We start from the raw sequence: 576,716 nt of genomic DNA on the forward strand, positions 1-576,716 counted from the left end.
CCATACTTAGCAAAATGATTATTTTAAAACTTAGAAAAATTATTTATTATTTAAAAACAAATTCAAATCTCACATTTATTTGATATCAACTGACTCCCTTGCCATGGATTTACGACAAAGCTAATGAAGCTTAAGTTTCAAAGATTCCTCATTTATAAAAATGCCTTCCAAAGGCTCTCTGATTTTTATGCATAATTTTGTATTCTTTGTTCTTAAAAAGAGCTCCCCAAATCTGAAAACTCTGGGCTTCGCAAAATCTGGATCTGCTTCTGTTGCTGTCAGATATGTAAATCCTCTTTTCCAACATTCCCAGTAAGGAGTAGTTTAGCCTGTGCTTGAATATCTCCAATTAAGAGGAGCTCACCACCCCACAGGGACTTTCATCACAGATAGTTGTAATTCTTCAGAAGTTCTTTTTATACTGTGCCGAAATCTACCGCCTGACAACACACACTTATTGATTGTAGTTCAGCCCTCTGAAACCACATAAAGTAAACCTAATCCCTCTCCGTCTAATGCGTCTGAAAGTATCTGAAGGCTGTTACAGGACCTTTTCCCAAATCATCCTCAGTGCTTACAACTGTTCCTCAGTTCTTCCATCCTGGCCCACCTTCTTGTCCAGTTGTTGATGTCCTTTCTTAAAGAGCATTCCATGTTTGGCTTGACTGACAGAGAGCAAAGCAACCCGCTTGCTCTATTTATTTGTTGAGGACGTTGCATTTATCTCTGTGGGAAATGATCATTGCTATTATATTTGGCTCACTGTTGCAGCTTACCCAATTGTGTTGTGCTCATATTTTGCTTCCTGCCCCAGATGTCAGTGTCCGGAGAGATGCTTCCTATTCTTCATGTGGTGATGTCATTCACATCACATGATCTGTCAGGGGGTGGATTTGGCAGGACTTAGCAAGAAGGCTTCCTGGCACATTGCAGACAAGTGCTACAGAAAGATAGCACACCTACAGCTGTCCTTGCATATAATACCACCATGTCTATACCCCTTGGCAGGTGTTACCTGCTCCATGATCACACTCTTAATCTAAGTTTTCTCAAGCCACTTATCATGCTTGGGAAAAAATCTTTATAGGAAGAGCTCATTGAACAGCATAATTATGATGTTTTTCTTTTTCATCACGTTTGCTATTTATATTCTTTTCTACATGAATTCCTCTCAACCCTTTTGCTTTGTTCTTCCCCCCCCCCCCCCCAGTATTCCCTTTGTCCTGTCTAGAAGCTCATCATCTTCTCTGGTGATGTAGGGATAGAGAAGCACCCCAAGCCCATGCATCTTCCATGCTCAGGGAGCACATCCCCTTTGGAGGGAAGCCAGACAGTGTGTTCCCTGCAGGTTTCAGCTTTGCTACTCTCTTTGCCCCACCTCTCCCCAGACTCATCTTCCACATCATCTTATATCTACCAAAGAGTCCCTCACATCTCCCTTATGCCCTTTCCTTTTGTTGGGCAAACTCCTCATTCAATCTTTTAGGTAGAGAAGTTAGTAAACTTTGGAGTTCAGATTCTTTTGGAGGTAAGTTGGAGGCTTTCTTCCCCATTAAATTTTAATTAAATTGCTTTCTGTAAGTTTCACAGCAAATTGCTGTAAGAAATTAAATACAGATTCTGAGACCCAAAAGGGCCACTGATGACCCCAGAAGCTATTATTTGCTCATGAAAAGCACCTTTCACTCCTTAGGTTGTTCACTACATGTTAGAACTAGGAGCCTAGCAAAATGAAGACTTAATTTTCATGAAAGATAATAAAAGCACTGTGAACCAGAGAGGAAACAAATCCAAATTAATTATTAAATACCTACCATGTAGATTACCTCATGTAACCTTCCTAAAATCCTATATGGTAGGAATTATTATGGAGATTTTACATAAAGATGAGGAAACTCAGAGCGGTTAAGTATCTTGCCTGGGAGCTAAGATGGGAACACTTGTTTGCCAGGTTCCAAAGCACACAGTGCTCATCATACTTGACCTCACTCACTCTAGAATGGCTATCAGCCAAGCTGCATGAACTCCATTATTGATCTTCTTCATCAATTTGCATTATTATAGCTCCACAAGAATCTGGGTAAGCAGGAAGAGTGGTGGCTTGACCAACAAGAAAGCAACCCTGAACAATTTAAAACATGTGCTGGATTCCACATCCCTCCCCTCTTCTTTATACCATATCTTTATTTTTTTATTGAAGTATAGTTGATGTATAATATTACATAAATTACAGGTGTACAACATAGAGATTCACAATTTTAAAGTTTATATACCATTTATAGTTATTATAAAATATTTGCTATGTTCCCCTTGTACAGTATATTCTTTTTTTTTTTTTAATCTTTATTGGAGTATAATTGCTTTACAATGGTGTGTTAGTTTCTGCTTTATAACAAAGTGAATCAGTTATACATATACATATGTCCCCATATCTCTTCCCTCTTGCATCTCCCTCCCTCCCACCCTCCCTATCCCACCCCTCTAGGTGGTCACAAAGCACCAAGCTTATCTCCCTGTGCTATGCGCCTGCTTCCCACTAGCTATCTATTTTACGTTTAGTAGTGTATATGTGTCCATGCCACTCTCTCACTTTGTCCCAGTTTACCCTTCCCCCTCCCCATATCCTCAAGTCCATTCTCTAGTAGGTCTGCATCTTTATTCCCATCTGGCCCCTAGGTTCTTCATGACTTTTTTTTGTTTTTGTTTTTTAATTCCATATATATGTGTTAGCATATGGTATTTGTTTTTCTCTTTCTGACTTACTTCACTCTGTATGACAGTCTCTAGGTCCATCCACCTCACTACAAACAACTCAGTTTCGTTCCTTTTTATGGCTGAGTAATATTCCATTGTATATATGTGACAATGTATTCTTATAGCTTGTTTTATGCCTAATAGTTTGCACCTTTTATCCCCCTACCCCTATCTCGCCCCTCCCCCTTCCCTCTCCCCACTGGTATAGTTTATTTTGTATATCTGTGAGCCTGTTTCTTTTTGTTACTTTCACTAGTTTGTTTTATCTTTTAGATTCAACACGTAAGTGATATCATACAGTATTTGTCTTTCTCTGTCTGACTTATTTCACTTACCATAATGCCTTCCAAGTCCATCCATATTGCTGCAGGATGGCAAAATTTCACTATGTTTTATGGCTGAGCAGTATTCCACTTCTTCTTTATCCATACATCTGTTGATGGACACTTAGGTTGCTTCTATATCTTGGCAATTGTAAATAATGCTGCTGTGAACATCTTTTTGAATTAATGTTTTTTTTTTTTGGTTTTTTTTTTCAGATATATACCCAGGAGTAGAATTGCTGGGTTATATGGTAGCTCTGTTTTTGGTTTTTTTGAGAAGCCTCCATACTGTTTTCCACAATGGCTGCACCAATTTACATTCACACCAACAGTGTACGAAGGTTTCCTTTTCTCCACATCCTTGCCAACAGTTGTTATTTGTGTTCTTTTTGATGACAGCCATTCTAACAGATGTGAGGTGATATCTCATTGTGGTTTTTTTTTTTTTTTAATAAGTTTATTTATTTTTGGCTGCATCGGGTCTTCGTTGCTGCTGCGCGGGCTTTGTCTAGCTGCGGCGAGCGGGGGCTACTCTTTGTTGCGGTGCCCGGGCTTCTCATTGTGGTGGCTTCTCTTGCTGCAGAGCGTGGGCCCTAGGTGCGCGGGCTTCAGTAGTTGTGGCATGCAGGCTCAGTAGTTGTGGCTCGCGGGCTCTAGGGCGCAGGCTAAGTAGTTGTGGCACACGGGCTTAGTTGCTCTGCAGCATGTGGGGTCTTCCCGGACCAGGGCTCGAACCCGTGTCCCCTGCATTGGCAGGCGGATTCTTAACCACTGTGCCACCAGGGAAGCCCTCATTGTGGTTTTAATATGCATTTCCCTGATGATTAACCATGTTGAGCATTTTTTCATGTACCTGTTGGCCATCTACATTTCCTCTTTGGAAAAATGTCTATTCAGGTCTTCTGCCCATTTTTTAATTGGTTTGTTTTTTTGATATTGAGTTGTGTGTGCTGTTTATATATGTTAGATATTAAACCTTTATCAGTCATATAATTTGCAAATATTTTCTCCCATTCAGTAGGTTGTCTTTTCATGTTGTTGGTGGTTTCCTTTGCTGTGCAAAAGCTTTTAAGTTTATTTAGGTCTTATTTGTTTATTTTTGCTTTTATTTCCTTTACTTTAGGAGATGGATTAAAAAAATAGTGCTGCGATTTATGTCAAAGAGTGTTCTGCCTTTGTTTTCTTCTAGGAGTTTTACAGTGTCTGGTCTTACATTTACATCTTTAATCCATTTTGAGTTTATATTCGTACATGGTGTTAGAGAATGTTCTACTTTCATTCTTTTACATTAGCTGTCCTGTTTTCCCAGCACCACTTATTGAAGAGACTGTCTTTTCTCCCGTGCATATTCTTGCCTACTTTGTCATAGATTAATTGACCATATGTGCATAGGTTTATTTCTGGGCTCTCTATCCTGTTCCATTGATCTATGTGTCTGTTCTTGTGCCAGCACCATACTGTTTTGATGACTGTAGCTTTGTAGTATGGTCTGAAGTCAGGGAGTGTGATTCCTCCAGCTCTGTTCCTCCTTCTCAAGATTATTTTGGCTATTGATGTCTTTTGTGTTTCCATACAAATTTTAAAATTATTTGTTCTAGTTCTGTGAAAAATGCCCTTGGTATTTTGATAGGGATTGCACTGAATCTATAGAGTGCCTTGGGTAGTATGGCCGTTTTAACAATATTAAGTCTTCCAATCCAAGAACTTGGTTTATACCATATCTTTAAACTTTGAATTCACTCTTAGATAAAATGGCCATTTGTTCTCCTGAGCCCTGTTTGGCTAATGTACTTAGACTCAGGATTTGGTGTTATCACAAAACAGAGTAGCCTCAGTATATAATTGCTCTGATATTAGAAAGAAGGACTGAAACTAAAACCTAAAAACTAAAATCTTCGGCATTGAGAGAAATTCTTAGATATCTGGTTTTGAGTTGATTCATTTAGTTATCTTAAGAGTGTTAGTATGAGTGTTTTAAATGTCCAAGGGAGGCTTTTGGACAGTTTGGAACAATAAATTTATAGATTTTTGGAATTTTAATTAACATTGAATTAATTAAACTCACAATTTTTTTTTCTCATGGCTTCATATCCAGTTTTCAAACCTTCTTGGTCAATTTTTAACTCTAGAAGTATTTGAATAAAATAAGAAAATTACTTTTACCTGATATTTGATTCATGCTCTATTAATCTCAAAATAAACATGAAAATTTTCTAAAAATCTCATATAGGAAATTAATTTAAATTCTTTAAATATTTCAAACCATATTCTTAAATTTAATATAATTAATTTTTCCAAACATTTAAAATGCCTGAAATGACAAATTACAGACCTAATATGCAAGTGACATTTACAAAATAGCTATTAGTTTTTGGAGTTAGGAAGAGCTTTGCTTTCTCTGAGAAACTGGCATTTTTCAACTTTCTGATAATGAGAAGTATAGAGCCAATCGTGTTTCTTTATTTGCTCTTGCGCTAGAAAGCTTGGAGTCAGAATTAAAACTCAGATGAAACATAATCTGTTGACACTGTTGGTCATATTTGTTTTCCCCTTTTCATTTTTAAATTTAAATTTCACTATTTTATTACATATGATTCAGGTCCTTGTGAAAATTGTTATCAATTAAATAAGGAAATAGATCTGAATAATATTATTACTACCTGCCCTCAAGATATTTGAGAGAATCTACAACCATCATTAAAAATCAATGCCTGCAGCTGCTAGGGAGAATGACTCTTTATAATATGTGGGGTGCTCCCTCAGGTATACATGCCTCTACCCTCACTGCTGGTGAATTTGATAGTCTATGTTTTATTTCAGACCGTTCCAAATATCTTCCAAATTTGATAAGAAAAAAATTATTCCAGCAATTGTGCTGTGACAGGGTAATTTTATTTGTATAGATCATGTACTGAAACTCTAAAATTCATTGACTCAATAAATATGTACTGAATGCTTACCATGGTCCAAGCACTCTGCCAGGCATTTAGGATTATGGGTGTAGAGGGACAGGGGAGGGGTGGAGTATGGAGGAGTAGGGTGTGGATGGGGAGACAATAATCTAGTCCTATTCTAGTGGAGAAAACAATTCTACCTCGACAGTACAAAAGGTACCTTATTCCTGTATATAATGATATTTTAATGAACTCTGAAAAGCATTCATTTAGGTTGATATTATCTTTATGAAATAGGGTTCAGGGTATATTATACAGAATACATGGAAAAATACCAAAGAGAATAGATTGGAAAAAATATTTTAGCCATACAAATGACAAACAAAGGCTTAATATTATCATATACATTGAGCTCCTTGATTGATAAGAGAAAGGCAAATAATACTACAGGAAATTAGAGGCAAGGGTAGGAGTGAGCAATTTGCTGCAGTAAAAATCACATGCCACTAAGCAAATGCAAAGAGGCTCAAGCTAGCAGTCAGATAAATACACTCTTCACCCATCAGATCTGCAATAATTTACAAGGTCAGGAATAATCAGTGCTGGTGAAATTATAGGGAAATGAGGACTCATACTTACCAGGGAAATATGTGAAATAAAATTACTTTTTTGTACAGTAATCTTACTGTATGTATTAAAATTTTAAATATGCGTGCACTTAGTGTCAGTAATCCCACTGTTGGAAATCCTTCCACTAAAATAAAAATGCTAACATAAAAGAATATATTTGCAAGTAGCAGTACAAGTAAGTTTATTGCAAATTATTTATGGTAGGGTGAAAACAATACAAACTTGAGTGACTATTAATAGGGATAATTTTATGAATAAAATATATCCATACCATAGAGTAGTAAATTCTACAAAAATAGTGATTTTGATTTATATTTTTTGACCTGGAGATATGGCCATTATATGTTACGGTTAAAAAAAGCAACTTTGCATAAATACATCTGTATGTTCAAGTATGTGTGCGTGTGTGTACCAAATTTTACATTAACAAATTATAAAACACATTATAAATTTGTGTAAGCCAGATAAAAGTGAGAAAGTATTTGCCAATCAGTTATTAGTAGTAAATTTAATGTTTGGAATAGAGGTAGGTTAAAACAGAATTTTTAGTTATTTATATACCTCTGGTTTGGCTTGTTGCAACTAATGTATCTTAGCAATAATATTAATAATAATGATAAAAATCATAGGTGGCATTTGATGAGAGTTTACCACATGCCAGACACTATCCTAAGAACTTTTTTCTTTTAAAATTCTTATTGCACTATAATTGCGTTACAGTGGTGTGTTAGTTTCTGCTGTATAACAAAGTGAATAAGCTATACATATACATATATCCCCATATCTCCTCCCTCTTGCATCTCCCTCCCACCCTCCCTATCCCACCCCTCTAGCTGATCACAAAGCCCTGAGCTGATCTCCCTGTGCTATGTGGCTGCTTCCCACTAGCTATCTATTTTACATTTGGTAGTGTATATATGTCCATGCCAATCTCTCACTTTGTCCCAGCATACCCTTCCCCCTCCCTGTGTCCTCAAGTCCATTCTCTACGTCTGCATCTTTATTCCTGTCCTCACCCTAGGTTCTTCAGAACCTTTTTGTTTTTTTTTATATTCCATATATATGTGTTAGCATACAGTATCTGTTTTTCTCTTTCTGACTTACTTCACTCTGTATGAGACTCTAGGTCCATCCACCTCACTACAAATAACTCAATTTCGTTTCTTTTTATGGCTGAGTAATATTCCATTGTATCTATGTGCCACATCTTCTTTATCCATTCATCTGTCGATGGACACTTAGGTTGCTTCCATGTCCTGGCTACTGTAAATAGAGCTGCAGTGAACATTGTGGTACATGACACTTTTTGAATTATGGTTTTCTTAGGGTATATGCCCAGTAGTGGGATTGCTGGGTCCTATGGTACTTCTATTTTTAGTTTTTTGAGGAACCTCCATACTGTTCTCCATAGTGGCTGTATCAATTTACATTCCCACCAACAGTGCAAGAGAGTTCCCTTTTCTCCACACCCTCTCCAGCATTTATTGTTTGTAGATTTTTTGATGATGGCCATTCTGACCGGTGTGAGATGATACCTCATTGTAGTTTTGATTTGCATTTCTCTAATGATTAATGATGTTGAGCATCCTTTCATGTGTTTGTTGGTGATCTGTATATCTTCTTTGAAGAAATGTCTATTTAGGTCTTCTGCCCGTTTTTGGATGGGGTTGTTTGTTTTTTTGATATTGAGCTGCATGAGCTGCTTGTAAATTTTAGAGATGAATCCTTAGTCAGTTGCTTCATTTGTAAATATCTTCTCCCATTCTGAGGGTTGTCTTTTCGTCTTGTTTATGGTTTCCTTAGCTATGCAAAAGCTTTTAAGTTTCAATAGGTCCCATGTGTTTATTTTTGTTTTTATTTTCATTTCTCTAGGAGGTGGGTCAAAAAGGATCTTGCTGTGATTTATGTCATAGAGTGTTCTGCCTATGTTTTCCTCTAAGAGTTTTATAGTGTCTGGACTTACATTTAGGTCTTTAATCCATTTTGAGTTTATTTTTGTGTATGGTGTTAGGGAGTGTTCTAATTTCATTCTTTTACATGTAGCTGTCCAGTTTTCCCAGCACCACTTATTGAAGAGGCTGTGTTTTCTCCATTATATAATCTTGCCTCCTTTATCAAAATAAGGTGATCATATGTGCATGGGTTTATCTCTGGGCTTTCTATCCTGTTCCATTGATCTATATTTCTGTTTTTGTGCCAGTACCATACTGTCTTGATTACTGTAGCTTTGTAGTATAGTCTGAAGTCAGGGAGAGTGTTTCCTCCAGCTCCGTTTTTCTTTCTAAAGACTGCTTTGGCTATTTGGGGTCTTTTGTGTTTCTATACAAATTGGGAAATCTTTTGTTCTAGTTCTGTGAAAAATGCCATTGGTAGTTTGATAGGGATTGCATTGAATCTGTAGATTGCTTTGGGTAGTAGAGTCATTTTCACAATGTTGATTCTTCCAATCCAAGAACATGGTATATCTCTCCATCTATTTGTATCATCTCTAATTTCTTTTACCAGTGTCTTATAATTTTCTGCATACAGGCCTTTTGTCTCCTTATGTAGGTTAATTCCTAGGTATTTTATTCTTTTTGTTGCGATGGTAAATGGGAGTGTTTCCTTAATTTCTCTTTCAGATTTTTCATCATTAGTGTGTAGGAATGCTAGAGATTTCTGTGCATTAATTTTGTATCCTGCTACTTTACCAAATTCATTGATTAGCTCTAGTAGTTTTCAGATAGCATCTTTAGGATTCTCTATTTATAGTATCCTGTCATCTGCAAACAGTGACAGCTTTACTTCTTCCTTTCTGATTTAGATTCCTTTTATTTCTTTTCTTCTCTGATTGCTGTGGCTAAAACTTCCAAAACTATGTTGAATAATAGTGGTGAGAGTGGAAAACCTTGTCTTGTTCCTGATTTTAGAGGAAATGGTTTCAGTGTTTCACCATTGAAAATGATGTTGGCTGTGGGTTTGTCATATATGGCCTTTATTATGTTGAGGAAAGTTCCCTCTATGCCTACTTTCTGGAGGGTTTTTATCATAAATGGGTGTTAAATTTTGTTGAAAGCTTTTTCTGCATCTATTGAGATGATCATATGGTTTTTCTCCTTCAATTTGTTAATATGGTTTATCACATTGATTGATTTGCGAATATTGAAGAATCCTTGCATTCCTGGGATTAACCCCACTTGATCATGGTGTATGATCCTTTTAATGTGCTGTTGGATTCTGTTTGCTAGTATTTTGTTAAGGATTTTTGCATTTATGTTCATCAGTGATATTGGCCTGTAGTTTTCTTTCTTTGTGACAACTTTGTCTGGTTTTTGTATCAGGGTGATGGTGGCCTCACAGAAAGAGTTTGGGAGTGTTCCTTCCTCTGTAATTTTTTGGAAGAGTTTGAGAAGGATGGGTGTTAGCTCTTCTCTAAATGTTTGATAGAATTCACCTGTGAAGCCATCTGGTCCTGGGCTTCTGTTTGTTGGAAGATTTTAAATCACAGTCTCAATTTCAGTGCTTGTGATTGGTCTGTTTATATCTTCTATTTATTCCTGGTTCAGTCTCAGAAGGTTGTGCTCTTCTAAGAATTTGTCCATTTCTTCCAGGTTGTCCATTTTATTGGCATAAAGTTCCTTGTAGTAATCTTTCATGATCCGTTGTATTTCTGCAGTGTCAGTTGTTACTTCTCCTTTTTCATTTCTAATTCTATTGATTTGAGTCTTCTCCCTCTTTTTCTTGATGAGTCTGGCTAATGGTTTATCAATTTTGTTTATCTTCTCAAAGAACCAGTTTTAGTTTTATTGATCTTTGCTATCATTTCCTTCATTTCTTTTTCAGTTATTTTTGATCTGATCTTTATGGTTTCTTTCCTTCTGCAAACTTTGGGGTTTTTTGTTTTTCTTTCTCTAATTGCTTTAGGTATAAAGTTAGGTTGTTTATTTGAGATGTTTCTTGTTTCTTGAGGTAGGATTGTATTGCTATAAACTTCCCTCTTGGAACTGCTTTTGCTGCATCCCATAGGTTTTGGGTTGTCGTATTTTCATTGTCATTTGTTTCTAGGTATTTTTTGATTTCCTCTTTGATTTCTTCAGTGATCTCTTGGTTATTAAGTGGTGTATTGTTTAGCTTCCATGTGTTTGTATTTTTTACAGATTTTTTCCTGTAATTGATATCTAGTCTCATAGTGTTGTGGTTGGAAAAGATACTTGATATGATTTCAAATTTCTTAAATTTACCAAGGCTTGAAATGTGACGCAAGTTATGATCTATCCTGGAGAATGTTCCATGAGCACCTGAGAAGAAAGTGTATTCTGTTGTTTTTGGGTGGAATGTCCTATAAATATCAATTAAATCCATCTTGTGTAATGGACCACTTAAAGCTTGTGTTTCCTTATTTATTTTCATTTTGGATGATCTGTCCATTGGTGAAAGTGGGGTCTTCAAGTCCCCTACTATGATTGTGTTACTGTCGATTTCCCCTTTTATGGCTCTTAGCATTTGCCTTATGTATTGAGGTGCTCCTATGTTGGGTGCATAAATATTTAAAATTGTTATATCTTCTTCTTGGGTTGATCCCTTGATCATTATGTAGTGTCCTTCTTTGTCTCTTGTAATAGTCTTTATTTTAAAGTCTGTTTTTTCTGATATGAGAATTGCTACTCCAGCTTTCTTTTCATTTCCATTTGCATGGAATATCTTTTTCCATCCCCTCACTTTCAGTCTGTATGTGTCACTAGGTCTGAAGTGGGTCTCTTGTAGACAGCATATATTACAGGTCTTGTTTTTGTACCCTTTCAGCCAGTCTGTGTCTTTTGGTGGGAGCATTTAATCCATTAACATTTAAGGTAATTATCGATATGTATGTTCCTATTACCATTTTCTTAATTGTTTTGGGTTTGTTATTGTAGGTCTTTTCCTTCTCTTGTGTTTCCTGCCTAGAGAAGTTCCTTTAGCATTTGTTGTAAAGCTGGTTTGGTGGTGCTGAATTCTCTTAGCTTTTTCTTGTCTGTAAAGGTTTTAATTTCTCCATCAAATCTGAATGAGATCCTTGCTGCGTAGAGTAATCCTGGATGTAGGTTTTTCCCTTTCCTCACTTTAAGTATGTCCTGCCACTCCCTTGTGGCTTGCAGTACTTCTGCTGAAATATCAGCTTTTAACCTTATGGGGATTCCCTTGTATGTTATTTCTTGTTTTTCCCTTGCTGCTTTTAATATTTTTTCTTTGTATTTTTGATAGTTTGATTAATATGTGTCTTGGCGTGTTTCTCCTTGGATTTATCCTGTATGGGACTCTCTATACTTCCTGGACTTGATTGACTATTTCCTTTCCCATATCAGGGAAGTTTTCAACTATATTCTCTTCAAATATTTTCTGTACCTTTCTTTTTCTCTTCTTCTTCTGGGACCCCTATAATTCGAATGTTGGTGTGTTTAATGTTGTCCCAGAGGTTTCTGAGACTGTCCTCAATTCTTTTCATTCTTTTTTCTTTATTCTGCTCTGCAGTAGTTATTTCCACTATTTTATCTTCCAGGTCACTTATCCGTTCTTCTGCCTCAGTTATTCTGCTATTGATCCCTTCTAGAGAATTTTTAATTTCATTTATTGTGTTGTTCATCACTGTTTGTTTGCTCTTTAGTTCTTCTAGGTCCTTGTTCAACGTTTCTTGTATTTTCTCCATTTTATTTCCAAGATTTTGGATTATCTTTACCATCATTACTCTGAATTCTTTTTCAGGTAGACTGCCTATTTCCTCTTCATTTGTTTGGTCTGGTGGGTTTTTACCTTGCTCCTTCATCTGTTGTGTGCTTCTCTGTCGTCTTATTTTGCTTAACTTACTGTGTTTGGGGTCTCCTTTTCGCAGGCTGCAGGTTCATAGTTCCTGTTGTTTTTGGTGTCTGTCCCCAGTGTCTAAGTTTGGTTCAGTGGTTTGTGTAGGCTTCCTGGTGGAGGGGACTAGTGCCTGTGTTCTGGTGGATGAGGCTGGATCTTGTCTTTCTGGTGGGCAGGACCACGTGCTGTGGTGTGTTTTTGGGTGTCTACAATCTTATTATGATTTTACGCAGCCTCTCTGCTAATAGGTGGGGTTGTGTTCCTGTCTTGCTATTTGGTTGTCATAGGGTGTCCAGCAGTGTAGCTTGCTGGTTGTTGAGTGGAGCTGGGTCTTAGTGTTAAGATGGAGATATCTGAGAGAGCTTTTGCCATTTAATATTAGGTGGAGCTGGGAGGTCTCTGGTGGACCAGTGTCCTGAACTCGGCTCTCCCACCTCAGAGGCACAGGTCTGACACCCAGCCAGAGCACCAAGACCCTGTTAGCCACACGGGTCAGAAGAAAAGGGAGGAAAAAGAAAGAAAGAAAGAAAGAAAGAGAGAGAGAGAGAGGGATGGACGGAGGGAGGGAGGGAGGAAGGAAGGAAGGAAGGAAGGAAAGAAAGAAAGAAAATAAAAAGAAATAAAATTATTAAATAAAAATTTAAAAAATTATTAAACATTTTAAAAATTAAAAAGTAATAAAAAAAAAAGAAAAAAGCAAGAAAGAGGAGAGCAACTAGACCAAAAAACAAATCCACCAATGATAAGAAGCGCTAAAAACTATACTAAAAAAAAAAAAAACAAAACACAGACAGAACCCTAGGACAAATGGTAAAAGCAAAGCTATACAGACAAAATCACACAAAGAAGCATACACATACGCAGTCACAAAAAGAGAAAAAGGAAAAAAAAAATATATATATATCTATATATAAAAAAAAGAGAGATCAACCAAATCAATAAACAAATCTCCCAATGATAATAAACTCTAATTACCAAACTAAGATAAACATAAAACCAGAAACCAGGCAGTCGCATACAGCAAACCCCAAGTCTACAGTTGCTTCCCAAGTCCACCGCCTCAATTTTGGGATGATTCATTGTCTATTCAGGTATTCTATAGATGCAGGCTACATCAAGTTGATGGTGGAGATTTAATCTGCTGTTCCTGAGGCTGCTGGGAGAGATTTCCCTTTCTCTTCTTTGTTCGCACAGCTCCTGGGGTTCAGCTTTGGATTTGGCCCCGCCTCTGCATTTAGGTCACCTGAGGGCGTCTGTTCCTGCCCAGACAGGACGGGGTTAAAGGAGCAGCTGATTCGGGGGTTCTGGCTCACTCAGGCCTGAGGCAGGGAAGGGTATGGAATGCGGGGTGAGCCTGTGGTGGCAGAGGCCGGCATGACATTGCACCAGTGTGAGGCGCGCCATGTGTTTTCCCGGGGAAGTTGTCCCTGGATCACAGGACCCTGGCAGTGGCGGGCTGCACAGGCTCCCAGGAGGGGAGTTGTGGAGAGTGACCTGTGCTTGCCCACAGGCTTCTTGGTGGCTGCAGCAGCAGCCTTAGAGTTTCATTCCTGTCTCTGGTGTCCGCGCTGATGGCCGCAGCTCATGCCCGTCTCTGGAGCTCGTTTAGGTGGTGCTCTGAATCCCCTCTCCTCACGCACCCTGAAACAATGGTCTCTTGCCTCTTAGGCAGGTCCAGACCATTTCCCAGACTCCCTCTTGGTAACTGTGGCACACTAGCCCCCTTCAGGCTGTGTTCACACAGCCAACCCCAGTCCTCTCCTTGGGATCTAACCTCCGAAGCCCGAACCTCAGCTCCCAGCCCCCACCTGCCCCGGCAGATGAGCAGACAAGTCTCTCAGGCTGGTGAGTGCTGGTCGGCAGTGATCCTCTGTGCGGGCATCTCTCTGCTTTGCCCTCTGCACCCCATGTTGCTGTGCTCTCCTCTGTGGCTCTGAAGCTTCCTCCCCCACCACCCCCCTGTCTCCACCAGTGAAGGGGCTTCCTAGTGTGTGGAAACTTTTCCTCCTTCACAGCTCCCTCCCCGAGGTGCAGGTCCCGTTCCTATTCTTTTGTCTCTGTTTTTTCTTTTTTCTTTTGCCCCATGTACGTGGGGAGTTTTTTGCCTTTTGGGAAGTCTGAGGTCTTCTGCCAGCGTTCAGTAGGTGTTCTGTAGGAGTTGTTCCACATGTAGATGTACTTCTGATGTATTTGTGGGGAGGAAGGTGATCTCCACGTCTTACCCCTCTGCAATCTTGAAGGTCTCCCCGCTATCCTAAGAACTTTTAATCTCATTTGATTCTTGACAAGGAATGAGATGGTAATATTATCATCTTTGCCATTTTATAGATGAAGGAATGAGATTCAGAGGGGATAAAGTCACTTGTACAAGGCTGCACTTGTATTAGCAGATGAAAATTTAAATCCAAGTGTTGGATTCCAGTGCCTATACTCTTTAAACAAAAATCCAATGTGAGATTCCTTTACTAACAAAAAACATAATAAATTGAGCATATGGAATCGGCATGCTTTGGAAAGTTACAACTGCAAACACACCAGGCATTTGTGCTCTATATTTAAAGATATTTAATCACTAATTTTACCATAGTCTTAAGAAAATTAATTTATCTATGTCTCAACTTCTACACTGACAAAATATCTTTTGTTCTGTGGCAACAATGAGCCTCATAATATTCCTTTACTTACATAAATTGATTTAAATGTTGAATAGGTGTTTATACTATGTCCCATTAACTGCCAATAGCTATTAATTATGTTCTATGAATTAACAATAAATGTTACTGGGTTAAAATCATAAACTTTATTCATTTAAAAATTGTGAATTATCAATAAATCTTCTGAAGTACATGAACAATCCATGAAAGACCTACGTGAATATGAGGAACAGTAATGCTATCAACTCTTGCTGGAGAAATATAAGCAATCTGACAGTCTATCTTTACTACTTGACAGTGTTGGTTACAAACATTATTTGTAACTCTTAAAAGGCCTACACATGTACAGTCACCTGTTTTACCTATTTCAATATATAATGCCTTATATCTGGGTCCCAATTATATTACAATTAAATTTCTAAAACTTTCTCTGGTTTTTGAAAACAGTTATTGTTGGTATTTAAGGAATTTATTTTTTTTAGTATAATTTAGTAAACTACCAGGGTTTTATTATGATAGGGATTATGCATGGTCTCCTAGACATACAAATGAAGCTACTGTCCTAAATGAAATATGTTCACTGAGCTTGTATCTAATTCCTGGTTGGCTATACTCTCAGTTAATACACTTTGGAGCAGAGGTGGATGTTAAACTTTGATCTTTCTCTGTTTTGTGGCTTCTCCAGAACTTCTGTTTTCTGCTTCCTAAAGCCAAAATGAAGCCGTTTCACAATTATTTCAACAAGTAGCTTGCTGATGGAGACACTCAAAATTGGTCCCTTTTTCCATTCAAGTCACCTGTTATGTCTGGGCCTAGTTTCTTCTCCTGTACTATTAAGTATTCTCTGGAACTGCTTCTATTACATTCATTCATAAACATATTTAGTAAAGTCTTACTAAGTGTATCCTTAGCATTGTGGGGGATTAAAAGCCCTGGCCTTTTGCCCTCAAAGGGCTAAGGGCTTGCACTGGTGCAGGGGAGTGGGGGGCCGGGGGGGCATTGTGGTTTCAGTATGATTACCTGAGCTTTCAAGACTTGTTGACTGAATGAATGAATGGTCAATTGAAAAATGCCAGGTCCAGGAAAGTGGGGACCAGGAGATAGCTTATATCTGGAAGAAAACTGTGAAAAATTCCAGCAGCATTCTTCCAAATGTAGATTGGGAGTTAATTTAGGTATGCAGAGCAATGCACAGGAAATCTACCTAGATTCTAGACTTGTTCTACAGTGTAATTAGAAATAAGAACTTTCTGGTACACAAAGGTGGGAGGGAGAAAAAAAAATCCCAAATTTTGGGTTGCTCCTACAGTTTTTTTCTTTTTTAAAGGGAGGAGAGAGGGAAGAGTAGGAAGACGATTTTTTCTTGAAGCTTTGTTTCAGTTAACATAATTCGTTGATATTCATCTAATACATATTGATATGTCTCTAAAAGCTGTTACCGCTGAACAAATAACTAGTGTCCAAGTCCCCTCCCTACACCCAACATTGTTTCCTCACCCTCTGGAGCTCTCCTCAGCATCTACCAGGGCAATGCTGGCGGCCTCTAGGATACTGTTAAAGCATCGAGGCAGAGTTTGATCTGTCAGTGCTCAATGTTGTTGTTAAATAGTTTGAATAAAAATGCTCATTTCCTGTGTGTGTGTTTGTGTGTGTGTGTGTGTGTGTGTGTGTGTGTGTATGTATCAGGTAATGATATAAACTATATTTATTCCTGTGGGTTATGATTAAAAGAGTTTGAAAGCCACTGTTCTATGGCCAATATGCATGTAGGAAGGAATCCTCTGGGAAGAAACCACCCTCGAAGACTTGAGGCTGAGAATTTTGTTGAATTTATATTTACACTTACCTCTACGGCAAATGATACTGGCTTTCTACTTCCATGGTGATATCAACTTCTTAAATTAATTATGTTAGAAATAAGGTAAATTGGTTTAAAGAAAAACATTAAGTAAATCATAGTATAGATGGTATATAGCTTAACTTAGGAAGGTGGGGTAAGAATGACTGTAATTTTGGAACTATCTTATCTAGCTAAACCTTCTGTTAAATACATAAAATGATGGTGCCTGAGAAGTGATTAATTTAGGTCACCTGCCCCAGGTTTCATCAACCAGGATAGACTGACTCTTAACACAGGGACTTAAAGTCTATATCACACCCAGACAACTTTGTCACAAACTATTTCACTATGGGCCCATTCATCCTTCCTAAAAATTATTTTTTCTCCCCTAAGAAGGCTACATTACCTCTCCCCTTTCCCTAAGATGATATTTAAGTCCGAATTCTAAGACACCTTAAGGAGTTATTCATTTTACAGTGGATATCTCACATGTATACTTGAGGCATACATGTTAATAACATGGTTTTTTCTCTTGTTAATCTTTGATTTACTGGGGGGAGGGGCATCTCAGCTAAAAACTCAAAAGGGTAGAGGAAAAATGATTTTTCCTCCCCTACACTATGTTTCACGAATTACCAGTATTACCACTTATCTATAGGGTGCAGAATATTTAGGACACTTTTTAGATCCACACTGAATGGATACACGTTCTTTTTTTAACCCATGTTCAGAGCCAGTGACATTGCCCCTCTGAGGCAGGTTTTGTAAGATAAGAAAAACTACAAGGAATGCCCCAATTCATAAGACTGCAAAATGTCTTCCTTCATTCATCATAGTGAACTGGGGGGGGGGGGGAGGAAAGGACTGGAGGATAGACAGTATATCTGTAAATGCAAGAAGCTCTTTTGAGCTTTCTATATTGTATATGATGGGGAAAAAGCAGGTTATTACGGATCTTAGGCTCATTTTTTAAGGGGTAGACAATACTATTTAATTCTTTATTCGAATTGCTTTGTCTTGCTGCACTGCTGGCTTTGTCATCAGCCAATATTGCAGTTACTTTAACAAGCAAAGGAAATGCCAGTCAAATGCAGCACCTGGGACCTCCTCACCCTTGCAGCATGTAAGGCCTCCGGCATGAGAGAAAAACGCTCAAGGCTGTGTGTGGAGCCCATGTAAAAAGGGAGCGGATGGCTGTGAGCCTCGGTGTGTAAGGGCGCCTAGTCCCCAAGGCCAGTGTTTCCATTAGCAATTCACTTCCACCTTTGGTACGTTTAATCAGGCGATTATTACATTGCATGGCATCATCCTGACTTCAGGACTTTGGAGGAAAGCTGGGTCAGGAGATTGTTCAAGTGCTTTGTGCAGCCAGATGTGAATTCCACCTGCCCAGAAGCTTATGCTGAACCGTGATCAGGGCTGGCCCAAATGGAGCTGCGCTTTTCTTCCACTCGAGAATCTTATGAGACTCATAGAGTGAGAAGTCCGACAAGCACGCGGGCTATTCGGCAAAACCCAACGCAACCTTACAGGGCGGGTCATTGCTCTGCTCCAGCAGCCAGCCAGAGACAAAAAATAAAATGGAAGATCTTTCTCTGAGGGAAAGCAGGCCTCGGATCTGAAACACGGGGCCTGAGGGAGGGAGGTGAGCAAAGAAAGGAAAGGCGAAGGCGCCGCTCCAAGAAGCCGGGTTCATTCAAACCCGGAGGACAGCAAACCCCGCCTCCCCACGCCGCCACCCGCTCAATCGCCGAGCGCTCCGGGTGTGAGCTCGCCCCGCGGGGAGCGGCTTGGAGCAGAGGAGGCGGTGGTAGAGGTGGTTTGGGCAGCTCTGCGCGGCGGATAGGCCCAGGCAAACAACACCCATTCCCCCTCCCCCTCGCTCAGTTCAACTCCCACTCGGCCCCGGCCACGCCCTGCCGCCACCGCCCCCTCGGGCAGCTTTCCGTTCGGCTGCCAGGCCTCGGTCGGGGGCGGGAGGGAAGGCGGTGCCTTGGAGGGGCCGCTGCGGCCACAGCAAACTACAAGGGCCGACAGCCTTTGCGGCAGCGCCCCGCCCTCTTTCTCCCACCACTCAGCGCGCGTCACCTAGGCGCTCAACCAATGGGGACCGAACCAGGGAAAAAGGGCGCCCGGGTCCGGATGCGCCTCAGGAAAGCCATGCTCCCTGCGCGGGGGCAGCGGGCAGTTCACCGGGTTCGCCGAGTCGCCGGTGGCTCGGACGCTGCCTCGTCCGCTCCTCTCGCTTCCCTTGAACGAGAGCCCTGCTTTTTTTTTTCGTGGCAATTCCAAGGGATGCTGGAGCCGGCTTTTGAGGGGAGGGCGCTGGGAAATGAGTAGGGGGCGGGATATCCTGAGACAACAAGTTAGGCTGTATGGAGGGCCTACCGGCAGCGCGCCTGAACTAGAACGCCGAGAGAAAGAGCGCCGGAGTAGCCACGGGAGGAAAAGAAAAGCTGCTGAAAGAATAACCCTGAGAAAGGGGGTGGAGAGAAGGCGGCCCCAGCGCCCCGGCCCCCGGCAGGTCGGCGGCCAATCCGCTGGGGGAAGGGGTGGAGAGTCGGCGGCTCCGGCAGAGAGAGGCCGAGGGGGGTGGGGAGTCGGCCGGGCTCGCGCCGCCCTGGCCCCGCCCCCGGCCCGCGCCGCCGCCCGCGCGGCGCGCCGCCGCTGTCAATCAAGGGCGAGTCAGCAGGGCTCGGGCGGAGAGAGGAGCTGCTACGCCACAGCCCAGCGGCGGCCATTCGCGGAAAAAGAGGCAGAGCCTGTGCCAGCTACAGCCTCCTCCGAGCCACCGCGGGCGGGCGGGACCGGCCTCTCCTCCCGCCTCGCCCCCACCCCCACCCACCTCTATCCCTGTGTCTCCGTCTGAGGGTTTGTCCTGTTAATGCGGGATGAGCGGTACGTATTCTCCACCCCCCTCGGTCTCCTTCACCGCCTCCCTCCCTCCCTCCCTCCCCAGACCCTGCTCGGTTCTCCCCCCTCCCCCGGGGCCGCTGAGATGCTTTAAGGGGAGGAGGAGAGGGAGGGAGGGAATCAGGGGGAGGGAAGGAGGGTTGTGTTTTGTCTTAATGTCTGAGAGAGAACAACCTTCTGGGTGTTGCTCTGGAGCCGATGGGTCGGGTTTCAAACCACGTTTTGTGATATCCCCCTCCTCCCTTCCCTCCTTCTCCCCCACCCCTTGCCGGTGTGCGTGGATCGCGGGTTTATGGAGATTAATGTTCGGGGGAAGGGGGAGGAGAGGAGAGGGGGAAGGCGAATAATAATAATCCTAATAACCTGTTGTCGTGTATGGGGGTGTTTGTTGCAGATCAGAAGAAGGAGGAGGAGGAGGAGGCGGCGGCGGCGGCGGCAGCGGCGGCGATGGCTACAGAAGGAGGGAAAACCTCTGAGCCAGAGAATAACAATAAAAAACCCAAAACCTCAGGCTCCCAGGTAAAAGCAAACATATAAAAAAAAAAAAATTCATCACGAAACATAAGGGGAAAGGGGAGTTATGCCCTTTAAATGCCCAGAAGTGAAGAACAGAATAAAAATGTTTTATCCACTCAAAGCATCTTTCTGAGAGTGAGGAAGTTAAATTGTAAATTCATAAAGATTTCACATGTTTGGGATATCGCTGTTTAAAATTCCACCAGGAACGAACTCAGACTGTAAGAAAAAGGTGTGTATTCTCCCAAGGGCATTTTGAGTTTAGGAAAATAACACTTCAAGAAAGTTTGTTAGAAATGTCCTTTTATTTAAACTTTATAGTGTGGGATCTGCTTCCTTATTCCTATATCGTATTGGTTTTGTTAATATTTATTTTGATTTTTGCCACTTCCTGAGTAAGTTCTGAAATGTAGAGCTGTCAAAATAAATAAATAAATAAATAAATAAACCCCTCCCAGCTACTGGCCTTCACTAAATCCGCCCACTTTTTTTTTCCCCCCTTTCCTTTACCATCCCATTTTGGGTAGGACTCTCAGCCCTCTCCTCTGGCTTTACTGGCAGCTACTTGCAGCAAAATAGGGACTCCTGGTGAAAATCAAGCAACTGGACAACAACAAATCATTATAGACCCAAGCCAAGGATTGGTGCAACTTCAAAATCAACCACAACAGCTAGAACTGGTAACAACACAACTTGCTGGAAACGCTTGGCAACTTGTTGCCTCCACTCCTCCCGCTTCAAAAGAAAATAACGTTTCTCAACCAGCTTCTAGTTCATCTAGTTCTTCCAGCAGTAATAACGGGAGTGCATCTCCCACAAAAACTAAATCAGGTAATTCTTCCTCCCCTGGTCAGTTTCAAGTCATACAAGTACAAAATCCAAGTGGTAGTGTACAGTACCAAGTGATTCCACAACTTCAAACAGTGGAAGGCCAGCAAATTCAAATCAATCCAACTAGTAGTTCATCTCTACAGGATTTGCAGGGTCAAATTCAGCTCATTTCCGCAGGTAATAATCAAGCTATACTCACAGCTGCTAACAGGACAGCTTCTGGGAATATTCTTGCTCAAAACCTGGCAAATCAGACAGTTCCAGTCCAAATTAGACCTGGTGTCTCAATACCACTGCAATTACAGACCCTTCCTGGTACTCAGGCTCAAGTTGTAACAACCCTACCAATTAACATTGGAGGAGTGACTTTAGCTTTGCCAGTGATAAACAGTGTGGCCGCTGGAGGAGGGACTGGGCAGGTCGGCCAGTCTGCTCCTACTACTGATGGCGGGACTTCCAATGGGAGTCAGTTAGTTCCCACACCCACCACCACTGCTGCTGCCAGTACTATGCCAGAATCGCCCTCCTCCTCCACTGCCTGCACAACCACTGCATCAACATCTCTGAGCAGCAGTGACACGTTAGTGAGCTCAGCAGATACGGGCCAGTATGCAAGCACATCAGCCAGTAGTTCTGAACGCACCATCGAAGATTCTCAAACACCTGCTGCTACTGAGTCTGAAGCCCAGAGCTCCAGTCAGCTTCAGTCTAATGGAATACAGAATACACAGGATCAATCAAATTCTCTTCAGCAGGTGCAAATTGTAGGCCAGCCTATCTTGCAACAGATCCAGATTCAACAGCCTCAGCAACAGATAATTCAGGCTATTCCACCACAGTCATTTCAACTCCAGTCCGGGCAGACGATTCAGACCATCCAGCAGCAGCCTTTGCAGAATGTTCAACTTCAAGCAGTAAATCCGACTCAGGTGCTTATCAGGGCTCCAACTTTAACACCTTCAGGGCAAATCAGCTGGCAAACTGTGCAGGTTCAGAATATTCAGAGTCTTTCAAATTTGCAAGTTCAGAATGCTGGGTTATCCCAACAATTAACCATCACCCCAGTGTCTTCAAGCGGTGGCACAACTCTTGCTCAGATTGCTCCCGTGGCTGTTGCTGGCGCCCCAATAACTTTGAATACTGCCCAGCTTGCATCAGTGCCTAATCTTCAGACAGTGAGTGTTGCCAACCTGGGTGCTGCGGGCGTTCAAGTGCAAGGAGTTCCAGTTACAATCACCAGTGTTGCAGGTAAGTCAACTGCAGTCTTTTCTCTCTGGATGTTAACGGTTGGTTATTGTTTTTCCTTGCTAACTCAGATTTGATGTAAACCTCTGAGGTAAACAGATAATCATAAGGAAACTAAAATACCCGAGAGTATTACACTCAGTACCGTGACTCTGTAATCATCACTGTGACCCATTCACATTTATACTATTCAGCATTAGGTTTTATGTGTTAAATTCGTTGGAGAGTTTTATAAGATTATTCTTCTGCGGAGCAAAACGTTCTGATTAGAATCATAATTTTTTGTAATTCAGAGACCAAATTTGTGTACACTTGAACTTTTCTGAAAGAACCCTAGTCAAAATGATGTTTATATTTTCTTTAAGGGAAAGTAGGTTTAAAGCTGAAATAATACAGTTATGAGTCTGTTACAGTTTTAATGCTACTGTATGTTACTCCTCATGCTTCCGCATCTTGTTGCCCGTGCTTTTGCGTTTTATTACACGGTGTTGTTTTAAACTAGATATTGATGCAGTTGAGAGAGATAATTTTGAGTTGCAAATTGTTTCATTAACTTTTATGTCTACTTTTCTGCTAAAACCAGGATTTGAGTGAATAGTCCTTCACTTATAAAATTATATTTAAGTAAAATCTGTGATGGTTATGTTATTTATAGGTGTTTTTAGTGTGAAGTTGGTGGAAGGCAATTAAAAACAGACAGTAAACTGTCAATAGTTTGAATTTGTTGTAGTAAGGTCGTTTTAAAATCAGTTATAAAGCAGTTATTTGTTAATGCATGTAAATAGATACTTCTGAAGTATTTGGAAAACCAGTCTTATTAAGTATTTTAATCATTTTGGACCAGTCTTTTTTCATCTAATGCCTTTTGTTTTCTAGTAATTAAATACTTTTCATTTGATTATGAAAACCTAGTTGTGGTTTTGGTTGTCTTTGATACTTTAAGACCTCTTTAGTTAAATTATTTCTGTTTTGATAATCTGAAATGAATAAGCATATCACTTTTGAATGACCTTTCTTGAAACAACTTTCAGATAAATTATGCTAGGGTTCTTGTTTTACAGTTACTACCTAAAGTAGATGTATATATTTAAAATTTGGAAGTTGTCAAATAGAGCTCTCTGATTAAGAAGAACAGAGGTAACTTGTTTTATTTAGATACCCGTTGATTCTAAACCAGAGGTATCCAACAGAATTTTCTGTGATGATGGAAATGATCTATATTTGTTCTATCCCGTATGTTAGCCACTAGCCACGTGTGGTTATTGAGCACTTAAATTGTGACTAATGCAACAGAGGAACTGAATTTTTAATTTTACTTGATTTTCTTTCATTTTAATTTAAATAGCCACACATGGATAGTGGCTCTTGTATTGACAGCACAGTAGCATAGTCAAAGAGCGTTTTGAGTGTGGTACGTTTTCCCCTAAGACTATTACAGCACAATTGTATGTGTGTTTCTGTGGAGTACAGTCTTTACCTTGCTTTGTTTCTACTCTTTTTCTAAACACTGACAATAAATTAAGTATTTCAGAAAAATGTCTGTTTTGGGTGGGTTGAATGACAATTTGTATTGTCAAAGCAAAATTTATTTCATTTATATTTCATCTTGCCTTTTAAGCATTAGTTAGTGAATTATGAAGAGAATTGAATAATTTATAATTTAGGTTAGAAATAGTTTTTCTGTTCTTTAATTGACATCAATTATGACCCAGAGTTTTTCCTTTGCCTGTTGTGAGGGTAAGCCGGTGTAACTGAGAGTATGATCTTCTGACCGCCTCAGATTCACTTGAATGATACATTATGGTAAATGCAGGATCTATTTGCTGGAACTGTAGTTTTTGGGGGGTGTGGTCAAGGAATCTGCCTTTCAAACAAACTGTCCAGGTGATTGTAAATCTCATTTAAGTTTGAGAACCAAGGATCAAGTCGTCCGCAATGAACTATACGGCAAAATTCGGAAGTGATGGATTTTGAGCCTAGTTCGTAAGTGCCTCAGAGGGTGGGTTTCTCTGGCAAGTACCATTTATAGTTTTTATTGCACAAATATATATTGACTAGCTATGTGTTGAGCACTCCCAATAGGTGTGTTTAGTCCTGCATTTTCAGGGATAATTTTTTTATTTAAAGAGTTTATGTGGTTTGGGGGGGCCCTTATGTGTATGAGGAAATTCGAACTTTATGTAGTTGGTTTTTTCTCCTGAAACCAAAGATTTTAAATTTTGTTGATGTTCTAATACATATGCTCTATCGTTTAAGAAGATAGCCATGTTACAAAGACCAGAAATGTACCCCGATTTCAACAACTCTGTGCAGTTAATCTGGGTCTGGTTGTTTGCAGATCTTACTTTACTTCCTGGCATAATAGGTGTTTGACAAATGTTTGCTGGATTAAGGTATAAATGGTGATGGAGAAGATAGCAATTTGGAATTGGGAGCAGCACCCTGGAGTGGTTTTAATGAAGCTAAGGAATTAACTCTGTTTTCATTAATTTCTTTTGGTTTTGAGCTTTTAAGACATTGAGAGTGGTACACCAGGTACTTTACCATCTCTGAAAGGGAGAGAGCGAGCAACAAGTGCCTATATCCCTTTTATAAATGAGCCCTGGAAGTTGAGATTTTTTACTTTGTGTCCCCATTCACTTTTTAGTACTTATTGATTATTTCCTGGTTCCCCTCTAGGAGAATGGTATTGTTTGAGTTATGGGAAAATTTTTGCTCTAAATATTCATAACAACTATTACCAGGGCTTGAAAAAATTATCAGCTTTGACAGAATGTAATGGCTAGCTCAAGAACAAGGGGCTAAGAGTTCTCCACCATCCATCCTCATATTATTTCAGGAAGTATAGGAAAGGTTCTGGATGATATGGACAGAAAAAGGAAAAAAAAATCATACAAGGTAAATCAAATGAAACCAGTTTTTGAAGCTGGGACGCTTCATACTTGATTTTATGAAATAAGAATGTTAATGACATCCTCCGGGGAACCTCTTTCCTTGAGAATGTATTCAGCATAATGTGTTTCTGTGGTTTGGTCTCAGCTCGAAATCCTGTGTTCCAGGCTGAGCATCTAGCATTTAGTTAGTTAGAATTGTAGTAGGAACTGAATACGTGTACTCCTGCTACATATTGTTTGTTTCCTTTTTGGGATTCGGAGTTTGAAGAAAAAGCAGAAATCCTATTTTAAGTTAAGAGCAAAGGTAATAACTAATCATGCTGCTGGCTTAAGAACATCCTTTGTTTTAACTAAGTGAGGAGAGGGGATGATGTTTTCCTCAAAAAGAACGTTACCTGTTTTCACGATGTATTCTGGTAGCCAAAGTGCCGTAGTTAAAATGAACTTTAGGAGTTATTTCTCTTTAGTTAAAGGATTTCGAATATGTAGGGACCATTGGTTTCTAAATTTTAACTTGCATTGGCCAGCAGTTTGGTTTATTTTTGGCCCTAATCACATATGGTAATAGATCATGTTCTTGCTTGATGGATGGATATTTCTTTGTCAGTTTTAGTGGAAATTAACATTCCTGTGCAAATTCTTACATAAAGGTAGTTCAGACTTGAGAAGATGTTGCTGGTTCTTCAAGAACTTTCTCTCTTACCTTCCTTTCCTTCTTTGGGGATTAACAGAACCAGGAATGGGAGAGCCAGTTCTTCATTATTGGTGAAAATGGAGACCAAAGGAAGTAGTTGACATTTATATTTAATTTAAAAACCTAATTTAATCCAGTACAATCAACCTCTTGCACCAAACTTTTTTCCAGAGCTACTAAAAGTAGAAAATTGACTAGAAGTTTAATACAAATATGGTTTTCCTTTGCCATATGTTGTATTAATTTGGATTTCTCTAGTAGGCATCTTAAAATAACATGTACATGTATGTTATACACATATATACGCATATGTGTATGTACATATATAAACATATACACGTCTATTTGTGTGTATACATATGCATATGTCTCCTGTGTTTGGTTATTTCTTTTTTCAGAGAAGTCACGTTTACTCCTGTAATTTTCTTCCTGTAAAATCTTCTACTGCTCTTTGTTATAGATTGGAATTCATCATAAGGAACTTATATCTTGTGCCCTGTACAAGATTTGGGTTCTGAACTACCAAGTTGGTTTTACCCATTAGAAAATGTACAGCATGATCTTTAAGATTTGTTGATGATGACATAACAATATTGTTGCGTAGTTTTAAGTTTTTTCTTGGAAGATAAAGTACTCATTGTAGAGCCACATTAATTTTTTAAAAGGACATCTTTGGGAGGGATTTCAGGATAAGAGAGTGAAGGAAAACAGAGTGTTAATCATCTGCTTTTCAAATCTAAATCAAGGAATATATAACAAGTAATACTTAAGAAATATTGGAGCAGGCATAAAAGCAAGTTGAAGAGGAAGAAAGGAAGCTTGATCAAGAAGGAAGATAGGGAAAATTTGCTCTACATAGATCTTGCACAAATAACACAGATTTACAAAATGAGAGAATTTTAGTTTGAAAGGATCTTTGAGATTATTGCTCACCAGTTGTAGCCTTTTGTTATTGCTGCTAAAGTCTATAAAGGAATTTTGTGTTTTTACTGTTATAAGTGAAAGGAGAAATATGGGTCAGAGGTTCTGCAGTGCTACATTAGGTACTTGGGGATGACATAGTATGGATTGACAGTAAAAGGGGGAACCTGGCCTGATACCAGACCATATGCCTATGTATATGTGGGCTGTCCTGTACCCTTCTGATCTAGGTATGAGATAAGATTGTATGTTCTTATGCTTGTCATTTTGTTACCTAGTGAATGAGCAAACTGTGGCAAAGGAAACCTATTACTTATATAAGTGTGTGTGGTGAGATAAAGACTTACTGAAATTGTAGTTAACTAAGGTAACTTAGTTAAGTTACATGAGCATCCTTCCCCCTCCCTCATCCCTTAGTGGTAGTTTAGAACTAAAGAAACTGAAGCCCAGAAAGGTTGAACGACTTGTACTTTGTGGCAAAGTGAGGACTAGAATCCTGGCTTCTGCTCCAGTTGTCTTTCTCCTGTATTTCTGCCTTTGTTATCCAAATCTTTTGCTAGGTAATGAATAACTGTAGCTGAGGTTTAGGGATCAGAGAGGGAGAGTATCCAGCTTGAGTTGTCTTCTCCCAGATAGACTGTGTCTGTTATTCCTGGATATTCAGCGTTAATATATTGAATATAATATTGGTGGAAAACACAATTCTGTCTGCCTCCTTGTTATTGAATTTAATGGTGAAATCTCAGTGGTATAATTTTGTCCTTTTTGAAAGAGCAAATTCAGAACTTGAAGAGATTAGTAAATTCTGTATGTAGGTAAGCAAGTTCTAGGGCTGTTGAGATACTGCATCTTTTCCCAAACAGTAGTTAGAAATGGATTTTTTCAAATGAGATTCGAGGAAGAAAACAAACATTTATTGTTTTCCTAGAATGTGTTATGTGCTGGGCCAGGTATTTATACTATCTCAGTATATCCTACAGTATCCTTGGGATTACTGTGCCTGTTTTACACATAGCCTCACTGAGCTTTGCTTATATGTGGAATCTAAAAAAAGGGTACAAACGAACTTATCTACAAAACAGAAATAGAGTTGCAGATGTAGAAAACAAACTTATGGTTACCAGGGGGTAAAGGGAAGCGGGGCAGAATAAATTGGGAGATTAGGATTGACATATACACACTACTATGTATAAAATAGATAACTAATAAGGACCTACTCTATAGCACAGGGAACTCTACTCAATATTCTGTAATGGCCTATATGGGTAAAGAATCTAAAAAAGAGTGGATATATGTATATGTATAACTGATTCACCTTGTTGTACACCTGAAACTAACACAACATTGTAAATCAGCTATACTCTAATAAAATTTTTTTTTAAAAAAAGAAAAAATTTGCTCTCCAGTAAGTGGTAGAGCCATGGTGTAAAGTCATCTCTGATTCCAAGGTGTTCACAAGACATAAGGTAGAAGGATAAGTCTACAGATACAGGCTATTTTTCACCCTTTTGTATCTGATGTATACTTGAATCCCTTAAAGGGTAAGCAGTTTTGAAAATTGAAATGCTGACTATGCAGTTAAGGTTTCTACTAGCCCTGACAATGTGGCACTGACAGACAATTATGATAGAAAGTAGTGAAAGGAACTAGTGTGGCTTCATGGAGACCCCCATGTTAAACTCAGATTTCAAAATAGTGGATGTGGAAGATAGGAGGAGGGGCATAGGATTAAGGATGAAAACAAAAGGCAACATGATGTTTTAAGAATAATGTCAGTTAAACAGAAGCTCATAATAAAGTCAGGCTTTTAAAATTCTTTCAAACAACTTACAAGGCTTTAAATCAAAGAAAGAGATGCTCATTGTTTGAGCAAAATGGTGTAATATCAAGAAAAGGCAGAACTCCTCCACTCTGCTTCTGTTACCCAGCGAGGAAAATGCAGTTCCAGCTGAAATGACTAGAGCTGTAACTCACTCTGAGATATTTATTCAAGGTAAGTGAGGAGGTAGGGGACGTTTAGTTGCTCTTTGGAAGTCAGGATGATCTAGACGAATGCTATCCTAAAGTCAGAAGGAACTTTCAGGTTTCATTTCAGGCCATATCAGTAACTTAAAAATTATGCAGCATGGAAGAATTGAGTATGAATAAGCACCTCACTTTTTGAAAACATGCCACACTACAGACAAATGAGCTTGATAACCGTCCTTAGCAAAGTCCTTGAATGAATTATGGAGTAGTTGGCCTCTGAGCATTTAAAAGAATTCAGGGATCATTGGGAACCAGTATGGGTTCACTAAGGAATGAGGTTCTTAAATTCTTTCTTTAGAGTTTCCAGATGAGTATACAAAGTAACGTCAGTACAATGTATCTTGATTTCAGCCTTGATAGTCATGATTTCTTTAAAGGCTCATACCTGGTTGCTCTATTATATGAAAAATGTTGATTGTCTACCTCAGTAGAGGTCTCTGGTATTATGGCATAGGGTTCTATCCTTGATACAGTCCTGTTGAACATTTTTTTCAAATTTTATACTGAAGGATGACCTATTTACTGAATTCAAAGATGAGACAAAGCCGGGAGATGTTGCTAATAATTATGATAGGGCATAGAATTGAGATGCCCAGTGATCTTAATAGACCAGAATGCTGGGCCAGAATTAGCAACATAAATATAACAGGTAAGATCCTCTATTTAAAGTTGAGGGGTGGGGGGCAGGATTGTTCACCTACAAGATGGAAAACATGGTTTGGCAGCAGGACATGTGAAGATGATTTGGGATTTATTGGCTTAATATGAAGTAAGAGTAGAGTAAAGCTCCTGTACTTTATGCTTGTCAGACCATTTCTGCAATACTGTGTACAATACTGGGTGTGGCACATTTTAAATGGGACAGTGACAAACTGGCGAGCATATCAAGAAGGCTTCCCAGGATGAAACGTGGGGAAAACATTTCACACTAGCAATAATCAGAGAGAGGGGGGTTGTTATTAAAAGAAAATAAGAGAAAGTGTGACAGCTTCTTTGGATATGTGAAGAGCTATTTTTTGTTGTTTTTGTTTTTTAATAAAGTTCTGTTATGTTTTGGCCCTGGGAAACCAATACAGTAAGTATATGTACACACACATGAGCTAATGCTGTGCGGTAATGGAATGGTTTGTTTCATGAAGTAGTGATCTTCCTGTTGTTAGATGCTGGGTGTCCATCTATCAGAGACACTAAAATATAGAATTTCCTGTGTTGTATAGAAGGTTTGATTAGATAATCTGTGAGTCTTCTAATTCTAAAATTTAGGATTCTATGAATATTTGAGTATGTAGTTCTATTCTGGGTACTTCCATCCAGCATGTGGTGAGAGTTCCTTGTAAGTCTTGTTAAACTTACATGATTGACTAAGTAGGGGTTTGGTGGGGGTGGAGGGGAGATTTGAGGGTCACATTTACCGTTTTTCTTATTACAAAGGCAGTATAATTGAAATAAATTCTATTAAGAAATAAATGCAATACTTTAATTCATAAATTAATAGATTTCTGTTCTTCGTTATTTGTTAGACTTACTGATTGTGCTCTTAGATGCTATTTTTCTATGTCATTTGCACTTCTGTTAGGTGACTACCAAAGCATTAGTATTATAAAAATACACTAAAGTGCCCAACATTGAATTTGTAGTTAGGATATTTTATCTCAGTAGCTCTTTAACCATAGTCATATTTCTGATAATGACACTTTAGTATGAACAATGTGATTACTTTTTCTTCAGTAGGCTTAAAGAGCAGTTGGAAAATCCAGTATCCTGATGGAGTTCAAACTCTGGGAAGCGCTCAGAGCTTCAAATTTGTTGATTTATCCTGTGGAGTAAACAAATCAAGTAGGTCTTTCTTTTTGACTCAGAATATCTAGCACATAGGCTCTTTTAAAAAAAATTTGAGGCCCAAGACCCTTTTGAATAGAAAAAGTAATAATTCCGATATGAAGTTCTTTTTGCCTTAGGTATGGTAATAAAGTTAGGAGTAGGGACTATCTGGGCTTGATCAGCGGTGTAGTTCAAGTAGTAGGTTTATTATTACTGCAGATGTATGTACTCTGAGAGGCTTCCTAGATCACAGGTATTTTGTGTTCTTTTAGGTGATCATCAGTCAGGTGCAACCAGGAGAGGAGACACAGGAGAGGCCCAGGAAAAAAAGTTTATTATACACACAGGTCCTAGAGAGACAGTGTGCACTGAGAGGGGAGGTGCACACATGGGAGGTGATGCCAAGGGATCTGGCTCAACCTAGCAGGTGGGGAGCAGAGAGAGCAAGAATCCATGGGCAGGTGCCTTTATTGAGGGATCAGTGTGTGAGGGGATTTCATTGGTGTGTTTAAATGCTGCTTGGTCACAGTCAGGGGAAGGTAGGAAGGGAACCTCGTGGCAGAAGCAACCCTTATCACACTGGTGCACCTGGTTGCCTGGGCCGGGTGCTTACAGCCTGCTTATGGGGATGTTGAGGCAGCAGGGGAAAATAACGTTTTAAAATATATAATACAACAGGATTAGGAATTAGAACTCTTATATTTTTGTTAGAGTACTGCTCTCCATTAGCTATTCCATCCTGGGCAAACATATTATAATTGGAGCTTCAATCCTTTTTTCATTTGTAAAATAGTGCTATTAATTCCTTCCCTTTTTACCTCATAGAGCTGCAAAGATCAGATGAGATGATATGTATAAAAAGGCTTTGGATATTGTAAAGAAAACTATATATGGAAGTTGGTAACCTGGTAAAAATCTCTACATGGCGACTCTCGCCCACTAGAAGAATGTGAAGTAGTAAAGTGGGAGAATGAGTAGTTTTCGATATGGGTATTAGCTTGAGTTAAAGATCAGAAGTAGAAGAGAGATCTGTATAAAAGGAATATCAGAAAGCTTTGGTGAAGTGCAGCTAAGGATATGGGGAGGGGTGTATGTACAGGTGGAAAAGAAGCAGTGTGTTTCAGTATAGCAAGACATAAATGTCTGCTGCGTACTGTCTGTGTAAGCTCTGAAAGTACTCACCTGTCTAAAAAGGATACTTACGTTGGGGAGATAAGACTTACATACATGAATCAATTATATGGCTTGCTGCAGTTGCATATGAGAGTTTATACTTAAGTGCTGGGTTTTGAGCTATGGGAAATGACTAGGAGAGCTCAAAGACAAGTGAGATCAGTGGTTTGCAGTAAACAGGGAGGGCTTTCTGAGGTGAAGATTGGTTTGGGAAGTGGGTATTTGAAACTTTGAGGGTAGAGAGGTGAAGAGAGAGGATGTCTTGAGCCAAGCAGTTGAACCTGGAATGAAAAGGGTAGAGCCTTCGTGTGGAAGCTTATAGTTAACACACAGAGTTGTGTTCTCTCATCTGTGTGCTCCGTAGAGGCATAGTGGTCTTACAGAGTAGCTCAGGGCATGCCCAGTGGACAGCCTGCCACCCCTGCTTCAGCCAGAGAAGTTGTGTGTTTATTGGACTGTGTGCTTACATTTTGTTTGAAGAAGAGATTCTGCCAAAATAATAATAAGTTTGAAAGACATGAATCTAGTGGATGGAAGAGATTGAATGGAAAGTTTTGCAAATGATATTGTTAGAGCGTTTCTCTATAGATAAAAGTGTGGAGAAGTTAGAAATCAGGAGCCCAGTGGAAAGGATGTTGTTGGAATAATTTAGCCACTAATTCATAGTGGTCTTGAGAAAGGCTATGGCAGTGAAGTTGCTTAATACAAACGACAGGTTGTTGAACCTCTCTTTAGTACACAGAATGGTGACATGAAATAAGTATTAAGGAATTAGGTAAAAACATCAGGTTTGCTGGTTCCTTTCCTCTGTATCAAGTATGGTAATAGGCATTGAGAAACTGAAGATGAAGTGAGACAAATTTAAATTTGCCTCTCTCACAGAATATATTACCTGTTGCGGAGACATAACCATATCTCTTTGCTTCTAAAACATACTTTTTTTTTTTTTTTAACATTTTAACATCTTGGAAATTGAAATCCACCTTATAAGCAAAGGCATGTCATAGTTTAATTAGCAGAATATTTTTTCTTTCTTATGGTCACTTGCATCTTAGACTTAATGGAATACAATGACTATATAATCAATTAAAGTACAACGTGGCATTTGATTTATAAAGGCTGTGAATGAGGTGTTATAGAAGCCCAAAGGAAGGAAAAACTCGTTCTGCTTGTAGAGTTCTGTGGATATTTTCATGGAGAGGGTGATAACTGAGCTGGGCCTTAAAAGGATGACTAAAAAGTTTGCAAGGTTGGGATGAGGAGGGCTATTTCATGTTATGTTGGATTTTACATGTCAGAAATTCAGTTAAGGAGTCTTCTATAAACAATGCAAAATTCAGGCTTAGATCAAGGAATATTAGTATACATTAAACTTGAATTGTAAACCTCCTATAGGCAGGAGCTGTGTCTTATGTGTATGTTTTTTTCTATTTCACACATCAGTGAACATTGCTCAATATAAATAATCCTGATGCTGAACTAGCGGAAGGCCCACAGGTGGAGAATGTTGATTGCATAGGAGAATGGGATGGGTAGATCCTTGGGATAGATTCAAGACAAATACTTGAAAAGAAATGAGAGTTGATGATTATAAAAGGAAAAGTGAGTAGTAAAATTAAATAACAGGAACTTACACATCTGATTGCTTCATACGTTTTGAGAGACAGTTGCTGTGAGAATCTTAGCAGTGGGGGAAGTTTTGAGGAGAAATCAAAGGTGTTTAAAGTCTCCAGGTTGTTTCTGTCCCTCAGAAGTTATCATGTAGGTGCCTCATAACGTGGCCAGTCATAGAGGGTTTAGTGCAGTTCTGTAATAATGAGTCAAGTCACCACAGCTTTTTGTTCACAGAAGCGGAGCTGCTTTTTGCACAGAAGTATAGGAACCAGATAGTGATCTGTGCTGTGGTAAGTGGGTACCTGTGCCTGGTGTGGGGTTGTGGGAGAGGGTGGAAAGTCCTTGCTGTAGTTGAGGGTGTCTAGGCCAGGGACTTGAGGGAGAAGAGGGAAGAGGAAGACACTAGATGCATATGATGACGAGTACTAACTGGATTTATGTAGAGTAAATAATTACACTTAAAGTGGTTTGTAAATCCTACGCAATTTCCCATATATTTAAATCTACATACGAAACAATTTGAGATACTGACATTTGACAGATATTTGTCATAAATAGGACAGACTATGATAATATGCTTGTTGAAGGAGTAATTTGATTGTTTCATAAATAATCAGATTGATTATTTTTTAGTTTTATAAAGTTAAAGCACACAGTATTTTTATTTCTAGGATTTCTCTCACCTTTTGTCCTCATTGGTAGGATGTCAGTACTTAAATTGATTTTTTTTTTTAATTAATTAATTTATTTATTTTTGGCTGTGTTGGGTCGTTTCTGTGCGAGGGCTTTCTCTAGTTGTGGCAAGCGGGGGCCACTCTTCATTGCGGTGCGCAGGCCTCTCACCGTCGCGGCCTCTTTTGTTGTGGAGCACGGGCTCCAGACGCGCAGGCTCAGCAATCGTGGCTCACGGGCCCAGTTGCTCCGCGGCATGTGGGATCTTCCCAGACCGGGGCTCGAACCCGTGTGCCCTGTATTGGCAGGCAGATTCTCAACCACTGCGCCACCAGGGAAGCCCCTTAAATTGATTTTAATGATAGGGCAGGTAATAGTTTTAGTAACCTCTTGATAGACTTTCATCCATTTCATGGACTCCCTGCTAGCAGACTGCATCCATAAATTCAGTCAGCAAATAGGTACCCAGCATCTGTATTTTGAGGCTTGATATGTTCCTTATGAGGCTGAATAACATGGGGCTGAACTCCCACTTCCATAATGTTCTAATAGGGAAAGAAGTCGTTCTGTTTTCTTTCATGAATGAAACAAGAAGCAAGTGTGCTTTAACCCTTAATGTTTGTTTTATATTTAAGCTCACATTTACTGCATGTTTATAGTATGCCAGATACTGTAAGCACCACTTGGTATATTAACTCATTTACTCTTTAGAACACCCTATAAAGTTAAGTACTGTCAGGTGCAAAAACTGAGGCCTAGAGTGGTAAATAATTTGCTCAAGGCCACCTAATCCAAACACATCCTGTCTCTAGAACCCTGGCACCATTAGCACTTACGGTCTTTCACCGTATACTCCCTATGTACTGCAGTGTGTTTCCTGTGACCAGTTGTGGAAACAATTCATTGTGTCTTATGTGTCATACATTGTGCTTAAGCATTATATATATGTTAACTCAGTTAATTTTGGCAGTCCTATGAAGAAGGTAGTGATGCTGACCTCAGTTTGTCGAACAGGAAACCAAGGCTGTCAGAGGTTAAGTATCTTGGCCAAGGGCATACAGCCAGTAAGTTAGGCAGCTAGTAAGTGAAAATATTTTATAAGTCTGGTCTAGGTGAACAGGACTATCTTTACAGCTAAGCAATATGATTTTAAGTTACCTTACTGTAATTGTTGTAGTATGTTCAATAAGTTCTTTAGGTGAGCACTCGACTCTTTATCGCCCTTTGGGGCACAGGGCATATGTGCCACAGAGAGAATTAGAATAAAAAAAGGTTTTATTACTTTGTGGTATCCTGTGTTGATAGGGAATTTGAGGCTAATAAGAATGTTTCCTTTACTAAATATATGTGTACCATAAACCAATTTTGAATGAATTTTGAAAAACAGATTCTAAGAATGTAAGGCACAGAGGAGTCTTATATTTCGTTTTCATTAATATTTGTAAACTGTTAATATTAGTTTTTAATATGTTAATTTGTATTAAGCAATATTATTAAATATAATCATCATATATTGATAATTAATGTCTGTGTTATATTAATTTATACACACTGATATTTAATTATATTAATATAAAATGAATAAAATTATCAAGTATACCAAAAAATATATACTTCCTGAGGCCTGTATTTTCATGATTTGCTTCTTGATCAGGATGTGACATGTCAGTATAGATATAAGCTTTCTACTATCTTAAGGAAATATCACCAAGACATGACTTAAAGAAAATCCAAAGATCATAAAAATTATATGTATAGAATTTGTGTTCTTCAGATAATCCTGCATGTCATTTTTATGTAGCATTAACTCATTTGACAGGGATGGTGCTATAACTTTATTCATTTGACAGGGATGGTGCTATAACTTTATTATTGTTGTTTACTGGATAAATAAGAAACAAGATACATCAATATTTGAGTATCTGCCACTATATACCATACAATGTATACCATACATTGTAGAGTAGATATTTCTTCTCTACTCATGGGTCCTATACTTTGTTCTATGTGAGTTTTGTTTTATATCAGTCTTAGGTTATTGCTATTTTTAGTAGATGAGAAAAATCAAGGCCCAGAAAAGTTAATTTGCCCAGTGTTAAGAATTAACACATGGGAATGTTGGGGAAGGAACCCAGGTTCCACCTAGACTCAAAATTATTTTTGCTGTTTTATCATAAGTCCTTGGGGCCAAGGAAGTTGCTTCCATGAAAAGTTTTTAAAGGTTTCTTTTTTCCCCCCTCAATTCTAAAGTAACAAAATACCAAAGAGAGTTAAAGACCAATTTACATTTTCTAAGAGATTGATACACCAGAGTAAATTTATAGTATATGAGGACGGAGTAAATTTAGTCTGTATTTTCAAAAGATGTGATTGAGTTCATTTTGTCTCTCTGTAAGTTTGTGTATGTGTACACATTTACATATATACATTTACTCATTATAAACATATTGAGTAAAAACTTAAGGGGATTATATTCTACATCTGTGGATCTATTCATCACCATCCTTGTTCTCCTAACCCTACCCTATAATTAAGAATACCAACCTATTTTGGGGTAATCCTAAAAAGTTAGCACACCTCCTCACACTATACCCTCACCCCAAGTCACAGAGAAAACTTGATTGTTGAAATCAAAGTATTCAGACAGCTCTCAGTGCTTTTTAAAGGATTCTTTGGCAGCTATCTGAGCTGGCAATGATAACTATGTATAATTTGCAAACTGGAAGGCAAACATGTTTCATTGCATGAGCAGTTTGTGTTGAGCAGAGGTAACTGACATATTTAAGAAAAGAGCTCTGTGCTGGTAACATGTTATCTCTTCCATTAAATAGTTGTGTTACCTTTGGGAATGGAGGTCTTGGTTTTTTTCCTTTTGTTACAATGAAATATTTGTGTTTGTGTGTATTTTGTAAAATGAAATATTTGAGGTAATTTTGTTTAGTGTTAAAAATTCTATAATTTTAAGCACAAATGTGTAGAAACCAAATTGCGCTTACATTTTATTTCAAGCCTATTTGAGCCAAGAGGAAAACTCAGGAAAAATATCATTTAACAATATTTTTAGTGTTTAAATCGATTCGGTTACTTTTTGGAGTAAAACTGTGAAAGAGATATGTCAGTATTTCAAAAATGTCAGGTTTTGTTTTTGTTTTGGCAAATCTTTGAAGCCAAATTTGGTATTGAATCTAATGCTGTTGCCCTTTAAAGAAGGTCATTCATCTAGATTTGAGTCGTTACTAAGGATTTGCAGAATTTTTTTAGAAAATGATTTGCCGCCATCCTTTTAAACTAGACGTGTGCCCAGCCATCAGCAACAGCAAAGATAAGAACCAGGGCCCTAAACACTTGGGCATTCAGATCGCCATCTGGGACCTCATCTGACTACTCAGAATGCCCTTGCCGGTGGATATAGGTGTTGAAGGTCCCTGGTCAGAGACCAGCTGCCCTTTAAGCCAGGGAGTATGCTTGCCTAGGCCTGAGCTTCTCTAGCCAACAAGAAGCATCGATAGCCCTGTGAGAACAAATACTGCCGCAGTAGCCAGAGAACTCTCTTATGCAGTATTACCTTCTAACCTTTCCAAAAGCTAGTTCCTGATCTTCAGAGCAGAGATTTTACTGTTGTCTTTGCTGCCTTCCTGCTTTCCAACTTTACAGTAACCATCTCAATCCACCTAACCATTTTATTACCTTAGCACCTCATGACTTAGATTTCTAGTCAGCCTGCCCCATGGATGGTAGTGTAAAATCTACAAATTTAGAAGTAGAAGAGTTAGGTGGATCTCTGTATCTCAGTTTCAAAGGAGAAACTGTCTTACTTCTTATTCTAGAAGGTGAAGAATATGACAGCTGATTTGTAGTCCAAAGAGGTCTCATATAAGAGCAGTTATATTTTCATCTGTTTAAACTTCAGAATTTTCTGCTTGGGGTATTAAAGCAGGGAGAACTCCATTTTCAGCCTCACAACTACTGGCAAAGGGGAGTTTAATATAGATTCCAGCTGCTACCTTGGGAAGAAAGTACTTCTTTAAATGCTGGATTGTGCTGATGTCAAGATGAGTTTGTAGAGGGACTTCTATGAGGGATTTTTAAAAAATTAAGTAATGATAAAACAGGATTTTTTTAAACAAATGAGTTTCAAAAGCAATTTTTAATGTAATACTTGCTTGGATTTCATTTGGTAAAGTTAATTTTAATTTATAGAAACACTTTTAAAAGTATATATTTAATTCTCCATGATTACTGAGAAAAGAGTTGTTTTGGGAATCATGTCTTAAAAAGGTTATGTGAGGTCTAGCACTCAACTGTTATACAGAAGTTTAAAAAACACATAAAGAAAATTGTGCCTTCAAATATCCCTTAAAAGCATCCCTAGTAAAGGATTTATTTATTTATTTATTTATGTTATTAAGAATCCTACATGCTTTTCAATGTGTTAGCCCAGTTGTTATAGTAAAGGCAATCGAGCACTCAGTTCTCATTGGTTAGGAATAGCTATTTGTTTCTGCATAATAATACTGTAGGCTTAACTAAAAATGAAGGAGACATTGTGGTGCTGGTGAAATAGAGATGGAGAGGAATCAAGACCTGCCCTCAGTTCCCTGGTCTGCCAGGTACTATCTATGATGTGGGGATGGCCTTTAGTGTTCTTGAGCCTTAGTTGTAATCACCTGTAAAATGAGGATAACAAAATGCCTACTAAACTGGGTTTTTCTGAGGATTAAATGGAGTAGCATGTGAAAATGTTTTGTAAATAGCAAAGCACTAAATGGATGTAAACTATTATTATTATAAATTTACCCTTACTCTTTTCTTCTAAATTAATATGTGTTTGTGTTTAGTATTTTGCAGTCTCATTTTCTATCGCGTGTTCATTTTGTTGCAACATACGGTGCCATTCTGGTAATGTATTAAGCGTTCAATAAATATCCAGTAGAAAGAAGTGAGACTTCTCTGTTACTTAGCTTAATTGGGTGCGTTAACTATGGGTTTTATTTTCTGTTTTCTGATGCTTTGACATCTGGGGCCTCACTGACCCTGGAGGGACTGCCCTTTCCAGGGTTAACAAGTTCCTAGAGATAGTAAACAACTCCACCTTGAGTGTACTTTTCAAATACAAACCACTCCAGAGCCCACCCCCAACCACATCCTTTATGGCCCTCATACTTCAGGCCACTATCTACCTGCTCTAATCACAGGGCCAGGTACCAGACAACAAAGGACAGCCCTCATTGCTCCAGAGCCCTTTGAAATTATTCACACTGGCCAATCCTAAGCCTGTTTCCCCTGCCTCTGTTCCTCCTGCCTCGTGCCTTTTCCTTTTTGTGGAAACCACAATAAAGGCTCCTGTCCACAATTCCTCTCCGGCCTTCTGCCTCCTGATCCACCCTGGTGCCTCCAGGTGTGGCCCGCTGGGGCATGGTAACTCTTACCCTCCTCTTGGTAACTGAATAACAAACTATCTTTTCATTGGCAATCTTCTCATCTTACTATACCTCAGATTTTCTGTTAATACATTGTATTTTAAAATAGTGGACTGCTGATTGATTTTCTAATTTTTATGGCAAAGAGTCTTATTACAAAGAAATAGTACTTAATAAAGTTTTCTTCAGAATTAACTAAAATAGAGATTCAGAATGGTATTGAGATATGTATGTTTGTGTGCAGGTGAATATATACGTATGTTCATGTATATAAAAAATTTTTTTAACCATATTGGAAGATGACAGAAATTCTCATCTGTAAGCTACCTTTACACACTATCTTTGGTTCAGCTCTTTTTGTTTACAAGTGAAAAAACTAAAGTTTGTTTATAAGTGAAAAACCCCAAAGTGGATATGTAGTTTACCCAAATCACATCTTTAGTTATTGGCAAAGTCAGGATAACCCAGGTCCAACTCCCTGAGGCTTAAATAGACATGCAAGTGTCATAAGCATCTTTATTAGAAAGAAAATTGTAGGCAAATTTTTCTTGCTTCTTCTCTTTCTCAAAGGAGTAAGACCTTAAAGTTAATTTTGTTTTCTCCTGTCCCAAGTGGCAGTATTTTGGTTGCTAAATAATTGTTCCCATTTTTCATTTAGCAAAACTAAAATTTGATACAGTTATTAAACTTTATTTCATAAACTTTTTAATTCTAGAATCCAGATATTTTATGTGCACAGTTCACCCATTTTTGTATCTCAGCTCTTCATTTTTTTCTCTTATTTTTGTTTTTGATGTTAGATCTTCAAACTTAGAAACTTGTAGCAGCCTTTACGCTAGACACTTTGTTGTAAACATTTTTCAGTATTTGTACTTTTATGGTAAATTTGACTGGGCCAAATAATCATTTTGTGAACTGGGATAATATGGGGAGAAGTTGTTGAGAGATCAGTGAATTATAGTGGACAAAAAAATGACTTAGGAGTTTTCGTGGGTTTTCTCAGTGAGTTTTTTGGTTTGTTTTTTATTTTTTTGGTAGACATAATCTTAAGAGGTACATGATAGAAGATGTGGGGTGAAATAGCTTTCTGCTGTGTTCTGTATTGCTGGGTCTTTATATAAATATTGGATCAAGTTTGGCTTTTCCATATTTGAAGAAATAGCAAGGGGAGGTGGCTTTTCTTAAATTTAATTTTTATTTTATATTATAGTTGATACACAATGTTGTGCTAGTTTAAGGTATACAGCAAAGTGATTAGGATACATATATCCATTCTTTTTCAGATTTTTTTCCCATATAAGTTGTTACAGAATATTGAATAGAGTTCCCAGTACTACACAGTAGGTTCTTGTTGATTATCTATTTTATATATAGTGGTACATATATGTTAATCCCATACTCCTAATTTATCCCTCCCCCAGCCTTTCCCCTTTGGTAATCATAAGTTTGTTTTTGAAGTCTGTGAGTCTCTTTCTGTTTTGTAAATAAGTTCATTTGTATCACTGTTTTAGATTCCACATGTTAAGTTATATCTTACGATATTTGTTTTTCTTAGTCTGACTTACTTCACTTAGGATGATAATCTCTAGGTCCATCCACTTTGCCGCAAATGGCAAAATTTCATTCTTTTTTATGGCTGAGTAATATTCCATTGTATATATGTACCACATCTTCTTTATCCATTCCTCTGTTGATGGACATTTTGGTTGCTTCCATGTTTTGGCTATTGTAAATAGTGCTGCAGCGAACATTTGGGTGCATGTAGTTGTTCAAATTGTGGTTTTCTCCACGTATATGCCCAGGAGTAGGATTGCTGGATCATATTGTAATTCTCATTCTCCTTTTACCTTTTTTTTTTTTTTTTTTTTTTTTCCTTTTACCTTTTTAAGGAACCTCCATACTCTTCTCCATAATGGTTGTACCAATTTACATTCCCACCAACAGTGTAGGAAGGTTCCCTTTTCTCTGCAAACTCTCCCACATTTATTGTTTGTAGACCTTTTGATGATGGGCATTCTGGCCGGTGTGAGGTGATATACCTCATTGTAGTCTTAATTTGCATTTGTCTAATAATTAGCATGTTGAGCATCTTTTCATGTGCTTTTTGGCCATCTGTATGTCTTCTTTGGAAAAATGTCTATTTAGATCTTCTGCCCATTTTTAGATTGGGTTGTTTGTTTTTGTTTTGTTTTTTCTTTTGCTTGTTTTTGGTATTGAGTGGCATGAGCTGTTTGTTTATTTTGGAGATTAATCCCCTGTTGTTTGCTTCTTTGCAAATATTTTCTCCCATTCTGTGAGTTGTCTTTTCATTTTGTTTATGGTTTCCTTTGCTGTGCAAAAGCTTTTAAGTTTAATTAGGTTCCATTTGTTTATTTTTGTTTTTATTTTCATTAGGAGGTGGATCCAAAAAGATACTACTGCAATTTATGTCAGAGAGTGTTCCGCCTTTGTTTTCCTGTAAGAGTTTTATAGTATCCAGTCTTACATTTAGGTCTGTAATCCATTTTGAGTTTATTTTTGTGTATGGTGTTAGAGAATGTTCTAATTTCGTTCTTTTATGTGTAGCCGTCCAGTTTTCCCAGCACCACTTACTGAAGAGACCGTCTTTTCTCCATTGTATATTCTTGCCTCCTTTGTCGTAGATTAATTGACCATAGGTGCATGGGTTTATTTCTGGGCTTTCTATCCTGTGCCATTGATCTATATTTCTGTTTTTGTGCCAATACCATACTGTCTTGACTACTGTAGCTTTGTAGTATAGTCTGAAGTCAGGAAGTGTGATTCCTCCAGCTCTGTTTTTCTTTCTCAGAATTGCTTTTGCTATTTGGGGTCTTTTGTGTTCCCATACAGATTCTGAATTTTTTTGTTCTAGTTCTGTGAAAAATGCCATTGGTAATTTGTTAAGGATTGCATTGAATCTGTAGATTGCCTGGGGTAGTGTAGTCATTTTGACAATATTGATTCTCCCAATCCAAGAACGTGGTATATCTTTATCTGTTTGTGTCATCTTCGATTTCTTTCATCAGTGTCTTATATTTTTCAGAGTACAGGTCTTTTGCCTCTTTAGGTAGGTTTACTCCTAGGATTTTATTTTTGATGCAGTGATAGATGGGATTGTTTCCTTAATTTCTCTTTCTGATCTTTCATTGTTATTGTATAGAAATGCAAGAGATTTCTGTGTATTAATTTTGTATCCTGCAACCTTACCAGATTCATCGATGAGCTCTAGTAGTTTTCTGGTAGCATCTTTAGGATTAGAAAGGACAGTTGGCTTTAAATTGGTCCTCCACACAGATGCTAGTGATAGTTCTCCATTTCCTCAGAAAACTGAATAAAATGTGATATAATTACATTGGAAGGAGAAATTTAGGTTAAACTAAAGAAATACATTCTTAATAATGTAAGTAATTAAATAGGGCATAACTTATTGAGGGAGGATTTAAATCTCTGCCCTTGAAAATCTTTTATATATTAACTGCCTTTCGGATTGTTCTAGAATTGCATGTCAGCTGCTCACCAGGGATCCTCTAATTTTCTAAATAAGAGAAATTAAGTGTTTTGATCATAAATAAATAAGAGAAATTAAGTTTTTTGATCATAGAATAAATCTGGCCACTTCCTGCCAGATTTCCCATCTGCCAGCTCTTATACCTGGTCTGCTAGAGGCCCAGAGACACTCTTATTACAAAAGCATTCAGCTTTTGTAGTTGAAAATGAACAGCTATAAATGGGAGGTGAGTAATGGTCCGCTCTGCTTCTTCTAATAGTAGCCTTATTATCTTGGCTTCCTCCAGTCTGCAGAGACAGTGCTTTGCATATAGTTGGCGCTTAATAAATATATTACTCAGGAGATGCAGCTCTATTGAAAAAAAATTTGTATTTAAAATACTTGATTCCATTTTCCATGGTATGTGGTCATTTTTCAAAACTTGTCAGTTATTTTAAAGACTGATATTCATTTTAACAGTAGTAATAATAAGCATACAGAAACTTTGGATTTCACCTTTTAGAATGCTTTGCCTTTTTTGTTAATTGAATAAGATATGATCATCTTATTAATCCCATGGTAGCATGAAAATCTCAATATTTTATATTACTATAAAGTCTTCTGATTTTATTTAATGACATATTAGTTCTATACTGAGTCTGTGTATTATAACTGCTAATAAAAGTTACATTAAACAATTAAGTTTGTTTTCTGTTTTAGCATTGTAGTTCCTTTTTGTACTGAAATGTTAGATACTCATTGGACAGCCATAGTTCAGATACTGTAAATCTGGCCAAATTTTACACTTTGTTGTTTAGGATTTTAAAATCATTCGTAATTCTTTGTTTACTAATTAAAACTAAAATTTTTATGTGATACAAGTCTACTGGTGGCCTTTGAACTTAAGTTAGTAAGTTGTTAGGGTTTCTAAGCAATATAACTAAATGTAGTTTTATTTTGTTTTCAGGCTATTCTGTAAGTTTATAGAGGATTTACTAGGTTGAGAAATAAGAACACTTGCATGTTCCTTTCCTTTTCAAAATCATCAAGGGTGAGCAGGCAAGAGTCTTCCTTGATAATGAATAGATCATCATCTGCCCAAGCTGATAAAGCACATTGAATTTTCCCAAGGGACAGCAAAATAGAAATAGAAAATAATAACTAAACTCCCTAATGTGACAAAGGGGATAGGGATATGAATTTGATATACTGTTTTTTTTAATTAGTTCTTTTACTTTATATGATTTATTTCCCAGCTATTGCTGTGTATCATGGTTAAATGTACATATGTAGAAATAATCTTGAGATACCTTAGCTGTGAGTAATTAATGAAATAAAATATTAATACAGCTGTATTGTAAGTTCATTCATGGTCTTTTGGTGCTTTATTGTGATGAAGAAATTAAAAGGACAAAATAGTTAAACTTAGGAGTTCTTAGAACTATTTAAGAGGAAATGTAGAGATCATTTGTTAAGAATTAAGCTTTGATTATAATTTTACAGTGGAGTTCATTCATTTCCTTGTTTGCACACATCTTTAAATTATTTAAGTTAGTCTCTTCCATCAAATGCACAAACAGTTCTGTCTTCTAAGGTTTATTTCTGAAAATAAGATTTTAAATTAATCTGTGAATTTATGTAAGTGAACAGAACCTTTTCTTTGTCTATGTTCTAACCGCCCCCCCCCCCGAAATATGCCAAATGTTATTTCTGTTCAAGAAAGTCAATATAATTTTAAAAATTCCGCCCCCCCATCCCGAAAGATGTGCTCATACTCATCTTAATTGGAACTGAAAAGAGGTGACTAGAACTGAATTCCCCACAACTGAAGATGGGTCTGGATTGCATGGTAGAGGATGTAGGATGGTTCTTATATGGTTAGAATGATTCCCTCTATGGTTTTAGAGAAAATCTGTGGCTGGTTCATGTACACTTGGAAGCAGAAAGCTAGTCTTTCCTGGTTGCTCAGTTTGCTGTTTAGAGATGAATCTTAAAATAGCCATCTATGGGGTTAGACTGATCCGTGACAGCCTAACAGTGTTGGCTCAGCCTCCCTTGGCCCTGAACTGCGCAACTATTTTAAGCTGTGAGCCTAAGAACTGACAGGGCATACTGTACCCTGGTAGCACTGAGTGCCACTTCTGTGTTTCCAGGGCTGGACAGATCAGGTGTAAACTTCTATGCAATTAAGACTATCATTCTAATGTTTTAGGAATCCTCATACCAACCTACATAAGCTAGCTTGCCTTGACGTATCAGATTTCATTAAAATAAATACCATTGTGGGGGGAAAGAAAGATAATTAAAACAGAAACCCTATATTTTACCTGTTTATTTTGAGCACTGCTTGTTTGGGTGAACTGCCTATAAAACAGAAAAATCCCGTCATTTGATGATCATTGTTAAAAGATTTTGCTGTTTTCGGAAGCCAGTACGCTATTTCCTGATTCCGTGATTGCCTTTGCCCATTCTCTGCTGTCATGTCAGACTACTTTTTTCCCCTATTATTTCCTATCATTGAGTTGTTAGTGTCCCTGGTTGCTGATTTTCTCTTTTCTTATTACTTGTAACCTCTCAACTACATATCTTTTTTGTGATTAGTCCTTAAGTCCCTGCTAAGTGTAGGCACAGAGCTAAATTCTTAGAACATAAAGATGGTATAAGACATAGTCCTGGGCTTCAAAAAAGGTTCTCTTCTATGAGGAGACAGAATATTCATTAAAATTGAAGACAGTACATAGAAACAATATAGTAAAAGCAAACTGAATGATAAAAGGTAGTTATATTGAAATTAAAAGCAGGAAGATGCCACTGAGAGCCAGGATAGAAATGAAAGGCTTTATGACGCCTAGGAGGCTTGAACTGATTCTTGAAGGAAGGGGAAGCCCCCCAAAAAGCATGAAGTAAGAAGGAACGCATTATTGGCCAAAGAAACAACAGGTACAAAAGAGAGGAAGCTGCAATGTGCTTTACATATTTAAGAAAGAATTGGTAGATCCTTTTAGTTAGAACCAGTTCCCTGTGGATACAGTACTGTGTAATCAAAGTGGAGACTTTGAGGGAAATGGTAGAAGATGCAGTTGGCAAGATTGGTAGAAGTTTGGTTATAGACTGAGAGTGTCAGACCAAAGACAAGGCACAAGTCACTGAAGGAGTGTGTGAATGTGTTAATTTTTAGAGGGATAGAGGAGAGGAAGTTTCATTTATGAAGTGGTATTTTAGTTTTATTATCTAGCAGACATAGAAGAAACAGGAAAGCCAATTTTGGGACCATAGAGTTAGCTCAGATATCCGTGATGGGAAATCAGAACTTGGGTGTAAAGTGTGACTCAAGAGACTTTAAGAAAACAATTGACAGGTTTTGATGCATGACTGTAGAGAGGAAAGAATAAGGTAAAGGTAATCCTTAAGAGTTTGAGCCCAGGTGGCCATGAGAATGATTGCACTGTTAAAAGAAACGACAGTGAGAAAAGCAAAGTGATGAACCTGAATTTTGATATTTTTAAGTTTGAGTTAATAGTAAAACATTTCTTTGGAGATGTCCAGTTTGTATTTGGAGATTGTATCTGAGAAGAGGGATCAGAGTTGACGTTCCGGATTTGGAAGTCTTCTACATAGAGCTGGTAGTTGAAATTATGGCAGTATGTGAGATTGATGAGGGAGACAGTTTTGAGTTTGAAGTACAGTAGAGTGACAACTAGCCTTAGGGTTACACTCAGTCTTCTGGGGACAAAGGAAGTGTTGAGTCTAGAGAAGTGAGAGCAGTCAGGGAGATAGGAGGAGGACAGGGTTGTATGTCAACAACTAAGAGGAATCTCAGAGTGTTAAACGTTGAAAAGATGACTTGGAGAGTGAGTGTTGAGAAAAGTTCGTTGTTGAAACTTGATGAGATCCGAGAACTGTGCTGTTCAGTATGAAAGCCACAAGCCACATGTGACTATTTGAGGTAAAAACTAATTAAAATTAAAAACTTATTTTCTCAGTTGGACTGCATTTCGATAGCTAACAGCCACATGTGGCTAGCGGCTGCCATATTGGAGAGCGCTGATACAGAATTTCTTCATTATTGCAGAAAGTTCTATAGGACAGTACTACGTTGTAAAGCTTAGGGAATGTTACAGCAAAACTGTGAAAGCATTTAAATGGATGAATGAGTGGTGAAAATATGACCTAGCAAGTGTAGGATACACTTCGGATAAGGTTGATGAAAACAGGAAGAGGACACTATATTGGGGGCTAGTAGAGAAAGGCTTTTTAGGACTGATTATGTTCATTCATTTGGTAAAAATTTATTGCGGTCCTGTTAGTTGCTAAATACTATGCTAGGTATAGAGACCACAATGCTAAAGAAGGCATTAAAGAGTATATAAATATGTAACTGGAGCAGGGATATGGGTGGTTGGTTAGAAATCAGATTAGTTTTGATGTAGTGTGATAATGCTTTAAATAGAAGGAACTGTCTTCTGTGGGGACATGAAAGTGCATAGTTGGCCCTGCCCTCCATATTTGCGTGTTCCACATCTGTGGATTCAGCCAACTGCAGAACATAGACAAAGGACAGGTAAACACTTCGGTGGTTGGTTGAATCCATGGATGCGGAACCTGTGGATATGGAGGGCTGACTATGGAAGTTGAGCAGGTTTTGGTAAACACAGAGGGTCCTGGAACCAGTCCCCTGAGGATACAGTACTGTGTAATCAAATGAGGGAATTTGTGAGGAAGGATTCTTAAGGTGATACAGGATGGCTCAAATAGGATGGCAAGAAATTAGCCAGGCTGGCAGAGAAAGGATATTCCAGGCAAAAGGTCAGAGTCATGTCATGATGTGATCAGGGAACCACAGATAGTTTCATGCGTTCAGACCAAGAGTTTATATGCTCTAGTTGTGGTGGCAAGGGCCAGGTCATGGAGATTCTCCCCTTGTCATGATAAGAATTGAAAAGGTATCCTGAAAGCTATGAGGAGCCCTCGGGGGACCTTAAGAAGTGGAATATCATGGTCAAATTTACATTTTAGGTTGCATAATATGGACTTGGATGGGAGGGGGCTAATCTGATTTCAAGGAGATTGGTTCAATAGGAATGTAGAACTAGTGGAGAGGGAAGGACTGGAGAGAGAGAAGAAATATGTTTTCTGAGGCAGTATTACAAGACGAAATCAATTTGTTTTCTGAGGGGAATTACCACTGGATATGGCAGAAGTTCAGAGAGGCAAGGGATTATTAGCAAAGGATGGCAGATGAAGCCAGAAGAGGTTGCTGAATTGAGAGTGTGTTTCCAGTCAGATAACTAGAGAGCAAGGTGAGGATGAAGTTCAAAGTTCTGGGATTAGCAGTGATTTTAGCCAGAGTTTGTGGTTCTGTGCCTGAACCTTGGAATTAGACAGACCTTGGTTCAAGTCTTGGTTTTACCACTTAATCTCAGTTAAGTGTTTTTCTAGGTATTAGTGTCCTCATCTGTAAAATGGCAATAATCGTGTTACTTTAGTGGAATAATATATGTACAGTGCTTTTGCGCAGTGCTTAGAGCACAGAAAAGTTTTCACTAAGTGCTAGCAACCATTTTTTGTTATTATAATTATTTTTCTTTTATTGAGTTCTTCCTTTCTATTGTCAGTGTTCTTTTTCAGGGCCTCATCATCTGGAAGGTAAAACAGCTTCGTAACTGGCTTCTCTGCCTCTAGCTTTTCTGTCACATACTTGATATTCCAGAGTTTACCTAAAACCCAAATTTGGTTGTGCACTCCTTTTCCCTTTGTCAGAGCCTTCATAGGTTTCCAATTGCAGACTTTTCAAGTTATTAATATTTAAAAAAAATTTTTTTTTAAATTTTTTTGGCTGTGTTGAGTCTTTGTTGCTGCGCGTGGGCTTTCTCTAGTTGCGGTGAGTGGGTACTACTCTTCGATGCGGTGCGTGGGCTTCTCACTGCGGTGGCCTCCCCTGTTGCACAGCACAGGCTCTAGGCTCCCGGGCTTCAGGAGTTGTGGCTCGCGGGCTCTGGAGCGCGAGCTCAGCAGTTGTGGCGCATGGCCTTAGTTGCTCCGCGGCATGTGGGATCTTCCCGGACCAGGGATTGAACCCGTGTCCTCTGCATTGGCAGGCGGATTCTTAACCACTGCGCCACCAGGGAAGCCCTAAAGAAATATTTTGGGTTACGAAGTTAAGATATTTTTACTGGTAGGGTTATATAGTAAAGAAACTTTGGAGATTACTAGTGTTTGTTTTCTTACAATCAGCATTCTCACTGCTTGCTTCTTAGTTCTGCTTAGATGTCCCTTCTAAGTGTATTCATTTTGTAAGACTAGGATAGTTCTTCCTTTCACTTTCTTGAATTCAGGTATCAGATCATTAGTGAAGTTTAGGGTTCATTTTTAAAACGTTGCCCAAATCTGCTCTTCATGGTCGACATCTGCTTTTCATGAATAATGGCAACCACTTTAGGACTTAAAATGAGAGTGAAAAAGCTTAATTACCACCTGCCATGCCTCATCAATAGCAGATCCTAAGTGATTGGAGTTGCCTTTCCTTCCTAGTTCAAGGAGGTTCAAAAGAGCGACACGTTCAAGCATCACAATTGGTTGGCAGGTTTTACTTATGTATACCTCTGAGATACCTGCTCTTGAAATACAGCCTAGTGTCTCTTAGGTGTTGTTGAATTTCTGACCCATTTTAAGAGATGTACAGGTTGTAAACCAAGCTTGACCTGATTGTGTGTGGAGTTTTTTTGTTTTTTTCAATAAATGGTAATGAAAAGCAAAATCTTAAATTTATGTGTAGGGCTGGTTTAGGCAGCTTTCCTATCTAATCAGTGTAAAGGTCATGTTAGAACACTGATAAAGTCATGTCCATAATGTAATATGGAGGATATAATGATGGGTCTTCTACAGGTCTTATTCGAAAATTATGAATAGAACTTCCACACTCCATTCCATTGATTGTTTGGCAATGTTGTATCTAAAATGTGACCTTGAATCCATTAATTTTCTGTTTAAGACCATTTATAACTCTCTATTGCCTCCAAAGCCCAAATAATATCCCTGGTTCCCAGGGAGATACCATAGCCACCTCGAAAAGAGTGCAGGGCTCTGGATTCAGGCTGAACAAGGTTCACATCCTGGCTTTGTAACTTGATAGCAGCTGTATAACCTTGGGAAATTTACATAACGTCTCAGAGCCTTCAGAGAGGGCATTAGGTGACAAAGTATAAAGTAGTTGATTATGTGTTCTGGCCATTTAATAAATTCAGTAAATGTAGGTGATTATTATATGACAGCTATTCTCTGGTTGGGGAAGGGAGGGATGGCCATGATTTTTTAACAAGGATCCACCCCTCACACCCCCACCCCAGAAAGTCACTTGTTTAAGAAATTGAGTAAGGCCCTTCCTGATCTATCCCTCCAGCACTACCTTTAGCCCCTTGTTTCCTTGAACTGTAACTTCCAGCAATATGCTGTCTCAGAGTTATGCCCGTAAATATACCCATTCCCATTGCCTTCCTGTTTACCTTTATTCTTTCTACCTGGCAGTGGTTTTATCTCCTCCATGAAACCTTCATTGTTTCTCCTTTCCAGTAAATCATCTTCCTCTGTACTACTTAGGCATCTTATGTATGTTTTTGTTGTAGCACACATTACAATTATTTGTTTAAACTTGTCTTCCCCACACGTTCGAGTTTCAAGTCAGACTTTATCTTTATTTCTCCAGCAGTGTTAAGCATGTAGCAGGTACTGAGGAAATGTTTGTCAAATGAATAAATCTCACTTGTACAATGCAAAGGTTCTTATGCAAAGATCTGAGACTTAATGGAAACCTGAGCAGCTGTTATTAAGTATTTGTACTTAACCAGTTATGCAATTTCAGATGTATTGGCGTTAACATTGAGTGTTTATTGTACTCCAGACATTGTGCTAAGTGTATTACATGCGTTATCTCAGTTAATTCCTGCCACTCAAAGGAAGAAACTACAGAGATTTAGAACTCAAAGACAGATCTGCCTGACTTCAAAGCTCTGTTTAATCTATAGTTATTGCTAAACTGTCTGTTGTACCTACTCAGGGACTCAGTATAGGTTTACAACTTGTACATGACCCATGGTAGGTCATGGAAATCATTTGCTAATATATAGTTCACCTTCATTTAAGAAGTGCAGAGAAGACTCAGTTATTTCTTAATGTTCTCAGGTTATAGTTCATCTGTAGAAAAACAGAATTGACAGCTCTTCAATAGGTAAAGTAGTATTCTGGAATAAGCATAATTTCAAACTCAAGGTATTATTCTTTTTACTACCACTGTACTATGGAATCTATCCAAGTCATATATCTGTCAAAGTCTGTTCCCAAATGTATGTTACTCTCTTTGTAAAGGCTTTAATTCAGAGTCATGTAGTTGCTTTTTCTTTTTTTTTTTTAATGGAGATGCATATAGTTTATCGTTTTTCTAGGCATATAAATGTACCATATTTTAATTTTTCATATATTTGATTTTGGTTCTGATTGTTTATAATGAATAAATGACGGCCATGAACATTAGTTGAGTTATGGAAGCTCAGTTTAAGTAGGGTTTCTTAACCTCAGCACAATTGACATTTTAGACCAAATAATTCTTTGTTTTGAGGGCCTGTCCTGTACACCGTAAGATGTTTAAGAGCATCCCTGGCCTCTATCCACTAAATACCAGTAATACCTTCCAAGTTGTGAAAACCAAAAATGTCTCTAGACATTGCCAGATATCCCCTGGAAGACAAAAATACCTCCAGGTGAGAATCACTAGTTTAAAGAGACTTAGAGCCAACAAGAGTAGAATTTTCAGTTAACTTTTTTTTTTTTTTGGACAGCTTTATTGAGGTGTGATTCATATACCATACGATACAACCATCTAAAGTTTACATTCAGTGGCTTTTAGTGTATTCACAGAATTGTGCATCCATCACCATGATATAGTTTTAGGACATTTTCATAACCTCATAAAGAAACCCCAGACACATTAGCAGTCACTTCCCATTTCTTCTCCCTACCCCCCTTGCCCCCCAGCCTAGACATACCTGGTTATCCTTTTATGTTTAGGAATACACAGCCTTCTTGTCTGTTTTAAGTTAGATTATAAGGCAACCAAATCCTATTTCAGAGTATAGTTATTGAAAACTATTTGCATCAAAGTAAGGAAACATATATTCTTTCCTTCAGAGGCCTTTGTTTAGACAGACTCCCAGTTAAATCTGTAGAGGAAATAAATAAACCAAAATAGGCTGATTTAAGAATCATTTTAATGTTATTCACAACAGTAAGAAGTCCCTCTAGCCCTCCACAGCAAGTTTTATATTATGGAAGTCAACAGTTTTTGTTTTTCCTGTTCAAATCTAGTAGATAACCTTATATCCTAGACTATGTGTAAGAAACACAATTACGAAACATGTACTTAAAATAGTATTTTGAACCTGTGCTTCACTATTATCAAGTAGATCATTTTCAGTGAACTGGTAGTTGGGTTAATTTCTTTACAGATAGATAGTTGGGGTTTCTTTTATTTTTCAAATGTATAGGCCTATTTTACGTACACAGTAATGTTACCTGTCATTCAAATCTTGCAAGTCATGTTTTTTTCCATAAGAATAAATAAGGACCAGTTGGATTATATTCTCTTATTTATAAAATGAAAATATTAACTGTCCTACTTCCCTCAAAGGGTTGGTGTGAAATGCTAAGAGGATCAAATCAGTACAGTCAAAGGAAATGGACAATAAGGTTGTATCTTCATCTTTTATTATTTCTGCTTCTCCCCTTGTGTTCCCATTGTATTTAAATGTTGTGAAGGCATCAAAGTTTTTAAAATGTCATTTATAGCTGACTTTGCAGGGCTTGACCAAGCCATAGTTCCTTTGGTTTTAATATATGCGGTTAAAGCTTATACATCATAGAAAATATTTTAAACAAGACAAAGTGTCCTTAATAAATAGAGCTACACAAAAGAAAACACCTAAGCCATAGTAGATAAATGGCAAAGGATTTGAACACACAATTCAGAAAAGGTACTCAGATGGCCAACACATATTTGAAGAACATGTTCAATTCTATTAGGAATCAGGTAAATGCAGATAAAAGCAATAATAAAGTTCCATATTGGGTCTGTTAATTACCAGCAGGTTTTTTCCTTTTAAAATTAGTCTTTAATATGCTAGTAATACATGGACACATTTTCCTTGTTTAAAAAAAAGTGCAGGCTAACACTCCTGCTGACTACACTCCAATCTCAGACCCCGTTTTAGAAGTAAGCACTGTTAATCAGTTTGTTACATATCCTTTCAGACTTTTTTCAATTTATGTGTTAGGTGTGAAGATCATTGTAGGAAATATATAATGTCTGTAGCATATATCATAATGTAAACGTCAGTAACTTTGTTTCATTCAGCCATATATTTTAGAGGTTTATTTAGGTTAGTGCATAAAGATTTCTTTCATTCTTTTTAACTATTACAGAATATTTTTTTTCCCCAATATACACTTTTAAATTTTTTATTTATTTATTTATTTTTGGCTGCATTGGGTCTTCATTGCTGCACACAGGCTTTCTCTAGTTGCGGTGAGCGGGGGCTACTCTTTGTTGCGGTGCATGGGCTTCTCATTGCGGTGGCTTCTCTTGTTGTGGAGCACAGGCTCTAGGCACTTGGGCTTCAGTAGTTGCAGCACGCGGGCTCAGTAGTTGTGGCATGTGGGCTCTAGAGTGCAGGCTCAGTAGTTGTGGCGCACGGGCTTAGTTGCTCCACAGCGTGTGGGATCTTCCCGGACCAGGGCTCGAACCCGTGTCCCCTGCACTGGCAGGCGGATTCTTAACCACTGAGCCACCAGGGAAGCCCCAGGATATTCTTATTGTATAATAGTTCTGCAATTATGATTCTTCTGGAAACAATGTTAAGAATGAACTTATAGAGGACAGTGGTGGTGGGGAGACCAGTTAGGAAGCTATTGTAGTAATCAAGCAAGGGAAAATGGTAGCTCGGAGTACCGTTTTTGGGGGATAACCTGATTCCTAGACAGATTCCCTGTGAAAAATCTGTGTGGAAATGTTCCCTGGCAGATGACAAGAAGAGTCTGACACTCATGAGAGGTGTTTGAGCATAAGGTACAGATTTGGGAGATACAGCTTACACAAAGTAGTAAAAGTTATGAAAGTGTGTGAACAAACCAAGGAGCAAGTTAGAATGAGAAGTTGGAACTATGTGGGGGTGGCTAGAGAAGTGGGAGGAACACCAGTGGTGAGTAGTACCGAGAAGCCCAAGAAGGAGAGCATTTCAAGAAGAGGGCGGGATTAGCAGCTTCAGGTGCTCCAGAGGTGAAATAAGGTCAAAGGGAAGAGTATGTTTGGGTTTACCATCAGAGAAATCGTTCGTTCTGTCATCATTTTAGCAGAATGATGGGTTGGACACCTAATTTCAGTAATTTAAAGAGAGAATGGGAGGGACTTCCCTGGTGACGCGGTGGTTAAGAATCCACCTACCAAAGCACGGGACACGGGTTCGATGCCTGATATGGGAAAGATCCCACATGCCACGGAGCAGCTAAGCCCGTGCGCCACAACTACTGAGCCAGCACTCTGAGAAGCCCGAGCACCGCAACGAAGAGTAGCCCCTGCTCTCCACAACTAGAGAAAGCCCACGCGCAGCACGAAGACCCGACGCAGCCGATAGATAGATAGATAGAAAGAAAGAATGGGAAATGAGGAGTAAAAGCAACCAGTATAGGTAAATCTTTTAAGAATGTGACGTCAGTTTAGGTTTAAATGCTGATAGGGAAAGCTAACAGAGAGGAAGAGTTTCTGAGAATGTAGGGAGTTAGCTCCGACAGTCAGGTTTTAAGGACAGAGTGGTCAATGGTGTCACATGCAGCAGTGCAGTCTTATTTATGTGCACTGAGAAAATGCACATTGGATTTGGCCTTTAGGAGGAAATCTGTGAGCCAGGAGCTAAGTCCCTGTGGTGGAGTCCTTTGAATGCCAGACTTTGGTCAATGGGGAATGAATGAAAGTTACTGAGCACAGAAGTGATATGATCAAAACAGCATTAAAATGTGTTTTTCTTTTAAACTTTCCTTTATTAAGCTTATGTTATTGAGTGGCTCTGTTGTTTGGGCTCTGTTCCACATCTGGAGATACAGCAGTGAACATAACAGGCAGGATCTCTGTTACCATGGCACTGAACATTCAGAAGTGAGGCGAAGACAGAAAAAAATGAAAGGACAAGATAATTTAAGGCAAGTAAGACAAAACTTGGCGATGATACAGAAATGGACTAAGGGGAACTATGATGATGTGGTCAGGAATGGCATTTCTAAAGAGGAGGATTTGAACTGAGATCAGACTATTACTAACGAGTCAGCTGTGCAAAGATCTGGGTGCAAAGGCATCCTCGCCCAGACTAGAGAGTGTGTGCAAAGGCCCTAAGCAGGGAATGAGCCTGATTTGTTTGAGGACCAGAGAAAAAGGCAAGTTTGTTAGGAGTGGAGTGAGCAAGGGAGAGACTAATACAAGATGAGGTCTGAGAGGTGGGTGGAGTTAAACTTGAGCAGGGCCTTGGAGGCCTTAGTAAGGAGTTTGGTGGCTTGTTCTTGATCGGTCACAGTAGAAATGAAAGAAAAGTAGTATTGAGCTGTTGTTGAACTGTCTGGGACATCTAGGTTAAGAAGTCAAGAGAGTTGTCAGGCTTAAATTTTTTTTTTTTTTTTTTTTTAAGTAAAGATGCTTCTACTTTAAGCATCTTCTTAAGAAGTGTTTTTTTTTTTAATTAATTAATTAATTTATTTATTTTTGGCTGCGTTGGGTCTTCGTTTCTGTGCGAGGGCTTTCTCTAGTTGCGGCGAGAGGGGGCCACTCTTCATCGCGGTGCGCGGGCCTCTCACTATCGCGGCCTCTCTTGTTGCGGAGCACAGGCTCCAGACGCACAGGCTCAGTAGTTGTGGCTCACGGGCCTAGTTGCTCCGCGGCATGTGGGATCTTCCCAGACCAGGGCTCGAACCCGTGTCCCCTGCATTGGCAGGCAGATTCTCAACCACTGCGCCACCAGGGAAGCCCAGGCTTAAATATTTAAATTCAGATATGGTTTGCTTAGTATTATTCCTTGAAATAACTCCCCAGGTTGTTTAGGCATTGAACAAATAAACGTTCGTAGGGAGGCTTGGAGAGTCTGTTGAAATGGTATGATCAGCCAGTGATCATGGATCTCTAGCAGTTCTTTGACATAATGAAGGGCATCTTAAATAAATATCATTGCAACCGGAAAGGAATGACCAACTGTTGTATAAACAGTAGCTGGAAAAATTACGGCCAGAAATATCTCATGACTTCAGGGGACATAAAGAATACTTGCCAACCTGAAATACCTACATCTCCATAGGGACCAAGCTATAAAGACTTTGTATAGTGTTTAGTGCTGGTTTGGATAGAACTCCCATTTACAAAAACGCTTTTTTCCCCCCAGTAAATAGGGAGTATGTGTATCACTGTGCTTCTAGATGCATAAGTAGTTTGAATAGTTTGCTTAGCCAAGGTCATCCTTAAGGAATCTGGTTTTACCGAGTATGTAAAACTTATGTGTGCCCGAAAGCTGCATTGAGACATAATAATTATACTTTACATATTGCTTTACAGTTTACAAAGCCTTTACCCATTAGGAAATCAATTTGATCTTCATAAACAACTCTTTAAAGTAGATAAGGGCCAGGAATTTTAGGGAGGTCAGTATTATTAGAGGTGAGGAAAGTGAGGATCTCCAAATGTACAGTCACTGAATGGGACGTGAACTCACAACTTCTCACTTTACTTTTCATTTCTTTACCTGTCACACCTTGTTAATGCAAAGGTGAATGAAAATTTAAACTTTACTAGAAGAACTAAAATATGTGTCTTTACTAAAGCAGTGACGGAACACATTTTTTTTTTTTTTAATTAATTTTTGGCTGCGTTGGGTCTTCGTTGCTGCACGCAGGCTCTTCTCTAGTTGCGGCGAGCATGGGCCCACTCTACCTTGCTGTGCGCGGGCTTTTCATTGCGGTGGCTTCTCTTGTTGCAGAGCACAGGTTCCAGGCACACAGGCTCAGTAGTTGTGGCTCATGGGCTCTAGGGGGCAGGCTCAGTAGTTGTGGCACACGGGCTTAGTTGCTCCGGGGCATGTGGGATCTTCCCAGACCCGGACTCGAACCCGTGTCCCCTGCATTGGCAGGCAGATCCTTAACCACTGCACCACCAGGGAAGCCCCACATATATTTTATTTGTATTAAAGTTATTGGTGCTACCAAAGGTTTCAGATTGCTGTGACTACACAGAGGAGGGTGAGATTGATTTTGGCTGGCAGAGTCAAAGGTTTAATTTTGTTTTGAAAATGTGTGCTATTTTCTCACTTGCTAATTTTTATTGTCTTTCCTTGGTTGCTCCGCATGTTTAAAGTACGACATATGCAGCTTTAAAATAAACCCTTTCATTTTATATGCAGTACTCACATGTTTGTTTCTGCAACCATATTTTATTCTTGTATTGCCACTCAACTTAGTGGACACTAGTAATAATAATAGCTAACATGTAATGAACAATTCTTTGCTAGGCGCTGTGTGGTGGTAAGGGGTTTGTAAAAATTAACGTATTTAATTCTTACATCAACTCTGAGGTGGGAGCATTCCTTCATAAATTGGTGTTTTTTTTCCTGCCCCTTCACATACTTGCTATTCCCACACCTGAGAAAGTAGAACTATGTTGAGAGAAAGTATAATTATAAGGCATACTCATGTACACTCAGGATCAACTTAAGCCATGTAAATTTTGTCATATTATATATTGCTTATCATATTTTTCTCTAAGCCAACATAGCCAAGTTGGTATGTGTACTGACCTGAGAGGTGAAAACTAAGCTATGTAACATGAGTGAATGAAGTAATATCCTAAATGTCTGTTCTGTGATTTTAGTGACAGTATGTAATAATCATACATGGTTTTGCATTTTAAAAAAACTGCTTAACTCAATGTGTAAAATAAAAAAAAAGACTCATCAGTAAAGAGATGTTTGCTTAATTTAAAGTGTTTAGCAATGAGAAATGTCCATTATACTTAATCCTTTGTTTAGTTACTTTTTATTCCTGTATTTTCATGGAGTGAATGAGATATGTTGCTTACTGTGGAAATGGTCATAATAATGCTTTGTATTTATATAACATCTTTCATCTGAGGATCTCAAAAAATGTCTCATGAATCGTCACAGCACTTCAGTGAGGTAGTAAGGTAGCAAGGATTATTAATCTTCATTTTACAGATGGAGAAATTAAGCCACAAGAGGATTAAAATTTATGTATAGTCCCACCAACCAGATATAGAGGCAGCCTGAGCTGCTAAGGTTAGAACATTATATTTTAGGAGGATTGGCATAGTATAAAACTTAAATTAACCCCTTTGCTTTTGTACTTTACACAGATAATCTGTTAGAACAAATATGGTAGCTTTAAAGTGTCCATATGGAAATTTTTTAAATCCTTTTTAGGAATAGAAAACATTGTAATACTCTTTTCCCCTCTCATTTTTAGGTCAGCAGCAAGGACAAGATGGAGTGAAAGTCCAACAAGCTACAATAGCTCCTGTAACCGTAGCAGTTGGAGGAATTGCTAATGCAACTATAGGTGCTGTTAGTCCTGACCAACTCACACAAGTGCATTTGCAGCAAGGCCAGCAGGCTTCTGATCAAGAGGTGCAGCCTGGCAAGAGGCTTCGAAGAGTTGCCTGTTCCTGTCCTAATTGTAGGGAAGGAGAAGGAAGGTAAATGCTCTATTGCCACCCAACTCAGTGGAGACTAGTATAATAGCTAACATGTAATGAACAATTACATGTAATCAAGGCAGGTAGGGTATTAGTTAAAATCAAGCCATTGGCTGAGTAGTTCGATCATTAGAACATCACTAGCTTTATAGCCCAAGAGTTGAGATACAATATTGTTATGAAGGGGATTAGATTGAGCTCTTCTGGGAATGGGATTTCAGTGGTCCTCTACCATGTACCTTTTACTTTCTTTTATGGTTTTCTTTCCTCATTTATTTATGTAAAATTTTAAAACAACTTTATTGATATAAAACTTACATACCATGTAATTCACTCATTTAAACTGTACATTTCAGTGGTTTTTAATATATTCACAGAGTTGTGCATCCATCACCACAGTCAATTTTAGAACTTTTTTGTTCCCCTGAAAACAAATCCTGTATTGTTTAGCTATCACTGCCTCTTCCCTCCCAGCTCTAGGCAACCACTAAACTAATTTCTGTGTATAGATTTGCCTATTCTAGACATTCATATAAATGGAATCATAAAATATGTGGGTTTTGTGACTGGTTTCATTCACTTAGCATGTTTTCAAAGTTGATCCATATTATAGCATGTGTCAGTTCTTCATTCTTTTTTTTTTTTTTTTAAAGATTTGATGAAAGCTCATAATAATGCAGTTGACAAGAAAATTAGTTATTTCTGAGATATACATTTTAAAGTAATAACTAGGATTATTACTTATAACATTATACCAGAACATATAAGATTTTTAGAAATTTCATGCAATGTCTGAAACATTTATATTAACATATTTCCATACATATTTCCATACAAATACAAATATAAGATTTTTAGAAATTTCATGTAATGTCTGAAACATTTATATTAACATATTTCCATACATATTTCCATACAAATACAAATATAAGATTTTTAGAAATTTCATGTAATGTCTGAAACATTTATATTAACATATTTCCATACATATTTCCATACAAATACAAATATAAGATTTTTAGAAATTTCATGTAATGTCTGAAACATTTATATTAACATATTTCCATACAAATAACCCAATGAAAGTTTAGTATTAGTTGTTTTGTTTGTTTTTTTATACTGCAGGTTCTTATTAGGCATCAATTTTATACACATCAGTGTATACATGTCAATCCCAATCGCCCAATTCAGCACACCACCATCCCCACCTCACCGCAGTTTTCCCCCCTTGGTGTCCATATGTCCATTCTCTACATCTGTGTCACAACTTCTGCCCTGCAAACCGGCTCATCTGGACCATTTTTCTAGGTTCCACATACATGCATTAATATACGATATTTGTTTTTCTCTTTCTGACTTACTTCACTCTGTATGACAGTCTCTAGATCCATCCACGTCTCAACAAATGACTCAATTTCGTTCCTTTTTATGGCTGAGTAATATTCCATTGTATATATGTACCACATCTTCTTTATCCATTCGTCTGTTGATGGGCATTTAGGTTGCTTCCATGACCTGGCTATTGTAAATAGTGCTGCAGTGAATATTCGGGTGCATGTGTCTTTTTGAATTACGGTTTTCTCTGGGTATATGCCCAGTAGTGGGATTGCTGGGTCATATGGTAATTCTATTTTTAGTTTTTTAAGGAACCTCCATATTGTTCTCCGTAGTGGCTGTATCAATTTACATTCCCACCAACAGTGCAAGAGGGTTCCCTTTTCTCCACACCCTCTCCAGCATTTGTTGTTTGTAGATTTTCTGATGATGCCCATTCTAACAGGAGTGAGGTGATACCTCATTGTAGTTTTGATTTGCATTTCTCTAATAATTAGTGATGTTGAGCATCTTTTCATGTGCTTCGTGGCCGTCTGTATGTCTTCTTTGGAGAAATGTCTATTTAGGTCTTCTGCCCATTTTTGGATTGGGGTGTTTGTTTCTTTGATATTGAGCTGAACGAGCTGTTTATATATTTTGGAGATTAATCCTTTGTCCGTTGATTCGTTTGCAAATATTTTCTCCCATTCTGAGGGTTGTCTTTTTGTCTTGTTTATGGTTTCCTTTGCTGTGCAAAAGCTTTGAAGTTTCATTAGGTCCCACTTGTTTATTTTTGTTTTTATTTCCATTACTCTAGGAGGTGGATCAAAAAAGATCTTGCTGTGATTTATGTCAAAGAGTGTTCTTCCTATGTTTTCCTCTAAGAGTTTTATAGTGTCCAGTCTTATATTTAGGTCTCTAATCCATTTTGAGTTTATTTTTGTGTATGGTGTTAGGGAGTATTCTAATTTCATTCTTTTACATGTAGCTGTCCAGTTTTCCCAGCACCACTTATAGAAGAGACTGTCTTTTCTCCATTGTATATCTTTGCCTCCTTTGTCATAGATTAGTTGACCATAGGTGCGTGGGTTAATCTCTGGGCTTTCTATCTTGTTCCATTGATCTATGTTTCTGTTTTTGTGCCAGTACCATATTGTCTTGATTACTGTAGCTTTGTAGTAGAGTCTGAAGTCAGGGAGTCTGATTCCTCCAGCTCCATTTTTTTGCCTCAAGACTGCTTTGGCTATTCGGGGTCTTTTGTGTCTCCATACAAATTTTAAGATGATTTGTTCTAGCTCCGTAAAAAATGCCATTGGTAATTTGATAGGGATTGCATTGAATCTGTAGATTGCTTTGGGTAGTATACTCATTTTCACAATGTTGATTCTTCCAATCCAAGAACATGGTATATCTCTCCATCTGTTGGTATCATCTTTAATTTCTTTCATCAGTGTCTTATAGTTTTCTGCATACAGGTCTTTTGTCTCCCTAGGTAGGTTTATTCCTAGGTATTTTATTCTTTTTGTTGCAATGGTAAATGGGAGTGTTTCCATAATTTCTCTTTCAGATTTTTCATCATTAGTGTATAGGAATGCAAGAGATTTCTGTGCATTAATTTTGTATCCTGCAACTTTACCATATTCATTAATTAGCTCTAGCAGTTTTCTGGTGGCAGTTTTAGGATTCTCTATGTATAGTATCATGTCATCCGCAAACAGTGACAGTTTTACTTCTTCCTTTCCAATTTGTATTCCTTTTATTTCTTTTTCTTCTCTGATTGCCGTGGCTAGGACTTCCAGAACTATGTTGAATAATAGTGGTGAGAGTGGACATCCTTGTCTCGTTCCTGATCTTAGAGGAAATGCTTTCAGTTTTTCACCATTGAGAATGATGTTTGCTGTGGGTTTGTCATATATGGCCTTTATTATGTTGAGGTAGGTTCCCTCTATGCCCACTTTCTGGAGAGTTTTTATCATAAATGGGTGTTGAATTTTGTCAAAAGCTTTTTCTGCATCTATTGAGATGATCATATGGTTTTTATTCTTCAATTTGTTAATATGGTGTATCACATTGATTGATTTGCGTATATTGAAGAATCCTTGCATCCCTGGGATAAATCCCACTTGATCGTGGTGTATGATCCTTTTAATGTGTTGTTGGATTCTGTTTGCTAGTATTTTGTTGAGGATTTTTGCATCTATATTCATCAGTGATATTGGTCTGTAATTTTCTTTTTTTGTAGTGTCTTTGTCCGGTTTTGGTATCAGGGTGATGGTGGCCTCATAGAATGAGTTTGGGAGTGTTCCTTCCTCTGCAATTTTTTGGAAGAGTTTGAGAAGGATGGGTGTTAGCTCTTCTCTAAATGTTTGATAGAATTCACCTGTGAAGCCATCTGGTCCTGGACTTTTGTTTGTTGGAAGATTTTTAATCATAGTTTCAATTTCATTACTTGTGATTGGTCTGTTCATATTTTCTATTTCTTCCTGGTTCAGTCTTGGAGGTTATACCTTTCTAAGAATTTGTCCATTTCTTCCAGGTTGTCCATTTTATTGGCATAAAGTTGCTTGTAGTAGTCTCCTAGGATGCTTTGTATTTCTGCGGTGTCTGTTGTAACTTCTCCTTTTTCATTTCTAATTTTATTGATTTGAGTCCTCTCCCTCTTTTTCTTGATGAGTCTGGCTAATGGCTTATCAATTTTGTTTATCTTCTCAAAGAACCAACTTTTAGTTTTATTGATCTTTGCTATTGTTTTCTTTGTTTCTATTTCATTTATTTCCGCTCTGATCTTTATGATTTCTTTCCTTCTGCTAACTTTGGGTTTTGTTTGTTCTTCTTTCTCTAGTTTCTTTAGGTGTAAGATTAGATTGTTTACTTGAGATTTTTCTTGTTTCTTTAGGTAGGCTTGTATAGCTATAAACTTCCCTCTTAGAACCGCTTTTGCTGCATCCCATAGGTTTTGGGTCATCGTGTTTTCATTGTCATTTGTCTCTAGGTATTTTTTTATTTCCTGTTTGATTTCTTCAGTGATATCTTGGTTATTTAGTAACGTATTGTTTAGCCTCCATGTGTTTGTCTTTTTTACGTTTTTTTCCCTGTAATTCATTTCTAATCTCATAGCGTTGTGGTCAGAAAAGATGCCTGATATGATTTCAATTTTCTTAAATTTACTGAGGCTTGATTTGTGACCCAAGATGTGATCTATCCTGGAGAATGTTCCGTGCGCACTTGAGAAGAACGTGTAATCTGCTGTTTTTGGATGGAATGTCTATATATATCAATTAAATCTATCTGGTCTATTGTGTCATTTAAAGCTTCTGTTTCCTTATTTATTTTCATTTTGGATGATCTGTCCATTGGTGTAAGTGAAGTGTTAAAGTCCCCCACTATTATTGTGTTACTGTCGATTTCCTCTTTTATAGCTGTTAGCAGTTGCCTTATGTATTGAGGTGCTCCTATGTTGGGTGCATATATATTTTTAATTGTTATATCTTCTTCATGGATTGATCCCTGGATCATTATGTAGTGTCCTTCCTTGTCTCTTGTAACATTCTTTATTTTAAAGTCTATTTTATCTGATATGAGTATAGCTACTCCAGCTTTCTTTTGATTTCCATTTGCATGGAATATCTTTTTCCATCCCCTCACTTTCAGTCTGTATGTGTCCCTAGGTCTAAAGTGGGTCTCTTGTAGACAGCATATATATGGGTCTTGTTTTTGTATCCATTCAGCCAGTCTATGTCTTTTGGTTGGGGCATTTAATCCATTCACGTTTAAGGTAATTATCGATATGTATGTTCCTATGACCATTTTCTTAATTGTTTTGGGTTTGTTTTTGTAGGTCCTTTTCTTCTCTTGTGTTTCCCACTTAGAGAAGTTCCTTTAGCATTTGTTGTAGAGCTGGTTTGGTGGTGCTGAATTCTCTTAGCTTTTGCTTGTCTGTAAAGCTTTTGATTTCTCCATCAAATCTAAATGAGATCCTTGCCGGGTAGAGTAATCTTGGTTGTAGGTTCTTCCCTTTCATCACTTTAAATATATCATGCCACTCCCTTCTGGCTTGCAGAGTTTCTGCTGAGAAATCAGCTGTTAACCTTATGGGAGTTCCCTTGTATGTTATTTGTCGTTTTTCCCTTGCTGCTTTCAATAATTTTTCTTTGTCTTTAATTTTTGCCACTTTGATTACTATGTGTCTCGGCGTGTTTCTCCTTGGGTTTATTCTGTATGGGACTCTCTGCGCTTCCTGGACTTGGGTGGCTATTTCCTTTCCCATGTTAGGGAAGTTTTCGACTATAATCTCTTCAAATATTTTCTCTGGTCCTTTCTCTCTCTCTTCTCCTTCTGGGACCCCTATAATGCGAATGTTGTTGCGTTTAATGTTGTCCCAGAGGTCTCTTAGGCTGTCTTCATTTCTTTTCATTCTTTTTTCTTTAGTCTGTTCCGCAGCAGTGAATTCCACCATTCTGTCTTCCAGGTCACTTATCCGTTCTTCTGCCTCAGTTATTCTGCTATTGATTCCTTCTAGTGTAGTTTTCATTTCAGTTATTGTATTGGTCATCTCTGTTTGTTTGTTCTTTAATTCTTCTAGGTCTTTGTTAATCATTTCTTGCATCTTCTCAATCTTTGCCTCCATTCTTATTCCGAGGTCCTGGATCATCTTCACTATCATTATTCTGAATTCTTTTTCTGGAAGGTTGCCTATCTCCACTTCATTTAGTTGTTTTTCTGGGGTTTTTTTCTTGTTCCTTTATCTGGTACATAGCCCTCTGCCTTTTCATCTTCTCTATCTTTCTGTAACTCTGGTTTTTGGTCCACAGGCTGCAGGATTGTAGTTTTTCTTGCTTCTGTTGTCTGCCCTCTGGTGGTTGAGGCTATCTAAGAGGCTTGATGGGAGGCTCTGGTGGTGGGTAGAGCTGACTGTTGCTGTCTCTTCATTCTTTTTAATGAACAAAATAATATTCCATTGTATGGATATACAATATTTTACTTATCCATACATCAGTTGTTGGACATTTGGAATTTTTTCCACCTGTTGGCTATTATGCTGCTACAAATATTGTTATACAAGTTTTTGTTTTTGATTTGCATTTCCCTGATGAGTAATGATATAAAGTATGTTTTCGTGTGCTTACTGTTGGCCATTTGTGTATCTTTTTTTTTTTTTGATTAATTAATTAATTAATTAATTTTTGGCTGCGTTGGGTCTTCATTGCTGCTCACGGGCTTTCTCTAGTTGCGGCGCGTGGGCTTTCTCTAGTTGTGGCGAGCGGGGGCTACTCTTTGTTGTGGTGCACGGGCTTCTCATTGTGGTGGCTTCTCTTGTTGTGGAGCACAGGGTCTAGGCACGTGGGCTTCAGTAGTTGTGGCATGCGGGCTCAGTAGTTGTGGCTCGTGGGCTCTAGAGCGCAGGCTCAGTAGTTGTGGCATGCGGGCTCAGTAGTTGTGGCTCACGGGCTTAGTTGCTCTGCAGTATGTGGATCTTCCCAGACCAAGGATTGAACCCGTGTCCCCTGCACTGGCAGGTGGATTCTTAACAACTGTGCCACCAGGGAAGTCCCTGTGGGTCTTCTTTAGAGAATTGTCTATTAAGATCTTATGCCTATTTTAATTAGATTATTTGTCTTTTTATTTTTGAATTATAATAGTTCTTCATATATTCTAGATACAGGTCCCTTATCAGATTTATGATTTGAAATATTTCTTCCCGGTCTCTGAGTTGTCTTTTCACTTTCTTGATAGCATCCTTTGAAGCACAAAAGTTTTTAATTGTGAAGTCCAGTCTTTTCTTTGGGTGCTTCTGCTTTTGGTTTCATATCTAAGAATCCATTGCCCAATCTGAGGTCACAAAGATTCCCACTTTTCTTATAAGAGTTTTATAGTTTTTGTTCTTATATTTAGGTCTTTGATCAATTTGGGGGTTAATTTTTGTAACTGGTGTGAGGTAAGGGTTCATCCAACACCATGTGTTGAAAGACCGTCCCTTCCCCATTCTTTGGATGGTTTTGGCACCCTTGTCAAAAATCAGTTGATCATAGACACATAGGTTTATTTCTAGAGTCTTCAATTCTGTTTCATTGATCTGTCTGTCTGTCTCTATGCCAATACCACACTGTCCTGTTGACTTTGGCTTTGTGGTAACTTTTGACATTGGGGAGTATGAGTCTTCCAACTCACCCAACATGAAACGGTTTTGTTTTTGTTTTTGTTTTAATAAATTTATTTATTTATTTATTTATGGCTGTGTTGGGTCTTCGTTTCTGTGCGAGGGCTTTCTCTAGTTCAGGCGAGCGGGGGTCACTCTTCATCGCGGTGCGCAGGCCTCTCACTGTCGCGGCCTCTCCCGCTGCGGAGCACAGGCTCCAGACGCGCAGGCTCAGCAGTCGTGGCTCACGGGCTTAGTTGCTCCGCGGCATGTGGGATCCTCCCAGACCAGGGCCCGAACCTGTGTCCCCTGCATTGGCAGGCAAAGTCTTAACCACTGCACCACCAGGGAAGCCCCCTATTTTTTTTTTTTTTTTTTGAAAGGGTTTTTGATTGTGTCACGTGCTTTTCTTCATCTGTTGAGATGATCATGTAGTTTTGTTTTTTATTCTGTCAATATGGTATATTACATTAATTGATTGTTAAATGTTAAAGTACTTTTGCATTCATGGGATAAATACAACTTGGTCATGCTATGTAATTCTTTTTATATGTTGATGGATTTGTTTTTTTACTATTGTGTTGAGGATTTTTGCATCCATGTTCATGAGAGATACTGGTCTGTAGTTTTCTTACAATGCCTTTGGGTGGGCAAGGGTGTTACTGGCCTTGTAGAATGAGTTGGGAAGTCTTCTCTCCAGTTTCATTTTTTGAAAGTTTGTGAAGAACTGGTATTAATTTTTAAAATGTTTTGTGAACCTGTGAAGCTCACTGGGCTTTTCCTGTGTGTATTTTTTCGACTACTAATTCACCATCATTACTTGTTTTGAGTTCTGTCTTGTTCTGGAGTCAGCTTTGATACTTTGTATCTTTCTAAGAATTTGTTCATCTTATAGTTTTTTAAGTAATTGGTATACAATTGTTCTTGGTATTCGTTTATAATCCTTTTTATTTCTGTAAGGTTGGTAGTGATATCCCTTTTTTCATTTCTGATTCTAGTAATTTGAGTCTTCTTTTTTTTTTTTGTTAGTCTCCCTAATGGCCTGTTGGTTTTGTTGACCTTTAATCAGCCTTTGGTTCCATTGATTTTTCTCTATTGTTTTTGTATTCTCTAATTCATTAGTTTCTGCTCTGTTCTTTATTATTTTCTTTCTTCTGCTTGCTTTATTTTAGATTTAATTTGCTCTGTTTTACTGTCTTAAGATGGAAGTTTAGGTTATTTAAGATCTTTTTTCCTTGCAGTTTTATTGAGATATAATTGACGTACAGCACTGTATAAGTTTAAGGTGTACAGCATAATAATATGACTTAATACATCATGAAATGATTATCATAATAAGTTTAGTGAACATCTGTCAGCTACAAAATTAAAGAAATAGAAAAACTATTTTTCCTTGTGATGAGGACTCTTAGGATTTAACTCTCAACAATTTTCATATATAACATACAGCAGTGTTACTTATATTTATCATGTTGTAGATTACATTCCTTACTTACTTACCTTAGAACTGGAAGTTTGTATCTTCTGACTGCCTTCATCCATTTCCCCTCCTCTGGTAACCACAAATCTGATCTCTTTTTCTGTGAGTTGTTTGTTTGTTTTTGAGGTGTGACTGACTTACAACACTGTTAGTTCCTGTTACACAATATAGTGAATCACTATTTCTATACATTTCACAATGATCACAGTAAGTCTAGTTACGATATTATCACTGTACAAAATTATTACATAGTTATTGACCATATTCCCCACACTGTACATTTCATCCCCTTGACTCCTTTATTTTTTAACTGGCAGTTTGTACCTCTCAATCTCCCTCACCTTTTTTTTTTTCCTCCCTCCACACCCCTCTCCTCTGACAACCACCTGTTTGTTCTCTGTATCTATAACTGTTTCTGTTTTGTTATGTTTGTTCATTTATTTTGTTGTTTAGATTCCACATATAAGTAAAATCATTCAGTATTTGTCTTTCTCTGTCTGACTTGCTTCACTTAGCGTAATATCCTCTAGGTCCATCCATGTTGTCACAAATGGCAAGATTTCATTCTTTTCTTGTGGCTGAGTAATTTTCTATTTGTGTGTGTGTGCGTGTATATATACACGTGTGCGCACACACACACACACACCCCCCACATCTTCTTTATCCATTCAGCTATTGATGGGCATTTAGGTGGCTTCCATATCTTGACTATTGTGAATGATGATGAAGTGAACATAAGGGTGCATGTATCTTTTCTAATTAGTGTTTTCACTTTCTTTGGATAAATACCCAGGAGTGGAATTCCTGGGTCTTATATTCGTTCTATTTTTAATTTTCTGAGGAGTATCTATACTGTTTGGCGTAGCGGCTGTACCAATTTACATTCCCAACAACAGTGCATGAGGGCTCCCTTTTCTCCGTATCCTTGACAACGTTTGTTATTTGTTCTCTTTTGTATACTAGCCATTCTGACAGGTTTGAGGTAAGATCTTTTTAAATATAGATATTTACAGCTGTAAGTTTCCCTCTAAGCATTACTTTATGTGTATCCCCTAAGTTTTGGTATGATGTGTTTTCATTTTCCTTCATCTCAAAATCTTTTACGATTTCCCTTTTGATTTCTTCTTTGACCCATTGGTTATTTAGGAGTATATTGTTTAATTGCTAGGTATTTGTGAATTTCCTGGTTTCCTCCTATAAATGATTTCTAGTTTTCTTCCACTGTGGTCAGAAAACTTTGTTATTTCTGTCCTTTTAAATTTATTGAGATTTGTTTCACAGCCTAGTATATGATCTGTCCTGGAGAACATTCCATGCACTCTTGAGGAGAATGCTGTTGTTGGCTGGAGTGTCCTGTGGATGTCTGTTAGGTCTTGTTCATTTACAGTGTTATTCAAGTCTTCTGCTTCCTTGTTGATCTTCTACCTAGTTGTTTTGTGGAAACATCATTGAAGATAGAGTATTGAAATCTCCAACTATTATCATTGAATTGTCTATTTCTCTTTTCATTTCTGTCAGTTTTTACTTCTGTTTTGGCACTCTCTTTTTACTCTTGTTTAAATGCATGTATGTTTCCGGATGGATTGACCCATTTATCCTTATCAAATTTCTCTCTTTATTTCTAATAACATCTTTTGTTATAACATTTATTTTGTCTGGTCTTAGTATAGCCACTCCAGCTTTCTTGTGGTTGTTTGCATGATACCATTTTCCATCTTTTTACTTTTCAATATCTTTGTATTTTTGTATCTTCAAATGTAAAGTGTGTCAGCTATAGACAGTACATAGTAGGATCTTGTTTTAAATCTAATCTGACAAAACCTACGTTTTTATTAGTTTATATAATCCATTTACATTGGATGTTATTATCAATATAATGAACTTATGTCTGCCATTTTACCTTTTGTTTTCTATGTCTCATGTCTTTTTTTGCTCCCCTATCCCTCCCTTACTGCTTTCTTTTGAATTAAGTTACTATCATTTTAATTTGTAATATAGCATTTTAATTTCATTAATGATGTTTTCACTGTACTTATTTCTCTGGTGCTTGCTCTAGGCCTTACAATATATATCTTAATTTATCATAATTAGTTTAAGATTTACGGTAACTTAATTCCAGTGAGTTACAGAAATGTTACTCCTATATAGGTCTGTTCCCTTGTGCTTCTTTTTATGGTATTACTGTTATACATAAGTGTTACAAACCCCACAATACTTCGTTATAATTATTATTTTTATAAATTTATGTCTTTTAAATTTGCTATGTTAACTTTATCATTTCTGGTTCTCTTTATTTATTCCCATGAATTTGAGTTCCCATTTGGGGTCATTTCCTTATGGCTTTGCTCCCAGCCACCTCCTTTGTGCTGTTATTGGCAGATATGTTGCATTATGTTGCATTTCTCTAATGTTACAGGCTTGACAATACATTTTATACATATTGTTTTATAAAATTGCTTTTTTTTTTTTTATTAAACCACATTTAATTATTTTTGGCTGCTTTGGGTCTTTGCTGCTGCACATGGGCTTTCTCTAGTTGCGGCAAGCGGGGGCTACTCTTTGTTGTGGTGCATGGGCTTCTCATTGCAGTGGCTTCTCTTGTTGCGGAGCACGGGCTCTAGGCGTGTGGGCTTAAGTAGTTGTGGCGCGCAGGCTCAGTAGTTGTGATGCGCAGGCTTAGTTGCTCTGTGGCATGTGGGATCTTCCCAGACCAGGGATTGAACCCATGTCCCCCGCATTGGCAGGTGGATTCTTAACCACTGTGCCACCAGGGAAGCCCAAAATTGCTTTCTAAATCAGGTGAGAAGAAATATGCACTTACACTGTCCTTTATAATTACATAATTACCTTTGCTAGTGCGCTTTTGTTTCTTTATATATATTTGAATTACTTGCTGGTTTCACTTGCTTTCAGCTTAAAGAACTTCCTTTAGTATTTGTTACAAAGCAAGTCTACTAGCAACACATTCTCTTAGTTTTTATCTGGGAATATCTTTATTTCACCTTCATTTTTGAAAGATAGCTCTGCTGGGTATAGGATTTTTGTTTGAGGTTGTTTTGGGTTTTTTTTTTTGTTTTTTTGTTTGTTTTTGTTTTTGTTTTGTTTTTGAGTACTTGAATATGTTTCTACTGAGAAGTCAGCCTTTAATCCTACTGGGCTTTCCCTGTAAGTGATGAGTCATGTTTCTTGCTGTTTTCAAGATATCATCCTTGTCTTCGGGTTTCAGGATTTTTAGTGTAAAGTGTCTATTTGTAGATCTCTACATTTATCATATTTGGAGTTTGTTGAGCTTCCTGAAAGTGTAGGTTAATGTTTTTCATAAGTTTTCAGCTGTTATTTCTTTGAATATTTTTTCTGCTTCATCCCCCACTCTCCTTTTCCCTCTCGTCTCCTCTCCTCCTGGTATTCTCATTCACATGTTGGTGTTCCACATTTCTCTGACATTCTGTTTATTCTTCTTCTGTTTCTTGTTTGCTTTTTGGGTTGCATAATCTCTATTGAACTGTCTTCAATTTCACTATTTCTTCTTTCTCTTGAGTCCCTCTTGTGAATTTTTCATTTCAGTTGTACCTTTTATCTCAAGAGGTTCCAGTTGGTTCTTTAAACAATCATTTCTAGCTCTTTATTGATATTCTCTGTTTGATGTGACATTGTCATTATACCTTGCTTTGCTTCTTTAATCATGATGTCCTTTAGTTCTTTGAATGTATTCATAATGGCTGCTTTGAAGTCTTGTTAAATTTGTTTGCTCTCACAGGCAATTTCTCTTGCCTGCTTTTTCTCTAGTGTATAGGTCGTTTTTTCCTTCTTTGTTTCTGGTTTTTGCATGTCTCATAATTTTTTGTTGGAAACTGGAGAAATAATATATTATAGCAACTCCTAGTACTGCCTTCTGTCCTTCTCCCACCCCTGGCTTGTTACTGTTGTTTGCTTGTTTGTTTAGTGATGAGCTGGATTATTTTAATGAAAATCCCTGCCCCCACTCCCCCCCCCCCCCGCCCCCCCAGTATGAAGCTGTTGCTCCTTAGTGGCCCTGGGATGACAGTGGTTTTGGTAAGGATTTTTTTGGCTCTTTCCCTGACCACACCCAGCTGTTAAGCTTCACTAATTGCCAGCTGATTGCTCTGTCGTTTTCAATAATACCCTGAAGCATATATTGCTCCACAGACCGATCCAGTCAGAGTTTAAAAAGGCAGAACTTAGGTCTGTGCTTGAGATTTATTCTGATTCTGTAAGACTCTTACCGGCTACCTCTTTCCTCAGTTCTCTCTAGCAACCTAGCAGTCTATAGTTTAGCTTATGTCTCCAATGAATCTATGAGTCTCCTCCCAGTTGTCTTTTACAACAATCTCCACTGTCTTTAAGATCATCCTTAGGCTCAAACCTCTCCACACTTTGTTGCAAATGAAGTCAATTTCTTGGGAAGAGAATTGGAGCCTTCTGTTCTATGGTATGCTCTCCCTCTGGCCAAAATCTCTGTGTCATGGCTCTTGAACTGGGGGGTTGGGACAGTGGCACATTTCTCCCTAAGCATTCCGTGCTCTAGGAGCTGAGCACTTGGGGGCAGGAGGTCAGCAGTATCCTCAAGTTTTATTGGCTGGTCACTCCAGGATTGGAACCTCTGATTTATGAACTACAAATGAGCTGGGTCAAGGGTCATCTGGACCCCAGTGTTTTCATCATGCCTAATCCAAGGCTGAGCCTGTGTCTCAGGGGTTGGGATTGGGTGGAAGAATGTTGCTCCCCGTCTGTCAGCCACACTCACCTGAAACTTAGCCTCAGTAACAGGTAGCTGCAGGTAGATTGAGAAATACTGATGTCCTGCCTCTCTTGGGGAGATAACCCAGCAACTGGAAGGGTGGGAGAAGAGGGAACCCTGTTGTTGATTGCACAAGTCTATAGTGTTTCTGTGTCAGGGGAGGTGGAAGGAGGAGGGAGAGACAGAGTGAGTATTGGTTCAAATACAGCAGACTCTCACTCTTCTTACCAAGTTCTGTTTGATTTTCATGAATAAATGTTTCTTTATTTGCTGTATACTCATAGGGCCATTTCCAGAGATTGTAAATGGTATTTGCTTTTTTTTGTTATCATTTGCACTGGTTTCACTGGGGAGTAGGTCCAGGGAGCTCTTCGTGCTGCTTTTGCTGGAAGTGAAACTCTGAACCTTACACTTTTGAGTGAGGATTACCATTCTTTGGTATTTTAGAGGAGAGTGTTCAAGGGTCTTGAAAAGTTTAAAGAGATTTTTTTCCCAGGGGAGGAACCTACTAGGAAATGAACATGTGAATTTCATGGCAGAACATACCTTCTCTAAAATTAATGTGTTTTCATACCACTTTTGAGTTTACTACACACTGCTGTTTTTTTTTTTAATTGAAATTTTTCTGATTTTTAACTACAGTTGTGGCATCATGATTTAAAAAACCCATTTAGAAAAGCATCATTTAATTACCTTGATTCCCTTTTACTTTTCCTGAATTATAAGCTTGGTGTTTGGGAGTGTAATTAATGTTTGGTTTTGGTTTTGGTTTTTGTAGAGGCAGTAATGAACCAGGAAAAAAGAAACAACATATCTGTCATATTGAAGGATGCGGAAAAGTTTATGGCAAAACATCTCACCTACGAGCACATCTTCGCTGGCATACTGGAGAAAGACCTTTTATATGCAACTGGATGTTTTGTGGCAAAAGATTTACAAGGAGTGATGAGCTTCAGAGACATAGAAGAACCCATACAGGTTAGTTGATTTATTTTAGGACTTGTACTTGTTACTTCTTTTCTCAGTGCTTAGATGAAAATTATAGTGATAGTTCGCTATCAAATTGGGAAATATGGAAATTAAAGAGAGAAAATTCATTTTAGTGATTATATGAAAGATGTTTAAGGTCAAAATTCTTTACCTCATTTCTGAGATATATTTTATTCTACTTTTCGTAAGCTTTATCAGCATAATTACATGACTTGGAATTTATTCCATTTGCTTATCTTGCATTCTTAGCATGTTGAACTCACATATTACTTTTTGTCAGTATTTAAGTTGATGAGAAGAGAGTTGAATTATCTTATTGGTGACCTTGATTAGTTTTTTTTTTTTTTTAATTTTTATTTATTTATTTATTTTTTATTTATTTATGGCTGTGTTGGGTCTTCGTTTCTGTGCGAGGGCTTTCTCTAGTTGTGGCAAGTGGGGACCACCCCTCATCGCGGTGCGCAGGCCTCTCACTATCGCGGCCTCTTCCGTTGCGGAGCACAGGCTCCAGACGCGCAGGCTCAGTAATTGTGGCTCACGGGCCCAGTTGCTCCGCGGCATGTGGAATCTTCCCAGACCAGGGCTTGAACCTGTGTCCCCTGCACCGGCAGGCAGACTCCCAACCACTGCGCCACCAGGGAAGCCCCTTGATTAGTTTTTGTTTTTTTACAATCCAAAAAATTGGCTGAAGTATCAAGAAAAGTATAACAGATACCTACCTTAACTCTCACTCAGAATTGACAGCTGTTAACATGCTATGTTATCTGTTATTTTTTAACAAAACAAATCATATAAAGTTGACATCATCTTTGTCCTCCTACCTCTCAAAGACAACAGCTACCATGAATTTCAAGTGTAAGTTTTTAGTGTAGTTTTAATACTGTTACATATTTTGTTCATGGATATATATGTGAATATTGTTTTGTGTTTTCTATGAAATTTTATGTAACTGATATATTACAGTATCATAATTTCACTTACTATGTTTTGAGATCTATCCAGGTTCATATGTATGTACATATATGTGTATGAATACATGTCTATTTCTCTTAACTGCTATGTAGTGTTCTATCACATGACTACTACACTGTATTGATCCATTTCCCACACTCTTTAGATGAGTTCAAGTTTTTTTGCTGTCACAAACTTTACTACTTTGAACATACAGTGAACATGTACAGGAAGTAGAATTATTGGATCTTAGAGAATGTGTGTGTTTGATTTTGCTAGATAACCACTAAAGAGTCTCTAAAGTGGCTGTTACCATATCTACTTCACTAGTGTTGATTGAGAGTTTCCACTTGGCTGTATGTTCACTCAGTAGCATCAGGCTTTGAAAGTTCTTGTCAATCTAAAATGGTTTCTATTTAATTTTTTAAATTAGCATTTTTCCTGGTTATAGTGAGATAAGCATCTTTTCCTGTGTTTATTGGTCATTTATATTTTGTTTTCTTTTCATCTTTTTTGATTATTTCTTTTGATCTTTTTTGTTGTTGTTGTTTTCCTTTTTCTTACTGATTTATATATTGCAATTTTTCCCAGTATTGCTATCTTTTATCTTGGTGCTATCTTTTGTCATATGGAAGTTTTACATTTTTATTTAGTCAAATATAAGGATATGTAAATATATTCCTTTGCATTTTGCTTTTTTTTTAAATAAAATTTTCTCTTATCCCAAGGTCATAAAGTTTTTAAAAACATTTTCTTCTAATTGACTTTAAGGTTTTCTTTTTGTAAGTTTATTAGTCTAGAATTTTTTTTTTTTTGGATGATGATGGACTAAAAAGGGGATAAAATTCTATTTTTCTTTCATGTGGAAAGCCATTTCTTGAATAGTCCAATTCTTTCTTCATTGATATTTAATGAACTTCTCTCATATGTTGATGTCCCTTTTAAGAATGGCTGATTTCTGAGTCCTTTGTTTTGTCTATTTGTCACTTCCTACAGTAATACTATGCTGTTTTAATTACCAGAAGCTTATATTAAGTCTTGATATCTGATAGGGCAATTTTCCTTTTTTTGGTATATAACACTGACCTTCTCTATTTAGAACATGTCTGGTATATATATTTGGGACTCAGTGTTTAATTATTGAATAAAGTAATAATTTGGGTAGATTTTTTGAATTAGACATTAAACTTTAACTTGTATCAGGGTACATGTAGGACAAAAGGGGAACTAGAACTGACATTTATTGATCAACTACTGAATATCAGGTGTTTCAAATATATCATCTCATTTAATTCTAACAGAAGCACTATAAACTAGAAATTGGCTCCATTTTACAGATTAGAAAATAGCCTCAGAGAAGAAATGATGGTTGCTAAATCTATTTAAAGTGATAAATAAAAATTACTTAGTTTGATATGCACACAACTTAGTAACACAGAAGAGTCTTAGTGTAATGGCTCAATCACTGAGTTAGTATTATATTAAAAATAAGAATTTTAATTTAAAAAAAGTTTTAAAAACTTTCTGTATGGTATTATATTGGGGTTTCTAATGCCACCTCACCTTTCATATTGGCAAATATGTTGTGATTAAAAATTAAGCCCATAATAATATTGATGTCTGTTTTAGAAAAATACTGTGCTGTTTATGTCAGTATGAGTGGATGCAGTATTTCTACCCTGGTTTAACAGTGGGGCAGATTAGGGAAGCCAAGAAAATTTGGAACCTCTCACATTGTGATTTCATCATTTTGTTTGAGAAACTATGAGTTTCTAAACTTCCTTTCTGTTGCACATCCATACTCATACAGATAACACAAGGCAGATTTACTGAAGGATTTATATAAACTACTTCAAAAGAGTAATGATTTGGAAGCATAATTTCTTTCTTCTTTTTAAATGGTCCACACCATTATTGTCTTCTAATAACCTGAATAATTCAGAATTTAATATACTTTCAGCTTACTTTCAGTGTTTCAAACATCTTGAATACATCATACACAAAATTGTTTATTTAAACATGTTATTTTGAAAAGTGTTTGGCTTAACATCAGATACTATTTTACTTTTAAAGAAGTAGTACAGGTAACTTTCATTCTAAGTTGTTCATTAAAGTTGTTGAAAAGAAAATGAAACAAGTCTTTTGAAATAAATAAGTATTGATTAAGCATTTAATATGTTAAGTTGAAAGCTTTGGCCATTCATGGCAGGAACTGTGTTTTCTTTAATGCCCAACCACTGCACTAAGTAGAAATTCAGTCATCATCTTACTATGAATGGACAAATGAGTTATTTTTATTCACTGCTGAAAACAGTGCAGATTTTTTTTTGTTGCTTTCTGTAAAATAAATTAAAAATTTTTTTCAAAAGATACATGAATATGGTATTTAAAAATCAAATCATGAAAAAAAAAATCAAATCATGTAGAAGAGCTTGGATTGTTAAGCAGACTCTTTGGCCCACTGCATCTGCTCCCTGGAGAAAATCATGTTTAATCTTTTAACTATTTTTACATTTTTATTCATCCTGTGATGGCTGTGCATACCTATATAATATGCTTATACTGATGGCCAGTAGGCACATGAAAAGCTGCTCAATGTTGCTAATCATCAGGGAAATGCAAATCAAAACCACCTGTGAGAATGGCGATCATCAAAAAGAATACAAATAAAAAATGTTGGTGAGGACGCGGAGAAAAGGGAACCCTTGTACACTCTTGGTGGGACTGTAAATTGGTGCAGCTGCTCTGGAAGACAATATGGAGGTTTCTCAAAAAACTAGAGGTAGAACTACCATATGACCAAGCAATTCTGCTCCTGGGTATATGTTCGAAAAAAAAACAAAAACACTAATTTGAAAAGATACATGCAACCTAATGTTAATAGCAGCATGATTTACAGTTGCCTAGATATGGAAGCAACCTAAGTGTCTATCAATACATGAAGTGAAATAAGTCAGGTAGAGAAAGACAAATGCTGTATGATATCACTTATATGTGGAATCTAAAATATGCAACAAACTAGTGACTATAATTTTTTAAAAACAGACTCACAGATACAGAGAACAAACTAGTGGTTACCAGTAGGGAAAGGGAAGGGGGTAGGTACAATTTAGGGGTAGGGGATTAAGAGGTACAAACTATTAGGTATAAAATAAGCTACAGGGATATATTGTACAACATGAGGAATATAGCCAATATTTTATAGCTATAAATGAAATATAACTTTTAAAGTTGTGAATCAATATATTGTGCACCTATAACTTATACAATATTACACATCAACATACTTCAATTTAAAAAAATGAACACTCAGTTGTAAACTGACAGAAATCAACACTCCCCCCAAAATAATTTACCTGACTTTACACCATCAATGACATTGAATTTTTTCTTTAACTGTGTGCAGGCCAAATGTTGTCTCATGACTCACCACTCTGTGATACCGTATTACCATGTCTGTCCTTCAGTTTCCATCCCTCTCACCTTTTAACTTCTCTCACCTAAACTTTTACTATCTCTTCTCTTTCTCTTGATGTTAAAATGCTTACATTTTCTTTAATAACCACTGCCTCCTTTTTTTCATAGCTTAGTTCTTAAAGTTGAAAATAAGTAAATAAATAATAATTACATTAAGTAATGGACTGTGATTACTTGTCCTTTCCTGTGTAGTTTTTGTTTTTGTTTTCCTGAAGTTTCAAATTGCCTTCTTCCCCTTTGCATTGGTTAACTTTATTACCTCCTCTTGTTATTTTAACTTTTCAAGAAAAGTATCAACTCCATCAGGTTTCTCCTTATTCCTGGAGTACTCCAGCTTTCCGATTAAACACTGATTGATTCCTGTCTAGGGCTGCTGCACAGCTGTAATCCTGAGACTTTTCTTCCCTGCTCTATTGGTTTGGATCCAGTGTTCTCAAGATCTCACATCTTCAGCTTTCTCAGTTTATTCCCTTGGTTTCTGGAAAACATTCTGAAATGCTTCCGACAAAAAGGCATACAGAAGTAAATTTGTTTGAAAATACCTTTATTTTGCTTTTCCACTTAATTGATAGTTTGGCTAATACAGAATTCTAGGTTGAAAATTATATTCATTTGAAACATTAATGGCACTGCTGTGTTGTCTTCTTGCATCTGTTTTACTAATAAGTTCATTGTTCCTCTTCTCATATTTTTTTGTAGGTGACCTAATTTTACCCCTTCAGCTTTAGGGAACTTATTTATTTTATTTATTTATAACTCTTTTATTTTGAAGTAATTTTATACCTTACAGAGGAGTTGCAAAGATAATATAGAGAGTTCTCAAATACCCTTCACCCAGCTTCCTCTATAACTAATGTCTTCCATAACACAATGTTAAGAAATTAACATTGGTACAATACTATCAGTTAAACTACAGGCTTCCCTACAAATATACTTCTTCTATTCCAGGATTCAGTCCAGAGTACCACATTGCATTTCTTTGTCATGACTCTTTAGTCTCCTGCAGTCTGTGAAATTTCCTCTTTTTGTTTCCTGGTCTTGTCATACCTTGACACTTAAAGGTTAAGTATCTTGTAGAATATCCCTCAATTTGGGTTTGTCTGATATTATCTCATGATTACATTGAGGTTATGAATTGTTGCTGGGACGAATATCACAGACATTATTATCCTTCTAATCGCATCATATCAGGGAGTACATGATGTCAGTATGTCTTATTATTGGTGATGTTAACCTTGATGAATTAGTTAAGATAATGTTTGCCAGGTATCTCCACTGTGAAGTTTTTCTTTTTTCCTTTCCATATTTTGTTTATTAGAAGCAACTGACTAAGTCCATTCAATATTCAAGAGGAAGTGAATTAAGCTCCACCTCCTAGAGGGAGGAGTATCAAAGAATTTGTGGACTTAACACAACCACAGTAATTAGTAAATATTTTAGAGATTTTTTGAGTCTGCACAAATGTCCTCTTTCTCTTTAAAGAAAACACTATTTTCACTTTTAGCATTCCTCATTGTATCTTTTTTTTTTCCTGAGTATCCATAATTATAATGGGTATTTTAATATAGTTTCTGAGGAAATAAAAACCACAATATTTGTTAGCATACGAAAGCTTAGGAAAGAGTTGATAAAATATCTCTCTGAAACAACTACAGAATCATTTCTTTCACCAAAAAATGAACAAACTTTTAATCATGTACAGTCAAACGTAACTGAAAACAGAGATTATATTCAGCTACAAGTAACAGAAAGCACCCATACTTTTCCTGATATGAGGAAGGGGCTTATTCTCACATAGAAGGAGAGGGTCAAGGCAGCCACTGCACAGTGCAGCAAACTCCCATGTCCTTGTTTATCGCTGCACCATTGTGAATGTCATGGTGAATCAGGAAAACATACTAACAATGTTAACAGCAAAAGGTGTTTCCTACACAAATTAGACATGATGAAGCTATAAATCTACAGAAGGGTAATCTGACAAAACTCCCAACCATGAAATTCTGAATTATTTTCCAAGTGGACACAGGAGACCTCACAGAAAAATTCAAACTCTGACAGATTTTGATGTAGAATTGTAAAGACATCAGAGGAAAACTACACTTCTGATAATAGGAATCAAACAGTTGATGGTGGTTTTGAGGATACTCTTGAATACAAAGGCACAGAATCTGGAAAATAGGATGAAAGGTGGTGTCCTCGAACCTTCTATGTATCTGTCTCTCTCCCAGCATGGTGGCTCCAAAATCTGAAGTATGCCTTCTCATCTGCCTTTAAATTGCACACAGGTGACGCTATTGGTGAATTCTAACATGGAACCACAAAGGGGATAGATTGTGGAAAATGTAGGTCCTAATATTACTCATAGGCAGGATATCTCCAACTCTAGATTTTTTGTCCTGTCACAAGCCTCTCTTCTTCAAAGTCTATTCACCAAATACCAGTCAGAAGGAATGAAGAAGCAAATGGAAAAACATAATTTATGTGAATGTACACCCTTTGACAACCTGGCCATACAGAAAAAATTATTCCAAGTATTTAATAGTAGGGAAAATGGAAAAAGTCTCCTGTACTCACCACTCCTCCAAAAAGATCTTTCTGTAATAAATGTACAGTATATATAATAGATTAAGGATATCTGAGAACTGCCACCCAAGGCCAGTAGGAAAATCCCAACAAATACCAAGCCTAATTGCATATTAGAACTACACTTTATGGGGATATATGTATATATGTACAGCCGGTTCACCTTGTCACAAAGCAGAAACCAACACACCACTGCAAAGCAACCACACTCCAACAAAGATGTCAAAAAAAAAAAAAAAGAAGTACACTTCAACCACGCATAGGTCCAACAGACTTAAAATTGGAAAGAGAAAATATCATCTGATTAAAGGAAAAATTGCTCCCTTTTAACCTTATGAACTATTATTAAAAGATGACTTCCAGAATTACCTCACCTAAATATTCATTTTTGAAGGTAACTAGTACAAATCCAATGTCAAGAAAGGTACTTTCATAAAGATCCTTAGTAAACACACATATTTATAAACTTTTATAACAAGTCTTTTATATTGAAGATTTTCTAAAACATTATTCTTGGATTACTTTCCAACAAGTTACCTCATGTTACTGACATTTATATTTGTTTCTCATGAGAGTTTTCACATACAAGTATGTGGGCCCACTGAAGTCTTTCCTAGGCTCTTTAAAAACTAGATTTATTATCTAGTGAACCCTTTCATGCTTTTGCAAAGTAGAGAGATCAGAGAAGGTTTTCCCACATTCTTCATATTTACATGGTTTCTCTGTAGTGTGCATGTGTCTCTGAATGCCTAAGACAGAAATGTAGGCTTTCCCACATTCCTACATTCATAAGGCTGCTCTCCAGCATGAGTTCTTTCATGCACTTGAACATAAGTGGAAGCAAAAGTTTTTCCACTTATTTTACAGCCATAGGGTTTTTCTAGTATGAGTTCTTTCATGTTTTTGAAGAGAACTGGAAAAACGAAATGCTTTAGAACATATTTTACACACACACGGTTTCTCACCAGTGTGAGTCCTTTCACGTGTTTGAAGAAAACTGGGAATAATAAATGCTTTCCCGCATTCTACACATTTATATGGTTTCTCTCCAGTGTGAATTCTTTTCATGCACTTGAGCATAAGTGGAACTGAAGGTTTTCCCACATATTTTACATTCATAGGGTTTTTCTCCAGTATGGGTTTTTTCATGTTTTCGAAGATATCTGGGAATACTAAATGCTTTAGAACATGTTTTACACACATATGGTTTCTCTCTAGTGAGTCTTTTCATGTATGTGAAGAGAACTGGGATTATTGAATGCTTTCCCACGTTCTTCACATTTATATGGTTTCTCTCCAGTGTGCAGTCTCTTGTGTCTTCAAATGCCTGAGGGATAAACGAAGGCTTTCCCACATTCCTGACATTGATAGGGTTTCTGTCCAGTGTGAGCTCTTTCATGCACTTCAACGTAAGTGGAAGCGAAGGATTTCCCACATACTTTACATTCATAGGGTTTTTCTCCAGTATGCGTTCTTTGATGTTCTTGAAGCTATCTGGGAATACTAAATGCTTTACAATATGTTTTATACACATACGGTTTCTCTCCACTGTGACTCCTTTTATGTATTTGAAGAGAACTGGGGTTAATGAATGCTTCCTCACATTCCTTACATTCATAGGGTTTTTCTCCAGTGTGATCTCTTTCATGTTTTTGGAAACCTTTTTGAGAACATAAACCTTTACCCCATTGCTTATATTCATAGGGCTGCTCTCCAGAGTGAACTCTTTCATGTGTTTGGAAACCTTGATGATTACTGAAACTTTTTCCACATTGCTGGAATTCATACAGTTTTTATCCTGTGTGAGTTCTTTTGTGCCTCTGTAAGGAACTGTAATATTTGTAAACTTTCCCACTTTCCTTACATTTATATGTATTATACAGCCCCGATCATATTTTTTTTAAATCTTGAGGATTGTGTTCAATGTGAAATTTCATGTGTCTATTAAGAGATGAATGATGCATGAAGACTTTTCCACATACACTGCATTCACATGGTTTTAATCCAGGAGTTTTCTTGTTCTGATCGAGAGGTGGAGTAAGGTTGAAGTTTCCTCCACGTGGACTACTGTCTTTATGCTCAGAGAATCTCACTGTCATATGATTTCTTGGTTTTCCCCCATGGTTTTTGTACTGCTCTTCAATGTCATCATCATTCCATTTTGTTCCTGCTGAGGCCAGGTTTCTGAAGGTTTCCTGCATTACATCTCTGTAGAGTTTCTTCTGTGTAGGATTCAGTAGAGCCCACTCCTCCAGGATGAAGTTCACAGCCACATCCTCAAAGGTCACTGAGTCCATATCCAGCTCTTCTGGGTGTCCTCAAGTCCCTCCTACACCTCCCGCGACCAGTGCAGAAACGACTGGGACCATTAAGGGCGGGGGACGCTTGATATCGTCCGTGGGATGTCGGAGTCCGTGGGATGTCGGAGTCCGTGGCGACTTTCTTGCTGGTGTGGTGCATCGCCCCGCCCACCTGTATCTTGCCTGCAGATGCAATGTGATGTTCTGTGTGATGTTACTGTGATGTACTAAAGGTCATTTTCTGTTTCCCTCACTGTTTGTACAATTTTTAGTTGTGACTCTTATATAAGGAAGATCGATCTATACCTTCTTCCCCAATTATTTGTTTATTCAGACATTTATTTTTACCACTATGGTATGGATTCATGAGTATTTATTTATAGAGTTATGATCCAATCCCGTTACATGCAAATCTCAGAGATATTCCGGGTTTGGTTCCAGACCACCTCGATGAAGTGTGAATATCTCAGTAAAGCCAGTCACACGAATTTTTTGGTTTCCCAGTGCATGTAAAAGTTAGGTTTACACTATACTGTAGTCTGTTAAGTGTACAGTAGCATTACATCTAAAAAAATAATATACATACCTTAATTAAAAAATACTTTATTACCAAAAAAATGTTAATCATCATCTGAGCCTTCAGTGAGTTGTAACATCAAAGATCAGTGATCACAGATCAGCGTAACAAATATAAAATAATGGAAAAGTTTGAAATATTGTGAGAATTACCAAAATGTGACACAAAGACATGAAGTGAGCAGACGCTGTTGGAAAAACGGTGCTGATAGACTTGCTGGATGCAGTTTTGCCACAAACCTTCAATTTGTAAAAAACAATATTTGCAGAGCACAGTAAAGCAAAGTATGATAAAACCAGGTATTCCTGTATTCCGTATCTTGCTCACTTTGTTCTATTTTTGGCCATTGAAAGTTGTTTCAGATTGCCTCCTCTGTCCTTTTGACATGCCCTCATCCTGTGTTTTATAACTGTAAGAGCTTTCTTTTAATCTTTGGTATTCTGTTAGTTTCATAATTATGTATGTAAGCATAGGTTTTCATTTATGGTGCAGTTCTAGTTGGACTCTTCAACTCTGGGTCCTCCCTCGCCACCCCACACCCAATCTCTCGTTCTCCCCCCCCCCCTTTTTTTAATTGTTTTTTAAAAATTATTTATTTATTTATTTTTGGCTGCATTGGGTCTTTGTTGCTGCACATGGGCTTTCTCTAGTTGCGGCGAGTGGGGGCTACTCTTCATTGTGGTGCATGGGCTTCTCATTGTGGTGGCTTTTCTTGTTGCGGAGCACAGGCTGTAGGCACACAGGCTTCAGTAGTTGTGGCATGCGGGCTCAGTAGTTGTGGCTTGCAGGCTGTAGAGCTCAGGCTCAGTAGTTGTGGCACACGGGCTTAGTTGCTCCATGGCATGTGGGATCTTCCCGGACCAGGGCTCGCCATTGGCAGGCAGATTCTTAACTAGTGCGCCGCCAGGGAAGTCGCTCATTTTCCCCTTTTTAGTTTTTGTTCCTTTGGGATTCTTACTAGATGTATGTTGGACTCCCTATGTTGATTTTTTTTTTTTTACAGCTTTTTTCTTTTTTGTCTTTTTACCTTTTTCTTATATTTTCAATGAGATTCCTTAACTTTAGCTTCAAATATTTCTATTGAATTGTTTTTTAATTTCCAAGAGTGCTTTTTATTGTTTCTTTTTTTATTGCATCTTCTTCTTCTTGTATAAATGCAGGAGCTTACTGGAAGTCTCTTATTTCCTCCAGGGTCTTTTTTTTTTTTTGTCTGTATCTATTTTCTGAGGTTGTAGGTTTACCTGCACTGTCCAGTGATCCCTGGCTTTTGTTCAAGTAGATGATGATGATGATGATAATGATGAAGATGATGATTGATGAATACGTTTAAGTGTAAGATTGTGAAATCATTATGAGCTGGTGGCTTTCTTTTTAGGAAATTGGATAGGAGCGCTGTGTGTTATATTGGAAGATACCTAATTATCAATATATAGTAATACAGTGTGGGATCACATTTCTTTAGATACAAATTCTCAAATATTTTGCCCGAATTTTTTGATAGTAGGGCTAATATTCCATGTATAGGCTTCAATTTACTGTTTTTTGTTCCATGTCTCCCTCCCATTATTTTGAGTTCCGGACTTCTACAGAGTTCTGCAAAAGAGAGATTGGCTCTCTTCTAGAATATATCCTCTTCCTTGATAATCTCTATCCTAATTTGAAGAAATTTGTTACAATCAAATTTGTATAACAATGCATAACACAAGTGAGTTTCACAGGATTTTTTTTCCCTCTTTGTTCTCCCAGCGTTGGCTCTGTGGGCACTGAATAGCAGGTGTAGGCAGCAAACACTCTAGGAGAAACCATGTATATCTGTCAAGAGAACTGAGAAAAGGGGCCCTGTACTCCAAGGGCAGCCCTGCTTGTAAGTTGCACTGTAGTAGTGGCAGCATAAGCAACTAAAAACTTGAGAAAATACCCATGTCTCTGGTTAGAGGGACCAGGAAATACTGAGCCCTTGTTTTCCAGCAAATGTGAGGGGAATCACTTATTTTTCTCTCTTGTCATTTCACTCTGAAGGCAATGCCAGTCATAATGTATGTGCAGGACAATAAAAGAAGCCTCAAGAATTCTGGCTTTCTGGCCAGAGAAACCAGGAAAAGGGACACTGGGGGTTGGAGAGTATGAGGGAAAGTTTGGAGAGGTCTGTAAAAGGTGATCCTCAATTTTGTGAATGGAACAAAGTAAGTTCTGGACTCACCCCTAAACTGCACATGCACAGAACAGCCCCAAAGAACCATAGCAGGGGCCTCAGAGACTGAACTGTCTTACAAACCATCACCTAATTCCTAGCATGTGCTGGGCAGACCCAAAGAGCATAATAAGGTCTTTGAAAATAAATTAATATTGGAACTACTGACCAAAGAAGGCAAGATAGAACTTTTCATGTGAACTGAAATGTGTATCTGCTTCAAAGCAGATATTATAACCATCATCCATGGAGTAAAGGTAAGCATGCTTACAATAAAAGGAAAGGCAGAAGTTCTCAGCAGCAAAATGTGGCAGAGTTGGACAGCCACATGCAAAAAAGAAACTTTGACCTGCATACCTCATATGTTTTATAAAACTAACTCAAAATCACTCAGACCTAAATCTAAACCTGAAACTGTAAAACCTTTTAAATGTAGGATAAAATCTTTGTGGCCTGAGGCTAGACCAACGTTTTTAATACAACATCAGAAGTACAATCCATAAAAGAAAAATTGATAAACTGGATTTCATAAAAACTAAAAACTTTTGCTCTGTGAAAAAATTCTGAAAACACCAGACACACACTGGAAGGAAATATTTGAAAATCATACATCTGACAACGTACTTTTATCTAGAATATATAAAGAATTCTCAAACCTCAACAGTATGTGAACAACAGTACACTTTTTAAAAATTGGCCAAGGATCTGGACACTTCACTAAACAGATTATACATGTGGCAAATAAGCACATGAAAAGATGTTCAGGGCTTCCCTGGTGGCGCAGTGGTTGAGAATCCGCCTGCCAATGCAGGGGACACGGGTTCAAGCCCTGGTCTAGGAAGATCCCACATGCCGTGGAGCAACTAGGCCTGTGAGCCACAACTACTGAGCCTGCGCGTCTGGAGCCTGTGCTCCGCAACAAGAGAGGCCGCGATAGAGGCCCGTGCACCGTGATGAAGAGTGGCCCCCGGTTGCCGCAACTGGAGAAAGCCCTCGCACAGAAACGAAGACCCAACACAGCCAAAAATAAATAAATAAATTAAAAAGATGTTCAACATCATCTTTTATTTGGGGGAATGCAAGTTAATACCACAACAGTATACCTGTATACACCTATTAGAATGGCTAAAATAAAAAACAAGAACACCAAAGCCCTGGCAATTAGAAGTACCGGGGAGATTGCAGAGCAACTGGAACTTCCTTGCTGGTGGGAATACAAAATGACACAGCACCTTTGGAACACATTTGGGAATTTTCTTATAAAAGTTAAACATACACTTAACCATATGACCTTGCATCCACTCCCAAGTATTCACCCCAGCTTTGAATATATATGGCAGATTTATTTATAATCACCCAAACTGGAAACACCCCAAGTGTCCTTCAACTGGTGAATGGATGAAATATTGTGGTATATCCATACATTGGAGTTCTCCTCCCCAGCGTAGAGGAATGAATTATTAATACACACAACCACATGGATGAAGTTCAGATGCATTATGCTAAGTGAAAGCATCCAGCATCAAAAGGCTACCTATTGAATGATTCCATTTGTATGATGTAATAGAAAAATCAAAACTATACAAAAGGTGAACAGATCAGTGTTTTCTAGTGTGTGATGGAGGAGGGAGTTTGACTGAAGAGACATCATGAAGGAATTTTTGGAAGTGACAGCAGTTCTTCTACATTTGAATTTTGGGGATAGCTACATGACTTAATGCATTTATCAGAACTCATAGAACTATGTAGCAGAAAGAATGAATTTTACTGTGTGTAAATTAAAGCATTTTCAGAAGTGTGAGACAACTCTTATCTTTACGAAATTGCAGTCTAAAAAGGGAGAGAGATTTTCTAGTTTATTTTTATTTTAACAATCCAAAGAATTTCTTGCTCAGCCTCATGCATATGCCTCAATGTCATGCAACATGTCTCTTTATCAAGAATGATAGGAGTTAGAGCCAGAAGGACTCCTGAAAATGATTTTCTGCAATTCCATCATTTTATAAATAAGGACTAAACTTAAGAGGTTGATTGACTTCTTTATCAAGGCCTCAAACTTAGTTCCTTGAGCCAAGTTGAGTTATTTAGTAATGGGGAAGAATGAGCCATGGAAGCAGTAGAGTAAACAAATTCAGACAGGCAATAACAGTAGTAGTTAACATATCTGATCCCCTTCAGTGTTCTGGGTTTCTAAATGCTTTTTTAAAATCCATTTTCTCATTTTATCCTTAGAGCAATAACATGAAATAGGTATTTCTGTTATTCCCAGCTAAAAATGAAGAAACCAAGAATTGGAGAGAGAAGTTGCCTAAAATTATATGACTGGGAGGTGGAGCAGAGTCACCTGGACTAGAATCTAATTCATACAAGAAAGAAAGTATGATATGTCAGAACCTACAAGCAGTTCAGTGTTTGGGAACCATGATATTTGTGGCAATAGATAAAACAGAAAAGGTAGGCAGAGGTCAGTGGATGTTATGTACTATTTGATTTTGTTTTTTTCTGCAGCCATAGGAAATGAGGAACCATTGAAAGTTTTCAACAGATAATCAGATGGTCACCTTTTCCTTTCAGACCATTTAGTATTTGTATGGAGGATAAATTTATAGGGAATAATTTTGAGACCAATCATCAAAGATAGTAAGGACTTTTGGTAAGATACCAACTAAAACAGAAGTTGTAGGGTATATTTGGGACCAGTTTAAGAGATGTTTGTGTAATAAAATTGACAGGACTTGGTGATTAATTAGATGTGAGAAAAGAGATGAAAGGTACCAATGATGACTACTACCAGTTGAAATGGAGAATACAGGAAAGGGATAGGTATAATGTAGAATTGTGTATCTCCCTTCAATTCTGTCGATTTTGCTTATGGTTTGGGGCTCTGTTGTTAGGTACATATATGTTTCTAATTGTTATATCTTCTTGGTGGAGTGACACTTTTATTGTTATAAAGTATCCTTCCTTGTCTCTAGTAGTAATTTTTATCTTATTGTTCTAGTATTAATGTAGCCATTCCGACTCTCTATTTGCACAATATATCAGTTTTCTGTCCTTTTACTTTTAGCCTATTCCTGTCTTTGAATGTAAAGTGAGCCTCTGCTAGAAAGCCTATAGTTGTATCATGTTTTTTTCTTAATCCATTCTGTCAATTTCTGCCTTTTGATTGGAGCGTAAATTTAATACATTCATGTTTAATGCAATTACTGCTAAGGACTTCTGCCATTTTGATATTTGTTTTCTATTTGTCTTCATGTCTTTTATCTTTTTTGTTCCTGTGTTTCTCCATTATTGACATTTTGTGTTAAACAAATATTGCTCATGTGTTATTTTAATTACCTTGTAATTTCTTTTAATATATGTATGTGTATGTATATATGTGTGCATATATATATTTATATATAACATATATATACATATGTATGTATGTATGTTTTTTTAAGTTATTTTCTTAGTGGTTGCCTGCTTTGGGGATTGCAGTTCACATCTTGTAACAGTCTAGTTTGGATTAATACCAACTTTATTTCAATAGCATGCAAAAGCTTTTCTCCTACATAGCTCTGCCTCTACTTCTGCTGTTTTTTTTTTACTAATTACATCTTTGTATATTGTACCCATCAACACAGATTTGTAATTACTGTTTTATGCAGTTTTGTTTTAAACTAGATAGGGGAAAAATGAGTAAAAAATACTGTCTTTTATATTTATCTATGTAGTTACTTTACCTGGTATTCTTTATTTCTTCATGTGTATTCCAGTTATCATTTAGTGTCTTTTCATTTCAGCCTGAAGGACTCCCTTTAGTATTTCTTATAGGTGCAGATCTGCTAGTGACAGATTCCTTCAGTTTTTATTAATCTGGGAACATCTTAATTTCTCCTTATTTTTGAAAGATAGTTTTTCTGTATATAGAATTCTTGATTGACAGGTTTTTTCCTTTTATCTCTTTGAATATATCATCCCATTGCTTTCACACCTCCATGATCTCTGATGAAAAAAATCAGCTTTTTTCTTAATGATGATCCCTTGTAGATGATGAGTCACTTCCCTCTTGATGCCTTCTAGAGTCTGTCTTTGTTTTTCACTTTAAACAGTTTGATTATTGTGTCTCCGTGTGAATTTCTTTTCATTTAACTTACTTGAAGTTAACTGAGCTTCTTCAATGTGTATATTAATGTTTTTCATCAAATTTAGGGAGTTTTCAGCCATCATTTCTTCAAATATTCTTTCTTTTAAAAACCTAGGACCAATAAATCTCTCCCTCTTTGCTGAGAGGCTTTGTGTGCATGTTGGGGCCCCCATCAACACTCAGTCAGACAGTTGACAATGCTACCATAGCCTTCACTTTCTGCTTTTGCAGAGCCTCAAAGGATAGGCATAAGTGAGAGTTTGGTTCTTCTCAGCCCTCTCCTGAGTAGACTCACAGCCCTAAGCATGTATGTGGCCTTTTAGATTCCAAGGAGTATGTCAACTTTTTCTTTTAAGCTTTTTGTTTAGTCTGTTTATTGTTTGGCCCAAGTATTATTCATTGTTTTGGACATCCATGAAGTTAAAACACTTTCCTATAATTGTTTTAGACAAACACATGCCCTTCTCTACCCCTGGAAGAAGACTTTTTGCATTGGGGTACTTCCAAGGAAAGTTAAATACAAAAGTATTTTAAGTGGGGTCCTCCAAAGAAACAATGATGATTCTTTGGGAAAGAAGTTTTGAAAGGGCTCCAGCTCTGTTCTGTTCCCTCTGGTGACTACCAGGCTGCTGGGGAGTAGAAAATGGAACTAGGCAAGTTAAAACACCACAAAACTTGCTCTTCTTACCAAGATTCAGCCATTTTCTTTATTAAACACTCCCTGAGTTACTGGAAGCCTTGATTAATTTCCAGAGTCTGAAAGGGTTGATTTGATTGTTTTCTCCCAGTTTCTGATTCCTTTCACAGAGGAGTGGATTCTTGGAGATCACCATGTTTACTGACATTACCTCTTTCATAGTTTGGGGGACTTTTCCCCTTTATTTCTGAGAATTATAAGGACTGGAAGGTTAATGAGTTCTGTTTGTGACATGTTGAGTGATGATGCTTTCTATGGCACATCTTGGAGATGTTAAATTCATAGTTTAGGAATCTGGATCTTGATGTACCCATCCATTTATAGATGATAGTTAAAACCATTAGAGTAGATAAGATTGCCTTTTGAAAAAGTGTTTATAATGAAATGACCAAAGGGCTTCTATATTTGAGTAGATAATTGCTGAAGGAAGAAATGAAAAATTACTCATGATGCACATTTGATATCTACAAATTTATGGTCTCAAATCTCAGCCAGTCTCTCAGAACAGCCTATCAATCTTATTCTTTTTTTCAGCTTCCTCATTACCTTAGCAATTACCTAAACCTCCTTAAGTCTTCTTCTTAATTCCCTTGTCACTCCCAGTTAACTTCCCCTTACTCTGTCTTGTCCTTCAAGAAAATTTAAGCCACATAACTTCTCTCAAATTATCATTCCTCCCCCTTTTAATTTGCTTTTATCCACAGGTAATGATAGAGGAGAATTGAGTGTACTTATGAAAATATTCATTTAGATATTCTAGGCTGAGTAGGTAAGGGAGAGTGTCCAGGAGGTACTGTTAGGTCCCTCCTGATAGACATTGGAGGGATCCAGGGACTACAAGTTTCTCAGTTTGAATAATGAGGTTTTTTAGAACAAATCAAAATATGATTTCTGTAGAGTGAGTTATATATAAAAGTCTGGTAAGAAATTGTATATGTGCTACAAATGGACGTTTAGTTGAAGTTATTCATTGAGCAAAGGGTGTGTCTTTTACTTAGCTGTAACAAATGCCAGACATTTAAAAATGTCCCTGTAGTGGGTTGAATTGTGTCTCCCAGAAAGATATGTTTAAGTCCTAATCCCCAGTATCTGAATGTGACCTTCTTGGGAAATAGTTATTTGCAGATGAGATGAATTAAGATGAAGTCATACTATGCCTAGTGCCTAGGATTAGGACCTAGCGAACCCTAAATCCAATGACTGGCATCCATGTAAGAAAGGGAGAAGACACAGAGACACAGGGGAAAAGGCCATGTGAAGACAGAGGCAAAGATTGGAGAGCTGCACCTACAAGCCGATGAATGCCAAGGATTGCCAGAAGTCACCAGCAGCTAGGACGAGGCAAGGAAGGATTCTTCTCTAGAGCCTTTGATGGGAGCATTGCACTACTGACACCTTGATTTTGGGCATCTAGCTCCATAACTGTGAGAGAGTGAATATCTGTTGTTTTTAAGCCACCCAGTTTGTGATTTTTTGTTTTTGTTTTTTTATAGTAGCCCTTGGAAGCTAATATAGTCCCTCAGTTCACTCCTGAAATTATTTTAATTGATAAATATGCAGGTATGTTATCAAATGACAAACTTAGAAATAACATCAATAATCCATAAAGTGTGTTTTATATATTAGCTTTAGTTTGAGGATAACACTTTGAAAATGAGATTATAGGCAGAACTATGGCAGCTAGATAATTGGCTCTTGATGGGTACCTCAAATACATAAAGCTTAAAAGATCTGATTTAGTTCCATTTTTCCTTTCAAGTCTATGATTCCATTTGAAAATCTCAGCAAATTTTTTTTCTGAGAGAAATTACTGTTATTATCATGTTAGGAAATAATCTACATAATTTCTAAATATGAATCTTCTACTTAAATCCTTTTAAAATACTACCATATTTTAATAGTTGTGTAATACAGCTTGGCATTTTATTAATAATATAGGTGAAATGAGCAATTTTTTTTCTATATTCAGTATATTAAACCAAAATCATTTTGCTTACATCCTTGAGATTTTCTTAGAGAAATAAAATTTGGAATTTCTTCTTGTTATGCTTTTGTAGTTGTGATGCAGATATTTCACGGATCTTGATCCGTGTAACAGATCAGCTGTAATTTTTTTAATTAGGCTTTACCTTTTTCAAGACTATATCTTATATAACTATCAGTTCTCTATTGCTCCCACAGCAAACTACCACAAATTTAAGAGCTTAAAACAACACACTTTTTTTTTGTTTGTTTGTTTCATTATTCTAGTAAATTGTTTTGGCCCTCTTGTGCTTTAAATCTATATCTTTTTGGCTAGGCACTATGTGAGTTGTATTTGTGCTTTCCACAGGACAGACACCACAGAAACTTTTTTTTTTTAAATTAATTTATTTATTTGGCTGTGTTGGGTCTTCGTTTCTGTGCGAGGGCTTTCTCTAGTTGCGGCGAGCGGGGGCCACTCTTCATCGCTGTGCGCGGGCCTCTCACTGTCACGGCCTCTCTTGTTGCGGAGCACAGGCTCCAGACACGCAGGCTCAGTAGTTGTGGCTCACGGGCCCAGTTGCTCCGCGGCATGTGGGATCTTCCCAGACCAGGGCTCGAACCCGTGTCCCCTGCATTGGCAGGCAGATTCTCAACCACTGCGCCACCAGGGAAGCCCCAACACACATTTTTATATCACTGTTTAAGTCTGAAGTCCTAGTAGGCTCAGCCGGGGTCCTCTGCTTAGCCTCTCACAAAGGTGAGATCAAGGTGTTGGCTGGGCTGTGTTCCCTCCCGGAGGCCCTGGGGGAGCATCTGCTTCCAGACTTACGCTGTCAGCCAGATTTAGCGGTTGCTGTTGTAGTGCGTAGGTCCCTGTGTTCTTGCTGCCTGTCAGCAGGGTGGCAGTGGGGCTGGCGTTTGCTCCTGGAGGTGACCCACGTTCCTTCTCACACTTTCCACGTGGCACCCCTCCAGCAACAGCAGGTCAAGTTCCTCTCACACTTCTGATTTCTCTGATTTCTCTTGCTGCATCTCTCTGACTCCAGCTGAAGAAAGCGGTCTCCTTTTAAGAACTTATGTGATTAGATTGGGCCCACGCAGATAATTCAGAACACTCTCCCTTTGTTAACCTTTATAAACTTAGTTACATCCCTTTTGCCATGTAATAAAACGTATTCACAAGTTCCAGGGATTAGGGCACAGACATCTTTGTGGGGGATTGGGGCATTTTGCCCACCGTAAGTAACTAATATCAACAGTTTTGATAATTAGTTGCATTAATTATAAAAAGTATTAACCCTACTAAAAATAATTATAAAAATAATTAAAATAATTATAAATATAAATACAAAAAAGATATTATAGTATATTTAGTTAGTACAAGAACCCTGTACCTCCCTGTATCCATATATTATAAAGTATAATGAGAATGTTTGCTAAGAGGTAAGAAATTCAGAAATTATCTTACACCACAGAAAACACACTTCTTTGTGGAAAAGGTTAATAAACTGAAATGTCATTCCCCTAACGATAGTTGAATTGTACAACATTATTTACTTATTTTGAGATTCTAGCCAACTTTCATTGCTTGAAATTAATTGGATACCCACACCTCTTAGGAGTAGGCTAGAAAGTCCACACACAAACCATGTCCCCATCATTTCTCATTTATCTTACAGTTTGCTGCTGAGTAGCAGGGGACTTGAATTTCTTTCTCATTTGGTACCAGTAGCTCCATGTGGTTACAAATGACTCTCTTAAGATAACGGAAGCTTCTTCAAGTCAGAGACTCTGACTTGTTCAGATTTGTATCACCAGTGCCTGGCACATTACAGATGTTCCACAAATATTTGTTGAAAAATGACTGAGCTCATGAATATCACAGCTAACAAATGTTTATTAAACAGCCAGTGTGTACAAGTTGATCACCCATTGATTCAGTGTTTACTGAATGATCTCGTGCCTTCAAGCCATCACTACCTGATTTCTTTCTGATTATTCTTGGCCACTGTTGCTGTAAAAGAACAGAGGTCTCTACTACAGGTGATTTAGTACAAAAAGCCTGAACTAGAAGCCAGGTGCCTTGAATTCTGCTCTGATATTAATAAATTGTATGATTCCCAAGCAAATTAATTAATTTCTGAGCCCCAGCTTACTCATCTATAAAATGAAAATGTAAAATAAGATCCTTAAAATTTCTTCCAGCTTTTAAATTTGTACACTTAGAATTTTTCTTTTGAAGTAAAATGGGAAACTTGAAAGATAAAAGAGTTCAAGATTGATCCTAAACATAAACCCTCATAATTGTTTTTAGCCCTTGTCTGGCTGTTAGCATTCATAAGATGCAAGTCGTTTTACCTTAAACCTTAACTGCCTTTATTTTTAATGTCTTTAAGAATTTTGTCTCAACCATTTATTTATCCTTTCATTTAATTTTTCAAGACTGAAAGAGAAAGAAAAGTTCAATGAGACACCTCAAATGCAATTTTTTTTGGATAAAACAAACATATAAAGAATAGGGGATAATATCTGACATGGGCAAACTTGAACCTATAGATTTTCTATTAGTCAAAAGCAGGGCCAGGTAAAATAAGTCAGCTGAATTGAATTTTCTTATTATCCAAGTTCTACTATCAGACTGGGAAAACATTGCTTCTTTCCCTTAAGTAACAATTTTAAGGGAAGGACTAAAGCTAATAGTTTATCCATTATGAACGTGACGATATACCAATTAACCAAATTTTTATGTGCCCCACCCATTATACACAAAAATGAAAGGACTTTTTTCTTAAATACAGAAGTAGTTAATTCCAGTAGAACTATCTTATAACTTAAAGAGAGAATGTATGAGGATCAGTCCGTGTACCAGAACCTAATAGTCTTAATTCTGCGAGACCTAAAAACTCTGTTAAATTTGAAATGTAGTGTTTGCCCGACTCTCATTTTTGCCTTGTGAAGAAACTCAGTACACTACAAAATTATTAACTGATTTTATTTGAAGTAGTTCTAAGGTATTTCCTGCTTCTAGGCATTATATTCAAAACCTAGACAATCGTTTTTAAGGAAGGGCGGACATGAGCCTTGAACATTATGTATTGTTATACCTGGAAGAGATTTTTGAGATCATCTGTTAGAAACCCTCTTATTTTGTAGATAAGGAAACTGAGGAAACAGCTTTTATTTTCAGTTCTTAGCAGAATCATGACTTTAAAGTCATGTACTGCACTGTGTGTTTGATGGCATTTTAAAATAAAAACATGAAGTATTTTGCAACTACTCAAAAGTATAGTATGACCAGAAGATAAATTATTTTAAATTATAATTTCATTTAGATAAAGTGAATTACTATTCATTTACTGTTTTTCTGTTTAGGTGAAAAGAGATTTGAATGTCCGGAATGTTCTAAAAGATTTATGCGGAGTGATCATCTCTCCAAACACGTCAAAACACACCAGAATAAGAAAGGTGGTGGGACAGCTCTTGCCATTGTTACCTCCGGAGAACTGGACTCATCTGTAACAGAGGTGCTTGGCTCCCCAAGAATTGTCACAGTTGCAGCCATTTCTCAAGATTCAAACCCAGCAACTCCCAATGTTTCAACCAACATGGAAGAATTCTGAAAAGTTATTTATAACAGAGACCTCTAGTGCTGCACTTAAGTTTACACACATTTGAAAATCTGGAAATGGGCTGGTCAGGTGAATTACAAAGTAGGAAATCATGTTTTCATTCTTGGCTTCTTTAAGTATTCCAAGATTTTGGGTCAGCACATGAAGTGTTGAATTTTTAAAAATATAAAAAGCAAACTGATGTACTGGAAACAGATAGAAAAGTATTTCCTCCATATTATATGTTGTAGTTATTTGGAGATCTATCACATAATTTTTAAACTGAATCTTCCCCTTTCTTAACATCATGTGTTAACGTGTTTAAAAAGACAGACCTCAGTAGTTTGCAGGCTGGACCTTAATTGGACTTGTTTTCTTTGAAAGTACTTTGTTATAAATTCAGTCAGTAATAATTTATGTGGATTTATTTTTTTTTGCAATAGCACAGAAAACAAATAGTTAACTGATGATAGAGATAATACTTTATTTCCTTAGCTTGATTTTTGGAAAATCAACTGAAAATAGTTTTGGCCGTCTTTTCTAAATATTAGAAATTCTTCAACAGCTGAATTAGGTAAGTTCCAAAAAAGTAATCTGAGAGGCTATCTCAGATCTTTATTACCACTACATTGTAGTAGTGCGTATGCAGACAATCAGTGAAGTCCAAGTACTTTCTCCATTTGGAGACACAAGGGGAACTTAGAGCTAAACCTTAGGTTAAATTTTAGATTGAAACCTTAGGAAAATACTAGGGGGAAAACAAAACTCATAATAGCTTCAGAAAAATAAAATGAGGCAGTTTAACAGGTAAGGTTTTGAAGTTAGGATTGATTATATTCCTAACCCTAGGTTGAACCACAAAGTTCATTTTAAATGTTTATATTGGAAATATTTGCATAGAGTTTAAATCGTTCTGTAGTTTCATATTCTGTAAATATGAGTTATGTTGACAATGTGCAAAATTCTTTATGCTTTGACTTGGTAGCCAAAGAAAGAATTATCACACTTTTTTTAAGGCCAGCAGAAAATTATCTTTTAACTGCATTACAATTTCTGTTTTCCTCTTTACTAAAAATTAGCGAATCCCATTTTATTTCTAGCACTGTGTTAGAGGCTGATTAAGAATTTATAACACAGTAATGTCTTTATGTTATGCCAATAACTGAATTTTCCCTAAGAAGACAGCCTAACAAATATATAACAGATGTGATACTATGAAACAAAAATTATTTTTTAAAAATCAGAATAATTTCAGTCAATTAGTGACTAAAGAAAAAATATTTCATTGTTTATACAAGGGTCTTAATAGGAAAGATGGCCAAAAGTTTCATATAAAAAAAATTGGGAGTATACCAGTAGCTTAAATATTAGTAAGATATTTCATATTTTAAAAATATATTTACAAAGAATTATAATGGAATTGGCATTGACCATTTGAAAACTAAAGTTTTTAACTGCTCGGTTTATTAACACCATTAGTTTGGGGATTGTTTGAATATAGGTGTATGTTTTCTTGTGCATTCCCTATTATTTCAGGAAAAGTACTACTCATGCGAATTCTCTTCCGAAATTGTGATGTTTCTTGTATTTTTGATGAAGGAGAAATACTGTAATGATCACTGTTTACACTATGTACACTTTAGGCCAGCCCTTTGTAGCGTTATATAAAACTGAAGGTCTTTTGTGCTTTCAGTTTGTATAAAAAAGCTTTGAGATTAAAGGAAAAAAAAATTTTTACACTGTGGTTATAAATTTCAAGTTTCTTAAAGCTTTTGTAGACTTGTAACAAAGTCTTTAAATTTTAGTTGGATTTTGTAAATTGTTTTGTATATTTTATTTAACGTACTCTTAACAACTGATGTATCTGGCTTTAAAACATCAGAATCAGTTTGTTGCTTTGTTTGGTACAGAGGAGCATTTGGTAGTATTAATTTTAATTTTATTATATAGGAGCTGAAACATCAAATATATATTTTATCTATCATTATGCTACACAATCAGTGCTATAAATTTTTTTATGCAAAGAAACTTTCGTAATGTTTGAATCATGTTTCCTCAGAGTGACACTTTTTGTTGTTGTTAATACCGAGTATGAGCTCTCTGCACCATTATTCCATGAACCAATTTTAATGCATACCTATGTATGCTCCTCAGAAATCGAAGTTATTTTTTAATCAACAATGAGGCCTATTATAAATTTAACAAACTGAATCTGGATAGCTTTATAGCATATAAAATATATTAATTTGTGTTAGCAGGTGCACATTTCACCACTGAAATTAGAAATCTTTTGACAGTCTGTTCTGCATACCATTCTGAATCCACTCTTCTGTCTTATAAGAATCGTAAATTTCAGTGTCCTTTATTTGACTCAGTGGGATATAGCTGTTATAAGTAATAGGGCACAGATGTGCAGTAGAGTCTTGTTTAATGACATTTCACTGTTCATTCCCTTTGCCACTGTTATAAAACTTTTCTTTATTGTAATTATCAGTGCAAAGCTATGTATTTATCATGGTAGAACTCCAGTGTTAGAATAGTTTTTTCTTACAGTATACTTTCTTTGGTTAGGTTTGTGTATGTGTTGCTGATTACATTAGAACTTGATGTTAAGTCATTATTTATCACACTCTCATGAGAGCAGTAATAAAAGTGTGTAATCTAGGAGAAAAAGTTAATTTGTCAAACTTAGATAAGCATGATGTTTAGGTCCTATTTTTCAATTTTATAACTGTTTTATTGCAACAATATTTGTATTTAAGTCTTCATTTTAATGCCTTGTGGTGTTTTTTTATGCATGTCACTAAGTTGTCATCCCACATAAATTGATGTGCAGCATAGGGTATTAAATCTACATAATGATTTTAAAACAGAAATAGTTGATGGTAAAATGTAAATGTTTTGCAAAAATTCCTTATAAAAAGTTTTGTAGTAACATTTCACTTGTAAATTTTTTTTTGTAAAAAAAAAAAAGAAAAAAAAAAAAAGAGTCCAGAAAAAAACCTGTTTCCCATATCCTAGAATTTAGACAATTATTCTGCCAGCAAAGCCTCTGGGGCTGTAATTGACATTTTTACAGTGCTGATTTGTATAAAATTTGTTTTTTGTGGATTTGGAAATAAAATCATGTACAAGTTGTTGCCTGCAATAACAATTGCAAGTAACCTATTAAAAATTCCCTTGAGTTTAACATGTTTCTTCATTTAATTATGTATGCTATAAAACAGCAATAAATTGTTTGAACTATCAACCTTTTTATAATGATGAACACTGGAAAGTAAATGCTTCTCACTAGAAAACATATTGGCAACTCTTCATAATTCCTGGTATTAAAATCTGGTCACCATTTCTCTGAATGTACCGCCAAAGAACACCAATTCAAATTTCATGTTAATTTGTAGCCATTGCTCTAGACATGTATGGAAATTAAAATTTGATTTAGGGACATTTTTTACTTAAATATTTTTAAGCGATAAATGTTAGGAAATTGTAGGAAGACCTAAAAATGAAAACATAATTAAGATGTTGTTTAAGCTTACAGAAACACTAAGAAGCAATGTATGCCATGTATATAGATGCCACAGTCTATAAGCAGAAGCTATTGTCTTTTCCTCTTGGGAGAGCCCTGCAAATCTCATGCAGCACCTTAACGGACATAATGAATACATTACTATAACAACTAGTTATCGGACTTCCAAACCCAGGCCAGATTAGATACAGCCAAGTGAGGGGCAGGGGATGTTAGGCAGCAGGGAAGTACATTGATCTACGCAGGGAAGTACATTGATTTACTAACAGAAGACGCCAAAAATTCTTTTTAAATCTGTAGCGATCAAGGCTTACATAGTGTTTGGGTAGATCGCGTTGTATAGTAAAACCCTAAGGTAAAGACATGGCTAGTGTAATAATATGTGTTCGTAACAATTCCTGAATCAAGAAACAGTTAAATTAATTCTCTGCCAAACGAGATTAGTAAGGAATAAATTTTTCAAAAGGTTTGTATCAAACTAAAAATGTATACTTCAGTTATCTGAAAAATTCACATTTGGAAGCATCAGGATGATATTGTATAAAAGGGATAATGCAAGTAGTAAACTTTTTCTATTTTTTTTAATTTTTTATGTGGTAGTACCAGTTTGATTCTTGGACTTCTAGGAACTTCAAACTCAGAACCAGGAACCAGGAGCCAACAGTGAGTCAAAGAAAATAACAAAAAAGTAATGCTTTTTACTTTATCATAGATTTTTTTTTTTAACTGGATTATATTTGCTTTACACTGTTGTGTCAGTTTCTGCTGTACAGCAAAGTGAATCAGCTGTACATATATGTATATCCCCTCTTTTTTTGGATTTCCTTCCCATTTAGGTCACCACAGAGCACCAAGTAGAGTTCCCTGTGCTATACAGTAGGTTTTCATTAATTACCTGTTTTATACGTAATAGTGTATATATGTCAATCCCAATCTCCCAATTCATCCCATCTCCTGCCCTTTGCCCTTGGTATCCATATGTTTGTTCTCTACATCTGTGTCTCTGTTCCTGCTTTGCAAATAAGATGATCTTTACCGTTTTTCCGGATTCCACATATATGTGTTAATATACGAGATTTATTTTTCTCTTTCTGACTTCACTCTGTATGACAGTCTAGGTCCATCAACGTCTCTGCAAATGACACAATTTCGTTTCTTTTATGGCTGAGTAATATTCCATTGTATGTGTACCACATCTTCTTTATCCATTCCTCTTTTGATGGACATTTAGATTGCTTCCATGTCCTGGTTGTTGTAAATAGTGCTGCAGTGAACATTGGGAGTGCATGTATCTTTTTGAATTAATGGTTTTCTCTAGGTATATGACAAGTAGTGGGATTGCTGGGTCATATGATAGTTCTATTTTTAGTTTTTTAAGGAACCTCCATACTGTTCTGCATAGTGGCTGTATAAATTTACATTCCCACAAACAGTGTAAGAGGGTTCCCTTTTCCCCACACCCTCTCCAGCATTTATTGTTTGTAGATTTTTTGAAGATTACCGTTCTGACTAGTGTGAGGTGATACCTCATTATAGTTTTGATTTGAATTATTAGAAATAGTGATGTTGAGCATCTTTTCACGTGTTTGTTGGCCAACTGTATGTCTTCTTTAGAGAAATGTCTAGCTCTTCTGCCCGTTTTTTGATTGGGTTGTTTGTTTTTTTGATAATGAGCTACATGAGCTGTTTGTATATTTTGGAGATTAATCCTTTGTCAGTTGCTTCATTTGCAAATATTTTCTCCCATTCTGAGGGTTGTCTTTTCATCTTGTTTACGGTTTCCTTTGCTGTGCAAAAGCTTTTAAGTTTCATTAGGTTCCACTGGTTTATTTTTGTTTTTATTTTCATTACTCTAGGAGGTGGGTCAAAAAAGATCTTGCTGCAGTTTATGTCAGAATATCATAGATTGTTGACATAAAACCACTGGTGTAATAAGTTAGGAAAGTTGAAGCAGTGCTCAGCCAACGCTGTAAATATAATAAGGTATAGTTCACAATGCTGTTCATGATAAAGCCAAGATATCAAGAAAAAATGATGGCATAGCTTGTTTATTTTTATTTAAAATTTCAGATGCTTAAAGAGTGCAGACTTCAGGTATGTACAAGAAATAAATACTTTATTCTTCAATACATCTGAATTACATATTACTGTATTTACTGCCCAAGCAATAATGTCTGATTCACACACAACCAACTTGTAATTGTGTAGCAGGATTTTTAAGGCATGTATTCCATTCTTCTAAGGGTTGCTAATTAGTGTACGTCTTAGGCTGTGTTCTTCTTTGTAGCAGGTGGCAATGAAATAATTTATTTTTGGATACCTGAGAGTGATTTCAAGTGCAAATAGTAAGAAAGAAACAAAGAGTAAGGGAGGAAGGAAAATGGTACAAACCTTCGTTTTTGTCTAAGGTAATAGTTTGGCAACTGCTAGGGCAATTTCTCCTGGAGGAAAATGTTCCAATTAATAGGGTTTCTAGATTTCAGAATTTTAATAATCAAGTTTCCATGTATAAAAAGCAATCAGTATGCTATTTATAGTACTTTAGCTCAGAAAAGCAAGTTATGTATGCATGTACATATATATAACAGCTCTTTACAATAAGGATTTGATTTAGCGAATGAGTTAGCAAATTACATATTTTGTATTAGACTGTACTGACATAAAATCTATTCTCTTTAAATAGAAAAGGTACTTTCCTGATAAATCATGCATCACTATGCTGCCCACAGTTAAGTACAGTTACTCAAGCCTTAAGTACATTGTACATTCTCTTATGAAGTCAACCAGGAAAATTGGGTGATAGTCAAGGGGAATTTTCACATCCACTTATGATATTTGAAATGTTCCATAAAAACAATATTTTTACCACAGTAAAATTTTTTTCAAGGAAACAGTAGCTGTGTTTCCAGTTAACAGTAATCCCTTTGCATAATTGTGGCACTGTTTAAAATTTTTGTTCAGTGGAAACATATCCACAGGGTTTTGTGTTTCCTATATGTATTTTAATAAAATTAAGTACATGTATATAGATAAAATATATGCTATGTGTAACATTTTAGCTATATATCACTATAACATTAGGATTGGATTAGGAAGTTCAAACTTCAGCATAAAACTGTTTTGTTTTTAAAGCTGCTGAAAGAAAGACTGCAAGAAATACAGATAGGCCTAAAAATACACACATACCCTAAAATTCTGTATAAAAGATTTGTACCAATAGTTTCCATAAAACTACATTTTTATCTAGCCCTTCTACTTCTGGACATTAATTTGCTTCAGGACTTAATGATAGCGATGACTAATAGGCTTGTATTTTGAGTCTCCATTCATTGGACAAATACTGAGGGTCTGTTTGGTACCAGCCACTAATCCATGTGTCAGACCAAGAATAAGACAAAAAGCCCTATCCCCTGCCCTCACAGAGTTCACGCAGATTTGAAAGTGGTAAGGGCAATGGGGACAAGTAGGCTAAACATGAAGAGTGCTGGGGCTGCGATTGTAATTAGGGGGGTCAGGAAGCCTCCCTGAACTGATGTCTGAGTAAAACTGGAAGTGAGGAAGCAACCCTTGCCGATCAGTATCTGAGAGGAAGCTGGGGGAAGAGGAATCAGCGAAAGGGATGAGCCCTAAGCTTGACTGGACCACAGCTGAAGCGCAATAGTCTAGAGGGGCCAAAAACGAGGAGAGCAGGAGAGAGGTAAGAGGTGGCGGTGCATCCTTGCCATGGAGATAAAGGCCTGCTCATAACGAAGAGGGTTGAGCACCCTGGTAAAAGCAAAGCCGTGTGACACAGAGATCACCAACTGGGAGGCTGAGGAGTGTGGGCTTGATTCCTGGTTCTGCCACTTACTACACAACGTTGGGCAAATTATCTGACTACCACTTCTGCATCCTCTTTTTCTCATTTCCAAAATGGGAATAATACCTCCTAGGTGTCTTAAGAGGATCAAATAAGGTAACTCTCAAGCCTCTGACACAATCGTATTTAATAGGTAGAAGTTATTGTTATCATAACTTAACCTAAAAGGGGGCAGGGAGGATGGAATAGTTCCCAGTTGGACCAATCTTGAAATGCTTTGGGTACCAGTATGTTGAAAAGTTAATGCTCAATATCCCATTTTAAAGAAGAAATTTTAGTGAGAATTTCTTGATTCAACTGTACATTTTTTCTCAAACTACCTATGAGCTAGTTTCTATCTCAGATTTATATGATGGTCATCTTTTCCCAATGCTAAGCAAAAATTAAAGTTTCAAATCTTAGTTATTTTCTAATTTTAAAATGTTAATTTCAACTACTTGCCTACCTAAGTGATAGCAGAGAACCAAACGAGTGAACAAGAAGCAAACCAAATAGTGAAAAACAGAAACATCCGCCCATCTGCTGTTCAAAAACTTTTTTTTTGTTGTTAACGTGTGGAAAATTTTCTATATCTAAAATCATCCCCTATGTTTAGAGGTACACTTAAATAAACAAAATGAACCTGAGCTTAGAGGGCAAAAGTACTCCTATGTTTTCAGTTCCCTGTTAAATTGCAACCATGAAAAAAAATGTGCATTTTGGGGTCCAAACCTTTTCTTATCCTAGACAACTTCCTCTCAGACTTGGTTCAGAAAAGAATAGGATGCTCTGCATTTATGAGCTCTAAGCTATCTTCACTTAGCTTTTCAGATTCTTTGTGGAATAAGATAAGATATAAACAAATAAATTGCCCAAACTGGCTTTGTGCCCTGCCAGGCTCAGAGGCACCTCCGCTAGCTGCTGCCCCCCACTTCCAGCACCTCTTCCATTTCACTACCTTAACTGGGCTTCAGATCCTGTTCTTAACTCTGACTTGCCTCTTTCATTCCCAAGCTAACCTGCAGAGATGCTTTTTCCAATCAGCCAGTACATTTAGCACATATTGTGTGCCACCAGATTCAGGCATAAGGGATGCTGTTCCTCTTTTCTGTATTAATCCTGCCTCCTTCCATCTCTCCCTTGGCTAGATTTCTAGAGCACCTCGATATCCCTTTCCCCGACTCCTGGGATGGGCTGGCCAGCACTTGCAGAGATGGGAGTGCAGTAAGCCCGCATCCACAGGGAGGAGCCAAGGCTCAGATCATGGTGGGCCAGGTTAAGATGAACAAGTCTCGAGTCAGAGAGCCAAGAAGTCAGACCCTGGGAGCTAAGATCAGACAAAAGCAAATCACAGGAAAGAGGAGGAAATTAAACTTGAGCAGTTGTCTCCCACACTCGTCTTTGAAGCGTTGGCTCAAATTGTGTTATTTATTATCTTGCTATGAAATGTGGTTTAATAAATATTTTACTGATAGCAGTATTATTTTTGAGATGTGGAAGCCGTAATAAGGTTATATTTTCTGCTGGTAAAATTGTTCCTAGCTTGTATAATTTTATGTTGGAATTAAATACATCAGTAACTCATGGTTCTAAAGGGCATCATGGCTTTGAAATGTTTGGTCACCCTAACATGTTTGGAAAACCACTGTTGAGGAAAATAGTATAAAGGCAAAGAGCAAGCTAACTAAAAAAAGATTCCAACTCAATTCAGCAATGTTGTAAATGGTTACGACTTTAACTGTGTTATGTCTTTGAAGCTTTTATGTTAGCTTATTCTTTGTCAAATATATATATGTATGTGAAATATGTGTGTGTGTGTGTGCATGTTTGGTGAAGCATCATATATATTTCTAATTGCAGTTTGTAAGTCAGAATTAAGTTTATAAGTTACTGTGGTTTTGTATTATAGTCGCTTCCTCTCATTTTCTATAATTATATGGACAGAAAGGTAATATTGTTAGAAAATTACGCCCTATTCTGATGATGATGTATAACCTTTAATTCTCATTTTTATGGAGTAAATCATGACTAGAACAGGGTTATGGGTCCTATGAAAAGAACCTCAGTTCTTCATTTATTTTCTTGTTTGTTTTGTTTTTCAAAATCCAGGGGATGTCAATTTGTATTAAAAGTCTGTGTAAGCAGTGATCATTTTATAACATATAGAAATATTGAATCAGTATCTTGGACACACGGAACTAACATAGTGTTGTAGGTCAATTATGCTTCAAAAAAATACATCAAACAAACTAATAAAAGAAGGAAAAAAAAACCAGTCTAGTAAGTATGTCCACCAATTCCATAAGTAACTGGGAGTACTTTTATTCTTATGTCCAATTCTAAATACAGACTTTGACATAAAATAGGAAAAGAAAAAAGGGTGAACCTTCCTAAAGAATTTTACTGATCATTTTGTAGATCTAAGATTTATTGTTCTGTATTTTTAGGAAAAGTGTTACCTTGTTTACAAAATGTTTTTAAAATATTAATTTTATTTTAAATAGTATCCTTATTCAAATCCATGATCTTAACAAATTCTTTAAAGAATTAATGCAATGAGAAAAGAGGTAATAATCACCAGAGAATATATTCACATAAAATATTTGTCTTCAGTTTATACATTTTGTTCTAACAGAAATATTGATCAGATTTATGATTTAAGTATTTATGCCTCTTACTAAATATGTCTTTTAACTCTGGCATTGTTCAGAATACTCTCAAAGTAATTATGATCTCTAAAAAAATAACTCTTTTATTATTTTTTTTGTAGGTGAGCTATAACTTGGCCTAAAATACATCAAGCTTGTGAATCCAGAGGACATTGCTTTGTCCTCAAGAATCTACAGCACCCAATCAAAATTTAGACATATTTAGCTATCAGACTAAGAGTTACCCTATTCCAAGTTCAGTTCATTCCCTGTAAACAGAAGAATATAACAATAATTATTGTTCCTGATTATTATAGATACAGAGATAACAGTCAAATTTTAATAACAGACACAGCACAGCACCCATCAATCAGAAGGGATTGATTGGAGGGAGGTCCCAGAGCCCCTCCCTGTTTCTCCATCCTATACTCCACACCCCCATCCATCCCTCCACCCCCACCCCCCTGGCATTACTCTTTCAGTTGCTAGATCTTGGGGAGGTCATGGGGTGGTAGTAGGGGGATTGGGAACCAGAGTGGCTGTTTATATTCCAGTATGGAATTATCTCAGCATTTTAATAACCAGTGTGGCTATACTGGTGTCCTAGCTGAATGTGAACAGTGGACACGTAGGTGTATACTCCAAAGTGTGCCATGAAGAGTATTAATGATGTAGCGTTTCTTAAAAGAATGCTCCACTGTTACCTCCAGGAATGTCTTCTGTGCTGATAATGTTCCATTTTGCAAGTCTTGTTGCAGATGTATGGGCAGTAATAACGACCACAGACATGCCTCTTGGCAGACCACAAAAGTAAGACAGACCCCAAGTGCAGAGATGTTAAAATGTGAAAAAAGGTGCATCACAGAATCAATGAACTACACTTCAAGATATGTTTATTTCCTTTCTGCTTCCATCGATCCCCTGTCTTCCTCAACACCTTGAGCTTGCCAACTGTAGTTTTGTTGACCATTTCAGGATCAAACTACTGAGATTCACAGGAGATTACTTTATTTGCATTGTCTGTTTACATGGGGAGTTACGGGTTTGGATGGCCACAGGAAAAGAACTGTTAGTGTGCACTGAAAGGATGTTTTATTAATTCTAACCTTTCCCAGCCCAAGTAACCTTGCTGTGTGTCACAGAGAATGCCCTCTCTGTAAGGAGCTGGACTTGCTGGGAAAGCTTTGGGGACTTCTTGGTGCTGGTAGAATTTGGGCATTCAATTAGGGTATTCTAATACTTGGAGATTTGGGGATATTACAAATTATATGTGATATTCTATATCCTGGAACAATTCATATTAGGAATATAAATATATATATATTAGGAATTCATATTAGGAATATAAATATATATTAAGGGAGAAAAGCAAGAATGCAAACAGTGCTTACTGGTTTAGGAAGAAAGCTTAGTAGCTTTACAATGGGTACATCAGCAATGTAAATAGAAAAGAGAAAGGCAGATTTACCTGATATAAACACACTGCTCTCCTCAAATCTCTCCACTAAGTAGCACCTATGAAAGGGCTTTGTAAACTGTTGAGCACTAGACAAATGTGTGTGCTGCCTCCACGGGGGGGAGGGATCACGAATCCTCATTTAATTCCCACCTGTGCCCAACTCTGAGCACTTTCTCTCAGCTTTCTCCTCATTTCTGATTTCAAAGAAAGGTTTAACAAGCAGGAATAGAAATAATAATGTGTTTGATAAGATGTAGGAGATATTCAGAAATAATTGTGTTTATACTCCCTTCAACTTAACTCATATTCTTTTGTAGAATTTATTTAATCTCTAAATCCTCTTCCTTCTCTGGAACTAGTGCTCCAGAAATAAAACTTCTTTTTTGTTCTCTTAATTAAATTAATTCATCTCTTTTTACACATTTATTTTTCTCTTCTCCCTTCAGAGGCTCTAACCCTTTCCTTGACTAAAATTTTTTGGGTTACAGAAGTCCTTCCCTTGTTGGCATTTTATTTTGAAGTGCTTATTTCAATTCAACAAATATTCGAACAGTAGTATTGCTGGAGGGTCTGTGTTAGATGTTGCAGGGGGTAAAATAAATAAATGGCACAGTCCCTGATAGCACCTGCCTTCAAAGGGCTTTGTTGCTAATAAGGGAAAATAAGAAAGCTGCACAAATAACTATAATGCAAGGTAGAGTACATCATACAGGTACAGGAAGAGATTACACTAAGGACTGGGGAGGATTTCCTCTCCAGAGAGTCCTGTGGTCCTTGTTGTTTGCTTGCTTCTGTCAGTCATTTCCAGTACACCTCAGAATTTTCTCTCTAAATGTTACGGAATTATTCTTTCCTGCATATCTGTTGGTTTTCTACTACATTTCCCCCTCTATCTCCTAAATTCATGCTTAGACTCTGCAAAGATGCTTTAGGTTGTTTTTTGTTGTTATTGTTTGTTTTGTTTTTTAAATCAAAACCAGCAGTGGTAAGAAACTGTAGCTTAACTATTGTTTTATATCTGCTTTGAATGGCCTTGACCTTATGAGTTGACATTCCTGCCTTTGATTTCCATGTCTCTTTACTTGGTATACAACCCTTCTCTGCCCCCACTCTTGACCATGGCACATATCTGATGGCCTCAACAGCGGCTCCCCATTATATTTGTCCTTTACCCACTTGTTTCTGTCTTGATATCTCTGGAAATCCAGACAGTAAAATTCCTCAAATCACATAGTTTTCTCAATTTTACTCTGTTTTCCTTTTTCTCCTTCCAAAATCTCAAGTTGACCTTAGTCCAGGCTTCTCCAAGAATAAAATTCTTTTAATGTTTAGCCACACTTAGGGGGAAAAAAGTAATAAAGTCTTCATAATTCTTGGGAAATTGTGTTAGTGTAAAGAGATACTTCCCATGATGTTATACGTATATGGGGAATCTGAGAAAAAAACACATCCATACCTTTCTTGGTTGACTACCAAGTGGACAGTTTTTACCCTTTTTCTTTACTAGCAGAACCCAGATTTTGCTCAGGCTCCTCCTACTGGGCATATACTTAAAAGGAAGCTGGAGTTGGATCTTGATCTCATTTCCCTTGACAAACCCAAGTTTAGATATGGACATGAGATGGAATACTGGCCAATCAGATGAAAGGGAACATCTTCTGGAGGGCTTCAGAAAGTTTTCTTTATGCAAAAATGAAGATGCTGTTTTCTTGCTTCTGGACTTTGTCACCTGCAAGGAATGCTAGAAAACATGATTGCCACTTAGCATCCATGATAGGAGAATAACTGACGGGTTGGAGACCACAGAAAAGGGAGACGAACAACAATCTCATCCCACAGTCCTTGTGTTAACCAACCCATGGCTCTTCTACAACCGGACTTATTGGGTGAGATTATAAATGTTCTTATTGTATGCCACTATTACTTGGGTTTTCTGTTAATTGCAGTTAACTGCAGATTTTTGTTCATTACAAATATAAATTACTTCTGAAATACACAATTTTTTTAAAAAACCCAAAACGAAAGTCAAGATTATATTGTCCTATAGGACATTAAGGAGTATTGTGTCTAACCTAGCAACCTTATTATTTCAGTAGTCTTTCTCCACTGCCTGTGAATCTCTTTCTCTGATTCTCCTGGAACCAACTTCACCATTTTGTTGATATCCTCATTAATGAGTTGAAGACATCTTTGACGTGTCTTCATTCTATATTTTGAGTTACTATGTAACTTTTTGAAAATTGTACTTAAATAGTAACACTATGATTTAAATTTTTCTGCTGAATTTTAAAGTGGTTTTTCACTTCAATTTAATTCAACTCTTATTTACAGAATTCCTGTGTCTCTGGGGTAGGGGATGCAAAGGTAGAATATAGGCATGAGAGGAGAGACTAAGAAGCATTGTAAGGTGTTTACAGTGATTTCCAGGCTTGCTTAGTAGCCACTGGGTGCCCCAAGAATTGCTCTGGACCATAGAAAACAGCCTTCCAGGAGCTTGTGTTCATTATAAAGGCTTTCCAGGAGCCTGTGTTCATTCAAGCGTCTGATGATATAACTAGAAAATCTTACAGGTGGTTATCAGACACAACTGACATCCTAAAAAGAAAAACTGTTGAGGCACCAAATCTTGCTGGATACAACCTATTTATCAATAATCAGTTATTATAATGGATTATTGAGGGCAACACCCTTTCATAGTTCCTATGGGAAACAAGGGGTTTGAAGTTTTTACTTTGAAATGAACAAATGGAAAGGACTAAAAAAACTTTAGTTTGAGGACTGCCCCTCAAAATTCTGGCTAACTCAGTCTCAACAAATGTCATTAATAGACCATACTGAACTCCATTTCAGCATCACGGAGACTGTTACTAATCTGGAACTTTTCTCCCTTGAGCTTTTACTCTTGGATTGAATAATAATTCTATGTATTTTCAGAGCACTTTGCTATTTACAAAGACGTCATGCATTCTTTCATTGGGTGTATTAACATTCCAGTAAGTGGCAGGTGAGGTTCAGAATCAGGATTTTGAATAGCTAGATCTTGGATTGCCACAACTAGGAAAGCTGAATTGCAGTGTTGGTTCTTTTCTGGAAACATTCTAACAGCTATGGGCAAGGTAAATTAAAAGCCCTCGGCGCGAGTCCTGTATCCCGGTTCCACCATCTCCTTGTTGCTTAGTCACTTTGTGACTTAGTTTCTTTGCTCATTAAATAAGCTGACCAGTCGAAGCCCTGCCTTTCTAGGTATTAAATAAAATAATCAAGGGGATGGAGTTAGCACGGAGCTCAGCACAACCCAGCGCTGCTCAAAACACAGCAGTTAATCGATACTGGGTTGCGAGTCTCCCTTCCCGGAAGCCCCAAGATGTCCAGTGTGCCAGGGCGCCAGAGGGCAGCGCAGGAGGCCACCGAGTGGCTCACGCCTGTCGAGGGCACGCTCCTCCCCTCCACTCTCACTCCGCCCCCAGAGGGCCGGGGCGGGGACGCCGTTCCCCTGGAAACGAGACGCGGAGGCTCAAGGCCCGCCAGAGCCCTGGGGCGTTGCGCTCGCAGTGCGCGCAGACGCCGGCTGCCAAGTGGGAGCAGGTGTGGGAGTAGCGGCCGCGCTCCCGGTGATCGCTGGAGGAGGTGGGCGCCTCTCGGAGCGCGAGTGTGGAGGTGGCCTCGCCTACCCGGGGCTGGGCAGGGGCGCGCGCGTGGAGCCGGCCAGCCCCGCGTCCCCTCAGACGTGCTGGATGGCAGCCCGGGTGGCAGCCCGGGAGGCGGGAGGCTTCCGGGAAGTCCCGACCCTTCGCCTAACCCCGGGCGCCGGCCCGGAGGCGGCGGGCCTGGTGGAGTATGAAGAGGAGGACGAAGACGAGGAGGTGGCGGCGGCCAGGAGAGCGCGGAGTTTCGCCCAGGACGCACGGGTGCGCTTCGTCGGCGGCCGTCTGGAGCAGATGCTGGGGCTCCCGGAGGAGAAATGGAACCAGCATTTGGAGAGCGAGGACAAGCGGCAGGTCCTGGGGGAGTTTCTGGAGAGCCCCAGCCCCGCCTGCCTTGTGTTCAGCGTCGACGCCGTGGAGCGGCTCGCGGCGTCGCAACAGGTAAGGGGCGAGGGGCGAGGGAACCAGGTCACGCCTCCCGCCCAGCCTGGCGGACACCTGAGCGGGACAGGCCAGTTGTGCTTCCTTGGGTTCTCTCGGGGCACATATTCGGGCGCTTTAAAAAACTTCAATCAAGTGCCTGCCGAGAGTCCGCAGAGTGCCCCACGTGCGCCCACTCTGCTGTTAAGCGGCTGTTGGTTAGTTTTCTAGAAGGTCAGCCTTTGCGCCTGCTCCATCCAGATAAAGCAGGAAAAGCAGCGCGTCCTTCAGCTGCCTGGGCGTGAGGCGCGAGGTAGGTTCTCTTTGCCAGATACTTTTCTTTAAATCGCTCTTGTGTCACTCCGGAGCCAAATGTGGTGTTTGGCGAAGCCCAGATAACTTGTCATGGCTCAGTCTGCCTGTCAACCACACTTCATCCTAACGAATAATACTTAGGACTCCTTTTAAGAAAGAATTGCCTGGCAATCTGCGCTCAGGACAGTTCTCTCTCCCTACCCCCTCCCTTTTTTTTTTTTTTTCCTTTTACCTTTTTAAATCTAGACCTCTGGTACACTTGAAGGTTAACGTATCACCTACGATCACAGCATTTGTACTTAAAGAGTTTGCAAAGACTTTGGAGCAAGATTTAGAATCTTGAGATGCCTCACTGTCAATGTTGTAAAGTGATGCCATCATCACTAGATGTGGTCGTAATAATGGCGGGGAAACAGGATCCCAGAGAAGAAAGAGAGTAACTGCAGTTAGCCTTAGGGTTTTGTGAGTTCTGAATTGTTTTTGTTTTGCTACTCTCCTAATTTTAAAAGTTTGTCAGTGGAGTGGACAAGAACAGTTTAGTACTACTTAAGTTAAACAGTCATGATATCTGAAGAAATGACTTGATAGTTATGGAAATGTTAGAATATCTTGATTAAACACTGCTTTGAGTATAGAAATACAATTTAACCTCTTGGTCTTTATCTCGGTTTGGCTTACTTCTGAACAGGAAAATGTTATACAAAAGAATAACCTTTGCTAAGATGGAAACATTCTAATTTCTTCATGTATTTGTTTAATATGAGACTTTATGGTATATGATGATCCTAATTGACATGCTTTTGAAAGGTGACTTTCCACACCAATAATACTGTGAAATTAACATTATAAAAGAACAAAGAAAATTGTATAAACTTTGCAGAAGAGCAGTGGAGCAATCTTATTTATAAAGGTAGGTAAGATGCCAGGTTTTATTTCTCATGCTAGCAATCTACTTACAAGTTAGATACAGCAAATCCTGCCTGTTAACATGGAAGCTACATTGTGGACTTGAAATAATTATGTTACTCCTGTTTCAGATTCCAAGAGATGCAAAACATAAACTTGTTTATATTGCCAAGAAGAGTACTGAAAACGTTGGAGTAAATGATTTCTCTCAAACAGTTTTATTTGGAGAGTTACCCGCCTCATCTCTTGGACATGTAACTGCTTTCCTAGACGAGGTACTGGTCTATCCTTAATATTTTAAACTTTCATTTATCTTTATGACACTTGGAATTATTCAGGACAACTGTGGCTATTAAAAAGAGAATTTAGAAGCCAGTCATCTCATTAGCCAGGTGGACGGAAAATGGTAGTATTTAGACTGTTCCTGAAATGAGCTGATATTGATGCTAACATTCAACAGGTGGTAATTTGCAGGATCCTCCTTTTCCTCTCTCTTTCTAAACAATGGAAGGAAATTAAAAAGCAGCTTGAATTGAATAGGCTCCTGTACTTAGCTATAGGTATTAAACTTCATGTTCAGAGTAGAGACAAATTTACACTTTGGAAAAGGGGTATTCTCAGTTTTTCAGATTCCTGTTAGTTTCTAAGTGCACTCATGTTAGATAATGGGAAAGGGTAATGGAAATAATGTATTAGGAATGACTGCCTTAAAATTCCTCTCTCTCTCCCCTTAAGTCAGAGAAATGCTCTCTAAACCCATGTTACTGGCACTCTAATGTGCATTAGAACCACCCAGGGATTTTGTTAAAGGCAAACTGATAGATTAGGTTTGGAGTGGGGCTGAAATTCTACATTTCTAACCTGGTGCTGATGCTGTTTGTTCATGAACCAGCTTTGAGGAGCAACATACCAAATGACTAGGTGTGGAAGAACCAGAGCAGTGGTTCTCAAACTTTGCTGAACATTTGGACCACCTGGGGAACTAACATGCCTCGGCCCAGGTCACACCTCTTACCAATTAAATCAGAATGTCTGGGGGGGGGCGTGGTGGGAGCCAGGCTGCAGTAGTTGTTAAAGATCTCCAGGTGACTCTAATGCACCCCAAACTCTGGGAAACACTGGGTTAGCATCAGTAAACCAGATTTCAGTAGCCAAAGCAGCCTTGCCAAGGCCAATATTTAACATATGAATAATTGCCAACATTCTTTTTATTAATGATTTGTCAATCTCCAGCTTTCACACCTCTCCTCCTTCCTGAGTCTCTTCTGCTGTCTTCTTGAAAGGAGGTGTTTTCTTGCGGTCTCTGGGCTAACTAAAGCTTCTGTCCCCCAACTTCAGTTCTACCTTGGTTTCCCTCCTCTTCTGTTGATTTCATGGCGATAACTAGGAAGAGAGTTTTCTATCTTCAGCACTTGAGACAGTTTTCGGTATGTAGCAGGTGTTCAAGAGATTTTTATTGAGCTGAATCTGATGAAAGGATTTCACATGGTATGTGAGTGACCTTTCGTCATGTGAATCCAGGCTGCCATCAACTGGCCTTGGACGGGCAAGGCAGTACTCTTCATTGGAATTCTTACTCTGTCGTCTGTGTACGGCGACAGAAGATACAAAACTCTTTCAGGTTCCTCTGAATTGACCTCAATACCAGGCTCTGCACAGCCCTCTGAAAAGTTTAAGTGAAAGAGAGTAAGCTGTCCCTGAGTACATCTATAGAAGGCACAGAACATTCAGAACCTTACGGGTTTAACAGGTTTGGAAGATTCTCATTTATTTAATTATGCTTGAGGATATGAGCATTGGGAGGAAAACAGTGAGGACATCACACTCAAGATGTCATTTGGGTTTCTTTATGGACAAGGCTTAAATTCAGAATGAAGGGGCCCTAAGGCAAGACTATAGATTTTTAGATAAAAAAATTTTCAAGGTTTGTCTTTGCTTAGTATCCACTGTGGCTCATATAATTGGCTAATTAACTGTGGCTTACGATGTTTGAAGGACTCCCAAACTTTTCTCTCCAGGCAAGATCTCTCTCCCAAATTCCAAAGAGCTCCATATGCCTTCCTGACATTCCACTTGGTGTGCAATAGACATTTCATACTTAACATTCCAAGTTGAGCTGATGTTCCCCACCCTGTGCTGTTTGGAATTATTCCCAGAATAATGGATGTGAACTCCATCCTTCCACATGCTCAAACCAGAAAAACCTCGTAGTCAGCCCCGACTCTTGGCTTTGTCTCACACTTTATATCCATTCTGTCAGGAAATCTTGCAAGTTCTGCCTTCAAACATACCCAGAATCAGTTCCCCTCTCCCCTCCATTGCTACCACCCTGGTCCAGCTCACCATTATCTCTCACCTGTGTTAATACATCAGCCTCTTAGTTGGTTTCTCTGCTTCTGTGTGACTCTCATCTAGAACCTATTCCCAACACAGCAGCTAGAGTGATCCTTGTTGAAACACGAGAAAGAATATGTCCCTTTCTGCTCAGACCCTGCACTGGTTCTCCTTTTACTCAAAGGGCCCAAGAGCTTCTAGCAGCCTAGACTTGGCGTTGTTGCTCGCTGTGGATCAACAGTACCAGCATCAGCTGGAAACTTGTTAAAACTGTGGAATCTCAGGCCCCACCCCAGAGCCGCTAAATCAGGACCAAGAAGCACAGGTGATTCTTAGGATTGTTAAAGGATGAAAGCATGGGTTCGAATTCTCTGTGATCTGACCTCCCCATGACCTCTCAGCTCATCTCAATTGCTAACTCATGGCTTCCTTGCACTTCCTTAATTGTCTCAGGCACACTGGTGCCCCAGGGCCTTTGCTCTTGCTATTTCTTCATCTTCCCCAGAATCCACTCAGCCAACCCCTTCATGTCTTGCAAGTCTTTTTGCTCAGATATCTCTTCTCCGTGAAGCCACCCTCCAGGTGAGCAGGGATCTTTGAAGGGCAGTGACTTAGGGTCAGGCAAGTGAGACACCCACTTCAAGAACAAAACTTCCAGAGAGGTGGGGAGAAACAAAAACAACCCAGTAATCAAGAGGAGTAATAATTTAAGGCAGTATTATTATTACTATTTTGGCTGTGCCACGCAGCTTACGGAATCTTAGTTCCCCAACCAGGGATTGAACCCGGGCCCTCTGCAGTGAGAGCACAGAGTCCTAGCCACTGGACCCACCAGGGAATTCCCAAACGCAGTATTTTAAAAAATAAAAATTGATGCAAAAAAAAATCAACACTTGAAGTAAAAGTAGGATCACTAACAGTGCCAGGCCAAGTCATATTGGAGGCTGAGGCAAAAGGTCAGTAATACTCATCCTGTCTTTATTGAAAAATGTTGATATTTTATTCATCATTTTTGGATTAGCTTTTACTTTAAAAATATTTTAAAATATTATTCATCTCAATTATTGAGGTTCGTTGGGTTTGTTTTTTTTTTTGGTGCCCTCTTATGCTCCAAAGTGAGTGCCTTACTTACCTTATTACCTTATAGTAGTCCCAGCTCTTAATCTTTGTTTTGCTCACTGATGAGTCCCAAACACACAAGACTCTGCCTGACACATAGTAGGATCTAAGTAAGTACTTGTTAAACGAATGAAGGTTAAATAAGTGCTAAAGATAGCCTGTTCTTATAAGAGACAAAACACTGAAGCTGCAAGATACTCCTTTAGAGAAAAAGCATTTGGTGTACGATCTCTGCTATCTCCATTTGAATTTTTTGGACATTTATATGAAAAGGACACTTTGTGGGAAATTGTATGCTAAATAAGCCCTTAGTTGTCATTTGTTCATTTAATCAAAACTTAATGAGTATCTGCTTGGTGCCAGTGACTGAACACACCTGGCAATTAGTTAGGACGTTTCTGCCATCGGAAAGCATGCAGTGTGAGCTAACAGTGATAAGATGCGGTGGATGTAGTGGTTTTAGCAGGATGCTGTGGCGCCTACACGGTTGGCAGCGAAGGTCGGGAGTCTCAAATAGGATGATTATAGGTCTTGGTTTGCTTGGGGGCGGTTCCAGTTTCCTCCTGTTACAGATCAGTTAACATCTGCTAATTTTTATTGCTTGTTTTTACTCTCTAAAGCATCCTCAGTTGTATGGTAAATTACTTGGTCCCCATAGTGTCAAAGGACAGGAGCAATAGCTAGATGCAGGAGAGGGAGGAAGGGAGAAGCAGTGCAAAGGCACAGAGGTGAGGAAATGCAGATTGCATTTTTTTAAAAAATGGACTGCATTAATACGTTTAGATTGGGGGAGAAGAGCTGGAGGGTGGTGAGAAATAAAGCTGGAGAGGCTGATTAGAAAATTAACACCTATGTAACTTTTTCTTCTGGATGGTTGCCACCAAAGCCAGTTGTCAAACTCATATCCATGTGTTTACTGGAAGATGGTAGCAGTAAGGCATGTTCTGTGAAGGTTTTCATCAGGACAGGCTTCAGTGGAAAGTTTTGAAATCAAGTGGTCATTTATGACTTGCATTCCAAGCTAAACAACTTCTGTCTTTCTGGGTACTTTGTATATGAAGAAGAAAAACATTTAATGCAAGGATTGGTGAACTGGTGACTCAATCAAGGAGCGAGGAGGGACTGTGTTACTGAGGTAGAGATTGGAATGAAAAGTATTGAGGTAGTTTTCCAGTGCTGTGGTTCTTAACTGGGGTAGAATAAAGAAGGGATGGTCCAAGTGTTTGAAAGGAATATGGGGGAGGTCATTTGACTATTTTTTCTCGTTTAATGACCTAACATACTCTCACTTGTATTCAGTGTTGTATAGTCTTTGAAGTTTGACTCAGATATACACTGATTAACAGTAATTAATGTTGATATGCTGGGGCCTCCCAAACTTCTCTCTCCAGCCTTGATCTCTCTCCTGAACTCCAAGCTTAGACTTCCACTGCCCTTACGGACATGGCACTTGCTGTGTAATAGACGTCTCAAATCCAGCGTCTCCGAAACTTTACTCCTGATCTGCTGCTCAACATTATTATGTGTCCCTAAACATTAACTATATTATATAATTAGCAAAAGTATTAAAAATGTCATGTAGTTATTTCTTTAAGTATTACGTTGACCCAAATCTTGAAAGAAACAATAATTGTAAATGCTTATCAAGCCAGAATGAAAGTTATGATTTGGTTTTTGTAGTCAGTGTCTGGGGCCCATTCCTAGACATTTCAGTTTAAGAAGTCTGGCAGAGGACCAGGCTCCTGTACTTTGAAAGTGTTTGTCAGGTAATAGTCTCTACTGATTTAAGAACCACTGTAAAAAGAAACACCCCAGATTTAAAAAGAGATAAAAGAAAGGTGAGTAAAGAGAACTCTAGCAAAGGCACCATGGCTCTTTTATCTGTAGTTGTATATCTCCTAGTAAACATGTCCAAATTATTTTGGTTCAGAGAAAGTTCACGGATTTTTCTTTTAAGTCATAAAACCTAGACCAAAAAATTTACAGCTGAAGACAAAACCCCAGGTTAATTGCATTACTTTGTATATAGCATGTTGATAACAAGATTCATTGTCATTAAAGAGTACATCCCAGGGGCTTCCCTGGTGGCGCGGTGGTTGAGGGTCTGCCTGCCGGTGCGGGGGACACGGGTTCGAGCCCTGGTCTGGGAGGATCCCACATGCCGCGGAGCGGCTGGGCCCGTGAGCCACAACTACTGAGCCTGCGCGTCTGGAGCCTGTGCCCCGCAACGGGAGGGGCCGCGATGGTGAGAGGCCCGCGCACCGCGATGAAGAGTGGCCCCCGCTTGCCACAACTGGAGAGGGCCCTCGCAGAGAAATGGAGACCCAACACAGCCAAAAATGGATAAATAAACAAAGTAAACAATGCCTTAAAAAAAAAATTAAAAAAAAAAAAAAAAAAAAAAGAGTACATCCCAGGTCAATTTGTTCTAAATGATGTTCATGGGGATACCCTTGTTGCTTGCCTAATTGCTCTACAAAGCATGGGGCTCAGAATTTCCTAACAATTTTGTCTACAGCTTGTGACACAAATATTTAATTTTAAAAGAAGTTGGCCTCGTCACAGAACAGTAAATAGAGTGAAGGTTTGAAACAGTATCCAGCAAATTAGAAATGTTGAAGAACCAGAATTATCCTCAACCCTGACTTTTAGAAAAAGCTGTTGCTATTGGGAATTTAATCTAGAAAGCAGTTTTTCAGTGGGTCAGTGCATGTTCAGCCCAGTAAGACTAAACTCTTCAGTCTGGTTTCCAAAGCTCTTTATGAACCTTACCAGCATTTCTCATAGCCCTGCCTCTTAGAGGTGCTGGCTCTAGTTTCAGGCAGACCAGACTGGAACTTTCTCAGAACCCTACGCCTGCAGCCCTCAGTGATTTTGCATCAGCGTTCAGTTTTCTGCCTGCCCTGCTCGTTCATCTTAAAAATTTAAACCAAGTAGCAACTTTCCTGGCAAGTCTTCCCTAATAACCCTCCTGGCTAGAGACGGGTGTTTCTCCTGTGTTTCCACATGACACAAAAACGTGCCTTTCGTGGCAGTTCTGATATCAAGGTACCTAACCCACGGAGCTCATAGAAGACACGCTAGTTCTTTTTTTTTTTTTTAATTTATTTTTATTCAAGTATAGTTGATTTACAACGTTTTGTTAATTTCTACTGTACAGCAAAGTGATTCAGTTATATATATATATATTTTTTTCATATTCTTTTCTGTTATGGTTTATTACAGAATGTTGAATATAGTTCCCTGTGCTATACAGTAGGACCTTGTTGTTTATCCATCCTATATATAATAGTTTGCATCTGCTAACCCCAAACTCCCAGTCCGTTCCTCCCCTACACTCCTCCCCCTTTGCAACCACAAGTCTGTTCTCTATGTCTGTGAGTCTGTTTCTGTTTCATAGATAAGTTCATTTGTGTTACATTTTGGATTCCACATATAAGTGATACCATATGGTATGTTTTTCTCTTTCTGACTTACTTCACTTAGTATGATAATCTCTATGTCCATCCATGTTGCTGCAAATGGCATTATTTCATTCTTTTTTTATAGCTGAGTAGTATTCCATTATATATATATACCACATCTTTTCTTTTTTTTAACATCTTTATTGGAGTATAATTGCTTTACAATGGTGTGTTAGTTTCTGCTTTATAACAAAGTGAATCCGTTATACATATACATATGTCCCCATATCTCTTCCCTCTTGCATCTCCCTCCCTCCCACCCTCCCTATCCCACCCCTCTAGGTGGTCACAAAGCACCGAGCTGATGTCCCTGTGCTATGCGGCTGCTTCCCACTAGCTAGCTATTTTACGTTTGGTAGTGTATATATGTCCATGCCACTCTCTCATTTTGTCCCAGCTTACCCTTCCCCCTCCCCATCTCCTCAAGTCTATTCTCTAGTAGGTCTGCATCTTTATTCCCATCTTGCCCCCAGGTTCTTCATGACCATTTTTTTTTTAGATTCCATATGTATGTGTTAGCATACAGTATTTGTTTTTCTCTTTATGACTTACCTCAGTCTGTGTGATGGTCTCTAGATCCATCCACGTCTCTACAAATGACCCAATTTCGTTCCTTTTTATGGCTGAGTAATATTCCATTGTATATATGTACCACATCTTCTTTATCCATTCGTCTGTCAGTGGGCGCTTAGGTTGCTTCCATGACCTGGATATTGTAAATAGTGCTGCAGTGAACATTGGGGTGCATGTGTCTTTTTGAATTATGGTTTTCTCTGGGTATATGCCCAGTAGTGGGATTGCTGGGTCATATGGTAGTTCTATTTTTAGTTTCTTAAGGAAACTCCATACTGTTCTCCATAGTGGCTGTATCAATTTACATTCCCACCAACAGTGCAAGAGAGTTCCCTTCTCTCCACACCCTCTCCAGTATGTATTGTTTGTAGATTTTTTTGATCATGGCCATTCTGACTGGTGTGAGATGATATCTCATTGCAGTTTTGATTTGCATTTCTCTAATGATTAATTATGTTGAGCATCCTTTCATGTGTTTGTTGGCAATCTGTATATCTTCTTTGGAGAAATGTCTATTTAGGTCTTCTGCCCATTTTTGGATTGGGGTGTTTGTTTTTTTGATATTGAGCTGCATGAGCTGCTTGTAAATTTTGGAGATGAATCCTTTGTCAGTTGCTTCATTTGCAACTGTTTTCTCCCATTCTGAGGGTTGTCTTCTCATCTTGTTTATGATTTCCTTTGCTGTGCAAAAGCTTTTAAGTTTCATTAGGTCCCATTTGTTTATTTTTGTTTTTATTTCCATTTCTCTAGGAGGTGGGTCAAAAAGGATCTTGCTGTGATTTATGTCATAGAGTGTTCTGCCTATGTTTTCCTCTTCGAGTTTGATGGTATCTGCCCTTACATTTAGGTCTTTAATCCATTTTGAGTTTATTTTTGTGTATGGTGTTAGGGAGTGTTCTAATTTCATGCTTTTACATGTAGCTGTCCAGTTTTCCCAACACCACTTATTGAAGAGGCTGTCTTTTCTCCATTGTATATTCTTGCCTCCTTTATCAAAGATAAGGTGACCATATGTGCATGGGTTTATCTCTGGGCTTTCTGTCCTGTTCCACTGATCTATATTTCTGTTTTTGTGCCAGTACCATACTGTCTCGATTACTGTAGCTTTGTAGTATAGTCTGAAGTCAGGGAGAATGTTTCCTCCAGTTCCGTTTTTCTTTCTAAAGACTGCTTTGGCTATTTGGGGTCTTTTGTGTTTCCATACAAATTGTGAAATCTTTTGTTCTAGTTCTGTGAAAAATGCCATTGGTAGTTTGATAGGGATTGCATTGAATCTGTAGATTGCTTTGGGTAGTAGAGTCATTTTCACAATGTTGATTCTTCCAATCCAAGAACATGGTATATCTCTTCATCTGTTTGTATCATCTTTAATTTCTTTCAGCAGTGTCTTATAGTTTTCTGCATACAGGTCTTTTGTCTCCTTAGGTAGGTTAATTCCTAGGTATTTTATTCTTTTTGTTGCAATGGTAAATGGGAGTGTTTCCTTAATTTCTCTTTCAGATTTTTCATCATTAGTGTATAGGAATGCAAGAGATTTCTGTGCATTAATTTTGTAACCTGCTACTTTACCAAATTCATTGATTAGCTCTAGTAGTTTTCAGGTAGCATCTTTAAGATTAGGATTCTCTATGTATAGTATCATGTCATCTGCAAACAGTGACAGCTTTACTTCTTCTTTTCCGATTTAGATTCCTTTTATTTCTTTTTCTTCTCTGATTGCTGTGGCTAAAACTTCCAAAACTATGTTGAATAATAGTGGTGAGAGTGGAAAACCTTGTCTTGTTCCTGATCTTAGTGGAAATGGTTTCAGTTTTTCACCATTGAGGATGATGTTGGCTGTGGGTTTTTCATATATGGCCTTTATTATATTGAGGAAAGTTCCCTCTATACCTACTTTCTGGAGCGTTTTTATCATAAATGGGTGTTGAATTTTGTCAAAAGCTTTCTCTGCATCTGTTGAGATGATCATACGGTTTTTCTCCTTCAATTTCTTAATATGGTTTATGACATTGATTGATTTGCATATATTGAAGAATCCTTGCATTCCTGGGATAAACCCCACTTGATCATGGTGTATGATCCTTTTAATGTGCTGTTGGATTCTGTTTGCTAGTATTTTGTTGAGGATTTTTGCATCTATGTTCATCAGTGTTATTGGCCTGTAGTTTTCTTTTTTTGTGACATCTTTGTCTGGTTTTTGTATCAGGGTGATGGTAGCCTCGCAGAATGAGTTTGGGAGTGCTCCTCCCTCTGCTATATTTTGGAAGAGTTTGTGAAGGATAGCTGTTAGCTCTTGTCTAAACGTTTGATAGAATTTGCCTGTGAAGCCATCTGGTCCTGGGCTTTTGTTTGTTTGAAGATTTTTAATCACAATTTCAATTTCAGTGCTTGTGATTGGTCTGTTCATATTTTGTATTTCTTCCTGGTTCAGTCTCGGCAGGTTGTGCATTTCTAAGAATTTGTCCATTTCTTCCAGGTTGTCCACTTTATTGGCATAGAGTTGCTTGTAATCTCTCATGATCCTTTGTATTTCTGCAGTGTCAGTGGTTACTTCTCCTTTTTCATTTCTAATTCTATTGATTTCAGTCTTCTCCCTCTTTTTCTTGATGAGTCTGGCTAATGGTCTTATCAATTTTGTTTATCTTCTCAAAGAACCAGCTTTTAGTTTTATTGATCTTTGCTATTGTTTCCTTCATTTCTTTTTCATTTATTTCTGACCTGATCTTTATGATTTCTTTCCTTCTGCTAACTTTGGGGTTTTTTTGTTCTTCTTTCTCCAATTGCTTTAGGTATAAGGTTAGGTTGTTTATTTGAGATGTTTCTTGTTTCATAAGGTAGGATTGTATTGCTATAAACTTCCCTCTTAGAACTGCTTTTGCTGCATCCCATAGGTGTTGCGTCGTCGTGTTTTCATTGTCATTTGTTTCTGGGTGTTTTTTGTTTTCCTCTTTGGTTTCCTCAGTGATCTCTTGGTTATTAAGTAGTGTGTTGTTTAGCCTCCATGTGTCTGTATTTTTTACAGATTTTTTCCTGTAATTGATATCTAGTCTCATAGTGTTGTGGTCAGAAAAGATACTTGATACGATTTCAATTTTCTTAAATTTATCAAGGTTTGATCTGTGACCCAAGATATGATCTATCCTGGAGAATGTTCCATGAGCACTTGAGAAGAATGTGTACTCTGTTGTCTTTGGATAGAATGTCTTGTAAATATCAATTAAGTCCATCTTGTTTAATGGATCATTTAAAGCTTGTGTTTCCTTATTGATTTTCATTCTGGATGATCTGTCCATTGGTGAAAGTGGGGTTTTAAAGTCCCCTACTACGATTGTGTTCCTGTCAATTTCCCCTTTTATAGCTGTTAGTATTTGCCTTATGTATTGAGGTGCTCCTGTGTTGGGTGCATAAATATTTACAGTTGTTATATCTTCTTCTTGGATTGATCCCTTGATCATTATGTAGTCTCCTTCTTTGTCTCTTGTAATAGTCTTTGTTTGAAAGTCTATTTTGTTGTTATAAAGCAGAATTAACACACCATTGTAAAGCAATTATACTCTAATAAAGATGTTAAAAAAATAAAAAATAAAAAAATAAAGTCTATTTTGTCTGATATGAGAATTGCTACTCCAGCTTTCTTTTGATTTCCATTTGCATGGAATATTTTTTCCATCCCCTCACTTTCAGTCTGTATGTGTCACTAGGTCTGAAGTGGGTCTCTTGTAGACAGCATATATACAGGTCTTGTTTTTGTATCCATTCAGCCAATCTATGTCTTTTGGTTGGAGCATTTAATCCATTTACATTTAAGGTAATTTTCGATATGTATGTTCCTATTCCCATTTTCTTAATTGTTTTGGGTTTGTTATTGTAGGTCTTTTCCTTCTCTTGTGTTTCCTGCCTAGAGAAGTTCCTTTACCAATTGTTGTAGAGCTGGTTTGCTGGTGCTGAATTCTCTTAGCTTTTGCTTGTCTGTAAAGGTTTTAATTTCTCCATCAAATATGAATGATATCCTTGCTGGATAGAGTAATCCTGGATGTAGGTTTTTCCCTTTCCTCACTTTAAATATGTCCTGCCACTCCCTTGTGGCTTGCAGTACTTCTGCTGAAATAGCAGCTGTTAACCTTATGGGGATTCCCTTGTGTGTTATTTGTTGTTTTTCCCTTGCTGCTTTTAATATTTTTTCATTGTATTTAATTTTTGATAGTTTGATTAATATATGTCTTGGCGTGTTTCTCCTTGGATTTATCCTGTATGGGACTCTCTGTACTTACTGGACTTGACTGACTATTTCCTTTCCCATATTAGGGAAGTTTTCAACTATATTCTCTTCAGATACTTTCTGTACCTTTCTTTTTCTCTTCTTCTTCTGGAACCCCTACAATTCGAATGTTGGTGCATTTAATGTTGTCCCAGAGGTCTCTGAGACTGTCCTCAGTTCTTTTCATTCTTTTTTCTTTATTCTGCTCTGCAGTAGTTATTTCCACTATTTTATCTTCTAGGTCACTTATCCGTTTTTCTGCCTCAGTTATTCTGCTATTGATCCCTTCTAGAGAATTTTTAATTTCATTTATTGTGTTGTTCATCACTGTTTTTTGCTCTTTAGTTCTTCTAGGTCCTTGTTAAACGTTTCTTGTATTTTCTCCATTCTATTTCCAAGATTTTGGATCATCTTTACTATCATTATTCTGAATTCTTTTTCAGGTAGACTGCCTATTTCCTCTTCATTTGTTAGGTCTGGTGGGTTTTTGCCTTGCTCCTTCGTCTGCTGTGTGTTTCTCTGTCTTCTCATTTTGCTTAACTTAGTGTGTTTGGGGTCTCCTTTTCGCAGGCTGCAGGTTTGTAGTTCCTGTTGTTTTTGGTGTCTGCCCCCAGTGGGTAAGGTTGGTTCAGTGGGTTGTGTAGGCTTCCTGGTGGAGGGGACTAGTGCCTGTGTTCTGGTGGATGAGGCTGGATCTTGTCTTTCTGGTGGGCAGGTCCACGTCTGGTGGTGTGTTTTGGGGTGTCTGTGGCCTTATTATGATTTTAGGCAGCCTCTCTGCTAATGGATGGGGTTGTGTTCCTGTGTTGCTAGTTGTTTGGCATAGGCTGTCCAGCACTCTAGCTTGCTGGTCATTGAGTGGAGCTGGGTCTTGGCGTTGAGATGGAGATCTCTGGGAGATTTTCCTGTTTGATATTACGTGGAGCTGGGAGGTCTCTTGTGGACCAGTGTCCTGAACTTGGCTCTCCCACCTCCGAGGCACAGTCGTGATGCCTTGATGCCTGGCTGGAGCACCAAGAGACTGTCATCCACATGGCTCAGAATAAAAGGGAAAAAAAAAAAAAAAAGAAAAAAGAAGATAAAATAAAATACAATAAAATAAAGTAAAATAAAATAGTTATTAAAATTAAAAATAATTATTAAAAAAAATTTTTAAGTAATAAAAAAAAAAAAAGGACAGACAGAACCCTAGGAGAAATGGTAAAAGCAAAGCTATACAGACAAAATGACACACAGAAGCATACGCATACACACTCACAGAAAGAGAAAAAGGTAAAAAAATATGTATATTGTTGCTCCCAAAGTCCACCTCCTCAATTTGGGATGATTCGTTGTCTATTCAGGTATTCCAGAGATGCAGGTACATCAAGTTGACTGCGGAGATTTAATCCACTGCTCCTGAGGCTGCTGGGAGAGATTTCCCTTTCTCTTCTTTGTTCACACAGCTCCCGGGGTTCAGCTTTGTATTTGGACCCGCCTCTGCGTGTAGGTCGCCTGAGGGCGTCTGTTCTTCGCTCAAACAGAAGGGGGTTAAAGGAGCCACTGCTTCGGGGGCTCTGGCTCACTCAGGCTGGGGGGCGGGAGGGGTACGGAATGTGCGGCGAGCCTGCGGCGGCAGAGGCCTGCATGACGTTGCAGCAGCCTGAGGCGCACCGTACGTTCTCCCGGGTAAGTTGTCCCTGGATCACGGGACGCTGGCAGTGGCGGGCTGCACAGGCTCCCGGGAGGGGCGGTGTGGAGAGTGACCTGTGCTCGCACACAGGCTTCTTGGTGGCGGCAGCAGCAGCCTTAGCGTCTCATGCCCGTCTCTGGGGTCCGCACTGATAGCCGCGGCTCGCACCCGTCTCTGGAGCTTGTTTAGGCGGCGCTCTGAATCCCCTCTCCTCACGCACCAGGAAACAAAGAGGCAAGAAAAAGTCTCTTGCCTCTTCGGCAGCTCCAGACCTTTTCCCGACTCCCTCCCGGCTAGCTGTGGTGCACTAGCCCCTTCAGGCTGTGTTCACGCTGCCAACCCCAGTTCCCTCCCTGGGATCCGACCTCTGAAGGCCGAGCCTGAGCTCCCAGCCCCCGCCCGCCCCGGCGGGTGAGCAGACAAGCCTCTGTGGCTGGTGAGTGCTGGTTGGCACCATCCTCTGTGCGGGAGTCTCTCCGCTTTGCCCTCCGCACCCCTGCTGTTGCGCTCTCCTCCGTGGCTCCGAAGCTTCCCCCCTCCTCCACCCGCAGTCTCCCCCCGCGAAGGGGCTTCCTAGTGTGTGGAAACCTTTCCTCCTTCACAGCTCCCTCCCACTGGTGCAGGTCAGTCCCTATTCTTTTGTCTCTGTTTTTTCTTTTTTCTTTTGCCCTACCCAGGTACGTGGGGAGTTTCTTGCCTTTTGGGAGGTCTGAGGTCTTCTGCCAGCGTTCAGTAGGTGTTCTGTAGGTGTTGTTCCACATGTTGATGTATTTCTGATGTATTTGTGGGGAGGAAGGTGATTTCCGCGTCTTAGTCTTCGGCCATCTTGAAGCTCCTCCCCTACCATTCATCTGTTGATGGACATTTAGGTTGTTTCCATGAAAGACACACTGTTCCTTACTAATCTCCTAGCTCACCAAGTAGTGGGTACAAAGCAGGAAATTGTAATAATAATACAGTTTGGAAAGATTTGTTTTATCCCCATTGGAAAATAAAATAAAATTTCAGTTTGTTTTTAGTTAACTAGAAGGTTGTGTTCTCAAAATCAGCTTTAAACAGGTGGAATAACTATTTTCTAAGCATTTTAGCTAATGGAAATTTTATAGGTAATGCTGACAGTCTGGACAGATTGTGTCAGAAAAATGTTTAATTAGTACATATTGAAAATGAGTGAGGAAGCAAGAAGAGACCAACTTCATTAACTCAACAAACTCTTACTAATTACTTAAGATATGCTGGGCTTTGGGAACAAAATAATTTTGGAGTGTTTTCACACATATAATTTCATTGATATTTCCAACTTAATGGTGGAAGGAGTTCAAAAAAGGTTCATATGATTGAATAAACATCTTTCTGACTATCACAGTTTAATCCACTGGGATGTCACCCAGGGCTGGAGAAGATTAATTTACTCTTGCCTCCATGTGATTCAAGAAGATTTTTTACATCAATATACCTGCCAATGTGCGCAGTTTGCATTAAGAAAGCAGTTTACTTACTTGACATGATTTTGCTTATTTCATGCAGAGTTTAAGTTATTGGGAGCCTCCATAAATGTTTGATAAATGGGTAAATGAATGAACAAGCAGTATAGTATTTCCACTTTGAAAGAATTTGTCTAATTGATTAAATCTAAATGGGTCACTGACTTTGTTATCTCTTTGTATATTTGATATCACAGGAGGATATTTATGAAATTGAAATTGGGTGGTTTTGTTGCCGCTCTTGTGTGACAAGAAAATCTTTGAAGGAGCACATTGTCTTTAAATTAATTTCACTGCTTTTTAAAATGTTTCTCTTTCTCTAGATTTTAGTGCCAATTATTTCTAATAAGAACAACCATAAATCCTGGTCCTGTTGTATTTCACAAGACATGGAACGTCACATAGAAGTCATGAAAAATAAAATGCATATTTTTAAGGGCAAAATGTTAAGAAGAACTCTTCTACCAATTCCCACTATTGCAGGAAATGTTGACCTGGATCAGAAATATTCAGAGACCAAGTACGTAATGATATGGTTTACACAGGGTATCAACATGGAGAGCCAACACACCCATTTAATATCATACCCCCAGCAAACTGTTAGCAAAATATCAGAATTATTATAACTACAGCATATTTTTAAAAATAATGTACAGAAACACCATATATATTATTTCCTTTCAAAGTATTCTTTCTAAAAGCAGACTGTACAAAAAGCAAGCAGTACCAGTTGCCATAATGTCAACAATAGTCTTCTAGTAAAATGTTTTTGAGGACATTATGATTCTTTAACAATTTTTTAAACGTTAGAGACATGCCCATGACAGAATAACAATGTCACAACTCAAATTGAGGCTATAAAAATAATAGATCTGATTCTGAAGTATTTATATTTAGAAAACTAGCTTATGGATTCATAAAATACCTATTAAAATTCAAGTCCTATCCTTATTTGGATGAAATGATTCATTTTTGTATTTTTAATCATTTCAGTGTTTGTAGACAAGAGCCAAATGAAAGGACAGTACTCCATGCAATTGAATCAGTGGTTATTAAATGGTCGCATCAAATCCAAGAAACTGTAGAAAAAGATTTAGTGCAGCCTTTGCTGAATAGTCTTCACTCAAATCCTCAAACTGAACTGGATTTCTGGATGATGAGGAGAGAGAACCTAGCATGCATTTATGATCAAGTAAGTTGAGAGCCCTAGAAATTGCTTGCCAGTTGAATTAGCAAAGTCAGTTGTAGAATTTGGACTCCAAAGCCATGATTTCCAGTAACGTTAAAGGTTTAATACACTATCTTTGAACGACTTAATTGTCCGTTTTCTTATTCCAAAGTTCTGTATGGTATGCATTCTTAAAATTAATGGGGATTAAAAGTAATTTTGCCTTTTTCAGACTATTTTGACAGTAATTGGAAACACTTTGTGGCAAAGAAAGAGTAGTTCCCAAGGGAAATGTTGAAGATTGTAAGATTTAATTAATCTAGTTGATGTAATTAATTTGGGAAAGGAGTAGATTTTGCTTAGTGGAGAGATGCAACTTTGGAAGAACTAACTGGTTCCTCTGCTGGTGTTTGCCATTAGAAGTTATTCAGCTTAATGTTCTAAAAACGAAGACATTCATTCACATATTCACCTATCTCTTAGAGATTTTCTGAAACAGATTTTATATGGAAAAGTTAATATTTTACATGTATAATAAAATGTATATTAACAGGCTTTTTGAAAATTCAAATTAAGAGCTATAAATGTAAAATAACATACAGGCTTAAGGAAAAAAATTATTTTAAAAATTATTTTTAACTTGAAACCAGGTATGTCTTTGCGTATTAAATACTGTGTGTATTGTGCATGAATGGAATATAATTTAAATACTTTATTGCAGAGTGCATTTATTTAGTCATTAATCTAGCTTATATATATATTTTTCAATTTAGCTTCAGGCTCCCATTGTCCTCAAAATGGTTAAGATCCTGAAAAATAAGCAAAGCAGCTATTTTCCAACTTTGAAGGATATCTTCATGGCTGTGAAAAATGGTAAGACTCGTATTCCTCGGCCTGGCATCAGTGGTCCCTCCTGATCTGACTCCTGCCTATCTGCTCAGCCTCCTCTACCCTTCTACCCTTAGCGTGCTCATGAAATGACTGCACTTGACTCTTCTAATGATAAGTCCGTCTTAATTATCTGCAGTTTATTCTCCGGCTATATTAAACTATTTTTCGGGTATATATTAAGCACCTACCAAAGAGGCTCTAGATTGAACTTTCAATGAGAGTGTATGTGTGTGGAGGGGAAAGGCCTTTGGTATTTAGCAGCGGGTCGTTGAATGCCCAGCATGGAGGTTTTCTAATCAACAGTTGGGCTGCAGTTAGTCCAGTGACTCCCCAGTAGAATCTCTGAATTTGCTTAACATTCACTATTTATTTAACTCATAAGAACACGAAGTCATCATTGAAGTTTTGGTGAAGATTAAGTACACAGAGAGGAGGGTTTGTTTGTTGAATTTTGAACAGGTAATACATGTACATTGTTAAAAACCAGAAATTATAAACAGGTATTTTTAATTTAAAAAGGAAATTGTATAAGTGAAAAGTCTCCTTCTCAGTACCCAGTTTCAACCTCGCCCAGGCGTAACACCCCTCTGTAATTTTTTTATTTCTGTTTCTTTAGACATGTGTAAGCAAATACAGATATGATCCGTGATACTAAAGTTTTAAACGATAAAATTGTAAGATAACGTGGCCCAATAGCTTGTTTTTGTTTCTAACATGAGAAAATTATTTTTAAATTTTTTCCTATGTAACATGTGGAAGGTTAGGAAATACTTAAAATCTACTTTGAAAATGTTTTGCTATCTCTTCAGGCTTTTCTCCATGAACTCTGTTTGAAAAGAGGCCTTAAGACAAGAGGGCATTAGGTCTGGATTTCTATCCCAGATCCACTCAGTACATCTTAAATTTGCTGCGTCCCTGGTTTCTGTTGGCCAGCTTGGCATACTGACACCTTCCTTGTATAATTGTTGCAAGAATTAGAGCACCATTTCTCAACCTTGTCACCGCTGACGTTTTGGGCGGGATAATTCTTTGTTGTGGGGAACCACCCTGTGCATTGCGGGGTATTTAGCAGCATGCTTGGCCTCTATCCACTCCCCCCATGCCCGTTGTGACAACAAAAAATGTCTCGAGACAGTGCCAAGTGACCCTTGGGGGGAAACCTCCCCTGGCTGAGAACCAATGAATTGAAGACCTAATATACAGTGCACAGAGTACTAGGCACATAGTAAGTGTACCCTCAATACACAGAAGCTGCTTGCATTTTTTTCTGGTAGTAAGATTCACATTTTCTGTGGATAAAACTTCTCCAGGAATGAATCCCAGGGGTCCTCAGAGCCTTTTGAGCATATGAACTGGAGATTCAGGAGAAAACACTCTCAGTAGAACAAGTGGCCCAAAGCCATTCTCAGTTAGAGGTAGAAGGCTCTCCCAAAGACCTAGTCGAGGCTTTGTAAAATCACTAGAAGTGTTTATCACATTTTAAGGGCACTTTACCTTTACATGGAATTATTGGATTTTGAAATTAATGCTGTTGAAAACACACTAATTTCAAAACATGAGTGTGTCTGAGGAAAAAATAGTTCCTGGACCCTCTCTTTCTTCCCAGGTCTTTATTGTTAGGTGGAGAGATTAATTGGTTACATGTCAAATAGAGCAACGTGGGTGGGTGCATACCTGACTCTGGCAGCCAAAAAAAAAAAAGTCTGGCAGTTTGTTTTGTTTTTGATTTCTGACAGGAGTCTTTTGGGATAACACCAGAAAATAAGGAATTTACTTTCCTTCATTCCCTACCTTCATAAATAAAGCCCATTTTCAGTTAATCAAAGGTATTTGTAGCCTCAGGAGTACAATGAAGTCTGATGGAGATCCATTTAGGGTACATTAAAAGGACCAGTTTTAATCAAGAGAAAATTTGGATTAGATTAAACAGTAATTAATCATAACTATTTCAGTGTTGTCTTCATATATAGCTTTTTAAAAAAGTATTCCTTATTCCTACCATGCATAACAATTTTTTAAATTGAGGTAAAATTCACATAACATTAAAAAAAAGTTCTTAAAGTGTACAGATTGGTGGCATTTAGTGAATTCACAATATCCCGTAACTATTGCCTCTGTCTAGTTCACAATATTTTCATCACCCATGCTCGACAATTTCAGTAGTTACACTATGGATAATAATATAATGGAAAATTTTTCATGGTATGAGTTACTCTTATAGGACACTAGAATGAGATAATAAATGATTCAGTTGTGCTGGTACCAAGTGCGTGGGAGGAGTTAACTTTCTGGTGATGGTGCTGGTGAGTCTTCAGTCGGAATATACTTGTGAGTAACTACGCCTGGGCTCTCTTTGAAGGGTTGTTACAGCCAGACAGTGTCGAAAGCCTTCCTAACCTGTCCTGTGTCAATGGTATGGTAAGTGATATAAAAAGAAAGAGGCAGCATTTAAGTACAGCCATGTTGTTTTGCATCGTTCTCTTGACCTTGTGAAGTGACTTCAGATAAAAGAGGCTGCCTCACATTAACGGTGGTTTCCTTTCAGCTCTTCTCGAAGCCCAAGACGTGGAACTTTACCTGAGACCCCTGAGGAGACACCTTCAATGTGTCCAGGAGACGGAATTCCCACAGACTCGTGTATTAATTGCCCCGTTATTTCATACCATCTGTCTGATCTGGAGTCATTCCACGTTTTATAATACCCCTGTTCGGGTTATAGTTCTATTGCAAGAGTTTTGTAATCTCTTCGTTGACCGGGTATGTAGCCTGAAAAAAATAGGAACAATAAGAATTATTGCCGTGTGGTAGGTTTTATGAGATCAAGGAGGAATGAATAAATCCAGTCTACAGAACACCTTTTTCCCTTTTCTTTTTTCATAAGACTTTTATGGTAACAAAGGCCAGATGACTTTCTATCCTAAAAGGCAAAGGAGCTCTGGAAATAAGTCAGATACAGTCAAGGGACAGGTTGTTACTGGATTCTGTTTGTTTAATATCCTACCTTTCTTCAAAAGAGATTTAAGGCAGCTTCTAATAAAAGGCACGCACACGTAGTACTTTCTTTGTAGCTTTCCCTTTGGTTTCCACAGGAACACTGGCTGAGGGAAGACTTTTGGAAAGGGAAGTAAGTTAAGAGAATCTGGCAGAAAAAAAATGATCCTCCAAAAATAGTAGTAGAATTATATTGAAAGAATTCTGATTCATGGTTGATCTTTAAAAATCTTGTTTATAATTGTTTCTCTACTCTTCACTTAACTTGCAAAATGTTAAAAAAAAAAAAATTGGACTGCTTCCTCATCCTGTGGGAACTTTAATTACTCTTGTGTCCGTAATATCAGAGAATATTTCATAATTTGAGAGCTAAAAGATACTTGCAGGGCATATCATCGAGTGATTGTTTATTGAGGGCGTGTGTGTCTTAGTCTGCTTGAGTTGACGTAACAAAATACCACAGGCTGTGTGGCTTTATTTTCAGGAATTGCTTTCTCACATTTTTGGAGCCTGGGAGACCAGATCCAGGTGCCGTCATGGTCGTGTTCTGACTAGAGCGTTCTTCCTGGCTTGCAGATAGCTGCCTTTTCTCTGTACCCTCACACTGAGGGAAAGATCTCCCTCTTCCTCTTTTTAAAAAACCACAGTCCTGTCAGATCAGGGTCCCGCCCTCATGACCTCATTAACCTTAATTACCTCCTAAAGTTTCTATCTCCAGGTAGTCACAGTGGTGGTTAGGGCTTCAACACAGGCACTTTTTTGGAGGGGGTGTCACACTTTAGTCCATAGCAGGGTCTATATCAGGGTGTGTGTCTGAACATCTAAGGAGTTTTTGTAAAACAGATGCCAGAGTATCAGAATCTGTGCATATGGCTTAGACTTTGAGTTGCTAAGTAAGAGCGCTTCCTATGAGAATTGGATCATTTCCAGCTGCAACTGGCAAACTGAAGCAGAAAAAGAGAAGTGTCTAAGTTCATGTGAACTGGGAAGTCTAACAGTACAAAGACTTGAGGATTAGCTTGCTCCAGGGGACTCAGAGGATAATTTCAAAGCTCTGTTTGGTTCATTTGTGTTTGACTTGATTCTCAGGCTCTCATCACGTGTTAACCAAGGTGGCTTTTGGTAGCACCAGATGGATATCCTTCTAGTAGAGGAACTTCCCTGGAAAGAGGCTGACTTTGTTTTTCATTCTGGACCAATGGGTTTTATTTTCACTCCTGGAACAATCATGTGGCCAGGGAGATAGGATATATTGGACAGGCCTGCATCAGTAGCTCAGAGAAGGGTGGGCAACTGTGATTGACCTAAATCCCTGATCTAGTCTAATGCTTCTCAATGGTTTTCACCTCATGACTCACATAGAAATTTAAAAATTTTCATTGCACAGTGGGGTAAAATTGGAGGGGACTGGGAACCCTGAAAATCTGCTCATAGACAGGGCAAGCTGCTTGGAGCTTCTGCTGCCCCAGGCCCCAGAACCTTGCTTTTCTAAACGTTAAAGAGAACAGTGTTGTAGCAGAAACTGGTTGGGGAACTGTGTTCCATTCTAATCCTGATACTTTTTCAGTTGAATTAATGGAAACTTGAAAGATATCATTTGCTCACTTTGCTTGAGCATTTAGGGGGATATCCAAATTAAAGAACAGGTTTCCTGACGTGTAGTTTACCGTTTCTGGAATACGTATGAGATTGAGGTGTGCATGTGTGTCTTCCTCTCTGCTTCCAAAGAGGTGGAATGGTGTATGGAAAGGGCTTTGGGCTCAGACCAACCAGGATTCAAATCTAATTGAACCAGGGGACTTCCCTGGTGGTCCAGTGGTTAAGACTCCACGCTTTCACTGCTGAGGGCCCGGGTTCAATTCTTGGTCGGGGAACTAAGATTCCACAAGCCGTGAGGCACAGTTGAGAAAAAAAAAGATCAAGTTGAACCATTTTAGAGTAGTTAAATCACTTTTCCGATCCTCACTTTCCATGCTTGTAAGTGCCCTGTTCATGGGCTTTTGTAAAGATCAAAAGAGAGAACCTCAATGAAATGCTCAGTGTGGCATTTAACAGAGACTCAGTAAAAGTTAGTTCCAAACTCTTGCCTTACAAAATAGTTGCAGCTGTTGATAGGAGGTAACAAGTCTGTTCCTTGCTATATTTTAGCATCTCTTCTGGCTTCATTCTGTTTCTCTGTTGTGCAGACTCAGTTTTGCTCTTTTGTTAATGAGTGCACTGGGTCCTAATGACTTGGATCTCCATGTGAAAGGCTTTGATCCCTACTGCAGGATTAACCACTGTGACCACCGCTTTTCCCAAACCCCTTTTGAGGGATCCTCATCTCATTTTGAGAATGATCCAAACTTTTACTGCAAAGCCCTGATAGTGTAGAAACCTCAAAGGTTGTCGTTCACTATTGTAGTTGGCTTGCAAGGAGCCCTGGTTACCTGTAAGCCTATAAACCTATTATCCCCGGCTCCTAGGCTGTGTCAATGGCCAGAGTTTGCCAGGCTCCCAAGGAAATAATGTCGTTTCTCTTGTTCCTTAGTTACTATTCCTGGCTTATGTCCAAAGGTTCCGTCGACCTGATTTCCTAGATTCTCCAAGTGGACTTTGTAGTAAATCTGCCCCAACATGTTAGGAATCAAAAATGGGCAATGAGTCAACTTTCATCCCCGGGTTCTCTGAAGAGCTAAACTCTGCACCACCTACCACCACCCCCAGTCGTTTGCTGTCTAACTTACTTTTAATACTTATTTAACAAGCACTGTATAGTGCCTCTTATTTGCCAGAATTCTTCTAAGCCCTTTATAAGAATCTACGAATTTAATTCTCTAGCAACACTATGATATAGGTGCTATTAGTAGATACTTTCTGTATTTAAAAAAAAAAAAAACAACCCTGAAGTTCAGAGAAGATAAATAGCTTTCTCAAGGTCACCCAGCTGACAGAGTTCTTACTCATTTTGTTCCATATTTTAATGTAAGTTTTTATTTCTAATTACTATTAATATGTGGTGTATGAATAATTGTAAAATACTCTTATTGCATAAAATTTATAACAATGGAAATAGTCCTGCAGTTCTATCACCCTAAAATTCAGCATTTAAAAATTTTCCTTCTTCCAATACTTACACGTATTTATGCATTTTATCATATAATTCTTTTTTTTTTTTTTACTAGTTTCTTGAAAAATTATTGCTGTTGTTGGATATTTAGGTTGCTTCCAGCCTCCTGTATTATAAACAACATGCAGAAAACAACTTTATACAGAAATCCTCTTCCTTAACTTGGATAATTGGCTTAATATAAATTCCTGATGTTGATCAAGGGGTACAATCGTTTCATGACTATTGAATGCTATTTGATATTTACAAATTCTTTTTTAAAAGATTATATTAATTGCATTGCTATTATCAATGTGTAAAAAGTTTTAGTATAATTCACCAGCTTTGAGCCTTACCAGCTTTAAAAAATTTGCAGTGATTCATTGGGTATACACTTGTACCATGTTGTTTCTTAATTTTGTACGTTGCATGATTTGTGTGGTTACACATTTTACGTGCCTTTTGTAATTTTCTTATATAGTTTTCATGTACTTTGTTTCTGTGAATCTGTAGACTTCAACGTGTTTATGAAACATTTGAACCCTTGCTGTGTTATACGTCAGGAGTCATAAGCTGGCATTCTGTCAACTGCCTTTGGCTAATGGATCAATGCACTGTTTTTATTTTGCATAGTATTTTGAAATTTAAAAAAAAAAATTGTTGCTGATGCTTAAATTGAGTAGGTCTCATTGAATTTCCAACATCCCAGCCTCTACTAAAAAGTCAGATCTCACTGCATTGGCTCTTGCATCCCCATTGACACAGTCAGCTGCTAGAGCTTCATGTACCCCTTTAGATGGGTCACGTGCTGTCCAGGTGACCATGGTCTCCACCGTTCACTGTTCCTGATCTGCTTCACTCGTTGTCATCATCTGCCTGATCTTTCTAGGCATTCCAGGCACGGTCAGAAATCCTTTGTTACTTTAAAAGCAAATGTGTTTCTCTTTACTCGTTTTCTGACAGTAACCATTTACATAGTTATTTAGTCCAGACATATAAAAGGCATTATGTGACCACCTTGGATGATGGCACACTTGAGCTTTGGTAATGGTGTCTTTTTTTAGTGCCTTGCTTCTCTTCCCTGGTTACCTGACTCTACTCCCTGTTCATTGTGAGTCATTACCACTTGAGGCCTTCCACTCTGTCTGTTCTGTGGCTTGGTGTCCCTGTTGTGGATATTCTCATTCACAAGATCCTAGGTGACGAGGAGTTTAAGTCTGTGAGGTTGAGCCTGAAGAAGAGATGGTAGGATTGAGCAAAAGTAAGAGTCCATAACAGCACATAAATAAGACAAAAGAAGCTGGGAGACAGGCATCAAGCTAACATGCTATCAAAGTATCACAACGTTGTAAATCAACAATGCTCCAATATAAAATAAAAATTAACTTCAAAAACTAACACACTATCATTGATAAATTGCTTACTTGATTAATTGGCTTATCAATAAAATAAACTGGTTAGCAGTATTTTAGTTTATAAGGCCTCTGAAGTGGGACCAATTCATCGTAAATCCAGTGGTTTTATTGTTGGTTTGTCCTGATACTACTGAGTATGAGAGAATAGAGAGAGGTGGTGTGGTTGGGTGTGCTCCAGGGAGCTACTGTGGGAATCAGAAAAGAATTCAGAGGTTAGGAGCTAAAAAGAATCTTGAGGTTCGCTTAATTCATCTCTCCTTTTTTGTAGATAAGGCAACTGAGATCCTCTGAGAAAATTCAGCTAATGTCACAAAAGCAGTTAGTGGCCTGTAACTGGACCACAGCCAGGCCTCCTGCCCCTGCTGATGCTTTTTCCCTTTGCATAACCTGCTGCCCAGTGAAAGGGTATATAGAATGGTTTTCTGATTTAGGATGTTGAGTACTATAACCTTGTCTTTAGAAGGTCTTATTCAACAGTGGGCTCTGTGAACAGAAAGCTAATTGCTGTGATTGTCTCATCTATGTGAGGGTCAGACAAGAAGCACAGGAATGAATATAAGGATGGCTTGCCTGAAGGGAGGTTACTTCAGATGTAGGTAGTTAGGTCACAGGGGGCTGCTGAAACAGACGGCAGTGGAGTCACCACTGTAGATTTTTTTAGCTTCCTAAAAGGACACGTTTACGATAAAGAATACATCTAGATGAAGACCTGTGGAATCCCTAAGCCATACCACGTGTAAACTGTTACAAAACTCACGTTGCTGAGAGATTACTGGTAGGTCTCGTCCCTGTTCTGTGTGAAATGTTAGCAGCCTTCAGGGAGAGGTTAATTTTCCATCCAGCCCGAGTGAGAAATAAGAGCATAGGTTGGGAATCTACAGCTAGAATTGAAGGAACTAGTTAGTAGGCTTTTTAGACACCAAATGAATGACACTCTTGCTACTTTACACATTTAGGGCACAGAGTCTATACTGCATGTAAAACCATAGCCATTATTGGGAGATGGAGGACAATATGTCTACATTTAGAAAAACGTTTCTTCTATCTGCTATGTTGAACCCAATGGCTTTCAATACTTTCTCCATTGAGATCTGTGGCAACTTTCTAAGCAACTGCAGAATTAAAGGTGTGCAGTTTAAACCTATAATTTATATGAGGTGAAGATGCATCAGGGTTAGAATTTATAGGTTCCTGAGGCTCCTAAACAGGGAAATTGTGAAAGTTCATAACAAATATGCAAAGGGAAGATCTGAATGATGGTGCTACGAGAGTTGCTACATGAATCTGCTGGTTTTTCTATAATCGTTCTCGCCTTTGCATTTCCACTATTGAGAACTAGTTCACATGGCATATCTTGGCTATATTTTATGTCCTATGATGAGTTTAAGCCCCCAGAAGAGAAGTCTGCTAACCTAAAAGAATTGCCAATGGTATAATCACCTATGTTAGCTCTTTCTCACCTTTTCAAGTGACCTTGTGCTGCCAGGTAACGTGACCATATTTTTAAAATACATGGTCTGGTAGATTTCCCTTCCTGGCTTATACATTTCTTTATATGTAAAAACAATTGTGCAGAATATTTGCTACCAGGAATAGCCATGCAAATTCTGGTTACACAGTTGTTGTATCTTTGAAGCTTAGCAAAAATGTAGTCATTGGCAGAATGTTTAATTCCAGAAATTGCAGCATCTCCTGTAGATGTCTCTAATGTATGCAAGTATGTCATTGAAACCTAAGTGCCTGAATTTCTAGAATTTGTGTTTCCTGTTTTACAGCATTGCTGGCCCAGTTCTAGACATTGTAATTTGAAAATGATTCACTGAAAAAATAAAACAGTTCATTGAAACAGTCATTTTCAGTAAAACTATTAAACATTTTCTTATTATTGTTTCCTTTCATTGAATCCTAGGCACTAGCTTACCTTTTGCCTGAAGACCTTTTGAGAGGAGAAATTGACGACTCTCTGGAAAAGGTGCAGGTGGCCATTAACATCTTAAAGACTTTCAAAAATTGTTTTTTTAACTATAGAAAAGGATTGGCAAGCTATTTTACGGGAAATAAGGAGCTGAAACCATGGGATTTCCAGTCTCATCTGGTGTTTCTTAGATTTGACAAATTTCTCGACCGTTTCATGAAAATAGAGGTATTCATTTATTGACTTGTAATTTATTCATATTGTAGATTGTTTCAGAAAATCCTATAGCTTTTTATATGATTCAGGGAACAGTTTGTTCTATTTGGGTGGGAGGTGGGAAGTCTGCTTTCTTGGTGATCTTCATGAGAAGTTTACGAGGCCTGTGCTATCAAGATACAGTAAAAGTTTTAGTTTGTTTAGTTTCAAAGCTTTGTTTAGTTTTAAAGCTTTGGCTTCTTTTTTTAAAAAACTCATTTTTGATTATTTTATTACACTGAGTATAAGTGAATCTCTATGTACCAGTGACCCTGTCCTACAGCTTACTATGTTCCTAGAAAATGGTTGTAAATCAGGAAGCTATAAAATAACCCCTTTTTTCCTTTACATGTTTGATGGTTTTATTGGGATTCCATACCTGAAAACCCATTTGATAATCTAAAATATCATGGTAACTTTTAGTATATAAATATATATGTTATACTATTCAAATATTACAACTATTCATAAAAATAGATGAAAAGAACATGAAAACATGTGCTTTGTATAAATGTTTTAACTGCCAAAAAACCAAACATGAATTACATACATGTAAACACTTACACACAACAACTTGTGTGGAGCCAACTGGCTAAGATTTTTGTTTTTGTTTTTTTTCATTTTGAACTGCCTTATTTTCTTTGTAAAACTCTTTCTAGCAAGCTTGGGCTTTTTTGTTGATAGATTTGTTGAATTTCATTCAAAATTAGAGCTCTATGTTTTGAAAATTCTCATCACTTAAGCAGCCTGAATGCCTCTTAAAGTTTGAATGCCAAATGCCTGACTCTGGGTAACTTGCATCACCCTTTCATAACAGTCTCTTAAGCTCCTTTTCAATAAGAGAGCCCATCACTGCAGTGTGGGTGGCTGAAAATGAGTTTTGGATCTCTCCCAGACGTCTGACTTATGATTAGAAGGATATGAAATTAGAGAATCAAATGTTTAACTATGGTAAGCTAGGTGTTGCCTGTACTGCTTGATAATTTTCAGTCCATGTGAAAATGGGAGTATGACTTTAAAAGTAGGCAGTTACTTAGTTCAGTTAAATCATTAATATTCATTTTCTGTCATGTAAGTGTCCATTGACTCACTGATTTTGAATGTTGGAAAATGTTCTTTTTCTGAAACTTTAAAATGTTCTTTTCCTACTCAAGAGGGTGGAAAAATCTTTACGATGTTTTTTCAAAGGATATATTTGTCACCATATTGGAATTTGAAAAGCTGGAAAGACTTGAATTTGGCGGTACCAAGGGAGCAATTTTAAATGGACAAATCCACGAGATGAGAGAAGAATTTATGGAACTCTGTAAGATTTTTCAACAGAGCACATATGACCCATCTGATTACAATAACATGGTAATACTGTATCTTTGTGTTTTCAATTTCATAGAATCGTATTTTAAAGCTGAGAAGGGGACAGTAGGTCACAGTGATAATAGGTCCCATTCAGTCTAACCTCTCCCGGATGAAAGAGGGGAAATGACTTGCCAGAGGTCTCTCATTTACTTAGTGGTAGATCAGGGACCAGAAGTTAGGTCCCTAACTTTTGCATTTTCAGTTTAGAATATTTTAAACTGTTTCTAATATAACAGCGGACCTCAGTCTGGATTTGTCTCTTGTTGATGTATAGTGAAAAGGAACTTTCCATATTAACTCATTTAGATCTTATTATCTGGTGTCTGTGTAACCTGTGTGTTTTATTTTAGCCTTTTCTTGAATCATTAGGTAAATGTTTCATCTACTTGAATATTTAGTTTCACTTCATTCGTTACATATATTATTAACATGTATGTTGTCTGAAAAAGAGGGAAGCCTTCAGGTTTAAGCTGCTTCTGTTTTCCGTCACTGCCAGCGGGTTAGGAGCCAGGGAGTTCCTGTGAGTATTCCCTGCAGCTCTAGGATAAAAATAGCTTCATTTTAGTGGCTTGCCATGACAGTGAATCCCAGGTACCAAAAAAAAAAAAAAAAGATTACCTCTCATCGTCATTGTTTTTTGTGGAATGTGAATTTATTCACTATTATGTGTATATTTGGCCAAATAATTGACTCTCTGAAGTGTACAAGTACAGTATGTTAGCTTTGTAAGGACATGGTTAGCAAACTTAATCCCTCTGAACTGCTGACAGTTTTTGGGAAGTGGAGTTAATGGTAAGAAAGATATGGCCATTGTGTGTCCTGCTGATTTGTGGAAAAGAGAAACCTAGATCTGTGGTGATGATCTAGGGGATGCGTGAGCTCATCCCCAGAGCCTGGTAAGGTGTCTGGCACCCAGCAGGCATTCAGTGAATATGGACAGGATGGGACTCTTGGGGGGGCTTGATTTAGCTCTTCTGAGCAACTAAGCAGAGGAGCGTGAAACCCAGCGTGCACAGGACCGTCGGGTGCATTCGAGTTGCAGGAGAGCCTTGATTTGCTCATGATTACAACTCCTGGCAGGTTTTCAGTGTGCCAGGGTTGGAGGACATGGCTAGGTTTAGCTGATGTGGCTTCCCTGGTAGTGCTAAAGGTCCTGAATTTATCCCTGTCTCTGCCCAAACCCTGCACAGTCACAAACATAGAATAGAAAATTCACTTGCTCTTGACACACACACACACACACACACACACACACACACACACATATATATATATATATATATATCTGCTTGGTATTTGTATTTAGTAGAAAATGGGCAAGGCTTACCTGTGATCTCCAGATCTAGGTTAGAGACATCGATAACCTGCCCTCGAAGTTCCCCTTCATCCTTTTATCTGATTACTGTATCCTGCTTTAGACTATAATTTAAAAGCTCCTTGACTTTGGTTATTCCTTGAAATCAAAATGTGAATTAACTAAGAGTTCACTTAATTGGTGTGCTTATGTCAAAGATGACCTTTGCTTTTTTTGAATGTGTCTTGGTTATCAGTGTTGCCTCAGAATATTGCAATGATTATATATTTTTGCTTAATAAACTGTTCATTTGGGGGCTTTTTAGCTGAGTTTCATTGTGTTCTGGTTTTTATGATGAAATCAGCTGGTAATTTTTAGGAGATACTATGTTAGCAAACTACCTGCAAACTCATGTATTCATACAGGTGCTTCCCCATGACAGTATCCCCATGACACTTGCCCACCCCTATGCCTTTCCTCTCCCACTGCGCACACCCCTCTGCATTCCCCGATCCCCATTGAATAGAGCTGATGTAACTGTCCAGTGTATCATAGTCAGCCTTCCTGCCCTCTGGTGTAGAAATGGTTTATGTATGTTCTGGTAAATTAAAGAAACAGTGACTGGTAATTTGCTTTTGGAAATGCTATTATTTATGTCTCTCTCTTCATTAATCTCAAGCCTATCAGTCAGGCTTTGAGCCTTTATTGGTGTGACAGAAGTTCTGCCACTATGGTCTGTTTACAGAAGATGGGGATTTCTCAGGTGTGTCCATAAAAATGTTCTTGGGTTTCTGAATTATTAATACTGAATATAAAGGTCACTTTAGGTATTTGCTTTGACTTCTTCCTATGGGACTCTTTGAGATCCAGACAATTAGGGGGAGATACTTGCTTTCTAATTTATTTAATTGAAACATGTAACATTGTGCACATTTAAGGTGTACAGCATGTTAATTTGATACATTTATATATTTTAATAGCCAATGTAGTGATTATTAGCACCCCTATCGTGTTGCATAATTATCCTTTCTTTTTTAGTGGTGGAAATCATTAAGTTGTAGTCTCTTAGCAAGTTTGTTGTTAGTGAATATAGACAACAATTTGTATCATACTGAACTTGATAAGAGACTTGCTTTCTTAATTGTATTTAACTGATGGGCAGGTGACTTGAGGCTCAGCAGCTTGGTTTTTACCGACATTCTGAGGTGTTGCTTGATTAAATAAAATTTCCTAGATAACTAAGCAAGGATGGTGGATATTCTTTTTTTTTTTTTTTTAAGAGGAAAGTCATCTTTTTTTTTTTTTTTTTAATTTATTTATGGCTGTGTTGGGTCTTCATTTCTGTGCGAGGGCTTTCTCTAGTTGCGGCAAGTGGGGACCACTCTTCATCGCGGTGCGCGGGCCTCTCTCTATCGCGGCCTCTCTTGTTGCGGAGCACAGGCTCCAGATGTGCAGGCTCAGTAATTGTGGCTCACGGGCCTAGTTGCTCCGCGGCATGTGGGATCTTCCCAGACCAGGGCTCGAACCCGTGTCCCCTGCATTGGCAGGCAGATTCTCAACCACTGCGCCACCAGGGAAGCCCAAGGATGGTGGATATTCTTGAGAGTAACCTCTTGGCTCCACTAGTGTCTGTTAATGAGTCCATTAATAATTACTGAACAAGTGTTGGGTGCCAGGCATCACGCCAAACCTTTACACACATTCCCGCTTAATTCTAGCTATAACCCTGAGAGTGACCGCCCAGGTAGATGAGGGATATGTAAATTACCTGAGATTACACAGTTCCAGGGAGTGGAACAGAGATTCCAACCCAGAACTCTCAACCTAGCACTTTTTTTTTTGCTGTGCCATGTCAATTCTTTAGTGTTTATCTCCCTCATTGCATCTTCCTAGAAATGAAGGGAATAAGTTCATCTGGGGCAACTGGAGGAACTCACCTGAGGACCTGTGCCCTGAGGTGGCGTGATCCGAGATGCTGTGGCTATTTTCCTTTTACCTGCTAGTTTTTAGTAGGAACGTTGATCCAGGTACCTAGCCTGCCATTACTCCAGGATCTAAAATTCACTTTAAAAGTAGTTATTAATCTATACTAGCTCGTGTTCTAGTTCCTACAATTAGTTTTCTGTTCTGTTCTAGTCTCCTGAAGTATTTATTAATTCTATTACAGTATGTAGCATTTAAAAATTTTAACTACATAAATTTCTTATTAGTCATCTACAGGATTTTCAAGTCTTGCCTGCTTACTTTTCAAGGTAAAATTTATTATTTAAAAACATTACTTACTTGTTCTTTTGGAAAGGTAACATATGCAAAAATGCAAAAATTTAGTCCCCTTCTTCTCACTCCCTGCTTTTCTCCCTATTTCATTTTCCTTCCCCAAGGACATCTACAATATGAGTTTCTTATATAATGTTCCAGTGATACATGGTGCATGTACTAGTGTATACATGGGTGTATGTATTTTGAATTCTGTTTTTGCACACATAGCCTCCTCTACAGATCATGTATACCTTTTGTCACTTAATATATTTTAGCAGTCATTCTGTATTACTGCAATAGCATTACCTATTTTTAAAAAAACAATTGTATATTATTCCATGAATTTATGTATTATTTATTTTTAAAAGTTATTTCAAGTAGTAGATATCATTGTTTAAAATTTTACTTAGGAGCTTCTTTTGGGAAGATGGGGTAGATGTACTTTTCCATCTTCCTCTAAGTACAACTACGGTACCGGTCACTATGTGTAAAAGACACATAAGAAGACTCTGAAAGGTGAAAAGAAGAAGGCAGATGGACTCAAAAGACAACATAGTGATGAGTTAGCTGAATTTCCTTCTTGCCTGAAATAATGCAGACCTAGAGGTGAAGACAGTGGCAACCTGGAAAACACCAATGGACCCGGACATTAAAAACCTCAATTAAAGCCTGATCCCTCTCAAGAAAGGGACAGCCTGGCAAGACAGAAAACTTGTAGACTGTAATCTCTCTAGTCCAGAAAAATATCACAGAAGAAACTGTTCCCTTCCCCCATCCATGCCAGCAAAGACTGTATGGGGAGACTAGACTTACAGCCAACCTGTAAAGTGCTACCCAACCCAGTGCACACCTCCACTGGGGTGGTACCAGTGATGGCCAAGTAGGGAGTCATGATTTTGATCCTAACTAACCGGTTATGAGCTCACTCTCTGTGATGTCAGTGGAGAACACAGGAGAATCCTCAATTTCTTTCCTCACCCAGCAGCGTCCTTTACCCCACTTAGGTAGTGTCACAGGAAGCCTCATAGAAAGTCAATGCTTTCACCATGGCCAAATGGTAACCAGGTCACCAGTACTGTGACATCTGTGGAGACCACATGGGAAACTGGAACAGCCAGCCATAACAGGAGCTCCCCACCCTTAGGTATTAATGGCTGCTGAGTGGAGAAACTGGACTTCTGTGTCCACTTGACAGTAAAGGGGCCAGAGCAGTATTGGAGAATGCTAGCAAAAATGGAAGGTTTAAATAAAATCCAGTCTCATAACATGAAACATAGTATGAAAACATCCAGGTTCAATAAAAATGTACTCATTATACCAAGAAGCAGGAAGATCTCAACTGAACAAAAAGAGACACCTAATAGATGTCACCATTGAGATGACATGTTAGAATTATCTGACAGGCTTTACAGAGCCATGCCAAAAATGCTTCAACAAGCAATTATCAGCATAATGAAACAAATAAAAAATAACCTCAGTGAAGAAATAGAAATTCTCAGCAAAGAAATAGAAGATATAAAAAACAAATTGGAATTTTAGAGCTGAAAAAAATTAAAATACACTGCATAGTGATTGAGTTCAGTGTCAGGATGGAGTGACTGAGGAAAGAATCAGTAAACTGCAAGATGGAACAATAGAAAGCACTCAGTCTGAACAACAGACAAGGTAGACTGAAAGAAAATGAACAGAGCCTTAGGGACTTGTGAGACTGTAACAGATCTAGCACTAGTGTCCTCCAAGTTCCAGAAAGAGAGGAGAAAGACCATGAAGCTGAAAGTCTCAGAGAAGTAGCTGGAAACCTCCTAAATTTGGCATGAGACATAAACCTACAGATTCAAGAGGAAATCAGTGGCAGAAAGATAAACCCAGGGATAAACCCAGAGAAATCCATGCCAAGACACATCATAATTAAACTCCTGAAAACTGAAGATAAAGAAAAAAAATCTCAGAAGTAGTGAGAGAGAAAGAACAACTTACCAAAGCGGAAAAAATGGTTTGAATGACAATGGTTTTCTTATCAGAAATCACGAAGGCCAGAAGGAAATGGCAAAATATTTTTAAGTGCTGAAAGAAAAGAATTGTTAACTCAGAATTCTCTACCCAGTGAAAAATACCCTTCAAGAATAAAGGGGAAATCAAGAAATTCTTAGACAAAAAAAAAACCCCAGAAAACTAATAATTTGTCACCAATAGACTGATCCTTAAAGAATGGCTAAAGGAAGTTCTTAATACAGAAAGGAGGTGATAAAGAAGGGAACCTTGGAACAGCAGGAAGAATGTGGTATGCAGAAATAAGTATAAATACAATAGAATTTCCTTCTCCTCTTGAGTTTTCTAAATCATGTTTCATGGTGGACGCAAAAATTATAACATTCTCTGTGGTTCTAAATGTATGTACAGAAAGTATTTAAGACCATTATATTATAAATGGAAGAGAGTAAAGGGATCAAAATGGAAGGTTTTTTTTCTTTATAAAAAATTGTGGTAAAACGTATTTTACATTAAATTTAGCATTTAAACCGTTTGTGAGTACAATTCAGTGGCGTTAAGTATATTCACAATGTTGTGCAACCGTCACTACTATCCACTTCCAGAACATTTCATCATCCCAAACAAAAACTTTACAACCATTAAATGATAACTCTTCATTGCCCCCTCCCTTTGGTACCTGGTAATGTCTGTTCTACTTTCTCTCTCTATGAATTTATTTATTTTAGATACCTCATATGAGTGGACTCAAAATAATTCTTTTGTGTGTCGCTTATTTCACTTAGCATAAGCCTTTAAGGTTCATCCATATTGTAGCATGTGTCACAATTTCCTTTAATTCCTTTTTAAGGCTAAATCATCCTTTTTAATTTCATTCCTTTTTAAGGCTAAATCTATTTTATATATATATATATATATATATATATATAGTATTTTGTTTATTCATTTATTGATGGATGCTTGGTTGTGCTCACCTTTTTGGCTCTTGTGAATAATGGTGCTATGAACGTTGTTGAACGAGTATCTGTGTCGTCCCTGCTTTCAATTCTTATGGATACATACCTAGGATTAAAATTGCTGGATCATATGGTAATTCTATTTTGAACTGTTTGAGGAATTTCCAAACTGTTTTCCATAGTGGTTGAACTATTTTGTCTTCCCACCAGTAATGCAGGATTCCGATGTTACCACATCCACATCAACACTTATTATTTTTCATTATTTTGGATAATAGCCATATTACTGGCCATGAAGTAATATTTCATTGTGGTTTGATTTGCATTCCATAATGATTAGTGATGTTGGTGATCTTTTCATGTGTTTATTGGCCATCTTTATGCCTTTGGAGAAATGTCTGTTCAAGTCTTTTGTTCATTTTTGAATTGGATTCCTTTGTTGTTAGGTTGTAGGAGTTCTTATATTCCCTGATCAGATGTATGATTTGAAAATACTTTCCTCCATTCCGTGGGTTGTTTTTCACACCCATGGTAGTGTCCTTTGATGCACGAAAGTTTTTAATTTTGATGAAGTCAAATTTATCCTTTCTTTTGTTGCCTATGCTTTCAGTGTCATATCCAAGAAATGACTGCTAAATCCAATGTCATGAAGATTGTCTCCAGTTTTTTCTCCTAAGAGTTTTATACTTTTAGCTCTTACATTTAGGTCTTTGGTAAATATTGAGTTAATTTTTGTATATCTTGTAAGGTAAGGATCCAACTTTGTTGCTCATAACTAACGTATAGAAGTGCAACTGATTTTTGCATGTTGATTTTGCATCCTGCAACTTTGCTGAATTACCTCTAATAGTGGTTTTGTTTTGCTTTTTGTTTTGTTTTTGGTGCAGAATCTTTAGAATTTTCTAAGTATAAAATCATGTCATGTATTAACAGAGATAATTTTACTTATTCCTTTTCAGTTTGGATGCCTTTTATTTCTTTTTCTCACCTAATTGCTCTAGCTAGTGTTTCCCTAGCTAGTGTTGAATAGAAGTGGTGGAAGTGGAACATCCTTGCCTTGTTCCTGATCATAGGGGGAAATCTTTTAGTCTTTCATCATGGAGTATGATGTTAGCTGTGGGTTCTTCATAGATGGCCTTTATCATGTTAAGGAAGTTTCCTTCCATTTCTAGTTTTTTGAGTGTTTTTATCATTAAAGGGTGTTGATTTTTTTTTTTTTTTTATTTACATCAATTGAGATGATCATATGGTCTTTTTCCTTCATTTTGTTAATGTGGTCTACTACCATTGATATTTATTTGCCATCCTTGCATTCTGGGAATAAATCCACTTGGTCATGGTGTGTGATCCTTTTAGTATGCTGCTGGATTCTGCTTGCTAGTTTTTGTTGAGAGTGTTTGTATCATTATTTATAAGGAATACCAGTCTGTAGTTTTCTTGTAGTGTCTTTATTTGGCTTTGGTGTTAGGGCAATATTTACCTCATAGGATGAGTTAGGAAGTGTTATATATTCAATTTTTTGGGGAAGAGTTTGAGAAGGATTGGTATTAATTCTTCTTTAAATGTTTGGTGGTATTCATCAGTAAGCTGTCTGGTCCTAGGCTTTTTTGTTATTGTTGAAATGTTTTTGATTACTGATTAAATCTCCTTACTAGTTATAAGCTTATTCAGTTTTTCTTTCCTTCACGATTCAGTCTTGGTAGGTTGTGTGTTTCTGTTTGTTCATTTCATCTGTGTTATAGAGTTTGGTGTACACTTGTTCATAGCATATTTTTATAATCCTTTTTATTTCTGAATTACCCAGCATTCATTTTAGTAATTTGAGTTTCTCTCTTTTTTCATTAGTCAATCTAGCTAAATGTCAATTTCATTTTTTTTTCAAAGAGCAAACTTTTGGTTTTGTTGATTTTCTCTATTTTTCTGTTGTTTACTTCCTTATCTCTATTCCAATCTTGATTTTTTTTTTCTTCCTTCTGCTAGCTTTGGGATTAGTTTGCTCTTTTTCAACTCCTATAAGGTATAAAATTAGGTTATTCATTTGAGATCCTTCTTTTTTAATGTATGTGTTTACAGTGATAAATTTTCTCTCTTAACACTGCTTCTGATGCATTCCCTAAGTTTGAGTATGTTGGATTTTTTTCCCCATTTGTCTCAATGTATTCTTAATTTCCTAGGTGATTTCTTCCTTGACTCATTGGTTGTGGGAGGTAAGATTTTATACTTTACTTGAACTGATGATAGATGGCAACATTAGACAGTGATAACTGATGTATATATAATGTAATTAAGTAATATCTAGAGCAATATAAAGAGACAAACTTAAAACACTACAGGTACATCAAATATAATGTTAAAAAATTTCAAATAGAGTTGCAAAAAAAAGAAGAAAAAACAGAACAAATGGACAGCAAATAAAATGGCAGACTTAAACCCTAACATGGTAATAATTACATTAAATGTGAATGGTATAAGTGCACCAATACAAAGACAGAGATTAGCAGAGTGGATTAAAAAACGTGACTAAATTATATGTTTTCTTTCAGAAACTCATTTCAAATATAGTCATATATGCAGATTAAAAGTAAACAGAAAAAGACATATCATACAAACATTAATCAAAGGATAGCAGTAATAGCTATATAAATATCAGGTAAAGTATACTTCGTAGCAGGAAAAAAAAAAAGAAATACCAGGAAGGGACATTATGTAATGATAAAATAAAAGGGTAAATCTACCAAGAAGACATAGCAATCCTAGATGTGTATGCATCAAACAACAGAGCAGCAAAAACTGGTAGAACTGAGAAGGAAAATAGACAAATCCACAATTCTAGTTGGAGACTTCAATGCTTCCTTCTCAGCAGTTGAAAGAACAACTAGATAAAATATCAGCAATGATATAAAAGAACTCAATACCATCAACCAAGAGGATCTAATTGACATTTATAAGACACTCCATGCCACAACAGTAGAATTCACATTATTTTCAAGTGCTTGTGAAACATGTACCATGATATGCCATATCCTGGCCCATAAGACAAACCTCAACAAATTTAAAAGATATGACATCCTGCATAGTATGTTCCTTGATGACAATGGAGTCAAACTAGAAAGCAATAGCAGAAACCTAACAGGAAAATCTCTAAACACTTAAAGATCACATTTCTAAATATTCCATGAATCAAAGAAGTAGTCTCAAGAGAAATAAAATATAGAGAACTGAATGAAAATGAAAATACAGTATATCAAAATTTGTGGGAACAGCTAAAGCAGTTCTGAGGGATATTTATAGCACTAAATGCATACATTAAAAAAGAAGAAAATCTCAAATCAAGAATCTGTTTCCACCCTAAGAACCTAGAAAAAAAGGAGAACAAATAGATACAAATCAATCAGAAAGAAGGAAACAATCAGAAGAAGGAAAGAGCAGAAATCAATGAAATTGAAAACAAATAATAGAGAAAAGTCAGTGAAAGTAAGAGTTAGTTCTTTGAAAAGACAAAGCTCTAGCAAGACTACAAAGAAAAAAAGACAAATTACCAATATCAGGAGTAAAAAATAGCTACAATTACATTCTTGACAGATATCAAAAAAATAATGGGGAATACCAAAAAAGAAAAGAATAACATCTACACACATAAGTTTGATAACTTAGATGAAGTGAACCAATTCCTCAAAAAATTAGAACTACCACAACTCACTCAATATGAAATAAATATTTTAAATTGAGATATAATTGACATGTAACATTGTATTAGTTTTAGTGTGCAACAGGTCCCTGGTCCACGGCTTCTTAGGAGCCGAGGCGCACAGCAGGAGGTGAGTGTCAGACGAGCGAGTGAAGCTTTGTCTGCCACTCCCCATCTCTCAGATTAACACCTGAACCATCCCCCACCCCGGCCTGGTCTGTGGAAAGATGGTCTTCCATGAAACTGGTCCCTGGTGCCAAAAAGGTTAGGGGCCACTGGTGTACAACATAATAATATGATACATGTATATGTTGTGAAATGATTGTCACAGTAAGTTTACTTAACATCTGTTGTCACACATAAATTTTTTCTTGTGAGAGTGAGGTAATTTGAATAACACTATAACTATTAAAGAAATTGGATTTGTGATTAAAAACTCCCCCAAAGAAAATGTTCATGCTGAGGTTGTTCCTAGGAGAATTTTACCAAATATTTAAGAATTAGAGGCACACCTCAATTTTTTAATTTAATTTTATTTTTTTAACAAATCGAAGGTCCATGGCAACCCTGTGTTGAGCATCATTTTTCCAATAGCATTTGCTCACTTTGTGTTTCTCACATTTTGGTAGTTCTCACAGTATTTCAAACTTTTTTGTTATTACTGTATTTGTTATGGTCATCTGTGATAGATCTGTGATCTATGGTGTTATTACTGTGACTCACTGAAGGCTCAGAAGATTGTTAATATTTTTTAGGAATAAAGTATTTTTCAATTAAGGTATATACTTTTTTTAGACATAATGCTGTTGCACACTTAATAGGCTACAGTATAGTGTAAACATAACTCTTATGTACATTGGGAAACCAAAAAATTCATGTGAGTTGCTTTATTGTGGTAACCACTTCATTTCAGTGGTCTGGTACCAAACCTTCAATGTCACCAAGTTATACCTGTGACACCAGTTCTACACAATCTCTTCCAGAAATACAAGAGAAGGGGACACTTCCCAATTTGTTTTATAAAGCTGGTAGGTTTTACTCTGCTGCCCAAACCAGCTAAGACAGTGCAAAGAAGTGAAAAGTGCAAGCTCTTATCCCTCATAAATATAGGTACAAAATCCTTAAATTATTAGCAAATAGAATTCCACAGTATACAAAAAGAATTCTACACCATGTCCATAGGGGGTTTGTTCTAGGGATGCAAGGCTGGTTCAATATTTGAAAATCAGTGTAATCCCAATATTAACAGGTGAAAGAAGAAAAATATCATAATTGTGTTAATCAATGCATTAAAATTTTTTAAAATTTTTATTGGAGTATAGTTGATTTACAATGTTGTGTTTCAGGTGTACAGCAAAATGAATCAGTTATACATATTTATATCCATTCTTTTTCAGATTCTTTTCCCATATAGGTTATTACGGAATATTGAGTAGAGTTCCCTGTGCTATACAGTGGGTTCCTATTAATTATCTATTTTACACATAGTAGCATGTATATGTCAATCCCAATCTCCTAATTTATCACTTCCCTCCACGTTTCACCTTTGGTAACCACAAGTTTGATTTCAAAATCTGTGAGTCTGTTTCTGATCTGTAAATAAGTTCATTTGTATCTTTTTTTTTTTTGGCCACACTGCACTATATGCAAGATCTTAGTTCCCTGACCAGGGATCAAACCTGTGCCCTCTGCAGTGGAAGCACAGAGTCCTAACCGCTGGACTGCCAGGGAATTCCCCATTTGCATCATTTTTTAATTAGATTCCATATATAAATGATACCATATGATATTTATCTTTCTCTGTCTGACTTAGTGTGATGATATCCACGTCCATCCATGTTGCTGCAAATGGCATTATTTCATTCTTTTTTATGGCTGAGTAATATTCCATTGTACATATGTACCACATCTTCTTTATCCATTCCTCTGTCAATGGACATTTAGGTTGCTTCCATGTCTTGGCCATTGTAAATAGTGCTGCAATGAACATTGGGATGCATGTGTCTTTTTGAAATGTGGTTTTCTCTGGATATATTCCCAGGAGTTGGGATTGCTGGATCATATGGTAGCTCAATTTTTAGTTTTGTAAGGAACCTCCCTACTGTTCTCCATAATGGTTGTACTAATTTACATTCCCACCAACAGTGTAGGAGTGTTTTCCCTTTTCTCCACACCCTCTCCAGCATTTATTGTTTGTAGATTTTTTGATGATGGCCATTCTGACCTGTGTGAGGTGATACCTCATTGCAGTTTTGATTTGCATTTCTCTAATAATTAGTGACATTGAGCATCTTTTCGTGTGCTTTTTTGGCCATCTGTATGTCTTCTTTGGAGAAATGTCTGTTTAGATCTTCTGCTCATTTTTTAATTGGGTTGTTTGGGTTTTTTTGATACTGAGGTGTATGAGCTGTTTTTATATTTTGGAGATTAATCCCTTGTCGGTAGCTTGCAAATGTTTTCTCCTTCTCTGTGGGTTGTCTTTTCATTTTGTTTATGGTTTCCTTTGCTGTGCAAAAGCTTTTAAGTTTAATTAGGTCCCATTGGTTTATTTTTGTTTTTATTTTCATTACTCTAGGAGGTAGATCCAGAAAGATACTTCTGTGATTTATGTCAGAGAGTGTTCTGCCTGTGTTTTACTCTAAGAATTTTACGTTTCCAGCCTTACATTTAGGTCTTTAATCCATTTTGAGTTTATTTTTGTATATGGTGTTAGGGAGTGTTCTAATTTCATTCTTTTACATGTAGCTGTCCAGTTTTTCTAGCACCACTTATTGAAGAGACTGTCTTTTCTCCATTGTATATTCTTGCCTCCTTTGTGATAGTTTAGTAATTTAAAAACTTTGATGTATTAAATTTTTGACTAAATTCAACATCCATACATGATAAAAACTCTTAGAAATAGGAATAGAGGGGACCTTCCTCAAATTGATAAAGAGTATCTACCAAAAGCCTAAAGGACATTTTACATAATGGAAAGGACCTTCCTAAATCCCAAACGCATAGCATATATTCGGCTGCCTACTCAACATCTCCACTTAGATACTTAATAGGTGTCACCAACATGCAAAACTGAACCCCTGCTTTACCTCTCCCCATACCTATTCTTCCTTGTCTTCTCCAACTCATTAAATAGTCCATATAATGTACTACTTAGTACAAAACCTTGGAGTCATCCATGATCTTGCTCTTTTCTTATGATAAACATCAGGTTCTATCAGATAAACCCTGAAAATATACCCAGATCTCATCTTTGACCCGGGTTATTGCATTTGCTCCTAAACCTCTCCTTCAGCCCCTGTCTTGGCTCCATCAGGGTCTGTTCTTCACACAGCAACTTGATTGCCCTTTAGGAGCTAAATCAGACCATGGCATTTCTCTAGCTAAAACTTCAAAATTTCCCACGTCACTAATAAGGGCAATTTTGGAGTTTTTACAATAAAGAAAAAATGGTTTTTAGTAATACCAACATATTGTTTATTCTTCAGTAAGTATTGAGAAACAGCTCTGTGCTGGGAACCTCTTTAAATATTGGCACTGTCACTGTGAAAAGAAACCTGGCTACTATACTCATAGTTTAAAATCCAGGGGGAGAATCCAAGTTGGCAATTTTACAGTGTGCTTAGTGCTAGGGTATGAAAAGTACAGAGTACTATGGGAGCATTTGTGAAGGGCCCCTTTCCAGAGGAGGTGAAAGGGAAACTGAGACAATACTTGCAAGATAAATGGAACTGAAAAAAAAAAATAGAAATGAAGCAGGTGAGGAGTAGGTGAAAAGAAAATGATGAGCAGAAAATTGTATTACACACGGAGAATGAGTATGATAAGGCAGGTGTGGCTAGATCCTAGCGTATGAAAGGGAGAGAGGTACTGGAATAGTTGGGAGCAGTAAGTAGGGTCCAGATCACAAAGGGCTTGTAGATGAGGTTAAGACTTTTAGACTTTACCCTAAGAAATGAAGGATTCTGAATTGAGATAATGGTGGATTATGAGTACGAGAGTGATGTAAGATTTCTATTTTAGAAAGCTTATTTAGATTGCAGTTAGGAGAATGATGGGAGAGATGAGATTAAAGGCAAAGAGAGTAGTTAGAAAATGGTTAACAGAAATCCAGCTAAATGGTAATGGTGATCTGGAGGGTGATGCTTGGACTAATGAAGAATAGGTTGTTAGGAGAAAAGATTGACAGCAGTTGACCAAGAGAGGAAGAAGTCAAAGAGATTGCCAAAGTTTCTATTAGGGTTTACAGAATGAGGAGTGGCTTTATAGCGAGGATGATGAGTTCTGATTTGTATAAAATAAATTTGTATTATCTACGGGACTTTCTAGGGGAGAAGTTCTATCAGCAGTTCTGAATTCAGGTTGAGTGACAAAAAAGAGGTTAGGAGAGATATCAATTATGGAAATGAACGTTTGTTCCCTCCCTGAGATATTATTTGCTGATTGTTCAAATAATCTTTGAGGATCTTAAGTTGTATGTTCTTTGTTGCCATACTGAGAAGAAGAGTAAGTTAGGCTTGTTTACAACTTGTTGGGCATTTGTGTTTACTTTTAAAAGTCAGTGATCCTTGAATGAAGAGACTGTTTGGCCCTAATTCATAAGTGGAGACTTCCTCTTGATGCTAAATATGACATTGTTGTATATGACACATAGTGCTCTAGAACTTTGCCGTTACACTGTTTTATAGTGTGTGTTCAATTCAGCATAAGGTGCATTCCTTCATGCAAACATCCAGGATCATGCTTGGAGTGTGGACTTTGGAGCCAGGTTACCTGGCTTTAAATTCTGGCCCTGCCATTAACTAGGGGTAAGATTGTGGGCATTAAACTTCTTTGAGTTTACTTTGTTGCCTACAAAATGGAAAAATATTACCTACATCATGTGGTTAGAATTGAGTTAATAATGTAAAGCATTTAGAATAGAATTGAATAAATGTTAGCTGTCATTATTATTATTAATAAGAGGAGGCTCAGTTTATGGTGGTAACAAAGGACTTCTTTAGGTTAAGTGTGTGGCGTGCACTCCTGGGGCGGTTTGACTGGGAAGCCCAGAGTGTTTCTGAATTTCTGAGACTTCACTGAAGACTGAATTGTAATGCTGTGCAGATGATGGTTATTCTTTCACTGTTTCATTCTTTGTAATTCTGGGAGTGGGTGTTTATGTATTAGGAGAAAACTGGGGGTTGTTAACTGCATATTAATAAGAAACTGGGAGAATAGGAAGAGTATTATGTTTTGTCCATATCACTAATGATGCTTTCTTACAGACAGACCTGTGGATTTTAGTTCTCACTTGAAGAAATAGTGTTTCCTGGCAGAGTTTCTGCTCCATGAAAAACAAAATTAAAAACTTCCCTGTTTAAACTTATAGATGTACTAAAGTTATAATAAGATGGGTTATTTTTTTTTTCCTTTTTCTTTTCTGAAAAGCTTTGCTTTTTCATTTATAATCAAAATAGTATGGAGAAGGATAGAGTGATAGGCCAAAGTACTAATGTTGGGGTCTGAGCCAGTGAAAAGGATTGTGGAAATGTGAGCTGACAGTACTAAATGTTCAGTGCTCCTGTAAGGCTGCCACTTGAACAATTAGTCAGATACAGCTCTTTGTCTTTCCTGGAATCCTACTATGAAAAATAAACTCATTCAGAGAGAGAGAGAGGTGTCACACTTTTGTGGTTGATATTTTCACTGTTGGATTCTTTCCTGTAAACTAATATTTTATTTTGAATTTTATAGGAATTTGAAAGTGATTATGTTGTGTTTAAGTCCAAAACTTTGGATTTTGACAGAAGGCTCGGGACAATTCTTTGTGAAGCTTTCTTTAACTGCAATGGTCTGGAAGCTGCATTTAAGGTTAGTTCTGAAGAAGTTATCAGGAAAAAATGTTTTACTAGTGAATAAGACTATTGGATGAAAAGAGGGAATACATTCCTTTCTCGTCCAGGTAAACTATTAACTAGTCACATTCTCTTCATATGAAGCTCACTGAATTATAAACTTTGAATACTGCACTAATGAATAATGAAGTTTACTTTGGACAAAGTCAGTATTAGGACACTTGACTATTGATCTTTGCTTGAATTCATTGTTTCAGCTTTCATTACCTTTAGAGCAAGTTTGGTATGGCCTGTGAACTATCAATTCAAAATTAAGCTACAGTGAAAAGTGAAAACTCTCTGTTAACTCAAGAATTTCTTTTCTTTGCCATTGTTTACATAGGTTGGGTTCATCTGCCCACTTTATTAATCTGACTGAAATAAATAGCAATTTATACACTGTTTTTCATCAGGCATAAGACACCGTTGGTTATCAGACACACCATTGTTTATCAACAAAAGAATATGCTTCCAAAAAGTTATGATGCTGTTGATTATATAACATAGTCTAGTTTCAGAGGTGTTAAAACATGAAAGAATGTTTGTCATAGAATTGATGAAATACAGTATAGATGTATGAATAGTTGCAGAAAAGAAAAGCATCCTGAGAGTCCTCCCAAGTGGAAAGCTTGTAACATGGGTAATCGGGGCACCTTGTGAAACTTGCTTGTCAAAGAAGAGAATTGCAAGTCAAGCGTAAACTTAGATGACATCCCCAAAGAGGAATGAGGCCTCAGTGTCAGCAGAAACACAGCTAGAGAATCACAGACACAATTCATTGAAGATGGCAGTGCAAAACAATATAACAGGCACAGACTTTGTCGGAGATACTTGTTTGATTTTGATCTTAAAATTCAAATAAATGGGTCAGATGGCGGTTCAGTGGCTAGTGTCTTCTACCCGCATCAAGCGTTTTAAAAGAGAAGTCACGAGGCTCAAATAGTTCTCTCTTAAGAGCCCTTGGATGAAACTGAGATGCTGCCAGCTGAAATATATAACCTGTTGTCATAAAATAACACCACCTGTCATCCCATCTCTCAGAAATTACTATTGTATTTAATACTGCCATTCCTTTTCTTTGACTAGATATGCATACATATTTCTCTTTGCAAAAAATGACATATTCTGGTCCTTGCAATCTTTTTGTAACCCTTTCAGGAAGCAGCGAATCATAAAAATTTTTCTTTTATAACAGAATTCAACAATATTATTTTTAGTGGCTACGTTGTAGTCTATCATATTCTCTGTAACTGGACCTCCTTTCATGCTTTTAGAAATAACTGCAAGAAAGAATGTAGAATGAAATCTCAGTTACAGAGGTTACAGAGGCTCCTACCTTTTCTAATTCAAACCTCTCTCTTTCCCCTTTTCACAACCATTCATATGGATTCTATTTTAGTACATGGCCAGTTATTTTTTCTAAACAATTTTATCTCTTTTTTGTCATGTATTTTGTTTCTTTAACTTTCCACATATTTGTACCTTGTCTGCTGCAAAATATAACATGAGATGGTGCCCTTATAAGCTTTCCAGGGGTGGGACATCATTTTAGAGTTTTTGTTATATCTAGATCACCTGCAATGCCTTGTATAAAGCAGGCACTTAATAACTGTGACATTAGGAGGGCTGACTGGTTGTCAGAGTCCTGAAATGACACACAGATGAAGAGAAACTGCAGCAAGAGTCGTGGCAGAAGAAAAAAATTACAGGGTTGTGTATTTAGGGGAGAAAATGATTTCTACCATAGGTACAGGATGATGAACTCTGACCAGTTACTGCTGTGTCCCAGGGAATAAATACTTGCAGACTGTTCTCTGAAGACCACGATTCAGTACCTGCTCTTGGCAAAGACACGAGCAGGAAGGGCCCTGGAACCAAACAGTATAAAGCTGTGGCTCAGACCCTACAGGGTTGGCACTCAATAAAACTTAAAACAAAATGCTGATGGATGGCTTTCCAAAATTTACAGTTTCTCTACATGAAGGGAGACTGGAGTCTGTAAGACAAGTGTCTAGAAAAGTCTTTAGATGAAATAATAGAAAACTAGAAAATTGTGAAGTATATATGGTTCAAGTGGAAACAAAAATATCTTTGCAAAAGACAAACCTAGGAAAAATATAAATATTACATAATGAAACTGAGAAGTAGAAGAAAATCAAGGTAAACCTTACAGATCTCCAGTGGGATATTTAGGAAGGAAGCATGTATTGGGAATCAATCTTGAATCTTTTGAGGTTGATATGAAGGACAATGTCTGTACTCTCCATAAAAAAACTCTTAGTTCCAATGTGACAAGGAAACCGGAAGTTCAAATGACGTTTATTCTCATCCTGGAGGGTAATTTTTATATATCTGTGATGTTGAAAAATTAAGGTAATGTATACTGCTTAAAAGGTTAAGACTCTGTTTACTACTACTTTCTGGCTTTACAACCTCCCCAAAGAATATTTTCTCTCTGTCTTTCCTATTTTACACTTGGACTTAAGTTCTAGTAAGCGTATCAGGTGGTCAAAATGAGACGTGGCTGGGAAGCTTCTGGTATTGTTTCAGTTGCGGTTGATATGATAAGGGCTTAAAAGAGAATGTTGTGAAATAAATGTGTTTGCCTACTATAGTTGGAGTACACTTCTCTGTGAAATCTATTAGGCAATGTTTACTTCAGAATGTTAACATCAAGTCCAAAGTTAACAAAACAGTGGTTGTAAGAAGAAAGTTAATACTTTGCATTTTGCTAGGTAGCAGCTAACTAAGTAGATTTTAAATATTTAGTAGTTTCTACAGTAATTTTTTTTTGAAGTATAGTTGATTTGTTTCAGGTGGTCAGCAAAGTGATTCAGTTATATATATGTGTGTGTATATATATACACACACACACATATATACATATACATATTCTTTTTCAGAGTCTTTTCTCTTATAGATTATTACAAGATATTGAGTATAGTTCCCTGTGCTGTACAGTAGGTCATTGTTGGTAATCTATTTTATATATACTAATGTGTATATGTTAATTCCAAACTCCTAATTTATCCCTCCCCAATCCCTCTGCCCCTTGGTAACCATAAGTTTGTTTTCTATGTCTGTGAGTCTCTTTTTGTTTTGTTAATAAGTTCATTGGTATCATTTTTTAGATTCCACATGTAAGTGATATCATATGATTCTTGTCTTTGTCTGGCTTACTTAGTATGATGATCACTAGGTCCATCCATGTTGCTGCAAATGGCATTATTTCATTTTCTTATGGCTGAGTAATATTCCATCGTATATATATACCATATCTTCTTTATCCATTCATCTGTCGATGGACATTTAGGTTGCTTCCATGTCTTGGCTATTGTAAATAGTGCTACTATGAACATTGGGGTGCATGTGTCTTTTTGAGTTAAAGTTTTCTCTGGATATATATGCCAGGAATGGGATTGTTGGATCACATGGTAACTCTATTTTTAGTTTTTTAAGGAACCTCCATACTGCTCTCCATAGTGGCTGCACCAATTTACATTCCCACCAACAGTTGTACAGTAGGTATAATTGATATTACCAGAAGAAAAGCCAGTGTGTGTTTGTCTAAACTGGCCTCTTAAGATATGGTTAGATTTACATTTCAGTTTGTATAATTTTTTCCTTGTGTTGATTTTTTTTAGTAAGTATAGTTTTTGGAAATGTTTACAAATTGTTTACAATGATGCTGTTTTTTAATAAAAACAAATTTGGGGGAACACCCATTAGTTTTCTAAGAGGAAGAACAAAGCTCTTTCTTTTGCCATGTCACATCACTAACAAGGCACAAACCTTAATATATGGTTTTCTGTCACCTTGATGATATTGAGTTATTTTGAGAAGCTATCTCCTTTTATTTCAGAGAAAATATCTATATAACAGACCAAATAGCTAACATTTTCTGAAGCCCTCATAGAGTAAGTAAATAACAAAATAGCAGTTTTAAATGGCACCTTGGCTGATGAGTTCCCACACAAGGCAGCAGAGGCTCTGGTGCCAGACTGCCCAGTGTCCCTGTCAAATGCCAACTCTGCACTAGCTGTGAAAATCTGGGCAAGTTACCCCCTTCCCGTAACTCAGTTTCCCTATCTGGAGCATGTGATAACAACAGCATTTTTAACACCCTTAAAATACAATGCCTGGCACCTAGTCAGCATTCTATAAACATTGCTTGTACAAAAATATGTATGTTTATTACATTATTTTGCTTGCAAAGAAAAGCTGTCTCACACTGATGCACAGAAGAATCCCCGTGGGGCAGAAGACAAGACAGGAGGCAAATAGAAATCCAAGGTTAGGCTCACCAGACAGCTCAGCTTTGTTGAAACAGGTGGTCAAGGTTAGTTTGAGATGACCGAGCGGATGGAGTTCTGGACCTACATACTTCTCCTTACTGGTCATGTGATTCTGTTTTAGTTCACGTGTCTGCTTTTTCTGTCCCCTTACTCACTAGCTTCCTCTGCTCGCTAGTACGGTTGACCCTTGAACAATGCAGGGGTTAGGGGCGTTGACCCCCTATGTAGTTGAAAATTAGCGTTTAACTTTTGGCTCCCCCAGAACTTAACTAACAGTAGCCTACTGTTGACCGGAAGCCTTACCAACAATGAGCGTTCGATTAATACATATTTTGTATATGTGTTATATAATGTATTCTGACAATAAGGTAAGCTAGAGAAAAGAAAATGTTATTAAGAAAATCATAAGGAAGAGAAAACATCTTTACAAGACTGTACTCTATCGATACCGTGAGTTTATGTCATCTGTTTACAAGGTGAATCATCAGTACCTACATCAGTATTGCCTTGCACAATACAAAACACTGTAGATCTTATATGTATTACTAACACTAGACATAAAGAAATGAAAAGATAATGTGAAAAAGAAATTCATATTTATTTACAGGTGTAATGATTCATGCATTGATAAAAAGAAGCAGCAGTATGATTGCTTTATGGTAGTCTAGTGTAATCAATAGGATTGTTTCATGGAAGCCTAGCCTATACACTAATGAATGAATCATAAAATTTTTATGGCATAGAGTATTACAGTCATACTCCTAATATAATATTGGAAACATTATTAAAAAAAAAAAAACACCTGTGATGATAGGCTGATATTCAGTTTCTCCAATTATGAGAGAAAGGCATACTGTATGGTAGTGTAATTTTTTGAAAGCAAAGTTATAAAACAGTAAGAAAACTAACACATTATTAATTTGATATTAAATAACACCTTATATCTATGTAGGAATAGACTAGTATCTACATATATTTCATGCACTCATGACATACCTTTTCTTAAATTTTTTGATATTTCTTGGCAGTGTGGTTTGTCTTGTCTGAGAACAATTTTCAAATTGTCGCAATTCTCCAAAAATTTACCAGTGTATTTATTGAAAAAGTTTTGTGTAAAAGTGGACCCACGCATTTCAAGCTCATTTTGTCAAGGTTCAGCTGTAGGTTCTTTTCACTCATAAGTTTTACCGGCATAGGTTCAGCCTGCCATGCCCTCATTCTTTTTCTGAGAAAGACTAATTATCTCAAGGCATTGGTTTCAACCAGGACTTTGACACTGAAGGAACTGTCAGCCTGTGGAGTGCTTGTCCTTGGAACAGGTCGCCACTGCTGCCCCAGCTGCTGTGTTGGGGGTAGCTGGGTCCTGTGGTACAAAACACGGGTGGCCATGGGCAGGACGGTCACTGTGACTGATGCTTCCGGTGTAACTATTTTTTTTAAATTTATAAAATAAAAGTATAGTTGAAGTATAGTTGATTTATTGGGTTGGCCAAAAAGTTCGTTTGGATTTTTCCATAAGATGTTACTTGACAAACAAAAATTCTAAGTCTAGAGAACATACAGCAGATTACACTTAACAAATATGAAGATGATTTCTTTTTTTTTTTTTTTTTAACAGTTGGGAATTTTATAGCTTTCCTCTTTCTCCTCAAATTGTATGTTTTTTAAAAAAAATTTATTGAAGTGCAGTTGATTTACAGTGTTGTGTTAATTTCTGCTGTACAGCAAAGTGATTCAGTTATACATTCTTTTTCATATTCTTTCCCATTATGGTTTATCACAGGATAACAGTATAATTATTAATGTGTGACCTAGAGGTCCTTGATATGGCTTTCCTTATTCTAAAGAGTATATGTGTAGGAGGGAAGAGCAAATAAGAAGTATGCAATCTTGCTTCTGTTCTTAAATCTGCAAAGCATCTTCTACAACATTTCCTGGTGTCCAACGGGGTAGGGGTGTCAGCTGTGATCAGGGATTTCTAACAGACAGTGGCTCGCTTCTGACTCCTCATTTTCTGCTGAGGAAGGGAAACTGCTTTACATTTAGAATTTGCTTTATTGGATGCATAGAAATTTTAGTGAGATGCTAAAATGTTTTCAATCTGAAGACATTGCAGGATACTTGCAGGGATCTAGATTTTTGCTTTGTATCTAGTCAGGTAGGAGGTTTAATGGAGGAAATAGTGAATCGAGTATTTGTATTAAAAACCCACGGTGGTTAACCTTTCTTTCACTTTGATTTTTATAGCTTTTGACTGTATTTGGGAATTTCCTTGAGAAACCAGTTGTCATGGAAATTTTCAGCCCACGTTACAGCACACTCGTGCACATGTTCAGTGCAGAGTTGGATATGTGTAAGCAATTGTATAATGAACACGTGCGACAGGTGAGTGGGGGGATAAAGCCTGACACACCCACAGTATCATATTGTGCGTCAGGGTGTCAAGTAGAGCTACACTGAATGATACCTGAAGAGGAGATACAGGCCCTAAAATTTTTATGCTTTTATGTAATTGATTTCCTTATGGATATGAAGAACCTGCTTTAAGACAGTAACTCTTCTACTAATTAGGTTACTTTGCACATATGTTCTTTATATTTGTACTGTAAATGTTCCAAAATGAACAGTTGCTTACAAGGTTGGAGTGTACCCTGATTAAATGTTCCCTTTCATCTTCTTCACCACAATATCAATTTGCAGATTGAACAAGGAAATGTAGTCCTTCACAAGAATATGCCATTTACCTCAGGAAATATCAAATGGGCTAAAGAGGTCGTGGACCGACTTCAAATGTTTTGGTCAAACCTTGCATCTCTCCGTTATCTGTAAGTAGTTAGGCTTCTTTCGTGGTAACATTATCCCTGTGACACAAGCAATTTTTATATAGGGTAGTGAGCTGTTCATTTTAGCACTTAAAGAGTCACTGCCTTACTTAACTCTTGTCATTGCTTGGGCTCATTGAGAGGGATTTATCTTCATGGTTCGGGAGTATGTTTAATAGGACTTAGAACTTAATATATTTCCATGTTTTTAGGTCTTTTTTCACTTTTCCATTTCACCCACAATATGTTGATAGCTTTTTGTTATTGTTTTTCCTTTCTCCAATAGCTAGCAGTCCTGTTATTTTGCAGACTTTTGTATCTTTCTCTTTTCTTTGTAGCAATTGATAACTTGTTGCTGTTTGCATTTAGTAAAATGTTTGGAGTTCCATTTATTTCATAACTATATCTTTTAAGGCACAGACTATGCAGAAGCATTATTTGACCTTTATTGATTTTCTTCCTGATTTTTATAGTGTACTTTCTTATTTCTATCATATATTATTGTAAAGTAGCTAAGCTGAGATCTATCTAATGTATAGAAAAGTAAAAAATAAAAAGCATCTTCCTACAGATTCTTGGAAAGTCCTGATGATGCCTTGGTTTATCAGAAGTATATTGAGATGACAGCTTTGCTAGACCAGTTTGAAAATCGTATCTATAATGAATGGAAAAGTAATGTGGATGAAATCTGTGAATTCAATTTGAATCAACCCTTGGTTAAATTCAGTGCCGTAAGTGGTCTTCTCAGTGTCAACTTTGACCCAAAGGTAGGGGTTTGATATTTTTAAAATGTTTCATAGATGCCCTTTTTATTATAAGAATATTCCTCATGCCTCCATTCATTTGTATTTTATTTTGGGAAAATGTCAGTGCTACGACGACTACAACTAAAAACAACTTCTAATAGGTCTTTGTTTTAGGGATTTGCTTACCAAATTCTATATTAATTATTCTTTCTTATTTTGTCTTGTAATTATTTATTTGCCACTCCCACTTTACTGGATAATGAGTTACTTGAGAGTAGGGTCCGTTGGATTTCATCTTTGTGTTTTGTGTGTCTAACATAGTGTCTGGCACTTGGTAACATTTAATAAATATTAACTCAATTGAATAGAATCATTCGTCTTTGATCAGATGTTTTCTGGCTTAGGTTTTCTTGCCCTGTCTCATGGCAGTCCAACTGTATGCCTAGGAGGTGAAAGTTAGCCTCACTGAGTTTAATAGTCACAGTGTGTACTCAAATTCTGTTCTCTTTCCCTGAAATATTACAAAGAATTGCATCACTTAATTTTTCTTATTAACCTCAGCACAGGTACATAAATATGTGACCTGGAGAACTGAGGGTTTGCTTTACCTTCTGATTTCATAAAACCAATTTATAGAAACTGAATTCCTGAGATGTTTTAGGGATAATCCCTACAATTCTACCTGAAGGGATTATAAACATACCAAATATATTGTACTAGTGAACCTATGGAGTGACAGCCTAAGGAAGTCAACTGGTTTACCTTCTAAAGCATGTTATGTGGTCTTTTCCTCATAAACTGTGATTTAGGGCTACAGTCAGTTTTGCTACAACACGACATATGCATTCCTAAGATTCACTGCACTATGAAAGACTGCACAATAAAAAGTACATTGCTGATGGGGAAAATGAGGGTTAGGGTACAGTACTCAAAAACTTTGTCAGTGATATGTTTAAAAAAATAAATAGACGGAAAGACAAATACTGTATGATATCACTTATATGTGGAATCTAAAAAATACAACAAACTAGTGAATATAACAGAAGAAGCAGACTCACAGATATAGAAAACAGACTAGTGGTTACTCCTGGGGGGAGGGAAGGGGTGGGGCAACATAGGGGTAGGGGATTAAGGGGAACAAACTATTAGGTATAAAATAAGTTACAAGGATATATTATTGTACAACACAGGGAATATAGCAAATGTCTATTATAATAACTATAAATGGAGTATAACCTTTAAAAATTGTGAATCACTATATTGTACACATATAACTTACATAATGTACAGCAACTATACTCCAATTAAAAAATAACAATAAATACAGAAAAACAAAAAAAGGAACCTAGGAAGAACAGTAGCATAGTTTTATACATTTTAAATGGTCAAGTAATATATAAATGGTCCAATGAATATAGTACTTTCCCTTGACAAAGACCTGAAGTTTGCTCGGGGAAGTGCGTTATGACTTGTGCCTTACTGTGAGGTGGTGGAAGGAGGGTCATTTGAAACCAGACAAAAAGTTGTGCCACCAGAAGTTGGATGGGCTGGCTCATCACACACCTGTGAGTGGAGGTACCTAGTGGATATTTGTGGTGTGTGCATATGAGCATTTTGCATATTCCTAAGCCTTTTTGTTCAGCTGGGTGCAGTTTTTAGCATTTACCTAGCCGTTTATTGCTGATGAAACTGCAGATAAGCAAAGACAAAACTTGCGGCATGTTCACAATCCTCTCTCATGTATAATCATGTTGTGTTTTCAAAACAAGCATTATGATAGAGCTAACGGTGTTTGGAAAAGACCGAGGTCGGCTTATGGCCTCCCATTTCAGATCTTGGCGTGTATATGTTGCTCTTTTTTTCGCTTGAATTCTTTCTCTGACAGTGGGCCATAGCCAGTGATTTCTACCTTTATTATTTATACTTCTGCATCATATGGAATGTATGATTGTTGCTTTTAAAAAGCAAAAGAAACAAAAGCGCCTTTGCCTTGACAGTTTGAAAATACTGTAATCATTGGATGAAATTTTAAGCGTTTGATTTTAAAAATAGAATGATATTCTTAAATCATGTAAATAATCCTTGCTTTTCTTTTATTAGCTAGTGGCCGTATTAAGAGAAGTTAAATACCTTTTGATGTTGAAGAAATCAGACATACCGGATTCAGCCTTAGCCATCTTCAAAAAAAGAAACACTCTTTTAAAGGTCTGTGTTTTCAGATATTAGGGCGGATTTTGAATAGAAGTAGTTCGAATTTTAATTATTAACATGTAGACCTAAGATACTTCCATGCCTCCAAGAGAAAGTAGCTTTAACACATGTGGCACTTTTTGTCTTGGGGTTTTCTTTTGCTCAGTACATTGGAAACCTTGAACTTCTTGTGCAAGGATATAATAAGCTGAAACAGACTCTTCTGGAAGTTGAATACCCCCTGGTTGAGGATGAGCTGAGGGCTGTGGATGAGGAGCTGCAGGCAGCCGCCACATCGCTGACATGGCAGGATGACTGCTGGGGGGACATCGAGAGGATGAAGACGGCCACCTCAGAGTTGGAGCGCAGAGCGGAGCATGCGCAGAACAACGTCAAAGTGATTCAGCAGACGATGCGGGCCTGGGTGGAGTGCACGCTCCTTCCCAGGAGAGAACACAGGCGGGAGACCGCCTTGACTTGGGAGGACAAGGGTGATTTGTTTGCGAAAAAATACAAGCTAATCCAGGAAGGTGGCTGCAAGATACACAACTTGGTTGAGGTACTTGCTTTTATGCCTTCGAAATTTATAGCAGATCCTTTCATTTAGTTTAGAAAAGAGCAAAAATAGGTAACCTAATAATGGAGGGTTCTTTTTTGGGGGCCGAAAGAACTTGAGGTATGGTTTTGTAAAGCATTGAAATTGGAGGAATTTGTGTTACTTGTCTGTAATTTCTGTGGCCCTCGCTGTGCTCATTTCTGAGGGAAGAGATAGGAATGTGAGATCTTTTGACGAAACAGAAAGGCTAGAGATGGGGCCTTATCTTGGTCATAGTTATCTCCTGTTTTGGATGCTTTCAGTAGCTACCACTGTTGGCTGAATGCCATCCGTCTTGTTTACCTCATCTCATGTAACCCTCTCAGCCATCTCCTGAGGGTGGCAACAGTAGTTACTCTCCTTATAACAAGTACTTGAGTTTTTACAACAGTGATAGGCTCTATTCCAGGGTTATCAGTGTAAGAGAAGACAAGAAGTAAAACAACAAGAACAAAGAACAGAAGGCAGAGAAACAAAAGCATAAAACAAAAAAGTCTCTTGCCTCTTGGATCTTACATCCTAGTTAGGGAAGATAGAGAAAATAACAAATATATAGTAGTATCTTCAATTGGTCACATGAGCAATGGTGAAAAATAAAGCAGAGATGGTGGGATAGAGAATCAGTGGCAGGTGGGGTGGGCATTGTGTATGACGTAGTTAGAAAGGCCTCTTTACTAAGGTAGCATTTCTGCAGAGAACTGACAGGGAAGGAGCTATGTGGGAAATGGAAGAAGGATGTTCTAGGTATCAAAGTACACAAGCTTTACGGTAGGAGTATGGGTCGCTTGTCTGGCAGTTAGAGAGCCAACATGCCTGAAGCAGAATTTCCAGGGGGAATAATAGTAGGCGATGAAGTTTGAAAGGGCTTAAGGGCACATCACAGTGGATCAACGGGCCATTTTGAGAACTTTGGGTTTTACTCTGAGGGAAAATAGCAGCTGGAGACTATTTGCTCAAGAGCTTTCCCTGTTGAGTGTAAACTACAGGGGGGCCAGGAGATGGCAGACAAGGAGACCGTTAGGAGATGAGTCTGTAATTCAGGTGAAGATGGCTTGGGTCCAGACGGTAGTGATAAAAAGCAGTCGTATGCTGGATATATTTTGAAGGCAGAGCCAAGAGTATTTGCTGTGATCAGTCAGAGGAGAGAGAAGGTAAGGACGACGTTGACGTTTTTGGTCTGGGCTGCTGGAAGAGCAGAGTTTCCCTTCACTGATATGGGGAGGGCTATGGCAGAGCAGATTTTGCAGGGAAAAGACAGTATTTGTTTTTGGGCACGTTAGTTAGAGATGCCTGCCCAAGGGCAGATTTTTGCATAGGCTGGCATTGCAGTTGTGTGAAGAAAGGGTTTGAAGAGTAACAAACTTGCTCACCGAAAAGTAAGATGTGGTACATTTGATATGCTGTATTGAGTATGTATCACAACAAGAAAAGAAAGAAAAGAATTCATATGGATTTCAAAGTTTCTGTTGACTTCTAAGTCTGTCTGAAACATGTAAGAAAGTTTTAATTTTCCCTACTGGTAACAATTTGCTAGGACAAAGACTTTGCCTTCTTTGATGACTGCCTGTGTTAGCATCCTTGGGCTGCTATAACAAAGTACCACAAATGGATGTCTTAAAGCAATGAAATGTATTCTCTCTCAGTCTGGAGGCTAGAAGTCTGAAGTCAAGGTGTGGGCAGGGCCATGCTCCCTCTGAAGGCTCTCCCTAAGGCCTGGGTAGCCTTGAGGGAATCTCAGGGATATTCTGACATGTAAAGAAGGTATATATCTGGAAAGTTGTTTTTTCAGCAATGTCTTAACTTAGTCATGACCTCGACTGTTCCTAGTTTGCCGAGATGGCTGTGAATTATTCTGTGACTTTCAGGACATCCTTACAAGTGTTTATGTGTTGGAATCTGCCTCATGGAGGACAGATGATGGATTACAATTAGTTTCTTCTGATACATTTTCTTGATAATAGGAAAGTGGGCTCCCTAAACACTAACCTGGGGGTTTTAGACAAGTAAGATATATGAATGTTGATTACAATGCCTTGAAAATATTGCCAGGACATGACTAGAAATAGTTACAAACAAGGTTTTGCAGTGGTATTCTCGGAGAATAAAGTTGGAATTTTTCTACTAATAAATGGACTCTTTTTCCCTTAAATCAAACACTAAGAAGCTTGGAAGTCACTTAGACCTGTGGAGTGCTTCCAACTTGAGGGAACTCAACTTCAAAATAGAGATGAAATGATTATTTGTTTCTGTAAGTTATCTTTTAAGTGACCTTTTCCCCCTCTTACCAGCCCATGAAATTGAGCTTGCTTCTCAGACTTCCAGCAAGGAATGTGGTTTAGGGGAAAGACATAGAAACACAGCAGAAGGTGTGTGAGTTCTGCCCTTTCATGCTGCATCTTTCGTGGCTGTAGGATCTCTGTGGCTCGTCTGCAGTCAGTGTCTCAGATGAAGAGAGAAGGGCAGAACCATGGAAGATTGGGTCTGGAAGGGACCCGAGCGATCGTTTAGTGACCCAAAGGTCTCCTTTCTTTTCCTTTTCCTCCCTTTACCCTAAATTGTTGAACATACAACGCTTTCTTAAAAGTGGCACTGTAGTGATATAAACTGGATCTCTTGGTATGAGAAAGTATGAACAGTGAGGCCGTCACAGGTATATTACTGTGATATGTTGGAAAGAGCCCTACTCTGGGGAGTCAAGAGGACTGGCTTCTAGTTCTAGCTCAGCTGCTTACTTCCTATGAATGTGACGCTGGATGTGTTTTAGGTCTTTGTTTTATACCTTAAAGATGAAGAGCCTGAACAAGATAGTCTTTGAGGATTTTTTTCACCCTTCCAACCCCTAAACTAGCTCCTACAACAGACCCAGGACTGCTGTGTACAGCTGCCCGGGATGTGTACTGCCCAGCTCCGGGGGTGTGGGTCACATACACCACACAGATGTGAATGCTTCCCCGTGGTTGGCGAGCAAGACAGCATCCCTGAAAAGAGCAGTTCTTAGATTTGTTTGAGGACAAAAAACCCTCAAAGAACTTGTTCATCTCTGCCCTGCTTTATCAGGATCCAGACTCACCTCTGTAGTTCTGATTCTTGCCTGTCACACACACCTTTGAATCCTGGATCATATATCCACAGTAGTGAATAATCACAGAAAGCAGAGAGCATAATCTACCTTATAATCAGCTCCCATTTTAGTGTCGTCTTTTCTGTGTGCTATAGTAGTTTCTGCCTTGGGCATCTGCCCTCTGGCCTGTATAGACTGTGTAACCTTTGCCACTCAGAAGGTACTTCTGGAATCAACCTTGCTGCTTACCTGACCTTTTCAAATCTCTGTCCCTAGGCCTGCCATGCTGTGCCCAACCTCTAGCAGTCCTTAACCTGTCCATGTCTGGCCCTGTCATGCCCACAGGCCCATCCATTACTTCACCCACATGCTAGGGAGATGCTGAGGTCAAAGAATTCATATTGTTGAAGCACAAAGGGGGCCTGGACTTCACCAGGCCAGTGTTTCCCAAGCCAAGTTACTGTTATTCCACAAGCTGCTCATAGGTGGTTGGCACAAAATATCTTAGTGTTTGGAGACAATTGGTTAAACCAGGTTAAATGGACTTTAACATAATAGGTACACTGTGAGTCCCCAAGAATGGCCTAAAACACATAGCTCTTTGCTGACTTGGTGATCTTTAGATATCCCAGAGCAGCGTTCTCGGGAGGACCAGTTTGGGAAACCTCATTTACAGGTGAGGCCAGGGCAGGCAAGGTCCAAGGCCACAGAGAGTCAGGGACAGGGCCAGAACCAGAGCCCAGACCCCATACATCTAGGATGCATTGGGAACTAGTGTATTTCTTGTGTGCATAATATTTGAAGATAGCAATCTTCTTAATGATTTCTCCTTTAAAGAATGACTTTTGAATATATCTTATAAATGAACTAAATGTTACAAAATCCTGCTTAGATCACTGCCGTCTAGCTTAAGATTCTGCAACCAAGCATTTGAATGCTTCTATGTTGTGCCCCCAAATGTAGCCCCTTTAACAAGCCATTTAAATGGACAGCTTTTGTTTTTATACTCACTATTGTCTATACTGATCTATTAATACTTGTCTGTTCGTAGGAAAATAAGAGGCTGTTCAGAGCTACTCCTTCTCTGGATGCCTGGAAGATTTATGTAGAATTCATTGATGACATCGTGGTGGAAGGCTTTTTTCAAGCGATAATGCATGACTTAGACTTCTTCCTGATGAACACAGAGAAACAACTGAAATCTGCACCGTTTTTTCAAGCACAAATGATCTTAATGCCCCCGGAGATTCTGTTTAAACCTTCTTTAGAAGGAGAGGCTGGGGATGGCTTCTATGATCTGGTGGAAGAAATGCTGTGCAGTAGTTTCAGAATGTCTGCCCAGATGAAGCGAGTAGCAGCACATCTGGAAATAGCAAATTACCAGGTATGTTCTTTGTAAATGGGTATTACATTTATTGTGAATTATATACATATTAATAGATTAAGAGATTATAAATACGTTTATTGGTAGTATTACTGAATACTGAATGCAGAGAACAGAATACAAAGAAATCAACACTGAAAAGGAAACATTACTCTAAAAAATTCAATATATTTACATATATGTTAACCAATTTCGCACATCTCTTTAGAGTTACAAATAAATACCAAGCTAATTCCAAAGCTTTTAATCTGAATATACTTTGATTTTGAGTTCTAGTGTTCTCCATTCTAATGTCCACTGTTTTTTGCTGTATTTACACCAAGTATGATTAATTTTGTTTGTATTTAACCTAAAAGCAAGATGCTGTGAGCGGATCCTGAGGCAGCCAGGAAAATCAGGAATTTTAGAACAGCTCTTTAAAACAGGATAAAGCCACATGAAAGAAAATGCCTCATTCCTAGATATATAAATGCAAAAGAGAAAATACTAAGAAACAATAATTCTGATGAAAAGACAAAGAAGGATATAGTGGGTTGCAACTTCCCAGGATTCAAAAACAATGTGCTTACTCAACTACCCAGTCATTTGAATGCTGAACGCCCATACATATACATGTATATTAATTACAATTACGGTTAATGATAAAATTAGCTTTTATATTAATGATTCAAAATAAATTGGGGTAATGGGGAGCACAAGGAAAGGAGAAGTTGGGAAAAGCAGCACAGTTTTTGATTTTACCAACTATTCTTTTGAAGAATGGCCTTGGATAATGGTAGGTTGCACATAATTGATAGAGCAGGGTTGGCTTTAATAAATGCTTGGTTCTCCCCTCATTTAGAATGATATGGACAACATGCTGGGCCTGGTGGAGGTCAGGCAGGAGATCATGAAGAGAGTGGCAGACGTCATCAACAAAGTCTTGGACTTCAGAAACACCCTGGACACATACGCTTACCTCTGGGTGGATGACCGGACCGAGTTTATGAAGCACTTCCTCCTGTATGGCCATACTGTGTCATCTGAGGAGACAGGGCCTCATGCAAATGAAGACATTCCCGGACAACCACCAACACTCGAGCAATTCAAAGAACAGGCAAGGCAAACCCTCTGCATTTATGTAGTTACTAGCTTTTGATTGAGTTGTTATACAGTGACTATTTGTTTTTCTAATTATAGATTGACATTTATGAGGCTTTGTATGTTCAGATGAGCAAGTTTGATGACTTCAGAGTGTTTGATGGTTGGTTCAAGGTGGACATGAAGCCTTTCAAAGTGAGCTTGCTAAACATTATCAGGAAATGGAGCTGGATGTTTCAGGAGCATCTTTTGAGATTTGTCATTGACAGGTAGTCTTTGGTGCTTTGGTATTTGGAATTACAACTTTTAACACCTGACTGCTTCTTAAAATTGGATATTAATTTTAAGAGCATTGAAACTGCCAGTTCTATAAGAGAGATAACAAGTAATGTTTAATTAGGTAAAGAGTGAAAATTAGATTCAGTCAGAAGTCATACTTCTGAATGTTTTAATGAGCTTAATTTGTGTTTGTGTGTGTGTATACATGTTTTTATAGTCTGAATGAGCTACAAGAATTTATAAAGGAGACAGGTGTTGGACTTCAGAGAGAATTAAGTGAAGACGATCATGATGGTTTAGTTGACATTATGGGGCATCTTCTGGCTGTAAGAAGCCGACAGAGAGCTACTGATGAACTCTTTGAACCACTAAAAGAAACCATCACACTCTTGGAAACGTATGGCCAGAAGATGCCTGAGCAGGTCTATGCTCAGCTAGAGGTCAGTGAGGTGGTAAAATAACCATGATTACCGTAAACTGAGCATCTCCTGTTCTTCACATGCACTCTCTTATGACACCCTCATAACACCCTATACTGTAGATATTAATGTTTTCATTTTACAGCTTAGGAATCTGAAGCTTAAAGGGACTTCGTAATTTTCTCAAGGTCACACAAGTAGTAAAGCCAGCCCACATGAATCTAGGGGTGTTTCATGCCCACATCCTCCCTCTGCCTGGCTGCAGTCCACTGCCTTCGTGTTAGAAGGTATTCAGGTAATAGAGAGCCTCTAAGTTACTTTTTTGGGTTCCACTTGTATCATCACTTTCACACGTGAAATAAATTCCAGCTCTCTTTCATTTAAATTGCCTGTCAGTTGAGAAGTGTCCTAGTCTTTGGAAACATATCATGGACATGTTAAGAAAGAATACGTAAAGCCCAGTTTGGCTGGAGAAATCACTTTCCTCAACAGGATTTCTGTGTCATCCTCCTCTTTCCGTGTTCTGGAATGACTTGGTGGCTGCTGTGTGCCAAACGATGTACAAAGTCTTTGTAGTTATAACTGAAATCACGAATACCAATCTCACAATTGAGGCTCTATTCCCATGCCCGTATTGAGGTTCTACAGATAGTTTATATGTTTATGTCATCCACCAGCTTCCAGGGTGGGCTTAGGTTTAACCTTGCAGTGTGATCGGTGGACACATTAACTAAAGAGATTTTATTGAATTCTATCTAGTTCAGTGATTAGAGCGTGGAACTCAAACTTAAATTTGTTTTCTGCTAGTCCGTCTCATCTGCTTGCCTCAGAGCATGCTTCCTCTTCGGTAAAATATCCCTCAAGATCCCTCACTTTTTAAATTTGTCTATACTGTCTCCAGTTCCCCATTTTTTGAAAAATTGAGGTGAAATTCACAGTTCACATAACATAAAAGTAACCATTTCAAAGTGTGTGGCATTTAGTACATTCAAGAGGTTGTGTAATCACTGCCTCTCTCTAGTTTCAGAACATTTTCCTCACCCCCAAAGAAACTCCATAGCCATTAGTTGTCATGCCCCACTCCTCCCCTACTACCTGCCACCAGTCTGGGGCTACTGCTGGTCCTTTCCTGTCTTTACGGGTTTACTTACTGTAGATACTTCATATAAGTGGAATTATACAATATGTGACCTTTTGTATCTGGCTTCTCTCACCTGGCATGATGATTTTGAGGTTCATGTACGTTGTAGCATATATCACTACTTCATTCCTTTTTATGGCTGAATAATGTTCTATTGTGCTTGCGTGTGTGTGTGTATGTATGTATGTGTGTATATACACACATACACATATACAGTTTGTTTAGCCTTTCACCCATTGAGGAATATTGGGGCCCTTTTCATCTTCTGGCTATTGTGAATAATGCTGCTGTGGACATTGGTGCACGAGTATTTGTTTTGAGTACCTGTTTTCAGATCTTTTTGGAAAACACCTAGGAGTGGAATTGCTGGGTCATTTGGTAATTCCAAGTTTAACTTTTTGAGGAACCACCAAAATGTTTTTCACAGCAGCTGCTCCATTTTATATTCCTCATTTTGTTTTGTGAGGATGAAGTGCAACAGTGTATTTACAGGTGCTCTCTTGACTACAAAGAATTACTATATATGAATTATTAGATTCTGTTTAAGTATAAAACTGTCTTTAGGACTGAAAATCCAGTTAGACATGGAGTGAGAGATGATGTGGATAGATAGATACATAACAAGAGTGAGAGGTGAAATAGTTAACAGTAGAACACACTATAAATGTCTGTTTTTAGGAAGATTGGGATATTCTTTGAGTCAGACCTTGAACCTTGAAATTTTATGTCATACAGAGAAACCAGTCATAACACAAGTAATTGATGGGGGATTTTGGCCATGGCCTCCAGAATTTGTATTATAAAAGTTTGGCTCACACTTCACTAAAGCTAGATTCCAGTCATTTCTGTTGTCAATTTTTAGGTCTTTAACAAATTTTCCTGATACATATGACACCTTATATACATTGTTCAACAGTAAGCTAATTAGGAGAGTGTAAGTAACGATGCAGACATGTTTGATCAGGTCACTTAGTTCTGACTGTTGTCTTAGCTGTTTATGAAAATGGAGGTGTATGTATTCAATTTCAGTGCTGTGGTCAGGTGGAAGATTTAAAAATCTTTTATGTGTTTCTTAGTTTACATGCTTTCTAATGGACTCTTTATGTTTCCAAGATGAATAAAAGCAAATGTGCTATTCTGCCTTTTTTCTATAAAAATAAAAGTTTGGCTCACTAAGGTTTTTGCAGTATTGAGAATATTAGGCTTTTCAGTATTTCAGAAGTGAGCCACACTCTTAGCTCTGTGTGTGTCTCGATGTCAGTAATTCAGGCTGGTCAGGAGGAAAAATAAGATTTACAGGCAGTTCAAGTTGCTCGTGGAGGGTAACAATGTCCCAGTTTTGTTTTAATTTAAGCAATTTGTGAGAGTTGCTGTTTCTCCTTCATAATCATTAGCAGTCATAACATTTCCCAAAACTTGCCTGTGCTTGGTTTGATGCTAAAAAAGCCCCTAGGCGTGGCTGTGTCCTCACACCCTATCTATAGTGTGCTCTGAAGCTGGATTACACTTCTAATCCATAGATTTTATCAAGTCCCTTCCCTGTTAAGAAACCTTCATTGACTGCCTCTAGCCTCAGAATCCTGTCCAGTTTCTGTAGAGCACACACTCTCACCCCATCCTGCATTGGAAATCTTACCTCACGGGATGTTGAGGGGTCTCACCCTCATCTCTGCCTGTGGAAATCCAGTCATTGTTTTGCGCCTCTGATGCAGTGTGAGTTCCTTGAGTGGATCAGTATCAGTTCAACTTTGGAGGTCATCTGATCTTTTGGTTTTCAATGAAAGTTTATTTTTATCCAGTGGAAGCTTCTTTGGAATCCCCAAATATAAAGCAGGTAACAGCAGGTCTAGTGTCGTTGAAGAAGGTTAAGGTTAAGGAGCCTGAACCCACTGATGTGACCTCTTCAAGTCTTCTCTCCCGTGGCCCCGAAGGGACTCCCTGTGACATTTAGGTTCCATGGGGTCAATTGGAAATGCAAAGTGACACTCTGGACAGATGAGGATGCAGAGTTTTGATGAGAAGAAGGATGGAAGAGCAAGATAAAAACAAGGAACTTTAGAGCTCAAGTCTTTTAGTTCCTGGCCTGGTTGGGTATTGCTGTCATGACACCATGTTGCCTCCCAAGCATTTTAATTCCATAACATATAGACCTCCTGATCGAAGTTAACACATTCTGTCATGTAGAATAGTTATTTTGTGTGCCTCTCATTCACTCTGACAGATGATACAACAGTTTCAATCTGAAGAATGTGTTTTATCTTTGTAGCCCTCCTCCACCACTCAGATACGATTTATACTTAGCACAGTGCACTCTTCATAATTGGCAGTTACCAAATCATTCATCAGATATTTATCAGGGTTACAAAATAGTCTTTAGAACCGATTTTTGTGCTTCAGCGACACAAGTAGAGTCCCATCACCATGGGTGGTTTTGTGTGACAAAACAATTTCAGTGTCCTGGGAGATGACACAGAGAAACAATGCTTTCTTAGTCTGGACACAAGGAATGCTTTTCAACAGCAGTTAAGCACAAGGGCTCTTCAAAGAAAGTAAGTTGCTGTTGTCCTAGTTGCATTGTAGTCAGGGACAGCAGAGTTGAGTTGCTACCTGAACAATTCATGGCTGCTTTTGTCCTCCATCAAGTAGGAATTAACCTTCCCTTCCCTTTGCCTCATCTTACTTCAAAAATCCTAGTCATTTAAAATTACCCAAATGTTCAAACTCTCCATCCAGACCAAGTAAAAACACAGCTTTGGGAACCAGAGGAAAACGAAGGATAAGATTGATTCACATTTTCATCTCTGCCCACCAGATTTAGAGCGTCTTTTTTCGCTTGCTAAATTGCTAAACATGGCTCCACTTCTAGTTGTTAGATCAGCAAAGTCATTTTCAGAGCACTTTAATGTTATTAAAGTGCTCTGAAAATGTAAATAGTAAAACAGTTTGGAAATTTCTGTTTATTTTGAAAAGGTTTTCATTTATGCTGAGGTAAATCTTATACCAGAGGACAGCTCTGGTTTACGCTTGGAAGATGTGACTCCAAAGGTGCCAGTGGGATTCAGCCTGGCTCTAGGCCTTTTAGAGCTTTTGGGGGATAAACCCTTTCTCTTAGACAAGAATGAAAGGATGTCATGAGTTAGCGGAAAGAGATTCGAAAAATTTAATCCTGTGGAGTAGATTTGTTTTAGGTATTGAAGTAACTTCCCATTTGTTCCTTTGTTTTTGTAGGAATTACCTGAAAGATGGAAAACTACCAAAAAGATCGCAGCAACTGTCAGACATGAAGTCTCACCTCTCCAAAATGCAGAAGTCACTCTTATAAGGAAAAAATGTATTTTGTTTGATGTAAGCTAGCTAACAAGCTTTGTGGTTTTCTGTTTTTTGGGGTTTTTTTTTTAAAGAAAGGTTTTATAAGGCTAATTGAAGCTATTTGAGATTCACTTTCAGTTTTTTTTCTTCCCTGATCAGGAGAAGCAGGCGGAGTTCAGAGAGCGATTCAGACTCTATGCTCCTCTTCGTTTTAATGCAGAAAATCCATATAGAGTACTTGATAAGGTAATGCTGATCTCAATTATCTTGTGTGTTATAATAGCTATTTCAAAAAATAAATTTGGACACTGAGGTACTGCTATATTTTGCCTTAGTTTTGCAATTAGTTATGCGTTGAGAATTAACTATTTAAAACCCAGTTACAATTTTCCCCAAGTAAAATATATTGTGATTTAAATCATGTCTCTCCAGAAATTATATTGTGATTTAAATCATGTCATCATCAAAGTACTCATACTAGTGAAACTAACAAATACTATTATTTTTCATTTTATTTTATTCTACTTTTTTTTTAATTGGAGTAAAATTGGTTTACAATGTTGTGTTGGTTTCTGCTGAACAATGAAGTGAATCAGCTATATGTATACCTGTATCCCCTCCCTCTTGGACCTCCCTCCCATCCTCCCCCCATCCCTCCCCCCATCCCTCCCCCCATCCCTCCCATCTAGGTCATCACAGAGCACTGAGCTGAGCTCCCTGTGCTATACAGCAGGTTCCCATTAGCTATCTATTTTACACATGGTAGTGTATTTATGTCAAACCTAATCTCCCAATTCATCCCACCCTCCCCTTCCCCGCCGTGTCCACATGTCCATTCTCTACATCTACGTCTCTATTCCTACCCTACAAATAGGTTCATCTGTACCATTTTTCTAGATTCCACATATATGCGTTGATATACGATATTTGTTTTTCTCTTGACATATAAACACTTTATACATCAAGAACTTTATTAAACATATTATTTACATTATTTCTTTCAGTTCTTGCAATATCTCTCTGATACAGCTTCTATTCTCCTTTTTTTAGATAAAGAAACAATCATGTATAATTGAGTAACTTGTTGGAGATAACAGTTAGTGACAGAATCAGTATTAAAATTCTAGCTGTCTACTTTTTTTTTTTTAATGAGGAATATTAACCATTATACTATTTCCCATGTGATACTTTGTTAGTAACTCTTAATCCTAGTAAGGAAAGCCCGTAACTTTTTCTTTTTTTTTCTCTGATTTATGTTTACTGCCTCATCCTATACTTGCTCCTTAGGCCTGATTCCGTGTCCTCTCCCCTACCCCCGACTACACATTGTATCTGCCCCCATGCCCACTCCCCAAGTATGTGTTATATGGTTTTCTGGAGGTGGCTAGTGTTTCAGGGAGTTTCAAATGAATGCCCATAATTTAATCTTAATTCTGGATACAAATATTATTGAGTCATTTAATCCTAGGTTATAATGAACTACTTTATTATAATTGACTACAAGAATGACTATAATAGGCAAATAATCTGAAAATGGTGACTAATTCATGAGGATTGAAAAAATGTTTTAAACGTTTATTAGAAAAATAATATCTTTTGTTTCTGTAAGAATTCTTAACCTAGCAGCCAAAATGAGAAAGTGACTTTGAAGTTTGCATTGGGGGCTGGGAATTCTTCTGAGTTCATCTAGGCTGCCATCCCGATTTGACTTCATGCTGGAGATAGCCTTTCCTCCTTAGACTGCTGTAAAACTTGGAACTGACAGTTTTTACTTCTCTTTCCAAATTTTGGATTGAATTTAGTTTTAACTGCTTTCAGCCATTCAGAAAACACCATTCAATAGCATGAGGTCTTCTCTTTCACTTGGCTAAAGAAAAGTGGTTAATATATTCACTGAAAAGGGAGTTGGTTAGAGTATGCGAATAGAGTTGTTTTTTTTTAAAAGATTATATCTAAACTGCAGGTGGTCTGAACAGATTGTGGATATGGAGACATTTTTACTTGACTAACTAATGTGCTGTGTGTAAACATTTACTGCAGTTATCATTTATTGACTCCTACCATTTGCATGCTATAGTGTAACACCATATAGTTACATATTTAAAAGGCAGATATTTATCATACCTACAAAATGTGTTGAGGATGTTTTGAATATAGTAGGACTCGGTTACCTTTATCTTGAAGTCATTTTCTTGTGTGTTTGTTCAGCAAGCATATCTAGTGTTTAACTAGATTCAGCCAAAGTCTTGTATATGTTTGTTCTGGGCTGGTATGGTAGGTCCTAGTACTCAAGGCACCTCACTCCAAAAGATGGAAACCATTGACCCTCCAGGAACAGGGGAGTGGTGTAGTAAATCTCTCCTTTTATAACTGATACCTTGGTAAATTTATATTGTGTGCTATTGTTTCTTCATAGCCAAAGATACAGTGAACAGTTGAATTAAAATAACTGGATCTGTATTTCTAGGAATAATTGAATTAGTATAACTAATAGGAAAAATAATTAAAAATAAATAAAAGGGCTGTTGGCTCTGGGGAGTATGGTTGACTAGACATTTTGAAAATCCATCTTGTAAAACAGATGCTGAAACATGTTCACAAATATGTGACTTTAAATCTATTGCTGAACTCCCAAGAAAGCAAGAGGCAGGGAAATAGAGTAGCTGAAACCAGGATGGAAAGCAGTGGGAAACATAAAAGGCTGTGCTGCTGTAGGGGCAAATCAAAGTAGCAGAACTCTAGAACTTTGTGATTAACCCTTTCAAGGCAAACTAGGAGATGCTTTTAAGAGGTTACACGCTTAGTGAAAGGGTGGGCTGGGAAAAATCTGCAGCCTGCACAGGGAGCCTATGAGATGACCCATCAGACCTTGCTCTGAATAGGGCGAAAAAAATAGAAAAGGATCCTCTGGGAATTGGTAAACATAGGCCTGTTCTCCCAAGGGTTATGGTGTAATTTTATACTACCCCTATGGTTAAGGAATTTCCAGGCTAGGAAACTGATATGGTTACAAGTAGCTCTTCTTAGCACATAGTAGAAGCAAATCCAAATCTTCTCTGGGTAGAAGAGAATAAGGTGCTCTTATTCTAATCTCCTCAGGGGTCCAACAGATTAAATTCAGTTAAATTTGAGTTTACAATAAAACAAACACACCATCATGCATAAGGGCCAACAGAAAGAGTAAACCACAGATACAGACCCATATGAAATGTCAGATATTAGAAGACATTTATTGGGACTTCCCTGGTGGTCCAGTGGTTAGGATGCCATGCTTCCACTGCACAGGGCATGGGTTCGATCCCTGGTCAGGGAACTAAGATCCTGCATGTGGCACAGCCAAAAAAAGAAGAAGAAGAAGAAGACATGTATTCAGGAAATAAAAGATAACATTGAAAAAAATGAGCAAGTTCTCAGTTTTGAGACTATCAAAAATGATCAACTGAGTTTGAAAAAGGGCCAGAAACTTATGGAAATGAAAAATAAAAGATACAACTCAGCAGGGGTTAAAGAACTAACTGAAAAGAGGATTAGTGAAATGCAAATGACATTGGAAGAACTCACTTAGAAGGCAGCACATAGGTGAAAGGAGATGCAAAATACAAAAGAGATTAAGAGACAGAGTAAGAAGTTCAAATGATGTCTAACTCTTTTACTCAGACTTCCTGGAAGAGAGAATACACAGAATATTAGACAAGCAATAGAGATGTAGTAGCTGAGATTTTTCTAGAACTGCTCAAAGCATGAATCAATAGATTGAGGAAATTCACTGACCGCCAACCAGGATAAATACAAAGTCAACATCTAGACACATCACAATGAACTACAGAATACCAAAGGCAAAGAGAAGACCTTTAAAGCAACCAGACAGAAAAGACAGATTACCTGTTAGAAATGATGACTGGGCTAAGAGCATATTTATCATCAGCAACAATGGAAGCCAAAAGGTAGTGGATGATTTTTTCCCAATTCTCCTGTGTAAAATTATATTTCAATAACAAGAGCATATTTCAGATAAACAAAGATAGTGCATTAACCACCAACAAATCATCACTGAAATAAGTTCCAGTGTGTATATTTCAAGAAAAGAGAGGACAAACAAAGCCAAATTTGATTCTCAATATAATTAGAAAAGACTAGTTATATTGACAAATCTCTGTTGGAGAATCCACAATCTTAGGAATAAATAGGGAATGATAGTACAGAAAGAGCAGAAATTCAAAAGATCGTAGAATACAATCAATAAGAAATTTAAAATTTAAGCAAAATGGATACATTTCTGGAAAAATATAATTTACTAAAAGTATCTCAAGAAGTAACACAGGGACTTCCCTGGTGGCACAGTGGTTAAGAATCTGCCTTCCAATGCAGGGGACACGGGTTCGAGCCCTGGCCCAGGAAGATCTCACATGCCACAGAGCGACTAACCCCGTGCGCCACAAGTACGGAGCCTGTGCTCTAGAGCCTGCAAGCCACAGCTACTGAGCCTGCACGCCTAGAGCTGGTGCTCCACAACAAGAGAAGCCACCACAATGAGCAGCCCGCGCACCTCAACGAAAAGTAGCCCCCGCTCGCTGCAACTAGAGAAAGCCTGCGCACAGCAACGAAGACCCAGTGCAGCCAAAAATTGATTAATTAATTAAAAAAAAAAAGAACACAGCTGAATAGTCCTATAACTATGAAAGATTAACCAGTAGGAAAATAAAAAGATAAACCATTAATTTAAAACAGAGAGAACAGCAGGCCCTGATAGCATTACAGGTTAATTCCAAGAAGCTTTCAAGAAACAGATCTCATTCATATGATTCCAGAGACCGGAAGAAGAATGAACACTCAAAAATTACTCTGTGAAGCATGTCTTATTTTTGTGAAAGGACAGTATGAGAAAGGAAAAATGATAAGCCATTCTTTTTCTTTTTTTCTTTTTATAAATTTATTTATTTACTTTTGGTTGCATTGGGTCTTCAAAGCTGCACGCAGCCTTTGTCTCTAGTTGCTGCCTTCTTTGTTGTGCGCTGGCTTCTCATTGCAGTGGCTTATCTTGTTGCGGAGCATGGGCTCCAGGCATGCGGGCTCAGTAGTTGTGGCTCGCGGGCTCTAGAGCGCAGGCTCAGTAGTTGTGGTGCACGGGCTTAGTCGCTCCGTGGCATGTGGGATCTTCCTGCACCAGCGATCGAACCCATGTTCCCTGCATTGGCAGGTGGATTCTCAACCACTGCACCACCAGGGAAGTCCTGATAAGCCACTCTTTTTGGTACACATAGATGCAAACTAACTAAACAAAATGTAATCAAATAATCCAATTTATAAATAGGTTGGGTTCATTCCAGGGAAATGTTTAACATTAGAAAATGAATATAATTTATCATATTTACAGATTAAGAGAAAAGTCATATAATCATCTTAAGAAATGCCAAAAGATCTTTAGGTATCATTCAACATTCATTCATGATAGAAACTCTTGGAAGACATTTTTAACCCATTAAAGGATAACGAAACTCTGTATAAACCATTTATACCAGGGGGCATAAAAATCCTAGTAACATTAGTGCTAATGGTGAAATACAGGAAAATCCTACATAACCATCAGCAGTAGAATAAATTAATTGTAGTTTATTCATACTAGGTAGTACTACAAAGTAGTAGAAATGAATGAACTTCATACATACTCTTCATGAATATGTAGATGTACCTCAAAAATAAATATTGAAATGTCTTAATATATAGTATAAAACTATTCATATAAATTTTAAGACATAAATTTTAACGGTTTAGCATTTAGCAGTACAAACATGTAGTGAAAATATTATAAAATCAGTAGTAGTAAATAAAAATTTAGTGATTATATTTGTAGTGGGAAGGAGAGGGATAAAATTAAGAAGGTCATTAAAAGTTATTAGTAAAATAGTATTTCCTAAGCTGGATGGTGTGTATGCACACAGCCACGCCCTTTTATGTGTATGGAATTTTTCTAATAACATTAGTAAAACTAAGAGAATTGCAGTTAATGTTTATAAAAGTATTACATGTGAAATGAAACATATAACCTGTATCATGAAAGAATGTTAGAGTCCTAATATCCTAATTTACATAGTAGGAAATTAAGAGAGTTGAAAGTGGATAAATGATTAACCGTGGGTATTTAAAGTTAAAAAGAAACTCAAAAAAACTAAATAGAAATTTGGGGTATTGAGAGGACGTTGGGAGAAAATGTAAAGTGGAAAAACAAAGTTAAATCCTTTGTTTGCAAAGCCAGTTAGGTTTGTAATGTCTAAACTTGATAAATCAAGAAGGAGCAACTTGTGCACAGAGCTGAGAGTTTGAGAAACAGCCCCCAGAAGAACTGGAGAGAGTGCCTGTGTTTCCAGCTTTTCCTGCATTGCAAGCTCTTCCGTACTCCTTGCACTTGACCATATTAATACACTACTATGTTAATAAAAACTAAAAATAAGAGTTGGTTTATCAAGAAAGAAAAAGATGAGTCAGCTTATATTTGGTGTAAAACATAAACTGTTGTACATCGATGGGATGGTTAGGGGAGGGAGCCTTGGTAAATATAATCATATGGTGAAATTTCTCATACTGTGCTATGTTCTGTGTATTGATAATCTCTAGGGTAGTTGTTAAAGCTGAAAGTTCTTTTTTTTAAAGAAGTGATTTATTCTTTTTTTTTTTTTAAACATCTTTATTGGAGTATAATTGCTTTACAGTGGTGTGTTAGTTTCTGCTTTATAACAAAGTGAATCAGTTATACATATACATATGTTCCCATATCTCTTCCCTCTTGCATCTCCCTCCCTCCCACCCTCCCTATCCCACCCCTCTAGGTGGTCACAAAGCACCGAGCTGATCTCCCTGTGCTGTGCGGCTGCTTTCCACTAGCTATCTATTTTACATTTGGTAGTGTATATATGTCCATGACACTCTCTCACCCTGTCACATCTCACCCCTCCCCCTCCCCATATCCTCAAGTCCATTCTCTAGTAGGTCTGTGTCTTTATTCCCGTCTTGCCACTAGGTTCTTCATGACCTTTTTTTTTTTTTCCTTAGATTCCATATATATGTGTTAGCATACTGTATTTGTTTTTCTCTTTCCGACTTACTTCACTCTGTATGACAGACTCTAACTCCATCCACCTCATTACAAATACCTCCATTTCATTTCTTTTTATGGCTGAGTAATATTCCATTGTATATATGTGCCACATCTTCTTTATCCATTCATCCGATGATGGACACTTAGGTTGCTTCCATGTCCTGGCTATTGTAAATAGAGCTGCAATGAACATTTTGGTACATGACTCTTTTTGAATTATGGTTTTCTCAGGGTATATGCCCAGTAGTGGGATTGCTGGGTCATATGGTAGTTCTATTTTTAGTTTCTTAAGGAAACTCCATACTGTTCTCCATAGTGGCTGTATCAATTTACATTCCCACCAACAGTGCAAGAGAGTTCCCTTCTCTCCACACCCTCTCCAGTATTTATTGTTTGTAGATTTTTTTGATCATGGCCATTCTGACTGGTGTGAGATGATATCTCATTGCAGTTTTGATTTGCATTTCTCTAATGATTAATTATGTTGAGCATCCTTTCATGTGTTTGTTGGCAATCTGTATATCTTCTTTGGAGAAATGTCTATTTAGGTCTTCTGCCCATTTTTGGATTGGGTTGTTTGTTTTTTTGTTATTGAGCTGCATGAACTGCTTGTAAATCTTGGAGATGAATCCTTTGTCAGTTGCTTCATTTGCAAATATTTTCTCCCATTCTGAGGGTTGTCTTTTTGTCTTGTTTATGGTTTCCTTTGCTGTGCAAAAGCTTTTAAGTTTCATTAGGTCCCATTTGTTTATTTGTGTTTTTATTTCCATTTCTCTAGGGGCTGGGTCAAAAAGGACCTTGCTGTGATTTATGTCATAGAGTGTTCTGCCTATGTTTTCCTCTAAGAGTTTTATAGTGTCTGGCCTTACACTTAGGTCTTTAATCCACTTTGACTTTATTTTTGTGTATGGTGTCAGGGAGTGTTCTAATTTCATACTTTTACATGTACCTGTCCAATTTTCCCAGCACCACTTATTGAAGAGACTGTCTTTTCTCCATTGTATATGCTTGCCTCCTTTATCAAAATAAGGTGACCATATGTGCGTGGGTTTATCTCTGGGCTTTCTATCCTGTTCCATTGATCTATATTTCTGTTTTTGTGCCAGTACCAAACTGTCTTGATTACTGTAGCTTTGTAATATAGTGTGAAGTCAGGGAGCCTGATTCCTCCAGCTCCATTTTTCGTTCTCAAGATTGCTTTGGCTATTCAGGGTCTTTTGTGTCTCCATACAAATTGTGAAATATTTTCTTCTAGTTCTGTGAAAAATGCCAGTGGTAGTTTGATAGGGATTGCATTGAATCTGTAGATTGCTTTGGGTAGTAGAGTCATTTTCACAATGTTGATTCTTCCAATCCAAGAACATAGTATATCTCTCCATGTATTTGTATCCTCTTTAATTTCTTTCATCAGTGTCCTATAATTTTCTGCATACAGGTCTTTTGTCTCCTTAAGTAGGTTTATTCCTAGATATTTTATTCTTTTTGTTGTAATGGTAAACGGGAGTGTTTTCTTAATTTCACTTTCAGATTTTTCATCATTAGTATATAGGAATGCAAGAGATTTCTGTGCATTAATTTTGTATCCTACTACTTTACAAAATTCATTGATTAGCTCTAGTAGTTTTCTGGTAGCATCTTTAGGATTCTCTATGTATAGTATCATGTCATCTGCAAACAGTGACAGCTTTACTTCTTGTTTTCCAATTTGGATTCCTTTTATTTCTTTTTCTTCTCTGATTGCTGTGGCTAACACTTCCAAAACTATGTTGAATAATAGTGGTGAGAGTGGGCAACCTTGTCTTGTTCCTGATCTTAGTGGAAATGGTCCCAGTTTTTCACCATTGAGGACGATGTTGGCTGTGGGTTTGTCATATATGGCCTTTATTATGTTGAGGAAAGTTCCCTCTATGCCTACTTTCTGCAGAGCTTTTATCATAAATGGGTATTGAATTTTGTTGAAAGCTTTCTCTGCATCTATTGAGATGATCATATGGTTTTTCTCCTTCAATTTGTTAATATGATGTATCACGTTGATTGATTTGCGTACATTGAAGAATCCTTGCATTCCTGGAATAAACCCCACTTGATCATGGTGTATAATCCTTTTAATGTGCTGTTGCATTCTGTTTGCTAGTATTTTGTTGAGGATTTTTGCATCTATGTTCATCAGTGATATTGGCCTGTAGTTTTCTTTCTTTGTGACATCTTTGTCTGGTTTTGGTATCAGGGTGATGGTGGCCTCGTAGAATGAGTTTGGGAGTGTTCCTCCCTCTGCAATATTTTGGAAGAATTTGAGAAGGATAGGTGTTAGCTCTTCTCTAAATGTTTGATAGAATTCGCCTGTGAAGCCATCTGGTCCTGGACTTTTGTTTGTTGGAAGATTTTTAATCACAGTTTCAATTTCAGTACTTGTGATTGGTCTGTTCATATTTTCTATTTCTTCCTGGTTCAGTCTCGGCAGGTTGTGCATTTCTAAGAATCTGTCCATTTCTTCCAGGTTGTCCATTTTATTGGCATAGAGTTGCTTGTAGTAATCTCTCATGATCTTTTGTATTTCTGCAGTGTCAGTGGTTACTTCTCCTTTTTCATTTCTAATTCTATTGATTTGAGTCTTCTCCCTCTTTTTCGTGATGAGTCTGGCTAATGGTTTATCAATTTTGTTTATCTTCGTGAAGATCCAGCTTTTAGTTTCATTGATTTTTGCTATTGTTTCCTTCATTTCTTTTTCATTTATTTCTGATCTGATCTTTATGATTTCTTTCCTTCTGCTAGCTTTGGGGTTTTTTTGTTCTTCTTTCTCTAATTGCTTTAGGTGCAAGTTTAGGTTGTTTATTCGAGGTGTTTCCTGTTTCTTGATGTAGGCTTGTATTGCTATAAACTTCCCTCTTAGAACTGCTTTTGCTGCATCCCATAGGTTTTGGGTCGTCGTGTCTCCACTGTCATTTGTTTCTAGGTATTTTTTGATTTCCCCTTTGATTTCTTCAGTGATCACTTCGTTATTAAGTAGTGTATTGTGTAGCCTCCATGTGTTTGTATTTTTTACAGATCTTTTCCTGTAATTGATATCTAGTCTCATAGCATTGTGGTCGGAAAAGATACTTGATACGATTTCAATTTTCTTAAATTTACCAGGGCTTGATTTGTGACCCATGATATGATCTATCCTGGAGAATGTTCCATGAGCACTTGAGAAAAATGTGTATTCTATTGTTTTTGGGTGGAATGTCCTATAAATATCAATTAAGTCCATCTTGTTTAATGTATCATTTAAAGCTTGTGTTTCCTTATTTATTTTCATTTTGGATGATCTGTCCATTGGTGAAAGTGGGGTGGGTGTTCAAGTCCCCTACTATGATTGTGTTACTGTCGATTTCCCCTTTTATGGCTGTTAACATTTGCCTTATGTATTGAGGTGCTCCTATGTTGGGTGCATAAATATTTACAATTGTTATACCTTCCTCTTGGATCAATCCCTTGATCATTATATAGTGTCCTTCTTTGTCTCTTGTAATAGTTTTTATTTTAAAGTCTATTTTGTCTGATATGAGAATTGTTACTCCAGCTTTCTTTTGATTTCCATTTGCATGGAATATCTTTTTCCATCCCCTCGCTTTCAGTCTGTATGTGTCTCTAGGTCTGAAGTGGGTCTCTTGTAGACAGCATATATATGGGTCTTGTTTTTGTATCCATTCAGCCAGTCTGTGTCCTTTGGTGGGAGCATTTAATCCATTTACATTTAAGGTAATTATCGATATGTATGTTCCTATTCCCATTTTCTTAAATATTTTGGGTTTGTTATTGTAGGTGTTTTCCTTCTCTTGTGTTTCTTGCCTAGAGAAGTTCCTTTAGCATTTGTTGTAAAGCTGGTTTGGTGGTGCTGAACTCTCTCAGCTTTTGCTTGTCTGTAAAGGTTTTAATTTCTCCATCAAATCTGAATGAGATCCTTGCTGGGTAGAGTAACCTTGGTTGTAGGTTTTTCTCCTTTATCACTTTAAGTATATCCTGCCACTCCCTTTTGGCTTGCAGAGTTTCTGCTGAAAGATCAGCTGTTAACCTTATGGGGATTCCCTTGTGTGTTATTTGTTGTTTTTCCCTTGCTGCTTTTAATATTTTTTCTTTATATTTAATTTTTGATAGTTTGATTAATATGTGTCTTGGCATGTTTCTCCTTGGATTTATCCTGTATGGGACTCTCTGTGCTTCCAGGACTTGATTAACTATTTCCTTTCCCATATTAGGGAAGTTTTCAACTATAATCTCTTCAAATATTTTCTCAGTCCCTTTCTTTTTCTCTTCTTCTCTTGGGACCCCTATAATTCGAATGTTAGTGCGTTTAATGTTGTCTCAGAGGTCTCTGAGACTGTCCTCAGTTCTTTTCATTCTTTTTTCTTTATTCTGCTCTGCAGTAGTTATTTCCACTATTTTATCTTCCAGGTCATTTATCCATTCTTCTGCCTCAGTTATTCTGCTATTGATCCCATCTAGAGTATTTTTAATTTCATTTATTGTGTTTTTCATCGTTGCTTGTTTCCTCTTTAGTTCTTCTACGTCCTTGTTAAGTGTTTCTTGCATTTTGCCTATTCTATTTCCAAGATTTTGGATCATCTTTACTATCATTATTCTGAATTCTTTTTCAGGTAGACTGCCTATTTCCTCTTCATTTGTTAGGTCTGGTGTGTTTTGACCCTGCTCCTTCACCTGCTGTGTGTTTTTTTGTCTTCTTATTTTGCTTATCTTACTGTGTTTGGGGTCTCCTTTTCACAGGCTACAGGTTCGTAGTTCCCGTTGTTTTTGGTAACTGTCCCCAGTGGCTAAGGTTGGTTCAGTGGGTTGTGTAGGCTTCCTGGTGGAGGAGACTACTGCCTGTGTTCTGGTGAATGAGGTTGGATCTTGTCTTTCTGGTGGGCACATCCACGTCTGGTGGTGTGTTTTTGGGTGTGTGTGGCCTTATGATTTTAAGCAGCCTCTCTGCTAATGGATGGGGCTGTGTTCCTGTCTTGCTAGTTGTTTGGCATAGGGTGTCCAGCACTGTAGCTTGCTGGTCGTTGAATGAAGCTGGGTCTTGATGTTGAGATGGAGATCTCTGAGAGATTTTCGCTGTTTGGTATTACGTTGAGCTGGGAGGTCTTTTGTGGACCAGTGTTCTGAAGTTGGCTCTCCCATCTCAGAGGCACAGCCCTGATGCCTGGCTGGAGCACCAGGAGCCTTTCATCCACATGGCTCAGAATAAAAGGGAGAAAAAAATAGAAAGAAAGAAAGAAAGAGGATAAAATAAAATAAAATAAAACTATTATAATAAAAAATAAGAAAAAAAATAAGAATAAATTTATTAAGAAAAAAATTTTTTTAATTTTTAAAAATAGAATTTATTAATTTTTTGTAATAAAAAATAAGAAAAAAATTAAGAAAAAATTTATTAAGAAATTTTTTTTAATTTTTAAAAATAAAAAATATGAAAAAACTTATTAAAAAATTTTTTTTGATTTCTAAAAATAGAAAATAAGGGAAAAATTATTAAGAAAACATTTATTAGGAAAAAAAATTTTTTTAAGTAAAAAAAGAAAAGAAAAAAAACGGACGGACCAAACCCTAGGACTAATGGTGAAAGCAAAGCTATACAGACAAAATCTCCCCCTGAAGCATACACATATATGCTCACAAAAAAAGGAAAAGGGGAAAAATTAATATATCCTGCTCCCAAAGTCCACCTCCTGAATTTGGGATGATTCGTTGTCTATTCAGGTATTCAACAGATGCAGGCACATCAAGTTGTTTGTGGAGCTTTAATCCGCTGCTTCTGAGGCTGCTGGGAGAGATTTCCCTTTCTCTTCTTTGTTCGCACAGCTCCCAGGGTTCAACTTTGGATTTGGACCCGCCTCTGCGTGTAGGTCGCCTGAGGGCGTCCGTTCCCCGCCCAGACAGAACGGGGTTAATGGAGCAGCTGCTTGGGGGGCTCTGGCTCACTCAGGATGGTGGGAAGGAGGGGTACGGAGTGCCGGACGAGCCTGCGGCGGCAGCGGCCGGCATGACGTTGCACCAGCCTGAGGCGCCGTGCGTTCTCCCAGGGAAGTTGTCCCCGGATCACGGGAGCCTGGCCGTGGTGGGCTGCAGTGGCTCCTGGGAGGGGCGGTGTGGAGAGTGACCTGTGGTCGCACACAGGCTTTTTGGTGGTGGCAGCAGCAGCCTTAGCGTCTCCTGCCCGTCCCTGGGGTCCGCGCTGATAGCCGCGGCTCGTGCCCGCCTCTGGGGTCTGCGCTGATAGCCGCGGCTCGCGCCCGTCTTTGGAGCTCGTTTGGGCGGCGCTCTGAATCCCCTCTCCTTGCGCGCCGCAAAACAAGGAGGCAAGAAAAAGTCTCTTGCCTTTTCGGCAGCTGCAGACTTTTTCCTGGACTCCCTCCCGGCTAGTACCGAAGCCGGAGCCTCAGCTCCCAGCCCCGCCCACCCCGGCGGGTGAGCAGACAAGCCTCTCGGGCTGGTGAGTGCTGCTTGGCACCGATCCTCCGTGTGGGAATCTCTCCGCTTTGCCCTCCGCACCCCTGTTGCTGCGCTCTCCTCCGCGGCTCCGAAGCTTCCCTCCTCTGCCACCCGCAGTCTCCGCCCGCGAAGGGGCTTCCTAGTGTGTGGAAACCTTTCCTGCTTCACAGCTCCCTCCCACTAGTGCAGGTCCTGTCCCTATTCTTTTGTATCTGTTATTTATTTTTTCTTTTGCCCTACCCAAGTACGTGGGGATTTTCTTGCCTTTTGGGAGGTCTGACGTCTTCTGCCAGCGTTCAGTGGGTGTTCTGTAGGAGCAGTTCCACGTGTAGATGTATTTCTACTGTATCTGTGGGAAGGAAGGTGATCTCCGCGTCTTCCTCTAACGCCATCTTTAATCCAGCCTCTGATTTATTCTTAAGTGGAAGTTTCTAGCACCTTGTCTTTTGCTCCCCAGCAAAGTCGTCCCCAGCTGTATGATGAACATCAAGAGGAAAATTTGTATTCATAGAAATTTGATACCAGAGCAGATTTTGCTGAAATAATGTATAGGGAGGGTATTGATAACATTACTGTATTTACTGATCGTCTACTCTAACTTTTTTGAGTAGTTGTGAGTTTGCTCATCTAAAGCCCCTATTTTACCAATAATTATACTTCAGATTTCTTTCTATTTTTTTTTTTAAAAATCAAAGTTGTAAATGTTGACATAACCAGAGCTACACAATGCTGTGGCTCTTCTTCTCTGGCAGTTCATTGGTTATTAAGTGTGTTTGTGTGCATGTGTATGTGTTTTCTCCTTAGGCAAATCAAGAGCTTGAGGCATTAGAAGAAGAAATGTTGCAGATGCAAGAATCTACTCATCTTTTTGAAGTGGCTCTTCCAGAGTACAAACAAATGAAGCAGTGTCGCAGAGAGATAACATTGCTCAAGGGGCTCTGGGATGTCATTATTTATGTTAAGGTAAGACACTGCTTTTTGAAAGCATGCTTTTTTTCTTTTAGTATTTCTTTTGTATAAGTATGCGATTTTTAGTGTCTCTATCATTCTATTTGGGTTTTATAGTGTCTTAAAATATGTGGGTATTAGACTTTTTCCCCAGAATTAGAGTTCAGATATCTCTGAATTATCAGTGCTTTTTGTTTGCTGTTCTGAATGAAACTTGGTATTATGAGTTGACTGCTTCAAATCCTTCTTGAGAGTTATGTAGGATATAAACAAAAATTACTATGTACCACACACATCTGGTCACTTGTGCATACAAACTGATGTGTACACCATGGTTATACTTCCGTACGTGTGCATATATAAACAGGCCTAACTAAAAATAAAGTTACTTTGTCTGTGTTCATTAAGTTGCAAACTTAAGTGTGAAAATAAGTTCTAGGAACTAGGCGTATTGCAATATGTGTTATACATTATTTTCTTTGAAGTTAGTTGAAAGCCAGTAAAGAAATATATTAACAAGGCATAGAATATGGTCAAGAAGCTCATGAGAGTTTTGTCTATAACGGATGAAGGTTTTCTTATGAAAGCTTATCTTATATGTAGAATTATAAAAATATGGTATTTAATGGTAACATTATTTATCAATTCATTCAGAGTATTCAGGATTAAATGATAATGATGGTATGTGTATGGAATTTGTCATTGCTAGAAATTAACATATCAGAATGTTTTAGCCTTAGGTTTGACATGTTCTGACAACTTTTTTGTTTTTGTGGTGGGGCAGTTTTGACAGGTGCAGTTAATACTTAAATAATTGACTTTCCCCTGGATGGTGGAGTCACTGTGTATCATCAGTTTAGATATTTTGCTGCAGAGACTTGCTTTCACCAAATGTTGTTGACACTTTTATCTGCTTGTGCGTTTTCAGAGAAGCATTGATAATTGGACTAAAACCCAGTGGAGACAGATTAATGTGGAACAGATGGATGTGGAACTCAGAAGGTTTGCCAAGGCAAGTTCCATAACTGTCTGCGACGACGATTTATCTTCCTCAGCACCACCTTCTTCCATCTTCCCTAACCTAGTGTCTGCTGTGCTGGACCGCATGTCCTTATTTACTTCAAACAGGATGATTTGAGACAGGATTTTTTTTTTTTTCACTCTCAGCCAGTTGCACTTGTAATCAAGCCTACCTTTCTGTGAATGAGTGGATAAAAGCATATTAGGGCTAATGAATTGATGAGCAGTGGCTATCATCAGGCGCTGCCTATGGCTGTCTAGAATGGAGGTGGGGAGGTGAAGAGCAGGGCTGAGGGGTTAGGCTTACGAAAGCTGTCGAATTCTTTCCCTAGCAGCTGTAAGCGTACTGTATCTTCAGAGGTACCTTTCGGTTGTGGACTTTGGGGCAACTAGTTGGGGTACCTTGTGGATGTGTATGGAATACTGTGATCTTTGTTCTTATTACTGCCCACTCCAATATCGCAAGGGGGCTCAATGTAACAGAACTGAGCTTTTTTTTTTTTTTTGTAAACTTTGGGATTTTATTTATTTATTTATTTTTTTATGGCTGTGTTGGGTCTTCGTTGCTGTGCGAGGGCTTTCTCTAGTTGCAGCAAGTGGGGGCCACTCTTCATCGCGGTGCACGGGCCTCTCACTATCGTGGCCTCTCTTGTTGTGGAGCACAGGCTCCAGACGCGCAGGCTCAGTAATTGTGGCTCACGGGCCTAGTTGCTCCGTGGCATGTGGGATCTTCCCAGACCAGGGCTCGAACCTGTGTCCCCTGAACTGGCAGGCAGATTCTCAATGACTGCGCCACCAGGGAAGCCCCAGAACTGAGCTTTTTTGAACTTTGTGCTTTGATAGCTAGTCCCCACGGCCCTGTGCCCTCTGAAGAGAGTAAAGCCTCTTTGGATAAAGCCAAATGCATGTTTGGATAAAGCCAAACACGTAGCCATGAAAGGCAGTTCAGAAGTAGCCGGGCCTTTTGCTTTCTTCTTGCCCCGGAACATCCTTACCCCGACTCAGTCCTGTGCTCCACTCCAACCAACTCTTCCCATTTTTTTCTGCCCTTTTTATCCTGCTCCCAAGAACCCTAACTAGAACAGCCCATTATTCTTTTGCATGCCCTGGGGTCACTGTGCCTCTTTTCTGTGCTCACTCCCTGCCCGTCTCCTTGCCTAGTGGACTGTCTCACTTCAGAGTGACAGTTTGACCTCCACTCTCAGTTGAAGATATTTTGCCTTTTTTTTTTTTTTTTTTTTTTAAAGAAGTAGCACTGTCCTTTTGTGCTGTGCTGGGATTGTTGTTTTATTAGGGGTTTTCTCATTCACAATTGTTGATGTTGTTCTGTGAGCCAAGAAGACAGCCAAGTCAAGGGCCCTATTTGACACGTCTTAAAATCATGACTATTTAGTTCCAAGGAACAAATGCTCAAAGGTAACCAGCATTTCAGGGCTACCATTTAAACAAGCCAGGTCTTCCGAGGAAAGTGTTAGTAATCCAGGTAACAATCTCAGTTTCCTGCTTATTTATGTTTCTAGAGGAAGCACTCTTCATTGCACATGTCCTGTAAACTCTATTAATTCTCTACACTTAATGACCCTTGGGTTTCCTCATGGGACATCAAGCTAGAACCTGTGAATAAGAAACCAGTGTATCCAAGTGGCTTGTACACAGTGGACTTGTAATATATGAGTGAGTGGATCCTTTTCTGTTTCTCTAGTTTTAGTCTTTAACCTGGGGACTTAAATGTTTTTACTTTCTTCCTATCCAGGGAAATGTAAATTTATTCTTTCAAAGGAGGAAAATGATAAAACATATTATTATTTCGGGGGACCTAGTTTTTTGTCACTTTTCTTTAGGAAATCTGGTCTCTCGATAAGGAAGTCCACGTGTGGGACGCTTACTCAGGCCTGGAAGGCACAGTGAAGGACACGATGACCTCCCTGAGGGCCGTTGCGGAGTTACAGAGCCCTGCCCTCAGAGACAGGCATTGGCACCAGCTGATGAAGGCCACTGGGGTCAGTTTCCTGAGTCTCACTAATTGAATATTTTTGTGACTGAAGTGTTATTCCTTGGTTTACATCATTCAACTGGGATGAAGTGGGATTTGGGAAAAGGTTTCTGGTCAGATGCAAGAGGTCAAGCTCTTTGAGATGTGACCAAGGACTAGACCTGCAGATATTCTAGTTTTAGCCCCTGCTATGGACTAAATGTGTTCCCCCCTCCAACGCCCCCAATTCATATGTTGAAGCCTGAGTTCCTAATGTGATGGTGTTTGGAGATGGGACCTTTGGGAGATAGTTTGGTCATGAGGGTAGAATTCTCATGTATGGGGTCAGTGCCCTTGTAAGGGGATGAAGACCCCAGAGCTTTCTACTCTCTACTATATGAAAATAAAACAAGAAGACAGACATCTGTTAACCAAGAACAGAGCCTTCACCGACAACCCAACCAGGCTGGCACCCCGATCTTGGACTTCCAGCCTCTAGAACTGTGAGAAATAAATGTTTGTTGTTTAAGCCTCCCAGTCTATGGTGTTCTGTTAGAGCAGACAGAAGTGACTAAGATATCCCCCGCCCCTACCAACCTTTTATCTCTTACTGGCTATATGACCTGAAATAAGACACTTAACCATTTTGTTTTGAGTTTTTTATTAATAAAGTGAGAGAGATGCTATCTACTCTCATAATCAGAGGGATCTTGTAAGGATCAAGTAAGATAATGTGAAGGCATTTTATAGAGCATGACATGGCTGCAAAGAATCTTATATTTTGTGGAGAGGATCAGAGAGTATTAGAAGTGAATTTAGGGGGAGAGAGAATTCAGAAATAGTGATTTTTTTGCCCCCACAATTCACTTAATAATGGCATCCTTTTTTGATGGTCTTTTGATGGTTTTTTTTTTTAATTATTTTTTAAGAGATGCATTTTTTTTAAGATTTTTTTTTTTTTTGATGTAGACCATTTTTAAAGTCTTTATTGAATTTGTTACAGTATTGCTTCTGTTTTATGTTTTGATTTTTTGGCCGCGAGGCATGTGGGATCTTAGTTCCCCGACCAGGCATAGAACCCACACCCCTGCATTGGAAGGTGAAGTCTTAACCATTGGACCACCAGAGAAGTCCCAGATGGTTTTTTATTTTATTGCAAAATACAGAATTATTTCTCATGTGTCTGTACCATTTGAGGTTATATTTTCTTGCCTTTCTACATCTATTTAGGAGCAAATATACCAAACTTACACTTTATTTTTCGGGGAAGGTGACCTTCATGAATTTAAAATGCATAAAATGCAGCCTGATGTGCGTGTTTTCTGCTAGGCACACATCGTGAAGAAGGGCTCTCATGATTTGAAGACAGAGTTTGCAGGGTGGGGAAACTGAGGAGAGGGGCAGGCTGGTGAAGTGGGGATGGCCTAAGCTTTATTGGTCCAACTCTAACACCTAGTATCTCTTGGATCTTGGGCCAGTTACTTGCTCTCTGTACCTCAGTTGCCCCTTCTATGAAATACAAGTAATGCTATAATGCTGCCATGCAGACTTGATGAGATGAGATTATATATAGACCCTAGCACATAGCAAATCTTCAATAAATGGTCCCTGAAGTTTTTATTATAATACTTTACATAGAGTCTTTTAGGCATTGCATATTTGGGCTTTATAGTTGATTAATTTATTCTTTCAGAAAATCTTTATTTAGTCTCCCAACATGGAAGGTATACTGTGTGTCCCACTCCCCGCCCCCTTCTCACATTTGCCCCACTGAGCTTTCTTCTCGCCATGGTGTCTTGTCTGTGTCATGCCCTTCTGCAAGCTAGAAAAAGGTACTTCTCTGGCAATTTAGAAAAAGGCATCTTCCTCCAGGCTGATCTGGGGCATCAGAGCAGTGACTAGATCCAACCTCCAGTTGTCACCTGGGCAGGGGGTCCATATTCACTGCACAAACTATGCAGCTAATCAGGGGAGCCTCGTTATGCATCCCTGCTCATTCCTTCTCTAAGACAGACCTGACTCCCATCAGCTCTGGAGTGAGGTCAAAAGTGATGCAGAGATAGGGTGACCAACTCATCTGCTTTGCTCAGGACTTCCCAGGTTTTAGCCCAGGAAATACCCCAGTCCTGGGCAAACAGGGATGTTTAGTCATCCTCTGCAGAGCCGTGCATGGTGATAAGCAACGTTACAGATTGAGGAGAGCCAGAGAGGACTGCACCTTCCGAGAAACAGGGACTGGATATGCTTAGCAGGAGCAGGAAAGGAAATGGCTTCCTTGCAACTGTGTGGTGGGATCAGCTGTTCATTTGTGAGGGATATGGGTGAGTTTGGGCTCTTAGGAAGAGCTGAGAGCTTCTTAACAAATATTATGGGGGTGGGGAAAGTGGGGAGTCAATAAGATGATGAGGAAATGTGAGTGACTTTTTCACATGGTAAATATGAATAATGATAGTATGAGTAAGAATAATTATTTTTTGCCAAGGAACTAAGATTAAGTCAATGATGTAACTAGGTTAAAGCACGGAAGCAACTGGGAATTATGTTCAGTGAATAGAGTACCTAAGGAAGAGAAAACAAATGAGCTACTACCTGATTCCTGGGATTTCAACCAAATTATAATAAATGAACAATGTGATTCTCTTTAAAAATGGGTTTTGTGGGCAAAGGAGGTAAGAAATGAGCTGACAAGGGAGGGTTATGAAACAAAAGAAAGTACTGTAGTACGAACGTGGCCTAAACCTCAGCCCTCTCTTCGATGGGTGATGGCTCAGTAACTGTGAGTTAAAAAGCAATGTCTTTGGTTGTCTGCACATTTCAGAACTTGAAATGTACTCAGCAGCTGACTTGAGTATATTTAGCTATGATTCATTCCTCTGGCCATTAGGTAGAAGGAACCATTAATATATGTGGAATATAAATTCTGCCTTTTTTTTGGTTCCTAATCAGGTCAAGTTTTCTATAAACGAAGCCACAACTTTGGCAGATTTGTTAGCCTTGCGGTTACACCAAGTGGAAGAGGATGTCCGAAGCATCGTGGACAAAGCAGTGAAAGAGCTGGGGACTGAGAAGGTGTTGTCCTCGGGCTGTTTCTTTTTACCCTGAGCTAATTCTGTGTGCTGGCACGTAAGCAGACTCAGGGAGAAGTCCTCCTGCCATAGTTGTGTGGAGACCTGTTTCCCTGGGCAGGAAACAGCTTCCTTCTAGGCCACAGTAAATGTATAAAACGAGAGAGTTGACCCAGTTGATGATGACGATTATAGCAGGAAACACTTATATATCGTTTAATTGGTAGCAAGCACTGCTCTCAGTGCTTTATATTAATTCATTTAATCCTCTGAGGATTATCCCTATTGTACAGATGAGGAAACTGAGGCATAGAGAAGTAATTAACTTACCCAGGTTCAACAAGGGACCTGGGATTCACATTCTGGCACTCAGAGCACTACCCAGAAAGTAAATAATATCTATCAGACCTTTAAGATAACCTTTTAAGTCCCTTCCTGCTCTGCATTGTGTTTCAGTGAAGGATATAAAACTCAGATCCAGTTAAAAAAAAAAATTTGATATTGGTGTGACGCTTGTTCCTTTTCTGTGGTTGAATTCATTCTCTAAACCTCATCACCGTGAATTATTTGGAGGAAAAAAATTGAGGCCAGTGATATTTGATGTCCCTCTGTTGTTTTTTTTTTTAAATTGTAAAAACAATTTTTAAAATTCCAGATGATAGCCTAAGTATCGGTCCTAAATTAAACTTTTGTGCACATAACTAAATGCTGTTTACGTCTAGGTTGTTACTGAAATCAGCCAGACCTGGGCAACCATGGAGTTCTCTTATGAAGTTCACTCTCGGACAGGCATTCTGTTACTGAAGTTTGATGAACAATTGTTTGAAACTCTAGAGCACAACCAAGTAAGATGGATATTTTTATTACAGACTTTTTCCTTTTAAATTACGATTTTAGATTTTTCCCAAGTTCCAATACTCAATATTTCTTTCTTCATTCACTGGGCATCTACTTGTACCAGGCTCCAGGCATTTGGGCTCAAAAAGTATGAAGACTTGTTCTCAAGGAACTTGCACTTGAGTAGGGAGACAGAGACAAGGTTCCAAAGGATCTTGTAAGGTGGTGGTACTTGTGCTGAACCTTGAAGGATGGGCTGGTATTCAACAAAAAATGGCGATCAGAAAAGGGTGTTATAGGCAAAGGGGACAATGTTAGTGCCATCTTGGAATGCCAGAAAGTACCTGCCATTCAGAGGTAATTTAAAGAGTTTGGTTTCCTTAGAATATAGACTTTCTTGATAGGAGTAATAAAAAATAAGGCTGGAGGGACAGTCCAGAGCACAGCCTATGTGGTCTTGAATTCTAAGGTTATGAGTTAACATCTCTTTGGACATGAGAGATAAGAAAGATGAAAGAGACAAACTATTGAGAGGAAATAATAACAGTAGTGTTATTATTATTAGACATGGGGCACTTAGGAAAGAACCTGGTCTGAAGAGATGATGTTCTATTATTTTTGGTGTATTTAAAGTGAGGGGCATTGATGTAAAGGTGGAAAGTCTGACCCAGAGCTCAGTGCAGAGGTTCAGTCTAGAAGTACAGTTTGGGAGGTCATTTTTGGTGTCTTGAGAATTGATGAGCTAGCTAATGAGAGGTAAAGAAGATAATCCAGCTGAGAATAGAGCTTTGGGAAAGGCTGCATGTGGTGAACAAGAGGAGGAGACATAGAGGAGGCAGAGAGAGAGAGAGTGGGCAGAGAAATCATAGAAAAAGAAGACTGTAGTATCATCAGCAATCACAGGATAAGTTTCTCCTCCAAAGAAGAGTCACCTGTCATGGAAACAACCTAAGCGTCCATTGACAAATGAATGGATAAAGAAAATGTGGTGTATATACAATGGAATATCATCATTCTGCCATAAAAAGAAGGAAATCCTGCCATTTGTGATGACATGGGTGGATTTTGAGAGTATTATGCCAAGTGAGGTAGTTCATTCAGAGGAAGCAAATACTGAATGTTCTTGCTTATATGGGGAATCTAAAAAAGCTGACCTCATACAAACAGAGTAGAATGGCGGTTACCAGTTTCTGGGCTTTGGGGAAGTGTGGAGGTATTGGTCAAAGGGTCCGGACCTCTGGGTATAAGATAAATAAGTTCTGGGCATCTAATGTACAGCATGGTGACTGCAGTTAACAATAGTATATTATATGCTTGAAAGTTGTTAAGAGAGTAGATCTTAAATGTTATCAACACACACACGCACACACACACACACACACACACGCACACACACACGGCAATTACATGGGTTGTGGAGGTATAAACTTATTGTGGTAACCATTTCACAATATATACATGTATCAAATCATCACATCGTACACTTTACACTTACACAATGCTATATGTCAATAATATTTCAATAAAGCTGGGGGGGGGAAAGAATAGTCAAAGGTATTAAACACTTAGAGATGAAGGAGGATGAAAAGGAGCTGTTCTCAGTGACGTCCTGAAATTTCAGTGTCAGAGAATGATGGGAAGTGCTCACTGAACTGCACAACATTAAAGCAAGGCTTGGTGTTAGGAAGGCTGCAAAGTTTGGTAGTAAACTCAAAGGGGAGGAAAACAGGAGCTTGAGGTCTTAGCAAACTGGAAGGAAGTTTGTTTCGTACTTTCAATATTGAAAAAAAAGACCCATAACCTTAGAATGATTAATAGGCAGAGACCCCAAGAAGAGTGAGAGAGGATGAAAGAATAAAGTTTAATTCCTAAAGCTGCACCCTGGTGCACAGTAGTTTTTCCTGCCTTCAAAGAGATACGTGGCCTTCTTCTAGAAGACACATTACATGTAGTTGCTTATATTTGTCTTTTTCCTTTTGGAAGAAACATGTTATTATGTAATATTTAATGCCATTAATTCACTCACTTAGCAAATACTTACTGAATGCCTGTAGCATGTATCGTGTGCTAGGTCCTAGGAATCCAGCAATAAACAGAAGAGGTGTGCTCCCTCATGGTGCTTACAGACTACCAATTTAGATGGTATTTGAAATTCTTTGCCTTTCTTTTAGGTTCAGTTACAGACTCTGCTTCAAAGCAAGTATGTGGAATATTTCATTGAGCAAGTCATAAGCTGGCAAAACAAATTAAACACAGCAGATTCGGTCATCTTTGCTTGGATGGAAGTACAGCGCACTTGGTCTCACCTAGAAAGCATCTTTGTTTATTCAGAAGATATTCAAATTCAGCTTGTGAAAGATGCTCAAAGATTCGGTGGAGTAGATGCCGAATTTAAGGTTCGTGGAAGAAAGGCTGTTTTCTATCCTAACAACTTTGTCCAAACAATATAAAAATCTTGTAAAGAAACATGATTTGGGGTACTGTATTTGTGAAAAATATATGTGTGTATTTGAATTTCAGGAGACAAGGTCAGGAAACTTGTCTGTGAAGGGTCAGATAGTCCATAGTTTAGGCTTTGTGGTTGTATATGGTCTGTGTCACAACTCAGCAGGGCTGCCATTGTCCTGTGTAAGAAAACAGACACTACATAGACAGATGAGTGCGGCTGTGTACCAGTAAAACTTTATAGACACCAGAAATTGAATTCCATATTATTTTCATGTGTCACAAAGTATTATGCTTCTTTAGATTTTTTTCAACTAGTTAAAAATGTAAAGACCATTCTTAGCTTCGGGCCGTAAAAAACCAGGCAACAGGCCACATGTTTCCCAGAGGCCTACGCCAGCAGTAAGGCCTGGGAGACAGATTCATCTTCATGAAGTAAGAGACTGAGGAGGGGAAACCAGTAACAAAGTTATACTATCAGTTACTGGTTTGTTTCATAAGAGCCACAGAGAACACATGGAGATGTACATATAATAATAATAAATGATTTGAGAGACTTTAAGCAGAGAATAATGGCTTTACTTTTTATATAGAAATGGGGATGAATTATTTTCGTCTTACTAGCTAAAGCAGAACACCAGAGGAATTCTATTTTATTTAACTTTTAAGGAGGAAAGAATGGGTAGATTGTTTCATATTCATCTCATTTTCCAATATGAATGTATTCTTTAAGATTCTGGTTCTCTTTGTCTCTATTTTTTTGTGCATTTGGTTTAGAAGAGAGAAATTCTGCCTGGACCCAGAGTGGTGGTAATGCCTATCGAATTTATATTGATAAAAGCTATGTGATTACACTTTGTTTTTGATGTTCATCTAGAAGTTTAAAAGCAGAACAGACATGGTGTTAGAAATCTCATTTATCTTGCTTTCTTGTAGTTTGATTGTTCTTCACTTTTTAATTCACTAAATGGATGAAAAATTTAGAAAAGTAATTTCTAATATCAATGGCTCCATGTTTTACTTTCACTCAGGAGTTAATGTTCAGGACAGCTAAAATAAAAAATGTTTTAGAAGCAACATGCAGACCTAACCTCTATGAAGAACTTAAAGATTTACAGTACAGGTAAGAATAAAACTACAAAGTGATCAATTTGTTATACTTCTGAGATTTCTTTTGAATATCTAATAGTATTTAACACCAATTTATTGTAGGTACAACCTCTACTAAATTACTTTATGATTTTGCTTATAGTTGTCTAGTTGCCTTATACATATTAGGTGGTACATATATTTTGTGAGTTAATGGAAATAGGTCGAACTATATTTCTGTTTTCCAAAAAGGAATATCATTATAGTAAAATTAGAATATCCTATTATCAAGAGAATCAGCATGATTGTTTAATCAATTCTTTTATCAAAGTATCCTGCAAATATTTATTAAGCATCTACTGTATGCTAGGAACTGGGATTGCACTCATTTTAAGTCCTTTATTTTGTATATAGTTTAATTATACTAGAAATTATCCTTAGACAGCATGTTAGTATTTTTCAAATCCTTGTGCTAAAGGGCATTTGTAATTTTCATATAAAATTATACAACAGCTAGTGGTCATAAAGGTATTCTGGCTTTTGATTAAAAATGGGCAGATCAGCCACTAAAAGAAGAGCTTTGTGCGGAATTGTGATCACTTTTTATTGCAAGGCAGAGAAGTCCTCTAGATAAAAATATATATCACATACAATTATTTCATAATCTGGAAGTTTTTTAGAGATAAAGTTGGCCATAATTTTAAAAGTGTGGATTTCTGCAGAAGTTAATTATTTCTTAGTCAGTGATCTTTGAGGGTTTTGGGGGCTCTGCCGCTGGGTCATCTCTGCTCTGCTAAGAAAAATAATGTGGAAATGATTCTGGATCTTATGACTCTTCTGAAAACCAGAGAGAGTTGAAGCTCCTTGTGTTTTGTAGACATTCAGTGGGAAAAGGAAGGCCTTAAACCAATTACGTGTTAAGGAAAGCATTTTGTGCTCAGGGCGAGTGATGCCAAATCTGGTCTTCTCTCCTGCTGATGAGAAATGTCATTAAAAGAAGGGTAAAAATGAACTTATCTACAAAGCAGAAACAGAAGTAGTTACAGATGTAGAAAACAAACTTATGGTTACCAGGGGGTAAGGGGGGGTGGGAAAAACTGGGAGATTGGGATTGATATATACATACTACTATATATAAAATAGATAACTAATAAGGATATACTGTATAGCACAGGGAGCTCTACTCAGTACTCTGTAATGGCCTATATGGGAAAAGAATCTAAAAAAGAGTGGATATATGTATATGTATAACTGATTCTGTTTTCACTGTACACCTGAAACCAACACAACATTGTAAATCAACTATACTCCAATAAAAATTTTTTTTAAATGTCCACGCTTCCCTCCAAAAAAAAGGCAAGTGACAAGTAACATCAACTTAAGTCTGATCTATATTTAGTCTCAACTAATGATGGGTGTGTGTGTGTTTCTCCTCCCACTTGGCATGACTTGTACGCGAGTCACGAACAAGACGATGATGTCAAAGAGAAGGAGGTAGGCTCCGTGTTAAACGGTGAGCTTCTTGTGGTGAATGGACAGATGAGAGGCTCTGGGTTTTGGTGACGTTTTAATAAATGAATGGGCAGGATATGCTTACAATGATTTTTCATTCCTGCAGGCTTTCTCTTTGTGAAAAAGCTCTTGCTGAGTACCTGGAAACCAAGCGTGTGGCTTTTCCGCGCTTCTATTTCATCTCTTCCGCAGACTTACTTGACATTCTCTCAAAGGGAGCTCAACCTATGGAGGTAAACATTTGTTTTTGAGAGTCTCATATTATCCTATGTTAGCTAAGGAATGTCACAGTTTCTTTATCATTGTCAAATGCCACCTACCATGTCACATGTGCCCGGAGCCAGAAAATATGCAATAAGAATTCTTAATGCAGCAACAGAGGGATGTTAGAAGCGGTGCTCAAGGAACTAGGAAGGGTAACTGCCTGATTCTCAATACAAGGAAGGGACAGCAAATGTACAAGGCTTATGGCCCTGCAAGAAGTTAATGGAAGAAATACTGGCTCCAAACCCCCAGAATTCTGGGACAAGGGCTGGAGCTCCATTGCCTGGTTTGCAGCTTTCCTGGGGGAGACTGGGTCACTGGGAACGAGATCATGGCTGGTACCTTCTTACAACAACCTTGACTCCAGAGTAACCTTCATAATTGAAGCTGGACTAGACTTCAGTGCTGTCAGAGGTGTATTGGTATATTTTCATCCTCTACCTAACCCTCTAATTTTCTCCTATCCATTCAAAAATAACGTAGCACCCATGACAATATGTAAAGCAAATAAAAGCAGCTATTATCTTTTGTAATCTGAGAGCACAGATCAGAGACCAAACGTCATGCAAATCACGAAGCTCTCCTTCCTCTAAACATTTAGTGGATGTTGCCTTTCATTATATCTGTTCGGTTGTTCACATCCATTTAGATCTTAGAATTGTTACAACTGACATAGGCAGTTACTCCTAGACTTGACGATATATCACAGATTATTTGGAAGCCAAAGGTTGTGCTTTATCATTGTGGATTTGTCTCCATGTTCCTGCTCTAGATATTTTTCTGCCCTTTTCTTTGGAATATGTGTCACCTAACACTACGGTTTCCTGAATTCTACTGTTCTCTGGACACAGTATTTATCTTGATTATTTCTCTCTCATTCATCATTTCTCTTTGGACCTAAATTCAGATGGATGGCTGTTCTTGCTGTCGGCAATACAAGTACAATCTTGCTATTAAGAGCAAAGTTGTTAGTCAGCTTTGGCAACATTTTCAGCATTACCACTCAGGTATCATTTTGTATATTTATGCTAACTCCCAGATGGCTTTGTAAATAAAATCCATCTAATTAGATTGACTTGGAACCCAGTAACTCCATCTCTCACTTATGTCAATGACATGTAAATTGGATGTTTTGGGGTTTTTTATTTTTTTTAAACTAGTTTAAACATAGCAGTTACTACCACATTTAAGCTTCAGTAATCTCCTGAGAACTTCCTCGTGACCAGCAGATGGGCCCTCTGCCCAGGGTGATCATATGAGATAGAGGATGTCATATTCTATTCCAGGTACATGTTCCTAAACATTTGCAAATCTGAAATACTTAGAATGCTGAATTTTCACTATGTAAATTAGAGAGACGCATAAATCTGTAAGTAGGAACATGGTTTTTCTTTTATATTCTTTAAACATAATAAACACGTATGTGACTGTTTTATTGAACAGTATTAATTATCCAGAATATAGACATGAAACAGTTTTACCTTTGTACAATTATTAAGCTCAAATGTGCCCTGCTGAATCTCTTTACATGGAGTAACAGGTCCCTTTATAACATCTTGGATAGGTACTGTAATGCTCCGGTCCCTTTTTATTATTAAAAATTAAAGAAACCCAAAGCAACTCAACAAGATCCAGTTTAAAATTCCAACCTCACCTCTGTGTCAAGACCAGGCTTTTACATAATGAACTTGGAGTTGGGATCTTTTATTTCTCTTCCCTATCAGTTTACCTTGGGGAGGAAGGGAGGGTGTCATCTGTCAGTCATTGCCCTTTCTTAATGCATATTCCTGCTTCTCTGTTTGGCGGTGGCTGTCGACCTTGACCCTTGACAGCCAGAACCCACATGCTGGGTCTCTTGTGGAACAGGAGCAAGTCCTCAGGGGGCAGGGGGAACCCCCCCCCCAGGGAGTATATACTGCAGAGACACGTCCGTCTCAGCACTTCCAGTTCTTGCCCTTGGCAGTGTAATCCATCATTCGTTATGTCTTCTTCCTCCTTTTCCACATAGACAGATGTCCGAAGTAGGGACACATCGCAGATTCACTGGCTGCGGGCATCCATAGTTTCTGTGAGTGTTTCTCCAACCCCTCTCCCTGGACAACTTAAAGGGCGGAGATGGGGGGAACAGCCCTTCACCTTGAAGCCCCAGGAGGAGTGAGGTAAAACCAGAGCATCCTCCTCTGGGCTGCTGAATCACAGGTGTGAGGATGTCCACCTGTCCCCCCTCCTCCCTGCTGTACTTTCCCAGAAGGGGTGTATGGAGGCAGATGATGGTAGGGCATTGAGATGTGTCTTGTCAAGCCCTGGAGGGACCAACCTGTCCTAAGCCCTGTCTGCTGTCTTCAGAGCATGTACTTGCCTGATGCCTCTTTGTCCTTACTTGAAGTCCTAGGCTGGTGCTAGAGGAACAGATGACTCAACATACACTTGTCACCCATTCTCTTTATGTCCTTTCAAATCATCAAAAAGTGCTTCATGCCTTAGACAACCTGTTGGCTCACAGGGATACGCATCCCTGATGCTAACATTTTTTTTTTTCATTATCCTTCCTAAATTACAGGATGAGGTTTTGCTTTTCTATATATATATATATATATATATATATATATATATATATATATATAACTTAAAAGATGTACCTTTAAAATCATTCTTTTTATCTTCACAGCATCACTTCAATATTTCAGAGTGTTATTGTTAATATCAGTGCGACTTATTGTGGAAGTCTTCCTGTCTACCTAATTCATAGTGGTTTTCTTTGGTTTTTTTGTTTTTTTTCCACACACACACACTGTGTTTTATTTTTACAAGAGATAAATAAACTGACACCAAGCATTGTACATGGATGACCACAACAAAAGCAACAATGATTGCAATTACCAAACACGAAACACACTCATACTATGTCATAATATTGACATTCAGTCCACTAATCCTCCACTGTAACAGCTCCTTTGCAGTGAAAATTGATTTGTATATTTTTTGCCTCTGAGTCCTTGTGGGATTTTTTTTTTTTTTATTCAAACAGAAAGTCACAAAAATTATACTCATCCTCATCAGTTCACTCAGTCTCATGTAATTTTTTTGTTTTTCATCTTTAATGAAAAGTTCTAAAACACTGAATCTCAGGTACATTTCTCAGTAGTAGTACTAGTAACACTCTTTAATGAATGACTAGGTTAATGTAAGACATTAAAAAGATTTTAAATTTTAATGTAGCTGAATATTGAAGTCACCGCATAGAGAATGTCCAAAATGGCTCGTAGCCACGCTGATGAATACCAACAGCAGTGCTGTCTATGTCATATCAACAAAAGGAGGTGGGGTATTTCTGCTTACCAGCTGAAGGGGTCTGGCTCTGCAGCTCCAGGGTAAATGCAGTACACAGTTCTCCTGACCTGCCAGCTTTGAAATGATTCGATTTTTGAAACATTTTGAAAGTTGAGATACATTATTTTGAATTGTGCTCAAAATGGGATTTCATTGAGATCCTTTTGTTACACGAATTAAACGTTGAACAATTCGATTTCACCTCAAATGCTATCACCCTTTTAGGAAAGGTTTGTTATTAGCGAAAGTGTTTAGCTGCCTCTGAGGGGCAAATACCACCTGGGAGCAGCTTGTTGGGGTGAAGGATTGAAAAGGAGCTGAGGGTGAGTTGAGTCATCTAGAGCCACAGTCAGCTTCTTTCCCGGCAGTGGTTCTGCAAAGTCAAGGAATGATCTCAACTCTTGGTCATTTACTGTGGAATAGTTAATGCTTTTAGCAGTTATGCCAAAGGGCCTAGCCTTGCTACACTCTTTCTTTCATCATCAGAATCAGTTTCAGGCCACCAGACACAGCTTTTCCATCTCTGCCTTTTGTGCTAACATCCTGAATGTGTGCCCTGTACTGTGACGGAGATAACATGGCAACTGCAGCTTGTGGGATAACAATGCAATTGCCCCAGAAAAGATGACCCTTTGTGGGCAGATGAGTCATGCTGACATCTTGTGAATGACTTGAATTCCTCAGGCCCCCCTCCTCCACCCGCCACACTCAATTTAAGAGTGTTGGTGCAAGTGAGGGTTTCTGCAGTTGATTGTGGAATTTGATCAGCCTGAATACATGAGCCAGGGAAGTCTGATATTACTACATCCTGTGTTCTATAAGCAGCAATGCCTAATTTAAGATACTTGAGTTGGAATGTCAGAGTGATGAAATCAGTGTGTCTAGAATGCCTTCAGTGGTTTTCAGCTGTTGGTAAGTTTGGTTAAGGTCAAGTTTTAAAGATTTTTCTCTTCCTAGAGTTCACCCTGACCTCCCAGTGGCATAGATTATCTAACGGACTGAGGATGTGGCTGTGCTGTGTAACTTACATGGTCAAAAACCTCTGGTGGTTGCTTACGGAAATACAGACTTAGAGGTATATTTGCAGGATTAATGGTCATGGCGCAGTAGTTATGAAGTTGCACATGATTCAATATTAACATTCTGTGCTTTCTCCCCCACTTTAGAAAAACATCCTTTTGTATTTTTCAATGAAACGAATGTATGTAGGGTTAAAGTCAGCCCTAGCAACATCAATTGGCCCCATTGTGCCCTTCCAGGTTGTGATATGGTGCCTTGAAATAGCTGACAACTTGGTATTTTTAGCCACTGGTTCCTTGTGACTTGAAAGATCTTTTTGTCCTAGAAGAGTTGGCACATTTTCTCTTCCTTCTCCTATGTGATGATGAGTGAAAGCTTCCCCATGATAGAGGTATACTAAAGAATGACACACTTTCCATGGGATCAGCTGCGTCTGTGTTGTGTGACGGGGGTAGCCATGGGCCACATGTGTGGCTATTGGGCACTTGAAATGTGTCAACTGAGGGCTGAATTTTTAACTACAATATGTTAGAAAAACTGATCTTTGATTCAGTTATTGGAAAACAAGTTTGAAACAACTTGAGTGTGACTCTACTTTCGCAACTGTGTATTTTGGGAGACATAAAGACAGATCAAGTATTTCTGATGAAAAATCCAAATTGAGATAAGCTGTAAATGTAAAATATGCACCTGATTTCAAAGACTTAAAGATAAGAAGGTAAAATATCTCATTAGTGATTTTTCTATTAATTACATATTGAAGTGACAATACTTTGGATACATTAGGTCAAATAAAATACATCAGAATTAATTTCACCTGTTTCTTTTTACTTGTTTTAATGTGGCTACTAGAAAACCACTGCTGTGGCAGTTGAGGCCACAATTTTGAAAATGACAAGATCAGGAATATGTATGCTCAGAAATGTTTAATGTTTGCATCAAAAATATCCTTCAGTGGCATTGGACCAAATCTATATAAGAAGAAATCTGCCAACTTGTCTTTTGAGAAATCCCCCAAATTGCAGTATGAGACAGATGGCACTCAACTGATACCCTTAATAGACTGTCAATATTGGCACTTGGACAGGTGCTTGTGAGAAATGGGCTTAGTATTAGGTAATAAAAAGAACTTGTGGATCTTCAAGGGGGCAAATATCGAAGACCCCGCATCCCCACAAGCTCAGTGTGTTGCTGGATAGTGCTTCCATTTGGTTATCTCCATGGTAGAGTGAAGGTGCCTCACCATCTGCATCTCAGGAATCAGGATGAAGCAGCTCAACACTCACTCATAGTGTGTCACAGCCTTCTTGACATGGATTAGTCCTCCTTAGACAGTCAAGAGGGGGAATTCCCTGGCAGTCCAGTGGTTAGGACTCCATGCTTCCACGGCAGCGGACACGGGGTTCTGAGGGGGGAATCCTGCAAGCTGCGCAGCGCAACCTAAAATAAATAAATAAACCAGTAGCTCTTAGACGATCAAGAGGAAAATGGCTCAAGATGCAAGTGGTTAGTTGGCTGTATGCAAGAGTGAATGACTTTTAGTTGAAATAAAATCGGTCAAAAATCCCTACTTTTTTATAGGGAGTAGAAGGTTGGAGGGCTCGTAGGTACCTACAGTAGAGGGAGGGGATTGCCCTTGAGTTTAGGTTGGCACTGAGGATGAAATGGGGAAGAGGCAGGAAAAGGAAACAGATACAGAAGATGGTCATGGTTTTGAACACCTTGCCATGGTCTCTATTTATGTTCAGCTGAGCAGCAAGGAATAGAAGCTGCTCATCTAAGTGTACTTTATTATAGAAATTGCCAGTGAGAACAGCTCCACTTGGTATAACCTAAGAATATGTCATATTTCAAATGGATGCCTTTGTGTAAAGGCAGCCTTATATCCAAAGGACTTAGGCATTTAGGTGTGTGACAAGAAAATAGACAATCTAACTTTTAAATAAATGTCATAAATTATATATGCAGTAGAGATTATCCTTGCAAAATGGTTAATATATGGTTGACCATAAGTTGTATAACAATATATGTAAATTTTTTTTTTTCATTTTGCCAATGTGTTGCCACTGCTTAGAATTCTGTTGGAGCTCCTTTATTGGAATTCCCTCTACGGCCAGTTTATAAGTTACACAATAAAATCAGGGTTATTACAATGTAGGATGAAAATACCACTTTAATGTTTCTAAATCAGTCTTACAAATTTGAGGTCCTGCTGCCAAGGAGTTTTAGGCCTTGCTGTGGAATTTGAAACTCCTGACCTTTGTTTGATGTCACTTGATAAAGCTTGTTCAGCTCCATCTTAAATTCAATGGGCAGGGCTTCTGGCTATAACTCATTAGTTTTTTTTTTTTTTAATTAATTAATTAATTAATTTATTTTTTGGCTGTGTTGGGTCTTCGTTTCTGTGCGTGGGCTTCCTCTAGTTGCGGCGAGCGGGGGCCACTCTTCATCGCGGTGCGTGGGCCTCTCACATCGCGGGCCTCTTCTTGTTGCGGAGCACAGGCTCCAGATGCGCAGGCTCAGTAGTTGTGGCTCACGGGCCCAGTTGCTCCGCGGCATGTGGGATCTTCCCAGACCAGGGCTTGAACCCGTGTCCCCTGCATTGGCAGGCAGATTCTCAACCACTGCACCACCAGGGAAGCCCACTAATTAGCTTTTAACAGAGTACTATTCCTTCTGGGACCAACTAGAAAAGCTGGATAAAATAGTTAAGTAGATCTGTTTAAATGCATGGAGGAGTGCTTAAAGAGCATCAAAGTCAAAATTTCAGGGATGTATAGCTCAGGGGTAGAGCATTTGACTACAGAGTCAAGATTTCAGGAGCCGAGATCTGAGAAGAAGGAAACCATGGAGAGATTTGCCGGACATATGCTACTGCTGTTCCCCCTATGACATTTGATAGTAAGATGTGAGCAAGAGTCTGAAAATGTGACCGGAGCTTTCATAGTATCATGGAGCAGGAAAGAAAGAGAGAAACAAAATGAAAAATAAAAACTGGAGTCAGGCTCCACCAAGGAAGATATTATCCAGAGAATCAAAAAGCAATAGTGATTCATGATGGAATAGGAACAAAGGAAATGAGCTATGTGATGGTTCCAGTTTGCTTCCTTGAGAGAGTTTCCAGGCAGGGCACAGGGTGGGGCAACCAGGCAGAGTCTGGTGGACTTTCTGAGTTGAGGGGTCAGAGCTCAGAGTCTAAGGAGACCAAAATGGTGAGAGTTTGCAGAACAGAGTGCCACAGAGGGGAGAGCTGTAGAGAGAGAACCCGAGACCCATGGAGGGGCCTCCTAGAGTCATCAGCCCTGGGAATAATTAGCCCTAGATTAGATCCTACTCTAGTTCTGCGAAACAAATCTTAAAAGCATGATACCAAAGCATAAAACTATTTCCAAGTGATTTAACTGTACTCCAGAACAAAGCTCAAGAAGATAGGAATACAGTAAACGTAATATTCAGTACCAAGCAGGGTGAAGGTCACAGTGATTGACGTCTTATTAAAGATTACTGGGTATGTGAAGAGGCAGGAGTATTTGACCCATCCTGAGGAGACAATGAATCAAAAAAACTGACACAGATGTTGAAATTAACAGACAAGGACATTAAAAGTTGTTTTAGCTGTATTCTGTATGTTCAAAATGTTAAGTAGAGATAGGGAAAAAATAACAAAGTTTCATATGTGTAATTGTAATACCCAAGTGGGGGCCAGGAAGAGAGGCACAAAAAATATTTGCAGAAGAGCAGCCAAAAGATTTCCAAATTGATGAAAAGTAGAAATCCATAGATTCAAGAAGCTCAGTGAACCCAAAAACAAGAAACATGAAGAAAACTACACCAATTTGCTCAAATTGGCCAAAACCAATGACAAAGAAATCTAGAAATCATCCATAAAGTGACGTTATATACAAGGAAGCAAACACGAGGATGATGAAAGGCTTCACAGTAGAATTGAGCGGACAGAGGAGCCAACAAGTTTAAAGTTGTGAAAGAAAAAAAAAAATCAACCTAGAATTCTTTACCCAGTGAAAATATTTTTTTAAATGAAGGCAAAATAAGGAAGTTTTCAGACATTCAAAAGCTGAAAGATTTCATCACCAACACACTGATAATAAAAGAAATGTTAAAGGAAATGCTTCAGGCAGAAGGAAGATAATACCAGATGGAAATCTGGATCTACACACAAAAAAATGATCATCGAAGTGGTAACCGTATGGAGCTAGACATAATAGGCACATTAGCCATCCATCAGAAGGTAGAATAGTAGGAAAGAACAGAGACCTTGAAATCATGTAGACATGAGTTTAAATCCCGGCTCTGTTGATTATTGACTATGTTACTGCTTTACCTTTCTGAACCTCAGTTTCCTTATATACCAAATGGGGAAAGCAGTAGGTACTATATCTTTGATTTCTGAGCAAGCAGTAAAGCAAACACATAAAGAACTAAGAAAAATGCTTAACATAGAATATAAAAATGGCCACAAATTCTTCCCCTCCCTTCATCCATGCCATTTCAATGTGAAGCTGCAATTTGCATCAAGGGGTAGAGCTTATTTCTCCATTTGGCTTCCTGTGTGACTTGTTTTGGCCAGTGTATCATTAGCAAGAGGCTTGAAAAGTATTTGTACACTGCGGCTTGCCCTCTTGCTGCTCTTTGGAAACCTGTGACTACCTCCTCATGAATAAGCCAAGGCTAGCCTGCTGGATGAGGAGAAGCACATACCCATACCCAAGCCACCAGCTGGACAACCATCACACACATGGGAGAAGCCATCGATCACCAGCAGACTGCAGAGGTATGAGGGTGCCCAGCTGGGACCAGCTGAGAGAACCCAAAAGTCCTGACACAGAATTGTGAACTCTGAAATTGTTGCTTTTTTAAGCCACTAAATTTTGAGGTGGTTTGTTACACTGCAAAAACTAGTTGATGCACGTTATATATTCACATAGACATGTCTAAGTACAGAATGTACAATCATTAATATCAAGGACTTTATGTGCTACTGATGTAATATGAAAGATTTTACCTGAAATTCAAAAAAAAAACCCAAAATGATAAATATCAAGTACTAATCCATGGAGCTAGTTTTCTTTATTTTCTTTCTTTTTATTTTTGTTTTGTTTGTCTTCTTCCTGAAGATACCTTCATTTAGCTATGCATTGTTTTGACATTCATGAGTGTGAGAGAACTGGTGAAAATATCATGAGTTGGTGTGTTTCTGAATCTTCGCTAGGCTGAAATACTCTGCCTAGTGATGTGTTCATTTCCCCCTCTTTTTTCTATTTGTACAGGTATTTTTTCAAACTCTGACATGATTTTTCATTAGAAAAACACATATATTCACATGATGAGCTATCCAGATCAAACCTACCAAAAGCCTAAGATTAAAAAGACTCACAGTACTAAATAATAGTAAGGATGTGGAGCAATGGGAATGTTCCTATCTAGCCAGTGTGATTGTAGATTGGTACAACCACTCAGGAAACCTGTTTGACAATATCTTCTAAATTTGAATATAATAATACATTATTGTCCAGCAGTTCCTCTTCTTAGTGTATACTCAGCAGAAATGTATACATAGGTGAACCAAAATATGTGACAAGAATTTTCATAGCTACATTATCCATAACACCCCGAAACTGGAAATAATCCAAATGTCCCTGAACAGTTGAATGCGTAAATATATCGTGTAATATTCATATAACAGAGTACCACATAACAATGAAGAAGAAAACTAGTGCTATACATAATAACATGAATAAACCTCACTAACATGATGTTGAATGATAGAAGGCAGACACAAGAATACATATTGTATGAATCCCCTTATGTAAAGGTAATATCCATTTTTTAAAAAAAATTTATTAGAGTATAGTTGATTTATAATGTGTTAGTTTCAGCTGTACAGCAAAGTGATTCAGTTATACATATATTCATTCTTTTTCAGGTTTTTTCCCATATAGATTATTACAGAATATTGAGTAGAGTTCCCTGTGCTATACAGTGGGTCCTTTTTGGTTACCTATTTTATATATAGTAGTGTCCATATGTTACTCCCAAGTTCCTGATTTATTCCTCCCCCACCATTTTTCCCCTTTGGTAACCATAGGCATGATTTCAATACCTGTGAGTCTGTTTCTGTTTTGTAAATAAGTTCGTTTGTATCATTTTTTAAAAATTAGATTCCACTTATAGATGTAGAAAACAATTTTATGGTTACCAGGGAGGAAAGGGGAGGAGGGATAAATTGTGAGATTGGGATTGACATATACATACTACTATATATAAAATAGATAACTAATAAGAACCTACTGTATAGCACAGGGAACTCTACTCAATACTCTGTAATGACCTACATGGAAAAGGTGTCTAAAAAAGAGTGACATATGTATATGTATAACTGATTCACAGTGCTGTACAGCAGAAAGTAACACAACATTGTAAATCAACTATACTTCAATAAAAATTTTTTAAAAAGAAAAAATTTAGATTCCACATATGAGTGCTATCATATGATATTTGTCTTTCTCTGATTTACTTCAGTTAGTATGATAATCTCTAGGTCCATCTGTGTTGCTGCAAATGACATTATTTTGGTTCTTTTTATATGGCTGAGTACTATTCCATTGTACATCTGTACCACATATTCTTTATCCATTCCTCTGTCGATGGACATTTAGGTTGCTTCCATGTCTTGGCTGTTGTAAATAGAGCTGCAATGAACAATGGAGTGCATGTATTTTTCGAATTATGGTTTTCTCCAGGTATATGCGCAGGAGTGGGATTGCTGGATCATATGGTAGTTCTATTTTTAGTTTTTTAAGGTACTGCCATACTGTTCTCCATAGTGGTTGTACCAATTTACATTTCCACCAACAGTGTAGGAGGGTTCCCTTTTCTCCACACCCTCTCCAGCATTTCTTGTTTGTAGACTTTTTGATGATGCCCATTCTAACCGGTGTGAGGTGATACCTCACTGTAGTTTTGATTTGCATTTCTCTAATAATGAGTGGCATTGAGCAGTTTTTCATGTGCCTCTTGGCCATCTGTATGTCTTCTTTGGAGAAATGTCTATTTAGGTTGTATGCCCGTTTTTTGATTGGGTTGTTTGTGTTTTTTTGACATAGAGCTGCATGAGCTATTTATGTATTTTGGAGATTAACCCCTTGTCGATCACTTCGTTTGCAAATATTTTCTCCCATTCTGTGGGTTGTCCTTTTGTTTTGTTTATGGTTTTCTTTGCTGTGCACAAGTCTTTAAGTTTAATTAGATCCCATTCGTTTATTTTTGTTTTTATTTTCATTACTGTAGGAGGTGGATCCAAAAAGATATTGCTGCAATTTATGTCAGAGAGTGTTTTGCCTACGTTTTCTTCTCAGAGTTTTATAGTGTCCAGCCTTACATTTAGGTCTTTGATCCATTTTGAGTTTATTTTTGTGTGTGGTGTTAGAGAATGTTTTAATTTCATTCTTTTACATGTAGCTGTCCAGTTTTCCCAACACTGCTTATTGAAGAGACTGTCTTTTCTCCATTGTATATTCTTGCCTCCTTTGTCAAAGATTAATTGACCATAGGTGCGTGGGTTTATTTCTGTGCTTTCTATCCTGTTCCATTGATCTATATTTCTGTTTTTGTGCCAGTACCATATTGTCTTGATTACTGTAGCTTTGTAGTATAGTCTGAAGTCAGGCAGCCTGATTCCTCCAGCTCCATTTTTCTTTCTCAGGATTGCTTTGGCTATTCGGGGTCTTTTGTGTTTCCATACAAATTTAAAATTTTTTTCTTCTAGTTCCGTGAAGAATGCCATTGGTCATTTGATAAGGATTGCACTGAATCTGTTGATTGCTTTGGGTAGTATAGTCATTTTCACAATGTTGATTCTTCCAATCCAAGAGCATGGTATATCTTTCCATCTGTTTGTGTCATCTTTGATTTCTTTCATTAGTGTCTTACAGGTTTCGTAGTACAAGTCTTTTGCCTCCTTAGGTAGGTTTATTCATAGGTATTTTATTCTTTTTGATGTGACGGTAAATGGGATTGTTTCCTTAATTTGTCTTTCTGATCTTTCATTGTTAGTGTATAGGAATGCAAGAGATTGCTGTGTATCAATTTTGTTGTTGTTGGGTTTTTTTTTGGCCGTGCCACACAGCTTGCAAGATCTCAGTTCCCCAACCAGGGATTGAACCTGCATCCTCGGCAGTGAAAGCACGGAGTCCTAACCGCTGGACCGCCGGGAAATTCCATTGATTTTGTATCCTGCAACTTTATTGAATTCATTGATGAGCTCTAGTAGTTTTCTGGTAGCATCTTTAGGATTTTCTGTGTATAGTATCATGTCATCTTACAGTTTTACTTCTTTTCCAATTTGGATTCCTTTTATTTCTTTTTCTTCTCTGATTTCCCTGGCTAAGACTTCCAAAACTGTGTTGAATAAAAGTGGCAACAGTGGACATCCTTGTCTTGTTCCTGATCTTAGAGGGAATGCTTTCACCTTTTCACCATTGAGAGTGATGTTAGCTGTGGGTTTGTCTTATATGGGCTTTATTAGGTAATGTCCATTTTTGAGAGGAGGGACTAGTGACTGACCTGAGCCATGAGGATTTTTTTTGGGTTCAGGTGTATTCAGTTTCTTAATTGTCTCAGTGGTTACAAGAGTTTTGTTCACTTTGCTAAAATTTATTAAGCTGTACACACGTGATTTTTTTTCACTTTTCTCTCTGTTTAAATTTTCATAAGGTTATTTAAAAACTCAAGAGTTTGTATTGTCAGCATATCTATATATATTTACATACACATGCTAAAAATGTTAAGGAAGAAATACAGAATCAGCACTGATAATATAGGTATGTCCAAGTTATATTAATTAGTGAAAAATCAAATTGCAAAATATTATGTATACTATGATTTTATTTTTGGTAAAAGCAAACCAAGTAATACCCGATACCTAGGATTGGCTATAATGGTTTACAAAACTTATAACAAATTTAGTCTTTCTGAATTATATAATTGCATGTTCACTATTGAAAATTTGAAAAATTTAAAAATACTAAAGATCAGAATAACATACTCCTAGATGCTATTTTTGAGTGATTATAGTTTTTCTTTTTATGTCTGTGTTTGTGTAGGTAAGAACATATATACTTAATGAAAATTGAAATATTCTTCTACAATATGATGATTAATGTCGATAAAAGTTTTCATTATATGAAAGTGCTATAACTGATTTAACCACCTTCTAGAAAGTTTTTGCATATTTAGACTTTCAACAATGTTGTATGTCCATTTCCTCCTATATGTCACCTATAATGCGTATTATTAAAAATGTAAAGCACAACAATAAACTATTCAACATTGTGACAGACTTAAATTTTGTACATGTAAATATAAAGGACTCATTTTTCCCTTGTTCTAGGGGATAATATTCACCAATAGACAGGACTGCCTACATTTTGGGACCATTACTTATCTTCTCACAAATACTATCATGAGTATTACCATCATTATGTATAAATGAGTAATGACTACATATGAATGAATCCTGAGGTGTTTCATCATGCAGGATGTGATATTAGGACTTTGTGTCTATTTTATCTCAGTTAACTAAGCAGCAGATCTTCATAGATGGGGGCAAATATGGAATGAGATATAGGCAAAAAGCAAGGGGTAAGCTTTGTGAATGTTATAGTAGCCATACAGGGAAACTGGGACATAGCAATACATGGAAGATATACATAGAAGCAATGTAGAAGCATATGATTTCGTTTTCTTCCCTTTCTTTTCTAGGTGAACATAGGGTAGACTGCTGATCTGATTGCTGAGTTTAGTTTGCATTACATTATAAAATTACCTAGTAATGAGTAATATTTTTGACTTTATTTACAGGTAGATAGTATTGTAAGCTCTTTAAAAAAGGCAGCTCCCCTGTGCACCAGACCTGAAAAATACGAATTTCAGTACAAATGATTGGTTAACTCTGTTCCCCCAATAACATGGTTTCAAATTTCACATACTACGGTGTGTTAACTGTGAGTGATCTCGAGAGGCACAAACTTCTTTGCTGGATCCTCAGTCCACAAAAATCTCCACGTCAGTAACAGATGTACATCTGACCAGTACGTCACCACCTTTCCAAAGTCTGTCTGTGGTTGGCTGTCACACATTTGTTGTTTGATTCTGACATAATCAGCAAAGAACGTAGTGTGTTACCACCTGTCCCCAGTGAAGAACCCACATGACGGTTTACAAAAATAAACCTTCAAAAGAGGGAGTTAGTAATGAAGTTGATAGTATAGCAATGAAGTGAAATTGATAACGCTAGATGTGAAATTTTGAATCGTAGATGTAGCTATGGGAGAGAAAGGTGACTGTGGAAATGACACTACACCATTTGAGAGATTCTAGATATGCAGCCAGCGGGATTATAGTGAAAATGAACTCATTGATATAAATGAAACACTGGTTGTGACAAAAAGGATGAAGATGTCCTAGAGGAAGTGATACCAGAAAAAAAAAAATTCGACATTAAAGAAACTCTCAGAAATATCAGGACATGGAGACCTCAAAGGATGAAATGTTGGCAGCCAATCCAAACTTCCAAAGGAATGTGGCGACTGCACAAAGCATAGGGAAGGTGCTCGCTCAGTATTTTAAGTTACAAGGTGAGAAGAAGGAGGCAAGCACTGTTCGAACTACTCTTGATAAGTTTCCTATAAGAGGTAGTAAAACACTTAATTAAAAATTTTTTTTAGTATTTTAAGTTAGTGTACTAAGTATTAGTGTACACTTTTTATTTCTCTGTACTTCTATTACCAAGAGTGAGAGGGATTTTAATGTTTTAACGAAAATTTTTAACGGCCAAAGCACAATCGTAAGTTTGCCCATTGATTGTGGAGGTTGCATGGTTGTTTTTACGATCTCGCACTACTGTGCGAAGCCGGGGCTGCCTGTCTGTCTACACACCGGTGGGTGGATGCACCTGATTTACTGTAAACCAGTGGAACAGCATTTCAATTTTTGTTGCTAACCTTTTAGAAACCTACTCAAGATACAACGAAATTATTGAATTTCATGGTTTGTAGTGTTCAAATCCATTCTGTTTCTTTAGTGTGGTACAAAGAGGGGGGCTCTGAGGCATTAGTTTTTATGTATTTTTTAAACTGTAAAATAAGTCTTTCCAAAGACCAGACTAGGAAAAAGGAATTTTAATTTTGTGTTAACAGGTACAAAGGGATATCATTAGAAATGGAACAAATCTGAGGTCAACAGCATCCTTGTTAGTTTAAAAAAATGGTCCTGTTCTCTCAGAAGCTCTAAATGGAAGGCAGAATAGGAAAATATCCAACTTCCAACACGCCAGGTATAAGTCATGGGAGAACATCAAGCCGTGGGGTTTGCGTTTCCTGGTCACACACTGAGTGACTAGAGGACTAGGAGTTCTTTTGAAATGCTTTCCTCACAAAAACAATGATGTGTGAGGGTGTCTGATGGTTGAGGTCTCATTTATCCCGCAGCTTTGTACCTGACTATTATTTGTACCTGATTAAGCCCATTACACAGTAGAAGCCATTAAACATCTGTGCACTTCCTGGCCGCTTCAGCTGTGACAGCGAGTCGTTAGAGGAGTGGAGATACTTTCTGTGTATCATGTCCTGTGGGTTATGTACAGGGATGTGGGAGACTGTGATAACCCAAGCAGTGATCATCAGCTACCACTCTGTCTCCACTGAAAGTGAGAGTCTCAAAAACTCATCTGTTTTAAACTCGGAAGATTCCCTGCTGTGATTTTCTTCAGTACTAAAACTGTGAATACAGCAAAAATGTTAAGGCTAAAAGCTTCAAAGATTAAATCACCCTTAAGGAGTTCCCTACCAATATTGGTATTTGTCTTTTCATATGGGAAATTTAGTCAGGTTGCTGTTGTTTGTAGAAGCTGCTATTGGGATAGTTATCAAGTCCAGTTAAACTGTATTTCAAGAAAAAGTCATTGCAGAGATGGCTGGGAAATGTTCTATAGCTTGACACTGTCTTCTGGTTACCAGCACTTTTTATTATTGTTTTTTTATTGAGGTGAAATTCAGGTAACATAAAATTAGCCATTTTAAAGTGTATGATTCATTGGCATTTTGTCTGTTCACAATGTTGTGCATCCATCACTTCTATCTAGTTCCAAAATATTTTCATCACCCCACAATAAAACCTCATGCCCATTAAGAAGTCATCGTGCATTCCCTCGTCCCCCTGTCTCCTACTAGCCATCAGTCTGCTTTCTGTTTCTGTGGATTTACCTATTGTGGCCATTTCATGTACATGGAATCATACACTATATGATCTTTTGTGACTGGCTTCTTTCACGTAGCATGATGTTTTCAGAGTTCATCCATGTTGTAGAGTGTACCGGTAGTTCCTTCCTTTTGATGGTTGAACAATATTCCATTGTATGGATATGGCACAATGCACAATGTGTCCATTCATCCGTCAATGGACATTTAGGTTGGTTCCACCTTTTGGCTGCTGTGAATAATACTGCTCTGAACTTTTGTACAAGTATTTGAGTACATGTTTTCAATAATTTGGGGTATATATCTAGGAGTGGAATTATTGGGTCCTATGACAAGTTTATAGTGAACTTTTTGAGGAATCACCAACCTGTTTCCCACTTCTCAGGTTTTACAATAGTTTTGCCAAGTGTAAGGAGGGAGCGCTTGTTCCCATTCCTGACACTTCCTGTGGTACACTCCGCCCTTTGTTCCACTCCGCCCTTTGTTCCGTCCACCCAAGGGGGAGGTAGAGCGGCTTGCCTGACTGATAGCCTGCAGAACTCCTTTCCTTTCCTCCTTGCCAGTCCTGCTGGGTGGAGAGGCCGGTCTCGGTCTGTGCTGATATGACCAGATGGATAAGTCTTATTGATTCTTGTGTTCTGTTTGGAGGCCAGTTGGGCTTTCATCTCTGAACTGGCCTCTAGCAGAACAAGGGCTGCTCTTTGTCTTTTTAACTTGATTTTATTTTTCAAGGAGTCCAGAACCTGCACAGGGTTCAGTATGCTATTTACTGGGGGCTCTTTTGGAGATCCCACAACTTACGATGTAAAAGGTTATGATGCTCAAAGAGTTTGAAATTTGTAGATGTGGCTTGGACTTGGAGGTTTAAGATCTAACTGCCACTTATTCTTAGCAGTGTCAACTTGATGAAGTCACCTAATACTTTACCTTCAATTTCTTTGTCAGTGAAAATGGGGGCATCCCATTCACCTTTCTTATGTAACAAATATGCTCTGGGGCTCATGTAAATAGCAAAGCAAGTGCACAGTAACATAGGACTTGACCCAAGAATAAGACTGTATCTAATTTACATTTTTCATTTCAAATATTTTAACACAGCTTTTTGTTTTTAAACAATACAAGGTCTTTTATGGTGTAAGTAAAATACCATGTCTGAATTTTAATAACCTGACCACAAAATTCCCAGCAGGATGATTGCTACAGGAATATGGTACAGATAGAGAAGTTGGTAAGTCTCCAGCCTTTAAGGAGAGAATAGATAACCTAGCAGGCTAAGTATTCACCTCCCAACACCTGACGATGTGATCAGAGTGCCTGGCCACTTCTCCATCTGGGTCATTTCAAACTCTGGAATTGAAGAAGTGATTTTTATTTGGAAGAAAGACATTTTGAGGCATCTCTGTAACGATATAAAGACAGTTTTGTGAATTCATTTAGCCACATCTGTAGATTACCAGAATACATATCCAGTAAGAAATGCTCTTATCTCTTCTTATTATCTTGTCTTAGGTTACACACCACCTTTCCAAACTCTTTGACAGCATTGTAGATCTGCAGTTTGAAGACCATCAGGATGTTTCCGCGCGCAGGGCCGTCGGAATGTACAGCAAAGAAAAGGAATACGTGCCATTCCCAGCTGAGTGTGAATGCATAGGCCATGTAAGATTTGCTTATGAGGTTCTCTATGCCAGAGAAGTATTGGGGGGATAATTTTTAAAAGTTGAACAAGAAAAAATCAACTCATGGCAAATGAGGCTCCGGTTAGTTTTGTGCTCAGAGATTCCCGTTTACCTGTGTCCGGTGTGACAGAGGGCTCCTCTGCCGTGCTTCCCACTCTGATTATCAGGCTTCAGCACCCTGCAGGAGCTCAGGCTTGCTCACAGTTGAGCCAGACGGGAGGGACTGTCACAGACTGAACGAGTAAACCCCAGAATTAGTAGCACATGCCACCCAGTGACTGAATCTCTTACAGAGCATATTGTTTTCACCCCTGCTCAGAGTACAGGGAAGGGTTAGGGTGAAGCAGCACCTTGCAATGAAGCACGTTCTAAAGAGGCTGTGGTTCAGGATTCTGACGTGGGTGTTGTAAATGGCTGCTCGTAAATAAAGTTGATTGAGTCCGCTTAGCTAATGTCATGTACACTAATTACCGTGTGCACAGACAGTTAACATACTCTCTTCTCTCACAGCCAAACACCTCAAACATATTCTTAACAGTTATCTGTAAGAATGGCTCTTAACGATTTAGGAAGCAGCTCTTGGTGTTTTCAGATGATTCAGAGGAACTGCATCTTTTTACTACGATGCTTATATAGCTTGAGTTAATCCACAGGGTAACTGAGACAGTAGCCTCTATTACAGAACAGTTTAGGTTGAGGCAGGGGGTTCCTTAAAGGGTCCCTTGCAGAAATGTGATGGCAACCTTTTTTTTACAAGGGTTTTCTTTATTCCTCTCTGTTGCTTTTTAATATTGTACCAGAAAAATCCTGCCAAATGCAGGGGAAGCAGATGGTGGAATACTTTGATTAAAGTGTATTTGTGATCTCTGGGGCTCTTTAGGATATTATTACAATGATTAGAAAAAGTCACCATAAACTATCTTGACAAAAGTGTGTTGCTGTCTGCCTCCCCCCGGCAGACTGCTAGCTGATTGGCATAGTGCCCAGGAGGAGGACAGTCCAACCATAGATGTGGGTGTCAGTAGCAGGAACCCTTGGTACTGAAAGTTTTCACAGTGCTCTAACTTATTTTATATAAGCAACTTATGCTAGAGACTTTTGGGCATGTAGCACATTTACCCTCTAATTGCCTGTTTTATAAAAAGATGCTTTTACTTTAGGTCCTCCCCCCCTCTTCCCCCCACACTTTTATGATTGGTTCCTCCCAGTTTGGGCTCTTTGCGTTTTATTCGACAGGTGTTTATTGTATACCTACTATGTACCAGCTGCTGGGTTTGGCTTTTGGAGATACAGAAAAGAAAAAGACATGGCACCTCTCCTTGGGGACCTCTTAAGCTTACTGAATAAATGGATATTCACATAATTAGTGATAATGGGAAGTGATAATTCTTGTTATAGAGGGTCGGACAGAAGCTGATGAAAGACCAAGAAATGGGAGATCAAGCAAGCACCTCATCAGGGCTTAGTTCTCAAATTATATTGAGCTGAGTTGCCGTTGGTGGCATAGTCTCTGAACACGGGTTGATGTGTCACCTTGTATGCGTGTTTGGTCTTCCCAGATGGACTGGAGAGTTCTTGAGAACAGGTGGCCATACTGAGGACATGGATCCCAGAGTATCTGGGATATGATCAAATGATACCGATTTACTAAAGGAGCTTGCTGCTTGGTGACATTAAGAGTTGTGCGGAGTGACTACAGTAGTGATTAGGTCACCTGCTTTCAGGCATCTGAATAAAGCCCAGCTAGGAAGCCAGGAGAGAAGTCTTTTAGGATGTTGGGGATGGTTCTTCCCTTTTTCTTCCAATAGGGAAGGCTGTCAGCTCACTGACCACGTACTGCTCCTTCCCAGTTCTCCAGAGAAAGAGGTTGCAGGAATGAATGCTGTGTCATCTTCACAGAGGCGGGGAAAGAAATCAGTTGTATAATCTTCAGGATCTCATATAGTCCTTGGAATTTATTTATTATAGTTATTTTTTATTGATATGATCAATTATTCGCAAATGGTATAGGTATCCTTTTTGTTATATAATATCATCCCAAAGAAACAGATATATGGATAAATATAACAAAGCATATTTGAATAGGTTGGAAAACAGGCAGAAATATATTTGTGGGAGCAAAATAAACTTCAAATGAATTTTTTTAAGAAAGATTTTCACAAGTCGGCAGTTGTCCTATCTCTCATACTCTCCTGCTGTCTAATTTATGACAAGTGTGAGGATGAGAGCCAGTAGGGAATATAATTAAGATACTTGCTGAAAACACTTTGGCTTAAGACTAGGAACTATGTAGATTTGAGGGTGGAATCTTTAGTAGATTTAAAAATTATCAAAAGATACATTTTAAAAATCACTTTCCTAGACTCACAGACATAGAAAGCAAATTTATGGTTACCAAAGGGGAAAGGGGGCGGAGGGATAAATTAGGAGTTTGGGAGTAACGGATACACACTGCTATATATAAAACAGATAAACAACAAGGACCTACTGTATAGCACAGGGAGCTATGTTCAATATCTTGTAATAACCCATAATGGAAAAAATTCTGAAAAAGAATATATGTATAACTGAATCCCTTTGCTGTATACCTAAAACTAACACAACATTGTAAATCAACTGTACTTCAGTTTAAAAAATCAATTTCCTATTATTTCCAAATCTCTAGAATTTTACTCTAGCATATTGGCTGTGATGCTCGGTTTCTCAGAACACTGTGTGTCATCAGAGGGGATCTTGGTCTAGAACCATCAGGTCTTCAAATCTGAAAAATGAATAATGGAGAACACCTTGTCTGTTTAGGATGTGGAATTTTATCAGCCAGCTGGTAGGTGAAATAAGATGAGCAGTATCCCGGCAGAAGCCAGGTTCATGTAGGAAAGACTTCGTTAATCAGTAGTTCACTGGCTCGTTTGAGTTATCCTTCTAGTACAGGGGTTTAAAATAAATCCACCTGAGGCCTCCCTCTCTGTGTAGCCTTCAAGCCCGTGAGAGGATGGAATAATCCCTTTTCCATAATTAAGCCTGTGTTACAACACTTCCATTTGCTTCAAAAGGTGGAAACGTGGCTTCTGCAGCTGGAACAGACCATGCAAGAGACAGTGCGACGTTCTATCACAGAAGCCATCGCAGCCTATGAGGACAAACCCAGGGAATTGTGGATTTTTGATTTCCCGGCTCAAGTCGCACTAACTAGCTCACAAATCTGGTGGACTACAGATGTAGGAATAGCCTTCAGTAGGCTAGAGGAAGGCTACGAAACGGCCCTAAAGGATTTCCATAAAAAACAGGTATTTTATAAGATTTATGATTTTGAGATTTAAAGGGACTTGAAGAGGTAAGCTTCATTCATTCATTCATTCATTCTTGTTGTATGGAGTGTCTTCTGTGTTCAAGGTATGATGCTAGGAAGATTTTAGCAATCATTTGTTTAGCTTTCCATTTTGTAGTTTGGTGTTGTCATTCTTGTTTTCTACATGGGTTTAAAAAACATCCATCCTTAAACAACAAGGTCCTACTGTATAGCACAGGGAACTATATTCAATATCCTATTCAATATCCTGAAATAAACCATAATGGAAAAGAATATAAAAAAGAATGTGTATATATATATAACTGAGTCACTTTGCTGTACAGCAGAAATTAACACAACATTGTAAGTCAGCCATACTTCAATAAAAAATAAATAAAACAAACAAATAAAAAACATCCATCCGTGTCCATTATCTCCCAAGGATCCAGTATACCACCCACACCTAGATACTGTACATATTATTTTCCTCCTATGTAAGACTCTCCAATTACACTTTCAAAGGAAGTTGCAGATGTCAGTCATCTTTACCCCTAAAGACTTTTATTAATACATACCCATTTCATAAGTTTAATTTCAGTTACTATATCTCAATTTCCCAAAGTTCTTTTTGGTTCTTTAAAAATCAGTTTTATAATGACATGTCTTCATTATGGTTTTTATTCTTCTATCTCATTAATAGTCTTATTTAGGTTGTTCTGTTCTTTTGGGGCTGTTTTTTTTAATTTGAACTTATTTGTATGTTTTTTTTTTAATTTTTTTTTTCTATAAATTTATTTATTTATTTTTGGCTGTGTTGGGTCTTCGTTTCTGTGCGAGGGCTTTCTCTAGTTGCAGCAAGCAGGGACCTCTCTTCATCGCGGTGCGCAGGCCTTTCACTGTCCTGGCCTCTCTTGTTGCGGGGCACAGGCTCCAGACGCGCAGGCTCAGTAGTTGTGGCTCACGGGCTTAGTTCCTCCGCGGCATGTGGGATCTTCCCAGACCAGGGCTCGAACCCGTGTCCCCTGCATTGGCAGGCAGATTCTCAACCACTGCGCCACCAGGGAAGCCCTGTATGTTTATTTTTAAAGGTTATCTTTAGGTTGGCTTTTTTTTTTCTGGAGGAATTCTGTGTGTTCTACACTGAGCAGATGTCCCTACATGTTTTTCTCCTTGTTTCCTCCAGGTTTCTACAGGTTTTGTGAGTTCTGGATTAATTTTGTGGTTAATTACTCAGTCTGGGATTTACCGATCATAGTGGCAGGGTCATTTTGGATGCCATAGCTTCACATGGCTTAGGCCTGAGATTTTGATTTCTTTTAGAGGACATTTTTCCTATCCAAAGCCCCAAGATGTTTCAAGCTTTCTTCTTGCTTCTCTGAGCTGGTGGGTAGAGTTTTTCTAGAACCTTGTATTGGACTGTGTAATACTCTGAGGATCTTGGCTTTATGTCAGCATCTGAATTCTAACTCCCTGCCTTGCTCAGGGAGTATAAGAGGCAGAGAACAGAAATGTTGTGTTGCCACGTGGGCAATTTAAACTTCAGTCTCCGATGTTTGGGTCTCTACTCAAATTCTCCTTTCGCCTGCCATGGCATTAGCTTGTTAACCTCATTCTACTGCTCTAACTTGGATGCACATCCTTGGCATTAGGGACTATCACCCACTCTCCCCCAACCCTTTCCCTTTCTTCCTTCCCCCTCTCTCTTTCCCCCTCTCTCATGTTTGGCTGTGTACTTTGCATGTGGATGTGTTTCGTTTTACTCAAATATCCTCTGTGTTAATAAAGGAATTGTCCATTCAGTTTAACCCAATATGTTGTAAGACTGCCTGTTGTTATTATTACTGCTATTTAGGTTGTTTTTATTTTTGGCTCTCAATAATAATACTGTAGTGAACAGCTTTGTGTTTACATCCATGTTGCACATATTTTTCTTTATTTCTTCAGGATAAACTTCTAGATGTAGAATTGCTAGGTCAGAGACTATACCTTCTTAAGCCTTCAAAACATCATGCCAAATTTACCTTCCCAGTATCAGTGCATGAGAATTGTCTATTGCCTCCCCTGTCATCAACATTGGGTTGATTCTTTTTTTTTTAACATCTTTATCGGAGTATAATTGCTTTACAATGGCATGTTAGTTTCTGCTTTATAACAAAGTGAATCAGCTATATGTATACATATATCCCCATATCTCCTCCATCTTGCTTCTCCCTCCCACCCTCCCTATCCCACCCCCCTAGGTGGTCACAAAGCACCGAGCTGATCTCCCTGTGCTATGCGGCTGCTTCCCACTATCTATTGTACGTTTGGTAGTGTATATATGTCCATGCCACTCTCTCACTTTGTCCCAGCTTACCCTTCCCCCTCCCCATGTCCTCAAGTCCATTCTCTACGTCTGCATCTTTATTCCTGTCCTGCCCCTAGGTTCTTATGGAACAGGTTAGAAAGCCCAGAGATAAACCCACGTACATATGGTCACCTTATTTTTGATAAAGGAGGCAAGAATATACAATGGAGAAAAGACAGCCTCTTCAATTAGTGCTGCTGGGAAAACTGGACAGCTACATGTAAAAGAATGAAATTAGGACACTCCCTAACACCATACACAAAAATAAACTCAAAATGGATTAAAGACCTAAATGTAAGGGTTGATCCTTTTTATTCTTAGAGCTAAAGTTATTTATATTCCAGTAGCTTTAGCTTATTCAGCTAATTAAGAAAATTTAGCTTTTTTCTCCTTTAAAATAGTTTTAAAGTTTTCCATTTTGTTCGAGTTACAATAATGCTTCTTTTTTGTGTTAGATGAGAAGTAGACAAAGAGGGTGGTTTATGAAGACAGCATTTACGTGCTTAATTATGAAACACTTCCAGCATGAATTGAAATGTTTGACAGACCAGCCAACAGATGCCTTCAATACAGCATTTCAATGTTGCCACTGTTACTAGTATGCACACCAGAGCAGCTAACATTTGAATATTGTTAAAGCTTCAGTTTGGTTCATGAGAAGTGTGTGCATTTCAATCTAAATTGAAACCCCATTCGTTTTCGCTCTTTAAAAATGGAGGTAACCATCTGCTGGAGTTTGTTTTTAATTAAAACTACTCTTGCTAATACTGTGAGCAGTTTTTAAGGTGAACTTCAGTCCTTTAAAATAGCTTAATTTCAAAACTGAAATCAGAGTTGGCTGTAACTGACAATCTACCTGAACAAGTAATTTATTTCCTTAGTTCTCAGTTCCAAATTGTAGTGAGGTAAACGAAGATAATTATTTTAAACTTTATTTCCCCCCAGACATATTGTAATTGCATGTTAGATAGTGTTGGGATTAAAGGCAAAAATACTGCATTTTGAATATATATCCCTGCCTTGCCAGAGTCTTTGAAAGTAAAACAAATAAAATATAATTTCTCAAATTTGAGCGTTCCCTGGCAAAAGTATTTGGTTAGGCTTGGGATCTGATAAGAATGTTTTTCCATTCTTCCTTTATCATTGAGCTGTGTGCAAATCAGCGAAAAAGAGATGGAAGCATTTTGGATTCAAAATATTAATTACTAGTGTGCTGGGACATTGCCTAGGGTACTTTTAATAAGACTCACAATAAACAATATAAAGCTTTTCTTATTTAACTATTTATCCTTTCTGACCACAAATATTCAGAAATATTATATGTATAAGAAAGAAACTCTCATTTCCCTACTTAGGGTCAGTTTTTGGCCTCATTTTTAATCATTGAGAAATTTTTCAAAAACAATTGCATACTGTGTTGATAGTGTTCTTATCTCGCCCTGACCCTTTGACCCAAATAGGGAAGCCTGTGAAGGCTGCAGTTACACAGTGTATATTGGAAATGAGTTTTTTGTTTGTTTTTGTCTTTATAGAAATTTGTGATCTGATAGGCTCATGCTTCTTAATAGCAGGAAGCTACAAGATGATGAGTAGAGCACATATTCTCTACCGCCCCTCTCATCTGTTAAAAGAAAATTTTTCCACAGGCAATTTACTGACCTAGTAGGCTTTTATTCAGTGATTCATCAATCAGGCAACATTCAGTCTGCAGATGGAAAGGAGCTCCAGAGAGCTGTAGGAGAGGAGAGATTTTTATAGACCAAAGTAAACAGGAACAAGGAAGGGGCATTTGCTGATTAATTAAAGCAGGGTTACTTTCCTTGTAAGGAGCAAAGGGAAGCCTTGGAGCCAGGTCAGGTAACGTGTGTGCTGAGCAGGCAAACACTGCTTGGTTGACCTAAGCCTGCTTTTTCTGGGAGAGCCCAACATAGAAACAGTTACCTTTTGGTTTGCTGATGTGGGTAACGTGAGCGACTCCATCTTGGGCCCAACCTGGTTACTTTAACGCATCAAAAATTATATTGAAAGACAAGGTATATGAAAAGAAGTCATATTGTACCTGGAAATACTGGACCAGATAATTTGAGGAATGCCTAGAAGTTGATAACAGATGGAATCAAACTGATAGATGACTAAGAGCAGAGAAAATCACAGTCCAAACATATTAAAAAGAAGAAGCTATTGCCATGATAAGCCTACTTTATCCCAATGAAATTCCAGAGAAATTACAAACTGAGATTCAATAAAGGTAAAAAAATATGTGGGGCTCATGGTCCATGGTCAGTGATAAGTAATGAATGTATAAGAGGTGAACAGTTGGAACCAGTCCTGCCTCCTGTACATCCCAAGAGATTATCAGTGAGAGTGTTTGTCCCCAGGATAAAGGCCTGAGAAATACTTCATAAACAAAGTGAGACATTTATTGAGGACTTCTGCCATGACTGTGTCTTGACTGTAGATCTTGGGTTGGACAACTTTTTCTGTGCAGGATGGAATGGTAAATATTTTAGTCTTTGTGGGCTTTGTAATCTCTTTCACAACCACTCCTCTCTGCTGTTGGAGTAGGAAAGAAGCCATAGGCAATTTTTAAATGAATGGGCATGCTGAGTTCCAATCAAACTTAATTTATAAAAACAGGTGGTGGGCCATATTTGGCTCATTACCTGTAGTCTGCCAATTCCTGTTCTAGAGAAAAAAGCAAAACAGATCCTGAAGTAACTCAAGATCCCCACAATAAGTGGAGGTAACAGAAAAAGAGATTTGTTACCCATATAGGCCATGAGTCCAGTCTGATCCATTAACTCAAGCGTTGGTTCTTTGAACAGATCAAACACTGACAAAGATTTGCAGTTCAGAGGAGACAGCAGAAACAACAAAGGGATAGCGAAAAGAAAAATCTCTTGTATGAGAAAGAGATTTTTTTTAGAAGACTGTACAACACTACATGTGATTTTATACTAATATTTAAGTTGAAAATCTAAATTAAATGGATAATTTTCTATGAACAGTGTTTCTAAGATGAATTCAAAATGAGGTGGAAAACTTGAGTAGACCAGTAACCACAGAAATAATAGAAATGGTAAGAAAGTTTAAATTTAAAGATAGGTACCTCGTAAATAGAGCCCTGTTCCAATGGTTTTTTAATTTCTCTGAACGGTGTTTTCTGTAGGTTTCAGTGCAGAGGTCTTGTACATTTCTTGCTAGATTTATTTTTAGATAATTGATATGTTTTGATGCTGTAAACATATGCTAATTAATTTTAAATTTTCTAATGTTTGTGGCTGGTATACAGAAATATTTTGATGTTTTAATACTTACCTGCGTCTTGAGACTTTGCCACATTTGCTTGCTAGTTGTAGTAGGTTGTTTTTTTTTTTTTTTTAAATATAGTTTCACAGGCTTTCTATGTACATGAATATACCATCTGTAAATAATGACAGTTTTACTTCTGACCTTCCATTCTTTTTTGCCATTTATTTCCTTTTCTTGAGTCATTGAATTGGCTACGACCTTCAATATAATGTTAAATAGAAGTAATCCCAGTCTTAGGGAAGAACAATGTTTTACCATTAAGTATGATAGTAGTTCTAGATTTTTGTAGATGACCTTTCTCAAACAGAGGGGAATACCTTCCATTACTACATACTGAGAATTCTTATTTTGAAGAGGAGTTGATCTTTTTCAAGTCTGCTGAGATACTCTTGTGGTTTTTCTCTTTTATTCTGTTACTAAGGTGAATTTTTGAATGCTAAGGCCACTTTGCATTTATGATGTATTACCATTTATAGATGTATATATTTTTTGCTGGATTCTATTTGCTAATATTTTGTCCAGAAATTCTGCATTTATATTCATAAGGGACATTTATCTGTAGTTTTCTTTTATTATAATATCTTTGCCAGTTTGGGGATGAGAATTATGCTCCTTAAAAGGAATTGGAAAGTATTGCATTTTCATGTATTTTGTGAAAGAGTTTATTACAGAAATCACTGGTAATGCTATCTGGGCTTGGGGTTTTCTTTCTTTATAAATTATAAATTGATTTCTTTTGTGTACATGCTGTTGTGTAGCTTTTTTGGTTTCTTTTTTTCTTGGTCAGTTTTGGGAATTTCTGTTTTTCAAGGTATTTACCCATTTTTTCCAAGTCCGGGTTTGGCAAGTTACAGCCATCTGGCCAAATCTGGCCCGGTGCCTATGTGTTTGGTAGTTTTCACGCTTCACTGGCTAAGTGGTATCATTGCACTAGAGACCATGTACCCCTCAAAGCCCGAAACATTTACCGTCTGGCCCTTTACAGGAAACGGTCATCCACCCCTGATCTGTGTTTTCAAACTTATTGATGTGAGTTGGTCTTCCTATATCGACGTTATCCTTAGCACATCTGGAGGATCTGGCATCGTGTCCCCCTTTCATTCCTGGTGTTGGTGATTTGTGTTTTCTCTCCTTTATTTGTAATCAGACTTTCTATGTGTTTATCAATTTTATTTAAGTTTTCAAAAAACGAATCTTGGATTTTGTTGATTTTCTCTACTGTTTGTTTTGTATTTCACTGATTTCTGCTTTATCGTGATTACTTCCTTTCATCTACTTACTTTGAGTTTAATTTGCCTCTCTTTTTCAAGTTTCTTAAGGTGGGAGCTTAGATTATCAATTTTTACACCTTTTTCTTTTCCCACATAGCATCTGAAAGAAACTTGATAACTTGATGACGATTATCTACCAGAAACCTAGACAGAAAATCATGCTTAATAGTGAAACATTAACATCATTTCCATTAATGTCAGGAATGGGGTAATTATGCTCACTGTCTCTGACATACACTGCTCAATATTGTGCTGGTTTTCGCAATATGACTGAAGGAGAAGTAGGAAACGAACAGTGCAAAGGGAGGCGATAAACCGAGATTCCACAACCCACGACCTGATAGTGTCAGAGAGTGTGGGACCTGGTCTCTTTGGCAATTTTCTTTGTTCTAGCTGAAATGAAAATCCATTGTTTCTGATATTGCTTAAGTTGAAACATTGGTGGGTTTCGGGATTAGAGATCTTGTTGCTATTGTTAAGAGACTCAGAGAGCATTACTTCTCTGTATGTCCAGATGGAAAGAGGTTGAGGGTTCTGGTAGCTGACTCCCAAAGTGCTGTAGTAGTTACCTTGTAATGTTCACTTCAGTTTGCTGAGCTGAGGACTACAAGCTCCAGATATTAACATTTCTACCGAGGGGCCCTTCCAGCTTCTTTGCTGCTGTGGCTTGGGTGTGCCTAAGCTGGGAAATCTGCCATGCCTTGATCATGGTAAAATTGCAGTGCTTCTGCTACTACAAGGAAAATGTTCTTCCTGTGTTGCCTTATTTATCCTATAGTATTTAGGGACATGTCTCTTTAAGTTCACAGACATGGCCTCTTTATACCATACTGCCGTAGGAGCTGGGTGAGGACAAACTTGAGAATCAACCACCATTATGTATCGGGAACCAGCCCTTCTCTCTGACCTTGAGTATGTTACTGTGTATGCCTGACACCTTCCTTCATGGTGAGCTCACCATCATCACACCAAGCGAGCTGGTCCTCTTTGGAAGAACACCATGGTGTCTTAGACATTTGTAACATATAAACCTCAGTGATCAAGATTCATGTCTCTTTCTTGGGAATTGTTTCCATGTTTATCTAAATATGAGAGTTTATAGGAGGGGGATGCCTAGTTACCTCTTTCCATCCACCGGAATCATTGGAGGTCAACTCTTGTCTGGCCAAGGTGTTCTGTTAATGAATATGTTATCCACATGGGAAACTTTGAGGTTTATAAAATATACAATAAAATCCTAGAATCATGTACTAAATCCTGGCTCCACCATTTATAACTGTGTGATCTTGGGCAAATTACCTCGTATTCTCATATATAAAATGAGAATAATAATAGTACCTTCCCTACAGAGTTATTGTGGGGATGATTAAATTAGAAATATGTGTATGTATATATACACACAGATAGATATTATACACACACATACTATATATATACATACACATGCACACATATATAATAATGCTTGTTAGATATGTTAGCTAGTAAGTGCTCAATAAATATTAGTTCTTATTATCTGCTGATGCCATCAGAGAGGAACTAGATCAATGGCAATGGGGCTGGTGTTCTGCCCTCTGCACCGTCCTCTTGTTAAAATGGAAGGATGGCCTCTGACCATCTGGAACCTTGTCTCCATCTGTGCTCTGGGTCTCGTCTGCAGGATTTCCGTGACTTCCTTCTCTACTGTGTCTTCAAATTCTTACACTGGCTCATTCCCATCAGCAATTAAACATTCCCAAGTCTCTCACATTGCTTAAAAACAATACAACCACCAAAAAGTATTCCTTGATGTCACATCTCCTTCCATTTCCTACTCTATCGCTGGAACTTATATTATAACCAAGCGTTTTGAACTAAATATCTATACTTACTCATTCCATTTTTTCATCCTCATCTCTCTCCAAGAACTATTTCTAATCACTTGACTGAGTAGATTTCTATTTTTTTAATGTTAGAAATATTTCCTTTTCAAATGCCCTCTTCCCTTATATTCATCTTTGTTTGAATTCCACTTTTCCACGTACTTCTTGGGTTATTCTTCGGTTTTTATTTCCTTGTTCCTCTTCCTCCTCCTGCCCCTTAACTGTTCCTTGTGGCTCTAACTTAGATCCCTTTTTCTTGTCACCACACCACATATCCCTGGCTAATCTCATCTGCCCTTTTGGCTGCTCAGTTTCTGTTGTAATATGCTGGTGACTTTGACCTCCAGCTCAGGCCTTTCTCCTGAAGTGGAGTCAGGGGCATATTGGACTTGTCCACTGGAAATTTGACAGGCACGTCCAGCCTAGAACATTCAAAATGTATTTACTCTTCTCAAACCCGCTTCTTCAGTGCTTCTCAAGTTCATTAAAAAACACCAAAACTCTTCACCAGTTGCTCAGACTAGAAGCCCATTTGACTCCTCTTTCACCTGATGCCCAGTCAACCACCAAGTCTCTTCAGTTGCCCTAAATATATTTATTCTTACTGTTTCCTTCACTACTTTGTTAATAACCTAGTCCCAGCTACTCTTTTCTCGCCTGATTGAGTATAGCATCCTCTTCTCTGGTCTTTTTTCTCCAATCCTGTTTCCCTCCAATTAATCATACTAGAGGCAGAGAAATCTCTTAGAAACATACATCCAATTATCACCCCACCTCCCTAAACCCTTCACCAGTGTCTTCTTGCCCTTGGATTGAAGTTCAGACCCTCAGAAAGCTGGCCTAGCCCTGCATGTTTGGGACCCCGCTTCCCTCTACAGCATCCTTACATACCTGGTCTGCCTCTGCCTTCCCCTCTCACCATCCCAGACTTCTTTCAGGTCCCTCCCAGGGCCACCTGCCATATCCTGAGCTGCTTCCTGTGGCTTAAACACTGCCTCCCTGGGTGGGAAACCCCTGAACTCTCTACAGCCTAAATCGTACTCACTCTTTAGGTCTCAGCATAAATACCCTCTCCTGTAAAATGTCTTTCCAAGCTCTCGATTAAGGAAGGTCCTATTTCTGTGTGCTGTCATAGTACTCTGTACTTGCCCTAGCAAAACAATTGTAATTATTTATCTGCATTCCTCATTGACCTATAAGCTCTGGAAACAGTAACCATGTTAGTGTTGTGTGAATGAGGGGATGAGAGAACAAAATGTTGTTCTGGTGTGTATTATTGCTGTCATTCATATCTTCCTTTGTTTATTCATACGAGTGTTTCCTGAGCACATGCTTTGTGCTGGCTGCTATGCTACATGTGAGAATGTAGTGTTGAATAAGACAGATAAGGACCTTGCTCCTTGAGAGCTTACAGTCAAGCGGAGGAGACAAACAGCAAACAAGGAAGTAAATAAGTGAATGATAAGATACTAGTAAGAACCATGAAGAAAATAAATTAGGAACATGTAGAATAACTGGGTAGGTGGAAATAGGATGGCCAAGGAAGGCTGATCTGAGGAGGTGAACTTAAACTAAGACTTGAATAATGAGAGGAAGCCAGCTGTACAAAGATCAGAGGGAAAATGACTCCAGACAGGTGAAACAGTCTCTGTGACCTTGAAGCAGCCATGATGGAGAAACAAAGAAAAGTCCAGGATGGTTGGAGTGATGTCAGATGGGAAAAGAGTGATGGGAGGTCATGGAAGGCTTTGTGTTCATGGATAGGAGTTTGGACTGTAAGTAAAGGTAGGCTTCTTTCTGGTTCAAGATACACCATACATATGCTCCAGCTGAACCAAGGTGTACCGGGAAAACAGCCACTTGAGTTTCAGAGGGATGTTTTTGACCTGAGACAAACATCCTTGATCCAGTAGAAAATCATGTGACGTTTCTTTAATCAAGGGCAAGAATAAGTGCTGATTACATGGTAAAGTATGTATTTCTTAAAAGCTGCTGAGGAACATTTTATATGTGTCACAGACCATAAACTTGTATGCAGTTACCATATGAATGTATAGTAATTGCTGCCTGATGCCACTGTCCAAATGATAGCTATTTTATAACTACTATTTTTGTGTGTGTGTGGGTACAGAATTTTATTACTTACAAAAGAGCATCATTGGGAAAGTTTAATCCTGAGAGACAGTATAAGATCCCCAACATATAATGCTGTCCAGATAATGTTGATGAGCCGTATTTTTAATCATCTGTCACTTGACAGAACTTTTGTAAAAAGGGAATCAATAATGGAGAAATCACAGGGCAGCTCAGACAAGACATTGCTTGTGAAAGCACTTGAAAAATGTTCTTAAGAGACATAAAATATTATTACTGTTGATACAACCAACTCTTTCTAACCAAGTACTGGTACTGGTGTAAGATTTGTGACTCTGAAGACTGGATGTCTTGACCGAGATAGAAAATATCCAATGCCAAAGTACCTTCTTTCTAACCAACATGCCTATAAATTTTGTTGAGAAACTTACATGTGTATACGCTATTACTGTTCATTCAGTCATCTACTCAGTGCTCAAGCATGCATTGAGCACCTACTTTTCAGTTTTTTTTGTTTGTTTGTTTTTTAGCTGCATTGGGTCTTTGTTGCTGCGCGTGGGCTTTCTCTAGTTGCGGTGAGCGGGGGCTACTGTTCGTTGTGGTGCGCAGGTTTCTCGCTGCGGTGGCTCCTCCTGTTGCAGAGCAGGACTCTAGGCACATGGGCTTGAGTAGTTGCAGTGTGTGGGCCCTAGAGCACGCGGCTTCAGTAGTTGCAGTGCATGGGCTCAGTAGTTGTGGCTCACGGGCTGCAGAGCGCAGGGTCAGTAGTTGTGGCACACGGGCTTAGTTGCTCCGCGGCATGTGGGATCTTCACGGATCAGGGATTGAACCCGTGTCCCCTGCATTGGCAGGTGGTTTCTTAACCACTTCGCCACCAGGGAGGTCCCTGAGCACCTACTTTTCAACAGCTAGTGGCTCTGGGGACAAAGCACTCAGCTAGACAGATGCAGACCTTGCCCTCATGGAACCGAAAATCATGATGAACACTGAACATGGCATACATGAAATAATAATCACCTCTGCTTTTCTTCTCATGTAACTACATTTTATAGATGTAGGATATTGAAAGTAGAATATACAACAACAGCTATAAGGCTGTTGTATATGCTGAATGTCTAAAGTACGTATTTTTGATTCCTTTGAACCACTTATTCATTGTGTTTGATTTTAAGTCTCTCTGGAATACTTTTTGCATAACTACCATTTGTCCAACTTGAAAGTGGTGGGTGGACTGATCTTGTGGAGGGTGGTACAGGAAATCTATTCGATGTGATCAGTAAGAACTCAGGCTCTGAAGTCAGAGTGTCTGGATTTGAATTCCCCCTGCCCTGTTTAGCAAGTGTGGTTAATATGCCTACGAGTCAATTTTCTCATCTGCAAAATGAGGATAATAGATTGTTGTGAAGATTACGTGAGATGATACAGACAATAACCCTAGTTAGTGCCTGGCACGGTGTACACTCTGATTTAATGTGAATTGTGCATGCTGCGGTTATGCCATCCTGCCTGCCTTCTCCATGCTTACTGTAATTATAGAACTTCTCCAGTGCAGCTGCACAGCAGTCTCTGGGCAGTCTGCATTGTTTGGTGTTTTCTGGAGTGTGGTAATAGTACTATAGGGAATATGTTTGTGACAGTAGGTACAAAGGTTTGAGAGCCTTTGATGATATGATATATTCACTTGCAACCAGTTCTTTCAGGATCTAACAGTTTGTCATTGACTGTCCTTTGCAGAGCTAAACAGGAAAGGGGACAGTATAGTTTTACAATGATACCCTGGAATAAGGCAGAATTTTGTTGTTGTTGTTAATAAGCTTTGAGTAAGACAGTTATGTTTTATGTAAATAAGCATGCTAACAGAATGACCACCTAAGAGTATCCTTCAGAACTTTCTGACCACAATTAACAGTAAGATATATTTTATATCAGATCAAGTTTACACACATACGTATACACTCAAGTATGAAACTGAAATAAACTTTCAAAAAACAATACATATTCTTACTACTATAGTGCAGCATTTTTCTTTCTTTCTATTCCATGTCATTCCATTCCATTTCATTCCTTTCCATTCTAGGAAAAGAGACCAGTAGTTTGAAAAATATTGATCTCAGAAATTGGTGGGCAAGACAATTCTTGTGTAGACAAGAATAAGGGTATGAATAAGAATTAAGCGGGTTAGTCATCAGCTGTACTGTTTAAATCTTTTCTCAGTGATCATCCTATATCCCATGCAAAAACACACAAACAAAACCCAAAACCAACCAAACAAAACAGCACTTGGTATTTAGTTCTTACTATACTTTGACAGATATTAACTCAGTTCGATCTTTTAAAATTTTGCAGTCATTTCTATTCCAGCAAAGTTGCAGACCAGATCGTGGTTACATGGAGAGAGTTCAGTGCAGCCAAGAAACTTTGCTTCTACCTCTGGTTTTGTCATTACCTGCAGGTTGACCTGTCTTCTCTGAGTCTCAGCTCAGAAGGTGGAGGGGGGGAGGGGCAGTAATAATATTTATTCTATTTAAATTAATTTAATTAAATCCCTCCCTCCCACTCCTACCCCCAGGGTAGTTTGACAGCCAGCTGGGACAATGTATTTGAAATAGTTTTGTAAACTAAAGGGACCTTTACAAATATAAAGACTATTGAGCTGTAAGATTCTGTATTTGTAACTACTACCTCCATTAAAAAATATGCCTTCTAGATTTCTCAGTTGAATACGCTGATTGCACTTCTGCTGGGAGAACTTCTACCTGGAGACAGGCAGAAGATCATGACAATTTGTACCATAGATGTCCATGCCAGAGACGTGGTGGCAAAACTTATTTCTCAGAAGGCAAGTTATTTGTAGAAATTTCATGTGTTTTTTGCTTTTTCCTAAAAGTGGTGTTTATTATCAAGAGTACTTCTAAGAAAGTCATTTTTTTTTTTAAGGTTGTATATTTTAATTAGTCCTAAGAAGCTGAGTGCACTTACTTTGGGTATTTTTTATTTGGGTTAACGAATATATTATCCTCATGAGAGTTATCCCAAGTGATATCCCAAAGGGTTTGGCCAAGTCAGGAGCCTGTAATTCAGATCATCCAAAAATTAAGTCAGGATGGAGGAGCCACGAGAAGTCACCTGTTCATTTCCCTGTCTTCTGGCTTCTCCACACATAATTATCCATTGGCCTGTGATAACCACCACTGTGGCTTATCCAGCCAATAGCAGTAAGATTGTGTACCACCTAAATCATCTCAGTGTGCCTTTGATTATTTTCCTTTTGAAGAAAGAGAAATGTTGGCCACCCTTTGTCTTTTCCATTGAAAGCTAAATTACTTTCTTTAAAGAAATTATTTTCTAATCCTTTCAGTGTGTTATTAACCTTCTTTCCTTATCTCTTTAAAAAGTCCACGTGTCTCTTAGATACCGGCAGTGTTTAATGCAGAAGGAGAATTTCTCACCCTTTTTCCAAAATACACTACTACTTAAAATGTCTGAAGTATGCTTGTCTAGTGAACAAAATTGACATACCATGCCCATAACCTACTTCTTCCAAATCCCTTTTGTTTTTTGAGGGTGGCATTTCCTTTCACAATTTGAATGCATGCTTGTATTATGAGATGTTTCCTGTTGTTTTTCTAGTTCCTTCTCAATTTATTAAAATCAAAGTGAATTTTAATTCTCTTCACAAAGTGCTAGCAAATGCTTCCTTGTGTAAGCATAAAGTTAAAAAAAAAAAACTTCTTGCTCCAGGTTCAGGACCATCAGTGAAGAATGTTGCTTAATTGCTAATCTAAAACTGATCCTTGCAAAACACCATTACCATGTATTCTCATTTTGATGATGAGCCATTGATAACTACTCTTTGAATATGACCTTGCACATTTTATTATGTTTTATCAGTGGTGATTTGCTTGCAGCAGGATAAATTTTGATTTAAAATATGTTCTTTATTTTGTACTTAAAGAGATAGAGACTGTCTAATTCCTGCTCATGTAATATGCATAAATATGCAATGTCAAGACTTATGTAGATATCAGACAAGTGAATAGATAATAATTTTGGTAACTTCCAGTGATTCCTAAGAAACCCTTGGGTCAATTGGATCTTGAAAGAGACTGGAATTATTTTTTCAAAGTGGGAAAATCATGGATAGAATTGAGTAAAATAAGAAGGAATAGCAATGAAAAAACACTGTTGTTTGGTTTAATGAGAAATGACGTGGAAATCTCTACTAAAAGCAGAACAGTTTTAGAATGGACTTGGTTGAAAGTATAGTTTATTTATACCTCTGACATGCAGAAATAATGGATTGTGTGCTATTTTAATACAGAGTGTATTTTTCCATCTGATTTCAGTGATAATGAATATAAAGTCACAAAAGTGATCAAATCCCCTGGAGTGATTCATAAAAGGGGAAAAAGCCTTGCTTCAACAAACTGATGTTGTTTTACAGTAATAGCCTTCTTAAAATGAAGACGTTTATTACACACATATTTCTGATTAAGTATTCAACCATCTACATGCAATTACAATTTGCAGTAGCATACAAGAGATTTCCCTTTTGTGAGATTTTTTAAGAGTAAAATGTGACTCAACCGAGTTGATTAGATTAATAGATTACATTTGTGGCCTTAAAGCTCTCAGTGTCCTGTGTGTGATGTCATGTGATGTTTTTAGGTCGTCACTCCGCATGCTTTTACTTGGCGCTCTCAACTTCGTCACCGGTGGGAGGATACCCAGAAACATTGCCTCGTCGATATTTGTGATGCCCAGTTGCAGTACTTCTATGAGTATTTAGGAAACAGCCCTCGACTAGTGATCACTCCTCTAACTGACAGGTAACGATGATAAGTTGGAGTCAGATGGGAAACACCAAGCCAAAAGTTCCCCAGCATAGGTAAAGATGTCTGAGGTCGAAGATAAAGGACTGTGAGAAAATGATGAACAAACTGCGAAACTGTATGAAAGCAGAATGCAAATGCACTAATTGAGTGACATAGCAAATGTTGGTGTTAGAGACACGTTAAAGAGAACCAAATTAGAAAAGCAGAATTACAGACGCTATGTGGTATACACGTCATGAAATCATGAGCAGTTAATATGGCTCAAGGCAGCGTCTTTGATCTCGGAGTCCATTCTCTCTGGTTATTTATGGCTAACACCCTGATACTAGAAGTGTCAAAACTGCCTCCCTTTATTAGAAGTGTAAAAACGGGGATTGCCTATATTGAATTCAGTTTTGAAGGATTACATACAGTGAAAGGAAGAAAAGGAGAACAGAAATGATTCAACAGATACAGTACTTCTGAAGCACTGTGTTGAGAACTGTCCCAGTGTCAAGCAGGTAGGGTTCCTGCTCTCACACAGCACACTTTCTAGGGGAGTGTGGTGTGTGAGTGGCTGGGAATGAAGAGGAACAGCAAACACATTAACAAAGTTGTGTTAGGTGGTAATATATGCTGTGACAAAAATAAAACAGGGTGATAGGTTAGAAAGCGTCTTGAAGGGAGAGCCTGCTGTAGGTTGTATGAGAGGACATTTGAGCCAAGACCCAAATGATAACAAGGGACCAGCTATGCAAACATCCTGGGCCAGAAAGTTACAGGCAAAGACAAGTACAAAGTTTCTAAGATGGAAAGGAGCTTGGCAGCTTCAAGGGATAGACACAGAGCCCAGTGTGGCTCAAGCATGTCAAGGCAGCAAGGGATTCTTAAAAGTTCATTGCCACTTGACTCCAAGTTAATAGGTACACACGGTCAGAATGTTGTAGAGGTAAGGATATGTCACATTGACATGAGATTCTTTGTTCGTATTCCAACCTCTGCTGAATTATTTGGTGGGAGAAAGCATATTTAGTCCTTGGCATTCATGAAAGAGAAATCACACCTCAAGATCATGTGTGTGTTCTCAGTTATCCAGTTACCACGATGCCGTGTACTTTATCTGGGAACGGTAGGGCAGATGGTTGCAAGTCTGTCTGTCGAGCTGGGTAGTGGTGGCCTTGGGAGGCTGATGGAATTCCCTCACTAGCTTTGTGATCTTTCTTGCACATACTAATCTGCTTGTGATGTTGTCCTTGATAAATCGTGTGGCTTCTGCAATTGTTTCTCTAATTCAGTTCCCTTTAACTTGTCTCTAACTAAAAGTCGGTGTTCACTATCTTAATTAGTTAATTTATGTACTGCTTTCAGGGTGAGAGATTAAACTTTGTAGCTTGACAAAATTGCTTGAAGAGTCAAAACTGCAAATGCCTAGAGTCTGCTGTATACGTGCCCTTGCACATAGAGAAGGGGGTGGGGGGAGGCACAGGGTACAGGAGAAATGGGGAAGAGGCATTTTTAAAAATTACCAATGTGTGAGGCCAATAGCTTATTAACTTTTTAATTTAAAAGTCACTATGTGGTTTATTTGGAAGTTAAAAGGAAGATGAATGTTCCTTTTATAGAGTGAATAGGGCTGTATAAGATGTTCGCACTATGTACATTTCTTTCCCATTTCATTCTTTGGATTGTTTACTAATTGTTTACATTAACACAATGCTGCCTTTCAAACACTTTCATTATGTCTTGTTTGATGCCGACCTTCCCCTTGTGTGGTAGACTGAACAGAGAGCATTTCCTTCTGCCCTATGTGGGCAGGTTCAGAGAACCAAGTCAACCAGCTTGTAATTGAGAGACTTGCGCTGGAACACAGGTGGATTGGTTTGGGGGTGCTAAGCTGCTGTTCCAGAGAGACCCAGAATATAAGGCCTTCAGTAACATGGCAGCTGGGGTCTCAGTTGTGTGACATTCCCGAGGAAGATGGTCCAGCTGTATAGGCTTCTGGGGGACCGACATGCTACACGTGGTTTGCACATTTGTTTCAGCCAGTGGGAAAGGGGAAAACATCTTGAAGGAGGCATCCCAGGGTTTGCACACTCATTTCAGTACATAGCATTGTTGGCTGGAGCTTGGTCACTTGACTGCTCCTGGCTGGAAGGCAGGGAGGAAACGTAGTCTGCAGCATATAGGTGGTCATATGTCAGGAAAAACTTGGAACCACAAGAAAAGATTAATAGGGGATAGTCTGCACCATAAAAAGTGCTATAATTCCTAGTCCAGGGGTCTTTCAATTCCATATTCATTGTAAGATGCTCTGAAACATGATGGCTGTAAAATATAGAAACACTGTCCATTTCCCTAAGTAATTGCTTCTATCTGCATAGTACTTTGAATTTTTTAAGGCATTTACCTTTGGCCTTCTTAGCAGTCCATTGACGTCACCACTTGGGCACCGTGTTGGGTTGGCTTTCTTAATAAAGTCCTATGATAAATCTCATTTCATGGAGGAGAAAACTGAGGCATGTTGATGTCAGAAATGTAATTTAAGATTATCTGATGAGTGGCAGAGTAGACACTAGTCCTGGGTCTTCCGTGTGTGTGTCTTGCCACTAGATCCACTGTCTGTGCTAAGACAAAAATAATTCATGAGTCTGCAGAAACCTCATGTTAGGTCCTCACCGGTTATTAGTTTTCCTTCTTTTACAAGTATTAAATTCTGTCTTTGCATAATTTTCCTCAGTCTAAGAACCTCTGAATCTTTCCTGCAAAAATAAGTATTATCATAATCTAAACGCACGTAGCGACACATTCAAAATGAATTCCTGAATACATTTTAACATAATAAATTGTTATGTCTTTGTTATATTTGCTTTTTACAGTGAAATACGTATATATTATTTGCATACTCTGTATTTATGTTTACATATCTCATCTCTTAATGTATTTATTAAATAGCAGTTTAATAAAGTTAGTGTTTAATTCATTCATCATCCAAGATATCTATTTTTCTTTTATAAACAATAGTTTGAGATGTTGTCTGCCATATTAATAATATGTTTACCTAGAAATATCAGAAATTCAAGAGCATTGCAAATTAAGTGTCATTTGTATTCAAATATGCAGCTCTTAGGAAATGAGACAAATAAAGCAGTACGTTCTTCTCTATTACTTTTAAACAGCCAACCTAAAATTAAATTTGATATTACCCTGATGCTTACCATGAACGAATCAGAGGTGTGTCAGTGTTTTGTGTTACAACCAGATTTGTGGACCGTGACTTCTTAAACTTTAAACAATATTGGATTGTCCCTCACATCTTCTAGGAATCTCATAGAAGATCGTAATATTTGTGTTTTCTTTTGCTTAAAGGTGTTACATTACTTTAACTCAGTCACTTCATCTCACCATGAGTGGGGCTCCCGCTGGCCCGGCTGGTACTGGGAAAACAGAAACCACCAAAGATCTTGGCCGTGCCCTGGGCATGGTGGTTTATGTATTCAACTGTTCAGAGCAAATGGACTACAAAGTAAGTTAGTTATGAAATGATACATCCTAACAATATTATTCCTGACCTGGAATGAGTCAAACTAATAGCTAAAAACCCTTTTCTGTTACATTCTTAATGCCTCACTCCATCATTAAGTCCATAGGAAATATCTATAAGGGATTGGTGCAGACAGGAGCTTGGGGCTGCTTTGATGAGTTCAATCGAATTTCTGTGGAAGTTCTCTCCGTGGTGGCAGTACAAGTGAAGATGATACACGATGCCATCAGAAACAGGAAGAAGAGGTGAGTGGCGTGTAGCTTCTTCCTGTTCTTACAAGTAGAAAGAGAACCTTAGAGCAATGCAGGAGACCTCATCTTCACAGTCTCCAGCTGCCTCTCCCTGTCCCATGAGATGGATAAAATGAGAGAGACTGGTTAATTGTGAAGAATTATTTTGAATAACCTCCTGTGTTTTAGCCGTGTTTTTTAAGTGTTCATTACAACAAAGGTGTATCACATACTTTAATCAGTGGAAGAATAAGCACCCTCTACAACACGAAATCCAGTTATCAATTCTCAGTCCTGATCTTACTTGACCTTCTGGCAGCATTTGACACAGTCACTCCCTCCCTTCTGCGTGACACACTTTCTTCACATCAGTTCCAGGACTCCACATCCTCCCAGTTTTCTCCCACCCTCAGGGCTGCTCCTTTGCTGATTTCTTCTCATCTATAAAATGGGGAGAAGTACAGTACCCACCTTATGGATTACAGTGAGAATTAAATGCAGAACGCTTGGGCAAGTGCCTGACACATAGCACCATGTCAGTGTTAGCTATTATTTTTTATTATTATTTCCTGACCTATTAATGTTGGATGTCACAGGCCTCAATCTTCAGGTGTCTTCTTTTCTCTATCTCTACTTGTTCCCTTGGTCATTTCATTTAGTCACGTGACTTTCAATACCATATTGATGGTGCTGGCTACCAGCTGCCCAGACCTCCTTTCTGTGATATCTAGACTTACATATGCAATGTCAGCAATTGTCTTGGGGCATCTGAAGACTCCATTTGATGTCTCATTGGCCTCTCCTATTTAATATAGCCAAAGTTGAAATCCTGGTCTTTCCACTAGCGCTTGCTTTGTTAGTTGTCCTGTCCCAGTAGAATACACCCTCACATTCTTCCAGCTATTCGGGCCAAAACCTTTCCAGATGGAGCCAGAACCTAATCACTTCACAACTTGGTGCCACTCTCTGAAAGACAAAACATAGTGCTTAGAGTTTGATGGCTTCATTTGAGAAATCAGTATTATAATACCCAATTGTGGATTCCTTTGTAACATTTTTGTATACAGTGAAATCTCACGTATCTGGCCTACCCATTGACTCCCATTTCTTAGGGTATTTTTCTCAGCTACCCTGCTGCCCTAGCCACCTGCCAGACCTGTCTGCCTTCCCCAGGCTGATACTCTGAGAATGAAGATTTCTCCATTCTTACCTTGACTACACACAATCCACCACAATCCACAATCCACAATCTTCATTGTCTAGCATCTAAGAAACTCTTAGTCCTAAAAACCGTGGCTGTCTCTTTTCCCTCCCTAGTCCGTGTTGGAGGCCCAGCTCCTTAACCGCTTTAGCCCTCCCCTTTCTCAACAGGAGAAAGCCTTCTATTTGTCTGATTTCCCTCCATTTGGAAGTTTCCTTCTACATGTCCCTCAGTTTGGCTCCTACAGCCCTTTACTGTCCCATTGCCCTGGCCATCAACAGGCTCATGGCCCTTTCAAAGCTTTCTGAAAATCCTTCACTGCTTCTCCAATACCTTCAAGTCATGACAATAGCCATAGTCATAGCTAACATCTGTTGAGTATTTACCATGCCCTAGGCACTGTACTCTTAGCCATTTATATACATAATCTCTTTTAATCCTCATGTAATCCAATAAGGTAGGTAATATTATTATCCTCCACGCTTTTTCTTTTTTATTAGATGAGGGAATGGAATATGCATAAAGTGGTATAGCTGGTCTCTGAATGCTCCCAGTCTGGCCCCAGAGCTAGCTGTCACAAGCACCACACTAATCTACCTCTCAGTGGTGGTCAGTAGATATTTGTTGACTAAATGGGAGGGAAGGAGAGATGGAGGGTGAGCAAATAGACAAAATAACAGCAGAACAAGGAGTCCCTTTCTCCTCTTGGCATGGACATTCTGCATCTGTACCGTATCACGTTCAAGAAATTGCAGCCCATGTTGAAGGCAAAAATGACCTCACCTTTCATTAACTGTTAAAGTAGTCAAGTCCTCATTTTTCTATTCTAGCATACTGCAGCCATGCTAAAACACAAAGGAATACTTGCCATACTTGTAATTCCTTTCGGGGAAGGGAGTGTATTTTTAATAAACATTCTTCAAAATATGTATGCTTATGAATTTTAAAGAAAATTGCACAGCATAAACAGCTTCCTAATAATAATTTGCATTTTGCAGTGGTTTGCATTTGTCAGTGTGCATTCATATTCACTGAACACATTTAATTCCATCAACATTCTTCTTCTGGTAGATTTGTATTTCTTGGGGAAGCTATCACACTGAAGCCATCAGTTGGAATATTTATTACTATGAACCCAGGATATGCTGGTCGAACCGAATTACCGGAAAATCTCAAAGCTCTTTTCAGGCAAGTGTTGTGCTTTGTCGGTTAGCATCTGGAGCACTCATGTCAGCTAACATTGCTGGTTTGCACTGTTAAATGATTTGTTTTTACTTGGGAATTTCTGTGGAAAACCCCGTATTATTTCTTTGGGATCCCTTTATAGAGAGAACTTTCACCATGGTAAATTAATTCTTTTGAAATATAAAACCAGGACTCAAAATCATTACATAAAAGTTACATAGTACATTTGAACATTTAATACTAGCTCTTTTGTAATGGTACTTTTATTATAAATATAATTTTCACAAACTACAGAATATTTGGAAAATACGGAAACGAATAAAGAAAAAGTTACCACTTTACCACCCAGAAATAGTGATTGTTGTATTTTTATCTAGTCTCTTATAATTCCTGTTTTATGAGGTTAAGATATTAGGTTAGATTTTCATTTAGTTCTCATTTAATATGTTGACATAAGTAGTTTGTCATATTATTGAAAATTCTTTGGAAATACCATTTTTTGTAGCTCCAAAATGTTCTCTCCCATGGCTCATCTATAATTTTCTTAACCATTCCCTATTGTCTGACATGTAGGGCTTGTGTTTTTCTTTTCAGTTTTTTATGATCATAAAATAGCAGGCTGTAAACATCCCTTCACATGAAGTGTTATCCTTATTTCAGGTTATTACCCAGAATAGATTCCTACATGTAGAATTACTTGGTGAATGATTAAAATCTTTATCGATGATCTGCTTTCCAAATGTACTCTGACAGTTTATATGCTTATTAGCAGTCTGTCAGAGAACTTGTGCTGTTGCATCCAAACCTGTTCTGATTTAAATCAACTTTGGTCAGGTGTAATTTCATGTAATAAAATGCACCCACTTAAGTATCCAGCTGGTGAAAACCCTACCACAATCAAGATATGGAATGTTTCCAACACCCCCGGACATCCTCTTGTGCCTCTTTGAAGTTAAGCCCTCACATCACTGATGTCCTTTCTGTGACTCGAGGTTAAATTTGTCTTTTCTAGAGTTCCTGTAAGTGAAACCCTACGTGTGTACCTGTTTGTGTTGTCTGCTTCCCTTGAACATTGTGGTTTGGGGATTCATCTGAGTTGTCCAGCATATCAGTAGTTCGTTCCTTTTTGTTGCTGATGAACATTCTACTGGAGAGACATACTACAATTTGTTTATCCATTCACTAGTTGATGGACATTGTTTCCAGTTTGGGGCTACTATGAATTAAGCTGCTATGAACATTCATGTACAGTCTTTGTGTGAATATATGTTTTCTTTGGGGTAGATATTTATGAATGAAATTGCTAAGTCACATGGCAGATGTATGTTTGACTTTATTAGAAGCTGCCAATCTGGTTTCCAAGATGGTTGTACCATTTTACACCCTTACCACCAATGTATGAAAATTTCAGCTGCTCTACATTCTTGTCAAAATTTGTATCGTCAGTCTTTTTAGTTTTAGCGAATCTGATAGATAGGTAGTGGTATGTCATTGTGGGTTTAGCTTGCATTTCCACGATGGCTAATAATGTTGAACATCTTTACATGTAACTTACTGGCCATTCCCATACCCTCTTTTGTGAAGTGCTGTATTCTGCATACAGTTTCTTTGTTAAATATACATATTGCAAATATTTTTCTCTCAATTTGTGGCTTGGCTTTTCGTTTTCTTAGTGGTGCCCATCAAAGATAAAAGTTTTAAATTCAATAAAATATTATTTATCAATTTGTTTCATGGTTTTTAAAAATATCCTGTTTAAGAACGTTTGACTCGCCCCAGGTTGCAAAATTTTTCAACTATGTTTCTTTCAGAAGTTTTTTTTTTTTTTAATAGTTTTTATATGGATCCCCCCCCCCACTTCTTTTTGTTAATGTGCTAAACTGTACTCATTGATTATTCAAATGCTAAACAATTCTTCAATGTTGTATTCCTGGGATAAACTCCACTTGGTCAGGAGATATTATTTTATATGTATTGTTGGATTCAATATGGTACTATTTTGTTGAGGATTTTAAAATTGATGTCATGAGGGACATTGCTCTGTAATGTCCTTTCTTGTCATATCTTCGTCTGGTTTTGGCATCAGGATAATGCTGACCGCATGAATGACTTGACATACGTCCCCTTCTCTATTTTCTTCAGAGTTTGTGTAGGATTGGTATTATTTACCCCCTAAATATTTGATAGAATTAATCAGTGAAGCCATTCACCCGTTTGGGCTTAGATTTTTCTTTGTGGGAATCTTTTTAGTGATCAATTAAATTAATAGATACAGAAATTTTCCAGATTTTTTTCTTCAATTAGTTGTGATGATTTGCATCATTTAAGGAATTTCTGCATGTTATCTAAATTGTTGAATTTATTGGCATTAATTTGTTCATAATATTCTCTTATTATCTCTGGTGATGTCCTGAAATCCATGTCTGATGAGGGTAATTTGTGTCTTCTCTCCCTTTGTTTCCTTGATGAGCTAGAGGTTTATCAGTTTTACTTTTTAAGAGTTCTTTCATGTTTACAATATGTCTCTTTGTTCACGGTCTACCTTCAAAATAATATGCTACTTCACATATAATGTAAGAACCTCTGTAGTTTTTAGTGTGATGTCTTTCAATTCTTATAAGCTTAAAATTTGCTTGTCGTCCATCTAGATGTTTAAGCATATTTCATTTGTATTTTCTTTTAATTTTTATATTATGACTTTTCAAATGTACTTCATCTGTTATGGGCTTATTTTGGTAAGTAGCATGAAATGAGTATTTAAACAGAATTCTTTTCCCTTATAGTCAATTATTCTAGCACCTTTTAGTGAACATCTTCCTTTCCTCATAAAATAGCTTTCTCTCTAGCATAGCAATTTTATAATGTCTATTTTCCTTGAAAAAAACATTCTAGAGAATAACTATCCTAGAAATAAATGTAATGATTATAGAATATTTTCATTTGAAAATTGTCCATCTCTGCAGTACTTTTACATTTGTATACGGTTCATCTTGCATCAATACATGTTTTCATCTGGGTCTTAAAATTGGGAATTATTTTGTGAAGTTTTCATAAATTTGGTTTAACTAAGTGCAGACTCATTTGTGTATGGGGGTCAGGACTGGTCTCAGCAAAGTTTGAAGGACAAGTGGGTGATGAAAGTAGTATTCATGAGTGGAAGCAGCATGCCTGAGCCTGGAGAATATCATGACCCCCACCATGTGGCCTCAGCTGTGTGCTTGTACTGCTCAGAACCTTAGTCTGCACCTCAATACAGTACAGATAAGAAGAGTAGCCACCTCAAAGAGTTGAGAGAACTGAGTGAGAGAGTGCCTGAAAAGCTTTTAGCATCCCTTATGGTATGAAGAATACTCATTGAATATCAGTTGTCAGTGTTAGTGGAAGTACCAGTTAAGTAAATTTGCTAGCCTTTTCCCTCCCCTATTTACTTAAAAAACTGTGGGAAAAAATGTGGGGCTACTTTAGGTAGAAGCAGTCAATAACATAGATCCAGAGACTCAGGAATGTTTAGGATGAAAAATTAGATAGGCTTGCAGTAGACTGTAATAATATTTACAAAAAACAGATGGGTAGATATTACTGGAAAAGTCTAAAATGACAGGCTTATTTACTTATTTACTCTGGCTCCTTCTTTGCACTGGACTTCAGTGGAGTGGAATTTTTTCAAATCTTGCTTTTAACGGTAATTGTCCTGCGAGAACTTTTTGGAAGTCTCCCTTCAAAAGGAAGGGAATTTGAAAGTTATGTTTTGATAAATTTTCAGCTTAAAAGTCTAACCAAGCTGGCCACAGGCAGTGTTGGAGATGGCTGGTATGAGCTTGAAAGCTGGTGGTTAACTTTTTGTTATTGTTGTTGTTGTTTAATTTTTTTAATTTATTAATTTATTTATTTATGGCTGTGTTGGGTCTTCATTGCTGCATGTGGGCTTTCTCTAGTTGCGGCGAGCGGGGGCTACTCTTCGTTGCGGTATGTGGGCTTCTCATCGCAGTGGCTTCTCTCGTTGTGGAGCACGGGCTCTAGGCATGCAGGCTTCAGTAGTTGTGGCACTCAGGCTCGGTAGCTGTGGTGCACAGGCTTAGTTGCTCCGCGGCTTGTGGGATCTTCCTGGACCAGGGCTCGAACCCGTGTCCCCTGCATTGGCAGGCGGATTCTTAACCACTGCGCCACCAGGGAAGCCCAAGAGCTGATGGTTAACTTTTCATGAATCTTGTGAGGTGGCTGTAAAGCACAGGTACTAATAAGAAAGCAAATTATATAAACTTTTGATTAACATCTATTAGAGACAAAGGTGATAAACATTCAAACTCATGATTTCCTAATTAGTTTATCAACACTTACACTCTTAGGGTACTTGTGTCTATTGTGTCTGTATGGTGGTGTACAACCTCACATCTCGTGCCAGCTGCAAGTTTAGTGATTCCATGTTGGTAGATTGAAATCAGCCATGGTGGAGGTATTGATTCCATGTAAGTCAGCAAACATTATTTTTTGGAGAGCCAGTCGTTGAACTGTTTACCAGCACAGCACTGGCCACAGATAAAGGCTGGCCTCTAGCACAAAACATCACTCATCTTTCTGCAGTGACAACTTACAATGGAAGTTTACCGATTGTACCCACAGATTTCCCTTCAACTCCTACACCCGTGCTTCTGCCATTTGCAGATTTTCCACCTTTTTCTATGTGTCTAGTAACTCCTGGGCATTTTTTAGTTGAAGTGAAGGGTCTCGTTAGCTATGATTGACAGAGGTAATTGTGACCTGCTTGGGAATGGTTAGAATGCTGGTATACATTAATCACTTGGTTTCAGCAATTTGTACTTATTACCTTATCACATTTTAAAACAAAATTGCATATTTACTTTGTAGACCCTGTGCCATGGTGGCCCCTGACATCGAGCTAATCTGTGAAATCCTGTTAGTTGCTGAAGGTTTTGTGGATGCACGCTCACTAGCCCGCAAGTTTATTACATTGTACACGCTCTGCAAGGAGCTGCTGTCCAAGCAGGTGAGGGGTATTATGTTACTTTTTCTGGGTTTTTACACCCTATTAAAACAGCTTCTGAAATATGGACACTGGGTAATTTATCACTCAAATTACAGTTAGACATTTAGGAGTAATTTTATATTTTCCACAAAATTTTGAAAATCTGTATTTTACAATTCTTCATTTTTTTGAAATTAAAATAAGACTAATAAGAACCTGTTGTATAAAAATATAAATAAAATAAAATTCAAAAATTTAAAAAAAGAATCATATACTCCTTGTGCTAAAAAGGATATGGCTTTAGTCCCTAAGTGCCTCAATTTCCTCATCTTCAACTTGGAGCCAATAATGTAGAGCACATATAAAGGTTGTTAAAAAAAAAAAAAAAAAAAAACAACTTGAGACATTTTTAAGTTGAAGGCTTTATTTATACTTAATACAGCTTTTATCAGTGGGCTATGTGATTTTCTTTAAATATTATCACTGCTGTAATTAGATATGAATTTTATGAGGCCTCCCTTTTCTGGTGGGAATATTATTTTCCAGGGAGAGATGGCAGGAGTGTTCATAAGAGCCAGGGAAAGCTGATTTTCTGAAGAACCCTTGAGAAATGCTAAATGAAAGATTTTCTCTTGTTGTTGGTAATTCTTTATTTGAAGGTAGATTTGGCGTTTTTCTTTGTGTTTATTTTTGCTCTACACTTCCTTTGTTTCTGAAATGGGCCAAATTAATAAATGCATTACTCTCCAGTCACTACCTTCTTGCTGTTTCATTGAAGCTGCTGGTGGGCCACAAAAATACCATCTATATCAGCATCACTGTTTTTAAATTTAGCTTTGTGGTCACCTTTGACTTCATTCTTTTGGTGACCTCTTGTTAATTCCTGGTGACATTATTTTGCAGTTGTTCCAGGATGAAAGTATTAAAATATCACAGCAAGAACCACTCAGTTACCTGTACTTCCAAATGTACTCATTTTAAATTACCCTTTGTTGGGGTGAAATTTGGAATCTGAGAGGCAAATTCATCTTGTCATTTTAACAACTGTGAATTTACATTCTGGGGTAAAACATATCGAATTTGATAATGTGGAAAAATGCTTGTGACAGTGTTATATGCAAAAAACAGTACAGCGAGCTGTCGATGTGATCTACAATTTGCATGTTTTATTCAATATATTTTATATTACACTGTGTGTTTTATATACATATAAAGTGACTGGAAAATACATTGTGATTTTTAACATTTGTTTCTGGGTACTAAGATTGTGAGTATTTTAAATTTTTTTTCCTTATTCTTGTTTGTGATATCCTTTTAATTTTTTTCAATGAGCCCCTTTTAATTTTATAATGGGAAAACATCAGAAGAAAAAAGTGTTACTGGACCCAGGATACATGGAGTTGCAACCATACCCCATTCCCAGTACTAATACTTAAACATTTAGTAAGCATTTACTGTATTCAAGTAATATAGTTATTGCTGACAACGATGAACGGGGTAAACACAGAACAAATGAAGCAGACACTTAGATTTCTGACTTCAAAGAACCTATGTAGGAGATTTAATTTACATGCAATAAAAATTAGAAGGAAATGGAGGATGAAAAGATTATCATAGTTTCAAGGAGGAAAGGAACCAACATTTACTGAACAGGGACCATGTGTTAGCTTTTTATCTTGACAAAAATACTATGAATTTGGTCTTATTCGTTCCATTTTACAGGTGAGGAAACTGAGTAAATAACCTATCCAAAGTTCCCAACTAATAAGTGGTAGGAGCAAGATTTAAATCCAGTCCTTTCTAACCCTTTCTAGGACATTTGTAACCACTTACAGGAGGGAGAGGGTGCGAGGGGTAGAGTAGATGAGGAAAGGGTTCTCCAACTCAACAGAAGTGTCAGAGATGAGATGAGGGGAAAGAAATTTGTCCCGGACAGAAAAGCTGAGTTAGGAACACAATCCACTGGTAGTTTTCTAAGCTGTAAGAATGGATTTGAGAAGAATCAGTGGACATTTTTGACCAAAGGAATAACCTGATGAAAATGGTGAAGATTATGTTAGCAGTTGTTTGCACTGTTTAAATGTCTAGGAGCGTCACCAAGTCATCTTTTTGTTTTTTTTTTAATTGCAGTATAGTTGATTTACAATGCTGTGTTAGTTTCTGGTGTACAGAAAAGTGATTGTTATATATACACACATACATATATAATCTTTTTCATATTCTTTTCCCTTATCGGTTATTACAGGATATTGAATATAGTTCCCTGTGCTATACAGTAGGACCTTGCTGTTTATCTGTTTGATATATGGTAGTTTGTATTTGCTAATCCCAAACTCCAAATTTATCCCTCTCCACCTCCTTTTCCCCTTTGGTAACCATAAGTTTGTTTTCTATGTCTGTAAGTCTATTTCTGTTTTATAAATAAGTTTATTTGTGTCATATTTTAGATTGCACATATAAGTGATATAGTCGATATTTGTCTTTCTCTATCTGACTTCACTTAGAATGATAATCTGTAGGTCCATTCATATTGCTGCAAATGGCATTATGCCCTTCTTTTCTATGGCTGAGTAGTATTCCATTGTATGTATGTACCATATCTTCTTTATCCATTCGTCTGTCAGTGGACCTTTGGGTTGCTTCCGTGACTTGGCTATTGTAAAGAGTGCTGCAGTGAACATTGGGGTGTATGTGTCTTTTTGTACATCATCTCCTTTAATCGTGTTACTACGATGACTTAGCCCCTCCCCAATCTCCCTGGCCTCATCTTTCCCCTCTCTTTCCCTCCTTTCAAGCCCTAGTCTTCTTTGTATATCAGTGGCTTTCAAATGATTTTTACCATGACCCACAGTAAAAAATACCTCTCTGTTGAGACTCAATATACACATACATGCATACACACACGCACCCAAGCACAACTGAAACAAAAATCTTCACCAAACACTTCTTACCCTTATTTGCAGTGCACCCTGGTATTTTTCATTCCATTCTGTTCTATTTTAGTACCAACAAAAATGATGGTTAAAAGACCTCTGTTCAGTCCTGAATGGCGGGGCGGGTTTGTCCTCCAGTTCCAGGGCTTGTTCCTATACTTGGTGCTCCTAAGGGTATAGTCATACCCCTTCGATTGTCTAGTTGGTAAATATATTGTGCAGTGTTTAATACATCCGCAGCCTTAAAGCTGTTTGCCCATTTTGTCTTTAAAGGTCTGAACAAATGGCTCAAACACACACTTGGTGAAATTTAAATGTTAATAAAACTGTATACCCAAAAAAAAAAAAAAAAAATGATGGTTAAGACCCACTAAATTGATTTTATTATCTATTAATGTACTGAAAAGCATATACATTTATATGTGTTGCTTCACTGCTTACAAAGCATTAACTCATTTTACTTCAACAACCTTGTGAAGTGGGTGGATACTTTAATCTACCTTTTTATAGATAATGGTAATAAGGCTTGGAGAGGTTAAGTGACTTTCCCACACGCACAGCTGGGAGACATTGAGAGAAAGGTTGTTACTATGTGGATTGTAGATAGAAGACAAAGGAGAGAAGGTGGGTTACATACAGTCAGTCAGCTAATACAGTGTATCTTTCTTGAGCCACCTGCCCTGTGGTGTGTGCTGTGCTAGGACCTAGAAGGCAAAAAATCAGCATGGGGTTTGTGCTCCAGGAGCTTGGAGCCTGTGAAGCAATCTTTTGTAGGGGTAATGTGGAAGTCTCAAAGAGGTATTGGTTTAATCACTGAACTTTTTTTTAAAATTTTTATGGGGGTATAGTTGATTTATAATGTTGTGTTAGTTTCAAGTGTACAGCAAAGTGAACCTGTCATACATATACAAATATCCACTCTTTTTTTTTTTTTAATTTTTTTTTTATTTATATATTTATGGCTGTGTTGGATCTTCGTTTCTGTGCGAGGGCTTTCTCTAGTTGTGGCAAGCGGGGGCCACTCTTCATCGCGGTGCGCGGGCCTCTCACCATCGCGGCCTCTCTTGCTGCGGAGCACAGGCTCCAGACGCGCAGGCTCAGTAATTGTGGCTCACGGGCCTAGTCGCTCCGCGGCATGTGGGATCTTCCCAGACCAGGGCTCGAACCCGTGTCGCCTGCATTGGCAGGCAGATTCTCAACCACTGTGCCACCAGGGAAGCCCTCCACTCTTTTTTAGATTCTTTCCCATATAGGCCATTACAGAGTACTGGGTAGAGTTCCTTGTGCTATACAGTAGGTCCTTATTAGTTATCTATTTTATATAAAGTAGTGTGTATATATCAATCCCAATCTCCCAATTTTTCCCTCCCCCGCTTACCCCCTGGTAACCATAAGTTTGTTTTCTACATCTGTGACTCTGTTTATGTTTTGTAGATAAGTTCATTTGTACCCCTTTTTGTAGATTCCACTTCTTAATCACTCAGATGCTCCAGCCTGGATGTTGGCACTTAATACAGTCAAAACTGGATTATTAAAGTTCAGTGATTATTTTCTACATCTGTAACTCTATTTCTGTTTTGTAGATAAGTTCATTTGTACCCTCTTTTTAGATTCCACACATAAGCAGTATCATATGATATCATTACCAGGGGGTAAGGGGTGGGGGAAGGATCAGTTGGGAGATTGGGATTGACATATACACACTACTATATATAAAATAGATAACTAATAAGGACCTACTGTATAGCACAGGCAACTCTACTCAATACTCTGTAATGACCTGTACGGGAAAAGAATCTAAAAAAGAGTGGATATATGTATATGTGTAACTGATTCACTTTGCTGTACACCTGAAACTAACACAACATTGTAAATCAACTATACTCCAATAAAAATTAAAAATAAAATTTAAAAAATGAGTAATGAGGGAAATTAGAGATCCAGGGCTGGGAATGCGTGGAATAGCAGGGCTGCCGGTGGAGAACAAGAGGAGTGTGCTTGTGGTTGGAAGTGAAAACACTGGAGTAACTGAAGCCCTGAGTTGGCAGGCTTACTGAGAGAACAGAGGGAGGAAGGCGGATGGAGCCTTGGGCAAATACTGCAAGTAAACGCTATGGAAAGAAGAGATTTGCTGACAGAGGTGGAGAATCAGGCAAAAGAAGCAGGACGCTGAAGGGACACAGTTTTTACAATTTCAAGGAGGGGAGGAGAATATTATTTTACAGCATTAAGGCACATATTTATCTGAACTCCTTTCTTTTAGCTTTTGGCTTTTACTTCCGGAATGAGAATCTGATTCCCTCATAAAATTTTTGAAAAAATACATCTGTGTTTTGATTTTAGGATCATTATGATTGGGGACTTCGTGCTATTAAATCTGTCTTGGTTGTAGCTGGCTCCCTGAAACGAGGAGATAAAAATAGACCTGAAGATCAGGTACTGCAATGCTAATATGATTTTGTTGAGTGAATAGCTAAATGGCTTTGTACAAATAAAAGTATATATATCTGGATGGTGGGTCATACATAGCACGACTTTTTAAAAAGCATCACATCTATTTTTAATACAGGATATTTTGAGGACTGGCATTTCTTATGTTATAAAAGACCACAAGTATTCTTGAGTAAAAGGATATGAATATATGAAAGAAAATGTGATTTTATAAGTGCTTCTGAAATACCAGCCACAAAAAGCATTTTGGCGATCATAAATAATTTAGTAATCAATGTTTGATTTTCTCTGAGGAACATTTAGAAAATCTGATTGAGTTGGGATATTAATCCTGAAAAAGTCCATGAAAACATAATCTAATGGAAGAAAGTATGTCCATTTCATGGGATGTGAGATATGTTTAAAGAAAGCAACATAGGGGATGCTCACCTAACACCAATGATATATTTAGTTGGTTATTTAGAGCTACTAGGGGAATGTTCCACTCACTATCCTTCATGGGGAAAAACAATAGCACCCACATCGTGCATTTTTCTCTATTAAACAAGTAGTGAGAGTAATGGATATACAGCCTGTGTGAAGATGCAGTATGGCTTGAGATTTTGAAAAAGGTCTATTCCTGTGAGTTTCTTTACATGTTAAGGGATATTTGTCATGTGATTTTCTACCTCTCTTTTCCAATCTTTCTCTCTCTTCCTCTGAGTCACAATTCATGATTGGGTCAAGATTTCATGCATTTACATCTTTCTGTAAAAGTCACTCTGATGTTCAAGTTACTGCTTTTAAAATCTAAGCCCTCTTTGGTTTTCAGCCAAAATAGAACAAAAACCCAAACTAAAAATGGGTTGAGTTTATCATTCTGAGATTCTTAGAGTATTTTGGACAAAACAGTCTCATGGGCTTGGTTAATTTACATCCTGGAGTTTGAAGATTACAGAGAGAAGTACCTCAGACCCTTCCTTAAGATCAAAACATTATCCAGGGAGGAACAGGGCCTCTTTGTTGGTTTTAGTCTGAGGTTATCCATGGTATCAGCAGAGCTTTCTGCTGTTCTGATATATGACCTTGTAAGCAGTGACCCTCCCTGTAGATAGAATGCCATTCTAATAGAGAACAGTGTCTATCTCATGATTACATCTTTAGCTGTTTAGGTGTTTGTTAGACCTTGTATTGGCTTTTTTATGAAATGTTTTCTCTTTTCCTTTCTAGGTACTCATGAGAGCATTAAGGGACTTCAATATGCCTAAAATAGTGACTGATGACATCCCTGTGTTTTTGGGCCTGGTTGGTGACCTGTTTCCAGCCCTGGATGTGCCCCGGAGGAGAGTGCCCCACTTTGAACAGATGGTCAGGCAGTCCACCGTGGAGCTCCGCCTGCAGCCCGAGGAAAGCTTCATCCTCAAAGTAAAAGGATCATTTCCTTGTCATGGCAGCCCTTGGGAGGTGTATTGACAATAACTGTGGTTAAGTGATACTCGACCAAAACATTAACTTACATATTACACTGACCTTAAGATGCTCTTAATATATACATCGAAGCATTCTAATATTAGTCCCATTCTGTGAGAAGGTGAAAACACAGAGAGGGTAAGTCATGGTTTTCAATGTAAGCAGACTTTTCATTAGTTTATAAAACTCCTTGGTTCTTCTTGGTGATGTGCACCAAAAATTAATTTTGCTCTCTTTTCTCTCCATCTTAGAGAAAGTTGGAAAGAAAGTCATTAGCACATGCTTGTAATGGGGGAGAAACGTATGATATCACCTGAGTTATCAAAGGCTTATGCATATGCTCACTCATTTGGGATGTAGTGAATACATGGATGTTAAAATACATACAGATTATCTGTTATAGATATTTCAAAGGATATAAGTCATTAGTCAGTTGTAGATGATGTTGGCTGTATGCTGTTTCTGGTCACACTTCATGAAGAGTCATTGATTTTTGTAACTAACCCCTACCATGTACCAAGTACCTCTGTACTTCACTTCTGCCTGTGTCACTGACTCACCGAGTAATGGTTTTTCTTCATCCTCATCCCCATACTCTACGTTGAGAGATCTGGGAGCAACTATACTTTGCCCTTGTCATCTTTTCTAACTTTCCAGGAATATAATGCTGTCAGTGGGGGCTGGCTCACGTTGTAAGGAAAGAACTGGGTGAAAATGGGCAGATTTTTTTTTAAATCACATACTCATTAAAGGAAACTAGTGTGTGGCTGTTTGGTCTGCAGGTGGTCCAGCTTGAGGAGCTGTTGGCCTTGCGACACTCTGTCTTTGTCGTTGGAAACGCAGGCACAGGAAAGAGCAAGGTATAGTCAACACCTGTTAGCTTTCAGCCGTGAAAGGAACAAAATTGCACGGGGTGGGAGACCTACATTCACTTCTATTTGAGAGTTCCCTTCAGTGAAGTTGCTCATAATTTTGGGTTAGGATCCGAGACTCTAACGTTGCTATTTGATCACTTGACCCTCTCCCTTTATACCAGGAGCAGGGAGAGAGGTGTTAGTAGAACATTGAATTCAAATAAGTAAACTGAGGGAAGATTGGGCTTTCCATGTGAGATAGCATCCTATTCACTAACTTAGATGCATGCCATCCTGCTCTATGCATCTTTCAATAATATACCTGAATTCTTTTATCCAAAGTAAACATATTGAGAGACTCTAGAATAAGATACCTGGCTTATAGGATTGGTGTGGCCCTACCCACATTGATCAAAACTATTTTCTTATATTTCCCAAGTTATCTTAGTGTCTCCTCCCCATATCATTAAGAAAAACCCAAATAGTTTTCTTCAATACTCCCCCAGAAATATAGCCCTCTATAGGGCCAAAACAAAACTTGAAAAGAAAGGGAGGAAGCAAAAACCACATTTTTGAAGTACTTATTATGTACTCCGCTAGGTGCATTATGTGTGATTTACTCTGCACAACGATGATAGGCCATGGGTGTTATTATCCCCATTTTTAGTTCACTGCTTGATTTTGTTTGGTCTTACTGACAGTCCTGGCAACATACTTATTTTCTTGCTTGGCAGACAGTATATGCAGAACTGCATGCATTTTAACTGAGGATGCTTGGGTATAAACATATTTAGTAACCAGCAACTAAAAATAAGCAGAATGGGCATATGAGACTTTAGAGCATGGGTGTCTATAGAACTTGCCAGTATTTAGGTCAGAACCCAAAGTGGAATACGTGTAAAAGGAAGCCCTGTATAGGGCTTTTTCTACTGAAAAATATAATCATTGAAATTGTAAAGTAGATAACTGATAGACCTGTAATTATTTTGTTAAAGTAAGTTTCAGATGTGAGCCATGGTGCAAGGAAGGATAAAATTGAATTCTATAATTTTCAGTAGATTAATGGTTTCTAAAAATAGAAGCTTAATATTTCTAAGACATTCAATTTCTTTCATCTAGTCTTCATTGATTCCATTCTATTCAACCTTTGCTTAAGCTTATAGAACTGGAGTACCAAAGCCTGGGCCATGTTATTTAGCAACTGATTATTCTAAAGTATTTGGCAATTGTTTATCAGTCCTTTAAACCCCTGTGAGAGGAGATAGGATGATTATATCTAAAATAAAAGCCATGGCTTTTCAGAGAAAGCAGAAAGGATAGTTGGGCGGATATTTGGGTTAAAGTGTCAATTAATTAAATAGACATGTATTAAGCACCTATCCTGAGAATTCTTTTTATTTAATTTTTTACACTTTTTAAATTTATTTTTTATCTTTGTTTCCTTATTGGCCGTGCTGTGTGGCATGCGGGATCTTAGTTCCCCAACCAGGGATAGAACCTGTGCCCCTGCAGTGGAAGCACAGAGTCTTAACCACTGGACCCTCCAGAGAGGTCCTATCCTGTGAATGCTTATCACCAAGGCTTCTTTTCCTCAGTTACCTAGAACAGGGCTTCTCAACCTCAGCACTATTGACATCTGTACCAGATAACTCTGTCCTGGGGGCTGCTCTTTCACTGCAGGATGTTGAGCAGCACCCCTGGCCTCTGCCCACGAGATGCCCAGTAGCACGTCCTCTTCCCCCAAGTCAAGATGATCTCCTCTTGAGAACTATTGTTCTAGGTCGCTAGGTCTCAAAGCATGTCTAGACCAGCATCCTAGGCATCACCTGGGACCTTCTTAGAACTCAAATCAGTCCTGCGCAAGACCTGCTAAATTAGAACCTCTGAGATCGGGTCCATTAGTCTGTTTTAATACCCTCTAAGCACTTTGGATGCAGGCTAAATTTTAAGAACAATCTAAATAATACAGGCAGAGTGGATTTTAATAACATGTACAGGAGCACATTTACATATAGTCCTTTACTTTGCACACATGGTTAAAAATCTCAGTTGATAGTGACTTTCTCTTGACAGAATCAGGTGAACTGATCCTCAGGGATTGTGGGATTAAATTTTTCAAGATGTGAATGAAAATGTGCACATGTAAATTTTTTCCCATTTTCAATATACACAGAATATCTAGGAACATATAATGCCTAAGGAAAACCCTTCAGAAATCTTTTGCTTCCCATTTGGCTTACATTAGTATTAATTTTCTTAGCGTTTTTCCTTCTTTCTTTTTCAGATTTTGAGAACACTGAACCGAACATATGTTAACATGAAACAGAAACCCATTTGGAATGACTTAAACCCCAAAGCTGTGACAACAGATGAACTCTTTGGTTTCATACATCATGCTACCCGAGAATGGAAAGATGGCAAGTAGTATTTCCCCTTTTGAAGTGCTAAAATTTTCTTTTTTTTTTTAATCCAGAAAATCATTTCTCAGTTCAAGCCAATTTTAGTCATGGTTGTAGATTTACTGTTTATGGGTTGGCGTTATTGGAAATACAGCAGCTCACAACAGCATTTATAACCTATAAATTAAAACTAGATTTGATTAAGTGGTCGATTAGCATTCAGCAGATTTGTGCTCAGAGCTGTGTATTTTATCCCCCATCAGTTATGTCAGGGCTCCCTGTAAACCAGCAGAGAAGTCAACACCAATGCCTCAGGGAACATTTATAAAGTACCTGATACAAGATACTGAGTTTCAAGCATGTGCTATTCTAGGTTCCAGGGCAAAAGTCAGTGGGACATGTTTCTTGCCCTGAAAGCTTTTGTGGACAAGCAGATTCCTTTGTTAAAATCACTTTTAACATTCTCATTTCTGTAAATGCACTAATCTAGACATCATCCTTGAGTCCTTTCCCACATTCACACCCTACGTTTAACCTCACAGCAAATCCTATAGGCCTTACTTACCTTTAACATACGTATTGTATTCCAGTACTTCTCACCTTCTCTGCAGCTCCCACATGAGTCCAAGCCACCAGCACCTCTTGCCTGTATTTGCGGTGTCGCACCTCACGGGTCTCCTTTAATTCATTTTCCATGCAGCAGACAGAGGGCGGTCTTCAGAATGTTAGTTCTCTGCTTGCAGTTTCCAGTGTGTTTCATCACCATTAGAATCCAACCTTTATCCAAGGCCTACAAGGTTCTATATGACTGAGTCCCTCTTCCCCATCTCTGATCTCATTTCCTATTCTCTGCCTTTCACTTACACGTACACTCGGGCCTCCTTGCTCTTCTCTGAACCCGCCAAGCATCTTCCTGTCACGGGCCTTTGCACTTGGTATTCCCACCATCTGCAACACTGGAGATACCTGCATGGCTTGCTCCCTTATGTTACTGGAATGTCTGGTCAAATATCGCATCAGAGAAGACTTCCCTGATGACCCTATCAAAGGAGCAGACCTCGTCATTCTCCATCCTAGTATCATGTACACCCTGCTTCCTTAATTTGTGGGACAGTCAAAATTTGCTCTCTTAGGCTTTCTTTTTTTTTTTTTTTTTTAAAGACTGTGGCAGAAAGGGAATAATATACGTTTATGCTGAAAATATGTAGAAGCCTTTCAAATTAGTGTCCATTAGAAAAGGTTGCTGGCTTTTTTATGAATTATGGTAGCAGGTTCTACTATAGGCTATCACTTATCTTTGCACAAAATGCTTCACAGAGGAAGCAAAACCTTCCACATACCTGCCTCAAAACAGTTATTTTCACCATAGTATTGTATACTTGAGTTTTGAACAGTCAGCAACTATTAAATGTGCAATGAAACACGCATAATACTTAGCAAAAAGGACCCTGGATTTTAAATGTTTCTATCTTTACATCTTGTGAGATAATGATAACTTATTATAATGCCAGTGAACACATTTCCCAAAGAAATGTATTGCACTTCTGCATACTTTAGCTTTATAATGATCTCTCTTGAATAATGTTATAGAAAAATGGAGAAAGGTGGAATAAATTAATATTTGGCCTAAAATAGATACTGAATATATGTGCATGAAAAAGGTGAATATTTTCATTTGGTGTAAGTTTTGAGTTTCATGTATGTCACCTGCTATTAATCTCCACAGGTGTTCTTCAAGGAAGGTACTATCATCTTTATTTGACATTTGGGGTTGCTCAGCCTGAGAAGTTAAGGAACCTTCTCATGGAAGTAAAACTTGCCCATTGGTCTAGATCTCAGGGATAGCTCAAAAAGTAGTGCTGTTTGCCCACCTGAAAGAGGTGGCAAACTTATAGCAAATTTACTTACTGAATAAAAGAGCTTCCAGTAAAAATAAGACAAATTTATTTTAGAAATAAATAGCACTCAACTCCATTATACATTAGGATTGCTTACTCTTAACTTATAGGTCTATTCTCATCCATTCTGCGAGAACAAGCAAATCTTAGGCATGATGGACCAAAATGGATAGTGCTGGATGGCGATATTGATCCCATGTGGATTGAATCACTAAATACTGTCATGGACGATAACAAGGTGAGTAATACCTCAGTGCTAAACCTTAAATGTAACACCTGGAGTGTACTGAGTTCCATTCACTTGTTGACTTTAATACCAGTTTCAGGCATTAACCTGATATTCTTTATGTAATTACTATTTTGATGTGGCACCTTCCTGGTAATTCTCTTAATTTCACTATTAAAGAATTTAAGGGAATACATTTTTTCTTGCCTATAAATTTAACCATCTTTAAAGAGAGTTAGATATGTATCCAAGGATTTAGTTCATCCACATCTTACCATTTTCTAAGAGCTAGGGGTAAATTATTATTATATCTTCTCTTTAAGTATGGACTACTTGGATAATAAAAGAATGAGTTTGTGCCCTATGTTAATTGGCTAAATTTAGCTCTTGAAATTAAGTAGTTCCTATGGCTACAGATTTGAGTATGCATTCCTAAGCATTTTGCCATGGTTAATCCAGAATTTCCAGCAAAAGCAAAAGGTGAAGGTACACGTCTGTGAGACACCATTGAAGCAACACAAGGTCTACTGTTAGGGTCAGGAGAAAGAAATCATTAATTGTCATTGCTATAGAATAGTAGTAGTAACCCCCTTAACCTAAGAGTAATTACTGTTTTCTGAACCAAGACATTGTCTATCATAAAGTACAGGTCTAAGAACCTTATACTTGCATGAGTTTCTATAGGACAATTTAAAATTCTAAATAAAGTTTATTTTTTATGGCATTCAGGCCTTTTTATGTAATCAACTCTTAAAACAAGGGTCTTATATTTAGTAATAATTACCACAGTTATTTAAAGGTTGGCATGAGTGAGTCCATGTTGGTAAGTTTGTTCCTCAGGGGTCAGCGAGCTCCCCTGAGGATGAACTGAGATCTTTATTCAGACTGCATTTCATTGTTTGTTTGTTTTTTATTTGATTTTGTTTTTGAAACAAACAACATTTTTTAAAGGGAAGGATAGTTGAGTTACAATGTTGTGTTAATTACTGCTGTACAGCAAAGTCAGTTATGCATATATATATATATATATATATATATATATATATATATACACATTCTTTTCCATGATGGTTTATCATGGGATACTGAATATAGTTCCCTGTGATATCCAGTACGACCTTGTTGTTTATCCATCCTATATATATTCAGACTGAATTTCTAACTCAGGCAGTGAGCTCATAGCCTTTGGCACTTCTCCTGGGGGAAGGACTTTGTGCTGTTTTGGAAAGTTAGCAGCCTTGCCTTTGCTGCCTAATGAAATGGCCACTTTTGTGCTGTGCTGCTCTGTCCAGGTGCTGACCTTGGCCAGCAATGAACGCATAGCTCTCACTCCCTCTATGAGGCTGCTCTTCGAGGTTCATCACTTAAGGACAGCAACCCCAGCTACTGTTTCCAGGGCTGGTATTCTATACGTGAACCCACAAGATTTAGGCTGGAATCCGTGAGTATTGTTTTTATTTTAATTGTGGTAAAATATACATGAATATCGAATTTACCATTTTAACCATTTTTAAGTGTAAAGTTCAGTGGCATTGAGTACATTCACGTTGTTGTACAACCATCATTACCATCCATCTCCAGAACCTTTTGCATCTTCCCAAACTGAAGCCCCATATGCACTAAGCAGTAGCCCTCCCAGCATCCCCACCTCCTTTCTACTTTCTCTCTATGAATTTGAATACTCTAGGTGCTTCTTATAAATTGAATCATATAGTAATTGTCTTTTTGTGCTGGGCTTATTTCACTGAGCATAATGTCTTCAAAGTTCATGCATGTTACAGCAGGTGCCGGAATGTCCTTCCTTTTCAAAGCTGAATGATATTCCATTGGGTAGAGATATATATATCTCATATTGTTTATCCATTCATCCTTCTGTAGATACTTGGGCTGCTTCTCCCTTTTGACTGTTGAAAATAATACTTCTGTGAACATGGGCATAATCTCTTTGAGTCCCAGCTTTCAATTATTTTTGATACATATATGTACAAGCGGAATGGCTAGGTCATATGGTAATTCTGTTTCAAATTTTTTGAGGAACCGCCATACTGTTTTCTATTAGTAGCTACTCCATTTTACATTCCCATCAGTAGAGCACAAGAGTTCCAACTTCTGCATGACCCCACCAATACTTGTTATTTTCTCTATTTTTTATAATAACCATCCTAATGGGTGTGGAATGGTATCTCATTCCAGTTTTGATTTACATTTTTCTAATGATTAATCATTTGAGCATCTTTTCATGTGTTTATTGGCCATTTGTATATTTTCTTTGGAGAAATGCCCATTTCAGTCCTTTGCCTATTTTTTAATCTAGTTGTTTGGGTTCTTTGTTGTTTTTGTGAACATTTCTTTCTTTAATCTTAGGTTTCTAAGAATGCTAAAAATGTATTTGATTATTTGAAGAAAATGTTAGCAATTAAATTTAAAGTTAATTAAGCTAATTTAAAAATCATTAAATTAGCACCTGTATGCAGTTGTCATTTTTATTTGGACATTACCCTGTTCACACCTTGCACATGTTAAGACATATATTTGTTGACTAAGTGAATAAGTAATAATAATAGCTCGTATGGAGCACATAGATAGAAGTATATCATTTAGTGAACATTTGTGTGTTTGTATGTATACACATAATATGCATACATGAACAGTGGTGATGCTTTGATTTAGAACAAGTTTATTGTGCCCACTTGCTTACTCTTCAAATGCTTACACTTTCCATAATTCATTCTGGTGGTCCCTTGTCACCCCCTCTCATATTCCCACTATGTGCTGTAGAAACATCTGAGCTCTGCACATGAACACGTGCTGGTGCCTGGCATGCTTCTTGTGTCAGATATCTTCTCTTTACCCCTCCACCCTGTTCTGTGCCCCCAGCGGCCATCCGGTGTGGACCACATCATTGGGCTCCTTGCCCTCTGGCTTCTGGTTGGTTTGGCCAATGAGGAGCCCTGGCAGGAAATGAGAGGGAGAAAGGAGAGTGAGGTCAGGCTATTCATTCCCTTGGCTCCCTCCCTGCAGGAGCACATCAGGATGACCGTGACCTTCATCCGCAGGTCCTCGTAAATCTCTCCATGAGATTCTTTGCTTCCAGGTTCTGATAGCCCTTCATTCTCTTGTCCCTGTGGCCGCGGGTGCTCTAACCATTTCTCAGCCATCACCCCATGACGTGGCACTCTACTGTCCATTTTCCCTGCTTCCGCCCACACCTTTGCCAATAGTCCTTTTATTGATCCTTCTCTATTATCCTAATTTGAGGATGACCTCTGTTCCCTGCCAGATGCCTGACTCATGCACTCCTCCAGGCTACTTTTCTGTGTACTGATTTATTTACTAAAAGTCTCATCCTCTAGCTCAGCAGCCAAGTAGAGCCATAGCCAGGTTTCTGTGAAGGTAAACCTTCATTGGCTAGGGGAGGGAGTGATTTTTAAAGGTCTAAAATGGAGAGTTCTTCTTGAGCTAATAGCTCCTTTCCCCAGCTAGGATTTTGACTATCTCCAAGGATGCTTCTGTTGATCGGGGGCTAGCTGACGGAGAATCTCGAGTGCCCCTTGACTCCCCCATATGGAGAGCAGAGGCAGTCTTGTACCCCTCACCCCCACTGGTGTGGTCTGATTTCAGTAGTGAATCTCACAGTTCCCAAGGTCTCTGTAGTTCAGTTTTAATAACATATGGAGATTTGTGCTAACAAAAGCGGTCTAAATCCCCATTTAAAGAAAGACTTTTATCTCGTAAGTCAAAGGTCACAGTTTGGCAAAAGAGTCACCCAGTTTACATTCTTGAGAAAGTTAAACCCCTCTTCACCATTAGATTTTATTTTCATGGAGGTTTTTTTTAATTTAAGATCAATGGGTAGGTTTTAATTTTCATATGTGTGACCAAAGGGTCCATCCAGGTCATTATCCAAAATAATGGGAATCTTCTGTAAAGGATATTTTTATATTTTTACCTCCTACTGCCAGAAACTTTCCATGAACTACCAAAAAGTGGCTATTTCAAGTTGGGGGTGATATATTTTTAGCTCCATATTTATTGGATAATTTATTACCTTACTTTAATGACATAATACTAAAAATGTGATAGCTTTACATGTATTGACTCATTTAATCCCTAATTACCTTCTGAGATCAATGTAGTTATCAACCTAATTTCCCAAACCAGTATCTGTCTCAATCTTCCCCGACTTTTTAATTCGAAAGTGTTCAAAAATATAGAAAAATTGAAAAGGTGGTAGGTAGTACATTGTACAACTATGCACTCTTTTCCTGCAGTCATCAATTTTTACAGTTTTACCCAATTTACTTTCCTTTGGCTGTACATACACTCCCTCTCACAGGCAGAGAGAGACATATATTTTACTTTTTTAATATTTATTTATTTATTTGGTTGCACCGGGTCTTAGCTGTGGCTCGCGGGCTCCTTAGTTGCAGCAAGTGGGCTACTTAGTTGTGGCATGTGAACTCTTAGTTGCGGCATGCATGTGGCATCTAGTTCCCTGGCCAGGGATAGAACCCGGGCCCCCTGCGTTGAAAGCACGGAGCCTTATCCACTGCACCACCAGGGTAGTCCCCTATATTTTCTACTTTTATTTATTTTTGCTGAATTATCTGAAAGTAAGTTGGAGACATTGACAGTTCATCCCTAAGTACTTCAGCATCTCTCTCCTAAGAACTAGGGTATTCTCCTATATGAACATAATTCAATTAACATACCTAAGAAATTCATCTTTGATATAATACTATCAAAACAAACAGTAATGTTTCAAAATTTCCCAGCTACCCTGGGAATTTCCTCTGTAGCTTTTAAAAAAAATCCAGCATCAAAACAAGGACCATGCATTGCATCTACTTATCTCTGTTTTCTCCTTTAATCTAAACTATCCACCCACCTTTTTCTTTCATGACATTTACAGTTTTGAAGAGAACAAGCCAGACATTTCGAAGAATAACCCATTGGTGGTTACAAAGTGGGTCAACCCTTCTGTCTCCATATATTAGGTGACATTTTTAGTAAAGAACTTTTTCTCTTCTTCCCTTCTACTCTCCTTCCTCCCTTCCTTCCTTTCTCTCTCTCTTTTTCACTCTCCCCCCTTCCTTTTTTCTTTTTGAGGAGTGTCATTTTCTATTCATGGCTTCTTTTGTCTTAGTTCAGTGGGTTATGATTCATTGCCAACAGTATTCTTTTGCATGCTCAAGTTGCCCTAAATTTTGCCAGCAGGGCCCCCTTCAAGCTAGCCCCTTCCATGTTCTTTTGTACTTGTTCTCCTAAGTCTTTGAGCACTTTGCTTTCTGGCTAACGCAGATGCTTCTTGCTCATCTCAGACTTTACTTCCCCTATGCTTCTTTCACCCATTTCTCTAAGGAGCTGGAAGTGACTGCTTTTTGTATAAGGAGTGGTATTTAGAATCCAAGATAGGGATGCTAGGAGGGCTCATTGCCACTGGTATGTCATTGCTTCTAGACCCTTCAGTGAACAGAGTTAGGAAATATATTTTCTTAATTCATATTATGGAAACTGATAAGATATTTTGGATAGAACAGATTATGAAATACTATGTTCATAGTATCTCTGTGGGGTTCACAGTATCTCTGTGGGACTAAATAGAGTGCCATTACTGCTTAAGCTACTTGGAATATTTTTGTTAAAATTCACTGAGCTATTTAAAAGCATAATTTTATGTCCACATTTTACAGGTATGAGGTCAAACAACATCCTTAAAATCACATCATTATGTGACTAGCTCTAGAAATCAAATACTATTTTAATTCTGAGTTCTAAGTATGTTTACTGGAAGAATCCTAGACAGTTCATATGTCTGTTGAGATCTTGAGATAATAGAGAAAGCAGGAGTTAGAAGAAAATTTCTGAAGATTATGATCCGTGGGAAGTTTTTCTAGTAGAAAAGAATAAAATGCACGGAAAGGGAAAAACAAACAGGTAATGAATTAAATTCATTTGTAATTATTTAAATTATTAAAATTATTTAAGGTGAGCATAACTGAAAATGAGATCTACCAAACTGTGTATCGCATGGCTTGTACATAATGATAGGAAAACACAGGAGTATTTCTGGAATTTTGTCTGATTCCTGGAAGATAACTTTTGGTAGCCACAACTTGAGATCATACTTTTTCCTCTATTACTTTAGCTGAAAATACTCCTTTTTTAAAAATTGACTTTATTGAAGTGTAGTTGATTTACAATGTTGTGTTAGTTTCAGGCATACAGCAAAGTGATTAAGTTATACATAAATATGTATTAGTTTGCCTCTGCCAATCCCAAACTCCCAATCCATCCCTCCCCCATGGCAACCACAAGTCTGTTCTCTGTGTCTATGAGTCTGTTTCTATTTTGTATTGATAGATAAGTTCATTTGTGTCATATTTTATATTCCACATATAAGTGATATCATATGGTATTTGTCTGTCTTTCTGACTGACTTCACTTAGTATAATAATCTCTAGGTCCATCCATGTTGCTGCTGCAAATGGCATTATTTCTTTCTTTCTTTGTTTTAACAGCTGAGTAATATTCCACTGTATATATATACCACGTCTTCTTTATCCGTTCACCTGTCAATGGACATTTAGGTTGTTTCCATGTCTTGGCTATTGTGAATAGTGCTGCTATGAACACAGGGGTGCATGTCTTTTTTCGAATTATATTTTTGTCCTCATATATGCCCAGGAGTAGGATTGCTGGATCATATGGCAATTCTATTTTTAGTTTTTTTGAGAAATCTCCATACTGTTTTCCATAGTGGCTGTACCAATTTACATCCCCACCAACAGTGTAGTAGGGTTCCCTTTTCTCCCTATCCTAGCCAACATTTATTATTTGTAGACTTTTTAATTATGGCCATTCTGACCAGTGTGAGGTGGTACCTCATTGTAGTTTTGATTTGTATTTCTGTAATAATTTAGCTGAAAATATTCTTTTACCTTTGTCTCACTCATTCTCTCACCTGCATTGGATAAGCTTGTTGTCTTCTACCCCTGCAATCCCATCCTTTCATCTTTGGATATTGTTTAAATGTGTAAACATACAGGTTCAGAAATCATCAATGTACACTCCTGATCTGTGGGTCCTTTTAACGTCTGCTATTTTCCAGGCCACTGTGAATAATAGAAAACCCAAATGTAGCTGTGAGGGGCAAACTATACAGAACTCTGATGAATTCCTGCTATCCTGTATGACAGGATTCCAACCGCAGACTACAGAGTAATAAATAAAAAAAGTCTTCAGAAGCCTGAAGACTTTGGCTACCTATATAGTTTCTAAACTGCTGGGCTTTAGACTTCCTGTGATGTGCCTATAGCAGTTCTGGAGAAGGAAGAAGAGCAACACAGCTGCTTATATGGCATATATTTGCAAGCACTGATGAGCCAAAGATTCTCTGTTAGTGACCTAGACGTTGGCATTAAGATGATGCATTAAGGCATCATAATGTAGCTATTTCCTGAGGCAGGGGCAGCAATGTGGGTGATCACTTATGTAGGTAAGGAATAAATAAGTATGATATTTTCACTTATATGTTGTATGATAACAGTGTGTTTCATTTGGCCGTGTTCAAATCTACAGCATCTTTTAAAAATCATGAGAAACTTTTATACGAAGTAAGGTGAAAGGAATTGCCAACAATACAAAAATATAGCTTCAGTTTTTGCCATTGCTGAAGATAATTTGCTGTCTTTTAATGTTTACTAAATTTAGCAGTCATTTATACATGAAATTTAAAACTGTCCATATTTAACAATACAGACTTTTTTTTTTTTTTTTTTTTTTTTTTTACTCCCAATACTGTGTGGTGTGGTTGACCTCTAGCAGAGGTCATTTTGGTTTGTTGTTTTTTTTTCCCCCGGTCGGGATCAGCTCTTACCACGTCTCCTGGTTTGATTGAACTCACTTTCTTATTTGTGGACGTAATTGGTAGAACAGCATCATTTGCTGGTGGGCCTGGTCTGCTCTCCCTTTGAGACTTTGGCTACTGCCGACGTGGGTCAATGAAGTAGCTATTACATGTCCCCTAAGTGCAAAGACCACTTCCCCCTCTTGGGGCTGTGCTTACACTGCAGCTCCTAGTTATCCCTGCACGGCCTTCTGACCCCACAGAGACCAAAGACAGGGGTGGGGAGTAGGGGTAGAATTTGTTACATGCATCAGGGCACTGCCTACCAACTCTTAAGCCCTACGGAACATACTGTCTTTAGGAGATGATCAGAGAGGCAGAGCCAGGATCTGAACCCACTTCTCCCAAATCCACCAACTCTGTGCTAATGAGTAGCACTGATTGAGAATTTGTTATATGCCAGGTGTTAATGTAAGCACTTAATACATGAGAACTCGTTTGCTGCTCAGAACAACCCTAGGAAGTACATTTCATTATCATCTCCATTGACAGATGAGAAACTTAAGGCACAGAGAAGTTAAATGACTTGCCCAAGGTAACAGAGTTAAAAAGTGGATAAAGACCCAGGCAGTCTTAGAGCTCCGTCTCCCTAAACAGTTCTCTCCCCTGCCCCCCGCTCCCCGCAATAAGCTCTGGATACTAAGATTCCACTTCTGCCAGCTTATGAAGAGTAAAATGAGTAGCTGAGGGGTAGGTGTGGCCTTCATGCCTTCATTCCCACTACCTAACACCTGCATTCCGTTGTTCCATGGCGCCCACTGGATGCAACTCGTGGAGCACCAGAAGTGGTCCCTCAGTTACCATCATGCGACTGGACTTCAGCTGGAAATCATTCCTCTTGGACCTGAAAAAGTTTTGACAGTAGATATTTTATAAATCTAGCAGTAGTGTATATAGGTAGTTGAATATTTAATAAAACCCTATTGTGAAGGCTTGTGAATATAAAAGGGAGCCTTTTCTAAGCTAATCATCTCGCCTTAATTTCTTCTGATATTAAAAATATGAAATCTGATTTGCTTAAAGCAATGTGTAGCTGTCATGGGTCTGGTCGCACTGCGTCTCTGGTGGCAGCTATATGTATTTGTGATCACTGCTTCCTATTTGATGAGAACTCTTTGAGCAGTTGTTTTTCATGTCATATCATACAGTTTCTTTCCAGAGACTACTGTGGGTGCTACTAAGTCATGTTTCATTTTATTGATAAGTAGTGTTTTATTAATATGTTAGAGATATGAATGTATCAAAATTGGTAACATTTTATAAGCTTCAGATTCATACACATGTACCCAAGTGTGAGATACCATTTTAGAGCCACTTACTGGAACCACATTATCAGCTATCAGGTTAGAGTTACTTTCAGTCCAGTGAACAAGGAGGGACTTGGAAATAGCCCCTATGGAATTTTCACCTTTTTATTTGAAACTGATTTCTCATTACTAAGTAATTGATGCCAGTTTTCATCAAGAAAAATCCCAAGCTGTTTTCATAAATAAAGCCTACCCTCTGAAAATAGTTTCAGTTCTCTAGGAAATGACAAACTGTACTTCCTTATAAATGCTCAGTAATGGCCTACTTATTGTCTATTATGTTGGGTTTCTAAGTGCTATTAGGAGTTTCTTTTACATTCTTTTCATTAAGGTAAAAATGGCCATTAAAACAAGTTTTTAAAGGGTCATTTTAAAATATTTGCCATTTGAAAAATAGAATGAACCCACTCAACGTGTCCCTGAAGTGTTGGACCAAGCTGTGTTGAAGGGGGAAGCTTTTGAGTTGGTGGAATTTTGCTTTTCAAGCCCCGTGCTCCATAAAAGCTTTTCTGTGTTCTTTTTCAGGTATGTGGCCAGTTGGATAGACAGAAGGCGTCATCAGTCAGAAAAGGCCAATTTAACGATTCTTTTTGATAAATACGTTCCTGCGTGCTTGGATAAGCTGAGAACAAGCTTTAAAACCATCATTTCAATTCCAGAGAGCAGCCTGGTGCAGGTTTGTCCTGGGTCACACCATTTCACACTCTAGTCCTGATGTGGTAGTGTGGCTTGATCAAAATAGAAGTTCTTGCTTGTTCAAAAAGATGCAATGGTTTCTGGAATGGTTAGGTAGCTCCAACCCTCCCCCACCTGAGCCCCCGTGTTCCCCAGTGATTTTTGCAACTCTCTGTTACACGCCTATTACATGCTATGACCATTTGGGTTTGTGGTCTGTTTCTTTCACAAGACTGTGAACCAGAGGACTGAAGCCACCTTTTACCATTTTTATATCTCCAGAGATTTCCATAATGCCAAGCACATAGTAGGTGCCAAATACATTATTGAATCATTGCATTCTTCCCAAGTATATTTGCGTGGAATAAGAAGAACAGGATAGTAACAGCCTCATTTATTTTTCTGTTTCCTAAGTAACTGGCCCAGAGAAGGTGCTCAGTGTGTTTTTGAATACAAAAAATTCACGCAATTAAAGATGTTGGGCGGTGAGCAAGAGAAAGCTTCTGAAGGCCACCTCGTCGGGCACCACCCTGCCAGGCCTCCCACTCTCTCTTCCCTTTCTTTTCTCCCCCTCCGAAAAATAGTCAGCAAGTCAGGTCAGTCTAGTTCATAGTATTTCAGGAATAGATTTTTTTTTTCTGATCTTCATTGTGAGACAGCTGGTTAGAGTGAAGAGTATATATGATACATTGTCACGGCAGCAAATGAAAATAATTCACGGCACACAGAAATGAAGGTTGTGATCTTAATCTCAGCGTGAAGAATAACTATCCCCAGCCTTGACAAGTCGAAAACTTCACAGAACGTTTACAGTTAGAAACCTTTATTTGTGTCTCTTTAGGAGCAAAATTGGTTTTGAAGTACTTTGTTACCGTGAAGTTACTATGGTACAGAATTTGTCTGAAGCTAAATTAGAAATAGTCACAAGCATAATAAGAAGTGAAAGTTCAGGTTTTTGGATGATTCACACACCAATTAAGAAAACGAATGTCTTCAACAGTAATTATCTGAGGTATAATTTATTTCTGAAAGCAGGTCTGAATTTATTCATAATGAATTAATTTTGTGGTTAGCCTAATTAGACGTCCTCTGGTGTAATACTTGCAAATAAGCAAGTATCGAGTTCCTTCTCAACTTGACTTGTGTATTTGTGTTTCTCTGTGGTGCGAACTTTTTCATTCAAGAGTAGTGTGAAAATAAGTCAGTAGGAATTAATATGATTTTTGCTCTCCCTTCCTCCTTTTGTAGTACTCAGAAATGGCATTTTATCCTTAACTCCTTTTTTGGCTGCTGTTGTATAAAGTCGTCTCTTTGCAGTGATTGCTTATAAGGACAAAATTTGAGACAAAAATGAGTGTACAAGAGAGTAACTTAAGAAGACTACCTTATTTTTATTGAAGTATAGTTGATTTACAATGTTGTGTTATACATACTGGTATACAGCAAAGTGATTCAGTTATGTATATATGCACACACATATATACACAAATATATGTATGTATATACTTTTTCATATTCTTTTCCACTGTGGTTTATCACAGGATATTGAATATACTTTGTGCTATACAATAGGACCTTGTTGTTTATCCATTCTACATATACTAGTTTGCATCCGCTAATCCCAAACTCCCAATCCATCCCTCCAGCCCCGCTTCCCCTTGGCAACCACAAGTCTGTTTTCTATGTCTGTGAGTCTGTCTCCGTTTCATAGATAAGTTTATTTGTGTCATATTTTAGATACCACACACAAGTGATATCATATGATATTTGCCTTTCTTTGTCTGACTTCACTTAGTATGATAATCTCTAGGTCCATCCATGTAGCTGTAAATGGCATTATTTCATTCTTTTTAAAAGGCTACTTTAAGAAATTAATGTACTATGTTTTCCATTATATGAAACTTTTTTGCTTTGCGTTTGGTAAGGTGTTTTAACTCATTCAGAATGTGCACCAAGGTATGATTTTATTAATTGCTGGCACAGAGCTTAAAATGTTTTCCAAGTACTGTGTTTGGGAGAAAACAAAAAATCAGGTGAGTTATCAGCATGTTCAAATCAGTGGATAATGTCATATTCAGACCTTTCAGTCGTTTTCATTTTGATTTTAACAGTTCCTTAGACTAACATGGCTTCTACTCAGGAATAGCAAAGCCTCAGAGTTTTACATTATTTTTCTTGATAACAAACGGGTGAGTTTTATTCAATTAGAAGATTATTTTAAATTGGCAATCATGGCACAATATAAAATAATGGAAATCAAGAGAGACTGAAAAATATAACAGGCGCTCAACTATTTAAATTTTGAAAACATTTCCAAATTATGTCCAGGACCCATTTTCCATGTTACCATGGATTTTCCCCACCTCTCTTGGTTGGGAAGGAGAGGCAGACACACAACATGCTTTGTTATAGCTTCCGTAGCTGTGTGTATGATAGTGATAAAAATCTACTGCTGCCTCCAAAAACTGGGGGAAGGGTATCATGAGTTTTGAGGGTCTATGACAGTACTAACTCATGACAACCATTTTTGTGCTTGAGAGCAGGGGTCCCCAACCCCCGGGCCTCGGACCAGTACTGGTCCCGTGGCCTGTTAGGAACCGGGCCACACAGCAGGAGGTGAGCGGCGGGCCAGCGAGGAAGCTTCATGTGCCTCTCGCTCCCCGTTGCTCCTCCCCATTGCTCACATTACCTCCTGAACCACCCCCCCCCCCACCGCCCCCGCCGTCCATGGAGAAATTGTCTTCCACGAAACCGGTCCCTGGTGCCAAAAAGTTGGGGACCGCTGCTTTAGAGAACTAGCTGTAAAACATGTTCGTTACGGTTATGATTTCACATGAGAAAGGTGTTTGCAGCAACCACATTCCCTCCTTACTGACCTGATGGCCCTGGACGCGGAGTGTGTTTCAGACCAGGAGAGCCGTTCCACCTGGAAGGTCTGAAGAGCAAGTTCCTGAACAGCATTTCTTCCAGGGTTAAATTTAGCGTCCTGTCTAAAAAATGCCACAGGCTAAGGCTGTCAGTCCGACTTTCTAAATTTATGACAACAGGTGGGGGAAACAGCTGCCAAAGTACTAAGGGAAAGTGCGTTATCTAAATGCCCAACCGAGGGAAATGGTTACATAGCCTTTCCATCTAGTGCCTTCGTTCCCAGTGATATTGTAGGGCAACACTTACGGGAAAGGGCAAATGCCTTTAGTTTGTTTTTAAGTGAGAAAGTGGACTGTAGAATATACCCACTACGTGTAGTATGTAGTATGACTCCCTATTTATAAAAAAGACAGCACAGCTATATCCCCATTATTCTTTTCTTTTTGGTTTTATGTATTTCTCTTTATTACAGTGATTATTAATTGGGGGATTTATGATAATAGGGTTTTTTTTTTTTAACAGTTTGTTGTTACCTAGATTAGTTTGGTTGGAAGTGGCCAAGGATGTCCACCGCTGACTCAGAAACCCAAGGCCATCATTTTTGTGTCTCACGGGGTGGCAAATCACTGAGCTGGGAAAAATCACAGAATCTCTTAAGGGTACAGTGGATTTGTTAATAAGCCCTGTGAACTTACTTCACTGTTTAAAAAAAAGAACAAAGTTGCCCTGAAAGAATGGCTTTTTCTTTTTCTTTAGACTATTTGCACTCTTTTGGAATGTTTGTTGACTCCTGAAAATGTACCTTCTGACAGCCCGAAGGAAGTTTATGAGGTCTATTTTGTCTTTGCTTGTATCTGGGCATTTGGAGGCATTCTACTTCAAGACCAGGTATGTGTAGAAATAGTTTATAGAACCAGTTTTTTTGGGGGGGAAATATTATTCTATGTGATCCCTATGGGGTTTTTTAAAATGTATATTATCATAAATCTATCCTACTTGCCCTATTCTCTCCTAAGCCTGTACATTGTCGGCAAGCTCATTCAGGCTGGTGGTGCTGTCTTCGGCTGATAAGGTCAAATCCATAGCCTTCCGTCAGATCTGTCTTCTGAATTCAAGGTTCCATGTCAATACCAGCAGTGTTTCAGTGTGCCTGAGACAGGGTGCTTCATCTGCCCCACCCCCTATTTGCTCTTCCTCTTTTGTCTTTTCCTCAGTGATGCATTTCTCCCAGTTGCTCTAGTTAAAAATCTGGGAGACATCATCTTATTTCTACATCCCCTGGTCATCAGATCCTTTCAGTTAGAAAATAGCTGTCACATCTGCCCCCTCTTCTCTATCCCTACAGCCTTAATTCAGGAGTGTATCATCTTTAGATTGTTGTGGGCTACCACATTGTTGTGGCTTGGGCCGCCATAACAAAGTATCATACCCTGGGTGGCTTAAACAACAGAAATTTACTTTCTCTCAGTTCTGGAGGCTGCAAGTCCAAGGTCAGGGTGCCAGCACGGTTGGGTTCTGGCGAGGACCCTCTTCATGCCTTGCAGACAGATGCCTTTTTCTGTGTCCTCACATGGCAGAGAGAGAGAGAGAGAGGAAGATAAAAAGTTTTCTTATGTCTCTTCTTGTAAAGGCACTAATCTAAACATAATCACCTCCCAAAGGCCCCATCTCCAAATACCATCACGTTGGGGATTAAGCCTTCAGCATATGAATTTTGGTGGGGAGACAATTCAGTCCATAGCACATAATAACATTCAAATTGGTTTCCAGGTCTCTAGTCCTCTTACCCTCTAAGTACTCTCACACATGATTCCTAGGGTAATTGTTGTGAACCACAGTCAACCTCAGGCTGGTTCCTTTCCATTGTTCTTTCCTTCAGCCTAAAGTGAAGCTATCATTCCTACACAACATTGCTAGTATAGTCCGTTTGTGACTTCTGAGTTCTTTTGGGCAAACACTTGAGACACGGACTTGCATAGATGCGTGTGCGCGCACACACACACACACGTGAGCTCACACCCACACACACGACATGTACCACACACAAACTGCTTAGACTTGCCAAAGTACAAAGTGGCAGTTTTTCACCTTTAGAAATTTGCACATCTAATCTCTCCCATGCACCTCTCTGTATAGATTTGCTCACGTAATCTTTACAATTATTCTTCAAGGTATCCTCACTGTGCAGATAAAGTAAAGCTCAGAGAGGCAAAGTAACTTGACTGATGGGAAATGATGACATCAGGATTCCCACTCATGTATCTCTCTCTCCAGAAGCCATCCATGGTACCCCAGGATCTCTCATGGTCGTAGTGCTTCTGTGGGTACCTCTGAATCTTTGAATTAGAAATAGATAGCATATGTCTTCCAGGCTTCCCTAAATGTTTCCAGATATAAACAGGGAGTTTAAATTGGAAGGCATCACAGTCAAGAATGACCCAAATTTGTTGGTTTACTCACTGTAGGTTCTAAAATCCATGGTTGCTATAACCTGTGGGCCAGCTCCTCTTCTTGTCACTAGGTAACCATAAATTATATCTATAAATAAATCTGGCATTCACTTGGCATTCTATATCTTATTCTGACCCTTCTCAGAAGCCACATTTCCTTCAGTAATCTCCAAGTGCTTTCTAAAGAATATAGCCTCTGTTGCCTGAGTGAGAATACTGGGTGACTTCACATGGTTTTTCTCAAAGGCAAGATTTACATGTGTGGATTTCTCCTTCATGGAGACCACATGCAGACTCTCCCCCTCTCCCCCAAAACCTCATGGTTTTTGTCTTTTTTCCAGTGTTCTCCAGAAGGGTTTTCCTTTTCCAGGGCAGACAACCAGGTAAAATCACACGAGTAGGAGGTTGACAGCTGAGATCTTTCTACTGATCATAACAGCTCACCTTCCTCCCAGCTGATCCTCTTCTCATCTTTGCAGTTTCCCAACCTGGCAGCCTTCCAGCCAGTTATTCAAGCCAGAAGCTGGGCATCGCGTGGTCCCCTTCCTCTCCCAGACACTGTTTCCCCAATGAATAGTTGACATCATCATTATCATCTTTAAATTTTCAAAAAGACTTTAACTGTGAAGCATTCAAAAGAGAGGCTATAAAGTTGGAAACATGAATGAAGCAGACCCAAGAAAGAGTCTTAGGATAGCCATTTATTCAACAAATTTGGGTGCCTACTGTATGTCAGGGAACGTGCTCCGGGCTCTTAATAGGCTAGCTCGCTGAATCTTCAAAAAAATAAAACCTGTCTATATAGGTGCAACTATTCTTCTTCTTTTACCAAAAAGGAACTGAAACTTAGATAAGTTAACCTGCTTGGGGACATGGCTAACTAATGTCTGAGGCAAGTTCAAGCTGTAGCAGACTGACTCAGGACCTGTGTTCTTAACCCAGGCTGTTGCAAACACCTTCCAAAACTGGTCCCCCATCAACTCTCCCTGAGCCTCCTATAAACAGCCGTATCATTTCTCACTTGGCTTCTGAAGTAACCTCCTCACTGGCCTTTCTGCTTCTATACTTGCCCCATAATCCATTATTCACTCAGTAGCCAGAGTGATTTTTTTTTTAAAATGTAAATTGGATTATATGTTACATTACTGAATTTACAACACTTTAATTGCTTTTAAGATAAAACTTTAAAATTTAATACTCTTTACACGGCCTCTGGGTCTGGCCGTGCCTATCTCTCCCTACTTCTTCCTCTGCTGCTGCCTCCCCTCCCTCCCCTCCAGCTGCACTGGCCAGTTTCTGGAACACAGGATATTTGCACATGCTGACCTCTTCCTGCTTCCTGGAATGGTCTTCTGTCTAATATGTGCCTGTTCTCAGAGACGGCTTCCCTGAACATCCAGTTAAAATAGATTCACCCATTTCTCTCACTTCCAGCAACGTCGACTTTCAAGGCGCCTATTTATTTATTTGTCTTTTTATTGGCTTCATCTCTGCTTGCACCATGCTTCCTCATGGCTCCCCCTTTCTCTTTCCCATTAACTCTATGAAGGCAGAAACCCTGTTTGTTTTCTTCCCCACTATAGAACAAAATGCATTTCAGTGAGTGAATGAATGATTCAAAATTTGTCATCAAAACCACTTTGCTGATGTAGCGGTTAGGTGAAGGAAATTCTGATGTAAAGTAGAAGTCGTATGTATCCTGCCTACAGAGAATGGTGCCAGATAAGGAATGCCTTCTGAATGAACTTGATTTCAGACCAACTTCTGTAGGGTGATAAAAAAAATCTCATGACACCAATCTGAACATAACTGAAATGAACCTAAACTCATTGCCATATGAGTGGTGGTGGGTAGGAATATGAGCTCGGCTTGTTTGGAAAGTGATGGGATCAGCTCTCCCTGCTAAGGCTGATCACCCCTCTCAGCCCCGACCACACTCTCCTATCCTCCAGCCATCCTGTCTGTCTCTATTTGTGTGTGTGAGATAGCGTCGTACAAAAAGTGGGCCGTAGTCCGTGGACATAAGGACACCAAAGTAAAAGCAAGTTTAAGAATTCTTCTGGAGAAAAATGGGAGTTGAAGTCTTAGATAAGTGAGATTGCTGAATGCAATGGACCATGCACAGTGTTTTTAGAGTTCACCAAAACTCACTTTGCCAGCTCATCCTGTGGATGTAAGAATCTAGGCCAGGTCATCCTGTAGATACAGAAGGGGTTGTTAGTTGCTAGTGCACAGTTGGAATTTCCCCTCGTCCATTTTCCAAACCCTAATCTAGCAGCAAAGGGCTTGTACCTGTCGTCATATAAAAACAAGCACCTTCTAGCAAGGAGAACCTGTTTCCTACACTGTCATCTTCTCTGGAAGATTCTCTTCTAGGGCAGAATTTGTGGAGTTTTCAGCTAGACCACTCAGTTGTGCTACGCTAGAAAACCAAGTCCAAGTTCTTTCCCTCATGGCAGAGCTTCTCAGATTACCAATTTCAAAGACCAACAACATTTCAATAATGATTTGGAGGAATAAAATAGGGTTACCAACTGTCTGCTTTTCTAAATAAGGGCATTTATTTTAAAATGACCATTTATTATCACCATAGCTTTATAAAGGAAAGGATATTTTAACGCCAAAAGTTCCAGGAAGGCTATAAGCTCAAAGAACAGTATTTAAATCAATAATGTTACTAATTTTTTAAAGTATTCCTTTGTTCTTACTTTCTTCATTTTACCCTCAGTTCATGGAGATATTGGTAGAAATCAATACCACCGTTTGCTAACCACTGTCTTATAGCATGGTGATTTGCATGATAGCCCATTATTGAATTGAATAACCTCGGGGTCATCTAAGGTTCACCTAAGCTTACCTTGTTTTTTAAGTTAATAATTACTCCAGAAAATTTGTACCTGATGGACATATGGCAATTATAGCTTTCTGCCTTGATGGTATTGTCACTCATTACAGCTTCCTTCTAGTTATTTATTTTTTCTTGGGTCAGTTACTCAATCCCATTTGTAATTATGAGTCTGTACACTGCAAACACTGTGTGATCAGCCACATTTGCAGGGGCTTTCTGTGTGTTCAAAATGACTTTTAAGTCTGCAATAAGAATTTCTCTTGCTCTCCTTAGCTTTCTAGTTGTCAAGCTGAATTCAGTCAGTGGTGGCATAAAGAGATGAAAGCAGTGAAGTTTCCATCCCAGGGAACAATTTTCGATTATTACCTGGACCACAAAACTAAGAAATTCTTGCCTTGGGCTGATAAAATCCCCCAGTTTACTATGGATCCAGAGGCACCTTTGCAGGTAGGTGTGGGGAACACACTGCCCTTCAAGCCACATGGCCTTGTTTGTTTTTTTTTGAGCAGTCTTTTTTTTCCCTCCCTGATCAATAAATTACTGTTGGTATGGTCAGCATATAACGTATTTCCTTGGAGAGAAGAATCTCAAGTTATAGGAATGATTAGTGGGATGGTTTCTATATTTCTACAGCTTCTTTTTTTAAAATTTATTTCAATTTAATTGTGCGGTAACAGCTTTCTTTAGATTTTCCTAGAAATTGTGTGATTTTACAAAAATCGGAAGCACGTTTCTATTAGTTGAGTGAGTCTTATTTCTGACCTTAGTGTGAATTTCTTAAACAGTGCTTTTCACATGTAACTTCTTTCCTTTACTCCTCAAGCCATAAAAATGAATGTTTGATCTTCCTACTCATGTTTTCAAATTCACATGGCAGCTCACAAATCTCAATGAATCTTTATCATTTTTTAACTGTTTATAAATTGTCCTACATTTTTATATATCAAGTTATTCTTTAACCATCTTCTAATTCTGCCTCAATCTGTTTTGCTTTTCATTATATTTCTTTCTCAGAATCATGTCGTTTTGATTGATTTTGGAGCTTATTATTTCAAGTAGTGCTATATGAAATGCATATAGGTGATTTCTACACTAATTAGGAGGCAGATAGTGTGAAATAAAAGAAAATCCAGTGTGAGTTTCTTGGAGCTACAGTAACCAAGTACCATAAACTAGGTGGCTTCAACAACAGAAATTTATTGTCTCACAGTTTTGGAGGCTCCAAGTTGAAAATAAAGGTGTTAGCAGGATTGGTTCCTTCTGAGGGCTGTAAGGGAAAATCTCTCCTAGCTTCGGGTGGTTTGCTGGAAATCTTGGTGTTCCTTGCATTGTGACAACAATGCATTCCTCAAATCTTCACATCATGGCATTTTCCCCATGTGTATTCTTTGTATTCACATTTCCCTTTTACCAGTCATTTTGAATTAGGTGCCTACTCTGCTTGTATTAGTGTGCTAGGGATACCATGACAAACTACCAGAGACTGAGTGGCTTAAACATCAGAAATTAATTTTTCTCATAGTCTTAGAGGCTAAAAGTCCGAGTTTGAAGTGTTAGTGGATTTGGTTTCTGCTGAGGCCTCTGTCCTTGGCTTGTAGACGGCCACCTCTTGCTGTGTCCTCACATGGTCCCTCCTCTGTATACACACATCCCTGGACACCATCTTGAAGTGTGTCCAAATTTCCTCTTCCTACAAGAACACCAGTCAGATTGGATTAGGTCCCACTCTCTCGGCCTCATTTAAACTTAATCACCTCTTTAAAGGCCTTATCTTCAAATATAGTCATATTCTGTGACACTGGGGTTAGGGCTCCAACATATGAATTTTGGGAGGACACATTTCACCCTATAACCACTTAACCAGGAGGAAACTTATCATTTTACAAACCAGGAATTCAGAGGTAGGGAGGCCTTATGACTTGGTGATATCACCAAGGATTCAGATCTTCTCGCCTTAACACTGGCCTCACTTGAAGACTGGTATCCCTCCTGATCTCAAGGTGACTCTAGTGGTCCCAGGAGTTCGAAGGAAACAAGTTAGGGGGAAAGAAGACTTTCTTATATTTTTTATTAAGGCTGAAGAAACTTTTTTCAGAAGCCCCAGAGCAGACTGCCCCCTGTATTCAATTCACCAGGGGTCACATGCCACCTCTAACCCAGTCTCAGGCCAGGGTAATGAGGTTAAGCTTTGACGATCATCACACCATGGCAGGAGTCAGGTTGTGTGGAGGAGGGGCAGAGACTTGAACAAAGTGGGGCTCTGGCAGGAGGGAAGAAGTGGACAAATGGATTCTGGGAGGCAACCAACAAGGGCTGCTCCATCTGCTTTATAGATTTTGACATTTCTGTTTCAGCTCAGCCTGTCTAGACTTCAGCTACCTAACAATATTATCTAGCTGGTTGAAAGCTGAGGATTTGTAGTTAACCAAAAGACACACACACACACAAACACACACACACACACACACACACACACGACCAAAAAAGTGGTATCACAAGGTTGGTGCAGCTTATCAGTGATGCATTTTATTCAACAGAGAACCTATCAGGACTTCGTAGTCTTACTTTTTATACACAACTGCACCAAATGTGGTTATTTGATTAAAAGCCTCTTAACATGTTAGAGGAGAACCATATTGAGCCAATAATAGTAGCAAATACTAATATAACATTATAATATGTCAGGACCTTTTCTAAGTGCCTTATTTCCATAGATTAACTAATTTAATCCTTATGACAATATTCTAAGGCATGGACTGTTACTAGCCTTTTTACATTTGGAGAAATAGAGGTACCAAGGCATCAGGTAATGTGTATACAGTCCGTGCTCAGCAGAGCGTTCTGTGTGGTAGGTAAGGCAGGGCACAGGCTCCAAACAGATTTGAGTTTGAATCTAAGTGCTACCACCTATGAGTTTGGCCAAGTTATGAATGTTCTCTAAGCTTTAACTTCATCATCTCTGAAATGGAAATGATAACAAAACTCTCCTCATAGGTTTGTTATGAGTATCATATGATGTAATGCATGCAAAGGGCTCAGCATAGTACCTGTCACATACTCAGCTCTCAGTAGGTGTTAATTATTGGTATTAATGTGTGGACAAAAGAGCCAATATCAATAGCCAAATTAAACAGCAAATGATGACAACTAGCAGCAGGAAAGGAAAAACATGTTATAGAACTCAAGTCTAATTTAAAAAAGTCATCTAGGACTGTTCAGTGTAGCACAGAATAGTCTGTGCCTTTCAACAGGTCCTGAGAGTACCACTGAATTCAAGTGAAGTCCTAGAGTAAATGCTCATCATCATGAAGATGATCTTGAATGATCTATAAAATACTCGGTCAGTATATGCTAACCATGTAGGGAAGAACCTTATTACAGAGTTTATGTGTTTTTCTTATGAGCAATATAAATCCTGCAAGTAGTTTTTTTAATCCCCTTTTTAATTTGGCCACCAAGCAACGTAAGACGTATTCAGTTCTCTTTAATCACCATGCAGCCCTCTCTTTCCTGCGTGTCTATGTCTGCTTCCCCTTTTCCTCATCTTATATATTAGTCTCTGTTCCCTGAGTCTGGCTTTTATTTATTTGTATTCTTCGTTTTATTATATTCTTGTAAGCCACCTCTAATTTTTTGTGAAACAATGTAGCATCTAAATAAATAGCCAATTTTCAAAACAGAAGCATTGTTATGAGAATTTTTAACAAAACAATGCACAATAAGTTTCAACAGTGCTTTGGATTTGTGAATATTTCACTTAATGCCTGTTTCCTCCAAGCTGGTCTCTCCTTGCACTGAACTCCTTTAACGTGGATTGTGCCTAATCATTTTGCACATTAATCATTAATCTTACTGGGCCCAGGAATTGCTACCAATTTTTGTTTATATGTGGCTTGGCTTTTCACATGCTTTATCATCTCCTAAAGAGTGGTGGACAGTTTCTTAAGCATTTACTGCATTCCCTTGTATGTGTAACACAAGGTTAGGCAGAGTGTAGGTATTCCGTGATAGGGAGCCTTGGGTGCTAGCTCTTAATTGGAAAAAATAAATCAGTTGCTTCTGCTGTGGCACTTTGATGGCACTACCCAACTGCTCTTCTCAAGCTGTGATGTCTGAACTGATCATTCAAAACAAGAAATTAAGTGGGATCTCTCCTACTGGCTGTTTAGAACTAAGAATTCATTTGGTCTCAATTCTAAAATGACTATGTTGGTTCAGCTACAAAATTTTGGAATGCCTCTCTCTCTGATCTTTCTCTCATTCTATTTTTCCTCCCAGAGAGTTCTGGTTCACACATCAGAGACAACTCGTCTTCAATATTTCATAGAGTTGCTGCTTGAGAAAGGACAGCCGCTGATGCTGGTAGGAAGCGCTGGAGTGGGAAAAACAGTCTTTGTAGGTGACATACTAGCAGGTCTCTCCGAGGCTTATATAGTGTCCCATGTGCCTTTCAACTACTACACAACATCGGCAGCTCTGCAGAGTAAGTGTTCCTCCTGTTTATACTTCAGAAACAAGAGATCAGAAACTGTCAAGGCCAGAACATGCAGCCCAAAGAAATGATTAGTTTTTCTAGGCTTTGGACATTTTGCTTAGGATACATTTTTACTTATCACCATTCTGGCTAAATATACTTTAAGTATTGTGATTTTTGGCCTTCCATATCACTCCTGGCTTTACTTGGGTTACTACTCTATAGAACAGCAAGAATTTACATCAACAGTGTTCATTGCTTTGCCTCTAAACCGTTTGGTTAGCTTTAATCAATTTCACAGAGCCCTAGCAACAAAAGAATATACTCCAGGAAGAGTGCACTGGTTACCTTTTCAAGTAAGGGATTGATTTAGGGGGGAATTCATTCAAATTGTATTGATGAAATGACAGGCCACAGGTTGTTAGTTAAATCTTAGAAGAGCTATGAGAATAATTTTTAACTGTTGAATACATGTGTCAGCGTAATCAAAGGAACCACATAGATTTTGGGCATTCTGAGTTTGGAAGGGCACATGAAGTAGATGTGAGAAGTAGAGAAGCACTGATATCGATATAAAGAGCTGATAGTGGTAACTCTGTCACTCTGGCCAGGACAGCAATGGGGCTGTGCTGTATGGGGGCAGCAGAACTCCCTTCTGTCCACTACTGTAGGAAACCTGTTACCCTGAAGGTGTTTTCTTGTTGTGTGTGTTGTTGCTGTTTTCTCAGCTCTATCAGTAAAGATTAATAACATATTTTCTTATCACGGACATCAACTCAGCCAAGAACGATTTTTCTGTAATCTCTTTCTTAATCAAGTTTGTCTTCTTCATCGTTGTGACTGGAACAGTTAAAAAGCTGACTCAGAAGTTTTTCATTCATTTCTTTAGCAAATATGTATGATTTATCTACTTTCTCTCCAGACACTGTGTACAATACATGTTTTTCATTTGCAGACACAGAAGAAGGGATCACTTTATCGCTTGTAAATGGAAGACTAGGGCTGCAATTCAGTAGTTGAACAAAGTTCAGCTGGCTAATTCTTGGAAGGGATACAGGCATGAATAGATTTAGACATTGCCTATTAGCATTAGGAATAGAAAGAGCTAGTGTACTCTAAAGAAAGGGTTTCAGACCTTTGAGATGGGGTGGTATGCAGGCAAAAAGGGGACTTAGGATAGAAGAATCAGCTTAAGCAAAGACATGAAAGAGAGGAAATTGTGGGACACATTCAATTAATTGAATCTCTAAGTTGACTGAAGCATAGTGGTCAGGCAGAAGATAGGGCAAAGGCTGGAGTGGCGGGTGGGAGTTATATTATAGATAGAGTGACCAGTTGTCTACTTTGCCAAAGACTGGGAAGATATGGGACTTGTAGTGCTAAACCTGGGATCGTCCCAGGCAACCTGGGATGGTTGGTCACTGTGACTGTAGAGAGAGCTGAGATGCAAGTGGAAGAGAACGTATTTCATATGGTAGGAAATGGTGAGCCATTGATGGGGAGCAAGGAACTGACAAGATGCAAGCTCTGCTTTGGGAGGAGAAGTCTGTGGTGGGGAGACCAGTCCCCTTGAGCAGTGTGCTAGCCAAATGAAATGGTGCCCTGGACTAGAGTTGTAGAGGGAAAGGCAAAAAGGAAGAGACATGTACAGGCTGTGGTTGCGCCGATCAGGAACCAGGAGGGAAAGACTAAATTCAGGCTTTGCATCTGGCTGACTGGGAGATGTTAATCCTATAAACAGGAACACAGAAGGCTAAAAAGAAGAGATGGGTTGTGAGTGGGGAAGAGGCTTGTTAAATTGAGTTTGGGAACAGGCGTATTTGGTGTTGGCCAAACGTCCAGGTGCCAATGGCTAATAGGAACTGATGTCCAGCAAGCATTTGGAGATGCAGATATGCCGCTTGGAAGAGGGGTTTGTTAATTTATTCATTGTATATTTCTTTATTCATTCATTCATTCATTCCTTTGTTCATTTAACAGTTACTTATTTGTTGTGGTTGTCATCAGGAATACAGAGATGAGCGTGATATAGTTCCTCGTCCTCAAGCTATTTATAGCCCATTTAGAGAAGAGGCAAGTAATTAGATGCTACATCTCAGATCCACACTGTTCAAGATTTTCTATACTCATGATTTTCTCTTAAACATACCGACACAAAGTCAGATAGGCATGTGAAGAAATGTAATTTGATGTATACACAGGATAACGTCTACATACAGTATCTTCTTGTACTTCTGCACCCTATGGCCCAAGAAGAGAGGTGTGAGAAATTCTTGAGCTGTCCCTAGACTCTGTTTTGATAAAGAAGGACTGATTCACCAGGTTCTGGGTGGACCGGCAGTGGTTTGTGTTTTACAGTAGGTACAGGGAAGGAAGGTGCAAAGGTCAGCAATGGTGTGGTCTCAGATGTGATGGCCAGTGTGACATCACGCTGCAGATATTGACTCTCTAGGAAAGGAGAGTCAGGGTGAGCTCGAGGAGAGTGTGACATAGAAGGTGGTGAACAGAGACATGTTTCTGGGATTAACCTGCAGAGAGATGGTACTTGAAGCCACAGAGTGGGTGAAATGGGGAGAGGATGAGGAAAAACAAGAAAAAAGGACTAAGGTTCTATTTTATATTTATATGTAAATATATTTATATTTTATTATATATAAACAGAAGGTTACATTTTATTTGGTGGACAGAATTATACATTGGTTTCAGGAATTCTTGAGAAACCTCTAGAGAAAAAAGCTGGTCGTAACTATGGTCCAGGAGGAAATAAAAAATTGGTTTATTTTATCGACGACATGAATATGCCTGCAGTGGACTTATATGGCACTGTTCAGCCCCACACTCTGATTCGACAGCATATTGATTATGGTCACTGGTAAGCGATTCTCTGTATTGTATTTTCTACCAAAATCTACTTATTATGACTATGGATAAACATTTAAAAATGGAATTAGCGGGGTGGGATAGGGAGGGTGGGAGGGAGACGCAAGAGAAGAGGGAGGAGATATGGGGATATATATGCATATGTATAGCTGATTCACTTTGTTATAAAGCAGAAACTAACACACCACTGTAAAACAATTATACTCCAATAAAGATGGGTTTTTTTTTTTAAAAAATGGAATTACCCCAGTTTCTTCCTCTTCTGAGGAGCATTTTCTATGATACTTTTTGGGTTTCACTTTGCATCCCCTGTTGCTCATCTTAAATGGAATAGGTTTGCTTTGAATCTTTGGAAGAAGTGGATTGAAAAGTATCTTAGAAACGTAAACTGTCTAGTTTAAGCATTAAGCTCCTTAATGCGTTAACTCACACTCAATTACTTAGGAGAAGCTTGACATTTTCTGTGGGATGTAACTATCCGGTAATATCTGGGCATTGCAGTCTGCAACCCCCCAGTCTTGCTGTGGGTGTTTCTAACCAGACTCACATGAGAATCAATAAGCAGTAATAGTACCTATTGATTCGGCTCCATATGTTGATTCTGGCATCAAAGGAGCCGTGTAGTCTTCAGTTTTCTGAGCTTTAGTTTTTATGTCTCTCAGGTAGACTAACAAGCTCATTGTCAAAGAGCGATTATAAAGATCGAAAGAAACAATTTGTGAAGTCCTTTATGGATTGGTGGGTTTTGTTGTCATTTTGTGCTTTGGGACTTAAGGTTCTGTTTTCTATCTTGCAGGTATGATAGACAGAAAGTGATGCTTAAAGAAATCCACAGCTGTCAGTATGTTGCCTGCATGAATCCGATGGTGGGCAGTTTCACTATCAATCCTAGACTACAGGTAGGGTGTTGAATACTGCTCTCCTCCAAAGAGCCCCTCAATGTCATACTCACACGCTGTAGATCTTGATTCTTAGTGCTTTTGGGTAAAGATTAGGATGTATGGTTCTACTGGACATTTGGTGAAGCATGGAAGCTTATTTTAATTAATAGACTTTTTAGGGCAGTTTTAGGTTTACAGAAAAATGAGCTGAAAGTACAGAGTTCCCATATACTCCCCGTGACTCATTTATAAACACCTTGCATTAGTGTGCTGCGTCTGTTAACAACTGATGAGCCAATATTGACAAGTTATTATTAACTGAATTCTAAAGTTTACATTAGGGTTCATTTTTTGTGTTACACATTCTGTGGGTTTTGGCAAATGTATAATTACAGGTATCTGTCATTAAAGTATCACATGGAGTAGTTTCACTGCCCTAAAAATCTCCTGTACTCCACCTGTTCAGCCCTCCCCCCCCGACCCCCTCACCGCCGAATCCCTGGCAACCATTGATCCTTTTCCTGTCTCTATAGTGTTGCCTTTTCCAGAGGGTTGTATAGTTAGAATCATATAGTATGTAGCCTCTTCAGACTGGCTTCTTTCTTTCTTTTTTTTTTTTTTTTTAATTTAACATCTTTATTGGAGTATAATTGCTTTACAATGGTGTGTTAGTTTCTGCTTTATAACAAAGTGAATCAGCTATACATATACATATATCCCCATATCTCTTCCGTCTTGCATCTCCCTCCAACCCTCCCCATCCCACCCCTCTAGGTGGTCACAAAGCACCGAGCTGATCTCCCTGTGCTATGCGGCTGCTTCCCACTAGCTATCTGTTTTACATTCGGTAGTGCATCTATGTCAGTGCTACTCTCATTTAGTCCCAGCTTACCCTTCCCCCTCCCCGTATCCTCAAGTCCATTCTCTACGCCTGTCAGACTGGCTTCTTTCACTTAGCCTAAATATGCATTTAAGGTTCCTCCATGTCTTTTCATGTCTTGATAGCTCATTTCTTTTTATCACTGAATAATACTCATTGTCTGGATGTACCATAGTTTGTTTATCCATTTACTTACTTCAGGATGCCTTGGTTGTTTCCACATTTTGGCAATTATGAGTAAAGCTACAGTAAATATTTACGTTCAGGTTTTCTGAGTGCACGTAAGCTTTTAAATAATCATCACCACCACCACCGTACATACAACAACAGCATACAACAGTCAGTGTTGTTTACTAGTTTATGAGTGGTCACTTGAAGCTCAGCTGGGTGACTCTGCTGATCTTGGCTGGACTTGTTCACATGTTGGGGAGTTAACTGTCAGCTACTCAGGGTGGTTTTGGCTAGAGTGATTGTGATTGGGACAACGTGGCTCTGTGTCATGTGTCTCTCATCCTTTGGCAGGCATGTAGAATTCATTGCAGAGGTAGAGCCTTAAGACAGCAAGTGGAAACACACAAGCATCTGACAGTGACTGGTACCCTGTTACTACTACCTCCTTCTGTTGCCTTGATCAAGTCTTATGGGAAGTCTGAGAGTCACAGTGGAAGGAACTACCAAGTTACATGGCAGTGGGCATGGATACAGGAAGAGTTGAAAAAATAAGGTCCCCCCCTTTTTTTGTAATCTACTGGTACCATTACATTTTCTATTTTATGCAACTCTTATATTTGTTTTTCTTTTCAGAGACATTTCACAGTGTTTGCATTCAACTTTCCGTCCATGGATGCACTAAACACCATCTACAGCCAAATCCTGAATTTCCATTTCCAGCAGCAAGCATTTGGTCCGTCAGTTCTCAGGAGTGGCCCCACGTTGATACAGGCAACAATTGCATTCCATCAGACGATGACACACACCTTTTTACCCACAGCCATTAAATTCCACTACCTTTTTAATCTGAGAGACCTGTCAAACATCTTCCAGGTACCTCAGTGGCTCTGTGTTGTGTGTCTTGAGTGGAACACTGATTATAGTAATATTAATGGCGTTCATTCATAGAACTTAGTCGAAAACTATGCTACGTACTTGAGCATGTATTCTTTCATTTTCCACCATAAACTTCTCTATGAAGTTAGTATGGCAGGTTTATTAGTCCCATTTTGTCAGTGAGAGTAGTGAGTCCTCTTAGGTTGCTAGAGACTTAGGAACAGAAGCTAAGGTAGAAATCTTAGTTCCCTATTTCATTTATTCCATATAAATATTTGAGTGTTTCTTTCTGTGCAAGTAAGAGGGATAATTTGTCATTTTTTAATATGTATGTGATACAGTTTTTAAACATGCATCAAGGGAAATTATAATTTCTTAAATTCCTAGATTATTTTGGTTTGGCATTGACACTTAACTTGCTTATCTGGTAAAAGGACAGTGTGTATGTATATGATTTAGAAAGGAAGTTCCAAAGAAGGAATTCAAAACTTTGGAATTCTGAAAATATCCAACTTATGTGGCCTACTTGGTAGAGTAAAAGCAGTTGAAGAGTTACTTATGGTTATTTATCAAAGTTCTTTTGTGACAGAAGTAGTAAACTGGTTAATTATGAAAACTTCAGGAGACTTCTTTATATTTGGTGATTTTTGTTTCTTTATACTTTTACAACCCTCCTTTCTAAATCACTCCACAACTGCTTCAAAACTCACACCACGTTAGGCAAAAGTTTCCTCAGAACGTGGACCATTCCTTTTCATCTCGATATTTCTAGCACCTGCCTGGAAGGCTGTGCTCAATAAAGTGGTGTTTAAAAGCAGATTTTTGACGTTAGGAGGGAAGGGAGACCATGGGGTGGGAGGCCCGTCTGCTCACACTTCATACCCAGTCTTTCAGCTACACCTGATACAAACCAGTTGTTTAGCCTTTTGCAGCTAAGTCTCTATGACGCCCTTGGTGTTGTCCCATAAGCCCAGAGCATAGTGACTCTCTCCATGAGGACTGGGTCTGTATGAATCCAAGATGTTGAGGGAAGGGGGGAATAAAAATGCTTTGACTACCCATGAAGGGTGAATTCAGGCAGTGGACTTTGGGTCTCATATGTTTCCTCTGTGAAATGAACGGGTTAGATTAAATGATATCACAGGATTTTAGAGTAAAAAAGTATTATCATCCTGTGACTTTCATGTTTGGTGTTTGTACTCTGGTTTTGGAAACTTAATTCACTGAAGACAGCAGGTACAAGTTCTAAAATCTGGTATTTAGTTCCTAGGCTGACTCTTGAAGTACAGTCTTAGCTGCATTCCTAAAAATGGGTATAAATGACAGTTAATTTTTTAAATGTTGCTTATCAGAGAGTACAACTGCTAATATGTATGTACTACTATTTATAATACTTCTTGTAACTCAGTGTATTGCTAAATTCAGTACACAGTTAAAGAAAACGTTAAAAGAAAATATTATCTTGGAATGTCACCACCTTCTGAAGTTTTAATATTTATCACTCTTGCCTTGTAGGGGATTTTATTTGCTTCTCCTGAGTGTTTAAAGGATCCAAATGATTTAATACGCCTGTGGCTTCATGAATCTTCTCGTGTTTATGGAGACAAACTGATAGACACAAAGGATCGTAATTTGTTTCATAAAAACATGCTGGAAACTGCTAGTAAATATTTTGAAGTAAGTAAATGAATGCCAGAGGTCACTATTTGCTCTGGCACAAATTGGCATTGGGGCAGAAATGGGATAAAGATGTGAATGAATTGTGCATACGCTTACCTGGCTGAAACAGCTGTGATCCCAGGATGCAGTTGGTCTGTACTGGGGAGCATCATACACAGCTACTCATGGTTTGATTTGCAAGCTTTTCCCTGCATAGGCCACTCTGCCTCCAGATGCATCATTTCTGGAGATTGACATGATCGTGTCTTTCTCTTCCTCCTCCTGCAGGGTGTAGACAGCTATGTGCTGCTTCAACAGCCCCTCATCTACTGCCATTTCGCTAATGGCAGCAAAGACCCGTGTTACCTGCCGGTGAGGGACTGGGAAGTGCTGAGGACATTTCTGACAGAAGCCTTAGATAACTACAACGAACTCAATGCCGCCATGCACCTTGTTTTATTTGAAGACTCCATGCAACATGTGTGAGTTGACTGGCTGTGATGCTTTTCCACAAAGTAAAAATGACTGGGTGTCCACAATTGTTGTTGTTGTTGTTGTTCAGTGTGATCTATTGAATACTTGGAACTATCAGTTCTTACTTCTTGTTTGCCATACAGTATAAAACTAAGTGTCTCCACGAAACTTATATAATGTTAAAAACCAATGTTACCTCAAAAAATGAAAAAAAAAAAAAAAACTTGATTGACAACACAAGAAGAAAAAAAAAGGTAAGCCACAACCCTCTTAAATGACATAAATATGTCACACACCAGTAAATGCAGCCGCTTACCATGTCATAACCAAGAGGCAACTTGTAGAAGACCTCAAGAATGTACATATGTAGGAAGGAAATTGACTTCTACACTAAAGAAAAGTAATTGATAATCTGAGTTAGATGAGAAAATTATCTTCTGCAAAAAGTCATTCAAATCTTCTTAGTTTATATAACTATAAATGTGTGGGCCTGATTCAGAGACGGTCACTAAGAGCTTTCATTGCTTACATTCAGCAAATACAAGAATATCAAACGTAATTCTTTGTATAATAGTAGATAACTTTTATATAAATGAATAAATAAATAATAATAGGTTTATGTGTCATGGATCCTTTAAAAAAAAAAACTAGTAAGTGTCTCTATAAATTATGTCACAATCTTAATAATGTCTTACATAGGTACACTACTTTTTGAAGTGCCATCAGAGCCATAATTTCATTTTCTTTTACTGTACCTCTGTTAGGTAAGAATATTAAGAAAGAGGAAAGTAAGTGACTTGTTCAAAGTCTTAAAGTTCGTAAGTGGCAGAGACAGGATGGACTCAAACTGATTTTCCTTCGTTAAGAATGTTTATTGAGTGCCTACTTAGTGCTAAAGAGGAACATTGCCAGCCTATTCAGTACTTATGTGCGTATTAGAAAAAAAAAAGGGAGGGCCATGTTTTCTGGGCAGAAAATTAGAAAAAGGCCCCTCTCCTGGTGTAGAGCATGGCTGACAAGGCTCTTACCTCCTAGCCTGGGCATCTTGTGCAGTGCACAGATTATGCGACCGTCTGTGGCACCCCTGCTGTCAGACATTGCCTGAGGTACTGGGGAGACAGCAGCAAAGACAGTCCAGTTCTTTCTCTAATCGAGCTTATGTTTTAGTGATGCGATGGGACATTTATAAGGATATGAACAAATAAGCAAGTGAGAAAAATGGCAGAAAGTGGTATGTCCTGCTGAGGAATAAAACTGGTAGACTCTGAGAAATAAACATGTGGATTCCCAAAGAGGGACTGGATATCTATGTGAGGAGGTGACATTTAAGGTGAGATCAAAATGATACGCAGGAGCTAGGCATGGAAAGATCTGGAGGAAGAACATTCTAGGTATGGGCAGATTTCATGTGGCCTCAAGACTGAACGTTCAAAAGCAGAAAGAGGGTCATTGTAGCAGCATCCTGGAGAAGTGGGGAGAGCAGTGTATGACACGATGGGGTGGTGGGCCTCACGTGTACAGCGTGTTTCCTTTTAACCAGAGGAAGGGGTGTTTATTTCATTCTAACTGCAGTGAGAAACTTTGGGTCAGATTTTAACACGGGAATGACAGGATTTGTTGAATAGTCTAAACAGCTTGCCGTTGCTGCTGCCATATGGGAAGTCGATTGCATCTTTCCTTCCAGTCCTGTTCTCCTGGTCACCATCATTTCTCAGTGGCTGTACTGGTCTCCTAGAGCTGCTCTAACAAAACACTACAAACTGGGCAGTTTAGAAAAACAGATATTTATTGTCTCAACAGTTCTGGAGGCAAGAAGTCTGCAGGGCTGGAAGGGCTGTGCTCCTTCTGAAGGTGCTGGGGAGGATCTGTTCCAGAATTCTTTCCTTGCTTCTGGTAGTTCCTTGGCTTGTGATAGCCTAACTCCAGTCTTCATGTGGCATTTTCCCTTTGTGTGTGTTTGTATCCAAATTTCTCCTTTTTATAAGGACACCAGTCGTACTGGATAAGGTGTTCACCCTACTCCCCTATGACCTCATCCTAACTAGTTTCTTCTTCAATCACCCTATTTCCAAATAAGCTTATATCCTCAGGTACTGGAGGTTAGGACTTCAGTATATGAATTTGGGGGGAGGCCATTCAACGAATAACGCTGGCTTTTCTAACAAGTGATATTTGGGCAAAGATTAAAATAATGAAATAAATCAAGAAAGAAGGAAGTATGTGAGGAAGGCGACTCAAACAGACCCAAAAAATGTGGAGAATTCAATTTTCAGAAGAGTTCCCCCTTAAAATGTTGAGCCAAAGTGCCTAAGAAGAACTTGGGAGGCCTCCCCATCATCAGTTATTATTAGCATGTGAGGTGTTGATTGTTTTATCGATCCCTTGGCAGTTGCAATCCTCTGATTACACAGACAGAGGAAGCTTCAGTTAGAATCTCTGACCGCGGTGATAAGTGAGTTATTAGTAACACTGTTTCTGGTTGGGTTAGTATACGCTGACCGTCTGTCGTGGCTCGGGTGGAAGAGATGTCCCATTGGCGCTGAAGAGTCTTCCCCTGTAACCCTTCAACACAGAGTTCTTGGTGACCTAAAGGGAAAGCCTTTACTTTGATCAGGGATTATGAGCTAGAAGCTGATTTACTCAGCATCAGAGATGATTTCAGAGAGTGTCCCTGAATGTTGTAGAAAGGGAGTTTTGCCACTGAGAGACTCTGGTGAGGTGCAGACGTCAAAGCACACATTAAAATGAAATGACAACCCTGCTTTGTAACTTGGGGTGTCACTCGTGTTAGAGTAGCCTCACAGCTTTCCCAAGGTGGTTTTGTTGTGTGGTCCTGTAAAGTAAAATGTAATGAGATGGCTGAGCTTGGAAAAATAACCTGTCTTTTCAGCTTTTGAAGGTTTTCAGGAAATGCTCACATGTGTTGGTCCTTGTATAAGTGACCCCAACTTCATTTTTCAAAAAGCGCTCTTTAAAAAAAAAAAAAAAATCTATGTGGATCATTCAGGGTTTGAAGTTTAAATTCATTCAGAAAAGCAACTGAGCAAATACAACAGTGTGGTTTTTTGGTTTTTTGTTTGTTGTTTTTTTTTTTTTTTTGCATTTGGGTTTCCATATGCTTATATTTTGTTTTGTTACTTTTCTTAATATTTATGATATAATTATGGCAAATTTCTTCAACCAAATGCGTATTTTGATCATGTTAAAGCCAACTTATTCCTAACTGTAAGATATAGCAATAATATCAAAACTTTAAGCATTCAGAATCTCTTCAGTAATATAGAACAAGGGATTAGTTGACCTTGCCAGAAATTTAACTCTGGGTTTCTAACAGTTTCAGTAAATGTTTTAGACAGCTCGAGGCACAGGGAAAGCTTTAGTACAAAGGACGTTAAGAATCATATAAAAAGGCAGGTGTTTAAAATGCATGAAGTAAGTCACATGTGAGGTGTTTGTCGGTTTGAACAAATCCATTCTTTCCACAGTAATTCTACAGCAAGGGTTTCTGGCCCAAAAATATTCCCCCTTTGATGTCCTTGTACGTGGATGCTGACGTGAGGTTGGGATCTTTCTTGCTTATCAGGAAAATGTGACGCTTTGATGAAAGGCCTTGTCTTCATTTTCTGTCCTCTTCTGGTGGAGAGTAATACAGGAGTGAGGGTCCAGATGTCATCAGCCGGGACGGTTTGTTAGGCAAGCGATGCGGGGGCAGACTCGGGCATCATCTTTGTTTAATGGGAAAACAGAGGAACAGGGACGGAAAGTCTGAAATGAAAGTCGGAATTTAGTATCTAAATATGTGAAAAATGAAACAGACATGGCCCCGGGGCTCGTTGGATATCATCTGCAGGGGGCGCGCTTTCTCTCCCCAGGTGTCGCATCAGCCGGATCCTGCGGACTCCTCGGGGTTACGCGCTCTTGATTGGAGTGGGGGGCAGTGGCAAGCAGAGCCTGTCCCGCCTGGCAGCCCACGTTTGCAGCCTCGAGGTCTTCCAGATCACTCTGACCGAAGGCTTTGGCATCCAAGAACTTCGGGTAAGTACAGTGATGGGCATCCCCGCGCCCCTTGTGCCCCAGGATATAAGTGCTCCCGTCATCCATGGAGAGGGGGGAAAGCTCTTTAGAGGATTTAGTTGGCTGTTTCTCCTCCATGGTCAGATTAGTAATAGCAAATTGCTACCAACATTTACAGGTATATAAGCCTATAAGCCTGTAGAACTGGCTCAGAAAATATTTTATTAAATACTTGCTTACACAAACATGTTTTTTCTTTCGCATTGACCATACTTGATAATCAGCAGTATTCATAGACCCATACGATGGAGGGGGGGAAAAAGAAGATACTTTTTTTTTTACAAGCACAAAGAGATTTCTGCCACTTTGGATCAGATTATGAAAATAAAATATGATGGGAACACAGTCAAGAAGCTCTGACGTGTTCTTAAAATTTTGCTTTTGAATTACAACAGTACTTACAAAATAGTACTTAGAGTTTGTGGCAAGTGCTATTTTAAAGCAAAAAAAAATAAACCACATGCTTTCAGTATTACTAAATAAAACTAACTACGTAAGTCACCAGCCAGTGAAGTAGACAGCTGTTGAAATGAGCCAAAAACTTCTTTTTACTGCATTGCTTGACAGTGGCGTTACTGCATTCACTTTTACTCGAATAGAAGGGAGTTGTTTCTCAGGAGCCTATTTGCGTCTTGGGCTCCATTAGGCCCCAAACATGATACTCATCATTATATGCCAGAAATGGAGGTGACATCATGCTGTTTGCCCCCGTAAGAAGATGGTCACTGTGAGGAAAGGATATGTAAACAGGGGAAAGGACAGCACACAGCCCTCCCATTGTAGCGCCTCAACTCTCCCTAGCCCTCGCACACACACTCCCAGCGTCACACCAGCATTTTAATACAGCATGAATAATGGCCTCCTTTCCTTGCAGGTAGATCTTGCCAATTTGTACATCAGAACCGGAGCCAAGAACATGCCCACTGCGTTCCTGCTGACAGATGCACAGGTTCTAGATGAGAGCTTTCTCGTGCTGATTAATGACTTGCTGGCATCAGGTGATTAAATCAACACATTTCATGAAAGATCTTCCCAAAGACAAATGATCTGTAGTTTCAGTGAACTTTAAATACAGATAATTTGTCTTTGAGATGTTTGCTGGGGCATTCTTTGGGGAGAAACCTATAAACCTAACAAATTTGAAGTATATTCTTTCTTAGTCTGCCTGCGGATGTGAGATGCCTTGGAGAGGCCTTCCGTGAAGCAAATGTTATTCCTACATGTGCGAGTTTAGTGGGTGGATTCGTCATAGCTTGTCCTCAGTGTGCTGTGTGTCTTGTAAATGCAAAAAGAAAAATTGCGTTTCTGTTTCAAACTCTTTATCATTAAAGGTGAACTTTGTATTATAAAGCATTTCAAGTCATGTCTAAAATTTAAATTGTGGCAGTCTTTTAATAATTCTACTCATTCCTTTGGGGGCAGGGGAAATCCCTGATCTGTTCAGTGATGAAGATGTAGACAAGATAATTTCCGGAATTCGTAATGAAGTTCATGGTCTGGGCATGGTGGACTCCAGAGAAAATTGTTGGAAATTCTTTTTGGCCCGGGTGCGACTACAGCTGAAAGTAAGAAACATTTGCTTTACTTGCATTTAGTTAAACATGCTGTTAGAACTCTGCTATGGTTCTGTTTCGCAATTCATATGACAAGTTTGAATTCCACTCATTCATTTTGTAAGGACATCCAGTCATTCATTTTGAAAGGACATTTGCATTTTTCCATGAGTGTCTGGAGGGCACCTTCTTCAAGTTTCCCGTGATGCTGGGCTCCTACAAAGCATTGCTCTGAGCAGATTGCACTACTCGAGTGAGCTGGACATGGTCTCTGTCCTTGAGGAACTTACACTATTACAGGAGACAAGAGACACCACAAATAATGGTAGTGTGGGACCAGCGTGAATGGTGCCGTGTGATTCCAGAGGAGTACAGCATCCTTCCTAATGGCACTAGACCCTCCTGGAGGAAGTGATGTGCTGTGTGTCAGGTGTGGCTTGGAATTCATGGGGAAGCGATGGGGTGGGGAAGAACTTTCAGGGAGAGGAAATAGCATTTATATAAGAGTAAAGGTGGAATGCACGGTGCATATTTGGAGAAACCCCAGATAGCTCTAAATGACTGGGATGGAGAGTTCCTGTAGGAAGAACCAGGTGGATCAGGCTGGGAAAGTAAATTGGTGTGAAGCAAGGGTTTTGTAAATCATTAAGGGAGCAGAGGAAGAGTTTGAGTTAAGGAAGTGACTATTATGTTAGTACTTCAGGGCAAATAATTATGGCCTATCACTCACATGATCTGAGGCTCAACCCAAGGTTCCTCCACAGAGACTACTCCATGTTTTAGTGTAGCATATAGGGATATAATATAACCAAATAAGAGCAGCAGGAAGGATGAAGTATTAGAACAAGAAGCCCCTCCAAACTCATGGCAGAAAACTATTTTAAAATGCTAATATGGAAAATTGAGACTTCCTAGTATAGTAATGCTTAGTAACCTAGAAAATTTACTACTTTGCTACTCCTTCTAGTATTCCACACCTGTCAAGTTAGGAACAGAGGGCTTCCCTGGTGGCACAGTGGTTGAGAATCCTCCTGCCAATGCAGGGGACACGGGTTCGAGCCTTGGTCCGGGAAGATCCCACATGCCACGGAGCAACTAAGCCCGTGGTGAAGACCCAACGCAAAAATAAATGAATAAATAAATAAAGTTAGGAATGGACTTTGCGGCTCCTGTAAAGCCTGGAGTATGCAGGAAGGGATGGGAAGTGGCATTAGCTGTGAATATACCTCTGTGAGGAGGTGAAGGAATAGAGTAACTATGATTCTTCTCCGCCCTCCTCTTTCAAATTCCACATTGGTCTTACTGAGCAATTCTGGGCTGAGGTTAGAAATCAGAATTCAAGGTTCAGTTGCCCAAAGAGTTTTCTGCCCATCAAAAATGTGACTAAACATCTGTTGGCCAGGTTGTAACAAGGCCGGGGATTTCTCCCTGTTCCATTGCGATATATTTGGATCAGATTTTCTTTGTGAAATGGGAAAATAAGTACAATAATAGAATGTGAGATAGTAATGTAATAAATCAGCAGCAGTCCAAGTCTGTTGTTCAGAGCAGCAGAATCAACGTCACCTAGGAAATTTTCAAAAATGCAAGTTCTCCAGCCCCACCCCAGAACTCTTAAATTATAAACTCCGGGTGCTACCCAGAAATCTATGTTTTAACAAACCCTCCAGGTGATTCTGAAGCATGCTGAAATTCGACAACCACTGTTACAGATAATGCTAGCATGAGCGTCCTTTACATGCATCTTGTATACACAGCTTTGCTTGCTTTTTTAGGATAAATTCTTAACAGGGGAATTGCTAAATTCAATAGTTACAGCTTGTAGCAGTTTTAAATTGTGCCTGCAATTTCTCTGATGCTCTTCTGACTCACAGGTGGGATTCAGATCCCCTCTCCTTGGATCTGGGTGGGCTTATGACTGCTTCAGCTAACAGGGTAGGGTATAGTTCAGCAGAAGGGATGCTGAGTAACCTCCGAGGCTGAATCATAAAGGACCCACTTTTCCATTGAATTGTACATGGTTTTTTTGCTTATGAGTTCTGTGCATATTAAGCGATTAGGCTTATATATATGTGTTGGATATTTTTCCTGTTCTATCATTTATCTTTTAAATCTATACATGGTACATGTCTGTTTATTTGTTTATAACTCTGGAAAAATTTTTAAGTTTTTATCCTAGATTAATCAGTGTTTGCCTTTATGGATTTGGGGTTTCTTACATATTTAGGAAAGCGTTTTTCTCTCCAAGATTTAAAAACTCTTCACTAGAAGCAACTGGAACTCATTTGGGCTACAAATGAAGAGAATGTCCAAGAACAGTTCCAGAAAGCCTCCCTCCCACGTCAGAGTCCAGACTAGCTCAGTAATCCCCTTACAGACCCATGCTTTTCCATCTTTCTCTCCTGCCAGTGACCACCCTGCTGCTTCCTGCCTCATGATCACACGATGAGTGCAGGAGGGTCTATATTCCCGGTAGGAGGAAAGAGTGGGGAAGGAGACTTGGGGCTCTCTGAATCAGGAATCCAAAGCTCCCCCCAAATCCCTAAGCTGATGTCTTACTGATCACAAGTGTGTCCCTTGTCACCTCCACCTACCAGGGAGTATGGGGAAGTGAATATTTGATCTTGTCACAAAGGCTTTATGAATAAAATTGGAAATTGGTTTAGAATAGGAGCGGTACCAGGCATTCCAGGGCCTGCATGCTTTCATGCTTTATGCTTAAAACTGTGCTACATCTGGAATATATTTATTATCGTTTATGACAAAGAGTGAGCCGAGAGGTTTCAGGTTACTTTTATTTTTCCCCCAAAAGATGTGTTTTTATCTGAACACCATGTATTTCTTCCTTACTGATTTAAAGGACCATCTTTATTATATGCCAGATAGCCATGTTAACTGGGTCTATTTCCACATCCTCTATTCTACTTTCTTGTTACTCCTACTGATTCCAGCTCTGTACTATGTAAGGTATGAAAACTTTATTATACTTTTTCGTATTTAGTATTTCATTGCCCTTATCTAGTTTTTCTTTGTTGCTTTTACATGTTTTTAATGTCTGGATAAACAGCAGAATCATTTTGTCAGATTCTAAACACATTTCATTTAAATTTTGGTTGAAATCCTGCTGAAAGCTTTTTTTTAAATTAGGGAGAATTGAATCTTCCTGAGAAAAGGTCACATTGCTTTTGTAGAAGGAGTATTTCCTTCATAAAATTTTCTACTGGTATATTGTTTCTGTATAGGAGAGCTGTTGATTTTTAGTTTTGTAACCAGCTACCTTACTGCCTCATCAGTCGTTTCTATTAGTTGGTTGATATATAGCCTGCAGATAATGATATTTTGTCTTTCCTAATATTCTGTTTATACGTTCTGCTTCCTCACTGCATTGGCAAATCTACAAAAGAAGGTATTTCTAATGTTTCACTATTACATTATATGCTGGCTTTTGACTCTGGATGTATATTGTCAAGGAAATATCTACCTATTGGATTCCTTTGCAGCCTCTCTTGAGATAATGACCTGGTTGTTCTTTTTGAACTTACTAATATTCATATAGTACAGAGATTGTACAGAAGTTTTGCATTTTCACATTGTTAAATCATCAGGCCTTTCTTTTACGCGTTTCCTGGGATTCTATGCTTTGGCAGGCCTTACCGAAACGGAGATCAGTTTTATATTTACCTCTGTTGTTGTCTGAGCCTTTTCACAGTCACATTTTTTCGTATGCACCGTGGTACAAGCTAGAATTTATTTTGGAGTTAGGTATGGATCATTTTCCCTATTGTCACAGGATTACTAATTGAATAATTTATCCCTTCCCTACTAAAATAAGTAGGAGGATTTTTGTTTGTTTGTTTTTTGTGTTTTAAATGCTAAGGAGGAATAAGATCTCTCCCTCAAATACTTCTCATCCTTCTTGGCCTTCACTTAGCTTGCTGCATCATGAGAAAGCTCAGTGGTCAGCGCCTCACCCTGAGGGAGAAATGATGCGGCAAAGAAACGGGTCTCCTTTTAGCAAGAAAATGGCAGCTTCTTTCTCTTCATCTGTGTGTATTACCCGCACATCCTCAGAATCTTTTCTAAGGAACAATGGATGTCTCTGTTAGTTTCATATATTGTGATATTCACCAGCATGTGCTAAAGACTCAGAGTTTCTGCTGAGCTGATGCTTTCTTTGCATATGTTCCTAGCTGGGCAACACGGGAAGCTTAATGTGTTACAAGAGTTGGCGAGCACACCTGGCAGGTCAAGCTAAATGATGTGTAGTTACCACCCCATTACCCATGCTCACCACCCAAACTCAGTTCCTATTTGGAATGCAGGGGTAGTGAGAACCTGTTGGCATGTGAAATGTGACCTCTGTGTTCCACAGGGCAGTGCCCATTAATGATGATCAGATGCCTGTCCTTGGATGGGCTGAAGTAAACCGGTGAGTCAATGCCAAGTGCCTCCTCTCCTTCACATCTGTGTATGTGTGCATCCTTTCCTGCATAATTCTCATTTACCCTTAGAGTATAGTACTCTCATCTTCTCTCCTAATAACTTTAGTTAACCTGAAAACTCTTCTTTCTTGCCTTCCTTCCTGGCCATGTGATGCCATAAGGAAAAGAACCCTTAGTGTATGTAGCAGCCCCTGATTCTTTCCCAAGATTTTAGTTATCTGTGCGTTTGGTTATCTAACTGTCTGTCTGTCTGTCTATCTATGGGTGGGGGTATGTGTGTGTAGTTTTTATTTTCTTCATATGGTTCTGTATTTTAAAAAATTATATATATTATGTATTATATATATACATTAAGTATATGTTATATATGTGTATATATAGAGAGAGAGGAGATTCATTTTTGATAACATAAGATATATATGTTCATTTTAGAGAACTTAAAAATACAGAACCATATGAAGAAAATAAAAACTATGCTCAGTTATATTGCCTAGAGGTAACAACTGGAAACATATTGGTATATTTTCTTCCAGTTTTCTATGTGTATAGACACACATACAAAGTACATACTCAGAACTATGTTTTTTTTTCACATCTCTCACTATTTTCTTTACCTCTCTCTTTGCCTTTTTGATTCGAAGTCTCCCACAGGAAAAAAAAAATATCAAATGATTCTAAGAATTTGTTGTATGGAATGAACTATTTAACTCAAACATGCTTTATTTTAAATAAGTGTAGGAAACCTTTATCCATTTTTACCCTTTGCCAACTTTCCTATTGGTTTGTTAGACTTTTTATTGATTTATAGGAGCTCTTTATATAGCTGAATAATAGCCATATGTCCATAATGTCCTTGTCTGTTTTAGTGTTGCCAGTTCTTTTCAAAGTTCACCATAATTCTGCTAACTTTGTTTACAATGACTTCTGTTTTACATTTATATATATTAAATATGTCTGATTTTTTTTCTTCATGGATTTTGTGTGTTAAGGCTTTTTAGGAAGCATTTTCGTACTCTGTGGTTATGAAAATATTATCCTGAATTTTCTTTAAATTAATTTATAGTATCTTTAATGTTTAGCCCTGGATGGCCTTGTGCAGTATAAGGTGGCTTTTCTACTTTTTCTCCCCCAAATTGTCCCAACACCTCTTACCATAGACTCTTTCCTTACACTACCAATTTGAAATGCTGCCTATATCATATGCTAAATGCCTAAAAATGGGGTTTGCCAGCACCGATGGCGCTTGTTCTCCCAACTGCACATGTATCGAGTTATCACATTGTGTCAGCAAAAATGCAACCACGCTGCTAGCAGAGCAGCACAGATCATAAGGCAAAAGCCTTGCATAACGTGGTTCACATATGGACCCACTTAATAGATATTCAGGCGTCTGATTTTCTGTTTTAGAAAAAGAAAAACACTATTATACGAGGTTATGGGGCCGCAGACTGGCCTGGAAGGTAATGTGTGGGCAGCGCCAGCCCTGGAGACAAGCAGGGCAACTATGACAAGGGATTCTTCTCCTCATATATACAGGATTAATCTATAGGAAGGGAAATATAGCGGGGAATATAATTCCTACTGTTTTTACTCCTCAAGAATGCATTTCCTCTTTGCTGTCTATTGGCTTCCACATGCAATTTCTTTATGAATTGAAGAGTTTTCATTTAAAAAAAGAAAGAAAGAAAAGAACTAAAACTCTCCAATGAAAAAAATTTTTAACTCTTGTAAAAATCTGTACTGGAGAATATACACACATGAAAGGCTGTGGGAATGATTTCATTGTGTGTTACCTAGGAAGAAAATAAATGTAAATATGCATAGAATGTGTGTATGGTGAAGATTCTGTTGAATCTCATAAAAATAATTGAAGTTAAAAGGTTATTAGGTGAGGGGATGATACAGGAAAATATATAAAGATAATAAGGTGATGTTAAAACAGTCAAACCGAGGAATCGTTTCTAGGCTAAACCTCCATTCCTGGGAGGATTCTCTCAGTAAGTTTCAGATCTTATCAGTCTTGAAAAATGCTGAGACTTTTGAGGATAAATGCAAACACAAATTATGGATAGAAGATTCTGAAGTGAACGTGTGGGAAGATTCCCTCTGAGAATAAACTATATCAGCTGGAAAAAAAATACACTGATAATAGCAATTCAAATTTCCATTACAAGACGAAATGGACTGAGGCCTGTTAGTGATATGCAAATTAATGTGTACTTACATGGGATCTTATCTAAAAGAAATTGAAATGTATTACAAAGCACAATGAAAAGAGGGTTATTGCAAATGAGTCTTAACACCTGTGTAGAGGGGGAAACAAAAGGGAATAGAAAATTCTATAGTATGGATTCCAAAAGCAAGTTCCTGACATCCAAATATTAGAGCTGTAGAAAATATATAGATGGTGATATCAGGGTTTGCTTTTTACTTGTGAGAATTTGCTTTTAGAAAAGAGCACAGCTGTCTAAGGCATTTTTAACTTTATTTTCTTAGCCGACTTTTCTTTCCAATCCACTGCTGGAAACTAACTTAAGCCAATTTGCTCATTTGCAATTGTCAGGAAATATTTGGGGGTATATTTCAGGGACCTTCAATACTTGGAGGTAGATGATACCTGTTCGGGGGATGGGGAATGTTCTCCCCAAATCTTCCAATTTAAGATGTGCTTCAAAGAAAGAAGTCTCAGACTGAACTCTGGTACACATAGAGTTTATGTGTAGCACATAACTTAAAACAAGTCTTGAAGTCTTAAAATCTGCTCTGTAAACTTGTTGGAATCCCAACTCTGTCCTTTTAGGAACCTGGCTAGCCCTAATTGGAAAGCTCCTTTGAGGCAGATATAGAAATATTTTCATGGTAGGGTTAAGCTGATCTTCTCATTGGGATCACATAAAAATACAGAAACTTTCCATAAGCTGTTTACCACAGGACACAGGACTGGTCAAAATCCGAAGTCTAAAGAGTCAAGGGGATTACTCGGCTACTTTGAGATGTAGCTTTTCCTATTTTGTTCATAGAACAGTAGAGGTGCAAGTACAGATATTTCTATTTTTCTAAGATATCTTGAACACTACTCATTTCATCATTGAACAATCATATCCAGTATTCTTGATGCTAACTAACCAGCCATTTATGTTGATGAGAGAAGTTAGCTAAGAGCCCAGGTAGCCGACTTTGCAATGCAGGCTTCCATTAGAATGTGTGAAATGCTGGTTAAGCATCCCGAGCCGTGTGTCTCTATTGGCATACTTCAGATAATAATGATAATAACCAGATAATGGCCCCTAAGTTGTAAAATAAGATGAGTATTCACATGCATATTGTAGTAGACTGAAGTATTTCAAAGGTATATTTTACAGGACCAGATGGCTTCATTGGTGACTTCTACCAAATATTTCAAGAAGAATTAACACCGATCCTTTTCAGTCTCTTCCAAAAAACAGAAGAGGTAGGAACACTCACTTTACAAGGCCAGCATTACCCTGATACCGTAGTCAGATAAGGACACCGCGAAAAAAGAAAATTACAGGACAATATCCTTGATACATAGATGCAAAAATCCTCAACAAAATGTTAGCAAGCTGAATTCAACAGTACATTCAAAATATATCATACACCATGATCAAGTGGTATTTATTCCAGAGATGCAGTATGGTTCACCATCCACAAATCAATCATTATGATGCACCACATTAACAAAATGAAGGGTAAAAATGATACGATCATCTCAGTAGATGTAGAAAAAGCATTTGGCAAAATACACATCCATTTATGATAGATACTCTCAACAAAGTGGATATAGAGGTCACGTACCTGAAATAATAAAGGCCATATATGATAAGCCCACAGCTAACATTATACTCAATGGCGAAAAGCTGAAAGCTATTCCTCTAAAATCTAAGATCAGGAACAAGATAAGGCTTTTCACTCTCACCACTCCAATGCAACATAATACTAGAAGTCCCAGCCAGAACAGTTAGTCAACAAAAAGGTAAATATATGGGGTGATGGATGTGTTAATTGACGCAATGGGGGGAAATCCTTTCACGGTGTCTATGTTTATAAAATCATCATATTGTACACGTTAAATATCTTACAATTTTAACAATGCTGAAAAAGTAAATTATAGATAGCATCACACCCTTTTTTCTAATCACTTGTTTGTCTTTCTTATAAATTCTTTGCTATGTTAATCTCTCATGAAATTAGGGAAATGCAACAGGAAAATTATAGGATGATTCCCCCCGCCCACCACAGTAGTGTTCCTTGAGGCAACAACTTGAGTTTACTCCAGGTTGTCTAAAAAGTTGTGGAGACTATTTTTAAAAAGAGCAGAACAGCCAACGCTTTCAAGATATTAGCATAGGCTCTCAGAATACTACCCAGGAAAGCTGGATGGAGAGAATTTCTGTGCTAGATTTCTAGCAAAGCTAGAAATTGGGGCAGTCATTGCACTCCTCAAGGCTAGTGTGCTACTGTCCTTTCCCTTCGTAAGAAGTACTAATGAACAAGCATATTTCTCTAATTTAGTTCCCAGGGTCTAATTTATCTGATAGAACTGAGGTTATTAATGATTATCTAACTTATTTTAAATTCTCTAAATTTTCTACTTCACTCTGTATATAATAGAGATTTAGATTCTATAAGTATTTCACCAAATGCAAAAGCATTAAAAATGGAAATATTTCATTTAGGTATTCCCATAGAAATTTTAAGACTCTTAGGTTATAGCTGTGGGTGTCAGAATCACCTGGAGGGCTTGTTGCAAACACAGAGATTGCCAAGCCCCATCCAGAGTTTCTGATTCCCCAGGTCTGGAGTAGGTCCAAGAATTTGCATTTCTAACCAGCTCCTAAAAATCCTTTGAGAACCATTCGTCTCCTGCCATCTGCCCTCCACGTGAAATTTAGATGGCATTGTAAGGATCCTTATTTACGCCACAATAAATAACATAGAAAAAAAAAATGTCTTCAACTGTAAAATTGTAGAAAAGGAAAATAATTCTTTAAATCAGTGTTCTATATTATCTTTCAATAAATAACTAAGGCATATCATTAAATTAACTCAGTATTTTTTTCCTGAGGCTCACCACATATGGTTCAGATACTTTGTTTTCTAACACATTCTTCAGACCTGATAGTATGCTGGTAGTAAGTGTAGAAACAGAGTAAGTGTAGAAATGATGGACATATTTAGGACCTCAAATAAATAATGCTTTCCCCTACCCCCCTCTCTTTGCTACAATTATGTATAAATGAAGTCTCTAAAATTGTCATGAATGAGAGGTAAGTTGGGTGTAGAAAACCAACTTCTAGGACATTAAGGAGAAATACTCATGTGTGGGGAGACAAGGCTGTCGGGAGAAACCTAAACACTGAGATTTAAGTGAAAATTCTGCCTTGTAAGTGAGGCTCGTTAACTTAGCACATGCAATATTACAGCAATTATTCAGTTTGTAACTAGACTCTTGAATATAAAAAAGAAATGATCGGTCAGCTTATGCATTGTTGAAAATCATTTTAGATCTTAGGATTCATCTCTTGAGTTGTTGAAGAGCCATAGTATATAAAACTAATATGGTAAAAACACCTGTTAAATGAGAATATATGGTTTCACATATTTTTATGATTTTTATGACATGAATTTTAAAATGCTATGTGGAAAAAATATATCCCTTGAAAAGTGATTTTGTTAGTTGCCTTATCTCAAAGTGTGAGAGACTTCATTGAAAGAACTGCAGAGGTTTGTTTCATATCATCAAGTGCAAGCCACGTCTAGAAAAAAGGAAACCAAGACTCATCCTCAGACCTTACCCCAGTTGGCATCAGTCTCCCCAGTGCCCTCAAGTCCACACTGACTTGGGAAAGAAGGCAGAGGACAAAAAGGGAGCTCCCTAAACACCTCTTTTGTGCTAGTACTTTACACAGGGCACCACGTCTGATGAGCCCAGAAAGGATATTCAGACCCACTGGACTCCTGATAACCTGCTTCCCTCACTGAACTTCTGTGACACATGTCACAGCTGAACTCAGGCACTCCTGACAGAAAGCAGCCCTGTGTCACTAAAGAGAGTATGGAAACTTTCCAATTTAACTCTGAAGTCATTAAATACTTAAATAAAACTTTGAAAACTTACAAATTTCTCATCAGGATCATGTATAAACTGAAATTTTTACTCCTTTAAAAATGTTAAGTATGAACTGGAGTGAATGTATTTTATGCAAACAAAATGGAAACAAAGTAAACATTGAATGTGATAAAACACTGTTTTCTTAAAAGTATCTTACACAGTTTTATGGAGACTGGTGAATTACAGAATAGGAGACAGAAGATGAAAGTCTTGGTATTATTTTATCATAGAGATTTGGTTTTTATTTTTATTTTTAATTGTCATAATGTAACTTGTGTGATAGAAAAGAATGAATTTCCCACTATGCATGATGATCATCAAAAATGTTTAGAAGGAGAGGGACCAATTTTAAGGAAAGCACACAGCAGTGTTTCTGTATGTTCCACGGGGCAGGTTTGTACTTTGATTAGCAAGGAGGTTAATGTTGCTTTCCACTCTGTGGTGCTTTCGGCTAGTTTAATGTCACGGTTGGCTGCGCGCCTTTCTTTCATTGTCCAGGGTCTCGGTGTAATTCTTTGCTCACTCATCACCCTCCTGTTTGTGCCCTGCCCCCGTGTCTCCACAGATCATTTTGTGTTTCTCTCCGGTTGGTCACACGCTGAGAAGTAGAGCTCAGAAGTTCCCAGCCCTGGTTAACTGCACGGCTGTTGACTGGTTCCATGCTTGGCCCCAGGAGGCTCTGGTCACAGTCAGCAGGAGGTTCATTGAGGAAACCAAGGGAATTGAGGTATGCCGCGTCAGCCTCTGAATCTCTCTCTCTCTCAAACACACACGCTCTCACGGACCCAAGTCCTCAGTAAATAATTTCCAAAATACACCTCCTAGCAGAAAGCTGTCCTTGTTTGTTAAGATGATAAGATCATCTTTGTGAGTTTACATTTTACAGCATATCCTGGCTGATCTTTTTGTATCCGGTTGAGGTGCACACACACACACATACACACAGACACACACACAGATACACGCAGACACACATACACAGAGACACACACTAACACACAGACACACACAGACACACATATACACTAACACACACACAGATACACACAGACACACACACAGAGACACATACACACTAACACACACACAGACACACAAACACACTCACACACACAAACAGCACGTGAGTGAGTTCTTACTCATCCACTGGCTCACCAGAAGGCCAGGATCATTCTTACTTGCATCAGAACAGGACTTACTGAATATAAATCCTTTACATTCACAACTAAACAAAAAAGTAGGTACCCATAGCCATGCAATGCTTGTTCTTAACAAAGTAAGGCAATTCGTTGTGATTTTTCTCATTACGGTATTGAGAGGTGAAAAATCAGCCCCCATATATTTAGCAATCACTAAGTCAACTAATGTATATGCTTCTTTGTTTTATGGGTTTATGTTTTATACATTATGTTTGTCATTTGCTCATGTTGAAGTTTCCACCTCCTATTGCATTTTTTAAAAGTTGCATGAAACGAAAAAAAAGAAAAAAAAAAAGAACAACTTCAAGCATTCAGATTCAAAGAGAAAAAGGAATGTATCAATAGATATGAAGGTGTCATTTAGACCTCCTAGAAATGATGTTGTGCGTCAGTCAAGCACCTTTCTGATGGGATAGTTTGGATGGATGGTGATTGTGAACATTTCCCAGGGAGGTTTGTCTTCTGATTCCTTGGAGTGATAAGGCCAAAGGTGCCTAGAATAAGTCAGGCAGGAAGAGTGATTCTCAGAGCCAAAAATAAAATCAGGGATATGTAAGGAGCGATGGCTGTTTCCAGCTGAAACTTTGCTGTGAACAGGGGCAAACTGCTGTAGCCTCCTTTCCTCCCAAAGCCGTTAACTGCTGCTTTTCCAAAGCAGTCCTTTCACATTTTGTTGAATATTATATCTTTTGGTGACCAGATGGTTAGAAATCTGGGCATATTTACTTTTTCAATTAATTATTTGTAATGCAGCTAGCTTTATTGCATATTTATATTTATATGTATATTTTATATACATAATATATACAGCTTTATCATATATGGTTTATTGTATTTTCCAAGATGTCTATTAATCTAATTACTTACTGCTGGATTGCCAGGGAAGAACTGTCATGCAACATCTAAAAGACGTATATGATAGAGGTTTTATCATATTCAAATACCTCCTCTTGCTTTCTTTTCTCCACACACACATTTAAAACATTTCTATAAATTAATGAAAACAATGAACTCCTCTATTTCACTGTTTTCTTCATATCCAGAAAGTTCTTTCTCTTGCCTGTCTCTACACTCACCCCTAACATTGAATGAACTTACCTAGACCTTTAAAGCAACAACATCGTCAGGATTTGGGGGGTAAAGAGTGAGTAATATTAACGTGTGGTTCTATGTTTTTAAGTGATATTCACTTTTTCCCACTGGTTGGGGAGCACTGCAAAGCTTCTCTTACATTTAGGGAAATATATGTAAATTTGTTCCCATGAACAGAGTGGTAGACCGTCACAGGAGTGATTGATTTCTGTCTGAAATGCTGTTCTCCACATTATGTGCCTTCCTCAAGAGTCAGGGGAACCCCATTTAGTGGAGACTAACACTAGCATTAGATAAAGTCTACCAGAAATATTTTCTACTTTAAAATCTGGAAAACCATTAAATATGACAAATAATGGTCACAGTTACTAACACAAATTTCTTCAGCTATTGCTAGGTCCACTGCATTTCTGGAATTATGTAGGGAATTATTTTGTCTTCTAATAACTACAAGAAGCATTCAGAATACCTATTTACTAAGAGGAAGAGAGCCTGTATGTATCTTTTGGTAGCAAAATTCTGTTTCATCCAGTTCATTTGATCAGGCTGGCTTGGTAAGGAAGAGAAAAGGACCAGCGTGCTTTGTTTCTTAATGTTCATTTCTCAAATGGGAGGAAATCAGAGCCGGTGGTGTGGTTTAATTTAGTGTCTGGCACAGTGCTTTAAGCCCCTTGCCTTTGCTGCTCTGGTGCAGACTTTATCCTGTCAGAGTAGGTGCCACTTAAAAACAGCTCCTGCTGAAGGAGCTTTGATACGCCAGTGACCATTGACATCTACTGGACGAGGCAGGACTTGCATCATTTTAAGTCCAGAGGGCTCCTCGCAGGTCCTCAGCTCTATTTGGTGGTATCATGATGCCTCCTATAGGACGCTGGGTGCCAAATAAGAATTTAAAAAGCACTTTCCCATTTCTATGGAGCTGAATTATGCCTGGAAACAAATTAGTCAATTTCGTTCCAGTGCTGTGTGCTTATTTAACTTTCCCACCTTCCTAATTCGTTACTCAGGAGCAATAATTATAATTCAGAGTGCAACGTGTCCATGTTCTTCTCCAAATGCTTGGGGCCTTTTCAGTAGAACTCAAAAACAGCCTTTACATTTTTTGAATGAGCACTAATTTGATCACTTTCTTAGTTTTAATTTCGACCGTTAAGACTGAGAGTTGTCAGCATAATTTAGCACTTCTTAATTATTGGCCGCATTTGCTGAGTGTAAGGTACTTACACAAGGTGACCCCTCCCTTTAGGCACAGAGAAAGGATTCATTAAAGGCAAGCGGTTTTGTGTGTGTTGCCATGTAATTTTCAGGTAGTACACACTCAGCACCCAGGGGTGTGGGCTGACCAAGTCTAAGTAAATGTTTGTGCTACTTTTCTGTTACCTGGTATTGAACTAAAATGACAGCTGACATAATGACCAAAATAGTTTGACACTGAAGTATCACCAGGTATTTATCTGAAGACTTTGTGTCAACATACACTCCTCATAGGAGATTTGGAAATGGAGATGGAAAGACAGTGTAAGGAGGGAGAGGATACCTTCCGGCCATCCCTGGGAATAGGGTTACAAATGATAATTGGGAGGAGGTCTTGTTGAGAAGTATATGGGTCCCAGTTAGGAAAATTCAGGGAAAAAGGCAGGAGAAACAGGTGTTAAGAGATAAGAAATGGGACTACCCTGGTGGCGCAGTGGTTAAGAACCCACCTGCCAACCCAGGGGACACGGGTTCGATCCCTGGTCCGGGAAGATCCCACATGCCGCGGAGCTGCTAAGCCCGTGCGCCACAACTACTGAGCCTGCACTCTAGAGCCCGCGAGCCACAGCTACTGAAGCCCGCACGCCTAGAGCCCATGCTCCACAACAAGAGAAGCCACCGCAATGAGAAGCCTACGCACCGAAACGAACAGTAGCCCCTGCTCGCCACAACTAGAGAAAGCCCGCGCGCAACAACAAAGACCCAATGCAGCCAAAAACAAATTAATTTTTTAAAAAAAATGAATAAGTCCTAGTTAAAAAAAAAGTAATATTTTTGATTTTTCAAGTCAAAATGAATAATCGACCTACTTGAAAGCAGGGCTTGATGAAAAGAGAAATTATTGAATGGAGGTGAAAAGACGAGCTCTCTGAGGTGTGAGATTTGCTTCGGAAGGAGTAGAAAAAAGAGATCTGAGCAAGCTGGAGAAGCGCATGCCCACCCTTTTCAGTCACGTTGACCAACTGGCAAGTAAAAATTCTCTATCCTTTTGCCGTGATACCTCAAGATAGTTACACAAGCTCAATATCATCAGCTTTATCAATAAAATGACTTTATTTCACATACTGCCACCTCTTCCATCCAGAACTTGTTGAAGGTTTAGCAACATAAGAATGGCATATTCTCCTACCATTTTCCAAACCAATCATGGGAAAATGTCCACTCAAGGAGGAAAGTTATTATACTGCTGTATTTCAAGGACTGATTTCATGACTGGTCTCTAGCTTCCTTTTAAAACCTTAGGCCAAGCATGAAGCACAGTAAACAACACTTTGTTAGTGATAGGTACGTTAGCAGCAGCATTTCTGTTAATGATTTTTTTTTTTTAATAAATTTATTTATTTACTTATTTAATTTTGGCTGTGTTGGGTCTTCGTTTCTGTGCGAGGGCTTTCTCTAGTTGCGGCGAGCGGGGGCCACCCTTCATCACGGTGCGCGGGCCTCTCACTGTTGCGGCCTGTCTTATTGCGGAGCACAGGCTCCAGACGCGCAGGCTCAGTAGTTGTGGCTCACGGGCCCAGTTGCTCCGCGGCACGTGGGATCTTCCCAGACCAGGGCTCGAACCCGTGTCCCCTGCATTGGCAGGCAGACTCTCAACCACCGCGCCACCAGGGAAGCCCTCTGTTAATGATTTTAAGCGCAGTTCTTGCTTTGAAATATAAGTGAGGGTTATTCAGGATGAATTTCAAAAGTGGAAAGATAACCTTGTACAATAGAAATTCTATAAATTTGTGAAAAATATCCTCGTTCTGAGGAATACTGAAATCATTTTAAAAGATTAAGACAAAAACAAGTGCAACCAAATTTCTATTGAATCTGCCTAAATCTCATACTGGTTTAAACCTATATTCAAACAGATGAGAAAAGGCCCAGGTGGTGGTTAATATATTCCCCATTCTTCAGCCCTCTTTCTCCTTTGCACATGCACACTAACGTACTGTTCGCCGTACATTTCTTGCTCTGTGCATGTTACTTAAATTTAGGATAGAATTGCAAAAAGCAGTAGAATGCTGCTTTCCAGGGTTTTTGCAGTTATGAAAACTTTAGGAATCCCCTCTACCTGGACAGTAGGGTCCAGTTTTTATAGCTGCCCAGGAACTTGGACATGCTGTTAAGTTGAAAGTTTAGCTAAATCAAATGGAGGCATCACTACATCCTAGTTATAGCTTTGTGGCTTTCCTCCAGTGCTGGCCTCCCCAGATCCATCTCCTGCCTTGTCTGCTTGCTCTGAGAGGGGAAGCTGGGTTCCATCTTACCTCCCCATGCCCTTAGTCCTCAGTTGCGTCTTTGTTTTAATGTTCTGTCAGTAAGCCATTGAAGGCTACCTCTTTCGAGGATTGGAAACTCACCTGGAAGATTGCTAGCTTATGCTGGACTCAAACTTGCCTTTAACCCAGGCTTGGTCTCTAAAGTTTAAAGACAAAAATAAAAAACAGGAACAAACTAACAATAAAATGCCTTCACCAAAGTAGCAAACAAAAACAAAAAACCAGCATGTAATTTAGAAAACTCTTTGGCTCTTCATTTAACACTTGTGGCTGCTCTGTCTGGTGGTAATCTTCCTGGGACTACTGTTGGTACTATTACCATCACCAAGAGCAGGGTAACACCTGCCCTGCGTTCACCTGCCCTGCATTTGCATTGTTTCCCACCTCTCGTCACCAACCTTCTAAGCAGGGACCACTGGTTTCCCTGTTGTACAGGTGAGAGGCTGGCAGCCAAAAGCGCAAGATCCCTGAGCGGGTAAGGGGCCCATTCGGCACTTTCATGCCAGAGCTCGTATTCTTAAATCCTGCTCTGGACTATTGCACAAATGTTTGCCTCTTCCGAAGGAGGAGTAAAAGGAAAGGAAGACAAGAAATAGAGTAAAAAGGAGTGAGGAAAGTCTAACTTTTGATTTTGTGGGCAGTAGGAAGTACAGGGAAGGCAATAACTTGCCCAATTTGACAGAACTGGAAATCTAACCCAGGTCCTAGGATTCAAACCCCACATCCCTGGCTGCCTCCACAGTTTTTTCCTGGGAGCCTATTAGCACTATGAGTGGTTTAGGAGAGGAGCTCAAATATAACACTGCCATTTTGTGCGTTATTCAATTTTTGTTATTTAATAAACCAAACTTACAACCACAGTATCTAATAGATTCTCTACTTTGACCAGACCCAAAAGGAGCTAAAAAGTACAAATAGGATATATTGGGAGTCTGAGATTGTCATGTACACACTGCTATATTTAAAATAGATAACAAGGACCTACTGTAAAAAAAAAAACAAAAAAAAAAAACAGAAAAAATGAAATTAAAAAAATAAAAATAGATTTGGAATTATTGAAAATTAACATAGGTATTAAATATGTACAGTTTTGTATATTAATTATACTTCAGTAAAGCTGTGAAAAATTAACACAGAAATAATTTCTGAGAAAAACTACCAAGATGGACAGTAGGTGTACGACATTACATGTTACGAAATTATCCCAAGTTAAACTTGAAAGGGAGAGCTTCCCTGGTGGCGCAGTGGTTGAGAGCCCGCCTGCCAGTGCAGGGGACGTGGGTTCGAGCCCTGGTCCGGGAAGATCCCACATGCTGCGGAGCAACTAAGCCCGTGCGCCACAGCTGCTGAGCCTGTGCTCTAGAGCCTGCAAGCCACAACTACTGAGCCCACGTGCCACAACGACGGAAGCCCACGTGCCTAGAGCCCGAGCTCCGCAACAAGAGAAGCCACTACGAGAGGCCTGCGCACCACAACGAAGAGTAGCCCCCACTCGCCGCAACTAGAGAAAGCCCGTGAGCAGCAATGAAGACCCATTGCAGCCAAAAATAAATAAATAAAATAAATAAATTTATTAAAAAAAAAAAACTTGAAAGGGAAACTATTTTCCTTTTTTTTTTTTTTAATCTGCCTCCTTTCCCTTCCTTGAATACAATACTCTTGAAAGACTGAATTCAAAAGTACAGATATATAGTCATCTTTGCTGGTCTTGGGGAGGTGTAAAATCCTATGTAACCCTTAAAGTGTTTGATTTCATTCTGGCCTCCAGGCATTGGTTTTCATTCAAAGTTTGGTGTCATTTTCAACAACGGGGACATGCTGGGCATTTGCTTGAAGAGTCAGGTGGCCAGGGTACTTGGTGTGGCAGCGATTGCCCCTGCTGGAGAACCAGGACACCAAGTAGAAGAGATTTGTTTGTGCTTCTGTGCTTACAGTGAGCCATCACAGAGAGTAGAAATGAAACACTTTTTCTTAATGTAAGGAAAAAACAGTTTCTGCTTTGCATTCGATTATGCATTGGCTTCAACAGTGTTTTCCAAAGCAGATTAGTGGGGAAACCTTGGATGTATAACCATTGGATACTGGCACTTTGCTTATTTTTATTTTTGCTTTCACCATGATTGGCTGTAAATTGACTACAAATGGGATCAACCGGTTTTCATTAAGGGGCCAAATGTAGCAGGAAGGAGGTTCTCCACTCCCAGCTCTAAAAGTGAAAAATACAGCATCGCATCACCGTCACCGTAGCCGCACCAGCACCGGCAGCCATCTCCTCCCGGGTCACCCCCCACCCCCCCACTGCCACCCCCCCCCCAAAAGAAAACTGGAGATAAATGAATGGCAGAATAAATAATTTATGCTAATGAAATTACTGCAATTAGTAGTTCTACAATGACCCTTTTAAAAGCCACAGCTGTTAATGTCAGGAAGTGCTGTCACTACTGACCTTATCATAAGAGAAAGTGACAAATTGAGAATGCGGGGAAGACCAGTCATCAAAGAGGTCTGTTCTGGAACGATTAGAGTTTTCTGAAAAACAGTGTGAATTACAACCAGCTGCTCCCTGGCTCTGCAAGTCTCCCATGCTGTGCCATTTTGTTAAGTCCGATAACAATAGTTATTTTGCCCCATTGAGACAAGTTGTCTCGGACCACTTCCAGCTCTACCGGAAACCACTTCTTCCATCGCGGATTTACAAATGAAACTGTTGTTAAAGAAAGCTTTTCAGGGCAGCCGAGGAACCTCCTCATAAGGATCATGGTTGAGCAGAGGCCAGGTTTTGTGTTTTTTTTTTTTCTTTTCTGCAAGGAGGTTGCACTTGGCTGGGGACATATTTATATTTTAGAAATATACACGCTGGCTTTTAGTCTCATTAAAACCACACAGGACAGGCGTGAATTTCTGCCCATGTTTATATTGTAGTCAAGTTCTCTAAAAAATAAAATCCCTAAGGGGATATGATTTATATGGTGTTGCTTAACTTCCTTATAAATTTATATTCTGAATTCACTACTTGGTAATGTACATACGTCTCAGATCTAGTAGAAACAAAGAATATTCAGGATTTGTATCATTCTGTATTTAACTTTTGCTTTCAAAACATTTTCGTTACTAGCGCAATAGATTTTTAATATGCAGAACAGTCCGGTATGTACATATTTTAAACCCAGTCAAGCGTTTTCCGCGAGGTTGGAGAGCCAAGTGTTTAGAAATTGCTTTGGAGCCGTTCTTCTCCGACAAGAATCTGCCTGTCTCTCCTCGCACCCCAGGTTGTGATATTAATGGCGCAGGTTTGAAACGTTTAACTGCATCACCAGCCGCTTGTGTGCAATTTCCCCAAAGCTGTCTGAGCTTTATTGACAACACTTTGGTAAATTATGTGTGACTTTCCTAAGAGTTGGTGTAGCTCATTTAATTCATATTAATTGATTTTTAGGCTCCCGTTGATTAATTGAACCTGGTTCATCTCGTACAGAATGCAATAAATAATCATTAAAATGCGGGAGATGTGACTCCACAAATTAAAAGGGGAACTACTTCAGAAGTCAGAGAGGACAAAATGGAAAGAACGTCTAGTGGGGGGGGGGGGGTTCTCCAGTAAGTCTTCAAAGTAGAGTTGCTCAATTTTTTGTTTGTTTCCAAATGAGAATACATATAATCATAATATTTTTCTCCCAGGAGCAGTGACTTTTATACCTTATCCTTCAGTTTGTTTCCACATGAGTTCTTATAAAACTGTATATTTCTCAGTTTAACCTTTTTTTTTTTTTTTTTCAGTGACTGTTGGTTTTCTTTGGCTGACGTTTAGCTTGAAAGCAACACCAAAAATACTTCTCTGAGTACTGGGTCTCAATTTCTCCATTTTCTCTTGCGCACGCTTGATAAAAATCAAGTCGTGAAAAGCAGTGCTTCTGTCGCATCTTGGCTTTTGGGTTTGGTATGTGGAGCACATACAAATCCTTTGGCCTACTTGGCAAGAAGAGGTTACAAAGCTGAAAGGTTTCTTGTCATCTCTGCAATTCCGTGGACATCTCTGAAAGACTAAGTTTTCCTAGAAACTAAGCTGTTCTGGCTTTTAGAAAATAAATACTGCATAATTTCGCTGATTTTTCTTCTTTTATAAATTTGCATTTTTGTTTTCATTTGAGAGAATTTCATGTGAATTGCCATGTGTATGTTTCAGCCCCTGGATAAAGATTCTATTAGCCTCTTCATGGCACACGTTCACACTAGCGTAAACGAAATGAGTACCAGGTATTACCAGAATGAGAGAAGACACAACTATACCACCCCAAAGAGTTTTCTGGAACAAATATCACTGTTTAAGAACCTGTTGAAGAAGAAACAAAACGAGATATCCCAGAAGAAAGAGCACTTGGTGAATGGCATCCAGAAGCTAAAAACCACAGCCTCTCAGGTATGACCAGGGTATGTTACTACTGAGTGAAATCAGTGCTCCTAAAATGAAAAAATACATTTGCTTTTGAAGCAGCATTTTAACCCACTTGTATAAGATGCATAGTGCTAAAATTTACAGTTTAATGATACAGAGAACACACAGTTCCTGCTTTCCTAAGGCTGGAAAGGGGTCAGCCAGTCACACTATCACAGCTGGTTTGGAGAGAGCCCTTCGGTTGTAGGCCTGACTCCGTGCCGGGCGGTGTCGAGATGTTGAACAGAGCAGGCCCAGCTGATTCCCCTCTCCTCTCCCACTGCTTTGATGCTCTGGGCTTATCATCAGGAACTTTGTCACAGGACAATGGAAATGAGATCCCTCTTGGTCTCAGATTCTCAACCCCTCCAGTGAAGGCAGCATTTCCTGGCCGATGCTGTGATAATGGGTGTCGTGATTGGGGTCCCTAAGTATAGCAGTCTTCTCTGGCCTTGGTGTCTGATCTGCTCCCTTTAGCCACTATCTCTCTTAGGTGAAAGTATCCAGTGTTGCTTTCATCCTCAACCATAAGGCCTCCACTACCTTGAAGGATGGCACCTCTAACCTCCTGGAGTCAATCAGGAGGGAATTAGCATAGGATGTTAATCATGTGTGGGTCTGCACACGTATTATCAGATTTTATGGTTAAAAATCAAACAAGTTTATGAAGTAGGTGTTCCTACTGAAATTTTACACATGAGGCTTAAAGAGTTGAAGGCCACAGAGCCCATGAGTTTTGAATTGGAGCCCAGATCTCTGTAAAGCCCATAGTTCCAAGCTGCCTCTCTGTGACTGGTAAAAGAAATTAGAATGAGAGAAGACAAAGACTTTGGAGATGGGCCAGCAAGGCTCTAGAGCTAGAGGAAAAAAACAATCCTCACCTCAAGGCCAGAAACTCCCGGGGCCTTTTCAGAGCATTTGTCATCGGGTTGTACACCCATATGCTTTTCAAGAAATTGGGCCAGTTTTCCCCCCAAGAGTGCTGGTGGCTGGAAATGAGACAGAACCTGGCTGGGGGAGTGTATGTTGGTGACTTTCACCCTGAAGGACTCTCTGGCCGTGTCCTTCCAGTATGTCTGAAGGCCAAAGCATCACTTGCCTCTTTCCCCCTTCATTTCATACACCAGGAATGGCTCTTTGGTGAAACACTGTGATCTGTGCTGAGCAGTGGGTAGACGGACCACGATTGGGAAAGAGAAACCGGAGTGAGGAGGTTTCCACGACAGTTTCCAAGACTGAGTGTTGCAAAGAATAGTTGCTGGAAAACCCCCAAAGAATATATTCTTATATGTGCATCTTTTCCTTCACTTTCAAAGAATGTCTTTCTTTGCTCTCTCTTTTTATATATGTTTTATCTTACTCTTTTTGTCTTCTTTCTCTTTCATTTGTCTTCCCTCTCCCTGTGCCTCCAGTTCCATCTCACTTGAATCAAAACCCTTTTCCCTAGTAAAGACTTTTTGTTAGGAGTCCTGTTAAGCTAAAAGTGGAAGAGATCTGTGTCCCAGAGCATTTATGTCCCTCTGAATGATGACTCAAAATGAGCCTGTTGACTTTGCCCCAGGAGATGACAGTGTTGGCTAAACTGAACTCAGTACCGGTGGGGCCTCTGCCACACTGCGAGAGTTTTCTCCCCAAATGACAGAGACTAAAGCACGGGGAGTAGCATACTGGTTCATCTCAGTGGTGGCAGCATATCAGTCACAGAGAAGGAGAAGAGAAAGTCTGTGGTTTCCTGACAGTCATCTCAGTTGTGTGTTGTTGAGCTGGGGGTTGGGGAGAGGAAGAAAGAAAGGGACAGGTGATTCATGGTGTCTGCCATGTTCACAGCTGTTTGGGGTCTCCTTATTCCCCCTGGCTAGAAACAATAGGCAGAAAGTCTGAGAAGATACACAAGGTCTTGATGGAAGGACTACTGATGATTTCTTGCCATTAGGTGTTTGTGCATGTGGTTGGAATATCTAATAGCACCTTAAGAGTTTTTAAAATCAATTTATTATGAAGAGGAAGCATAGTCTCCTATGTGGACAACCAGAAAGCCTGACAGTGTAAGATCAGGTGGTGTGCAGAGCAAGATGTCTTCATCTTGGAGCGTGTGCCCTTGCAGCAGTCCCGCAGAGCGGGATATCCATGCCGTCTGAAGTATGTCCAAACCGTAGCGCTGTTCATGCATTGCAGCAAAGCCCTAAACCCCTTCTATAGCCAGGTGGCCCCTCTGCAGATTTAGCATAGGTCGTAATAGAGAACCCAAGTGAATTCTCTTCATCGATAAGTCTCGCATCCAGGGCTTGAGATGCTTTGGATATTTCAGACCTAACAGCTTCCTTAGAGATTGAAATCAGGGCTTGAAATAAGTTTCCTCCTAATCTCTTGGATGATGATTTTGATTATGGCCTAACATGTGACTAGTTTCACACGGCTAAAAAGAAGAGAGAAGCAAACATGACTGTGCAGTGTGACCCTGAGTTCACAGAGAGGCTAAAAAAATCAGTCTTAGCTTAAACTCTAGTAGTACAGGTAGCAGTCCCAGTACCAGTTGTGCCTTTTAGGGTAGAGTGTAAATAACCCATGTTGGCCGGGAGGTTACAGGCGTCCTTGGATATAGCAGTGGAGTGTGGTTCCACAAGATGAAATTCCTGAAGTGTTTTTAGCAATGGAGTCAAAATAAATGGTTGTGATTGTTCTTTGTGATTAAAAAAAAAAAAAAAAAGAACACAAACAGTAATATTTATACCCCACAGGGGGCATGAGTGACACATGCTCGGGTGACATGTGCTCAGGTGGGGACAGCTGGTGGTGCTTCCCTGAGCTGAGAAGATAAACGTCTAGTTGGTGCTGACCTAAGTTAATGACTTTTTCCGCAAAACCATTGGAAAACATTATTCTGTTGATTCCTGTGTTTTTAAAAAAATGCATTTTTTTTTTAAACACAGGGGCTGCATTTTTCACATGGAATTAAAGTCAAATCAGGGTAGAAACAGACACAAGATAGAAATTGCTAGGCATCCCTGAATTCACTTAAAAAAATAAGCTATATCTGATGTTTGTTGTTATTGACACAGGTTTCTTCAAAGTCATGACTTTTCCTTTAGGTAGGGGATCTGAAAGCCAGACTCGCCTCTCAAGAAGCTGAGTTACAACTGAGAAATCACGATGCTGAAGCTCTGATCACAAAGATCGGGCTTCAGACGGAGAAAGTGAGCCGGGAAAAGGCCATCGCCGATGCCGAGGAGAGAAAGGTCAGGCTAATTCCACCACTTAGAGTACAGAGCTATATTTAGCACAAAATAAACCTTTGTAGGTGAACAGTTTTGAACAACTTCCTCTCCAGGGAGCGTAAAATCTAAAGAATTATTATAGTTACACATGTAACAGCATTTCACACCATGATTACCACTTGACCTTTCTTTACATTATGCATTTTCCCAACCTTTTAGCTCTTTTAATGATATGAAAGAACAATAAATACTGAGCTCATTCAAGCATATAATGGATGTGGATCTTGAACATCAGGCCTATTTGTAATACAGTAAAGGTCAGGAAGTCACCTCGGAGGTTTCTAAAGCTTTTCAGTTTTTAGGCAAATTGAACAACTCAATTGTTAACAAAGCCCATTCCGTCACTTTGCAAGATGGTTTTCGAATTTTGCATTTTAATAATACCACTTGAGTTTATTATTATATCCTAAGCTAAATTTGTTCTTTTTCAGTCAGTGGAGGCCCTGGCATTCTGTATGATGTTTTATTGTTGGAAACAATTACTTTTAAGATTATATAGATTCTGCTTTCTTTGTACTTGGGTTTCCAGTAATTCTGAAATAAATATAAGTTATATTGTCATCTTCTCTTACCAAAACTTCAGCTACAAGTAGAAGGTATTTTATTTTTGTGTATCTCACTTCCCAAAAGAACTATAGCAAACAGAATAATTACTAAATATTTGTTTAAAAATTGAATGACTGTATACGTGCAAGGTCAGTTATCTTATTTTAGAGAAAAGATTATAATCAGGGCTTAGTTAATTAAAAAATGTAAATTTTGACTCCCATAGCCTGTGAATCAGTAGCCGTTATGCTATTATTCTGCATTAACGATATGAGAAAATATTTGTGTTTTTCCAGTGATGTTGCCCTTCATTAATAGGCAGTTGAGTTGTTTTCCTTTTGTTGTAATGTGTATTGAGCATGTTTGCCTTTAGCTTGCGCAACTAAAGACTTTAAAAGCATATTGAAAGTCAAAATGCTAAATAAATGATTTTTTTAAAAAACTTATTTTTGAAGTTAAAGATAAGGCATGTTTGGCATGGCCAAGAGGCATATAATTCCTAATTCTGGTAATAAGTATTTCCATTGAGTTTCAGATAAGTGGAAGATATCCTTAAAAGTATATTTTTATATTAAGTAATTAGGTCTCACACATGGTGTGATTATCATAAGCTAATTCCACCCAGGGGATGTTTTTCAGGCATTACACAAATTTGTGATACTCCAATAATTACTATATCATAACCCATCTCTACAGATCTTAAAATATGACAAGTACTCTGGAGGACTTTTCACATTTTTGCATGTGAATTTCTAAGGCAAAATTATCCTCACAAAGGGGGAAAAATGTTTTAGCAAATTAGAACTCATCTGACAGGTTGTTTCAAGAAGTTCTCCAAACATGGAAAGGACACATAGTATTTTGTATATCTAATCCATACCAAGAAATAAAAATAATACTTAAAATTATTTTCATTTTATCCATGAGGCTTAATTTAGTTATAAACAACAAATATTGTCTGAGCACCTATTTTTTGCCTGGCACTTTTCTAGGTTCTTGAGGATATATGTATATGATATGCAAGGTGCCTGCACGTAGCTTACATTGTAATGGGAAAGACAGGAGACAAGTGACATGTTGATAGACAAGGTATTTTGGGTTAGCGAGAAGGGCTATGATGAAAGTCAAATGATGTTATGGTGGAAAGAACTCTTTTAAGTTGGTGGTCATGGAAGGAGAATCTATTTGTAATTAAACTATGTAGAGTCAAGGAATTAATCAAGACCAAGTATGTGCTATGGGCTCACATTGGTCATATGTTCATCAATGTGCTAGATTCTATGTGGTTATTAAAAAAGGGTGTATATGGTCTCTGTGATTCTATGAAATTGGGGTCTCAAGATATAATACATAAGAAGTAATTAAAAAGTAACAAAAGTACATTGCCACATTTAATATGGCTAAACAAATATTGGGGTTTAGAGGCTGCCTTGCTGTGCATCTTGACAACCCATGTAGAGAAGCTGGTTGAAATTGTTGCTTCAAGTTTATAAAATCATCGAGGGCTATTCAAATCATGGGCATTGCCAGCAGTGACTTCAAGTAACAGAAGTACCATTAAGCTTGTGAAAATTAGATCTTCCATCTTTGTTTCACGTATCAGCTCCAAATTCTAAGGATCCTCTGATCCCTTTCAAACTGCTTTCTTTGTTGAATAGTAATCCTCATGAGTGAAAGTGCCTTCCAAATTGCAGAGCTCATATAATCTCTTCAAAAGGTGGACATCCACCCTGATTTTGAATGATCTTCGGTTTTTTAATGTTTATTTTCTAAAGATGGGTGGGGCTGAATTTTGGAGGACCATCAGGAATTTCTTAAAGACAGGTGAGAGCCATGTACTTGCTAGCTAAGGCTGCCATAACAAAGTATCAGGGACTGGGAGGGTTAAACAACAGAAATTTATTTTCTCAGCGTTCTGGAGTCTGGAAATCCAAGGTCAGGGTGTTGGCAGATTTGGTTTCTCCAGAGGCCTCTCTCCGCTGGGCTTGCAGACGGCCACCTTCTCTCTGTGTCCTCATGTGCCCTTCCCTCTGTGCACACACCCCTGCCAACTCTTGTGTGTAACCAGATTTCCTCCTCTTATAAGGACATTAGTCAGATTAGATTAAGCCCCACCCTAACAGGCTTGTTTTAATTTAATCATCTCTTTAAAGGCCCTCTCTGTAAATACGATCACATTCAGAGGTCCTGGGGTTAAGGCTTCAACCTGAGAATTTTGAATGGACACAGTTCAGCCCATAGCAAGCAGTTATTGTGACTTTATCCTCTTGTGACCGCCACTAAATTTCAGGAACCATCTGCAAGGAGCTTTTGACTAGCAGAGGGTGGAAAAATTCTGGTGTACCCAAGAATGGGACTGTCTCCAAATCAGCTTTAACGGACGATGGTAGAGGGAAAGCACATACTCTAAGCCATCTGTGTAGCTCTTCCACCTTCTCCAGGTTGGGCCTCACTAACCAGTCCCCAGGAACCTTGTTTGGGGTGGGGGAGGGCAGAGGAAATTGCACAGTGAGGCTTCCCAAGTCCCTGAGATACAAAGCATTTTCACAACTCTAGTGTAGTTGCACTTAGGGTGAAAGGGATTGGGAATGAGAAATAAGTTGACCAACCTAGAGTATTTTTTTCCTTTGCATTTGTGGCGTTTTAGTTATTAAATGTTCTAGATTGCTCTGCTTATCAAAATTACCCAAAGGAGTAATACTCCATTACCAGTAAAGGAGTTAGAGGGAGAAGACTCTATGACCCCCAGTCTCATAGAAATAGCATTTAGAAGAAATACTCTCTAAGGTTTCTTCTAAGTATTAAAAAACTATGATCCTGAGTCCAGTTTAAAATGATGTTATTACAAATGGTCACAAACAGCATGTGTAGATTTAGTATATCCTTAAGGAAAATAAATAAGCCTGATGTAATAACTCACTCAAATACAGCCTCTGTTTCATCCGTAGCAGTATTCTCCAGCACATTGAAAATGTATAATAGTATCCTTAGAGTGTTCATGGTCCATTCCTGGCAGTTTTGAGGATTGTGGTTTTAGAGCAGTTCTCCGTAAGCATGCAGTTTCCTTACAGATGTTAACAGTAGCCCGTAAGTATTGGCCGGAGGTCAGATATCTACCATGGACCAATTATGTTCATAAAAGGTGCAGTACATAGCAAAATAACGGTTAATCAGGAGAAGGGTAATTACTGCTAATAAAGCTGTGGTAGACAACAAAATTTGTTGTAAGCAGTGTGTACGTTTATGGGTACAGTTGTAAACCTGTTCAATCCAAACACATCTGAACAAATGCACTTTTGTTCACACTTGATCATTCACAATCGCCATCACATCAGCAACCATCCCATATGCTGACTGGATCCTGGTGCCCAGCGCCACAGCTTTGAAAGTCACATTTCTGCTGAGGACAAAGATTTTATTCTTCCTGGACATTCGAGTTCTATCAGTGTTCTAAAGGGAGGAGGTTAGAAACCCCAAAGTTTCTCATTTTGGCTTGGTTTGAGTTTACCAACATGGCTTCCCTATATGCATATTATATGTGTTCATGCCAGGGGGCTAATGCAAGACCCTCTTTGGCATGTGAATAGTGTCCCTGGACCCTCAACAGTAGAGCGGACAGCAAACATCACGGTCCCATTGCCACAGACAGACCTGGGTTGTTGCAGCTGTAGTTTCTTACCAGGTCCTTAGAGAAACCAAGAATTAGTCTTCATAAAAATTTTTTCTATGATCAAGCATGCATGGGATAGAACAATATCTTCTATCCTGTTGAACAGAAAAGCTTCACATTTATTCTTAAAAATTAGTTAACATGGCTTTTAGGTAATGTAAATGTGAGTAATCAGGTAACGTAGGCAAGCTAAATGTAAGGAAAAATTAGAGAATTTTAGCAAAAATGTTTTGTGGTCTAGGTTACTGAGCCAGCTTGGATTTTCACTTGTTCAGGACTCGCTGAAAAAGAAAACTGAAGAACAGAGGAATTGCTTAATCTTGCATTTATTAATAATGGCACCTTGTAATTAAGATAGAGCCTGTCTTGGAGCATTTTGATATTTGAATCCATTTGTGTTGAGATTTGTGTTGTGTGTTTTGTGTGTGTGCAAAGCTTTGTGTATACACTGTGCCTGAAGGGAAGTTAGTCTCTACAGCAAATTCCTCCCCTGTTCAAATACAGACGAATTATTGAACAGTGCCTCTGAGGCAGCCTGCATTTTTCAATAGAGATATCTGAGGTGATAATTTGTGTATGCGGGTTTCTGTGTTTTTCCTCTTTGATTAGGTGACAGCTATTCAGACTGAAGTGTCCCAGAAACAGAAGGAGTGTGAGGCCGACTTACTGAAGGCTGAGCCCGCGCTGGTGGCCGCGACAGCTGCTCTCAATACACTCAACAGGGTAAGGATGATTCCTTGGCTCACTGTTTCCTCAAAATAATATTTGGAGGTTATTAGAGTTTGAATAACTGAACTAAGGGTGAAATTCATGCAACCAAAGAGTTTTGAAAAAGGAAAGAAAGTCCCATTAAATGTTGCAGTTGAAACAAATATTTGAGGTCATCATTCTAGTTGACCTTCCTTTCCCATCTGGAAGTTTGTCCTTCTTCACCCCCACAAGCGGTCTCCTTTTGAATACTTCCACTGCCATGCAGTTTATACTCTTGTGAAAGGCAGTTCTATTGTTAGCAATTGGATTCGGCCCAAATCCATTGATTCATATCATGTGTTGCTTTAAGAACCAAGTGAGGGATTCTCTATTTCCTCTGGATATAAAAAAATAGTATTAATGAGAGACCCTCAAGAAAAGAACAACAGGCTGGAATCAAAGACACCTAGGTTTGACCTACACCGTTTTTCCTGGCTTCACGTTATTAGCAAAACCTCACTGAGCATTCGAATTCCCATAAGAGAAAATAATCTGTGATGGTCAGAAGGAGAGATGGAATTATGGGCAATGTCATTCTAAGAGCCTACAGCTGGTCTTGCCCCTGGGTTCTACTAGGCCTCTGGGGTGAATCCTAGGGCATTACTAGGCCTGAGGATCTTAACTTCAGCTTCAAAGAGGAAAGGATCCAGACTTTCACTGCTCTTCAGAGAAATATTCAATTCGTTTCTCTAAGTATTCTTTTGAAGAAAGTAATTTTGACTGTGAACAGCGAATGATTATCTTCATGGATGTTTCTTATAGTATTACCATAAAGCTGAACAATTTAAAAGAACATAAATATACCATGATAGAAGATTGATTATTCTGCATTCAAATATCCTGCTGCCATTAAAATTATATTGTTGGATCCTAGCTAGCAACAAAATGTTCATGATGTATTAAGTGAATAAAGCAGATTATAAAATAGGATTTAGTGTAACTTTTTTTTATAAGAATATGTTTGTGCATAGGAAAAAATTGGAAAAAAAGAATAATAGTAACTATTATCTCTGAGTAATGGAATTTTGTGTTTTCCTCTTTCTGAGCACTAGAATGTTTATTTTCTTCTCTGTGCTTTGCACTGGCAACTTTTCCTCTGAAGATATTATTATTTACTCAGTCAAAATAAATTAATATCACTTAAATATAAAGCTCAGTATATTTATAAATGATGAAAGTGTCTTGGTTACCCAGCTCTCAGTTAGCATTAGCATATTTTAAGTTTTTGCTTTTGCTCTTGTTTTCACACCCTTTCTGTTCTTTGCAGTTATTTCCCAAATAAATAGCCAGTTTATGGTAATGGAGGAGAATCAGGTTCAACATTTGATGAGGTTTTATAAGCAAGAGTGTATAATATAGCTCAGGAAATTTCACAGGAAATCCTTTTTTAAAAAAACATGTATCATGAACCTACATATATTTCTTATAGATACTAATTCTTTTTTTTTTTTTTTTTTTTTTTAATGGAATCACACACTATGTGGTCTCTTGTGTCTGGCTTATCTTGCTTAGCACGTTTTTTGTTTGTTTTTTTTTTTTTTAAACATACTTTGAATTTTATTTATTTATTTATTTTTGGCTGTGTTGGGTCTTCGTTTCTGTGCGAGGGCTTTCTCTAGTTGCGGCAAGTGGGGGCCACTCTTCATTGCGGTGCGCGGGCCTCTCACTATCGCGGCCTCTCTTGTTGCGGAGCACAGGCTCCAGACGCGCAGGCTCAGTAGTTGTGGCTCACGGGCCCAGTTGCTCCGCGGCATGTGGGATCTTCCCAGACCAGGGCTCGAACCCGCGTCCCCTGCATTGGCGGGTAGACTCTCAACCACTGCGCCACCAGGGAAGCCCTAGATACTAATTCTTGCTCCAAAGTGTTTGTCCTGATACTGGTGATTTATCCCATTAATACCATCTGTTGAGTAAATCAAGATTCTGACCTGCGGAGGTTAAGGAGGAATGCAGAAAGGAGGTTCAGCCTATGCGGGCATCTTCCCAGTTGATAGTCATTATAGTGTAATAGAAGATGGTTTTTGTGCATGTAAAGCAGAAAAACAAAACTAAGGGACTCTGAACTAAGGGACTCTGTTTCTGGGAGGACCTGGTTAAAAGGCAAATATATTCCATAGGTGGGATAGACCCATAAATACCTTAAAACCTATATGTTTATGAAATTCCCTGGACTCAGTGTGCAAGGCTCTGCAGGACTGGTAAATCAGGCAGATAAATTTACTTGGAAGCCAGAAAGGGCAGTGATGTTTCCGAAGTACCAGAAAAGCGCCCAGCAAGAACTGAACCTCCTGGAGTTCCACGGTGGTGGACCCCCGGGTGGGCAGCAAAAACTGCCCAACCGAGACTGGTGTGAAAAGGAGAGGGTGGAAAAGACCAGCCACTGAAGACCAGCTTGAAGACCTAACAGCTGGTCTTGAGAAACCAGACCTCTCCTGGTCTTGAGAGTGTGTGTGCTTTTCTTCAGGTCAATCTCACTGAGCTGAAAGCCTTTCCCAGCCCTCCAAATGCAGTTACCAACGTTACTGCAGCCGTGATGGTCCTTCTGGCTCCCCGGGGCAGAGTGCCAAAAGACCGGAGTTGGAAAGCAGCTAAAGTCTTCATGGGAAAGGTATCAGGCAGCCCGGCAACATGAAAATCCCAACAATTTCTCTGTTCAGTTCTGTGGTTATACTTGACAGCAGGGGTAGGGGAAGGATGGAGTGGGAGTTTGGGATTAGCAGATAATAATTATTATATATATAGAATGGATAAACGACAGAGTCCTAGTGTATAGCACAGGGAACTATATTCCATGTCCTGTGATAAAGCAAAATGGAAAAGAATGTGTATATATGTATAACTGAATCACTTTGCTGTTCAGCAGAAATTAACACAACATTGTAAATCAACTATACTTCAAAAAAATAAATGTTTTAAAAAACATACAATTTGAGGAGAAAAGAGGAAAGCTATAACATTCCCAACTGTTAAAAAAAAAAAAATCATCTTCATATTTGCTAAGTGTAATCTGCTGTATGTTCTCTACACTTAGAATTTTTGTTTGCCAAGTTGTAGATTAGCGTAGGGTTGTAGCACACCTAAGTCAACACCAGCAGCCGTTGGAAGGTTGCCAATTATTTTCAAAATTATGAAAGCAGTTAAGTGTAGGAGGGAGAAAATTACATGGATTTCTTATGCTGGAAAAATGTTACTAATGTACAAGAAGGTAAAGTAAAGGGATTTTGAGGTATGTGTTTTTCTTTTTCTTTTCTGCCTTTCTTTTCTTCAAAATGTGAATGCCTCCTGTGCAGGGACTGAATATTTTACCCTGGGATAGAAGGGATTTTAAAAGTGTCCATTGCTAATTCTAACTTTATACTCTAAAGACTGAAAAAGTCAAACAGTGGGATAAATGGAGCTTGCCAATTTTGCCTTTGTAATGTGAGTCCTAAAAGCTGATTTTAACTTTTGATCTTGGAATTTTCTCTGCAGCCCAAATGGCTCATTGCAATAATTCTTTTTGCCTTACAGGTGGATGATTTTTTGCAAGCGTTAATTAACTATGACAAAGAGCACATTCCAGAGAACTGTCTAAAAGTGGTGAATGAACAGTATTTGAAAGACCCAGAGTTCAACCCAAACCTGATTCGGACCAAATCTTTTGCAGCAGCTGGTCTCTGTGCCTGGGTCATCAACATCATTAAGTTCTATGAGGTATATCAGTTGTGATCAGGTGGTTTACGGGTGTTATTCAGGAAGGGCTGTACATATATTAATTTCTAGGCCAGCAAAAAATGTAAAATAATTTAATATTATCTGAATAAGATAAAGTTCTAAGAATGAGACATGAAGGTGTCAGATTAAACAGAATTCTCTACAGGAGGATATTTTAAATGTTGGAAACTATCTTTTTTTAGGGTAGAGTGAGTAGCTTTTTAAAAAATTAATTAATTGATTTATTTTATTTTTGGCTGCGTTGGGTCTTTGTTGCTGCATGCAAGCTTTCTTTAATTACGGTGAGGGGCTACTCTTCGTTGCGGTGCATGGGCCTCTCATTGCGGTGGCTTCTCTTGCTGTGGAGCACGGGCTCTAGGCCCGTGGACTTCAGTAGTTATGGCACGCGGGCTCAGTAGCTGTGGCTCGTGGGCTGTAGAGCGCAGGCTCAGTAGTTGCGGCCCACGGGCTTAGTTGTTTCGTGGCATTTGGGATCTTCCCGGACCAGGGTTCGAACCCGTGTCCCCTGCCTTGGCAGGCAGATTCTTAACCATTGCACCACCAGGGAAGCCCGAGTGAGTAGCTTCTTTAGATCAAATAGCAGCAATTAATTTGATTTGATTAGATAAAAGCATGTTGGGTAGATTAATTACATTTAGTTAAATTAAAATATTTCAGTTGTTGACTTGAAACGACTGCCAGTCTAAATTCATGTTTAATTAAAGTTCATCCCTGCTCTCAAAGCAAAAATTTACACCAGCTACAGTAATCTTAATGAGATGAGGAAATAACCTTTTGGGGGCTTTAGTGTTTTAATGACAAATGCATTTTTGATGGTATACGGTCTAATCTAAGGTTTGTACTTTCGGGCAGTATAGAGATAGGTAATCATTTTACTTAGTCATTTATTTATCAAATACTTGTCCGTCATTTATGTCCCAAGAACTTTGCAAAGGACTAGATGTAAAAAGGGAACAGTACATGGCCCTCCACTGGGAGGAACTGTCTCATTTTTGTCTTGGAAGGTTGTGTGTTATACTCAAAGATGGAATTGCTGAGGAAATGCCAGTGTCATTCCCAGAATGATTTTCAGAAATTTGGATTATGTCCTTTACACGGGAGACCCACAGGAATAGGACCCTGTCAGTCTCTCCCTCTCTTTAGTGGAAGCCTGTATCAGGCAAGAGTGCAGACGGATCACAGCTGATGGGCAGCCTCTCTCCGTAATGACACTCCTGACCACTGTGCTGGCCTCACACCCTAGGTGAAAAGATGAGCCCAGAGCTAGATCGTGGCTGTGTTCTGTGTCATTTTGCTATAAAATAGGAAATAAAGTTTAATTTCCTTTCTCTCTCCCCAACAGGAGAATAATTGATCCACTCAAATGCTTAAACCACTCATTCAAATAACACTTAAGGTGGCCAGGAACTTAGAAAAGAAAGTGTGGTTAATACTGGGTGAGGACGTCTCCCACATTCCTTTCTGGGTTCAGAGAATTTCTCTACACAGCTTTTCTGCCTTAAAGGCTACACCTGATCCCACCTTCAGGTGTAGTTCCTATACACTACAATTGCTGATGATATGAGGATTATGTCCAAATTTTATGAAAAACTAATTTTAGTATCTTAATGGTATTTGACATGTATAGCATTTTATGCAAGTGCTTGTAACTCTAATGTCCAGAATAAATGAGTAAACAATAGAAAGCTTGGAGGACTTGGAAGGCTGTGTAGATTTTTGTTCTGCCATTAGGTAGTACCATGGCTAAGAATAAACACCAAATTTCTAGGTCACATAGAGATTTTAATTGTAAAGCTTCCAGCAAATGTAAGACTGAATGATTACTTGTCTTTGCCATCTTTATTACCTCGTGAAATAACCCCCACGTGGCTTTTCAGGTCTACTGTGATGTGGAGCCCAAACGGCAAGCATTAGCCCAAGCAAACTTAGAACTGGCTGCAGCTACTGAAAAACTAGAGGCTATCAGGAAAAAGCTGGCGGTAAGTGCAGACTCTAACACTGAAGAAGTTCCCAAGACATGGAACCCCTCCCCGCCTTAGGATCCCACTTTCAGAGAGGGCCACCTCTGAGACCTACCAAACAGGAAGGAATTTCACCTCTCATGGATGTATTCATTTATATTCTCCTTCAGTACATATTCCTTATCTGCTGTATGCTGGACACTGAGCTGGAAAAGTGGGAACTTTGATGGTTTCTGCACTTAAGAAACTTTCATGGTCTGGTAGTAGAAAGAGTGTAGCCCACAGTGATTAAAAAGCAAGGATTCTGGAACCAAAGTGCCTGGGTTTATATCCAGGCTCCAGTATTTACTGTTTTGCCCTGCACAAGTTAGTTAACCTCTCTGAGCCTCTTTTTTCTCAACTGTGAAGGAGGTATTATAATAGCATCCACTTCTTAGGATCGTGAGGATAAAATGACAGTAGTTCATATTGAGAATTTAGTAATCAATATGAATTCATATTGAGAATTTAGTAATCAGTATGAATTCATTTTGAGAATTTCGCATGGTGCCTGGCATATAGTAAGTGCTTAGAAAACACTAACTACAAATATTATCACCATGACTATTTTTACAAATATATAACCAGTCATTGCAGTCCAGTGTTATAAGTATATATGTGACTATATTTAGGATGCAGTAGGAGTGCCAAAAAAGAGCCCAGAGAAATTAGAGAAAGTTTTATAATGAAGGTGTACTTGACATGAGCTGTGAAAATTACTTGCAAATCACCAGGATAACTAGGTCAGGAAAGGTGTTCCTGCTAAAGAATGAAAAAAAGAGGGAAGAAGCAGTTGGTAGACTTGAAGAGTCCTAGTAGGCCAGATCCCGAAGATGGGTGTTTGGGGGAAGGTTAGGAATAGCAGGAAGTAATGGTGAGCAAAAGCCTTCTCTGCCTTTCGTGCTGCAGAATTTAAATTTTATCTGACCTGTAGTATTGGGCGTTGGAAAGATTTTAGTACGTTAATGACTCACTTTTCATCGACTGAATGGAAGCTGGAGGGAGGGGGTCTAGCTGCAGAAAGACAAGTTAGAAGCACTGCAGTGGGTCCTGTTAGGGCCTCAGCTAAGGCAGGAGCAACCACAGTGGAGATGGTGAGATAGATTCAAGGCTGCTGACAGGATAGAGAGGGAGGGGGAGGCGTACGGAATAGAGAGGATGAGTTGGAGTGCCTGACAAGGTAGCATGCAGTAATGCAGTCAGAGTGATAAGGTTGTGTAACCCTGGCAACTTAGGGAAATCCTGAGAGCTTCAGTTTCTTAACTGTAACATAGTGATAATAACCGCTAACTCTCAAGGTGGGCATTTGTGATTTTTGGCTCCCCAGAAACCAGTCTACCTACTTTGGGTGATAACAGCCTGGTTTATCTCTGGGGAATTATCTTTCCTCATTGGATACACTCAGGTAGGACTTTGACCAAGGGTACCTTTTCCTGTCATGGCTGATGACTAGATATGTGGTCCAAGTTTTGCCGATTTGATTCCCCGCCTGCCCCCCCTCCCCCCGGCTCTAGAATTTGAATCATCAGCCAAAGAATAAAACTGAAAACAGAGTTCATGCATTGTAGAGACAGTGTCCAGTTGAAACTTTCCCATAGTTGCTATTCCCAAGTCTCTCTGGAGCTCCGGGAGCCTACATGTACTTCTCTGCCTTCCCCTTCCTTGGAAGAGCTCCCCCATTTTGACGAAATTCCCTTCAGCCTAAATTAGCTGGAGGTGGTTTCTGTTGCTTCCCACCTATAAATTCTGGTGTATCGAGATGCCATTCAGTGTGCCGTACACAGTCGACGCTTCATAAATGTTCATTCCCACTCTCTTTGTGTAGAAAACCCAAGTGAAGATGTTGGGGGTCAGAACTAGAGTTTGAAAGAGAAGCCTGGCTCAGCAACATAGATTTTGGGAGTCGTTGGTGTGAAGATCATGTGTGTAGAGAGGTTGTCCAATGGGAGTGCGAAGAATAAGGGGCAATGGGAGCTGAGGGCAGACCTGAAGGAGAATGCTCCCATCTTGGAGGAAATCCTGCCACGGGTCTCTGAGCAGGTGAAGTCCGCCATCACTGCCATCACCAGTGATGGACTGCCATCACCAGTCCGCCTCTGGTGCTCACAGTGGCCAGGCAGCCAAGCCCAGCTTCTTATAGAACAGGACTTGAACTTGGCCTGATTATGTCTGGGGCCACTACTGTCAACAACGACGACAGCTGACTTAGACAAATTTAGGAGAAACATATCAATTTTATTAAATTTAGCTTCATTCATTGGTCAAAGCTCTCACTGTTAACTTGACTAAGACCTTTAGAAAAATGTCGTCATCTATTATTAATGGCTTTATGTAGATATTAGAAGAAAGTTAATGTTCATGGAAAAGCGATGAGAATGCTCATGTGTGATTCTGAAGTTCAGACTTTCTGTGGTTGTGGAGCTAGTCATCTTTTGGACACAGCCTGCAACGAGCTGAAAAGAACTGCTCACCTCCGTTGATTTCAAAGACCAACAGTAGAAGCAGAGGTTCTTATATCAATCAGCTGCAAAACTAAGTTTGCAGACACAGAGAAAAGAAGACAGAGTAACAATAGCAATGTCTTTGTGTAGATGGGTCCCTTCCATCCCCCTTCCAAGAATGGATTTCCAGAGAGTAGTTATTAATGCAACAGAATCTCTGGCTGCATTTTCCTCCAATGTTCAGTTAGATGGTAGTAATGTGTCAGTGTTCATGTCCTGGTTTTGATGGTTATATTGTGGTTGTCTAGGAGAATGCCCTTTGTAGGAAATACACTACACCCTGAAGTAAAAAAAAAAAAAAAAAGTTCTCTATGGAGACTGGTCATGCCAAAGTCCACGACAAACTCTGCACAGATTCTATCTGTTGGCACACAGTCAAATCAAGGTTTGAGCCCAGGTGAAATGATGTTTTTTGCTAGCTTTGCTTTCATCTCCTTCAGCCTCTCTTTTCTCCTCCCTCATGGGCTTTCCCTCCTTCTCGTCTTATGCCTCCGGTTGCCGTCTCACCTAGAAAAGCAGGGCTGTGTCTCTCAGCATTTATGCTGTGATGGAAATTCATTCGTTAACCAGTATTAGTCTCTTTGTTTTTGTTCTTTCAAGTCTTTATCTCTAGTTTCAGACTAAAAGATGGCCTCATATTGAAGGTTGAGGAGAAAAAAACAAACTGCTGAGCTGGAGGGGAAGAAAGGCCATCTTGTCTTTCAAACATACAGCGCCTAAGAATGGCCATGAAAAAGTCCAAATTCGGTCTCTTTAGGGTAGTGCTTCTCAAAGCGTGTTCTCTCAACCAGTAGCAGCGTCAGTGTTGCCTGGGAACTTGTTAGAAATACAGACTCTCAGACCCAGCTCAGACACACTGAATGAGGAACTCTGGCAGGGAGGCCAGGAATCTGGGTTTGATCAAACCCTCCAGGTGGTTCTGGTGCACACTTAAGTTGGAGAACACTGGTTTTTAGGGTGTCTGGTGGGCTCAGGTGTTCGGCTAAGCCCCTCCTTCCTCACTCCATTTACTTCTAGAACCTGAAACGCCAGGGCCCGTCAGGAACTGTGAAGGGACCAAGATTTTACCCTACTCACAGGCTGCCAGGTCACCTGCCACAGTTTCATAGATGCTGGCAGAAGACGTGAGACACGGGACGTGTGGGTCAGAGAGCAGAGGACTTTGTGACCCACAGCCCGTGACAGACGTGCGTGCCTCAGCTCCCTTGTCTGCCACTTCCCGTGGGAGTGACACACAGTGGACCAGCTGAGGCTGTTCACAGTGGGTTTGTGTCACAGCTGAGAAATCCCAAGCTTAGAAAACGCCCCATATAAAGAAGGCAGCGAGTCCTTTGCCCCCCAGGGAAACATCTCTTTAGTGTTCTGGTCAGGAAGCAAATCTGTCCTCTGCCCTGAAAGAAACACTGTCTCTGTTTCCTAAGCCTATTTGCTGCGCAAACATCTTGCGGAAGATAGTCCGGAACAAGAGCTGTCAGTGCCTCTTCACAAGAGGCAGAGAAACAAGTGCAAGAGCCTGTGGTCTCCCAAGACCCAGCTCCCCTTCAACTTTACAAAAGGAACCAGTATAACAGTTTATACCTTAGTTCTATGTATGTTTAGGTCAACCCTATGAATTGGGTAACATCATTGTTTCCATTTTTTAGATGATGAAAGTGAGGCATAGAGAGCTTAAGTAGACAGCCCACCTTGAGGCTGCTTAGCTGATAGCAGAGTCCAAATACGAACTTGGGTGTCTGATACCAGAGTTTACATGAGCTTCTGTGTTTTATAAAACCACAAGTACTTTTAATAACCTAAAGTATACCTCCAGGTATTATTCATTTTTATCTGACTTCTAACCGTTGATGTGTAATATCTCCTCCATTTCTCATAAATTTGACCTATTTCGCCTGTAAATCTTAAATATGACGTATACTTTTTTCTTTTTTTTAAAGAGGTACTACTTTAATGATATAAATTAAATAATAATGTAATAATTGGGTCATTGACAAATAGTGGCAGTCTCTAAATTATAAATATGGTATGTTCTACAAGTTTACTTATTAAAGTCTCTTGGAATTTTGCATGTATTTACAAAAACAATGTTATAAATCTTACTTAGGGTTGTTAGAACTTGCAGGTAGCAAGATGATACAGTAAGGAGTCTCCTAAGTACTTGATAACTTAGTCAAGGCTTTTTTGGCTATACATAATAGAAACCCACATAGCAAACCTTAAGCCAAAAAGGAGACCAGGATGGCGCATGGAACTCTGAGGGAAAAAAGTGTATGACTAGGTCTCAGGAGGCATGAGATCCAGGAAACGGGGAGCTGCCGTGAACGTGTTTAGGGCTGTGTGACTTCTCACTGTGCTATCTTTTCATTCTCTCTCGTTCTCTGGTATGGTTTCCCCTGCTTTCCCGTGCCCCTGGTGGAAGATGGTCCCTCTCTAAATGAAGCCCTCCAAAACGTACACATCTTCCTGGGTCTTAAGATGCTAAAGACAGTGACATACCTCTGTTTCAGTCCCAAGTTTCCAGAAGAGAAAATCTGGTTGGCCAAGCCAGGTCAGGTTGCTGAGGTCTAAAGGGGCTCTCTGTTGCCTGAGTTACAGACCACTGAGAAGTGGAATGAGAGTCAGTAGGTGGAGAACCAGAAGATGCCCCTCATCCCTAGTAAAGACAGAGGGTGAGGTGTAGGCACGAGAGAGGGGACAGGGCACGCAGGGTGTGCTTGAGTCAGCAGGGCACATCCACTAACCCTGGTCGCTCTCTACACTCTGCCCAGTGCGGGAGGAAGGCGAGAAAGCTGCCTGGTGGCCCTGATACATTTCTTCCCTAATGTGTGTGCGCTCAGGGGCAGAGGTCAAAGGAGGGAAAGAGGCTCGTTTCATTTACCTTCAGGTAGTAGGTGTTTCAAGATGATTGTCATGTTTGCACTTTATCTACAAATGGCTCACGAGTTAATTTTGACTCTTGTTTTAGGATTTGGATCGAAATCTGAGCAGACTCACAGCTTCATTTGAAAAAGCAATAGCCGAGAAAGTCCGGTGTCAAGAAGAGGTGAACCAAACCAACAGAACTATAGAACTGGCTAACAGACTTGTCAAGGAACTTGAGGCAAGTTAACCTTTTCTTCCAAAATTCTAACTGAAATATTCAGAATCAGCTTTGGGGGATTTTTTGGGGGATCTTTATTTGTGGTCAGTAAGGTCTAACTAAACATGGAATCAACAGTGAAGGGGAATAATCATCATTCACACTGTAGTTCTAACTTACTGAAAGGAATAAGTGATGGATTCTGTGTATTTTTCAGTGTATAGCCATGGACTCAGTGGTTTTCCTAAGATCTGTTATAAACTCAGGGCAGCTATTAGATAACAGAGGTCTGAATCTTTTAGTACACATTTGCAATTGAGTTCTACCAATAAAACGTTACCTCAAGCTAAGCCTGCTTGGTTTCTTGGTTTTCTTTGACATCTTTTCACAGGTGACTGATATGCTAATGCTAATAGTTATTCCATTAAATAAAGATTTTAAAAATAATTCTCATTAACTTTCTCCTCTTTGAACATGAGTGGTAGAAGAACATATAGCCCTTGACATCAGTAAGCCACAGATTTTCTGCTCTCCCATGTCTAATATATTCAGACAGTGGAATAGTATTTGACCATAAAAAGGACTGAAGTACTGATACATGCTGCAACACGGATTAACCTTGAAATATCATGTTCAATAAAAGAAGGCAGACACAAAAGGCCACATGTTTTATGATTCCATGTATAGTAAATGGCCAGAATAGGTAAATCTATAGAGACAGAAAGAAGATTGGTGGTTGCCAGGGGTTGGACAAGGGGGCAGGAGTTTGGGAGTGACTGCTAATGGGAATAGAGTTTCTCTATTGTGTGAGGGAAACATTCTAAAATTACTAGGGATGATGGCACGGATCTGTGAATATATTAAAAACCACTCAGTTGAATACTTGAAAGGATGAATTTCATGATATGTGAATTAAATCTCAATAAAACTGTTATTTTTTATTTAAGTGCTACCTAAAAAATGTAGAACTGCACTATTAGAAATGCATTTACTAGTGTTTTGTTGAGGATCTATGTTCATCAGTGATATTGGCCTGTAGTTTTCTTTCTTTGTGACATCTTTCTCTGGTTTTGGTATCAGGGTGATGATGGCCTCATAGAATGAGTTGGGGAGTGTTCCTCCCTCTGCTATATTTTGGAAGAGTTTGTGAAGGATACGTGTTAGCTCTTCTCTAAATGTTTGATAGAATCCACCTGTGAAGCCATCTGGTCCTGGGCTTTTGTTTATTAGAAGATTTTTAATCACAGTCTCAATTTCAGTGCGTGTGATTGGTCTGTTCATATTTTCTTTTTCTTCCTGGTTCAGTCTTGGAAGGTTGTGCTTTTCTAAGAATTTGTCCATTTCTTCCAGATTGTCCATTTTATTGGCATAGAGTTGCTTGTAGTAATCTCTCATGATCCTTTGTATTTCTGCAGTGTCAGTTGTTACTTCTCCTTTTTCATTTCTAGTTCTATTGATTTGAGTCCTCTCCCTTTTTTTCTTGATGAGTCTGGCTAATGGTTTATCAATTTTGTTTATCTTCTCAAAGAACCAGCTTTTAGTTTTATTGATCTTTGCTATCGTTTCCTTCATTTCTTTTTCATTTATTTCTGATCTGATCTTCATGATTTCTTTCTTTCTGCTAACTTTGGGGGTTTTTTTGTTCTTCTTTCTCTAATTGCTTTAGGTGTAAGGTTAGGTTGTTTATTTGAGATTCTGCTTGTTTCTTGAGGTAGGATTGTATTGCTATAAACTACCCTCTTAGAACTGCTTCTGCTGCATCCCATAGGTTTTGGGTCATCATGTTTTCATTGTCATTTGTTTCTAGGTAGTTTTTGATTTCCTCTTTGATTTCTTCAGTGATCTCTTGGTTATTTAATAGCGTATTGTGTAGCCTCCATGTGTTTGTATTTTTTACAGATTTTTTTCCTGTAATTGATACCTAGTCTCATAGCATTGTGGTCAGAAAAGATACATGATATGATTTCAATTTTCTTAAATTTACCAGGGCTTGATTTGTGACCTGAGATATGATCTATCCTGGAGAATGTTCCACGAGCACTTGAGAAGAAAGTGTATTCTGTTGTTTTTGGATGGAATGTCCTATAAATATCAATTAAGTCCGTCTTGTTTAATGTATCATTTAAAGCTTGTGTTTCCTTATTGATTTTCATTTTGGATGATCTGTCCATTGGTGAAAGTGGGTTGTTAAAGTCCCCTACTATGATTGTGTTACCGTCGATTTCCCCTTTTATGCTGGAGAGGGTGTGGAGAAAAGGAAACCCTCTTGCACTGTTGGTGGGAATGTAAATTCATACAGCCACTATGGAGAACAGTATGGAGGTTCCTTAAAAAACTAAAAATAGAACTACCATATGACCCAGCAGTCCCACTACTGGGCATATACCCTGAGAAAACCATAATTCAAAGAGAGACATGTACCACAATGTTCATTGCAGCTCTACTTACAATAGCCAGGACATGGAAGCAACCTAAGTGTCCATTGACAGATGAATGGATAAAGAAGATGTGGCACATATATATAATGGAATATTACTCAGCCATAAAAAGAAATGAAATTGAGTTATTTGTAGTGAGGTGAATGGACCTAGAGTCTGTCATACAGAGTGAAGTAAGTCAGGAAGAGAAAAACGAATACTGTATGCTAACACATATATATGGAATCTTAAAAAAAAAAAAGTGGTTCTGAAGAAACTAGGGGCAGGACAGGAATAAAGACACAGACGTGGAGAATCGACTTGAGGACACGGGGAGTGGGAAGGGTAAGCTGGGACGAAGTGAGAGAGTGGAATGGATATATATGCACTACCAAATGTAAAATAGATAGCTAGTGGGAAGCAGCCTCATAGCACAGGGAGATCAGCTTGGTGCTTTGTGACCACCTAGAGGGGTGGGATAGGGAGGGTGGGAGGGAGATGCAAGAGGGAGGGGATATGGGGATATATGTATATGTAGAGCTGATTCACTTTGTTATAAAGCAGAAACTAACATACCATTGTAAAGCAATTATACTCCAATAAGGATGTTAAAATAAATAAATAAAAGAAAAATTTTTTAAAAATGCATTTGGCTGAAGGTGATAGAAAAGTTGATTTACAGTGGCTTAAACAAATGGGAGTTTTTCACATATTAAAAAAATTCCAGAGGTAGACCATTATCGGTGTTGATTCAGGTAATTAGTGATCAGACCCCTAATCTCTCTACAGCCTTCTGCTGCTCCATACTTAGCATGTGTCCGTTCACCCTCACACATTTTGCAGCCTGGTCACCGATGGATGCTACACCTTTAGATTCAGGCAAGAGAGAAGAATCTGTAGCAGCTGGATTTTTCTCCTTTCATAACAAATACTGAAGTGTTCCTCGCAACCCCTTAAGCAAACTTAACTAAAGCACTTAACTTTTATTAGCCAGAACTAGAGTGACCACACCTAGCTGCAAAGAAGGCAGGGAAACTGGGAAATGGGGTGATCATAATCAGCCTAGCCAATCACAGTTCATCCCAGGGGGCTGGACACATTAACCCTCGTTTCAGAATCCGAGTTCTCTTACAAAGAAAGAAGGGAGAAATGTAAGGTACAATGGGTGGGGCTGGGTGATAGCCTTATTTCTTATAAATAGAGTAGACATTTAAAAATCTAATTTAAATTTACTACAAATTTAAACCCATCATCCCTCTGAAGCTCATAGTTTATTATACATAAACTCATGGTTCACTCTGCAAAATTTATTGTCTCCATTCCGTTTCATTAATCGCAAGTCTTTTCTTCTAGTTGTTATGGTCAAAGCTCTGAAATCACCCTTGACTTTTTGCTCTCTTTCTCACACCCATATCCAGTCCTCCAGTCCTTCAGCATATTGGACTGGCTCTACCTTCAAAGTTCATTCAGAATCCCAGCATTCTCACCACCTTCGCCTCGCCACGCTGATCCAGGCCACCAGCATCTCTCCCCTGGAGTACCGCCATAGCCTCCACCATCACCCCCAAGGTCCACTCCCCTTTGTGCAGCTGAGTGATGTTTTTTAAAAAATTAAGTCCATTCATGTTACCACTCTCTCAGAATTCCCGGGTAACTAATTGTCTCACTCAAAGTAGAGTCCAGAGGTTTTACGTGGCCTACAGGGCCCTCCGTGATCTGGCTCCTGGATACCTCTGTCCGTGCCTCTGCCACCTTCCCTCCTGCTCCATCTTCACTCTTCCTCACCCTGCAAGTCACTCTCCTCCCTCATAATCTTTGCCTTTTTCCTCCATGTGGCTCCCACACTTCTTTCAGATGTCTGCTAAAAGTTCTCCTTATCACACGGTTTTCCCTGACCTCCCTACGTTAAAGAGCGTACACCTTGCCCCCTCCACACACACACACACACACACCTGTAGCTCTTTCCACTTCCTCTGCTTTATTATTTTTTGATAGCATTTATGATCACATGACACACACTTGTATATGTGCATGTATGAACACATATACTTTTCTGTGGTCTTTTTTCCCTAACTAAAATATAAGCTCTCAAGAGCAGGAACTTCATTTGTTTTCTGCACTGCTTGATCCCAAGCATATAGAATGGTCCCTGGCACATCATAGGTGCCAATATGTATTTGTTGAATGAATGAATGGGTGAGTTTTGGGAGCCTCCTGTGTTGAAAAAACATTCTGGACCCCTTTGAAGACTCATTTTTCTTAGATCATTTAAGAAATTCCACAGCTTCTAGTGGAGTTTGTACCCGCTTCCATTTAAAGTGATCAGATCTAGGCAGTTTGAAGGGTTTACGGTTTATGAGGTACATGAGGAAAAGAAAAAGTGCCGTTGAATTAGACTTACTTGAAGTAGAGAATGTCTGAAAGTTTTATCAAGGTAAAAACAGGCTTTACCTTGTATCTAACACACAACAATGTCTTCCAAAGGCTTTATTTATTCATGATGATTTAGAAAAGGAGAGGAAAAAATGGTTGAATAATGTTAACTAACCAAAAAAATACATATATGTGTGTATATATATATATATTTTTTAAAGGATTAATTGAAGATGTCAGACCTTTTCCTTTGAGGATAAATTCTTTCTGACTAGAAGAGGAGACAGTTAACTTCTGAAAAACACCAAGACTGATGATTTTGTCTATATAGCATTGACCTGGAAGCTATAGTCTCAACCATTCAGACTAATAAATCAGGCAATTTATATTTAATCATTAAGTAGCTCCGGAGCTGAACAGCTGTTCAAAATTAGAAATGGGTCACCCCAGCCAGGATGGCATTACAGGCAATCTATAATGCATTAGAATAAAATTATAGTGATTTTTAACTGTCTAGAAATTTATTACAGGACATGTTCCAACTCTTAAACCCTTGTTAGCCAGTGTCAGTAATGATTTATGTTGCGTGGGTGGTATAGTGAAATTATTGACGATTTCAATCGCCGGTAAGTCTATGTTTAGTAAATCTTCAAATTTCAAAGCTGTTTTGGAGAATGAGGTGGATGCCCTTTATTGTTTATCATCTACTAACCAAAGACAACAAAATTGGAGGAAAAGCAAATGAGAGATTCTTCTTCAAAATTAATGGATATATTATCTATAGCTGAAGAAGGAAAGTAATAAATTCTATAAAGAGGGCAAGGGAGTTGAAGTTCCCTAGTGTGTAATTATAGAGGTAACTTGGGGTGATCTTTATCGAGCAAAGCAGATTATCTTAAAATACCTTTCATAACCATTGTCACCTGCTAGTTTCATTACCTCAGTGTTAGGGGTATTGTGATGGCTTGCAGAGAACTGGCATTGCAGTCTGCTCTGACATACATTGTTTTTGCTTTCTGTGGTCTGTCTCCTTTCATGAGTAAAGCTAAATTCCACAGCGTTCTTCATTGCTTGTACTATCAATTTGCTGGGGGGTTTTTTCAGTTCCTATTAATTGACATGTTCTTAGAATGTGGTATTAAATTTTAACATGCATTGAAACCAGATGAATTAGTGAAGTATTCTGCAGTTCAATCAATCCATAGATATTTATTGCAGTTTTAGTCAAATCCAATATTAAGGGCTCCACATACTTAACCCGGAAATCAGATTTTAAATGGCTAGCCAACTAGATATAAGGATTTGAACAGCATTCTCCGAGCATACTGTCTTCAAAGCTAGTGAAGTCCTGCTGGTTTCCATCTTTTTTACATGGGCTGTAAGTCCTTTCACTGATTGAGTGATTATGCTATAAAAATAACCTGAGTTTAGTAACTACCAGCACTCTTCTTTAATTTACAGAATCCTTGTTAGGTGGCTCTTTAAGCTTTATGTTTTAATTAATTGACATAACTGGTGTTTGTCATTTTCCTTTTTCTGTAATCAGCCCATGGCCCAAATGTTTAAGATAATGTTTGCTTAGGGTGGTGTAGTAACATTGCTGAAAATCAGGAATGATGGAGAGCATCCAAGCTGCCATTAAAAATCCTAACATCACTCAGTCTTGGCCACAGCTCTTGGTCCTCTACTCCTAGAGGGAGAGGAGAGTGACTGTCAGCCTTTTAAGAAGGACCTCAATCATAATTAGAGTTCGGGCATCCAACAAAAAGGAGATGTTAAAGATCTAATGTCGTGTTGCCGTAAACTCCCCTGAAGATACTATGAGAGCACCTTCATAATGATGGATCACACGTATGAACAATTATCATGGTCATGCCATCCAGTCATGTTCTGTTCCTTCTCAAGGCTGTGCAGTGACCTAGACGTAAACTGAGGAATAAGGTAATTACATTAAACGTTTCTTGAGTTGCTGCTCACCCTGCAGTTACATCGGAGTAACCTTATCTTTCAGTCAGAGAAGATTTGCTGGGGTCAGTCTGTTCAGTCCTTCGAAGCTCAAGAGAAGACGCTCTGTGGAGATGTTCTCCTTATGGCAGCATATGTGTCTTACGTTGGATCCTTTACGCAGCAGTATCGCCAGGAACTGGTAGACTGCAAGTGGGTTCCCTTTCTTCGACAGAAGGTAAGATCAATTCCTAACCTTAGCCACATTTAGAAGCATCACACTGAAATTTCAGTAGTAAAAACAGTATATGTACCAGGCTTTTTTGTACCTCTGTAATCTCAACTGACTGGAAATTCTAGTATTGAAGGAGATGTTTCTTGTGTGTTGCAGTTTTTCTTATTTTAATGATGGTTTCAACCAGGAGATGGAAAATAGAAAAATTATTTGTATGAACCATAGAGATGTAGTTGGAAAACTGCTTTTAACAAAACTGTTAACTGAAATCAGATTTGGATTATCATGTTAGCGTATAGCATGAAACGTTTTGTTTTGTTAATAATACTACAGGTTATTTGTTGAAAATCCTTTTCATGACTACTTTCAGATGAAAAGTGTAACACTTGTATATAAGTATAAAAATAGCTTATCCTCAACTTGAAAATTCAAACCCATAAGCAAAATGAAATCATAGATTAGGAAGATTTCAAATCGTGTATTTTAAGATCATCCTTGTACAAAGGAGAAAACTGAGACACGGAAGTTTAAATGACTTGATAAAGTCATAAATGATAGGAAACCAGGCCACTGTTTTCTGTGCTGCACTGTTATCTCACTTGATTAAAGTGGGTTCTTCACTTACATATCTAGCCCTTAAGAAATCCTAAATCTCTCTGTGTACTTGTGTTCTATGTTGGTAATTATGCCTCAGTTTTCACAATAGTTGTTTTCAGGACATAAAGACATGCCAATGGAATTTCTGCAAACTAAATAAAATTAAATATTGAATATTTTGGAGAAAGCTTGTTATTAAAGGCATCCCATAATTAATAATTGTAAAAGAAAAATCCTTTTGTAACTAAATCATTTAATATATCTGCAGTATCAAGCCATAGTTTTATATGGAAGATTTTTAAAACGAGGTTATCTGTATTACCCCCTGAATGAATGTTCAGGGTTTTCTTTAAGTATTTCTGCCATAAAATATGCCTTTTATATAAGAGGTGAAAGCATTCTGGTAATTTTGTCCACCTCCTACTGCATTGTGAGTTTCAGAAGGTACCAGCTGTCTAATTCTTCTCTCTTTTTTGTCAGTCTCATCTTCTCCAAACTTCAATCCTCTACATGAGTGTCTTGGTCTGGGTTGCCCTATGACTACTTCAGATTGATGATTGTCCTCTTTTGTGGTCCTCTCTGCATTCTCCACCATCGATAAAGTTTTCTCATTCTTTCCACAGTTGTAGGGAAATTCACTTCCTGATGTACAAACTGTTGAACGTCACATTGTCTTCTTATTTTTACAATTACTCTTCACTTTGGATCATGTAATAGTATTAACGGCATGCACTTAGGCTATCAGTCATTTTGCATTTTTTAAATTGAAAACTTGCCTTCTCAAATTTAAGTTTTAAAATTGAGTCTTAATTGCTGGTATTGCATTCTTTAGGGTATGTGTTTCTGGGAGGTTTCCCATCAATCGATTTATATGTTCCCATTGACTTAAAATTCCAAATGTGGAGTTCCATGAAGATAACATTTTGTTTTGAAGAATAAAATAAAATTAATTGACTTATCCAAACTGTCTAAACATTCTAAACATATAGCCAAAGCAAAAATGATAATTTTCTGATGCTCTATGCTAAACAAACATTCATTTTAACTATGGGCTTGTGTTTCACTGTGGGCCCACAGTTCTCAAGACCCCCATGTCTGTTTTCAGTCATCCCAACGCTCTCTCCTTTCCTCTTGAGCATGTAGACATCATGCTGAATGAGAAACAGACCTTCAAATGTGACCAGCTTACTCGCACTCATCTCTGGGCATAGCTATGCTAAAGGAAGAAAGAGATTCCAAATTGTATAAATGACATCCTTTTGGAAGAGACTTTTCTGTCTCCAAGACCCCTGGCAGAAAGTGCTACATAAAACCTAAAAAATGTCTGTCCTATGGAATGGAGGTTTCCAGTTTCTGAGCTACTTACCGTCTACTCCTTCTAGATTCAGTCACAGCAGAGTGGAAAGACAGTCACATCTTTATGAACATGTGCCAGGGTCCAAGAGGGGCTGCAATTGCTTATTCATGTTAATTTTTTGAAGAATTTTCCTTCAGCAGTGTTCCCTTGTCCTGCCCTCCCAAGAAGCAACTCCTCTTACTGCTCCACAGTATATAGGGTATTTTCTTACCCTATTGCTCTCCTGAGTATCTCTGGCTTGTCAGTTTGACTTGGGTGTCCTGGGGATTACAACAGTTTGTAAATTAACCAGTCAACAAGTGACTATGATTTATGTCATTTTAAAAATCTCTAAACTAAGCATGTTGTTTATTAACGACCTGTTGACATATTTAAGGTAACCTTGGAGAGAAAACTCTTATAAAGTAAGACAGCAATCCTTAATGTGTTCCTAGAAATGAAGACTTTATATTCTAAATGCATCAAAACTCCAAAATCTAATGAACAAATTTAACTCAGTTCAAGTCAGAATTTCAAGGGGAATTATATTTTAACTTGACCCAGTGATTCTAAAGTTTGCTGGAAGAATATATTTTTAACAACACCATCATAATTTTGCAATAGAATGGGAAGAGGGCACTTGTCCTTCAAGATATTAAAATATATTCTAAAGCTAAAATAATTACAGCAAAGTGGTTCTTCAAGGGAAGTAGAAAACGAGAATAGAATAGAGTTCAGAAGCATTTAAGGATGTAGAGAGATATTTGATATATTTAATGTATGATAATGTATAAACTCCCACAACTGCGTCTATCACCTCCCAACATTTCTACTCATATACTGTCTTCCCTCTTGATGCTGTAAGATGATACTTCTATTTAAGGCCAGCTGTTTAGATTGTATTCTAGTTTCCATCCCCTTTCCCTTCCTTGAGGAAAACTCTAGACAACTTTTCCCTTCTTTGTCATCAGAAATTTTTCTGTCTCAACTAATTCATTACTAGATCATTCCCACCAGCATTCAAACATACATTTATTTCATTTATTCCTCCCATTAAAAAAGAATATACCAGTGAATTTCTCTTTGACGCCCCCTGCCCCTCCAGCTACTCCTTCATTTCTCTGCTCTCATTTACAGTCATCACTTCAGAAGAGGAATGTACATTCACTGTCTGTAAATCCTCCCTCAATATTTCTGAGTCACTCCAGACAGGCTTTTGTCCCCACCACTCCACCGAAATGCCTCTTGTCAGATTTTGCTACCACGTTGCCAAGTTGAGTGGTTTGTTCTCCATTCTCATGGTACTTAACTGAATTTGATGCACTTGAGCACTCCATCCTCCCATAAATACTTGCTTCACTTGATTCTAAGGAGTCACCGCCCCCCATCTTCCTTATACCTCACTGGTCAATTTTCCTCAGACTTCTTTTTTGATTTTTTTTTCCTCTTCTCCCCAATCTCTTAATGTTGAAATGACCCAAACTTCAGTCTTTGAGCTGCTTCTTACTAGGTTCATGGCTTTATTTATGTATTTTTTTATTCTTTTTTTTTTAATTGAGGAATAGTTGATTTACAATATCGTGGTAATTTCAGCTGTACAGCACAACGATTCAGATATATATATATATTCCTTTTCAGATTCTTTTCCCTTTTATTACAAAATATCGAGTATAGTTCCCTGTGCTAAGGTTCATGGCTTTAAATGCCTCCTGGATACCACTAACTCCTGCAGCCCAGACAATGGCATCTTCACTTCTGTGTCTGAAAGATGTCTCAAATATAGAACATCCAAGCTGAAATCCTGATCTTCCCCCTAAAACTTCTTCTACCCATGTGTTCCTGATTTGTTTAATGGTAGGCCCATCCTTTTGTTAGCTCAAGCTCGAAAACCCTGGAGTCATTTTGATGTCACTCTTTTTCTGACACCCACATCCAGTCCATCTAGGAAATTCTGTAGGCTGCACCTTTAAAATATATTCAGAATCTGACCACTTTTCACCACCTTCACTGCTTCCATCCTGGGCCAAGCCATCATCTTCCTCTTCAGTTAGTGCGAAAACCTCCTAACTGGTTTCCCTGCTTCTACATTCGTGGCTTCTCTCCAAAATTGGAGCTCAACATATCAGCCAGTGTGACCCTTTAAAAATGTAAGTCAGATTAGGTGAATTTTCTTCTAAAATCCCTCTAATGGCTCCCCATCACACTCAGAGCAAAAGCTAGAAACCCTCCAGAGGCTTATAAAACCCTACATGATTTGGCCCTGTTATCTCTCTTTGTCTCATTACCTGTTATGCCTTTCCTCACTACTCTACTCTAATCACACTGGTCACCTTCCTTGAATATGCCAGATATGCTGCAGCCTCAGGACCTTTGCACTAGCCGTTTCTTCTGTCTTGAAGTACCTTCCCTGAGGACATACGTTGTTCCACTCCCTTCCATCAATCAGGTCTTTGTTCAAACAACAGCTTCAAATCCCTAGATGTGACTACAGCCTTCATCCCTCAGCATGCCTCATTCTGCTCCGTATTTTTCACCATAACATTTATTACTTTCTAATATGTTATCTTATTTATAAACTTGTTATGGTTAATATCTTTTCCCTCCCCCAGAGGAAATGTAAGATCCATGGAAGCAAGTATTTTGCATGTTTTGTTCACTGTTCCATCCTAGAATGGTGCCTGCAGCATTGTGGATGTTTAGTATTCCTTTTCATTGAGATATAATTTGTGTACCATACAATTCACCCACTTAAAGTATACAATTCAGTAGTGTTTAGTGTATTCATAGAGTTGTGCAACTGTCATCACAGTCAATTCTAGAGCATTTTCATCACTCCCAATATAAACCCTACACCCATTAGCTATCATCCCCAATCACCCCATTGTTACTGGGCTTATACAACCACTAATCTATTTTAGGTCTCTAAAGATTTCCCTGTTTGGAACATTTCATATGAATGAACTCATAAAATATGTGGTGTTTTATGACTGACTTCTTTCACTTAGCACATTTTTAAGGTTCATTCATGATGTAACCTGTGTCAGTATTTCACTCCTTTTTATGACTGAATAATATTCCTTAGATGGATATACCACATTTCATTTATCCATTCATCAGTTGATGGGCATTTTTGTTGTTTCTACTTTTTGATTATTATGAATAATGTGGCTATGAACATTTAAATTATTCATGTACAAATTTTTTGTGTGGACATGTTTCATTTCTCTTTGGTACATACGTAGGAGTGAAATTTTCTAAGCTGTGTGGTAACTCTATGTTTAATCTTTTGAGGAACTACCAGACTACCAATACATATTTTAAAATAAATGTGTGCTTAAATGTACATTGTGTATCAGTGGGGTAAGTAATGGATTATTCAATAAATGGTGATAGAACAACTGACCAACCATTTGGGCAGAAATACAGCTAAGACTCTCCTTCATGGCTTCATGTTAAATAAAAAGAGTTCCAAGTGAGTTAAGTGTTAGAATGTTAAATAACTTAGAAAATGTAGGTGAACTGATGTATAATTATAAATGGACAATATAGATGAACATTACAGAATTAGTGAGGGGCCATATTATAACCCCATATAATAAACTAAGAAAAGAAGTTTGAACTTAACCCGAGGCATGGGGAGTCATTGAAGGATTTTAAGCAGGTCTGTGACATGATCAGATTACTCATTTGAAAGCTCACACTGGCCACAGAGGAAACAGGACTTGGAGGGGGAAGAGACTATTGTTATCTGTTAGAATGACAGTCCAGAAGACAATGAACTGAACAAAGTGATGACAGTAGATGTGGCAAGCCGGGGCATGATTCCAGAGGGGGCAAGGAAGAAGAGTTGATGAAACAATGCAATGGATTGATGGGGAGAAAGTATATATATGAAGGTGCTATTCCCTCAGATTAAAATTAGTTTGAGAGGACTTCCCTGGTGGTGCAGTGGTTAAGAATCTGCCTGCCAATGCAGGGGACATGGGTTCGAGCCCTGGTCTGGGAAGAACTCACATGCCATGGAGCAACTAAGCCTGTGTGCCACAACTACTGAGCCTGCACCCTAGAGCCTGTGAGCCACAACTGCTGAGCCCACGTGCCACAACTACTGAAGCCCGTGCGCCTAGAGCCTGTGTGCTCCTCAACAAGAGAAGCCACCACAATGAGAAACCCGTGCACCGCAACGAAGAGTATACCCCGTTCGCCGCAACTAGAGAAAGCCCTTGTGCAGCAACGAAGACCCAACACAGCCAAAAATAAATAAATAAAATAAAAAAAATTTTAAATTAAAAAAAAAAGTATTTCAAAGGAATTTGGGGGCTTTAGAAAATGGTGATGTTACATTATTAAAAATATATGTATGTAAGCACATTTAAATAAGATTAAAATACGGATAAAGCTTAAAAAAAAGAAAATACAATTAGTTTGAGAGAAAAGACGAAGAGTTTGGTTTTAGAAACATTGCGGTGTCTCTGAAACATTCAAGTGTCGATAACCAGTAGAGAGCTGGACAAGAGTGTTATTGGATGGGAGTCATATCAGGGAGTCATTGATGTAAGGTAGCTCTTGGAACTGTAGGTGTGGTGAGATCTTCTAGGGAAGAGGTTTAGAGTAAAGGGAGCTGAGTCAGTGCTGACATGTAAATAGGAAGTTGAGGAAGTTGAAGAAGGCACAGTCAGAGACTGGAGAAGCCCCAGGCAAGAATGGTGTCCTAGGAGATAAGAGTAGAAACATGGGGATGGTCAGTGATGCCAAAGCTATAGAGACAAGTGAGAAAAAAAACTAAGAACTAGAAGTGTCATCAGACTTGGAAATGTGAAGGTCTTTTGTGACCACGAAGGTGTAACGAGCCAGAAGCCAGACTGCACTGAGTTATACAGGAAGTGAGGAAAGTAGGCAGAAAAAGCAGATTGTTCTTGTAGGAATTTGCCTGTGAAGAGAAGGAGATGAACAGAAGTGCCTAGTTAGAGACATGAAGTAAGTGAAGGGTTTGTTTTTTCAGTATGAATGAGACTAGAGCATGTTTCTATGCTTCCAGAGAAAGAATGGAAAAGGAATTGCTGATGATAAAAGGGGGAAGAGGCCCGATCCATCAGAAATTGGGAAGAAGGCATCAGAATAGAGGAAAATGGAATGACCCTCAGGTAGAAGACGCAAGACTCCTTCAGCTTAGGTGGGAAGGAAGGAGACAAAGGTGGACACAGGCAGAGATACTGATACAGGGAAAGAAAGCTGATGTAGTCATAGCTGCTGGTCTCTCTTCTCTCAGGGAAGCAGGATATTGCAGTGCCAGTTGGCCAAAGATAAGAAAATTGAAACTCGAAGATCGCTGTGAGGAGGGTGGTGAAAACATCAAAAATACCCATCGAGAGCAGTTGGAGAGTAGATGTTAAGTGTTGCCAAGCAGCTTTAGGAAACCAAAGATGAATTTGGAAAAGATAAATTCGTAGTCACAGTAATAAAGCTGTCATCAGCAATACTCACAGTCTGGGAGCAAAAAGAGAAGACAGAGAATGTTTATTTCAGCCAGGGTACAAGATTTATAGGCAGATAAGCCAGAAGGAAAAGAAGACAGGGACGGTCGTGTGACAGTCAGAAAAACGATTAAGGAAAGGAAGGCTCTATTTAGGTTCGGTAGAGATGTGAGTGTAGTTAAAAGCTAATGGTTACAATGTTCATTGTAGCACTATTGCAGTAACCAGGACATGGAAGCAACCTAAGTGTCCATCAACAGATGAATGGATAAAGAAGATGTGGCACATATATACAATGGAATATTACTCAGCCATAAAAAGAAACGAAATTGAATTATTTATAGTGAAGTGGATGGACCTAGAGTCTGTCATACAGAGTGAAGTAAGTCAGAAAGAGAAAAATAAATACCGTATGCTAACGCATATATATGGACTCTAAAAAAAAATGGTTCTGATGAACCTAGGGACAGGACAGGAATAAAGACGCAGACATAGAGAATGGACTTGAGGACATGGGGAGGGTGAAGGGTAAGCTGGGACGAAGTGAGAGAGTTGCATTGACATATATACACTACCAAATGCAAAATAGATAGCTAGTGGGAAGCAGCTGCATAGCACAGGGAGATCAGCTCAATGCTTTGTAACCACCTAGAGGGGTGGGATAAGGAAGGTGGGAGGGAGACGCAAGAAGGAGGGGTTATGGGGATATATGTATATGTAGAGCTGATTCACTTTGTTATAAAGCAGAAACTAACACACCATTGTAAAGCAATTATACTCCAATAAAGATGTTAAAAAAAAAAAAGTGGTTAAACATATGATAGAGTTTCTCAAAAAACTAAATGTAGAATTACCATATAATCCAACAGTTCCACTTTGGGGCATCTACTACCCAAAGGAAGTAAAAGCAAGGTCTCAAACAGATACTTGTATATTTGTTTATAGCAGCATTATTCACAATAGCCAAAAGGTAGAAGAAATCCAAATGTCCATCAACAGATGAATGGATAAAGAAAATGTAGCATATACACACAGTGGAATATTATTCAGTCTAAAAAAGGAAGGAAATTCTAACACATGCTACAACTTGGATGGACATTGCAGATGTTATGTTAAGTGAAATAAGCCAGTCATAAAAGGACCAATATTGTATGATTCCACTTATATGAGGTACCTAGAATTGTCAGCTTCATAGAAAAAGAAAGTACCATGGTAGTTGTCAGGGGCTGGGGGCAGGGGGTAATAGGAGTTACTGTTTAATAGGTATGGGGTTTCAGCTTGAGGAGATGAAAAAATTCTGGAGATGGATTGTAGTGGTGATTGCACAGCAGTGTGAATGTACTTAATATCACTGAACTGTACACATTAAAATGATTAAAATGACAAATTTTATGATATGTATGTTTTGCCACAATGAAAAATCGGTGGTGGGTAAAGGACTGGTTGTCTTAATGCTATTGGTAAGAGTAAATATTATGTTTAAAGGTGTGAGAGAGGTATAGATAATCATGGTTAAAGAATTGGGTATTAGATGTTTAGATTTCAATAATGAAACAATTTCAGATTATTACAAGATCTGGGATAGCATTTCCATCTAAAGAAGGAGATGGTGTAATACCCTCCCAAAATATACCAACATCGTTGAGGGTAGGGGGTGTGCAAGGGAGACTAGGCATGGGCGTGTTGTGTGATCTTCCCAGGGGGTTCTGATATTTTACCCTCCCTCTGCCTCCTCCCCCAGAATGCTAGAGTGGAAAGGAAATGTAGAGCTTTGGCATGAAGGATGTCAAGGCTGGAGAGTGGATTCGTCATCTCCATGCGCACTGAGGTTGTCACAGATTGATAGCCAAACCCGGAAAGTGAGAAGGACCAATGGCTAAGGCTTTAATATGAGGAGGATACATAGAGGATTGTAGAGCTGGACTCCATGGGCCTCAGAGGTGGCATTTTTCCTCAAGGACGGAAGAGCTGTGGTCTTGGAATGATGTGCAGGGGAGTAAGAAGAATGACCACTGTTACCCACACACATTTTTGCAGTAATGGGAATATTAAGAAAATGAACTGTCTACTTAAGAAAGCCCTCAAGGGAAGTGAGACCCTAGGACATTGGTTCTTGGACTCCAGCTTCACGTTTAAATCATGTGGGAGTGAACTTTGAAAACATATAGATGCCAATTGAAGTTGAATCCTTAGAGATTGCGGGGCGAGGGGTATGTTGGCAGCTTTGAAAGCTCTCATGTGATTCTAATATACAGCCTGGGGTTGAGAGCCACTGCCCTAGGGAAGAGCTGGGTTTTAGTTGAGACAAGCAGATAGAGGGAGCAAGAGAGTTTGGCCCAAATAGGACTAGGATACTATAGGACGTGCGGGAACAATTGTCAGAAAGTGTGACAGTGGGGGCATGAGTTTGGAGGATGGCATGGGGAATGCCATCCATTCAGAGCAGCGTGGTGGTAACTGAAAAGGACAGGGGCAGTGGGCGTACGTGGCCTTGAGGGTCCAAATAAAATTGTTACCCAAAATTGTTTCCAAAGTTATCGTCTGCTGGGCAGACAAATGAAGACATGGGCAGGTTCAAGGAGGCATTTGCGCTCCACTCATTAATCTGACCTAGCAGTTTATAGACAGAGCAAATACATGGAAGTATTATACATGGAGTTAACCTTTCTAAGCCTCAGTGTCCTGAGCAGAAAGAGAGTGAGAGAGACATCTACTTGGCAGAACTCCTGTAAGAGTTAAGTGAGGCAATGAACAGAGTGAAAGTATATGAGTAAATTTTGTAAGCACTTAAAACCTTACAAATACTGGTTGTTTTGTTGCCGTCATATTAAAAGAAACTGGGAGTCTTACCTCATCAGTAAGTTCCCTTTTATCCTTTGGAATATACCACTTGGTCAATTCTCAGAGGATCCTAATAGGCGTTTGGTGTTAGGATTAGTCTAGCTTGGCTCAGGGTATGTGCTTCCAGCCGGTTCTTTTCCCTCTAGTAAAACTTCTTAAGAGGGGAGGCTCTTTCCCTTTTTTTTCAGCTCCATCCTGATTGAGAACATGCTGCACTATTTAAAGAAGCAATTAGATGGATTCTCACTGAATTGCTAGGCTGACTGCACTTGGTTTCTGTTTTTGCAGACTCCTTCAAGGAATTCTGCAAAGAAGAGTGGATTAAAAAGAAGATAACATGAACTGAGGTTTCTTTTCCCCACTCTAAACCTAGGTTAAAATTACAGTGAAAGTGATAACTGTATTGCAACTATCAAAAAATTTTTTGATGAAAAAATTTCTCTGTGTCACGCAACTGCCTGTTTGAACATCATACTGTAAAGCAAATATCCTAAACTTTGTTTCTAAAAATTTAAGTCTCAACGTATTTTACAGTATTTATGATATTCTATAGTGTGAGTTACCTGCTTTGTTTCCCCTACTAGGTTAAAGTGGCCATTAACAAAGGGGGACCTCTCTTTGATCCCCTGAACTGTACTCTGTACACAGTAGGTGCTCAAACAATTCAAATTATTGAATTTGGACACAAGATCTACACGCTTACTCTTTATAGTGTCAGAAATTAAAGTTATTTTAAGCCTCTAGTTGTTTCAAGTTGTTTGTATTAAGTAGAAGTTAAGAAATTAAAGCCATGGAGGCTTTAAGAGGATGCTTATTCTGTAAGATAGCGATTTGCTTGTGGAGTCAGATATCAAGGCTGCTTGCTCCTATCACTAGGAGGTAGAGTTTGATTTATTTATAAGATACCATTGTCAGTAGGAACAGTAGGCATATTATGCTAACTTTTCCTATACTAACCTCACGTTGCATCCCAGCTTTACTGTGGGAATTCTTCCAGCATTCTGTTTGCTGAAGCTTTGTGGGCAGCCAAGAAATCAAATACCTACTGCTGCTACAGCCTCCCCTGCCTACTTCATCCAGGTCGGGCTCTTACTGCCCTCTCTTATGGAGGCATGTTTCCATGTTAGTCCCCCTACCCAGCCAGGGGACTAGTTCCTTATTCATCTTGCTGATCGTGGTGTCTCCACACATATGTAGGAGGTGCTCAATAAATGTTTGGTCGTTGATGACTGATTGAATAAATTCCTTAATAAATTCCTTTCTAGAATCTTATTTATTTTTTGTAAAATCAGTCCACTTTTGTAAAGAACTGATGCTTATCTTTAAAATCGGTTTCTAAAAAAAAAAATAGGTTTCTTCTTTCTCTTTTAAAGGAAGCAAGTTTGGGTTTTTTTCTTTTGTAAAAAATTTTTTTATTGAAATATAGTTGATTTACAATATTGTGTTTCAGGTGTACAGCAAAGTGATTCAGTTATGTATTTATATTTTTTCAGGTGATTTTCCATTATAGGTTATTACAAGATACTGAATATTGTTTCCTGGCTTATACAGTAAATCCTTGTTCCTTATCTATTTTATGTAACATAGCTTGCATCTGTTAATCCCGTACTCCTAATTTATCCCTCCCCCCAACAACTCCCCACTTTGTAATGCTTCTCTTCACAGTCACACTGTAGACAGTTCCCTCTCAGAGGAGAGGCTGTAGTCGAAGTTGCTGGGTACCACCACAAGCTGACGGAGTTCCAGCAGACTGAATAGATTCCATGAACCCACCCCAGAGAGAGAAGTCATCTCTCTCTAGTGTTGATCTGTAGAAGAAAGATGAAATGCTAGAAGCAAGAGAGTGCATTTTAGCATTGCTTATGTGGGATGATTACTCAACTGGGCAAATATTATACGTTTCTGTTGTCCTGCCATACTTCCTGGAGTCTAAATTCACTCTCACCTTGTTGGGGTTGCTGTAGGTGTGTATAGAGGGCAAAGTCCCTTTTGCTTCAAGCCAGATAGATGCAGGAACAAATCAGATGTTGGATGCTGCAGTTGACAGAATTCCAAGAGGTGAACAATGGGCTTATTGGGTCGAATTGTATTTCATGCTGAGAGTTTTATTTGGCTTTTGAGAGTCAGGAGAATTTGTATGTGTTCTTTGGGTTTTGGTCTCTTGTTTTCTTGTCTGTCGTGCTCTGCCACACTGGCAGTTTATTGCCTTCAACTCTGATTTTAAAGGTCTCCATCCCAATAACTGAAGGCCTGGGCATGATTGCCATGTTGACGGATGATGCCACAGTTGCCACCTGGAATAATGAAGGACTGCCCAGTGACAGAATGTCCACCGAGAACGCTGCTATCCTAACACACTGCGAGCGCTGGCCCCTGCTGATAGATCCCCAGCAGCAGGGAATTAAGTGGATCAAGAATAAGTATGGAACTGACCTGAAAATCACACAAGTGGGCCGGAAAGGGTATGTGAAACCTGAAGGGTTGACTTTCTGTTGAGCTCCCAGAAATGGGTCTGACTTTTACCAAGTCCTGGTATTTCTTAGACCTCTCTGCCACTTTGAAATGTGATAGTTTGGTACGACTTGTTTATCTGCCTGCTCACGTTTCCCATAAAGTACCTCTGTTGAAAGGGCATTTACGTTGGGTGTCATCCACTTACCTGAAGAAGAAATTAGTTGGAAGGTTAGAACAAACTGCATGTGAGAGGAAAAATTTCCTAAGGCCAAGAATGGAAATACGATGTATTATAATCCTTCTTTAGGGCTTTGGCATATGGTAACCCAAGAATTGTCAGCTGCACCTATAGGTTTAATGATGGCTCCAGTTATATTCCTAAATATGTACTTCGCCTACAGTGGGGTTTTAACATGGCTCAATTCCCAACAGAGTGCCTGAAGATAATTTTTTAGTCAAGCTTTACATGTCACTTTTGAGAACTGAATCTACTCTGAGATTTTCTGTCCCTCGGTCCGCATGACAGTGTTTTCTGATAAGTAGAAAGCTCTCTGGTGTGTAGTTGGTCTTCAGTTAATGCTGAATAAATACTTTTAGTCATACTGATATTTCACTTCACCCCTCCATCATCTTTTGACATGTAAAATGGAATAAGGAATATCTGCAATCGTGCAGATAAATGGTCTCTTTGCTTATCTGAATGCTTGGAGAAAATTATTTGTGAATAGGAGAGACTATTTTTGGAGAGTGGGAATGAAATAAAATGATAGTTCACCACTTTACATGACTGAATCTAAATGTTTAAAAAATGAAAATTTGATAAAGCCACAAGGCATTTAATATAATTTTTATTTTTTTTATCAAAAGAGGACCTATTGAGTAAATTTAAATTTATAATGTTTGGGTAGGTTACATTTATTTCAACCATGATTACTATCAAAAGTAAGTAATTTTCACATGGACTCATTAGTTCACACTACTGAATTTCACTTGGAAAAATATAACTGAAATTTATCTCAAAATCTAATCTTTAATATCCTTGTATTCTAGTTGAAGAAAATACTACTTTATAAAATATTTAGTTTTCTCTAAGTTAGTTTGCTCCATCTAAAGTATTTACATTAAATGAAATATAGTTGAGTATAAATAATTTTGAACACTTTCCTGGTGCTTATTTACATTTTTTCTTGATTCTGACTGAACTTTAAGGTTTTTGAATGACATTGAAACCGCTTTGGCCTTTGGAGATGTCATCTTACTTGAAAACCTTGAGGAAACGATAGATCCAGTCCTTGGTCCGTTGCTTGGCAGGAACACAATTAAAAAAGGAAAGTAAGTACTATTGAATTTTTAACGTACATTTTGTGTTACATATGAGTTTGATCATCAGCTTCTATTTCTTGGCCTCATAGTCAAGTGTAATCTATGGGAATACTCTTGGTGATATTTCTGAGTGTCCATTCCAAGGCTCCTGCATTCCAAGACCAAAGCAACCTTGACGTGATCCAGATGTTCAGACTGTTTGGTGGATTTAGATTCATGTTACCCAGTTCCTGATTTATAGACTCCAAAAATGCATTGTCACAAATCTGCGAGTAGTTCCTCCTTTATTAGTTGTTCCTTTATTAGCTCCTTTATTAGTTGAATGTTTTTCTACCTTCAGTACTTTGCAAAACACCTTTAGTATGTTTGCCTTAACTGCATATTGCTTGTATCCTTATTTACTTAATATTTTATAAAAACTATTTTAAATCCACTCTATTTTTTTTTTTAACTCAGCCTTACCCAAGTAAGCCTTACTCAAGTCATAGCATCTGTGAAATCATGGGTTTACTGTGCTGGTTCTGTTTTCCCCTATACATTCAAAATATATATAACCATTAGGAAGAAAAGAGTTCATTAGTGGACCCGTAAGATCATCCGCATACTGGCAGTGGCGGACGGGGCACACCCTTGCTGAACTCTACGTGATGTTACAAATGCTGCCATTCCCCCGGACACTGGCTCTCCAGGACATTCTCCCAGGGGCAGCGAAGCCGTTTCCAAGGAGGCATCACACACTTTCTATAAATGTATAAAAGTTCAGATGCAGCACTTATGTCTCTGAGCCTGTGTGGGCTCAGGGGAGATTGTGGCATTCCCACAGCTCTCTGTGCCTCTTCACTCAAGAAATCAACATTGACTAGGCTTATTTCACTGGATTTCCTTCTCTTTTTTTTTTTTTCCTTCTTCACAAAGGTGTAATTCAGAACTTCCCCAACACCCTTCTTCTTTGATACCCACTCTCTTCCTCAAAGGTGTCTTGTCTCCCTTTTCATCACTAGATTATTCCTGTCAATTTTAAGTGGAAATAGGCCTACTTAAGGGTGACTAACTTCTATTTTGTAAAAAGTCTCTAACTGATTAGTATTTATTTTACAACTCACCAACTAAATCCATTTACAGTGAGTGACAACTTATAATTGTTTAATAAACCAAAATTTACCCAGACATGCATTTAGAACAATCTAATAAGGCACTTGACAAACTGCAGCTCTAACATAAATATAATTGTAGCTGTGTCTGATGTGTTAAAAATACAGTGTAAAATCTTGAATGTCACTAAAGTGAAATCCTTGTTATTAAGGTTCTGACTCTATTATGAAGACTTAGAAGTTTTGTCAGTGAAATAATATTCTCTTAGCTTTAACTTGGACCTTCAATAACACAATTTAGGTGTAAGAAATTTGGTCTCTCTCTCTGTATATATGTGTGTATATATATATATATATTTTTTTGTTTGTTTGTTTGTTTGTTTGTTTTTGATAATCTGAAATTTCCAGAGACTGATAAAGTTCAGTCCTGATTTTTTTCTCAGTGTGGATCTAGTTAAGTATAAGTGAGAATCCCAGAGGGTTTTTTTTTTTTATTTCAGAAACAAATTATTTCACAGAAAGCATCAAATTCTTTATCACAAAATATCAAAGCAGAACAATTTATTCCAAATTAATAATATTTCCTGAATAAGTACTCTCTATTAGGCTTTATAGAATTGATCATATCACTGTAGCTTTTTTTAAAAGGTCAAGAGAATTTTAAATGATATATAAGAATATAATAAATGGTGTTTATTGCATGCAGTTGTTACCATAACAATTTTAGCTCCTAAACTCTTATGTGTGGAAACAACCACTTTTATGAAGGTAAATTTAGATGTTTATCTCCAGTTTTTTTTAGATGTTTTTAGAGTTTCTTTATTCAGAGAATCTGAGTCATTGCATATTCTTTTAGTCACTGAATAAACCTCTGAGCACTGCTAGATGCCAGGCCCTGTACTGGGGGCTGGAGAGTCAAAGCATGATAAGGTACAGACCCTGCCCTTAAGGAAGCTACATTTCCTTAGGGGAAAGTCAGACCTACAAACAGTAAAAGTAATACTTGCCATTGGTGTGGTGATAGAAGTATGCATGATTAGGGAGTCATCAGCTCCATAGTGGAGACCTGGGAAGGCTTTGTGGAAAAAATTGCATTTGATTACATTTACATTTAATGTGAGTTGAAAGGTGAGTGGGCATTTGTCAGACAGAAAAATGGGAGAAGAGAATTCTGGAACGAGAGAGCTAATACCAAATAGCAAAAACACACAAAACAGCCCAACAGGTTTGGGGAACTGCAGTTAGGATTCAAATATGTAGAAAGTCCCATTTTGGGGGTGGGAAAGGGAGGTGTATGGACTGAGAGAGATGAGACTGGACTATCAGGACCCAGAATGTTGACATCCTTGTGTACACACACAGGACCATAGGTTGGCCTTGGGTGATAATGCTTTTTCCCCAAAGACGTTAAAGGAGTCCGTTCCTATCAGTAACACTAGTTGACAACAGCAGTGGTTTTTGACCAAAGGACCTTGCCTTCCTGGAGTAACACATCAGAGTTTCCATATTTTCACTTGAGAATCATGAGCATAAGTCAGTGGGGAAGCTAGTGAAGACTCTTAAGCATGCTAGGAGTAATGAGATCAAATTTATGTTTTTGAAAGGACACTGTTGGCAGTGTGGAGTATTGATTGAAGGCACGTGGACCTAGAGCCAGGGTCCGTCCAATTAGCAAACAATTGCAATAGTCCAGTTGAGACATGATACGAGTCTAAACTAAGCCAGCGACAGTAGAGGTGGAGAGGAGAGGGCAAACCAAAGAATTCTCAAGGAGTTAATATCATCAGTTCATGGTCAATAATGGGATTTTGTTAGTAGGGAAAAGGAAGGTTCAAGGGTGATTTCCGGTCTTCTGCCAGGTTAAATGATGGTATGGTTTATGGAGAGATGTGATATAGGAATAAGAATAAGTGCAGGGAAAGAGGTAACTATTTCACTTATTAGACATTCAAAGATTGAGGTGCTACTTTAACACTCATTCTCAAAAAAGAAGTCTAAGAAGCCACGGAATATGTGAGTATGGAGCTTAAAATCTTGGCTGAGCATGTAGATTGGGGAACATCTACATAGAGAGATGGTTAAGCATCATAGAAGATGTGATTATCTATGGAGATGCTATATAGTCAGAAGAGGGAACATTCACTTCACAGATGAGAAAAATGGGGCCTGAAAGAGCTTAGTCAATGTCTTCTTGGATGCTCAAGACTATATGAAATTTAATGCATGGAAACCTAGTTTCTTAACCAGATTTTCCAAATACATAGGCACTACCATCTTTCCGTAGAATTCCTATGAATTCTCCTTTGCCAGTCTAACTCTTCCTACTCTTACATTCTATTTTTCCCCTAAACTCTGTTTATTTTCTTATCTATGTTTTGTTTTCATATCTGTACCTTACAGTGTAGTTTAGGCCATTCATTTCTTCATGCTGACTGTAGTGATCCCTTTACATCCTTTCTCACTTCTCTCCAACCCAGAGTGTGGTTAAAATAACTTTTTTTAATATTGCTTCTTTCATCACTCCCATTAAGAATTCTCTATTGTCAATTACTTTGAATTGAATTAAAGCTTTTCTATGAAACCTGTGAAATGCTTTACCTGTTTGATACTGAGTTTCCTTTTACCAACCTCATTTTTCATTACTTCACACAGATAATCCCCCTTTCTATAATGTGCTATTTTATTTACCTTTTCTATCAATGCAAATCCCAAATTAACTTCATTTGGAATTTAACTGCTATTCAGTCAATTAAATGGGAATTTAACTTTTCTACATTTAATGCTTCCCATATATACTACATGCTATACTGTGTGACTGTCATTTTACCTTTATATGTCATTCTTAAAATATGCTTAAATTCTCTTATATATCCTTATTAGATTACAAGTTCTCTATGGATAAGAATCATACTATATGCCTTTAAAAATATGGTTAACTAAAATAAAAACAAAAACAATAAAAACATAGACTTTTATTTCTGGCACTATGGCAGATTAGATATGTGAATACTGAAAAACAGCTAAATATGTTAGTTACATTATTAAAAACACTTTTTGAAATGTATCACTCAGTTGAAAAAAAAAAAAAAAAAAGTGTGACCAAAAAGCAGGAAATAGAAAGATAAGGAACACCAAAGCTGGTTTTTTCCCGAGGGTACCTGCTAAAACCTGATAATCTTGGGTTTCTGTTTTGACGGATGTACAGAGCTTGGACCAAGTCTAGGGCCTATTCAGGGTGTGGAGTCTGCTAAGAGATTCTTGCTTAATGCTAGAGCCTCAAGGGGCCATACCTTCTATTTAAGAGTAAATTTGTTAAAAGTTAAACAAAAACCAGCACTGCAGAAAGGAAACTTTCCTTTCTCTACTTTGGTGCTGGGAAGAGATGGAAAAATATCCCCAGAGAATTCCTCACCACATCCATCTTTCTTATGAATGTTTAAGACAAATTTTTATTACTTGCATGCCCTAAAATACCTCAAACCATTAACTTATTTTAAAGTGGCCTTGGGTTGGTCACACCCCAGTGCACTTGGCAGAAGCAAACAAAGACTCTCTTTGGAATAATGTCCGTAAATCCAGACTTTAGAGGATTGTGAAAGATCTAATTCAAAGGTACATGAGTTCACAGGCAAAAATCACAGAACACACGAGGAAATAAGGCACCATGAGCAAGAGCCAATAGAAACATCAAATAATAGAATCCTTATCTCATTGCTGCTTTGTTTTATATTTTATTGTTAATAAGGATATGTTAATTAGCCTTCCATGAATGCCTATTAACTTTTGCTAATATTTTCCATTAAGTTTCTCATCACTTTCTTTAATGCCTCAATTTTTAAATTTCCACTCATTGTACTCTTTCTTATTTTTTAACATGATTTTTAATTCATTGTTTCTTTTTTTATTTAATTTTTATTTTATATTGGAGTATAGTTGATTTACAACATTGTGTTAGCTTCAGGTATACAGCAAAGTGAATCAGTTATATATATATATATATATATTATTTTTCAGATTCTCTTCCTGTAGAGGCTATTACAGAGTACTGAGTAGGGTTCCCTGTGCTATACAGTAGGACCTTGTTGTTTATCTATTTTATATACAGTAGTGTATATATGTTAATCCCAACCTCCTAATCTATCCCTTCCACCCTTAAAGAAACATTTTTTCTTTAAACATGCCTCTTTCCATCATTTCCATAGGGAAGAAAAGTAAATACAATGGGAAGGGAAAGAAAGGGAACGAAAGTAAATACAGTGCTCAACCCATTGTCTTGGTTGCTACATGTGCATTTTCAAGAGAGACTTGTAGGACTATGAGGTGGGGTTTATGCACTGTGTGTTGTTGTTAGAAACTAGCATTGGGGTTCAAGTAGTAAGATGGAACTTGGGTCACGTCTTAGTTTGCTACACTCTAGTTTGGTGATTGGGGGTAAGTTGGTTAACCTGTTTTTCTGTTTATGTTTTGTCATCTAGTGAGGAAAAAAATACGAAAAGCATAGCACATACAGATATTCAATATGTATTGTTTCCCTTGAATCTTTAACGAGTGATGGGTATAGTGTGTGGGTGATTGGGAGCATGGACCAGATGTTCAGCCAGACCTACTGAAGTAAGACCTTGTCTTTCGGACATGGGAAGCGTGGATGAACCATGAGTGGAGTCACAAAGCATATCAGCAAAAAGGAGGGCTGGGGAGGGGAGGAGTCCATCATATCTTTTGATGTTTTAAGTTGCCACCTAAAAGCAGTAGAGGGTTTTGGTTATTTAAATTTTATTATTTAATACTGATACATATAAAATATATAATATATAAAAGTTATAAATCATAATAGTAATTTAGACAGGTATCTACCATTCAAATTACGAACTGAAAGAGGACCAGTATTCTTTAATCTACCTTTGTGCTCCTCTCCTTTCCCATTCTGCCTCATCTCCAAAGATAGTCAGTATTTTAAATTTCATCATCACTTCATTACTTTATTTAAGATAGTTTTATCATATATATGCATTTTCCAAAACAATATACTGTTTATTTTTGTCTGATTTGGGACTTCATAAAAATCCATCATAGCTTATATAGTTAAAAGGGACTTGAATTTTTTTACTCAGTATTATGCTTCTAAGACTTAGGTATATTCTTGTTTTTTAGCTCTAATTCTTTTCATTTAACTCTAATCTCATTTTTGTCACTGTTATATTCAATGGTGTGGCTCTTTCTCACTTTATTGAATATTTTTATTGAAGGACATTTAGGTGATTTTCTGATTTTTTTGCTATTACAAGACATGCTGCTATGAATATTAGCATACTGAATACGCATATACGTATCTAAAGGTGCACACAGCAAGGGGTTCTTCAGAGTTTATATTCTGGAGTAGAATAGTTGGGTTGTAGAGAGTGCGCACAATAAGCTGTAAAAGAAAATGCCAAATTGCTTTCCAAAGTTGTACACTTTTACATGCTCACCAGTAGTATTTAAGGGTTGTGAAGTCTTCCAGAGAACTGAGTTAGGAACTTTCATTCTTCTGCTGTTTTTTTTTAATAACACGAAAGATTTGTATATTAGCTACCTCTTCCTGTGAGGAACTATTCCTACCATCCTGGTTTTTTTCCCCACCTCTTTTTTTGAATGGAAAAGATGAGGACACTCAAAATTTTAAGAATAGTTTTATTCATAAAAGCTTTAAAAGTACTTTGGAATAAAATTTGGTATTTCAGTGACTGTATTGTTTTTACCTCACAAGAAGTATGTTTAAGCAAAGCAAATGCTTTTTTGTTCCTTCATGTAAGTTTTAAAAGAGAGAGAGAAACTTTTTAAAAAATATGTATACGTATGGAACCTATAAGGGGATATAGAAAAAAAAAAGATTGGTAGGAATAGGAATTACCTTTCTTTTAATGCAATAAATAAAAACTGGGAGAAAACAATGGAAAACAAAATTAATAGAAACATGTTGATATGGTTTTGTTTAATAATAGAGATACCCATCGGTAAACAGGAACAGAAAACTATTGACTTTATCTTGATCCCATCCCAAACTAATGTACATGTTTGTCAGTTTTCTAATAGGTCTTTTCTGTTCTGATCTCCAACAATGAACATTTTACTTGATTTTGTTTCCATCCCCTTCTATCTTTACATTTCTATGTTACTCTTTGAGATTCCCCGTGGAGTTACAAATATGTTTCCCTTTGTATTGTAAAGATAAAATAGCATTGAAAACAAGCAAAAGAAGGAAGAAACAACCCGCAGGGATTGCAAAGCTGGTGCATTTACCCAGAATGTCTGTACTGTATCATCTTCCCCAAGGGCATGTGGAATAACACGTTCATACTCCTGAGAGAAAGCCACATCCCTCAGAAAGTTTTTGGCTATTTATAGCGTTTTTGTTTATTTTAGTTCTCTTTGCTCTGGGGGCCTTTTAAAAAAAAACAGCAGTATTAGTCTATTCTTCCTAATAATGAATGTCTGAGAAGATGCTTGTGATATATACAGCATAGTCCAAAAGTTGAAGTTCATTAATAATTGGAATGTTGTGGAGTATGAAGTAATGAATACTAATTACTCCTTTCATGTCTGACAGCTCCCTGTGGACCAATACATCAGCCCAGACTTTAATTTGGCTGTAGTAATGGTTTCATCAATAGCACATTAAATCTGTGTTTGAGAAGATATACAGTTGAACCTGACCCACACAGTAGATACCCCGTCATAAAATGACCACAGGCTGACAACAGCTGGGTAATTACAAACAATTAAATCCACCAAACTCCAGATAATCCTAATCTTAAGTAAAATATATCGTATGGTATCAATCGACAGAAAACATATCTGGGAAGATTTATCAACACATACTTTTTCCAAAGCAAATTTACTGGCTTACATATTAGAGAAGCAGCTGATGTGTAAAGCATCTTCATAAAATTCTCTCTCTTTAATCTTTCTAATCTCCCCAAATATTAATTGAAGTACTTTTTGAACTTTAATTTTAGCTGGAGTAACCTTACTGCAAGATGTATTTCAGCTTGTTCCTGAGCATATAAATGTTTCTTAAAGACAATTTATACTTCATTCTATATTTAATTTCATATGGTTATTCTTTTAGTAATAGTCTTTAAGTAGCATTCCCTAGAAAGAAACTTAAAACTAATAGAAATGTTAGCTAGATGATAGAAATTTCTATTTTTACAGATAGTATTTATTTTATAATGACTAAGTTTCCTGAAGGTTGTGCTAAAATTAATAGGAACTGTTTTAGTTAGCAAGTTTCCAGTCTATGTATGATTATGTCGCTGCTCTTGGAGTTGCTGCCATGTGATTGTTCTGTAGTTGATTATGGATCTCTTTGAATGAGTTCCTGGGTGAAATTTAAGATAGAACCATGTTAAATTAAACCCCACACTGAATAGAATGTGCTCTCTTGAGCTGGAAGCTTATGGTTTTTCAATAAACTCTGGAGTGATGTTGTTCTCTCATTATGTCCCTAGGGGTAAGTATATTTTTGTTTTCAAGTCAATTCATGCCCTCATCTGGTAGAATTCGGCATTCTAGTCTCTCCCAATTTCTAAAGTTGAAAAAACAAAGTTTAATTGCAGAAAAAACCTCCAGCAACCTTGCTATCCCTAAATTCAATCTAAAAAATTTTAGGTGTAATATTCAGGGTCTACAGGTAGTACATCTTCTCATTCATCTTGCTAACATTGTTTGACTTTATCTGAAAGAAAATACCAAACAGGGCTACAGATTCAGAACCTTTAGATTCTTTTCTTTAAAAAAGCAATTTTCTAAAAAAAAAGAACAATACAAATGGAACCAGAATTTCTTTATTTTTCATGCTACATTATAATGTTTAAATAAGGATATATTGAAGTACCTTTATAAATATATATAACATGTATGTTTTATACATATAGGCTATATACGTATATCAAAGGGGAAATAATCTATGATTTTTTCGCTTTTTTTTTTCTGTTCAGTGGTATCTGGACTCTTGCGACTTTAATCTTTTTTAAAAAAATTCTAATCGAAGTTTGCTTTTATCTTAGAAGGACGTGTTGGTTATATTAACTGCATGAAGCAGTGAGACAACTCATTTCAATTCAGGACTTTCTTTCCTTCCTTTCCGTGAACGTCTGGCCAGCTGTGCAGCTTTGAGCCGAATCCTTTCTTCCCGAGCCGGGTTTGACCACCTCGCTCCGGCCTTCCTGCCGAGGTTGCTAAGTAACCCCTCCCGGCTGCCCGCGTGGCACCTGACCCTTCAGCTGTGCGCGCAGCCGGGGCTATTGCAGCTCACAAGTCTAATCTAGAAGCTTTTCATTTGAAACAGCGGGACATGCAGTAAGGCTTTTAGATGTCTATTGAGAAGGTTTTTTGCTTCTCCTGAGTGTGTTTTTTTTCCCCAACTCCTGGAACTATTTTATTTACTTATCTCAAAACCCACCTGCTATCTCTTCACCTTGACAAAGCAGCTCAGGTGAGGCCTGGAGAATGGACTTCCTCCTATTCAGAGAATGTGTTAGCTCTCTGAATCATCCATCCTAGAGGGACAACCTTCAGTATAATAATACAATATTTTCAGAAATTTCTCACCAAACTGTGTTGTAAGAAAGGTTTTGCAAATGTTTTTTAAAAATAGCATTTTACTGCAGCCATTCCTAGTAAAGACTTGGAGCTGCCCCAGAAGCAAGTCCTTATTCTAAATTGAATATTGCTGCTTTTCCATGTCTGGTTTTACATGGCAATAAAAAATAATGGTGGTTTTGTTCACATAGTCAGAATATCTGATCATTAGAGAAATTCATGTAGGTTTTTATGATCCAAGACTGAGGGCATTTTCAACAGTAGCTACACTAAATCTTGAGAACGGTGCCAACAGAAGTGAAAGACATTTCCTTAGTTTCTAGACATATTTCTCAGAAATAAGAAATGCAGATTGTAATCTCAGACTTCAGACTCTCATCTTGGTTATTTTGAAATGATGCTGCATCTCTCAACTCACAGAGATTCTGGTTTTCAGGTAAATCTGAGAATTGGGAGAGATGTTCCCCCATGTCTGTCACAGAAATGCTGTGAACATTAGCCAAGAAATTATTTTCAAGTATTTTAAATGTAATTGCATATCCATCCTCCAAAATAGTAATGACCTTCCATGACTTGAAGAAATTACAAATCTTTTCATCCCATTATAACTTTGGCTGGATTGTGATTAATCTTTGAAAGAATTTTGAAATTCCCAAGTACCTGATTTTTTATTGCCAACTGACACATGGAAACTAAATTTAATAGTCAATTTATAGATGATAGTCTTTATTATACAATAACTCATTCAACATTACAATAATTCACTGAGCATTTTGGCATACTTCAGTATTATATTTTCTTTTCCTGAAAGCCAGAAGTTAGAAAACTTCTGTAAGTAAAGTTTTTTACTTTTAAAATTTTAGAAATTAAGTAATTCATTTTATGAAAATATCCATCAGAAATTATAGCCCTTGGGTTCAGGCTGGGCACCTCAATAATGAGTGCTAGTCTCCTTTATAAACAAGGACAGCATGTCTAACCAAAGATCAGCAGGGCATGTCCTCTGAGCTGTGTCTTTATATTTTTTTCTCTAGTGGTCATTGATTGTTACTGAGTCAGTCATATTCTCTCAGTACTCTCCTGTGATCAGTGGTCAGACAGGTCGACAGAGGCCAGGGTTGCAAGCTGTCATCATCAAACAGAGCAAATTACCCTGCAATGGGATGCAGTGAACTTTCTACTAGGAGTCTAGAGACCCAGATTCCAGTCCCAGCTCTGCCACTAAGCTATATGACCTTGGACAAGTCATAAACTCTTTAGGTCCATAAAAAAGAATCCATTGAATGATCTCTAGGGGCCCTTCTGGCTCTAAAATTACTAGGTGAGACAGAATGTGGACAGCTCACTCTCTGTCCTATCCAATTAAAATATGGTGTTTTTACTGGGAAAACCCATTTTATTTCGGTTGCGAGTTCATATAATCAGTCTGTCATGTCCAAACCAGCACTTCTCAGCCAGAGAGAAAAGGGGGCAGGAGGAGCTCAGTCCCTTGGAGGGATGAGTAAAAACCCTCTGGGAGCGATTCCAGCCCACATTCAGAGACCCCTGCCCTGCTTGCTTCTCACTGTGATGCAGTGTCAGGGGCCCGAGTCCTGTTCCTGGGCGACGTGGAGCTGGAGGGTGGGTTAAGAACTACTGCTTTTACAGAATAGCTGGAAGAGAGAAGAGGTCCAAGTTTCAGGTTGCCCTTCCCACCTGCTGTTGCTTCTCCTTGGCTTTGAATTTCAAGCTCTCGGAGCTGCCTGCTGTGTTCTAGAAGTTACAAACTCTGGACTCCTGTCTTTCACAGAAACAACACAGTGATTGTTTGCTTTTCCCACCCCTCTGGTTAACTCCGTTGTTTTTTGGATCCTTCAGGTCAAGAGAGAGCACTAGCCAATAGTTTATTTTTCCCAGATCGGAGATTAACCAAAAATTAACCTGGCAGCAATGACAAAACCCACTGAGTCATTATGTAGTTTTTGCCTTTCATAGATCATAAACACCCCAACTGAGCATAATTTACTATCCCTGGGAAATGTAAACCTATAAAATAATGTTTCAGAGCAAAATAGAAAACCAGTTTTATAGGCAGATATCCTTCTCTTTGCCATCAGCACAGCAAGTTCCCCGATTAACTGTCTCTTCACAGAGAAAGTCAGCTCTGTCCCTCTAGCAGATGGGTTTCTGGTTCTCAAACTGGGGTATGTGAATGCCTCAGGGCACATGTAGGTATGCAAGGGAGGTTTAGAACCGTAGAATCATCTCTCGGTCACCTTATGGAGTGTGGCTTTAACTGAGATGTTTGGTTTAATACATATTTGATGAGTTAAAAGCTATTGTCACCTGCACCCAGAAGCAAAATTGTCAGAACCTCATGCTCCTATTGGCCAGTCCCTCACTTTTTTTTCTCAGAAACCTAGAGAGGGAGGCACGCTTAGGTGTAGTGGCTAACCGGAAAAATTGTAACTTGCTGTTACTGGGTAGTCCAGTGGGATTAGCTGCCGTTGCTTTGAGAGGAGATTATGCTGATACCACTAACTGGTGGACCCTCTAGTGTGGCGATGGACAAACAGCCTGTCTTGATGTGGCCCAGGAGCTGAGGATGGTTTTAAAGAGCTGTCATAAAGAAGCATATATGGCAGAGACGTATGTGGCTGACAAAGCTTGAAATACTTACTCTCCGGCCATTTACAGAAAGAGTTCTCCAACTCCTCTACAGGGATTTCTCCATGAGGCACGAACACTTCTGACTTTCAAATGTGTTAGTCATCTGGGTTTTTTTTTTTAACTTTTTATTTTACATTGGAGTACAGTTGATTTACAATGTTGCGTTAGTTTCAGGTGTACAGCAAAGTGATTCAGTTATACATATACATGTATCTATGCTTTTTCAGATTCTTTTCCCAGTTAGGTTCTTACAGGATATTGAGCAGAGTTCCCTGTGCTGTACAGTAGAATATGTTAGCCTTCTTGCTAGGGGCTTGTTTTGATTCTCAAGTACCCTCTCCATCCCCACCCACTGCACACACCTCAAATCTGAATTGACTGCGTACCGCAGTTCCTAACCCTGCCACAGTGAGCTGTCCCATTAGACAACAGTAGTGAAAATACTGGACTTGATTCATTCAGTGTTCATTTAAATGTACATTTTTCAAGTGAAAAAAATGTTTAAATTCTTTTTTCATCTGGGGATAGAGGTTATAGTGGTTAAAAAATGAAGTTTATGAGATGTGAATCAAAACCCAGTGAAAATTCATAAGCAAATTCAATGTGAAATCATGGAAGGTCGTGATAGACCTGGCATTTCTCAGAGTCACTACGCGAGGGAGGAATGAATTCAAACCAAGATGGAGCAGTAGTCAGAAAATCACAAGACGACGTACACAGAGGTTTATTTTAAAGTATGAGTTTTGTTATTGTGGAGATGTAAATGAGTATAAACTTTGGAATGGCTTATGTGTGAAAACCCCAGGCAGTAATTACATGAGACCATCACTCTTGAAATTTCCATTAAAAGCCAATCATGGAAGTCTTGAAATCTAGGCCAATAGTAATATAGTGAATGACACTAGCAAAGAAAGATTTTCTCAAAGCTGTTTGCAAGATCAATTTTGGAAACCCTTGGACAGGAAAGCTCCATTAATGGGAGAAATTTTGATGGTGCTGTCAATGTAGATATAGTTGAATATGTCTTCAGTCAAAAAGAAGCAAATTGACTAAGAAAGGTGTCCTTATCAATTAAGACCATCCTGTAACACACCTCACTACTCTCAAAAGTCAAGACTGAACCTCTGAGAAACTATAATTAACACAGTTACTTACCTTACAGATTGATAAAAGCTCAAATGTAAGTGACTGACCTTTTGTTAGATTGTTGTTCATTTTTGTTCTCTTTTGGTAACACCATTATGGAGGTGTAATTCACATACCATACAACTTAATCATTTAAAGTGGGCAATTCAGTGGTTTTTAGTGTATTCACAGCATTGAGCAGTCATTACCACAGTCAATTTTAGAATTGAAATCCCTAGGCAAACACTAATCTGATTTCCATCTCTATTGATTTACCTATTCTAGACATTTCATATAAATAGAATCATACAATATGTGGACTTATATGTGATTGACTTCTTTCACTTGTTTTCAAGGTTCATCTGTGTTGTAGCATGTATCAGTACTTCTTTCCTTTTTATGGCTGAGTAATATTCCATTGTTTGGATACAACACAATTTGTTTATCCATTCATGAGTTTACAGACAGTGGGTTGTTTCCACCTTTTGGTAATTATGAATAATGCAGCTGTGAACGTTTGTGTACAAATTATGTAGGGACATACGCTTCCCATTCTTTTGAGCATGTACCTAGGAGTAGAATCACTGGGTTACATGGTAACTCTATGTTTAAGATGGTGAGAAACTGAAAACTGGTTTTCAAATTGGTTGCACCATTTTACATTTCCATCAGAAGTGTATGAGGGTTCTAATTTTTCTATATCCTCACCAATACTTGTTCTTGTCAGTGTTTTGTTTGTTTTTTTTTTATAACCATCTAGTGGGTGTGAACTGGCACCTTACTGTGGCTTTGATTCACATTTCCCTGATGACTAATGATGCTGAACATCTTTTCAGGTGCTTATTGGACATTTGTAGATCTTCTTTGGAGAAGTATCTATTCAGATCCTTTGCCTTTCTTTTAATTGGGCAGATCTTTGATCTTTATATGACCGGACATTGTAGGCACTTAATACATATTTATTTATTGAACTGGATAAGTAAAAGAATAAATGAATCAGTATGTAAAATGTTGTAGTCATATACCTATTATGAGAGAGTAAGTAATAATGTTAGAGGAAAGACCATGCTTGTTTTGGTAACGATTATAAGCCCCGGTGTCTAGAAGACTCTCTGACAGGCTGGCACTGTGTAGGTGTTCAGTAACTGCTTGCTGAGTGAATGAATATTTGGTTGCAATATGTTTCATGATAAAAACAAATAACTGAAGACATTATAAGGTAATGATTATCTTACTGAGCATGATATCAACTGGAAGATGTGTGCAAAAGTGTTAACTAGCAGCCACTCCTTGGTTCGCTTTTAACAATTGGCCTGTAGTTCATTTATCTCTTGCTGTTCTCAGTGTTTCATTTTAACGGTGATGTGAATACTCTTTTTTTGATTTTTTTTTTTTTTTAAAGGGAAGTATGTATTGTACAGATATACTGGCTTAGAAGAGGGTTGCCACCTGAATTAAGCTTTTTTCCTTCTGGAACAAAATTAAACACTAGGAAGTCCTAAGTGAAAACAAACCAAAACTTGAAGACTTCACCATTCAACTTAATTAAAAAAAGGCTTCCAAAGTAGCTTGTTGGGAAGATTTTTCAAGCTTGGACACTTAACCAAAAACTGTGAAAGATTTTTTTTTTAATTTTATTGAAGTATAGTTGATTTACAATGTTGTGTTAATTTCTGCTGTAGAGCAAAGTGATTGAGTTATACATATATATTCTTTTTCATATTCTTTTCCATTATGGTTTATCAGAGGATACTGAATATAGTTTCCTGTGCCCTACAGTAGGACCTTGTTGTTTATCCATTCTAAATGTAATAGTTTGCATCTGCTAACCCCAAGCTCCTAGTCCATCCCTCTCCCTCCCCACCGTCCCCTTGGCAACTACAAGTCTGTTCTCTATGTCTGTGAGTCTGTTTCTGTTTTGTAGATAGGTTCATTTGTGCCATATTTTAGATTCCACATATAAATGATATCATGTGGTATTTGTCTTTCTCTTTTTGACTTACTTCACTTAGTATGATAATCTCTAGTTGTATCCATTTTACTGCAAGTGGCATTATTTTGTTCTTTTTTATGGCTGAGTAGTTTTCCACTGTATATATGTACCACATCTTCTTTATCCATTCATCTGTCGATGAACATTTAAGTTGTTTCCATGCCTTGGCTGTCGTGAATAGTGCTGCTATGAACATAGGGTTGCATGTATCTTTTTGAATTATAGTTTCATCCAGGTATATGCCCAGGAGTGGGATTGCTGAATCATATGGTAGTTCTGTTTTTAGTTTTCTGAGGAACCTCCATACTGTTTTCCATAGTAGCTGCACCAACTTACATTCCCACCAACAGTGCAGGAGGGTTCCCTTTTCTCCACACCCTGTCCAGCATTTGTTATTTGTAGACTTTTTAATGATGGCCATTCTGACGATGAGAGGTGGTACCTCATTGTAGTTTGGATGTGCATATCTCTAATAATTAGTGATGCTGAGCATCTTTTCATGTGCCTACTGGCCATCTGTATGTCTTCTTTGAAGAAATGTCTGTTAAGGTCTTCTGCCCAGTTTTCAATTGGGTCGTTTGGTTTTTTGTTGTTGTTGCTGAATTGTATGAGCTGTTTGTATATTTTGGAGATTAAGCCCTTGTCTGTTGCATCGTTTGCAAATAGTTTCTCCCATTCTGTAGGGCTTTTTTTCTTTCATTGTTTTTAATGGTTTTCTTTGCTGTGCAACAGTTGTAAGTTTGATTAGGTCCCAGTGGTTTATTTTTGTTTTTATTTCTGTTGCCTTGGGAGACTGACCTAAGAAAACATTGGTATGATTTATGTCAGAGAATGTTTTGCCTATGTTCTCTTCTAGGAGTTTTATGGTGTCTTGTTTTACATTTAAGTCTTTAAGCCATTTTGAGTTATATTATTTTTGTGTATAGTGTGAGGGTGTGTTCTAGCTTCATTGATTTACATGCAGCTGTCCAGCTTTTCCAACACCACTTGCTGAAGAGCCTGTCTTTTCCACATTGTATATTCTTGCCTCCTTTGTCGGAGATTAATTGTCCATAGGTTTGTGGAGAACTGTGAAAGTTTTTGTTGAAATATAGGATCATTACAATGGAAACAAAAGTTGAGAAATGGATGTAGACAATAGGTCATGAATCTGATCACTCTTTTGAGATTCTTAGCTGTGATGATGAAAGCTTCAGTGATTGAGTGATTTAGTGATTAAAGCTTTAGTGATTTAAAAAAACTATGATTTTTAAATAATCTTTACACACTAAAATTGTTTTATAAAAATCTCCCTAGTCAAATAGAGTGGCCAGTGTATCAGGTACCCTTTCCTCACTATTTGACGCAAGAGACTTCATCTCAGAGCAAGACAGTTATGAAACATCCACCAACAGCAGCCTAAAATATTATCACATTGGGGCATTCTGAGTATCTCTCCTCAAGTTTAAAAAGAGTTATTGCAAACATTGTGACATTTTAGTAAAGAGGATTCAGCATTGCCTGAATGCTGAACTTATTATACAGTGTCTTTCTTTCGAATTGATACAATTTACCAAAGTTGATAAATTTAGGAAGATAACATCTCTCCCATAAGTCAGTGAGATAAGTAGTCATTTTTTCCCCTCATGATTATTTAAAACACTATATTTAAATTAAAAACAATATGGGCTTTGGGTAACATTCTTATCATTGCCATGATGATACCTCTATAATGAAAATATACACTAAATAGGGAAGAATTCAGAATTTTAGTAAGTATTTAAGGTAAAATAGGAGACTGAGAAGATACTCCTTGCTTCAGCCATTCTCCCAGGGTCCTTAGATGAATTTTCACTCCAACGCAGTTCAGGCCACTTTATGGAAGAATTTGAGAAGTTCCAGCGTTCATGGGTTCTGTCTGTCTGATGCATGAGTGAAAAAATAACTTCCCCTTGGCTAGAGCCTCATAGCAGGTTCCTGGCAGGAAAAAGACCACAAAGTAGGCTGGAATTGTTTGATAGAGTTAACACAGTGACTATTTACAAAAAGAATTTGCAGAGCAAAGGGTAAAGGGACCCAGTAGAGGTGTTAAGGCTACATAGGATTTGCAGCAGCGGGAAGCCGTTACTGCCTCTAGGCCTGAAGGTATTACTAGGTCCTCTAAACAGAGCTGTGGAACGGGTCATAGCAGGACATAGCCTTCACCAGACCACGGCCCTGAAGCTGGCAAGCTCCGCTGGACCTCTCTCTCCTCCTGTACTGCTGTCTCCGGCCAGTTCTTCCACTGGCCAAGCCCATCCAAAACCCGGAGGGCAAGAGAGCCCAGGTGATAACATCTTTAGGAATTAGCTACCAGCATCTGAGGTAGAGAAAAATCAGGCCCTCCCCTCGGCAGGGGAGACTGCATTCATTCATAGCTTTGCTTGCAATTACAGGAACCACATCTATCCAGGTGAAGCAAAACAGAGACTATTAGGAGGCTGCCGGGTGCCATGGCAACTGAGGGGAAGATGCAGCCAGGCCTCAAGGAAGAGGGGACCTGGAAGCCCAGAACATGCTTCCTTTGTGTTACTCTTTCATCTGAATACTGGTTTACTTCTTCTTTTCTGGGAAGCCAGGACGGTCTTTCTCTGCTGCTTGGTTCACCAGCAAGACAGAGTGACTTCAACACGAGCTTAGAGGCTCCAGTTCCAACCCTCCCTTCTCTCTGTCCCAATCCTAAATCCCAGGAAAGGTTACTCTGGTTGGAACAGCTCAGATGAAGTACCTGCTCCTGGGTCCCCGTGGCCAGAGGAACAGGGACACAAAAAGAAGCATGGTCGCTGAGAGCCCACGCCTGTGTGAGACGGAGCTTGCAAGAATGCTGTCTGTGCATCCCACACAACAGGCTTCCTAAACTTTGCTTCTGAGCCAGTGCCAAAAGTATTAGGACTGGGTAAAGTGCCCAAGGGATTTGTATGTTTTTTATTTTTATTGAAAATTTTTTTTTGCTACCATTACTCATAGTCACATGACAGGGGCTTAGAAAAAAGAATCACTTCTGCCTAATTTTAAGTGGCTTAAATTAAGCATGTTTAAGGACAAGTATATGTGTATTTTTCATGTACATAAATTTTACGTGTGTATGTATATACACACATATATATGCATACACACACATAAATGCATACATACTCATTTTAGTTTATCCTTAAAGAACAACAATGTTTAATATAAGGTTAATCACAGAAAGCATAATATAGTAAATAAAGCTAGTATTTGTTGTTATAGATTCTTTATATGATTTATTGTATTTAATTGTTACAGTGACACTATGAGGTGAGTACTACTATTATCACCGTTTTCCACGTAAAGAAACTTAATCATATAGAGGTTTCGCAGATAATTCCTATTCCTCTTACACTTTAGGGAAACGGAGAGTAGATGAAGAATCATGAATCACCTGGTTTTACGGCCTATATACATTACTAGAATACAGGAATGGAGTGACACCTTCATATCAGTTATGGTGCATGAGAGGCTCCAGACTGTCTTTGTTATGCCCCCTTTAGGTATATCAAGATTGGGGATAAAGAGTGTGAATTTAACCACAACTTTCGTCTTATCCTTCACACAAAACTGGCAAATCCTCACTATAAGCCAGAATTGCAAGCTCAGACAACCCTCCTCAATTTCACGGTCACAGAAGATGGTCTGGAAGCCCAGCTGCTGGCAGAGGTTGTCAGTATTGAAAGGCCAGATTTGGAGAAACTTAAGGTAAAACTATGAAATCATCCCCCCAACACTTATTCAGTGCACAGATTATAGTGCCAGACACAGGAGTGTAAGATGGGATGCCTGCCCTCCAGGATCTTTCATTCTAACTGAGAAAAATGAGGGTGTATCTGAACAGTCAAGTAGCAACTCAAGGGTACTTCTGATAAGTAGTTAGGATTGTGCCACAGGAGATGGGCTAGTTGTAGATCTTGTTTGATGCAGGTGACTAGGGCAAGCAAAGACGCATGCTAGTCATGGAAAGCAGGGCTAGAGAAGCAGGTACGTGCCCTGGAAGGTTAGAAGGAAGAGAGGGATCTCTTTCCCTCTGCCCAGGGTAGAGAGCCATCTCTTCCTCTCATCAGGGTAGAGAGGGCTCTCTTTCTCTCTGCCCAGGTTATAGAGGACTCTTCCCCGGGCTTCCTCTCCCTAAGAGATTGCCTGGGCCCCCGGGAGTTTTTAAACTCTCAAGCTCTGCCTCCAGGAATTAGTTGATTACTACTTAAATGTTCCTGAGAACCCGTGGTTGTCTGTATCCACCCATCTCTGTAGTTTTCAGGGTGACAGTTGCCCTGTGACCTCTGATGTTCTCTGATGGCTAAGTAAGGGCTGTTATGTTTAGCTTTTTTCCTGTGTGAGGATGGAAATAATGACTTTTCTCTCTTTCAATTTGAAGCAGAAACCAGAAGTTTCTTCCTATAGGTTAAATGAATGATATGATATATGGTCATGCTCTGGACCCTGGAGTGCAACCAGCTCTTACCATGCCTTCTGAATGTTTTTTTAAAGAATTTTTAAAAATTTTGATTAGTACAATTTTAATGCTAAGTGTGTTTTATTATATATGATTCCATGAAATTGATGATTAAGGAAACTCTGCTTAAAAACATGAATTTAATCACCTTTCTCACATTTTGCTTGGTTTGCCTTAGTTGGTTTTGACAAAGCACCAAAATGACTTTAAGATAGAGCTGAAGTATCTGGAGGACGACCTCCTTCTGCGTCTCTCTGAGGCAGAGGGGAGCTTTCTAGATGACACCAAACTGGTAGAGAGCCTGGAGAGAGCAAAGGCCACCGCGGCGGAGGTAGAGTGCAAGGTAGGAAAAGGCAAAGGCTGCCTGGCGAGGTTTAATGCCCTATTTGAATGAAGTGCTCGGGGTGAAAATGTAATCCAACTTGGCCATTCTCTAAGAGTACTGACACTTTGTGGAATTCAGGTCTTTTCATAAGCTGCCCTTAAAAAGTGGACTGTGTGGGGTTCTGAATGGAGATAGAGGTGGTTGAACTTGTGCTTCTCCTAACGCAACAAAGATCCAATCTTTCAGATTAGACTCTGTCAGGCTGTTATTTTTTTCCTGAGTGACTAAATTTGAAGAAAATTGGGCCCTGCTGGCTTATGTAGTCTAAAATCTTAAAAGGCTTAGCCTCCTTTGGGAAACCGACATCCTGCAGTCTCACCACAGGCTTCCTGGGCTGTTGTACATTTTAGAGAAATACTTAGAGTTGAAGTTTTGTTTACAGGCCTTCAGTGCTGGGAGACTGAGCAAGGGGTGATCTCCTGCTGCTCTCAAATGCATTATTCCCCTGGGAAAGTGACATTTCCTAAAAGCTAGAAAAAATGCTCATTTAGTAGACTTCCTGCTGAACGTCCAACATGTGTCCCAGTGTGCCTTACGCATGCACTTTGGACGTTCACAAATGGCCACCAGCCCTTAAAATGCTGATGTTTCAAAATGAGAGGAACCCTCATTTGCTTTCTGGGGTATCCTCATTACTAAGTAATCTATTAATTACCCAGCCAAGGCTGTGTCACCACACACCCAATATATTTGTCTTAGTTTAAGCGAGGAAATGGAATCCCAGATTACTCTATCCTTTTAAGTAAGTGAGTTCTAGGTGGCTCCTAAAATGGTAAAGATTAGAGCAATTAAGTAAATTAGGTCTTAGCTTTGAAGTTAACTTCTAATTGTCTCTGAAAATGTCTCTTCCTATCTTCCTAATATATTGCCAGGTCGGGACTTCCCTGTCTGCTCTACATTTTCTTTATTTCCTTTTACATACAAGTATGATGAATCAAGTCTATAAAAAAAGGTTGGACAAATACTGTATCTTATAAAGCCGTAGGACCAGCAGTAGTCCTAGACAGAAGAGGTTTGTGTCTTGAATAAAAATGAATATGTTAGTTGATGATGGTGTGTGTGTTTAATTATCTCTCTGAATGTACCCAGAGGCTAATACAAAGATAAACTAAATGGAACTATATGAGCCTGTGGATGATCTGGTGCAAAGTCAGAAGTAGACAGTCACGAGAGCCTTTCTATACAGGCTTTTCAGTAAGCACGGCTGTTGGATATTTTACTGACCTTGGCTGCTTTTGTATACCTTGTTGACTAATGAAGTTATTGGCATTGAATTGACCCAGCAGACTTTTCAGAGCTATCCCTGGGAGGTGATATAGCTGGGTTATTAACCCCTGAAAGAGAGAGGGGAGGCAGGAAGGTGACATTACTCAGAATAAATTCTGTAGAACCAAAAACAATCAGGTTTGTTTACTCTGTAATCATTAACACAGCTAGAGTTATGTCCATTCTCACTTAAAACTCAGCTTATAAAAAGATTATTTTAAAATATGAATTTTATGATTTTAGAAAAGCCCAGGCACAGAGATGCCATACATGTTATCTATTTTAATACTACTAATTTCTCATTTCAGATATGTCCCTTCCATCACATAGACAATATGACGAGTAAGTTACTAATGTTGTCTGATCCCACCATAGGTGATTGAAGCTAAAGAAAATGAAAGAAAAATCAACGAGGCGAGACAATGTTACAGACCAGTGGCAGCAAGAGCATCTCTGCTTTATTTTGTTATTAATGACCTCAGAAAAATCAACCCCATCTATCAGTTCTCTTTGAAGGTAATGATGACTAGGCTAAGAAAAAATTTAAACTTGAGGAGTTCAACTTGTTTCTGGAAGTTTAGAATCTATTTTTAAGCAATCACTGCATCCCGTAAGGAGTCTCCAGGACGTAGCTAGCAAAACAAAAACAAGACCAAGAAAAAATCCTCACTTTCTCAGTAACTTTCATTTATAATTTTCAATAAGGCTTTGAGATAATTAAACTATGCAACACCACTGTACATAGTTTTTGTTCTTAAGCAGAGTCTTAAGGAGTTTAATATATATAGGGGAATTCTCCTGGAGGCTCCTCGACTTTCCTTATGAAAGTGTACATGTTTCATAAAAAGATTTCTCATTTTATTTTGGTATAGAGGGATAAAAAGTGAGAATAACTATTGATTGAGCCACTGTTACATGCAAGGCACTTTCATACTTTGGTTCATTCTTATGCCTGAAACATCCCATTAAAGTATTTTATCCCTATTTGAAAAACTAACATGTTCAGATTTTAAATAAATTGCCGAAGAATTCACATTTCATAACTGTAAGAGTCAGGATTTGAACCCAAGGCTGATTCCAAAGCCCATGCTCTTTACTTTGTACCATTCTGCCTCTGGGCAGTATTCATTCATTCTATCATTCAGTTTTTAAACAAATAGCTATTGAGATCAGTCATAGTGCCAGATGCTGTGCTGGTTACTGAGTGTACAGTTTGGAAAACACAGATATGAGTGGAGATATGTAGATGTGTGTGTGTATAAAAGTGACAAATACAGTGCGAGAGAACAGTAGGGATGGAGGGGCTGTTTTACTGGGGGCTCAGGGAAGGCCTCAGCGGAAGTGAGATTATAGCTGATTCCTAAAGTTTTCATAGGATTTGGCCGTGTAAAGGGTGTTTGGAGAAAAAAAGGATGTGTGAGACAGGAAAGAGTTGTCGAGATTCCAGGTGAATGAATCTATGTGGCTGGAGGGTAATGAGTGAGGGAGAAGATGGCAAGACATGAGTCCTGAGAGGTAGGAGGGTCTAGATCACATGATGTCTATGCTGGGGAGTTTGGATTACAGCGTGTGGGCAAAAAGAAGCCATTGAAAGGCTATAAGCAGGTGACTGCCATGACGGCAGAAGACTCAGAAGTGAAAATAGACTTATGGTTTGAAGCTAGAATAATCAGCCCTTGGAGATGGATTGGATATGGGCAATAATAAAGTGGAAGAGTCAAGAATAACTAGCAAGTGTCTAGTAATGTGAAACACGTGCAGAAATTCTGAGAAGCACAGTGGGGTTGGATTTTAGAACAGCTGCAGGGTAGAAGGAGAAAAATAAAACAGCCCAGGACTACTCAACTACCAAAACTAGACTAAGGTATTACAAGGAAAGAAAACTACAGAGCAGCCCCCCACCAGCATAATCTATTATGCTCAAGTGGGATTTATGCCAGGAATGCAAGTTGGTTAAACATTAAAAAACCACACAATGTAATTCTTCATATTAATAGAATAAAAAAGAGAAAAATCATATAATAATTTCAATGGATACAGACAAAGACCTTGACAAATTTCAACACCTGGTTAAAAAAGAAAAAATAAAAACTGAGCAAACTGGGAATAGATGGTAACTTCTCTGTGTGATAAAGGGCATCTGTAAAAATTTTCAGCTAACATTATACTTAATGTTGAAAAATTGAATGCTTTCCCCTAAGATCAGGAACAAAATAATGATGTCTTCTCTTAACACTTCTATTCAGTACTGCACTGGAGGTTATAGCCAGTGAAGTAATACAATAAAAGACACAGAAATTTTAAAAGAAGGAGAAAAACTGTCTTTTTTTTCCACAGATGACCTGACCATGTATGTAGAAAATCATAAGAAACCTACAAAAAAGCTGAAGTGAGTTTTTAGCAAGATGGCAGGATATAAAGTCAATATACAGAATTCATTGTATTTCTATATATGAGGAACAAACAATTGAAAAATAAAAGTAATACCTCAATACTATTTACAATAGCTTCCAAAATCTTGGAACTCTTAGGGATAATTTTAGCAAAACAAATACAAATCTGCATACTAAAAGCTACAAAACATGGTTAAGAAAATTAAAGGAGGTCTAACGAAATGGTGAGAGAGACCATGTTTATGGCTTGGAACAGTCAATATTATTAAGATTTCAGTTCTCTCCAAATTAATCTACAGTTTTAATTCAGTCTTAATCAAAATCCAAGAAGCCTTTTTTTGTTGAAATTGGCAAACTGATTCTAAAATTTGTGTCGAAATGCAAAGGATTTAAAAATAACTAAATAATGAAAAAGAAGAACAAATTTGGAAGACTTAGAGTACATGATTTCGAGACTTATTACACTGATCAATGGCACAGAATAGACAGTCCAGAAGCAGACCGACAAATGTATGGTCAACTGATTTTTTGCAGTGAATGCCAAGACAATTCAATGAGGAGGGGACAGTTTTTACAACAAGTGGTGCTGGGACGACTGGATATCCACTTGGAATAAAATGAACCTCAGCCACTACATTACTCTATATACAAAATGAGCTCAAAATGAATAAGCTAAACTATAAAATTTCTAGGAGAACAATAGAAGAAACTGTTTTTGGGCTTTGGGTTAGGCAAAGATTTATTCTTAGGATGCCAGAGAAAGAAAAAAATTGATAAATTGAACCTTATCAAATTAAAAATTTATCGTCTTGAAAAGACATAAAGAAGATGAAAAGACAAGCCATAGACCAGTAAGTTATTTCCAATACACATATTTAACAAATAACTTATATCAGGATAGAAAACTCAATAGTAAGACAACGCAATTAAAAAAATAGAAAGGTTTGTGCATGTATACTAAGACATAAGTACTGCCCCTAAGCACATTTTTAAGATGCTCAGCAGTCATCAGAGAAATGCAAAGTAAAAGCAGAATGACGTATTACTGTATACCCAATAGAATGGCTAAAATTTTACAAGACTGTCAGTAACAAGTGTTAGCACCGATGTGGTACTGCACCTCTTTCATGTTGCTGGTGGGGATGCAAAGTGTTAAAACCATTTTGGAAAACAATTTGTTAGTTTCTCATAAAGTTATACATACGCTTACAAAATGATCCTAAAATTTTTACTCTAAGTATTTACCCGAAGGAAATGCAAACATATGTCCACTCAAAAACAAAGTACTACAAGTACATACTTATATGATCCTAAAATGAATCTGGTGTGACAGAAACATTCAGCAGTGGGCAGGGGTAGGTATCATGGTGGGAATGGATTGCAGAGAGGCACATGAGAACTTCTGGGGGGGGTGACACGAATAGAACGTTTCTACATTTTGATTGCAGTGATTGTTACGGAAGTATATACATTTGTTAAAACTCGAGCTGTATACTTAATGGTGCATTTTATTTTTTGTAAATTAAAATTTGATTTTAAAATGTAAATATTAAATGAGTACTTTGTTAATACCTTCTTACCAATATTTACTATATGTCTGTCATTGTAGGGTTTTACTTTCAGTCAAATATACATAATTCAAGGCCAGTCAGTCTGTGGTCTTAGGTCCCTGTCCACCAGTCAAAAAATTTAATATTTTATGTTATATCTGTTTATAGATATAGATATTTGGATATATTTACCTATGTATTTAAATATATATAGATATATGTAAAAATCTATTCAGCCCCATTGTTACCAAGGCATACGATGGAGTAAGAAAGAAATATTGAGTGATTTTAAAAGGAAAAAGATAATCAAAGGGGATCACAAAAGTACATGGGTGGAATAATAGAAACAAAAAGATAACCTGTTAAAAAATGGGCAAAGAACTTGAATAGACATTTTTCCAAAGAAGACATACAAATGACCAACAAGCATTTGAAAAGATGCTCAACATCACTAATCTTTAGGAAAATGCAAATCAAAATCACAATGAGATACCATTTCACAACTATTAAGATAGCTACAATATTAAAGAAAAGAAAAAGAAAGAAAGAAAATACCGAGTGTTGGCAACTATCTGGAGAAACTGGAACCCTTGTGAACTGTTGGTAGGATTGTAAAATGGTGCAATTACTTTGGAAAACAATATGACAGTTCTTTTAAAAAAATTGCCATACGATTCAGCAATTCCACTTCTAGACATATACCCAAAAGAATTGAAATATGGTCTCAAAGAGATGTTTGTACACCCATGTTCATAGCATTATTCACGACAGACAAAAGGTGGAAGCAAACCAAATGTCCATCACTGGATGAACAGGTAAATAAAATGTTGTACATACACACAATGGAATATTATTTAACCTTAAAAAGGAAGGCTAAATTCTGACACATGCTACAACATAGATGAACGTTGAAGACATTATACTAAGTGAATCAAGCCTGTCACAATAAGACAAATACTATGTAATTCCACTATATTAGGTATCTAGAGCAGTCAAACTTATAGAAACAGAATGTGGAACAGTAATTGCCAAGGGCTGGGGGGAGAGGGAATAGGCAGTTATAATTAAAAGAGTTTTTTAAATGAGTTGTTGTTGAACAGTGTTTCAGTTGTTCAAGAAGAAAACATTTTGGAGATTGGTTGTACCACAATGTGAAAATACTTAATACTACTTAACGGTACACTTAAAACTATTAAGACAGTAAATTTACACTTTGGGTATTTTACCACAATTAAAAATAAAAATATAACTTTTTTAAAAGCGCATGGGTAGAAGAAGAGAGGACAGTGCAATTCAATTGGTTAAGGAGGAAATGTGGGTAGATTTTATGAAATAATGTTAAAAATAATAGTAATGGCAGCAAACTTTCAATGAGCACTTACCATGTGCCGGAAGCTGTTCTAAGAGCTCATAGAGTCCTTGTAAAAACCCGTCCTGTTCTCTCTCCCCATAGATAAACTGTAGCCTGTGTGCCTGAGACTAGCTAGACCTCCAGCCACCAGTTGTCACCCTTTAACGGTCACTTGTATTCCCCAGGCTTTCAACACGCTGTTCCACAGAGCCATCGAGCAGGCTGACAAGGTGGAGGACACGCCGGGACGCATCTCAGTCCTGACCGAGAGCATCACCCACGCCATCTTCCTCTACACCAGCCAGGCGCTGTTTGAGAAGGACAAACTCACCTTCCTGTCCCAGATGGCTTTTCAGGTAAGGAAATCAGTCACTCAAAAGCAGCCCCAGAACCAAAGTCACGCATCTCTGTTTATTATGTACTGCTGCTGAAGGGAAGTTTTTTTGGAAGCTCTTCGCAGCATGAGGAGAGTTTCCATTTCCCAGAGGGAACTTGGGCATATGACAACCTGCTAGTAGGTCAGGGTGCATCGGTTTGGGTGGGTTTGCGCTTTGGGCAGCCACATCAGCTGTCATCCTGAAAAACAGGTCAATGAGACATTGGCCTCACCTTCCCAGGTCCTGTACACACCTCCCAGGTACTACCGGGGAGTTCCTTGGAGAGAATCTCAAGCTCAGCTTTCCAGATCTGAGTGCTCCTAGGAGACTTTCAGAGCCCCTTTAAAAAACAGTGAATGGGTGAAGGGAGCTCCACATTTCACACTCCTACCTTCAGTGAGACCGACTACCCTTTTACTCTTTTTGATGTGGACTTCTGCAATAGGTCCTGTTTAAATAAAAGTGCCCGTGATGAGAAAGAAACATTGAGGACCACATTCCTAGATGAAATAAGAATGTGGTCCTTTTATTAGTTCATTTACTGTATAACTTTTTCTATCAGTTCAAATCCTGATGAAAGATGTCATTTCTTTTGTGTCCTCCCAAGTGCCTTGCTCAAAGAAGGCATTTTAAAATACCTGCTGTTCAGGGAGATCAGCTCGGTGCCTTGTGACCACCTAGAAGAGTGGGATAGGGAGGGTGGGAGGGAGACGCAAGAGGGAGGGGATATGGGGATATATGTATGCATATAGCTGATTCACTTTGTTATAAAGCAGAAACTAACACAACATTGTAAAGCAATTATATGCCAATAAAGATGTTAAAAAAATAAATATAATGAAATAAAATACCTGCTGTTAATAGTGATAAATTATCACTTCTTTCAATACTTTTGGTATTAATAGATTCCTTTGGCTTAAAAAAGTAATATATGGGTGTAATCATTTTATAATGTATGTGATAAACAGGAGTAATGCATTACAAAACGAAATATTTCTTTTTAATTTTCTCCCAATTTTATTGAGATATAATTGACACATAACGTATTATGTGTTCAATGTAATGATCTTATATATGTATATGTTATGAAATGATTACCCAATAAGTCTAGTTAACATTCGTCACCATATATAGTTACATTTTTTTTTCCATGATGAGAACTTTTAAGATTTACTCTTTTAGCAACTTTCGAATATACAATACAGTAGTGTTAACTATAGTCACCATGCTGTACATTACATCCCAGGACTTATGTTATAACTGAAAGTTTATACCTTTTGACTAGCTTCATCCATTTCTACACCCCTCAGCACCCACCTCTGACAACCAACAGTTTGTTCTCTGTATCTGTGATTCTGTTTTTTAAGATTCCACATAAAAGTGAGATTATACAGTGTTTATCTTTCTCTGTGTGACTTTTTTCCTTAGCATAATGCCCTAAAGGTCCATCCTTATTGTTGCAAATGACAGGATTTCCTTCTTTTTATGGCTGAATAATATCCCATTGTATATATGTGTGTACATATATATGCATTATACACACACACGCACACACACACACATATATATACCACATTTTCTTCATCTGTTCATCCATATATGGACACTTAGGTTGTTTTTATGTCTTGGCTATTGTAAATAATGCTGCAATGAACATAGTACAGATATCTTTTTGAGACAGTGATTTCATTTCCTATGAATATACACCCAGAAGTAGAACTGCTGGATTCTGTAATAGTTGTAGTTTTAATTTTTTGAGGAACCTCCATACAATTTTCCATAGTAGCTACACCAATTTACATTCCCACCAACAGTGTACACATCCTCACCAGCATTTGTCATCTCTTGTCTTTTTGCTAATAGCCATCCTAACAGGTGTGAGGTGATATCTCATGTGGTTTTGATTTGCATTTCCCTGATGATTAGTGATGTTGAGCACTTTTTCATGTATCTGTCAGCCATTTGTATGCCTTCTTTGGTAGAATGCCTATTCAGTGCCTCTGCCCATTTTTAAATCAGATTGTTTGTGGGTTTTGCTGAAATTTTTGTGTTTATACATATTATTCATGAACAGTAATGGACCAGGGATGATAAAACATGACATGCATACACATGCGTGCACATCTATTTAAAACTTCTTTTTAGAATATCTAGATAATTTATAATCTATCTGAAATACTGACAGTCTACATAAATCAAAGCTTCATATATATGTGGACAATTTCTTGTTTGTTGAAATAAATCAAATTGAATTAAGAAAAATTATCCAATAAAATAATATTTTGATACATGTTACCACCCATAATGCATTTTGAAAATATCTAGAATTTTTAAATAGCACAAACCTCAAACATTTTACCTGCTTAATTTTATAAGGTGTTACAGTTTTTATGAGGAAATTAGAAATATTTCATTTGTGCCCTCCACTCAAGTGTTCTGTGGACTCCTTAACAGTTCTGTAACCAAAATGTCTAAAGTTTCAGTTCGTGATGTGTTTGTTTAGTTGTATCTGTATTACAACAATTTCCAGTTTTTCTCAACATAATCTCACATATAGGAAAAATCTTTTATACATCTTGCAGTTTATTGGATATAATTTCTGTACCAGGACTAACTTACAATACTAGTTTTATCTTTTGTTTAGTAATTCAATCCATAGTCATCTGAAGCTTTCTCAATTTGTATAACAAGTTTCAAGACAAGTTTGATCTAACAGTAGAAGGCTAAATATGAAAGCATATTTCAAATATGCTGCTAATAGGCACAGGTATTAAAATTGAAATAAACCAGGCTTCGTAATTATTTGCTATTAGATTTCCAATCAAGACTTTGAGATCATGAGCATAATCTAAGATTCCTTATTTCAACTACAGAACAGATATATATCTATAGGAATTCTCAGAAGACTTACTTCTGCCTGTTCAATCATATCTATCAAGTAGTGACTGCTTCCTTGATTTTGATGCAAGCCAAATGACCTTTTCAATTTTGTGTACTCTCAAGATTTTGCTGAGAAAGAAAGAGATAGATCCTCTTGAATTGGATTTCCTGCTTCGGTTCACAGTTGAATATGCGTACGTGAGTCCTGTTGACTTCCTAACTAATCAGTCATGGAGCGCTATTAAGGTATGTTAGGAACATGATTTTTCAATTGCTAAATCTTGTTTCAAATCTCTGTTCTCTAAAATGTAGAAATGTAGTTTAAAAAATACAGGTGATATACACCATTTCAGTTGTAGATATATGCTATCTTTAATTTTTTGAAGAACTTCCCGTACTCTTTTCCATAGTGGCTGCACCAATTTACATTTCCACAAACACCTACTAGTTTCCCTTTTCTTATTTGGAAGTAAAGGAACTTGTGACCTATTTATGGATGGGAAAGTTGTTAATAAATATGTATAATGTATAGGAGCTTTGGTTAAAGTCGAGGAATATATTGGGTTGGCCAAAAGGTTCATTCATTTTTTTCCGTAAATGGCTCTAGTAGCACTTAGTTGTCTTTAACTTCATTCAAAAACATTTTGTTAGATTGTATGTGACAGCTGTCATATCAGCGTGCATTTAAAAAAGAAGACTTATCGGGCTTCCCTGGTGGCACAGTGGTTAAGAATCTGCCTGCCAGTGCAGGAGACACGGGTTCGAGCCCTGGTCCCGGAAGATCCCACATGCTGCAGAGCTACTAAGCCCATGCGCCACAACTACTGGGCCTGCGCTCTAGAGCCCGTGAACCACAACTACTGAAGCCTGCATGCCTAGAGCCCGTGCTCCGCAACAAGAGAAGCCACCGCAACGAGAAGCCCGCACACCGCAACGAAGAGTAGCTCCCGCTCACCGCAACTAGAGAAAGTCCGCGCGCAGCAACGAAGACCCAACAAAGCCAAAAAGAAATTAATTAATTAAATAAATAATTAATTTTTCAAAAAAGACTTATCAGAATTGGTGAATTTGGGGCTTCCCTGGTGGTGCAGTGGTTGAGAATCCGCCTGCCAATGCAGGAGACACGGGTTCGAGCCCTGGTCTGGGAAGATCCCACATGCCAGGGAGCAACTAAGCCCGTGCGCCACAACTACTGAGCCTGCACTCTGGAGCCCGCAAGCCACAACTACTGAGCCTGCCTGCCACAACTACTGAATCCCGCGCGCCTAGAGCCCGTGCTCCGCAACAAGAGAAGCCACTGCAATGAGAAGCTTGCGCACCACAACAAAGAGTAGCTCTTGCTTGCCACAACAAAAGAAAGCCTGCGTGCAGCAATGAAGACCCAACAAAGCCAAAAAGAAATTAATTAATTTTTAAAAATTGAATTTTTGTGTAGCCATTTTAATATTAAAGATGGAAGAAAAAAAGCAACATTTTCAGCATATTATGCTTTATTATTTCAAGAAAGGTAAAAATGCAACCGAAATGAAAAAAAAAAGATTTGTGCAGTGTATGGAGAAGGTACTGTGACTGATCGAACGTGTCAAAAGTGTTTTGCAAAGTTTCGTGCTGGAGATTTCTCGCTGGACGATGCTCCACAGTCGGGTGGACCAGTTGAAGTTGATAGCGATCAAATCGAGACGTTAACTGAGAACAATCAACATTATACCACGTGGGAGGTAGCCGACATACTCAGAATATCCAAATCAAGCACTGAAAGTCATTTGCCCCTGCTTGGTTATGTTAATTGCTTTAATGTTTGGGTTCTACATAAGTTAAGCAAAAAAAAAAACCTTCTTGACTGTACTTCCCCAAGCGATTCTCTACTTAAACGTAATGAAAATGTTCCGTTTTTAAAACAAATTGTGACGGGCAATGAAAAGTGGATACTGTACAGTAATGCGGAATGGAAGAGATCGTGGGGCAAGTGAAATGAACCACCACCAACCACACCAAAGGCCAGTCTTCCTTCATCCAAAGAAGGTGATGTTGTGTATATGGTGGGATCGGAAGGGAGTGTCTTCTATTATGAGATCCTTCCAGAAAACCAAACGATTAATTCCAACAGGTACTGCTCCCAGTTAGACCAACTGAAAGCAGCACTCGATGAAAAGCATCCAGAATTAGTCAACAGGAAACGCATAATCTTCCATCAGGATAACGCAAGACTGCATGTTTCTCTGATGACCAGGCAAAAACTGTTACAGCTTGGCTGGGAAGTTCTGATTCATCAGCCGTATTCACCAGACATTGCACCTTCAGATTTCCATGTTTACAAAATTCTCTTAACGGAAAAATTTTCAATTCCCTGGGAGACTATAAAAGGCACCTGGAACGGTTCTTTGTTCAAAAAGGTAAAAGTTTTGGGAAGATGGAATTATGAAGTTGCCTGAAAAATGGCAGAAGGTAATAGAACAAAAGGGTGAATACGTTGTTCAACAAAGTTCTTGGGGAAAATGAAAAATGTGTCTTTTATTTTTACTTAAAAAACAAAGGCACTTTTTGGTCAACCCAATGAATAATCTTTTTTCAGTTGACCTGAATCTAGTTTCTTTATTTTGTTTTCTTTTTTATAATATTTCTCTGCTTTTTCAAAATAGTTTTGTTAATTTATACAGCAGTATAGTAATTTACTATCATTGTAAAATGTTTAAGCAGAGCAGAATGCTGTAGAGGAAAAAGTGGTAGTATTCTTCAATCCCAATCATCAATCCTTATTCCATTTTTCTGTTAGAAGATCCTATTATTAAAAGTTTATTCTCTGAGGCTCTGGAATTCCTCAGAGATACTCATCATAGGCTAAGTTTCACCCTACTCTTTTTTCTAAAGCAGAAACATTTCTATGTATTAAAAATAAATGTTATTCCTTATTTTTAGTGTGTTTAGATTTTTTAAATATTTGTTTGTTTGTTTGTTTGTTTGTCTGCGTGGGCTCTCTGCTGCAGCGCACCGGCTTCTCTCTAGTTGTGGCATGCGGGTTTTCTCTTCTCAAGTTGTGGCGCGCGGGCTCTAGAACACGTGGGCTCTGTAGTTTGCGGTAAGCAGGCTCAGTTGCCCCGTGGCATGTAGGATCTTAGTTCCCCGACCAGGGGTTGAACCCGCGTCCCCTGCATTGGAAGGCGGAATCTTTACCACTGGACCACTAGGGAAGTCCCCTAGGTTTTATTTTTTAATAGAAATTTTAATTAGACTATTACTTTAGAATTATAAGTTCAAGTTCAGTTGTGTATCAGTCAGGCTCTCGGCAGAAAACAAATGGCACATGAAAGTGTGATTTTTAAGAAAAGTTGAACAAAGAGTGTATTTTTATAGTATGGGAGTAAATATGAGGGGACAAACCAGGGATGGGGATGGAAAAAGGTGGAAAAGGGGCAGTTACTGAAACTACTGAGAAATGAAGTTATGGGAGAGAGCCTACCTTTGGAACTGTGGCATTCTGTAAAGAAACATAGCCACTGCCAAACTATGCCACCACAGGAAAGAGCTGGGGAAGAAATACCCTCTCCTCTCTTCTCCAACCCTCTTGCCACTGCTTCCTATTGGGTTCCACTGGTTGGAACCCAACCAGGCCAGAGAACCAGGGAGCTTTGTTCAAGTCATCCTTAGCAATCACCCTCTTTGCAGGGCAGGAAAGGGTACAGAGTAGATCTAGAGAGGAAACGAACACTATCCAGCACAAATTACTTACACAGGGTTTGATACATTCATCTTTATCTCAAACTCTAAGCTGTCATACACCACATTCCCATCTGTTCCCCTGCTGTATTACAGGCAGTAGCCCTCATGGAAGAGTTCCAAGGCCTAGACCGAGATGTGCAAGGATCAGCCAAGCAGTGGAGGAAGTGGGCAGAATCCGAGTGTCCAGAAAAAGAAAAGTTACCACAGGAATGGAAGAAGAAAAGTTTAATACAGAAGCTGATTATTTTGAGAGCAGTGCGCCCTGACAGAATGACATATGCTCTCAGGTGGGTGCAGTTAGCACTTTGGGAAATGCAAGTTAACCTAGAGGACACTTGGTCTTAAGGATTAGACGTATCTGGTGGAGGCATTTATGGTTCATGTTCATGAAAAGTGATTCTGCAGACATTTTTACATTGCAATCACTACTTTTGTTCAAATCTGCTAAACATGGAACGGTGTGCTAGTCTGTCGGCAGACTGAGCGTATTCTTCCTGAAAAGCTTAATTCTGAAATCAATAGGGGAAACAGGGAACCTGTGGAAATATTCTAGGAAGAGAGCTGGCAGAGTTCAGAGGCCAGGAACATGCATTATCCAAGTGTGATTCCCATTGTTTTTATTTAGAGCAGCCCTTTGGCTCCAAAGATTTTGCACATCGAACAAAAAATGAATGCCTTTCGTGGATTCACTCATAGTCCTATAACTTTACAAGCAACAGGATTTAAAAGCAGAAATGCCTGTCTACATCTTGGTTTAAGTGTCCCTTTCCTTTGCCCTTTTGGCTTCTAAATGGTAATATGGTGCTTAATTCTAATTTGAATTCAACAAAGAGTTCTCAGGTTCCTTCCCTAGCAGCTGCTTTTTCCTCAGCAGCATTCACTTGCCTCAGGTTTTTTCCTTTGTTTTGTCTATTCAGCCAATTTTCCCTTTGCAGAAGCCCCTGCCACACCCTACTTTACAAGTTAATTCTGTTTAGTAGTCCTTACTTTCTCCTAAATCTGATGCTGCTGGCAAATAATCCCTGCTTAATTGAGCTTCCCTGTGTTAGAAACACCCCAAAAAGCATTTGTATATTCATGAGAAGCCCAACAGGCTGGAAAATTGCGCTGTGGCAAATCTAGTGAACTGTTAATAAGTAACGGGGGCTCTGGTAGGGGATTTGGGGGATACAAAGCCATAGGCAGGCAGCTGATGGTTCTCAGAGGAGAGTCTCAGTAGCCCCCCAAAATCGAATGTAGGCTTCTGATTTTCAGAGCTTCTAAAGCAGAGAGGGATTTCACGGACTCAACTGCGTAAATCTAGTTTGGATTCATACTGTCATTCTTACAAAACATCTCGTGTCATAAACATAGTTTGCTTCCTTCCCGTGCCTGTGGTTTAAGCTGATTCAAGCTGTGACACTTTTCAAGGTCAGAAGCACTGATCCTGTCTTTGGCATGATTCTTTTTACAGGAATTTCGTGGAGGAAAAACTGGGTGCAAAGTATGTGGAGAGAACCAGACTGGACTTAGTTAAAGCATTTGAAGAAAGCAGCCCAGCCACCCCAATATTCTTCATCCTCTCCCCAGGGGTAGATGCCCTCAAAGACCTAGAGATCCTTGGTGAGTGGACGGACGGGAGGCTGGCCATTCAGCCCTGCCTCTCACCCATCGCCAACGCAGCCTTCCTTTCAGCTCATAGTTATCTTAGTTGCTTTTTTTTTCGTTCTCATTTGTTGGAGATTGAGTGTATGGAAAATGTAAGGTTAATAACACTGTAGTCTGGAGAAATGTTTAAATGGAACATTCCTCTGGTTGGCATAATGCAAGTTTCTTTTGTACTGTTCTCCACCTTTTGACTAGATGAGGGCCAGAGGGCAATTTTCTCCATGCTCTTGTAATCTTGTGCCCCCTGTGACTAAATAATGGTCATTAGAGCAAGTCTATTTGATTGTGAAAGGCACTGTCGCTTTGTGCTTTGGATTACTATTCCCCACGACCTGCACGGAGAATTCCAGGTTAATAGAGCTGTGACCTGACTGTGCTGGATTCAAGCACAGCTTCACAAGGTGAGGGGCTCCTGCATTTACCCAATGAGCCAATCCGGTCAAAAAATGATGTGATATCTACCCCATGTTGCTCCTTTATATGAGGGCAATGCGTTGCTACTCCTGCAAGAGTTTGTAAAGCTCGGTAACAATGCTTGCCATCTATCAAAATGTCAAAAGCTTTATTACCACAAAACCAGAGGAACTGGTTTCCATAGGTTTTGCAAATGCTTGTGAGGAGGCAGCTGCTGAGAGCTTGAAATGATGCTTGTTGAAACGACAGAGGTTTAGTTCGGATTCTTCAGGAAAGTGACCTGGAAGGTGGCAGTAGTAACCACAGATGGACGTCGGACCACAGGATTTCAAACTCTTCTCACCTCGCCTTGGTTCACTTTTCCTTTCGCCATGTTGTGTCCTCCCACAGGCAAAAGACTTGGGTTTACAACTGACTCCGGAAAATTGCACAATGTGTCTTTAGGACAAGGTCAGGAGATGGTGGCAGAAATGGCCCTGGAGAAAGCTTCCAGAGGAGGACACTGGGTCATACTCCAAGTGAGTAATTAGGTTTTCCTGAAAACACTGGGAGTGAACATGGACGGGCGGTGCAGAGCACCCCTGCCCAGCGGGAATGAGCCTTTCACACAGCACACGGTGATCTGCTGGTGGGGGGCACGGGGTTCTCTCAGCAGTAATGACACCTCCAAGGGTGACAAGGAGCTCTGCTGACAAGGATGACTACCATTTTTTGAGGGATTGTCTAGCGATTGTGTTTTAAAATTTTAAATATTACAGGGAGCCCCATCGTTCTCCTGACTTACGGATATCTGGAACACTCCAATAGTGCTTGAGGACACACTGGCTTGTATGGAATACCAAGACCGTTGTCATAATATCTCTCATTTGCATGTGGCCTTAAAGTTGACAGAGTGTTTTTACATATCTCATTATGTCACGTAACTCTGACTCTGCCCATAACTACTTGTGTCGCATTCCCTTTGCTTATAAATTAAGGGGTTGAGTACTTGGTCCCTTTCGCCTTTCTAGGGCTCACATTTTATGGGTCTATGATTCTACAATCCAGTGTCCTTTGGGCTGGTTCCCTTCACTGGGGATTCTAGTGTCGACTGAAAAAAAAAAAAAAAACAGACAACGTGAGAGCTGTGAATTCAGTTTTATTTGGGACTTAATGAGGACTATAGCCTGGGAGACAGCCTCTCAGCTCTGAGGAACTGATCCAAAGAGGTAGCAGGGGAGAGGTCAGTATCTATGTGATTTTGGTGAAGGGGGTACGTGCAGTCAAGCACGCATCTCGGTTGAAGGTTGCCGTTAGCCACAAGGAGCAGATGTTTCCATTCATGACTTTAGTACTTCTCTAGGTATGAGAAGATGCAAGGAATTGAGTTCATAAAATTTTCTCCCGAAAATATCTAAGTATCTGAAGGCCTGTTCTACCAGATTTTCCCAGAGCGCAGAAAGCCTCACTCCTGATCTCTGCCCTGAACTCCTTTCAGGGCGTGTTGAAAGTCAGCGACCGCAGTGGCTAGTGACTTCGTTCTTATAGAACCAGATGGCGAGTGACATTTTTTAGTTTGCACTAGCAAGAATCCAGGAACCAGTGGAGCCCAGGCAAGCTTTAGGGGGCACCTAAGGGCCGAGCAAACTCCAAGCTCACTCCTTCCTCAGCAGGGCGCGCCGGCTGTCTCAGCAAGTCTGGAAAGGGCCATTTGATTTGCAGCACAGTAATCCCAAAGGTTCTTATTTATGTGCCAGGCTCTTTACTAGGCAACTTGTAGGATACATTATCTCTAATCATCACAGCAAAGTTGCAAGGGTAGGTATTGTCATCCCATTATAAAGGTGAGAAAACTGAGCCTCAGAGTGGTTTGGAGAGCCTCAAGGCCACACAGCAGGAAAGTGGCAGAGTCTGTCTGCCAGCAGGCGACGTTCTTTCCGCTAGCCCCACACTGCCAGCCTCATGCAGATATGACATTGGCCTTCCTTAATGTCTCCAGTATCTGGGGTTGATGCATTTTGCATTTCTGCTTGAAATAAAATTGGATTCACTAAGAAACTGCCCAGTGTCCAAGAAGAATATAACCTTCTGGGAGAGTAAAACCTACTGCTTAGATGAGACTTCAGTATGGGGACTTGGGATGGTGTGTCCCTTCTGAGCCTCACAGAGTCGGACGGGTAATAGTGGAGGTTTTGTTTTTCCAGAGATAGCAGTTGTTGCTGGGTCAGTTGGGTAGATGCTGAGCTCTCCCCACAAAAGAGAACGTTCTTTGCGAGTTCTCATGCATCCAGCGGCTCAGACTGGAGAGAAACTGGGAGAGGTGCAGTCCTCCTCAAGAGAACATAGTAGTCAAAGTAAAACGTTTCTGTTATTTTTATATCTATGCTGCGCTACCCGTTGCCCGCCCCCCTCCCCCCGCAAAAAAAAAAATGCAAGTTGTAAGTTTTACCATTAAAAAACGTCTCAAAAGACCTTATTTGGTGAAGGATCTCCTTTTGGGTATCTATTTTAGACCTTTGATTTTTGTTTTTAGTGGTAAGCCAGTAACTTAGAATGTAACTTTCACTATTTCTCTCCACACATAGAATAATTGGAGAGGAGAGACTATCCCAGGCTTTTTGGCAGTTTCTGAAGGTTTCTAGGATACATTTGATTGGCAGTTAAAAGAGAAGCATTCTTTGAAGAATGAGAAGCCCAGCATAATAGGAACTTGTTATATTGTTTATAATTTACATTAAATTCTGTCAGCGTAGGCAGATGATATGTATGCACATGTTAATGAGTTCCTAACCAAACTCCGCGCTGGTCAATTACTATGATCAGAGATAGCCCCTCTAAGGATATTTAGCTAGCGTTTTATCAAAAACCCACACTCCAGAGAAAACTATTACTAAGGTAGCAGACTGGCACTATCTTTGTCTCAGATGCACACCAGATGATTTGTGAATTAATATAATGGAAAAAAATCATTTTTCATGGGCAAAATGGGTGGTTTTCAAGATATGTGTATTGGCTAAAAATGTTGCACAAACATTGCTACCCTTGGACAAATGGCCACAAGAATCTAGCCAGTCTCAAAGCCTGTATCCTCAAGAATGGTTCCCAGGCTGGATTCCAAAGAGTGCCAGTGTACAACGATGGCTCCCTTGGAGATTTTTCTGTTCCCTGACTCCAAAGTCACTGTTAAAATATTTTTACGTTTGTTTCATATACTAATGAGTAGGAGTTTGAGTAGAGGAGATTTCCGTCAGTAACAATGAAGTAGGGGATCAGATGCATTTCTAGCCTTTAGTTTTTATACTTGATTAAACTAACCCAGATAAGTCTTAGTAATTGAGTTTGAACTGTAACAAAGAAAAGTATCAAGAACTCCATCTCAGAAGTGATTGGCGGGTGTTGGAAGTAGGTGAGTGTGTTAGAAGGAGATTTTGTTTTACAAAGACAGACTGTAGTGATTTGGAGCACTTGATGTGTTCAGTGTTCAATTCTGTCTTGGTTTATTTTTTTTTCCCTAATGCGCTAATAAAGGAAACTTTAAATCGTGGTTCTCTGAGTTTTCAACTCATTCATATACAGGAAAACGTTGTAATCCTATAAGTAATGTACTTCAGTCTCACAGGAATTCTAAACCATGCTGTTTTTCAGAATGTCCATTTGGTAGCCAAGTGGCTCGGAACCTTGGAGAAACTCCTTGAAAGATTCAGCCAGGGAAGCCACAGAGATTACAGGGTTTTCATGAGTGCTGAGTCTGCACCTACACCAAATGAACATGTCATCCCTCCAGGACTCCTGGAAAATTCTATCAAGATTACTAATGAGCCCCCCACAGGAATGCTGGCCAATTTGCATGCTGCTCTCTACAACTTTGATCAGGTAAGAAAGCAGAAGCAGCCTGGTCTGACACTGAAGTCAGTGTCTTCTCACAAGACTGTGAGACCTAAAACCACAGCCACGTGTGTAAAGTGAATGAACCACGTACCTTTTTGAGGAGCTTGCTTATTGAAGACAAACATGGCAGACTAGTATCTCTAACCATAGAAAGAGAAAAAGCCATTGTTCTTATTGACGTCGTTGAGAAGATTGATGACAAAAATGATGACGTGGCAGGAGTTTTAGTATACTACTTAATATTTTGATCTGGTTTTGATATTAGTAAATGTAAAGCCCTTCTTTTTAGATTATATCCATCCTGCCTTCATATTTATATTTTCATGTCCTTCCAAAATAAAACAAATAAATTAGTACCTTTATAAATTAATGATAGTTCTATTACCATTAGTCTCCTTGTTCAAATGACCACATCTGTCTGTGTCATAATCAAGCCTGTCAGTTTCCTTTGTTGCTATTTCTCTGAGCTCCCATTCCTTCCTCTAATTTCTTAGAAATCCTTGGTAAACAGCATTCTTATTAGGAGAAGTAGAATAAGCCCGAAAGAGGAAACACGTATGATTTGGTGATAAATATTCAGCCTCCTGTTAGAAATGTTATTATACTCTATGAAACATGCCCACATGCTTAACTTTTTCTCTAGGTCCCTCTGGGCTAAGATGAGAAAACCAACGTTATGAAGGCATTAAAATAATTGGCCACCTAAGAATATAGTTTTGAGGAATACAATTAATTGCTCAATTCAATAATTGAGTAGTTTGTGCCTGTTTACACAATGGACTGTGTAAACAAAAGGCACTCAAAAACTCTTGTTGAGTCTTACATGTTTGAAGTATCCTTTTTTGCGAACTAAGACAGGCATGTATTTTATCATCCCTCAATTTATAATTCCTGGCCATTTGTGACATTCTCAAGCTCTCTCTCAAAGTAAGTACAAAAGAGAAGTTTGACGTATTTAAATAGGATTTATCCAACTTCCCAGAACAATTGTCTTTATTTGTGAAAAGTGAGCAGTTCATGAGTAAATAGGCTTCAGCCTAATTGTCCTTCAGCTTTTTTTTGGTAAGCACCTCTCTGACAATCTGATGAAACTATGGATACTCTCCCCAGGGAAATATGCACTAAAAAAAATTGTTGCATACAATCATAGGGATGACCAGATCCCCCAAAGCCTATGCATGAATTCCTTCCCCAGTTAAGAACAGCATGTTCTAGTTTATTTATGAAAGTATCAGGGTTTTTTTTTACTGCCACTTGGAAAACCCCTTACAATAATTGGTTACATTTATTGAAAAAAGTCTTAAGAACTTCAGGGGGAATATTTCTTATCTACTGGAAAGGCTCCTCTGAAATATTAAGATTAAATTTGTTCATAAGTAGCAAAAGCAAAGCTAATCAATGTGATTCACTAAATAAACTTTCTATCAAACCTATTTTAGCCAAAACCTAAGATTTTAAAGCTTTGTGACCACTTAGAGGGGTGGGATAGGGAGTGTGGGAGGGAGACGCAAGAGGGAGGAGATGTGGGGATATATGTATATGTATATATATAGCTGATTCACTTTGTTATAAAGCAGAAACTACACACCATTGTAAAGCAATTATATGCCAATAAAGATGTTTAAAAAAAAGATTCTAAAGAATATCTAAAAATTTTAAGAGTCTTTTATGAATGCTAAACTGTTATTATGTTAGAAAAATATGTGGGTTTTATTCAGATTATGTAATTCAAGGGTACTAGCCTGTGCTCCCTGGCTATCTGTGTGTAGGTTTCTAGAACCCTTTTATCAGTTAGAATTATGGCTGGCTATTTATGAAGGAAGTACAAAACAACAGTGGCTTAAACAAGGTTAAAAAAGGCATTTCTGCCACATGAGAATTCAGGAGCTAGGTCATTCAGAGCTCCTTTGTGTCACCACAAAGTTGTCATCAACCCAGTTTGCTTACATTTCACCATTTCTAGGATGGGCTTGCCGTGGTCCCAAGTGGCAGTGAGGGTGGCAGCTCCCATAGCTGTGTTCCAGAAAGTAGGATGAGAGAAGGAACAAAGAAGATGACAAAGGGAACATGTTTGCTTTCTTGTAAAGATTCATTCTGCAAGTTAATACACAATACTTCTTTCAAGTTACTGGTCAAACTAATTCACACTGCATTACCTAGCTGCAAGAGAGGCTGGAAAAGTAAATCTATCTTGGGCAGTGTATGCCCAGCTAAAAGTCAGCAGGAAGGCACTGTAGGGCGGGCAGATGGTGGTCTCCATCACAGACCTCCTCCTTTCCCAAGTCTCCTTGTATCATCCTGGATGTTCTTTGTCGCTGCCGTGGCCCTATCTTGCTGAAGCCTGTGACATGGACAGAGGGTGATGAATGCCATCTACCTGGGTTCTCATTTGGGTTAGGTAAATGGGTCCCAGTTGCTCCTACTGCCTGGCTGCCCTTCTTAGATGAGAAAAGCACCTAAGGGATCTAGACAAGTTAACTGTTCTGTTTAGGTATTTTCATTTTTCATGCTTTGATTTTCAAGTCAAATTAAATCTGTGTTCTTAATCTTCTCCCCAAGTCAGAATTTATCCTCAAATTTTGACATGTGTATTCATGGCGAACAAAGTGCACTTAATATTGATCCTTTATTACCTTGAACATTCTAGAATATTTATGTAAATATGATCAGTAAGTGACCGAGATGTAAAGAACCTTTTCTTTAGGATGCTACCTACCTAACCCCCTTTCAGCTCAGTAGCGCTGCCTCTTGAAGAAGATGTCATAAATGTTTGGGCTCCCTTCATCCCCAGATAACCAGATTTTTGAAGCAAGAATGTAAATTTCTTGTTCTGTAAGGTTTGCAGCAGAAACAAATAATGGTAATTGTGCATGTAAAATTGGCATCCGTGTGCATGCAACACTGTTATGCGTGTGTGGATGCCTGTTCTCTGTTCACAATGCTGTTTGTATATTTTCTGATACAAACACTTGATCACTTGCTTTGTAAAAATACAGTTAACCTGAAATGTAGAATGTTAGGTAGACTCATATTTTTCTTAGGAATGCCTGATTCACATTTTCTCCTAATGTCATTTATATTATCAGAGCGTAATGAAATGGGCATTGACTTATGATTTTGGTTTTTTTAGCAGTGAGGCTAAAATTAGGTCAGTTATATGAAGTATATAGATGGAAATAACGTACTAACTGTAGTACTTGGGTTTTCTGTGGACTATATGTAATTCAGGGAGGGTGTTAGGTGACTTGTTAGATCATAAAATTTTGTCACTTCTATTTGGTCTCCTAGAAATTTCTGCCTTTCAAAAGCAATGTATTTTTATATCCTTCAACATGAATGCCAATTATATGGTTTCTCTTTTCTTCTTTCACAAGCTTGCCTTTTACTTGATGTTTAGTTGTGGAAAAGTTATTTGTAATGATTGTATATTTTTAAGCCCCGTAAATTTCCTAGAAGAGGCCTAGTCATTTAGAATAACCTAGTGATTTAGTTGGGTCAGCACTGTATGTGGCCTGGCCAATTCTAGAACTATATTTGGTGGTAACCCTGGATTCTGATGAAAGCGATACAGAAAGAAACTAAAATGCTCTTCTGGTCCCGGACCAAGAGAACAAATCTGGGCTTGGTTTAGACTTTTTCTGGGAGGCCAGATCTGAGCTCCCACTCCAAACGGGCTAAGTATATTTTGTATTATAGATGCCCACATTGTCAGATCCATTTAAATGTAGACCGGGTGTAATTTGACCGTTGTAGAGGACAAGGCAGGAAGGTGCTGTTTTGGCCTCACCTTCCTCCGCTGCCCACCATCAGCTGAAGGAGTCATCCTCAGTTTTTCCTTGTTTGCCTCACAGGACTGCCAGATTTGAGAACAGGTAAAGTACTACCCTTAAGACACAGATGGCTGTTTTTCACCTTTTAATTTTATGGCTTTTGGGGCCATAACCATATCAGTGTAGCATACCAGGTTCCCTCTGCATTTGCAAAAAAAAAATCTTACAGATCTACTCTACAGGGCATATGTTTTCCAATCTTCCATATGCTGTTCTGTCATTCCAACAGTGAATTTTATTTTCAGTTCATTGGAAGAAAACCATTTGTCGTGGTGGTTGTATTAGTCAAGGGACAGTACAAAATTATAGTGATTCACACAAGATAATCTCTCACACGTAATTGGCAGCTCTGGTGCATGAGATCATCCACACACCCAAGCTTGTGGTGCCTCCACCGTACCTAACTCACAGCTTCCAAGTCGTCCAATCATCATCATTTGTAGCTCACAGGAAAGGGAAGAGAACAACCACCAGACCAAGCAATTCCCCTTTAAGCAAGTGATGTGAAAGTTGCATACGTCACTTCTGCTCAAACTCCGTTGGCAAAAACTTGGTCACATGGCACATCTGGCTTCAAGAGGGGCTGGGAGATTGTTTTTTGATGCGTGGCTGTGTGCCCAGATAATCGGTATTACTATGGAACCAGGAGGAATGGGGAATTGGCATTAACTTATATTCTGCTACAGTGATGAAATTAAGATGATGGCCTTTTGTCAAACAGATTGTACAAGAACATTTTTGCAGGGGAAATTGATGTCAGGCAGTATTACCACTGGCAAAATGAATTGTCTCATTTTCTAGTGAAACAGAAGAATAATTGAAGCAAAATAAAAGCATTCCTCTTAAATCAACAGACTGGCAAATGCCAGTCTCCTGTTATGCTCTCCTAGCTTAAAACTGCATGTTACCTCTGTCCTAGGTCTCCCTCAAAGTCCTCTGCAAGATGATTGAAAACTCAGACCCTTGCCCTTGGAAACCATACGGATGGATGATCAAACATTCTTTCTTTTCTCCCAGGATACACTTGAAGTGTGCTCCAAGGAGCAGGAGTTTAAAAGCATCCTCTTCTCTCTGTGCTACTTCCATGCCTGTGTTGCTGGGAGACTGAGGTTTGGCCCCCAGGGCTGGAGCCGCAGCTATCCGTTCAATTCTGGAGACCTCACCGTCTGTGCCAACGTCCTCTACAACTACTTAGAGGCAAACCCTAACGTAAGTGCCAGTGGTCAGATAACCTCTTCCGAGGAGTGTACTGAATCTGTCAGTCTTTGGGCACTATCAAAATGGACCATAATTTCTCTTTCGAAGCTATTATTGAAATAGCTGACACTACATATGCATCCTCTGCCAAGTGTGAGGTTTTACAACAGTGGATGCTCGAACTTTATAAGATGGGTCAAACCAGTTCTACATCAGCAGCTTAGTGCAAAAAAAAAAAAAAAATGTCCTTCATTATGTTAACAAAAACAGTGGTTTACATGTGCATGTATGCCAGATTCATTAGGCAGGTAATGAAGCATTTGCACAAATGTAATTACATACAGCAATTCTGACAGTTCATAACACTGCATTAATAATCACTACAATTAGTTCTGATGATGGAAGCAATTTACAGCACGTCACATGTATAAATAATGGTGCATTTCCTGCATATGTCATTATTATGTATTAAGGATGCCACCTTGTGACTTTTTTAGTAATGTTCCCCTTGATTTGAAGTTAAAGGTAGATGAATGATTTTATTTCATAGCTAAAATGTGTTCTACAGATGGGAACGGGAATGCTTCATCAAGAACATTTGTGTAAACTCTTACAAACTCAGTGACTGGATTTCAAAAAGGATGAATCATTTGTAAGGATTTTCTGGCTTAGTCCTCATAAGGGAAACTTTTTCCATTAAGTTAAATCTGTTAAAATCGAGGTATGTTTGTCAGAACCAACTAGGCATGGTGCTTTAGGCCACACTTTCTATTAAAGGGCCTTTTAAACCATTCAACCATGTTTCTATGTATAAATGGGTTTTTTTTGTTCTTTTGGTAATTATTGTTATTTTCCTTATCAAAGTTTTCTCAAGCTTTGAAGATGGTTTGACTACTATCTGAATATGTACACTTTGTACATAACATGGGTGTGTTCTCCCAAGGAACACATTTTGAATAAGTTGTATCCAAGATAAATGGCTTTAATATGGTACGTGATCACTATTCCATACCTAGCATTTTTTTAAATTTATGAAATTCACTTTGAGCATATTTTGACCATCCTAATAAATACTATTTTGTGTTGATCTTAGCACATTTTGTTTAAAATGTTGCAGATAGAATTGACTATTGTAATAGTTCTGGAGAGTTCTGGGCAGAAAATGAAATAGACCACTGAGTACTTTTATTCAAGTCCTTCATTACTGTCCCAGGAGGCTGAGGCCAGGAATATTATCCTGTTTCAGCTGGACCCTGTACACAGTTGAGGTAGGAATGAAGGGCAGCAAGAGAGGGATTGACTCATGCTTCTCTCCGGCTCTCACATCCCGAGGCTTGGCAACACCAGTTGGCCGATTGAATCGTGCTATGTCCTGCTGCTTCTCCCACGGGTGTTCCAGCATCAAGACAGCTTTAGGTTTTAAACACGCGCTCTTGTGTCTTAGATGTCTTGACCCAAGTCATTCACCACACATCACATCACGAAGCAAGTTAGTTAGATCTGGGAATTAAGCTGACATGCCCACATAGTTTGGTTGTACAAGATGTCCTTTTCAGGAAGGTATATGTGTAAACTTGGAAGTAGGCAGATGATAGATGATATTTCAAGTCATGAGATTAGATGAGATCATCAAGGTTACAGAGTATAATTGAGAGATCTAAAGATTACGTCTTAGGGAATGCCAACATTTAACTATTATAAGAACTTCGATATTTTTCCATATGAATTTCGTAAGTCTCACCATATGGAAATTCTTGAATGTCAAGGTTGGAAGACTTTAATTGAAAACATCATTTGGTTGTTTACATTTAAGGTTGGGGATGGGGCTATGTAACATCTGACTTTGGTTTTAGCAAGCCTAGAGGGAGTAGGAAGAAAAACTGTTATTCTGTAGCAGTACCTTTCTCCCACCCTGTGGAGTACAGTTTGGGGGACATGCCCCAGAAGACCTCTACTGAGTAACAACAACAAGTTCACATTTTTTTCAGGCTGTACCACTGTGCCAAGGGAAGGGTTACAAAAAAAAAAAAAAAGTATATGTAAAAAACAAAGATCAAGATTTGTGGGAAGAAAATCAGTTATTGAGAAGAATAGATCCCTAGCTGATTAAAATCTTGAGGGAGCTATATATCAGATAATAATGTATAGCAGGCATTAATAAAATGCGATCAGAGAAATAAAGAGGTCTCTGTTTCCCATCCATTTCTGTTCTATGGGAGGTAGTCCATAGCACGGTTGAGAGAGCATGGTACAGTGTAGCCACTATAATTTTTCATTCACATCAAAGTGGCTTAAAAGAAAGACGTATTTGAGGTTCATTTATTCAAATTCAACTAAAGTTGTAGCAAGTACATTGGAATAGTTGAAGCAATTTTACTTGTTCTGTCACATCATGCAACAAATGAAGGCTATAATTAAGTTTTTATTGAACTGTTGGGAGGCAGTATACTGCCCCCGAGGGTATAAAGGTTTCTGTCTAGAAAGGCTTCATCACAAACTGGCATGTTTTGCAAACCCAGAGGAAGCTAAAGGGTAGCAAAGAGGGGCTTCAAACCCTGCGAAGCCAAATAAAGAGGAGATACGGTGATTCCTTGAATAAAACATACTACAGTCATTAGTTACAGCACTTGGAACAGTCATGGAGGCCAGTTATGCCATAAACCGAGCCCTCAATCTGTGGCAAACGGCTTGGTTTGCCTGGACTTTTGGAAGGTGATGGAATTCTAAGTTAACACCCCAAATTCAAATTGTATAGGTTTTTCTTTCTTTTCCCTGACTTAGATCATAAAACCTGGTATAAATCAGATCATAAAAATGTCATCCCTCAAAGGTCCTATGAACCAACACTCTCTTGTGGTTTTTAGATGAGGTGTTGAATGTGTAAACCTTAACTGCATGACATGTTCTAGGAATAATCCGGTTTGCTTTAAAATCTTCATTGAAAGCTTAGCTTCATTAAGAGCTCACTGAATGTATTAAAACACACTGAAAATAATTCTCAGACAGTTCAATCCTGGCAATTCAGACAATTCCTGAACCTCTTTTAAATGCTCCTGTTGGTGGGGGCTTGTAGAGAGGCACTTGCTGCTGATTGACTGTTTGGAGGCAGGTGCCCCGAACCCGGAAGTGAACGTTTGCATGATTCCCCTCCCCTCTCCTGCCAGGTCCCATGGGAAGACCTCCGTTACCTCTTTGGTGAGATCATGTACGGGGGCCACATCACAGATGACTGGGATCGCAAACTGTGTCGGGTGTATTTAGAAGAATTCATGAATCCCTCTCTGGTAAGACATTTTTTAAGTCATTTCACAGAGGAGAAAGTTCTAGTAAGATTCTTTTTTAACTTTTTATTTTATATTGGAGTAGAGTTGATTAACAATGGTGTGTTCGTTTCAGGTGCACAGCACAGTGATTCAGTTATACATACACACGTTTTCTATTCTTTTTAAAATTCTTTTCCCGTTTAGGTCGTTACATCATATTGAGAGGAGTTCCCTGTGCTATACAGTAGGTCCTTGTTGGTTATCCATTTTAAATATAGCAGTGTGTGCATGTCAATCCCCTAACTATCCCTTCCGCCCACCCTTCCCCGCTGGTAACCATAAGTCCGTTCTCTAAGTCTGTGAGTCAGTTTCTGTTTTGTAAATAAGTTCGTTTGTATCATTTTAAGTGATAGTTTGCTTTCTCTAAGAATATTTTAAACTGATTTCACTATGTAAATAATTCTTGAATGTTATTGAGGATTCTTGGCCTTTTGTGAGTATATTCTGGCCCACCTTCCGGGGAGTTTGGAAGTTTGTTAGAAGTGTAGGATCTTGGGCCCCATCTCAGACCCATAGAATCCGAATCTGTGTTTTAGCAGGACACCTCCCTGCCACCACCGCAGGTGGTTTCTGTGCCCACATGAAGCACTGTCCCATGTACAGACTCACTGGATCTCTGAGATAACCCCGTGAGGTACGCAGAACTGACACTGTCACCCCATTTTATAGACAAAGAGACTGGGTCACGGTGATTTGCCCCAGGTCACCCAGTTATCCCAGGCAGGGACTGTAGCCAGATGTATTGATTTCAATTTTCAATTCAGCAGCTCTGATGTAAGTGAAATCTATAGTTTTTTCTCTGGCACAGAAGCCATGGAGTATTCTAAATTTTGATCACTAACTCCTAACTAACTATGTGCTCAAGAAAGCTGCGATGATGTGAGAGGGCAGTTCTTCCTTCTGTGAGGAAGGGGCAGAGCCCCCTTGTACTGGAGTTTAAAGAGGCCAGGTACCCTTTTCCCATTTCTCATCTTACTAGCCCTATGTCTGTGTACACCAGCACACCCACATGATTTGTGATTGGTGCTGGGTTTTCTGGAAAAAGCACTCAGTCCTTGTTTTCCATACTGAAGCAGCTGAAAGTGGTGGCATACTTTTCTCATGCCTCTCTCTAAAGGTTTCCAGGTTCATGGCCATTGCCTGATTATTTCTTGGAAACCCAAGGCACCCTCCACCGTGCCATCTCTACTCCCACTTGGGCAAGACACCAACTGTGTTTAGAGCAGTGCCATGTGTTTTTTTAAAAAATAGTTTGAGCAACCTCCTGTTTATAATTTCTTGAGAACTTCATCTCCTAAAAGCATTGTGCCTTCCTCAAGTCCATTTTGAGCATACAATCATGTATTAGAAAACATGGTGTACTGTAGTCTCATATAGAAAATTGAGGACAGATATTTTGTTACTTTTAATAATGTTAAACAATTTGGGGACAAGGCAGGAAAAAAAAAAAAGACTTTCTTGCCATGTGACCATTATTTGTTTCTTTTGACTGTGAGTCTCCTGGTCTTTCCTTAGTTCTAATGAGCAAGGTTTCACGGGTCAGAAAGACACTTTCAATTTAGCACAATTGGAAGTCACTCCTCAGAAGAGGTCTGGGAGTAGGTTACCATGGAGATGGGAAAGATAAACAGGGTCGGGTGTGCTACCTTTACAGAGGCTGATTTCTCTGAATGATGGTGGAGGTCAAGGGGCAGAGCGACAAACTCACTCTGCTTTTCCCTCTCTGGTTCTGGCCTGAGGATGAGGAGTGAATTACTGTTGCCAACCGAGACAGTCCATTAACCTTCACAAGCCTGAACTCCCATTCACATAACTGTAAAATAAATATAGATGATGCAACCTGAGGGGCATCTCTGGTGTGTGCATTAGCCCTTCAGAAATTTAAGTACCTGCCCTTCCATGCCGCTCTGGTGAGGTTTTCAGGATGGAGATGCTCATTTGCAGTCTTGCATCCTCACCAGAAAGCGCTACCGTGTCAACTCACCAGAGGAAGTTAAAACACTGACTGGTTTGGTGGCAGAGACTGCAAAATCCCAGTTATTTTGTTCTCATACAGATGTTTCCTGCTCATGCTGTTTACGTTATTAGGAACTTAAGCTAACACTTCAGCATCTGCAGGATGTCTTTTTGCCACTCCTCACATTGGTTAACTTATTTGGCAATTAGTGTCTTTGGTTACATGGGCACGTGGTCAAACCTTGGAATGCTTTCAGTGGCTTTGTCCTGTTAGGAGGATGAATGAGCTTCTTGTTGGGTAAATGACACGGCATTTAGAGAGGGTTCCCCAACGGCAATGTGCTTGAGAGGGTTCCTGGCCAAAGTTAGGGAATTATAATTAATATTCTTCTCTCATGTAAGGTGCATACTTGGCAATGCTAAACAAGTAATACGGTAAATTACTTTTGGAAAATAAGGTATCAGGTCACCTGAAAGCTGTCATATATTAACAGCTTAAAAGTTGGGCTTTGAAGTAAAACAAAATGACAAAAAAGCTCTGGTTCAAATTCAGTTCTCCCTTGTGTTTGCTGTGCAATTTTAGATACATCACGGAACCTGAGCCTCTGTTTATTCATTTGTGAAATTAGGGTACACAGTAGCAGTCACTCACCATCCTCTCCTCCACAACCTGCCCCACTGCCCAGCCCCAGGCGACCACTAATCTACTTTCTGTCTCTATAGATTTGCCTAATCTGGACATTTCATATAAATGGAATCAGACAGTATCGGGCCTTTTGTGTCTGACCTCTTTCACTTAGCATGTTTTCGAGGCTCATCCATGTTATAGCATGTATCAGTACTTCATTCCTTTTAAGGGCCAAATAATATTCCATTGTATCGATACACTATTTTATTTATCTGTTCATCAGTTGATGGATATTTGGGTTGTTTCCACTTTGGGGCTATTATGAATAACGCTGCTTTAAATATTCATATATGTGTTTGCATGGACATACATTTCCACTTCTTTTGGGTATATACATAGAAATGAAATTATTGGATCATATGGTAACTCTATGTTTAATGTTTTGAGGAACCACCAAACTGTTTTCCAAAGTGGCTGCATCATTTTATATTCCCACTGGCAATATATGAGGGTTCCGTTCTCTGCACAGCCTCGTGGTGGGTGTGAAGTGGTATCACATTGTAGTTTTGTTTTGCATTTCCCTGAAGACTAATGATGTTGAGCATCTTTTCCTGTGCTTATTGGTCATTTGTGTGTCTTCTTTGGAGACATGTTAATTTAAAATTTATTTATTTAGTTATTTTATTTTTGGCTGTTTTGGGTCTTTGTTTCTGTGCGAGGGCTTTCTCTAGTTGTGGCAAGTGGGGGCCACTCTTCATCGCAGCGCGCAGGCCTCTCACTGTCGCGGCCTCTCTTGTTGCTGAGCACAGGCTCCAGACGCGCAGGCTCAGTAGTTGTGGCACACGGGCCCATTTGCTCCGCGGCATGTGGGATCTTCCCAGACCAGGGCTCGAACCCGTGTCCCCTGCATTGGCAGACAGATTCTCAACCACTGCGCCACCAGGGAAGCCCGAGACATGTTAATTTAGAACTACCGATTCTTTGAGGCGTAACAATAACCTTATCAAACAGCCCTCCCCCAAAGGCAAGACAGGTGGCCATGGTGCCGAGAGTTAGGGTCCCATCAGCAAGAAGCAGCTTTTCATAAAAGCCTCTCAGTGGGATGGGAGAAGGCTTGGATTTAGAATCAGGATTCCCAGAGCTCCCTGAGTATGGTGACATCTTCACAGATTTCTAAAAGAGAACAGAAGTCTCTGTGTGAATTAAGCCTTGCTTATCAAGCTTTACTTGTTTGACATCATAGTAGGAACTTACAGTAGGACATTCTCAGGTTTTGTTTTTCCTTCTAGAAAATTAGGGTGTACTTGAGATAATCATGTCTGTTTCTAGGGCACAGGAAAGACTAAAACTAACCTTTGTAAAAGGCTGCTATGTGCCTAGCTATTTGCATACATTGTTGTTAAATTGTCATGGCCACAATATTTAGGTTGCTATTAGGATCCCCATTTTACCGATGAGATTGAAACTCAGATAAACTGCCATTTTTTTAAGACCACCAAATCATTCAGCTGGGGGAAACTGAACCAGATCTGTCTGGCTATAAATCTAGCCCTTCCTGTTGACTTTGCTGTTTTCCTTTGCTTTGCTCATTGCCCAACGTGGGGGAGGCACTCTTCACTTATTTGTAAACAGACTGCCTAATTGTCTTTCCAGAAAGCATGGACCATTTGCACTCCCACCAGCATTCTATGAATATGCACTCAAACAAATGTCCAGTCCCCAGGCATTTTGAAAGTTCCAAGTGGTTCCACTTTTTGGTTACTTTCTTTGCTTGAAACTCTGTTTAACTTTGGCTGCATTGAAAAACAATTAACTGTGGCTCTTAAATTTTCTTTTAACTAGTGAGCACTAACAGGGAAAACCAAGGCCTTGTTCGTAGGGAATAAATTTTGGCTTGGAGATGTTTAGTCTAACTTTTGGTTTTTTGTTTTTTGTTTTTTTTTTAAACATCTTTATTGAAGTATAATTGCCTTACAATGGTGTGTTAGCTTCTGCTTTATAACAAAGTGAATCAGTTATACATATACAATATGTTCCCATTTCTCTTCCCTCTTGCATCTCCCTCCCTCCCACCCTCCCCATCCCACCCCTCTAGGTGGTCACAAAGCACCGAGCTGATCTCCCTGTGCTATGCGGCTGCTTCCCACTAGTTATCTATTTTACATTTGGTAGTGTATATATGTCCATGACACTCTCTCACCCTGTCACATCTCACCCCACCCCCTCCCCATATCCTCAAGTCCATTCTCTAGTAGGTCTGTGTCTTTATTCCCGTCTTGCCACTAGGTTCTTCATGGCCTTTTTTTTTTTTTTTTTCCTTAGATTCCGTATATATGTGTTAGCATACTGTATTTGTTTTTCTCTTTCTGACTTACTTCACTCTGTATGACAGACTCGAACTCCATCCACCTCATTACAAATACCTCCATTTCATTTCTTTTTATGGCTGAGTAATATTCCATTGTATATATGTGCCACATCTTCTTTATCCATTCATCTGTCGATGGACATTTAGGTTGCTTCCATGTCCTGGCTATTGTAAATAGAGCTGCAATGAACATTTTGGTACATGACTCTTTTTGACCTATGGTTTTCTCAGGGTATATGCCCAGTAGTGGGATTGCTGGGTCGTATGGTAGTTCTATTTGTAGTTTTTTAAGGAACCTCCATACTGTTCTCCATAGTGGCTGTATCAATTTACATTCCCACCAACAGTGCAAGAGTGTTCCCTTTCCTCCACACCCTCTCCAGCATTTATTGTTTCTAGATTTTTTGATGATGGCCATTCTGACCGGTGTGAGATGATATCTCATTGTAGTTTTGATTTGCATTTCTCTAATGATTAATGATGTTGAGCATTCTTTCATGTGTCTGTAGGCCATCTGTATATCTTCTTTGGAGAAATGTCTATTTAGGTCTTCTGCCCATTTTTGGATTGGGTTGTTCGTTTTTTTGTTATTGAGCTGCATGAGCTGCTTGTAAATCTTGGAGATTAATCCTTTGTCAGTTGCTTCATTTGCAAATATTTTCTCCCATTCTGATGGTTGTCTTTTGGTCTTGTTTATGGTTTCCTTTGCTGTGCAAAAGCTTTTAAGTTTCATTAGGTCCCATTTGTTTATTTGTGTTCTTATTTACATTTCTCTGGGAGCTGGGTCAAAAAGAATCTTGCTGTGATGTATGTCATAGAGTGTTCTGCCTATGTTTTCCTCTAAGAGTTTGATAGTGTCTGCCCTTACACTTAGGTCTTTAATCCATTTGGAGTTTATTTTTGTGCATGGTGTCAGGGAGTGTTCTAATTTCATACTTTTACATGTACCTGTCCAATTTTCCCAGCACCACTTATTGAAGAGGCTGTCTTTTCTCCACTGTATATGCTTGCCTCCTTTATCAAAGATAAGGTGACCATATGTGTGTGGGTTTATCTCTGGGCTTTCTATCCTGTTCCATTGATCTATATTTCTGTTTTTGTGCCAGTACCAAACTGTCTTGATTACTGAAGCTTTGTAATATAGTCTGAAGTCAGGGAGCCTGATTCCCCCAGCTCCATTTTTCGTTCTCAAGATTGCTTTGGCTATTCGGGGTCTTTTCTGTTTCCATACAAATTGTGAAATTTTTTGTTCTAGTTCTGTGAAAAATGCCAGTGGTAGTTTGATAGGGATTGCATTGAATCTGTAGATTGCTTTGGGTAGTAGAGTCATTTTCACAATGTTGATTCTTCCAATCCAGGAACATGGTATATCTCTCCATCTATTTGTATCATCTTTAATTTCTTTCATCAGTGTCTTATAATTTTCTGCATACAGGTCTTTTGTCTCCTTAGGTAGGTTTATTCCTAGATATTTTATTCTTTTTGTTGCAATGGTAAATGGGAGTGTTTTCTTAATTTCACTTTCAGATTTTTCGTCATCAGTGTATAGAAATGCAAGAGATTTCTGTGCATTAATTTTGTATCCTGCTACTTTACCAAATTCATTGATTAGCTCTAGGAGTTTTCTGGTAGCATCTTTAGGATTCTCTATGTATAGTATCATGTCATCTGCAAATAGTGACAGCTTTACTTCTTCTTTTCCGATTTGGATTCCTTTTATTTCTTTGTCTTCTCTGATTGCTGTGGCTAAGACTTCCAAAACTATGTTGAATAATAGTGGTGAGAGTGGGCAACCTTGTCTTTTTCCTGATCTTAGTGGAAATGGTTTCAGTTTTTCACCATTGAGGACAATGTTGGCTGTGGGTTTGTCATATATGGCCTTTATTATGTTGAGGAAAGTTCCCTCTATGCCTACTTTCTGCAGGGCTTTTATCATAAATGGGTGTTGAATTTTGTCGAAAGCTTTCTCTGCATCTATTGAGATGATCATATGGTTTTTCTCCTTCAATTTGTTAATATGGTGTATCACATTGATTGATTTGCGTATGTTGAAGAATCCTTGCATTCCTGGGATAAACCCCACTTGATCATGGTGTATGATCCTTTTAATGTGCTGTTGGATTCTGTTTGCTAGTATTTTGTTGAGGATTTTTGCATCTATGTTCATCAGTGATATTGGCCTGTAGTTTTCTTTCTTTGTGACATCTTTGTCTGGTTTTGGTATCAGGGTGATGGTGGCCTCGTAGAATGAGTTTGGGAGTGTTCCTCCCTCTGCAATATTTTGGAAGAGTTTGAGAAGGATAGGTGTTAGCTCTTCTCTAAATGTTTGATAGAATTCGCCTGTGAAGCCATCTGGTCCTGGGCTTTTGCTTGTTGGAAGGTTTTTAATCACAGTTTCAATTTCAGTGCTTGTGATTGGTCTGTTCATATTTTCTATTTCTTCCTGGTTCAGTCTCGGCAGTTTGTGCATTTCTAAGAATCTGTCCATTTCTTCCAGGTTGTCCATTTTATTGGCATAGAGTTGCTTGTAGTAATCTCTCATGATCTTTTTTATTTCTGCAGTGTCAGTGGTTATTCTCCTTTTTCATTTCTAATTCTATTGATTTGAGTCTTCTCCCTTTTTTTCTTGATGAGTCTGGCTAATGGTTTATCAATTTTGTTTATCTTCTCAAAGAACCAGCTTTTAGTTTCATTGATTTTTGCTATTGTTTCCTTCATTTCTTTTTCATTTATTTCTGACCTAATCTTTATGATTTCTTTCCTTCTGCTGGCTTTGGGGTTTTTTGGTTCTTCTTTCTCTAATTGCTTTAGGTGCAAGGTTAGGTTGTTTATTCGAGATGTTTCCTGTTTCTTGAGGTAGGCTTGTATTGCTATAAACTTCCCTCTTATCACTGCTTTTCCTGTGTCCCATAGGTTTTGGGTCATCGTATCTCCATTGTCATTTGTTTCTAGGTATTTTTTGATTTCCCCTTTGATTTCTTCAGTGATCACTTCGTTATTAAGTAGTGTATTGTGTAGCCTCCATGTGTTTGTATTTTTTACACATCTTTTCCTGTAATTGATATCTAGTCTCATAGCGTTGTGGTCGGAAAAGATACTTGATACGATTTCAATTTTCTTAAATTTACCAAGGCTTGATTTGTGACCCAAGATATGATCTATCCTGGAGAATGTTCCATGAGCACTTGAGAAAAATGTGTATTCTGTTGTTTTTGGGTGGAATGTCCTATAAATATCAATTAAGTCCATCTTGTTTAATGTATCATTTAAAGCTTGTGTTTCCTTATTTATTTTCATTTTGGATGATCTGTCCATTGGTGAAAGTGGGGTGTTAAAGTCCCCTACTATGATTGTGTTGCTGTCGATTTCCCCTTTTATGGCTGTTAGTATTTGCCTTATGTATTGAGGTGCTCCTATGTTGGGTGCATAAATATTTACAATTGTTATACCTTCCTCTTGGATCGATCCCTTGATCATTATATGGTGTCCTTCTTTGTCTCTTGTAATAGTCTTTATTTTAAAGTCTATTTTGTCTGATATGAGAATTGCTACTCCAGCTTTCTTTTGATTTCCATTTGCATGGAAGATCTTTTTCCATCCCCTGACTTTCAGTCTGTATGTGTCTCTAGGTCTGAAGTGGGTCTCTTGTAGACAGCATATATATGGGTCTTGTTTTTGTATCCGTTCAGCCAGTCTGTGTCTTTTGGTGGGAGCATTTAATCCATTTACATTCAAGGTAATTATCGATATGTATGTTCCTATTCCCATTTTCTTAAATGTTTTGGGTTTGTTATTGTAGGTGTTTTCTTTCTCTTGTGTTTCTTGCCTAGAGAAGTTCCTTTAGCATTTGTTGTAAAGCTGGTTTGGTGGTGCTGAACTCTCTCAGCTTTTGCTTGTCTGTAAAGGTTTTAATTTCTCCATCACATCTGAATGAGATCCTTGCTGGGTAGAGTAATCTTGGTTGTAGGTTTTTCTCCTTCATCACTTTAAGTATATCCTGCCACTCCCTTCTGGCTTGCAGAGTTTCTGCTGAAAGATCAGATGTTAACCTTATGTGGATTCCCTTGTGTGTTATTTGTTGTTTTTCCCTTGCTGCCTTTAATATGTTTTCCTTATATTTAATTTTTGACAGTTTGATTAATATGTGTCTTGGCGTGTTTCTCCTTGGGTTTATCCTGTATGGGACTCTCTGTGCTTCCAGGACTTGATTAACTATTTCCTTTCCCATATTAGGGAAGTTTTCAACTATAATCTCTTCAAATATTTTCTCAGTCCCTTTCTTTTTCTCTTCTTCTTCTGGGACCCCTATAATTCGAATGTTGGTGCGTTTAATGTTGTCCCAGAGGTCTCTGAGACTGTCCTCAGTTCTTTTCATTCTTTTTTCTTTATCCTGCTCTGCAGTAGTTATTTCCACCATTTTATCTTCCAGGTCACTTATCCTTTCTTCTGCCTCAGTTATTCTGCTATTGATCCCATCTAGAGTATTTTTAATTTCATTTATTGTGTTTTTCATCATTGCTTGGTTCCTCTTTAGTTCTTCTACGTCCTTGTTAAATGTTTCTTGCATTTTGTCTATTCTATTTCCAAGATTTTGGATCATCCTTACTATCATTATTCTGAATTCTTTTTCAGGTAGACTACCTATTTCCTCTTCATTTGTTAAGTCTGGTGTGTTTTGACCCTGCTCCTTCATCTGCTGTGTGTTTTTCTGTCGTCTCATTTTGCTTATCTTACTGTGTTTGGGGTCTCCTTTTCACAGGCTGCAGGTTCGTAGTACCCTTTGTTTTTGGTATCTGTCCCCAGTGGCTAAGGTTGGTTCAGTGGTTTGTGTAGGCTTCCTGGTGGAGGGAACTAGTGCCTGAGTTCTGGTGGATGAGGCTGGATCTTGTCTTTCTGGTGGGCACGTCCACGTCTGGTGGTGTATTTTGGGGTGTCTGTGGCCTTATTATGATTTTAGGCAGCCTCTCTGCTAATGGATGGGGCTGTGTTCCTGTCTTGCTAGTTGTTTGGCATAGGGTGTCCAGCGCTGTAGCTTGCTGGTCATTGAGTGAAGCTGGGTCTTGATGTTGAGATGGAGATCTCTGAGAGATTTTTGCCGTTTGGTATTACGTGGAGCTGGCAGGTCTCTTGTGGACCAGTGTCCTGAAGTTGGCTCTCCCACCTCAGAGGCACAGCCGTGATGCCTGGCTGGAGCACCAAGAGCCTTTCGTCCACACGGCTCAGAGTAAAAGGGAGAAAAAATAGAAAGAAAGAAAGAAAGAGGCTATAATATAGTGAAGTAAAATAAAGCTATTATAAAGCAAAGCTATACAGACAAAATCTCACCCAGAAGCATATACATATACACTCACAAGAAAAGGAAAAGGGGAAAAATTAACATATCCTGCTCCCAAAGTCCACCTCCTGAATTTGGGATGATTCATTGTCTATTCAGGTATTCCACAGATACAGGCACATCAAGTTGTTTGTGGAGTTTTAATCCGCTGCTTCTGAGGCTGCTGGGAGAGATTTCCCCTTCTCTTCTCTTTTTGCATAGCTCCTGGAGATCAGCTTTGGATTTGGACCCGCCTCTGCGTGTAGGTCGCCTGAGGGCGTCTGTTCCCCGCCCAGACAGGACGGGGTTAAAGGAGCAGCTGCTTCGGGGGCTCTGGCTCACCCAGGCCGCGGGGAGGGAGGGGTACGGAGGAGGCGGGGCGAGCCTGCGGCGTCAGAGGCCGGCGTGACGTTGCAGCAGCCTGAGGTGCGCAGTGCGTTCTCCCGGGGATGTTGTCCCTGGATCACGGGACCCTGGCAGTGGCGGGCTGCACGGGCTCCCGGGAGGGGCGGCGCGGAGAGTGACCTGTGCTCGCACACAGGCTTTCTGGAGGCGGCAGCAGCAGCCCCAGCGTCTCACGCCCGTCTCTGGGGTCCGCGCTGATAGCCGCGGCTCGCGCCTGTCTCTGGAGTTCGTTTAGGCGGCGCTCTGAATCCCCTCTCCTTGCGCGCGCGAAACAAAGAGGCAAGAAAAAGTCTCTTGCCTCTTCGGCAGCTGCAGACTTTTTCCCGGTCTCCCTCCCAGCCAGCTGTGGTGCACTAGCCCCCTTCAGGCTGTGTTCACGCCGCCAACCCCAGTCCTCTCCCTGCGATCCGACTGCAGCCCGAACCTCCGCTCCCAGCCCCGCCCGCCCCGGCGGGGGAGCAGACAAGCCTCTCGGGCTGGTGAGTGCTGCTCGGCGCCGAGCCTCTGTGCGGGAGTCTCTCCGTTTTTCCCTCTGCGCCCCTGTTGCTGTGGGGTCCGCGCTGATAGCCGCGGCTCGCGCCCATCTCTGGAGTTCGTTTAGGCGGCGCTCTGAATCCCCTCTCCTCTCGCACCAGGAAACAGGGAAGAAAAAGTCTCTTGCCTCTTGGGCAGCTGCAGACTTTTTCCCCAGACTCCCTCCCGGCTAGCTGTGGTGCACTAACCCCTTCAGGCTGTGTTCACGCCGCCAACCCCAGTCCTCTCCCTGCGATTGACCGAAGCCCGAGCCTCAGCTCCCAGCCCCGCCCGCCCCGGCGGCTGAGCAGACAAGCCTCTCGGGCTGGTGAGTGCTGGTCAGCCCCGAGCCTCCGTGCGGGAAGTGCGGGAATCTCTCCGCTTTGCCCTCCGCACCCCTGTGGCTGCACTCTCCTCCGTGGCTCCGAAGCTTCCCCCCTCTGCCACCCGCAGTCTCTGCCCGCGAAGGGGCTCCTAGTGCGTGGAAATCTTTCCTCCTTCACAGCTCCCTCCCACTGGTGCAGGTGCCGTCCCTATTCTTTTGTCTCTGTTATTTCTTTTTTCTTTTGCCCTACCCAAGTACCGGGGGAGTTTCTTGCCTTTTGGGAGGTCTGACGTTTTCTGCCAGCGTTCAGTGGGTGTTCTGTAGGAGCAGTTCCACGTGTAGATGTATTTCTACTGTATCTGTGGGAAGGAAGGTGATCTCCGCGTCTTACTCTTCCGCCATCTTCTCTCCTCCCCTAACTTTTGGTTTTAGTATTCATATTTTGTGCCCACATTTTTATTTTGGCTAATTTATTTATCCAATAATGGTGAGGTTAAATCTCCTTCACAGTTTTGTTTTGGTCATGCTGAGTCGGGTAAAATTTTAATTTTGATTATTTTGATATATGAATGTGAAATGATAGAAAACGTGAATAAATGAGTAAAACAAGCCCAGCTGATGGATATTGGTCACAAGAGAGTCTGCATTGCTCCTTCTCATGTTTATTGGGTCCAGGTCTCTGTTTCTGGCAATACGAAAGACTGGATAACTTGAAAATTCTCCTGCTACAAAATAAAAATAGAAATTCTGACTTTAACATTTAAAGTGCCTTTTGGAATTCAGGAGAGCAATTGAGCATCACCCCTAAGGACATGGGCTCCCTAGGCAATCTGGGGTTACAGGTTTGAGAAGGAAGGAACAAACTGCCACTACTCACAGATGACATGATTGTGTAGAAAATCGCGCTTATTTTGTCTCCATTAGAGTGAGCTCCTTGAGAACTAGGTTATATGAATCTCTTATACTTCCACGGCTTATTGGGGTATACTAGGTGATCAGTTCATACAATTGAATGAATTAATGAATAGTCACTTTGTCTCCAGGTGATAGTGAGGGGACCAGATAGCATGAACATACACAATTACAGAGATAAACCCCATTTTCAGACAATGATTTTAAAATTCTAGGCATAAAATAGCTACGTTAGGTGATGGTTTTTAAAAACTAGCATTCCCTGTACATTTAAGTGCATGTAGACAGAATTTACAGCAAAAGAGGCTGGGAAAATTAAACAGAAGTGTAACGGTCCCCTGGGAACTAAAGAAGAATCAGGGGGTAAAAAATCTGAGATTACACTGAGTTAACCAGAAAAGTATAAGCGCTTGATTGACTGTGTTTATAGCTGGTCAGAGACTGAGGCCCATCAATTGTTTTGTTACATTTTGAAGTACTACGTTCTAACATTTAGAAGCTCTGGTATTTCTGCTCGGATTGCCTTGGCTGAGAACATTCTTCCAGGTGGAATGTCTTCCCTTCTCCCCGGCCTGAATGAAGTGGATGGGTGTGATTAATGCCTGATAACTGCAGCTGCTCACTCATTAGGCAACTATGGACTGAGCACCAGCATGTGCTAGCAGTTGCCCCAGGGTCTACAGATCTTGAGATGGGCTACACAGACTCTGCCCTGAGAAGCTCCAAGTCATGGGGAGGTAGCACTGATTTGACTTTTAGTGTATACTGCCCTATAACATGTTAGTTACACACACTCCCACGTATTTTTTAAGATAGTCACATATAATTATGCATGTTTACAAAATCTACGTGCATAATATATAAAATAGTTTGAAGTAGTATTGCAGAAAGTACTATTAAGTCATGCTAAAATGAGTTCAGAATTAAGATTAAAATCAAACATATGCCCAGGCAAGTTACTCTGAATCTCAATTTCTCTCTGCCAGATGGGGATATTTGGGAGAATCAATGACTTCAAGCATGCAACAGGGTGACCAATACACAGTAGATGGCTCAGCACCTGTCCGTTCCCTTTGTGTGCACGTATCGTGTTACCCCCGGCAAACCGCAAACCAGGTCTTCTTAAGGATGGGATGCATGTGTGTTCCTTGGACTCCTCCCCAGAGGTCAGCGTGGTACCATACACAGAGCAGAGTGATTGATTACAAGAGGGTCAAGAGATATCTTAAGAGAGCTTGCTATCTATCCAGCATTGTGCTGGGACCATCTCACCAGAGTGTTCTCAAGGTGTTTAGGAGGTGAAGATTGATGTCCAGTTAGATTTGGAATAATTGACTTTTCCTTTGTGGTTGAAGGTCGATGATGAACTGATGCTGGCACCAGGATTTGCTGCCCCACCCAATCTGGATTACTCAGGCTACCACCAGTACATAGACGAGATGCTTCCTCCGGAAAGCCCGGCACTGTATGGCCTCCACCCAGATGCTGAAACAGAATTCCTGACAGTCACATCCAACACGCTCTTCAGAGCTTTGCTGGAGATGCAGCCCAGGAATGCACTCAGCGGTGAAGAGCTGGGACAGTCCACAGAAGACAAGGTAGAGGGTCATTCTTTCTCTTCTATTGAGTTATACTGTATATAAAGTACACTAATCCTAAGTGCACAGCTAATGAAGTTTACCTTTGTGTACACATAACCACCACCTGGATCAAAATACAGAACATTTCCAGCACTCCAAAAGGATACTCCTGCCCCTTACTGATCAGTACCCTCTCCACCCCAGGCCAAAGGTACCCACTCTCCTTACCTCTGTCGCCACAGACTAGATAGATTAGATTTCCCAGTGTTTGAACTTCAAATACATGCAGTCTTACAGGAGGTACTAATTTATGTCTGGCTCCTTTCACTCCACATTTCATTGTGAGATTTGTGAGATTCATCCGTGTCGCTGCATGGACCAGTGGTTCATTTTTGTTTAGTATTCTACTATATAATTCTTTATTTATATATATAAAAATTTTAATTTGCTCCTTCTATAGGGGATGGGTGTTCGGGTTCTTTGTAGCTTTTCACTACAATCACTGTCACAGCCGTGAACATTCTTGTATAGTCTTTTGTCAGCAGACAAAGGTAACTCTCAAAGCTATCTGCTCATAACACTCATTCCTTTATACCCAGAAGTGGAATTGTTGGATCAAAGGGTATAATGTTCAGCTTCAGTAGATACTCCCAGTTTTCCAAAGTGGTACAACCACTCATACAGACTCCCACCAGCAGTGTGTATGAGTTCCACTTGCTCCTGCTTCTTGGGGTCTTGTTAGGAGTAATGGTATTTCTTTGTGGTTTTAACTTTGCATTCCTCAGTTAAGGAATAATACTCAGCATTTTTTCATACGCTTATGGCCATTTGGATACAATTTCATGTGAAGTACCTGTTCCACGTGCTTGCCCAATTTCTAATTGGGTTGTCAACCTTTTTCTTACTGATTTGTAAGAACTCTTATTTCAGATGTGTGTCCTTTGTTAGGTGTATGTATTGCAAATTTCGTCTCCACATGTGTGGCTTGCCTTTCATTCAGTGTGTTTTTGGCTCTGTCATTTTGTTACAGTGTCTTTTTTCACCTTTTCTTGGGAGATTGGCATTATCGTTCTTTTGAAGGTTATTACCATAGAATGACGGGGATGAGAAATGGGACATCAAATAATTTTTTTTACCTTTGGATTAAAATCTTACTTCTCATTAATTTAAAACCTGAATAGTTTATTTTTCCCTCAATAAATTAGCCTGTATTTCTCTCAGAATTATCAATCAAGGATTCAGTGTGTGGAAACACAATAAACATCAGGTCTAATTATAGTGAGGTCCCAGGAACTTGCCATATTATTTCTTGAAATTTTTCAATTATTTCTTGAAATGAGGCCATTCATTGAGACACTTGTAATTTAGAAGCTGTAGAATTTGTTACAGCACGTTTTATCCTATATACTAACATCTTCCCTATATGAATTAGGTTTTTAAAAAGAAGAACGAATTAAAAAATCCATCCATTTGGGAAGATCTATAGTGTTAATAGAAGCAGAGAGGTGGATGAGGTCTTCATCTAGTTCTGGGGCTTCCATCTCTCCAGGGAGGCAGCTGATCATTAAACCAGAAAATGCAAAGCAAATGAGGTAAAGATGCCTCAGCATCTCCTACAAGCAGACTGGTTGTACCAACCACCATCTACTAGGTGTTTATATACTAGGCACTATAGAAAGTGCTTTACAAATATGCCATTTAATCTGCAACAGCTCTGAGTAGTATCAGAATCTCTATTTTGGAGATAAGCTTAGGTGACTTGCCAAGGCCAAACAGCTAGAAAGGGCCAGTGAAGGAAACCAGATTTTAGCAGAGTCCCAACGCCTTTCTTTGACCTAAGTTCTCTACAGCACTGTGTTTCATACTCTGTACTGCTGTAAATAAGGTCAAGATTTCAGGATCTGACAAATGACCTGCCAGGGTGCTAATAAAGCAATCTGCAAGCATCACGTCAGAGCCACGGGCAATAACGTGAGAAATAAATGAAAGAGGGAAAGCTGCCTGAGGCTGAAGACAGGCAATATCTTCCAATCTTTTGTCCTTCTTAGGTACTTGTTGGTTTTCCCAGCTCTGTAAAACTGCATCGTTAGAATAAATATCCACATCAGAGTACTATGTGCATATGCACGTCTTCAGTGAACAAATCCTTCATTTCCTTAGGGCAACAGCTACAAAAGATAGAGGCTTCCTTGTTGAAAATATTGATCCAAATTGCCCCTCAAATTTTAGGATGTGTCAGTTGCAAGGGTAGCATCGCAGAGTCACCAGAATTAACTCAAGTGTAAAGGGTGTCTTTGGTTCATGTGACTTTTCAAATAACTTTTCTAAAATAGGTTGCAAAATGGATGACCCAAATATTGGGGTTCTCCATCCTCTGATCATGTCTTTACAAACAAATGAAATGTAGTCGATGAGAGAGAGTTCTTATGTTCCCTAAATGCGAACAGTAAATAAACTACAAACAAATAGTAGCACCTCCCTGACTAGACTGTGGGATGTCAAGGAGGGGAGGGGCTGCACCGATTGAGGGAGTTGGCGGTGCCACTCTGCCCCCCTCCTGGGAGTTAGTAGGCATCTTTTAAACTCATTAGCAAGCATCTTTGGGAGTTGTATGATATAGTCTTAGACTTAAAAAAAAAAAAAAAAGGCTATATAGTCACTGTGACGAAAAATGAAATAGAAAGGAGCTAAATCTTTGTGTTTGTTAATGATTTAAGGTTAAGAATGTCTTGGATGACATTTTGGAGAAACTTCCAGAAGAGTTCAACATGGCAGAGATAATGCAAAAAAACCCAAATAGAAGCCCCTATGTCCTTGTTTGCTTCCAAGAATGTGAGAGGATGAATATTCTCCTTCGGGAAATCCGGGTGTCACTTCAACAATTAGACCTTGGATTGAAGGTAAGTTTAAAAGTGAGACTAGAGCAGCCTTCATCACATTCAAAGATACTATGTGGCCTTTTTTCTCCCTGCAAGGGGGAGCTGATGCTGTGTCCTGATATGGAAGCCCAGCAGTCTGCGCTGAGTCATGACGCAGTACCAGAGAGCTGGAGCAAACTGGCGTACCCATCTACTTACGGCCTGGCCCAGTGGTAAGCACCCCACGCCTGCTCCTGCCGGCCATCGCCAGCCTCACTGCTGGTTTGGTGTTCGGAATTATGCCTCATAGGAACCATGAGAAATGTACTTTGTGATTGTATTCAGCCATAACTGTGCAAACCACCACCAGTTTCACTTGAGTTAAAGGCAAAAATCAATTAAAAGTCAGGCTCAGAGCAAGATTCGAATTCTGTTTCTCACTGAATAGCTATCTGATCTTGGACAAAATACCTGACCTCTCTGTTTCAGTTTTTCATCTGAAAAATGTGGAGAACAGAATTCCCTCCTTGAGTGGATCGGATTTAAATGGCCACGGGAGGCACCCTTAAGTTTACCCTCGCATCATGTTATACCCTTATTTTCGAAGCCAGTGATTACTAATGGCATTTCACAGCAAACTCCTAAAATGGTATGCACTAAATCAGACTGCCTTCAACTTGGGGGTGTGACCGCAGTGACGTGCCACAAAGCCAGGGACAGAAATTCACAGCTCCCTGAAAGCCAGTGTTCTCTCCAAGCACAACTTGGCCTTGGTGGTCAGCACGGGAAGTTTCACAAGGCTGGCTCTATTCTTGGCTTTTCCACATGGGCATTCTTTCTTCTCACTTTCCTTAATTTTTCTTCCATGCACCAGAATGCTACTCTGATCCTTAAACTGGAAGGTCCCATTAGAATTCCAAGTGACTGCACGTTGGAACTGCCCCCCACCCACCGCCAGGCACGCAAGGGTTTGCTGGGGGGGGGGCAGGGGGGGTGTGCAAACCCAGCGGAAGGTGCCCTGTGGAAATGCCACAGATGGCAGCAAAGCATTGCCGCAGGGAAGAGTGAGCAAAGCCTCTCACTGGATTTCTGTTAATGCTATGAATATCTAAAATCAGATTTTATATTTCCAATCAAAAAAAGGATTTATATTTACACTTAAATTTTATAGCAATAACTTCAGACTTACCTCCACCATCTTATTTTGTGCTTCCTAAATTCTATATTTTTCTTAGCTTCTTCTTTTCCAAACTTTTCTGACTTCTGTTGGTTTAAGTTTTCTTTATCCCATGTTTATCCCTGTACAGTTCCTATTATTTTAGGAAGACTCTTGATGTTGTAACATAAACACTTTTGGTGTTTCTAACACAACGCAAAGTCAATACTTTTTTCCTTTAGACATTTTAAGCTCCTCCTGATCTGGAACTGTAGTTCAACTTTATTTTAAACCACAGTATTTTTGTTTTGTTTACAGTCGGCGATTATTTTTGCTTAATAACATATATAGATTTCTTTGTTCACTTTTTTTTTTTTTCTTTTCTGTACTTTTCCAAATAAGCTCTCCTAACCCAAATGATTTGGGTAGAACTGGTATTAATATCTCCACTTGACAGACGACTGAGACAGATTTCATGTTTCTCCCAAGACAATCCAAGTATTAATTCTTCTATATAAGTGATTTATAGATAACTAATTTATATACATGACAAGTAGAAGTAAAACCATTTAAACTTTTGTCATGAGATTCTATAATTTCAAGAAAAAAAGACCTTTCAAGACTTATTTTTGCTGTTGACAGACTGTCCCTTGGGAATGTTTTTAGGATGCTTTTGTCAAGGTCATTTGCAAAGATGGCCTGTGGTGAATTTGACATATGTTTGAGAAAATGCAGTTATAAAACTGTTGTGGTATGGAATATAGATCATTCAGAAAAATAATGTTAAAAGTATACAACATTATAATTTATTTTACCTGTGTCACCTGTAGAGAGTTGTCATAGTTCAGCTACTATGCACTTTCAAAAATCATGTCAGATAACTTATTTTAAAGCCCAGCCATCTACGTTTTTTTCTCACCACAAACAGCATATCCAGAGACCATGCCATCAGCCATAGATATGGTAAGAATTGCCCTGCTGCATTATAGCCACCAAAGCGATGTTCCCTGAGAGATGTTTGCAAAACTTATGTATTTCTGTTGTATCTTTCTTTTCTTTCTCATCTTTTACACCTTTGGCACAGGGTCCTATTTACTTTTAATCCTAAAATAAAAGTGAGCCCCTTTCCAGTTGGCATAAATTCAGGAAGTAAAGTTCAGGCCACATTGGGGCCATGTAGTCAGCACTGAAAAAGGCAAAGAGGAAAGGAAAAAACTGGGCTTGAGGTTCTCTGAGCTGCTGAATCAAGCATGACTTGAGTCAGATTTTCTCTGGAACCTTCAGTTATAGAAGGCAAAAATGCCATCCTTCATCACCGAAACAGCAACCAGCAGCAGCGTGGATGCTTTGCGCACCTCACCCGGGGCTCCTCCGTCCTGGATCCCCTCTTCATTGCCCTAAAGGAGGAAGTACACAGCAGGCTTTCAGTGTACGTGGTGGGGAGTAGATGGTATTGTGTCTGAATTCTCTTTACTGCCCTCTCACTCTTGATTAATGGTTTACCTGTATGTAGAATTCTAGATATGATTATTTTCTCTCAGAACTTCAGTGTTATAACTGCATTGTCTTCTGGCGTTTATTGCGGCTGGTGAGTCTTGTTCATAAATACTTGTCATTCCTTCGCAACTAAGTTACTGTCTCTGGGAGGTTTTTAAGATTTTTTCTCTTGAACCTTAATGTATTAATATTCTGTAATCAATGCTCTGTAATTTTTACTGCTGTATTTAGGTGTGGTCTTTTAAAAATGCATCTTACTTGGTACTGTGTGCTGTTACAAATGGGAGGCCACAGTTGTTTCCACCCTGTAAAATTCTTAGCCCTTCTTTCTCCAAATATTGCCCTTCCCATTCTCTTCATCTGCCTGAACTCTCATTATGTTCCATCTGTGTGTCCCTCTGTGTGTTCTGGTTGAGTCTGTCAGTTCTGGGTGATCTTCATTATATCTTCAAGTGTCTCCTGTTCTCTTGTCTACTGTTTCTCCCCTGAATTTTAAAAATGTCACTGTCCAAAATCAATTTTTAGTTTCATGTTGCTTATTTTGAGGGGAGGGGAAAGTACCTGACCTAGTTTTGTAATTTTGTTTTTATGACTGCCACCCTTTTTCTTTCTCAAGTTTAAACATGTCTATTAAGTCTTGATTTCAGATTCCTCTTATTTTTATTTTTTGGGTTCTCTACCTTCCTGTTTATTGGATTTGCGGGTGGCTTTTCAGGCCATATAATCAGTTGTCTTCCTACTCAGATAACAGTTTGGCTGGTTATAAAAGTAATTTAGCCCATTCGTTGTCAGAGGACTTTGTAGGCATCGTTCTGTTCTCTGATTAAATGCTGCTGTGGAGGTGTCTGAAGCTAACATAATTTTTTTTCCCCTTTATATAAAGACTTTGTGTTTTTTCCTGGCTGTCCAGGGGATTCTCTGTCTCCAGTCTACATTAAGATATATCTTAGTGTTGATTATTATGTGTCATATTTTCTTGCAACATACGTCCCTGATTATAATGATTCAAATTTGTAACTTAGGAAAACTCACGTTTTCTAGAACTGTATTACTAAATGTGCGCTGTTTCATTCAGCATTCGTCCTATTTCTACTCCAACTCTTTAACTCGTTATTTCCATTTCATTTTGCTTTTATTTACTATTCTGCCTTACGCTGCTTACTTTGTGCTTTCATTTCTATAATTGTCTTTTCTGAGATTTTTCCAACTTAATTTCCTCACTTTTTCTTACCATATCTATTTAATGCATAATCTTGTTATACAATCACTCATTTTTAGAAAAACTTGTTGCTGCAATGTTTATCCTCTTGTGACAACATTTTGAGGTAAAAAGTCTTCTTTCTATCCTTGCTTTTCCTGTTCTTTGCTGTTCTTCTTTGTGGGATCTATCATCAAGTATGTTTTCCCTAAAACCAGCTATTTGAAAGAATTTAATATATGGGGCAAGGCCCAGGACCATGTTCTAACCTGGCAGGAATTTTCCTTGTGACCCAAGTTTAAATGTGAATGTTTAAAAGCCTTTCCTCCTTCATGGCCCAATCTCAGACAGACGTTTCCTCCAAGTGGTGGTCTGTCGGGATGATTTCTCACTCAACCCTGCTTCCTTGGCAACTCCGAATGAAACAAGGTCCCAGGAAGTGTCAGTGCTACCTGGTGTGGCCCTCACCCTGGAGAACTGCTTTGCTGCCTTTTCCCCTGGGCTCTTCTCTCTGCGCTCCATTTCCCTACTGATTTTAGCAGCCCTTCAACCTACATTTCAGTATCTCCTCATTTTATGAAAGTTCATTTTTCCTTAGCTTCTGTGAGCTGGCTTCCTCACAGGTAAATTTTAGATACTTCCTACCTGGCCTAATAATTGCTGTGCCCACGGGATGAGAGAACCTGTGTAAAAGAGCACTTTCTCACACCACAGGCTCTGGATGGATGCAAGATGGTTGGTTCCCTTAATAGCCTTTCCTTTCCCGCTTTCAGGTAATTACTGCACGTGGGAAGGCTAATGCCACGTTTTACTGCCCCTGCCTTTCCTGGCAACTCTGGTCTTATAACAGTCATTGCAGCCTTCCCCTCGCCATCCTTAGACACACCAGGGTGCTCTTTCCCGTTTGTCCCTGTGCACCTCCGTGTTGGCGTTTGTCAGCCCGGATCATACACAGATCACCTGTGTAGTGTCACCACGTATCACTGGGAAGATCTAAATAAAATAGTGGTTGAATAAACGGAGGTGAATTTTTTGGTCACATTTCCCAGTGTGTCTTGTCCCCAGTCTCAACGGGACGTATAATCTAGCCCTTTAAAGGGACAGTGTTCTGCAAATCATCAGGTAACGATTTCACTGGTTTATCAGCTGTGGACCTCTCTACCACCACCCTTCACCCCTGTCGCCCCCGCCACGGGCTCTAGTCTTACTGAAAACCTTTATTACCGAAAAGCAAGTCTGTTTCTTCTTACCTTCCACTCACCAGGTTTAACGACCTCCTCTTGCGATGTCGGGAACTGGATATCTGGACGCAAGATCTCGCCCTTCCGGCTGTGGTGTGGCTTTCTGGCTTCTTCAACCCTCAGTCCTTCTTAACCGGTAAGGGCTGGGGCAGGGCGGCCCCTGATGCTGACGGAGTCACGCCCCCCGCAGCACCCCAGCCTCGCTTCACCCCAGCCCTGCCCACTACAGAGGAAACAAAATGCCAGGCAGGACAGGAGCAGCCAAGAGAGGTGGGATGGGGTTCATTCACCCCGTGAACGTTTTCCGTCACGGGCTGCCGGTCTCTCACATCGGTTCCACTTACTCTGGCACGGCAGCGCATAAGCCAAATGGGTATAGCTGTCCCAGTGAAACTCCATCCACCAAAGCAGGGAGGTGGTCCTGCAGGCCGTTTCCCACCCCTGCTCTAGTGCAGCCACGTGGAAATGGCCAAGAACACCCAGTGGGACCAAAGCACGCCTCACTGAGGGAGATGCTCAGCTTATACGGGTGGCTCCCGGGACCCTCCTGTCTGTGGCTTTATCTTACTCCAGTCCTGTCTGTCTGTCCTCCTCCCAAAGCAATCATGCAGACCGCGGCTCGAAAACACGAGTGGCCACTGGATAAAATGTGCTTGACTGTTGACGTCACCAAAAAAACGAAGGAGGATTATGGGCACCCCCCCAGGGAAGGCGCATACCTCCACGGGCTCCTCATGGAAGGTACGATGTCCCAGAGTGCGTGTAGGGTTATCGCAGTTAGAACCTTTCTCACTCAGCTTCAGGTTGGTATTTGTCCTTTGCTTATTCCATTTCTCAGCACTCACTCACACTGGTTATTTACCTCGTTTCCGGCTTTCAAACAATTTAAATGCTGAGATAGGATGTGTGTCCAATGTGAGCCAAATTCTAAGGCCATGGCTATCACTTAAAGACCTACATACACACTGAATTACTTTGCTTTTTAATCAGTGTAAAAATCTTTCTTCTCCTTTTAAAAAAACTGTTAACTTCACTCTTGCAGTAAAATACCAGACTTCTCTAAGCCTGTAAGATGCCAATGCATATTGTGAATCTCTGGGCGAAGGAGTAGACTATGCAGTATTTTCCAAATTTATTCACTCATGCATTTATCTTATCTTTCAGAACACTTCCTCTTACCTTAAAGGGCACTTGGAGAAATGCTTTCCAGGTCTCTGCCAAGATGCTCCTTTTTAACACTTGTGGCACGTGCTTTAAAGGCGGGGTAGGTGGTATAAACAAGTGACCTGAACTTAGACGAAGAAAAAAAGGTGCAGTGGGGAGGGAATGTGGTGAATTGGACACGTCTTATACTGTCCATAAGCATGCAGATTCACTTTTTTAAAGGAAGGACAAACTAGTTTGCTTTACTGCATCTGGATTCTCTCTCACGGAATCTGTTTGTTTTCATGTAAGTTTTACACCTTTTAAATTCAAATTAAGGAGAGTTCAGGCATTAGCACAGGAGCAAGAGTCTCTGCTTACAGTGTATGCGTGGCCCCTGGGCAGCAAGTACCTTCATCTCCCTCCCATCTCAGTCATGGGCCAGCTCGCTAAGGAAGCCACTGACGAGGAGCGAAGTGACAAAACCGGAACGTTTATTGCCTACAACAAATAGAGGCTCAGCACCAACATAAAGCACGGTTGTAACCCTTGGGTTTATGCTGTAGGTGCCAGATGGGACAGCCAATCAGGAGCCATCGTGGACGCCCACCTCAAGGAGTTAAGGTCTGCAATGCCAGTCATCTTTGCAAAAGCCATACCCGCGGACAGACAGGAAACCAAACACACCTACGAGTGCCCTGTGTACAAAACCAAAACGAGGGGCCCCAACTGGGTCTGGACCTTCAGGTTGAAGAGCAAAGAAAAGGCGGCCAAATGGGTCCTGGCAGGCGTGGCCCTCCTGCTGGAGGCGTAACACGGCCCTTGCAGAGGGGCTTCTACTCCTCTCGCCGGCGCACCGCGGAGATGTCCTTGTTCCCGCACGGTCGTTTATTCTACCGAGAGGCATAAAACAAACAAACAGAGTCCAGCTCCTGTACCTTTTAAGTAAGTAACTAACTTACTTAAAAGGTGCATTCGTTGTTTGTTTTTAAACAAACACCATCTCTGAAAAGTAGAGAAGGGGGACAAAAAGAAGCAAATGTAGAAAAAAAGATGGGAACCCTGCTGAAAATCTGTTCATTTTTAGCTCTCCCCAGTACCCTGGCCTCCCCCTTCCTGCAACACAAAAGAGTACAGTATAGATCACATTTTCATCAAGGTTCCATTGAACCTCAAAAACAATATGGTTGCAAGTCTCCCGGTCCATACATGTGGGAGCCTAGTTCTTGTACAGAAACAGAATCTCCTCTAAAAAGTATTAGCCTTTATATTCTTTCAAAAGACAGAAGCCACCGGCCCCAGGCAGCTGCTCCTGCTGGCCAGCAGCCCTCCAGTGTCCCGAATGTGACTGACAGGCCACTTTTTTGTTCAAGTGTTAACAAAAATAAAACTCAAGATCTACAGGTAATTGCACCTTGTAATTTAGGGGAACATTTTCAATATAAATTTCCAGTGACCCAGAGCAGCTTAAACTATGTGGTTTGAACTGTGGTCACTTGTGAGAAGGTAAACTTAAAGGGGATGTAACCCCTGTCACAAGCTGGCCTCCAGGGACTGGTTTGGGAGGTAAAAGATCAAGGCAGCAAAGGCAAGAGCTGCTTACACAATGTTTCCTCTGGGGTAACTCTACCCCATTTAAACTATTTTTTTTTTTTAATCAGCTGCAGATGCTCTTAACAATTCAACCTATAAACAGGCCTGCGTATACAGGTATATCGATTCCTCTCTCGTCTTCCTGAGAAATCTTTTGAAGTATATAAACAATCTTTCTTTAAAAAAAAAATAGTATTTAGATCTACAAAGAAGTTCTGTATACAAACACAACCATAAGAAATCTTAGGCACAAACGGCATGTCTTGTTGGGAGTCCTCCATGGTGAGCTGGCTGGTTCTTCTCTTAATTGTCTTTTACCAGCTGCTTTTGTAAGCTGAGAAAAAATGGGAAGCATTAGTGGGACGGAGGCAAAAGCACAGCGGCATCCTAGGTTAGAGGCCCAACCATCCCCTGGAGTACCAAGCCCGAACCGGCTCTCCTGTCAGCAGCTCAGGCCCGACTCCTCACGCACGCACAGCGGTGCAGGCCGGCCCCCGGGGGGACTCGCCTGACTCCCGCGTCCCTACGTGCAGCCTCCTCGTCCGAGTGCACACGGCCCAAGCCTCCCCTCTCTTTAGCGCTGCCTCGGGCCTTCGCAGCTTTCCCTCAGCCTGCCTTGTAGACTCTTTACTGTCCGAGGCAATCAGGGGGAAATTCTAGCAAAGGGGGAACTTCCCGATTGATAGGGAAAATACCAGTCCCGAGCTTGCCCAATGCAAACAGATACAGGATGACTGGCACTCGAGGTGGTTTCTAAGAATCAGACTGAAACAAGGCAACCCAGTACCTGCCTCGAGGGTCTCCCCTGCTGCACCCGGGAATTACAACCTCTGTTTTTGATTTGTGAGGCTTACCTCTCCAGATATTCCTTAACGTTATTATAACCGTAAAACTTGGCCAGATGAATGAGGATGCCTGTGGCACAGCGACCATCGCGCTTCCGACAGTAACTGCAATTGCAGATGCCCCGGCAGGGAGGACACATCCAGCCCTAGGGAAGCAATGGCAGCAGAAATGCCCCCGTTATCAACAGGCTCCCGCAAGATGAGCTTCTGATTGAGCCTGGATCACTCAGCCTTGCCACCAATCTTTAATCACGTGAGACTCTTCAGATAATCCTTCACCCTGTGACATGTACTAATGTCTCCTTCCTCTCGCATGTTTCAAAAAGGTCCAGAAAGGTTGATCACCCCAGATCACGCGTGCAGAAACACTGAAACGTGTTGGTTTTAAACAGGACCAGGTGCATAATTAGTAGACATATGTTCAAAATATTTTGGAGAATTTCAGGTATCAGAGCAAGTGCAGGGCCCCTTACAACTTCACAGGTCACACGCCCAGGAAGTCGGCCCTGCTTCTGAGAGCATAGGGTTTCTCAAATCACTCAACCTGAGTAGCAGTTTACATTCACTTGCAAACTAGGGACAGTCTATTTACCCCCATGACTGCTGCATAAGAGGTCTTGCAGTGGTTAAGAGCACAGACGCTGGAGCCGGACTGCCCAGGTTCAAGGGCATACACACTAACCATCATACTATGTATTATCTCATTTTACAGAGAGAACCAAGGGGTTGGGAGGCTGAAAGAATAACAACTGAAATAAACTGCACTAACAGACATGAAATCTCAGAGCAGTGCAGGTGCGCACAGAAAGCACCCTACACCGCGGTATACCCAGCCCCTGGGCCTGGCCCCGGCAAATCCAAGGTAAAGGACGCTGCTGGAGGAAAGGGACACAGGCTCGCCTGTACAAATCCTAACTCTAAGAAAGCTTGCCTCTGACCCTGGAAAGCGCAACGCACTCTCTTGTCCAGTCTTATCTGTAGGGCAGGAAACTCTACTTTTCATTGCTGCCAGTCTCAAGAGGCAGAATGAAAGGAGGGTGGTGAGGGGGTCTACAGAACGCAGAGCTCTGCAGCTACAGGTACCTGAGAGAGGGCCCAGGAGCCCCGTCCTCAGCTCGCTCCCCTCACCGATACAACTCAGGCCGAGGCGAGCACTGTACCTACCGGGTCCAGCAGCGCCGATCTCACGTCCTCCCCGTAGCGATTCCGCAGGCAAGGCCCACAAAACTGTCCTCGCACCCCGCCGCAGCTCTGGTTCCGACACACCGTCTTGGTGTCAATGGTCTTCTGCCGACACTGGTGGCAAGTGTTACCCTGAGGCGGAAGGCGGTGAGTGGTGAACATGGGATTTAGAGGGCGGGGCCCAGGAGGCCACACGGACATCCCAAGTGCACGAAGCAGCCCTGCCTCTCCCCGAGCATCGAGCAGTGCTGTTTCTCGGGTACAAACACTGGCACTCTCCAGTAGCCTGTAAGCGCTTTTAGTTCTGGGGCCAGAGAAGCCTCTTAGGGCAGAGGAGACTGAGCAGGGAGCCTGGAAGAAATGAAGTGATCAGCTGGACAGAAATGACGGGAGAGACCAGAGCCCACAGGGGTGACAGGTAGACTGAGTGATGGTGAGCCCCGGGCAGCATCACACGGCTCCCACCCAGTTCCCAGCAATCCGGTTATGTTCAGGATGAAACCTCCTGGTTTGAAAACACTGGCAATTAAACTGAAAACCTTTTAACAGTATTTAAGACACTGTCCCATTATCTAAGAAGGATGCAGAACAACACAAAGACATCCTCTGCATTACCATTTTAAAAAACTTTAACACATTTCCTACCTACCGAAGATATCCTATCAAACTTTAGTTTCTAACGGTTATATAAAATATATATCATACATACATTTTCAATATGTGTTAATAATATATTGGAGATATATTTCGGTTGGTTATAAAAGCGTATTATTTTTTTCAACGTTTAAAACATAAAAACTATTTAAAATATAACAATTACAGCTGTGCTTTTCCAGGCTACAGCCCTGCCTCCCCCACAGATAATATGCATCCCCCAGAGAGACCCGTCTCCTGATTAGAATTACTGCACTAAGCCGTCTCCCCTTTCCCAGTTATAGCTGCTCCGACTCAGAGCCCACCTCTGTGCCCTGGGGAGACGGCACAAGTGCATAAGCCCAGATACAGTTTAAAACAAGGCAGGATTTCAAATACCAGTGCCTGGGACTCCCAGTGTAAGTGACGATCATGTGAACTATTCATCAGATATACTTTACCAGAACTTTATCGTAGATTTTATCTCGAACAGTTATGGCCACATTCTCCAAGTCCTCTTCAGTGATGTCCTCCACTGGCCGAAAAGAAGATACACAGCGGCGGCGTCGATATGCCTGGCATCTCCCCTGCAGAACGAGCCAAAGCAGAGCTGGGCATTAGATGGTTTGGGCGATTTAAAAAAAAATTATAGAAGTTTTAAACTCCTCAGAGCTCTAGGACCATGAATGTTAACTATGTCCCTCTTCTAGTTCCCTGAAATCATTCATACATTTCAGTCATTTGCTGAGCTCCTACCCTTAGTGCCAAGCTTCCCTGATAGCAAGGTGACACAGAACGATAAACCAGAAGCTCAGGGTTTCCCTGACCAATGAATGGTCACCTGCTGCAAGCTCTGTGAGGCCACGGAAGTGACCCACACTGAACAGCCAAAGCTACAAATAGGAAGGGTCCAAAGTGTCTTGCTCTAGACAGAAAGCACTCCAAACTCCCCATTCCTGAACAGAAAGACCAGAGACATCACTGTACTTGCCCACAAGCAAAACCACGAAGCCACCCGCAGCCGTTATCAGGCCTTTACAGCCTCCGCTGGAGATGAAGCTGGGGTCCTAACCACTGCTCGGGTTAGAGGAAGGACCCTCTTCGTGGCCTACAGCTTAGACCAAGCGCAAGCTTGGGCCCAGGGTTCTTTTCCGAGTGCGGTCCCAGGAGTACCCACAGCATCTGCGAACTTGGCTGAAATGCAACTTCTCAGCTGCTGCAGACCTACCGAGTCAGAACCTCAGCGCTCTCAGCGAGCCCCGGAGGGCTGTGACGAACGCTCACGTGCGAGGACCACTGGCTTAGACAAAGAAGCATTGGTTCATTATAGTCAGAAAATACCCCGCTCGTTGTCTTCCTTCTTCTTAAACTGTAAAACTCTTCTGCGAACTTGGCGGCCGACACGGTGAAGTTCTCCAGGGCGAACTTCTCGGGAGGCCGTGCGCTCCGGGCCGGGTTGGTGCGCCGTGTGATCTGTCCCTCTGAGAAGGCCCGCCTCACTGCTTTCTTCTTCTGCAGGTGAGAGCACAGACACACACAACTGGCTGCTTTCTGGAATGAAAGCCATCTAGCAACCGACTGTGGGCATGAGTACTGGAATCAATACATATAAGGAGTTCCACTTACAGAAGCTGAGTTCGGGGTTCGGACCGGGAAGAAATCTGGCATTGAGTTCAATTCCGCCAATAACTGAGCGAGCTGAAGTTCAGAAGAAAGAAAGGATCGTGCATAAATATTGCCAAGTCTACTTCATCTCACACGTTACCACAAGTCTTCCAGTTTGCAGCCATGAGAAACTTGTAGTTTACATAAGATCTCAGCAATTGTTATTTTTTTTAACCTCACATGTAAAGATTTTTATCTACACAGGTGAGATGCTGATATCATGAGAGGAATAAAATCTATGCCCGTTCCTCATGTAGAAGGAGAAGACAGGATGAAAACTGTCCTGGGAGGCCCAAGGCCCGGAGCATGAGGTTAGAACCATGACTGGACCACTAATTCGCAGTGTGACCCTGGAACCTATCATTTTGCCCACCTGAATCAAGGTTCATCATGTTCACAACAGAAAAGGCCCAACTAGATCATTCTGACAGTTATTCAGAGCTCCGAAACACTGATTCTTTAAGTTGGTTAATTTCTTATCAATAAAAATAATTTATGAAAATATTCCCAAATAAACACCTAAGAACGCCAAATAACAGGCATGAACGTGCCAATCATACAATTTAATTAGGATTCCTTTTAGTTTTAGACTTACACAGAGGTATGGGTGTCACTAAAAAATCATGAACATAGTTCTTATTTTAAAGATGCAGAGAGATACAACGCTAAAAATTTCTCTTAGCTGAGCACAAATATGTCTCTGGATAAATTATACCCCAAAGTAGGCTTTATATTTTCTTAAGCAACTTATTAGACATATAGTAAGACTGCATATACAGTATCATTAAATTATGCTTTTTTAAAAGAAAATATTAAAGAAAAAAATATACCAAAATACTAAAAGTGATGATGATTGGTGAGAATTATTTTTTTAAATTCTGTATATATAAAATTATGAAGGAAACCACAGTTACTGACCACATATAGAAAAACCAAATACACAAAGATTTCACCTTGTTCCATTAATTATTCTGGTGAAAACATTTTAAAGTGATTCAAAACTGCTCAGTTCCTTTTAATACCTAGACCCCTTTCATTCCTTTAGCTGATACTTGACACTACAGCATCTAGGTTGAAAGCTGCCTGCCTGACCTGCACAAAGCAACTCCTAAGTAGGCTTCATGACACCCACGTTTACACATCGCTGCTTTCTGCTGGGAACAGGCCCTCTCATCTCTGTAAAATACCACTGCATATTTGCAGTGTAACTTGATCAACAGTAAACGGCGTTTAGCCCATGGCACCGTGGAGGGGGCTAAAAATGGTCCCGGGAGTCTCTGTTCCCAAACCAGAGCTAATCAGGTGATAACCGCTTGGGGTCCAGGAAAAGAGAAAGAACCCACAATGCCCAGAGCACACTTCCTGACAGAAGCCAAAGCAGCAGCGGCTGTGGGGACACAGCCCTGGGAGCCCCAGCAGTGGCGGTCTCGGGCCGCGCGGCCTTACCATGGCTTTGTTCTCCTTGATGTTCATGGTCCTTTTCAGCAGGGCATCCGAGCTCTCCTGGCCCTCATCCCTGGAGTCGTCCTCAGACTCAGAGGCAGAATCTTCCCTTTCCTTCCCCTGTCTGCAGCTTGTCTTTCTTCCAAGAATTCCATTCTTACTGTCCTGTATGCGCGAGCCAGAAAACAACGCCTCAGGAGAACTGTTCTTATCGGCATTTTTTGCCGGTTTCTTGGTGGGGAACTGAAAGGCTACTCGAAGACCAATACTGCTTCTTCTCGGCCTGCTGCTTCTAGGTGGAGCCTTTTCTTCTTCATCATCTTCCTCTTCCTCACTCATGAAAGATGCTTTACCATCATCACTCAGCTCTGACTCCACGAGCTAATGAAATGAGAGAAAGAACAAAGACAGTGCCTATAAACAAACCTTCAGAAAGACACACACTTAAAACCACTCTGACAGTATCTTAGGAAAACAATGAATAGCTGAAAGCTCTCCCTTCCTATTGGTAGTTCCCTCTGAACTCTTCAGTTAAATGCGCAAGTAGTCTGTAGACGAACAAAATCAAAGAGCAGACGACTGCGCGCTCTGGCCCAGCCACACCCACCGGCAGACTGCGTCCTATTCAGAGCATCAAGCTGGAAGCCAAACGCTGACGAGGTGGGCTCCTCCCCAGTGGACCAGCCAAGCTGGCACACCTGGGAGCCCAGGAGTATGGGAACAGTCAAAGAAAAGGGTGTGCGTGACATCAGAGGTATCCTCAGATACCAGTGGAGTGCTAAGTGAAAAATAAAATACCATTCTGCCCTAACTAGCTGGAACAGAACTCATGAGTAAGAGGGGCAGGAGAGCTGACTTCATTTCAGTGACGTGGCCAAGGAGCAGGCAGATGACCTGCCCTCGGGGTCAGTGGCGGAACCTCATCCCCAGGGCACGTTGGGTCCTCGCTCAAGGGAAGCCTCCTCCCCTTTCTGTAGCCCGCAGCGCCCTGGGGTGAAATCAGGCAGACAGCTCTGCAGGTGGTTGCAGGCACCTGTTCAGTCAGCTCAAGCAGTTCTCGGCCTCAATTTTCAGTCTCCACTCGGCATAGGTCTCTAGCATTAAAACGTAACTTGGTTTCACACGTGAGAACACAGTAAGAATGGAAGGCAACAGCAAGGTGACATCTCAGATGCAAAGCACTCTTAGCAACAGCAGAGGTGGGTTTAAATATTGGGATCCAGGTCGTCGCCTGGCATCTTTCCTTGACCACAGGCTGGACAGTTTAGCCTGGGCACCTCTGTCAGGGACTCGGGTTGTGAGGAGAGCTGAGAACGGTACCAGGAGGAGCCTGGGATTCAGTTAAATGACTCTGCTCCTTCCTCGGTGACCATCCTCCCCAAATTCCAGCTGGACTCAAGTTAAAAATAAAGCAGCGGGAGGGGAAAAAAAAGCAGGTAACTTCCAAACCTTGGTGTATGTATCAATGCACAAATAGCCAAGCAGAGAAATAAGACTGTACTGTACTGAGTTATCTATTTGTTTTAATATCCTGAACTCTCCACATTCGTAGCTTTGGAATTCCAAATAGTGGGCTGCAGAGGAATCTATTTTAGAAGACACTGTTGGAGAACTTCAGAGGAATTATCTCCCCTGACTGGCTTTATTCATTTATCATAATCGCCGTCTAACCCACGTCTCTTTACCAAGGACGTGGAGTAGTGTACTACAAAGGATGGAAGTACGGAAAGAGTCACCAGTGGAGACTCAGACCTGAGAGCCAGGACCACGGCTGTGGCAGTTTCATGTCTGGCTAGAAGACCACTAGACACCAACGTAGAGTCATACCCTATTGCCGAAAAGGTGGTCTCACCACTACTCACTAGGGTGGGCAGGAGGTTGGGTGAGGAGGCAACAAGGCTTGCTTTCTCACTGAATTTCAAAATAAATGTACAGGTGGACCTGCCCTGAGCTATGAGTTATATCAGAGTCAACGTAACATGTCACGATTCATTCCCTAAATGTACAGACTTGGAAGAGAACAAAAAAAAAAAGGCGCTGGGGGTAATTCACTTTCCCATGCTGGAAACACAAATTCTTTGAATATCCCAACATTACTTAGCTAAAGAAGAGAAGATAAACAAGTCACTAAGAGTAGATGATACCCATCAGGGTTTGGAAGGATCTCAGTGTCTTGCTGACAAGAAACTGGAGACTTGCTGGCCAGAACACATGAACTGCCATGCAAGTAACCTCTGTAAAGAAAGCCAAGGGGCGGGGGGCTGCGGCCGATAGGTTGGCACAGGTCTGTGTTGCTATTCACAGAAAAAAATCACCATCGAGCAAGGCAGCCTACCATTAAGGCTTTCAGGCCTTAAGTCCCCCCAGGAAAAGGTGAAGGACAAAGCAACCCTACTGGTTACAGCTTATTTAAACACCTACACAGGTTCCACGCCAGGAGCGCTTCTTTGGGAGCTTCTGAACGTAACGAGGCTTAACCTCTCTATCCCTTATCTTGATACCAAAGAAGGAAGTGGTGTATTGATTTTCTGAGATAAATGTATGCTATTTTTCAGTTAGTAAAAAACATTTTTATGCCTTAAAAACATCCAAAGGCTGTTCTTCAAAGCTACCCTGAGATTCAAATACTGGTCAGCAGTCAACTGGCCTGAACACATGGAATAAAAAGAGATCAACCAACAAGTCTCTTGACGGCAAAGTGCTGAGGGCAGATTTCCCTTAGGAATCAGACAAGCCCAGGTCATCTTTATCATTAAAAAGCACGTCGTGATCCAAATCAAGAATGCACAGACAAAACTCTTAAGTTTGCACCACAGCTAAATTTTTGCCAAATTAACTCCAAACCTAAGAACATTACTTGGCGCACAACAGAAAACGACTTTCAGGAACTTGTTACTCTCAGACCCTCCTCTTTTCAGATAAAAGAGGTTCAAAAAAGTCTGAAATAAATTCTCTGATAAGGATAATAAGGGACGCCTGGGACACATCCCCCTGGACTCCAAAGGCACCCAGGAAAGACAACTGGATTTTCTCTAAGAGAATAATGGACTCGTGAGCCAGGAATTCGCCTTAGAATAGCCAAGTTTACATTGAGCTAACTGGCTTAGAAGATGGACACGTAAGAAAAAGTAAAACCTTTATATTTTGTTAACTGGCTTATAAGATGAACATGTAAGAAAAAGTAAAACCTTTTCACGTGTAAAGGGACTTCTTACAGGTAACAATACAATTCGGAACCAGGACTAAAAATATTACAACCCACCCTCCCTCACGTTGATAATTATTACCATTACTTCTGGGTCGCTGTTAACATTCAGATCACTCTGCGTAAATCCTTCAAAATCTTCCATCTCTGAGTCAGTGTCCTCTCTAAAAATTCTTCTTAGCTCGTCTGTAAAGTATTTGGAATGGAAACGCACATCCTGCTAGATTAAAAACACACGTATGTCATGGAGAAAGAAAGAACAGAGGTTGGCAGGAGCTGGGGACAAGGGGAGTTACTGTTTAATGGGTACAGAGTTTCTGTGTGAGACGATGAAAACATTCCGGAAACCGATAATGGTGAAGGCCTCGAGACGCTGTGAGTAACGCCACTCAGTGTCTTGCAGGCAGGACACTGGGGCTCACTGCACTTAAAAATGGTTAAAATGGTAAATTTTACGTAGGCTTTACCACAATAAAAACACATGTATATATACATATTTTCCATAGTTTGCAGAAAGTCAGACCCACAAATTGAACCATCTCAGAACACCAGAATGGCCGCAGCCGCCATCAGTGGTGTGCCCGGTAAGGGTTGATGGAATTCAGTTTCTCCCGCCGGGGCGGGCATTCAGGAGCGTCTGCGTTCACACAGAACAGAAAACACGTGGAGGAGAAGACCTGGCTCTGGCTCTTCCACCCCACACTGGCCTTCCTTTCCAACAGCCATCCCAAGCCGGCCCCTCCCAGGGGAGATGCCTGGGTCACAGACAGCACGCCTCCGGGCAGGAAAGGGCTGGTGGCTTCCACACCCGCCCCGCCCACCGCCGAGGAGAAGCAGTTGCTCCATCACCCGCTACCATGACGGAAAAGCTCCAGCCCTCCCACCCCCGGGAGTCCCTCGCCTGCAGGGGCTGAGAACCCGCCACCGCCGGCAGGTAGCAAGTGAGCCCGAGGAAAGATGTTACACGGCTGACTCAAAAAGGACATGCTCCAATAATGACTTTTTCTTTCTTTTGAACTCATAAAAATAAATGGCGTGCTTGAAAGAAAGGAGGGGGAAAAGCAAGAATGGCAGTACAGAACGGAGACCCACAAACCGGCCTCCTCCAAGCTGGCAGCCAGGCCTGGAGTCCACGTCCCCTGCTGCCTCTGACGTCTCCCCCTCCTACCCCTGATGTAGGGGTGTGACCCCTCATCACAGCACATGCGGCTGGAGAATCTTTATCTCCCTGCCTGCCTTTTCCCTGACTTTAATTATATACTTCTTTGAGATCAGATAATCAGTCTCTAGAGAAAAACAGACATAACAGACGAGTGGAAAAACTTCCCGGGGGAAAAAGAAAGAAATGCCTATATCCGGCATTTTTTTAAGCTTAAAAACGTCTCCTGGGGCTTCCCTGGTGGCGCAGTGGTTGAGAGTCTGCCTGCCAATGCAGGGGACACGGGTTCGAGCCCTGGTCCAGGAAGATCCCACATGCCGCGGAGCAACTGGGTCCGTGAGCCACAATTACTGAGCCTGCGCGTCTGGAGCCTGTGCTCCGCAACAAGAGAGGCTGCGATAGTGAGAGGCCCGCGCACCGCGATGAAGAATGGCCCCCACTTGCCGCAACTGGAGAAAGCCCTTGCACAGAAACAAAGACCCAACACAGCCATAAATAAATAAATAAATAAATGGATCATCACATTAAAAAAAAAAAAAACTGGTTCATTCTTATATAAAAAAAAAAAATGTCTCCTGTGAATTATTATGGGTAATTGGAGTGACTGTGCTCAGATGTAAATCACTTCGTTCCTTTGTTGATAGCTGTGGTGCAGCTGCTTAAAAAAAAAAAAAAAAATTCACACACGAAAGGGAAGTTTCTTTAAAGTGAAATTCAAATTGTGCTTCAGGGAGACCAGCGCCGGCACTGCTGCACGCACTACACACAAGTTCACGCGGCTTCCCTCGGCGGGTTAAAATGGATCCAGAGTGTGTGGGGTCCAGGTGGGGAAGCAGCAGGCCAGGGTCTGTCATGAAGGAAGAACGGTGCGCGGTTGGCTCCCGAGGAAACCCACCACCTCCGAGGGCAGGAAACATCTGGCTCGAGAGCCCTGGGCCAGCCCCTGCAGGCTGCCGCAGGGCAGTGGGGCCCACGCGCACACTTCAGCGTCTACCCAAAGTCCCTGGCTGGAGCCCGAACAGGTCATGCCTGGAACAGCAGGTTCCAACCTGCCGGTCCTCTGGCTCTTTCTGTGCTTTGAGCTGGTGTCACAGGCAGCGGTCAGCCTGGGAGAGATCAGTATCTTTGGTGGCCAGTTCTGATAGAGAAAACAGCTCAGCTGCAGCCCTAAGCCAAGGCCCACGCTTTTATTCTCCCGATTTCACAGGGTGTAAAAACCATCTTTAATGGGGGTCTGTAACAAAGCGAACGTCCACTCCACACAGTCTCCTGCGTCCCTGGTTACAACCCTCACACAGCTCTCTGTTCTCCGAAATCTGGCCGTTATCCTTTAAAATCAGTACTAGACAGTATGTTGTGGGCTTTGGTGACCTGCATCTACCGTGATCAAGAACGTAAGCAAATAACAGATCAGAAGAGAAGCTAACAGAGTGGTGACTTTTTTTTATTTTGAAGCTCATGGGATGTGAAGAAGCAGACTGGAAGTCATGGTGGCTGAACCAGTCAGACAAGTATCCCACCTCAGTTCCGCCCCATAGGTGCTCCTTCGCCCATGGGCACTGGATGCATGAAACAAGAGGAAAGGGACAACCCAAGGAAGCAGCCCGAGCCGGGGAAGCCGGAAAGCACCGTTCAAGTATGAGGCCCCTTCCATCAAGGAGCTTGTCATTTAGTAAGGGAGCTGGACAAGTCCACAGGTCACCATGGCGAGGATGAGTGTTGTAAGGGAGACGCACGCAACATGGCGCACAGGAAGAAAGAAAATCCAGTACGACTTCGTGGAAGCAGAAGCATTTGACCGGCATCTCAACTGGGCTAGAGGCTAGAAACATGCTGAGAGAGCACAGAGGCAGGATGAGGAGCCTGGACCAGTGTGCAGCACAGGGGGCAGAACAGCACACGCGGAGGGTACGGATACAGTTTCTGGTCTCCTGCTGCAAAGTCCGCAGGAAAGAGCCGTGCAAGGCACGAGGCTGAGAAGTGGGGCTCCTACATTAGGAACATCCCAGCTCAGCCACTTCTCAGATGTGAGGCCTCAGACAAGTCACTTCACCTCCCCACACTTCACTTTCATCAACTGTGAAACAGGAATAATAACAGCACCTGCACCGTCCCAGGGAGATAGTGAATTAAGGGCACTCTGCATGAACAGCATGTTGTCATGGGCCACGGAATGCATGCTGGGGTCAGACTCGGGAGCAGGGATGGACTGGGTGCAAGTGTGAGGGCACAGGAGAAGGGGCAGTTGTCACAGCAGCAAGAGCGGCCGCTTCGTTCCTTAACGCCTGCCGCCCGCCAGGCTCGTGCTGGCGCTTCACACACGTCCCGCGCCGCTCAGAAGGCCACTCACGGTGGACCCAACAGGCTGCCCCTCACTGCCTGACCACATTCGAACGGAGGGGCTGGCGATTTCTGAACAGGGGAGGATGGTGACCAGAGCTCAGTTCCACACCCGCGGTAAAGACTATGAGAACCACGGCAGCTGAAGAGGGAAGAGACGGGAGGGATGGAGGTGAGGAACATGGCAGAAGATTCATCAGCTCCTGCAAGGGAGTTGAGGAGACGGGTGAGGAACAGGAGGCGTCAGAAGCTCCAAAGCTGGAGACAAAAATGGGGAAGACAGGGCTTCCCTGCTGGCGCAGTGGTTGAGAATCTGCCTGCCAATGCAGGGGACGCGGGTTCGAGCCCTGGTCTGGGAAGATCCCACATGCTGCGGAGCAACTGGGCCCGTGAGCCACAACTACTGAGCCTGCGCGTCTGGAGCCTGTGCTCCACAACAAGAGAGGCCGCGATAGTGAGAGGCCCGCGCACCGCGATGAAGAGTGGCCCCCGCTCGCCGCAACTAGAGAAAGCCCTCGCACAGAAACGAAGACCCAACACAGCCATAAATAAATAAATAAATAAATTAAAAAAAAAAAAAAAAAAGGGGGAAGACAGACAACCAGGGAGGGAAAATGGTGAGTTTCAGATCTCCCTTGAACAATGACGACGGATCCAAGTGGCTGTTAGAAATACATCTGGGGCTGGAGGGAAGAGCCAAACCACAAAGAACCAGGAGGCAACGGCTGAGACCAGGCCAGGCACTGAGATCATTAAGTGGAAAGGTCTGAAGATAAAATCTTGGAGAACATCCACAGATGGGGGCCGGAAGTAGAAGGGATGACAACCACGAACAGAAGGTGTGAGACAGAGAGAGACCAAGGGGAGTGGAAGCAGGTGGCTGGGGGGGCGGGTCAAATGCTGCAGAGGCATCGAATAAGGTGAGGACCACACACACTGCCATCAAGCGGGGGCTTCACTGACATAATTAACTGCCTGCCTTCCTCTCCCTGCCCAGTGGAAGCTAGGTGGGTTTAACTCACAGCCTTTTAGGAGAGGCCAGGGTCGAGGGAGAATGAGGAATTTTGAGTGCCACAAATGAACTCAGAAAAAAATGCCACGGAAGCCTGGATACTTTGGCCACGCTCCTGCTAAATCACAACGTAAACCTCCAGGAACCTACCTCTCTGAGAACTGCAGCTTGTGTCTGCCACAGATCAAAGGAACTAAAGAAAGAACAGTGCTCTCGCCAGCAATCCCACGAGTGAGGTGCGGACAGAGCCTCACCGCAGAAGCGCAGAGGCCATGTGTCTCATGGTAACCACACACTCCTACACTATGGCTGGGGGATCAGCTCTCCCCCGCCAGCTGTGTGGGAGCGCTCCAAATACAGCCTGGCCACAGGCTGCAGCCCCGAGGTGGCAAAGAAAACGGATGTGATCACGTCAGGTCCCCTTTACCGAAAAAAAAATTATTGTACATAGAAAGGATTAAAACTGAGCGAGGTACCCTCACCAGTTGCTTGAAACATGAAGGTATAACACTAATAAAATAAGATGCTCGACAATTAACTGATACCACCAATCTCAGACCATGTTCAAGTCAAAGAATATCCGAACCAAGATCCAAGCTTCCAGACGGATATGCCTGCCTTGAAAGGAGGCACCCATACCTGCTTCCCTGACTCCAGTGAGTCAAAACTATCGCAGCTCTCCTCTGATGACAGGGTTTCCATGGGAACATCATCTCGGAAACCGACGAACTCTTCATCATCACTGGGGGCGTTAAAGATGTCAGCCACTTCTTTAGGGATCTGTTTGGATTGAAAAAAGGAGGATAATATCAGGGGCTGTTATAATCACTTAGGGAAATTTTGTAGAGGAGTAGGAATTACCATCTCATGACTTTATCAATCTGCGATGGTTGCTCACAAGACCCCAGTAACCCTGAGCAAAATGTGCCTCAACTTGACACCTGATGGCAACCAGGAAAGTGGTGGAAGAAGAAGAGTTTTCTTTTTCAAATTCTAGAGATATATCCTATTTTACATGGAGTGTTGGGGCCAGGCCTAGATAAAAGCCATTTTTGATCTCTTGACAAAAAATAAGAAAATTTTCTCCTACAGTGGATCTGTCTTTAAATGTCATCCATGTTAAAAAAAAAAAAAATTCCTTAAGACATCACTAAGCTCTTTTCTTAATTTCTACCTATAGTTCTTTATTTTTCTGTTCTTTGTCACATGAAAGTTCATACAATGAAATAAAGCTTTCCTTCTTTTCTGTATTCTGAATCAATCTTAGTTTAGAATTAATTCTGTTAAACACTATCACAGGCAATTATTCCCAGAGAGAATGTTGTCAGCACACTTAATCTAACAAATATGTATTTGCTGAGAGTTCAGTTTTGTACGCTGACTACCTGTTTGTTCCCAACTATTTCGAAAAAGTTCAAACACATAGAAAGGTGAAAGAATAGTACAAACATTTGTATATGCTTCACCTGGAGCCCCCCATTTGCTTTTTTCTCTATCTTTCAACAAATGTTAGGTTGAATCTTAGGCATTTGCTGATATTTGAATGTTTCCAACCTAGGAAAATAGTGATTTAAAATGCAGCAACCTAATCCATGTGTGTTTCAGGTAATTTGCAGACACCATACAATTCACCCTAAAATACTTCCCTACACATCTCCTAAGAATAAGGACATTCTCCTGAAGAACCGCATAACCATCATCATACCTAAAATAATTAATATTAATTCAATAATATCATGTATTATGAATCCATATTCAAATGTCTGCAGTGTGCCCAAAATGTCTTTCATAACTTTTTAAGGGCAAAAGGGATCCGCTCAAGCAAGAATCATGCATTGTATTTGATTGTTTTTTTATGACATTATTTTTTGTTGCTTTTCATAACACTGACATTTTGTAGACAACCCAAGAAAACTGCCTTGTAGAATGTCACACATTCTGAACTTATCTGATTTCTCCCTGATAGACTCAAATATTATTGGCAACAATTCTATACAGATGACATGTACTTCTCAATGCATTGCATAAGGAGGCACAAAATGTCAAGCTATTCCCTATTAATTAGCAGTATTTTTAATTTAATTATAAAACTTTCAAATACATTCCTAAGTAGATGGAATAGTATCATGAACACACATGTGGACACCCTAGCAATTATGTGTCCATGGCTAGTCTTGTTTCATCTGTATCCCAACCCAACTGCCCTCCTTCCAAATTATTTTAAAGCAATTGTAGACACAGTATCATTTCACCCTGTGTTACCAGCAAATATACAGTCTGTGTCCACAGTTACTATTAACTTATTTTTTTTCAACCCCCAGTGTATTTGTATCAGGATCCAAATAAGGCCCATACATTGGTCAATACGTCTCAAGTCCTTTCTCGCGTCGCCTTCATGTTTAACTTTCTTCTCGCAACTGATTTTTTGAAGAAACTGGGTTATCTGACTGTAGAGTTTGCCAGAGTCTGGAGGTTTGTTTTTTGATTTTTGCAGCCCCAAGATGGTATTTAACAGAGTCCTCTGTCCCTCTGGATTTCCTGTAATTTGGTACTTAAATCTGGAGTCTCAGTCAGACTCAAGTGTGCTTTTCTTCAGCCAGACTCCTTCGTGGGCAGTGCTGCGTTCCGGCTACACATCGCATGTAACATCTGGTTGTGTCTTTAGTGGTGATGCTGTTTGATCACCAAGTTAAAGTGGGATCTACCAGATTTCTTCTTAGCAAAAGTGTCTTTACCCCTTTGTACTTATTAAGTAATAACTAGGATGACATTTGAGATTCTATGACTATCCTTCTCCCTGATAGCATTTCACTCAACAGTTTCGGTATCCATGGATACCCCTTCGCCTGAATCAATTACCACGTTAGGGGTTACAAAACGGTGATTTTCAAATACTATTCCTCCTTCATATGTTAGGTGGCATTCTCCTGTAATGTAATATTCTCTCTCTTCCGGTCTATCCCTCTCTCTCCCTCTTTCCTTCTCTCCCCACTCTCCCTCCCAGGTAGTTTCATGGATTGTTTTAAGTTAATGTGTTTTAACCCATTACTCTGTCATCATTCTTTCTGATACTCAGATTGTCCCAAATTTGGCTACTGGCAGCTCCTTCAAGCCAGCTTCTGTGTCCTTTTGACACAACCCTAATAGCCTCTGAGCACCTCCTTCTTTTCCAAAACAACAGGCGTGCCAAGCTAGCCTTGTACTGGCCCCAGACCCTGAATGAGCCATTTCTCCAAGGAGCCCTGGCATTTGGAAATCAAGCTCTGAGATCTAGGTGTGCTCCTTGCTAGTAAAGTATCATTGCTTTGCCTGGACAGAACAAAGGTGTTTTAAGTATCTTACATCTGAGTTCATTGTGACATCCTGAATTCAAACCCAACAAGACAGGATTCTTCTTCATCTCCCTCAGCACGACGTTAGTATCTCCCTTCCCCGCAACGAAAACCCCAATTCCCAGTACTTCTCATACACCTACCCATTTGCTCTATCCACAGTACACACAAAACCGTTTCAGACAACACACCAATACCACTACCAACACCACTGCCAACAACAATCAAGTCCAAGATTTCTTTGGGGTTCTTGCTGTCCTCCGAACACAGTCCTGCTAGGTACTAGATCTTCTCCCTGAGATAACCAGACCATGGTTGTACTTGGAGATACGAAGATACTTTTTATGTACTTCAGATTTCATCATGGAGTATATAAAAGAGATGCCCTCAAGGGTCAAGATTTTAATAAAATAATTTTTACTGCTACAGTAAGACATACTATGTGCAACACATTTTCTTTTAAAATTGGTGCACGGAGGTGAAGAATGAGATGACCACTAGTATACTTTGATGCCACTGCCTTGATTCATGCTGAGGACAAGCAGTTTTCTCTGCCTTTGCTTTTGCACATCAGTGCAAATAACAACACAGCAAAAAAATGCAAATAATGTCTTAACATTTTTTCCGGCCCCTCCTCCAATAATGTCTTAATATTATTATGACAATAACTTTGTCCTCATGGAACCCTGAAAGGATTTCAGGGTTCCCCAGACCCCACTTTAAATAATGGCTACACTATTACACACAGAGTTGTGTATTCAGAAGTTACTTAAATTCTTTGGATTCTTTTTTTCTGTGCATTGAATTAATTTTATAGTCAGGTTCATTTGAGAGATCACTAATCCCTAATCTACTCATTTTTAGCATTTTAATGCTTCTTGTTTAAAAATGATTAGAAAGCTAGTGGTTCAACCAAAGGAAGTTTAACATTTGGTTTCTAGAGTACACAAATCCAGACACTGAATACAAGATTAATGATGTCAGAGAGTTAATTACAAACCATCTAATGAAATCACTTCAAGAGACCAACAGGCAGACACTTACAGAATTAGAGCTCCACTAACAATAGAAAAAATACTGTAACATTTATGCTAAGAAGAAGCTCCTAAACAAACCCTAAATCTGAGATGGTTCTTGGGAGAAAAATTTACCTCTTAAAGAAGGAAGACTTTTAATTTAACAGTATTTGGCATGCTTGTCTTTTCAAAGACACCTTTCACTGTTGTTTAGCCAACAGAAGCAACACACCAAGAAAATACTCTTATTGGAGAAACATAGATGACATTTATGAAAGTTTAAGTACATTAGACTTTACTTAACAATCATCGAGTTCAGTCCCTGAAGGGGCGCTTTTTGACTTACAACCATTCTATGAATCCAAACACCCCGCTGGCCCAGAAGCTTGTTTTAACATAAAGAATTAAAGAGGAAGAAGCACCCAACGTAATGATCTTCTGGAAGCACATATAAGGAATGCAGAGGCTGTTGATATAAATAAATTGCTTCCACGGTCAACTGCATTAGCCCAGGGGCCACTGTCGCAACCGCCACTGCAGTGAGCCTCTGTCTGCCTAATTCCTTCTTACTTCTGTATCTGCTCCAGAGGTGCCAGTAGGGAGAGGCTGCAATTACCCATTAGGGACAAAAGGAAGCAATGAACTTTCAAAAAAGCAAAAACCACTACACATTCTTGGGGCACGCAGGGCTCTGTTTCTTGCTGCCCAACTTCAAAAGGCATTAAGAGAAGCATTTCAGACAGTCATAAGTCCCGGGATTTAGCAAAAGTCTGTAAAATATTCAAGTGTCTTCAACGCAACAAACTGTTTAACAGATGCAACAAAGAAGGCAAGATTTGCATGCGAGGGACCGAAAGGACCTGAGAAAAGAGGATTCATAGGGACAGCCTTCTAATGTGAGACCAGTTAAACAATGTATCAACACTTTAGGCCCAAGGATTTGTCACTTCCCTGTTTCATTCGGCAGTGATCCACTCTGTAGCTATGTAGTCTAGACAGACTACAACGGACTTTTTTCTGCAAAGCTTATTATGTTCCATTTGACTACAACGCCAATTGTAAGACCTACCAAAAGAAACCAAAAAAATAAAGCAAATAACTGAAAAGAAAATATAAAATACTCCCAACCAATGGATTATACTTACAGTAGTCAAGCTTGCACAATATTAGGATAAATGCAATCTAGCTAACCAGAAAGAAGTCAAGAGAATTCTCTTCTGAAACTGAAAAGACTTATCATTCATAACTATTTTTTTTTTTTTACAATACACAGATTTCTTCCATTCCTTTCACACACACTGTATATATCTATTCACTCTGTCCTTGTTGGGATAACAATGTGAGTATCATCGAAGGTCAAGCGGGGCCCAAGATTCAATTCCTCGACCAGGACACAGACACTAAAATGGAGTCCTTGGCACCTAACACGGGCCTGGCCTAAAGCAGGTCATCAATAAATCTTTGTATGAAAATGACTACATCTGACGTTGTAGTCATTTTCTCAGGGAAGGTGTAGTTTCCTAGGAAAGGTGCACAGGGTCAAAAGGTACACTCTGTGACATTCCTATCCAAGAGGAATTAAAGATCTTCACCCAGAATTTCTGAGCATCTACATACAAAGTAGTCATATTCACAGCACCTCTTTCAGAAAGGATTGCAGATTTCACTTACAGGCCTTGCAAACTACCTTGGGGCTCATCTCGGGAACAAAGAACGCACATTCAACAGGCTTTGGGGCCAAGCAGGTGGGCAGTGAAGGCAGCAGCTCAGGGTAAGGCTACACTGGACAGTGGCGACATGAGTCCAGGAATGGCAGTCACTCCCGCACCCCAGCAGACCAAAGCTACAAAGGCACCCGGCTCAGTATGCCCAACCTTGAACCTCCCCAGAGAAGTGAGGAATCTGAGTCTTGGTGAGGAATCTCCCAGTTATAAAATGTCAGCTTCTAATGTAAGGACCAAACATCTACAGGCTGGATCTCAAACTCGTTCAGGGAAGGCACACAGAAGAACTCACGGTGCTAAGTGGAACACCAAAGAAATTTTAAAAGCTGTAATTTCAAATGTTACTGACAGAGTATCTAACTAGTGTCTGCTAGTGATAGTACTGGACACTGAAGTGTTAATAAAATTAAAAGAAAAACTTTAAGTTAAAAATAACCCTTCCCTTGTTCATGGTAGCACTATTCCCAAAATCCACAAAGTGGAGGCAACCCAAGTGTCCATCGACAGATGAATGGCTAAACGATGTCACAAACACATACAATGGAATATTATTCACTCTTAAAAATAAAGGGAATCCTACAAATACTGAATCATTACACTGGATGCCTTGAAACTAATACAGTGCTATAGGTCAATTATACCTCAATAAAAAATTTTTTTAAAAACAAAACCCACAACAGAGGCCTGAGATTCTGCATTTCTAACAAGCTCCCCATGCTCTGGCCTGCAGAACATGCTTTGTGCAAGGTCCAGCCCATTTTGTTCCTCTCTTATGAGATGTGATTCTTCCTACTTCATAATAGCAACTCATATGTAGATCTTAACCTCCTTCCTACAGGCAGTTAATTCTCATGGCAGACTCTGGATCTCTTTGGCATTTGTCTTTCTCACCCTGCCCCACTTCAGCACCAAGAATAGAGTCTTACATACTCAAAGGTCCTTAATAAATATGAATAATTGATAAGCAGCATCAACTAGTTTGGAAAAAAAAGAAGGAAGGAAATTTTTAAATTGGGTAAAATTGTTTTAATCAAAGGTTTTCTATATCTCAAGGATATCTAAATTCATTCTTCCTGGATTGAAAAATACCACCACCCATACAGAAGGAACATATTTATCATCTATTAGTTTTTGAAACAAAAGAAACTTGAGATTCTCTTTAAGGCCAATTTATTCAAAAGTTGATTTTGATAAAGCTTCAGGAAATGTTTCTTATTCCAGGAACACTAGTGTGTATTTCACCTGGAAACATGTTTCATTTAAAGCCCTAAGGAGCAGTACAAAAGAAATTCCTACACACTACTGCATTTTCCTCATTAAGTGTTCTGAAAGCAATTTTGAGAGCAAGGATGGCAGAATTTGTAGGGTGTACTATCTTGCATCTGTGTAAGGAGACCCTTTACACAGAGGAAAACATTCCTTCAACCCACTACGAAGGGGGTTGTTTCGTATCATTTTCTCCATAAACAACATCATTTCCCTAAATCTCTTATGATTAAATTGGTTGGGTCATAAAAAATGCACATATCCTGCACCATTTACAAAAATTAACTCAAAATGGATCAGATCTAAATATAACATCTAAAACAATAACACTTCTAGAAGAAAACTGGAGAAAATCTTTGTAACCTTGGGTTACGCAAAGAATTTTTAGATAAAACACCAAGCACAATACAGATTTTTTTAATGTATAAATTAGACAATTAAAATCAAGAACTTCTACTCTTCAAAAAAGACTCTTAAGGGAATGAAAAGCCAATAGACTAGAAAAAAATACCTGCACATCATTTATCTGATGAAGGACCTATACCCAGAATATATAAAGAACTCTCAAAAGCTCAATAATAAAAACAAATAACCCAATTAAAAAACAGGCAAAAGAGGTGAGCAAACACTTCACCAAAGATAAATGGATGGCAGATGAGCACATGAAAAAATTTTTGACATCCACAGTCATTAAGGAAATGCAAATTAAAACTACAATGAGATATAACTATCTACCTAGCAGAATGGCTTTTAAAAAACCTGACAATACCAAGTGCTGACATGGATGTGGAGCAACTGGCCCTTTCATAAACTGTTAGTAGAAATGCAAAATGGTATAGCCACTTTGGAAAACAATTTGGCAGTTTCTTATAAAGTTAAACATACACTTAGCACATGATCCAGCAAACCTGCTCCTAGGTGTTACCCAAGTGAAATGAAAATTATGTTCACACAAAACTTGCAATTAGCAGTTTTATTTCCAAACCTACAAACAATCCAAGTCAACCAGGGAATGGATAAAACAAACTGTGGAACATCCATACCACAGAATTTAACTCAGCAATAAAAAAGAATAAATTACTGACAGACACAACAAAATGAATAAAGCTCATCACTATGCCAAGTGAAAAAGACTATACGCTGTCTGATTATACTTATAGGATATTTTGGAAAAGACATAACTATAGAGAAAATAAACAAATCAGGAGTCAAGATGGCAGAGGAGTAGGAGGACGTGGAGTTCATCTCTCCCCACAAATGCATCAAGAATACAACTATAAATGGAACAATTCTCACAGAACACCAGCTGAACACTAGCAGAGGACCTTGGACACCTAAAAAGAAAGATCCCCATGTAACCAGCTGCGGAAACTGCAAATTGACACCCCCGTGACCAGCTTTGTAAACTGAGTGCCTACAGAACAACTGAACAGACAGCGAGTGCTCCCGCAGCCAAGATGGGTCTAGCTTTAGCAGCTGTAGACTTTGTAGGCATATACACAGAGAGGCTGGGCCAGACCAGAGTCTGGGCTGCTCCCACAGTGGGTCCAGATCCATGATCACTGCAATCCCGGGACCTGACTTCAGTGGATCTATATCTATGCTGGTGGCCTGGTGAAAACAACGTCTGAAAGACACCAGGGCCAACTGCCGGCATACCCACAGTTAAGGTGTGGCCAAGAGCACTGCCAACAACAGTGTAATCTGAGAGCTCGCACAACGGGTGAAAGGTGACACAACAGATCACACCCACAGGTGAACAGCTCCAGAGGAGAAATAGTGGCTTCCCTCCCAGTGGGAGTGCTCCAATCCCACCTACCTCACACTGCAGATCAGAAACACAGCTAAGAAACAGATCTGGGGGCCTCCACTCCAACAACTAGGGAGCAGACTCCACCTCTGACAGGGCAGTGATAATCACAGAGCAAAGGGGAGGCGAGTGCAGGCCTGGCCACCACAACATCAGTCACACCTCCTATCAAGGAGATAATGGCCAAAAAACAAACCCAAAACAATTAAGAAAAGGGCAATAGAAATATACATATTGATAATTACCTTAAATGTAAATGGACTAAATGCTCCAACCAAAAGACACAGACTGGCTGAATGGATACAAACACAAGACCCATATATATGCTATTTACAAAAGATCCTCTTCAGACCTAGGGACACATACACACTTAAAGTGAGGGGATGTAAAAACATATTACATTCAAATGGAAATCAAAAGAAAGTTGGTGTAGCAATACTCATAGCAGACAAAATAGACTTTAAAATACGGACTAAGAGACAAGGAAGGACACTACATAGTGATCAAGGGATCAATACAAGAAGATATAACACTTGTAAATATATATGCACCCAACATAAGAGCACCTCAGTATATAAAACAAACAGTAACAGCCATAAAAGGAGAAACTGACAGTAACACAATAATAGTGAGGGACTTTAACACCCACTTTCATCAATGGACAGACTATCCAGACAGAAAAATCGACAAGGAAACACAGGCCTTCAATGACACATTAGACCAGACGGACTTCATCGACATTTATAGAGCATTCCATCCAAAAACAGCAGAATACACATTCTTTTCAAGTGCACATGGAACATTCTCCAGGATTGATCACATGGTGGGCCACAAAGTAAGCCTCAGTAAATTTTAAAAAGTTTAAATCATATCATCTTTTCTGACCACAATGCTATGAGATCAGAAATTAACTACAAGAAAAAAAAAAACTGTAAAACACACAAACACATGGTGGCTAAACAATATGTTACTAAACAATCAATGGATCACTGAAGAAATCAAAGAGGAAATTTTAAAAATACCTAGAGACAAATAACAACAAAAACACCACGATTCAAAACCTATGGGACACAGCAAAAGCAGTTCTAAGAGTGAAGTTTATAGCAATACAATTTTACCTCAGGAAACAAGAAAAATCTCAAATAACCTAAACTTACACCTAAAGTAAGCAGAGAAAGAACAAACAAAACCCGAAGTTAGAAGAAGGAAAGAAATCATAAAGATCAGAGAGGAAATAAATGAAACAGAGATGAAGAAAACAACAGAAAAGATCAATGAAACTAAAAGCTGGTTCTCTGAAAGGATAAACAAAATCGATAAACCTTTAGCCAGACTCATCAAGAAAAAAAGGGAGAGGGTTAAAATCAATAAAATCAGAAATGAAAAAGGAGAAGTTACAATTGACACCACAGAAATACAAAGGATCATAAGAGACTACTACAAGCAACTGTATGCCAATGCAACTGACAACCTAGAAGAAAGGGACGATTTCTTAGAAAGGTACAATCTCCCAAGACTGAACCAGGAAGAAATAGAAAATATGAACAGACCAATCACAAGTAATGAAATTGAAACTGTGATTAAAAAACTCTCAACAAACGAAAAGTCCAAGACCAGATGGCTTCACAGGCGAATTCTATCTAACATTTAAAGAGTAGTTAACACCTATCCTTCTGAAACTATTCCAGAAAGCTGAAGAAGAAGGAACACTCCCAAACTCATTCTATGAGGCCACCATCACCCTTATACCAAAACCAGACAAAGATACCACAAAAAGAGAAAATTACAGGCCAATATCACTGAAACATAGATGCAAAAATCCTCAACAAAATACCAGCAAACTGAATCCAACAACACATTAAAAGGATCATACACCACAATCAAGTGGGATTTATCCCAGGGATGCAAGGATTTTTCGATATCTGCAAATCAATCAGTGTGATACACCACACTAACAAACTGAAGAAAAAAACCCATACGATCATCTCAACAGATGCAGAAAAAGCTTTTGACAAAATTCAACACCTATTTACGATAAAAAACGCTCCAGAAAGGGGGCATAGAGGGAACATACCTCAACATAATAAAGGCCATATATGACAAACCTAAAGCTAACATCCTACTTAACGGTGAAAAGCTGAAGGCATTTCTTTTGAGATCAGGAACAAGACAAGGATGTCCACTCTCACCACTTTTATTCAACATAGTTTTGGAAGTCCTACCATGGCAATGAGAAAAGAAAAAGAAATAAAAGGAATCCAAATTAGAAATGAAGAAGTAAAACTTCACTGTTTGCAGATGACATGATACTATACATAGAAAATCCTAAAGATGCTACCAGAAAACTACCAGAGCGCATCAATGGATTAGGTAAATGCGCAGGATACAAAATTAAAACATAGAAATCTATTGCATTTCTATACACTAACAACAGAAGATCAGAAAGAGAAATTCAAAAAACAATCCCATTTACCATCTCATTGAAAAGAATAAAATACCTAGGAATAAACCTACTTAAGGAGGCAAAAGACCTGTACTCCGAAATCTGTAAGATGCTGATGAAAGAAATCGACGATAACACAAACAGATGGAAAGATATACCATGTTCTTGGATTGGCAGAATCAATACTGTCAAAATGACTATACAACCCAAGGCAATCAACAGATTCAATGCAATCCCTATCAAATTACCAAGCATTTTTCACAGAACCAGAACAAAAAATTTTTAATTTCTATGGAGACAAAGAAGACCCTGAACAGCCAAAGCAATCTTGAGAAAGAAAAACGGAACTGGAGGAATGAGGCTCCCTGACTTCAGGCTATACTACGAAGCTACAGTCATCAAACCAATATGGTACTGGCAGAGAAACAGAAATACAGATCAATGGAACAGGACAGAAAGCCCAGAAATAAACCCACGCACCTATGGTCAATTAATCTTCAAAAAAATAGGCAAGAATATACAGTGGAGAAAAGACAGTCTCTTCAGTAAGTGGTGCTGGGAATACTGGGCACTTACACGTAAAAGAATAAAATTAGAATATTCTTTAACACCATACACAAAAATAAACTCAAAGTGGGTTAAAGACCTTAATGTAAAACTGGATACTATAAACTCTGAGAGGAAAACATAGGCAGAACACTCTTTGATATAAACTGCAGCAATATGTTTTTGGATCCATCTCTTAGAATAATGGAAATTAAAACAAATGAGACCTAATGAAACTTAAAAGTTTTCGCACAGCAAAGGGAATGATTAAAAAAAAAAGAAAACAAAAAGACAAACTATGGAATAGGAGAAAATATTTGCAAATGATGCAACTGACAAGGGCTTAATCTCCAAAATATACAAACAGCTCTTACCACTCAACAAAAAAAAAAACCAAACAATCCAATTGAAAACCAGGCAGAAGACCTTAATAGCATTTCTCCAAAGAAGACATACAGATAGCCAGTAGACACATGAAAAGAGGCTCAATATCACTAATTATTAGAGGAATGCAAATCAAAACTACAATGAGGTACCACCTCACACTGGTCAGAATGACCATTATCAAAAAGTCTACAAATAACAAATGCTGGAGAGGGTGTGGAGAAAAGGGAACCCTACACTGCTGGTGAGAATGTAAGTTGGTGCAGCCACTATGGGAAACAGTACGGAGGTTCCTTAAAAAACTAAAAATAGAATTACCATATGATCCAGCAATCCCACTCCCAGGCATATACCTGGACAAAACTATAATTCAAAAAGATACATGCATCCCTATGTTCATAGCAGCGCTATTCACAATAGCCCAAACATGGAAACAACCTAAATGCCCATCAACAGATGAACAGATAAAGAAGAAATGGTACACACATACAATGGAATATTACTCAGCTATAAAAAAGAATGAAATGATGCCATTTGCAGCAACATGGATGGACCTAGAGATTATCATACTAAGTGAAGTAAGTCAGAGAAAGACAAATAATCATATGATATTGCTTACATGTGGAATCTAAAAAGAAATGATACAAGTGAACTTATTCACTAAACAGAAACAGACTTACATACTTAGAAAACGAACTTACAGTTACCAAGGGGAAGGTTGGGGGCATAGATTGGGAGTCTGGGATTGACATGTACACTCTGCTATATTTAAAACTGGTAATCAACAAAGACCTACTGTATGGCACAGGGAACTGTGCTCAATATTCTATAATAACCTAAATGGGAAATGAACTTGAAAAACAATAGATACATATACATGTGTAATTGACTCACTCTGCTATACACCTTAAACTAACACAACATTGTGAATCAACTATAATGCAATAAAAAATAAAAATTTTTTTAAAAAAAGAAACATTCACCTTCAGAATGGCAGGAACTTACGTGGCATTTATACTCACCTTCGCTCCGCCCCCTTCACAAGGCAATTTCTGGTCTGGAGGATGCTGAGCCTAGTTTCCAGTTCCCTTAAACTGGAGGGAGCAAAGCAGACACTGACTGCAACATTCTAACCAGTCAAGGGGGCTGCCTGATGGTCCCTGTCTCACCTAACTCAGTCTCAGGTGAGGAAAAGCTCCAGCCATTGCTCATGAAAGCTGCAGGGGACTACACATCTGCAGATGCCTGGGACGAGAGTTTATGCATGGAGAAATACAACAGTCCATCTAAAGCTCCAAGGAAAAGCTTGGGTAAAACTTCTTGGGAAATTAAGATATTCAAAAGAAGCTGTGTATATGGGAGAACTGAGAAAGCCACACATAGCCCAAATAGATACATTCTCAAAAAAGATGGGAGAAAACCTTAAGCTTTCGGGCTCAGAGCATGGCCAGCCAATCAGTGAATGGTTTCCCTGGCATACAGCCAGTCTTCAAACACTGGAAAAGGTGGCAGTTTCTCAAATACCCAACTTTTGACAAAGAGCAAAGGCATACAAAGAAACAAAATTGAAAGGAACAAAATAATAGGTAGAAACAGATGTCCCTAAGGAAGCACAGACTGGGGACTCACTAGACAAAGGCAACTGCCTTAAATATGCTCAAAGAGCAAAAAGAAAACACAAAGAACTAGGGTAAATCAAGAAAATGATTTATAAGCAAAAGGGTGATATCAGTAAAGAGACATACATTATAAAAAGGAAAAGAAACAGAAATTTTGGAGAAAACGTAATAACTAAATTGAACATTTCCCTAGAGGAGTACAAAATCAGATTGATGAGGCAAAAGAATCAGAGATTTGACAAAATAATGGCCAACAAATCCCCCAAATTTGATGAAAGACATGAATTATAGAAATGCCAAGTAGGATAAACCCAAGAGATCCACACTGAGGCACATTTTAATCAAACTGTTGAAAGAAAAGAGAATGTTGAAAGCAGCAAGAGAAAAGCAATTCCTAACAAGGGATCCTCAATAAGATTACCAGCTGATTGCTCAGCAGAAACTTGGGAGGGCAAAGGGCAGTGGAATGACATATTTAAAGTGCTGAAAGTACAAACTGTCAACCAAGAATTCAGTATCTGGAAAACTGTCCTTCAAAAATGAGAGCGAAATGAAGACATTACCAGATAAACAAAAACTGAGAGAGTTCATTACTACTAGACCTGCCCACAAGAAATCCTAAAGGCAGTCCTTCAGGTTGAAATGAAAGGACAGTAACTCAAAGCCATACAAAATATAAAGCTTGCAGGTAAAGGTAAATACATAAACAAATATAAAACCCAGTATCATTGTAAATTTGTTTTGTAACTCCACTTTTTATTTTCTATAGGATTAAAAAAACACGAATCTATGTTTGTGGGTACAAAATGCATAAAGATGTCATTTGTGACGTCAACAACAAAGAGGGGGACAGAGCTGTATAGGAAAAGAGCTTTTGTATGCCACTGAAGTTAAACTGATATCATTCAAATTAGATTGTTTTAATTTTAGAATGTTATATGTAACCCGCATGGTAACCACAGAGAAAATATCTACAGAATACACACAAGAGGAAATGAGAAGAGAATCAAAACATGTCACTACAAAGAAATCAACAAAACACAAACACAGGCAGTAATTCAAGAAATGAGGGTCAAGAAAGCTAGAAGACATACAGAAAAGAAAAAACAAAATGGTAAAAGTCAAGTCCTTCCCCATCAGTAATCACTTTAAATACAAACGGATTAAACTCTACAATCAAAAGATATAGATTGGCAGAAAGGATTAAATAACAGGATCCAACCATATGCTGTCTACAAGAGATTTACTTCAGATCTAAAAACACAAACAGGTTGAAAGTGAAAGAAGGGAAAAAGATATCCAACGCAAGTAATAACCCAAGAGAGATCAATACTAATATCAAAATAGATATTAAGTAAAATTAATAATAAGAGACAAAGAACATTACATATTGATAAAAGGATCAACTCATCAAGAAGATACAATAATTATAAATATGTATGAATCAAACATCAGAGCTTCAAAATACATGAAGAAAACATGGACAGAATTGAAAGAAATAGTTCTACAATAATAGTTGGAGATCTCAATACCCTACTTTCAATAATGTATAGAAACCCAGAGAGAAGATCAGTAAGGAAAAGGAATTGAACATTATAAACCAACTAGAACAGACATATACAGAACCTTCCAACAGCAGAATATACATTTTCCTCAAGAGCACATGGAAAAGTCCCCAAGACAGACCATATGTGACACCCCAAAACGAATATAAATTTAAAAGATTAAGATCATACAAACTATCTTTCCAATCATAATAAAACTAGAAATCAATAACAGAAGAAAAACTGGAAAATTCACAAATAAGTGGAAATTTAAAAACACTCTTTAGCAACCAGCGGGTCAAAGAAGAAAACACAAGGGAAATTAGAAAATACTTTCAAACAAACGAAAGTGAAAGCAAAATGTACCAAAACTTATAGGGTGCAGAGAAAGCAATGCTAAGAAGGAAATTTATAGCTATAAACATTTATATGAAAAAAGAAAGAAAGTTTGTTGGTTAATATAAAAAACCAACAAACTAATTTTATACCACAAGGAACTAGAAAAAGTACAGCTAATAGACCCAAAGGTAGCAGAAGGAAGGAAATAAAGATTATGGCAGAGATAAAGAATAGAAAACCAATAGAGAAAAATCAGTAAAACCAAAAGTTGGTTCTATGACAGTAACAAAATGGACAAACTTTTAGGTAGATTGACTAAGAGAAAAAAAGACAGAAGATCCAAATTATTGAAATAAAGCAGGTTCATTACTACCAACTGTGCAGAAATAAAAAGGATAATAAAAGAGTACTATGAACAATTATACGTCAACAAATTGGGCTAGCTAGATAAAATGGGTAAATTCCTAAAAACACACAACCTTCCAAGACTGATTCCTGAAGAACAGAAAACCCAAAAAGACCTCTAACTAGTAAGGATTTGAATCAATAATGAAAAACCTCCCAACAAAGTAAATCCCAGGACCAGAATTCTGTTTAACATTTAAAGAAAAATTAACACCGACCCTTCTCAAACTCTTCAAAAAAAACTGAAGAAGAGAGAATACCTCTTAACTCATTCTATGAGGCTGGGATTACCCTCACAGCAAAGCCACACAAAGAACCTACAAGAGAAGTACAGAGCAATATCCCTTATGATGCAAAAATCCTCAACAAAATACTAGCAAACCAAATTCAGCAGCACAGTAAAAGGACTATACAAGATGACCAAGTGGGATATACTTCTGGAATGCAACATCATTCAACATATGAAAATTGATCAATGTAATGCACTACATTAACCTGATGAAAGAAAAAAAAACATCTCAACTGATGCAGAAAAAGCATTTGACAAAATTCAATACACTTTCATGGTTTTAAAAAAACTCAACAATCACCAACCTAATAAAGGCAATACGTGAAAAACCCACAACTAATATCATACTCAATGGTGAAAGACTGAAAGCTTTCCCCTAAGATCGGGAACAAGACAAGGACACCCACTTTCACCACTTCTATTCGACATAGCATTTGAAGTTCTAATCAGAGCAATTAATACAACAAAAATAAATAAAAGGCATCTGAATTGGAAAGAAGGCAGTAAAATTATCTATTGGCAGGTGACATGACCATCTATGTAGAAAATCCTAAAGAGTCCACAAAAACTGTTAGCACTAATTAACGAATTGAATACAAATCAGTAGCATTTCTATACACTAACAATGAACAATCCGAAAAGGAAATTAAGAAAACAATTCCATTTATAAGAGCATCAAAAAAAAAAAAAAACCCTTAGGAATTTAACTTGGGCCACAAGGCTAAAGATTTATACACTGAAAACTGTAAGACATCACTGAATGAAATTACTGATGACATAAATAAATGGAAAGACATCACATGTTCATAGACTGGGAGACTTAATATTGTTTAGATGACAGTACTACCCAAAGCTATTATATACCCAATGCAATCCTCATCAAAATCACAGTAACATTTGTTTACAAAAATAAAAAAGCCCTTCTTAAAATTCATGTGGAATCTCAAGGGGCCCTAAAAAATCAAAACAATCTTCAAAATGAAAAACCTCATTGGAGGACTCACACTTACTGATTTAAATACTTACTACAAAGCTACACTACCCCAAACAGTATGGTCGTAGCATAAAGACAGACATTTATATCAGTGCAACAGAATACAGAGCCCAGAAATAAACCCTGAATAGATGGTGAAATGATCTTTGACTAGATGGTCAAATCATTTTTGACAAAGATGCCAAGACTGTTCAATGGGGAAAGGACAGTCTTTTCAACAAATGATGCTGGAAAAACTGGATTCCACATGCAAAGAATGAAGTTGGATCCTCACCTTACACCATCTACAAGATACTCAAAATGTGTCAAAGACCTAAACGTAAGAGGTAAAACTATAAAAACTGTTTCTTTCTTGGAAGAAAACACAGAAGGGAAAATTTATGACACTGGATTTAGCAATGATTACTTGGATATGACACCAAAGGCAGAGACAACAATAGGAAAAAAATAAATTGGACTTCATCAAAATTTAAAACTTTTCTGCACCAAAGGACACTACCAAGAGAATGAAAAAGGCAACCTAGAGAATGGGAGAAAATATTTGCAAATCATTTATATGAAAGAGGGTTAATATCCAGAATATGCAAAGAACTCATACAGCTCAACAACAACAAAACAAACAACCCAATTTAAAAATGAACAAAGGACTTGAACAAACAGTTCTCCAAATATATGCAGATGGCCAAAAAACAGCCGAAAAGATGCTCAACATCACTAATCTTTAGGGAAATGTAAATCAAAACCATAATGAGATATCACTTCATACCCATAAGGACGGTCATTATCAAAAAAATAAAAAATAAGTGTTGGTGAGTACGTGGAGAAACTGGAACATTTGTGCACTGTTAGTGGGAATGTAAAATGGTGCAGCCACTGTGGCAAACAATATGATAGTTCCCCAAAAAAATTAAACACAGAATAACCATACAATCCAACAATTCCACTTTTAGGTATACATCCAAAAGTATTGAAAGCAGCGATTCAAACATATTTTATACCAATGTTTATAGCAGCATTATTAATGATAGCAAACAGGTAGAAACAGACCATATGTCCATGGATGGATGAATGGATGAACAAAATGTGGTGTATACATATATATATATATATATACACACACACACACATATATATACACACACACATACATACAATGGATTATTATTCAGCTTTTAAAAAGAATGAAATTCTGATATATCTTTGAACATAGATGAATCTTGAAAACATTATGCTAAATGAAAAACATCAGACATGAAAGGACAAATATTGTATGACTCCAGTTATAAGAGGTACTTAGAATAGTCAAATTCATAGAGACAGAAAGTAGAATGGTGGTTACTAGAGGCTGGGGGGAAGGAGGAATAGAGCATATTGTTTAATGGGAATGGAGTTTCAGTTCAGGATGACGAAAAAGCTCTGGATATGAATAGTAGGGATGGTTGTACAACAATGTGACTGTACTTAATATCACTGAATTATACACTTGAAAATGGTTAAAATAGTAAAATTTATGTTATGTACATTCTACCACAATAAGAAAAGCAAACGAAAAAAAATCAGTGCTATTTTTAAAAGAAAAAATATAAGTGGGAAGAAATTTATAGACGTGTCTGTGTCTAGGGCTTAGAATAGTTATTCAGAAGGGTAGCCAAGGAACTGAAGTTTTGGCAGAGGTCCTGGGAGGGAAGTGAGCCAAACCACTTGGAAAGTTCTGGGTAATTTCCTTTTCCAGAAAGGTCAGCAGACAGGAAATGTGAAGCCAATGTTAAGATTTCTTTGTACTCTAAAAGACTGATTATCCAACCAGACTAGTCTGCTCTATGTTTTTCAACAAGCTGCTATTGACATTTTGGTGGCTTCTTCCTGTGGGACTCTCCTGCCCCGCCTGCCGCAGGGCACTTAACATCCCTGAACTCTGAACCACTTAATAACAGGCATATTCCCCCCACCGCACAACAACAAGCCAAAAGAAGCTCACATACTTCTATTACCACCACGACCCCAGTTCACTCAGCTGAGAACCAGACTGAATCCAAATTGAAATACGCGTGCCTTTGTGTGTCTGTCAGGACAGGGCAGGTTATAAAGCAGCAGCAAACAACTCCAAGTCTGAATGGTCTACAGCAAGAAAGGCTTCCTTCTCGTTCATATGACATGTTTGTCCCGGGCCAGCCCGGTGAACCCCTCCACACTGTCCTCACACAGGACCCAGGCTGACAGAACTTCCACCACCAGGAACACAGGCAGAGGCAGCAGCAGAGGGAGGGAGACGGGGTAGATGATGCACTGGCTTTAAAGAATTCCACCTGGACATGACACACAACACTTCTGCTCAAATGTCATTAGCCAGAGCACATCAAGTAGCTCTGCCTGTTTCAGGGGCCAGGAAAGTGCACTCCTCCCATTTACCCAGAAGGAAAAGAATAAGAATATTTGTACAGAGCTCTGACGGCTTCCAAACTATTACTGGAAAGCATCCTGTGAAGTAGAAGACGCTATGTCAATGTTCATTATTAAAAGCAATTACAGAGTGTAACTGTACCAACATGTGCCAGGCACCATGCTAAGGGATCTGATGAGCAAAGAGTCATAACGATGGGGTGACACAATCTATAGTCAATTTCAATGTGGTGTGATAAATACAAACAGGGAGGTCAGCCCAGGAGGGCACCTGACCCAGACGTTTGGTGATGGTCAGGAATAATTCTAAGAGCCTCGAGGTCGGCCACGTCCACACAGCTGTGGGACAAAGTCAGCCTACAGGACTTGCAGGAAATTCACGGGTGGAAGCAGGAGTCTGGAGAACATCAAGGCAGAGGGAACATAGTCTTTCAGGGGAGGCTAGTGTCCCTGTGCTCAACGCAGACAAGTACTGAACAGATCTTCACACTTTTGAGGGATGAAGAGGAAATCTCTTCATCCCACAGCCCAGCCCTGGAAGCCTTTACACAGGGATCCTCTTGACACACTTCTGCCCTGCTAGTGGAAAACACGCCAAACAATCCCTGGGATGCTGGCCCGTGCAGACTGCCAACGCCACTTGGCTCCTGGCTTTGTGTCACAGTGAATGTACACACTCCCTAAGAGTGTATCCTTTCTCAGCTCCTAATTACAGCCAGGGAAGAGGATCCACTTGCTACGATAAAGGTCATGAGGACAACTAGATGCTCTTTTCAGTGAGTTTTTGAAGCTGTCCGTGTGGGAAAAGAGAACGAAGTGTTCTTTTGTTTTTGTTTTTTTTTTTTAAGTCAGGTAAGGAAAGCCTTCTGTACGAGGCCATGTGCATGCGTGAGAAAGGCTGGATGAGACCCCACTGGCTTCAACTATTTTAATTAAAAAAATTCCCCCAATAAAAAGTGCCGGGGACCAATTGTGAGAAAAAAAAACAGAGAATTAAGAATAAATTTAGCAGCACAGTATTGGCACAAAAACAGAAATATGGATCAGTGGAACAGAGAGCCCAGAAATAAACCCACACATCTATGGTCAATTAATCTTCAACAAAGGAGGCAAGAACATACAATGGAGAAAAGACAGTCTCTTTAGCAACTGGTGTTGAGAAAGCTGGACAGCTACATGTAAATCAATGAAGTTAAAACACACCATCACACCATACACAAAAATAAACTCAAAATGGCTTAAAGACTTAAATATAAAACATGACACCATAAAACTCCTAGAATAGAAAATAGGCAAAACATTCTCTGCAAATCGTAGCAATGTTTTCTTAAGTCAGTCCCATAAAGTTATAGAAATAAAAGCAAAAATAAACAAATGGGGAGAGCTGAGGAGGAGCCTTCAAGATGGCAGAGGAGTAAGATGTGGACATCACCTTCCTCCCCACAAATACGTCAGAAATACATCTACGTGTGGAACACCTCCTACAGAACACCTACTGAACGCTGGCAGAAGACCTCAGACCTCCCAAAAGGCAAGAAACTCCCCACGTACCTGGGTAGGGCAAAAGAAAAAAGAAAAAAACAGACAAAAGAATAGGGAAGGGATCTGCACCTCTGGGAGGGAGCTTTAAAGGAGGAAAAGTTTCCAAACACTAGGAGGCCCCTTCACTGGTGGAGATGGGGGATGGCAGGGAGAAGCTTTGGAGCCACAGAGGAGAGCACAGCAACAGGGGTGCGGAGGGCAAAGCAGAGAGATTCCCGCACAGAGGATCAGTGCCGACCAGAACTCACCAGCCCGAGAGGCTTGTCTGCTCACCCGCTGGGACGGGCAGGGGCTGGGAGCTGAGGCTCGGGCTTCAGAGGTCAGATCCCAGGGAGAGGACTGGGGTTGGCTGCATGAACACAGCCTGAAGGGAACTAGTGTGCCACAGCTAGCCGGGAGGGAGTCCGGGAAAACGTATGGAACTGCCTAAGAGGCAAGAGACCACTGTTACGGGGTGCACAAGGAGAGGGGATTCAGAGCACCGCCTAAACGAACTCCAGAGACGGGCGCGAGCCGTGGCTATCAGCGCGGACCCCAGAGACGGGCATGAGACGCTAAGGCTGCTGCTGCCGCCACCAAGAAGCCTGTGTGCGAGCACAGGTCACTCTCCACACCGCCCCTCCCGGGAGCCTGTGCAGCCTGCCACTGCCAGGGTCCCGTGATCCAGGGACAACTTACCCGGGAGAACGCAAGGCACTCCTCAGGCTGGTGCAACATCACGCCGGCCTCTGCCGTCACAGGCTCACCCCGCATTCCATACCCCTGCCTTCCCCCGGCCTGAGTGAGCCAGAACCCCCGAATCAGCTGCTCCTTTAACCCCGTTCTGTCTGGGCGGGAACAGACGCCCTCAGGCGACCTACATGTAGAGGCGGGGCCAAATCCAAAGCTGAACCCCAGGAGCTGTACGAACAAAGAAGAGAAAGGGAAATCTCTCCCAGCAGCCTCAAAAGCAGCGGATTAAAGCTCCACAATCAACTTGATGTACCTGCATCTGTGGAAGACCTGAATAGACAACGAATCATCCCAAATTGAGGAGGTGGACTTTGGGAGAAACTGTAGACTGTAGGTTTGCTTTCTGCATCTAGTTTCCTTCTGGTTTTATGTTTACCTTAGTTTAGTATTTAGAGCTTATTATCATTGGTAGATTTGTTTATTGCTGGGTTGCTCTCTTCCTTTTTTTTTTAATACACATATATATATATATATTTTCTTTTTCTCTTTTTGTGAGTGTGTATGTGTATGTTTCTTTGTGTGATTTTGTCTGTATAGCTTTGCTTTTACCATCTGTCCTAGGACTCTATCTGTCCTTTTTTTTTAGTATAGTTTTTAGCACTTGTTATCATTGGTGGATTTGTTTTTAGGTTTGGCTGCTCTCTTCTTTCTTTCTTTTTCTTTTTTTTTATTACTTTTTTACGTTTTTATTTTTAATAATACTTTAAAAAAATTTTTATTTTGATAACTTGTTTATTTTATTTATCTTTTCTCCCTTTTCTTCTGAGCCGTGTAGCTCGTGTAGCTGACAGGGTCTTGGTGCTCCGGCCAGGTGTCAGGCATCAGCCTGAGGTGGGAGAGCTGAGTTCAGGACACTGATCCACCAGAGACCTCCCGGCTCCACGTAATATCAAATGGCAAAAGCTCTCCCAGAGATCTCCGTCTCAATGCTAAGACCCAGCCCCACTCAACAACCAGCAAGCTACAGTGCTGGACACCCTATGCCAAACAAATAGCAAGACAGGAACACAACCCCACCCATTAGCAGAGAGACTGCCTAAAATCATAATAACGTCACAGACACCCCAAAACACACCACTGGATGTGATCCTGCCCACCAGAAAGACAAGATCCAGCCTCATCCACCAGAACACAGGCACTAGTCCCCTCCACCAGGAAGCCTACACAACCCACTGAACCAACCTTAGCCACTGGGGGCAGACACCAAAAACAACGGGAACTACGAACCTGCAGCCTGCGAAAAGGAGACCCCAAACACAGTAAGTTAAGCAAAATAAGAAGACAGAGAAACACACAGCAGAGGAAGGAGCAAGGGAAAAACCCACCAGACCAAACAAATGAAGAGGAAACAGGCAGTCTACCTGAAAAAGAATTCAGAGTAATGATAGTAAAGATGATCCAAAATCTTGGAAATAGAATGGAGAAAGTACAAGAAACTTTTAACAAGGCCCTAGGAGAACTAAAGAGCAAACACAAACAATGATGAACAACAAAATAAATGAAATGAAAGTTTCTCTAGAAGGGATCAATAGCAGAATAACTGAGGAAGAAGAACGTATAGGTGACCTGAAAGATAAAATAGTTGAGATAACTACCACAAAGCAGAATAAAGAAAAAACAATGAAAAGAATTGAGGACAGTCTCAGAGACCTCTGGGACAACATTAAACACACCAACATTCGAATTATAGGAGGTCCCAGAAGAAGAAGAGAAAAAGAAAGGGACTGAGAAAATATTAGAAGAGATTATAGTTGAAATTTCCCTAATATGGGAAAGGAAATAATCAAGTCCAGAAAGCACAGAGAGTCCCATACAGGATAAATCCAAAGAGAAACATGCCAAGACACATATTAATCAAACTATCAAAAATTAAATACAAAGAAAAAAATATTAAAAGCAGCAAGGAAAAAGCAGAAATTAACATAGAAGGGAATCCCCATAAGGTTAACAGCTGATCTTTCAGCAGAAACTCTGCAAGCCAGAAGGGAGTGGCAGGACATATTTAAAGTGATGAAAGGGAAAAACCTACAACCAAGATTACTCTACCCAGCAAGGACCTCAGTCAGATTCGACGGAGAAATTAAAACCTTTACAGACAAGCAAAAGCTAAGAGAATTCAGCACCACCAAACCAGCTTTACAACAAATGCTAAAGGAACTTCTCTAGACAGGAAACACAAGAGAAGGAAAAGACCTACAATAACAAACACAAAACAATTAAGAAAATGGTAATAGGAACATACATATCAATAACTACCTTAAATGTAAATGGATTAAATGTTCCAACCAAACAACATAGATGGGCTGAATGGATACAACAAGACCCGTATATATGCTGTCTACAAGAGACCCACTTCAGACGTAGGGACACACACAGACTGAAAGTGAGGGGATGGAAAAAGATATTCCATGCAAATGGAAATCAAAAGAAAGCTGGAGTAGCAATACTCATATCAGACAAAATAGACTTTAAAATAAACACTATTACAAGAGACAAAGAAGGACACTACATAATGATCAAGAGATCAATCCAAAAAGAAGATATAACAATTGTAAATATTTATGCACCCCAACATAGGAGCACCTCAATACATAAGGCAAATGCTAACAGACATAAAAGGGGAAATAGACAGTAACACAATACTAGTAGGGGACTTTAACACCCCACTTACACCAATGAACAGATCATCCAAAATGAAAATAAATAAGGAAACACAAGCTTAAATGATCCATTAAACAAGATGGACTGAATTGATACTTACAGGACATTCCATCCAAAAACAACAGAATACACTTTCTTCTCAAGTGTTCATGGAACATTCTCCAGGATAGATCATATCTTGGGTCACAAATCAAGTCTTGGTAAATTTACAAATACTGAAATCATATCAAGTATCTTTTTGACCACAACGCTATGAGACTAGATACAAATTACAGGCAAAAAATCTGTAAAAAATACAAACACATAGGGGCTAAACAATATGCTACTAAGTAACCAAGAAATCACTGAAGAAATCAAAGAGGAAATCAAAAAATGCCTAGAACCAAATGACAATGAAAACACGATGACCCAAAACCTATGGGATGCAGCAAAAGCAGTTCTAAGAGGGAACTTTATAGCAATACAATCCTACCTCAAGAAACAAGAAACATCTCAAATAAACAACCTAACCCTACACTTACAGCAATCACAGAAAGAAGAACAAAAAAACCCCAAAGTTATCAGAAGGAAAGAAATCATAAAATCAGATCAGAAATAAATGAAAAAGAAATTAAGGAGACAATGGGAAAGATGAATAAAACTAAAAGCTGGTTCTTTGAGAAGATAAACAAAATTGATAAACCATTAGCCAGACTCATCAAGAAAAAAAGGGAGAAGACTCAAATCAATAGAATTAGAAATGAAAAAGAAGTAACAATTGACACTGCAGAAATACAAAGGATCATGAGAGATTACTACAAGCAACTCTATGCCAATAAAATGGACAACCTGGAAGAAATGGATTCTTATAAAAGCACAACCTTCCAAGACTGAAGTAGGAAGAAATAGAAAATATGAACAGACCAATCACAAGCACTGAAATTGAGACTGTGATTAAAAATCTTCCAACAAACATAAGCCCAGAACCAGATGGCTTCACAGGCGAATTCTACCAAACATTTAGAGAAGAGCTAACACCTATCCTTCTCAAACTCTTCCAAAATATTGCAGAGGGAAGAACACTCCCAAACTCATTCTATGAGGCCACCATCACCCTGATACCACAACCAGACAACGATGTCACAAAAAAAGAAAACTACAGGCCAATATCACTGATGAACATAGATGCAAAAATCCTCAACAAAATACTAGCAAACAGAATCCAACAGCACATTAAAAGGATCAAACACCATGATCAACAGGGGTTTATCCCAGGAATGCAAGGATTCTTCAATATAGGCAAATCAATCAATATGATAAACCATATTAACAAACTGAAAGAGAAAAACCAGATGATGATCTCAATAGATGCAGAAAAAGCTTTCAATAAAATTCAACACCCATTTATGATAAAAACGCTCCAGAAAGTAGGCATAGAGGGAACTTACCTCAACATAATAAAGGTCGTATATGACAAACCCACAGCCAACATCGTTCTCAATGGTGAAAAACTGAAACCATTTCCACTAAGATCAGGAACAAGACAAGGTTGCCCACTCTCACCACTATTATTCAACACTGTTTTGGAAGTTTTAGCCACAGCGATAAGAGAGGAAGAAGAAATAAAAGGAATCCAAATCTGAAAAGAAATAGTAAAACTGTCACTGTTTGCAGATGACATGATACTATACATAGAGAATCCTAAAGATGCTACCAGAAAACTACTGGAGCTAATCAATGATTTTGGTAAAGTAGCAGAATACAAAATTAATGCACAGAAATCTCTTGCATTCCTATACACTAATGATGAAAAATCTGAAAAAGAAATTAAGGAAACACTTCCATTTACCACTGCGACAAGAAGAATAAAATACCTAGGAATAAACCTACCTAAGGAGGCAAAAGACCTGTATGCAGAAAACCATAAAACACTGATGAAAGAAATTAAAGATGATACAAACAGATGGAAAGATATACCCTGTTCTTTGATTAAAAGAGTCAACATTGTGAAAATGACTATACTACAGAAAGCTATCTACAGATTCAATGCAATCCGTATCAAACTACCAATGGCATTTTTCACAGAACTAGAACAAAAAGTTTCACAATTTGTATGGAAACACAAAAAACCTCAAATAGCCAAAACAATCTTGAGAAAGGAAAACAGAGCCGGAGAAATCAGGCTCCCTGACTTTAGACTATACTACAACGCTACAGTAATCAAGATAGTATGGTGCTGGCACAGAAACAGAAATATAGATCAGTGGAACAGGATAGAAAGCCCAGAGATAAACCCACGCTCATATGGTCACCTTATCTTTGATAAAGGAGGCAAGAATATACAATGGAGAAAAGACAGCCTCTTCAATAAGTGGTGCTGGGAAAACTGGACAGCTACGTGTAAAAGCATGAAATTAGAACACTCCCTAACACCATACACAAAAATAAATTCAAAATGGATTAAAGACCTGCATGTAAGGTCAGACACTATAAAACTCTTAGAGGAAAACATAGGCAGAACACTCCATGACATAAATCACAGCAAGATCCTTTTAGACCCACCTCCTAGAGAAATGGAAATAATAAAAACAAACAAATGGGACCTAATGAAACTTAAAAGCTTTTGCACAGCAAAGGAAACCATAAACAAGACGAAAAGACAACCCTCAGAATGGGAGAAGACATTTGCAAACAAAGGATTAATCTCCAAAATTTACAAGCAGCTCATAGAGCTCAATATGAAAAAAAAAAAAACCTAATCCAAAAATGGGCAGAAGACCTCAATAGACATTTCTCCAAAGAAGATATACAGATTGCCAACAAACACATGAAAGGATGCTCAACATCATTTATCATTAGAGGAATGCAAATCAAAACTACAATGAGGTATCACCTCACACTGGTCAGAATGGCCATCATCAAAAAATCTACAAACAATAAATGCTGGAGAGGGTGTGGAAAAAAGGGAACCCTCTTGCACTGCTGGTGGGAAGGTAAACTGGTACAGCCACTATGGAGAACAGTACGGAGGTTCCTTAAAAAACTAAAAATAGAACTACCATACGACCCAGCAATCCCACTACTGGGCATATACCCTGAGAAAACCATAATTCCAAAAGAGTCATGTACCACAATGTTCATTGCAGCTCTATTTACAATAGCCAGGACATGGAAGCAACCTAAGTGTCCACTGACAGATGACTGGATAAAGAAGATGTGGCACATATATACAATGGACTATTACTCAGCCATAAAAAGAAACGAAACTGAGTTATTTGTAGTGAGGTGGATGCACCTAGAGTCTGTCATACAGAGTGAAGTAAGTCAGAAAGAGAAAAACAAATACCGTATGTTAACACATATATATGGAATCTAAAAAAAAAAAAAAAGTGGTTCTGAAGAAACTAGGGGCAGGACAGGAATAAAGACGCAGATGTAGAGAATGGACTTGAGGACACAGGGAGGGGGAAGGGTAAGCTAGTACAAAGTGAGAGAGTGGCATTGACATATATATACACTACCAAATGTAAAACAGATAGCTAGCAGGAAGCAGCTGCATAGCACAGGGAGATCAGCTCGGCGCTCTGTGACCACCTAGAGGGGTGGGATAGGGAGGGTGGGAGGGAGATGCAAGAGGGAGGAGATATGGGGATATATGTATATGTACAGCTGATTCACTATGTTATAAAGCAGAAATTTACACAGCATTGTAAAGAATTATACTCCAATAAAGACATTTTAAAAAATTAATTAATTAATTAAACAAATGGGACCTAAATAATCTAATAAGCTTTTGCACAGCAAAAGAAACCATGAAGAAAACGATAAGACAGCCTACACAATGGGAGAAAATATTTGCAAATGATGTGACCAACAAGGGTCTAACTTTCAAAATATACTAACAGATCATATAGCTCAATATCAAAAAAACAAACAACCCAACCAAAAAAAGGGCAGAAGACCTAAATAGACATTTCACCAAACAAAACATGCAGATGGCCAACAGGCACATGAAAACATGCTCAACATCGGTAACTATTAGAGAAATGCAAATCAAAACTACAGTGAGGTTATCACCTCACACTGGTCAGAATGGCCATCTTTAAAAAGTCTGCAAATAACAAATGCTGGAGAGGGTGTGGAGAAAAGGGAACACTCCTACACTGTTGGTAGGCACGAATGTAAACTGGTGCAGCCACGATGGAGAACAGTATGGAAGTTCCTCAGAAAACTAAGAATAGAATTACCATATGATCCAGCAATCCCACTCCTGGGCATACATCTGGACAAAACTATAATTCAAAAAGATACATGCATCCCTATGTTCATAGCAGCACTATTCACAATAAGCAAAACATAGAAACAACCTAAACGTCCATCAACAGATGAACAGATAAAGTATGGTACATATATACAATGGAATATTATTCAGCCATAAAAAAGAATGAAATAATACTATTTGCAGCAACATGGATGGACCTAGAGATTATCATACTAAGTGAAGTAAGTTAGAAAAACACAAATACCATGATATCATTTTTACGTGGAATTTAAAATATGACATAAACTTATTGACAAAACAGAAACAGACTCACAGACATAGAAAACAAACTTATGGTTACCAAAGGGGAAAGGGGGTGGTGGGGGAAGGCTAAATTAAGAGTTTGGGATTTGCAAATATTATATGAAAATATATATAATAAAATGTATATAAAACAGGTAAACAACAAGGTCCTACTGTTCATCACAGGGAACTATATTCAATATCCTATAATAAACCGTAATGGAAAGGGATATGAAAAAGAATATATATATGTATAACTGAATCACTTTTGCTGTACATCAGAAACTAACACAACACTGTAAAACAACTATACTTCAATAAAAAATCAAAACCGAAAAAAAGATGATAGTTGAATGTACTTTTATTTTTCTTAACTTTCCATTTTAAACCAGTGCTAACGGAGAACAAAATAAAGGGCGCTAGCCATTCTGCATTAAAAAATATTCTTAGGGAATTCGGTATCAGTGCAAGCTTCCCCCCCACCCCCCGTCTTAAACACCCTCAGAGTCACAGAGCTTTAAGTGAAAAGACAGTGTGGGGTGGGGGACAGGGCAAGGAGATATCTTTCCTCTTTCAGTGTTTATTAAAGGTTTGATTGCTAAATTCTATACTTGGCAGTTCCATTCCTTACGCTGGGGAGCTCAGTGACAGCCCGAGGGCTCTCAGAACCACAGGTGGGACAGGGGAGGGGAATTTTTTTCCCACAAGAATAGTTTTAAATAGCATTTTTGTATTAAAACAAATAAAAATGTATCACGGAATAGGCATGAGTTTTTAAAGACAAAACTGGAGATTAATGAGAAAATCTCCTGCACAGGCAGGGTGGGACTGCACACCTCCAGGCCTCTGGAACAGGTACGAACTGGCCTCCACCATTAGTTAGTCCAAGAGAAAACTGCCAGAAGCCCTGCACCATCTTGTCATAACTCATGCCTGCACTCACTATACACTGACAACCCTAAACCATCTTTCTTAAAAAATTCAACAAACATTTAACAGCTACGATATGCCAGGCCCTTCACACACAGGGATAATTATCACTGTGGCCTGCCACGTGATTTGGGGTGACCAACCATTACCGGGGGGTAAATCCTGGGCCCTCCTAACAGAGGAGGAGTTCTACCAGCAGGCAGCTGAGGGAGGGCCAGGGCTTGTGCTAAAAGACTCAAAGGCCAGAGCTCACTCACAAAGGCAAGGCACTCGCCAGGTCCATGGGATCCTCCAGTAGTAGAGCTTAAATATGGGGGGCTGCCCACACAGCAGTGCTGCTGCTATGGAGGGTTTGGGGGAACGGGAGAGGGGGTTTGTGGGGAGGGATCCCTGGACCACGTCCAGCCCTGAGGATACGGGTTCAACTGGTAGGACACAAGACACCTGGGAAGGTGTCACCACACACCTGGTAGCCTGGACTGCCCAGAAGCACAGTCCTCAGGACTCATACTTCTTACTTTGGTATTCGATATGCTCCTTTGTTAATGTTTTAAGTGCAACATGCAACCAGAAAATGCCTAGATCTTAAGTGCAGAGCTTGGTGAAGTTTTACAAACTGCACTTACCCATTGTAACCAGCACCCACATCAAGAAATACAGTTTCTTTTTTTTTTAGCTCTCAGTAACCACTTTATAATGAGTGAACCTACTGTCTGACCTTTGGACATCCGAACTTCAATGAACACACATTTTCGGGAATGCCATCTAGAAGATGATTTATAGTTAAAATAAGCAAGACCAAAGAAAGCTTAACTTAGAGGCTCTAAGTTCAGGACGAAAACAGTCATTATTTCAGGTCAGTTATCATGAGCCCTGATTCTAACCTGGGCAAAAAGTGCCTTCTCTCAGCTAATACAGAAAAACAAATGGGGAAATGCCTTAGAAAAAAAATACGTGAGAGGTTCCCATCTACTGAAAATCACGCACATTCTACCAGATAGTAAGTACATTGACAGGTAAACAGCAATTAAAAACAGAGTTGACTTCAACACAGGGCATACGGTATGTACCACCCCAAGACATTCACTGCAAAGTTTCTTACATTTATTTGTTAATAATTTAAAACTTTCCAACATAAAATACACACCTGAATGAAACATTACACAGTCATTGAAAATGAAAACCATAAAGACCTCCAAGCCACTCAGAAAAATAGTACTGACAGTGCTAAAGAAAGCAGAATTCAAACAGCAATCATACTATAAAAGTTCAGCAAAAATGGTGACTTGGACACAGGCAAACACTGAATGGAAAATGTCTAGAAAACGATGCCCAGGGAGTAGAGAGGTAGAGCAATAGTTCCATTGTTGTTTCCTTTTCAGCTTCTATGAACAGCATATTACTTGCACAAAAAAAAATTCATCCAGAAGTCATTCCTATGTAAAAACTTTGTGGATCTTATTCATATTCCCAAGCTGACTTTTACAGACAGCATCCAAGGAATCCTACTCAAACCATAACTTGTCCAGTTCCTTAAAAAGAATCAGATCAGCTGCTGTTAACGCCCCAGCCCTTCTCTTTAAACGGAGGGGCAAAGGTATCATAAGAAAACCCCAAAGCGCTGACATCCCCTTTTATTTAAATACTACGTTAAACTTGGTGTGTCCTTGCTTATCTCAATGGCATGGTAAGTTGAGGAAGGATTTCTAGCCTCATAACATTTCAGCGCAAGTTGTGTGACCTGACAAGACCTGGTGATTCTAACAGCAAGAGTCAAGCCCCGGCTCTGGAGACAGAATTCTGGCTCAGCTCCTTCCTTGCCAGGCTGCCCTGAGCAAATCACTCTATTAGGCTTATCTTTAAAATGCAGATAATACAACCTACTTCAGAGAACTACAGTGAGGCTTAAATCTGTTAATGTTAAGTACCTAGCACAGTATGACTTTTAAAAGGAAATGATTGTTTCCCTTCCTTGGAGGATGCGGGGCAGGTTGGGGGGGTTGGGGAAGGATGACTCTTAAGGTCTTCTCCCATCCCCGAAACCCAAGGCCGCCTAGGTCCCTACAGCTCAGAGCAGGAGCCAGCTGAGCTCTGGCAAAGGCAGAAGAGGCAAAGAGTTCCAGGGTGACCATTGATTGGGGGGGGGGGGGGCTGGGGAACGAACAGTGTTTTCTGTCTTTGTTTCTTCCACCATTAACTGACATAATACCTAGCACACAGTAGGTGCTAAAAGAACATCTGACAAATGGACTAACCCAGTCAGGGGGCCTTCTGGCATAAGCTGATGATCATGAAGAAAAACAGGCAGGAAACCATCAACTACTTGAACTAAAATTCTGGTCCCTTTCACTGCAAGACTCCACAACCCACTTTTGCACTATACACAGGGTGCTGGCATTTACCACTATGGAAGAAAACTATCCTGCGTGTTAACTTCAGCGATATGCCTACTGTGCCTCTGAATGGTCCTGTTTAAAAACATCCACAAACCACTGCTTTTCAAAAGGAAAAGGAAATGGTCCCCCAAATATTTTATCTCGATCCCTCCCCATGTACCCTGCATCAATTCCACTTTGATGCATAAAGCTGTGTCCTTTACAAAACAAAACTGTATCTTGGAGGTAAAAAGTCTAAACTACAGCTCGAAGAGAGTAATAGAGAACTCTCAAGGGCGATGTAAAACTAGGACGCCTAGACTACTCTATTCGAATGGCTTTATTGAACTTTTTTGTTAACTTACTGTACTGTTCCTAAACTGTTTTAAGTCACATAAGTATCTTACAGTTTTCTGTCCTGTGTACCTGACCAGATCGGAATTGCTGTGCTATCTGAGGTTTCTCCTGATCACTGAGAATTCGGCTCTTTTATGGATGGGAGGTCAGCAGTACATCAAAACGACGAATGTGCTGGCCTTCTAAGAAGTCACAAACGACCCCCCTCTGTGACCAGTTTCTGGGGCTCTGGGCACACATTTTAAGCCACAGGATCAGATGGGTACACTTTGTGGCTGTGAGGTCACTATCAGAAAAATGCCTTTTCTCCTGCAAACAGCATGTTCCATGCATATTCATGAGAACTTTTAGCATCATTTCCTTCTCTAAGGGTCCAACCTGCACCCTAGCAGTAGAAGACAGTAAAAGGACCACACTGACATTCAGGACCTCCCAGCCTCTCTGCTAAGAAGCTGAGGCAGTCCCATCCTCCAGCTCCTGCAAGCTTCACTGCTGAGCGCTCTCAGTAAGGGACCATCCCCTCGTCTTTACTGGCCATTATTCCTATCATTCAATACAAAAGCACAAAGATACAGTGGTCAGCCCAACAAGGACTACAGCCCAGGGGAGGTGTGATCACTGTCAGAGGACATCAAATCCGACACACTGTTGAGGAGGCTGCAGAAAAGCAGAGGCTAGAAAGGAGTTCAGAGTTTAAACGAATTTCTTGTTTCCTCCCTGCCTAGTTCCCTTTACTCATAACATCGGGCCTAAGCTGCTTTACTGAAGCCCCTTCCAGCTCTATACCTTACAAGGGATGGAAATTATATCTGCTGTAGGCGTTAGATTAAAACCCACTGCACCCTGGTTTGAGCCTTCCTTCAGTGTGCACTCATGCCGCTTCAGGCCGTTCACCACACTGCTTTATATGTAAGGCTGAGGTACAGAGAAGAACCACACGAACTTATCATCCTGCTGGGCCTGATGTGTTCATTAAGTGCTCTTATTCGCAGTCACCTGCCCACCCCATAGAACCACTCTCCACCCATTTAAATTAAAGAGGCTATAATACACCCACACTTAAATTATGATGAACAGGAACATTTCCACTGGAAAAATCCTCACACATCTTAATTCGCCCTGTCAATTAGGAGGTCTTTTGACAAGGGGGGGAAAAAAAAAAAAAACCTGATCATCTTACAAAAGTAATTTGCCCTAATGGGTGCATAATGGGTCAGATATAATCTGTGGCTTACCGGCCACATGGTAAATAGTTTGCTTAACACTTTAGAGCTACCAAAAGTTAGCCTCATTATTTGACAGTAAAATGTTCACCTCCAACTACACATTCTGGGACATTTTAAATTTCTTAAGCAGGAACTGTGTATATAAGTAGTGGATGATGCAGCACCACCAGAAGAACAGGTTTCAGAAATGATACATCATCAAGATACATTTTCTGATGAAATTCACAAGCTCCTTCCAGAAGGGTTTAAATCCTGGAGAAACCCAAACCTCCTAAAAGCCTAGGATACTAATTATATGGTAAAGGTCAGTGGCAAAAACAAAAACAATAACTAAGGCTGTCCCATCCCTTCTTGAGTTAGTTTTCCTTGCTTTTAATATCTCACTTCACTGGAGAAATTTTAAAAATACTCTTTCTCTTAAACATCCACAATAGATTTTTCTCAAGTGTCCACTTCCAGGAAGCCTTTCAGAAATCACCAAATGGCCAAAGCGACTATTAGTGGCTTGGTCTTTAATCTGCCGCCAGACCCAGGCAGGTGACAGCGTCACGGGCTCAGGTACCACCGGCCACCCCGGCAGCTGGGCCCCGGTCGCTTCGCGTCTCCCAAATCCTGCGGATGCCCAGCACCCAGGTGGAGAAAGGAGGTAAACACCAGCCAAAGGTAAGGTGGAAGCAGTGAGTCAGAGGCGCTCACAAAAGCAAGAAAAAACCCAACCCTCATACAAAGCATCTCTCGGGCTCCTACAAGCTGCTTCCTTTCTAAAAGGTTTATTTTTAGTTCGTTTGAAAAAGTTTTTATTGCTTACCTCTGAATAAATTATGTATATTCATTACTAGAAAGTAGAGAAAAGCGCTTTTAAAAAGTAAAAAAGAAAACTGAAGCTAAGTCCACATCCCACCACCCATTGTAATATTTGGGAGCTTGTTAATGAGATTTTTAAGACCTAGTTAAAACCATAATGGGTACCTGCGGTGGTGCTGTATACACGGTTTGGGAGCTTGGGGCTTTTTGTTTTTTAACCTGGTCTAATGACGCTGCCAGTTCCCCCAAACGGTTACAAGTTCCTTAAAAACATTTCCAAAAGTTCTAGAACAAATACAAAAGCAACTATTTTTAAACTCCATTATCCAAGTTGAATTGGCCCGATTCTCGACTACGTTTTTTTAGAAAATCACACTTAAACTTATCTCCCTGCCAATGCCGGAAAAAGTGGGGGGCGCGCACCGAAAAAGCTTCCCCCTCCCCCAGTCCCACGAGCACCGCAAACGCAGTCGCTGCGCCGCTGCGGCCTCCCCGCCTGCACTGCCCTGGAGTTCATCCGCTCCCGGGGCTCGCGGCCGCAGCGACCCAGCGGGCTACCCCGATGCCCCACCCGGGCCAGCGGCGAGCGCCCGCGTGCGGCGGCACCCAGCCTCTCCGCTCCAGGTGGCACAACCGTAAACACCGCACACACCTGCGGAGCGTACCCGCTCCGGCGTCGGCGGGACTGGGCGCGCCCGATCCACAACGCGGCAGCCGAGGGCCACGTTTCCAGCCCAAGGCGGGGCGCAGGGCCAAGCGCAAAGGGAAGGCAGGCCGAGGGTGCGTCCGGGGCTGCGGCGGGCGGCCAGATCCTCACCTGCGAGCCAGTCGCCAACTCCATTCTTCCCCGCTGGGCTCCGGCCTCCTCCCAGCACGCGGCCACGGGAGCCTGGCTCGCCACGGGCCCGGCGCACGGAGGTCGCCCGCGGCCTCGCAGCGCGCTCGCTCCGCCCGGAGCTCCGGCGGGCCGGGGGAGGGGCGCACTCGGCGCCCGGGACAGGGGGAGCGCCCCGCGCCGGCCAGTCGGCGCCGCGGCGCCAGCCCTCGAGGCTCCTCTTACAGGACCCAAACTTCGCGACCGGTGAACTTCGCTTTGCAGGCGGCGCAAGAGGGGCTGCAGCTGGGAGCCGCCCGAGGTGGCTGCCAATCTGGGGGCGCCGGGATCCCCCCTGCAGTGGAGGGAGGGAGTGGAGCCGTCCGGCCCGGTTTCGCGCGGGAGAAATGAGAGGGGGCAGTCCCGGCGCAGCCTCCCGCTGGCACGCCCGGCTGCGGCGCCCGCCGAATCTTTGCAGGGTTTGTTCCAGGTAGTACCCTGGAGCGCAGAGCCTCTGCGGCAATCGGTGTCTCTGATCCGGGAAAGCATTTTAGGGCTGCCTCAAAACTTGTTTTGTAGTTGTAAAGGGGCGGGGTTCTGACGCCTCTCAAAACATTCGCTTCGGGGTTCGCTTTGCAAAACTGGCAATCAAGGCCCCCGGGGGTCGGGAACTGCAAACCTCCCTGGAACTTTAAACGGTCTGTTCTATACATTGTACACGTAGGCCTTCCAGCCTCACTAGACAGAGAGTTTTAGAGGTCAGGAACGCTGATAAACAAATATTGACTGAACACCTACTACTGTGTGTCCGGCGCTGTGTACACAAGCTTGAACAAAAAACAGGCCCCTGCTCTGTTGGAGCTTACAGTCTGGGAACCAGCCACCGACATAATATAAATGTAGTAATGACGTAAATAAGTGTAATAATAATATAATTAATTAACTTGATTAATTAACAATGAATTCAAATAATACCTTTAGTTAATGGTGATAATTTCAGTAATAGCATGCAAATAAATGTAAATTTGAAGTTACAATAGATGGCAGGAGAGAAAAGGAAAGTGGTACTACCAGGTCAGGGAAGACTTCTTAGAATTTTCAGGTATGAAGAGTGAAAAATTAAGTGGATGGAAGTTTTGGAATGCTTGAAATAAGTATTGGGGAGGGTGGTAGATAAATTGTCTTGAAATTGTAACAGGTTTGCTATAAAACTTCTCTCAATAGTTGGCTCTACAGATATTTCGTATTAATACTATATTTTTTGACCCTCCTACACTGTTGGTGGGAATGTAAATTGGTGCAGCCACTACAGAGAACAGTATGACGGTTCCTTTAAAAACTAAAAATAGGGTTACCATATATGTCAGCAATCCCACTCCTGGGCATATATCTGGAAAAAACTATAATTCAAAAAATACATGCACCCCATGTTCACAGCAGCACTATTCACAATAGCCAAGACATGGAAACAACCCCAGTGCCCATCAACAAACGACTGGCTTAAGAAGATGTGGTGTATATACACACAGTGGAATATTAGCCACAAAAAGGAAAGAAATTTTGCCATTTGCTGCAACATGGATGAACCTAGAGAATATCAAACCAAGTGAAGTCAGACAAAGAAAGACAAATACCGTATGATATCATTTATATGTGGAATCTAAAAAAAATGATACAAATGAACTTATTTACAGAACAGAAATAGACTCACAGACATAGAAAACAAACTCACGGTTACCAAAGGGGAAGGGGGGGGGGGATAAATTAGGAGTTTGGGATTAACAGATACACACTACTATATGTAAAATAGATAACCAACAAGAACCTACTGTAGAGCACAGGGAAACTATATTCAATACCTTGTAATAACCTATCATGGAAAAGAATCTGAAAAAGAAAAGATAGATATACAGATAGATATGGATATAGATACAAACTGAATCACTGTGCCGTACATCTGAAACTAACACACTGTCAATCAACTATACTTAAATTTAAAAAAAGAAAAAAATACTACATTTTTTGAAAAACAAGACACAGCTTTCCAGACTGTAGAATTCCCAAAGTTGTTATAGATTTATCCTTTTTTTTACTTGGAACAATCAAGTATTTATATGTTAGTGCCAAGACTGAATCACATTTGTGGTACCAGAACATCCATGGATGTGAGGCAGTTATGGGTTTGTTGATTCTGTTAAGCTTCCAGGTGACTGCAATGAGCAGGTATATTGGAGAACCATTGCTCTAGTCTAGCTTGGTTGTTTGCAAAGTGGGGTTTTAAGACCAACAGCATCAGCATCACCTGAACTCTGGCGAAGAAATCCAGTTTCAGGGGCCTCATCCCAGACCTACCAAATTGGAAACTGCGGGTGGCGCCCAGCAATCTGACTTCTGATCATCACCCAGGTAATTCTGATCCTTGCTTAAAGAACCACCGTGGTTGTAATCCAAGGTCAACTGCTCACCAGCTGTGTGACCTTGGGACTAATCATTGAGCTTCCTTTTTCTCCTCTGTAAAATAGGGATACTGCATATCTGCCCAATCCATGCAACAGTATTCCTACAAAGATGAACACATGTAGTATCAGACATGATTGTATTTTGAAAAGGCTAGAGTGGTGGACAGTTGTGAGTTGTATCAGTAGTGATAATCCTTCCATTTACTGAACACTGACGACATTCCAGGAACTGCTTATGCTTTATTTCACTCATTCATTGCCACAAACATGTGATGTACATAATCTTATCCTCATTTTTCAGAGGAGGAAACTGAGGCTTTGAGGGCTTAAAAAACTTGCTCATGGTGACCTAGCAGAGCCAAGCTAGAACCCAGATGAGTCTTACTGCTAAGCTCTACTCTCCCCTTTTTGCCTCTATTAGGGTAGCTTGGTGTATGGGGGAGGGGGAGTGATGGTAATGGAAGAAATTCAAACCTTAAGAAAATGGGAACCAGGTTCCTTATGTACTATCATCCCAACCTACTTATTTACTGTGCCTAGGATTCTGGTTTCTTCTCCCCATTTGTTTCTGAAAGTAATTATTTTAACATGTAGACGCCACTTATAGCAAGTGTCGACGAAAATGATCAATGAACAATCAATAATAAGAATAGAAAAGAATTTTATCTGAGCCAAACTGAGGACTGTAGCCCAGAAGCCCGCTTCCCAGATTACTCTGAGAAATTGCTCCAGAGAAGCAGGGTTTTTCAGCACAGTTTTATATCTTGTCAGAACAAAGAACATTAAACAAGTCAGGGATACATTTCTTCAAGTTTCAAAAAAAAAAAAAACACACAAAAAAACAGACCAGCACATACAGTATGGCCTTGGCACCTGGGAAGGGAGTCTTATCATTAAAGGAGAACCAGCATTGGCATTCCAGGAAGAAGGGCATTTAATCTTTATTTTTAAGATGGATATTCTTTACTTCTGGTCAAGGTGCCCTTTTCTTTAATAATTAAAGCAGAGTTACAATGTATGTTTGATAGGCCACAAACAGGCTACTGTAGTTAGCATAAAATTCAAGTTAATGCATGTATAAGCCGGAATGACTTCTCCATACCTCAATAGGTGAACATTTCTTTCATCTCAAGTATTTCTGCACTCTTTTCAAGAGTCTTCCCCTTACCCCACCACAGACACCTTGTCTCTCTTTTCCAGAATCTACATATGATCAGGACATTAATGTGGCTAAATTGTCCCAAATTGTTGCTCTCGGCTGATTATCTGATCACCATGTCTTTCACAGCTTTCGGCACTGACCTACTTATCATGTCTCGATTCTTTTACAACTTTTGAGTCCAAATGAGCTCCTGACATTGCTAACTGGAGCCCAGCACCAGGAAATTTCTGACAGCATAAAATTCACGGTCTAATCTTAAGACTAAGTAATGACAGCAATAACCATAAATTCCCAGTTGGGCTCAGAAAACAGAGTACAACAGGACTTGAGCTTTTCCGACAGTTACTTCCAAAGCAAATCATATCTATCTATGAAATACGGTTAAGAGGCCGTCTACTGTGAAAGCATGTTAAGTATGGCTTGTTACAGAATGTCATTCTGCAAGCACAGCCTTGCCACACTCCTGTTATAAACAGGAGGAGGTGGACTGTTTCAATCAGACTCCGAGTAAAGAAGCTGGAATGTTATATTTTGAGGGGTTTTTTTGTTTGTTTTTTAAGAAAAGCAACAGACCAGCTCCCTTGTCTCTTTCCTACAATTGTTCCCACTCCATCTTTCCTCTCCACTTTCTTCCTAAACACTCCAAACTGTCAAGCATTTTATCTACCAGAGCTTGCAGTTCTCCACGGCACTCAGGAAAGGCTGACAGGATTTCTTATGTAAAGAGACATCATTTTTGCGATTCCTTAGGAAAGCTGGGAGATGTGATGGTCACAATCTATTATACTTAACATGCTTCCCCCATGGTAGGAAGAAAAGCAAAACAATCAAACAAAAACCAAGACAACAATAATAATAATCTATGGAGTTCTACTTTTTCAGAAACAGCTCATGTTGTATAGACTATTAGTGCCTGGAATGTACTCATAGTCTAAAAACCATGTTCAGAAAAAAGGTAAAACAGTGTCTACATTACAGCCAAAAAGGGAATTCAGCCACAAGGTTGAAACTGAAGGAAAAGGCAATGCAAGCAAACCATTTACTTGGCATCATAAATTCATCTTTTGCTTTCTACTGCACTCCCGTTTAAAAAAAAAAAAAAAGAAAGGCGAACTAAACCATCAAAATACATTAGTCAAAAGTCACAGGCTGAAATCAGCAGTTTCTGAAGTTGTTAACTTCTGGGTAAAACTGTAAGTGCTTGAAAGTGTTTAAGTGTCTTTAATCCTCATGAGATTCTTTAAACTGAAACCCTAGAACTGAGCCAAAGCATTCGTGCTAACAGCTCCTGCTCCGGCATCTTGATCACAAGCCTCCCTCCCACAGCCGTTGTGCAGCCTTGTTCTTCCATGTTTCAGCTGGCGCTTGGCCGTCACTGGAGATCTCTAACAGCCCCTCCCCACTTACAGCTTCAAATATACAGCAATATTATGTGGCCCTGCAGCAAATATCCCATCTCTGAGTAGATTTTGCTTCTTTTGTCCTCTCTGGGGGCAGACAGAAATAGGGTTGAAATACACCTCTCAAAGTGTCATTTTTAGTTGAAATGCGTGCTGAGATCATTGTTGATTCACATTGATGGGGTCCAGAACAGGCCATCCCAAATATGCCACTTTGGCATATTGATTATTTTGAATTAAAGTTACTTGAGAAAGAGCCAGTCCAAGAAGAACGTGCTGACCCTCCTTTGTTCCCCTGAGAGCAGGAAACAAAACTCCCGTGGAAGGAATCCTCCCTACTCAGAGGATGGAGGACATCCTTCCACCCAGAGGAAGCTGTAAAAACAAACTTTGTTACTTCTTCATTCATTTGTTACTGTAAGCCCAAATCCTTTTGTTTTGTCAAATTTTCACACACAATGGATTCTTCCTCGAAAAAGGTTTATAAACAGCCTGGTTCGGTCACTTCTCAGGTGCCATACCGATGGGGCCTATGTGCATAAAAAATTAAATTTGGGGTTTTTTTGTCCTGTTAATCTGTCTTGTGTCAATTTAATTATTAGACCAGCCAAAAGAACCAAGAGGAATAGAAGGGAAATTTTCCCCTCCCCTACAAAATGCAGTTGTAAGAAATAATTCAGAGAGAGTCTGTGTACCTTTTGCCCGGTTTCCCTCAATAGTAACGTTTCAGTACACTACAGTACCCTGTCCCATCCAGGATACTGGCATCGATTCAGTTCACCAATCCAATTTGGATTTCCCCAGCTTGACTTGCGTGTGTGCGTGTGTGTGTGTTTAGACCTACCGTATACAGTTTTATCACATGGGTAGATCTGTGCATGCACCACCACAGTCAAGATGCTGAACACTTCCAACATCACAAGGATCCCTCCTGTGGCCCTTTTATAACCACACCCCCCTCACTCCCACCTATACACCCCCCATATCCCCACTGCCTTAACCCCGGTAACCACTAATCTGTTCTCCATTTCTAAAATTTTATAACTTCAAGAATGTTACATAACCTTTTGGAGAACAGTATGTCAGGTTTTGCAATTGGCCTTTTAAACTCAGTATAATTCTCTGGGGATTCATCCAAGTAGTTTTTCAGTCTGTTCCTTTTTATTGCTGAGTAGTAAAGCAGTCCATGGTATGTTTGTACCACAGGTTTTAACCACTCACCTGTGGAAGGACATCTGGGCTGATTCTAGTTTGGAGATATTACAGATAACGCTGCTATGAACATTTGTATAAATGTAGTTTTCATTTCTCTGGAATAATGCCCAAGAGTACACTTGCTGGGTCTTGTGGTAGTTACAACTTTAGTTTCACATGAAACTGACAGACTTTTGCAGACCAGCTGTAGCATTTCACATTCCTGCCAGCAATGTGTGAATGATCCAGTCTCTTCTCCAGGATCCAATATCCTGTTCCAAATGCATCTTCTCCTGCATTTGGTGTTGTCAATATTTTTTATTTTAACCATTCTGAGAGGTGTTTAGTGATGTCTCAGTGTGGTTTTAATTTGCATTTCCCTGATGGCTAATGATATTGAACATGTTTTTATGTGCTTATTTGTCATCTTTATATCCTCTTTGATAAAATGTCTGCTCATGTCTTTTGCCCATTTTCTAATTGGATTGTTTTTTTTACTGTTGAGTTGTGAGATTCATTTTATGTTCTAGATACTCATCTTTTGTCAGATACATGGTTTGCAAATATTTTCTGCCAGTCTTTAGTTTGTCTTTTCATCCTCTTCACACGTGATTTCACAGAGCAAAATTATTTAGTTTTGATGAGATTTATCACTTTTTTCCCTAAAACATTCATAGTTCTACATTTTACATTTAAGTCTGTGATCCATTTTGCATTCATTTTTTGTATAAGGTGTGGGATTTAGGTCAAGGTTCATTTTATCCTCCTATACGCAATAGCTTAAGCACCATTTGATGAAAAGGATATCTCTCTTCCACTGAATAGCTTTTGCATATTTGTCAAAAGTCATTTGAGCATGTGTGTGGGGGTCTAGTTCTGGTTCTTTATTCTGTTCCATTGATATCTCTTTGCAAATATCACAACATAAACTGGAGCCATATACTAAAGGCCTTAGCATCAGATAGAGTGATTCCTCCCATTTATCTTTTAAAAAATTTTTATTGGAGTATAGTTGCTTTACAATATTGTGTTAGTTTATACTGTACAGCAAAGTGAACCAGCTATACATATACGCGTATCCCCTCTTTTTTGGATTTCCTTCTCATTTAAGTCACCACAGAGCATTAAGTAGAGTTCCCTGTGCTATACAGTAGGTTCTCATTAGTTAACTATTTTATACATAGTATCAATAGTGTATATATGTCAATCCCAATCTCCCATTTATCTTTGTCAAGACTGTTTTAACTATTCTAGGGTCTGTGCCTTTTCATATAAGTTTTAAAATAAGCTTACCCATATGTACATAAAATCTTGCTGGAATTTTGATAGGAAATGCATTAAGCCTATAGATTCCTTGGGGGAGAGTTGTTATTGTAACCAGGCAGGCTGGCTTAAGAATTAATGACTAGGAAATGTGAAGATTTAGAAATAAAGAATAGCTGCTGGGCAGGGCAAATGGCAACAATTTAGACTATAAACCAGCCACACAGCAAAGTCACCAAATTCCCAGTTCCCTGAAAGCTGTCGATAAAGGCCTGACACACATTCCTAAGTTGTTTTCACAGGAAGCAGAGCCCACCAGATGAAAACTGCTGACCACAAGCACAGAGACCCCAGAGCAGTTGAAACCAGAAGACTGGTGATGCTCGAAACTCCACCTTGATGCCAACAACCTGAGGATTCTGCACGAGCTGATCATGTACCTGCAGCTCCCTCCCTCACAAAGCCTTTTAAACCTTTGTCTCCAATCAGCAACTTGGAGATGGTCTTAGGACATTTGTCCACCATCTTCCCAGGTTGCCGGTCTCCTGAATAAAGCAACTTTTCCTTTTCCACCAACACTTGTCTCTCTAGTATTGGCCTTTTGAGCAGCGAGCAGCCAAACCTGGGTTGGGTACCGGCCTGGTCCAGTTACTATATCTTTATCATGTTGATTCTTCCAATCCATAATCAAGTCATCTCTCTCCATTTATTTGCCTTTTTTGATTTCTTCCATCAGCATTTTGTAATTTTCAGCATATAGATCCTGGACATGTTTTTAAGTATAGACCTAAGTATTCATTTTCTTTGAAGCAATTGTAAATAGTATTTATAAGTGGTTTTTAATTTCAGCTTCCATATGTTCCCTGCTACTAATAGAAATGCAATTGATTTTTGTATGTTGCTCTTTTACTTCTGTTGTTTAAACTACCTAGTCTATTTTGCTACTACCTATTTTGCTATGTCAACCTGGATTTTGCTATCTAACATTGGATATGTGCCAGAGAAACTCTGGGGGGGATAAGGCTTCTACTACACATGGCCAGCCCACACTACCATGAAAAATCATTGGTGTTGCATCTTGTTCTAAGGACCAAAGGAAGAAATCAAAGGAAGTGATTCACTTTTTTTTTTTTTTTTATGCTCAAGATCTTACTATCAGCAGCCAGAGAGATTGCTAGGATTTCCACAACATTCCACGACAAGAAAGGGAGACACTCTACCTTCGTTAGGGAATGCCTCCCAATAAGGAGGTAGCATGAAGCCCAGAAGGAAAGAGGTCCACCTAGACCATCAAGCCCAGAGACACCTAGAGTAGTAGTTCTCATGGTAGAGTGCCTAAGAACCACCCAAGGTGCTTGTTCAAAATGCAGACATCGGCCCTACCCTTTAACATTTGGATTCTGTAGGTCTGGTGTTAGGGTGACCAACCATCCCAATTTGCTCAGGACTGTCCTGGTTTTAACATTAAAAACATGCTATCTGGGACACCTCTCAGTTTTGGGTCTCCCTACCTGTTGTGTAGTCCAGGAATTTGCACATTTAACAAGTATGCTAGTAGATTTGGTGCAAATAATCTTCAGACTATACTTTGAGAAACACTGACCTAGAGAGTAGATGTTGACTTATAATTTTTACCAGGTGGAAGGAGAAGATGTCATTAAAGTGCACCTACGGCCATAAAAAAGATTGAAATAATACCATCTGCAGCAACATGGATGGACCTAGAGATTATAATACTAAGTGAAGTAAGCCAGACAGAGAAAGACAAATATCATGTGATATCGCTTATATGTGGAATCTAAAAAATGATACAAAAGAACTTATTTACAAAAAAGAAATAGACTCACAGACATAGAAAACAAACTTATGGTTACCAAAGGGGAAAAGGGGGGAGGGATAAATTAGGAGTTTGGGATTAACATATACACACTACTATATATAAAATAGTTAAACAACAAGGACCTACTGTATAGTACAGGAACTATACTTAATATCTTGTAATAACCTATGATGGAAAAGAATCTAAAAAAGAATAAATATTATATATGTGTATATAATATATAAATATATGTAACTGAATTAATTTACTAACACAGCACCTGAAACTAACACATTTTAAATCAACTATATTTCAATAAAATTTTTTTTAATTTTAAAAAATAAAGTGCACCTATGAAAAGAATTTAGTGGATTTTAAGTGCACTTTTTTTTTAATTTACTTACTTGTTTATTTATTTATTTATTTTAATCTTTGGCTGCATTGGGTCTTTGTTGCTGTGCTCAGGCTTTCTCTAGTTGTGGCGAGCAGGGGCTACTCTTCGTTGCGGTGCGTGGGCTTCTCGTGGCGGTGGCTTCTTTTGTTGTGGAGCACAGGCTCTAGGCACGTGGGCTTCAGTAGTTGTGGCACATGGGCTCAGTAGTTGTGGCTCGCGGGCTGTAGAGTGCAGGCTCAGTAGTTGCGGCGCATGGGCTTAGTTGCTCCGCAGTGTGTGAGATCTTCCCAGACCAGGGCTCGAACCCGAGTCCCCTGCATTGGCAGGCGGATTCTTAACCACTATGCCACCAGGGAAGTCCCTGTGTAGTCATTTTTGAGCCTAAGTTGTGGCGAGCAAGATCACAAGTTAAACATTTAAGTATACAAAATCCATCAGACTTTGTTACCTAATGCCCCACTTCTTGCAGTGTTCAGTTCCTCACATTCATGATTACTTTCACCTCTGAATCACTGCCTTGGTCTTCACCCTTATTCCTACCACCATTCTAGTTGACATCAACATCCAAGTGTTCTGTTTCTTGACATCCTCACATCCTGTATCAATCAGAGTCTAGTCAGGAAATGGGAAGAATGCCAGTTATTTGAATAGAGAGAATTCAATATGAAGAATCGTTAGCTAGGTATAAAATTCTTAACAAGATAACTGAAAAGGTAAAAAGACAATGCTAAGGTATCACAGAGACAGCAACTGCAGTAGGCAGCTACCATCCCTAGGGCTGGGGTGGAGGGAAGGGAGGAGGCTAGGATTATAAAAAATTAGACCCTAAGAGGAGGGCCTGAAGAGTTGAAGCACACACCTCTGAAGAGCAGTGTTGCTTGGCTGATGCTGGCGTCTCTGAGATGGGCTCAGTAAAGCTGATTCTGTGAGTATAGGAAAAACTCAAACTGAACTCTGCTGCTGCTATGGGAAGGAACTGCTGCCTGGGTGAAGAAACATTGCTGGGGTAATAGTAACAGAAACAGGAAACAGTCAGGAAGCCCCTTCTTCCTCCTCCAGCCTTGCTGTCTCTCTCTAGACTCCTCTATTGGCAGAGCGTAACAGGGAACCATTAGGCAAAGCAAAAACGATTTGCCAAGTCCCAACCCTAGCATCACAAGAGGAAGTATAGAACGTGAGTTTGGAGCTAAGAGACAGAGGCTTAATTACTGTGCATCTCCTATGACACTTTCTTCCACCTCACCTTAGTCACTTTTTCCCATCACCATACACTTGAACCTGTCATCACTAATAACGGCATCACCTCTGAAATAATAATTCCAAGCATCTCACTCTCTGACAATTACCTCCCATACCTAGAGCTCACCTGCTCTAATACTCCTATCTCAGCATCACTTCAACCTCTTTAAAACCTTCAATCCATTGACCCCGACAGGGCTTTCACCATCGATCTTCTTCTTATGGCTTCACTTTCCTCCTTAAACACCTTGGATTCCATGTCATGTTAATCACCTCCTTACCTTGACTCCCTGGATTTTCTCTCCTTGTGTCCTACTTGCCCACCAAAATGTCATCCCTAATGAAGCTCAAACATTCCAACTACTTCATGCCTGCACCGAAGCAGCTGAACATTATCCAGTTTCACCTTAATTCCATAACCATAAATTTTCAACAGGTTCTCAATATTCCTCAGCAATCTGATCATATCTTTCTGGTGTGTTTACTTCCCTCCCTTCCCAAATACTAGTTCACACTTACAACTTCTTTCTCCTGCAATCTCGTTCACTCTATGCCCCCATCACTGCCAGCTAATGACCTTTTCTCACATTTAATGGCAAAAAATATATAAACAATTACATGATAGCTCCCTCAATTTCCTGTCACAAGATAGACCAACCTAGCTGTATATGAGCCTATACTTTTTGCTTTCCCTCTTGTAAAATGTGTGACATAACCCTGATTCTATCAAAGATCAGCCCCTCCGCTTGGGCCCTGGCTTTCATCTCTTCTCTTCTTCCCAAGAACTTGACTTCTTTGGGAAGTCATTCTCCTTCTTTGGGAAGCAACTTCTTTGGGAAGCAATTCTCCCCTCCTTATCCTTAACTAGCCTATGAACATTGAAACAGCCTCATAACAGAAAGAAAGAAAGGGAGGGAGGGAGGGAATGAGGGAGGAAGGAAAGAAAAGGAAGGATGGAAAAGGAAGGAAGGAAAAGGAAGGAAGGAAGGAAGGAAGGAAAAGGGAGGAAAGGAAGGAAGGAAGGAAGAAAGGAAGGAAGGGAGGGAGGGAGGGAGGATCTCCTTTGATTCCACAGTCCCCTTCCAGCTACTAATGCATATTTGTCCTTGATAAAAAAACATTCTGAAAGGGTTGCCTGTAGTAGCTATCTTTATTTCCTATGTCCTAGTTACATTGGAACCCAAATTAATTGGGCTTCAGCCAGCATTAACAAAGACATCCATGTTGCCAATAAGATGGTCATCTCTTTGTCTTTATCGTTCATGGCCTTTCAACAGCAGTGGACTCAATTGGCCACATTTCCTCTCTGTTTTCTGAGACACCATCCTCTCTGGTTCCTCTGTCTACTTGGCAACTCCTTCTTAGTCTCCTTTGCTGTCTCTGCTTCTCTTGTTTGATCTCTAAATGTTGGAATGCCCACAAATGGATCATGGGACTACTTCCCTGATTGATTTAAGCTCTTTCTCTAATCAACCCCACCCACTGACTCCCAATTTATATATTCAATCATCTGTTTTTTCATCTCCACTTTGATTTTTTTTTCAAATTTCATTTCTCAATTGTTTGTTGCTAGTATCTAGAAGTGCAAAAGGTTTTTGTATATTGACTCTGTATCCTGAAATCTTGCTAAATTCACTTATTAGTTCTAGGAATTTTTGTAAAATGTCATAGGCTTTTCTATCTATACAATCATGGCATCTATAAATAACCACACATTTGTTCTTTCTTACCAATCTTTATAACATACCTGACAAATAATAACCAAACGGAAGCTGATATAGCATTATTAATAAAAGATAAAATGCACTGTAATAGTTTGCTAGGGCTCCCATAACAAAATACCATAGACTGGCTGACTTAAACAGCAGAAATTTATTTTCTCACAGTTCTGGAGACTAGAAATCCAAGATTAAGTTGTTGGCAGGTTTGGTTTCTCCTGAGGCCTCTCTCCTTGATTTGTAGAAAGCCACCTTCTCACTGTGTCCTCACATGGTCTTCCCCTATGCATGTACATATCTGTGTCCTAAACTCCTCTTTTTATAAGGGCACCAGTCCTGTTGGATTAGGGCCCACCCATTTGACCTCAGTTTACCTCAATTAACTTTTTAAAGGCCCTACCTCCAGATACAGTTATATTTTGAGGTACTGCGGGTTAGGATTTCAACAGATGAATTTTCAACAGATGGGCACAATTCAGTCCATAAAAGTACTATAAGGATTAAGAGAGATTATATAATAATAAATGGAATAATCCCTTAAGAATTTATAATAATTATGTGTTTTGTGTATCTGCCAAGATAATCTTAAATATATAGAAAAAATTTTAAGAATTACAAAGAGAAATTGACAAATCCATAATGTTAATGTGAGAGATTTTAAACATATCTATCTTTGGGAAATTTTATTATCAAGCTTAGCAAGCATCAGGAAGGATATAGAATACACTCTGGCATACTTATAGGATACATATATCCTAAAACATTCAAAAATTGACTACCACTGGGCAATTAGGAAATATCAGCTATTTGCAGAGTCAAAATCACATCTATCATGTTCTCTAATCTCAATGCCAAAATAAATTAGAAATCAACAATAGAAAGATAAAGAAACCAAAAATAGTTAGAAATAAAAAAGTTACTTCTGACTAACTTGTGAGTTCAAAGGGAATAGAATATAAAATATGAAATACTACTAAAAAATATTCAAAGCACTGCCAATCACAACTTGGGGGGGGTGCATCCAAAGACAAATTTGGGGGAAATGTATAGCCTTAAGTTGTGTTTATTAGAATTCAAGACATATTGAACATAAATGTGTTAAGAATTCAACTCAAGTTTCAAAAAAAGAAAAAGCGTAGAATGAATTCAAAGAAAATAGAAGGAAAGCAATAATAACAATAAAAATAACTAATAAAGTGAACAATAAAGACAATATAGAAAAGCCAAACTGATTCTTGGAAAAGATAAATAACTTATATAAGCCTCCATAAATCTGATGACGATACAGAGTGAAAAGGCACTAATAAACACTACAAAAAAAAGGAAACGGACTTTCCTGAGCCCTGGGAAGCTGGAGGCAGATACTGATTCAGGATATCCCAGCCACTGACTGCTTTTCTCCCCAAGTGAAAATGAGGCCTTCTAGATGTTCAGCTTGGTTTAAGACAGGAAAACCCAACAATTTAAAGCATTTCCTGTATTTTGTTAAGGATTTTTGCATCTATGTTTACCAGTGACTGGCCTGTAATTTTCTTTTTTGTGGTGTCTTTGTCTGGTTTTGGTATCAGGGTGATGGTGGCCTCGTAGAATGAGTTTGGGAGTGTTCCTTCCTCTGCAATTTTTTGGGAACAGTTTCAGAAGGGTAGGTTTTAGCTCTTCTCTAAATGTTTGATAGAATTCACCAGTGAAGGCATCTGGTCCTAGACTTTTGTTTGTTGGGAGTTTTAAAACCACAGTTTCAATTTCAGTACTTGTGATTGGTCTTTTCATATTTTCTATTTCTTCCTGGTGCAGTATTGGCAGATTATTCTTTCTAAGAATTTGTCCATTTCTTCCAGGTTGTCCATTTTATTGGCATACAGTTGCTTGTAGTAGTCTCTTATGATCCTTTGTATTTCTGTGGTGTCCGCTGTAACTTCTCCATTTTCATTTCTAATTTTACTGAGTTGTCTCCCTTTTTTTCTTGATGAGTCTTACTACAGTTCATCAATGAATTTGGTAAAGTTGCAGGTTACAAAGTCAATACACAGAAATCTGTTGCATTTCTATACACTAACAACAAAAGATCAGAAAGAGAAATTCAGGAAACAATCCCATTTACCATCACATCAAAAAGAATAAAATACCTAGGAATAAACCTACTTAAGGAGGCAAAAGACCTGTACTCCGAAATCTGTAAGACGCTGATGAAAGAAATCAAAGATGACACAAACAGATGGAAAGATATACCTTGTTCTTGGATTGGCAGAATCAATATTGTCAAAATGTATGTATAATTGAATCACTTTGTACACCTGAAACTAACACAACGTTGTTAATCAATTGTACTCCAATATAAAATAAAAAGTTTAAAAAAAAAATAAAGCATTTCCTTAAATAGAAGCAATAAGCAGTGGATTTGGGCAAGTTCTTTCTGAAGAGTAATGTGAAAAGTTCAGTGGAGAAGCACAAAATTAGACTTCTCATTTGCCCTGGACCACTCATTGTCATCAGTGTCTCTGATCGCTTCACAAATCCTTAGAGGATTTCCAGGATTAGCGGAAGCTGCTCTAAGATTGACTGTATCTGCTCTTGTCCTGTCTAGCCACTTCCTTTCTGCTGGGATTTTGGAATATAAACTGGTAATTTACTGTGTGTGTGTATATGGGGTGTGTGTGTACTGGATGTGTGTTGGGTGTATGTTTCCCCTCAGTCTGCAGTTCAATAAATGCTGAATTTGGTGTCATAACTGGGATTGGTCTCACTTCCATCCCTCACCTCACCTGAGTTATATTTGGAAGGGGCATCTGGAAGCCACAGCAGAGAATGCTGAGGACCCCTGGGGAGAAACAGAATAGCCTTGGTGCTATGGAAACAGTGTTGTGTTAGTGGAATTTACTGTTTCCCCCTAACTCCCAACTCTGCACAGTGGTGAGTTAAAGAGACATGAGCTGAGGGCAAGGTGACACCAGACATGGTTTCCTCAGAACCACATAGTCAAGGCAGTTTGGGTAACCAAGGATCTCTGAAGTCGGGGGAGGCCTAAAGCTTCGGTCATGGACCAATGACCTTGACCATTATCTGACATCTGGAGCCACAATCGTAGGAAAGTTTGAGGGACTGAGGCCTCCTCAAGCCCCTCCAGACTTCTGATTGGAGACTTCCAGGCAGAAGTTGGATCATCCGTGATAGGTTTTTATGTGGGAGGGAGTAAGGATGGACCTGAGAAATGTTTTAATGGATGTGACTCTATCTGCATAATTGATTTTAAAAAGGGGGGGTAGATTACAAAGAAAGAATAAAAATTTTCTGACTACCCTATTTTTTCTTAAAAAATTAATTACAGATGTAATACATGAATACACTCTCATGAAATACTCAAACTATATAGACATAAAGAGAGTAAAACCTTAAGGTTCCTCTTTACTCCTGTCACCCCCCAACAAACATCAACTCCCAGAGGGGATCTTGAGTCAATGGTGTGTGTCTGCTAGGTCCTTTTTAGTGCATTTACATATGTGTTACATGATTAATTTTAAGTAGAGTTCCTGTTTGTTTTCATGTTTGTGAGTCAACCTCCTGTCCTTTTCAGATTAGAACCTCTAGCTACAGAAAAAAGGGTAGACCCCTTGGAACTGTATGGACTTGGTGAAGCTAATGGAGGCTTATAAACAGAGCTCAGAGGACAGGGTCTCAGAAGCACTCTTCTATTTGGAAGAGGTGCCTGCTTTCTCGATGGAAAATTAAAAATTCAGTACTATTTTTGCAACTTCCCTGTGAGTCTATAATTATTTCAAACCATGAAAAATAATAATAATTTGTTAAAAGCCAGCATGTGTTTCAACATATTTTCTTTTCCCTGGCTCTGCAATTGTGGCACCGTGTGAGAAGATGGAGTTTCTATCAGCCTTGGTAAATGTGATGAGCAGAACCTCTATGCCTACCCTCAAGAGATACGTAGCATATGCGAAAAATATGCCTTGCTGGGGTAAGCAAGACACAACAAAAATAACAACAAACAAACAATAAAACAGACTGTGGCTTTCATCGTGGTCTCTCTCTTTTGGATCACTCATTCTGAGGGAAACCACCTGTCACTTTGTGATGACACTCAGGCAGCTTATGAAGAGGCACAGTGGGAGGAACTGAAGTATGTGGCCAACAGCCAGTGTGGGACAGAGACCTGCCAGCAGCCACAGGAGTGAGCTGAGGAGCAGGTCTTCCTGTAGCTAAGCCTGCAGATGACGGCAGCTTTAAGAGAAAGCCGGGCCAGAGCAACCCCCAGCTAAGCCACTCCCAGCTTCCTGACCCTCAGAAACTACGTGAGGAAATAAACGTTTGCGATTTAAAGATGCTAAATTTGAGTCACTTGTTATGCAGCAAAACATAACGAATACACACTGGCAGGGCCCCTGTGACTTTTGACATAATGGCACTTTTGCCTTTGAGGGGCCTTCCTCCATAATATTACGAATTCCATTTGTGACTATGTTGATATAAAGACAAATATAATCCAGGCTGGATTTATTATTATATATTCATTATTATTATATTCATTTTACCTTCTGGTTTTAAAAGAAAATTAAAACATTTGTGTAGCCCTAAGGTATCACAGGCCCTAGGCACTGTGCCCTCTGTGTCGAATGGATGTCAGCCCTGCACATGGGAATCGCATGGGAGGGAAATGCAGTTGCTGAAGAATATCGAATACTGAAGGACAAGTCACTGGCCCTGCCAGGTCCTCAAAACTAGGTAAGAAGACCAACACTTGGTAGAACTATTAGGATTTGGGCAAAATCCTATCCCACGCTTGTAGATCACATTAGAGCTTCCATCTCAGGAAACCAGGAAGAAGGCCCAGTGACTGTGTGTGGAAAAAGCTGCTCTAAGTTACTACCAAAAGGCAATGACAGGAGCTGTACTTGTGGAGCCCAAACCCCACAGGATCCCATAAAATTTGGTGGATCGGCTATGACAACTCAGGCTGACACTGGACTGTATAACACTGGATTCTGGACTCAATGTCTTTGAAACTGATGTGTGATCGTCACAATTTCAATTAAATCTGGAGGCATTAAAGTGTTTTGATTCACATGCACAGAAGCTAGCTGGCTTGATTTTAAATCCTACCTTTGGTAATTCCTAGCTGTGTTACCTTTGGCAACACTTTTAACTTCTCTGTTAAAATTTTTAACAGCTCCTGGATAACTGCCAAAAGTCCAATAAGGCCAAGGGGACTGTAGACAGTTGGGTCATGTAAGACAGTCCATGTTTGGGCTCAACAGTTGCTGAAAAAAAATTGGGCCTACCAAGGTCAAGTTTGAATGGCACATACTAAAAAGAGTTTTCTTGAACAACCTGTAGAAGATCAAGTGGACTCACAGGGTGTCAGGGCATGGTAGGCTGCAGTGGGTCTTGCTGAAGTGGGCCTCTGTGTAGACCAAAATGTTGTAGAATGGGGACATAGTGAATTCACCCAGGCACAATCTTAAATGCATACACACCACCTGCTGTGGGCAGAGGGACCATATTGGGGTCCTGTCTACAGGGCAAGAGGGGCCTGCTGTGTACTGAAGGACGCTGATAATCATTTGGACTTGAAATTTGTGTTCCTTATCCCAGAGTCTTTGGCATTTAGCACTATACAAAGGCAAAAGCTTCATCAATTAGGACATCAAACCTAAAGTTCCTCTGTCCAGGGTATATCAATACATTCTACCAGTCAACAATATAAAACATGGCCCAAAAGAATGTCAACTCGTTATATCACATAGGCTATCTTCAAAATCAAAAGGGTTGTTAGAAAGTTGGAATGGGTGATGAGCTGAAACAATTATAAATATATCAAGTCTATGAAGAAAATTGTATCACTGAAAGATACAAAACAAGATCTGAATCAAGGGACAAATATATTGTGTTGATGCATAAAAACATTCCATTCTCTATAATGTAATATATAAATTAATCATGATCAGAAGGCCAGCAGAATTTTTGTACAATTGAGAAACTTCAACTTCTAAAATTGATATGTAAGAAGAGGCTTCAAGAATAGTAAAGATATAGTGCAGCCACTATGGAACACAGTATGGAGGTTCCTTACAAAATTAAAAACAGAGTTTCCATATGATCCAGCAATCCCACTCCTGGGCATATATCTGGAAAAAAACTATAATTCAAAAAGATACATGCACCCCTATGTTCACAGCAGCACTATTCACAATAGCCAAGACATGGTAACAACCCAAGTGCCCATCAACAAATGACTGACTTAAGAAGATGTGGTACATATATACAATGGAATATTACTCAGCCACAAAAAAGAATGAAATAATGCCATTTGCAGCGACATGGATGGACCTAGACATTATCATATTAAGTGATGTAAGTCAGACAGAGAAAGACAAATGTTATATGATACCACTTATATGTGGGATCTAAAAAATAATGCAAATGAATCTATATAGAAAACAGAAATAGACTCATAGGCATAGAAAACAAACTTATGGTTACCAAAGGGGAAAGGGAGCAGGGGAGGGATAAATTAGGAGTTTGGGATTAATAGTTACAAACTACTATACATAAAATAGATAAGCAACAAGGATTTACTGTGTAACACAGGGAACTACATTCAATACCTTGCAATAATGTATAATGGAAAATAATCTGAAAAAATATATACATATAACTGAATCACTTTGTTGTACACCTGAAACTAATACAATATTGTAAATCAACTATACTTCAATTAAAAAAAGAAAAAAAGAATAGTAAAGATAGCTCTGTAAAACAAGAACAGAAGAGACATGCCTTAGCAGATATCAAAACATATTATGAAGTTACAATAATTATTGTGGTATTAGTACAGAAAAATAAAAGAATAGAAAGTTGAAGAGATCCATGTACTTATAGGACTTTAGTGTATGACAAAATCAGTACTTAAAATTAATGAGGAAAGGAAAGACTATTAGTAAACATTGTTGGGATAATGGGTGAGTCTTTAGGAGGAAATTTTTTATATTAAATTGATGTTTAACTGCATCAAAAATTTTTTTATTCTATGTAATAAATCATCATAGGGAAGCTAAAAGATAATCAACCTTTCAGCTAAAGATGCTAGATCTTTATATTTTAAAATCTTTTTTTATCTTTCCTCCTTCTCAAGCTTCCACTAAAATATGTGAGAAGTCACAATCAAATATATAAAATCACATGGGCAAAAAGAATGGAAGAGGAGATATCAACGGATGAGAGATTTCTATCCATTTTGGGGAGATGCACAGCAAATGGATGACTGGTAACTGATTTAGAGAAGCAGAAGAATTTGAAGCCAAAATCCACAGGGGACTAAGGAAGAGAAGGGATCCAACTTGCCTCAACAACCTGGAGAGGCTTAGGACTCTGAGGGGCTAAAGTATGGCCGAGGGCTAGGTGAGGTGTGACTCTGAAAGCGTGGAGATTGGTTCAGAGTCTGCATGAAGTGTGGTTGGATGGATCCCCAGACTTCTTCCCTTACTCCTTGTACAGCCTGAAATCCAACCTGCAGGCAGAAAATCAGCAGTTTCTTCTTCAAAGAGACTGGGCAGCCCAGGAGGAAAACACCATGTACTGACACCTGAGGATCTCCAAGCGAACATTCCCTGCTCTGCTCTATTATCCTAAAGTGAAGCACACTGGCTGAGAAGCCAGGTCCGTGTCACCAGAGCTTCCAGTCAGCATTGTTCCTCTTGAATATAAACCATAATACAAGGAATGCCAGACATTTTAGGAAATGCTCCAACATAAAAGAAATTCAAACAAGCCAACAGGAAAAATCAACCTGCCAAAAAGTAGATAAACCATACACCAGAGAAAATATTTTTAAATCTTTTTTTGTATCCTCAAAGAGATACTAGAAGATATTATACTCATATATAAGAACAGGATGCAGAGAGAGAGAGAGAGAGAGATCCAGAAATGAAGTGTATGTCCAGACTGAAAGGATTCATTGAGTAGCTAACATAAGAAGTGCTAATATATCTTCATCTTCACGAAATTCCTAATTATCATGAAATTTCATATCACCAGGTATAAAAAGATCCTAAAAGTTTACAGAAAGAACAGATCACAAGTATCAGAACATCAGACTTCTCTGGTAGTCTAGATCTAGAAGAAGATGGAGAAATATTTCCAAAACACAGAGACAACATGAAACACCCAGCAAAACTAGCAGTTTAGTGCAAGCATAAAATAAAGCCACTGTTTTATTATTATTGTATATTATCATACAAGCAAAGCGTACTTCTCAGATATTAGAGGATGGACTCAGGCAAAACCAGGGAGTAAAACTAGAGAGGGATCTGGGGGAAAGAGCTCCAGGAAGGAGAGTGTCGGAGGAAAGTGCTGAAGAGTAACTGTAAAGCAGGCTGAGAAATTAAAAATATACCATCAAAATAAAACATTCAATGAAAGGTTTTTGAAGATAAGGTCCAAGAAATTTCCCCAAGACTAAAGCAAAAAGAAAAAGAGATGGAAGGTATTAGAGAGAAGCTAAGAGACATATAGAATTAATGCAGGAGTTCTAACATCTGATGCAGGCGAGCTCCAGAATGAGAAGACAGAGAAAACAGGGTGGAAAATAAGAGACAGACAGAGAGAGAGAGACTGAAGTAAGGCAGAGAGCTCTGAAGGGAAGGGCACCAGGGAAAAGAGGAAATTGAAAAATATATGATCAGATGGAGCATTTGGGGAAAACAGAGGATATATTACACAAGGGAAGAGGCAATTTGAAGAAGACACAAGCTGTCCTCCTGTAAAGAAACTGTAATTATGGTATACGTCCTGGCCCTGCAATATGTGATATTTGTGGAATTATGACATAAGTACTGGTTATTTGACTAAAAATAGTGATAAAAGTATATTGAGAAGGTGAAAGAAAAGAAGTAAATGTAAAGAGGAGTACCTTTTTATCTGTCAAGGTAGAAACCATTAGATAATACCTAAAATTGAATAAATCAAGAAGTAGTATATTTAGGAATATGAAAATTCCTAATAGAATCACAGCTAAAAAGAAAGCAAAATATGATGACTCTGGGGATTGGGAAGAAAGGAAAAGTAATAGAAGGAACTTCTTATTTTTATTATAAGCTTTAAAAAATATTACCAGGGGCAGATCTAGGTTGTGTGGCACTTGAAGTTCATATAATATGGTAGGGGTGTCCCCTTTAAGCAAAAGAATAACATTTATAAATAAAAATTAGTTATAAAAGTGAATATTTGTTTAGATTGAAAAAAAACACAGAAATTACAAATTTAAGAAACATGCAAATACTAAAGACATCCTAAGATAGAGAAAAAACATTATTTTCATTAAATATTGCTTGATACAGACCTTTAATACACTTTCTGATATTTTTTGGATACTTCTTCATTTGTAATATGAAACTAATGTAATGACACTTCCTTTACAGGTAGCAAAAGATAATCTTCCTTTGGCATGGGTGATTGAAATTATTTTTTATTACTGACAGCTTAGAAAAGTTTCTTTACGCTTCATGACTTGATATTGATGATATCATTTAAATTACTAGAACTTAGGACAAGTTTGGGGAAAGCTCTATTTGCTTTCTTTAAGACATAAGCAGTAAAGTGTCAAGGCATTTAAAATTTTCTTGCATGGCGACTAATCTTAAATACTCTTTAAGTTGAAGATACTCATAAACTAATTTGTCATTGATTCTTTTTGTCACATCAATTTAACTGTCACTTCAATTCTTGGAGTGATATGTCGTATACTGATGTAGTGATTTATTATGACAAATAAGAACTTCCAGGTATGAATGAGAACCTGATCCTCTGTTTATAATATACATATCTGATCACTGGAAGGATTTCCCATAGACTAGTTTCTGGTTCTGTAAATTTCAAACCTTGTTTCTCCTCTCTTACATGTTTCCAGTGCCAGGAGAATAGAGCACATTCATATTACAGTATGACCTCTGGCCCCAAACCTTTGTGTCACGACTAGGTGAGCTGGTCAACAGAGGTATTCCTAAAAGCGACTCCTATACCTCTACAGCCAACAGTAACTTTACTGTGTGTTAAAGTGACTGAAACCACATAAATATATCCTAGTACATAAAAAAAAAAAAAATGTCCTCTTAGTAAGATACCAATAACTCCAGTACCACTCAACACAAAGGAAAGTAGAAGAGGCAGTGGTCTCAACAGATTGTCATTAACTTATCTTGTTTTTGTAAATTTTATGAAAATGTGACTGTGTGAGGACTTCGCTAATACCTCTCTCAGGACTCTACAAAGAACCATGCAAGTGAAGGCCCTGACGTTCAAGCTTCATTAGTTTCAAGAGAAATCCACTTTGGGATATGAATATATTATTTTTTAACTCTCTGCATTATTATCTTGATAAAAACAGAGAATGGGAAGAAAAACAAGCATGTTGAATAACTGGGAATTGGGAGATTGGGACTGAAATATATACAGTAATATGTATAAAATAGGTAACTAATAAAAAAAAAAAGGAAAAGAAAAAGGCAGTGCCATAGAAACATCCTGAATTCAGAGACATTAAATTGTTGAAAAATGAGGAAAAAAAGAAAATATTTAGATCATACATTGAAAAAAAGATTAATATCCAGAATATATTTTTAAAACCTCATAGCCAATAGAAAAATGGTAGAAGTTACAACATACATGTCACAACAAAAGGGATATAAAAAGAGATATACACAAATGGCCAGAAAACAAAAGAAAAGAATGATTTTAATAACCAGAGAAATGCTAATTTACAAGAAACAGTAACCTGATAGGTGTTACTACACATTATGGGATCTTGTGCGATATAAATAACAGGCCTATGAGGGCAAAGGGGTTACAGGCATAACAACTTCTTAGTCTATAATTATTTTGAAATTAAGAGTTAAAAAATGTTTAATAAAGAATCCCAAACATGAATAAGCCTACTGTTTTTAAGAATCCATGTGATAAATAAAAAAGGAAAGCCTGAATTATGGAGAAGGATCTTGAAATAATAATTTTTGAAAGAAGTGATGAAAAATGAATGTGATATCACAAGAGCAGCAGGCCTAAAGGAACACGCATTTTACCTTCAGAGACAAGACTGCAAACCTAGCAAAAAGGGGAGCTTAACACACCATGGTTTACCCTGCTTCAAGTGGGGTTGAAAACACTTGTAAGTGGGTTAAAAATAAGGACTGTAACACTGAGTGTGGCAGGCTAGCAGTTCCTGGAATCTGGTCTTATTTGGAGCCATTCAAGCTGCTTCTTTTTGGAAGAAGGAAATTGAAAATGGCAACAAAAGCAGATTTCTCTTTTAATCCAGACTGGAGGAAAGAAGATCAGAACAATGAGCCATCTATCTCTGGTGTCACAACATTTGTCTTCAAATATGAATGATATTAACCACACCTCTTCTCCACTGTTTAGAAGCTACATCTTACCACACCCACTTGCACCAAGCAAACTTCATTTCTCTTATCCAGGCAAAGGCCTGTGTTTACTCTTAGTTATTAGGATTTTAAGATATTTAAAACTGTGATAACGTTTTCACTGGGTCAGTTTGTTTTATTTTAGTTACATTTTTAAAAGCATATTACTCTTGAGACTTACAGTTTTTAATGTTATGCCTTCCCTGTGTTCCAAAGAGTAAATCTAATCAGAGAAGTGGGAAAATGCAGAAAGAAAGGAAAACAGTCAAGCAAGACAAAATAATGATAGTTTAGCCATTAAACAATGGGACCTTTAGTCCCTGTGCAAGGGCCATAGAGTATATTCTGAGACAAATCCTTTGAGCTGTTTTGCAGATACTGAAACCCCCACCAGGTGAAAGAAGTTAACTGCATGCTGCCCACAAGCATGAAGACCCCAGAATCAGAAGGTTGATGATGTTGACTCCTGATTACCTCATCACCAACCAATAAGAAGAATGTCCCCCAGCTGATCACACACCTCATAACCCCACCTCCACCCCCGCCTGTCTTTAAAAACCTTTCACTGAAAGCCATCAGGGAGTTTGGGTCTTGTGAATACTAACTACCTGGACTCCTTGCTTGGCGCCCTGCAATAAACACTGCCCTGTCCTTCACCACAACCCGGTGTCAGTAGATTGGCTTTACTGCATGCGGGCAAGTGGATCCAAGTTTGATTCAGTAACAGTTCTATCCCCCAGCATTTCTCTTCTCTGGAGATCTAAACACTGCTTGACATTCACACCTCAACTCTGTGCCAGATGCTGATAATTGTTTGACATGTTATACTAGTTAGGGTATTACTCACTAGCTGCTGTAAACTGTAAACCCCAAATCTCAGTGGCTTACCACAATAGAAGTTTATTTCTCCTCTGAAGTTTGATGAGTGTTTGGAAAGATTCCTTGTATCTTGTGGTCCCATCATCTCCTAATTCCTTGGAATCCTCATCTAGTTCTTTTGCAGGAGAAAAGAGAGCCACGGAGAACCACATGGGAGGTCTTTATGCGCCAGGTTTAAAAACAGCATACATAAGTTTTTCCCTATACACTATGGATCAGAGCCCATTCACATGGGTTAAATGCTCCAAGGGATGCTAGGAAATGTAGTCTAGCTTTGGTTCCCAGGAAAAAGAGCGAATCCATTCTGGTAAGCACATAATGTATTCGTTATTTTCTGCCACACTGTATTAATTCATTTATTCCTCACAACAATTTTTAAGGTAGGCATGATTATTAATCCTGTTTTATAGACAGGTAAGCCGAGCACAGAACACTTGAGCAATCTGCCCAGAATTATACCATAATTTCATGTCAGAGCCAGGATCTGAACCTAGGTCATCTGGCTGCATCTTTTAACGTCTGCACTGATGTTGCCTCTTTAAACACCCCCTCCTCCAGTCAGTGGTAGCTCGAATGCATTAATAAACTAATCAACCAAATGGTTCTCTCTTTTTTAGAAACAGCTTGTCTGAGCTTTCAGAACCAACTGAGAATCCCATAGCTTCACTTGGAAAAGACATCTTCAAAACTACCTGTCCTACCTATCAACTTAGAGAAAAGGAAACTGAGGGAAGTGACTTATCCTGCAGCACCAGGACTGGGAATACATTCTCCTGATTTCTATTCTAGTGCTTTCCCCACCACATCCTGCTTCCTCTCAAAGCCCTATTTGTATTGTCATCATTTTTGGCACCAATGGACAAGGTCATACTCAGTTAAGTGCTAAAGCAGTGAGCTCTGCCCTTTTCTCTCCTGCTACCAGGCAGTGAATTTTCCTGTCACTTTCCAAATCTTTTCTAAATGCCACATACTTTAGTTCTGACAGCTCATGCACCTGGTGGCCACAAATATTTCTTATTTGTGGTGAAGTTAGTTCATAAAGTGAAGAAGGAATTTCACTCCAGCCTTAGGAGTGTTTGTGCATCAGCAAATTGCCAGTTTTTTCTGACATTGCTAAAAATTATTTTTTGGGTCCCACTTTCTCATATGTGACTGTGTAGATTCCCTCCCTGAAACAGGGGTCATTTGGTTTGTGTCTCTGAGCCGACTGACCTGTGTTTAACAACCAGACCTGCAAAATCCTCTAATTTTGTCAGCTCACAAAACTACCCCACAAGAAAATAATGGTTTCCTTTTGTCAGATCTCTGCATAACAAAAGGCTGGCTGTAGGAAAAACAATGAAAAATACATTAAGAACATTTTTTCTTGACCTTGAGATCTTGACCTTTCTCAAGATGGTAAAGACTTCACAGAGACTACAGTTAGTCCCAGGGGTTCTCATTTTATTTGATCACATTCTTCCTGGTTATACTATGGGGTGTATCTTGAAACCTTTTCCCTTTCCATTGCTTGCTGTTTGAAAATTTTAAATGGCAATAAACCTATTTCACTTGCAATACGCTTTCCCCCCCCCCAAAAGTGCTTGGGAAATAGATTTTCTTTTTCTTTCTTAAAAACAACATTTCAGCTCCATTTCTCACTAGCTCATATTTTCTAAGATTTGATCCAGTATTACAGGTATCTTGAAGAAATTTAGAAGTCAAGGCACAGCTTTCCAAGGGATTTGATTTAACAAATCTTAAAATGAAAAATGTTTTCTCGAATCTCGCAGTTTGCATAATTACCCAGGATATATTGAGTACCCAAATATTCTTGTTTTCTTGCTCTTGGTCTTAGCAGAAGTCTCTGGCAGATCTGTCAGTGCCCTGCCTGCAGCCCTCAGACCTTGCAGTGTGCCCTGGCTGACTTCCAGTTGCCAGGATCTGCATCTCTGTGTCCGAGGATTACTTTTCTGGAACTGCAGAAGACACCCTGTCCGCTGCCATGGCCAGCCAGAGCACCAGGGAACTCCTCTGGGAACAGCCATCAACCAGTGATGCTTGGATAATTGGTGTAAATACCCTGGTTCACTTGCCCCTTGGGTGGGAAAACTCTGTGTGTGTTTTGTACCATTTCTTACATGATAAATCTTCAGTTCCCACTATGGCAGGAGACTTAACATTGGAGACTTTAATGCCCACCTTCCCATCTCTGTGTTACTTTCCTACTTCCCTATGAGTGTTCCCTACACTTTCTCAAATGAACTCCCTGCATACAATTCTTTGCCTCAGAATCTGCTTTTGGGAAAACCATGAGGTTGAGTCATAAGGAGGTAAACTAAGCAGTTACAGACAATCATGTGAAGGACTATAATTCTTTGATGTTTTGACACACATAGTCCAAAAAAGAACTGAATTTGCTGTTGCTTCTACATTTGGCAGGAGGATCATTCATCCATTTCCCTCTGCGTGTGTGTTCCCTGAATGCTGGGGCTCATTCAAGGAGCTTTTCCTAAAATAACTTTATTCAGTTGTTTACTTCATGGAAAAGCCAGGAGTCTAGACTCTGAGTTCTAATCTTCACTCTGCTGTAAACTATCTGGGAGAGCTTGGGCTCTGTTGGTCTGAAAAATGTGGTTAGACTAGGTGTTCCAAGTTCCCTAAAACTCTAAGCATTTGATATTATGGTTTTCCAAGATTAAATTTTTTTTCCTATTGAGAGTTCCCCATCCTTTGTATCATATAAGATGAGAAACAACTCAAATGTCCATCAGCAGATGAATGGGTAAACAAATTGTGGTATATTCGTACAATGGAACATTATTCAGCCATAAAAAGGAATGAAGTACTGATACATGTTACAACGTGGATGAACCCTGAAAACATTATGCTATGTGAAAGACTCCAGGCACAAAAAGTCAATATTGCATGATTTCGTTTACTTGTAATAACCAGAATAGGTAAGTCTACAGAAATAGAATGCAGATTGGTAGTTGCCAGAAGCTACAGAGAGTAGGAGCAATGGCTTAATGGGCACATAGTTTCCTTTTGGGGTGATGAAAATGTTCTGGAGCTAGAGGTGGTAGCTGTACAACATGATGAACATACTAAGTGCTACTGAATTGTTCATTTCTAAATGGTTAATTTTATATGAATTTCACCTCAATAAAATAATTTTTATGAACTATAGAATGCTGCTGAACTATTTTTTCAGGCTGGAATTAAAGATCTTTATCATAAACATTAGTATAGAGAATTAATGAAATGATACTTCTGATGATAATAGTCACAATTTATCAGACTTCTACTTTGTGCCTTGTGCTTCATGTTCATTGTTTTTAATTCTCACAGCAACGCTTATCTGTGCTGCACAGATAAGGACATTAGGATGCAGAAAGATTAAGTCAATTACCCAAGCTAGGCAGTTAGAAACTGGCAAAACTTATAAGACTTGAGGCTGTGTCTATCTGGAAATGCAACAAGATTTTAGAGTTAAATCCAACTATATCAATATCCATTAAATGTAAGTGAACTAAACAGTCCAAGTAAAAGGCAGAGATTGTCAAACTTATAAAAAAAAAACAAGACTCAACTCTATGCTATTCACAAGAGAAGCACCTTAAGTATAGAGACAAAGAAAAATTGAATGTAAAAGAATGGAAAACAATATATCATGTGAGCAGTAAGTATGAGAAAGCTGGTGTGGCTATTAATATCAAAGTCAACTTCAAGATAAGGAGTATTATCAGAGATAAAGAGAGTAACTTCAGAATGATAAAATGAATTTAATTTATATATTTCAAACTATTTAATCTCATCACAACTTTTTTTTACCCGTGACATCTTTGGTCACCACTCCTAACGTAAAGCCCCTACCATGAGCTGTTTTCTCCCCATCCCTGTATCACTCTGAGTTTGTTCACCCTTGATCCATACTTTCAAAGCTCTCCACTATTCCCTCTGAAACCCTGAATTATGGGATTAAATTCCTTTCAGTCTAAATCTCCTTATTGATCTTAGAGCAATAGCCCACATTCACGAAGTACTTTGTCACTAAGTTCAGAATCATTCTCTTCATCACCCCTTCCAAGTCTTCCATCTTCCTTGGAGACATCAGTGCCCTCGTAGACCTTTGTTCTTCTCAATACAGTGAGCTTTACCTCCACACCACAACTACTCATCCTCATAGCCAAAGATCAGTCCTTGCCATCACCTAGAAATGCCACACTCTGGATTCTTAAATTCATAAAATTTACTCTCTGGCCGTTACCTCTTCTTCTTTCATGCATTCATCTCACAAATGTTTACTGACTGTCTACTATGTTCCAGGCACTGTTGTAGGTGTTGGAGATATATCAGTTAATAAAACAGGTACAATTCCTATAGTTTTGGAAATTATATCTCGGTTGTTCTCCAATTCTCTTGTTCTATTACCACATCTCTTCTCCCATCTCATTGAAAAAATGGGTTGTTTTGTATCAGCCTCCCTCTTTCTTCATTACTTTTCCTAACCATTCCAAACTCCATACCAACTGTTGCATTTAATCATCTTGTCTCCTGCTCCCTTTGAAATATTTACTCTATAATACTGTTATACTAAATTTCTACTTTCAGACGAGATGGAGTAACAGAGACCAGATTTATTTTCCGACCCTAAACAACTAAAAAGTCAGAAAAAATACATGAAACAAAAGTTTTTAAATATTGGACATCAGGCACTACAGGATAGTGGTCCCTGAGAGAAGGGGTAATAATGAAGTGGACCCTATGATTATCTCAGCTCATGCCTGGCAGCTATAATTCAATAAAGGAGAACCCAGGCAGAACCTGGAAGTCTCTCTGAATTGAGGAGATGAAGTTGGGTGTCTGGGGGCCACATAGCTAGAGTCTGCAGGCCAGAGAGGAGAGAGCTGTACAGAGACAGCTCCAGAAATCTGCAGAGGGTTCCCCTTGAGTTTTCAGCTGAGTATTGATCAGTGCACGCCTGTGATGATACTATCCAAAGCCAGGGAAAGAACAACCCCAAAAAAGCAGGCAAAATAGTCCTTGTAACTTACACAGGGCCAGGAATAATTTATAATAACCCCACTTAGAGTCGAAAAGCCTTTTAATATGTGGGCATTAGATAGAGTTCTCTGAATGGTCTTGCCTCAGTTGTAGTAAAAATTAGCCTTAAACTAAAGGCTGCTATGATCACACCAAGAAAAGCTTAAAATCTCATCTCAAAAAGATCAAAGTGCTACCATGTAACTTAACTGCATCCAGCACAAGGGAGATTTAACATTTTTCAAAAATATCTAGCACCTAACAAAGCAAAATCCATCATGTCTGGCATCAAATAAAAAATTACCAGGCATGCAAAGAACCGGGAACACATGGCCCATAATGAGGAGAAAAAAAACAGTTAACAGAAACTGACCTAAATATGATACTTACAATAGAATTAGCAGACAAGGACATTCAAACATTATGTTTGAGAAGGTAGACAAAAAGTATGTGTATATTAAGCAGAGACATGAAAGGTATTTTAGAAAATATCAAATGGAACTTCTAAAAACAAACAAACAAAAATACAACATCTGGGATGAAAACTGATACACGAATTCAAACCAACAGCCTGACTTCATTCTCCTGAGGCTGCTAGAGACTGTATGATAAAATTATGTGGTTGGTACCACCATCAATTGACATCCATGGTCTAAATGCGCTTTGTAGTTCTTCTAATGTGTCCATGGGCAGCTCCCTCTCCCATCCCCTCAGCAGTTTCTCCAAGCCTTTACCGGTCACCACCTCCCCTTTCCTTACTCTCATTAAATGATGTGGGAACTGCTTCACAGAGATAAAAGAAGCCATCTGACAGGATATCTTACATCACTTCTTTCTTCTGGCCTATGGATACCACCTCCCCAATAAAACACACCTTTATGATCTCTGAGACTCTGATGCACCCATCATCCCCTTTCTTCTATATTTAAAGCTCTATCTCAATTCCAGTATTTTCCTCTTAGCTTATAAATATGATACTTCTTGTTTACCACAAAATAATCCTCCCCTAGCTTTAGATTCTTCCTTGTTAAAGAACAGTGTATATGAAACTATAAAACTCTTAGACAACTAACTGCTGAACAATCATCATGAAGACACTGGAACTCACCAAAAAAGATATCCCACATCCAAAGACAAAGGAGAAGCCGCAATGAGACGGTAGGAGGGGCGCAGTCACAATAAAATCAAATCTTATAACCACTGGGTGGGTGACTCACAAACTGGAGAACAATTATACCATGGAAGCCCACCCACTGGAGTGAAGGTTCTGAGCCCCACGTCAGGCTTCCCAACCTGGAGGTCCAGCAACAGGAGGAGAAATTCCCAGGGAATCAGACTTTGAAGGCTAGCAGGATTTGATTGCAGGACCTCAACAGCACTGGGGGAAACAGAGACTCTACTCGTGGAGGGCACACACAAAGTAGTGTGCACATTAGGGCCCAGAAGAAAGGAGCAGTGACCCCATAGGAGGCTGAACCAGAACTGCTAGTGTTGGAGGGTCTCTTGCAGACGCATGGGGGTGGCTGTGGTTCACCACGGGGACAAGGACACTAGCAGCAGAGGTTCTGGGAAGTACTCCTTGGGGTGAGCCCTCCTGGAGTCCACCATTAGCCACACCAAAGAGCCGGGTAGGCTCCAGTGCTGGGTCACCTCAGGCCAAACAACCAACAGGGAGGGAATTCAGCACCACCCATTGGCAAACAAGTGGATTAAATTTTTCCTGAGCTCTGCCCACCAGAGCAACACCCAGCTCTACCCACCAACAGTCCCTCCCATCAGGAAGCTTGCACAAGCCTCTTAGATAACCTCATCCACCAGAAGGCAGACAGCAGAAGCAAGAAGAACTACAAGCCTGCAGCCTGTGGAATGAAAACCACATTCACTAAAAGAAAGACAAAATGAAAAGGCAAAGGACTATATACCAGATGAAGGAACAAGATAAAACCCCAGAAAAACAACTAAATGAAGTGGAGATAGGCAACCTTCCAGAAAAAGAATTCAGAATAATGATAGTGATGATGACCCAGGACGTCAGAAAAAGAATGGAGGCAAAGATCGAGAAGATGCAAGAAATGGTTAACAAAGACCTAGAAAAATTAAAGAACAAACACCTAGAAAATTAAAGAACAAACAAACAGAGATGAACAATACAATAACTGAAATGAAAAATACACTACAAGAAATCAATAGCAGAATAACTGAGGCAGAAGAACGGATAAGTGACCTGGAAGACAAAATGGTGGAATTCACTGCTGCGGAACAGACTAAAGAAAAAAGAATGAAAAGAAATGAAGACAGCCTAAGAGACCTCTGGGACAACATTCAATGCACCAAAATTTGCATTATAGGGGTCCAGAAGGAGAAGAGAGAGAGAGAAAGGACCCAAGAAAATATGTGAAGAGATTATAGTTGAAAACTTCCCTAACTTGGGAAAGGAAATAGCCACCCAAGTCCAGGAAGCACAGAGAGTCCCAGGCAGGATAAACCCAAGGAGAAACATGCCGAGACACATAGTAATCAAATTGACAAAAATTAAAGACAAAGAAAAATTATTAAAAGCAACAAGGGAAAAACGACAAATAATATACAAGGGAACTCCCATAAGGTTAACAGCTGATTTCTCAGCAGAAACTCTACAAGCCAGAAGAGAGTGGCACAATATATTTGAAGTGAAGAAAGGGAAGAACCTACAACCAAGATTACTCTACCCAGCAAGGATCTCATTCAGATATGATGGAGAAATCAAAAGCTTTACATAGAAGCAAAAGCTAAGAGAATTCAGCACCACCAAACCAGCTCTACAAAAAATGCTAAAGGAACTTCTCTAAGTGGGAAACACAACAGAAGAAAAGGACCTACAAAAACAAACCCAAAACAATTAAGAAAATAGTAACAGGAACATACATATCGATAATCACCTTAAATGTGTATGGATTAAATGCTCCAACCAAAAGACACAGGCTTGCTGAATGGATACAAAAACAAGATCCATATATAAGCTGTCTACAAGAGACCCACTTCAGACCTACGGACACATACAGACTGAAAGTGCAGGGATGTAAGAAGATATTCCATGCAAATGGAAATCAAAAGAAAGCTGGAGTAGCAATACTCATATCAGATAAAATAGACTTTAAAATAAAGAATGTTGCAAGAGATAAGGAAGGACACTACATAATGATCAAGGGATCCAAGAAGAAGATATAACAATTATAAATATATATGCACCCAACATAGGAGCACCTCAGTACATAAGACAAATGCTAACAGCTATAAAAGAGGAAATCGAGAGTAACACAATAATAGTGGGGGAATTTAACACCTCACTTACAACAATGGACAGATCATCCAGACGGAAAATTAATAAGGAAACACAAGCTTTAAATGACACAACAGACCAGATAGATATAACTGATATTTATAGGACATTCCATCCAAAAACAGCAGATTACACTTTCTTCTTGAGTGCACATGGAACATTCTCCAGGATAGATCACATCTTGGGTCACAAATCAAGCATTGGTAAATTTAAGAAAACTGAAATCATATCAAGCATCTTTTCCGACCACAACACTATGAGATTAGAAATAAATTACAGGGAAAAAAATGTAAAAAACAGAAACACATGGAGGCTAAATAATATGTAACTAAATAACCAAGAGATCACTGAAAAAATCAAAGAGGAAATCAAAAAATACCTAGAGACAAATGACAACGAAAACACAATGATCCAAAACCTATGGGATGCAGCAAAAGCAGTTCTAAGAGGGAAGTTTATAGCTATACAATCCTACCTCAAGAAATAAGAAAAATCTCAAATAAACAATCTAACCTTACACCTAAAGGAACTAGAGAAAGAAGAACAAACAAAACCCAAAGTTAGTAGAAGGAAAGAAATCATAAAGATCACAGGAGAAATAAATGAAATAGAAACAAGGAAAACAGAAAAGATCAATAAAACTACAAGCTGGTTCTTTGAGAAGATAAACGAAATTGATAAACCCTTAGCCAGACTCATCAAGAAAAAGAGGGAGAGGACTCAAATCAATAAAAATAGAAATGAAAAAGGAGAAGTTACAGCAGACACCGCAGAAATACAAAGGATCATGAGAGACTACTACAAGCAACTCTATGCCAATAAAATGGACAACCTGGAAGAAATGTACAAATTCTTAGAAAAGCACAACCTTCCAAGACTGAACCAGGAAGAAATAGAAACTATAAACAAACCAATCCCAAGCACTGAACTTGAGACTGTGATTAAAAATCTTCCAACAAACAAAAGTCCAGGACCAGATGGCTTCACAGGTGAATTCTATCAAACATTTAGAGAAGAGCTAACACCATCCTTCTCAAACTCTTCCAAAAAATTGCAGAGGAACACCCCCAAACTCATTCTGCGAGGCCACCATCACCCTGATACCAAAACCAGACAAAGATACTACAAAAAAAGAAAATTACAGACCAATATCACTCATGAATATAGATGCAAAAATCCTCAACAAAATACTAGCAAACAGAATCCAACAACACATTAAAAGGATCATACACCATGATCAAGTGGGATTTATCCCAGGGATGCCAAGATTCTTCAATATAGGCAAATTAATCAATGTGATACACCATATTAACAAATTGAAGAATAAAAACCATATGATCATCTCAATAGATGCAGAAAAAGCTTTTGACAAAATTCAACACCCATTTATGATAAAAACTCTCCAGAAAGTGGGCATAGAGGGAAACTACCTCAACATAATAAAGGCCACATATGACAAACCCACAGCAAACATCATTCTCAATGGTGAAAAACAGAAAGCATTTCCTCTAAGAACAGGAACGAGACAAGGATGTCCACTCTCACCACTATTATTCAACATAGTTTTGGAAGTCAAAGCCATGGCAATCAGAGAAGAAAAAGAAATTAAAAAAATACAAATTGGAATAGAAGAAGTAAAGCTGTCACTGTTTTCAGATGACATGATACTATTCATAGAGAATCCTAAAGATGCCACCAGAAAACTACTAGAGCTAATCAATAAATTTGGTAAAGTTGCAGGATACAAAATTAATGTACAGAAAACTCTTGCATTCCTATACACTAACAACGAAAGATCAGAAAGAGAAATTAAGGAAATAATCCCATTCACCACTGCAACAAAAAGAATAAAATACCTAAAAATAAACCTACCTAAGAAGGTAAAAGATCTGTACTCAGAAAACTGTAAGACACTGATGAAAGAAATCAAAGATGACAGAAACAGATGGAGAGATATACCATGTTCTTGGATTGAAAGAATCAATAATGTGAAAATGACTATACTACCCAAAGCAATCTACAGATTCAATGCAATCCCTGTCAAAATACCAATGGCATTTTTTACAGAACTAGAACAAAAAATCTTAAAATTTGTATGGAGACACAACAGACCCCGAATAGCCAAAGCAATCTTGAGGGAAAAAAACAGAGCTGGAGAAATCAGACTTCCTGGCTTCAGACTATACTACAAAGCTACAGTAATCAAGACAATATGGTACTGGCACAAAAACAGAAATACAGATCAATGGAACAAGATAGAAAGCCCAGAGATAAACCCATGCACCTATGGTCAACTCATCTATGACAAAGGAGGCAAGGATATAAAGTGGAGAAAAGACAGTCTCTTCAATAAATGGTGCTGGGAAAACTGGACAGCTACATATAAAAGAATGAAATTAGAACATTCCCTAACACCATACACAAAAATAAACTCAAAATGGATTAAATACCTAAATATAAGACCGGACACTATAAAACTCTTAGAAGAAAACATAGAAAGAACACTCATTGACATAAATCACAGAAAGATCTTTTTTGACCCACCTCCTAGAGTAATGGAAATAAAAACAAAAATAAACAAATGGGACCTAATGAAACTTTAAAACTCTTGCACAACAAAGGAAACTAAAAACAAGACGAAAAGACAACCCTCAGAATGCGAGAAAATATTTGCAAATGAAGTGACCAACTAGGGGTTTATCTCCAAAATATATAAACAGCTCATGCAGCTCAATATTAAAAAAACAAACAACCCAATCAAAAAATGGGCAGAAGACCTAAATAGAGATTTCTCCAAAGAAGACATACAGATGGCCAAGAGGCACATGAAAAGCTTCTCAATGTCACTAATTATTAGAGAAATGCAAATCAAAACTACAATGAGGTATCACCTCACACCAGTTAGAATGGGCATCATCAGAAAATCTACAAACAAGCAATCCTGGAGAGGTGTGGAGAAAAGGGCCCCTCTTGCACTGTTGGTGGGAATGTAAATTGATACAGCCACTATGGAGAACAGTATGGAGGTTCCTTAAAAAACTAAAAATAGAATTACCATATGACCCAGCAATCCCACTACTGGGCATATACCCAGAAAAAACTGTAATTCAAAAAGATACATGCACCCCAATGTTCATTGCAGCACTATTTACAATAGCCAGGTAATGAAAGCAACCTAAATGCCCATCGACAGATGAATGCGTAAAGAAGTTGTGGTACGTATATACAATGGAATATTACTCAGCCATAAAAAGGAACGAAATTGGGCCATTTGTAGAGACATGGATGGAAGTAGAGACTGTCATACAGAGTGAAGTAAGTCAGAAAGAGAAAAACAAATATCGTATATTAATGCATATATGTGGAATCTAGAAAAATGGTACAGGTGAATGGGTTTGTAAAGCAGAAATAGAGACACAGATGTAGAGAACAAATGTATGGACACCAAGCGGGGAAGTGGGGGTGGTGGTGGGATGAATTGGGAGATTGGGATTGACATGTATACACTAATATGTATAAAACAGATAACTAATAAGAACCTGCTATATAAAAGTAATACATAAAATTAAATTAAAAAAAAGGAAACTATAAAACTCTTAGGAAAAAATGTAAGGGGAAAACTTCATTACATTCGATATGACAAGGATTTTCTGCATATGACATCCAAAGCACAACCAATGTAAAAATAAACAAATTGGACTACATCTAAACTAAAAACCTCTGTGCATCAAAGGACACATTCAATACAGTGAAGTGGCAACCTACAGAATAAGAGAAAATATTTACAAATCATACATCTGATCAGGAGTTAATATCCAGAATGTATAAAGAACTTCTACAACTCAACAACAACAAAATAACCTGATTAAAAGTGGATTCAAATAGACAATTCTCCAAAGATGATATACAAATGGCCAAAAAGCATATGAAAAGATGCTCAATATCTCTAATCATTAGAAAAATGTAAATTAAAACCACTTGACATATCACCTCATATACATTAGGATGGCGACTATAAAAATGAAAGAAAATGAGTTTCAGCAAGAATGTGGGGAAATTAGTTGTTTCTAATTTCTGTTGCACTGCTGATGGGAGTGTATAATGGTGGAGCCACTATCGAGCATAGTATGATAGTTCCTCAAAAAATTAAAATAGAATTACCATATGATCCCGCAATTCTACTGCTGGGTATTTACCCAGAAGAATTGAAAGCAGGGTCTCAAAGAGATAATTGCACGTCCATGATCATAGCATCACTGTTCACAATAGCCCAAAGGTAGAAGCAACACAAGTATCTACTGAGGGATGAATCGATAAACAAAATGTAGTATATACACACAATGGACTATTATTCAACCATAAAAAGGAAGGAAGTTATGAGACATACTACAATATAGATGAACCTTGAGGACTGTGTTAGTTTGCTAGAGATGCCATAACAGAACACCACAGACGAGGTGGCTTAAATGCCAGAAATTTATTTTCTCACAATTCTGGAGACTGTAAGTCCAAGACGAAGGTGTCAGTAGGTTTGGTTTCTCCTGAGGCCTCCATCATTGGCTTGCAGATGGCCGCTTTCTTGCTTGCTCTTTTCTCTGTGTCCGAATGTCCTTTTCTTATAAGGACACCAGTCATATTGGGTTAGGGCCTACCCTAACGTCCCCAGTTTAATATAATAGCCTCTTTAAAAGCCCTATCTCTAAATAGAGTCACATTCTGAGGTGCTGGGTGTTAAGGCTTCAACATATGGATTTGAACATGTGAATTGGGGGGTGAGGGGAGAGATACAATCCAGCACATAAAGAACATTATGCTAAGTTAAATAAGCCAGTCACAAAAGACAAATACTGCATGATTCCACCTATATAAGCTATCTAGAGTAGTCACATTCAGACAGAAAGAAACAGAAACTAGAATAGCAGTTGCCACGGGTGGGAGGAGGTGGAAATGGGGAGTTGAGTTGTTGTTTAATGGCTTTAGAGTTTCAGTTTTGCAAGATGAAAAAGTTCTGGAGTTTGGTTGCACAACAATGTGAATATACAACACTACTAAGTTGTGCACTTGGAAATGGCTAACAAACTTCATGTTATGCATTTTTTGCCACAATGAAAAATAACGATTAAAGAATAAAGGTGATTGCTCCACCTTCTCATCTCCCGTTCATGGCATCGTCACCACCATCTTCATCACCTTCATTATCATCATACGGGGGATCCAATTACCTCTAGGATATCTCCTTTAAACGTGTAGGGGATGATGTTCAACACACCTGAGAAGACTTATCTGATTTTCCCAAACTTACTCCTCTTTCTACTCAGCTTTTCTTGGTGACATTTTTTTTTTAATCACTCTCTTCCCAAGGATTCAAGCAAAAAACTTCACAGTCATCCTAACCTCCTCTGTTCTGCCCACACGCGTCCCCTTCACATCATTCGACAAGCCTACCTCTCCAACGTCTCTGGGTTCTGACCCATCTCCACTGCCACTGTTATGGTCACACCCTGTCCTTGCCTGCACAACTTGGCACTTGTCTCTCTACCACCAGTTTTCTGCCCTGTGCCCCACTTTCCTAATCCACTGTCTTAGTCGGTTCAGGCTGCTGTAACAGAATCCCACAGACTGGGAGGCTTGCGAATGCAAGTTTATTTCTCACAGTTCTGGAGGTTGGGAAGCCCATAATCAGGGTGCCAGTAGACGTGGTACCTGGTGTGGACCCACTTTTTGGTTCCTAGATGATCTTCTGTTTCCTGTAACCCCACATGGGGGAAGGGGGCAAGGGTGGTTTCTCTGGGTCTCTTTTATAAGGGCACAAATCCCATTCATGAGGTCTCTGCCCTCACAACCTAAGCACCTCCCAAAGGCCCCGCCTCCTAATACCATCACACTGGGCTTTAGTACACATTGTGGGGGGACACAAACATTTAGCTCATAGCATTCCCCTTCTGAACTGCTGCCAGAGAGCTCCAAAACACAAATCTGATCATTCAGCCCCCCCATTTAAATGCATTCAAAGCCTCCCCAGGATAAAGTGCAAATGAGCACACGGTGGGCTGACCCCTGCCTGACTCTGCAGCTCCGCCTCTGCCCTCTCCCCCCACGCGCCTTCACTTCTGCAGCCCTGCTGACAGGATTGAATGCAGCGTGAGTCCTGTGCCTCCACATTCGGGGACACTGTTCCCCAGCCTTTTATCTGACTTGGCTTCTGCTTGTCCTGAAATCAGGCCTTTGTACAGACATGGCCTTGTTCCGAGCACACAGCGCTGACCTCTGCCCACGGTAACATCCCCTCTGGGCAGCAGATGTCTTCTTCTTTTTTTTTTTTTCCAACTAAATAACATTTTTATTTATGAAACTCAATGTACAAGATCCATTCTAGAAAAATTATAATTTAGATTAATTTATGTGGATGAATAATGGTCTTCCTTGCATATATAATAATTCATTGATTTTTTGGTAAATAAATATTACAGAGTAATGAATAAAATTGGTATTAGTACAATAACAATATCAGTACAATAACAATATCATTAAATTGATTAATTTTACCTTTCTTTTTCTTTTTAAACTAAAAATAGAACCACCATATGATCCAGCAATTCCACGCCTAGGCATATATCCAGAGAAAACCATAATTCAAAAAGATACATGCACCCCAATGTTCATTGCAGCACTATTTACATTAGCCAAGACATGGAAGCAACCTAAATGTCCATCGACAGATGAATGGATAGATAAAGAAGGTGTGGTACATATATAGAATGGAATATTACTCAGCCATAAAAAGGAATGAAATTGGGTCATTTGTAGAGACGTGGATGGACCTAGAGATTATCATGCTAAATGAAGTAAGTCAGACAGAGAAAGACAAATATCATATGATATCACTTACATGTGGAATCTAAAAAGATGATCAAATGAATTTATTTACAAAACAGAAACAGACTCAAACTTCAAAAACAAACTTATGGTTACCAAAGGGGAAAGGTGGTGGGGGAGGGATAAATTAGGAGGTTGGGGTTAACATATATACACTACTACATAAAATAGATCAACAAGGTCCTACTGAAGAGCATAGGGAACTCTACTCAATATTCTTTAATAAACTATATGCGAAAAGAATCTGGAAAAGAATGGATATATGTATATGTATAACTGAACCACTTTGCTGTACACCTGAAACTAACACAACATCGTAAATCAACTATACTCTAATATAAAATAAAAATTAAATTAAAAAATAAAAAGCAGATGTCTTCTTAATTCTCTACACTTCCCCTCAGGGGCTGAGCTCCTTGAGAGCAAAAACTGTGCCCTTCCTTCATGCTACACAGATTTATTGAGCTGATATTAATTGTACATCCCCGGGCTAGATCTTTCTGCCCTCATCGCCAGTGTTTAGAAGATTATCTGGCATGCGGTAGAAACCTGAGAAATGTTTGTTGAATTAAATGTAACTCTTTTCAGTGTAATCAGCATTAATTAATTAACAATCTTCAAAGTGCCTGCGGAGTATGAGGCAAGATGCCACTGCTCAGGGAGGCTTGTAACCTAATGAAGAGAAGGGAGAAAGCAAACAGTTCAAGTTTTCCAGCAATGTCTTAGGGGAAGGAGACTAACAGAGCAGTGGCCTTGAGGAAAGGGAAGCAGGAGTCAGAGAGCTTGGCCTGCAGTTAATGGTAATTCAAACAGCAAACTCGTGCTTTCCTCTCCCTTATGTCACTGGGGGACAACTAGAAAATGCAGTCAATGGAAGTGAGAGGTAAGTGTGTGTCTGCATCGAAGGAGAGTTGCAAGCCCCAGCTTGGCCTGTAGAGACCATTTTCTGTTCCCCCAAATTCTGCCGTGGCTCTCAGGCAAGGGTATTCTGAGAAATAGAGAGAAGGATCGTTTGCTTTGATTTTAGAATTGCTTGAATATTGACCAATAGCTATTAAATGTCAATGTCCTAATATCATCAAAATCACCTTCTGATTCATAATAGCTTCCAGGTTTGTCTTCCCCACGTACTCTTGGGCCACTGTTCTCTCTTACTACTCAGAACCACAAGTGCCACTCACCCCAGATAAGTAAGTATCACAGTCCAGACGCTAATTAACACGGGACAAGACTGCAACGGAGGCGGCTCCACCTGTGTGTAATAGCAATAGCAGTGAGGCCGTTACCTGCAAAGGCTCTAGAGCCCTGGGCTCTTCCACTTACTAGCTGAAAACATAGGGAAGTCGCTTAAACTTTCCATGCCTCAGTTTCCTCAATTTTGATTGGGGCTATACGTAGTATTAGAGTTGATGTGAGGATTAAATGAACTAACACATATTAAGCCCTTAGAATTGTACTGGGTTCATAGTAAGTGCTATGCAAATGTTAGCCAGTATTATTTATCAGGGGTGCGAATTGGTTCAGGCATTGTACTGAGCACTTCGTGTGGCTGATTCTGTTTATCACACACACGCTGCACACGTCCGTATGACAGTCCTGTAGGACATCTGAGAAACCAGAGGCCAGGTGCTTACATGGATTATATTTATGACATGAACGAATGGACAAGGAATCAAACTCAAGACTCTAATGCTTCACACTTTCATAATATCATTTACCACCCTGGATTATATTTATGTGCATGCTCTATCTCTTTTCAAAGAATGGCATCTTTTGAGGTCAAGCTTCACATTTGACTCATCTCTATATTACACCATACTGGTAAGAATAATTTAGGTTACGCTACAATTATGATTCCAAAATCTCAGTGGATTAACCCAACAAAACTTGCTCACTCTTGCTACACGCCTGCCCGGCACAGGTCAGCAGGGACAATTGCTCATGGTAGCCATAAGGGACCCAGGATGACAGGGGACCATATCAACAGTTACCTCCTTAATCACTGAATCAGGAAAAAGTGAACATGATAAATTGTGTGCTGTCTTTTAAAGAATCATCTTGGACGTGTCACATCATTTCTGCTCAAATTTCATTGGCCAAAGCATGTCACTTATCCACATCTAATTTAAAGGGACAAAGAAATACAATCCTACCCTGGGCCTGGAAGGAAAAATGAAACGTTTGTGAACAGCCTCATTGACAACCACACTCACACAGCAGTTATCACTATGCACACAGTAGGCATCCAACAAATATTCATGAAACAAATAAGAAGATGTAGCCAACATTCAGATCAGAGGTTCTCAACCTTAACTGGAGAAGCTTTTAAAAAATCCAGAAGGCCAGGCTGTACTCCAGACTATGTAAATTGCCATCTCTGGAGATACCACAGGGGCCATGGGAGTTTTGTTAAACTCTCAGGTGGTTTCAATATGCAGCCAAGGTCAAGAACCACTGGTTTAGACTCTACCCCAAATATCATTCCATAGACCAGCCTGGCTTGAGTACTGCATAGGAATGCTCAGTCTTGGCTACTTTATTTTAATTGTATGATATTTTGATTCCTGAGTGTAACTGGTCAATGAAAGGAATAATTTTAAGATCCCCAAAGTCACATTTCTAGTAAGTTAACTGTGTCCCATACTAGAATATTTTGCATTTAATTTTACTCTCTATTGCTTGTCATTGCTTCATGTTTATTCAAGAGCTGCTTTCCCAACTGGACAGGAAGGTCCCTGAGGGCAGAGACCACACCTAGCACTTGCAGCCACTCAGAGGGACACTAAGTTGACCCCAACTCAGGACACTCGGTCCCTGCCAGACTTGCTGGTATTTGTCCTGGGCACTGCCCTATGGCTTTCCTGATACAGTTCTCTCTGCCATGTGGCTTCACTCTGGAGAAAGACCCTTGATTATCAGGGCAGAATGTTTGCTTCTCTGTTTATACTCTATATTTTGCCTTCTTCCAAGACGATTTCAGGTAAGGGACAGAACTTGTAATGCATTTGGCCAAAGACCATTGCAAAATTGCAGGAGTAAATAATAAGCAGCATACAATTATCAAAATTAATTTAAAAATGTTAAAACAGGCAAAAACAATTCTGACTTTCTATGCATAAAATATGCACTGTGCCTGAGATTAGGGAATTGAGGGACTTTATCAGTAATATCAATGGGTCATCACCCACTGATTCAACTTAATATGTGCCCACAATCCCTTTTTCCTCTGATTTTTAAAGCAGCTTGTGCAAAACTGAGAATCTTCAAAGATATACGTGTACTTATTCCACAATAACTTACTTTTCCAAGAGTATTCTTCAATATCCACTCTGAACCTTACTCCCTCTCCCTGGGAACTTCTGCCATGACTTTAGTTAATCTATTATCTAATTACATGACCAGTATTATCTAATAACATAATGTTATTGATAATTATGGATAATTATGATCCTCTAGTTCAGGGGCTCCACAAGTTCAAATATGTTAGTTCAGAAAGTGCTAGGACTTTTTGATAAATGCACATGGCACTCAGGGACAGAAAAGCACAAGAATTCACACATCTGTGGGAAAGTGTGTGCTCACAGCAAGTCTCCCAAATGCCATTTTGTGGAATTCTTCTTTTCCCTTTGATCTCAGTTGCTTTCTCTTGATCTCTATTATTCCTCTCTTGGCCTTATTTTCATTAAGCCTTAACAAGTTTTATTTAGAGGAGAGCATAATTTATCAAGAATAACAGTATAGGGACTTCCCTGGTGGCACAGTGGTTGGGAATCCGTCTGCCAATGCAGGGGACGTGGGTTCCGGCCCTGGTCGGGGAAGATCCCACATGCCGCGGAGCAACTAACCCGTGCGCCACAGCTACTGAGCCTGCGCTCTGGAGCCCGCTCGCCGCAACCAGAGAAAGGCCTGCACGCAGCAGTGAGGACCCAACGCAGCCAAATAAATAAAATAAATATATTAATTTAAAAAAAGAATAACAGTATATGGTCAAGTTTATTAGACATACCTCACCGAGGGTAGAATTTACTTGAATTCATCTCTGTTCCTCCCTTTGGTCCTTTCAATAGTGCCCTCACCACAGCAAGTACTCAATAAATGTTGAAGAAATGAATAAATGAATAATGTATGAGTTGAAGCTCCTGGTATTTTCCAGCCAATTAGGCTTTTAATTACTCTTTAAAACATCAAGATGTAGCAGCATTATTCACAATAACCAAAAGGCAGAAGCAATCCAAGTGTATATTGACAGATGAGTGGATAAACAAAATGTGGTTTATACATATAATGGACTATTATTCAGCCTTAAAAAGGAAGGAAATTCTAACACATGCTACAACATAGATGAGTCTTGAGGACATTATGCTAAGTGAAACAAGCCAGTCACGAAAAGACAAACATTATATGATTCCACTTTTATGAGGTACATAGAGCAGTCAAATATATAGAAACAGAAAGTGAAATGGTGGCTGCCAGGGGTTGAGAGTGGGAAATGGGGAGTTACTGATTAATGGGTCATAATTTTACAAGATGAAAAAATTCTGGAGATCGGCTGCACAGCAATATGAACATGAACTTTACTGCACTGTACACTTAAAAAAGATTAAGACAGTAAATTTTATGGTATGTTTATTTTGCCACAATTAAATTTAAAAAAAATCAAGATCAACCTAAGCCCCAAATCACACATTACTTGAAGTGCTGGCCCAAATAAACTTTAATTCAGTTTCTACTTTGTGTTTGGAGGAGCACATGGGATGGTGCATGCCACACTTAAAAGAATATGCAGACAAAATAAACTATAATCAGAGCAAGTGTGACTGGGTAAATATCATGGCATAGAGGAATAGTGAAAGGAATTGGAGATGGCTAGCCTAGAGAGACATTTGGTTTGGAGGTTACCAAATTTTCTCAAGTATCTGAAAGGCTAAGCCTTGTGAAGGAGGGCTATTAGATCTGGCCCAGTTTCCTCCAAAAAAGAGAATTTGAGCTGGGTGGATGCTCCAGAGATACAGATATCAACTCAAACTTTCTATATAAATACTGTCTAAATGGGGAATGAGCTGTCCCAAGGGGGATTTCCCTTTCAAAACAAGTCACCAAAACTACAATGAGATATCACCTCACACGAGTCAGAATGCCATCATCAAAAAATCTACAAACAGTAAATGCTGGAGAGGGTGTGGAGAAATGGAACCCTTCTACACTGTTGGTGGGGATGTAAATTGATACAGCCACTATGGAGAACAGTATGGAGGTTCCTTAAAAAACTAAAAATAGAACTACCATATGACCCAGCAATCCCACTCCTGGGCATATATCTGGAGAAAAACATGGTTCAAAAGGATACACGCACCCCAATGTTCACTGCAGCACTGTTTACAATAGCCAAGACATGGAAACAACCTAAGTGTCTATCAGCAGAGGAATGGATAAAGAAGATGTGGTACACATATACAATGGAATATTACTCAGCCATTGAAAATAATGAAATAATGCCATTTGCAGCAAACATGGATGGACCTGGAGATTATCATACTAAGTGAAGTAAGTCAGACAGAGAAAGACAAATATCATATGATATCACTTATATGCAGAATCTTAAAAAAATGATACAAATGAACTTATTTACAACACAGAAATAGATTCACAGACTCAGAGAATGAACTTATGGTTACCAGGAGGGAAGGGTGCAGGGGAGGGATAAACTGGGAGTTTGGGATTGACGTGTACACACTTCTATACTTAAAATAGATAACCAAAAAGAACCTACTAGAAAAAAAAATAAAAAACAAAATAAAATAAAATTTCAGCTCCAAAAAAAAAAAAAGAAGAACCTGAAAAAAGTAAATAAATGGGACCTAATTAAACTTAAATGTTTTTGCACAGCAAAGGAAATCATGAACAAAACAAAAAGACAGCCTACTGAATGGGAGAAAATATTTGCAAATGTTACGACTGATAAGAGGTAAATATCCAACATATATAAACAGCTCACACAACTCAACATCAGAAAACAAACAGTCAGATTAAAAAATGGACAGAAGACCTGAACTGACATTTCTCCAGAGAGGACATGCAGATGGCCAACAGGCACATGAAAAGATGCTCAGCATCACTAATCATCAGGAAATGCAAATCAAAACTACAATGAGGTATCACCTCTCACCTGGCAGAATGGCTATCATCAAAAAGAAAACAAATAACAAATGTTGGTGAGGATGTAGAGAAAAGGGAACCCTCGTACACTGTTGGTGGGAATGTAAATTGGTACAGCCACTGTGGAAAACAGTATGGAGGTGTCTCAAAAAACTAAAACTAGAACTACCATATGATCCAGCAATTCCACTCCTGGGTATATATCTGAAAAAACCAAAAACATCAATTCGAAAAGATACATGCACCCCAATGTTCATAGCAACATTATTTATAATTGCTAAGATATGGAGGCAACTTAAGTGTCCATCAACAGACGAGTGGATAAAAAGAAGTGGTATACACACACACACACACACACACACACACACACACACACAATGGAATATTACTCAGCCATAAAAAAAGAATGAAATCTTACCATTTGCAACAACATGGATGGACTTGGAGGGTATTATGCTAAGTGAAATAAGTCATACAGAGAAAGACAAATACTGTATGATATCACTTATATGTGGACTCTAAAAAATAAAACTGGTGAATATAACAAAAGAGAAACAGACTCACAGATATAGAGAACAAACTAGTGGTTACCAGTGGGGAGAGGGAAGGGGGAGGGGCAAATAGCAGTAGAGGATTAAGAGATACAAACCAGGGCTTCCCTGGTGGCGCAGTGGTTGAGAGTCTGCCTGCCAATGCGGGGGACATGGGTTCGGGCCCTGGTCTGGGAGGATCCCACATGCCGTGGAGCGGCTGGGCCCGTGGGCCACAATTACTGAGCCTGCGCTCTGGAGCCTGTGCTCCGCAGCAAGAGAGGCCGCGATGGTGAGAGGCCCGCGCACCGCGATGAGGAGTGGCCCCCACTTGCCGCAACTAGAGAAAGCCCTCGCACAGAAACGAAGACCCAACACAGCCATAAATAAATAAATAAATAAATAAATAAAATTTAAAAAAAAAAAAAAAAGAGATACAAACCATTATGCATAAGATAAGCTACAAGGAAAAAAAATAAGCTACAAGGATATATTGTAAAACACAGGGAATATAGCCAATATTTTATAATACCTATAAGTGGAGTATAACCTTTAAAAATTGTGAATCACTATATTGTACACCCGTAACTTGTATATTATTGTATATCCACTATACTTCAATAAAAGAATAGGCTGCAAAACAGCTTATCTGGATGTTATAAAAGGAATTCTTCAGAAAATAACCTGCTTCCATATAAGCAAGTGTAACTGGCTTCCCTGAACCCCTTTCTTTTCTTTGAGGTGTCCCACATTAATGAAGGTTCTCTGCAATGCTGTCATCTAAATAAAATCATCTCTTTAATTTGGGGCATTTTATCTGGCCCAGTTTTCGTTGTATGACTTGGATAGGCTTGGACCTCACCCTCAGATCTCCATTAACTCCAGCTGACTAATGAGGCCTCTCAGAGCCTCTGTGCTCTGCTCCTGACTGGTGACCTAAGGACCCAGTGGTGAGTCCAACTCCTGGTCTTGTAATGCAAACTCTCGCCCATTGGTAGCATGGCAAAGATTTCATATGGAATCTCTTTGAGTATTTGCTGCATTTCTAGTGCCTGCTTCTCTGGGTTTTATGGTCTGACCATTTGGTGATCTCTGTAAATGGAATGATGGTTCATAGAGATCTTACATCTGTTGAGTTGGGTGAAAGATGAGAGAGAGTCTTGTTGGTTAGTCTCCCCTGTTGGTTTGTCTATCTATCTGGTTTGAGCTCAAATCACTTAAGAAGTCATACCCACTAGGAAGAGAACAGCTCTTTGATATGGTTCAGTGAATTTTGTAATTCTATGTTTACGTTTTATCCATGGCTGAAATTTTAGTAGTGAAGCCAGAAGCCTTGTCTGTATGTTTTTACGTAATTTAGAAAAGTCTTTACCTCTCATTGGGTCAACGTATAATACTTTCTCTGAATGGTATTACCTAGTTAGATTATAAAATCCTGGCCCCTCCCTTCTCTTTGAGATGTTCCTCTTAATTATCATTCTTCCTATTGTAACAGCCTGACTAAAAGCATCTTTTCATTGTCTGGTACATTTTGTCTTTTACAGGCGAGATGATCTTTAAGTATAGAACCATGTATTTTACCACCCAGGACACTTTTGAGCATGAAAGAAGATATTACAAAGTAAATGTATAATTTTAAAGAATATTTACTTACTGATCAAGAAACTGTTTTTATTAAATTGGTAAACATATTTCTATTCAAATTTTATTTACATATAAAATTATTTCTAAAAATAAAAATAGCATATATCTGTGTATACTGAAACAAAAAATGTTTTTATACTGTTTACCAAAATAATCCTCCAGATTGTACCCAGAATGATATTAAAAATAACATAAGCATTAAAAAATCATTCTGGGGGGAAGGAAAAAAATCATTCTGGGTACATATTCTTTTATTTTTAATCCATTTCTTAGCTGTATCAGTCTCTAGACAGTCATTAGTATCTTTCCAAAGAGTATATGTGGTTCTACTTTTAACTTTTTCATAAAACTGCTATCGATCTTCTTCACATTTACATTTTATTGTTGATGTATTTGAAACCGACCATTCTCTGTAAGTCATAATATTTTCATTTAGAAAATATTTTCTCTCCAAGTGTTGACATACCTGGTAAGGTCAGAGCAAGTGCTGATAAATGAAAGCTACCTGCAATTCTAATTTTTTATATTAAATTGTGAAAACATCTCAGCCCAAAGAGCCTCATGGGTCCTGTTTCATCTCTGTTCATAACGTCTTTCTTAAATATTTTTATAAGATAACATTTATCAAACAACTTGTCTCTATTTATAATTCTATTGACTATTCAGACAAATTAAGAGGCTACTGATGTTCTGTTCTAGCAGAGAATATAAATTTATCCAATTAAAATTAGGATCACCATCAAAATATTCTTTCTACATGTGGAGATATTCCAAAAAACAAGTGGAGAATTTAAAAACTGTATCTTGCACACCATTTGAGTGTTTATTAATTTATTAGTTCAGGTTCTCCCTTTGCTTTTGTAGGAACACGTTTCTACCTCCAAATGTTCTCAAGCTTTGTTTTTAGTAATTGCAATACGCTAAATGTTTCAAAAGCTGAACTTTTCTGATGCTCTATTTTTGTGTATTAGAGATTGTGCCTTAAAGATTTTCACCATAATCCAACGAAAATGTAGAGGATTAATTTATGAAAAAGTTCTATACCATCACTGAATATTTAGGTTGATTTACAAAGTAGTTCTTCAGCAGCTAAAAGTTTCTAAAAGCTAATTGAAGGCAGGGAGGAGAGTGAATACTGCCAAGCTGCGTTTTGTTTTTTTTTTTCTTTAAATCAATAGCTTCATCACAAAAATTCTGCATTTCAGTTACTGTGTACATATAAAAAACGATATATTTGACAACTACTACTTCCATTTTGATTAGTAGCATACTGCAATTTGTTTGAATGAAATTTTAAAAAGGACCTAAGTACATATGGAAATTTAGCATCTCAGTATCAGATAAGGGTGGCACCTCAAATTATTACTGAAGTGATGGACATTTTAATAAATAGTGGGTAAAAACTGGGAAAATATTTGGAAAAAAAGATAAAATTAGATCCATATCTCACAAAATACATAAGCATAAACTTATGGAATCTAAGTGTAAAACAAGAAACAATACAAATACAAGTACACATGGTGAATTCCTCTTTAACGTCAGTGTAGGGAAAAGCTTTTTAACTATGACCCAAAATAGAGAGGCAAATAGGAAAATAATCAATAAATTTTATTGCATCAAAAAAATCTGCATGGCAAAACCATTATAATCAAAGTCAAGACCACAGGCACACTGGAAGAAAATATTTGTTACATATACTATAGGTGAAGGACTAATAGCCTTTATGTATTTATACTTTTTTAACTCTTAAAAATTGAGGAGATAAGGACCAAAAATCCACTAGAAAAATGAGGAAAAGATATGGAGACAATTCCCAAAAAAGGATATAAAAATAGCTCTCAACTACATGAAAATATATCCAAATTCAGTCATATTTAGAGAAATGCAAATTATAACAATACTGAGATACCATTTTTCAACTATCAGATTCACAAAAATTAAACAGTATGGTAACACCTGTTGGTGAGTCTGTGGGGAACCAGGCACTCTCATATATTAACTGATAGGACTGAAAACTGATCGAATCCTGCTGGGGGGAATTTGGCAATACCTACAAAACTATGTGTACTTATTTTTTAAGTTTTTTGTTGTGATACAATATACATGACAAAATTTATCACTTTAACCATTTTTAAGTATACAATTCAGTGCCATAAGTACATTATCATTGTGCAACCAGCACCACTATCCACTTTCAGAACTTTTGTGTCATCCCAAATAGAAACTCTGTACCCTTTAAACAGTAACTCCCCAATCCCTTTCTCACAGGCCCCTTATAACTTTTACTCTATTTCTTGTCTATGATTTTGACTACTATAAGTACCTTATTTAAGTGAAATCATATAATCTCTTCCCTTTTGTGTACGGCTTATTTCATTAAACATAATGTTTCAGAATCTCATTCTTTTTTTTTAAATTAATTAATTTTTTTTGAATTTTTGAATTTTATTTTATTTATTTTTTTATACAGCAGGTTCTTATTAGTCATCAATTTTATACACATCAGTGTATACATGTCAATCCCAATCGTCCAATTCATCACATCACCATCCCCACCTCCCCACTGCTTTTCCCCTTTGGTGTCCACACGTTTGTTCTCTACATCTGTGTCTCTTTCTGCCCTGCAAACCAGTTCATCTGTACCATTTTTCTAGGTTCCACATACATGCATTAATATACGATATTTGTTTTTCTCTTTCTGACTTCCTTCACTCTGTATGACAGTCTCTAGATCCATCCACGTCTCAACAAATGACCCAATTTCGTTCCTTTCTATGGCTGAGTAATATTCCATTGTATATATGTACCACAACTTCTTTATCCATTCATCTGTCAATGGGCATTTAGGTTGCTTCCATGTCCTGGCTATTGTAGATAGTGCTGCAATGAACATTGGGGTGCATGTATCTTTTTGAATTATGGTTTTCTCTGGGTATATGCTCAGTAGTGGGATTGCTGGGTCCTATGGTAATTCTATTCTTAGTTTCCTAAGGAATCTCCATACTGTTCTCCATAGTGGCTATATCAATTTACATTCCCACCAACAGTGCAAGAGGGTTCCCTTTTCTCCACACCCTCTCCAGCATTTGTTGTTTGTAGATTTTCTGATGATGCCCATTCTAACTGGAGTGAGGTAATACCTCATTGTAGTTTTGATTTGCATTTCTCTAATAATTAGTGATGTTGAGCAGCTTTTCATGTGCTTCTTGGCCATCTGTATGTCTTCTTTGGAGAAATGTCTATTTAGGTCTTCTGCCCATTTTTGGATTGGGTTGTTTGTTTTTTTAATATTGAGTTGCATGAGCTGTTTATATATTTTGGAGATTAATCCTTTGTCCGTTGATTCGTTTGCAAATATTTTCTACCATTCTGAGGGTTGTCTTTTCGTCTTGTTTATGGTTTCCTTTGCTGTGCAAAAGCTTTTAAGTTTCATTAGGTCCCATTTGTTTATTTTTGTTTTTATTTCCATTACTTTAAGAGGTGGATCAAAAAAGATCTTGCTGTGATTTATGTCAAAGAGTGTTCTTCCTATGTTTTCCTCTAAGAGTTTTATAGTGTTGGGTCTTACATATAGGTCTCTAATCCATTTTGAGTTTATTTTTGTATATGGTGTTAGGGAGTGTTCTAATTTCATTCTTTTACATGTAGCTGTCCAGTTTTCCCAGCACCATTTATTGAAGAGACTGTCTTTTCTCCATTGTATATCCTTGCCTCCTTTGTTGTAGATTAGTTGACCATAGGTGCATTGGTTTATCTCTGGCTTTCTATCTTGTTCCATTGATCTATGTTTCTGTTTCTGTGCCAGTACCATATTGTCTTGATTACTGTAGCTTTGTAGTATAGTCTGAAGTCAGGGAGTCTGATTCCTCTAGCTGTTTTTTTCCCTCAAGACTGCTTTGGCTATTTGGGGTCTGTTGTGTCTCCATACAAATTTTAAGATTTTTTGTTCTAGTTCCATAAAAAATGCCATTGGTAATTTGATATGGATTGCATTGAATCTGTAGATTGCTTTGGGTAGTACAGTCACTTTCACAATATTGATTCTTCCAATCCAAGAACATGGTATATCTCTCCATCTGTTGGTGTCATCTTTAATTTCTTTCATCAGTGTCTTATAGTTTTCTGCATACAAGTCTTTTGTCTCCCTAGGTAGGTTTATTCCTAGGTATTTTATTTTTTTGTTGCAATGGTAAATGGGAGTGTTCCCTTAATTTCTCTTTCAGAGTTTTCATCAGTAGTGTATAGGAATGCAAGAGATTTCTGTGCATTAATTTTGTATCCTGCAACTTTACCAAATTCATTGATTAGCTCTAGTAGTTTTCTGGTGGCCTCTTTAGGATTCTCTATGTATAGGATCATGTCATCTGCAAACAGTGACAGTTTTACTTCTTCTTTTCCAGTTTGTATTCTTTTACTTCTTTTTCTTCTCTGATTGCCGTGGCTAGGACTTCCAAAACTATGTTGAATAATAGTGGTGAGAGTGGACATCCTTGTCTTGTTCCTGATCTTAGAGGGAATGCTTTCAGTTTTTCACCATTGAGAATGATGTTTGCTGTTGGTTTGTCATATATGGCCTTTATTATGTTGAGGTAGGTTCCCTCTATGCCCACTTTCTGGAGAGTTTTTATCATAAATGGGTGCTGAATTTTGTCAAAAGCTTTTTCTGCATCTATTGAGATGATCATATGGTTTTTTATTCTTCAATTTGTTAATATATTTTATCACACTGATATGCATATATTGAAGAATCCTTGCACCCCTGGGATAAATCCCACTTGATTATGGTATATGATCCTTTTAATGTGTTGTTGGATTCTGTTTGCTAGTATTTTGTTGAGGATTTTTGCATCTATATTCATGAGTGATACTGGTCTGTAATTTTCTTTTTTTGTAGTATCTTTGTCTGGTTTTGGTATCAGGGTGATGGTGGCCTCGCAGAATGAGTTTGGAGTTTTCCTTCCTCCCCAATTTTTTGGAAGAGTTTGAGAAGGATGGTGTTAGCTCTCCTCTAAACGTTTGATAGAATTCACCTGTGAAGCCATCTGGTCCTGGACTTTTGTTTGTTGGAAGATTTTAAATCACAGTTTCAATTTCATTACTTGCGATTGGTCTGTTCATATTTTCTATTTCTTCCTGGTTCATCTTGGAAGGTTATACCTTTCTAAGAATTTCTCCATTTCTTCCAGGTTGTCCATTTTATTGGCATAGAGTTGCTTGTAGTAGTCTCTTAGGATGCTTTGTATTTCTGCCATGTCTGTTGTAACTTCTCCTTTTTCATTTCTAATTTTATTGATTTGAGTCCTCTCCCTCTTTTTCTTGATGAGTCTGGCTAATGGTTTATCAATTTTATCTTCTCAAAGAACCAGCTTTAGTTTTATTGATCTTTGCTATTGTTTTTTTTGTTTCTATTTCATTTATTTCTGCTCTGATCTTTATGATTTCTTTCCTTCTGCTAACTTGGTTTTGTTTGTTCTTCTTTCTCTAGCTCCTTTAGGTGTAAGGTTAGATTGTTTATTTGAGATTTTTCTTGTTTCTTTAGGTAGGCTTGTATAGCTATAAACTTCCCTCTTAGAACTGCTTTATCTGCATCCCATAGGCATTGGATCATTGTGTTTTCATTGTCATTTATCTCTTGGTATTTTTTGATTTCCTCTTTGATTTCTTACGATCTCTTGGTTATTTAGTAACGTATTGTTTAGCCTCCATATGTTTGTGTTTTTTACAGTTTTTTCCCTGTAATTAATTCTCATCTCATAACATTGTGGTCAGAAAAGATGCTTGATATGATTTCAGTTTTCTTAAATTTACTGAGGCTCGATTTGTGACCCAAGATGTGATCTATCCTGGAGAATGTTCTGTGAGCACTTGAGAAGAAAGTGTAATCTTCTGTTTTGGGATGGAATGTCCTATAAATATCAATTAAATCTATCTGGTCTATTGTGTCATTTAAAGCTTGTGTTTCCTTATTTATTTTCATTTTGGATGATCTGTCCATTGGTGTAAGTGAGGTGTTAAAGTCCCCCACTATTATTGTGTTACTCTCAATTTCCTCTTTTATAGTTGTTAGCAGTTGCCTTATGTATTGAGGCACTCCTATGTTGGGTGCATACATATTTATAATTGTTATATCTTCTTCTTGGATTGATCCCTTGATCATTATGTAGTGTCCTTCTTTGCCTCTTGTAATAGTCTTTATTTTAAAGTCTATTTTGTCTGATATGAGAATTGCTACTCCAGCTTTCTTTTGACTTCCATTTGCATGGAATATCTTTTTCTGTCTCCTCACTTTCAGTCTGTATGTGTCCCTAGGTCTGAAGTGGGTCTCCTGTAGACAGCATGTATATGGGTCTTGTTTTTGTATCCATTCAGCAAGCCTGTGTCTTTTGGTTGGAGCATTTAATCCATTCACATTTAAGGTAATTATCGATATGTATGATCCTATTACCATTTTCTTAATTGTTTTGGGTTTGTCTTTGTAGGTCTTTTTCTTCTCTTGTGTTTCCCACTTAGAGAAGTTCCTTTAGCATTTGTTGTAAAGCTGGTGTGGTGGTGATGAATTATCTTAGCTTTTGCTTGCCTGTAAAGCTTTTGATTTCTCCATCGAATCTGAATGAGATCCTGGCCGGGTAGAGTAATCTTGGTTGTAGGTTCTTCCCTTTCATCACTTTAAGTATATCATGCCACTCTCTTCTGGCTTGTAGAGTTTCTGCTGAGAAATCAGCTGTTAACCTTATGGGAGTTCCCTTGTATGTTATTTGTCGTTTTTCCCTTGCTGCTTTCAATCATTTTTCTTTGTCTTTAATTTTTGCCAATTTGATTACTGTGTGTCTTGGTGTGTTTCCCCTTGGATTTCTCCTGCCTGGGACTCTCTGCGCTTCCTGGACTTGGGTGGCTATTTCCTTTCCCATGTTAGGGAAGTTTTCAACTATAATCTCTTCAAATATTTTCTCGGGTCCTTTCTCTCTCTTCTCCTTCTGGGACCCCAATAATGCGAATGCTGTTGCGTTTAATGTTGTCCCAGAAGTCTCTTAGGCTGTCTTCATTTCTTTTCATTCTTTTTTCTTTATTCTGTTCTGCACCAGTGAATTCCACCATTCTGTCTTCCAGGTCACTTATCCGTTCTTCTGCCTCAGTTATTCTGCTATTGATTTCCTGTAGTGTAGTTTTCATTTCAGTTATTGTATTGTTCATCTCTGTTTGTTTGTTCTTTAATTCTTCTAGGTCTTTGTTAAACATTTCTTGCATCTTCTCGATCTTTGCCTCCATTCTTTTTCTGAGGTCCTGGATCATCTGCACTATCATTATTCTGAATTCTTTTTCTGGAAGGTTGCCTATCTCCACTTCATTTAGTTGTTTTTCTGGGGTTTTACCTTGTTCCTTCATCTGGTACATAGCCCTCTGCCTTTTCATCTTGTCTATCTTTCTGTGAATGTGGTTTTTGTTCCCTGCTTGTTGAAGAAGGATGTTGCAGAGCCTTCCCGGTGGGAGGTGCCGGTGAGGTCAGCTGCACGGCGCGGTCTCAAATTAGTTTTTAAATGTTAAAAATTCAATACGATTGAAATAAGTTGGTTCACAGGGAAATTTAGTTCTTCACTCATGATTTTACTTATGAATTCTTTTCCTGTACTGGTACTTTATCCACAAATTTATATATTTTAAAACAATAGCTGCTAGTGTTGGTGGGTCTCCTGCAGAGGCAGGGGGTGGCTCTGTCTCACCGTGAGGACAAGGACACTGGCAGCAGAAGTTTTGGGAAGTACTCCTTGCGTGAGCCCTCCCAGAGTCTGCCTCATTCTTTTTTATGGCTGAATATTATTCCATTGTATGTGCATACCACATTTTGTTTGTCCATTCATCTGTTGATGGATACTTGGTTTGCTTTCACCTTTTGACTATTGTGAATAATGTTGTTATGAAAACAGGCGTCCAAGTACCTGTTTGGGTCCTGTTTGCAACTCTTTTGGAGTGGATCTGCTAGGTCTAGAGGAATTGTGTGTTCAGCTTTTCGAGGAACTGCCAAACTATTTTCCACAGCTATCTTTTGACCCAGAAATTCTAATTCTGCTTTTAGGAATCTACCTGGAAGACACACATCCAACAAAACAAAAAATATATAGGCACAGCTTATTTGCTGCAATACTGTTTGTAACTGACAATATAAGAAACAACTTCAATGCTCACATGTAGGAGAGTGGGTTGAATAAACATAGTTCATCTACCCAATGGAATAATATACAACTGTAAAAAAGAGGAAGATCTCAGTGAGTTGATATGGTATAATTTCCAGGATATATTAAGTATAAAAAACTAAGTTCAAAAGCCTATTTATAGTATGCTACTTTTCACATGAGAAAGAAGGATATAAGAAAATATATGTATATCTGCTTACTTGTGAAAGAGAAACAGAGGACTGATAAAACCAGAAATTAAACCCTGTAGGTTACTACAGAACATGGGTGGGGATGGACTGGAAAAAAATGGGAGAATGGGAATGAGGTAGCAGGAATGGGGAGAGAGCAACTTTTCTCTGAGTATATGTTTTTTACAGCTCTGACTCAGAACCAAAGTAATATTTCACGAACTGAAAAATGCATATATGTGGAATCTAGAAAATGGTACAGATGAACCTATCTGCAGGGCAGGAATAGAAACAAAGACGTAGAGAACGGACATGTGGACACAGGGCAGGAAGGGGAGGGTGGGATGAATTGGAAGATTGGGACGGGACGGGATATATGTATACATATAGCTGATTCACTTCACTGTACAGCAGAAACTAACACAACATTGTAAAGCAATTATACTCCAATAAAAAAATATATATAAAAAATCAATCAGAACATGGAGGGAACCTGAAATGGAATACAAACAGTAATATGAACCTAAATGTATAACAAATGAATAATATAAGTATATTGAAGGGGTGAGGAAAAAAGGAACTAACCTAAGTAAATTTGGAAGACATGATTTTGACCTCATACTGTAAGGCTAAAAGCTAAAGATACTGTATACAGATGCCCTTGCTAGTAAATTTGTTTCTAACAGGGATGCGGGTTAGCTATTCTGAAACTATTTTATGTGTACGTTAGAATTGAACATACAGATAAAATGAGCCAGGTTTCTCACTGTCAGAAAGATGGTACAAATAAAGAAAGGGGAAAGACAATTACAAAAGAATGACCCCTATGGTATTGGATTAGGGTCAAAAGTATCACTATAAACTCATTTGTGTGTGTGTGTGTGTGTGTGTGTGTGTATAGATAGATAGATAAATACAAAAATATAGATATATGTATGGATTAGTATACATACACAAAGTTCCTTGTCTGCTGGGACAGCCTAGAAACAATGATACCCTAGTAGCCATGAGCACATCTAGTGCTCAGATTCTGTTTCCTAAATACCATTCTCAAATAAAAGAACCAGGCTCCTTGGAGAAGTGGTTGATTCCAGGACCAGAGTAGGCAAAATACAAGATGAGCCTGGAACATCTTGGTATGCCAGAATACACAGAAATGCTCATGAAAGGATGGGGCCATGTCAACAGAACATTGAACCCAACTGAAAGAGATCCCAGTGGCCAAAGCTGGAATAATTTTGAGCAAGAAAAGAAACAAAGATAGCATTGGACTATAACCTATAGAATAAAATAAATATCAGTGAGTCTACACTGATATAAAAAATTTAGTAAATAAACAGGGTAGAAGAGACAACCCTTCCTTACAGCAGAAATTCAATTAATAAGTGTAAAAGGAATGGGGGAATAAGGAAAAAATTCCACAGAAACAATAATTGTTGTGGGTATTAAGGGATGCTAAAATTAGTAGGTGAAAGTTTAAGAAGAAACAGGATATTTACATAGTCTTAAAATTTCTCCCCAAATATATTTATTGATGATAAATGGGAAAACAGTAATTTTACTGTGGAGAAGCTAGGAGATACCACCTTAACCAGCAATTAAGGTTAACATCTCTAGTAATAAGACATGGACCTCATGTACTCCCTGATGCTATGCAGAAAGGGCCCAATATCACTTTCATAGTACTCCTGCTAAAAATGCCTAACCTCATCTAAGCATGGGAAGACATCAAATAAACCCAGATTTGTAGAATGAGGCACATTGTGCAAAATAGTTAGTACTCTCCAAAAGTGACAAGGCCACAAAAGTCAAGGGAAAGACTGAGAAACTGTCACAGACTGGAGGAGATTAAAGAGAAACAACAACTAAATCCAACGTGGGATCTTAGACTGGGTCCTGGAACAGAAGAGTATGTTAGTGAAAATTCAAATAAGGTGAGTAGCTTTAGTTTACAGTATAGTGCTAATATTTAATTTCCTTACATAACCTACTGTGGTTGTGGAAGAGGTTCAATTCAGGAGACTGAGTGAAGGATATACAGGAATTCTGTGTACAATTCTGCAACTTTTCTACAAGTGTAAAACTATTTCAAAAGAAGAAAGGGGTTTTGTTTTTTAAAACCTTGCTGGACCTGAGGTTCCTTATCAAAAAAACGAGTGGTTTGCACCTTCTGTTTTCTAAGCTCTATTTTGGATGTGAAATCATGAATCACCAATCACCACGCTAAACAAACATCACCCTTCTTCCATCAACATGTGCTTGAGCAATAATGATCATCTTGATTTACTAAAAAGTATTTTGTTTCTGATGAAGGAAGCACTCCAGTGTACATACATTACTTTGAAGTAGTTGCTGGGGTCAGTGTTTCTTTAAGAAATGAACCAGATCCCTCCTAAAGGCTGGCCATTTTCTTACCTCAGCTCAAGTCAAGGTTGGAAGATTGAATAAGACCAGAAATTAATCACTGAACAATTCAATCAGTTACTCACATCCTACGGCAATATCCATTTTCATATCAACAGCCACCAGGTATTGAGAATCTGCCCTGAACAGGGTACATCACCAGGCTGTATATAAGAAGACCTCTAATCCCTTAGAGGCACACAGTTGGAACTTGTTACTGACTCCATTTCTTCCAGACAAGGACCAAGGGGCTCAGAGGGATCAAGCAAGGCGAAAAAAGGGTACAAAGCATAAGATCTTTCCACCCCACTATTCTAGACACAAACAAGCTGAAGAAAACGTTAACAGCAGCAACCCAAAAAGAAGTCAATTCCTCACTCCACATTTTTATCTCAGTCATAATAATGGGGAGAGAAATAATGAAAATACAGCTCAGGTTTCTCACCCCTCTTTTTTTAAACCAAAACTTTGTTAAACTTGGGAGGTAGGGCACGAAGAGAGAAAAAGAGGGAAAGAGAGAGGGAGGGAGGGAGGGAGGAGGGGTAAACTTGCCAGCTTCGTTAATAACATAGATAAAAGCGCATGGCCCCCGGAATTACCAAATACATACATAGTCAAATAAATAAAACGACTTTCCCAAGAACACCATTCATATTGTACCATAGAAGAAAATACTCTCTTCATTATTCATCTTTTTCCTATTTGTCTATTGGGGGAGGGAGGGTTCTCCTAGAAAGACAGCAAAAAATCTTTCTTCGGTCCCTTAGCCCTAATTGATGGGCTGTTTTTATACAACAGTGCCATCTACTGGAATGACTCAGAATTACAGGACACTATAGAAATTATCAGTCTGTTTTCTGCTTCACTTTTAAAACAAGCTTAAAAAGTTAAGATCTCCATTCTCCATTACTGTTACCCACGGCTCCATCTTATTAACAAATACGTCAGTAGGGGGCAAAGCCCTAATCAAATCCTGGGTGTGCACTAAAACCACACAACAGCCTACAAATGTTACTCAAGGATTTCATATTGGAACAAATAGAAACAGACGCGCATCTGGGAGTCTGAGTTTCTTTTTCTTTTGAAATTGAAAATAAATTATTGCCAAGAAATTGTTATTTGTAGAAAGATAAGAACATTTAGAGAGGCCGAAGGGCTACATAGCCACCATAATTCTTCTGGTAACTAATAGCTTACCCTTTAGATTTCTTTAGGCGTTTATTATTTACAATTGTAGTATCATACTGTATGTTGTCCTATAAACTCTTCCTTCCATTAGCAATAGTAATAACATTATAATTATTATTTATATTCACCATTGTCCCAAAAATGTTAATTCTTATGGTTTAAGGTCAATGCACATCACTATTACATTTCAGTTCATTTGGACAACAGGGTCTCAGAACATCTTTAAGTGAGGACTTGATTCTCCCATAGGTGTTTATCTGTTTAATCAGCCCTAAAACATCTTCTATTAATAAGATGGCAAGAAAGTAAATACTTCTCCCCTTTCTAGGTCCCCCCTGTTTCAGACTCCTTCACATGGAAGAGGGGAAGTGGGGAGGCTGAATCACAAAACAGAAAATAAATGAAAAGACCAGTTTCAAAAAGTTTCTGAACCATGAGTCCTCAGGGGTTCCTCAAGTATTTAGCAACTGTAGGGAAGGAGTACATTGTAAAAGACTAATTCCAGTTTTTAAGAGGAACATGGAGGTCTCTGGAATTATCTTGAGTGGCTCTGCTTTTCATAAAGAAATTTATAAGCCACAAACCATTGAATGATTTCCTCCAAAATTATTCAAAGTTCTAAAAAGAGCAGTATTATTACCAGTTAGGTGTTATTAAAGCAAAGATCCTCAGTGCCTATGGGTTCAATTGGTTAGCGGTGCCCTTTCCTCTACGTGTTTGCTTGATCTGGGTATGGAGTATATGTGCCTATTTTGTAGAACTTTGAAGATAATTTCATTTTTTAAAGGCTGCTATAGGTGTATGGTTGTTCTATATCTACTTCTTTGACACATTTTGGCTCGTATTAATGATTTACTTGATTCTGAGGCCCTGTTCAGGAATACAACCCCCAACTACAATACCATTCCTTTGGGAGAATATGCAACACTTAGCAATGATTTACTTCACAAAGTGGTTTCCAGGAGACCATTGTGGAAATAAAAAGTAGCGTGTCTGTACTTGATTTTGGAGTTGCCAACTAAAAATTGGCACTTGCCATCTGTTTCTACTAGAATGAAGTCATCAGCTGCTGCAGTCACTGACCTTCAACACACTCTGGAAAGAGTTCAGGGTGTGAGATCAGGAATGAGGCACTCTGTGCTCTGGGAAGAACTGACAGAACAGGCCTTCAGATAGTTAGACATTTTCAGGAGAAAATTTTGTGAACCCAATTTCTTGCATCTTCTCGTACCTAGAAAAGCACTACAATCATTAACAGAAACAACTGCTCCTCGTGACCAGCAGCAACCTTCTGCCAAAATGTGTGCTTGACTACACATAGCTCCTTCACCAGAATCACACATAGACTGCCCTCCTCCACTACCTACCTCCTCGGAGCTCCCTGCGAGGCTGTCTCCCAGCTAGAGTCCTCATTTTGCCCCGCAAGCGTCACGTTTTTTTCAGTCGTTAGAGTTCTGTGAAGACAAACATGATTCGTCATATATTACAGAAGGCAAATGAAGTCTTGGAGCACGAGGGACTTTGTCTCACAAGAAACGGAGCAGAGGCCACCCCTCCATCTTCCTTCCACAGTACATTTTTCTTTCTTTTTTAAAATTAATTAATTTATTTATTTATTTATGGCTGTGTTGGGTCTTCGTTTCTGTGCGAGGGCTTTCTCTAGTTGTGGCGAGCGGGGGCCACTCTTCATCGCGATGCGCGGGCCTCTCACCGTCACGGCCTCTCTTGTTGCGGAGCACAGGCTCCAGACGCGCAGGCTCAGTAGTTGTGGCTCACGGGCCTAGTTGCTCCGCGGCATGTGGGATCTTCCCAGACCAGGGCTCGAACCCGCGTCCCCTGCACTGGCAGGCAGATTCTCAACCACTGCGCCACCAGGGGAGCCCGCATTTTTCTTAAGTTATATTCTTGGCCTGTCCTCGACCAGGGTAATAGTCAAGGGTGTGGACCTGCATGCCTGGGTTTGAGTCTTTTGAAAGTCTGTGCTTTCCTTAACGGTGCATTAGGCAAGTTGATCCCTCTGTACTCAGTGCTCTTACCAGTAAGAAGGGATGATGACAATAATGGTACATAATCTCATAGAATTGTTATGATGATTAAATAAACTAATATAGTATTTAGAACAGTGCCTGGCAGATAAAAAAAAAATCCCTCAATAAATATTAGCTATCATTATCTACATGGTCAATAAAATCATATACTAATAGTTATTTCAAGTACTCAAAAACATCAGCAAAGGCATTAACACAATTTAAATGACATTCATCAAGTCAGCAATTTCCATTTGATGGGTTCCTACCGTATGCCAGACACATTACAGATTTTCTCTTATTTGCTCTTTTATCCCTGTTTTAGAGATGGCAAACCAGAGACTCAGAAAAATTAAGTAACTTTCTTAAGCCCATACAGCCACCAAGTGACAAAGCCTGGCTGAAACTCCAGGCTCCCCCACTGCTAAGGCCTGCAGACGTTCCAGCCACAAGCTAGATGACAGCAAAGCAAACTGAAGTTAACCTTGTTGCATTGTTTATCTCATACAAGAACAACGGTTTGGCTCAGAGTTCAAAAGACGCACTTCTGATTGTGATGTACCACAAATTTCTTTTTAAACTATAGCTCATTTTAAGCTATGTCATTCTCTGAGTGTTTGTGTTTGAGCGGACCCAGTGCCAGACCTTGTGCCAGCGCCTAGAGAGTCCATGGTGAACAAGACACAGTCCCTGAGTTCAAGTTGCTCACAGGCTTGGGAGAAGGGAGAGTCAGACCACTAATGGGAAATTGTAGTGCAGAATGGAAAGGGTTCCCAAGTACTGTAGACTAAGATGCTAGGGGGATATATTTCTTAGAAGGGGCACCAGCCCAGCCTTGTGGGGTAAACGGTGGGTGGGGAACATCAACAATTTTTCTGGAGGAATGGATAGATGAGCTAATACATTCCCTATCCCATCAGGTTGAAAATAGCACCAGCTAGCACATGATCATGACCTGATCATCATGAGGCATGCACCTAAGACCCGTTATCTCATTTAATCCTCACTACAATTCTCTAGGGGTAGTACTATTATTCCCATTTTGCAGGTGAGAAAATTGATGCTTTGAGAAACTGAGTAAGTTGTCTAATGTCACCCAGCTGGTAAGTGGTGTGCCCAGAATTTAAACCTGGTCAGTCTGACCAATATGCCCAGGCCATTAACCATTCCATTGGACTACCTCCATGCTTACATTGTTTTATTGTGTTTGGTGTAGATGAATCTGAATTATAACTTTGCCTTCATACACATCTGTAGATTGCTGTTTCACTTGTTTCAACAAGCGTTATTCCATAAATAAACAACTCTCATTCAAAAAGAAAAGTTCTTACTCATAACTATTATGTTAATAGGCTGAACCCAGTGCACTGCCTTTTCCTAACGCTTACAAAGGTACACAGTTCTTGCATCGTTTCCCATGCAGCACAATAGGCTGGTAAACTTGGGGAAGGATCCTTCAGGTTTGAATTGACTTGGTGGATCCAGATCCCCAGTTTTCTATTCTAAGTTCTGTTTGATGGATTTGCAGCTTTTCATTTGGAAGGTTGTACAAGGCAACACAAGGTTATGGGAAAACAGACTGGTCTAACCTTGGTCTGATTCCTTGAGAAATCTGCAAAAAGGAGGTAAGTTACTTAAGGCCCTCATGATGTCCTCTTACGTCAGCATGAATCAAGACCAACCAGATGAACAGCTATCCAAAAAGGAGGATGCTGGAATATTTAGCAAGATGTGATTAGCTGGAAGGTAGACTATGAGCAAAGCATGATAAGTGCAGCATTCAATAACCAGCCAACTGCTCTGGCCACATTCTCTTCTGGGGCATAATTGTGGGCAAGGTCTGGCCCCTGACTCCCTTCCTTCTGTCATCTCCTTCAACCTCCCCTTCCCCCCCTCCCCTCCCCCCATCTCAAAACATCACCACCACTTGCAATCCGTCCACAACAAGGCTCTTGCAGCTCCCCCTACACAAGTCAGGCTCTTTCTGACCTCCCAGCTACTACGCAAGTATTTGCCTCTCGCTCTTTCCCTGGCATGTCCTTCTGCATATGTCCTTGACCTCTGGCTTGTCACTCTCTCCTCAAGGTTAATTCCCATTCAGATCCTCTCCAGAGATTCCTTTGAGTCCTCATTAAAAGAATCAGGAGCTTTCTCTTTGGACTTTCCACTGAACCCTCTGAAAGCCTTTATTCCTTTCCTGATACCACTGCTCTAATTCCTTGCTGCAGGTCTGCTTCCCTGATGAACCATGCAGACTGGAGGGCAAGAATCATATTCTATTCATCTTGAACTCACTTCATTTTGAAGAGTGCCTACTACAGGTTTGGTACTCAACAATTGAATGGATGGATGGATGGATGGTATTAACTTGAATCAAGGACTCATCACACACTCTTGAAACAACTCAGGAAGGAAACTCCTCAGGAAAAGCACCATCAATTGCTCAAGAATTAAGGATAAAGGAATTTCCAGCTTCAAGAAGAAAACATTTAAGAAGGAGTCCATACTTACAGGAAACTTTGGCCCAGTGATTCCCCACCCACACCCAGTTCAGGCCAGTTGTTATATCTCACTGATGCAGACTAAAAATAGAAAAACTTATGAGGAGCATTTAAATACCATTTGCAGCTGTCCTAGAAGTAACAAGGCCACCTTAAATAGGCAAAACAACAGCAATAACTTAAAGAGAAAATGGCAGATATTCAAGATTTTAAAATGATGGCGGGCTCTGGATATGGTAAAAGAAAAATGGACCATTCTACTCTGTCAGCTTCTGAATTCTAGTCCTTCCCGTGACGGACAAGAGCTGAGAGGCCAAAGGGGTTCTCAATGCTCTACATTTGTGTTGCTGGTGTTTTCTCTTAAATGAGAAAAAAAGAAAAGGCACTTCTCTCCCTGCTTAAGATCTTCAGCAAGATTGCATTTAAGACTGTGAGGGAGTGAGGCTGTCGACCCTGCTATTTCCTTACCATTTCAACCGTGTTTGTGAAGCAGTACTCAGGCCACAGAAAAAAAACAGACCAGGATGGTGTCTATCAGGCAGACTCCACGATAACTTCCCCCACTTCTAGTAACTCTTGTTCGCATACAGAGGACTTTGTGTCTTTAAATTCTACCAGTCTCTGCTGGTGGTGCCTTCACCACTTGCTCCTGGGGACGTGATTACTGCAAATGTGCACGATTTATCCACAATATACGGTATCGTGTGAAGCTTGCTTTTATTGCCTTCAGCCTTTTCTTTCTTACAATTTATTTTAATACGTTTGGAATTATTATCCCAAACATTAGCCAGCTGGCCCGCTGGGGTTTCCTTTGCTGGATTCCAGGTCTCTCTTTTTCTAATCCTCTCTTCATGGATAATCCACTCTAATGCTTCTTGGCTATTGAGGGGGTTTTGCTATTACTACCTGTTGATTAGAAATTCACTTTGTCCTGTGTAGGTGGTTCTAATTTATTTGAGTCAGCTGAGGTCAGAGTTTAGTCATGAGATTATCTTTCTTCTTTCCAGATTTCTGGATGCTTACTTGTCTTTTCAATTTGTTTTTTCTCCTGAGCTACAATTCAGGTGGTCTTTGAAAACAGCCTCTAAGAACCCCCCTCTTCCTCCCCACCCCCCAAAAAAAGAAAAAAGAAGAAAAAAAATAACAGTATGAAAGGAGAAGAAAGCTGTATGGTAAGATCTGAGAAACAGAAGGGCTTTTATTTCAGCTGTTCAGATACCAGGTATATATGGCTTTTGTCTTGCCAGCCACTGGGCCTTCAGCGTCCTTGCTGAGGGCTGCCTTGGTGAGTGTTGGAGAATTTGTACCTCAGACATTATGAGTGGAGTCCAGGAGGAGAACAGGCCACAGACGGTGCTTTCAATCATCAGAGGTCACCAGGATGCAAAGGGTCAGGAGAACCGAGCAGGATCCTGATACCCTGCTGTCCCCTTTGAGTCCCTGCAGTTGGGTCACACGGTAGTCAGTCAAGCTGGGTGTGACGTGGCGAGAGCACCAAAGCTGAGTGTTCCTAATGGGGGTTGCTCACCCCTGCTGAGACTTCAGTGCAGCGGACTTTCTCCAGGATCCTCTGGGGAGAACACAAAATGAATCGTGCTTCCCAACACCGGTTTCAGGAAGAGGTGCCAGGGTCTCTCTAATCAGTGCATTTCTGTATTGAAGAATCTGTAGTCTGTATAGGTCCTAAGGTGTCCGCAATTTACAACAGGATAACCACTGGCTACATTTCACTTGAAAATCTAAAGAGTTTTCTAAAATTATTATTATATGTTTCGGAATAACACTCTCTGCCCCCATTCTTTATATCCCCACACTGGGCAAGGAGTTCTTTTAATCTGTCTATAGCTACAGTTTGAAAGTTTTAAGGTTTGTGTGGATACATTATCAGGGACTCTGTTATTTATATCTGGCTATTCTCTCAATCTGGCATAGTGCTTCGCGCTTAGTAGGTAATTAATAAAAAGAGGGAAGAAGTGAAGGAAAGAGAGAAAGCAGGAAGGAGAAGGAGGAGGAGAGGAGAGAGAGGAAGGGGAAGAGGGGGAAGAAAGAGAAAGGGAGGAAAGGAATAATATGTGCTCATTACAGAGACTTGGAAAACGTAAAAAGGTACAAAAAAGAAAACAATTACTCAAAATCCCACTGAGAAATAACGTTTGTTAATGGTTTGTTCTCTGTACTCTTCCAGCCATTTTCTGTGTTTACTTTTCTGTTTCATTGTTTACAAAGTTCAGATCACACCGATATGTATTCAACTTTGTTTCCTGCCTTTTAAATTCACCTTTTACTGCCAGTGCTTTCACAAGTTCAAACTGTTGAAAGTAACATTTTTAATGGCTAGATACTATTTTACTCTTTGAATATATTGCAATACCATTGCTTCTTGAACCATTTTCCTATTGTAAGTTCCTGGTTATTTTCATATACTGTTTGAAATAGATATTCTTCTCCTCTGAGGTGTTACTCTTTCAGTGATTTTTCAAAAGGTAGTAGTAACATATATGGAACATATTTAGCACTTGAAATTATATTGTATTTAGTATAAAATGTCACATTGCTTACAAACCAGAATTGGTTCAATATTCAAATATACTCATACAAATGAGGCTATTACCTGCCCGGGAAATAAAAAGTTTAATACACATTTTGAAAATAAGAGGTTTTATGTTTGAACATTTGATATTCTATTGGTTATTGGTCATTTGGAGCCACAACTTTCATTCTACCACCCCACTATGTGATACTTGTGATTATGATTATAATATGACTTTAACAGAACTTATCAAAAATCAATGTACTGTATATTTCCCATAAATAGTTATACTGTCAAAAAATCTTTACTGATGCTATGACTCTCCAAATACAGACCTCTTACCTTTAGTACTTCACATTCAATTCTCTTTGGTGGCTTGGCCACCTAACTGCTTTGGCAAATTTTCTACAGTTAAAAGGTTAAAATTAAAATAATTTTGAAGATTATTCTATTCAATATTGATTTTTCTGAGTTGCCTCCTCTTTCCTAGTGAGGCTTTTAACAAATTACTAACAAATACCATGTATCAATAGGTGTATTTCATAAAGATAAGCAGCATGATACACAAAGCTAGTCCTGAAACCGTGTACAAGCCCCTGTGTCTTTGTCTTTTGAAGTGAAAGGCTGACTCAAGAGTTAAAGATTAGGAAATGTGAAGATGGAGAAACAAAGAATAGCTGTTGGGCTGGGGAACTGGTAACAATTTATACTATAAATCTGCCGCATACCCTAATCACCGAATTCCCAGTTCCCTGAAAGCTATAGATAAAGGCCTGACACACATTCCTAAGTTGTTTTTACAGGAAGCAGAGCCCACCAGAAGAAAACTGCTGACCACAAGAACGTAGATCCTAGACTGGCTGAAACCAGGAGGTTGATGATGCTTGAAACTTCACCTTGATACCGACCAATCTGAGACTGTGCACGAGCTGATCACGCCCTGCTCCCTGGACCCTGTAAGACTCCTCGCTACCCCCTCAAGGGTGGGGCACACAGTCTTGAGGGCTTTAGCCCTCTGTGGCCCCTTTTGCCTGGCAAAGCAATAAAGCTATATTCTTTTCTACTTCACCTAAAACTCTGTCTCCGCATTTCTATTCAGCACCAGTGAACAGAGGCTGAGTTTTGGCAACAGTCTTAAAATTAATTAAGCAAATTATATTTTCTAAAAACTACTAAGGTAATTGATCTTCGAAGATTTTTCTCGGGAAACTAAGTTTACCTCTCCCACAACAAGGATAGGCCAATAGTTCAGAAGAGACATTGACCAGTTTGCTTGCATTTTAATTTTAAATTTCTTGGCACAAATATGCCTTGTTATAATGTGTTTGATAAGGAACTATCAACCTGCCTTGCAGTCACTCTCTCTCCAGGTGTTCTCTCCCGAGAGACTCGGGGGAATGGAACAGAGAATAGTTGGATACGGAGAAGAGGAGAGAAGATTGAGCTGCCCTGAAGACCTCACTCCTTTGGGAAAGGGCCCAAGAAAGCCTTCCATGTGTGGTTGCACCTTACTTCCGTGACTCTACCTCTCTCATTTTACTGTGATTCTCTATTGAGAGGAATGAATGTTTTCCACTCTGATGACCCCTCCACGTTAAGACTCTGCTGTTTTTATCCCTGTGTCCCCAAAGCCTAGCAGAACACCAGGCGTGCTGAGCACCCCATTTTAATATTTGTCCTAAGAAGCAATAGGGGAAGAAAGAGGACTCTAACTTAGCAGCTTTAAAAAAAATAAAAAGTTACTTGAAAAAAATCAAAGCACCTTAAATATGGGAGTTATTTCAGGTAATCACTAACTAAAATGATTTGGTTAAAGACGTACTGTCTAAGGAGGACCTTCAAGATGGAGGAGGAGTAAGACATGGAGATCACCTTCCTCCCCACAAATATATCAGAAATACATCTACATGTGGAACAGCTCCTACAGAACACCTACTGAAAGCTGGCAGAAGACCTCAGACTTCTCAAAAGGCAAGAAACTCCCCACATACCTGGTTAGGGCAAAAGAAAAAGAAAAAACAGAGACAAAAGAATAGGGACGGGACCTGCACCTCTGGGAGGGAGCTGTGAAGGAGGAAAAGTTTCCAAACACTAGGAAGCCCCCTCACTGGTGAGGACGGCAGGGGGGCAGCTTCGGAGCCACAGAGGAGAGCACAGCAACAGAGGTGCAGAGGGCAAAGTGGAGAGATTTCCGCACAGAGGATCAGTGCCGACCAGCACTCACCAGCCCGAGATGCTTGTCTGCTCACCCACCAGGGCGGGCGGGGGCTGGGAGCTGAGGCTCAGGCTTCAGAGGTCAGACCCCAGTGAGAAGACTGGGGTTGGCTGCGTGAAGACAGCCTGAAGGGGGCTAGTGCACCACAGCTAGCCGGGAGGGAGTCTGGGAAAAAGTCTGGACCTGCCAGAGAGGCAAGAGACCATTGTTTTGGGGTGCGCAAGGAGAGGCGCTCCTTGCTCTGCGTGCCCATAAACGGCGGAGCACTGCCTTAGCAAGCTCCACAGGTGGGCACGAGCCACGGCTATCATCTCGACCCCAGAGGTGGGCACAGACCGCTACTGCTGCCGCCACTGCCACCAAGGGTCTTCTGTACAAGAACAGGTCACTACCCACACCCTCCCGGGAGCCTGAGCAGCACGTCACTGCCAGGGTCCTGTGATCCAGGGCCAACTTCCCTGGGAGAAAACACAGCGTGCCTCAGACTGTTGCAACTTCACGCCGGCCTCTGCCACTGCAGGGACTCCCCACATCCCAATTATGACTACTGTACCCCTCCCTCTCCCCCAGTCTGAGTGACTAAGAGAGCCCTAATCAGCTGCTGCTTTAACCTCCTCTTTCCTGGGCAGGGAACAAATGCCTGAGGGTGGCCTACACACAGAGGCAGGGCCAAAACCAAAGCTGAACCCCAGGAGGTGTGGGAACAAAGAAGAGAAAGGGAAATCTCTCCATGCAGCCTGAGGAGCAGCAGATTAAATCCCTGCCATCAGCTTGGTAAACCCTACCTCTGTGGAATACCTGAATACACAATGAGTGTTCCCAAAATTGAGGCTGTGGACTTTGGGGGCAACTGTGGACTTGAGGTTTGCTTTTGATTTGTTTTTGGTTTTATATTTATCTTACTTTAGCTTTTAATGTTTGTTTTCATTTGTGGGTTTCTTTATTGGCTTGGTTGCTCTCTTCCTTTTATTTATTTTTTCTCTTTTTTGTGAATGTGTGTGTTTCTTTGTGTGATTTTCTCTGTTTAGTTTTGCTTTTACCATTTGCCTTGCAGTTCTGTCTGTTGTTCTTTTTTTTTTTTTTCTTTTTCTTCTCCCTTTTCTTCCATGCTGTGTGACCGGCAGGGACACGGTGCTCCAGCCAGCTGTCGGGCCTGAGCCTCCAAGGTGGGAGAGCTGAGTCCAGGACAGTGGACCACCAGAGACCTCCTGGGCCCATGTAATAGTAATTGGAGAGAGCTCTCCCAGAGATCTCTGTCTCAACACTAAGACCCAACTCCACCCAACAGCCAGCAAGCTCCTGTGCTGGACTCCCCATGTCAAACAACTAGCAAGACAGGAACACAACCACACCCATTAGCAGAGAGGCTGCCTAAAGTCATAATAAGGCCACAGACACCCCAAAACACAATACTGGATGCAGCCCTGCCCACCAGAGGAAAACAGATCCAGCCCCACACACCCGAACACAGGCTCCAGGAAGCCTACACAAGCCTGAACCACCCTCATCCACTGGGGGCAGACACCAAAAACAATGGGAACTATGAACATGCAGCCTGCAAAAAGGAGACCCCAAACACAGTAAGTTAAACAAAATGAGAAGACAGAGAAATATGCAGCAAATGAAGGAGCAAGGTAAAAACCCACCAGACCAACAAATGAAGAGGAAATAGGCAGTCTACCTGAAAAAGAATTCAGAGTAATGATAGTAAAGATGATCCAAAATCTCGGAAATAGAATGGAAAAAATACAAGAAACGTTAAACAACAACCTAAAAGAACTAAAGAGCAAGCAAACAATGATGAACAACACAATAAATGAAATTAAAAATACTCTAGAAGGAATCAATAGCAGAATAACTGAGGCAGAAGAACAGATAAGTGAACTGGAAGACAGAATAAGGGAAATAACTTCTGCAGAGCAGAATAAAAAAAAAAAGAATGAAAAGAATTGAGGACAGTCTCAGAGACCTCTGGAACAACATTAAACAGAGCAACATTCGAATTATAGGCATCCCAGAAGAAGATGAGAAAAAGAAAGGGCCTGAGAAAATATCTGAAGTGATTATAGTGGAAAACTTCCCTAATATGGGAAAAGAAATAGTCAATCGAGTCCAGGAAGTGCAGAGAGTCCCATACAGGATAAAACCAAGGAGAAACATGCCAAGACACATATTAATCACACTATCAAAAATTAAATACACAGAAAAAATATTAAAAGCAACAAGGGAAAAGCAACAAACAACATACAAGGGACTCCCCATAAGGTTAACAGCTGATCTTTCAGCAGAAACTTTGCAAGCCAGAAGGGAGTGGCAGGAAATATTTACAGTGATGAAAGGGAAAAACCTACAGCTACGATTACTCTACCCAGCAAGGACCTCAGTCAGAATCGACGGAGAAATTAAAACCTTTACAGACAAGCAAAAGTTAAGAGAATTGAGCACCACCAAACCAGCTTTACAACAAATGCTAAGGGAACTTCTCTAGGCAGGAAACACAAGAGAAGGAAAAGGCCTACAAAAACAAACCCAAAACAATTAAGAAAATGGTAATAGGAACATACATATCAATAATTACCTTAAATGTAAATGGATTAAATGCTCCAACCAAAAGACACAGACTGGTTGAATGGATGCAAAAACAAGACCCATATATATGCTGTCTACAAGAGACCCACTTCAGACCTAGGGAAAAGGGGAAAGTGAGGGGATGGAAAAAGATATTCCATGCAAATGGAAATCAAAAACAACTGGAGTATTAATATTCATATCAGAAAAAAACAGACTTTAAAATAAAGACTATTACAAGAGACAAAGAAGGACACTACATAATGATCAAGAGATCAATCCAAGAAGAAGATATAACAATTGTAAATATTTATGTCCCCAACATAGGAGCACCTCAATACATAAGGCAAATGCTAACAACCATAAAAGGGGAAATCAACAGTAACACAGTACTAGTAGGAGACTTTAACACCCCACTTACACCAATGGACAGATCATCAAAAATGAAAATAAATAAGGAAACAGAAGCTTTAGATGACACATTAGATCCAGTGGACTTAACTGATATTTATAGGACATTCCATTGAAAAACAACAGAATACAATTTCTTCTCAAGTGCACATGGAACATTCTCCAGGATAGATCATATCTTGGGTCACAGATCAAACCTTGGTAAATTTAAGAAAATTGAAATCGTATGAAGTATATTTTCTGACAATGCTATGAGACTAGATATCAATTACAAGAAAAAACTGTAAAAAGTACAAACACATGGAGGCTAAACAATACACTATTAAATAACCAAGAGATCACTGAAGAAATCAGAGAGGAATCAAAAAATATCTAGAAACAAATGACAATGAAAACACAACCACCCAAAACCTATGGGATGCAGCAAAAGCAGTCCTAAGAGAGAAGTTTATAACAATGCAATCCTATCTCAAGAAACAAGAAAAATCTCAAATAAACAATCTAACCTTACACCTAAAGCAATTAGAGAAAGAAGAACAGAAAAACCACAAAGTTAGCAGAAGGAAAGAAATCATAAAATCAGATCAGAAATAAATGAAAAAGAAGTTAAGGAAACAATGGCAAAGATGAATAAAACTAAAAGCTGGTTCTTTGAGAATATAAACAAAATTGATAAACCATTAGCCAGCCTCACTAAGAAAAAAAAAGAAGACTCAAATCAACAAAATTAGAAATGAAAAAGGAGAAGTAACAACTGACACTGCATAAATACAAAGGATCATGAGAGACTACCATAAGCAACTATATGCCAATAAAATGGACAACCTGGAAGAAATGGACAAATTCTTAGAAAAGTACAAGACTGAACCAGGAAGAAATAGAATATATGAACAGACCAATTACAAGCACTGAAATTGAAACTCTGATTAAAAATCTTCCAACAAACAGAAGCCCAGGACCAGACGACTTCACAGGTGAATTCTATCAAACATTTAGAGAAGAGCTAACGCCCATCCTTCTCAAAATCTTCCAAAATATAGCAGAGGGAGGAACACTCCTAAACTCATTCTTTGAGGCCACCATCACCCTAATACCAAAACCAGACAAAGATACTACAAAAAAAGAAAACTATAGGCCAATATCACTGATGAACATAGATGCAAAAATCCTCAACAAAATACTAGCAAACAGAATCCAACAGCACATTAAAAGGATCATACACCATGATCAAGTGGGGTTTATCCCAGGAATGCAAGGGCTCTTCAATATACGCAAATCAATCAGTGTGATACACCATATTAACAAATTGAAGGATAAAAACCATATGATAATCTCAAAAGATGCAGAAAAAGCTTTGGCAAAATTCAACACCCATTTCTGATAAAAACTCTCCAGAAAGTGGGCATAGAATCTACCTCAACATAATAAAGGCCATATATGACAAACACACAGCCAACATCATCCTCAATGGTGAAAAACTGAAACCATTTCAACTCAGATCAGGAACAAGACAAGGTTGCCCACTCTCACCACTCTTATTCAACATAGTTTTGGAAGTTTTAGTCACAGCAATCAGAGAAGAAAAAGAAATAAAAGGAATCCAAATCAGAAAAGAAGAAGCAAAGCTGTCACTGTTTGCAGATGACATGATACTATACATAGAGAATCCTAAAGATGTTACCAGAAAACTACTAGAGCTAATCAACGAATTTGGTAAAGTAGCAGGATACAAAATTAATGCACAGAAATCTCTTGCATTCCTATACACTAATGATAAAAAATCTGAAAGAGAAATTAAGGAAACACTCCCATTTACCATTTTAACAAAAAGAATAAAATACCTAGGAATACATCTACCCCTAAGGAGACAAAAGACCTGTATGCAGAAAACTATAAAACACTGATGAAAGAAATTAAAGATGATACCAACAGATGGAGAGATATACCATGTTCTTGGATTGGAAGGATCAACATTGTGAAAATGACTCTACTACGCAAAGCAATCTACAGATTCAATGCAATCCCTATCAAACTACCAATGGCATTTTTCACAGAACTAGAACAAAAAATTTCACAATTTGTATGGAAACACAAAACACCCCAAATAGCGAAAGCAATCTTGAGAAAGAAAAACGGAGCTGGAGGAATAGGACTCCCTGACTTCAGACTATACTACAAAGCTACAGTAATCAAGACAGTGTGGTACTGGCACAAAAACAGAAATATAGATCAATGGAACAGGACAGAAAGCCCAGAGATAAACTCACACACATATGGTCACCTTATTTTTGATAAAAGAGGCAAGAATATAAAATGGAGAAAAGACAGCCTCTTCAATAAGTGGTGCTGGGAAAACTGGAGAGCTACATGTAAAAGAATGAAATTAGAACACTCCCTAACACCATACACAAAAATAAACTCAAAATGGATTAGAGACCTAAATGTAAGGCCAGACACTATAAAACTCTTAGAGGAAAACATGGGCAGAACATTCTATGACATAAATCACAGCAAGATCCTTTTTGACCCACCTCCTAGAGAAATGGAAATAAAAACAAAAATAAACAAATGGGACCTAATGAAACTTAAAAGCTTTTGCACAGCAAAGGAAACCATAAACAAGACGAAAAGACAACCCTCAGAATGAGAGAAAATATTTGCAAATGAAGCAACTGACAAAGGATTAATCTCCAAAACATACAAGCAACTCATGCAGCTCAATATCAAACAAACAAAAAACCCAATCCAAAAATGGGCAGAAGACTTAAATAGACATTTCTCCAAAGAAGATATACAGATTGCCAACAAACACATGAAAGGATGCTCAATATCACTAATCATTAGAGAAATGCAAATCAAAACTACAATGAGGTATCACCTCACACCAGTCAGAATGGCCATCATCAAGAAATCTACAAACAATAAATGCTGGAGAGGGTGTGGAGAAAAGGGAACCCTCTTGCACTGTTGGTGGGAATGTAAACTGATACAGCCACTATGGAGAACAGTATGGAGGTTCCTTAAAAAATTAAAAATAGAACTACCATATGACCCAGCAATTCCACTGCTGGGCATATACCCTGAGAAAATCATAATTCAAAAAGAGACATGTACCACAATGTTCACTGCAGCACTATTTACAATAGCCAGGTCATGGAAGCAACCTAAGTATCCATTGACAGATGGATGGATAAAGAAGATGTGGCACATATATACAATGGAATGTTACTCAGTCATAAAAAAAATGAAACTGAGTTATTTGTATCGAGGTGGATGGACCTAGAGTCTCTCATACAGAGTGAAGTCAGAAAGAGAAAAACAAATACCATATGCTAACACATATATATAGAATCTAAAAAAAAAAAATGGTTCTGATGAACCTAGTAGCAGGACAGGAATAAAGACTAAGACATAGAGAATGGACTTGCGGACACAGGGCGTGGGGGAGAGGAAGCTGGGACGAAGTGAGAGAGTGGCATGGACTTATATACAGTACCAAATGTAAAATAGATAGCTAGTGGGTAGCAGCTGCATAGCACAGGGAGATTGGCTCGGTGCTTTGGGACCACCTAGAGGGGTGGGATAAGGAGGGTGGGAGGGAGGCTCAAGAGGGAGTGGGTATGGGGACATATGTGTACATACAGCTGATTCACTTTGTTATACAGCAGAAACTATCACAACATTGTAAAGCAATTATACTCTAATAAAGATGCAAAAAAAACCCCAAACAAACCATGTACTATCTTTCTGGGGGCTTGTTAAAACGATTGCAGCTGATGGATGTGGTGGTCACGATGAGATTTAATGACACAGTTGAACAACAGCTTTCAGGCACAGGTTGCTCAAGATGCCTGCGTTTTTCCATAGGAAGTTCTAAATTAAAGTGTTAGTTGTGCTACAAGTTAATGACCTGATGAATATTTTTGTATTTGATGTCCTGAATAATTCCTCTCCTTGTCAGGGGATTGAAGAGTGTACTTAAAAATCTTTCTGAAGTATATAATCTTGACTTTTTCCCAGTCTACAGCCATGATGCTGATATCTAAGATATGAGCATTGCCGTTTATCAATTTCATTCATTCATGGGGCATGATTTGCCCAGCATAATGGGATGGATTCAAACAGAATTGGGTTTGAATGCTAGGTTTGCCACTTTCTAGCTCTGTTACTTTGGGCAATTTTTTTAACTCCCTGCCTTGTTTTACTTATTTGTAAGCACAGTGATTATAATATCTACCACACCGGGTTGTTGTGAAGATTAACTATTCTAATCCTTTAATGTACTTGACACATGAGTGTTTAATAATGGTGGTTGCTCATCAAAAAATCTGTAGACAGGGACTTCCCTGGCAGACTAGTGGTTAAGACTTTGCCTTCCAATGCAGTGGGTGTGGGTTCGATCCCTGGCCGGGGAGCTAAGATCCCACATGCCTCACAGCAAAAAAATCAAAACTTAAAACAGAAGCTGTAACAAATTCAATAAAGATTTTTAAAATGTCTACATTAAAAAAAAATCTTAAAAGAAATCTACAAACAATAAATTCTGGAGAGGGTATGGATAAAAGGGAGCCCTCCTACACAGTTGGTGGGAATGTAACTTGGTACAGCCATTATGGAGATCAGTATGGAGGTTCCTTAAAAAACTAAACACAGAACTACCATATGATCCAGCAATCCCACTCCTGGGCATATATCTGGAGAAAACCGTACTTTGAAAAGATACATGCACCCCAGTGTTGATTGCAGCACTGTTTACAATAGCCAGGACATGGAAGCAACCTAAATGTCCATCGGCAGAGGAACGGATAAAGAAGATGTAGTACAGATGTTCAATGGAATATTACTCAGCCATAAAAAAGAATGAAACAATGTCATTTGCAGCAACATGGATGGACCTAGAGATTGTTACACTGAGTGAAGTAAGTCACACAGAGGAAGACAAATATATATCTCCTATATGTGGAATCTTAAAAAAATGGTAAAAATGAACTTATTTACAAAACAGAAATAGAGTCACAGATGTAGAAAACAACCTTATAGTTACCAGGGGATAAAGGTGGGGAGGGATAGATTGGGATTGACATATACACACTACTATATATAAAATAGATAACTAATGAGGACATACTGTATAGCACAGGGAACTCTACTCAATACTCTGTAATGACCTATATGGGAAAAGAATCTTAAAAAAAGAGTGGATATATGTATATGTATAACTGAATCACTCTGCTGTAAATCAACTATACTCCAATAAAAATTTTAAAAAAATAATGGTGGTTGCAATTGGTTTTCCCTTTTAAATTGTCCCTGTGCATAATTCCCTTTAGCACTTTGTTATTCCGTTTTCACCATTTTATTTTGTTTGTTTGATTACACTATTGGCTGGACTTACTGTAGATGTTTCCAGTGGAAAGGCCCCCAATGAGATGAATGGAAGCAAATAGCCTGGAGAAGATTTAATGGCTGTCCTCTACGAGAGAAACTGATTATGGTACACACTTAAGATATAGTTTCTCTTGCTGTAACAATGACCCAACTAAATAATGATAGCTTAAACAGCATAGGAGTTAATTATTTCTCATGCAATCATTGAGATTAAGAAGTGCAGGGATGAATTGACTTCATGGTATTGGGGACCTGGGTTCCTGAAGTCACCATTCTTTAGGCCATTTTCATCTCATTTTAGGTGGATGGTCCACCTTCCAGCAAGTGGGAAGGAGAAAAAGGACAGGACAGGGTACATGGGTACATTCTTTACTTTTAAAGACATAACTTAGAACTTGTATACATCACTTCTACCTTTATTTCTTTTGTCAGAACTTAATCATATAGCCATAAGGTATAGGGAAACTGAGAAATATGGTCTGTATTTTGTGAGGCCATGTAGATAAAATTCAGGAGTTCTGTTACTAACACAAGAAGGGAAAATCAATTTTAGGAAAGAAATATAAATCTCTGCCCTAGATATAGTTTGGCATCAGCTGTGAAAGTTCAGAGGAGTCTGATCCTTTCAGTGTCCCACAGTTGATCATGCTCTTGGAAGCTGACTCACATTGAAAAGCTCATGAGATCCTGATGTATAAATCAGAATGTAATAAAAATTACTATGAAAAATATTACTTCCAAGGAGACTGGATGGATGGGTTGTCTTAAACACAATTGTTTCATGTATGTAAGCTGCAGGTCATGGGGGGTAGGGTGCAAAGTATCAGAGGGTTACTCGGTGAGCAAAGAATCAGAACTTCTTAGTGCATCACGGCATCTGGCTCTGCTAGCCTGTTGCCTCCATCCTCATGCTAGATGGGCTACTCACACTAGTTTCTCTCCCTGGCAGTTTCCAGTGGACCCTGCAAGCCATTATCTCTTGAACTCTCCCTGGGCCATGTCCTCTTTGTTAACCTACTTCCTTTTTGACCAACAGCTTATTTCTTTAGATATGTTACTAACCCACCAGGTATAATCCCTTCGTACTCAGCACTGGAGTCCTTTCTGTCTCACCTACTGTCTGCTCGGATCCATATGTGCTGGTTTATGGCTTTGCTCCCATCTACCACTCCACTTCTATAATACTTTGAGCTTTTGGTTATTATTTTATGTACGCGTTTACCATTTTATGTATTTATAGCTCCTATAGGGCAAGATCCTCACCTCATACACCTTGGCACGCAAGCTCTTCAATAGCGTGCCACCATGGCACTCCCAAATGTATGTGATATTGGTGATGGCCACAGGATGACATTGGCACAAGGCTCATGGTGTAGCTGTCACCTGAGCATGAGGTGGTTAAAAATACCCTAACAAAAGTAAGGTTGGTGCCAACAATAAAATGTTAATGGAAATTGAGTGACACAGGATAGTTAGTAAATTTAAATATAGAAGCTGTGGCTTTTTCACTTTGCAGTTATAGTAGGAAAAATGAAAACATATCACATATTTTTGGACACCTTACTATGCCATTGTTGCATTTTCTCCATATTGCATTAAGACTTCCAATCTGAGAAGGTTAGTTTCCCACAGTAGCTGTGTGTGTGTGTGTGTGTGTGTGTGTTTGCGTGCATGTGTGTGTGTGTTTGTTCACATACATGCATGCCTACTCTACTCCTGGCTTTAGTGAATGATGTGGGGATGCATGACTGGCTTGGGGAAATTGGGTGCTTAGCAGTACTAAGACCAGATGCCCACTAAAGAGAATGCCAAAGGAAAATGTTGGCATCTTGTTCTCTTGGAGAGGCGACAGAGTCTGACGACCCTGTGACAAGCTGGTTTGAGTCTGGGTGAAGTCACAATCCATAAGCCCTCTGCACCTAGCAGACCAGGCAGAGCTATTAAATGTGAAGGGTTACAATTTGCAGCCCAGCCATTTCTGGGCCAAAGGAATGGGAAGGGAAGTTTTGATGAGGAGGGGAAATGGGAAACTTTTTAAGTCATGGGCACTGGAAGTGTTTAACGGGGTGAGGAAGAGGGGATGACTAAGGGCCAAGAGCAGATTTGGAAGGGGTGCCCTGGGGTCAAAGTGGGAGCCAGGGCAAGTGCACACTCAGAAAGGTGTTAGAGCGTGGCCCCAGGCAGACAGGAAGAGAGAAGTGGTAGTTGGGCCAGAACCAGTCATGGACAATGAGGGAATGGGACCATACAGAGAAATTTATCAGGAAATAAAGAGAAATAGAAAGGCAGATGAGAGGAGCAGTCAGGTCAGGTGAACCTGTCCCTCTCCTTCTTCATCCTCCCTTGGCATCCGGCTTTGTGGGATGGGAGCCTTTTAGCAACATCACACATCCATGCTATGCTGTGAGAAGTGAGTCATACCAGCAATGGAGAGGGCTGTTGGTGCTGAATGTGAGAATCTGGGATACAAGGGAACTGCTAGCATAGATCCAAGAAGCGCGAGAAAGGGAACGCTTGCTATAACCAGATAGGCAAGAAAGGAATGAGGGAGAGACTCAGGGAAAGTGGCCTCTTCCGGGCTGAAACTTTCAGTAAAGGAAGCTGTACACCCTGCTCGGGATGCGAGTAAATACCCACGCACCCACAGGTAGGGCTGGCCTATTCTGTGATGCAGTGAGGTTGCCTAGCTTTAAGGGGATGGAGAGACTTAGTGGCAAGATTACAATGTTTTTTGGTTTATCGTGTAGGTTGGTTGGTTGGCTTCTGTTGTTGTTGCTTTGTGGTTGTTTTGCAAACCAATTTTTTCCTGGCAACATGTTTGGAGGCTGAAAGAAAGCAGTTAGGAGAGAGCAGGTGAGAAGCTATAGAAGATGCAAGTATGTGCGTGTAAGTTCTCCCTGGAACCAGAAAGGGATGTGATTAGGGCAGAGCATTAAGGGAAGTCTAGGTGTGGATAGATATATACTGGGGTGATCTGTCACTCCACAAATACCTATTAAGTGCCTAATAGGTGCTGGGTCTCTGCTTGGCAGCCATCAATAAAGTAGGTGCCTAGAGGTCAGCTTGGGTTAGAGGTTTAAAGGAAGGTAAAACATTTGAAATAGCTTTGGGGGTTAAGCTTTGACTTTTAACAAACAATGAACCGAAGGACAGATCAGTGATTGCCTAGTGGAAATTGGACAGCAGGGGTTTGTGGTGGGACGTTAATGTCTGCAGAGTTAGCCGGTCCATATTAAGAAATGCAGAGAAACAAAAAACAAAAACAAAATGAAACCCAGAAATGCTGTATAAAAATAGCAGGATGTCAGAAAAAGGGCAAAGCACCCAAAGAAATGAGACATTACACACTTCCAGGCTCCCCTTTGACCGGTGTTCCCCCACTGTCGTTAATAAGAACACAGTTTCTGAATTCCCAGGAGAAGTGGAAAAGAAAAGCCAAATTTGCAGTCGAGTGAAACCAGTGTACCAGTACAATACAGGGGCCTATTTCTAGCAATAAAGGCTGATGCATATTAATTCATTCAGCCAGCCCCACTGTTTATAATTCTTGCTTACATTTGCTGTCATGCATTGGAGTTAAAATTTACACCCTTTTTTGGATGCAAGAAGTTATTTTTATTTATCCTTCTTTGTTAGCTGTTTCACTTCACAATAATTAATCAAATCGCCAAAGCAGCATCAGATTGGGGAGTGATGATTTATCTGCATTATTTGGCTTTTCTAACAAGATATCTCAGAGGGTGAGGACTCTGCTATAATATGTCCCTCTTATTTTATGACAGGTTGTAATTTTCTTGTAATGTTAGATGTGGTTCATCTTGATAATTATGCTAAATTAAGTAGTCCTACACATTATAGAAATGTATGTGAAGATACATTAACTAACATTAAGAATTTTAATTAGGTTCTACATATCATGGGATCCATATTAAACAAGAATTCATCTAAAATTCAGATTTTGAACATAATGCTACACAATTCAAACAAATTATTAATGGAGAGGGACTTCCCTGGTGGCACAGTGGTTAAGAATCCACCTGCCAATGCAGGGCACACAGGTTCGATGCCTGGTCTGGGAAGATCCCACGTGCTGCGGAGCAACTAAGCCCGTGCGCCGCAACTACTGAGCCTGTGCTCTAGAGCCCACGAGCCACAACTACTGAGCCCGTGTGCCACAGCTACTGAAGCCCGTGCGCCTAGAGCCCGTGCTCTGCAAAAAGAGAAGCCACCACAATGAGAAGCCCGCGCACTGCAATGAAGAGTAGCCCCCGCTCGCCACAACTAGAGAAAGCCCGCATGCAGCAACGAAGACCCAATGCAGCCAAAAAAATAATAAAATAAAAAAAATTATTAATGGAGAGTAGGGGTACCCTCAACCTCCCAGCCTTTCCCTTGATAGGAAATTTTGTAATGGGTATTAATGCTACACGTGAAAGTGGAAAGCCCATCTAGTTAGAAATTCATCTCAGATTTTCTCCTTTTGCTAGTCTGTCCTGTTCCATGTCTTTCTCTCTTGCTGCTCAAGTATCAGTAACAGAGAAACTGGTCAGAAAAGCAACTTGACAGTTTCTATGAAATCTGAGGACGAAGTGCTGAAGAAGAACAGATATAAGCCTAGAGCCGTGCCCTGGTGCCGGCAGCTGGATTCACTCTGCTTTGACGAACAGGGCTTTGTATCCACATCAGCTCTGTGACCACAGCTCTCTCCGTGGGACTGGGGATCCCAGTGAGAGTAAAAGAGGGGACCCTGGAAGACCATACCCCAGTCCTCACCTGGAGGTCCTAGCCCACCAAACACTGGGTCAGGCTTATTAAGATGCAGGGTTGGTGCTGAAGGGGCTGTTGCTACACAAGACCTGGTCTCCTCCCAGTAGGTGAGGACTGTTAGGAACCACGGCTCTGAATTTTAGAAGAGCCACAATTTAAGGAAAATGATTAAAGAGTCTGCAACATATGGATCCTCTGCACTACTTTTGTGGTTTGGTTTTTTCAAGCAGCTGAAACCAACTTTGATTGTTTGCCAGGGCCAAACTGTATCCCCTCAAAATTCATATGTTGAAGTCCTTAACCCCCAATACCTCAGAATGTGACAGTATTGGGAGATGGGCCTTCTAAGAGGCAATTCAGGTAAATGAGGTCATATGGGTGGCCCCCAATGTAATATGACTGGTCTTTTTATAAGGAGAGGCGATTAGGACACAGACACACGGAGAGGAAAGACCACGGGAAGACGGAGAAGGTACCCATCTATAAGCCAAGGAGAGGGGCCTTGGAGGAAACAACCTGCTGACACTTTGATCTTGGACTTCCAGCTTCCAGAACTGTAGGGGGATCCCCTTCCCCAGGATTCTGAGACCTCAGCTACAGGATGGACTTTGTGGATTTTCTCCCTCAAGACCTGAAATGAATGAGATCTGGCTCCAAACACTCCAGTTTCCAAGTGTCTCCAAGATGATGCCCACAGTCCAGGCTCAGCTGTGACCAGGTGCCCACTCGTCCATCAGTCAGCTGTAACCAAGGGACACAGCACAGGCTGACAACAGCGCCCCCTGCTGTGTGTCAGAGCTTCCCAGAGGAGGGGTGCTCACTGGAGCTGAGCACCCACCTCACTGATGTCCTCTACAGCAGGGGTCCCCATCCCCCGGGCCTCGGACTAATAGTGGTCCTCGGCCTATTAGTAACCGGGGAAAAACTGTCTTCCACGAAACTGGTCCCTGGTGCCAAAAAAGGCTGGGAACCGCTGCTCTACAGTATCCCCCTGCCTTGCTCTCCACTCTCGTCTCCAACTCTCCCTTGACCCCCGGACTGTCCGTGAGGCAACTCGTGATCCAAGATCAAGAGCTGGGAGATGCCAGCCCAGATTGCTCTTCCTGCCTCTCTTCTTCCTGACCCGTGCTCTTACTGATTTGAAGATACATTTCGTGTTATCTGTCCTGGGTCTAAAACTGTTGTTATGTCATTACCACCACTGTCATGGAAATGAACATTCTCACTGTCTCTGACAGCTAGACTAGACCATGAATTCTTTGCTGCCTTGTCTTCTAAAATCAATATTAGAGTGGGGGAGGGATGGATGAGGAGTTTGGGGTTAGCAGATGCAAACTATTATAAATAGAATGGATAAACAACAAGGTCCTACTGTATAGCACAGAGAACTATACTCAATATCCTGTGATAAACCACAATGGAAAACAATATGAAAAAGAATGTATATATATGTATAACTGAGTCACTTTGCTATACAGGAGAAATTAACACAACATTGTAAATCAACTATACTTGAATAAATTTCAAAAAATAAAAATAATTTCTTAAAAATCTAAAAAGCAAATAAATAAATAAATAAATAATAAAATCAATATAAGTGTTTTACTACTTTTCTCATTTCCTTTAGTGGCTTCCTACTGCCTTTAGAATAACGTCCACACTTCTTCATATGGCTTATAAGCCCTTTATTGTCTGCCCATTTCCTTTGTATTAAGTCTTGCCTCTTGCCAGATCCCACCTAATACTGAATCATTTCCTGAATTTGACTGCTATTTTACGTCCCTCTGTCTTCACACACATGATTTCCTCTGCCTGATATTGTCTTTCCCCTTCCACCCAGGTAAACACTGGGTTTGCATTTGCAAGGTTTGATATAAAAGTCATCTCCCTGTCTTTTTTTTTTTTTTAATAAATTTTATTTTTGGCTGCGTTGGGTCTTCGTTGCTGCGCACGGGCTTTCTCTAGTTGCGGAGAGCGGGGGCTACTCTTCATTGCGGTGTGTGTGCGTCTCATTGCAGTGGCTTCTCTTGTTGCGGAGCACAGGTTCTAGGCGCACAGGCTTCAGTAGTTGTGGCACTCGGACTCAGTAGTTGTGGCCTGTGGGCTCTAGAGCGCAGGCTCAGTAGTTGTGGCGCATGCGCTTAGTTGCTCTGTGGCATGTGGGATCTTCCCAGACGAGGGCTCGAACCTGGGTCCCCTGCATTGGCAGGCGGATTCTTAACCACTGTGCCACCAGGGAAGCCCTAAAAGTTGTCTCTTGTGGAAAACTTCCTTGACCTTCCCTTGGTCCTCATCAACGATTTATTACTTACTTCCCTATGCAACCACTGAATAGATATTTTTAAAATCCATCTCTCCTTTGAGACTATGGGCTCCCCGAGGGCAGCGGTTGTGTCTTCATCATCTCTGATCTGTAATGTGCTCATTCAGGTCCGCATTACTGGCTGGACATTGATGATGTTGTAGGCTACACAAAGCAGCTCCTGTCTGCCTGCCACACTTGATAGGGCTGGTCTTCCCTGGACCAGATTATCTCCACAATCTCCATACATACCATCATGTGAGAGGCTTCCAAATAGACAAATGGCAACTCTCTGTGGTTTTGTTACGTCTCACAGAAGCATAGACTATGTATACATAGCTAGCATGACTCTCAGTCCATAGATTCACATGTACAAGCATATCGTATGCTGTGTTTTCTCTAAGTTGACTTGATTTCTAAATTTCATCATCAGTCCAGCCAGCTGGGGAATTCAACCTCCTCCTTCTGTTCTCCTGAGGCCATTTATTTACGTGCAGTGCAATGGGGAAGATATACAATTGAAAAGTATCTATCTTGATATAGATATAGACATAATTGCATGCTTATTTTTATAGCATCATATTCCATAGGATTTGAGGCAGCACAAAATTGAATCAGAGAAGGATCTTTCATATACATATGAAACATGACACTTGATATACGTATATATATTTAACTGCAGAAAACTATGACCTCTATCGTTTGTGATAAGACACGATAGCTTAGTAGGAAAATTTGTTTTAAGAAACTTCCAAGGGAACAAAGCTATAGGCTTTTTATGAACAGTTCTTCTAAAGGAATTTTTGGTTAAGAACATCATTTTTTCTTTCCCTGCTTAACAAAAGCTAGTCCTTTTTCACTCTTCTAATCCCATTCCTCCTGGTTCACCCTGACCCAAACAAAGGAGCCCAAAATATGGATCCGGAAATTATGCTGCTTTTAATGCAGCTTTTAAATTGACTCTCTCTTATCTTTAGATAAAATTTAGAACTCATTAAATTAATAAACTTAAAAACTATTGTCTTGACTCTTTTTTGTTTCCTATGAGACTCACTTGGGCTTAAGGACACTTTCTGGCTGAATCTGAAGAAGAGATATTATCAGACTAAGGTGAATTGTGGCAAATTTAAGATGCCTTTATCTTTTGCCAGTAGTTTTAGAATTATCAATCATATTGTCCTTTGCTTATTAACTCTCTAAAGTTCAGAACAACTGTGGTTGATACAAGGAAGGAGGGAAAAAATTACCTTTATCACCAGCATAAAACTCCTTGTAACTGAAGTAGGAATTTATTACACAACTGAAAAAATAAGAACACAGTGTATAAGGAGAATTAAGAATGAGATTTCCAGGACAGAGCTGATGAGTAAGTCCTTCTTTTTGTTTGTTTAACTTAATGGTTTTCAACCAGGAGTGACTTTTGCCCTATAGGCTTCCATGGGGAATTGGACAATGTCTGGAGACATGTTTGTTATGACTGAGAATGCCGCTCCTGGCATCTAGTGGGCAGAGGCCAGGGATGTTGCCAAACACCCTACAATGCACGAGACAGCCTTCACAGCAAACAATTATCCTGCCCCCAGTGTCAACATTCTGAGATTGAGAAACCCTGGTTTAACGCTACAAAATCTTTCCCTATGGTTAAAAGTCTCTCACGTGATTTTGTCCTCAAAATACACCCTGAGGAGGCCATCACAAAGGAGAAATTGGTGTTACATTGGCACATGGTAGTCCCACCTCCCCATCCCCTTCACAGTTTGGTAGAAGAGAAATGAGAGACAAATCACTTTCTGTAAAGCCATTTTTTACAAAATGAATTGATTGCAAACCATTTATTTTGCCCACTGGGTAAATCGCTTGGTATTTTTTTTAAATTGAAGTATAGTTGATTTACAGTATTTCAGGTGTAGAGCAAAGTGATTCACTTATATATATACATACATATATATGTATTCTTTTTCAGATTCTTTTCCATTATAGATTATTACAAGATATTGAATATAGTTCCCTGTGCTATATAGTAGGTCCTTGTTGTTTATCTATTTTATATATAGTAGTGTGTATCTGTTAATCCCAAACTCCTAATTTATTCCTAGCTTGCTATTTTTCATTGAAAATACTGCTGTTTCTTTATTGGACTAATGCTGCCTGGGTACTTTAAAGGGTATTTAGGGGAGAAAATTTGGATTTTCCTGCTGGTTTAGTTAAGTCTCTGCTAAGACAAGAATAGCATTTTGCAATTATTTAGTGCTGGCGGTGGAAGCAAATAAAGAAATCCGGAAGAGAAGAGGCAGATGAAAGGTGGGAGGCACCTATCCCATGGAAGCAGAGCTAGTAAATTCTCATTTTCTCCTTTCTTTTTTTCATGACTTAGAAAAGTTGCTTTAGATTAGACTTCAGTTTGCAAAAAAATATATAAAGAGTATTTAAAGGGATGACAAATTATAAGCCTTGCCTTGGGCACTGTTGTGCGTTGAATTGTGTCCTCCAAAAATTCAAATGTAGGAGTCCCCAGTACCTCCGAATATGACCTTATGAGGCAATAGGTTTATTACAGATATAATTAGTTAAGGTAGGATGAGGCATATTGGAGTAGGGTGGGCCCCTAATCTAATCTGACTGGTGTCCTTATAAAAAGGAGAGATTTGGACACAGACACTCAAACAGGAAGAGCACATGTGAACATGCATATGGCCATTGACAAGCCAAGGAGAGGGGCCTGGAACAGGGCCCAGCCTCGCAGGTCTCAGAAAGAACTAACCCTACCACTACCTTGATTTTGGACTTCTAGCCTCCAGAACTGTGAGACAATACATTTCTGTTGTTTAAGCCACCCAGTTTGTGATACTTTGTTAAAACAGCCTTAGCAAACTAGAATAGATACCCATGTATCTTGGGCCAGTCCTTAGTGAATATTCCATGGAGTCTCATAACTTTTGGATTAACTAGAGCCTTGCTCTCAAACGTCAATGTTCAATATGAGTCACATGGGGATCTTGCTGAAATGCAATTCTGATAGAGTAAGTCTGGGTGAGACCTGAGATCCTGCACTTCTAACTACCTCCTGGGTGACACTGATGCTACTGGTCCACAGATCATACTTTGAGTAGCAAGGCCGTAGCCTTCTTGAGCAGTGAGAGTAGCTGCCTCCCAATTCTTGCTTCACACAAGCATCACTGGGGATAATTCTGCAAAGTGAATATGAGGGTCTTTGTGGGTGGGGCCTGGGCATTGATTTTTTTTTAATTAATTAATTAATTAATTAATTAATATATTTAAAAATTATTTTTGGCTGTGTTGGGCCTTTGTTTCTGTGCAAGGGCTTTCTCTAGTTGCGGCAAGCGGGGGCCACTCTTCATCGCGGTGCGTGGGCCTCTCACTATCGCGGCCTCTCTTGTTGTGGAGCACAGGCTCCAGACGCACAGGCTCAGTAGTTGTGGCGCACGGGCTTAGTTGCTCTGCGGCATGTGGGATCTTCCCAGACCAGGGCTCGAACCCGTGTCCCCTGCATTGGCAGGCAGACTCTCAACCACTGCACCACCAGGGAAGCTCCCATTGATGTTTTTTAAAAGCTCTCTAGTGACTCCAATCTCCAGCCAGGTGTGAGAACCACTTAGCTAGGGCGTGATAAATTGGAGATTTATACTCCGTCATTAGGCTACTAATGATGGAGTATAATTGAAATCAGAAATGTGGAACAACAGAGGATATCCCTGTGTTAAACTTCTGGCAGAAAATACTTTAAATGGTGACTCTTCCCCCAAGTTTATGTGTTTGTCTAAAACAGCTCAGTGTGATCAACAGCTCCTTTCTCATCATCAGAAGAAACCAGGAAACCTCTATTTAATAGGGCCTAAAACTAAATATTTTAGTTTAGTTGCCCCCTACCACCAGGCAGTTTTCAGACTCCTCTTCCTCCTTGGGAAGGCTGGCTGCAGTCCCTCATCCTCAGAACACACCTCTCTCCCCACCTTGGTCTTCTCTTTAGTCCTCTGGTTTTTCATGTTGCCTCCACATCTTTGGCTCTGCCCATTGATCTACTCTCTGCAGGGATGACCTCCACAGTCCAAATCCCTCCTCAGCTTCAGAGAGCTCAGCCCACAGCAGAGCCCTGGGTCTCCAGCTCCAAACGGGGGGTGAGGGTCAAAACAGACAAATCTACCCATCCATCTACCCACCCACCCATCCACTCATCCATCCCACCACCCATACATCCATTCATCCTTTCATCCACTCATCCTTCCATCCATCTACCCATCCATGTATCCAGGCATCCAACATATACATCTACTATTTATCCGGGAATAAAATGGACATGATAGCCACCGTCCCTTCTCGCTCATCAAATCCAAAGTACATCAGTATAACTGAATCACTTTGCTGTACACCTGAAACTAACAACATTGTAAATCAACTATAGTCCAATATAAAATAAAAATTTAAAAAAAAAGAAGTACATCAGTAAGGACAGTTGTTGAACATTACATACGGAATGAGGGTTACAAAGGAGGAAAGCAGATCACTCCTTTAAAAGGAGACTTTAACCCCTCCCTGAGAAAGCAATGAAGGCTTCTAGAGGAGAGAAATTTTAAGCTGAGACGTGGAGAACAATTAGAAGCTGTCCATCAGTTGGTGTGACAAGGATGAAGCGCAACAGGAAAGAAAAGATCTAGTATCAGGATAGCACGTGGTAATTTTTGAAAAACTAAAGCAAGCTCAGTATGACTAGAAGAGAAAGTAAGGGTAGGGAGCAGGAAGAGGGGGTACTGATGATGCTGGCAGAAGCCACGCGGGGCACACCCCAAAGCTGGGGCTTCATCCCAAGTATCCAGGATACTCTACTTCCCTAACTCCTCAAATTCCTCAGGATTGTACTTTCCTCGGCTATATTCAATTCAAGGAGTGTTTTCTGAGCACCCCTGCTATGTTATACTCAGCACTGCACTAGATGCTACGGGGCCAGGGAAGTGATGCCAAAGCAAGGAGAGGGCTGGAGTCTGCCTTTGAGGAGCTTGTGGGCGCAGCGAGACGGCAGTGTCTACTGCAGGATGGTGGAACCAAGTGGAGGCCAGGTGGGAAGCACTATGGGAGGCAGAAAAGGAGGGCTTTGATATAAATGAAGACTCATCCATCCATTCATCCCTATGTTCTAACCTATTTAGATTATATTGACGTAATACATATAAATAAAAAGTGCTTAGCTGTAAAGGGCATCCCTAAATTGAAGCTGGGCCTTTTGCTAAGTTTGCAGCTCTGATTGTGGGAGAAACATTGGTCCTGCTATGAGTGCTGAGCAGGTCGTCCTGTGTCCCTTTGTTCATGGTCTCTACCACCCTCTGCTTCAAACCACTTAGGACGGAAGAACTACTCTTCAACTCTTGAATGGTCAGTTTTGCCAGAGTAAAAAAAATAGATGACAACTCCTGAAGAAAACGAAATAATTTGTTTATAATAATAAACGAATCAGCACATGAAGTAATGTTTAGCATCCAGGACCTTCCATCAAAGACGAAGGGACCGCTAGGGCTAAATTATAGTGCAGGCCTGAAATTTGCTTTTATTTATTCTGTTCTTGCCAGGCCCTATATAGTAAAAAAAAAAAAAAAAAAAATTATTTTGTTTTTCTTCCTTAAAATGTTAGTGTGCAAATTTAGGCAGTTCTACAGGGGCGCGACCACAGCGTTGAGGGGGGGGGTCGATGCCACACAATCTGGCTGAGCAGCAAGAACTGAGAGGTGGCTTCTTGAACTCCATCCCCTGTGAGGCTTTTTCCTTAGTGGGATGACTCAGTCCCACAGAAATCCACAGGAGGGGGACCTACTTGGGACAATTACATTGAATCATGTGCCTTCCCTGTACAATTTACTCTGTAGGGAAGTCCCCAACTTGTGCCCCCTATCCTTTCACAGAAGCCTTATTTTCTTTGCCTCAGAGGGAGGGGAATTGAATGTTATCACTGTTGGACCTAGAAAGAGCAGTATATGCTAGAAACAAGCACTTTCTAAACATCTTTTTAAGCAGGCTAAGGGATTTTTTTTCTTTTAAAAGTCAGAAGACTCCTTGGAATGTGTATATTGGTGTCAAGAAGAAGTAAACTGGGATAAAGTAACTCAAGGAGAATTAAGCGGGGGCCAAGGCTTTTCCTGGGGGTGGGTGTAGAAGAGAGAAGGGCGGGCAGAGGTGGGTAAGCGCTGGCTGCAAGATGAAGCCTTTGTTTTGCAACTGATGGCTGTATATCTTGTGACCAGAAATTAATTGATGTACATGCAACGTTCATTTAAT

At 39.1% G+C, this 576,716-nt stretch overlaps 3 protein-coding genes across 8 annotated transcripts; 2 read left to right on the forward strand and 1 right to left on the reverse strand.

The window, feature by feature from the left end:
* Positions 1-19,630: 19,630 nt before the first annotated feature.
* Positions 19,631-99,281, forward strand: SP4 (Sp4 transcription factor). Of its 3 annotated transcripts, none has more exons than XM_036864101.1 (6): positions 19,631-19,807; positions 20,217-20,341; positions 20,866-22,417; positions 58,691-58,919; positions 73,387-73,586; positions 95,841-99,281. In XM_036864101.1, exons 1-6 carry the CDS (start codon positions 19,801-19,803, stop codon positions 96,086-96,088), a joined length of 2,361 nt encoding a protein of 786 aa, XP_036719996.1. In that variant the 5' UTR covers positions 19,631-19,800; the 3' UTR covers positions 96,089-99,281. The 3 variants fall into 3 exon arrangements, with proteins under 3 accessions (XP_036719996.1, XP_036719997.1, XP_036719998.1); XM_036864102.1 differs by lacking the exon at positions 95,841-99,281 and adding an exon at positions 87,910-88,288; XM_036864103.1 differs by lacking the exon at positions 58,691-58,919.
* Positions 99,282-128,156: 28,875 nt separating this feature from the next.
* Positions 128,157-434,952, forward strand: DNAH11 (dynein axonemal heavy chain 11). Its single transcript, XM_036864125.1, has 80 exons — positions 128,157-128,259; positions 128,733-128,931; positions 129,681-129,780; positions 132,344-132,555; positions 139,202-139,435; positions 140,651-140,818; positions 156,738-156,854; positions 163,420-163,557; positions 163,873-163,997; positions 164,566-164,761; positions 166,841-166,945; positions 167,097-167,489; positions 171,638-171,970; positions 172,812-173,066; positions 173,150-173,319; positions 173,547-173,769; positions 178,118-178,234; positions 178,358-178,444; positions 192,570-192,728; positions 193,642-193,725; positions 195,575-195,733; positions 198,652-198,774; positions 199,493-199,615; positions 201,779-202,003; positions 203,084-203,175; positions 204,760-204,886; positions 223,052-223,201; positions 226,275-226,508; positions 240,104-240,235; positions 242,065-242,225; positions 245,577-245,733; positions 245,851-245,996; positions 248,254-248,370; positions 253,234-253,372; positions 258,628-258,720; positions 259,945-260,139; positions 260,967-261,044; positions 263,323-263,455; positions 265,446-265,573; positions 266,854-267,002; positions 275,303-275,453; positions 279,077-279,208; positions 283,892-284,069; positions 287,901-288,101; positions 290,799-290,964; positions 291,769-291,871; positions 293,538-293,777; positions 295,296-295,457; positions 295,728-295,921; positions 299,786-299,948; positions 300,862-300,985; positions 301,410-301,552; positions 312,681-312,842; positions 322,111-322,344; positions 325,449-325,595; positions 330,460-330,573; positions 333,065-333,208; positions 334,111-334,293; positions 336,192-336,293; positions 341,778-341,912; positions 348,693-348,863; positions 361,335-361,570; positions 362,772-362,894; positions 381,857-382,061; positions 382,991-383,155; positions 384,839-384,979; positions 389,943-390,113; positions 393,138-393,260; positions 396,825-397,018; positions 398,185-398,333; positions 399,183-399,310; positions 402,417-402,644; positions 407,507-407,698; positions 410,851-410,970; positions 424,786-425,028; positions 427,728-427,910; positions 427,986-428,101; positions 432,984-433,096; positions 433,561-433,701; positions 434,670-434,952. The coding sequence occupies exons 1-80, from the start codon at positions 128,162-128,164 to the stop codon at positions 434,915-434,917; spliced, it is 12,942 nt and encodes a 4,313-aa protein (XP_036720020.1). The 5' UTR covers positions 128,157-128,161; the 3' UTR covers positions 434,918-434,952.
* Positions 434,933-485,415, reverse strand: CDCA7L (cell division cycle associated 7 like). Of its 4 annotated transcripts, none has more exons than XM_036864127.1 (10): positions 485,279-485,415; positions 449,820-449,969; positions 444,752-444,886; positions 441,468-441,845; positions 439,983-440,054; positions 439,698-439,868; positions 438,818-438,943; positions 437,706-437,855; positions 436,551-436,687; positions 434,933-436,030 (listed from the first exon to the last, which is right to left on the reverse strand). In XM_036864127.1, the coding sequence occupies exons 1-10, from the start codon at positions 485,300-485,302 to the stop codon at positions 436,000-436,002; spliced, it is 1,374 nt and encodes a 457-aa protein (XP_036720022.1). In that variant the 5' UTR covers positions 485,303-485,415; the 3' UTR covers positions 434,933-435,999. The 4 variants fall into 4 exon arrangements, with proteins under 4 accessions (XP_036720022.1, XP_036720021.1, XP_036720024.1 ...); XM_036864126.1 differs by having other exon boundaries at positions 434,934-436,030; positions 444,752-444,889; XM_036864129.1 differs by lacking the exon at positions 485,279-485,415 and adding an exon at positions 485,114-485,209 and having other exon boundaries at positions 434,934-436,030; positions 444,752-444,889; positions 449,820-449,960.
* Positions 485,416-576,716: the final 91,301 nt, after the last annotated feature.

This window comes from Balaenoptera musculus, chromosome 9 (genome assembly GCF_009873245.2).
Source record: "Balaenoptera musculus isolate JJ_BM4_2016_0621 chromosome 9, mBalMus1.pri.v3, whole genome shotgun sequence".
In the NCBI taxonomy this organism is placed as follows: domain Eukaryota; kingdom Metazoa; phylum Chordata; class Mammalia; order Artiodactyla; family Balaenopteridae; genus Balaenoptera; species Balaenoptera musculus.

Bases quoted from the DNA above. Each gene is read 5' to 3' on its own strand.
- SP4 (XM_036864101.1), top strand. The intron at 20,342-20,865 runs GTAAAAGCAAAC...CATTTTGGGTAG, and splicing joins CCAAAACCTCAGGCTCCCAG to GACTCTCAGCCCTCTCCTCT. The intron at 73,587-95,840 runs GTTAGTTGATTT...TTTTCTGTTTAG, and splicing joins ACATAGAAGAACCCATACAG to GTGAAAAGAGATTTGAATGT.
- DNAH11 (XM_036864125.1), top strand. From the start codon at position 128,162: ATGCATATTTTTAAGGGCAAAATGTTAAGAAGAACTCTTCTACCAATT. The intron at 293,778-295,295 runs GTACCTCAGTGG...CTTGCCTTGTAG, and splicing joins ACCTGTCAAACATCTTCCAG to GGGATTTTATTTGCTTCTCC. The intron at 433,097-433,560 runs GTAAGGGCTGGG...CTCCTCCCAAAG, and splicing joins CCCTCAGTCCTTCTTAACCG to CAATCATGCAGACCGCGGCT.
- CDCA7L (XM_036864126.1), bottom strand. From the start codon at position 485,302: ATGGAGTTGGCGACTGGCTCGCAG. The intron at 449,970-485,278 runs GTGAGGATCTGG...TCCTTTTTTCAA, and splicing joins AGTTGGCGACTGGCTCGCAG to TCCAAACAGATCCCTAAAGA. The intron at 437,856-438,817 runs GTAAAGTATATC...CTTCCGCCTCAG, and splicing joins AAATCTACGATAAAGTTCTG to GGTAACACTTGCCACCAGTG.